Source organism: Puma concolor, chromosome B1 (genome assembly GCF_028749965.1).
Source record: "Puma concolor isolate L17-30 chromosome B1, mPumCon1.1.hap2, whole genome shotgun sequence".
Lineage (NCBI taxonomy): Eukaryota > Metazoa > Chordata > Mammalia > Carnivora > Felidae > Puma > Puma concolor.
The window spans coordinates 109,509,593-110,086,308 of NC_141670.1; the positions used below are offsets into that span (position 1 = coordinate 109,509,593).

General features: G+C 35.0%; 1 protein-coding gene and 1 long non-coding RNA gene across 3 annotated transcripts; both read left to right on the forward strand.

The window, feature by feature from the left end:
• Positions 1-39,086: 39,086 nt before the first annotated feature.
• LOC112858277 (N-heparan sulfate sulfotransferase 4) lies at positions 39,087-471,507 on the forward strand. Of its 2 annotated transcripts, XM_086704323.1 has the most exons (16): positions 39,087-39,139; positions 85,195-85,322; positions 221,373-222,599; positions 325,113-325,200; positions 336,673-336,827; positions 366,467-366,652; positions 368,557-368,685; positions 428,763-428,945; positions 446,698-446,794; positions 451,339-451,462; positions 453,775-453,949; positions 459,628-459,798; positions 460,951-461,060; positions 465,040-465,142; positions 466,291-466,331; positions 468,089-471,507. In XM_086704323.1, exons 3-16 carry the CDS (start codon positions 221,622-221,624, stop codon positions 468,180-468,182), a joined length of 2,634 nt encoding a protein of 877 aa, XP_086560449.1. In that variant the 5' UTR covers positions 39,087-39,139; positions 85,195-85,322; positions 221,373-221,621; the 3' UTR covers positions 468,183-471,507. The 2 variants fall into 2 exon arrangements, with proteins under 2 accessions (XP_086560449.1, XP_025777437.1); XM_025921652.2 differs by lacking the exon at positions 466,291-466,331.
• Positions 96,099-100,987, forward strand: LOC147581803 (uncharacterized). Its single transcript, XR_015250283.1, has 2 exons — positions 96,099-98,765; positions 98,985-100,987. It is a non-coding gene; the product is annotated as an uncharacterized LOC147581803 (long non-coding RNA).
• Positions 471,508-576,716: the final 105,209 nt, after the last annotated feature.

Here is a 576,716-nt window from a genome sequence, read left to right on the forward strand (position 1 = left end):
AATATATTATTTCTGTTATGATTACTTTGGTAAAATAGCCCTGTTTAATAAAGATAAACTACTATTATTGTAGTTCAGTCTTAGTCACTCCTACTTGTGAAGCACATAATTAATGAGTATTAATATTTTCAGTTCGATTCACTGCAATTCTCTCTCTACCACTGGACCTTTTCTACAGGTATTTAAAAATACCTTATTTTTTTCTCTCTTTAAAATTAAATGTGTGTGTGTATGTATGGAAAAAAACCCTCTTTTTAAGCCCTAATCAACCCTCTGATTCTATGCATTTAATCCTCTACATTTTAACTTCTTCAAAGTGTTGTATATTGGGATAGAATTAACTTAAACCAACCAAGAAAATATATTGCTTTTTAAAAATTATCTTGGTGAAAATATAAAGCTTTTTTAAAAATTAGCTTTGTAAAAAAGTGGAACCAAAATCTTAAATGCCATTAGGACTATTTCACTGCCTCTTTTTTTCTCTTTTTGTTTTTCTGCTGACTTCTCTTCCACTGCTGTCTTCCTTTGCCCATACAAGATCTGCTTCTAAGGTCATCTACTCACACATCTTACAAGAACAAAAGAGTATATTTTTCCCAGCTCTAGTTTTCCTCTGATTACATCATTTGAGTTACATGCCTATTCCTTTTACCAATAACTGTGACCAAAGGAAAGGAGCATTTATGATTGGTCTTGTTTAGATCAAGTGTACAGTACACTCTTGTGCTAGAAGAATAAGGCGCTGGAGATTGGGAAGACTAAAATGATAGTATTCACTGAGCTAGCCTTCAAGCCTTCTCTTTTCTACATATTTTCCATGACAATTTATGTTAAATATAATCACTGAATTAGTGATCCCAAATCTGTATTACTAACTCAGATTTCACTATGAAGCTTCATATCAGTATTTAAATGACTCATGTACATCTTGACCTTAAGGTCTCCATTCATCTCATATCAGCACGTCTATAACCCCATCCAAACTTGCTTCTACATCAGCCTTCTCTAGCCCAGCAGATGACTCCATGAGTCAACCTAGTTCACTAAACCTGAAACACAGTAAATCTCTTTGAAAATTGTATTTACCTTATCCCTATCACTGTTAATTCCTACTCAATCAAAATTCTTCACTGTTTCTCATCACTCACATACATCGCTCTTATATATTCCTAGTTTAGACCAGGGCTTCCTCTAGACTGGGCTACTAAAGTGGAATATTTACTAATCTCACCATTTTTAATTCTTTAGACATAATCACCACTAATTCTTTCTACAAACTGGTGTTTTGCCAAAGCAAATATAAAATATTCACAGCAAATATGAGCGTCACACAACAAAATGCTTATAATAAATGTTGTATTGACTTCATACTACTTAAAAAAATTTAATCCATTCTACACACTATCCTGCTGGAGAAGCACAAAAATGCAATAAAGTCATTAGATGAAATCTCTCAAATTAAAGCAAAAGCCTAATGGGTCATAAAAAATCCAACAGTGGACACAGGTTAATATTTATATCTACCAATAAAGGTACATTCCAAACCAATATTATTTTTTTACTTAACATCTTTCTTAAATATCTCTCAATCCTACCACCTACCTTACATGTATTACTTGAACATTTCAAGGACCAAGTCTGCTTCCTAGTTTAGAGGGATGTATTCAGTATCTCCCCTTGGATGGCTGTTTCTGCCTCCTCACTTTCCAAATCTTAGCCCCATTTCTCCCACATTTTTATACGAGCCAAAGCTAGAGATCTAAAAGATCTCTTAAAATCCTTTAAGTTTGTTCTGTTTGGAATAAATAATGTTTACAATTTTGATTAAGAGCCAAGATATCAAACACAGGCAGTTTCACATAAAAATCTGGGCTTACAGCTTATTTTGAAAAGTTGAACATCTGGCCAATACTGAGCCTACATTTCCTCATGTGAAGAAAGCTAAATAATGGCTTCCTAACTTGTAAGATTTCTCTTCAATTTAGTACAATGTCTAACATTCTTTGCTCATTTTTTAATACGTGTTCACTTTTGTTGTGAAAATGTTTTGAATGAAAATGTACACATCATGATATTCATCTCTAAATGTTTCAGGGTGCATCTCTTAATAAAAAATGTAAAATAACTCCTACATAATCACAATACCATTATTACATCTAAAAATTAGCAACAATTCATTGATATCAAATAATATACAGGCTATATCCAAAATCTCCAATTGATCCCCTAATTATATTTTATAGTTAATTATTTAAATTGGTTACTCATTTCTTAAGCATGACCAGATCTACTCATTAAGCTTATTTACACTATTCACGTTGGCATTTGAGTTTGTATACCTGATTTAAGATAAAAAGGTAAGCTTTGGAATGGGAGAAGATATTTACACATGACACATCTGATAAAGGGCTAGTATCCAAAATCTATAAAAAACTTATCAAACTCAATCTCCAAAAAAATAAATAATCCAGTTACGAAATGGGCAGAAGACATGAATAGACATTTCTCTCAAGGAGACATCTAGATGGCTAACAGACACATGAAAAGATGCCCAACATCACTCATCATCAGGGAAATACAAATCAAAATCATGATGAGATACCACCTCACACCTGTCAGAATGGCTAAAATGCACAACAAAGGAACAAGTGTTGGCAAGAAGGTTGAGAAAGGGGAATACTCTTATACTGCTGGTGGGAATGCAAACTGATGAAGGCACTCTGAAAAACAGTAAGGAGGCTCCTCAAAAAGTTAAAAATACAACTACCCTATGATCCAGCAATTGCACTCTTAGATATTTACCCAAAGGATACAAAAATACTGATTCAAAGGGACACATGCACCCCGATGTTAACAGCAACATTATCAACAATAGCCAAATTATGGAAAGAGCCCAAAGGTACATAAATTGATGAATGGATAAAGAATGGGTTTTGTGTGTGTGTGTGTGTGTGTGAGTGTGTAATGGAAAATTACTCAACCATCAAAAAGAATGAAATCTTGCCATTTGTGACAATGTGGATGGAGCTAGAGTGTGTTATTTTTAGTGAAATAAGTCAGATAAAGGCAAATACATATGATTTCACTCATGTGTAATTTAAGAAACAAAACAGATGAACATAGGTGTAAAAGAAGGAAAGGGAAACTAGAAAAACTCTTAACTATATAGAGAACAAACCAAAGGTTGATGGAGGGAAGGTGTGTGAGGGGATGGGTTAAATGGGTGATGAATATTAAGGAGGGCACTTATGATGAATCTTGGGTGTTGTATATAAGTGAAGAATCACAAAATTCTACTACTGAAACAACATTACACTATATGTTAACTAAACTGGAATTTAAATTTTAAAAATAGAAAACAAAATTAATTAAAATATGTCTTAACTTCTCTTGGAACAAAGGAAACTTAAGACTTCAAAAACTAAAATTCTTACTAATTTACATTCCTTTTACCATTTTTGTGAGGATGGTAGATGGAAAGCATAGCTGGAGAGAGAAATTAAAACCAATTTTAAAAAGATCCCATCTTTCATGACTCTTACAGTAACAAGCATAGATTAGAAACTCTAAAATGTTTCTGACACATAGCAATCTTTTTTGACTGTCAGTCTATGTTCATGTTGGCCTAGAGAAGGGAGAGATGGACTCTAGGCTTGGGGAATGGAAGATCAGTCATGAAGAAAGAGATGCAAAGAAACTTACCCCAAGTCCTGGAAGAGGAAGAATGCTTCAATCCATTCTAAGCCTTCCCACGGTTCTGGGAATAGAATAAAAATCCCTGAATGTGACTTGTAAGACACATCATGATTTATTTTTTGCATATATACCAATTATTTTCCTGTTGTTCCACCTAGGCTGAATGTTTTTACTCCTTGAATGCATTATGTTCTCACCAACTCTGACAATTGCCAGAAACACTTTCTTAAGCCTTAAGTATTAGCTGAAATGTCACTAATAGAATGGAAATCTCCCAACTACCCATGTCTGGATCAACAACCTTCAAGTACTTTTTTTTCTTCTATCCATTCTCCTTTATTACATAAACACCTAGTTACAAGTTGTACAAATCAAAACACAAAGGAAGAGAAGGGTGTAGGGAAGGTTTTTGTGATGTGCAGGGGGTGGGAAGAGAGAAAGGGTTGGGAGCCAGTCCTCCCCCTCCACACACAGCCCTGGATGAGGGCTATGGCATCTGCAGTGGGGATCTGAGAAGGAGGTGGGCAAAGATCCAGGGTAGCTAAGGGATGGAGGAAGCCCCTAAACCCAGAGCTCACTCCAAAAGCCCCTTCATTGCACGGTGAGGGGAGAATGAGGAAGGTGAGGAGGCTCAAAGATGGAGCAGCAAAATGAAAATTCAATAGCAGATCAGACTGAAGTGGAGTTGTCATGGTAGGGGATTAAAGAAGGAAAAAGTAGGTAAAGGGGTCAGTGAAAGATTCTCCCTGAGACCCCCCAAGGAAAGGGGGGCCATCTTCCTTGTTAATTTAATATTAAATTGGGAGTGGGAGTTGGAGAAGAAAAAGTTATTTCAGGGGATTATTTCTCAACCTTCAAACGTACGTCCTCCGAGCCTTCTACCTCCACTGACGTATTACTCAACATGGTCTACCATGATGATCCATTATCAGTTTTATCAATAAGACTACTTGCTCTGTGAAAGCTAGAGCCACCTCTAGCTCATTATCGTTTTGTGTTCAGCATCTTATATGGTCCTGAGCATGTAACACCTATCCAATGAATGAATTAAAAAATACAGTTACAGTCTTGTTCTAAGACAATCTTTGTTGAAAACTAAAGATGAGTTCATCAGATATACTGTAAAATATGTTGCATGCACTTCAAAGCTCCATCTTATTTTTTCTTGAAAGGTGTTTTACTGACATAAATAAAGGCTACGCTATATTGCAGGAGAGAGAGAGAGAGAGAACTTAGAAGAATGATGTCTTAGCAGATCGTGAATGTGTTGTAGTTTTGTTTCTGCACATTGTCAGCTAATTATGTATTTCTGGACTACATTTTCAATTATTCTACCAACAAATCAGAAGAATCAGATTCCATTCCTTCTATACATCTCCTCATCAAAGGGGAGAAATTTTAAACAATATTATTACTAGAACATTGATTTTGGATTACAAGAACTTAGAAACGCATTAATGGCAGAAGTGTAGGCCTCAAATAGCCAAATTCACTGAGAGAATACATAAAACAATTACCAGCACAGGAGCAAAATTTATGTCAAGCTAGTGCATAAAAAAATAAGCAAAGACTATAAACATGTTGATTATAATATTGCACAAACAATATAGTTTTCTTTCCAGTAAGTTATTTTTTTTTAATTTTTTAATGTTTATTTTATTTTTGAGAGAGAGAGAGAGAGAGAGAGAGAGAGAGACAGCCAGCTTGAGCGGGGGAGGGCAGAGAGGGAGACACAGAATCCAAAGTAGGCTCCAGGCTCTGAGCTGTCTACATGGAGCCTGATATGGTGCTTGAACTCACGAACCGGGAGATCATGACCTGAGCCCAAGTCAGACGCTTAACTGAGTCACCCAGGCACCCCATCAGTAAGTTATTATAAAATTCTGAACTTGAATATTGTGGCTCAAGCTCTGGTCAAGAATTTCTGAATTCAGCTTTGTCGCTGTCCAGCAATATGTGGCCCCGTGCAAATATCTTACAAGCTTTGGTCTCATTCCCTTCAGTTGTAAAATAAAGGTTTGGTATATACCCTCTAAAGTCTATTCTATATTGAAATGTCTCTATTTAATTTCCTCTATCTGCTTTCAAACTCAGTATATTGGAGACAGCACAATTATGTGAATTAATGGTTAGGCAATTTTCCCCCTTTCTGAAATCCTCATATACATAAAAAATTTTTAAAAACTACACATATCACTTTTTTATCATTATCGAATTTTATCATTATCTCATATATATATTTACACTTGAAAACACTGAAGCATTAAGAACTTTAGCAAATTGCCCAAGTATATGTTGACTAGTAAGGAATAAAGAAGCCAGGAACCCACATCTCTGATCCCTAAGCAAGTATTCTTTTCATTCTAGCTTATTACATAATCCTGTCTGTTTCTGAGGTGTCTAAGTTTTTAATGTGTAATTTAACAGATTTTAACCCAGAATGATCTATAGAATATGTCAAATAGGAATGATCAGCCTGGTTCCTATATTTGGCTATGAACAATGATGTTCTAATATCTGGCAAGATATTGAGAAATGAGTCTACTATTTGGCACTAAAAAAATAATTGAGAAGATTAAAACACATGTATACTGATGTGATTTCAAAATATGACTGAAAAATCTTTGCTATCTCTCCCAGTCAGAGGTGGAGTCTAATTCTCTCCCCTTGAATACTAACTGGTCTTGGCGACACACATTCTAACAAACAGAATACTGCGGAACTGACACAAAGACTTCTAAAGCTAAGTTGTAAAAACTTCCACCTGGCTTTCTTTCCTGGAATCTGGTTTTTAAATCCACCTGCCATGTTGTGAGAAAGTCCAGGACACATTCACAGGACATGTGGAGGTGTTCTGGCTGACAGCTCCATGTGAGGTCTCAGCTGATGGGCTGTCAGCACAAACAGCCAGACATGAAAGTTAAGACACCTCTGAGATAACTCTAGCTCCAGCTACCAACTGACTGAATCTTCATGAGAACCCAACTAAAAATTGCCTAGCTATTCCAATTATCCCCAGAGTCATGAGATTTGGGAGTATGTTAGTAACAAGAGTATTGAAACATTCAATTTTTCTAAAATTATATAAAATTAACTTTTTATTTTTCTCTCAGTTGTGAGCCCCAGCCAACAGATACTAAGACTAATCCTCACCTTACCTTTTATAACTTCAGGCTTCATATAGCTTATATAAGAGATACTATAATTAAGAACTTGGACATTGGCATCAGATATTCTTTTTTGTATTTTTTTAATGTTTATTCATTTTGAGAGAGAGAGAGAGATAGGAAGAGAGAAAGAGCATGCTAGTGGGGGAGGAGAAGAGAGAGAATGAGAGAGAATCCCAGGCAGGCTCCGCACTGTCAGCACAGAGCCCAACATGGGGCTTGATCTCATGAAATAGAGTATGATGCTTAATGGACTGAGCCACCCAGGTGCTCCTGGAATCAGATATTCTTAGTTCTGGCTCTACTTCATTGTGTGATTCTGGAAAAATTACATACTCAAAGACTCAATTCCCTAATAATAAAAATTAATAAAATGCTAGAACACATCTTGTTAGTTTTTCTAAAAAATATAATTAATATTAGTCATATAAAGTTCCTTATGCAAATACTAAGTCTGTTAACCTGTTGATTAGAGAACTTCAGGTACATTAACTTTGATTCCATCCCTACCACTTTAGCCCCATATACAGGCTTGCCCTCGTTCTCATAATGTCCAAAGGCCACCTATAGTTCTTTTGCTAAAAAAAAAATCACTGAATTCACTTTCAAGAGATTTTTAAATCTAAAAAGAAGGTTTACAAGTGGAAGAATTAATTTGATTTTCACCATAGGCAATATATTGGAAGACAAGCTTACAGAAGCATTTGTTTATTCCCAGACTAAAAGAGCAACACCTTTAATATAGAGAAGAGGATGATTATAATTATGACAAAGCTATTTTGTCATCTAAAATGTTATTTTAGCACCATACAAATATTTTATTTTTGCACTTTCCAAATGCTAGATACAATGTATATAACAAAATATCCATTGGGAAGAATTGATTTTATGGAATAAAGTCAAATCTGGAACTAGTTTTACCCTCTAACACTCATTTCATTTGAGAAAAGAAAAGGTAATAAAGTTCTGAAGATTTATTTCTCAAACATCTTGATATAACAGGCAAAACCTCTTAATGAAAAACTTTATGACTTATGAAGTTCATGTCATGAACATACAAAACTCTCACCAGATCTTTACTGAAGGAGAATTCTGGCCTATGAGAACTGAATTTGACAAATCTATTAAAAATGAGATGATTTAGGGGCGCCTGGGTGGCGCAGTCGGTTAAGCGTCCGACTTCAGCCAGGTCACGATCTCGCGGTCCGTGAGTTCGAGCCCCGCGTCGGGCTCTGGGCTGATGGCTCAGAGCCTGGAGCCTGTTTCCGATTCTATGTCTCCCTCTCTCTCTGCCCCTCCCCCGTTCATGCTCTGTCTCTCTCTGTCCCAAAAATAAATAAACGTTGAAAAAAAAAATTAAAAAAAAAAAATGAGATGATTTAGGGATAAATTTTCCATTACTCATTCAAATCTATTACCTTGCACTCACAGGTTTAATTGCTTTTAACAATGAAATAATGGGGATAATTATAAAAATTCATATTTGCTATTCTTCAACTTTTAAAAACATTTTTAAATAGCTGCTTATATATGTTCAAGAGTTAAGAGGAAATATTTTACCACCTTAAGTACAGTATAGAAAAAGGTATGATTTTAATCCTTCCCAGAAGAGATTTGCAAAAACAAATCCCTCATGAAAGCAAGAGGTTAACTTTGCTGTCCATGGCAAGAATATCAATTATCCTTAGATAAGTGAACTGTACACACAAATACTCTTCTTCTCCCATGGATTTTCTAACAGGCAAGGCAGGCCCAACAACTCCATCCTGTTTTTCAAAAAAATAAATAAAATTAAAAAATAACACTCACTCTATGTTACTGAGTAAAAATTATTTGGTAGGTTGGATATGCATGGCATCTTTCAAATATGGGAGGAGAAACTAAACCGAATCTAAATTACTCTTTTTTTCTTGAGGAAGTGGGAAGAAGAAAAAGTCTTTTATCAATTATGATAGTTCTAAATGTGTGGCTTACATATGGTAGTAATTTATTAATACTAAATTTTGGAAAATATAATTTTCTAGATAATTTCAGTATTTCCATTGATTCCTTTGAACTGCTACTTCTTATCCTACACTTAGGATTATCACTTTTTTTCCACAAGATTCAACTCACACAGTTTCCTTTATTTCATATCTCTAATTACCATGCCCAACCATATTTAACTAAATTTATGTATAAATTATGATTATACATTATGCTTCCATAGTATTTTTACTCATTTCCTATCTGGATTATAAGTTCCAAGAGAGTAATGTTTCAACTTTTTTCTTTTTTTAATTTTAATTTTCTATAAGGATTTAAGATTTTTTTTCCCCCAGTGGGAAAAGAAAGGTCACTGGAGTGTAGAGCAAGATCTGCAGTGAAGAGAGGACATCAGTGTATTTAAGTGACTCTGTAATCCACAGATGTAAATCAATTAAGTGGATTTGGGAGGTTATCACAGGTCAAAACTGAAATTTGGACAGGTCATGTAGTATGTCAATAGATTTAGGCCACTTTTTCAGGAAGGAGTTAATTAGAAGGATGCTCGAGTGAATGCAGAGAGTAGTGAAGTACAATCTGGTAAATTAAGTAAAAACTCACATTCTATAATAAAAGATGAACATAGAACACATTCTATAATATATGGTCTTGGAATAGATTTCTACTCACAGTGAGTTGAATGTTTTTTATATTATCAAAAGAAGCATTATAAAATACCTGGTATGGTTGATTTTGGGTTCCTTCCTGATTTTCCAGTAGAATTCTATTTTCTTCATAGAGTTATCTATTTTTCACTGGCAATAATCTCCTAGCAGAACATCTTATATATATTATACACTGAATAAACGTGACTATCTGCTGGCTTACACTGCATTAGAAAAGAGACATTATTTTTAAAATCAGTTCTTTAAAAATGTTTTTTCAAAGTTTATTTAAGAGAGAGAGAGAGAGAGAGAGAATAAGTGGGGGGAGGGGGGGAGAGAGAGAGAGAGAGAGAGAGAGAATGCCAAGCAGGCTCCACACACTTAGTGCAGAGCCCAACATGGGGCTCAAACCCACAAACCACAAGATCATGACCTGAGCCGAAATTCAGAGTCAGATGCTTAACCATCTGAACCACCCAGGTACCCCCATTTCTTCAAATTTAATGTAAATATCTTAGGTAGAGCCCAGGAATATTTTATGTAAATCTTTCATGAATTCACCTATATTCACAAAATATTTATTGAACACTTAAATTATTCTATTACTAGGGTAATGAAGATACTGAAATGAATAAAAATTCCATGGATCCTATCCTTTGAGGTTAATATACAGAGAAGAGAGAGAGAAAATAAAAAGTAAAATCTAGTGTGATAAATGCTATCACAGGAGAATTCTTTGGTGTTGTAAGGTCACATGGGAAGAATACCATACACATATATGGGTATCAGGACAGAATACTATGATTAAATTATGCCTTTTAAGTGTCCCCCAAATACATAAGTGATAGAAGTTCCTTTCATTTAAATTAAAATAATCTCCCTTAGATAATTTAGTTATAATTTATTCTGGTTTAGTGAATTGAATATGTTTATGAGAGTGTTTAACTGTAAGGATATTCATTTAGTTTTATTATTGTTCTTTATTTATTTTTGTTAGTTGTCTTATAAATATGTACCTGTACATATTACATAAATGAGGGAGTCCTCCTTATATGTCAATGGTTTACATTAAAAAAATAAGTAAATTTGTACCAACAATTTTCTTTTTTTTTAAGTTTTTATTTTTATTTATTTTTGAGACAGAGAGAGACCGACAGTGAGCAAGAGAGGGGCAGAGAGAGAGGGAGACACAGAATCCAAAGCAGGCTCCAGGCTCTGAGCTGTCAGCACAGAGCCCGACACGGGGCTCAAACTCATGAACCGTGAGATCATGACCTGAGCCGAAGTTGGACGCTTAACTGACTGAGCCACCCAGGCGCCCCTATAGTAATAATTTTCAATGACATCTTGAAAAGTACTCAGCTAGTGAACATAACCATTTATTGGGTTCAGTAGTAACTCACAAAAGGTAGTGAATGAATATAGGTAGAATGTATTGAGATCCATGTCTTATCAACTGAAAAAGGGGTTGAAGCAAAAAAGCACTCTAGGCCATACAGCATCTCCAACCTCCATCAGACCAAGTATGTAGAATGTCAAAGCAAATGTACAGAATCATTAGAGGACTCAGTTGAATTTAGGATGGCAGTATAGTGTATACTATTTACATTAGAATACTTATAATATTTATAGGACATAATCTATAAACTTTATGTGCAATTACCATTAACTTTTAAAACACAAAAGCAAGTCTTTCTAACTAAGTCTTTGCAACTATAATGGTATACTGTCTTGATTGAAATCTAATGCATTAGTTATACACATTTAGAAAAGTTACTTATTTTTCTGAGAATGTTACATATTTCTCAGAGCATACTCCACTATAAAAGAGAATACAAGTAATACATTGCTTCAAGTATTTGTAGTTTGATTTATTTTTTAAGTTTATTTTGAAAGAGAGAGAGAGACACACACACACAGAAAGCAAGTGGGGGAGGGGTAGAGTGTGGGAGAGACAGAATCCCAAGCAGACCCCATGCTGTCAGTGGAGAGCCTACCATGGGCTCAAATTCACAAATTATGAAATCATGACCTGGGCCCAGATCAAAAGTTAGACCCTTAACCACCTGAGCCACCCAAGCTCCCCTGTGGTTTGATTTAAAGAAGATATTACATATAAGTTACTTATAAAAGTGACTATTGATAAAAAATGCTGATATTCAGCAATACTCATGTTCTTCCTCTTTTATCTAGTAATAATTCTAAACTGTATTTTCTAACTACCAAGCAGATTGGTAGGCTCATGTGAGCCTATTCTGGGTAAAGCAGTGTAGACAGAAATTTCATACACATACGCGCACGCGCGCACACACACACACACACACATCTTGCATAAAGTATCCCATGAGTAATATTCAACTCTTTCCACTTACACTAAATACATTTGAAAATTACTACATAGGCAAGCCTGGATCTTTGAAGGAAGGCACGGATCAGAGACCTCAGTCTTCAACCCACACTGGCTTATGGCATGGCCTAAAAATAAATATGCATCTACTGAGCTTGCTTGAAGTGACGAGATTGGAAAATGCACTTTATTAGTATGTTTAGATTGTTATGGGCCATATTTACCTAGATATTCAATACAGAGGGCACACAGAGAGAGTTATCAACAATCTGGTAAACAGTATTACCTGTCTTATGAATATAATTGTATTAGCTTCTTATTATTACTGTAACAAATTACCACAGATTTAGTGGTTTTAAAGAAACACAAAAGTATTATCAACTCTAAAGGTCAGACATCTTAAAATCAAGGTGTCAGCCAGAAAGTGGAGATAGAGTTTGATGCTCAACTACAAAAAGTGTCTTTTGATCTATGTATAGAGAATTTATACATGGTAATAAAAAAAAAAAGACAGGTTATCCCCGTGCAGATATTGATAAGAATAAATGAAATATTCAGAGTCTGAACATTCTCTCTATTCACGTTAGTTTAATCAGTAAAGTAGGAATAATTTCCATTGGCTAAAGAATGAGGCTGAGGAAGTTGTCAAAGAAGAGAAAAATAGGAAATAAACATAGAAAATAAGGCAAGTAAATGGACTAGAAATGTAGAGGATGACTGGCTGCAGTAGTTACAGCCACTTAAGGCTTACAGTCACAAATGTAAAGTGAGATCATCAGGGGAGCTGTGTTTTTGTTTTTTGTCTTGCTTGTTTTCTTTTGTGTTTCAAGTAACCAGAATCAGCTGCAATGGTGCACATGTGAAGTAGGCAGAGAGATGAATTTAAACAAGGCAATGGTTTTTCTAAGAGTTTACACAAATAAAGAAAGATGCTATGGAATTGAGGGAGTACACAAAGAAGGGATTATACTGATTAAATATGAATAAAGAAGACATCAGGGAAACCAACTGCATGAGGGAAATTCAAAAGTAGGTAGGATAATGTATGTGAGGACTTAGTGTGATTGAAAGATTTTTGAGATCAGGATACAAGGGAAAAATGAATCGGTTAAAAAAAAAAGATAACAGTCAAAGGTCAGAAGCATGAAACCATAGAAGTTTTGCAGTTACTTGTATCAACAACATTGTAAATATGATTATGAGCGTGAGATACTGAGAGTAGAGGACAATATCTTTGAAAAGAATTTCAAGGAAAGGATTATCTACAATGTTGGAAAATCACCTGCATGACTGTAGAAATTTCAACAAAATAAGAGTTATATTACCAGGGGGAGGAGCCAAGATGGCGGAACACCATGGAAGTTGTTTGTGTGTCTCACATCCATGAAATACAGCCAGACCAACACTAAACCATCCTGCACACCTAGAAAACTGACATGAGGATTAACACAACAATCTGCACAAACTGAACCACAGAATTCAGCAGGTACACTGTGCAGAGAGGTGAACTTGGGGAGAGAGAACCCTGGAGGGCAGGGAGCCGCTTCTGCATGCAGAGAGAGGACAGAGATGAGGGGGGGATGGAGAATATGGGAATGCCCCCCCCCCAAAAGCGGATGGAGAGAAAGTGGAAAATTGGAAAAAGCCACAGGGACTGAACTGAAAAGGGAGAAAAGGAGAAAGGAGAAAAGAGGGTTTAAATTCCATGAAGACTATAAACAGGGGGAGCGCAGAGTCTGAAACTCCACAGCTTGATACCTGGTGGGGCTCTGATGGGAAGGACAAATCCCTAGCAGCAGAGTGGGGTCTGGGAGGTTCTCAGGCCACACGGGGAGAAGCGGCTCCACTGCTGGAAGGACACTTGGGTAGAGGCTGTGAGGGCACCTGGTTCCAGCAGACCCCAGAGAACAACCACATTCGCTGGTGCTAGAACAAGGTCATTAAGGGTGAAGCCTGGTGCCAGATGTGTGTTGTGATTTTTCATAATCCCTGAAACGCTACTGCTACACTATCTCGTGAACTTTTTCTGGGGCGGGCTAGCATGTCGCCACAGCCTCTGGGCATCACCAACAGCACAGTCCCACAAATGTTCCTGGATGTGGCCAGCACCCAGCCATTGCTCAGTGAGACTCTCCACAGAGCAGCAGAGTGGTCAAATCCACAGTCCTTCAAAAATAAGGGGCCAGGCAAAAACAGCCGCATCTGAGACAAAACTCAGGAGGGAGGTGCCCCTGGCAATCTAACGGCTAGGTCATGGACAGTGTAAAAGTGGGAAGTGGACAAAAGCTAAAAAGGACAGGCACGCAATTGCTGATCGGGGAGAACAGAATTCCAATACTACAGACTGAGTAGCTGGGTGATGCCATTTTCACTGCTCCCGCGCATGCACATATGCACCTACATGCACATATGCACCTACAAGTGCCACAACAATCCACCCCAGTAAGCTAAGCAGTGCCATCTAGTGGAATATGAAACCGTTACACTAAGCCCTAACTAACTGGGCCAACCTCGCTCTTCAAGAACACAAGTCTCACCTCCTGCTTAGTTTATGGTTTGACTTCTAGGAAAAAACGAAGTAATTTCAGTCATATTTCAGTCTGTTAGCCAGTCCATCTATTCAGTTTCATTCTTTTTTTTTTTTTTCTCTTTTTTGGTTTGTTCCCTTTTCTTGAATACAGAAAGAGAAAAAAACATTTTTATTTTCAGTTTTTATTAAAAATATTTTTAATTTTCTACTATATTTTTTATTGTGTGTAAATTTTTTCAAATTCTATTTTACTTCCATCATTTCATTTAAGTCTACTTCAGTGTATTCATTTTTTCAAATTTTCAAACGATTTCCTTTCTTTTCCCCCCTTTTTTCTCTAATCTTTCAAGCCACGTTCAACACCCACACCAAGACACACCTAGGATCTAGCATCATTTATTTGATTTTGTGTGTGTGTATGTGTGTTTTTAATTTTTTAATTTTAATATTTTTTTTAATTTTAATATTTGTTTAATTTTAATTTTTCTACTTCATTAGTTCATTTTCTCCCTTAAAAATATGAAATGAAGGAATTCACACCAAAAGAAAGAGAACGAAGAAACGACAGCCAGGGATTTAAACAACACAGATACAAGCAAGATGTCTGAATCAGAATTTAGAATCACGATAGTAAGAATACTAGCAGGAGTCAAAAATAGATTAGAATCCCTTTCTGTGGAGATAACAAAGTAAAAGCTAGTTAGGATGAAATAAAATATGCTATACCTGAGCTGCAATCTTGAATGGATGCCATGGCAGCAAGGATGGATGAGGCAGGACAGAGAATCAGCAATATAGACGGCAAACTTATGGAGAATAATAAAGCAGAAAAAAGGGAGATTAACACAAAAGTGCGCGATTTAAGAATTACAGAAATCAGTGATCCTTAAAAAGGAACAATATCGGAATCATAGGGGTCCCAGAAGAGGAAGAGAGAAATAGGGGTAGAAGGGTTATGTGAGCAAATCATAGCGGAAAACTTTCCTAACTTGGGGGAAGACACAGACATCAAAATCCAGGAGGCACAGAGGACTCCCATTAGATTCAACAAAAACCAACCACCAACAAAGCATATCATAGTCAAATTCACAAAATACTCAGGCAAGGAGAGAATCATGAAAGCAGCAAAGGGAAACAAGTCCTTAACCTATATGGGAAAACAGATCAGGTTTGCAGCAGACCTATCCACAGTAACTTGGCAGGCCAGAAAGGAGTGGAAGGATATATTCAATGTACTGAATCAGAAAAATATGCAGCCAAGAATTCTTTATCCATCAAGAATATTATTCAAAATAGAAGGAGAGATAAAAAGTTTCCCAGAGAAACAAAAATTAAAGGATTTTGTGACCACTAAACCAGCGCTGCCAGAAATTTTAAGGGGGACTCTCTGAGGGGAGATAAGATGAAAAAAATAATAAAAATAAAAAACAAATAAATAAAGACCAAAAGCAACAAAGGCTAGAAAGGACCAGAGAACACCACCAGAAAATCCAATTCTACAAGCAACTTAATGGCAGTAAACTCATATCCTTTAGTACTCACTCTAAACATCAATGGACTAAATGCTCCAATGAAAAGACAGGGTAATAGAATGGATGAGAGAAAACAAGCTCCATCTATATACTGTTTATAAGAGACCCACTTTAGGCCTAAAGACACCTTCAGATTGAAAGTAAGGGGATGGAAAACCATCTATCATGCTAATGGTCAACAAAAGAAAGCCAGAGTAGCCATACTTATATCACACAATCTAGAATTTAAAATAAAGACTGTATCAGGGTGTCTGGGTGTCTCAGTCGGTTAAGTGGCCGATTTCAGCTCAGGTCATGATCTTGCGGTCTGTGGGTTCGAGCCCCGTGTCAGGCTCTGTGCTAACAGCTCAGAGCGTGCAGCCTGTTTCAGATTCTGTGTCTCCCTCTCCCTCTGCTCCTCCCCCACTTGCACTCTGTCTCTCTCTCAAAAATGAATAAACGCTAAAAAAATTTTTTTTTAATAAAGACTGTATCAAGAGATGAAGAAGGGCATTATATCATACTTAAGGGTTCTATCCACCAAGAAGACCTAACAATTATAAATATTTATGCGCCAAATATGGAAGCACCCAAATATATAAATCAATTAATCACAAACATAAGGAAACTCATTGATAATAATACCATAATAGTATGGGACTTCAACACCCCACTTACAGCAATGGACAGATCATCTAATCAAAAAATCAACAAGGAAACAATGGCTTTGAATGACACACTAGACCAGTTGGACTTAACAGATAATATTCAGAACATTTCATCCTAAAGCAGCAGAATATACAATCTTCTCCAGTGCAAATGGAAAGTTCTCCAGAACAGACCACATACTGGGACACAAATCAGCCCTCAACAAGTACAAAAAGATCGATATTATACAGTGCACATTTTTTTTTAAATTTTTTTTTTTCAACGTTTATTTATTTTTGGGACAGAGAGAGACAGAGCATGAACGGGGGAGGAGCAGAGAGAGAGGGAGACACAGAATCGGAAACAGGCTCCAGGCTCTGAGCCATCAGCCCAGAGCCTGATGCGGGGCTCGAACTCACGGACCGCGAGATCGTGACCTGGCTGAAGTCGGACGCTTAACCGACTGCGCCACCCAGGCGCCCCACAGTGCACATTTTTAAACCACAACATTATGAAACTCAAAATCAACCACAAGAAATAATTTGGAAAGGTAACAAATAGTTGAAGACTAAAGAACATCCTACTAAAGAATGAATGGGCTAACCAAGAAGTTAAGGAGGAAATTAAAAAGTTCACGGAAGCCAATGAAAATGATAACACCAAAACCCAAAATCTCTGGGATGCAGGAAAGGAGGTCATAAGAGGAAAGTATATAGCAATCCAGGCCTTCCTAAAGAAGAAAGAAAGATCTCAGATACACAACCTAACCTTATGCCTTACAGAGCTTGAAAAAGAACAGCAAATAAAACCCCAAACCAGCAAAACACAGGAAGCAATATAGATTAGAGCAGACATCAATGCTATCAAAACCAAAAAAAACAGAACAGATCAATGAAACCAGAAGCTTGTTCTTTGAAAGAATTAACAAAATTGATAAACCACTATCCAATTTGATCAAAAAGAAAAAGCAAAGGACCCCAATAAATAAAATCAAGAAGGAAAGAGGAGAGATCAGAACCAACAGAGCAGAAATAAAAACAATAATAAGAGAATATTATGAGCAATTACATGCGAATAAAATGGGCAATCTGGAACAAATGGACAAATTCCTAGAAACATATACACTACCAAAACTGAAACAGGAAGAAATAGAAAGTTTGAACAGACCCATAACCAGTAAAGAAATCGCATTAGTAATCAAAACTCTCCCAAAAACTAAGAGTCCAGGGACAGATGGCTTCCCAGGGGAATTCTACCAAACATTTAAGGAAGAGTTAACACCTATTCTCTTGAAGCTGTTCCAAAAAATAGAAATGGAAGGAAAACTTTCAAACTCCTTCTTGAAGCCAGCATCACCTTGATTCCAAAACCAGACAGAGACTCCACTAGAAAGAAGACTACAGATGAATTTCCCAGATGAACATGGATGCAAATATGCTCAACAAGATATTAGCCAAGCAGATCCAACAATACATAAAAAAAGTTATTCACCACAACCAAGTGGGATTTATACCTGGGATGCAGGGTTGATACAGTATCTGCAAAACAATCCATGTGATACATCACATCAATAAAAGAAAGGACAAGAATCACATGATCCTATCAATAGATGCAGAGAAAACATTTGATAAAATACAGCATCCATTCTTGATAAAAACCCTCAAGAAAGTAGGGATAGAAGGAGCATACCTCAAGATCATAAAAGCCACATATGAACGACCCAATGCTAATATCATTCTCAATGGGGAAAAACTGAGAGCTTTCCCCCTAAGGTCAGGAACAAGACAGGATGTCCACTCTCACTAATGTTATTCAACACAGTATTGGAAGTCTTAGCCTCAACAATCAGACAAAACAAAGAAATAAAAGGCATCCAAACTGGCCAAGAGGAGGTCAAACTTTCATTCTTCACAGATGACGTGATACTCTATATGGAAAACCCAAAAGATTCCACCAAAAAACGCTAGAACTGATTCATGAATTCAGCAAAGTTGCAGGATATGAAATCAATGAACAGAAATTGGTTGCATTCCTATACACCAACAAAAAGCAACAGAAAGAGAAATCAAGGAATTGATCCCATTTACAATTGTACCAAAAACTATAAAATACCTAGGAATAAGCCTAACCAAAGAGGTGAAAAATCTATACACTGAAAACTATAGAAAGCTTATGAAAGAAATTGAAGAAGACACACAAAAAAAATGGAAAAATATTCCATGCTCCTGGATAGGAAGAACAAATACTGTTAAAATGTTGATACTACCCAAAGCAATCTACATATTCTATGCAATCCCTATCAAAATAACACCAGCATTCTTCACAGAGCTAGAACAAACAATCCTAAAATTTGTATGGAACCAGAAAAGACCCTGAATAGCCAAAGCAATCTTGAAAATGAAAACCAAAGCAGGAGGCATCACAATCCTGGACTTCAAGCTGTATTACAAAGCTATAATCATCAAGACAGTATGGTACTGGCACAAGAACAGACACTCAGATCAATGGAACAAAATACAGAACTCAGAAATGGACCCACAAACGTATGGTCAAATAATCTTTGATAAAGCAAGAAAGAATATTCAATGGAATGAACACAGTCTCTTCAGCAAATGGCATTGGGAAAACTGGACAGCGACATGCAGAAGAATGAACCTGGACTGCTTTCTTACACCATATACAAAAATAAACTCAAAATGGATGAAAGACCTCAATGTAAGACAGGAGGCCATCAAAATCCTCAAGGAGAAAACAGGCACAGCAAGTTCTTATGCAACATGTCTCTGGAGGCAAGGGAAACAAAAGCAAAAATGAACTACTGGGACCTCACCAAAATAAAAAAGCTTCTTTCTGTACAGCGAAGGAAACAATCAGCAAAACTAAAAGGCAACCAACACAATGAGAGAAGATATTTGCAAATGACATATCAGATAAAGAGTTAGTATCCAAATCCTATAAAGAACTTATCAAACTCAACACCCAAAAAGCAAATAATCCAGTGAAGAAATGGGTAAAAGACATGAGTAGACACTTCTCCAAAGAAAACACCCAGATGGGCAACTGACGCATGAAAAAATGCTCAACATCACTCATCATCAGGGAAATACAAATCAAAACCACAATAAGATACCATCTCACACCTGTCAGAATGGCTAACATTAACAACTCAGGCAACAACAGATATTGGTGAGGATGCAGGGAAAGAGGACCTCTTTTGCATTGCTGGTGAGAATGCAAGCTGGCGCAGCCACTCTGGAAAACAGTATGGAGGTTCCTCAAAAAATTAAAAATAAAACTACCCTATGACCCTGCAGTTGCACTACTAGGTATTTATCCAAGGGATACAGGTATGCTATTTCAAAGGGACACATGCACCTCAATGTTTACAGCCACACTATCTACAATAGCTTAAGTATGGAAAAAGCCCAAATTTTCACCAATGGATGAATGGATAAAGAAGATGTGCATATATATACAATGCAGTATTACTCAGCAATCAAAAAGAATGAAATCTTGCCATTTGCAACTACATGGGTGGAACTAGAGGGTATTATGCTAAGCGAAATTAGTCAGAGAAAGACAAAAATCATATGACTTCACTCATATGAGGACTTTAAGAGACAAAACAGATGAACATAAGGGAAGGGAAACAAAAATCATATAAAAGCAGGGAGGGGGACAAAACAGAAGAGACTCATAAATATGGAGAACAAACTGAGGGTTACTGGAGGGGTTGTGGGAGGCGGGGGATGGGCTAAATGGGTAAGGGGCATTAAGAAATCTACTCCTGAAATCACTGTTGCCCTATATGCTAACTAATTTGGATGTAAATTAAAAAATAAATAAATTAATTAAAAAAAAAAGAGTTATATTACTGGGTATAATAGTGAGCCACAGAGCAAAAGCTATCAAGAGTTGGAGTTGTCACTGTAAAACAGATTAAATATAAATATGATTTTTCCTTGTCAATTAGAGACATCCATAGGACCTTGAGGAAAAGATATTTTACAGAAATGTGGAATTTAAAATGTTAGTAGTACTTTTAGTTTGCTTTGGTTTTGCTTCCTTACTAGGCTTTTGAAAATCAAAATGAAAGGTACTGAGGAAAAAGAATCAAGTTTATACTATAAATAGATTAACGAATGGTGGTAATAAAAGAGCAAATCCTGTTCCTTCCCATTATAGACACTACATGGAGCATCTGGACCAAGGTAGGGACAGAGTGCATTGGGGCAAGAAGCAAGGTAGTTAGTTGTCTTGTTTAATGGCCATGAGAGAGTGATGACTGAGTCAAGTGGAAGCCAAGCCAACAACTGCATAGCATCATCTCATATCATATGCTGGAGAGTTTCCCCATATGTTCAAGCTACAGAGTCTTATTCACATCTCATTCAATATGTTGAAGAGTTACCTTCCCATTGTCTGTGGGTCTTCCTGCAAAGGGACCATATCCTGAGACACTACACTTCGATGAGTATCTATCTGAACTTTTACTCTGGTCACTTTCTTTGTTAAAGACCAAGGAGCCTCCCCACACAGAAAATAGATGTAGAGTCTTTAATCCCCAAGGGTAGAGAGATAGTAATAGGAAAGTTTCAATACAGGTACTTGGGTGGGGCTAGGAAATGCTCCACCCCTATCACACTTGCTTCAAATATTTTGACTTTTTTTTTTTTTTTTTATTGACAGAAACAGAGAGAGAGAACTCATGGGCATGCATGTGAGAGCAGGGGAGGGGCTGAGGGAGAGAGAGAACCTTACACAGGTTCCATGCCAAGCACAGAGTCCTACCTGGGCAACTCAATCTCACAACCGTAAGATCATGACCTGACCTGAAATTAAGAATCAGATATTTAATTGACTGAGCCATCTAGGCACCCTGAAATGTTTTCCAATTCTTCATGCAACAAGGCTCATTTTGATAAAATTAGGCCATGCGAACTAATAATAATCTAATCTTTCAGTAGACTAAGGAAAGAATCAGTGAAAATGCCAATCTAATTCAATTTATTTCATAAATCATAATTGTCAAGGAAAGAAATACTGAATAGAATTAGGCTTTAAATAGAGAATTCTTGAAAGTTCTAAAGGAAAAAGACATTGTCCTATAGCCAAACTGAAGGAAAGCAATGATTATCAATGATAAAATGTTAACTAGATTTCTGATAACTAGAAATTAAGGCAACATACCTATAGATAGTAATGTGGTTATATACATAGAGTTGTTCATTAAGGGATATATATCTTTATAAAACAGTTTTAAAATTGGGAAAAGAGAGTAATAAAATACTAAAAATTCCATTAAACTAGAATAACATTGTCTGGTAGGCTAAAGAGTAGAGTTAATTAATCTTTAAGAAACAAAAACAATAAAATAATTACTTGGGATTAGAAGATAAAAGAAAACAAAAATAGATTGAGATGAGGTACACAGAGAACACCATGTCTTTTTGGTGTTTGTGTTTTTTGTTTTTTTTTTTTTTTTCCCCACAGAGAGAAATTGTCTGTAAATGGTAGGTTCCCATCTGTCTGTAATATTGTAGAAAGTTAGATTAGTTTAAATTAGATTGCATAACTTCTAAGAACACAATCAGTTCTGAAACATTTTTCATATATACCCCTTCCAGTTCATTTTCATGGTCATTACATTGGCTCAGATAGTGATCATCAAGTTCCTAGCAAGAGAAATCAAGTGGAATTTGTCTCTTTTCTATGTTCTGCAATACATTTCACAAACAGTATTTCTTTACTAACACAAGAAATCTTTATAAATAAACACAGATATTTAATAGTCCACACACGGCACATAGTCTAATTTCCTCATGCAGCAAAATGAAAACCAGCATTCCTTTCGTTTTTGTTTAATTTTTTTTTTCAACGTTTATTCATTTTTGGGACAGAGAGAGACAGAGCATGAACGGGGGAGGGGCAGAGAGAGAGGGAGACACAGAATCGGAAACAGGCTCCAGGCTCTGAGCCATCAGCCCAGAGCCCGACGCGGGGCTCGAACTCACGGACCGCGAGATCGTGACCTGGCTGAAGTCGGATGCTTAACCGACTGCGCCACCCAGGCGCCCCAAACCAGCATTCCTTTCTACATGCATGGTACAAATTGTTAATTGTCTTTGGTCAGCCAGCAAGTACTTCTTTCAAAGGTCTCCCAAAAGGTTTAGCTTTGTAAATTGCTTTTTCTATTCACTCTTTTCCAATATATATTATTCAACTAGGGAACTACCTATCTGCTTCCCATCATTTCCCCACCAAAATCTATCACTCAAGGCCTGTATAAAGTGTTGTTTCTGTAAGGTAATACTTTCAGCACAGTATCTTCTCAAAGCAGATAATTTACATAACTGCCCTTGACTATGAGTTGTTTTGTCAACTTCAGGAATGCTTCAGAATTATTTGTCAGTATGAAGACCCTGAGAATTATGTAGAAAAATTTTTGAAATGAGCAAAATACACAGGTCGCCAAGAACAAACTGTCCTTTAGATTACTACTAGCCCAAAGGAAAATCTTGGAAAAGCAGATTTACTACCATGCTCTCATTTCTAGTTGGCAGTGGAAATAACTTTAATTCATTAGACTGAAAATGTAATTTCTGTCAACTAACTATTCAAATAACTGGTAAAATTAAATTGCAGGTATATTCGTTGAAACATACAAATTTGATGACAAAAGCATTAATAATCACTCAATATTAGTAAATACAGCTATTTTCCTGATATATGACTAAATAATTAGGATATTAAACTAAAACTATGAGGACTATATAAAAAGCTTAGAAATATGTCATTTTATCTTTCAAAAATATGAAAGCAGTATAATTATCACTGTCTGGTAACAACAGTATTCTCATTTTCTTTTTGTCACTTGCCTCATTTTTAAAAATTAAACAAAAAAGTATGTGATGTTTCTTTCAATAAACTGCAACTCAATGAAAGTTACATTATAGCTGACTCTTTTGTCCTCTCCAAAGCTAATATGATTCATATGCATACTTTTTATTATTTAGCTTTATCATGGAAGATGATACACTGAAGATATAGATGAGCAGATGAACAGATGAAGAATTATTGATTCTTCCTTAATGATTACTTTTAACCAAGTTTCTCAAAGAAAAGATTAAAACATGGGCATTTAGAAAAAAAAATCAGCTATATTTGTCCCATGTAGTTCTTCTTTTAACCATGTAGAAAGTAATTGTCATCTAAAGTTTGAAAGAGAATTAAATATAATTAAATATTTTAAGTTGTCAGTTTGCATCCTATTTGAGAGTTAGATTCAAAATATGTTTCAGTATTTTGCAGACATTCCATATATTTATCTACCTGTAAAAGTGATAGCTTTCAGGGAGCCTGGGTGGCTCAGTCAGTTAAGTGTCTGACTTCAGCTAAGGTCATGATTTCGTGATTTGCGAGTTCGAGCTCCACCTTGGGCTCTGTGCTAACAGCTCAGAGCCTGGAACCTGCTTCACATTCTCTGTCTCCTCCTCTCTCTGCCCCTCCCATGCTCATGCTCATGCTCTGTCTCCCAATAAAAAATAAACGTTAAAAAATTTTTTATTTATTTAAAAAAAAAAATTAACGTTTATTTATTTTTGAGACAGAGAGAGATAGAGCATGAATGGGGGAGGGTCAGAGAGAGAGGGAGGCACAGAATCTGAAACAGGCTCCAGGCTCTGAGCTGTCAGCACAGAGCCCTATGCGGGGCTCGAACCCACGAACTGCGAGATCGTGACCTGAGCTGAAGTCGGACGCTTAGCTGACTGAGCCACCCAGGCGCCCCAAAAAAATTAAAAAAAAAAAGTGATAGCTTTCTGTTCGAACAATGTATATTTTACTGTAACTTATTAGAAACAATACTGTTAATTATCATAATGATGATAATGATGGCGGTGTATTATTCAGCTGTTTAAACCTTTTCTATATACAAATTCTCTTTCTGACAAAAGTTGGAAAACTATACTGCTGTTCAAATAAAAGTTTTCATTCAGTTTTGCCTTAATATTAGAAATAGCATGTAAGTCTGTAATGCTAGACTGTTATTTATTTATTTATTTATTTATTTTTTATTTATTTATTTTTTTAAATACGTAATCTGTACATCCAATGTGGGGCTTGAACTCCCAACTCCAAAATCTAGAGTCACATGCTCTACAGACTGAGTTAGCCAGGCATTCCTGCTTATATTTTTTAAATTTTGAAACAGTTTTTTGCTGTTGCATCAAATCTGAAATAAAATAGAAAAGTAACAGTTTTAAGGGTGTAGCAAGGAAATGAAGAAGAGGCTCCCAGACAAATGGAGATTAATGAAATAGTTTCATAGATATGGTACATATTTGATTTTGTACTTTTAGAATTTTACTTAGAGCTTTCAACATATTGTCTCTGCAGTATTAAAATAAAGACTATGGAGTTCTGCTTAGAGACATCAAACACTGACAGATAACACTAAGCAGTTATATTATCTATACTTGTTAGGTTTTATCTTTCACTGGACTTACTTTCAAATTTATCAGCCATAAAATCCTTTTCTGTAGCCACCAGGCCTCTAAGCAGGATTCCAGCATTTTGACTAAAGTACATGTGCTATTATTTGCTACCTGGATGCAATTTCCCTCTGTGCAGATTGTAAGAAAAAATGTAGCTTCATGTAAAAAAAAAAAAAAATACACACACACACACACACACAGGTTTACTTTTTTTCCCAATATTTTCATTTTTTTAATTTAAATTTTAGTTAACATACAGTGCAATGTTGGTTTCAGCAGAATTCAATGACTGATCACTTACACACAATGCCCAGGGTTCATCACAAGTATGCTCCTTGATACCCATCATGCATCTAATCCATACCCCACTCACTTCTTTCCATCAACCCTCAGTTTGTTCTCTATCTTTCAGAGTCTCTCATGGTTTGTTTCCCTCTCTTTCCCCCCCACTCCCATATGTTCATCTGTTTTCTTTTTGTTTAATATGAAATTTATTGTCAAATTGGTTTCCATACAATACCCAGTGCTCATCCCAACAGGTGCCCTCCTCAATGCCCATCACCCACTTTCCCCTCCCTCCCACCCCCCCATCAACTCTCAGTTTATTCTCAGATTTTAAGGTGCAGCTGCTCTGGAAAACAGTGTGGAGGTTCCTCAAAAAATTAAAAATAGATCTATCCTATGACCCAGCAATAACACTGCTGGGAATTTACCCAAGGGATATAGGAGTGCTGATGCATATGGGCACTTGTACCCCAATGTTTACAGCAGCACTTTCAACAATAGCCAAATTATGGAAAGAGCCTAAATGTCCATCAACTGATGAATGGATAAAGAAACTGTGGTTTATATATACAATAGAATACTACTTGGCAATGAGAAAGAATGAAGTATGGCCTTTTTTAGCAACGTGGATGGAACTGGAGAGTGTTATGCTAAGTGAAATAAGTCATACAGAGAAAGACAGATACCATATGTTTTCACTCTTATGTGGATCCTGAGAAACTTAACAGAAGACCATGGAGGAGGGGGAGGAAAAAAAAAACAACTTAGGGAGGGAGGCAAACCATAAGAGACTCTTAAAAACTGGTTTACTTTTTCAAATATAGCCATGGCAGGCTGAAGATCTGGAAAGGAAATATACACAAGGATATTGAGTTGTGGTCTCCAGTGAGGTCTAAAAGTTCACAGAATTTTTGATTGCTATTCTGTTTAATGCTTTTTGACCTTCACATATAATTTCATGATCTTTCATTAACCACTTATCCTCTTTATTTTATGTTAATATGGAAAAATTTTTTATATTAATGTGAATAAAACACCAGATGAATTATGCTTTGGTAATAATTATAGTGAATAAACAAAACCTTTATTTTTCAAAAGAGCATTGCTGGCCAACAGTATTAATTATTATTCATGGAATACTATGTGCTGGCCATTTTAATAAACACTTTATATACATCATCTCATCGTCCTTTCCAGCAGAAATATTTCCCATTTTACAAATGGAACTAAGACTGAAATTAAGAGATGTTATACAGTAGGCAATAAAGTTAAGATTTGAATATCAGTTTACCTGATACAAAAACCTATATTTTGGCATGTAATCTTCACTATATTTTTCCTTCTTTCTTAGTGGTCTTATATTTTGCTATTAATGAACACATGCAATTGAAATGTATGCATTAATACTGGAAGGGATTCGCTTGGTATTATTTTATAAAAGGTTAAAATTAAAATTGAGAAAATGTAAGTTCTCAAACTTTTAGGTAGTGACAGTAATGCAAATTTCTTTTCACTAGCTTTAAAAAATAAAATCAACCCTATACTATAACCTAATTATCCTCTTAAAAATATATTGCTAAAACATTTTCAGCACGTACAAAGAAGGAAGATGAAGCAGTATAAATTACAGGCACACAGTGATTATCCCAAAATCCTAGTGCTGAAAAATGAAGCTTAATACCAGTTAAGCTGTCACTGAGTCAGAGTTATAGTACAGCCAGGTAAAATTCTTATAATTGCTTATAATTTTCAGAGTTTGGAAAACAATTTCCTGGGCAGTTTTTACATTGTCCTAAATGTTCCTCTCTCTATCAAGTGTTGAACATTTTCTCTGGTTGAGGCACCAACATATTAATCATTTCCAGTCTTTCAAGATGACTACCTAGTAACAATAACATAAAATATACAGTGATCACTATATTATTATGAATTCCTTACAGTGGACACACTTGAAAAAATCAAATTAGTCTTTGTTACTTGGTGTGGTGCACTGTTCAAAAAAAATGAATTTATCATTAAATCGCTGGCCTTGAAAATTAAGTACTAATTGAAACTTGACTATTAGAAAATTATCTCAGAGAAACATCATTTAACATGTAATTCTCTCAAATTTGTGACATTATGAATGAGGTTACTGGGCCAAAGCTTGTTTATGCAAATGGCATAAGTTATTGTCATTTCTATTTCTAAGAGCAGTGAATGCTTATCAAACCTCCCTTGTCAAATTTTATTTTAAATTATCTTTCAACCAAGTGTAAGCTACCTTTAATTTTTGTCTATTTCTACATTTTTTCCCTCTGTAGTGATCAAATTCCAAAAGGCTATAGAAAATGGGAAAATGTACATTGATTATTCAGTTTTAATTATACCTAGCCCTAATGAAAAGTTTATGACAGATATTAGTGATAGTTCTAAAAACCATAAGACTAGAAACATAAATTTAATTTATTCTGGTTATTTATGTAAGAGAATAATAAAGGATTGTGTGGTGATATCTCAAACTAAAAGGCGTGTGGTGATACCTCAAACTAAAAGGCAGTTAATCCAAAGGAATAAACACTGGCTAAATTTAAAAAAAAAAAGGAAAATAATCTTAAAATCTTAAAACTATTTTCTATGACATGATTTGCTCATAACCATTAACTTCAGAACATAATACATACAAAATGACCTAAACAGTAGAAATCTAGAAGGTGCCTATGCAAACATTTTTATAAAATAAACATTTTCCAAATTAGCTCAAAAATAAAAAGTCCTAAATGCTTCCAAAGGAATCTCAGTTCTTCCTAAGAAGCAAAAACTAGGTCTGTTGAGTCTTTTATTGTTTTCTTTGCTGGAAAAAACAGATTTCAATGTTATAAAAATAAAATAAATTCTACCTTTAAATGAAATATCAACATGGTAATGACTTAAACAGTTTATACTTAGCTGATTTTCAGTTTAAAACACACACACACACACACACACACACACACACACACACACACACACACACACAAACACACCAGTTAACTCCACCCCACCAGTCTGAAATCAAAGTCTTTAATTCCTACTTCTCTTTCACACACCACATCTGCTCCATCATCAAATTCTGCTGACTCTAATTTAAAACCATATTCAGCTTTTCTTATCACTACCATCTCATGACTTTGGTCTAAAACACTACCATTTCTTGTTTGATGATGGCAATATATATATATATTTTTTTAAACTCCTTTGGGGCACCTGGGTGGTTCAGTCGGTTAAGCGTCTGATTTCGACTCAGGTCATGATCTCACAGTCCGTGAGTTCAAGCCCTGCGTGGGGCTCTGTGCTGACAGCTCAGAGCCTGGAGCCTGTTTCAGATTCTGTGTCTCCCTATCTCTCTGACCCTCCCCCATTCATGCTCTGTCTCTCTCTGTCTCAAAAATAAACGTTAAAAAAATTAAAAACAAAACAAAACAAAAACCTCCTTAATAAATATTTGACTACTTAATCCAAAAACACTAACGATATATTTGAAGTTTTATTTTTTTTCTATTTATTTGCTTTTTTAAGTTATTTTTTTAATTTACATCCAAATTAGTTAGCATATAGAGCAACAATGATTTCAGGAGTAGATTCCTTAATGTCCCTTACCCATTTAGCCCATGCCCCCTCCTACAACCCCTGCAAGTAACCCTCTGTTTGTTCTCCATATTTAAGAATCTCTTATGTTTTGTCCTCTCCCTGTTTTTATATTATTTTTGCTTCCCTTCCCTTACGTTCATATGTTCTGTGTCTTAAAGTCCTCGTATGAGTGAAGTCATATGATATTTGTCTTTCTCTAATTTCGCTTAGCATAATACCCTCTAGTTCAATGATAGCAATGTTTTAAAAGATAGTTTCCTATTTCCAGTTTTAGATTTAAGGAGCTTGGAACTCACCACTCCATCCTAACAAGTGAAAACATAAACACATTGAAAAATAAACAATTCTTGGATCCATAACAGAAGGGACGGCACAGGGAAAACCATGGCATCAAGTGTGCTCCTTGGTATTTACCCAAAGGAGCTGAAAACTTATGTCTACCCAAAACCCTGTGCAGGGCTATTTCCAACAGCTTTATTCATAATTGCCAATACTTGGTAACATCCAAGGTGTCTTTCAGCAGGTGAATGTATAAACTGTGGTACATTCAGGAAATGGAATATATTCAGTGCTAAAAATAAATGATCAAACCATAAAAAGGCATGAAATAACTTAAATTCACATTGCTAATGGAAAGAAATCATTATGAAAAGGCTACATACTGTATGATTCCAAAAGTATGACATTTTGAAAAAAGCAAAACAATGGATACTGTAAAAAGATCAATGGTTATCAGAGTTTAGTGGGGAAAAGAGGTGAATCCATGGAACACAAAGAATTTTTAGGGTGATGAAACTACTCTGTATGATACTGTAATGGATATATATGTCACTATATAGTTGTCCAAACTCCTAGAATGTAAAACACCAAGGGTGAACCATAATGTCAGCTGTGGGCTTTAGGTTATTGTAATGGATCAACATAGGTTTATCAGTTTTAACAAATGGACCACTCTAGTGGTTGCCCCACTACTCACGTGAGAGAGGAGATATATGGGAAATATCTGTACTTCCTCTTAATTTTGCTGTGAAGTTAAAATTTCTGTAGAAAAATAAAGTTGACAGGAAGGAAGGAAGGAAGGAAGGAAGGCAGGCAGGGAGGGAAAAAAAGAGGAAAGGAAGGGGGAGGAATGGAGGGAAGGAATAATGGTTTTCTTACTTGTATCATTACAGGAATCAATGCATTCTCCAAGCAGCAACTAGTAGGTTCTTTGTAAAATGAAAATAAGAGCATGACAAATTTTGTATCACAAGCCCCAATAATGTACTCATATACCACTGAATTAAAAGCTAAAACACATAGCATACCTCAATAGGTGCTCTGTGCCTCCCCATTCCCCAACTCTCTGAGCTGATCTCCTCCCTACTCCAGTCCCTTAACTCACTCTGCTCCAGTCATGTTGGCCTAGTGGTTGTACCAGGAATGCACTAGGCATGCTCTTGCCATAGGGTCTTGGCCATTTGTTTTTGCCTCTGCTGAGAAGCGTTTGTTTCAAATATGCAAAAGGTATACTTCCTCACCTCTTCCAAATCTTTGCTCAGATAGCACTTTCTCAATGGCCCCTTTTTAAAACTGCTGTTACATAGCCGACATCCCTTTGCCCCTTTATTTTATTTTTTATCGTCCTTTATAATACCTCTTAACACACTATATAACTCAGTGGTCATTTTTGTATCTGTCTTATTCCTAATATAATGTAACCCTTACTTTTTATACCCTGTTATACTCACACCCCTAGATGAGTACCTGTCTCCTAGGAGGCACTGAGTGGGTATATGTTGAATAAAATATCACTAAAAGATGAAAATGTTATTGAAATAAAATATAATCAAGATATCAAAAGTACACAAAATGCCTCAGGAAAGGATTTACATGTATGTATTCATGTTAAATCTGCCAAGATTTTTTGAAGATCAGTAGGGATAAAGTAGCATGGTAAATACAAAGAATGGGAAATAAAAGACCTTAGTCCTCACAAAAACATGCTGCCTTTGAAATACATACTAATATTACTTTATCCTTTTTTTGTAATACAGCAAAGCAGGAATGCAATTAGTAAATGAAATGATGTATCAATTAAAAAAGAAATAGAGACAAGTTTCAGGAATTTCAATTTATTCGTAAGATCCTCAGAAAACTATCTGCCTAGAAAGTGTATTTACAGACATTAAACTACAGCCTGCACCCAGGTGGTAAACTGTGTAATACTGCATCAGGATCAACTTGCCCTCCCAAATGCAGAAAGTCAAAAGGAATTAAACTTCAAAGAAAAAATAATTTTCTATGCTTACACAGAAGCAAAAATATTATGACATTTTTACTTACAATGAACCTAAGTATGGTTTTGAGGCTCCTTTCATGCTGATCATGAAAAACAAATCTACCAACCCAAAGTAGCTCTGTTATTTATGGGGGATTTAAACTTTTTGAAGAATGTTTAATTTAGGTTTCTTCTCAAGATTTTTTGCCTTCCCCTTCCCTTCTCTCCAAGTGTGATCTAATTTACATGTTGGGCTAATAATGCTGCAGTATCGTGCTACAGGGTGTTATATCTAACCCTACAGTAAGAACCTAATGAGTCAGCCGGTCATTGGTGGTCTACAGTGTACGTTGACATCATTGAATGTGTTATTTCATAGTACTTTTGGCATTTGTCTCTCCTATCATGGCTATTGGTCACCAGATTGTTATCCCCTGGATCCCCCCACAAAGTCAATGTCTTTTTGCAAGTCTTCTCTCAAAGGGAACATGGAACTTTAGCTTATTGAGTGTCAAGCTCTGCAACAGAACATAGCAGAAGTTTCCTTAGCACCTGACCATTGAGTTTTTAGAATATATCTTTATTAGTTCTATCCTGAATGTTGTATACAAGGTGTTCTGGATCAGAGATTTCTTATTATTCACCTAACAAATTGGCTCTCTTTGGCCCAGGCTTTATCCTGCCCCAACATGATGGAAACCAACTCAGATGTCCCACAGGAGTAACTCTATAGTCAAACATAACAGATGGAGAACAACGGATGTTCTCCATTTACCTAAAGGAGAAAGAACTGTCCCCTCATAGTCCAAAAGAATAGGAGGAGGGGAATGTGTCTTTGTGAGGGGATGGAAAGGATCTTGGGTTCTTAGCCTAATAGTTTGAAATATAAATACATCTTTCCAAAGCCCAAATAAATTCCTGATATCTGTGGATTTTACAACCAATAGATGTCTTTTATCTTTCCAACACCTTGGTCTTAACCTAGTCCAGGCTTAACCATTTGGCTTCCTTCAGTCAGAGCAATTAACTAGGCAAATGGCTACATGTGTTTCTCATGGTATTTAAAGAGTAAGATGTTCTTGGGGAAGTAAAAGAAAATATTCTTTATCTGTTATTGTATACATTGCCATGGCTCAGAAATGCCAGGACTTTTTATAGAAGCACTGAGAAGCACTGAGTGTGGGGAAGTTTTATTTCCCCACACTGACTCAGCCATTTCTGCCAGTCTGGTGCCCTGCTCCAGGTGAAGCTGCTCTAGGAGGATATATGACAGGAAGTGAAAGGCAAGGCCCACTGCTCTCAGGTGGTTTAATAGTATCAGAGAGGGAAGACTGAGAGAGTATGTTTTCATGATTTTGCAATCAGGGCTCAAGAGAACTATCTGGATGTAATTGTTACATAATAATTTAGAATTGGTAGGTACGGTAAAGTGAGAATTACTAATATATAAGCAGTTGTCAATGTAGATGAGTAATCCACTGTCCTAATGAAGGAGATATTCCCCAGATGAGTAAATGGAAGTATGGTTTGACTCTTACAATAGCACTAAGATAACTGAATTACATGAATAATTTAGTCTTCAAAAACAGTTTTAAGTGTTAAAGTATCATTTTCACATGTTAAAAACATGACTCTCATGAATAGAATGTATTTATTTTATTTAACTCATTAATAAACTGATAAGATGATGATTCCACAAGCATTTAAAGAACCAAAATATACAGTCCATTGTTAAAGGCATTTTTAAAAAAAGACTATTATAAAAAGGCTGCTAGGCTAAATATAAACCTAGTTAATATTTACAGCCCTTGAAATTATCTTTTCTACAAAAAGATATACCCAAATAATGGGTAGATTATCCTAAAGAAATGAATACATTTTAGGTGTTGTTAAAACTGCCATAATATTTTTTTTTAATTTTCATAGGCATTAATAATTTTTTTTTCTCACAGTTTCTCCATTTTGATCAGAAATAATCTTAAGTGGTACTCAAGAAGAAGGCTGGTCACATTTTGTTTTGTTCTGAATGTCTACAACTAAAGGTATTAACTATGTAAACCTCCTTGAACACAAATTGTTAAGCAACTGCCAAGACCTTAGAATTAATTTCTATCCTGAATTTCTATTAAGAAATACAGTATTTGACTTTTTAAAATAAAACCTCTATTGTTTCACCTGCAGTACATGTTGATTTTGAAGAATTTCTGTATATTCAAGGGACTAAAAATATATTGAGGTTTTTGGCTTGCCAGGAAATGAGGCCAAGTACCTTTAGGTATAAAACAGGTAGCAAGCCAGTTTTCCTGGATTTTTTTTTTTTATCACATTAACTTTGCAAATAAAATACAACTCTTGTTATTTAATAGAAGGATATTCAGCTCTGATTCAGTAGATTTATTCTGAAACATGACACAGAGTATGTCTTGGTAGTATAAGTGATACTGGTCAAATAACAGGCAAAGGCAGATTCTTATTGACTGTATGCAGGCAACTATATTGCCATAAAAATTAACGAAATAGTAAAATATGTTTCTGAAATATGACAGTGGGTCATCAGCAAAGGAATGATATAGGCTCACTGGTGGCAAAGCAAATATTCCTATACTTTCTAATTGTTGCATCAATACTGTTTCTTTTTTCACTCTCCTTCTAGGGCCAAATAATTTTTTGGCAGAAGAAAAGCCAAAATGTTAAAGGGCAAATTCAGTGTGATTGACTCAATTGTACAAGAAAACCTGGAAGTTAACTTAATGATTAACTTCCCATTGTAGCTGCAGTTGAACTTGAATATTTCTTTGAACTGCCTGCAGGTATATAGCATTGTAAAAGATTGGATTTGTAACCAGCTGTGAGTTTTCAAGACAATGTTTTGGGCTAAATGAATTAGCAAATACCTTCAGCCAGACAGGTTAATGTATGTGTCTAGGAAGACTGCAGCATGTTTAATACATTGTTTTCCTGTGCCGTTTTTTTTGTGTGTGTGTTTTGTTTTTCCCTACACATTTTGCTTGTTTTATTGTACCTTACTTCTTTTTGAAAGAAAAAAATACATTTTGAATTAGATGCAATGGCTCAATATTATTTTTGATAATATATTACTTATATATACCTTATAAGCCTTGAATCCAAATATGAGATAATCACAATATCTGTTAAATGCTTATTCTTAGGCAATCCAGAAGCTTTATGCCAAATTAACTACATATGTTTATGTGATTTTTATATGACCCTATACAAAGTAGATTTAGTAGCTACGTTTAGTAAAGCATAGCCATCGATTTTCCAAAGTCATGATTACCTTATTTCTCAAGTTAATGATGTTTTATACCTTCCCCCAAGCCATTTATTTAGTCTGCATAGATTGACAGAATTTTAGAACTGAAACTACTTTATAAATCATGAAACTCAAAGCCTTTCATTTACATATGAGGGAATAAGACAGAAGGGTTTACATGATTCACTCAAAGTCCTACAGCTAGTATGTAGGAATTTCAGCCTGTGACGCCAGGCTCTTAATCCAATATTCTTACTACCATATCACTCTGCTATAATGGAAAGATTAATTTCAAAACTTTTGTTTAGGTAAATTTATAGAGGGTATCTTGGCATCATGTAATTTTTATTTAATAGCCATTTGATGAGTTTGATAAAGCAGTTAAATGAAAGTTGACTTTAATTTTGATGAAGCAATTAAATGAAAGTTGACTTTCTTTTCCACATGTCCAGTATTATAGGTACTAGGCACTTGTAGCTATCGAGCACTTAAAATGTGTCTTGCCTAAGCAGAGATATACCATAAAGTGTAAAACACAAACTGGAATTTGAAGGCTTAAGGTAATGAAAATAATATAAACAAACTCATTATCAATTCTACATTGATTATACAAAGAAATATTTTGGATATATGGGCTTAAATACAATGTTAAAATTAACTCCATCTTTTTCTATTTCTAATTTTCCTACTAGAACTTTCAAAATTGCATTATGAGGACCATATCACTTATCTGTTGGGCAATGCTGTTCTAAAGTGAGTGTGAGACCAAACTGATGAATTTAATTTTGTTGACTTCTGAAGACTATATACCTTTATGTTCAACTAATTAAAACTTCTACTTGAAATAACTCTTAGGCAGGAGGGTCCATTAGCATCCATTTTCACAAATAGCTTTTATCTGAAATAAATGACTTATTACATAGCACTAATTTTTACATTGGCATTTAACTATGTTCACATTCAGTCCCTTACATTTTGTTATTTTTACATGCATGTATTATGTCCTATTGTAGCCACTGCAATTTACACCCCTCAAGAGAAAGGTCCAACAATCATCTGTTGTGGCTCACATTACTCATATAAAAGGCCACAGGCTACGGATAATTAAATATTAACACCGTGAGCTGCTGTAAACAAAATGCAGAGAAGCTGGTTAATGATGACACTAAATAATTTGACTCAACGCAGAAAGAGAAACAAATTTCAGCTCAGATTGTAATTTAAAGTTTTAGTTAAACAGAATAGAACGAAATTTCTCTCCTATTATGGTAGCAAGGACAGAAAACAAAAACAGGTTACTATAACCTAAGATGTTGAATAGAAACATATAAGCCTCAACAGAGGCTACTTGGTAGTGTTAGAAGGCATTTATTTCCTCATTGGCCTCTCATGTTTCTGCATTATCTTATAAGCAAACACACTAGCTACCATTGTTTGGAACTCTTTGAAGACTGTTTTTATAGTGAACAGTTTAGAAAAGACTAAATGTTTCCCTCTAGAGTGAAGAGCAGGCATCTCCACTGCTTATTATATTCAAGTTCCCTAAGATTGTGGTTACTCTCTCACAGGTACAGGTACCATTTGGTCCTCTTAGTGTTACCTTGTGAGAATTGGCACTTGGTGCATCATACAAGGAAAAGCTGATACATTGGCTGATGACACTGTTGTAATAAACTACTTTGCTTCTGACCCAGTAATCTGTTTTTTTTTTTTTTCTTTTCCCCAGAAACTATGATTGTTTGCAGATTAAGTTGTCAGCTTACAGAGTAAATTCTTAGACCTTTCACAGTTATTGTCAGAGAGGAAGTATATACACTTTTTTTGTTTTAATATTGAAAAACTTAAGACTCCAGACATGTGCTTAAAATAAATTGTGTAATTTAACAAAGACTCAATAATTTTCCAAAGATTACGAAGATCTTTTGTAGGAAGACAACATCCCAGCATATAAATAACAACAAAAAAGAATTTCCTCAGAACTGAACAATGTAACAAGTATAATTCTCTTAACTGAATAGAGATCTTTCTTTTAGCAAAACTAGCAAAGGAACATCTCCAAATCTCTCCCAAATAAAATGTTTAAAATTTGTATCAAATCTTTAACTGTGATATTTTTATTCTACAGTTAACTGAATAAGTATATAACATATATCTCTATACCTAAATATTATTATATAACAAACTTAAATATATATTAAATATGTATACTTATATACTAAATTATATAAGTATATATGTGCATATGTGCACATGTATGTAACTTCATGTGATAATATGAATTCTGGATTTCAAAAAGGTATTTCTGTTACACCTGTTACTATTTTTAAGTCCTAAGATAAAGATTTTTTTGCAGTATGCTTAAACAGAGATCTGTGAATCATGCGAACTTCAAGTGAACATTACAGTCAAGATTCTGTTACACAGAATAGGCAAACACTTTTTTTTTTTTGAATGGGAAAATGTCCTACAGTGATGTCTACCATATCTCAGTGGTATGAAATGACAACTGATAAACAAAATATGTTTGTGTTAGTCATGGTAAGCATTATTAATTATTATTAAAAAAAGAAAAAAAAACAGTTCCAACATCTCAGTAACTTCACGCAGTCAGAGATTATTTCTCACTCACCATGGAGTTCAATGGCAGTTGGACTTTGGGGGACTCTATTTCACAAGAATTTATTTAAAAAAGCAGTCTCCTCCCTTATGTGGCTTCCAAAAACCTTGGAAAAATCCACTAGATATCTGTATTTTGCCAACAAATGAGGAAGGTAAGAGAATTTGGGAAAGTATGTGAGAAATTTTACATGTCTAAGAATCAGCTCTGAATGCTGATTCTGATTCTTTCCCAAAATGCAGGGGAAAACCAAATATCATAGACGTTTCTTTTTCTGGATTTGGCAATGTTGTGGTAGTACTGAAACTTGTAATTAGTTGTGATTTCTTGTCTCATTCTAAATAAATCTTCATTTTAGTGCCCACCCCAACCTAGCCCCTACAAAAAAAAAAAAAAAAAAAAGAGTCAGCCCTGGAACTGCTATCCACCACTTCCAACAAGGCATTGGCCACAACTCTGTCACACATGTCTCCAAGTAACAGCGGAAGAACTGAGAAAAGATGTCTAGCACAGTGCAAGGAGGAAGAGAATGCAGCTGTTATCCAACAACTGAGTAGACATCTCAGCAGAATCCTAGAAGGCAGAAACAGAAAAGTACAAAGAGCTATGGTAATAAATGTGAAAAAAAATTTTAGTCTCATTCTCTCTACTGCCATTCACCCTCACATTTTTTGCATCAAAGTGTTTTAAGTCATTTCCCCTTTGATAACATTTCAATGTCCTAACTTGTTTTCCCTTTCTTTCTTTCATAGCTTCCACAGAACATACAGAAAGACTCTTAAAACTGAAATTGCTCATGTGTCATAGAGCCCATACACTTAAAAAGCAACTCAAAGGGGCGCCTGGGTGGCACAGTCAGTTAAGCAACCGACTTTGGCTCAGGTCATGATCTCATGATTCAGGAGATGGAGCCTTGTATAGGGCTCTCTGCTGTCAGTGGGAAGCCTGCTTCAGATTCTCTGTCTCCCTGTCTGTCCTTCCTCTGCTTGTGTGCGCTCCCTCTTTCTCTCTCTCAAAAATAAACATTTTTTTTTTTAATTTTTTTTTTCAACGTTTATTTATTTTTGGGACAGAGAGAGACAGAGCATGAACGGGGGAGGGGCAGAGAGAGAGGGAGACACAGAATCGGAAACAGGCCCCAGGCTCCGAGCCATCAGCCCAGAGCCCGACGCGGGGCTCGAACTCACGGACCGCGAGATCGTGTCCTGGCTGAAGTCGGACGCTTAACCGACTGCGCCACCCAGGCGCCCCTCAAAAATAAACATTAAAAAAAAAACATTTTTTTAAAGCAACTCAAGGTTTTCTCGTTGTGATGCCAACTCTGGCTCATATGGTTGCTTTAGATTAGTAAGTGGATCAGAATCTAAGAACAAAATAATGAAAGGAAAAGGGCAGATAACCTTTTTTAAAATTCTGTGACTCACTGTGTCTATAAAATAATGTTTATAAAAGACATATTGAAACCAGAAAGTAATGTATAGTTCCAAAAACAAAATTCTTAAAATAATTCCACAAAGGAGGTTTATTCTTTTGTTTTGTTTTTAAGAATGATGACTAGCTCTTAAAGCCTTGTGAGAGTCAGAGTTTCATCTGTATTTATCTTTTTTCAAAATACTCATACTCAATCAAATTTTTGAAAGCAAATGTTTCAATCCTTTCAGAATGAGAGGTACTGCAGCAATTCTCAGATATAGAAACTGATTTAAAAAATCGGTAGTCTGTGGTCTTATCAATGAGGAAAACAAATTATTTTATTAGAAGTAGAATAGCTCTGGAGAAATCGTTTACAAATGTTTCTGTATTTATGATGCAAAGTATAAAACCACTTTATGCAAAATAAATTTTAATAGAATTTGTATTTTACGTCATTCATGTATTGCACATAGCAATGTGAAATTTAGAAGTAGCAGTTTGACAGGCAGATGGAGAAAGTGTTTATGTAGGACAGCATATGTAGGAGGCAGGAAACTCATGACTAAGAGCAAACCAGGAAGTGGTAATTTATATAACCCTGTACAAACCACTAAGTGTCAACAGACCTCTGAACAGTGAGCAATTGACATGTGCAAGGTAATTTTAAGATCTTTTCCATGTTTTCTTCTCTGATGATAAAACTTGATTGTTTTAATAGTGAGTAAATATATTCATTGCACATAACACAAGGAAGCTGAAATACTTTATTATTTTTATTTGATGGTAATACTAAATTATAGCAACTTGGAAATTGTCTATGGTCCAGAGGGAGTCATTGCTTTTGGGTTTCATTTATAGTCAAAAGAAATTAAACCTACCAGGTCTAGCTTATAAAAACTTAACAGATAATTGGACTCATTTCAAGAATAAGCTATTGAAAGCAGTTAGTATTAAGACTAAATTTTGAATTCTTAAAAAAAGTTATGCCTATGAATGCATATATGTGTATTAAAATTATGGGAATGTCTTTGGATATTAACTATCCCCAATTATCATAAATATTTCTTTAATTGTTTTAATAACTCTACCTAAGGAATCAGAATAAAGGTCGATGCTCAGTTTCAAGCCAAAACTAAGTACAAGGTCAGTTAGTTTGTTTTGGGGAAATAAATTACTAGATTAAAAATACAAAAGTATTTCTGTATATGACTCTGTATGAAAACAAATATTTTGTATTAACCAAGAAGATACTAACATCCTCCTCAACTTGAATAAACTTTAGATAGGTTTCCTCCTGACTACAGTCCCTGATTTCCCTCTTCTTACAGCATTTACTTTAGAAAACTTGTCACTGAAAATTATTCCTGTGCCTTACGAGATGTAAATCTTCTACAACCTAAAGATGTCTTTCTCAAGAACCTGGAAATCATCTTTTTGAAATGTAATGATAAAAAACACAGGGTCAATGGACCCTAACTTTGATGAGCCAATTAGCAAACACAGATGGCTTAATCACATGAACCAACTTCCATCCCTATTGTACTCCAGTACGTTTGCATTAGCTCACCCCATCCTTTAAAAATCCTTTCGCCTTTGATTTCAGTGGAGTTGAGTTCACCCTCTCTTCCCTATATAAAGTCTCTCTTGTTTAACTCTGATGCAATTTTTTTGACAGTTCATATAACATCCTCAAAAACGGTTCAGTATTTTTTTTTAATTTTTTTTTTCAACGTTTATTTATTTTTGGGACAGAGAGAGACAGAGCATGAACGGGGGAGGGGCAGAGAGAAAGGGAGACACAGAATCGGAAACAGGCTCCAGGCTCCGAGCCATCAGCCCATAGCCTGACGCGGGGCTCGACCTCACAGACCGGGAAATCGTGACCTGGCCGAAGTCGGACGCTTAACTGACTGCGCCACTAGGCGCCCCAAAAACGGTTCAGTATTAATGCATTATTCCCAGGTGCCATTTCTGAGGCTTTCCCTCCCAAAATTAAAATATATCAATATACCACACCAATAACTGCTCTCTAAAATTTGGGGGAAAATGATAAAATAGATAACATATGGCAACTGCTATAGTTTACGTTTTCAAACTATTCTGAAAAATTATTGAGGATAACTTTAGATAGCTTGCCTTGTTATGTGTTTTTAAGAATCCCATACTACAAATACTGTACATTAAAACCTACTTTTAATATCCCTATTGGCAAAAATCTCTAGAGAATGCTGAAATTGTATATTAATAATAAAAAAACTAAAATAAAATATATATAGTACTTGAGAAATAGAATTTTACTTAATAGAATTGTATTTAAGTGAAGAAGAAAAGATACAGTTTTACATAGTATCAGTAACTACACATCAAGATAATAAAAGATATAAATGACAGCAAATTACTAAAATAGAGATAAAGCTAACAATGTCTGAAGAACCATCCAGCATGCAAGGAGCCCAGAGCCACCAGATAGGACAGATGTAACTGAGTAATCCTTTCCCCACTTTTACATAAACTTTTATTTTGAACAAGTCTAAGCAAGTTTTTTCCCATAACTTTCTAAGTTTCTAGAAACACTATGAGATAAAAGAGTAATAAAAAGTAAAGGTTTTAGTAAATTAGGCATTGACTTCGTTTAATTATAAAGGATTCCAAAAAGAAAAGGAAATAAAATAACCATAAAGTCAATAGCTACTTAATTAAAAAAATGCTAGGAGAATTTTTTTTTTAATTCTTTGCATATAGTATTTTCTCAGGTTTTCTCATGATAAAAGCAGGAATAGTTCCTTGTTCTGGGCCACTAAGCATTGATTGCCAAGTGTTTGACAGACAAAGGGAGCTGTTTCAGGAAGGCATAAAGAGGTAAAGAATAAGTAGGCTATTAACAGACATTCTCTGAGGCAAACATCATTCTAGGCAAATTCAACCTAAATCAGAAAAATTTGCAACCACAGGAAAACCAGCAAGAAAACACACATATCAAAACACAGTGCTCTGACATTACTGGGTAAGTCGAATGTATGAACTACTACTATAAACTGATGTAGATGGATCTCATAAGCATAATGCTGAGACAAAACAAACTCAAGAGTACATTTGTTCTAAACAGATGTGCAGCCATATTTTCAGCAAAAATATGTACAAGAATGTTCACAGCAGCACAATTTATAAGAATCAAAATCTGTAATCAACCAAATGTCCAGCCACATTAAAATGGATAAACAAATTGTGCTACATACGTGCAATGAAATACTACACAATAAAGGGAATATATAAACCTCAGATACATAATATGAAGTGGGAAAAGCCAGAGAGAAAAGAGTATATACTGCACGATTCAACAAGGGCAGAATTATTCTAACATGATAGAAATCAGGATAGTAGTCACCTTTGTGGGGGAAGCCCTAAACTGTGCAAGAGACAACTTCTATATTGTTAATACTGTTTTGTTTCTTGGTCTCTGTGCTGGTTACATGAGGTTTATTTTGAGAAAATCTGTTGAAATGAACTCTGATGATGTGTATACTTTATTTTTTCAACTTTAAGTTCACTTTAAAAAAAAAAGTACAGGGGCGCCTGGGTGGCGCAGTCGGTTAAGCGTCCGACTTCAGCCAGGTCACGATCTCGCGGTCCGTGGGTTCGAGCCCCGCGTCGGGCTCTGGGCTGATGGCTCAGAGCCTGGAGCCTGTTTCCGATTCTGTGTCTCCCTCTCTCTCTGACTCTCCCCCGTTCATGCTCTGTCTCTCTCTGTCCCAAAAATAAAAAAATAAAAAACGTTGAAAAAAAAAATAAAAAAATAAATAAAAAAAAAAGTACACCTTAAATATGTAACACCTTTCCTTATTTAGCATAATTTTGTTGTAATTTTAACTTGTAAAGAGATGTCTTTTCACAAAGACTTATGTGTTACACAAATAGGTTTAAAAATACAAATTAATTAGGGGTGCCTGGGTGGCTCAGTCAGGCACGACTGAGGAGCAACAACTCCTGGTTTCTGCTCAGGTGATAATCTCATAGTCACGGGATTGAGCCCCTCATTGGGCTCCATGGAGCCTGCTTAAGATTCTCTCTGTCTCTCTCTCTGTCTCTCTCTCTCTCTCTCTCTCTCCGCCTCTCCACCCTTCCCCACCACCCACATGCTCTCTTTCTCTCTCTCTCTCTCAAAAAAAAAAAAAAAAAAAAAATCAAATTAATTCAACTTTTATGGTTAAAGAAAAATTATTGTTCACTTGGCCTCTGTAATTTTTTAAAAGATGATGACAAAAGATACAAAATAATAGAATTTTACAATTTATACTTCATCAGAAAAATATCTAAAGAAATTTTGAGATTGTCCCTTTAGGAACATATTCATTTGAATGCTATTATGGAATAGTATATTTAAAAATCCTAACTATTGTTATCTTGTGCCATAGTTTAATAAGAATCATAAATATTACCTATTTTCTCTCTACAACATCTCTAGGCCATAAAGTTAAGCACTGGGGCAAAGATTATATTTAATGACTGATACATTTAGAAAGGGCTGAAATGTACAAAGACCCACTATATAAGAAGAGTATCAAGGACTCCAAACAGTAACCATTAGTGCTGATTAACTTTAATTTTCAGAGCATTTATAGTCTTACCTAACATTTTTATTGAGCCCATTGAAAGATGCAATGCCACTCATGAGTTTATTTTTTTAAGCAATTCTACTCATTAGTTTTATTTCTTTTGCATATATGTATACATAAAAATGATTATCTACATCTATATCTATCCATTAATCAAGAGAGAGACAGAGAGAGACAGAGAGAGAAGTGTTAAAAAAATGAAAGTAAATGGAAGTCAATATATTAATTTCTCCCTTTTAAAACAAAAGAAGCAGGGGCACCTGGGTGGTTCAGTTGGTTTAAGCATCTGACTCTTGATTCCAGCTCAGGTCATTGTAATAGGTCAACTTATAAGATATCAGAAAGCTTACTGTATATAAGTTCGCCTTAAACTCACCTTTCATGAATAGTTGAGATAAAAGGCTTATGTAGTTCCCTATTAGGGTTATCAGTAATTACTAACCGCCCTATCTCACTTCTGTGACCTCACCTGCTTACTAAACAGATAACTTAGGATGCAAAACGCTCCCCCACCCCCTCCACCAAGATCTGGCCTAGGCAAGACCAACAAGTAAAAAGTCACGTACTCACTGCCCTACAGCATCTCAGGTGTCTAACTATGATTGGTCATTTTAAACCCTCTTAGGACAAAGACATTCACAATTTATAGGTTCCCACCAAAACTAACGTCTTTATGTCACAATGTAATTGGCTACCATGAAATGCTGTCGATTGTAATTGGTTAACCAAATAATGATGTATTCTGACTTGCTAAAATCCATATAAGCCCACTGCTGCTTTTGTTCAGGGCCATTCTCTGCACTTTTCTCCTTAAGATAAGGAGATCAGGTTTGGCCTGGCCGTGAATAAAATCTTGCCTTGCTTCTATTCGGTGTCTGGTGGGTTTTTTTCAATATCACCCTGTTTCAGTCATGATCTCATGGTTCATGAGATTCAACCCTGTATCTGGTCTGTGCTGACAGTGCAGAGCCTGCTTGGGATTCTCTCTCTGCCCCTACCCCACTCATACACACAAGTGCTCCCTGTCCCTCTCTCTCTAAGGGAAAAAAAAAAAAAAAGAAACAGCAATTCTAGTTTTATAGTTCAAAGACACAGACACAAATTACAACACATTGAATACACCTCAGATATTCATTGTACTTAGAAAACATAGAAGGAAATCAATTGGTATCTCCTAAAGTCTGATTGTTCTAAAGGCATGAATAGTTGAATTTCCAGGAGCAGGAGCCATAATTTTTTACCTTTAAAAATAAATTAGCCTCAGGGGTGCCTGGGTGGTTCAGTTGGTTAAGCACCCAACTCTCAATTTCAGCTCAGGTTATGACCTCATGGTTCATGAGATGGAGCCCTGAGTAGGGCTCTGCCCTGACACTATGGAGTAGGCTTTGGATTCTCTTTCTGTCTCTCTCTGTCCATCCTCCCTCCCTCTCCCTCTCTCTCTCTCTCTCCCGCCTTCCTCCCTCTCAAAATAAATAAATAAACTTCAAATAAATAAAAGATAAAAATATGTTCGCAAAACCCTTTGAGAAAATGGTGTTAAAACCACATTAGTTATTTGCATTGGAAAATTTGCTAAAACTGCTAAGCCAATTTATGAGTAACAGTGAAAAATGCCACAGCACCCTGAGAAATCATTCTCTTATCATTCAATGTACAGTTTAGGTATTTGACCTTACCAAAATCATGGATACCAGGATATCATGACCACCAGCTGCCAGATGTTTTCATCTGCACTGGAAAGAATGTGAGCTTCATGGTAATAGCTTTTGAATAACCTGTTCTTAAAAAATATATATTTTTTTTAGTTTTTGAGTTTATTTATTTATGAGAGATAGAGACAGCACGAGTGGGGGAGGGGCAGAGAGAGATAGGGAGACACAACATCCTAAGGAGGCTCCAGGCTCTGAGCTATTAGCACAGCGCCTGATGCAGGACTCGAACTCACAAACCATTAGATCATGACCTGAGACAAAATTGGATGCCTAACCAACTGAGACACCCAGGTGCCCCTGAACATGTTCTTGAGAACTTTATCTTGCAGAATCTGTTTTCTGAATCCTTGAATCTGCAAGTGAAATATTAATACAATCCCCCATGGCTGAACATTTCTTTGAATATATAAAATGAATAGAAATTTTTCTAAGTTCCTTTGATTTTCCCATAATATTTTTGAAACAACATGCAACTGGAATCTAAACCTCTAAATAAGGAAATATCTAGTGGTGCAATGTTACATGCTAGTATATTTTCTTAGGTCAAGTCACTATTGTTTTAGTTAACAGACGCCAAAATGTATTCCAATTTGAAAAAATATACAGTTAATGGCACCTGATACAATATGTTTTATCTTCCCATAAAAACACATGAAGACAACCAAAAACAGGATACTTCAACAATCATGAATTTTCTTCTGTCAATTAACTTGTCAAAAAATAATAATTGGCTTTAATATTTATGAGAATTTGTTAATTTGAATCAGCAGGGGAAAGTATTTTGCAGAACAGAGCCATAAATGTTGTAGTTAAAATTGTATAGGGACATGCTGCAGTTAGAGGCAGAAGGTAAAGTACTCTTAAAATATTTTCTAAACAAAGAATTAGTTTATCCTATATACTTGAACATAGGTCCTTGCATTTCTTTGTTGTTGCTATAGCGTAGTGATACCCAGAAGGGCTCTGAAAATATCTTAATAAATACCACTGTTTGAAATTTTATATAACCAATGGAAGTACTTGCTCTTTTCCTCCCAAGACTACATGTTGAAACTTCCACCAGCAACTTGAGAAATTACACTTTCCTCCAATTCAGATTGAAAATGCCAAGAGACTAAATCAGTTGTCAATTGAAAGCAGTGGCATTTCTTTATTCTTAGGTCAGTCAAGGTTCATGAATAATACCTGAAAAATGCAAATCAGCAAAAATGGAGTTAAGAAAAATGTGTAAAAAAGGAATATTTGTCTTTATAATATGTGTATGTCTCTATTGGCCTCAACATCATTTAGAGGAAGTATCCTACAGTGGCCTAAAATGTAAGTTTTGGAGATAATGCAGCTGAGATCAAAGTTTGAGTCTCTCTCCAACTGATGAGAGATTTGGTTTGCTAAACCTCAATTTTGTCATCTATATAATGAAAATATTTTCAATTAATACCATATAAGAAATAAATGGAATTAGTGCAAAACATTTAGTTCAATTCACATAGTTAGAAAATGGTAAATGTTAGCTATTATTATCACTATTAATAATAACAGAATCATAACAAAACTCCAATTTATAATATTGAAATTCATTTAGGGTTTGACAGGAATTTTCAGTTGTAAAATTATGATCTATATACCAAACAGCTTTCTTTTCCCCTCTGATACATTTCTCAATCATTGGACCCTACTCTTCAGTTAAGAAACATTTCAAGTTCTTTCAAAGATTATGTGTTTGTAGCAAAAAATAAATTAATTTTCCATTAAATCAAAGTTTTAAAATATGTAATTTAAATTGAACATTTTTTCCTTCTCTGGAATTTGGAAGTGTGTATCATAAATTCTCAATATGATTAAAAATAAGCCACAATAATAAGATCTAGGACCTAGACAGAAGGAAAACCATTCACCATAGAGGTTAGTACAGGAAAGAAGACAGAAAAACATGAGCAGTAGACAAGAAGGTAGTTTTTCATATGTCTGAGCCTTAGGGGAAAAGTATGTGAAATTTCTGTTTTGTTCAAAGGACAGAATCATGTCTCATATCCTTTGAAAATATCTGAAATAAACATCTGATATTTTTTAAAGTTATGATATACTTAGCTAATACAATAATAGCAGAGTATGTTGCTCACAAACTCCTGTATTTCAGGTTCTGCCATTCTCCATTCCAAAAAGGACTCAGCTATCTTTCATATAAATTTCCATTGAGGCATTAAAAAATCCTATCAGCACATCTGCCTGTAAAAAAGCAGCAGGAGGGTTCCTGGTAGGCTCAATCAGTTAAGTGGCCAACTCTTGATTTCAGCTCAGGTAGTGATCTCACAGTTCATGAGTTCAAGCCCTGCCTTGCCTCAGGCTCTGTGCTGACAGCTTGGAGCCTGCTTCAGATTCTCTCTCTCTCTCTCTCTCTCTCTGCCCCTCCCCCACTGCGAGCTCTCACTAGCTCTCGCTCACTCTCTCTCAAAATAAATAAACTTGGAAAAAAAAAAATAAAGCAGCAGGACTTCAGAAAAATTTGCTTATCCACTCTTCTATCCTGAAACATCATCGTTAATGAGGATATGACTTATCCTTCATCCTACATTTAAAAAATAAATTGTAAATATCACTATCACAAAAAAAAGAGACAAAGAGGAAGGAAGGAGAAAGATTTGGCAAAACTGAAGAAACAGCATTTGCCTATTTAGTTAAATATTATTCACTAAATTATATAATCTTAAAATAGATAATATATTCTTTTTAAGGTGGCAAATAAAAATACCAAAATGTAGATTTACATTGTACACAGAGTTGGATCTTGTGTTTACTAACTACAATAGTAGGAAAGTTACTTAAACTCCCTGAACTTCATTTGTCTCATAACTAAAACAGTTTATATATACTTGCAAAGTTTTCTGTAAGAATTAAATTGTATAGCAAATGAAAATTATATTGTAGGTGGCCAATGAACTGTAGCTATAATCTAGAATTCTACAATCACAGGTATTGATCATAAATAGTTTTAATGTCTTTCTAAACAAACAAAATGGTTTCTTATTGAATTTCCATGCTTCCCTAAAAGATTGATTACCAAAATATTGTACCATTACAGTTATTTTTGTTACTGAAAATGAGTTTGTTTTCATAACTTCTTCCCTCCATTAGATACAATAACTTTATAAATGTTTCATTATTATTTACATAATCCAGTGATTTAGTATGCATCCAGAATTTTCTATACTGCTGATTAGGAAACTAAGAAACAGAGATTTGATATGAGAGTTTTGTTTTCTTCTGCCAAAATTATTCCCAGATCTCAAGTTAAATGGGTAAGAAGAAATATTACTTGTTCATCTCACTAGAAAAGCATTCAATGAAGATGGTAATGTGCCATTGATTTGGAAATATATAATAATAAACATTTTAGGTGAGGGTCTGAAAGGGAAGAAAAAAAAATAAAATTCTAAAATAGCCCCAAATCAATTCTACGTTAATCAATCAAAGGCTGAAGAAAACTGTTCCCTGTACTGCAGAAGAGACAATTTGAAGATTAGAAAAACAAAAAAATAAATAAATAAATAAAAATCTTTAGAAGTATACTCTAGAAACAAAGACAATTAAATAAAAGAAGGTAATGATTAGACACTGCTATAAAGCCTAAAAAGGCAAAGGTAGATCAAACAAACCTTCAAAGGGAGAGTATAAAATATAGATATGTTTATAAAATAAAAATATAAATATATTTTTGTTAGAACAATTAATTATATTGTTCTATCCTACTTCCTTTATTGATTTCCCTGTAGCTTGTTCTCATTCCTTAATGAATTTAAGTTTCTTTCTCTTAGGAAAAGCAAGAAAAGAAAACACAGATACCAGTTTAGAGGGTACTACAAGGATTTTGATTCTGGGAAAAGATGAACTAGATGCATTTCTCTCTATTCCTCCAGTATCCTACAGATACTAACCCTAAATGTTATATATAAAGCAAACATAAGAAGGCTTTAAAAGGTGGCAAGAAGAAAGAAGACTAGCTAGGGAACTCAGCATTGAGGAGCAACATGGTTGTAAGTCTTCTCAGTTTTCTTTTTACCTGATAAGCCCAGACTTGATGCTAGAGAAGCCAATATCCTGAAAAATCCCAGAAAAAAAATAATAATAAAAGAAAAGGCTCTCTATTTATTTTTTAAAGGAACCTCCATATTGTTTCCATTGCAGCTTATCTAGTAATCCTACTTCTGGGTATTTATCCAAAAAAACTGAAATCAGGATTTTGAAGAGAGATTTACATTCCCAAGTCCACTGCAGCACTATTCACAAGAGCCAAGATGTGTAAATAACCTAAATGTCCACTGACAGATGAATGGATAAATAAAATGATATTTATATTTATATAAATATCATTCTGCCTTCAAAAGAGACAGATTTTGCAATATGCAACAACATGCATGTATCTGGAATACACTATTCCAAGTGAAATAAACTTGTCACAGAAAGGCAAACATTTCATCATTTCACTTATATGAGTTGTCTAAAATAGTCAAACACATAAAACAGACAGTGGTATAGTGGTTGCCAGGAGTGGGGCAGGAGAGGCGGGGATGGGGAATTGGTAATGGGCATAAACTTTGAGTTAAACAAGATGAGTAAGTTCTGGAGATCTACACTGGCATTGTAACTATATTGCACACTTAAAATTTTGTTAAGAGGACAGATTAAAAAAAAAAAAAGAGGGGCACCTGGGTGGCTCAATCAGTTAACGTGTCCAACTCTTGATTTCAGCTCAGGTTATAATTTCAGAGTCATGAGACTGGGCCCCACATTGGGATCCACATTGAGAATGGAGCCTGCTTACGATTCTCTGATTCTCTTTCTCCTTCCCTCTCTGCCTTCCCTCCTCCCAACCTCCCTCCCTTCTTCTCTCAAAAAAAAAAAAAAAAAAAGAGGGCAGATTTCATGTTAAGTGGTCTTGCCACAACAAATTTTTTAATTAAGTATAAAATTTAAAGAGCTAAAGAAAATTCTTCTCTCTATAGAAAAGGACCAGGAAAAGGTAAATTAGCAAGACAAAAATCTTTTAAATTATCATCCTACTTCAACCACATATCTTAGAGAAAAGAGTGACCTCACTCACCTTCAATGAGGTCAGCTGAAGCCTTTCAGCAAAGGTCCCTACTGAGGTGATGATAAAAGTCAGAAAAACCCAGCTGGATACCTGAGACTTCAATTCCATCAGGCAGGAAAGAGGCTACCCCACACAGTGCTGATGGCGGCCATATGGAAGCAGGAACAAGGTGTCCCTCTTCTCCAAGCCAGGATGGTATGAATGGAGAATAGCGGAGAGTTTGAAGTTCAATCCCACCCATCAGTATTGAGACTTCCTACCAATTTCCTCCTGAAATGCCAACAGAAGCTGAGTGGGAAACTTTGACTTTTATTCCCACAAAATAGTGATGAAGCACCATCTTCTTTACCCTATCAGAGTAGTGCCAGTAAAGACTTACTGAAACAGAAGATTTAAATAAGATCCAGAGCCTCACAACAAAGTACCTCAAATATTCAGTGTATGATTGAAAAGCACTTGGGTTGTTTTTGGTTTTTGTTTTTGTTTTGTTTTTTGTTTTTTTGCTTGTTTGTTTGTTTTTGAGAGAGAGGGCATGCCAGTTAGGGAGAGGGGCAGAGGAAGAGAGAGAGGGAATACCAAGGAGGCTCCACACTTAGCACTACGCTCAACACAGGAGCTAGATCCTAGGGTCCTGGGATCATGACCTGAGCCAAAACCAAGAATAAGATGCTCAATCAACTAAGCCACCCATGCACAATGAAAAGCACTCATCTTAACAAGAATCAGGAAACCTTGTCTTGAATGATTAAAGATAATAAATAACAATGAGGTGACAGAAATGTTGGACATTAAACCGGCCATCTTAAAAATAATCCACCAGGCCATTTTGAATACACTTATATTAAAAAAATAAAGTCCCCACAATTAAATAGAATATTTCAGCAAAAGGAAAAAGATCTAAAAAAGAGCCAAGTAGAAATCTAGAAGTAAAAAATACAATGCCTCCACCCCCCCCCAAAAAAAAAATTCACAGGATAGGCTCAACAGTAGGATGAAGATTACAGAGGAAAGAATCATTAAACTTGAAAGCAGAACAGTAGCAATTATACAATATTAACAACACAAAGACAGAAATCTGAGAATAAATGAGTAGGGCTTCAGGACCTGTGAGACTATATATAACAAAAGCTCTAACATTTGTAACAACAAAGCCCCAGAAGGAAAACGATTAAGAATATGAGGCTCAGAAAGGATTTGAAGTAAAAATGACTATTTACCAAATTTGGCAAAAGACATAAACCTACAGGTTAAAGAAGCTGAAGGAATCCAAAGCAAGATAAACAAAAAGAAATTCATGCTAAGATACAATAATGAAATAAGGAAGTCTTTACATATCCTGAAAACGTCAAAAGAAACATAAGGTAATACTATAAATACTATAAATACTATAAAATAATTCTATATATATAAATTTGACAACTTAAATGAAATGGAAGACTTAATATAGTAGATACTTCTCCCCTAAATGACATATTTTAACACAATTTCAATAAAAATTTCAGCGTATTTGCATATACTAGCAAGTTTACTCTAAATTTATATGAAACACAAAGGAACTAAAATAGCTAAACAATTTTTTAAAAGAATAAAGCAGAAGTAATCATTAAATCTAATTTCAAGACTTATTACATAGCTACAGTAAGCAAGACTATGGTATTATCAAACGGATTGATGCATGAAATTAATAAAAGAGACTAGAGAGAACTCTGACCTTGGAATACTACTTAGCAATAAAAAGGATCAAACTTATTAAAACATACAGTTTATATAGACCTCAAAGTTACAATGCTCAGTTTGTTCACTTAAGACCAATCTGCAAAGTTCACATACTGTCTAGGGATGGAAACCACATTCATAATTGTGAAGGACTAGGTATGATGAGTGTGACTATAAAGGATTAGCACAAAAGATCTTTGTGGTAATGGAATAGTTCTGTGTCTGCTAATATATAGCTCTTCTGAATATTTATATAGACATGTGATAAAATTGCACAGAACTATACACACATATGTACCAATGACAATTTCCTGGTTTTGACGTACTATGGTTATGTCAGATGTAACCAGTGAGGGAAATAGTGAGGGTACAGTAAATAAGATCTCTTTGTACTATTGTTGCAATTTCCTAGTATCTATAACTTTTTCAAAATAAAAACTAGGAAATTTTCCCCTCACAAACTACTGAGCTTTTTTCAATTATTTAAGTAAAAGTTTTGAAATTTCTGAATTTTTCTAAGAGAAATACATTTTCTTCACTGAAGGCTAAATACCAACACAAACATTTTTCTATTCTATAACGTAATATGACTTACTACTCTCCAATCAGAATTTAAAACTGTGAGTTAAGAACCAAGGTTCTGTATTTGTTTTGAATTAAGAAGGAAACACTGACATTATTTTTCTTAGTCAACCTTACACACTGGTAAAGACTTTAGGGATTCGTGCCTTAAATACAAATTTCACAAAAGAAGGCACCTAGGGTGAGAAAACAGTTACTGTTTTCTTTTTAAATTTATTTTGATTTTATTTGATGGTACTCCAATCATTTTAAATTTATTGAGATTTATTTTATGGCCAAGCATTTGTAGAGAATGTCCATTTTGTATTTGTATGGTTCTATAATTATCAATTAGGTCAAGGTAGTTGATAATGTTGTCCAGGTTATCTATGTATTTATTATTGCTTTATTTATAATTTACAAATAAATTTATAATTTATGGAAAAATATATTTATTTATATCTTATTGTCTAATTTTTCTCTCAATTGTTGAGATGTTAATTTTTTTAACATGATTTTTGAATGGCTATTGTTCCCTTTAATTATGCTAATTTTTGTTTCTTGTAATTTTAAGGTCTATTAGTAGGAAAACTTATGTTATAATTGTTTGTCTCCCTAAAGAATTAACTCTCTCATTATAATGAAGTGTTCCTCTTAATCTGGTAATAACTTTTCTCTTGACATCTATATCATATTAATAGAGCCATGCCTGCCTTTTCATGCTTTCCATGTTTATGGCAAATTATGTTCCCATCTATTTACATTCAAACTATCTGAAGGTTTCCACTTAAAGTGCATATTTTGTAGAGAGCTGAGCTTATAACTGAGTCTTACTTTTTTATATGCCAACAATATCTGACTTTTCATTAGAATGTTTACTCCATTAACACAATACATTTATTGATATGTTTAGATTCATGTTTACTACTTAAGAATATTTGTTTTCATATTACCCACTTTGCATTTTGTTCCTTTACTCTTGCTTTCCTGTTTTTTTTTTGTTTTTTGTTTTTTTTTGGATTATTTTTAAGCAATTATTTGAATAGTTTATCATTGTTTTAATCAATATGCTAATTCATGATAAACTAGAGTAAGTCAAACAACTATCTATCAGGCACCACTAATTTCAAATAGGATTAAGTTTACTCATTCATTCTTTTGGAAAGCATTTCATATGTTTTCATATTCCTGGGAATAATTGATATGATTTTTGCATTTCATTGTAGTATAAATTTAATTCAAATTCCCATTAAGTTTCCCCTTTCTAATATCATGTCACGTGTCTGCCAGTCAAATACTTGATTTTTTGGCAAAAGCTGTATAAGTGAACATTTTGGGCACTGGCTCCACACCAACTGGATTCAAATTCTGGCTCTATAATTAACTAGCTTTATTGTATGTTGTTACTTCATCACGTTTTTTGGTCTCGGTTTCCTTCTCAGATTTACAGACCAGAGTATAGTTGCAGAAAACATAATCCATTCAAGATTTAAGAAAAAGAAAAAAGATTTAAGAAGAAAGCAACTTATGATAGGGTTTTAAGTGACATAAAGAAGTGTTCAAGAACTGGAGAGCTTAGTTTGGCCTATCAGGAAAGCCCTTGAAGACACACTGTGAAGCTGGCTAGGTAAGGGAGCTAGCCATTGTGGCTAGCTTGGCAACATTCAATCTAGGGACTATGTAGACACTAGAGCCATTGTAACAGAGCTTTCAAAGAAGAAAATTTAAATATCTTGCTTAACAGTTTCAAGAGAGCCATGCAGCTGCCACTTTTAAGTGGTCACTTTTAACTTCCAGGTTTCACATGGTTATGTGTATTTGGTATAAGCTGTGTTACATACAAAGTCTAACTGCAAGGAAATCTTTATAATTTATACTACACATTTTCAGCCTTTCATTTATAGTAATTCAAGCTAAAATAAAGTGATAAAGAGGTATTAAGAGAGTCAATTTGCCATATCTCTTTCCTCTGTAAACTGGCCATAATAACTACTAATTACCTCCTACAGTTGTTTAATGACATTAAATACCCTAATGTAGGTAACATACATGGTACATTGCCCACCACATTGTTGTTGATGCGGGGGCAGGGGGAGTCTTTTCCTTTTAAATTCAAGAGATGATATGTTTCTTATTCCTGCTTGGGTTGCACATAATTTTCAAAGACAAAAAATAGTTTTATTCTTAAAACTATAAAGATATATTAAAGCCTAAGATAAAGATTATACTTTTAAAAATCAAGTAGATTCATTGTAGGCTTAATTTCTTGGATAGAAACATCATTTATCTATATAGCTTTACTCTGGGAACCCTTTGGTAGAAATTCTCACCTTATTACAGAGATTAAGAATGAAATATTATGAGTCCTAATCCAATACTTTGACAAGAGCTAAGAGCCACAGAAAGTAATAAATAATTGTCATTTTTATGATATCATTGTAGGATCAGGATTCACTGAAATATATAGTTGTAGGATGCAGAGTGTTCTCATTAATAGTCAAAACTAATTGACTATTAATGTATTAATAAATGTAGCTTTTGTTTGGTCTTGAATGGCAGGGGCAGCTCTCAATTCTATGTGATCAAGTGTACATTTTGTATCTGATTTTAAATAGACTGTAAAACACTGTAAAATATCAAATTAGTTTTAATCTTTTGTATGTAGAAGTTAATGTATACAATATTACATCTTAAGGTATCAGTGAAATCATACTTATATTCCATAAGACATGAATTTTGATAAAAAAATATAAATAGAAATGAAACCATAAACTTTATCTACACACTATTTAACCAAAGTGATTTATGATGGCAGACTTCTCTATTGTATAAATATTCTCCAAGGCATTAGCTATTAATTCAGTAGTTTATTTCATTAAAACAAATATATTCAATTCAAATCAGCTTTATTTACTAAGTAAAAGAAAAGAAAGTTCTTAATTTCATGGGCTCAGAATTTCAATTGTATAATATAATATAGTTGTGAAAAAAGAACTGGAATTCTTAAGTTTTTACCCCTACCCATACTAACATGATAGCTCAATTACTAAACTGGCCATATAACTTTATTGATGAAAATATATACATAAGTATCCACTAACTAAAATTTCAATTAACTTTAACAGTATACAGGTGAATTTAAGCAGTTTGCAAAACTTCAATGTATCAACTCCTTGACTAAAAGGGAATTTTGAAGGTAGAAAATATAACATTTGGGGCTAGATACTCAAAGCGATCCTTGTGCTACAAATTATGCACAAAATGGTCCTTGTATTTTTAGGCTCACAGGAAAGAAGAGAAATCTCCATGGGTCCAATAAGAAGTGGTCGGAGAATATTGAGCAAGAAGTACATATAAGAGGGAGGGCTGCTCTAAAGATGCTGCTGGCAGCAACTAGAGGAGCTATATATCAAACATCACATAGGACCTCACAAAGAAGCAAGAGCAAATCTCCTGAGGAAGAGAGAGTCTCATCAACTTAGGCCTCCAAATTTCCCAGAGTTTGAGATTTGTTGGGCTCAATATCAAGAATCAGCTCACATACAATCAAGCAAAATGTCATGATGAGAATTAGGCCAACAAAAAACATACTTAGACTACTCAATACTTTGGATATTAAAGTTTTCTAAATGTGTATGTATATATATTCCTATAAGTAGATGCTTACAGTACAAAGAATCAGATTACAAAAATGAGTAATCAATAGGCCTATTTGAAAAAGAGACAAATAGAAGGTTTTTAAGTAAATATATGTAACTATTGAAAAAACACTCAAAATATGGATTAAAGAGCAAAGTAGATATAGCTGAAAGAGGACGATTCAATTGAAAGAAAATTCTGATGAATTTACTCAAAGCGGAACTAGACAAAGATATTAAAAAAAAGGAGAGGTTTAAAAGTACAGACAATAAGCTCTAACATATATCTAGGTAGAGACTTGAGACTTGATTGAAAGAAAGTATTTGAGAGGTAAAGAATAAAATTATTCAGAACCGATGAAAGACCTAAATGCATAGGTACAAGAAACACAATACATATCAAATGATTAAAAGAAATACACACAAATCATGAATTCAAAGATGAATCAAAAAAATTGTAATACAACATCTAAAAGGGTATCTTAAAGCCAGAAAAAGATAATTTCTTTAAAAGAACAGTAATTAATCATTAGGCAGACTTATTAATTTTAAATAAGGTTAAAAGGCATTGAAATATAATATTTAAAATGCTGACAGGTTAAAGTATTAAAAATTTAGAATTCTGAATCCCCACACCTACCAAGAATGTGAATGAAATAAAATACTTTGAAATAAAGAAAAATGATAGTAGGGGCACCTGGGTGGCTTAGTCAGTTAAGTGTCTAATTCTTGATGTCAACTGAGGTCATTACCTCATGGTTTCTGAGACTGAACTCCAGTGGGGCTTCATACTGAGAGTGCAGAGCCTGCTTGGGATTCTCTCTCTCCTCTCTCTGTTCCTCCCCTACTTGCATGTGTGCTATCTCTCAAAATAAATAACATTTAAAAAAGAAAAGAAATGGATAGAAAAGAAAAGGAAGAAAAAAAAAGAAAAGTTATAGTATACCAAAAATAGACCTAAATTAAAGGGAGTACTAAAAATATATACTTCAGGAAGAAGGAAATGATGCCAGTAGGGAGAAAAAGTTAATAAACAGAAGTAAATCTAACTAAACATTCTCTGTATAAAAATAATAATAATTATTTGGGGGGAGTTAAAGATAAAAAATCTTAAAACCAAAAGGGCATAAAATTTCATAAGGAATGAAAATAAGGTAGAGGGCTCCAAGGTCCTTATTATTTTTCAGAAAGGTATTAAAATATATATTCTCCACTTTAGTAAACGTAACTTCCAAATAATAACCTACATAAAGAAAGACATATTAAGTTCTGTTTCCAAAGAAATAGAAAGACATAGAATACAAAGAATAGAATGAAAGGTATAAATGTAAAAAACAAACCTAAATTTTTTTGTCAAGGCTAGAAAGTCAATGGAAACATAGTGAAACGGAACAGTGGCAAAATGCCAAAGTGGATTTCAATGGACAAATAATCTTAGATAAATTTTCATAAAAAAGAAAAAGGTTTTCAAATTGGAATTTTAAAATTAGGGGTTTGATGTTTATGGGATGTTCCTAAAATAAGGAAAAGAAAACACTGGAAGAAAAAAAATGAAAGAACACATATAGGAAAATACTAACAACAGTAAAGTTGATATTAACACTGCTAATGTTATATAACATAACATCAAGAAAAAGTAGCTTTAAGCACATAATGATTAAAGATTCACCTCATCAAGAAAATAGAACTATTTAAACTTGTATTTCTTAGTAAAATAGTCTTATGATATACATAATAATATGCAAAACAGGGAGAAATGGACAAATTCACCATTTAATAGAAAATTTTAACAGGATCTTTTCAATTAATGAAAAAGGAAGATTAAAAAAATTAGGAAAGTAAGAAACACCTGGTAAGGAAATGAGTAATTATGATTTGTTGGACCTAAAGAACCTTGCACCTAACAATGAGAAAAAAAAAATGTTGTAGCACACATGGGCCATTTATAAAAACTCACTCCAAACTTGGCACTAAAACCAGTCTATAAATGTTCAAAAATCATTATCACACAGAACACTTACTCTACTTGCAATACAATTAAATTAGAAGTCAATAATGACAATATAAGGAAAGAAAACAACTTTCCACTTTGAATTTTAAAAACATATTTGTAACTACCTCTAGTTTCAAAAAGACATTAAAACAAAACAAAGCTATACATTGAAACTTGTAAGTTCAAGTAAAATAGTAAGAAGGGGAATTTATAGCTTAAAAACTATATATTAGAGAACAGAGATGCTAAAGCTAAATAAGCTAATGATCTATTTAAGTGGTTTTAAAGAATGCTAGAATAAACCCAAAGAAAGTGATGATAAAGTAAAGGTACTTTCTATTATCAGTGATAAACAAAGATAAAATAGAAGTCTGAAAAAGCAAAATCAGTTTTCTAAGATAATAATTAAACAGCTGAATTTCTGATGTTTAATAAAATATGAGCAAGCTAGAAGAAACAAAAAAAGTAGCCTAACTATAGACAAAGCAGATATTAGTCAACTGAAATTGAGTTATGTTGTAATAACAAATAATATTAAATCTCACTAGCTTGCTACAGCAAAGAATCATTATTGTTTTGGTTAAATTCCTCATAGTAAACTATGTTTATTAATTCTAAACCCTTTTGTTCCGGAACTTGCTAGTTTTATAGCTATGGAATTAAAAAGTGTTGTGATCTCCTGCTAGCTCTTAAAATTGTTTGTCACACATTATATATTTTCTTCTTCAACTGACCAAAGTAGATCACAAGGCCAACCCTGTTGTCAACTAGGCCAGGAAATATATATCATATCGTATCATATCATATAATTAATATAATATAATGGAAGGTAAGGTAAGTTAGCATTTCTATATCCATTATAATATATATGAAAAGTCATTCCTCCAGGGAATGGTTGTATAAAGAGGACACTGGTAGGAAATAGGAGCAAATATTTTGAACAATTATTACCAGCTAACAAAATAGATAATACTATGAAAAATTATATGAAAAGTCATTTTAAAATATAGGTGAAATACATGTATTCTGATAATATGTAATTTAACAAAACTGATTAGGTGAGAAATAAGTCAGGCTTTTTACATGTGATATCATAGCCTAGCTTCAAAAATGAGGTTTTTATTTTGTTCTCCCCTATGAGCAAGTTTCTGTTCCATACAATAGTGCCTTTTATTCTTCTGTTTAATCTATGATTTAGCTCCCTGCTCAGTTACCTACACTGGGATTCGTAAAAAAGAAAAAAAAAAAAAAAAAGCCCATTTTATGTTGGTGTTTCCTAAATGCCTATTCCTCAAAGGCTATGAAAACAACAGTAACATAAAGGTAAAAAAACATTTAAAAAGAAGTTAACTGATGGAGGTTAAGGGCAGTCCCAAGGGATGGTCTTGTTTGACTTGAATGCAAGTACACAAAAAGAGATTATCTAGGAAGCAATTGGAAGAGTATCACTAGCTGAGAGATAAGAATGAGTAAGAGAGGTTTTAGAAGGATAGGAGTGGCACTTTTTAGAAATGTTAAATTAAGATAAGCAATAAGGAATGTGTTTAAGATGAAATATTGTGGGGGGTTTTGTTAATTTTTTTTATGTTTATTTATTTTTGAGAGAGAGACAGAGAGACAGAGCATGAGTGAGGGAGACGCAGAAAGGGAGACAGAATCCGAAGCAGGCTCCAGGCTCTGAGCTGTCAGCACAGAGCCCAACATGGGGCTTAAACCCACAAACCATGAGATCATGATCTAAGCCACAGTGAGATACTTAACCAACTGAGCCACCTAGGCACTCCAAAATATTAAGGTTTTGATTGTTGATAATCTATTTTACTTGGATTAATAACAAAACTACTATAGGACAATGATCAAATAATTAGATTCATCAACTAAAATTTTAAAAAATGAACAATATTTTCTAATGCATGGCTTTATAGTGAGCATGTTATTTAAGCTCCCATGTACTCTGTCTCTACCTGTTAAGTGGGGCAAAAAAATCATAGTAATAAACTAATAATTAGTTAAAATTACAGGATACACTATTGCCATTCTGATTGACTTTTACACGTTTGAGAAAAAAGAAGTTAAGCTATATTTTAGATAAAACACACTCCAGATACAGCCATGGAAGCATAAAAGAAACATGCATTCTAAGTTCACAGAAAATCACCATTTATGTAGAGAGGAGTATAGAGATGGTCACAGTATTGCCTTCAATAGCTTACAGATAAGCTTTATTTTCTCCCCTCGCATTACCAAAAAATGGGAAACGAGCATGAACATCATCTTTTTTCCCCATTTTTCCTATTCAGGAAGATCTTTTTAAGACAAAGATTAGACACAGTTGACTTTTTGTCAAGTCTTTTCATGTCAAAGAACCTGTTAGGGAGACCACCAGGTTTTAAAACAATAGGTGTATGTGCACAGGTTCACTTATTTCACCCTTCCCATGAGGAATGGCAAATACTCCTTAAATAAACTGAGTGTTATTGTTAAAAGAACACATTTATTTAGTTTCTCAAAGACACGGAATTATTAAAGGAGAAATTATCTTACAGAAGAAGATACTGAGTTGAGTAAGATTTGGTTTGGTTTAATTTGGGAAATGACAGTATCACAAGGTCCTGTATCCTATAGTTAATAAATGTCTCAGCTCTCCAGACTTAAAAGTCATGAATACTATTTGTTATCTTTCTCACATGTGTTTTGTGAAGTAAGTGAATATCTCACCTTCATTTAGAGATGGTAGCAGCTTTAATATTTAGCAAGAGCTGTTGCCTGGCTTTTTGACAGCCAAAAAAACAATCTCTCATTTGTTTTTTCTTCTTCTTTCCTCTCTTGTAAAGAACCAACACAGACCAGTAAGTAATCCAAGGTAGTAAAATTTACATGCAAATATTTCCTTTTGTAGACACACATTATTCTGTAGTGTATTCTACTAAGAAATGAAAGTTATCTGGTGGTAGGGACTGTGCCTTTCTATTTATTATGTTCAGGACCCAAAATAAATACCAAATAGGAGCACTGAAGATTATGGTAATAATGCCTGGAAAGTTCTTAGAATACTAATGAAATTCATTATTGGATTACAAAATAGTTAATTGAAGTCATCATCATTACAATAGTTGATTCCTTTGATGTATTGCCTCTGGGCATGATTAAAGATTTAACAATATTGGTCTTACATCCTAAGATGTGAAAAATGCCTAATCATTTGTTCAATAGTATAAGGATTATTTAGAATCAGAAAGCTAGGAAAATGCTGTCTGCATATAAATTAGCCTGACAAATTTATTTTCCAATCATAATAGCATTCTTCATTTCTAAGGAATACATATATAAAGAAAGAATATGTGCATTTTTTAAAAGCATGCAATTTAATTGCTGAGAAGAAGAGCAGAGTAGCATAACAAGAAAAACACAGATTTAAGTCTCAGAAGATCTGCATTCCACTCTCAGATCCTCCCCCTTGCTGAGTGATTTTCAGAAGGTCATACTATCAATCTGGGTCCAGATCCCTCTCCTCCTGTAAATAATGACCTCTAAGTTTGCTTCCAACTATAGTCTGCTATGTTATTCAAGTAATACTAGACAAAAATGCCACCCTAATATTGAGTTAAAGTAATATAATCCAGGGCATTTATTTCAAGGACTATTATAACATTCCCAAGAAGAGTTAACATCAATGTGATAATACTTAAACGGTATTCAGAATTTTAGGAAGGTTTTAAGATACAAGCATCAAACTAACAAAAACAGTGACTTCAAGAAAAAAATCAGAAATCACTAGTGTTTGAACATTAGATACATACATTTCATTTCCCACGATATGAGTAACATTTATTGAGCATCTACTATGCTAGGCATTGTTCCTATAAAGTGAGACAAATCATTACAACCAGTTTAGAGAAGAAAAACTGAGATGCACACAGCTTAAGTAATTTTTCAAAGTTCAAATACCAGTAAGTGAAAGTCAAGATCAAAATCCAGACAGTCAAGCTACAGAACCCACGGTTTTCCTCCGAACTACAATATTATTTATTCTTAGTGTGTGTGTGCCTGTGTTCCTACATAATCAAAAGTCAGGTAGCACAAATAATCGGTGATCATTCCTGTATAACAGTTAACAAGATTTGTTGGAATTTTGAATTTTGCTCCAGGCAGATTATCAAGGCTTATCTTACCTTCCCAAAGTATCAGTACGTATACAAACTAAGTACTAATGCCAAAAACTCCATTCAGTATTTAATTTAATAATGAACATATAGTAGACATTACATAAAATATTGAGATCATTCTTCTTTAAACAAAAATTAACATTGCATAGGCCTTTCATATTTGATCTGTGAAAGTTTTCATTTTAAAGATATATACTAGCTATAAAACACCAATAAGATCTGAGAATGCAGCTTTAGAATCAAGTTATATTATTATTCCTTATGTCTGGGGCTTAGCAGTCATAAAGATGGTTGTATTCTACTATGAGGCTCTATCAATGGTTACAGAAGTTTTAACATGCTCACTAGAGGAAGCTTCCCATTTGGAGTTATTCCATTTAAGCTTGCTCTTAGTTTGGCATGGTACTTCTGATTTCTAGAAAGTATTTGCATACAGATATACATTCCTAAAAGGAGTTTTACTTGGAAATTATACAGTATTATTTCCATGTTTATCCCTAATGTCTAGTAATTTCTAGATTCAAGAATGCCAATAGGATTTAAGTGTACCTACCTAGATTAATATATGTGTATAAGTGGGATTTAAAAAACTTGATCATAGCATATTTTTAATATTTCATTACAATTACACTGTCAAATTTATTTTCTCTCTTTTTAAATGAAAATAGGGAGTTCTCAAAGGTGTAATACACTTTCTAGGACTGATCAAAGTTGGAGAAGTAAAAAGTTATTATGTTCTAAAAGCAGTTAGCTTGGAATTATAACAAATAAAAATACAGTTTAAAGGAGAAGTAAAAACTAGTTAGTGACTCCGTCTACATTTATTGGTAGGATGTATATCTACATTTATTTTCCTCTTTTTTACAAATATATGTGAATGAAAAGTGGAAGAAAAATAATCTATTTTCTCAGTATCTCTACAGTTATTATAATTAAGCAGCATAAGATACTAATATCCTGCTTATTCAAAATAATAGAAAAAAGGGGATTAAGAATCACTTCTATAAACAGGTTTCAACAATAAAACTATACCAAGGGTAGTCTACAAATCACTACTGGTTTTATGAGATTCATCAGGATCTTGCAAGATCTCAGTGTCAAGGGAAGGAACAGCAATTGTTAAACACTATTAAAAACAGAAAATAATTAACACGTTTTTGTATATGTGATTTATCATACATCTCAAAAACTGTGCTGCTAATCTTGCTTCACTTTTTCAGGATAAGCTTCATATAAATGTTAACCCTATCAAAAAATACTATCACAGAAACATCTACAATAGTCATTGACTAAATATCTGGATACTTTGACCTCGTCAACATAAAAGTCATCATTGGAAAGATCAACTGTAGTTGGAGACTCCTCCTATGCAATTTACTGCAGTTTGTCAAAAGTATTAGTAACTAAGAGGAGAACATTTGGTAGAAAAAATAAGAATCTGAAGGGCTTACAGGAGTTGGGAGAGGGCAGATAAAGCTATGTTTAAACCCTAGTAATACCAAATGACATTATCAAGCCAGGAAAGCTTCTAGAACAGGGGAAAAGAAGCAGAACAGCCCATGAAGGAGACTACAAAGGACTTAGTATAGAAACAGGCATGGCCTAGGGTTCAATAGTGAGTGTTGGTGGTCAATACTGTTACCCAGGAAAGCAAATAATATAAGTGGGAAATATGTCCTTAAGTTTAGTCATAAGGAAAAAATGATGTGAGAAACTGAAGGCATCAGTAAATTTAGCTGCTTTTCTTTAAGGAGTCAGAATGTTTGGTACAAAGGAATGTGGGTCACAAAGAAGACTGTAGAAATATTTAAATACAGGAGTTACTTAGGGATATTTGCAAATTAAGGATAATGTTCCAGTAGATCATTAAAAATTAAAAATATATGAAAATGAAATAATTCCTACTTCTGCAAGAACACTATGCTGTTCCTTTACTTATGGCTTCAGATCACAGTGATGTGTGTTGAGTCTTAGTTCTAATCTGTTTTACCTTCTTGACTATAATAAAATTATTAAAATTCTCTAAATATGAATTTTATGTCAAATAGTGATAACAATACATATACCTCAGAGTTGTTATGGATATTAGACAGGGTAATGTGTGAACTGGAACTGGCACCATGCCTGGCACTGAGTGAGTAATAAATGAATGACTGCAGGGGTACATGGGTGGCTCAGTCAGTTAAGTGTCCAACTTCAGCTCAGGTCATGATCTCAAGGTTCGTGGATTTGAGCTTCACGTTGATTGTCTGTGCTGACAGCTTGGAGCCGGGAACCTGCTTCAGATTCTGTGTGTGTGTGTCTGTCTGTCTGTCTCTCTCTCTCTCTGCCCCTTCCTGGTTTATAGGCACGCTCTCACTCTCCCTCTCTCTCAAAAATAAATACATAAATAAATAAATAAATAACTGCTGTCCTTATGATGCCACAGCTATAGCTGCTGTTCACTGAAAGTTCTGGAGAAAGTTCTGGAGAAACTGAAATTGAGGCGCTACACCAAAGATTCCTCACTGAGGAATGGGTTAGAGGTATGTCCTTAGGTCATCAAGAATGTATCAAGCTCTAAGTAAGACACAGACACTGCCTTGTGAATTATGGTTTGGTTCCAGTCCTTTATATATATATATATATAAAATGGTCTATAGACCATCTATCTAGTCATTTCAAAAAGTAGAGAATTACAAACAGGTAAATTAATAAATTTATATAGACGGTGTGGAAAAAGTAATCAGATTTCTTCAGAAGAAAAAAAAAACAAAAACATTTAGGCTGTGGCCCTGGCAGCTCTATTAAATAATTTGGTTTTTACTAAATATAAGAAAATACTGGCATTATCTGACAGTACAATAAGCAACCTCCCCAAAATGTTTCACAGTGATATATATGATTCATAATTTTCATTTTTACATTAGCTATTTAAGAGATTCCTTTTCTTATAGAATCCATCCTTGAAAAAAAATCTTGGGGCACCTGGGTGGCTCAGTTGGCTAAATGTCCAACTTTGGGTCAGGTCATGATCTCACGGTTCCTGAGTTTGAGCCCCTCATCAAGCTTTGTGCTGATAACACAGAGCCTGGAGCTTCCTTCAGATTCTGTGTCTCCCTCTCTCTCTGTACTTTCCCTGCTCACGCTCTGTATCTCCCAAAAATAAAAGAAAATAATTTTTTTTTTAATCTGGGCTTTATGATAGGGTGGTAAAATTAAGTAAAAGAGCTCAGTTTTTTGTAACCAAATAAAAATTATAAAGTGAAAAAATTCAGTAAATTTAAAACTATATATTTAATAATAAGATCCATAATTATTAAAAATTGAGTATTTAGAATTTAAAAGTCAGTCTTTTCATGCAAAAGATGAAATTAGTTTAGGTCTAAGTAATAATGAGAATTAAGTTAATATTTAATTATCGTTGAGTATAATTGTATGTAATTAGTAAACAAGGGGACTTAATGCAGTGTAAGAATAATTTAAATAGCAAATGAAGTGACAGAAACTATAATAAAAATATACTGAGGTTCCCACCATAAACCAGGGAATAAGATATGGAATGATACCAAAATTAAATGCTATATTCTGTTAATAAGCTATAATACCTATCAAGAGCCAGATATTAGTTAAGAGAAAACAGACTTAGACAACAACAGAAAAAATTCAGTACTGGACTGTGGAAAAACTGCCTGATAATATAGAAATATCTAACAAATAATTGGAAATAATTAGTGAAGGGTGAAGCAGCCTTAAGAATTCTCCAAGTCTCTCTCTCTGATAATAACTGCACACATAACTTCTTTTCTTTTTTTAAGAGGTATTTATTTATTTACTTTTAAGTAGGCTCTACACCCAACATGGGGCTTGAACTCACAACGCCGAGACCAAGAGTCGAATGCTCTACCGACAACCAGTCAGCCACCCCTGCACACAATTTCAATTTGGCGCATCAAAGGCAAAAGGTCACATTTACATGTCTGTTGGCCTTACAGTTATTTCTGCATTTGGAATAGAACAATAGGCTGTGTAGTTTCATATGAAGTCACATTTTTGGACCAGACAAAGTGATATTTAACCAAGCCTCATTTTTAAACAGTTTTTATTTTGACTGGTATAGAGTCAAACCACATAGGTTTCATATTTTATTTCCTTCAAATCATTAGTTCAAAGTCCTCTCTCATTATATGTAATTTATTCCTTTTTTCTTGCATCTCTTGAAATTCTTGACCATTTCAGTATCCAAAGTCAAATTATTTTTGAATATTTTACCTATTTTAAGTAACTCAAACATGTAAATAGTAATATCTGTAATATAAGTATATTTTGCTAATATGCATAATATTAAAGAAACAAATTCATAAAGTACAATATAGAAGACAGAGATACAATCATACACCTTTACTACTAATCATTGACAAGTATGAGTTTTTCATGTATACCATTATAATCCAACTTATGAAGTTCTTGCTTTCAAAAGAACATACAGTCTAAAAAGAGTTATAGATGAGCCAAACTTTTGTTAACATAATATAAGGATGAGACTGTAAAGAGGGAATGAAATATATTCACAGAAAATTACATAAGATATCAATTCACAATTATATATCTAAATTCAAATAAGTCATTTGCAGAAGCAAAAGACAAATATATTCCATCAAAAAAAAGGAATAAGTGGTCATGAAAATATTAAAATTTAAAACAAAGCCAGAAGGATTTGAATATGTCTGTACCACTTATGAGCTGTGAGACCTAGGGCAAGTTGTCTAACCTCTCTAAGCCCCAATATATATCTTCACCTGTTAAAAAAATTAAATAAATAAAATAAAACCTACCACACAGAAAGCCTCTGAGGACTAATAGTTGGTATATAATAAACACTGTTAAGCAAATGACTTGTTAGAGAATCATATGAGAAACTTGCCTTCCCACCCTTTTCTAATTTTCTGTGTCTGTTCTAAGCCAAATGCAAAATGTAGCAAAGAAAATCAAGAGAGTTATGTGTGTTTGTGTGCCTATATATGTGTGTATATTCAGAAATAATATTTCTAGACCCTGTGAAGCTGGCAGGAATTGGTAGCCTTATACATACTTTTAGTGAATTATCTGAAAGTGGTAGACATTTTAACAAGTGTGTTGTACAGGTATATATCCAAATTACTAGTACATCATACAGAAACTCAGTAGAATTTTTCATATTCAATCAAATTCCCTAAGAAGTATGGAAAGCAAATTGATATAAATTGCATTTCTAGCTTTTGAAAATGTAATAAAAGACTCTAATGAATACATGCCACAGAGATTCACAATATAATATGAGTGCTTCCAGTAATAATGCACTATAAAAGGTAACTAAAGTCAGTCTGTGCATGAATTTAACAATTCTCTTATGTGTCTAATCCTACTAAATTTAATATCATACAAATATATTATTCAAACAGTAAAGCATTTGGATTCCCTAATCTAATTCCCCCATGATTCCAGAACTACATTTCTAAGTTCTGGGCCTTTCTGTTTTTCCCTAATTCATTTATGATGTAACACAGTTCTTTAAATTTCAAAGATAGGGGAGTATTGAAAGTGAAGGTAGAAAAAAAAAAAAAATAAAGCAAAAGTGGTACTGATTTGGATGGAACCACCTCAAAGGAAGAAAAAAACTTTATTTAAAATGTGCAGTGGTACGAATGCCTAGGTGGCTCAGTTGATTGAGCATCTGACTCTTGGTTTAGGCTCAGGTTATGAGCCAAGGCAAGGATGGAGCCCTACATTGGGCTCTGCACTGATAACAGGGAGCCTGCTTAGGATTCTCTTGTTCTCTCTCTCTCTCCCTCTTCTCTCTCTCTTTCTCTCTCTCAAAATAAACTTTAAAAACAGATAAAAATAAAAATAAAATATATAGTGGAGATCAATAAATAGGAAGTAAGCATTATATATTGTACATATAATATATAATTATATATAATCTCTCCATATAATCGATTATAGAAAATAGTTGTATCAAAAAACCATGAAGGAGAGCCTGGGTGTCTCAGTAGGTTAAGTGCCCGACTTTGACTCAGGTCATGATCTCACGGTTTGTGAGTTCGAGCCCCGTGTCAGGCTCTGTGCTGACAGCTCGGAGCCTGGAGCCTGCTTCAGATTCTGTGTCTCCTTCTCTCTCTTCCCCTCCCCAACTTGTGCTCTATGTCTCTCAAAAAATAAATAAACACAAAAAAAATTAAATAAAAAGAAAATCATGAAAATTGTGGCTCTCATAATTGAAAGAACTATTTTTATTCATCAGGTGAACTTGTGATATAATTGCTTTACAAAAATATGTACCTCTTATAATCATGCAGTTAGATTTACTCTTAGAGGATATCTTAGTCTGGGAAACCCATGGAACAGAGCCTGAAACAAGAACTTAGAAACAAGCAGTTTTCTAGGAGTTAATCACAGGGAGCATCTGCATCTGCTCCTATCACCAGCGTCTTTAAAGGTTGTTTTGAAGGGCACTAATTGCTTTTGTTTTCAGATTACTATTCAGAATGTTGGAATAAATCCATTTATGTCATCAGCTCTGCAGAAGCGTTGAAACAGACAAGTTACAATTGGCACCAGGTGTATCAAAACTCATACAGAACTGTCCACAAAGTCTTAATTACAATTATGTGAGACAAAAAAAGATAGGCAACCCAGGCCTCTGATATTATCCACCACATGCACCATTTAAGTCTTTTTTGTCATTGAGTTTTCAAATTAGTGGCTAGTTTTTATATAAAGTTATGGGAACAAACTGTATTTGTCACTGTTTTATATTCATTGTTGTCCTCTTACGCCATACATTCTAGATTTTTCTTAGCCTGAATCAGCAATTGAGCTGTTCTAGATTGCTTTCATGGTGGGTTGATTCCTCCTTAAAGAGTCCCTCTTCTTGTTAGAGCTATGGTCACTATAAAAGCATGGAAGTACCAAGACACAATCCAGTATATCCCCTGAATTCTGGATACATTCCACCTTGCCCCCATTATGTACCAACCATTCTAGCCAAATAACCTAAAATTTTTCACTAATATGTCATGTCTCTGAATTTTTGTAGAGTTTATTTCCCATAAACAGACATCCATATGTCTTAGCATGACATATTAAATATAACACCATTTCCTGCTCACTAGGTTCAATTTTCATGATATAATTAAAACAGTGAGCCAGTGTGATGTTCTGCAAAATATCAGAATAATCAAGGTACTGCAGATTATTTTTGAGCAGAGAAAAGAAAGTAACATTGACATATCCTTCGGTCAAAATAATATGTTCCTGTGTTCTTTTCACAAAATGCAAACAGCTTTGGGTCCTCTCAACTGAGGAGAGTTAGAAAGAATGCATTTATCATGTTAATAGCAGTATACTCAGTGTCCAAGGCTGTCTTGATACATTTAGGTAAAAATACCTCTTACAGGGCTACAAATGTGACTGGGGCTAACAACTGGTTGAAATTATGATAATCCACTACCATTTGTTACAATCCATTTGGTTTCTGCAAAACCAACATAGTTGAAATAAACATAGAAATGAGAGAGACCACAACTCTCACTTCTTTAAGTCTAAGAAGGTAGATTAATTTCTTCCTGAGATAGATTTCTGCTTTATTTTACTATTTTGTCTGATAGCACTGGGACAGTTTCAAAGCTTTCCAGGTGTCTTTGCCCACCACAATGGCTCTCATTCCATTGTTCACAGATTTTTGACAGCTGCTAATTCATTCCAAGTAGTCAGCCACTAGTATCACTTCTAGTAAGGGTGATCTTTATGTATATCTCTGTGACCAAGTTTTTACCTTAAATTGTAGTTTCCGTAATTTGGAGCTTAACTTGTCTACCCATGTCTGAAAAGCAAGTCTAGATAAACTCACAGATGTGAGTATAAAAGAAAAAGACACTTCTGACAAGCGCCTGGGTGGCTCAGTGGGTTAACTGTGCTACTCTTGATTTTGCCTCAGGTCATGATCTCACAGTTCATGGGTTCATGTTGGGCTCTGTGCTTAACAGTGCAGTGCCTGCTAGGGATTCTCTTTCCCTCTCTCTGTCACTCCCCTACTTGCCCTCTCCTTCTCTCAAAATAAACAGTCATTTAAAAAAAAAAAAAAAAAAAAAAAAGGCACTTCTGAAAGCAAGGACATCCAAGTTCTAGTCTTGCATCTTCACCAAGCACAGATGTTTTGCACTCAGGCAAATCACGTAAACTGTCATTTTAGCATTCTAACTACTAAAGCAGGAGGTTGGACCAGATGATCATTTCATTATTCATTGTAATAGATACATTACAGCAATGTAATATGGGAGATTCTGTCAAATATCTGTAACTTTAAAGTCAGATATCTAAAACATTGCTAAAGTAGAAAAAGAGTTGCTGCATATTCATATCCAATCATTGCCATGTAAGGGATTAATATTAACAAATAATTCATATTGAATGTTTATGGTGTTAAATGCTTTATATTGATTACCCATTTTATTCTCTTTCCAAAATTCTGAGGCTGATATTATTATAATTCCCTTACATAAATGATAAAATTGATGATCAGAGAGGACAATGTGTTCAAGATTAATCAAGCTAGTAATTAACAGAAAGGGATTGCCAAAGACCATGCTCTGAGCCTCCAGATTATACAACTACTTTTAGCTGTCTACCTATTAAATAGCCTATTAAGAAAAAATGGAAATGTCGAAATCAGTTCTAGCAGTTTTTTATTTGTTCAACTCTGCCAAAGTGATGACTCTAATAGTTCTAGTAAGGGGGAATTTTTCTTAATTTGGCATTTATCCAGCTAGTGTTCTTTATTGTGACTGTTACTAAGTACAAATACTGATGTAAAAAAAAAAAAAAAAAAGGTGACACAAAACATTTCTACAGAACTTTCTGGAGCTTTGTGGTGGAGATCTTAACTTTTCTTTTTTGCAGACTATGAGAGTCAAAGACAGAGAGGAAAAAAAAGGAAGCAGTTAAAAAGAAGATCTTTGCAACCTCTCCAGAATTTCTTGATTACTTCTCATCTGGTCTAATTTTTCCCTGATGAGAAGCTGTGCTTGAGAGTAATAAGTACTGCATGAACTAAATACATCACACTTGACTGTCTGCATAATGGCACTGGTGGAAAGGAATCAAATGGATTTAGGTTTCATCAACCTGCAGCTATTGATTTTTCAGCTTTCCATGAGCAGCAAAATGGAGTTAGCAAAAACCACTTTTTGCACTCAAAAGAGTGAACAGCAAGGGAATACCAAGCCATACTTGAATATAATGTGCATTTCTTAAACAGACTGCAATTCGCCCGACTCCTTCAACAGTAATAGCACACCTCTACTTCACAAATAACACACAGAGGTATTTTGTTAATGTTATAGTACTGATAATCTGAAGTTACACCATTCATCATAAATTTAAAGTTCATTAATCAGCAGATCTTATCTTTAGGTAGGATATATCTTGTATCTTTAAAAATATACACAGAAGGAATGATTTTGAAAAAAATATTTTCTGAAAGAGGTATAGTAAAAGCTATGCTTCAGTTTGACTCTGAACACTTATTTGAAGATCTTAAATGCCTCACTCTATCAAAAAATAAAATAAAAAACATTAGATAACATAGCACATATTTGCCCCATTATAATATATTTTGAAAAAACTAATTGGCCCATTTTCTGTGATTTTTTAAAAACACTATTATAAACCAACAACAAATGGTTGTATTTTTTTCCATTTAAATCTATTTTATATCAGTTATGAAAGGGCAAAAGAGGAGTTTGTTTTTGTTTTTTTTTTTGCAAGCAGGAAAATAATTAGAGTAAACCTCATTTAAAGTATGCTTGGCTTTCTGAAATTCACCTTTTTCATTTCTTAAATCTTTTTTTTTAATTCTATCCAAATTATTTAATTCTCAGAAACAAGCAGGCATATTTACTTATTAGTTACAAGCTTATCACATGAAATTAAACACCAGGATGTGCAGTAATTAGAAATCACCTCACCCTGGAAAATGGGATGATGACGGAGTCCTTGAATCAGTAGAGGTTAAAACTGCATGTTCAGAGCACCTTTGTATAAACCTGAAAAAGGCTTCTGATTAGAGATATTGTATGAACAGCACTATAATTAAAAGTTATATTTAATCTAGCAGAGTTTATTTTAAGCACTGTGACCTTAGAACTGTATCATATAAGTAGAATAATTTGGCAAAAAATAATACACAATGCCCTTTCCTCAACTTTGTCTTGAGTTCAAACATTTTTCAAGGAATCATTTAGTATTAGTAACAATATTAATATAAAATACATATAAATTTTGAGGCATAACACACTAATATAAAGGACCATGGCAATTATGAGTTGTTTAAATAGGAAAAAAGGTTAAGCCTGACCACCTTATCACCTTATGGATAAGTAAATATAGATACAGGATGCAAAACCTGAAACTATAGAAGTAAAAGCAAATATCTGTCAATATTCTTATTTGCAGTTGGGACTATACCTCTAAGCATAATAACAAAAAGAGAAATAATCTAGAACCTGACTCAGCTAACACAAGATAGACATTCTCATTATAAAAATGTATGTGGAATAATACATAAAAATAAACTTAATGGATACCTGTTTATCATTAATGGTATCATCCCTTAAACAAATCAAAACAGAATAAAGGTACTGGAATTATGACAGAATCTCCAGGGACATTATAAACACAATTTACTAATCCTTATTCTTATTTCCTAACATAAATAAAACTCACATATCTCTTCTAATATCTTCTCTTCCCCAATAGAAACCTGAAAGCATTTCTTACACACACATTTCATTTCCTGAATGGTGGTGGAGGTCAGAGGGAATTACTAACTTTGCTACTATTCTATACTTGTTAGCAGCCTCCACACCAAACCACACTGTGGACTACTGGTCTAATTACATAGATTTGCACATGATAAGATTCTAGAACATGAAGTAAAGGAGGATCACAGTTCAATACAACCCAACAAGTCTACTAAAATTACTAAATTTTTAGAATTCTGAGAATTTGTCAAAGAAGAGATAATGATGAAAAATGAGATAAATTAACAAGCTGAAATGAACAAAGTGATTAGAATGCATGTAAAGATCACGTGCAAGAAAAAAGACATTGGAAGGTAATTAACACAAAGCCGTATTAAAATCAAATTTAGATTCATAAAGAACTGAATGCTACAAAAAAAAAATCAGAAAACTAAAAGAAAAGTTGAGAACCACTCATAGCATGTGAAGTAAAGAAACAAGATAAAAACAATAGCTGAGAAGTTGTTAGAAATCCTGAAATGGTGATGCAACATCTAGAAGTAACCAGAACTAACAGAGCAGAAACAATAACCAAATTAAAACAGATTTTTAAAAAACAGTGCATTTAAAAAGAACTAAAACTTATAAATGGTAATAGCTCATTGATATTTCTCAAAGTAAAAATAGGTCACCACCCTTAAAATAGGTGGAATTTTTTTTAATTTTTTTTTTTAACGTTTATTTATTTTTGAGACAGAGAGAGACAGAGCATGAATGGGGGAGGGGCAGAGAGAGAGGGAGACACAGAATGGGAAGCAGGCTCCAGGCTCTGAGCCATCAGCCCAGAGCCGGACGCGGGGCTCGAACTCATGGACCGCGAGATCGTGACCTGAGCCGAAGTCGGCCGCTTAACCGACTGAGCTACCCAGGCGCCCCTGGAATTTTTTTAATCAAATAATCTAGAAGTATTCAGACAGAAAAACTAACCAAACAAAAATCAAGAGTGGCCAAAGATTTCACAACAATATTTAGTGGTGGAAGATCATTTTTGTTTTCTAATACTGAGAATTTTTCCTAGGCTATCAAGGTAATAAGGTAGAGACCCCAAAATTTGGAGACAGCAGCATGGGAATATTAACACCATGGAATATACAAAATACAATTCACAAGTGGTATTTCAAAAACACAACTAAAAATCATCACATGAGCACTTAAATAAGTTTTCTCTAAGTAATTTTTATACATAATTTTATAAAACTTATTGTAAACATTAAATCTGAAAGATAACTTCTGAAAGTGAAGATAGAAAACCACAAAATTCCTGACAAAACAAATCTAATAAACTGATATGTACGTGTGTGTGTGTGTGTGTGTGTGTGTGTGTGTGTGTATACATCTCAAATTAGGTAAATGATGTAAGAAGATAACAAGAGGGAAAATTGCTCATTTCACTTGGGTTAATGCTAGCTACTTCCATACAAGATCTCATTCCTGTTAATCCTTTAGATGACTCCTTCCTTGACCACAAATCTTTTATAACTACAACTTGAGAAGTCATCTTAAGACCATAGGGAAAGACCAAGATAATATTAGTGACATTGGCCCCCTTGGACTTCTCTAAACTAACACCAGCCATGACATACTTCCAGATTTGTTTTATAAGAAAAATAAACTCCTATTTCTATAAGTAAATATAATTTAATTTTCAATTACTTATGGTAAAATGCAATCTCAACTTTAAGACATCACTAAATCCTTACTCACTCTTAAAACTCCTAATAAAAAACTGAATTAGCACATTACATTTAGCAATGAGTGTAAGTATAAAATGACCACTAGTGAAATTTAAACCACTACGTACACTACCTTTTTTTTCTAGATTTAAAATATATACTGGAGCACCTGAGTAGCTCACTCAGTTAAGCATCCGACTTCGGCTCAGGTCATGATCTCCTGGTTCATGGGTTCGAGCATTGTGCACGGCTATGTGCTGACAGCTCAAGCCTGGAGCCTGCTTCAGATTCTGTGTGTATATCTCTCTCTCTGCTCCTCACCCGCTTATGCACGCACGCACACTCTCTCTCACATAAAAAAATAAAATAAAATAAACCTTTAAAAAAATTAAAAATAGAACCACCATATGATCCAGCAATTCCACTGCTGAGTATTTATCAACATATATATATATACACATATATACACATATATATGTGTGTATATATATATATATATATATGCACACCCAAGTTCAGCGCAGCATGATTTACAATAATAAAGACATGGAAGCAACCAAAGTGTCTTTATGTGAATGAATGGCTCAAGAAGATGTGATACACATAGATACACATACACGCATGCGCACACGCACACCACTCAATGTAATGCTATTCAGCCATAAAGAAGAACAAAATCTTGCTGTTTACAACATGGATGGCCCTTGAGGATGTTATGCTAAGTGACATAAGTCAGAGAAAAGACAAATGCTATATGACCTCACTTATATGTGGAATTAAAAACCAATAAAACCAAGTTTATAGGTACACAGAACAGATGGGTGGTTGCCAGACATGGAGGATGAGGGAGGGTAGGGGACAAAATGGGTAAAGGAGGCAAAAAAGTACAAAGTTCTATTTATAAAATTAAAAAGTCATGGGTATGTTATGTACAGCATGGTGACTACAGTAAATAATCCTGTACTGCATATGTGGAAGTTGCTGAGAGACATTAAAAGTCCTCATCACAGGGGGCGCCTGGGTGGCGCAGTCGGTTAAGCGTCCAACTTCAACCAGGTCACGATCTCGTGGTCTGGGAGTTCGAGCCCCGCGTCGGGCTCTGGGCTGATGGCTCAGAGCCTGGAGCCTGTTTCCGATTCTGTGTCTCCCTCTCTCTCCGCCCCTCCCCCGTTCATGCTCTGTCTCTCTCTCTCGCAAAAATAAATAAACGTTGAAAAAAAAAAAAAGTCCTCATCACAAGAAAAAGCAATTTTTTGTAGCCACGTAATGTGACAAATATTAATTTGACTTATTGTGATCATTTCACAAATATACAAACATGTTGTAAAACTGAAACTAATATGTATCAATTATATTTAAATAATTAATAATTATCACTATTATCAGTTAAATTTTTATATACATTGCAAAATACTAGCTGCCAGTTCTCCTAAGAAAGGGCCAAATTGAACCAAATCTCTGTCTTGCTTCTCTGTTCCTTGAGTGTCCTACCTCTGCAGGACTCATTTTCTAGTCTGGAGACATGATGCAAAAAAAAAAAAAAAAAGTTTTAAGTAATTTCTATACTCAACATGGGGCTTGAATTTACAACCCCAGTATCAAGAGTAGTATGACTGAGTCAGGCACCCCCATGATGCAAAATTTTATCAATTTCACCTTTCAATTCATTAATTGTTTTTATTTTATCCAAGTCCTTTTTCTCTTTCTCTCATTACTCTGAGCTGAGCACTTACTATAATAATATAATATCTTCTCAACTCTTTATATGGCAATTTGTTTTACTTAATCTTCTACTTTGTGCACTGGCTTCCTTTTAACAATTTTCTAATTTGTTGGTTTTGGCCTCTCGTTTTTCATGTTAGTGGCTTTTCTTAAACATCTGAAACTCCTTTACTGTCCTATTACATTTAATATTGAGACACTTGAGGTTGACAGGAAGCTCTCCATATAGAATTGGTTGACTGGACGCCTTTACAGTGGGAAGATCTGCAAGGAGTCTGTCTTCAGTGGCATCCTATTTCCTGCTGCAGGACACATACCAGATTGCAGTGTTTATGCCCTGAGAGGGTGGGAAATGGCTACTTGGTTTCTACTTTTTACTAAATCCTGTTTATGGCCTCAGGCCTGGTCATGCCTTTTTCTATGCTGGTAGTTCCCAAGTATTGTGTTTCTCCAGAAGGCAAACCTTTAGAGCCAGAGCTTACACCCAATTTAAAGTAGAGAGTGTAGTTCTGGTATCTACCTGACTTTAGCAAGGTTTTCAATTAATTTTTAGTTTCCCTTTTGCAGTTTAAGGGAATAGCTGGTAGCAGTTTACTGGAGAATCCCTCAAGAGTCCTGTCAACACTGAGAGAGGCCCACATGAAGGCCCTCCTTGGAGTGAAGTGTCTGTAAGGTCAATGACTTATTTACGGTCTTGTGGTCTCTTCAGAGTGGAAAGGCAATTCAGATAGAGGTACAGTAGACTGTGAGTACTCAGGCAAAGGAGGGCAGAAGGGAGTAGTAACAGTCACATCAGTCTAAATAGTCTTTTTTTTTTTGTTAAGGTATCTCTTGGGTCTTTAACTTTTCATTACTCTTTTGCTATGAATCTTTCAATGAAATTATTATTCTGTAATCCTGAAGTCTTTTGGAAACTTATGCATGCCCATCAAAATAGGTTTCTCATTGCATTTGTCTGATTTGGGTATTCTCACTTTTAAGCGCACTCCTCAGATGAAAAATCTTATCTAATTGGAATGCTTCCTGTAAAGGCCATTGTAATTCTGGGACCATGGTTCTTAGCAAAGGAAGCAGGTGTGCCAGAATGTGGTGTGCTCAGTTCTTTGAAACTTGAGGATCCCATTTCTTTGGCTAAGCCTTGGGTCTCTTGGCACATACCTAAGATGGATGTGCCACTGGGATGGGGATTTTATAGTATTTTACAGTGTACCTATCAGCACAGAAATTTTCTTGAGGTTAGCTAGTGACCCAGTATCAACCTAACCCATTCCATGACCAACTTATCCTAGCACAGGAGTTTACAGTTAGGTGGCAAGTGCTCTAATAACTTTTAAATGCTTGACACCTGGCCACCAATTTTGTGGCTTTGGCTTCTGACATTTGCATTACCAACAGACCTGTTATGCCTTTCAAGAGATGACTTCTTTACAGTGAGCTTTTAATACTCTAAGTTATGCCTACTTAGATTTTGATATGCTGTTGATTAAAACAGTCTGGATTTCCTACCTTATATCCCCCCAAAGACCCCCCACAGCAGTTCATACTGTGCACTTACTCTGTGGCTTTGAAGTTACCTAAAGGCTGTCACTTTCCTTTCCAAAATTCAGGAGTACCAATTATTTCCCTTTGTTGAAACAATTCTCCCTAATAAAACCAGACTTCTTGTTTCTGAGATCCATCAGATCCTCCCTGAGGAGCTTACCTTATTGATGAGATCGGCCACAAACCCAAATATTGTGGCCTACTAAGTCTCACCATGAAAATCTGGATTCTCTCACACTCCAATTTTTTATCCAGAAGGATTAGGGTAAACAAACTTCAAACGTTCAGAACGCAAAATAAGCGGAGCTAGAACCGAGAAAAGCTTACCGCAGATCCCTGGAGAGCCTGTGGGTCCCTTCACCTGCGTCTAGGAGCAGTACTGAGACTTCAGCAGCCTGCATCCGACCTCACCACTGAAACTTTCAAGTGGAAACGAAATAACTTTGTAATGAGTTTGATGTCCTTCATCCAAGGGAAAACAACCCGTGAGCTGGGAGCCTCGCGGGGCCTCGCGAGACGAAGGCCAGGGTTTGCCACCTCCCGAGGGATTTTGGGTAAGCGCGTTTCCTAGAGCGTGAGGAGAGGCGGCACAGAGAGCGGGCGTGATTGGCTGAGAAGCCCGCTTTTCTAAGCCAAGGTAAACTCAACTGCAGCCGAGCTGGAGGATTGTCATTGGTGTGTGTTAGGTTTCTTTGGCCGTGAGGGTGAGGCTTTTCCCTAAATGTCGGCCGTCTCAGGTTTGCATTGGTGACGTGGGCCTGGCCACAGGAGCCGCCTGCATTTTGTCAATACGGAGGACCTCAATCGGTTGTAAGGAAGTGACAAACTTTTATACAAAATACAAACTTTTATAGCAAGTCCTGTTTTCAGCTCCCCATCTTACCTCTGCTTCTTCAATGACTTAAGTTTCCAAGAGCTGTGGAAACAGTTGTTTTTCATGTCAGCCATGCCCCCTGGAGGCATTGTGTTGTAAATTGGCGAAGTGAGGAGCCAGGCTTCTCCACTGCAGTGATTTGCTCTCTTGTTCTTTTTGACCTCATGGGGTTTTATATATTTAGAATTCCTACATTAGTGAGTTTTCATGAGATAAATGTGACCTGTCAATCCTTTTTGTCTAAACAGAAGCTTCAGTGTCAAGTTATTAGAAAGGATATCATTCTTTTTTTTTAATGTTTATTTATTTTTGAGAGACAGAGACACAGCATGAGCGGGGTAAGGGCAGAAACAGCAGGAGACAGAATCCCAAGCAGGCTCCAGGCTCTGAGCTCATCTGCACAGAGCACCGTGCCGGGCTTGAACCCACACCTGAGCCAAAGTCCAACTGAGCCTCCCAGGTGCCCCATAAGGATGTAGTTCTTAGGAAAAGCATTGGTTTTGCGATATTTGAATATACATGATTGATACAATTGGTATAAATGTATCAAAAATACTTCTATGCATTTTATCTCATATAATCTTGGATTTATCTAATGTATTTATCAATGGCCTATATATAGGCCAAGCAAATGCAAATTTTATCTTGCCTGAGGCTCTAGAATTGAATCCATATTTTATAAAAATCTAGCACAACAATTTGGATAATAACTGTATCATAAGGTTTGAAGCAACTCATGGTATATTTTTTATTATTTTACGTTATTACCATTATGAGCTATTCGTTCTTATTTAATGCTTCCTTCTTTAAGTGAAATGAAGAAAAAAAATTGCAACTGATTGATGCTCAGTTTAGCTGATTTCTAATTGAAAATTTAAATTTATGCATTATAACTAACAATTTAATTTAAAAATGAATTTCAGCTACATATTCATGATAGGGAAATATTTTCTAAGTATATATTTTTAAAGATTACTGTTGTCTTTTTTTTTTTATTTTTTTCCTAAGTGACTGAAGCCATATTTTTCCTGAAAGCAAATAAGCTTAGACCTCAAAGGATTTTCTTCGGAAGTTAAATAATCCACTTAGGAAGTGAAAACCCACAATGCTCTAATGGAATTTAAACATAGCAAAACCTCTTCTTCCCCCATTCTATCATTAACTGGCATGAGGGATTTTTGATGAAGTTTAAAAGACTTCTTCAATAAATTCCCACAAGCAAGCCAAAGTAAGGACAAAGTGGTAATTTGAATTTTTGAGTTTTAGTTTCTTGTTTGATTTTATATAATAGTTCTGTCTTACTTTTAGCCAGTTTATTGTTTTCTGTAATTTGGCCTTTGAAATAAAACCAATATTGTTGTTTGTTCTAATATTAAAAGTCAGTAAGAAGGGAAACAGGAAAGGCAGAGTATGAAAATTTTAAAACAATATTCCTGGAATTCACTGAAAAATAATCTTTTCTCATTAATATATGCAGGAGTGCCTTCCCAACCATAAGGAATAGGTTTCTGAAATTATTTGGTGGGAATATTTTCAGTTGTGAGTCTTAAGACTTTTTTAGGAGTATTTTCGTAAAATAGACCCAAGTGCCTAAAATGAAATGACAAAGACATAAGTACAAGATCAATGATGTGTTACATCTTCTTAAAATATGAATATCAGAGTCAACTATTTAATGTTTAATTACCTATGTTTACTCGCTGTAAACTTTACAAGATAATCTCACCATAGAGCAGTAATAAAATGCTAGAAGTTTTCTTTTTTTAAAAAATATGCATAGTGAAACTTTATTTCAGTCTTATTCTGTTTTCTGAAATCACAGCTCAAAATCCTAGACTTAGCTCTTCTGGTCTCAGAGCTATAAAGCCTTTTAAAGTAGAAAAAAAAAATGAAATGAAATTTCAATAAGGTACTAATAAACAAAAACTATATTAATAAGGATAACTAAATAACATTCATACATAGTTCTAGGAGAAATAAATAGTTTGAACTATATACCATGCCATAATATTTTCTATTGCTTCTTACACATAGAACTCCTTACTTCCTAAGACTCTTCCTAAGACTTCATTCCTAAGACTAGTTTGAAGATTTGGCTTTTCTTTTTTCTTTCTTTCTTTCTTTCTTTCTTTCTTTCTTTCTTTCTTTCTTTCTTCTTTTTTTTTTTTTTTTTTTTGTTGCTGTTGTTTACTTTTTTTGAGAGAGAGAGAGAGAGAGAGAGCATGAGTGGAGGAAGGGGAGAGAGAGAGGGAGACACAGAATCTGAAGCAGACTCCAGACTCCGAGCTGTAAGCACAGAACCCACCACAGGGCTTGAACTCACCAACCATGAGATCATGACCTGACCTGAAGTCAGTTGCTTACCCAAATGAGCCACCCAGGCACCCAGAAGATTTGGCTTTTCTACCCAGCTTCTTTTAATTCTCCTGGGGTTTAATTCTCCTGCTCTACTTTCTACTTTAGCTTCTTAAGTCTTTCAACAAGGTCTAAGGTATGCTGTGGTAATAGCAATCCTAAATTTTCATTGGCTTAACTCAATATTTATTTTTGCTCACACATCACTGAGTATGTAAGAAAACATCTCAGAGCATCTGCCCTTATAATTACTCAGAATTCCAGGCTGCTCTTGAAATTATGGCACCTTCACATCAGCATATGTTTTCACAAACAATGAAGCAAGGAGGAGTTGAACTGAAAAATGTGTAACTGACTTCCAACATAAGATGCCTCACTCTCTTCACATTAGATTGGCCAAAACAAGTCACATGATCAGTATTTAATTCAAGGGGATAGGGAAATGCAATTTTCTCCAATGCCCAGAAATACAGAAGGACCATATTTTGATGAATAGTGGTAACATCTATCAAGATTCTTTGTTTAACTCCTATTAAATAATTTGCAAATTAATATAAATTAGAATTATAATTTTGAGGTTGTCTTAAAAGTACAACAAAATAGATATGTAGAGTTTTGCATCAAGGAAGAACTATAGTAACTATAACTTAATCCATACTTCTGCCCTCATGTATTTATAAGTTCTAAAGTAGTTTAGTAGACCTATACCCCTTTCTATAAATAAGAAACTTGAAAGAATAACTTTTTAACTTCCATCAAGGAAGAATATTTTTAAGGGGTGCCTGGTTGACTCAGTTGGTTAAGTGTCCAACTCTTGATTTCAGCTCTGGTCGTAATCTCACAATTTATATGTTCGAGCCACTCATCAGGCTCCATGCTCACAGCACGGAGCCTGCTTGGGCTTCTCTCTCCTTATGTCTCTGCCCCTCCTCAGCTTGCTCATTCTCTCTTTCTCTCTCTCTCTCTCTTTCAAAAATAAATAAACTTTAAAAAAGAAAAAAAGTTTTAGTTTCCTCACAGAAACTAAAGAAAATAAAATTGTATCAAATTATCTCCTTTGGTCTCATGATATCCATGTATTTTACACTGATGACTACATTATATTTTTCCTTGTGAAAAGAATTATACCAGAAATATTCCTGCATTTTTTTTCTTTCAGCTAATTTCCTTTTTTTTTTTTTTTTTTCTGAAATGTTTTAGAGACTTGGAAAAAAACCTAGTGTGCTATTCCAGCTTGTAGTCATAATGTCTTCATTTTAACTATGCTTTAATTTTATCAAATTTGAGAGGATTAGGAGTTCCCTATACTGACAAACTTTTAAATAATTGACTGACTTACCTTCTTGCATCATGAAGGTTTCATTCTTTTTTTGTTTTGTTTTTTTAATGTTTATTTTTGAGAGAGACAGAGACAGAATGCAAGTGGGTTGGGGTAGAGAGAGAGGGAGGCACAGAATCTGAAGCAGGCTCCAGGCTCCGAGCTGTCAGCACAGAGCCTGACACGGGGCTTGAACTGACAAGCTGTGAGATCATGACCTGAGCCGAAGTCGGATGCTCAACCGACTGAGCCACCCAGGCACCCCAAAGTTTCATTCTTAAATAGATCATTCATATCACCCAAAAATATGCTCTATATACCAGCATTATAATGTCCTCTGGTTGTTTCTCTAAGACTAGTGTCTAAATTCCCTCTTCATAGCCAAACTTCAAAAGTTGTTTATAGTCACCACTTCCTTACCTTTCATTCACTCATTTTTAATATTTGATATTGTTTTCTATTTTTATAAATAAAGAAAATGGAAGAAAGTAGTAGCTTTTTATATTCCCCTTATCCCAAAGCAGCTATTATTGTTTTGTTGTTATTGGTACTACTATCACATTTTGATTTAAGAATCTATTGTTTCCAAAAACCACTGTGCTGTTCTTGTTCTATCTCAAATCAGGTTGCAATATTTGCATGGGTCTATTTCAGTGCCCTGGGTCTAGATCTAAGCTCTTTCCTCAGTACCCTTTGTATATGTTTTTGTCACACTAAATCCTCCTTGTGTTAGTTACTGCATCTTTTAGCTACCTTTTAATATCTAGAAGGCCCAGTCTTTAAACATTGTTCCTTTTCCAGAATGCCTTTTAATATTCTTGGTACTTGACTCTTTCATACAAACATTTGAATCATATTGCTAAATAAAATGTAAAATTGAGTGAAACAAACCACATTGAGAATTTTATTACAATTACAGTCTATCAGTTTAAGTTTATATCATAACAGTGTTGAATCTCTCAATCCTTGAAATAGTTGTATTTCTACCATTTTTTTCAGATTTGCCTTAATGATTTACAGTAAAATTTCATACTTTGCTTTCTATAAATTTTATACATTGAAAAAGATTTATTCCGGGGCCCCTGACTGGGTGGCTCAGTCAGTTGACAGTCTGACTTGGGCTCAGGTCATGATCTCACAGTTCAAAAGTCTGAACCCCGCATCCCTCTAAGTGCAGAGCCTTCTTGGGATTCTCTCTCTGCCCCTCATACTTTCTCTCTCTTTCTCTCTCTGTCTCTCTCTCTCTCAAAACAAACTTAAAAAAAAAAAATTTATTCCTGGGATGCCTGGGTGGCTCAGTCAGTTAAGTCTGACTTCAGCTCAGATCATGATCTCATAGCTGGTGAGTTGAGCCCTGTGTAGGGGCTCTGTGCTGACAGCTCAGACCCTGGAGCCTGCTTTGAATTCTGTGTCTCCCTCTCGCTCTCTGCCCATCCCCCCCCCCGTCTCTCTCTCTCTCAAATATAAACGTTAGAAAAAAATTTTTTAAATTTATTCCTTAAAAAAAGATTTATTTCTATTTTTTTTTGCCCTTGTAAATGATCACTTTTTATTTTATTTTACTAAGAAATGTGTTATTTGCTGCTGGATTTTAGAAATGAACTGATTTTTGTATTTTATTTTATTTTGTTTTACTTATGTTATGTTATGTTATGTTATGTTATGTTATGTTATGTTATGTTATTTTTAAGTAATCTCTACACCCAATGTGGGGCTCAAACTGACAACCTCAAGATCAAGAGTCATATGCTCTTATGACTGAGCCAGCCAGGTGCCCCATTTTTTTTTATTTTTTATTTTGTATTTTTGTATCCTAAACTCTGTCATTAACTCTATTGGTTTAGCAGTAGATTTTGGGGAAGTTTTCTCTGTGGAGAATTACATCTTATGTAAATAATAAAAACTCCTTTTTATTCCTATGTCTACTTTGTTTTTCCCCTGTCTGCACTGACAAGGACCTCATTATATTTTATTAGGTATAATGATGGCAGGCATCCTTGCATTGTTCCTGATGTTAGAAAGAATGCTTTCAGTTTTTCTTCAATCAAGTGTGATATTTGTTAATTATTTTTGTACATGTACTTACTAAGTTAAAGAAAAGACTTTCTGTTTCTTTTGCTAAAAATTTAATACAGAATGAATGTTGAATTTGATTGCCTATTTTCCTTTATTTATCAATGTAATAAGATCCTTACCTTTTCATTTGTAATATGTTAAAATATATTAATCACTCGAAGAATTTTGAATTGTATTATTTTCATTGGACTGCATGCCAAGTAAAGACCAGCTTCTGATTGTGAATGCAGAGGCTATTTTTTTCTCTACCCACTATCAAGGTCAAGATTTAAGTTTTTCAATCTGTCTTTTTCTGTGTGGTGGGGGGTTTAATTTTCATTAAGCTGTTAAGATTCTGTTTTATGTGGAGTCTCCAATCCAGGTCTGCACCAAAGGCAGACTAGAGGCATGCCCTCCATGTCTTATGCATTCCTGAAAGCAGAAGCTCAAAGTAACAGAGTTTGCAGGAACTCTACTGAAAACTAGCTTTGGTGCTCTTGAAATAAATTTTTAGTCCCAAGATGGAGCCACTCCTGCACAGGTGCAATGTCAGCAAACCAAAACTTAGACAAACTTCATGCCCTTGTAAATGCTCAGCTTGAACACAAACACAATATATCCAGCCAGTCCCCCAACTCTAAGCCACTTTTAGGCATTTGTACCCCAAACAAGGCTGACTATGTGGATCCAGTCAATCAGATATTTTCTACTTGTGTCTTCCTTTTTCTTTGTTCTTCATCTAATAAAAGCTTCCTGCCCTCTGACCCATTTTGCAGTTCTCCAAAGAGAGACTGTCTATTTCATAAAGTGTTAAATAAAGTTTGTTTGTATCACCTAAATTGTTTTCTTCAATATTTTTTAACAGTTTTTGGTGACAAGAAATGGGATCCAAAGCTGACTGCAAACACCCTTGGACCAAGGACATGCACAGGCAAGATGCCCAATGATCCCTTTGAATTTACTGTTCCTCCTCTTCTTATCTAAGAGCCTTGGGTAAGTCATCCGTGGATTTGAGCTATCTATAACTGGATTCATATAATATATTCCATTTTATGTCTGGTTCTTTCATTCGATATCAAGAATTTGATATTCAGCCTTGGTGTTCTGTATGGCAGCAATTTGTGTATTCTCATTACTAAGATATATTTGCTTTTACAGATAGGACAAAATATGTTTACTCATTCTTCTGTCAATAGTCTTTGGGCTGTTTCTAGTTACTAGCTTTTATGCATAATGCTTTTATGAAAACTCATATACGTGTTCTGTTGAATACAGTAAAACCTTGGATTGCGAGTAACTTGTTCTGCGAGTGTTCCACAAGACAAGCCAACATTTCTAATAAATTTTAACTTGATAAATGAGTGATGTATTTCAATATGAGTAGTACATGATGCCAAATGTTTCATGATCACAACTGAGCCAATGGCTCTTCTTTCCCTCTCTCACTGTTGGATTGTGGGTGATTGTCTCCCAGGCTCAGATGCTTGGTCTCAGGCTGCAGTGTTTGGCAGAAATCAGTGAATTTTCAGAACTTTGGAAGGTGTTCACACCTGGCACCAGTGTATCTTTTGTCACTTCAAGGCACCTATGGACAGTCCTTTGCTTTTCCATACAAGAATAAGTTTAGGAATGCTTTGCTTCATTCTGGGTCAGGTTGCCTGCAGATACAGACCCTTTCCTCTGCTGTCTTATTGCCAGTTACATTAAATACAGTATATGACAAGAGTTTATTAATACTGTACTATAGTCAACATTCGTACAAGCATATACAATGGCTCCCATGCAGAAAAAGGTTGAAAAGAAAGGCTGTAAGAAGGAGATGATTATGGTGGAAATTAAGGAGGAAATACATCAAGAAGTACAAACATGGTATGGGAATGGCTGAAATTGCAAGATTTTATAAGACATCTACATCTGCATCTTGTCTGCAGAGGAGGAGGGGAAAAAGGCAGGAGAATCCCTCACTTCAAATGAGATTATGGATATGTGTAAAATGTGGGAAACAGTGCAAAATTTTGTAGAAAAGCACCACATGAATAAGGTTTGTATCAGTGCAAGCGATGAATCTGTTGAAAAACAATGCAATGTCACATTTCTGCAAAATCCTCAAAAGGAGGCAAAAACAAGTGTCATTGGATAGGTTCCTTGTTAAAGCTGCAAGAAAAGAAAAGGATTCCATTGAGCCAATAGACACCAGTGATTCCATTAGTGATAGTGAAATTCATCCTACACAATAACCCTCCCTCACACCAGCCATGAAGGTTTTCAAAGGTAAATGCAGGTTGATTTATTTATTTTTCTTTGTATTTTGTATTTTTTTTATTATTTTGTATTATATCACAGCATTGTAATCATTTTTATATACATATTTTGGGTTGTAGAATTAATCATCTGAGTTTCCATTATTTCTTATGGGGAAATTCACTTTGATATACAAGTGCTTTGGATTACAAGTACGTTTCCAGAACGAATTATGGTGACAAACCAAGGTTTTACTGTATGTGTATACTTATCTGCTAGATATACATCAAGGAAAGATATTGCCGTGTCACAAAATAGGCATATATTCTGCATCAGTAGACATCACCAAACAACCTTCCTAGTTGGTTTTACTATTTATACCCCCACCAGCAAGCAGTATATGCAAAGTCCAATAACTTCAAGTCGTCACTGAAGCTGGGTATTATCTCTTTTGGATTTAATATTTAGAGGCTGGGTAATGATTGCAGTAGATTTTAATTTGCATTTCTCTATGGCTAATGAGGTAGAGAACCTTTCATACATTGTTTGGCCATTTGGATATCCTCTTTTGTAATGTTCATTCAAATTATTTTCCAAGTATTGTATACAGTTTTCTATTTTGTCCATTTATATGATTTCTTATATATAGTCTATGTAAGCCTCTAACAAATGTACACATTGCAAATATATTCTCCTACTCTGTGTGCTATCTATTCATTTTCTTGATGATAAACAGAAGATCTTAATGTAGCTCTGTTTATCATTTTTTTTCTCTAGAGTTTGTTACCAAGTTAAAATGTCTGCCTACTCCAAGATCATAAAGATACTCTCCTATGATTTCTTCTGGAAAATTTCTTTTTTTTTTTCCTTTGACATTTACATTTATTTTCCATCTGGAATTGTTTAATATAATGTAAAGTATAGAAGGTAAGACTGATTTTTTTTTCTTAGATGTGTATCCAGTTGACCCATGGCCATTACTGAAAAAATCATTCTTTCCTAATTTTACTACAGGATGAACATTGTATCAGGTCACTATATATTTTTGAGTTTGTTTCTATTTGTTCTATTCTTTTCCATTGGTCCATTTTTCTATACCTATACCAAAACACACTGTTTTCATTACTGTAGGTATGCATGTCTTGATTTTGATAGCATAAGTCCACAAGCTTTGTTATCGTCTTCTAGATTGTCTTTCCTAGTTACTTTTTGATGTTTTTTTTTTTTTTATTTAGATACAATTTGCATGTGCTTAAATGTTAAAATCTTATTTTCAGTTTGATGAGTTTTAACAATTGTACATATCCATTTCAGAATCACCCAAAACAAGATATAGAACATTGCAGTTATGCTCCTTGTAATATTTTGATGCAGATTCCAGGTTTCATAGTCAAAAGTATTTTACTATATATCTATAAAAGAAAAGCGTTCTTAACTAAACCATAATACCATTTTCAATCCTAAATGTGTTAACTATGATTCCTTATAACATCTAATTGCAAAAACTTGATTTTGAATTAAAAACATACTTTCTTCCCTTAGAGGTCATGTTCTAGAGAGTTACAGCAAATACATGCAACTTTTCTCAAGATCGGTTCCACTGTGGTTGCAATGAAGATTTTTAAAATGTCTGTCCTGCCTTAATCACAGATAGGAGAGACAAAATATATAAAAACATTGACAACCGTAAATTGCTACATATATATATACGTATATGTATATGTATATTATATATATATATATATGTATATATATATATAATTGTCTCCACTAACCTTTTCATTTTATATAAGCCAAACAAAAATTAAGGAGGTTAAATCTGCAACTTTTGAGTTCCTCCTCCCTTTCTTTCTTTCTTTTTTTTTTTTTTTTAATTTTTTTTTTCAACGTTTATTTATTTTTGGGACAGAGAGAGACAGAGCATGAACGGGCGAGGAGCAGAGAGAGACAGAGCATGAATGGGCGAGGGGCAGAGAGAGAGGGAGACACAGAATCGGAAACAGGCTCCAGGCTCTGAGCCATCAGCCCAGAGCCTGACGCGGGGCTCGCACTCCCGGACTGCGAGATCGTGACCTGGCTGAAGTTGGACGCTTAACCTACTGTGCCACTCAGGCACCCCTCTCCCTTTCTTTCTTGATGAAGCCACGTCTCTCTCCTTGGGCAGAGGCATCTTTTTTGGTGACGGAGGACTCCTCTTCCATTCTGGCAGACCTCTTGTGAGAATATCTATCTCTCCTCTTTCTTTGACTGCTTTCTGATCATTGCTAAAATCAAGCTCACCTTATTTACCACACATCATTTTCCCATTCTGACATCTCTATATATTTTTTGTGATATCAACATTTGCTTCTTTTACCCAGATATAAAACCCTGACGGTATGAGTGAGGGACAAGGCCATGGGGCTCTTTTCTCCATAATTTATGATGTTCGGGTTTTGCAGCATTTCTTAAGTCTGTAGGTTGATGTCTTTTGTCAATCTTGGAATTTTCTTGGCCATCATTAAATATTGTTCTGCTTTGTTCTCTTCCTCCTGTCCTACTGGTACTCAAATTAGAAGTATATTAGGTCTTTTTTTTCTTTCTCCTCATATGTCTCCCATCTCTTTTTCCTATTTTCTATCCTTTCACTATTCACACAGTTTAATTGGGATATTTCCTATTGGCCTTCACTTAAAGTCACTATACCTTTCTTTTGCTGCATCCAATTTGTTATTAAACTCATCTATTTATTGCTTAAATTGTAATTGAATGTGTAATTAGTAAAAATTATGTTGATTCTTTTATGTTTAGAGATTCCACTTCTCTAATGAAATTCTTCCTTATATTATTTATTTTCTTAAACTTAAATCATAGTTACTTTAAAGTGCATCCTTAGTAAATAAAATGTCTACGTCTTCCTGGGTCACATTTTCTTGTCATTTATTTTTCTTGGTATGCTGAGTATTTTTTTTAATGATTGTGGGACATTTTGCATTAATAATTCTAAAGACTGAGTAATTTGTATTTTACTCTGAAGAGGATTCATCTTCCTTCTATTGAATAGCTTGCATGGGGATGAATACCTTAATCCAATCAAGAGCTGATCTACTCATCGTGTGTTTTTACTAAAGCCCCTTTCCTTGTTATGTCCTCCCATTTTATTTTTAATCTCTTCAACATTTTAAGGGTGTCAACAATTATTCCCTTTAGCTTCTTTGCTTCTTTCTCTCTGTAGTTTAAGAATTCAATAAATTCCCTAAAGAAAAATCACTGGATTTTTCCTCATTTCCCTATGCCTCAATTTTTCTGAGATCTTGGGCTCTCAAGTTTTGGCTGCCATTGTATTTCTAACCTCTACTTTTTATCCCCAGACTTAATAAAATTGCTGAAAACTCTGCTAGTTTCCATTTTCCTAGTAACAGCTCTGTCTCTCACTTCATAGCCTTTTTGCCTTCTCCAAGAATTGGCAAAAGCACTGTGCTTACAGCAGCTTATAGAATATCAGTCTGTCTTTCCTTGCTTCCCTCAAATCGTTGCTAGCAATTCTAGAAACAGATTTTTCTTTTGCATTTTAGCTGGCCTTATTTTGTTGCAAGCTGCTCCCTCATATCCAGAAGCAAAAATTTCATTTAAGCCCTTTTAAGATTGTTACTTTTGATTTTTTGTGGACTGATCAGTGGCATGGAGGTAGAAATTTTAAATTTTTAAATGGAAGTGAGGATGTTAGCTACTCTGTTGTCAATAAAATGAATTGAATTGCAGGGGAAAAAATATGGCTACTTATAATTATTTTTACCCTACTTATTTCTTGGCCATGTTCTAGATAATTGAGATTGATATATAAATAAGACAGACATTGGGGTGCCTGGGTAGCTCAGTCAGTTGAGTATCCCATTCTTGATTTGGGCTCAGATTAGGATCGCAGGGTCATAGGACCGAGCCTCTTGTTGGGCTCCATGCTGAGTGTGGAGCCTGCTTAAGATTCTCTTTCACTTGCCCTCTGCCCCTCTTCCCTGCTTGCATGCTCTCTACCTCTAAAATAAAATGAAATAAAAACTTTTTTAAAAAGACCCATATTAAGTCAACTTGTAAAATTAGTGAATAGGGATAATATAATAATACATATATAATATATAATAATATATATACAATAATTCTATGTAAATACTTTATAATTCTCTTTTTTGTTTTCATTTGACTATATTAATATATTTTCAACTTCATGTCAAAACTATTTAAAATAACTACATATATTTTGATAACATCAAAATTCAATACTACTTGTTATACTTGTTTTCCTTTAAATTTCTAAATATTTTCTGCCTTCTCTAAGTCCTGTCTTGATCATAGCCTCACTTTGTAACATTCTTAATGTCCCAGGATATGGCATAGATATGTAGGTAATTTATTCTAATTTTCTCTTCTTTTCATTGACCAACTGTTGAAACACAGTGCCCTGTTCTAGGTCAAGCTCAAATTTTACTTCTTTTTAGGACCTTTACTGTCCTTATATAAACAATATAAAAGGCATCAGGCTCATATACACTCATTGAATTTGGGAGGGGTTGCATTTTTGGACATGATATTTTTAACTAGATCAGTTCTTTAAGGGGCCCTCATAGCATGATCCTCAGAGGAAAAAGTTTACAGCATAGTACGGGTATTTGGGGAACAACAAACTTACAACTGCTTTCATCATATTTTCTTTCAACTACCTTTTATTCAGTTCTTTGGCCATAGTGCCAAGTCGCTCTAAATTTCCTGATATCTTTCATATTATGAAAGTCCATCTACTAACCCTAATTTGTATGATAATCTGTGCTATTTATTTTCTCAATCACTTTCTGATCGGTCTTTCAACATCTATATGACTTCCACTTTAATATCCTGTGTGATACACCTTTTATTTCTTTTCAACAGGTTAAATGCATCACTCACTTTCCTCTTGTCAGGCATATGAGTCAAAACTTAATCAAAACAAAAAAGAAATGGCAGGGGTACCTGGGTGACTCAGTTGGTTAAGCATCAGACTCTTGATCTCAGCTGGGGTCACTATCTCACGGTTTTGACTTTGAGCCCCACTTTGGGCTCTGCACTGACTGTGGAGCCTGCTTGGGATTCTGTCTCTCCCTCTCTCTCTGCCCCTCCCCTGCTCACTCTCACTCATGCTCTCTCAAAAAATAAACTAAAAAAACAAAATCAAACAAACAGGCAAAAAAAAATAAATGGCAGATAAACAGATTATAGTGGTGTAAACCATATTTTATAATAATCATAATTGAGGATAGCAACTTAGAACAAATATTGACTGAGAGATAAAAACAGAATAACAGTCAAATAAAATCACATATTGTACTATAATAAATTGTTCTATTTTAGTATATGTGAAATTATCATAAGCATTTCAGAAACAAGTAGCACTATAATAAACCAGCATAGTGACATAAATGACACATCTATGTACAATGCTTGGCATATCCATCAATAGATGCTCAACAAACTTCAGGATGTTATTTCATTCTCCCTTAGGTAGAATTAAATGCTTTCTCAATTTATGTTCATAGCAGTTAAATATATTCTATTATGACACTAGCCTGGAAGATCTATGAATTCAGGAGTCACAACTAACTTGTTCTCCCCTGCATCCAAAGTGCTATTTAGTATCTGTCATGGCATATTTTTTTAAAAACAGTTATTGGGGCGCCTGGGTGGCGCAGTCGGTTAAGCGTCCGGCTTCAGCCAGGTCACAATCTCGCGGTCCGGGAGTTCGAGCCCCGCGTCAGGCTCTGGGCTGATGGCTCAGAGCCTGGAGCCTGTTTCCGATTCTGTGTCTCCCTCTCTCTCTGCCCCTTCCCCGTTCATGCTCTGTCTCTCTCTGTCCCAAAAATAAATAAACGTTGAAAAAAAAATAAATAAAAACAGTTATTTAGTTTTGAGAGAGAGAAAGACAGAGAGACAGAGTGTAAGCAGGGGAGGGGCAGAGAGAGAGGGAGACATAGAATCTGAAGCAGGTTTCAGGCTCTGAGCTGTCAGGACAGAGCATAATGCGGGGCTTGAACTCAAGGACTGCAAGATAATGACCTGAATAGAAGTCAGATGCTCAGCCAGCTGAGCCACCCAGGCACCCCAGCATATGTGTTAAGTATTTTTCCAAATAAATGAATCAACATTCAGCATTTCTTCACTTAATTAGGAATTCCCCAAGCCTAGAAAGGGCTTGATAACAATGAATATCCAACTAATATTTATTAAATTCATTATTTCAGATAACAAACATTTATTTAGTCTTTATTTTCTGCCATGAACTGTACTAAACAAAATGAGAATTACTGAGCAAATTGAAAATATATTCACTACCCTCATGTCTGCCTGTTCTCTTCCTTCCTAATTCCATCATCTAATATTTTTCTGTGTCAAGAAAAATAATTACTGAGAAGAGTAGTGTAAGAAGACTATGAGATAATATTAACGCTCCTTGAAAATAATTTATGTTTAAAACTTTTATTCATCTCTAATGCTAGACGTAATCCTCTTTTTTTTTTTTTCAGATTACTCTTCCATTAACAAAACACAAGTTCAGAGGATATAAGTATTTAGAGAGTGCTTGAGAAGATTGAGTAGGCAAGGTCCCAATTTGCATTATATAGTTTTTTTACTCCTAGGTTATTCCCTTTGTATACAAATAGTTACAGACTCTGCTTGAAAGAAGACATTTTCAGTAATTCAGGGATGTGTGTTTGTCATTCATCTTGGGTGGGGATGTCTGGAAGAAGTAAAAAATGAAGGAAGAATCATAGTAAAAATGACAAGAAAAATATGTTGAAAATTCAGTTAGGATTTTAGGAGATATGAAATTTAAATGCAATAATTTCCTGATTATTTTAAGTTAAACCTCTCATCTCTCACTCAAATTCTTTCTTTCTCTTGTCTAAAATGTTTTTATTTGAGTACAGTTGACACACAGTGTTACATTTTAGATGTATAACAGTGATTCCACAAGTCTGTATGTTATTATGTTACACTCACCACAAGTGTAACTACTATCTGTAACCATACAATGCTATTATAATACCATTGACTATATCCCCTATATTGTACCTTCTTTCCCTGTGACTAATTCCACAACTGGAAACCTGTATGTCCCACTCCCCTCTACCCATTTTGCCCATCAACCCACTCTCCTCTCTGGCGACCTTCAGTTCTCTGTATATATGAGTCTGTTTCTGCTTTTTGTTTGTTTATTTACTTGTTTGTTTGGTAGATTCCGCATATGAAAGAAATCATATTGTATTGGTCTTTCTCTGACTTATTTCACGAAGCATAAATACCCTCTAGATCCATCCATGTATTTGCAAGTGGCAAGATCTAACCTTTTTTTATGTCTGAGTAATATCCATTCCAGTGCGTGTGTGTGCGTGTGTATGGGTGGGTGTATGTGTGCGTGCGCGTGTGTGTGCGCGTGCGTGCTATCTTCTTTATCCTTTCACCTTTTGGTGGGCACTTAGGTTGTTTCTATATCTTGACTATTCTAAATAATGCTGTAATAAACATTGTGGTGTGTATATCTTTTTGAATTAGTGTTTTAGTTTTTGTTTTTTGTTTTTTGTTTTTTTTAGGGTAAGTGCCTAATAGTGGAATTACTGGATCATATGCTATTTCTATTAATTTTTTGAGGAACCCCTATACTATTTTCTGTAGTGGCTGCACCAACTTATATTCTCACCAACAATGCATGACGGTTCCTTTTCCTTCCCATCTTCTCCAGCACTTGTGCTTTCTTGTCTTTTTAATTCTAGCCATTCTGATAAGTATAAGACATGTCATTGATTTGGTATAGGTTTTGATTTGCATTTCTTTGATGAGTAGTGATGTTGAGTATCTTTTCATATGTCTGATTACCATCTGTATGTTTTCTCCATCAAAATACTTTTATGTCTTCAAGCATAAGATCTGTGTCTCCGTATTAAAAACATGAATGTATGGTTGTTACCTAGAGACAAACAGTAACTATGCTGAAGAACATCTTTTAAGCTTACATATACAAAATATATAATATGTATTGTTTTTATTTAAAATAAAATACCGACAATGTAGATTCTTTTGAATTACATTTATACAATATGTTCACGTCAACACATAAACTTTTACCACATTTTTAATTAGCAATATATGATTCTCATATATTCGTTCATATTCAAGACTTTTCCTTTAACTAGAGGAGTATTATAAACAGGTCTACATTAGAAAATAACTTGCAGTTTTGTGAAGGAGGTATTACATAAGTAGAAACTGAGAAACTGGAAATGAGGTAAGATTAGAAAGGTATTTCACAGGCAAATCTGATAAAGTTAGTGACAGACTAGATGCTAGGGATGGGGGAGACTGAGGAGGAAACAATGGGGTTTTTAACAATGTGGGAGCCACGTAGAGCATAGCAATGAGTTTAACCAGAATAGGAGCCACAGATATGGACAAATCAGAAGGCATGACATGCCTCCAACCATCACAGAGTTGAAAGAACCTGAACAAAGTAATCCAAAACACCAAAGGGAATGAAAGTATGTTTTTCACAATCATATATAAAACTCAAGACTGTCTACTTTTTATATTGTTCTTTGAAAACACATAGTAAAATCCGTAATATCGTAGAATGCCATTAATTAATTTATATTTATTGAATTTCTATTTTCCCATTTAGTATCCCTTCCCAGTGCCACTCTGATTAGAACAAACAGTCAACAGTACCAGAGGAATTAGAAGCCCTGTTCTTCAGGGGCATGTGGAGTCCCTTATTTTGTCAAATTCAACAGATCCTCTTGACTGTTCCTTGACATGTGTGATTAATTGCCAGGAGTCACTTTATTCTCAGCATCTCCCTCACCAGTGTTGCTCAGGCTCTGCTCTCCAGCTGCCACATCACATCTCTCAGAAGAATTGAAATATGCCTTTATATTTAAATTTAGTCCTTGTGATCAGGCAGAACTTGTCACATACCTGCCATCCTCACCTAATAATAGGCAAGCGTGAGTGAGTACTAGGACTCCTAGTGTATATTTAATACACTATCCATTGCGTGAAAATACTGATGTGTCTCCTGGAGCCTGCATTGATGCATACATTTGTTTTCTGTTATGCCCACTCTCTGCCATCTGACAGTTCATTAAACCCAGTATTTGGTTAGGTAATGTTTGCTATTCTTTCTTGTATATTTACTTCAAATTGGAAAAATCAAATTTAAAAACACCATCCAACTTTCAAGATTCTTATACATAAAACTTACATAAAACAAAGAATAGTCAGATAATAGAAAGGCAGTGAGGGTAAAATCAATAGTTAACTAATTTTAAATGGTACTTCAGAGCATCTTATTTTTTGTATTTTGGAAAAAAAACTTATATTTTAAATTAGCCACCCTGTCTTGGGACAATTTCAAGAAGCATGAAAAATGAAGTGTTACTAAGATTCAGTCAATGCTTTAAAATTTTCTATTAATGATAGATAATAGACATAATAATACAGATAATAATACAGGATGCTATCAATGCTTTGTATTTGGCACAGATACCTTTATTTAATTCCAAATTAGAAACAATATTCCTAATTTTCAAGATGCTCATTAGGTTTCCAAATTAGAAAATGGTATTTCTCCATTTTTTAAGTTTGTATGTACGTGTGTACGGTTGTATGTATATATGTATTTACCCTGAGAGAGAGAAAGAGCACGCAAGCATATGTAGGGGTGGGGTTGTAGTGGGAAGGGGAAAAGAGAAGAGGAGAGAATCCCAAGCAGGCTGTATGCTGACAGCACAGAACAGGGCTTAATACCAAAAACTGTGAGATCATTAGCTAAGCTGAAATCATGAGTCGAATGCTCAACTGACTGAGCCACCCCAGTGCCTTGGTATTCTTCATTTTTAAACATGGAAGTGGCACTTGATATCAAGCCTAATCATTTCACTTTTTTTTTAATATTGAGTTCAAGAAAAGGCTAAATATAGAAGAGGCATCTTAGCCTCCATGTTATACATAATTATTTCCTTTTAGTAACCTTTTGAAATTAAATTTTGTATATTCATTCCCTTGTGTACATTTCCTGCTATATATCTAGAAGAAAGCCATGGTGTCAGTGATGAATAGAACCAGTGACCTATCCTTCTCTACAAGAACAAGATATTCTCTCTTGAGAGAACCTACTCTGAATTCTGTGTTTCAGTTCCCTCTTGTAGCTCCTATTTCTCTGCTCAGCCAGCATGTTTTCATAGTAGCAGATTCAGATTCTTCTCAGGAAAGAAGACCAAAAGATCAGTGTCGAATTAGCCACATTAAATGCTCTGATCAGACTCAAATATAATGTTCAAGAGTATATTTGAATTTATCAAATATTTTTTTAATCCATAGTGCTTCTTTTAGTTCAGATAGAAAGCTCAGATCACTTCTTTTTTTACATTAATGAGAATAAAGTACCCTCTGCCATGCAAGGTTATTCAGGTGCCTTTTCCAAATTTCAGGTATATTTTCTCTCATGTATTCATTCATTTATTCACTCATTTCTTAGTTAATTCAATCATTAGTGATTTTTCCACAAGCATTGATCCTTAAGTGTGAATACAAAAATAGTCTATAGAAATGATATACTTTGACATAAAAACCAGTTATTGATAATTCAATGTATATTTTAATAGTCTAATCTTAAAAGCTAGTTGAAATTTTAACAAATTATGAATATTTCTAAAATCCTTCCTTGAAAGAAACTTGATTCTTTGGCTCAACATTTTTTTCCAGTAAAACAGTTAAGAAATTTCGTGTTAGATGTTCGATCTTTTAGATCTTCCATCCATAGCAACTGAAAGATAACACTTTGTAATTCAAAGTTATTTATGGAAATATTTCACTGAACTAGTGAGGCTCTTACGGTATAGTCACAAAATAAAGTTATTTTCTTCTCTTCCTATTCATTTAAACCTATTCTGTGAGAATAGACTTTCCTGCCTTAGATGAAATATTTGACAGCTTCTTTAACTCTTTGGTTGTACTGGTTTCATTCAAATGAGAAGGATCTCACCTGAATAATTAAGAAGGCCAGTTCAGCATAATAATTAAAAACTTAGTGTTGAATTCAGTTCTTAATCTTATTCCTTTCAACAGGGGGAGACTTCCAGTAGGGAAACTTGCAGAAGGAAAGGGCTGAATGCATGGCTTCCTTTCTATTTCCTGCATAGGTTACTGCTCTGCTCCCATCCTCACTAGGCTGTAGTAGGCTACTCTACAATTAAAGAGAGTGGGAGATTAGTGAGAAAAGAGGTAAAGGACAGGAATTTTGCTACTTGACAGATATTAATGTTATTAGGCATTGAATTTCTCTGTGATTTTAAGGTCTTTAAAGTTAACTCTTTCTTGAAGCACATTCACAATGCATTTTCACCTGTCTAGTCATTTGTAATATCCTCAAAAGTTCTTGATTTTGTGATGTTTGGTTCACTCAGTCTTTCTCCGTTGGAATCCCCTTCTTAACCTTCCTCCTTTCACTTTTGGGCAAAATTTCTTTAAGTTAGGTTTAGTGACTCTCACCTACTGTAAGCTAAATGCTTGTGAATCCTTTGTTCTGGTAAATTCTGGAATTCAGTTTATTCCTTTTAATTTTTTAATTAGAACAACTAACAAGCTATACTCTTTCTGGGTGTGGATCTGACACCAATTTCTATGCCTCATCCCTCTAGGGGGTTGTAACAAGTCAATGCTTTTTTTTTTTTTTTTTAATCTTAGTGCAGTCTGAAGTTCTACCATTAACAGAGACATTGTTTTCACATATCGTGTTTCATCAAATTTAAGACTGCACTGATTTAAGATGTGCAGTTAATTTATATTCTGCCATTAAGAGACAACATCAGTTGAAATACATGCCCTGATTCTAAAGATGTTAGAATGTGAACAGTGGCACATGTTAGAATTGCTGAAAATGGTCTTGGCTTTCAGAAGTGGGGGAAAATCACTGCTGACAATAGATTAAACTGCCCTCATCGCTGTTGTGGGAAAGCTGTTTTTGCTATTGCTACAGTGGTCTGTGGGTGGATTCCTACAGACTTTGACAAGTTTGACATAGGGATACTAAGAGCAGTAGCAAACAGTGGAAAAGGGTTAGAAGCAGGAACAGCTGTGTCCCCTAGACTGAGAAATAAAAGGTCTCTAGACAGGTGCTAATAGCTAACAGTTCTCAACGTTTATTTATTTTTGGGGGGGACAGAGAGAGACAGAGCATGAACGGGGGAGGGGCAGAGAGAGAGGGAGACACAGAATCGGAAACAGGCTCCAGGCTCCGAGCCATCAGCCCAGAGCCTGACGCGGGGCTCGAACTCACGGACCGCGAGATCGTGACCTGGCTGAAGTCGGACGCTTAACCGACTGCGCCACCCAGGCGCCCAGCTCACAGTTCTCAAGTCAGCCTCTTGCGTAAAGTTATTGAACCTATTCTCCTTTCCCCTCAAATCTAATGGCTTGGCTCATTCCCTAGCTTCCTCCTTGTCTTCTTTGCAACTTTTAAAAGTCACTGTTCTTCAGAAGCCAGGCAGAAGTTATGGGAACACCAGAAAACTTCCTCTGCCTGCCTTGGTAAGAAACCTGGTTCCCCATCCTGAAAAGGGACAGTTAACAGGACTTCTTAGGGCAATGCATCTGGTACTTGTCTACCAAAGTACTCATATTTGGAGGCTAAATGCATGCCTGTGGCTCAATTTCTTTTTTTTTTAAATTTTTTTTAATATTTATTTAATTTTGAGAGAGAAAGAGAGACAGAGCATGAGCAGGGGAGGTGCAGAGAGAGGGAGATACAGAATCCGAAGCATGCTCCAGACTCTGAGCTGTCTGCACAGAGCCCATCGCGGGACTCAGACCCACGAACTATGAGATCATGACCCGAGCCAGAGTCCTACCCAGGTGCTCCCGTGGCTCAATTTCTAAATTTTGAAGTATATTTATGGAAATTTTGAATCTATATGCTTGTTTTGAAATTTACTAAATTTTTGGAAGTTGATAATTCTGGAAGAAGTGCCACGTTATTCTGGGTCGATGTCTTCTTTCTTTTTAATTTTTTTAATGTTTATTTTTGAGAGAGAGAGACAGAATGTGAATGGGGGAGGAGCAGAGAGAGAGGGAGACAGATCTGAAGTAGGCTTCAGACTCTGAGCTGTCAGCATAGAGCCTGACACAGGGCTCAAACTCACAAACCTCGAGATCATGACCTGAGCTGAAGCCAGAAGAGCCAACCAGGCACCCCGGGTTGATGTCTTCTTAAAGCTCCTCTGCTTTGCATTAGAAGAAATTATGTCAATCTCAAACATGTTTCAGTTGCTCCAATTTTTTTTTTTTTGAACCTAGAGGATTGTATCACCTCTTTCATAAGTCCTTCTTAGATATTCCACCACCTAATTTTGGGATATAGTAGCAGTGGGCACCTACTAGGGAGAAAGAGGGAAAGATTCTCATCTGAATATGAAATAGCTATTTAATTTCAATAGCTTTGTTACCTTTCTAGCTAACATTCCTTGTGTAGTGGTGCATATGGAGGCATTCATAATTTTTTTACATGTTAAAAATACTAGCATGCTTATTAAAAAGTAACATTTTATTTATTTTTATTCAAGCTTCATTTCTGAAAACAGGAGTTCTTACAAATAGTATCTCCATATTGATTGGCCTTTGAGTTCTACCTTACCATTTCCATATTTTCATGCTGACAATTACAAAATCCTAAAACCTAGAACACCTTCACAAATAACTATTCATAGGGTATTAATAGATTTGCATTACATAAATGCAACCTAAATTAGTTAATAAAGCTAAACTAAAAAAAAATGTTTTTTAAATCGTTCAGATTTTGGCTCAACAGGACCCTATAGGAATTGGCTGCCCAGTGTTGAATTAATTGAAAATAAGAACACGTAACAAATGTAAATAATAAATCCTATAGATTATGATAATTTATGTACAAACTAAAATATATAAAGTACAAATGTGTTCCAGGAGCATATTAGAAGGAATTTGCAAGGTTTTTAAAGAAAATGTCTCATTTACCTTATTTCTTTCTTGATTCCTCTATCTGGGACAGCTCTCCCATCTCCAAGACACATAGGTCTACGCTTTTACATCCCCTCCTATCTGAATGGAATCTTTTTTTTTTTTATTTTTTTAAATTTTTTTTTAACGTTTATTTATTTTTGAGACAGAGAGAGACAGAGCATGAATGGGGGAGGGTCAGAGAGAGGGAGACACAGAATCTGAAACAGGCTTCAGGCTCTGAGCTGTCAGCAAAGAGCCCGACATGGGGCTCGAACTCACGGACTGCGAGATCATGACGTGAGCCGAAGTCGGCCACTTAACCGACTGAGCCACCCAAGCGCCCCTAAATGGAATCTTAACAATGAAATAAAACAATGTGATTGAGATTTTGTTGCAAGCATCTTCCATAATCCATATACTTGTAGTAATCTCTCTGACCACCTTCACTCACTGTCTCATTGTATTTGATACTTTATTCAAAGGTGGTCCCAGTGACTGACCTTATCCACTTTCATTTCTCCCCACTTTAGTATCTAACTCCAGACTCTTTCATAGATATTCAATAAATGCTTGTTTGTTGTTGTTTTTGTTGTTGTTGTTGTCTTTAATCAAAATGAGGAAGAAGGCTCAACAAACCTTGGTGACTCTGAGATTAAAGGTGAGATTGAGGAGGAAATGGCTAAAATGAGAACAGAATGTTTTAGTCCTTTGCAAGCAATGTGTTAGGGGGATTTTTCCTCCCTCAAGCTCAAGACCCTTTATCAAATTATTCTCAATATTGTATGTACTCATTCACTAAGTAATTACCAACTCTTTAATATGTTCTAGACTTGGTGTGTATGTATATGCATGTGCTTTGAGGGATGAAAGTTAGAGAGGAACGATGAAAGTATAAGGGGATGGAAATAAAATCTTCAAGTTGAGGAGTAATCAGCCACATAAATAATTAAAATATATATGAAAACAATGAAACAGAAGTAAGTAACATGTGCCTTGGGAGCATAATAGAGGGTCAAATTAATGAAATCATCATGACCCCACTGGAATGTGTTAGCATCCATGAAATATTTTCTAGGAGTTTGAGAATGACATTGTGTAACTGTTGTCAAAACTGTTTTTCTTTTATTAATGAATAGCTAATATGGCAGAAGTCTTCAAGATTAGAACCGTGATCCCTATACAGAAGAAGGGATCTACATGAAATCAAGAAAATTATAGAACATGGAGCCTTAATGAAATAGGGCACAAAACCTATTATCAAGAATTGCTGAGTGAATCAACCCTATAGAAAAATAACGTTTTTTAATGTCAAAAATTTGAGTTATTTCAGGAGGAAATAAAGAGGAAATATTTAATACTATCTACTCATCCTTTCAAAAACATTGCCATGGATATTCATAAGATACCTGAGTAATCATTCAGTGGGGTGTTGACTTCAGATAAGACGAAAAACTAGTACTATTGTTTAACATGTGTCATGTATTACACCATTTTCTTCTGACAGTTCTGTGAGATACACAAATGAATATCATCCTCATGTTACAGATAAGGCAGTTGAAGTGTTTAAGTGAGTAACATTTCTGTGTTCCTAAAGTCTGGCTCCAGCGTCTTAACTATTTTATATTTTAATTTTTTTTTAGTAAAAACATTTTTTTAATGTTCATTTGTTTTTGAGACAGAGAAAGACAGAGTGTGAATGGGGGAGGGTCAGAGAGAGGGAGACACAGAATCTGAAGCAGGCTCCAGGCTCCGAGCTGTCAGCACAGAGCCGGACATGGGGCTCGAACTCGCGGAGTGTGAGATCATGACCTGAGCCGATGTCAGATGCTTAACTGACTGAGCCACCCAGGCGCCCCTTATTTTATATTTTATACTGTCTGTTTGGAAACAGGAAACACCTCATAAAGATAAGCTGGAAATTTTGTTAAAGAGATCCCTTAATGTTCAGTAAGTTCAGCAACTAATCATCTCCCTTGACATCTTCCTACACAGTTTCTAAAGTAGGACATAACTATGAAATCCTCAAGTTTTGAAAGTAACCTAAAGTCTTCTGAAATCTAGTGATAAAATGAGAACAAGGCAAATATTTTTTTTTTTAATCATTATAACCAAGGAGCTGATTCTCAACAAGTATCCGATAGAAGCACAGCCTAGATTCTACTAGGTTATGACAGGTGCATGAAGATGCAGGACAAAGGATGGGCAAATAGAGAGGAAAGCAAGCTGTGTAGCAAAAAAACTGGAATAGAAAGGGACTAAGAGAGAATTTCTGCGTGTGTGTGTGTGTGTGTGTGTGTGTGTGTGTGTGTGTGTGTGTGGTGTTTTTGTTGTTGTTTATTGGTATCTGCTCCTAAGTTTTGCTGGAAAACTTTGGTGAGAGAAAGTGATGCTTAAAGATAAATTTTCTGTGGAATATGTTGTATACTACTTTAAAGAAAGTTACAATAAAGATCTACTGAATTCCTCAAGTCTTTAAGAGTTGTCCTTGTAACTCAATAATTTTTTAATATGACATCTCAGAGATTAGCCATTATGGTGACCAGTTATATCTACATTAAATCTAGATATCTGTCTACCTATTTATCTATCCATTTATCTACCTACCTATCTCTCTCTCGAGAGAGAGAGAGAGAGAGAGAGAGAGAGAGATTGTTTAGGGCATATACCAAAATATTTTATGTGAGAATGACTCTAATATAAAGTATTTATAAAATGAGTGAACATACTTATAAAATAAATTGAATACTGAGCTCTAGATAACAATATAAGAAAATATCTGAAAAGCATTTTAAATTGTATTATAAGAAAATGGGCCTAAAACTCAGCATCAATCTTAAAGTCCAATGAAATGGTTTCTCAGAAAGGCATTAGAAATTCAACAGAAAATTATCCTTTAGTTTTATATAAAAAGCTATGTGGTTATGATCACTATGCATCAAGAAGGATATGATGGAACCACAAATGGCAATGAAAATGAACCAATATATAAGGGAAGGAAGATTACATCAGGAAATAGTAAAATGAAGAACTAATTTAAAATGAAGAATTAAAATGAGAGAGAAGGAGAACAGAATTTGAAAATTATGGTTGTGAAACCATGAGTAAGTTAACCTCAGAATTATTCACCAATTTCCCAAATGCAGTAAGAGGTCCTGTAGTGAATGACTATTGTTTTACTGTCCAGCCAACCATGTCGCTTTCTGGTAACAGAGCAAGCACCTTTTCTTTTTTTTCTTTTGAGAGAAATGTCCCTACCACTCACTTATCAGTTCATGCTATTAGTTTGGGAAAGATGAGGGATTGGCTCAGGCTCGAGTCTTCCCAGAAAAACTCATCCAACTCAATCTGGACCAATGAAAGTCAATGATGAGAAATTGCTAGGACCATTGTGAAAAGTAAATTCACTTTCACTGAAATATTTAAATTAATAGGATATATTTTAGTAATTTTTGGGAAGATAGCCTACATAAGATTGAAGCCATCAAAAAAGAATATCCAATTGGGATGGGGAGAGAAAGAGCGTGCTAGTGAATTCAGCTGATAAGAGCCAGGTCTATCTCAGGGATTTTTAGGTATATGGGCCAATAAATTATTTTTCTATGTAAAATAGTTATAGGTAATTTTCTGTTACTTTGAACAAAAAGAATAAATGCACACTTTGAAGTCCAAGCGAGAATATTTGAAAATAGTGTTGGTTTGAAACCTCCCTGAGTGTAATCTGAAACCAACTTCTATATGTGAGGGCAAAGGCAGATCAATGAAAGAAGCAGACCACCCAGACTGAAAGGTGGCAGTTTTAATAAACAAAGGTACTTAATGATGACACTTGTCTTGAGCACAAGACGAATAAATCTCTGTACCTACCCACCAAAATCTTACCAGTTTAAATAGAAGCCTTAACTGAGTTAAGTCACATACCCAAGTCCAGATGGCCTCAACATCACATTTATATCTCAAGACTGCATCCTTTGAGCAGCTTCTGGTAGCAGAGAAGGCAAGCAGAGTATGCATTCCAAGAACACGGGTGGGGGTGAAGAGCCTCCAATTGCCTGGGTCCAGTTTATGGGTCAGCTAGCAGTCACATCTTCAAGACCTCCTCCACCACTCCAGCCCTTGTGACTGTCTCTTGCAATCTCACATGCACCTCCCTCCTGCCTCTTCTGCAATGTATCCCTGAGCAGTCATCAGAGGGTTTCACTAGCGTGGAGGTGGCTCATTGGCGTCTATCTGGCTGCATTGGAGGCAGACTCCACAGCAATAATATAGGAAACTCAAACTAAGACAATAATTCCCCAAATCAGTGACAACTTTTTCCACCAAGTGCTTCATGATTTAAACCATTGATTTATTAAGTCTCTTAGGCTGGGGGTTAGATCATTCAGGGCATTTACTATGCCCTCGTGATTTTATAAAGATGACACCTTAGGAGACTGATCAAGTATGAACACAGAACATTCTGTTTGGATAATGGCACAGGTGCCTCCTTGTAAGGCAGTAATAATGTCCAAGGCTATCCTATTCTGGAGGACTGCTTTTCTCATTAGAGACATTATAGTGTTTATCAAGGACAGGCTTCGTTGTCTATCATTTAAGGTTTGCTGCATGAACTCAGTAAGGGCTTCTATGTGTGGTATAATGTCCTCTAGGCCAATGGAGGAGATAAAGACAGAGGCCAAATGATTGTATCAGTGGAAAACAGAATGGGCCCACCTAGTGTGGAGAAGAGAGGGGTTGGCAGTTGTTACTGTGTGTAACCCAGGGTACCATGGTCCAGCCATACAGGTCAAAGCCATGGCCAAAGACCATTTGTGCCATATAACCATAGGGTACCATTTGGGGCCAACCAATAAATACCTGGGCAGGGAGACCAGTCAGTGTCAAACCAGTCACTATCTTTAGTACGATAGAATGACTACACAGATCCAGTGAAATCCATTCCATACTTCTGGCATAATTGGGGTGGTTCTGTTTAGAGTGAATTTTCTGTTCTCAACAGAAAAGATAAAACACAGGTTGTCCATAACCCAAGGTAAACCACATAAACCTATCCCAAATCTGAACATAGCCAGCCATGGCTCTATAGTGGTTATTTTTAGGACCCTTCCAGTCAGCAGTTTGATGTGCTGCCTTGCAGCATTTTTGGCAGATAAAGAATACCCATGCCCACTGTAACAGAGAGTGTGTGCCACAGGCCGGGTCTCTGGAACTATACTAGTAATATCAAACGAATTAAGAATACTAGTCCTAACTTGTTCTTTAACGTATTGCTTTAGGGCCTTCCAATCCCCTCCTTGGAGTAGTGATACCTACCATGGCAATCCTGACAAGCTAGAGAGGAGCAGCTGCCCACATACCTAACAGTTGGATTGATTCCTTTGTTGGGCAAACAAATGGGCCCACTCTAGAAGGGCATTTCCATCAGATGCCCATACTATGCCTGGACACCATAGGAGCAGTAGAAGTCTAAGGTCAAAAATATGGATATTTTGTAGGAAATCATATGAGGAAGTCATTCTCTAAGAATTACACTTGTGGCTTGATCCTTAAATGTTAACGTGGCTGCAGCTTTAGGAATTTGACCAGGTTGTGTGTACCATACATGTTGGCCAAGGAAGGCAGCACTGTTGATAAGGAGGGGGCTAGGAGTGAGATATCCCAGACCAGGACTCCCACTTTTCAACCCTTTCAATGGTGTATATTCCATTGCAGGTATCATGTGCTTCAACAGGTCCAGTTTGCAGCAGAACAAAGGAATCCCAGTGGAGATTGAATAGTTTCCCCTTACCCAGGGGTGTGAAGAAGCTCACCTATCTTGGTGGGACATCTCATTGTACCTGCTTTTTCACAAGTGTCTGGATCTTAAAAAAAAAAAAAATGTTTACTTTTGAGACAAAGAGCGGGAGCAGGGAAGGGGCAGAGAGAGAGGGAGACAGAGAATCCAAGCAGTCTCTACAGTGACAGCAACGAGCTGATGCAGAGCTTAAATTTGTGATCTATGAGTGACCTAAACTGAAGTTGGACAACAGACTGAGCCACCCATGCCCACCCATGAGTGTCTGATCTTAATCCTCAGGTGTCTGTATTTTAATCCTCAGTATCATGTGCCCTCCTAGTTTTGTAAATGGCACTAAGTTCTCCAATATATTATCCTCTTCTTCCACCTTGTCTCCCAGCCCCTAAGCTAGTAGAGTGTGGACAACCAAATGTCTGTCTCTAAGCTCGTCTTCCCACTTTCTAACTTGAATTTCAACCTCTAGTTGGGCATCCTTATCCAGCCAAACTGCCTGCAGTGGAAGTCAGTGCCCTGCAGCAACTATTCATTTTACTTCTTGGCTTAAGGTGCACTACATGCAGTGCTCAAACAAGTGCATTAAACCAGATGGCATTTTCAAGGTGTCCTTATATTCAGTGAGATGGTCTACTAGCATCTAACATATAGACTGTGCCTCCCCATGTTGAGGTTGCTGGTCAAGGCAATGTTTCCCCTACAGACAACTCCTTTCTCAAAGCCCATTTCTTCAATCTGCTGTCTGGCTTGCCAATTTCACATTCACAACATCCTTGGGAATCTCCTCAGTGAAATCTGAAACCAGAATCCACACACAAAAAGAGACTAAGGAAAGAAACTGACTACTTCAAATTGGTAGGTAGCAATTTTCATAAGCAAAGGCACAGATAATGCTTATCTTGCCTGGCCACAAGACAAGTAGACCTCTGCACTCACGTGGCAGAATCTTAAAAGTTCATTTAGAGGCCTTAACTAGATTCAGTTACCTACCCAGTCAAGATAGCTTCAATACCACATTTCTGTCTCAAGGCTGTATCCTTGGAGCAGCTTTTGGGAGGGAGAAAGGCTAGGGCAACATGCATTCCAAGGACAGGGGATGGCATAGGGAGCCTCCAATTGCCTGGGTCCAGCTTGAGGGTCAACTAGTGGTCACGTCTTCTTGGTGACCTCTTCCAACAAATAGCTAGAGAAAGTATTTTGTAATTTTAATTGGATAAATAGATTTAGAAATTAGATTAACATAATTATATATAGTTCTGCATTTTCAAAGTCAAAATTTGGTATAATATCATGGAGAACAGTTATAACTGCCATAGAATTTTTGTTAATAATGCATTGTTTTTCTGAATTAACTGTTGATGTGATTGTATTATTTATTCCTCTGTTACATGAAAATTAATAATTTTCTTTGCAATTTTTTCTTAATATAAAGAGGTGAGATATTAATAGTCTGTTCATAAAAAAGTATATGTGGACTTAATAGAAAACATAGAAGTGGATATATTATACTACTGGATAAAATTTTAATAATTTCTTCCTGATATAAAATGTATAACAAGTTATGGATTATGTCACAATAAGATCTAAGGATTTGGAGGATTTTTAAGGGCTATCTAGGCCATTCTCCAACTTTTATAGTTTAATTAATAAGCATGTGGTAGTACTTGAAATTTTCACGTACTTTCTTCTGCATTAGGTAGCTATTTCCATTGAAGATATTTTAGTTGTATGAATGCTATTTCTTGCATTGATATGAAATATGTCCCCTTTCAAATTCAAACTATAATTTCTCACTCTGTATTCTGAAACAATACAGACTATTTCAATCAAGCTATTATATTTCCCTTTAAACTTTAGTCCAAATATCCTTTATTAAAACATTTTAGTAGGATATTCTGCCATATTTGAGTTTATTAAAAATTAGTAGAATACAGTAGCATATCCCATTAAAACATTTTGATTCATATATAGCTGTGGCTTACTATGTGCCAAGTGCAGTGCTTGGCAGGAGAAAGAGCAATATGCCGGGCAGAGAAAATTTCTCCTCCCATATATCATATTCTCTGGATGGAAAATATATAAATATATAAAATATTGTGCATTGTTGTGACCATAAATAAACAAGATGATGAAAAGGTGTTGCCCTAGGAGGGAAAAACATTAGATACAGTGAATGATCAAAGCATTCATCTTTAGGAGGTGATATTTGAGTTGAGACCTGAATAATAAGAAAAGGTCGTCATGAGATCTGGGGAAAAAGCATTCCTAGCAAAGTCAGGCAAAGATCTTCAGACACATAATCACTAGGAGAAAACAGCTTTGCTTGATTTCTAATCTCATCTTTTCTGATACAGTCTAGAAGTTTTTTCACCCAAAGTTAAGTCTTAGAGATACATATATTTTAAACTAATTGTTAATAAACTTAAGTACAGTAGAACTATTACTTTCTGTGATTTGATGCTCTGATTCAATTAATGAAGCCTGAGATTACATTAGCCTTTTTATCAGTCAAATTGCATTATTGATTCATATTAATGAAGCACCATTTTCAGTACAATTTTTAAAAATAATTTTTACCAGGTAATTAGTTTCATTAACATGGCTCTTTTCCCTTGCACTCTTGGGAATGACTAAAATAAGGAATTGGGACTTTTGCAACAGAGTTAAAATAATAGTTATAATTAACAGCAAAAGACTTTAATTCAGTTGCTATTATATGAGTCTGGCAAATCTTTCCATTCTCCCTCTGCAAACAAATTCTTGATTTTTATAGGTGTTTGCCTGCAGGCTTACAATAAATGGAGATGGGTAGTTTTTCTATTTAGAATTCATAGACATTGTGCCTTTCTGAGATGATTCATTCACTGCAGTTTCTGTAAGTGTCCTTTCTACACTGCTAGGATTCACCATGCTCCCTCCCTTAGCTGTATGCAGATCTGTGTTGCTATAATTCACTGTCTAGCTACTATAAATCTTTCAGTAATTCTACAAAAGTAAAACTTAATTTTTTTAAATGAGGTAATCATACATTTATCTCTTTCCAGTTGTACCAGATATCTCCAGCTTCATTTTATCATCATCCCAGAGAGGGTTGTTTCTAATCTTCAAAGGCCAAATTTCTTCTCTAATCTACAAACTTCTTTAGCATTTGCCACACTTCTGTGTTTGCCTGTGAGTAACTTCCTATGATAATCTACAGTAGAAATGAACATTAAGATGGACATTAACTAACACTCCTCTTGGGGTATTTTTACAGAAAATAATTTATCTTCCAATATTTTCATTATCATTGCTTCTCAAGGCTCAGTTCTGACCCTCAGAAACTTGCACTCTACTTTTTTCTTTGTAATTGCGCATTCACTCAACTATTCAGTGATGATTGAAAATAGATAATTCCACTTCAGAATTTTCTCCAGAATTATTGGGACTCAGTCCAATTACCTATATCAATATTTTTACTTGGATGTGTCTCACATCTTGAAACTAAACCTGAATTATAAGTAATATTTGATGACCTACTGAATTATAAGTAATATTCGATGACCTACCAACTAATATATATTTTTATATTTGTTTGTTGCATTTAACAAATACTTACATTAAATTTACTACAGACTGGTCGGTCTCTGGCTGGTTGCAGCTCCCACCATTCAGATTTCTGCCTATTCATCCCCATTCCTCACTACCTCATGTCCTAGGAAATGAATCTTTTAGAAAAGGGAATGAAAAGAAAGAAGAAAAAGCATAAAGAATAGCTCTCGACATTCCTAAAGTCCTACTTTTATAGAAAAAGCATCTTTATCTGTTTCCTTTTCTTTTTTCTTGCATATTACTACATTTTTTTTACCATTCTAATAATGCCCTTCATTACGCATTCTAGGTTGTATATATTTCTTACTAAAAAGTTGAAGTCAAAGTAATAGTTATAAAACTGACTCTAGGGATGGCTAGGTGGCTCAGTCAGTTAAGCGACTGACTCTTGATTTCAACTCAGATCATGATCTCATGATCTCATGGTTGTGAGATGGAGCCCCATCTTGGGCTCTGCACTAGACATGGTATCTGTTTAAGATTCCCTCTCTCCATCTGCCCCTTCCCTGCTTTTGTGCTTGTTCTCTCTCCCTCTTAAAAAAATGACTTTAAAAAGTAGTCTCTCATTTATTTTTATTTGATTCCAAATAGAACAGAATCCCTGGGTTGGGGTGAGGGCGACATCTGACTACTAAGAATAATTCTAACTTTTTCCTTTTTCTAGATTCTATATTTTAATATAACTTATAATTACTATTGTTGAGTTTATTTACATAATCCTGTACTTTAGTAATTTGTTTTGGGTTAAGTGTACAACTTTATTTTTGTTATTTTTTTTACAACTTTATAACATATAAATTTATCATTTTAGAATTGGGCCATCATATAGGCCAATGTGTTTTAGAACACTAGTATTCATTGTATTTGACACCCTTTCTAGCTTTATTTAAAATATGAATTCAACTAATGATTCGGTGTTTTTCTTTGTTTATTATTTTGACATCTATCACTTATTAATAGCTAGACAAGGAGTGGGAACTTTACTCCATCAGTGTTGGTGTTCCCTACTTAATTATGACCATCTAAAAGAAAACCATATATAATTTTATAGTTAAATTCAGCACGTAGTACTTAAATATTTCAAATTTCAATGTTACTCGATGACAAAAGACAGATACAGACAGTGAGTTACAATTTAAAATTCTTTTAAATGCCTCCAGTAAATCAACAACAAAATAGTTTTTCTTCTTAAACTATTTGGTAACTTGGTATTAGTCAAACCCTTTTTTTTCTATTGAGATATAATTGATATATAACATTGTAGTATATAACAATTTATACCTATAACAGAGGCAACATCTATGTAAGATTAATATTTCTAACCTTTTTAGTGTGTTTAGCTAAAACTTGGGATTTTTTTTATAAGACTGATTTATGAGATTGAAACCAAATGACATTTATAATAAGGAGGTTGTATTCTTTGTCTTCACATTAATTTTATATTTTCTAGTATTACTTTTATAAAATATGTAGTTTATTTAGATGACAACATGACACTCTACTCAACTCAGTAAATAACTAATCGTAAAAGTGATTCAAAAAATAAAAGTGATTCAGTGGTTTAGAATGGAGCCGGAATGTTTTTTTTTTCCTTATGATAAATCCTGACATTCATGTCACTATGTACTTCAATCTAGGGTAAAATGAGGATATACAATGTGACAGTTATATTAATGTAGTAGAGAAAGAGGGTGTGGCCAAATGTCAGAAAACTAGAATAAATTTTCAAATAGAAAAAAAGGCAAAGTGTATTATATTTGGTAAAAGAGATGATTCCATCTCTTAACCTAACAAGAAAAAATTAAATATTTAATGAAAAATCAAATATCTAGTGAATGAAATAATAAATGGAATAATCATAAATCAAGAATTAAAAAATTGGAGGGGCATTTAAATTTTGCATAGTTCAACTATCTATTTAATGACTAAGGTCTTCATATGACATCTTCATTATATATATTTGAACCTATATTGGGAATATATTCAAATTTTGACTGCTTTATTGAAAAATTTTATATGCATTAATCTATCATATATACTAATTTTTCTCCTGTTGGCCTAAATTATATCATTGGAAGTCCTACAAATTTACTCTCCTTCTTCATTCATAGAACAGTTCAACAACCATTTAAAAGAAACCAATGTGTTCTCTTATTCAGTACAATACATACCCAGTTCATTCAAATGTTCATATGTTGGTTCTAAGTTTCTTTTAAGTTCCTTCACTAAAATACTAAGTCTTTCTAGCTCACACTCTATCTTTCTCATTTTAAACTTGAAAATGATGGGGCGCCTGGGTGGCGCAGTCGGTTGAGCGTCCGACTTCAGCCAGGTCACGATCTCACGGTCCGTGAGTTCGAGCCCCGCGTCAGGCTCTGGGCTGATGGCTCAGAGCCTGGAGCCTGTTTCCGATTCTGTGTCTCCCTCTCTCTCTGCCCCTCCCCCGTTCATGCTCTGTCTCTCTCTGTCCCAAAAATAAATAAATGTTGAAAAAAAAAAATTTAAAATTGAAAATGATAATACCCATATAATCTGAAGAGTGTATAAGGGAAACCTGATCATTACCTATTTCATTCTAAATACCATGTTTCTTTTAATGAATGTGAAGAGTTGACTGTTTTGGTTGTCATATCATGGATTGATTCAAATGTTCATAATGCTGGTAATCATGAAAGGGCCATCACTTTTTTTTTTATTATTTTAACTTTTCACAATTTTAGCCTCAACCAATTATACCAACTATATAGTTCTAGTTGGATGGTTGTTTTGTGATCCAGTATGCTCTGTATGATTTATTTATTCAATAAATAAATCCCATATCCCCATTTTATAAGGTAGAAAGATTATGATAAAGGTTTATTGTTTGATCTGATCTTTGAAGATAAAAATAAGAATTATGTTGATGAATGGTCATTTTTTTCAGTTTTTATTTAAAGTTCAATTAGTTAACATTCAGTGTAATATTAGTTTCAGGTGTATAATATAGTTCAACACTTGCATACAACATCCGGTGCTCATCACAAGTGCACTCTTTAATCCCCATCACCTGTTTCACTTATTCTCCTCTGATAACCATCACTTTGTTGTCAGTAGTTAAGAGTCTGTTTCTTGATTTGCCTCTCTCTTTTTCTCTTTGCTTGTTTGTTTTGTTTCTTGAATCCCACATATTAGTGAAATGAGACTGAAAATATGCTTGATACATTGAACAATAGGCTATAAGAAACAGAGGAATGAATTAGTAACCTAGAAGACAAAATAATGGAAAGATAATGAAGCTGAACAAAAGAGAGAAAGAAGAATTACATGACATGAGAATGGACTTAGGGAACTGAATAACTCCATCAAATATAATAGCATTTGTTAATTATAGGAATCCCAGAAGAGAGAGAGAAAAGGAAGCATAAAATTTATCTCAAGAAATAGCAGCAGAAACCTTCCCTAATCTTGGGAAGAAAACAGGCATCCAGATCCAGAAAGCATCAAAATCAGCAAAAGCAGGCCAACACCAAGTCATATTGTAATTAAATTTGCAAAATATAGAGATAAGGAAAAATCTTAAAAGCAACAAGACAAAAGAAGCCCTTAACTTACAAGGCAAAACCCATAAGGCTAGAGTTTCCCAGACAAACAAAAACTAAAGGAGTTCATGACCACTAAACTAGCCCTGACAGAAATATTAAAGGGGACTCTAAGTACAAAGGAGAGATCAAAAGTGACAGAGACAAGAAACATCAGAGAAAATCTCCAGAAACAATGGCAAAACAAGTAATAAAATGGCAGTAACTACATAGCTATCACTAATTACTTTGAATGTAAATGGACTAAATGTTCCAATCAAAAGAGATGGGGTGTCAAAATGGATTAAAAAAAAACCAAGACATATCTATATGCTGCCTACAAAAGACTCATTTTAGACCTAAAGACACCTGCAGGTTGAAATTGAGGGGATGGAAAACATTTATCATTAAATGGTTGTCAAAAGAAAGCTGGAGTAGCAATATTTATAACAGATAACCTAGACTTTAAAACAAAGATTGTAAAAAGACAAGGACATTATGTAATCATAAAGGGGACAATCCAACAAGAAGATGTAATAATTGTAAATATTTATGTCCCCAACTCAATAGCATCCAAATATATAAATCAACTAATAACAAACATAAAGGAACTAATTGATAATAACACAGTAATAGTAAGGGACTTTAACATCCCACTTCACATCAATGGAAAGATCATCTAAACAGAAAATCAATGGAAATAATAGCTTTGAATGACACACTGGACCAGATGGATTTTACAGATATTGAAAAGGGAACTTAAAATAATTCCATACAATCTAACTTATCTTTATTAAGTCTATGTGAATTTTTCAGATAACCACTGGCAGATTTATTTAATGTAAATCTTTTAACTTTTATCACAAAGCATATTAACATGGAAGCTTTAAGTAAAGAAGAAAAGGGACTTTTATTTTCCTGGAAATCAGCATATACTTGGGATGATAAAAAACAGCTGAAAATGCAGGAACTGTATTATTTCTTAAACAATTTGAGATGTGTATCTTTGGAAGCTAAGAACAATAGAAGCAACCATGAATCTTTATTTTGCCTATATATACTCTCTGTTTCCATGATATAATGTTCCTAAATGAAATAAAAATTATTTTGTGAATATGTTGGCAAACTGTGTAAGCCCCTGATATTAATGGTGATATTAATGGTTCTATTAAAACTTCAACTAAAAATGTTTCTGATTTTAACAGCATCAATGTATCATTAATAGAACCCTGCACATCTAAATATATATCCAAAAACAGCTTCCAGTTTGAAATTCAGGTACCACCTGTATTAGTTTAGGATTTACACTGTTAATATTTAATTTGGCCTTTGCAGTAGAGATGTGCTGAGCTTTTTGGTATATATTTAGTTAAAAGAGTCAGCAAACCACAGTCAGACACCTATCTCTTGGCTGTATTTCTGTCTTTATTTTAGATAAGCTTTTCTCATGTCAAATTAATACCAAAAATAGATAATGCATTTTAAAAGTTAGGTTATGGTTTTTAGTTGTTATCATATTTATGTATGTTATTTTTGTTATATTAAAATGGTGATAATATTGCAGCAGTAAATATTCAAAAGATAGTTTTACTTAGGCATATACAAATCTATAAATTATTCATTTTCCCCATATGGTATAATAGTGATAATGACCACATGCAATGTAAAAAGAGGAAAGGAAGCACTATTTACATAAATTCACAATTAGTTCAAGCATAGCTATGAACTTTTAATTTATGTTAAGATTTCATTTTTTGAAATCTAAAATATTTGTTTGATATCTGTCTTGAATACACAGCTCAGAATGTGTGTTGCTTAGGTAATCTTTCTGAATGATTTTAAGCTCAAATATAGCATATACTATGCCTGTTCTTCATTAAAAATAAAAGAATAAAAGGCAATGAGTATTAAAACTTAGAAGAAGAAAATGGTAGTAACACACATCTCAAATGTAAAGGAACAAGCAACAGTGATTTAATATAATTTAATATAATAATTTACCTGAAATTTAGCCCAATATATCATGTTATGCTTTCCAAATGTTTATGCTGTTTTAGTAGATTTTCACTTATTTCTACCAGAGCATGTTGTTGTATAGCCCATATCTTATACAATAAAAACATATGCAAGTGAAATGAGTGATTTATTTGCAAAAAAAAAAAAAAAAAAAAGAATTCTACCTAGAAAGGGCATAGGTAAAGTGAAGAATATATTGAAATCTGCATGTAAGAAATGAAAGTGTATTACTAACTCATCATTGAACTGACTATGCAAACTACGAGTTGCTTCCTTTATGACAAAATTATAAAGATTTATTTTCTTTCTTCTTTTCCCTTATTTTTGGGTTCAGGGAGTTTATTAATGAGGAGAAGGAGAGCATGCAAGAATTTAAGAAATAATGTGTCCTTTAATTGTTATACTGAATAGCAACTCCTACCAATCCTTTTAACGCATAATATAGTCATTTCATTGATTTAAATAGATGGCTCATGTTTACCAGCTTTAAATGTAAGAGATACACTGATTTTAAATAATACTTGAAGGAAGAATAGTATGTTTTAATTAAAAGTAGTCGGATGGAACTTTCAAAATAATTTGTCAGAGTATCACGGATATGAGGCTAGCCTCGGAAGCCAGATTCTCTGGATTCAAATCCCTGCAACATCCCTTGTCACGGGATGACTAGGGAAGTTCACCTAACTTCTCTGCTTGTTTCTCTATCATGAAATATTGTGTTGAAAATGAAAACAGTTCATAAATGAAGAGTATCTACCACATGGCATGTTCTCAGTGAGTGCTCATTTCTAATAGCAAAAGTGTCCCTATGCTTGTGTGTGTATGCATGCCTATGCGTATCTATGTGTTTCTGTAGATGTCTAGTGAGAATAGAGTGGGTGAAGAATAAATATCCTAGAATGCTTTTCCCATTTTTCCAATATATGAGCAAATAATAACTGAATAATCATGCAAATTGGGAGGGGTGCTTCTTTTCAGAGGCATCAACCCAGCAAATGTGATTTAACCTCTGAATACCAAGATATGTACCCATTACAGAAGTATGAATGCCCTGCCATTTTTTTTCCCTCAAAGGGTGTTATTTCAAATAATGGAAAAACATATTTCAGGAGTTTTAAGATCAGATAATGAAATATGTGTATTTTTAAATAGTATTAAACAAAATAAAACCAATTTTGCAAAGCATTTTGCTTTTGTTGAAATAAATAAGGCAAAGAAAACATTTTTGCTTGCTTTATACCGATTTTTGGGTAAAATGATATGGAGAATACCATTAAAATTTCAACATTAGAGAGAATATGTGTATGATGAAAAGGGTTTTTCATATTACAATGTAAAAACACTAAAGGGAAGCCAAACAAGTATTGCCTTTTGGTTCAAAATTAACTACCTAAATATTGCCTTTTTAAAGAACTATTTGTTGGAAGCTAATAAGATTTCAGTAATAAGTTTAAATAGAATTCAATTATCTCTATGTATACATATATATATGACAAAATGAGTTACATATTGATTTTTTTTTTATTAAGCACACATATTTCTTTAAAAATAACATTATATTATGCAATTTCTTTGCCCTCTAAAATTGATAATTGGGTTTGGAAGGAAAGTCATTACAATATATCATATGTAGTGATTTATGCCACAGTAAATATTTGTATATTTTATGGAATAATTTACAAAGATACTTAAATTACTGATTGAATATATTGTGAAATATATGAATACTGATTGACTTATTTTACAATCGCATGTATCTACAATAATCCTTCAGCTGATAAAATTTATAAAACAACAGCTCAGTAGCTTAACTGTAGCAAGTTATTTATACTCCAAAAAGCCAAATGACAGTGACTGCAACCACATAATTGATGAGTTAAATGAGTTTTATGTTCCCAAAACAATTTTAAAGCTGAGTAACCCAAATTTATTAGCCATATCCAGATGGAATATAAAGTCAATATATTGCTGTTTATGTATCAAGTCAGAGAAAATTATTAAGGATGATTTCAGCCATGGATAGTAAGGGTGGGGGACCTTGGTTAAATTCTGAGGCTATAATTCAAGGAAATTTTGGTAGCTGCAAAGCTAGTGTAACAAATAAGATAACTGTGCTGTAATAGACTTTAGTTGAATTATTTTCTTGACTTAAAAAATGTAAAACTGGAGTTGAAGTAGCAACTCCATAAAACATTTCAAAAATAATGTTGGAAAGAAGTATTTTATTCAGGCTTATTAGCAAGACTTCATATATAAGGAACTTGTAAAAAATATATATATAAGTAGATATTTTAATACAGCTAAAATAGAAATGAGCTATTGGCAAGTACTTAAAATGATTCTGTTTTAGCACCATTTTATTGTAGGAAATTGGAAAGATTTTTTTTCCAGAATAATAAAATACTAAATGGCTTTAGCTGAGAAGATAGCATGCATCTTGGTCATTAACAATTATCATATAAATAGAATATATGATATGAAATATCAAAAAATATTAAAGGAGTATATACGAAGGGAAGATTAAAAATAAGTATTTTTAGGAGCACCTGGGGGCTCAGTCGTTTAAGCATCTGACTTGGGCTTACAGTTCTGAGTTCGAGCCCCACGCTGGGCTCTGCTCTGACAGCTCGGAGCTTGAGGCTGCTTCAGATTCTGTCTCTCTCTCTCTCTCTCTCTGTTTCTCCCCCACTCACACTCTGTCTCTCTCTCAGAAATAAATAAAGATTAAAAATATTATTTTAAAAATAAATATTTTTATAGTCATTGAGCGGTTTTCATTCTAATATTAAATTGTATTAGATAGAATACATGGGACCCAGACCCAAAACCTCAAGTTATTCACTGTAATTTTAGAAAAGATGCTCAAATTCTCAACATAGTATATTGAATCATACCTTACCTCTGCTCATACCTGCACAGCCAATTAGTATGTAATTGTTGAGAAATGTGAAGATTTGAGATCTTACTCTATAGGAAGCTAACAAGTTAGTTTATGATGGTTTCATGAGTACTTGGAGAACATTGGAGAAACCTGAGTCAGAGAAAAAGAACTATATTGCATATAGCACTAAAAATGGGATTAACTTCAGCATATGTGTGTCAATTTCTTTTGCTCACCAGTCCCACAAGGAACAAGCCAATGGGCCCACATGGGCCCACTCACTGGATTGTATTTCAGGAAAGGCATTCTGAGCATAAGCTTGCCCTCCCTATAGACTGGAGACAAAAATTATCTTTATTACATTAAACAATAAGCATGTCTCCCTTTGCTGTAGAGAGCAACACTATACCTATCTTCAAAGACTGTTCACCACATAAATCCAGAACAATATTCCAGAACAAAAATGGCAGACAGTGTCTCACTGCAGGGTATGCAAAAATGTGAGCAAACTATGAGAAATAACAAGTACCATTCATTTATTCAAAAAAATATTATGCTGTATTATACCCTAGACACTATTCTGGAAATTCAGGATATATTGATAAATAAGTCAGACTAGGTCCCTACTCTCATAAAGCTTAAATCCTAATAAAAATAAAAAATAAAAGGGAATTTCAGGAAATGATTAAGTTAATGATACGGAGAGAAACTTGACATCTGTAAGAAAATTATTTAATGGATAAAGGAAAATTTCTTTGACATTACTTTTGAGTTGCAACCTAAATCATAAGATCTAGAGAAGTGAGAATCATGACAGATGGAAAAGTGAGTAGAAGGGCCCTGAAAGTTGAATAAAAAATATAGTTATGTTAACAAATTTGAGATTAGACATATGGACAAATTCCTACAAAATATGTATTACCTGTCTCAAGAAGAAATATAAAGCATAAATGCCCCTATAGACTTTGAAGAAATTTGTTCTGTATTTTAAAGCATTTTTCCATGTAAGAAATGTATTTGACAGGCTAGTTTTAGAAGTATTTAAACAAATGTTACCTATGAATTCTAATATCTTATAAACTTCTCAAAATAAACAGGAATGGGGGAAAAAAGAGAACATTCCCTAACACATAGTATAAGCCTGATGTAAATTTAATATCTAAATCAGAGGAAGAGTGTATGGAAAGATATTAATACCCAATCATCTTCAGGAACAGAGAATCAAAAACAAAAAATAAAATATTAGTGAAGAAAGGAGAGATTTTCAAGAAGAAAGAAGAGGTTAACTTGTTTTGCATACTATTAAAAACTCATGAGTCATGATTAAAATTCTTAGCAATTCATTCCTGTGACCTTAACCAAGAGGACTTGAAAGGGTTGAGAAGAAACCCCAATTAGCATGAGTTGAGGAGGAAATATGGGTATCAAGTGAGATCATACATATGAAACCAATTCTTTCATTTTAAAGTGTTAAGATGCAGCTCAAACATCATCTCTTTCTGAAACCTTTCATCTCTTTTATGAAACCTTTCTTAACTCTTCTGACTGAATAAAATGTTCATACTCTGATTTTAGCACATATCTTTGTTGTTAATAAGGTGTCACCCCATAGGTGTTGGGAATATTGAAAGCATTACCTTATCTTTCTTGTCTTTCCATCAAAACTACATCTTTGTATATTAAAGTGATTAATAGAATTTTTGCAAGGTAAAATTGAGTTAAATTGAATTGCAATGTAAAGTAATAATCAAATTCATTGAATTTAATAATTGTGTATATCTTAAATAATAGATTCACATGATTCTTAGACCTAGATTCATTCATAATCAGTGATACTGTTAACAGTATGTTGACTACTCCAAATATTTGGGGGAAAATATAGCATCACATTTAGACATGTGTTCAAATGCAAGTACATTAGTTAAATTCACCATTATGATGTTTTCCTAAAGATCATGTATTGCTTGGAAGTTATTTAAGCTGTCAAAGCAAAGCAGCAGGAAACAATTTTTCACACTACTTAAAAGTGTTAAAAATATAGTGTGTGGTGGGGTGAGTGTGTAAACAATGTTAAATAATAACATTTTATCTGAATTTCATTAAAGCCAGTATTGAAACTTGAAGCACAACTAAATATATAACTGAATGTGGCTTTCTCTGTTAACAAAAGCATGCTTTCTCTGAAACCTTTCATTTTTCCATTTGGCTTCTCTAGAATGGCTCTAGATGAGATTACTTGTTCTCACTTCCTCTTTTGTATGATAAAATGTAAATCCATGAAGATATGCAGTTTATATTTTATTTTGATTCACCATAACCCGCTGGAGGCAAAACCAAGGGATGCTTATGAAGTGAAAATGAATATAGTTTTGGTTTGTCTATCATCTGTTCTTAACATGCTTGAACAAAGCTCTGTGAAAGCGTTAAAACTTGATACATATGAAACTTCGTTAGCCAAAACCAGTCCCTTGATTTAAAGAAACCTATCTCATGATCTCTACTCTTTATGTAGATTTTACTTCACTGTATTTGTATCAAGTATAAAACTTTGAAGATGGCTTGCTTATAAGAGAGATTCCAAAGGAATGCACAACATTTCTTTAGGCCATTTAGGGGAATATTGTTATGGGTATGTATATGTTTTGATATAGTTTCTTGTGTAAAATACCTGAGAGAAATTGAATTGGTGCTACCTGATCTGTGCTGATGTTTCATAGTAAGTTTGGCTTGAGTTTCTCATCTAGTTTGAAATTCTATATGCAAATTTATTCTATATCGAAAAAATTGTGTATACTTAATGTCTTGGATATTAGTTGAGGTACTTGTTAATAAAGAAAAATGCAAACCAATCAAATAGTGGTTTGCAAAGGCTAATTAAATTCAGATATACAAATGGTCTAATTAAGGTTTAAGAATGGATTCACTTGGATGAAATGCTGAAATTTACAGTAAGTTGAATCATTTTTGCTTCAATCTCACTTTTCCCTGTATTTTCTGTCCCGTACCTCCTCTTCCTTTTTTAGCCAATCTCCTCAGTTTGCTACTTCCAACATATCTTCTTGAACTGACTTGATGTGATTCTTGTTCCACCCTCCCTGAAAGTAATTAATTACTTCCACGCTGCAAAATCCAACTGCCATTTCTCATCCCCTCATCTTTGATTTATTAGCAACATTTGATGCTCCTTTATCTTTGAAACATTATCTCTGCTTGTCTTCCAAATTCGTATTTTCCTGTCTGTTTTTTTTCTTTCCTTACCCGACAGCTCCTTCTCATTCTCTTTTAATGGTTTTGCTTCATGTCCAGTGTTGTAGTGTGCCAGCAATTAGACCTTTAATTTCTTCTTTTTTTTATCTGCATTAAATCTCTTGGTAATATCCAATATTATCATTTTAAATAACATTTTATAATAAGATGCCCATGTTTTTATATCTCCACTCTTAAATTTTCTCAACTCTAGATCCATGTCCATCCATCTATCAGTGTTTCTGATTTTATTCTTATAAGAATTTTAAGCTCAAAATTCTCAAAACTGAACTCTCAATCATTAACCACCCCTTCCCATTGCCACCACCCAAACTGTCTCTTCCCATAATCTTGCCATTTCATTAGTGACAAACTCATCCTTTCAGTTGTTCAAGCCAGAAGTTTGGGTGGCCCCTTGACATCTCTTTTCCATTCCACCTCATTTTCAGTTTCCAGAAAACCCATTAGTATTTTCTTTAAAATATACCTAGAATCCTACCACTTTCTGTTGCTTCCACTGCTGCTTCTTTGCCCTAAACCACCAACATGTTTCATTTTCTTGAAACTATCCTCCCTGTCTCTTTCCTGGTCACATTTCAATCTGTTGTTCCACACAGCAGTAAAATAATTCTATTAAAAGATAAGTTACACAACACGGGATCCTTAGGTGGACTTTGTTTCACTCAGAGTTAAATGTCAAAAATTTTAGAGAAGCGTATAGGTGAACAGGAGATTGTCACTCCCACTAGCACTACCACCAATGCCTTCCTGATTTAATTACTTGCTAATAGACATTTCAGCCAAACTCACTTCCCTGCTGTTCTACACTAGGCTTACACCTAGTATACTTAGGACCCACTCTTCCTCTACCTGGAATTCTCCCCCCCTTCCCCTGCATATCTACATGGCTTGACACTTCCCAAGACTTTGACAATCCAAAGTCTGTATTCAAATGCCATTTGATTTAGTGAAGCCTTTCTTTGCTTCCCTATTTAAAATGGTAATGTGTTCCTTTCCTTGTTTAATTTTCCTTCATAGCACTTATCACTATCTAATGCATTATTTATTGTACTTATATATTTTATTTCTGTCTTACCCCCTTAAAATCTTAGCTTATAAAATGATGTTTATTTCTGTAAAATTGTGATTTTAAACATTTCACAGCCCTCCATTTTTGGTATTGTGATACTTGATTTCAGTAAGTAACAAAGCAGACTTCATGTAATTACTTGATACTGGTTAATTTTTCTTACTGTATGCTTTCATAATTCTTGAAATTAAAAAAATGATGTGGGGCGCCTGGGTGGCTCAGTCAGTTGAGCGTCCAACTTTGGCTCAGGTCATGATCTCATGGTTTGTGAGTTTGAGCCCTGCATCACGCTCTGTGCTGACAGCTCAGAGCCTGGAGCCTGCTTCGGATTCTGTGTCTCCCTCTGTGTCTGTCCCTCCCCCGCTCACACTCTGTCTCTGTCTGTCAAAAATAAATAAACGTTCAAAAAATGTTTAAAAAATGATGTCAATGTGGAAAATCAATATATTCTATTTTAAATTTGAACCTAACATGTTTCATGATTTCTTTTTAGAAAATACAGAAAAATATTTTAGAAATAAAAATTATTTTCTCTGACAAGTACTTTGGTTACATATTGTACTTTTTTCATAAAATTATATAATCATCCTTGTTATTAGAACCTTCATAACACTATCTTTTCTACTATATACTCAATCCTTAGTATAAGTGAAAGTAGCTTCTAAGTTCTCCTTGATATATCTTAGAAGCCCTTTCCAAATTTAAATTACTTATTCTAAATCAGCCAGTAGCCTGCTCATACACTGTTTTAATTAATGATTTGAGATGTAAGACAATTATGACATAGTAGAAGCAAAAAGCACATAATGGTGTAATTATTTCTTAAAGCACTGTGGGGATAATGTAGGTTAAATGCTCTGCTTGTCTCACTGTTTCTTCTATCCAGTGTGTCACTGACATTTCATATTTCTACTTACTTGTGAAAGATTAAGTAGCTTTATTTTGGATTGTATGTCACAGACTCTAATTTTGGAAGTTGTACCCACTTTTGCATAGATGATGTGATGAATGGTGCTAAATATAATATAGTTGCTTAGAAATAGTAAGGAGGGCATAGGAAATCACAGAAGCAAAGCAATCAGGTACAAAGACTTAAGTAATTTTTAGTGCTTTGTTGATTGAATCACAAAATAATATATTATTTAAATAAAATGCAAAAGCAGAAAAACGAATATTATTATTGAGATTAGGATAAGAGCTACTGAATATAAAGGTAGAAGGTGTATGTGAAAATCACCCAAAATCTCTTCCTCTACCTTTGATGACCCAAGCATTTCAGCAAACTGGATATAAATAAAGACAAAATGAGACCTATCCATTATTGTATTATTTTATACACTTACATGTTCATACAGGTATAGAATATAATACTTTTGAATATTATAAGAACAAAATAAATTATAAGTAAGAGGTATCATTATTGTTTTGGGAACTAAATAATGAATGTCACTTTCTTTGGCATTTTTGTTCTCCTTTAGGAACTTAGAGGCTGACATTAATATTTATTTCTCTCTGTTCTTGGGTCTAGTTAAACATGATCAACTGTGCTTGATTGAGTGTCTTTGATTAACAATGTCTCAATTTCCTTAATTATAAATACTTATAATAACCTTCTGCCTCAGAGGAATATTGTGCTATTTACTAAGAACCAAAGACATCCCAAGAAAATTTATTCTTCAGGGTAGAAGTCAAAACCCTAAGTAGAAATATGTGTTGAATAATTTTGCATGAATGTTGCTGTTTCCCTATGGTCATCATTGTTTTAATTTTTTCTAGACTGAAGAGACATCTCTTTAACAATTGGCTATACCACTTTGTGTTTCTGCCATCTCATTTTATCACTACTGCCTTTCCTCCTAACTCTTTTCAATTGCATACTCTCAACTGTCAACTCCATTGTTTAAAAAACCCACTAGACCCCACAGGACTATCTTTCTTTGCATGCTTCAGTGGGAACTTCACTTTTCTTGTGTAGTAGCTCCTTGTCTGCATCCATGTAAAGAGAGCAATTCATTCTTACTGTCATTATTTCTAGTCATAAAGGAAGCACAGCATTCTTCCTCCTCACTCATATTGCTTCCAAACCACTAATTTTCCATTTTCTTTCTTTTTTTAAAATGTTTATTTATTTTTGAGACAGAGAAAGACAGAGCATGAACGGGGGAAGGTCAGACAGAGAGGGAGACACAGAATCTGAAGCAGGCTCCAGGCTCTGAGCTGTCAGCATAGAGCCCAATGCGGGGCTCGAACTCACAGACTGTGAGATCATGACCTGAACCGAAGTCGGAAGCTCAACCGACTGAGCCACCCAGGCGCCCCTAATTTTCCATTTTCATATAAAGCATGCACTTTTAGACACCTGCCAAATAGCTATACAGTTTTCTTCCTGTATTTCTTTCTTTCCTATTTATTTTTATAATTTTTGTTTAAATCCTAGTTAATTAACATACATTGCAATATTGGTTTCAGGAGTAGAATTTAGTGATTCATCACTTACATATAACACCCAGTGCTCATTATAACAGGTGCTCTCCTTAATATCCATCACCCATGTAGCCCACCCCCCACCAACCTCCCTCCAACAACCCTTAGTTTGTCTCTATCATTAATAGTCTTTTATGGTTTGTTTCCCTCTCCGTTTTTTTCCTTTCCCCTATGTTCATCTATTTTGTTTCTTAAATTACTCATATGAGTGAAATCATATGATATTTGTCTTTCCCTGACTGACTTCTTTCATTTAGCATAATATACTCTGGCTCCATCCATGTCATTGCGAATGGAAGATTTCATTATTTTCAGTGGGTGAGTAATATTCCATTGTGTATATATACCACATCTTCTTTATCCATCATCAGTTGATGGACACTTGGGCTCTTTCCATAGTTTGGCTATTGTAGATAATGTTTCTTGTTCTTCTTTCATCATTACTTTTTGCATTCACCAAGGACTTTGGCACACAGAGATGATATAGTTCTCTCTACAACTAAATATACCAACATCTTGGCGTATGTTTGTCTTTGGAATTTGAAAAATTATGTGTTGTCTGTGACCTACTTAACATCCTGATTTCACATTTCTTGATCTCCCAATTTCCAATAATTTATCTCTATACCTTATCTGTAAACCATTCCTACCACTAGGCTCTGAATGTTTTCATTAACTATTTACCTTTAAAAAATATTTTGAGGGCACCTGGGTGACTTAGTCAGGTAAGCATCCAACTCTTGATCTCCGCTCAGGTCATGAATAAGAAGAAAGGGTTCTTCTCACGGTTTGTGAAATTGAGCCCATATCAGGCTCTGTGCTGAGAGCACAGAGCCTGTTTAGGATCCGCCCGCCCCCACCCCCCCCCCCCGCCTCTCTGTGCTCTTCCCCTACTCACTCTCTCTCACTCTCAAAATAAATAAATACACTTTAAAAGAATATTTTGAATCTCAGTATTTTCCTCTGGATGCAATGCCCGATCATTTTAGCTCTTAAAATTCTTCTAGTTTTCTTTGATTTCATGAAGACCATCAATTCCATGTTAATTCCAGTACTTTATAAAATATCCAGTCTTAATAGTAAATTCACTCCAATATACAGGTTACAAAGATCTAACTCCTAAGCTCTTACTCTGGCATCCAAAAGAGTACAAAGAAAATGAGCCACCTTTGTAAATATGTGGGCAATGCAAATGCCATCCCAACAATGTCACAGAGGTTCATACCAGTCCTACTTCAAGACTGAGTTTGAAAAATCTGTATGTCAATCCACTGCCTAGTCTCCAAAATCCGTATCCATGTTTCCTCATCTCTGACCTCTCTTCATATATATATATATATATATATATATATATATATATGTATGTATATATATGTATATTTGTATATATATCTATATATCTATATATCTATATCTATATATATCCCTCTATCATTTACCCTTGCACTCTTGGCAGAAGATGTTGCCTCCAACTTCCCTGGAATGAATGAGTTAACTCTGCCACTTGGAAATTCTCCCCAATAATCTTACTTTCAAACCAGATACATTATACTTTCTTCTCTTAGTGGAGAATGGGCACTTACTCTTATTTCAGGTTACTTTTTTCTTGCTCTTTGAGGTTTGTTCCTTCAGGGATCTTGAGCTATCTGTTGTTTCCTTTTCTTCTTACATTCAAATGCTTACTGAATCTTTACTCTTAGAATATAAGGCATGTTCAAATCACTCTGGTTTTATTAGGAAAAAATCACAAAAAACATTTTCAGAGACCCAACATTTCTATCCACCTACAGCTGTAGCATAGGCCTCCTCTCCTTTATAATACTTTGTGAGAAAATACTAGATGTGTATTCTTTTTATGGCCTGATTTTCCATTGATTCCTCCAGAAACCAAATCATTATGTCACTCACTACTGAACTGAAACTGCTTCGCTGAGTTCAAAACAGTGCATAGTGCAAAGGGTAATGGGAATTTTTTTTTTACTTTTCTTTGAACATTTGCTGATATTGACCATAAATTTCCAATTTAGAATCCCTTTCTTCTCTGGCTGTGACACTTCTGTTGATTGTTGTTGTTTGTTTTGCCTGGGTTTTTTTCTTCTATCTCCAGTGACTCCTTTCCTGTCATGATTTTGATTATTTTTCTCTTTATCCTGAAACACAATATGACTTAATTGCATTCTTCACCCTTAGCTTTTTTCCCTTTAGACATTTTCACTTGGTGACTTCATCCAATTTATGGGTTCTATAAGAAAAAAAATAATTCACTTATTTAGCAATTATTTATTAGGGAACTACTACATACCAAGAACTTATTTAGGCAATGGGGACATAACATTAAGCAAAATTGAATAAAATCTCCTCCTACAACTTAGGTTATAGTGGAGGAAATAGACAACGAACAGACTTTTTTTTTCCCCCTCTGCTACAGAAAAAAAAAAAAAGTGAAGCAAAAAGAAAATAACAGTGGATGTCAGGAAGAGGGATGAAATTTTTAAGGGAAAAACTTATTAAATCATATTTATATCCCAGTAGTCCAGTCATGGTCCCTGGCTTCTCTTTACCTCCTGTGCCCTGGGTTATCTTTGTTGCTAACTCAGCCTGACATCTGGTGTGCCAAATGTCAATATAGAGAAAACCTTGGTAATCAATGAAACCACACACTATTAAAAACTAGGGTAAGCAATATGATATGTTAAATTTGTAAAATCAATGTGAACTTGTAATAAGAAAGGAAATATTTTTAAAGATCCATCACTCATAAAGTTTCCTCAGTAGCAACATCAGAGACAAATACCCACCACCAACTCAGCTGTGAGCCTCTGACCCTCTGCTAATATTCTCCATGAAGGAAACCAAGACTCCTTTGAACATGCCTAATTCCATTCCTTGGGACTATATAAAATGAGGAAAGACTGGCAAAAACTTTATAGAAATAAGTGAAAGGATAAGAAGTCAATTTCAACAGGCTTCTTCTATCCAAATTTGTACAATTTAAGCATTTAGAAACAATATAACTTGCTATTTCATTATTATTAATTTATTTAAAGCAAATTGAATCTGAGAAAGGCTATGAGTTAACAAATATATTTAAAAGAGTTACTAAGTACAATACAAGGTACTTGTATGAAAATAAAGGCAGAGTTATGGAGATATTTTCTATAATTTTTAATATGGAATCTAATATAGATGAGTATTGTTTATTCTACTTTATTCAATATTTGTTTATAAAGTGTAGCTATATACTTGTTTTGAACTGTGAAAAAAAAATTTATAACTCCTAACTGTACCTTGCCTATTTCCATGTGCTACCAATTTTAGAAAACTGAACACTGGTACCTCACATTTTTTTTCACATATATTGATATATTCAATAAATATTAATCAAATGAGCATTGTTTGACAGGTACTCTGAGGCACTGGGGATATAACAATATACCAAACAACACAAAATCTATGACCTTATACCATTTACATTCTAGTGGAAGAAAAAATAAAATTGACAGATTAAAAAGTAAAATATATATTACGTTAAGTGATGTTAACTACTGAGGTAAAAACTAAAGAAGAAAATGGAGTCATGAAATGCCTTGAATCAATGGGAAAAATTTAACAGTTTATCTTAGAAACTGCTCACTGAAAAGGTGACATGAGTAAAGACTTAAAGGAAATAAGCAAAGTAGGCTATTAGACATCAAGTAAAGAACACTCTAGGCCAAGGGAACAGCAATTGAAAAGGCCTTGAGGCAAGACCATGCCAAAATATCAGATATGAAGAATATTTAGGTGCCAGGACGATTACAGCAGATATAAGAAGAAGAGGGCAGGAGATGAAATACAAATAGTGAATAAGGAGTCATATAAGGCTAGTTGGCCATTGTAATGGAAGCCATTGGGGGATTTTATAATGTGATATCATATACATTTTAACAATGTCATATTGGCTACTATGTTGGTAATAGACCATAGGAGTTAACATCAGAAAAAAAAGACAAAGAGCTATGAATGACAATAATCCAGGATAGAGATTATAATGGCTTGAAGCATGGTGTAGCTGTTTGAAGTAATGGGAAGTCAAATTCTCATATAATTTTATTATAAACATAAACAATTTCAGTGATATATCAGATGTGGAATGTGAAGTAGGAAGGAATCAAGGGAAACACCAAGACTTTTGAGCAATTTGAAAGAAAAGAATTAACATTAAATGAGATGATGTCATGGGTTGAATTGTGTCCTATAAAATTCATATACTGAAACCTTACAGCCCCCCAGAATTTCAGAATGTGACTTTATTTGGAGAAAAGTTTCTTTCAGATGTAGTCAAGTTAAAATGGGGCCATTAGAGTGCCTATAACCCAATATAACTATTGTCTGTATAAAATGGAAAATTTGGACATAGAGGCATGAACAGAGGGAAGATAATGTGAAGACACATGGAGAAAATGGCCACTTACAAACCAAGAAGAGAATCTTGAAATAGAGTTTACCTCACAGACCTCAGAAGAAGCCAACCCTGCCTGCAGAAAAGAACTTTCTCTTTCCTGGGAAATTCTTTTTAGAATGACATGAGTTATTAACAAACTAACAAGAAAATGAATTCATATATACATATTCTGACTAAACAGGAGTTTGTGTTCGTTTTCTTTTATTATTTTTTTTAAGTTAGAGAAAGTGAGTGGGGGAGGAGCAGAAATTGAGAGAGAGAGAGAAAAAGAGAGAGGGAGAGAGGGAATCCCAAGCAGGCTCTGCACTGTCAGAGTGGAGCCCAATGCAGGACTCGAACTCATGAAATGCGAGACCATGACCTGAGCTGAAACCAATAGTTAGATGCTTAACTGACTGAGCCACCCAGGTGCCTCAAACAGGAGTTTTTAATATAGTAGTTTTTAAATTTTCTTTTATGTTAGGTTGGTAATGGTAATTCTAAACTTCATTTTTTTCCCCAATTGATGTTTTAAATTCATTGCTTTGCCACACAATCCAATTTAGAAACAAAATTAAATAAAATGACTTGCCTCAACTAAAAAAAACAGTTCCCCCAATTAAAAATTAGTTTTTAAAATTACATTTACAAAATGTCCATTCCAACAAGGAATGATAGCACAGACTCATTTCTCCCTGCTCTTCTCTATTAAGGACAACTATTGACTTGGGAAATAATGCAAGAAGCAACCAAAGAAGAACTTCAGAAGATGGAAAGAGGAAGATGAGCTGGCTAGAGACTATAGGATTGGAAGAACAACATAGTGGCATGGCATCTTATAAGCCCATCACACAATAGAAGAAGACAATTCAGGGGCGCCTGGGTGGCTTGGTCGGTTGGGCGTCCGACTTCGGCTCAGGTCATGATCTCACGGTCCGTGAGTTCGAGCCCCGCGTCGGGCTCTGTGCTGACAGCTCGGAGCCTGGAGCCTGGAGCCTGTTTCGGATTCTGTGTCTCCCTCTCTCTCTGCTCCTCATGCGCTGTCTCATGCCCTGTCTCTCTCTGTCTCAAAAAGATAAATAAACGTTAAAAAAAAAAAAAAATTAAAAAAAAAAAAAAAAAAAAAGAAGAAGAAGACAATTCAGGGCCAGCATTTCCCAACCTTAAACAAGCAAAAGAAGTCAACTCAGAAAGGTTCATTCTTTTCCCAGATTGAATGGAAGTCCTGCTGATAACACAAACAAGCCCAGCAGCATGAATAAGGAAGACACAATTAGAGGGTGAAAATGGGCTACTATACACCACATGCAAAGGAAATGCTGTCATGATGAGCTCCTGACCTGGAAAGTGTCCACTTTTCACCAACTACAGATTCCTCTTCTCATCAAAAGGCCATGGGTGGCTGGGAAGCACCAGGAAGGGGGGCTCCCCCACAACAAATGGCCTAGTTCAAACAGCTTCTTCATTCCCACATGCCAAGGACTCCTCCCCCGCCCCCTGCCACTTCAAGACACCTGGTAGCCCAGCCTAGAGAAATTCCTTCCAACCCCCATCCCCAAGGCAGTGGCAGCAGGAATCATGGAGAGATCCTGCAGCAGTAAATCAGCAAAAGTGACCAAAATAGCTACACAAAAACTCTGAAAATTAAATTGTCATTATTACTACAGACTACAAAAGTAGTCCAGAACTTATTTGCTAAACTAAACAGATGACTGCCTGATAAATAAAAGATTCAAATAGAACCCAGAGTCTCTTAACATAATAGACAGAGCCAGGATACAATTGAAAATACTATCATAGCAAGAAACAGGAGAATCGCAAATACAATGAGAAAAGATAACTGATGCCAATAGTGAGCTGAATAAGATGTTTGAACTATCTGGCAAGCATGTTAATTAGACATCATTAAAATACCTCAACAAGCAATTACAAATTCTCTTAAAACAAATAAAGTGAAGAAAAATCCTAACAAAAGTAGAAATTATTAATATAAAAACATGGCAATTGTAGAAACAATACTATACATGACAGTACACAAACAAAAGTCTTGATAGTGGAGCTCAATAGTAAATAGAGGAGAGATGATAGATAACAGAATCAGGAGTTGATAGATAATAGATAACAGACTTTAGTAACCTGAACAAATAGAAAATAGACTGCAAAAATAAATAGCTCCTCAAGGCCCCTGTGAGACAATAACAAAAGATCCAACAAGGTTATATTTGGAGTCCCAGAAGGTGAGAGGGAGTATGGAACTCAAAGAGCATTCAAAGACTTATTATGGCTGAAAACTTCCCAAATTTGGCAAAAAGATATGAACTTATAGATCCAAGAAGCTCAGCAAACTCCAGAGTAAACAAACAAATTATTCTGGCCAAGACACATTAATATGAAACTTATGAAAACTACAGACAAAGAAAAATATCTTAAAAGCTGTAAAAGAGAAATGTCACGTTGACTATAGGGAAAAAAATGCAAATGACAGTGGATTTCTCATATGAAGCCAAAGAGGCCATAAAGAATTGACACAAAATTTTTCAAATACTGGTTAAAAAAAAAGAAAGAAAAGAAAAACAAAACTGTGAGCTGCAAATTCTATATCCAGTAAAACTACTTCAGGAAGAAAGAAAAAATATATATATTCCCAATATGGGATCAGTTTCCAAATTTTTACCATGTTTATGATGAAAAAATTAATCTTCTTTCATTTTCAACTTCCAGATTATGGCAGAGAAACTTGATCTTTAACATGAAGTTCAAAAAACATGTGTAAATTTTTTTTCAAATAAAAGTTTTAGAAATATGTGAAATTTATTATACCTTCCCCTAATAATGAATGTTGTATGTATTTTTCTTGTATTCAACTATTACAACCAACTCAGAATCTCAGTGGCATAGAACAACAACCACTTACTACTCATTCATGTCACATGTCAGCATTTATGGATTGATTCTAGCATTGCTCAGTGGAATTCTTATTCCAAAAATCCAGGCTGAAAGTGGCAGCCACTGTCTAGGATATGCTGTTTTTGTGAAAGATGAAGACAAAAACATGCATCGATCTTAAAGATTCTTCATACAAAACTGTGACACATGTGCTCATATTTCTTTGGTCAGAATAGGCCCATGGTCAAACTCAATGTCAAGAGGACAAGGTAGTATGCTCCTCCCACAAGAGGCACTGAAAGTCATGGCATGTGGGTAGGAGTGTATAATCTTTTTGCTGGAAGGGAAAGTGAATGATATTAAACAATAATAAATGTACTACAATGTAGCATTAAATAGTAATTTTTATTCTCTGGTGATTATTGTGAAATATTTTATAAAATTTACATTCTTAGGATATGGTATGCAGTCACACTGCTCTAAAGAACATTTTGTCTAGCATTTAGCATTTTTTCAAGGTAGTCAGTTGAACAGTGGTCACAAATACTCTTCAAACAAAACAAACACAATCAAATAAATTTGGGAGCTTCTACTTCTTAAAGTTTGCTGTTAAATTGAAAAACCCTTGATCTATATATTTTAGCAGTAACATTTCAAGTATCCTATTTTGATTTCTACAGTGGTCACTTAACATATTGGAACATAATAATCATCAAGATTTTATGCACATAGTCAACATTTTACAGAATTATAACAGCAACAGTTTTATCATCCAGAAAATCAAATGAAGTTTGTGGCAATCCTATCCATAATGTGGATCAATTAATCTGGAAAGATAAAAGTGCAAAAGATTAAAAAAAAAAAAAAAAAGAGCAAATACCATGTTGGAGTGATAGTTTATTGACAAACCCTACTAACTCATGTGTTGCCAGTAGGTAACATTTGAAACCAAACAGCATTGTTCACCATTTTCAGGAGTTTTTTGATCCATTGGGATACTCTTCAGGGATTGCAGAGCTGGTACATAGCCTCCTTTCATTGGACTACTCTGTAAATGGAAGAAAATACACAAAAAATCTACCCCAGTGAAGTTAAATGACTTCCTAAGTCACTAAACACAAGCTAGGTGGAGAACTGAAAATAGACCCCAGATCTCCATGACCATAATTGCATCACTAAACCGCACTCTCCTTTTGGTCGAAAGCCTTAGGATGATTAATAAGCTATGGGTTAAAGTGCACAGGAGAAACTTCCTTTATAGACCAACAATAAGGAGATGTATTCTCATTTTATTTTAACATCTTAGTAAACCACAGATAAATATATTAAAATCACATTATGGTAGATGACAAAGAGCTTTCAAAAATAAAGTAAAAGATTTGTTACCAGCTCTTACTTCAACAGATTTTAACAGAACAATCGTTTAGGATTCTTGGCTTAAATGCTGATGTTGCTGATAACATTTGATTTGATTTATATAATTTGTTTATCCACTAAGATTATATAGACTATTTGCCTAGGAAATTTGAAAAATTAGAAAATGCTTTGATGTCTTTGGCACTTCCATCTACAGAAATCAAATGTTTAATGTAATATATTAATTTGTTGCAGTAAAACATACTTTTTTACCCAAGACCCACAACAAGAAATTAATTTTAGATTGTGACTCTTCCCCTCGGCACATAATTTGGATATATATTACTTAAAGCTGAAGCAATACTTTTACTACTTGAATATATTGTTATCTTCTGTTTTATTCAATCCCCCCGCTCTCTTTAAATGCTAGACAAAGCACATTGTATGGACCCAGTACAGTTTGATCAATTTTAAACAAATCTAGGTAAAAAAAAAAAATTCACATTGGATGGGAGATGTACCATGTATTCTTTCCACTGGTATTATTATACTGTGGATAATAGGATATTATTTACAAAAATTAGCCAACTGATTTCCAAATTCCTAGGCAGCCAAACACACAAAACTGTGTATCAACTCTTCCTCTACTAGTAGAATAAAGGAAGTTTGTTTACTCCATATCTTTTCTTCTCACTAACTACAAAACCAACCATGACTTCACTTTTGCCTTAATTTCAGTGAAGGAGTTCTCACCAAGGACACAAATTACTTCCATACCAAACATTAGATTGATAGTTTTCAATCCTGATCTTCTTTGCCCTCTCAATAGTATCTGACAGCGTTGACCATTCCTTCTAAAACCCTCTTTCCTTTGATCTGCTATTATACCATCCTCCCTGAAACTTCATGTTTAGTCTCTGTTTTAACAATAAATGTGAGGAATTCCTCAATAAAAGCCAGGAATTCCTAGGCTTTTTTTCCTTTTTGTATATACATATTTAATTTTTTAATGTTTATTTATTTTTGAGAGACAGAGTATGTGTGGGGAAGGGGCAGAAAGAGAGAGAGACACAGAATCCGAAGCAAGCTCCAGGCTCTGAGCTGTCAACACAGAGCCCGACATGGGGCTTGAACCCACGATCCATGAGATCATGACCTTAGCCGAAGTCAGACGCTTAACCAACTGAACCACCCAGGCACCCCTATATACATACATATATATATATATATATATATATATATATATATATATACACACACATATATATGTATACATGTATATATACATATACATATGTATATATACATGTATACATATATATGTATATATGTATATGTATATATGCATACGTGTATATACATGTATGTATACATGTATATACATGTATATATACATATATGTATGTATACATCTATATACATGTATATATACATATATGTATATATACATGTATATATGTATATGTTTATATGTATATATATGTATATATATATAATTTTTAGTTTCAACTTGGAGCACAGCTTAGGTTTTCATTTTTATGAAAATTATTTATAAATTTATATCTCTAGCCAAGACATTTCTTTGGAGTTTCAAACTAGTATAGTTAACTGCACTATGCCATCTCTCTCACTTATTTTTACTTTATTTGATATGGAAAACCACTTATTTGATATATCAACACTCTTCAAATTCAAATTATCCAAAATCAAATGTTACCAAACTCTCCAGTCCTGTTCCCTATCAAATTTGTTATTTTCCAGTATTACCTGTTTCAGTGAATGTCAACAATATACTTTCAGTTGTATACATTAGAAAATCACTATTTCCCTTGATCTTTATCCATCCCAACTAACTTTATCATTTAAATATCCTTTAATTCCTTGGACTTTTTTCCAACGTGCCACTACAGACAGAAACCATATAAAATCTCTTCCTGGATCTACACTTGCCCTCATCCTATTCATTCTCCACCCTGCAGCCAGAGTATTATTTTTAATAACATATATCTGGTAATATAAATGTTCTGAAAAAGAATCCTTAATGAAGTCTTATTGCTCTCAAAGTCCTAAATTCCTAAAGCAGCATAGAAAGTCTATCAAGGCCCAACCTATCTGTACCCTCTAGTATACTTGGTCTTGCTCCAAGACCTTGTCCTTTGTTTCTCCTTGCTCTTTATGCTGAAGTCACATAGGATCATTTGCAGTTCATCAAAGATAATTTGTTTCTTCTCACCCCTTTATATCTGTCACTCTTAATATTGATAATGAGTTTTAATATTAACTTGTCTTACCTAATTTTTCCTCAGACATATTTCACTTCAATTATCACTATGTCCAATCCTTTAACATATTTTCATAAGCCTATATTTCTTTCCTTCAACATCTCTCACAGATATAACATTATAACTAATGTATGCCCATTCCTACTCACCTGTTAGTTCTATGAGGGCATGGCCTATTTCCATTTTTCCTTGGCATTGTGTCTCAGGAGTCTCTAAGAGGTGTTCACTATGTGTAGTTGTTGAATATATGAACAAATTGTATCAAAGACAGTTATTTAGGGGAGTAGATTTCATTGTTGTAAGAAGCATATTAAATGTTGTAAGAGTATTTTAATAGTTGGTTAACATTAAATGATGTAAATAAAGATTTTATGAAATTTGTTTCTTTGGGAAACTGTCAACAATTATATAGGAACTCACATATATAGTGCACTTTGGGTAAATCTCTTTCAGGAATTTTTCTTGTTACAAATACTTTTTTGAAAAACATGTTCTATTATTTTTTTAATTTTAATTCCAGTATAATTAACATACAGTGTTATATTAGTTTTTAGTGTAAAATATAGTGATTCAACAATACTATACATTATTAGGACTCATCATGAAAAGTGTACTCTCAAATACCCATCGCCTATTTTACCCATCCCCCCACCTACTTTTCCTCTGCTAACCATCAGTTTGTTCTCTATAATTAAGAGTCTCTTTCTTCATTTGGCTCTCTCTCTTTGTTTTTGTTTTTGTTTCTTTGCTCATTTGTTTTGTTTCTGAAATCTCACATATAAGTGAAATTTTGTGGTATTTGTGTTTCTCTGATTTATTTTGTTTAGGATTATACTTTCTAGCTCCATTCATGTTTTTGCAAATGACAAGATTTAATTTTTTATGGCTGAATAATATTCCACTATATATGTGTACTACCTCTTTATCCATTCATCTATTGATGGATACTTAGACTGCTTCCAGAATATGGCTATTGTAAATAATGCTACAGTAAACATCACGGTGCATGTATTTCTTTGAATTAGTGTTTGTGTACTTTTTGGGTAAATAACCAGTGTTGTGATTACTGGATGATAGAGTAGTTCTATTTTTAACTTTTTTAGGAACTTCCATACTGTTTTCCACATTGACTATACCAATTTACATTCCTACCAACAGTATATAAGCATTCCTCTTTATCCACATCCTGGCCAACACTTCTTTCTTGTGTTTTTGATTTTAGCCATTCTGACAGGTATGAGGTAATATCTCATTCTAGTTTTGATTTGCATATCCCTGATGATGAGTGCTGATGAAAATTGTTTCATGTGCCTGTTGGTCATCCATATGTCTTCTTTGGAGAATTGTCTGTTCATGTCTTCTGCCCATTTTTCAATTGGATGATTTGATTTTGGGGTATTGGATTGTATTAGTTACAAGTATTTTAAAGACCACAGTTATATAATTTAGGTTAAATCACATGATTACATTTTACAACAGTACCTGGAATCCAAAGTTAAAATTATTTAACCTCATAAAATTTTATAAATTAATAATAATAACTAGGACCTATTCAAGAATTTTAGCAACTACCAAATAATACTAATGTAACTCATTTGCATATATTCACGTTTTGTGCCAGAGATTTACTTGGCATTATATGCAATAATATAGTAATAAGATATGTGCAGAATGCAAAATTAGATACATGACTAATCTCTATGGCTCTTACACATTCACAATATACATGCACAAATGACAGACTGGCTATTGCTATATCTCTGTTTGTTTTCCCTGAAAATGAATGGTGAAAATGTGTGTGTGTGTGTGTGTGTGTGTGTGTGTGTGTGTGTGTGTATTCAGTTTTACAATACACTATACATTTACAAAATGTTGACAGGTACTAACATAATATCTCACAATGCCCAAGATATTTTCAAAAAGATTGGAAGAGATTAGAATATTATGGCTATTACCTAAAGATGCCAACATATAAGAAAAATTTTAATAAATATTTCAATCATAAAAAAGATAATTGGTTGTTTTCAGATATGGATTTATCAATTTAAACTGATAACAAGGGCCCAAATTACTTTGGTAACATGCTCCAAAATTTATATATGACTCTTGTTTTTTTTAACTCCACAAAGCCTAGTTTATTGTTTATTTAACATTTTTAACAAGGACTTTCCAGGCTTACACAGATCTCTTTCTTCACGGAACACCCACTAACTTTTTGTGGGACCGGAGAAAACTAAAGTCAGCTCTGATAAGCAGATTGTGATGTTCCCAACAGTCATAAATGAGGCCAGCCCAAAGCCAACAGAAAGCAATGATTTTCCCAAGGCCACACCACAACTGCAAAGGAACTAACGTTGAGTGACTATTTCTTTCTTATTGATATCTTCTGCAGACTTGCTTCATTCCTCCATTATTAAACCACCCCAGTTCATGACCACCAGCATTCCTGGCCTGATTCCTGTGTCTTCTACCCTTCCCACCTTAGAATCACTTAGCACAAACCCAAAACCCCACAAGAAAAATCTCTTCCTATAGCCACCGTGGTTCATTTGGTGTACCCTTTCCCTTGCTGCACCAAGTTAAGAAAATGAACATTGACTGGGTGAAGGTGGTCTTTACCAACAACCTTTTTTTTTAATTTTATTTTTTTAATTTACCTCCAAATTAGTTAGCATATAGGGCAACAATGATTTCAGGAGTAGAATCCTTAATGCCCCTTACCCATTTAGCCCATGCCCCCTCCCACAACCCCTCCAGTAACCCTCTGTTTGTTCTCCATATTTAAGAGTCTCTTGTTTTGTCCCCCTCCATGTTTTTATATTATGTTTGCTTCCCTTTCCTTATGTTCCTCTGTTTTGTGTCTTCAAGTCCTCATATGAGTGAAGTCATATGACATTTGTCTTTCTCTGACTAATTTCACTTAGCGTAATACCCTCCAGTTCCATCCACGTAGTTGCAAATGGCAAGGTTAGTTGGCCATACATTTGTGGGTCCATTTCTGGGTTCTCTATTCTGTTCCATTGATCTGAATGTCTGTTTTTGTGCCATATATGACTCTTGAGGTATCTACCAACTTATTCAAAATAAGTGAAACTTCAGTGTCCCCAGGCTTTATCACTCAGTGAAATGAAATGAAGTTGCATTAGTGTCAGTTACCTAACATGTATTTTACCATTACTATTCCTCATTTCTACACGTAGGCCACTCAATTCCTCTTCTCCTCTAAATATGTCCCTTCATTTCTATTCCTAAAAATCCCTAAAGGGTGCTTTATATGAGATCAAAAATCAATTCATTATTTGAACCAAGGAGTATCTGCTATGTTCTTTACCTCTTAATCCTTAGCCCTTATACTGTGTGTTCCCTTCCTGTGAAAACCTTGAACTTACCTCATGGATGTCATTAGCTTGGAAAAGCATTGTATTCTGCTGAGTATCTTCTCATCTCATGCCATTCTTTGTCATTTGGCACTGAAAGAAATGTTTTTGTCCCCAGATGATAAACTACCTTAAAGTCAGCCTTTTTATCATATCCTTTCTCTTTCATGTAGAGGTTCCAGCCTAGTGAAAGTGTCTGATACAGGTGGCGCCCCACCCACTCTATATACTTTGTTCCTTCAGTTTCCTCCTAGTGCTTCACAAATACACATTTACATACATAAGGCTATCAAAAAGCTTTGGTTAAAACAAAAGGCTTTGTGGGTAGTAAACACCTCAAATAGATACTTGGGTATAGGGCATCATACAATGCAACTAACAAAGTAAGAGCAAGGCATGGAAACACCCTGAATGTTTTCAGTGCATTCTTTTGGACTGGTGTCAAGCAACTATACTGACATGAGTAAAAAATGTAGGGTTTTTTTTTTCAGATTTTATTTTGTTTTAAACCATAAACCACTGACAGACATTAGGATATACTGAATATAGGTTTTTTTGTATGTTCTTTTATACCAGCAGCATACAATATGTACTCGAAAGTGCAGTGAAACACATTTTCTTTTTAAGTTTTTGATTTTTTAAATGATTTCAGGAATAGAATTTAGTAATTCATCACTTACAAGGCTCATCCCAACAAGTGTCTTCTTTAATGCCCCTTGCCCATTTAGCCCATCCTGCCACCAACACCCCTCCAGCACCCCTTGGTTTGTTCTCTGTATTTGTCATTTATGATTTGTCTCCTTCTCTGTTTTTATATAACTTTTGCTTCCCTTCCCTTATGTTCATCTGTTTTGTATCTTAAATTCCACATGAGTGGAATCATATATTGGTTTTTATCTGACTTATTTTGTTTAGCATAATATACTCTAGTTCCATCCACATTATTGCAAATGGCAAGATTTCATTCTGTTGATCACTGAGTAATATTCCATTGTATTATATACCACAACTTCTTTATCCATTCATCTGTCGATGGACATTTGGGCTCTTTCCATCATTTGGTTATTGTTGATAGTGCTGCTGTAAACATTGGGGTGTATGTGCCCCTTCAAAACAGCACTTCTATATCATTTGGATAAATGCCTAGTAGTGCAATTGCTGGGTCATAGGGTAGTTCTATTGTTAATGTTTTGAGGAACCTCCATACTGTTTTCCAGAGTGGCTGAACCAGTTTGCTCTTCCACCAGCAGTATAAAAGGGTTCCTGTTTCTCCACATCCTCACCAACATCTGGTGTTGCTTGAGTTGTTAATTTTAGCCATTCTGACAGATGTGAGGTGGGATCCCATTGTGGCTTTGATTTGTATTTCCCTGATGATGAGTGACGTTGAGCATTTTTTCATGTATCTATTAGCCATCTGGATGTCTTCTTTGGAAAAGTATCTATTCATGTCTTTTGCCCATTTATTCATTGGATTATTTGTTTCTTGAGTGTTGACTTTGATAAGTTCTTTATAAATTTTGGATACTAACCCTTCATCTGGCATGTCATTTGCAAATATCTTCTCCCACTCAGTTGCCTTTTAATTTTGTTGATTGTTTCCTTCACTGTGCAGAAGCTTTGTATCTTAATGAGGTCCCAATAATTCATTTTTGCTTTTGTTTCCCTTGCTTCTAGAGACATGTCAAGTAAGAAGTTGCTGTGGCTAAGGTCAAAGAAGTTCTTCCCTGTTTTCTCTTCTGGGATTTTGATGGTTTCCTCTCTTACATTTAGGTCTTTCATCCATTTTGAGTTTATTTTTGTGTATGGTGTAAGAAAGTGGTCCAGGTTCATTCTTCTGGATGTTGCTGTCCAGTTTTCCCAACACCACTTGCTGAAGAGACTGTCTTTTACTCCATTGGATATTTTTTCCTGCTTTGGCAAAGATGATTAGTTGGTCATATGTTTGTGGATCCATTTCTGGGTTCTCTATTCTGTTCCATTGATCTATATGTCTGTTTTTGTGTCAGTACCATACTATCTTGATTACTACAGTTTGTAATACAGCATGAAGTCCATAAATTTGATGCCTCCAGCTTTAGTTTTCTTTTTCAGGATCGCTTTGGCTATTTGGATCTTTTCTGGTTCCGTACAAATTTTAGGATTGTTTGTTCTAGTTCTGTGAAGAACGCTATGTTATTTTAATAGGGATTGCATTGAATATGTAGATTGATTTGGGTAGTATTGGCATTTTAACAATATTTTTTCTCCAATCCATGAGCATGGAATGCTTTTCCATTTGTGTATGTGTGTGTGTCTTCAATTTTTTTCATAAGCTTTCTATAGTTTTCAGTGTATAGATGTTTCACCTCTTTGGTTAGGTTTATGGTTTTGGTGCAATTGTAAATAGAATGGATTCTTTGATTTATCGTTCTGATGCTTCATTATTGGTGTATAGAAATGCAACCGATTTCTGTACATTGATTTTATATCCTGTGACTTTGCTGAATTCATGGATCAGTTTTAGTAGTCTTTTGGTGGAATTTTTGGGCTTTCCACATAGATTATCATGTCGTCTATGAAGAGTGAAATTTTGACTTCCTCCTTGCTGATATGGATGCCTTTTATTCCTTTATGTTGTCTGCTTGCAGAGGCTAGAACTTCCAACATTATGTTGGATACGTAGTGGTGAGATGGGCAACACAGTGGTGAGTGTGGACATCCCTGTCGTGTTCCTGACCTTAGGAGCAAAGCTCTTGGTTTTTCCCCCATTGAGGATGATGTTAGTGGTGGGTCTTTCGTATATGGCTTTCATGATCTTGAAGTATGATTCTCCTATCCCTACTTTCTTGAGGGTTTTTGTCAAGAAAGGATACTATATTTTGTCAAATGTGTTCTCTGCATCTACTGTGAGGACCATATGGTTCTTATCCTTTCTTTTATTAATGTGATGTAACCTATTGATTGATTTGCAGATATTGAAACAGTCCTACATCTCAGGATAAATCCCACTTGATTATGGTAAATATTCTTTTAATGTATTGTTGGATCCAGTTTGCTAGTATCTAATTAAGAATTTTTTCATCCATATTCATTAAGGAAAGTGATCTGTAGTTCTCCTTTTCAGTGGGGGTCTTTGTCCGGTTTTGGAATCAGGGTAATTCTAGCTTTGTAGAATGAGTTTGGAAGTTTTCTGTACATTTCTGCTTTTTGGAACAGCTTTAGAAGAATAAGTGATAATTCTTTAAATGTTTGGTAGAATTCTCTTGGGAAGCCATCCAGTCCTGGACTTTTGTTTGTTGGGAGATTTTTGCGTACTGGTTCACTTTCTTTACTGGTTATGAAGCTGTTCAAATTTTCTATTTCTTCCTGTTTCAGTTTTGATAGTTTATATGTTTTCTAGCAATTCATCCATTTCTTCCAGATTGTGCAACTTGTTAGCATATAATTGCTCATGATATTCTCTGATTATTATTTGTATTTCTACAGTGTTGGCTGTGATCTCTCCTCTTTCATTTGTGATTTTATTTATTTGGGTCTTTTCCTTTTTCTTTTTGATCAATCTGGCTAGAGGTCTATCAATTTTGTTAATTCTTTCAAAGAACCAGATCCTGGTTTCATTGATGTGTTCTACTGTTTTTTTGATTTTTATATCATTGATTTCTGCTCTAATCTTAATTGCTTAATTGCTATATATGTACTTCCCTCTATGAATGCCTTTGCTACATCTTGAAGGTTTTGGGCTCTTGTGTTTTCATCTTCATTGACTTCCATGTACTTTTTAAATACATCTTTATTTTTCTCTAATTTATTAATTTATCTTGAGAGAGACAGAGACAGTGCATGTAGGGGAGGGGTAGAGAGAGAGAGGAAGACAGAGAATCCCAAGCAGGCTCCGTGCTGCCAGTTGAGAGCCTGATGTAGGGCTCAAACCCACAAAACCATGAGACCATGACCTGAGATGAAACCAAGAACCAGAATAATATCTGACTGAGCCACCCAGGTGCCCCTTAATTTCCTTTTTAATTTTTTGGTAATTCCATTCATTCTTTAAGTAGTATGTTCTTTAATCTCCAAGTATTCGTGGTCTTTCCAAATTTTTTCTTGTGGTTGACTTCAATATTCATAGCATTTGGTCTGAAAATAGGCAAGGGATGATCTTGATCTTTTTGTATTTATTGAGGGCTGATATATGTCCCAGTAGGGGATCTATTCCGGAGAATGTCCCATATGTATTTGAGAAGAATGTTTATTCTGCTGCTTTAGGATGAAATATTCTGAATATTTATATATCTGTTCAGTCCATCTGGCCCAGGGCATCATTCAAAGTCATTGTTTCTTTGTTGATTTTCTGTTTAAATGATCTGTCCATTGTTGTAAGTGGGGTATTGAAGTCCCCTACTATTATGGTGTTGTTATTAATGAGTTTATGTTGTGATTAATTGATTTATATATTTGGGTGTTCCACATTGGGGACATAAATATTTACAATTGTTAGATCTTCTTGGTGGATAGATCTCTTAATTACGATATAATGCCTTTCTTCATCTCTTGTTACTTTAAAATCTAGTTTGTCTGATATAAGTATGGCTTCTCCAGCTTTCATTTTGATGACCATTAGCATGATAGATAGTTCTCCATCCCCTTACTTTCAATCTGCAGATGTCTTTAGATCTTAAATGTGTCTCTTGTAAGCAGCATATAGATGGGTCTTCTTTTCTTATCCATTATGATACCATATGTCTTTTGATTGGAGCATTTAGTCCATTGACATTTAGAGTGAGTACTGAAAGATATAAATTTAGTGCCATTGTGTTGCCTATAGAGTTGATGTTGTTCTCTGTTACTTTCTAGTCCTTGTTGCTTTTGGTCTTTATTGTCTTGTTTCATCTTTTCTCCACTCAGAGTTCCCCTTCAAATTTCTTGCAGGGCTTTTTTAGTGGTCACAAACTCCTTTAGATTTTGTTTGTCTAGGAAACTCTTTATCTCTCCTTCTATTTTGAATGACAGCCTTGCTGGATAACGAATTGTTGACTACATATTTTTTCTGATTCAGCATGTTGAATATATCCTGCCACTCCTTTCTGGTCTGCCAGGTTTCTATGGATAAGTCTGCTGTGAACCTGATCTATCTTCCCTTATAGGTTAAGGACGTTTTTTCCCCCTTGCTGCTTTCATAATTCTTTCCTTGTCTGTGTATTTTGTGAATTTGACTATGATATGCCTTGGTGATGGTAGGTTTTTGTTGAATCTAATGGAAGTTTTCTGTGCTTCTTGGATTTTGATGTTTGTGTCCTTCCCCAGATTAGAAAATTTTTTTTTGCTATAATTTGCTCATATAAACTTTCTACTCCTTTTCCTCTCTCTTCATTTTCTAGTACTCCTATAATTCAGATGTTATTCCTTTTTAATAAGTCACTGAGTTCTCTAAGTCTTGTATTGTGCTCTTTTGCTTTGTTTCCCTTATTTTTTCTGCTTTTTTGTTCTCCATAATTTTGTCTTCTCTATCGCTGTTTTACTGTGGCGGCATCCATTAAAAATTGCATCTTGGTTATAGCATTTCTAATTTCATCCTGACTAGATTTATTTCTTTTATCTCCACAGAAAGGCATTCTATGCTTTTTTCAACCCCAGGTAGTATTCTTATATCATGGTTCTAAATTCTAGTTCAGACATCTTGCTTATATCTGTGTTGATTAAGCTCCTGACTGTCATTTCTTCCTGTTCTATCTTTTGGGGTGAATTCCTTCATTTTCTCATTATGGAGGAAAAAAATTAATAAAATTAAAAATTAAAATAAAAAAATTAAAGACAAAGCAAAAATCAAAAAAGGAAGCTAGATCCTAGGTGTGTTTTTGTCTGCTTATTGAAAGAAGATTCATAGAATAGAGGAAAAAAAGGAAAAAAAAATTAAAAAATGGTAAAAAATTTAAAAATTAAAATATCTATAATAAAATAGAATAAAATGAAATAAAGAAAAGGAAACAATAAAAATTTAAAAAAGAAAAAAGAAAATTAATTAATTAATTAAAAATAAAAATGAATTTTTCTCTTTCTTCTGAGTTCTGTGGCTCAAGTTATACAGATTGTTGTGATAATCCTCAGATCGATTTCCTAGGTGTACAAAATGATTTGGTGGTGACCTAGCTGTGTTTCAGGGATGAGACAAGCTGAGGGTCTCCATGCTGTTCTACCATCTTGATCATGAAATGCATTTTCTGTTTGTTTTTAATTGGTAGATTGATAAAAACAGAAAAGAGTTGGCTCTGTCATGACATTTTATGGACAAGAAAAATAAACTTCTAAATTGAAAAACATTTTATCATGAAATACATCAGTGCCCTAAACAGCTATATGGTTGTCAATTTCTTATGAATTTAACTACTTTTATGATTTTCAGAGTTGCCTTCATTAATTTCCTATATATTTCTATAAATTTAAAGCAGGAACAAATCCTCAAACTAGTACAAATTAATATACTATTTTGGTATGTTTAGGCCATCAAGTATAGCTTAGTTTGTAAAAATAGCCTTGTGTATATGCTAGAATCTCAGAGGTCATCAGAGTCTAGGATACATATGCATATTGTGATCCTATAAGGAACATTTGTAAAAGTAAATCATAATATAACATTGAGTTAGTATTTTATTATTTTTTGTTATTCCCAAGTCCAAAAATACCTAGTGTTAAATTTATATAATAAATTTTCCCCCAAAATCATGGATGTATAGGTCCTGTGAGAGGTAATCTCAGAAATCAACTATATTGCACAGTGTTCAGCACAGAGTCTAGCTGGAGGCAGACTGCCTGGCTCCAACTCCTGCCTCCTCCACTTCCTAGCTCTGGCCCCTTAAATAAAATGCTTTACCACTGATTGTGCCACCTGTAAAATGAACAGAGTAATAATATCTATTTTCGTAGATGTGTTGTGAAAAGTGAATGAGTCCATTAATATGAAATGCATAGAACGGTGTGTGGCAAACTCTTACTTTTTATTCTATTATCTGAAACCTTCATTATATACATAAGGAAAGTGAAGGCAACAGAAATTATATTATGAAATTATGATTGGTTTGTGATGCTATTCATGAAGAGACATGGTTTCCTTTTTACTTTTTTCAAACTTTCCTTCTCTTTCCCTAAATACTCGTTGAATTCCCACTCTGTATGAGAAAGCGTACTAGTATGTTCTCTTTGCTAAGAAATCTAATTTATTTTCTCATATGCTACCTAATGTAGTAGAATAATAACTTCAAACTCTGAAGTTACATGAATTCATTGTTAAAAGTTGCCTCTCTAATATAAATGCTCACTTTATTATTTGGAACAGAACATTTGATGTCAGTGAATTATATTAATTTTCTGTCAAGATTTTTCTTTAAATTTCACTAATAATTTTGCTTTTAACTCCTCTTTGAGTAAATTATTACATTTCCTCATTACCTGAATCATTAGGAAAGTTTAAATGAATATGTAACCTGAAATTTCCATTTTGTAATATCAGTCTTTTTCCACTTACTGACTTAAAATACTTTTTATTTTATCATTGCTACTTCTCAAAACATTGCACATTTACAAATCTCCTATTTGTGGTTACATGCCCATTGCATAAAAATATTTTATTCTTTTAGAAAGTATTATTTGCTTATGTGCTTTAAGATTCTTAAACCCCCCTATTTTTTAGCTCTCCTTTAAAAAGTGCTATCAATTTTAGCTTGTTACTCATTTTATGTAATGAATAACACAACAGAAAAAAATATGCTTTTCTGGCTGATTATAATTGAAGTGAGCAAATTGAGATTCGATCCGTGTGTTCAGATCAGGAGACAAGACTTCATTTTGGGTTATGCCTTGTGAAGTGTGGAGGTCATCCTGATACTTGGGAAGTTAGGTGGTGGAAGCACTCATATTCTGATACCATCAGAGTTTAATTCAAAATGAATTCCCCTCATGTTGATTTAAAATTTGCTAAGTAGCATCTCAATGATAAACTGGCTTCCCTTGCTGACTAGGAAATTGTGAATTCATAAAACTGTACATCATTTCTTATGAGTTCAGCAATCTATGATCACTTTGACAGATGAATTAATCACCTGGGTAATTATCAAATCAGATTCTTGTCCTACCCTGACAAAATAATAGTAACAAGGTAAATGCTGTCTTGTGAGATAGTAGCTGAACTGGGCATTTGCTCTCTTATAGAAATATTTTACATATCTCTGATGGCATCTACTGACAAAATTATTTCTACGTACAATCTACTCAAAGTAGCTGAATTAGCACATTGTGTATCACTGTTCTACATTATGAGAATGTCCATTGAAATAAGAACTCTTTGTTTTGAAGTACCAAACTCCTAAGCTATACCTGGTATTTCTCATAATTTGTCTTCGATTACAGATTAAAAAATTGGAGTTTAGCAAGGTTAACTATTATATCAGTGTCTCATTATGAGTATCAAATTCACTATGAATTGAAGGACCAAACTACCTCCACAATGCCTGGGAAATGTTTGAGCAAAGAAGGCCTTCGTGTATAAGTTTATAAACTCCAGGGAATTGCTTTGGAGAATAATATTACAAGGCTGTAGGAGAATATGGAAGCATCTTATTATAGTTCTTGCTTCTGATTCAAAATTGAACATATAAAGGAATAGGGGAATTATATATAAATTGCATTTATATGCATATGGCATTTCCAGCTCTCTGTCATCACCTCCAGTTGTAATGAATGTTTTCTTTTTATTTTTCATTTTATTTTCCTTAAAGATTATTTTGGTTAGCAGATTCTGAGTCCATTGTAAAAGGAGTTAAACAAAATTAACACCATTCATCTCATATAGAAATAAGATAATCCTATTGAGGGTCCAAATGAAGGAGAACCAAGTACTAAAGTGTCTCTCACTATCAAGTTTTAACTGAAAGTTACAGCTAGAAAAGCAGAAGTAATACATTCTTAGTAAATATGTGTATGCACATGTGTGAATTGGGGATGGTGATGGATGATTTGTTTTGTCCTGGTGATATAAATATAGATGCAATGGGTGAGATGAGAGACTCCTATAGCAAAAGTAAAATGATATGTTCAAATCCATGTCTGAGTCTGAGAAAAATATACCATTTCTTCTTTGGTCTTCATTTTTCTTTCATGATGTAAAATGTAGACATTGAAATAATTCCACAGGTACAAATATTTATAATGAATACCAACTGGAGTGTATATATATATTTTTCACATACATATAATTATACATATTATATATTTAAATTTCTTTTCAACATTTTAATTTATTTTTGAGAGACAGAGAGAAACAGAGTGTGAGATGGGGAGGGGCAGAGAGAGAGAGAGGGAGACAGAATCTGAAGCAGGCTCCAGGCTCTGAGCGGTCAGCAGACAGCCTGATGCCGGGCTTGAACCCACTAACTGTGAGATCATGACCTGAACCAAAGTCGGATGCTCAACCAACTGAGCCACCCAGGCACCTTGGAATATATGTTTTAAATGAAGGATTCAAATCCCTGCTTTAGCCATTTTTGTGACATTGTTTCTGATCATAATTGTTCAGCACTATTAATGAAACGATATATTAAATGTCAGTAAAATAATAGATAATTATTTATTATCCCCTAAGTATAAATTTCCCAAAACAAAATGTTGAAAAAGGAAAGAAAAGATAAAATCTGGAAGCAACTATAAATAAATGCTGAAGAAAAGTAACTCAAAGCACTCAAACACAGAAAACAAATGAAGGAAAGTTCTCCAAGAGAAAAACATAGATCAGCCATTCTGTGTAACAAGGATGAAGAGTATTCCAAAATTAAAACTAATAGACGAAATTCCTATTTTGGTAATTGTGTCACTGTCAGGTGTGTGTGTGTGTGTGTGTGTGTTTGGTGTGTGTGTGTGTGTGTGTGTGTGTGTGTGCAGAAGATCAAGTTTCTACTCTTCGGGATTAAGTAGCAACATTTGTCTGGTTAAAAGTTTGCCAAATCACTGATCTGTATAGCGACTATGGGCTAAATATTCCTCTAGGCTTCATTAAGGCATGAGCTGGTTTGAGTAAAAGAGTAAAGGGAATTAAAGTAGAGCTCCTCTTCAGAAAAGAACAAACTTAGAACGTTAAAAGTGGAGCGCAGTGTATTATATATTAACGGGAGGCATAACAAGAAAGTCAGTGAGCTTCAAAGTTAAAGGAATTCTTCTACTCTAGGAATTAAGCCATATGACTGAAAAACAGTGAATCTTTGCCTTGAAAAGAATATAATTTAAAATAACATAAAAAAAGATTTTTTTCTTAAATACATATCACCTTTATTTTGCGAAGTGACAAAATTTGTTTTTAGTGTTGAACATTGCAACTTTTTGTAAGCAGCAGATTATAAGGAATCCTACTCTTCTAGCATCGTACTTTAAATAACGGTCTATTCAGTTAGTACAACATTGAGAAGAAAATTTCTTGTCCAAAATATACGACTTGAAAAATCTTATTTTTGTAGAATTGGAAAACTGTTTGATAACACTGGCTAGAATTCAGATTTCTTCCTTTGCCTGCACTTGGCCCTAATCAATCATCCATATACAACCAAACACCAAACATATGTCCCTGAGACACTCACCTCAGTAGAAGACACTCACCTCAGTAGAAGACAAGTCCCTTGTCAGGGATCCTATGAATCACAGATAGCCCTAAAATCCACAGTCTGATTTTCTGATTCTGCCAGGATTCTTCTGGAATGTTAACTCATTTTTCTCTCCTCATTTTTTAATTCAACTAGTTAATTAATAATTAATTGACTATTTACTACTAACACACAACTGTAGGATCTAGTCATGAAAGATGGATCAGATATAGACACTGCAAATCCCAGAGCAGACCTTTCCAGGATAAAGGAGAAGCCTATGGCAAAAACATTTTAAATGTAGGAAATGCTTGTGGCACCTGGGTGTCTAGGTCTGTTGAGCATATGACTCTTGGTTTCGGCCCCAGGTCATGAACCAGGGTTGTGGGATTGATCCCTGCTTTGGGCTCTGCAAAGGGATCCAGCCTGCTTGAGATTCTCTCTCTCTTTGCCTCTGCCTCTCTGCTCTGCTCTGTTCTCTCTCTCTCTCTAAAATAAACAAAAAGTAATTAATTAATTAATTAATTAATTAAGAGGAAATGCTTGATTCTCTTTCTCTGAACCCATCCACTCCCCCATCCACACACAGACCAAATGTGTTTTTCCTTATTTACTCGTTTTCATAAAAGGCAGCAGTCTCTAACGTGGGAATGTTGGGAGTACCAGTTTCACTAGGTTATTTTGAAGATTAAATAAATTTAATGTACTTGTAAGCTTATTTAGCATGCCCATATTAAAATTATTCAATATTTATTTGGAGCTTTTTCATTTTGGTGTTTTAATTGTTTTGCTAAAATTTCCAAACAGTCTGTTCTTGTGTCCTCTCTGTTTTGTTTCCTGGTGTCATTGTTATTTTTTATCTTTGCTGTTATTACTTTTTAGGTTTATTTGTTGTATTGAGAGATTATGGCCTTTATGATTATAATATACACACATATGTCCATATGCCCAGAAACACATATATATTTTACGTTTCTTTGCTTTTTAGTTTTTGGTCAATTTTATTAATTGTTATTCAGAGCATTGAGAAAAATCCTGTAAACCCTATTTTAGAAAGAAAAGAGCCCTATTTATACGAAATGTTTTAAAATTTTAACTTTATTGTTGTTCTGTGGTTTTTAACATCAAGTTGTATTACTGTTCTATTAGATATAGAATGTCATGTATTAATTTTCCCTCTGTCTCTATTATTATCAATGTCTTCTTATATTTTTAATATTTTTGCTTTATACCATATTCTTTTGTACATAGGAATTGTGGATTTGACTTCTTTCATAATAAAATTAGCCTGTTGGTCCCAATGAATAATATTTCTTTGAATTATGTTTTTCTGATATTTTCATAATAATAGAGATTATTTCTCTTTGAATTTTTTCAACAACATATTTTTTTAAACTTTCTTGAGTCTTAAAGGTAAATTTTAAATTTAACTTGAATAGAAAAAATTACATTGTAATACTTACTAAAATTTCAGATATGTATTTCCATTCCTATGTTGTAGGTTCTCTTTGCTTATGCTTCATAGATTTTTACTTTGCTTTACTTGCTTTACTTTACTTGCTTGCACTTGTTATAAGAAATCTACCCATTTTTTTATACTTGCAAGGCAAGGAGTAATTTTGCCTCCTAGGGAGCATTTGACAATGTTTGGGTACACTTTGAATTAAAAAAAATAATTTCTGGGGCGCCTGGATGGCGCAGTCGGTTAAGCGTCCGACTTCAGCCAGGTCACGATCTCGCGGTCTGTGAGTTCGAGCCCCGCGTCAGGCTCTGCGCTGATGGCTCAGAGCCTGGAGCCTGTTTCCGATTCTGTGTCTCCCTCTCTCTCTGCCCCTCCCCCGTTCATGCTCTGTCTCTCTCTATCCCAAAAAATAAATAAACGTTGAAAAAAAAAATTAAAAAAAAAAATAATAATAATTTCTACTTATTTTTGAGAGAGAGAGACAGAGCGCAAGTGAGGGAGGGGCAAAGAGAGAGGGACACACAGAATCCGAGGGAGGTTTTCCAGGCTATGAGCTGTCAGCACAGAGCCTGACATAGAGCTCAAACCCATGAGCTGTGAGATCATGACCTGAGCCGAAGTTGGATGCTTAACTGACTGAGCCACCCAAGTGGCCCTGTATACACCCAGGTGGCCTTTTGGTTAGCACATCTCAGATAGGTTAAAGGGGTGCATTTTGCTACTATCTTCTAGAGGCAGAGATTAGGGATGCTGTCAGACAAACTGTAATGCACAGGGCAAGCTATCACCACAAACAGTTGTCCAGCCTCAAATGTCAGTAGTGCTAAGGTTGAAAATCCTGCTTTATAATGAGGAAGGTATATGTATTTACATATATAATTTCAGATTCCTCATGACCTACTGAAAATGCCAATATTCAAAGATTGTTTTATTTTAAATTACAGTAGAAGTCATCTTTTAATTAATCAGCTATGTACTTGTACTTATATTTCTCAAATTATAGTAACTTCAAAGTTAAATAGCTTTCTAAAGTGCCTGATGTAATCTTACTATATAGATTTTCTTAGGTTTTTTCCTGAAATTTTAATACATTTTATTTGAATTTTATTAAATTTTAAGTTATCTTGAAATTTCTGATTATTTAATAATCAATTTATAGATAATTCTATGTTAATTGTATTCAAAAGGGGGCTAACAGTTTGAGAATCAATGATTTGGAGTGACACTGTGTGTCTTGCCTGCCAAGGAATCTTATTCTTTGCAAAACAAACCAACAGGAACAACAAAAAGGTGCCCTGAACTATCTAAAGCACTTTTTATCTCTTTAACTATGTCTGGCATATTTAAAAATTGCATTTCCTTCTGTTATATTCACAGGTTCTATGACTTTATTTACTGCCTCTACTTCCAACCCTCCCTTCTCCTACCATACAAGTGCCACACACACACATACACACACACACACACACACACACAGAGTGAACAATTTCTAAAGTCCTACATATCCAAGATCAAAAGCATTAAGACCCATTCCCCTTTATATTTGTTTTACTTGGTGAGTAGAAGTTAGAGTTTTTGAGTATATACAGAAAGAAAAATCAGAAGGGAATTCAGGAGAAAGAAGAAAACAATTTATTCCAGAAAGTTATTTTTGCACAGTGAAAGTGAGAGTAAGCTTCCCAGATTTGCTGTTACTGCCCACTCTGCGGCACACATTACTCTGTATTAGCCTTGAATGTGCTTCTTACTATAGCCCCATCACTCTTGTGATTAGTAGAAGTTTCTCTAAGATTGACAAATATTTCACCCTTGCCCTTACTTTTACAGTTGTTGCAACTCTGTCGTTTTAATATTCCATGTTTATTTTAGTTAAACTCCAGGAAGTTGTATGCAAGCCCGACATTATCTCTTTGCCACAATATCTTACACTATTTTTTTTCTCAAATGTGTCTTCTGTGAAAAGAACTTCAGGATCATCTCTGTGTATAGAGAAGCCCCATTTTTGGATTCTTCTGACTTTTAGATTCTTTACTCTTTTTGGTGCTGAGATGAGCTGAATTCTATTGATGTCCCTGGAAGGAAATAAGAAGTCAATAATACTTATGTCAATGCATAGATATCCTTGAGTTCATGGATATCCCTTGTGTTGCTGTCTTTACAATATACTCTGTAGAGTAGCTTTATCTGAGTCAAAGTTGTCATTCTGGCTAGTCTTGAAACCATGACCGGCTACATAGTGGATTCACCCCTTTCATACAACTTAAGTACATCACTAATATTATATTCTTATACAAATATAAACTTTAAGTATATTAATAAATTATATGGTGTATTAAAGGTATAGAGAAAAATCAAGTAAGAGAGGATGAAGATAGGTAGGTGTAGGACCTGAATTTTAGGCAGAATACCCATGGGAATTCTCACTGAGAAGCTAACATGAGAGAAAACTGGAGGGATACTGGAAAAGAGAGATTTTTAATAGAAAGATAGCACAAACATAAACTCAACAGGAAAGCTTTTTTATACTCTTATCAGATTCAAATGCCCCATTACTCATTTGCATATGTTAAGTGACCACTAAATGTTATGCCAATTATAGCAGATTATATTTCGCTCTTAATATTTATCATTCAACTTGAGATTTTAGAGCTCAGAAGAATTTAGAGATACCCTAGTCTGATTTCCCAATTTCACTGAAAGGCATTGTGAAGCTGGGAAAAGAAAGTGCTCTGGCTAAGGTCTCAGATCTTGAGTATGGGAGATGGAACTAAATCCAGGGTTCTTCACTGGTTTGTAACCCCATACATTTTCCACCATACAGACTGTTTGTTTGCAAGTTGTCAGTAGAAAACATACATGAAAATTAAAATTAACCAATTAATCAATAGCAATATGTATATTTAAGAAGCATATAAAATAAGTAGATGCTGGTCCCAGGTACTTGGAAATATATGGTGAGTATAAACTTATTATTTGTATCTGCAAAACAACTATTGCCTTATTCTGTCTACATTGACATAAACCTCACCACCATATTCTCATCCTCTAAGCTTACAAATTTACTTTTTTTTCTCTCTGAAAAAAATCTTTAAATTCTTTACCAGGTTATGATGATTTTGCCTCTTAACCCTCTGTGCTTCCCTGGTCATTCTTAATTGTTTGCACCTGTTGGTATCCAGGGACCAGCCAACAGTAGGAAGAAAGATTAGATAAACTGTTAACTGGGGACATATGTCTTTTGCACTCTCACTTACATCTCTGAATCACATGGGTCTTTTTATCAGTAAGCAAATCCTGCTGTATTTGTTATTTTTATCTTGTCATTGGCTAACATGGATTAAAATGACCTTATTAGAGTAAAGCTAAGTAGTGACAGCATCACTGGGTGATTAGGAGTCCCATACAGTAACTAATAATGTAGTTCTGAACATAGACTGCACCATTATGTTATGAACATAAGAGATGTGGATAAAATTATTGAGATTAAAATTAATAAATATTATTTTTGTATCATATACTTTCTATTTAAGAACTAAATGTACAAGAAAGACAATGACAACTTCCTGTGTACTAGCTAGGAACAATATTGCACTACAACTTGATGGAACAACTATGATTACATACATATCCAATATTGTATTCAGGAATATCAAATTCTAGCACATACTTTATTATTATCCTTACCACAACTATAAAAGACATCCATAATAGATTATGATACTCTTTTTCTGTTATATAGCCTGAGTGCCTTCTATCCATATCCTCATAGCAAATACTACCAACTGATCTGTTTGGAGACATGAAATCAAATGTATTCACCATAAAATAAAATATAACATATGTTAAAATAATTTAAAAATAAACTTAAAATAATATATAGTAAAATATAATAAAATCAGCCATATTATCTCTACCTGGGAGAGAGTCTTTCATATTCTACAGAGCAAATACAAATCTTTGATTTCACATACCTGTTTTCTTTTATCTACAGTGATTCTATTTCTGTGACTTAATCTCTGTTAGATATATTTCAGTCCTAAATCTTGGGATATAATAAAGGCCATGGTACTCTTGGTTTTAGGATAATAATGGTATATGGTAATGATTTGAGAAGTGAATTTTACAATACTAAGAATAATGATTTCCTAAACACATAATTTCTCTAGTAAAGATGTTTTTTTAATAAATATTTACCAGCCCCTACTTGGGAACATTTCCAGAGAGGTGCTGCATAGGTTGGCTGGTCAGTATAACAATGCAATTATCCAGAAGTTCAAATGTCTTCTATGAGCAAATAAGCCTCCATTTATAAAAATAACTATAATAGCTGTAGCAACAAATTGTTTATGTACCCTTTAAAATAAGTTTCAATGCACAAAATCCCACTTAACACTTATTAAATAAAAAGAGGCATCCAAATTTTTGACCCTTTAAATCTAATAGGTTTTGCCATGGAATAACTATATTAGATAACAAATTCTTTGACAGGAAATTGATATCTGATTGAAATTCAAGTTATTACTCTTATTCAACAAAGACCTAGTATTTCTCTAAGGACCACTCTTTCACAGTTTGTGAAACTATAAAAATAGCTTCCTTAAGTTTGTCATCAGTTTTTGTAGAATACTAAGTGTTTATAGAACTTTACACAAGGTTCTATTTAATGAACATATAGTTCCTGCAATATGCTACTACATTTAGTATTTTGTTAGTTTTCATTTTGAAGACTAGAGGTCAAAACCAGTCTCTTAGAGAATCCTGTGTGATACATTTGAATATAAACACAAACAGAAAATTCTATGGTCATGTAAATATGTTTTTGTTTTATGATTATTTTAAAAGTTACATATGAAATTCCATTGAAATTTGAATTTTTAAGAAAGCATTGTTGATAGTCTCATTTTTAAAGTTGTTCAATGCCTGTGGTAACATTGAGTGTCAATGAGTATCTGTCATTTTTTTCCCAGTCTTACATCTAACCTCCCAGGTGTGCTGTGTTAGTGAAATATAATAAGGAAAGAAGGAAACAAAGAAAGAATACATCTCATGCAGATTTACTAAATTGGAAACCCTAAACTAGAGGCAATTTCTGTGCCCTGTGACTAAGAATTTTGACTACCATATCTTCTATCCAATTCTAGGTCATCCTTAAAGACCTTTCAAAGAGTGCTTGTTCCTGAGATACTTTGCTGATTGTCCCATTTAACATTTATAGCTTTCATCTCAGTGTTCAGTTTTTTTAAATAACTTCTCAGTGCCACTTTTGCTAGTCTAACTATATTATGATTTCTTTTATAATGGTTTGTCTCAGTAAATTTTAGGTAACTTGACAATCATTAATCTCTGTCTCCTAGTTAACTAGCTAAATCTTAACCTGTTGGCCTATACACATAGGTATGCCTAAATACAAGCCCCTAAATCTATGACTCTGGGTAAAAGGAAAAAAAAAAAAAAACTTTAATAAATATTTGAAGCCCTGTCTATAAAGAAACTAAAACAAATGAATACTTCCAGTGCCCATGAGAACCATAGAGCAGGAGTTCAGATTCCACATCTGAGTGTGTGTGACCTCAGAATCCAGGGCACAATTTAGCTCTTAAAATGTGCATACAGTGTTCAAGGTTTCAGTTGTCATTATGAAATATGTGGTTTGATTTGTCATTGTGTGTAGCCTGAGATACCCATAAACACAGGGTTTGATGCTTCAGACATCATCGTACATAATGAACACAGCTTGGGACTCAAGTGTATATCATTTGTATAGTTTTAGATGCCAAAACTTATAGGGTATTCAGAATATCCTGCTCACATATCCTCGTTCCCATAATATGTACCTCCATTCACTGCTAGATGCAACTTCATATGCCTGAGTAACTCCAGACCAAAATTTTCTACTTGAGGAAATGGAGGCAGGAAGGGAATTTTATAAATAGTATACATGTAGTACTCTTATTGGTCTTTTTAAAAAGGTTCTATTTCATGATACCCATTCAAATGTTATATGACACAAAGACTAGATGTACAAAGCAATTTAAGCATGATTTCTTACATTTTAAACTATTCTTCCAAAATTAACTTCAATAATGAACTTCCAAAAATAAAACAATTGCAATCTAGTGGACCATGACAACATTGAGTGCTGTGGTATGACTGCATTAATTTTAGGTTATTTTATTTAATTTAATAGCTTCTGGCCCTTTTAAAAGGAAATCCTGCTAATGATCAGTGAAGCCAGCTTTTCTTAACACGTGATGTGCAAGAGAAATAGGTATAGAGTCCTAGAGAAACAGGTATCACTACTGCCATGAAGCTATTATTATGGGATATAGTTAGACTCAGATGTGTCAGTGTGTCATAGAAGAGAATAGGTAAGATGAGAGGTCATGTAGCCTTTACCTGAGACAAGAAAATTGATATCACAAATTGAAGATGTCATACACACAATAAAAAGATGTTATATATTAGTTATATGTAATTAATATTTAATGTATAAATAAGTGTTCAGTACTATAGACTATACAAGATGAATACAATACTTTAACATTTATCTGACACTTATTGCATACCTAGTAGATCTCAGACATTACAAGCAGTCCGTTGCATATTATATGAATTTCCTAGGGCTGTCTTCACAAAGTACCACAAACTGGGTGGCTTAAAACAACAGAAACTTTTTGTTTCACAGTTCTGAAGACCAGAAATCCAAAATCAAAGTGCTGGCAGGGCCATGCTACCTCTGAAACCTATAGAGGAATTCCTTCCTTGATTTCTAACTTCTGTTTTTTAGCCAGCAGCCTTTGGCTGTTCTTTGTCTTGCAGCTGCACAACTCTAATTTCTGCTCTTTTTTGTCACATGATATTCTCCCTGTTTCTCTTTCTTCATATGATCATCTTCTTGTAAGAACATCAGTCATATTGAGTTAGGGGCCCACCCTACTCCAGCATGATTTCATCTTAACTAAATACATCTGCAAAAATCCCATTTCCAAAAACGTCACATTCTGAGGTTCTAGGGCTAGGACTTCCAACATATCTTCCTCAGGGGAGACACAATTAACCTTAAACATATGTGTTCTCTGATTTCATTATTTAGCTTTGTTTATTAATATTTTATAGATATAAAAGAGCTCTAAGTTAAAGAAATTAATGGACTTCCAAATAGTAATTTGAGGAGTTGACATCTGAACCTCATTTTTCTAATCATAAAGCCAATAAGGAAATTCTCATGAAAAACAGCTAACTAAAATATAAGACATAGTTAAATCAATGCCACTAAGTGCAGTGGAAGCCAAAGGGGCTAATTAATTACTTCTGGCTGGAAGATCATGAAAGGCTTAATATAGGTTATTACAGTTGAGTTCAACCTTAGTGGATAGGTTTGAATTGATTAGGGAGAGGAGAAATGTATAAAGGCTGGGAAGGCTTTGAAAAAAGTATAGAAAGATCATGGTTATTTAAATCAATTGTCTCGGGGCGCCTGGGTGGCGCAGTCGGTTAAGCGTCCGACTTCAGCCAGGTCACGATCTCGCGGTCCGGGAGTTCGAGCCCCGCGTCAGGCTCTGGGCTGATGGCTCGGAGCCTGGAGCCTGTTTCCGATTCTGTGTCTCCCTCTCTCTCTGCCCCTCCCCCGTTCATGCTCTGTCTCTCTCTCTGTCCCAAAAATAAACAAACATTGAAAAAAAAAATCAATTGTCTCTTTCAGCTGCAGGTTACAAGTGTCAGAACCCCACTCAATCTCACTAAAACAAAAAGGAATTTTATTGGTCCATGTAATTCAAAACCAAGAAACAGTTCAGGATTCACTGTTAGCCTTAGGTGTGCCTTCCTCCTGTAGTCTTTTGTCTCAGGCTCTGTCTCTTATGGTGGCATAATGGCATTAGCCATTTCGCTGTACAGCAAAACTTCTAGAGAGAGAAAGAGAGATAACATTCTCCTCTGGTGTTAAAAGACAGAGTCCTGTGTTTTTAACTCATTGCACACATGTCCACTCTTGATGCCATCACTGTGTGCTATAAATGAGAATATGAACATAAAGAATTTAGAACAGGGCATGGAACAGCACTAGTGTTATACAGATGTTAGTTGCTTTTACTGGGTACCTGTCCTTGGTTACCCAGAGAACCCTGCCTATACCTCTGTTGTTAGACCTGATATATTACACAGATATTTTGTCATTCCAGTGAATATCCCTCACTATTCTGAGGGACTGTCATGTCTTATTCATCTTTATCCCCAGTGACTATCATTTTGTATGGCATGTGTTTATTAAAGGAAAGGATGCTTGGGTAAATATAAAAAGTTATTGAAATTAGGGAATAAGACTAGACAATTTGTATAAGAGGAAACAAATCCACTGTTATATATACCATTTTAATTATGTAAATATATACTTTTTATTATTAATTTGAAAAAGCAAGAGATATTGTACTGATATATTGCATTCAGTAACTTGTTAACTCCATGAAACTTCAGGAACTTTTGGTGGTGAGGTGAGGTTAAGTTTCAGTCTTTTTAAAGTAATGAAATTAGAAAGTACTGAAGATTTACCACTCAATTCAACAATTTTTTTTTAATTTTTTTAAATGTTTATTTTTGAGAGAGAGAGAGACAGAATGTGAGTTGGGGAGAGGTAGAGAGAGACGGAGACACAGAACTTGAAGTAGGCTTCAGGCTCTGAGCTGCCCAGACAGACCCTAGTGTGGGGCTCGAACTCACAAACCATGAGATCATGACCTGAGCTGAAGTCGGACGATTAACTGACTGAGCCACCCAGGCGCCCCAACAAATTTTTATCAGTCCCCAGTTGTATATGGTACCAACTGTGTTATATGATACAAGAAAAAAGGCATTGAGACAGTCATGTTCCTAAAAATATTTATTGGTATGACATGTCACATTTAAGTAAACATGTCATGGCCATGATTTCAAGTTTGCATTAAGGTTCAAGAACAGCTTAAGCTTTCTGGAAACTTTATGCTTTAGATGTGTCATTAGAAATATGCATATACGTATTTTAAATAACATGTACATTATGTTGTGCTAATGTCAAGGTTCATCAGGTTGATTATGTTGATTATATTTTATCTATTTTACACAAATACAACTCTTTACTATCAGATTCCTCTTCTGTTTCTAAAACAGGTTTGTTGTAATTTCAAATATAATTTTTTTGTAATATCTGTTCTTCCTCAAGAAATTCCAATCTGGTTTATATAATAAACAAACATACAAAATGGGCGATATTGTGAATAGAGTAGATATAGTCAGATCTTTAATAATCACCATTCCTTTATACCATCCTATTTAACACAAGACACTATTTTTGTCATTTCCTCAAGATTTCTTTGTACTTCATTATGGAAATAACTAACATGAAGTTTTGACTGATTGATTCCATTCTCTGTTAATCCAGATAACACATCTTCTTTGTAATATTAATTTTAACATTGATTTTCTGAATATTTATGAGCACACAAATTATTTACTAGAAATCTCTTTCTCTCAGGTCTTATATCCCTTAGACAACAATATCTAATAAAAAGCTTCTAGTTAAAACCTTCAGTTTAGGTCTGACAGTTCTTTTATGAAATAATAGCAGGACTGAGTTTGGGGCATTTATTATTGTCACCTCAACATTGACTAGGAACTGGGAAATTTATTGGATGTTTTGTTTTGTTTTTCACTTTTCTATGAAATACAAATCTAGCAAAATTTTGGTAGGAAGATTTAGCAGGGAGCAGTGAACCAGTAGGTTTGGCAAACTTCCTTTTTGGTGTTCATTCATACTGAACATCTCTTTCTTTATCCAGCCCCTGAAGTTAGCCCTTTTAAAAGATCAAGCTCAAATGTAGACAAAATTGTCTGTCCTTAGTTTCTTTTAAAATAAGTCTCATAATGATCTTTTGAAAATATTATAAAATAAAAAGAAGAATAAAAAAGAAAAACTTTTCAAATCAAAATTTTTTATCATTTTTACCTCATTTCATAGTTTCTCCAAAATATCAGCTGTTTTTTCACATCCTCAAGTAGATGTCATTTCAGTGATAATGAATCTGGCTTTCTCCTGTCAAAATGTTGAGGTCCATCCTATTTTTCACAAAGGAAGAATCTTTTCTTAAGCAATTTGAACCTTTTAAAATTAAATTCAGAGCATCTAGTTTCAGCCACCAGTGCTCCTTTGGTCCTTCAGAACTCCTTCAAAATGCTATTTTATGATCCAAAAAACACTTTCTCTTTTTAAGAAATTAATTGGAAGGTAATTGTATAATGCTATATATCTTCTTCAGGGTGTATTTAGACAATATTAAGAATATATTTAACAAGAAGTTCCCAACAGTGACAGGGAGACTTGTATGCCTCATTAGAAGTGTTAACCAATGATAATCAAGGAGAGCACTACTTTGACAGTTGGAGTGTTGTCTCAGAGGAGAGGATGAATTTAGGACATTCATGAGATTTTGCAGTGGAGGAGTATGGTAATTGGAGAGGGCTTGATTCACACTGGGAGAGGTGATGATATTGTAAAGATTTCTGGAAACATCATAGTGATAATTTTGAGACAAAAAGTTGAAAGAATCCTGGAAACAGTTATTTGATGTTGTCTATTAAAAAGTTAAGCACTTTGATGTTCATTTAAGTGGATCTTTTGGGAACTCCTAAAAGAAATAGTAAAGTCATTTGCAACTTTTATCTTACTGGGCAGAAGTTTCTTAGTGTAGTAGAGTAATACTGCTGTATTGTAGACAGTAAAGTGTCTAGATGTAGAAGGTCACATGCCTTCAGGAAGCATGTCCAAACATGCTAAAATCCAAGATCTAGTTTGTTTACAGAGTTAAACCAAGGAATCCAGGTCTTCTGAATCATTAGACTGGCATTTTACTCTACCACAATACATTCCTAATTTCATTTTTTATGCTGACAAGGATTGGATGATGTGTTATCTGAAATTTAATTGACTGAGAATGATATGTGAATATAGAGATAGATTAATTATAATTGGAACATTTCTTTTGTGAGAGAGACTGCAGAGGTGATCAGAGTTCATAGGCATTAAGTAAAGACACCTTTATTCAGGAAAACATAGTAAATATGCTCCTGCAGCAAAATGTGAGAGACACTTTGAGTTTTCACTAAGAATGTCCACTAGGACTCAGCTTATGCATTACCTATGCACAAAGATGTTATTTAATGTCTATACAACAATACTTTATTTTTTTTAATTTTTAATGTTATTTTTGAGAAAGAGAGAGAGAGCATGAGCAGGGGATGAGCAGAGAGAGAGAGAGGAGACACAGAATCTGAAGCAAGCTCCAGCCTCCAAGCTATTAGCACAGAATACTATACAGGGCTCAAATTCATGAACCATGACATCATGACCTGAGCTGAAGTCGGAGGCTTAACCAATTGAGCCACCCAGGTGTCCCTGGGTGGGACCACAATACTTTAAAGAATGCAAGGATGCACTAAAAATAACAAAACTATACATCATGAAATATATATATTTGTTAACCAACAAATTAGTTTTATGAATTAGTAGACCTATAAAAACATCCTATTAAGAAAGGATTTTCAAAAATAATTTTTTTTCAAAAAATGTTAAATTAACATACATATAGTATGTTCATTAAAGCCAAATTTTTAAAAACCTCTTCATAATGAACAACCAAATAATAATTCTTGATACATATTCATATACTTCAATCATTAAAGCCAAATTTTTAAAAACCTCTTCATAATGAACAACCAAATAATAATTCTTGATACGTATTCACATACTTCAATCAGTTTCTTAACCCTATTTTTGAGAGAGAGAGAGAGAGAGAGAGAGAGCATGAATGAGCACAAGCAGGGGAGGGGAAGAGTGAAGGGGCGGCAGAGGAGCCCCCAGAGGGCTCCATGCTGACAGCAGAGAGCCTGATGTGGGGCTTAAATGGGGCTTGAATGGGGCGGTTCTAAGGGCTCCAATGGGAGGCTCCATTGGGCTCAAACCCATGAACCATGTATCATGAGATCATGACCTGTGCTGAAGTCAGATGCTTAACCAACTACACCACTCAGGTGCCCCAACATCTGACTCTACATTTTGGCTAGGTCATGATCTCATAATTGAGGGGTTTAACCCCACATTGGGTTCCATGCTGATGGTGCAGAGCCTGTTTGGGATTCTCTCTCTCCTGCTCTCTCTGTCCCTCTCCCATGCATGCACACACTCTCTCTCTCAAAATAAATAAATAAACTTAATAAATAAATAAATAAATAAATAAATAAATAAATAAATAATTTTCTGCAAATACGCTTTTACAAAGACATTTTAAATTTTTATAACATCACCTGCAATCATTTTAGAGTTGCATTTTATAACTAATAAATTCTAATTGATTATACTTTTAATTAACTTTTCTCTGAAAAGCAAGTTATTTTTATTTGTTTTTCATTGTATTTATCTTATTTATTTTATTTTATTTTATTTTTTAATATTTGAAATTTATTGTATTGGTTTCCATACAACACCCAGTGCTCATCCCAAAAGATGCCCTCTTCAATACCCATCACCTATCCTCCCCTCCCTCCCACCCCCCATCAACCCTCAGTTTGTTCTCAGTTTTTAAGAGTCTCTTATGCTTTGGCTCTCTCCCACTCTAACCTTTTTTTTTTTTCCCCTCCCCCATGGGTTTCTTTAATTGCGAAAGTATTCTACCTGGAGATGTTGAAAAAGCTCCTAAATGTAGGCTCTTCTCTATTCTTTCTTTAAATAGAGTGGATAATATTTTTAAAAGTACAGTCTTTTGATCATTTTCAGGGTACTTTTCTTCAACAACTTTTTTTTTCAAGATAAGCTGTCTCTTGTTGTGATTATTTTAGATGCTTTGGTATTGTAGATTACCATTTTATCCCATCCCATAAAGCACATATCGCTATGATAAATTTACATATACATGTAATACATGCACATACCTATATGTAACATAATACACTATGTAATACATATCAGCTATCTGCTCCCTTACAAAAATACTATAGTTCATTTACTCCAGCTTATATATGCATACACAAGTATTTAGAAGTTATGATAAGTACATGTTTTCTTTACATTTGGAAAATATTTTATGCCGTTTGGAATTAATTGTGAATTATGTATGCACCACAACTGATTTCAATTACATTTAAATTTCTTTTTTTTACTAATTTTAGTAAAATCATTGTTCTACCATGATGCTTTGCTCTACCAAAATTTGCTCTTTTAATTGTAAAATAAATTATCATTATTTTCAATATTGAGTTTTAATTGAGTTTATAATAACATCTACAGTAATATCTAATGTCACATTGACTTTAAGTTTTTATTTAAATTTCAGTTAGTTAACATTCATTGTAATATTACTTTCAGATACACAATATAGTGATTCAACACTTCCATAGATCATGCAAGGCTCCTCACAAGTGCCCTCCTTAATCCCCATTACCAATCAACCCATCCTGCTCCCCACCTCCCTACTCAAGTGTCACATTAATTTTTAATAGCTTTACTTTGACTTCTAGAACTGGAGAAAAAAAATTGAACTATTAATAGATTTAACTTTTCTGATTTATATTTTAAGTCCCTGAATGTGCTATCATCAAATGACATCATTTTAACTTTTTGTGTCATTATTTTTTTTCTAAAGGGCCAATACTAACATCTTATTTCATACAGAAGAAACCTTTTATTGAAAATGGTAAAAGTTAATTTAGGAGAATTCATATGATCTGAATGAAAACTCACACTTCATAAAATGATATGTAAATTTTTCTTTTTGGGGTTCTGTATGAGAAATTCTCATCTTAGGGCACATTCTAATTAAATTAACTATAATGTTTTAAATAGATCCTAGGGCTAATATAGCAGATTTGCTGTGATTGTCTTAATAGGAAATGATAACACAGTAGTCTTAGTAGATGATAAATGTTGACATTTTATTGAATTTTTTAAACAAATTAAATAATTTTTTCACTGTACATGAACTCTTTATCTCATTGCTACAGAAAAGCATTACTGCAAAATAAAAAAGCATTTTCAAGTAGTAATATAAATAGTTGCACATTATTGCATAAAATATGTTGCAAAAACACTGTAGCAAGAATATTTTAACTACTATCTATAATCTCTTCAAACCCTATGGTAGGGCTCTTTATTCTTTATTACCCACATATTCTTTATTATATGTGAAAATATATTTCACATTTATGAAGATAATAAATTCTACTTCCCACCAATCCAACTGACTGGCATTCTGGTGGCTTCCTACATCTGGTGGGCTTCAACACTCTCCAAGGCATCCCAGCAGCATAAATCAGGTTCTTGACTACTAGTACCCAAGCACCTTCATTTCATCAGCAAATATTCGGAATGCTGTGCTCAAAAGAGAGGTGGGAGTTAAATTGAGACTGGAATAGCCCATGAAAAGACCAAAAAGAAGGATATTATTACTATTAATTACCATTACTATTAATAGTCTCTCATATTTAACCACATGTTGAAGTAAGAACTCTGCTTTGCATATATGTCTGACATGATACAAGAGAACAATATGGCAGAAGCTGGCATAGCAAGTGGGACTCCATCAATCTCATGCTGGCTTATTAAGATATTAATGCTTATATTTTGTTTAAAGATGAAAAATCCAGGAAAATGCTAAACCAGGCAGATAGGAAGCCCAAAGCAGGAATCAACTAGGACATTCCATGTTAAATCAGATTTTATAGGTTTGCTTATAGGCCCCTCATATGACTAGCTACATTCTTAAATTTTATTCTGGCATTCTTTTTAATTTGCTATTGATGTTTTCAATTTATTGATTGTTGTCTGGCATGGCTTTTCCTTCCTTTAGTGCATTGCCTCTAAAGTTATCTTAGTAATGATTTAATGTTTTGCTTTGTTTTCCACTGAGGCATTATTCTGTGTTTCATAATTCAGACATTTTGAAATGTAAGTCATTGGAAGATTTAATAGTGCTTTGAAGAGTATGGAGTGAAAGAGTAAAAGTCTTGCCATTTTAGAAAACTGGACGCTGCTTCTCTATGTGAGTAGCAGGAGGCTAAAACCATGGGCTCAGGAGCTGGACAATTAAGTTCAGATACCAAACCTACCAGCTTGGGCAAACTAGATACTTAACCCTTCAGTGCTCCAATATCGTTGTTTGTATTCTTATCAGGCAGATTTTTCCACAGGGATTAAGTGAGTTAATAAAAGTAAATTGCTTAAAAGATACCAAGCTCATTCAATGTGCTATAATTATTATCACAAGGCTACAGCATCATATCTATTCTGTTCTTACTTGCTCCTCCTCTCCCTTTTTTCTTCTTCTTATTCTCATTCCTCAACTCATTGTGGAGTATAAATGCTGATATTTGCATTATCTATGTCCTATTCCAGATCCTATTCCATCTTGACCTTGGTTTTGTTTAAAAATTTGAACAACGGAAGCTCAAATAATTTAGCACATTGCCTGACCCTTGTGAGGGTTCAAGAAATAGTGGCTGCTTGTTATTGTCACTGAGGCTGCTTGGTGAGATGAGTGGTAGCACTGTTACTGTCATGATCATCATTCCTACTTGATATTATCATTTGAGATATTATTATTCCTATTTCTTAGAATCAAAAGGTGAGAGATTTGATGTGTACTAACCATTTGTCAATGTATTTCTTATATGAAAGTATGAACATATGTTCAGTTAATTTAACAGAAAGGGGAGATGGCAAACCAACAGCTACCTTGTTGAAGTTAGGAATCAAATACTGAGGCTATTGTTTGTTTGTTTCTTTGTTTAGTATTTTTTACTGAGCAAAGAAAAATGATCCTGTAACTACGAATTCATGAAATACTAATTTGTCTCACTTTAAACAGACTAAATCACTCCAACATAAAAACTTATGTTGAGTGTCTTCAGTTATTAATGCATTTTATTACAATTAAATCTACTTTCTTCACAATTGTTCCCTTACAGTAAAATTGATGATTATCTAGCCTTTCATCAGTGAAAAAGGAAATCTTTCTTTGTAAATTTAGGATCACTTGGTACCAAAGCAAAAAAGGTTTGGTTTCTTTGTATTTTTTTAAATTTTTTTAAAAATGTTTATTTATTTTTGAGAGAAGACATAGCATGAGCCATGGAGTGGCAGAGAGAGAGAGGAGATACAGAAACCAAAGCAGGCTCCAGGATCTGAGCTGTCAGCACAGATCCCAACATGGGGCTCAAACTCAGAAACCATGACATCATGATATGAGCCAAAGTTGGATGCTTAACCTACTGAGCCACCCATGTGCCCCTTTAAATTTTTTTATGTGGATTTTATTCCATATCTTTACAGGGGGAAACAAATTTTATTGAGTTGATGAGTGACATTTCTTTTTTTAATCCATCTTTACCTTTGCAATAAAAAGCAAATTTGTTAGGAAATATAGAATGTGTTTGCTCCATGGAGATTGACAGACCTAACCAAAAGAAAGAAAAATCTTGAAATTTACTCACAGGTAATATCATCCTCAATGGGGAAAAATTGAGAACTCCTCTACAGTCAGGAACAAGACAGGGATGTCCATGCTCACTATTGTTATTTAACATAGTACTGGAAGTCCTCACCTCAGCAATCAGACAACGAAAAGGAATGAAAGGCCTCCAAATTAGCAAGGAAGAAGTCAAACTTTCACTATTTGCAGACAACATGATACTCTATGTAGAAAACCTGAAAGGGGCGCCTGGGTGGCTCAGTCGGTTGAGCGGCCGACTTAGGCTCGGGTCATGATCTCACGGTCCTGAGTTCGAGCCCCGCGTCGGGCTCTGTGCTGACAGCTCAGAGCCTGGAGCCTGTTTCAGATTCTGTGTCTCCCTCTCTCTGACCCTCCCCCGTTCATGCTCTGTCTCTGTCTGTCTCAAAAATAAATAAACGTTAAAAAAAAAAAAAGAAAACCTGAAAGACTCTGCCAAAAAATGCTAGAACTACTACAAAAATTTAGCAAAGTCACAGGATATAAAGTTAATGAACAGAAATCTGTTGCATTTCTATACACCAATAATGAAACAGCAGAAAAAATCAAGGAATTGATTCCATTTACAATTGTACAAAAAACCGTAAGATACATAGGAGTAAACCTAACAAATGAGGTGAAAGATCTGTACTCTGAAAATGATAGAACATTTATGGAAGAAATTGAAGATGATACAAAGAAATGTAAAAACATTCCATGCTCATGAATTGGAAGAACAAATATTGTTAAAATGTGTATACTACAAAAGCAATCCACACGTTTAATGCAATCTCTGTCAAAATACCACAAGCTCTTTTCTCAGAGCTAGAGCAAACAATCCTAAAATTTGTATGAAACCACAAAATACCCCAAATAGGCAACAAAGCAATCTTGAAAATGAAAAGTGAAGCTGGAGGAATCATAATTCCAGAATTAAAACTATATTACAAAGCATAGTCATCAAGACAGTATGGCACTGGCACAAAAACAGACATGGAAGTCAATGGAATAGAAAACCCAGAAATAGACCCATAACTATACGGTCAACTAATCCTTGACAAAGCAGGAGAGAATATCCAATGGGGGAAAAAAGACAGTTTATGCAACAAAGGTGTCAGGAAAACTGGACAGTAACATGCAGAAGAATAAAAGTAGACCACTTTCTTACACCATACACAAAAATAAATTCAAAATGGATGAAAGACCTCAGTGTGGGAAAAGAAACCATCAAAATCGATCTCTTTGACCTTGGCCTTAGCAACTTTTTACTAGACACATCTCTGGAGGCAAGGGAAACAAAAACAAGAATGAAGTATCAGGACTTCATCAAGATAAAAACCTTGAGCACAGTGATGGGAATAATCAACAAAACTAAAAGGCAGACTGTAGAATGGGAAAAGATGTTTGCAAATGACATATCAGATGAAGGGTTAGTATCAAAAAGCTATAAGGAACTTATCAGACTCAACACCCAGAAAACAAATAATCCAGCTAAGAAATGGGCAGAAGACATGAATAGAAATTTTCCCAAAGGAGACATCCAGATGTCCAACAGACACATGAGAAGATGCTCAACATCACTCATCATCAAGGAAATACAAATCAAAACCACAATGGGATACCACCTCATGCCTGTTAGAATGGCTAACATTAGCAACACAGGAAACAGCAGATGTTGGCAAGGATGCAGAGAAAGGAGAACACTATTACACTGCTGGTGGGAATGCAAACTTGTGCAGCCCACTCTGAAAAACAATATGGAGATTCCTCAAAGTGTTAAAAACAGCCCTACCCTACAACTCAGCATTGCACTACTAGGTATTTACCCAAAGGGTACTAACATACTGATGTGAAGGAACACATGTACCTCAGCATTTATAGCCACATTATCAACAATAACCAAATGATGGAAAGAGCCCAAATGTCCATCATCTGATGAATGGATAAAGAAGATGTGGGGGATACACACACACACACACACACACACACACACACACACACACACACACATATACACATACATATGTATAAATATATGATAGAATATTTTTCTGCTATCACAAACAATGAAAGCTTGTCATTTGCAACGATGTGGATAGAGCTAGACTATACTATGCTAAGCAAAACAAGTCAGAGAAAGACAAATACCATATAATTTCACTCATATGTGGAATTTAAGAGACAAAACAGATGACCATAGGGGAAGACGGGGAAAAAGAGAGGGAAACAAACCGTAAGAGATTTTTTTTTTTTAACGTTTATTTATTTTTGAGACAGAAAGAGACAGAGCATGAACAGGGGAGGGGCAGAGAGAGAGGGAGACACAGAATCGGAAGCAGGCTCCAGGCTCTGAGCCATCAGCCCAGAGCCTGACGCGGGGCTCGAACTCACGGACCGCGAGATCGTGACCTGAGCCAAGTGGGACGCTTAACCGACTGAGCCACCCAGGCGCCCCAAGAGATTCTTAATTATAGAGAACATATTGAGAATTGATGGAGGAGAAGTAGGTGGGGGGGATGGGCTAAATGGGTGATGGGTATTAAGGAGGCACTTATTATATAGAACACTGGGTGTTATAAGGGATGGATCACTAAATTCTACTCTTTAAACCAATATTGTAGTGTATGTTAACTAACTAGAATTTAAATAAAACTTTGAAAAAGTACTCACGTTTTAAAAGGTGTATTTTTTAAAGAAATCTTGCTATTTTCAAAATCTGTAATTCTAATGCTAAGAAAATGTATGATCATTTTTTCTTGTTTCAGTTCACATCATCTATATGTTGAGTAGTAGAATAAGATCTTTTCAAAATGGCTTTAGACACAGAAGAAAGCAACTTAAGGTGTCAGTTAAATAATTCTGTAAAACAAACTACCCAAAATTCAGCAGCTTAAATACATTTATTTTATCCCTTAAAATTGTGAATATTTTGTCTCCAAAGTGCTTATCTAAAACTCCGTAACTGCAAAAAAATGTAGTACTAAAAGTGAATTAATTACTATATTATCTATTTTACTATTATTTATGTAATGAGGGCAATACTAATATGTAACTCAAAGCTGCATTTAGTTTCACATCCATTGAATTAATACAGTTTGTTTCTGCTCTGTGTTGATCATGAATCAGCTGATATAGCTAGGTTTTGCTAGTATGGATTAGATTTGTTTATTCATCTACAGGTCAACTAGGGGCTTTGCTTTAAGCTGTACTTGGCTAGGACATCTTAGCTGGGCAATGTTGATCCACATGCCAGGCAGGCATATCCTTCTTACAGTAATGGAGTTACAAGAAAGGAAGTTTAAACGTATAATGCCTCTCAGGCATTCAGCTTGGAATTAGCATAATACTACTTTCTCTTCATTCTGTTAGCCAAAATCCCTCATGTAACAGAACTAAAAATGAAAGGGTGAGAAAATAAGGTAGCCTTTTTATTGGGAATAACTACAAAGTCACATGACAAAAGACTTTAATACTGGCAGGAATAAAGAAGTAGGGTCAATAATGCATCCCACTACATTCCTCTCTTAATTTTGAAGCACTTAGTTTTTCCCTTAAATTATAGCTGCGCATTTCACAAAAGAAAAGCATTGTTTGTTTGTTTGTTTATTTGTTTACTTTAGAATTAGGTTGGAAATACTGTCACTAAAGACAGTACACAATTAAAATGAGTTTATTAGTGGCACTCTAAAATCATTCTAGCCTTATAAGGTAGCTGTAAGATTTCTATGATGCAATGAAGTATAAACTTTTTTTGTTTTCCCACAAATAATGAAAAAATACAGAGTGCTTCCTTCCATGACTTTTTGGCAACTCATTTCTCCCTTTAATTGGAAGTTTGGGATTTCTAAGTGTTAGTCTATAAATTTATAATTGCAAACAATTAAAGTCCCAAAGAGTATTAATATATTAATTAATCTGTTGTTCTCTACATTAAGAGGCCAGTGTTATTAGTGTATAATTGAAAGTCCCATTTGTTTCTATGTTCATATGTTAACCTGGTCTACCTCTTTGGCTCTGTATTCTCCAAAGAATAGCATCATCTATTGATAGTTGCTTTATGAAATAAAAAAAGTATTCTCTTAAGGTTATAAAAATAGTCAGCTAAATGGAAAATTAAGAAAAAGTTCCAATTATAAAAACATTGAAATGACTTTATCTTTTTTATATTCAGTATTGTATAGTTATATAATGAATCCAGAGTTGTATCTTTTAAAAGTAAGCCATGGCTCATTATGTGCATTTACATTAATAGATTAATGTCACCATTTCAAAATTTTTATGGAATGCAATGGAATGGAATGGAAAGGAAAAGAAAGGGATAGAACAAATAGAAAGCATCACATTCACTGCACATAGTCATAGTAAGAACTTAAGAAACTTGTCTCAGTTTGTGTGTGTGTGTGTGTGTGTGTGTGTGTGTGTGTGTGTGTGTGTGTGCGTGTGTGTGTCACATAAATTTAATAACCAGTAACATCATGGGTGCATATGAAAAATTCTCTGGTTCGTCTCTCTTTTTCACCCCAGAAAAATAAATTGTATGGTTTAAATGAAAGTATACAGAAAATGAAATCTTACAGATTTCCTTCATGTTATTTCCATTAGCATATTTCAATAACTGCAATTCCCCATATGCTTAGTTGTTCTAAAGCCTAGCCTTAAATCCTTCTTGCTATATAAATAGGCCTTTAGGCCAGTTCTAATACTAGGTACGTATTTGTGTACAAGATATTTGTGGAATAGATACTGAAATTTAAATCCTGCCAACTTCTTGTCAACTTGCTATATTGAAATATTGAGAGCTTTATTCCTCTTCTATCTACATTTCACCTAGTGTATGACAGAGTACAGGGTTTTAGATGGCCACCTGAAAGGCCATCCAGCTTACAGAATTATATAAAAGATCATTCTCTAGATGATTCATTCAGAGAAACTCTTTGGTGTAATGAAAAGATAACAAGGCTAGGAATTGATGAGTCCATTTGCAGATTCCAGATTTGCTCCTTGTGTCTCAATTTACAATGTAGGCAATACTGCACTAATCACAGGATCATCGTGAGACTCAAAACAATCTATGAGAACATCTTTTGTAAATTCTGAAGTACTTATAAATGACTTGAAGATAACATAATTTTGGTATTGAATGTATAATAATAGTAAGCATATTGAAACAGGCTTTGGCTGACTGCAGTGACTGAGAATATCAAGTTTAACAAATAGCCTCCTTTAATATATCACCTTAACAGTGGAGATTTGAGGGCCAGGCCAGATAATGATTAACGCTAGAGGAATAATTCCTTCCAAGGTAATATGGGATATGAGATAGGGACATAAACCAGATTAAGAAATCTGGGACAAGTTTTTGCTTAATTGCAAATACATACACATACCCCTTAGTTTGGTAGTTAGTTTGGCCGACGGGAGAATATTATATTATTTACACTTCAGAAGCAGTGCTTGATAAGTAATAAACTTTATTTTAAAGATTAGCATGGCAATTTGAACTAAACAATTCATTTTACTTTGATTTGACCCTTATGTATGAAGTAATATCCTAAATAAAATATCTAGTATTCGGGAGCCTGGGTGACTCAGTTGGTTAAGGTGATTTCAGCTCAGGTCATGATCTCACTATTTGTTAGTTCGAGCCTTGCTGTGGGTTCTGCACTGACAGTGTGGACCCTGCTTTGGGTTCACCCTCTCTCCCTCTCTCTGCCCCCTCACCCCCGCTTCTGCTCTTTCTTTCTCTCAAAATAAATAAATAAACTTAAAAAAAAGTCTAGTTTTCTGTTTCTTATGACTAAGGAACTAAAAATATGATATAGTTTATTCATTTTAATTAATTTATGTTAGCCTTAAAATACTTCCTTTGTTTTTATAATTTAAAAAAATGTTTATTTTATTTTGGAGAGAGAGTGTATAACTGGGGGAGGGACAAAGAGCAAGAGCTCAGAGCTTCCCAGGTGCCCCAGTTTTAAAATACTTCCTATACAATATCATCACAATAATCTTGGAAAGGACCTTCCATAACATAGGGGAACTTAGAAAGCCATCTCTCTTTTAGAACTGCACCTGAGTCATAGCTGATAGACTACCAGAGCATGCCCCATAATTCCTTGTACTCCATATCACCACGTGTATTAAAACTTATAGATGACTGGATACTTAAATTAATATCATGCCTCCTTCACTGCTTTCAGTATAAACTCAATTCAAACTAGCAGTTACTATAAAAGTCATTTGAGACTAAATGCTCAAAGTTGTAATGATATTTAGCATCTCTTAGCAGAAGGGACTTCTGGCAAAGCAACCATAGCTAAGTGTAATTTTGCATTCTCCATACCCCATCCCTACACTATAGTTATATCTCTGGTTAGTGTCCACTGTCCTCTCCTACCTCATCTTGGGTCTTACTTATGTACTACCCTTTCAGTACACAACAGAGATTTTTGTGATTGAGTGATGCTTGATTTCACATATAGACATGGCTTTCATCTTATTTGTAGTTTATCTTTCTTTTCCAGGCACTGAGTAAAGCACTATTTCATTAATATTTCCACTAGACTAAATAATTATATTATAGATTGCAATCTACTATCTAGATTCAGGGATTGAGTCCAATGTAGGTGAAACTGGAGGTAATTCACTCAGGTAATCTACCAGTAAGTAGGATACCAAATGAATTTTCTTTGCTTTTGATGAGTGTCTGCTCTGTGTTTTTGTGTGCATCATTTTATATATTAGTCAGAGTTTGAGGGGAAGTACAGCATCAAATTTATGGTAACAGCAGTTTTCTTTAAAGCATATCAACAGAGATGAATTGGCAGATTTTTGATTCACCATCTTTTATACAATATTGCCCTCTATGGGAACCTAAAATATTGTAGATTTTAGCAGGATGATAAGTATATTTTTTGACATACTTCTGTGGTCATCACATGCTTCTTTTTCCCATCTTAATTTAATTGCTGTGCTCTTCCTTACTCTCAAAAAGATATAAACAGCCGAGCTGGCAAACAAATTTATCATTTCTTTATTATGAAATGTGTTTACAGTATTATTTTACTTAATTTGTTACATAACTTGTTTTGCTTCATTTATTTTATTTTATATTACATTCAAGTATTTGTTTTGTTCTTTTAGTAAAATATCTCTATCTTCAGAGTACCGCATCTATTTCCAGTTAGTTTATAATTATTTTATGTATGATAACTCCTATTCAGAAAGAAAAAAACTTGAATTATAGCCCTAAAATAATATGATGCTTATTATAATATAGAAGATAGACAAATCATATTACATGATGGAGAATTTAGAATTGACAATGTCATTCTTTTGAATCTGTAAATACAAAGTAAATTATATATATGTATATATAATATTAACATTTAAAGAAGAAAAGAAGATTTTATTCTTACTAAAATATTTTTATTCATGAGTAATACTAGGGAGATTTTAATGACATGGGTTCCAAAATGAAAAACTAATCTGGGCTTTTTTTAATCTAGGGAAAATTGCTTTTAATGCATCTCTGCATCTTTGTTTTGAAATTAGCTGTTGCTTCAATTCATGGAATATAGAGCTAGTGCAATGGTTGCATTGGAAATACATTTGTATGCAAAATCTTAGTGCACCCCTTCCCCATTTCCTAACCCTGAGTTGCCACCATTTGTTCATTCATTCATTCATAAGTTGTTTGTTTTTTTTTATAACGTTTATTTATTATTGAGAGAGAGAGAGAGCATGAGCATGGGAGGGGCAGAGAGAGGAGGAGACACAGGATCTGAAGGAGGCTCCAGGCTCTAAGCTGTTAGCACAGAGCCCGACGCGGGGCTCGAACTCACAAACCGAGCGAAATCATGACCTGAGCTGAAGTCTGACGCTGAACTGACTGAGCCACCCAGGTGCCTCCATAAGTTTTTTTTTTAAGTGTAAATATCTATTCTGTGCCATGGCACTGCTCCAAGTATTGAGGATATAAATCTCAAAAGAAAACAAAGTATGATCTCTGTCCCCCAAAAGCAAAGACTTTATTGCAGAGATTATAATTGAGACCCAAAATTAGTGTATGTCTTATGGTGAGCATAGCATAACATACAGAGTTGTCAAGTCACTATGCTGTACACCTGATACTAATGTAACATTTTGTGTCAACTCTATTTCAATTAAAAAAATAGTGTGTGTCTCTAAGATAATAGTCTCGAAGATAACCACCAATAGTGGTTGTATACCTAACCACTAGTGGGTTACAGAAGGTACTTCTGGTACTTCTAGTGGGTTAAGGAGGTATTTCTCAACACCACCCTCCTAAAATACATGGTTATACTGAAACCAAATGGAAGGAAGACTGGGAGCATCCAGTGAATTATCCTAGAGTGATGATAATTTAGAGTGAGGCATTGGAGCTAACAGGACAGAAACTGATTTACGAAGGCTTGGTGAAACATTAAGATTTCCCATGCTGATCAGAGCATTAGTAGCAGTAGCTCATAAATGAGATGCCTTTCCCCAAAGGACTGTAGCAGACAGAAAACAAATGATATTGGGATACCTAAGATAGAAGGACTTTGCTAACAGATGAAACAAAATACTCTCTATGACTGAAAGGGTTTTTACAAATTTATCATCATGATGCTAGGTTTCTGGTCCACAAGTACATTTTTTTACTTTGAACATTTGGGACTTTAAATCAGAGGATATAAAATGACTGGATTTGTTAGACCTAACTCAAAAGGAAATTATCATTAAAGCACAATAAAAAATTTGGCAAACACATTACAAAGAAAAGAAATAAAGTGAAACTGCCTATTGTTAGATACCCCATTCATACTGAAGCACTTTGTGGTATTTAAAGATTCTTCTCTGATAAGAGACTCCCATTGGAGTTGTGGCCTAATTAATATACTTTATAAACTCTAACCACCTTTGTGTAACCTCAAAAAGAGAAATTCACTAAAAATTTCATAGCAGTGATCAGACCATGGTATTTATAAATTTAGTTTCTACTGTCTTTTCTCACCTCACTCAAGGTGTCACTTGTGTGCTACCCTTTCATTACACAACAAAGAATTTTGTGATTCAATGATGTTTTGGCCAACATCTGCTATTTATTAAAAATCATGTTCCTTTAGGCAGTTGTCTGCCAAACTGGAATTGGACTATTTAGATTGTTTTTCCCTCACTTGGCCCATCTAGCTTTGCATCTTCAAAGGATTTATTTGAAGCATTAGCATGCTTATTTCTCTCTTGCTAAAACAATGCACTATAGTGATACTGGCAAGAAAATTCTTTCTTCCAACCTGCGGTTACCATTTTTTCTCACTCAGTAATTTGCTAACAAGAGATCCAGATGTGTAATAAGATAACATTTAAATCTGTCTGGAGTGTTTGTTACATAAGTAATGCTATATGACACTACTTTCTTTTCACCATGTATATGATTTCTATGAAGCAAAGCTGATTTTATGCTCCTTCTTTCTCACAGGAGTTCTCATCTGAGTAATTACTTGCAAAAGGGTTTCTCCCCCCCCCTTAAAAAAAAAAAACTTTTTGTATTAGTCACTCATAGCTCAATTAGAGGCTTTTCTCTCTGCAGGCATAAACTTTGAGCATAGCAGTTTCTTCTATTCATGATTTTTCCTTTAAAAAAGAGTTAGAGCCTTTTTGTGTTAGGTGGGACAACTAGAAAGTTGCTTATGACATGGAAGGAAGGAAGGAAGGAAGGAAGGAAGGAAGGAAGGAAGGAAGGAAGGAAGGAAAGAAAAGAAAAGAAAAGAAAAGAAAAGAAAAGAAAAGAAAAGAAAAGAAAAGAAAGGGAGGGAGAGAAAGGAAGGAAGGAAGGAAGGAAGGAAGGAAGGAAGGAAGGAAGGATAGGAAAGAGGACAGAGAGTGGTACCATGGTAACAGAATCCTGCATGCATAAACTTTAGTAGCTTAAATTGTAAATTAAATTACTTGTATTTGTTCAAAGTTGTCATTTATACAGAATTAAGGAAGTGAAATGAAACTTGGAAAAATGAAAATGTATATTTAAAACTATAATATCTTCTATTTATAATGTGTACATGCCTGTGAAGGTTTTTTTTAATAGGAATTGTAAGGTACTTGGGAATATTTCTTTATTATTTTCTTGGTAAATTTATATTTATTTTATTTTTTTTAATTTTTTTTAACGTTTATTTATTTTTGGGACAGAGAGAGACAGAGCATGAACGGGGGAGGGGCAGAGAGAGAGGGAGACACAGAATCGGAAGCAGGCTCCAGGCTCTGAGCCATCAGCCCAGAGCCTGACGCGGGGCTCGAACTCACAGACCGCGAGATCGTGACCTGAGCTGAAGTCGGATGCTTAACCGACTGCGCCACCCAGGCGCCCCGAATTTATATTTATTTTAGATGCATGCCTTTAGTAGCAACAACAAAAGTTAATGGTAAAGAAAATAATGAATAAGAATTTTATAAAGTCTTAAATATGCTGAATTTCTCTGAACTCTTATAATATTTTTGTTAGTAGATATAATTACCCTCTGACTTTGTGAAAATGAATTGACTATAAATGAGTTTACATTTTCAATAAACACGCTTGATTTTGTTTTCTGTTTCTTCTGGTTAATAAATGGGCACTGATACATACTTTACACATGTTATGTGCATTTTAAGTGGGTATTATTGAATATTTTTGAACTTTTTCAGTTTTAAAATTTCAAAACCATGCATATGATACATTTTTTGAACTTTGAAGGAAACTCAGTTGAAAAAAAAAGAGACTTTGATAGCAATTGGATTAAAAATGTGAGGAACTTCAAAAGTGTGTTAGTTAAATTCAATTCATTTTAATAAGGATAATTGATGATTGGCATATCTCTGGGCCTATGTCTTCATAGACACCTCGTGAGGTGTCAAAAGAAAAATAATAGAATTCAACTATGAGCAGTTGGGCAAACGCTTTGCATAATGTGTATTGTTACAAGCTAATCGGATACATGCTACATTTGACTTATGTGCAAGGCCCATAAATTGTGAACACAGGTAAAGTGCTTAAAAATCACTTTGAGAAAATAATTTTTCCCTATATTCTCTTGCATAAAAGATTTCCTTCTAGAATCACTCATTTGTTGTTTTCTTCACTTCCTCCACATAATAGATTAGGAAATTGAAAAGTTAATAATTTCATAAATTAAGTGGTTTTTAATCACTAGAAAATATAATATACAAAGAAAATTATGAGAAAACTATTCAATGTACTTTGGGGATTATTTTATTTTTATTGTTTAATATGAGTAGTGTGAATGTTTCCAACTTTGCATAGGAGTAGGAAAGAAAGCAATATGTGGTTGGTTTCCATTATTTTTACATATGTATATCTGGTGGGTCCCTCTGGCCCCAAGACTTAGTTTATTTATGAATAAATTATGAGAAAAGGACAGTATACTTGTTCTTTTCCTACCATTTTTTGAAATCAGAATCTCAGATATTTTTGTTTTTAACAGATATTTAAAGTATTTTATGCTAGAGTTTTATGTTAAGAATATCTTCCATTAATATTACATATAATGCTTTTACGTTGTCAAAATGCTTTCACTTTATTATTCTATTCACTTCAAATAATAGTGTATTTCTTTAACTAACAAACATTGTTTATGGAATAATACTGGAGAAAAAACTGATCAACTAGTTTCACTTGTAATCAAAAACCAAGTATGGTTATCACCAGTGCTAAGGATATAAATCTATTCCATGCTTTAATGCCATGGTTTTGTGATCAGAATAACTGTGTCATCATTTAGATGCAATAACTGAAATTACTGTAATAAAGTAGGATTCTTTATTGAGTTATGAAGTAGATATATGTTAATAGGATAAAGAACTCTTGAGTATTTAAAAAAGTTTTCCTTTCATTGTTGTATAGCTAAAACAAGAATGATGACCAAACTTAAATAAACAAAAAGGCATTATTAGTATAAGAAGTTACATAAAATGGAAAATCTTCAATCAGCTTTTTAATTTATTTTATTATGTTTCTCAGCCATTGGTGTTTGGCATAGTTCATTAGTGTTCTACTAATAATTATTTTATTAAGACATCACTGGAATATTAACTGCAATATATCCATTTGAATTTTGGTATATATCACTATGGAAATTCTGATTTGATTTTCCAATGCACCTTCTCATTCCAAAGATTCTTAAAAGGGAGAAGTAGTTCCTGAACTCTTCTTTGAGGAATTTTAAAATATAAAATTTTCCCTTATTATACTTCCAGCCTGTGCGTCTGAAAAAAATTACTGTCACATGATCTACTAGTGATGATCTTTGTACATTATTAAAAAACTGGTAGATATTCTTTTAAATTTGCTTGAAATTTTTTCCAATTTTCTGTCTAGCATATGTGTACAACCACCTGACCCTCAAAACCTTGTGCAGTATAATAACACTAGAAGCACTGGGTGCATTAATATTATTCATCCAGAAGACCACATCATCAATAAATGCTGTGTTTTTGAGGGACACCTTCTCTCCCACCAACCTGCAACATACTGAGCATACCTAAAGGGTCAATGATACTGCTTCAGTAATACAAGTAGAACTCTATAATAAAACACACACACATATGAACCAAAAGGGTTCTTTGGGTTTGAGAAAAGTTTGCAGCTCTGTTCTCTAACCAATGAGGGATTTGGGCTGAATTGAATTATCACATTTTATCCCACTAATTTAAATGGTGGAGATTAAAAGAAGGTACCAAAGCAAGAAGAAGAGCCTCAGGAATCATGCAGCTTAAAATAAAGAAATGCACTTGAAAGTGCTTCACTTTTATCATGTATGTATTTGAATGAAGTTCAAAAACTTTACATAAAGCAAATAAATGTAATTGATGTTTCTGAGTTAATATGAGTTAGAACAAAGGGCAGGTAATCTTCATCTTATATTGGCCAAGTAGAAAAATGAGACATGGAGACGATTTTTTGTTCATGCTGGGAATAGAAAAGAACCTTAACATGACAATCCAGTAATTTACCTAAACTAATGAAACAATCTATACAACACACACAGACACGCAGACGCAGACACACACACACACACACACACACACACACACACACACACACACGACTACTCCTTCTTTTACCATTTGTTATGGTCTAAAACATTATTATTAAATTTTAAGAGTATATAGCTCACTACTATTTTTCTAAGTGTCCTGCTGCTCATCATTAGCTTTTATTGAATTGATAATTCATGTGCTTGACTGGCACACATTTACCACAGAAGACCCTGCATTGAACTTTTCATTTTTACCCAATAGATTCTTTTGGTCCAGTGTCATGGCTGCAAAGTGGAATTCTACTCTCGAGTTTCATAGGAAATTGTCCAACTGTACAATGAAAGATTATGCAAATCCTCAAGGAGCATCTAATCAATCACCTCGGTGTGAGAGGAATGCAGCTGATCGCTGAATTAGCTTCTGTTGGAACGTATTCATGTGTAACATCCCACTGACCGCGTGACAGCACAACAGCTCCAGGTCCTTGAAAGTCTTGAGGATGATTAGCTGAAGGAATTGGCGGTTTCTGCCAATCATAATCCGGCAGGGCTGCCTTTATAGTTCTGGAGATGCGAGAGAAAGAGGGAGGGAGGGAAAGACCGACTACAGCTAAGCAAGAAGCACAGCAGCAGTAGCAACAGCGGAGCAGGAGCAGCTGGTATTCCGGTGATTAAATAGTTCTCATAGCCTTTTTGCTGTACTCGGTCCGCTCCCTGGTGTAATTCTCGTGTCCAAGGAGGAAGCTGCATTTTAACGGTGTGCTGAACAGAGGTTTGAATCATTCCAGCTGGCTGCTTGTTTTGAAAAGGACAGTGTGTGTATAAATAAAAAGACACTCTGCTGGAAGAGTTCAGATACTAGGATTGGAACTAAAAAAGCGCTCTCGGAATATTGTTGAGGCAGATTATATGAACTGAAAGCTCCTTCTAATTAACCTGGAGCCAAATGAATCTGAATGCTGGATATCTCACTTTCTAACTCGGGATAAATTCAAGTTAGGATAAGAAAAAAATTGAAATGCTTCTCTAGGTAAGTTACTGCTTAATTGCTGAAACTGAGGTGTGTTCAATAAATGCATATATGTTGCTTAGCAATGTAAACAAGTGGAACACAATAAAGTTTTATTTATGAAAGATTTATGTAGAAAGAGACATTAGTTTTAGACCAAATTCACTCTTTTCAGCATGTGTGTGCTTATCTGTCATTACTGTTGTAGAAGTTATATTTGCACTATAAATGGAAAATACAGTCCTGCCTAAAAAAGGAGATAGAACCTGAAATATTTTAAACTGTTGTCAGAACATTTGCAGAAGAAACAACTCACTTGATAACAATTTTAGGCTTTCATACTGAAAATGCCCATTTTACAAACTCAAATACAAAGTGTGTGGTTATAAATGTTTCCCTGAAAAGTGTTACTGATAACATGGCAATCAAATTGCTCAAGATGGGAACTCCTCTCTTTGGGACCTGAGGTTTATAGGCATGCTCTGTTCTAATGGTCTGCTTTAGAAAAACAACTGTCACAGACATTTGAAATTGTAGGATACAGTCATAAATTGCTTTTAAAGAAATAGATGGTTTCCTACTAGGTCCTATTAGGAAAGAAAAATAAATTCTTTGAACACTATATGTCATATGCCATAAGCATAGATTCCCTGGAGAATCTATGCTGGAGAACAAAACAGCTTTATGCTATACCTGTAAATACCTCCAAATTCCTCATGCACAGAATAAGTTGGAAAATAAGAAATAATATTTAAATATGGTTTTACTTATCCCTTCCAATATTTCTGTTAGAGAAAGTCAAATAAAAAAGAAACCTTAAACCTGTATTTTCTTTATAATTTGTCCTGATTAATAAGATACTGTATTTTTCAGATATATCATCATGATATTTTCAAGTAATGATACAATTTATTATGATAGGTTATGCTTACTGTGAGTTCTAACAAAGCTCTGAAAAAGTTGCAATAGTTTATACTTTATTATGTCTTTTTCAAACTCATCTTTTCTTGATTTCATGATGTCTTCTATCAGAATATATTTCATCAACTCAAGATCATAAATGTTTAAAGTAAATTGCATACAAAGTTATTGATTATTGTCTTAATAATTTTAGTAATTCACTTTCTCCTCAACTTGATGGTTCAAATACTGTGAGCTTCTTGCCACAAAAGGGTATGAATGAAGACAAAAGTTACTGTAATTCGTTGAATTTCTCCAAAACTAGAAGACAATTATTTCTTCCCCCATAGATTCAAAAGACTTTTATTTATATCAAAATAATAGTTTTAATTTCTTCTATTAAAAATGTTAGTTAGCTATTTCCAGATGCCAAGTTGGTGCTGTGTTGGTCATGTTTTTTTTTTTTTTTCATGAAGCAAATGTATGTAGAGAATATAAAGTCTAAACAGTTTATACCTTCAACTGGAATTCACCGAAAAAAAATAAGTGATTAATAAGGAAATATATAGTTTCTACTCAACATTTATCTCAATAGAAAAATGAGTATTTAATACCATTTAGCATCTGTTTTGACATTTTTATAATAACAAATCCTGTGAATATTTATCTTATAATGATTAATATCACATAGTATGTACATTGATAGAAGTCTCATGATAAGCTAAGAGATTTTTAGAAATTGAACATTAAACAGAATGTCTTTTTTTTTACTGCATCTTAATGACAATTGGTCATAACTAAGAGTGATGCTTAGAAATTTTTTTTGAAAAAATTATAATGTGTATGACTTAATAATTATAACATGAAAATCACCTTTAGAGAGAAAATATAGATGTAGTTTACAAACCCACGCATCATTCTTAAACTAAAAAAAGGCAACTAACTGGAATTTAAATAAAAACGTTTAAAAAAGCCAAAAACTTCATAAGGATTTTAATATGTTTTCTTTTCAATAAACTTGCAAACTTACATAAATTGCATTTTGTTTTCTGCCGCCTGAGGTTATTATCTAAGAAATTTGCCTATTTAAATGATTTCCTTAAATACCAAAATGAAGTAAGTGGAGACTACTTTATACATAATTATTTTAAATCATAATTTGGAATTTGTATATTTGATAACCAAAATAGAATTACATGTCTACATATGTATTCACCCCAAAAAAGGACCATCTTTTGAGTTTTATCTGAGTATTAACACTGTTATACTTATTCTCCTTCCCAAAAAATCATTCTATAATCAGATTTAAAATAAAGTTAGTTTCTTAGTTCAAGTCTCAAGGCTAACCTTACTTCTAAAAGATGCTAAAAAATATTTCTGAACCAGTATAATATTTGCCCTCAATAGGTCTAGTTGTTTGTATATACCCTTGCACATTCTGTTTGAGTGGGAAAAGTGCCATTGAGAATAAAATCAAAAGATCAAGCTTTCTGTGCTTCCTTGAGTAACAACTACTCAGGGAGAAGAACAGAGAAGCATTTAGCATGCTTTGTTCAAACTAGAAGATTCTAGCTGGTGCCTGCCTCCCCAGATTAGGAAAGCAGCTGGGGGAACTTATAAAATAAAGCTCGAGTATCAGCCCTGGCTGGAAGCCAAGACAGAGAAGCTGTGCACCCAGAAGGCTAATTCTTTCTGGGCTGAAATTCACTGATAATTCATTCTGTTTAAAGTCTAACCTGAAGTGTAATTTTTTTCTCTTGTACAAACTATAGGATATTAAAGAACAAATATGCTTTTTGACTAGACTAAAATTTTAAAGTAACAAAGTTTACTTCTTTATAAAGTTTGCTCTAATGAAAAATGTAAATAAACCTAGCAGAAGCTCCTATAAAATACAGTTTATACCTAAGAGCAGAAAAGGAAATAAAAATGAGATGCATATCTTAGTAATGGCAGAGTGATCAGAGATGCCACATATGGATATATGTCCAAAGGAAGAAGTGGGAGTATTTATGAAAGTAACTGACTTAGTAAAATTCACAATAGAAGGTGACGTACTAAAACTGTTGTAGTATACACCTTGTGAAGCTAGACAACAAAAAAGAAAGTTAACTCTCAGCCATCATGTACTCCAAATAACTAGGGAAGGGGGAAACCATGTTGTCTGTAGATTTATTTTAAGTTTATGAAGTGAGAGAAATGGGTCAGGTGTCAGACATAATGCTACTGCCTTTAGCCATCATTGGATAACATTTAGCCAATGTTTTCTTTAACACTTCAGGAAACTTTCAGCTATGCTGTTACAGAGAGTGTTAAATGCACTCTTTTTTAAGTTATTTTCAGTAAGCCTCAGAAGCTAGAGGTGTCAATTACAATGGAGAACTTTTATAAATACAGTCTTACTTCCAAGTTTCCTTTATCTCAATTTTCTAAGGAATGCTATCACAACCTGGGGTTGATAAACCTAAAGTTTCTTTTAGAATAATATTGAATTGTTGACAGATTGTCCCAAAGGCCAAAATAGTCTGAAAATGAAACCCAAACACATCAATGGCTTTGTACATTTCAAAACAAATAGATATTTTTTAAAATGTGAATACTGGGGCATCCAGCTGGCCCATTTGGTAGACATGCGACTCTTGATCTTGGGGTTGTAAATTTGAGCCCCACGTTGGGTGTAGAGATTACTTAAAAATAAAATCATAAAAAAAATGTGAATAGTAACTTACTCTCCTTTTCTACAGATGAAAAGGTTTTCCTGTCTAACTTGATGTATTTATTTCCTTTACCTTCTTATAATTTGTTTATATTTATGATTACCCATATAATTCAGGCCATGAAAAAAATTATAACAAAGCAACCTGAATATGACAAACTAAGTATTACCTTTCAAGTGACTCATTAACGAAATTTGCATATATAGACTACTTTACAAGTATTTTTTCAAGAGATATACTTAAAGTGGGGCCCCTGGGTGGCTCATTCGTTCAAGCATTCGACTTTGGCTCAGGTCATGATCTAATGATTCATGGGTTCAAGCCCAGTGTTGGCCTCTGTGCTGACAGCTCAAAGCCCGAAGCCTGTTTCAGATTCTGTGTCTCCCTTTCTGTCTGCCCCTCCCCTACTCACTCTCTCTCTCTCTCTCTCTCTCTCTCTCTCAAAAATAAATAAACATTAAAAAAAAGAGATATACTTAAGGATACTTCATTAATACTGAATGGCAATCATGATTAATTAAGTAGTATTAAGGAAATATGTGAGAAGAAAATGAAGGTTAAAAAGACTATGTTTGAATGCTTGAGAACTTGATTTGATGATGGAATGAGGGTATTTTAGAAAACAAAAGTGATAACTCCATTTAAATTGCCAAATTAAGACTTCTGTACCAAACTCAATTTTACACTCTAAGAAATTATTGAAAAAAAATAATTTGAAATACTTGAAAAGTTCAATAAAGAGTCAACTTTTAGTAAGCCAACACACGCACACACATACACACGCACACACACGTAAATAAACACTTCTTTTTCCTTCCAAGTTAAAAGACAGCCCCCTTTTCAGACTTTCTGTATCAGATGAACTTGTGTTGTGCTTTATTTAAAATATTAAACTTCCTCATTAAAAGTCTTTAATGAAATTTATCTTCAATCATAACCTTGTGGAAGTGGAAAGTTAACTGGCCAAATTCAGTATGTTCAAGCAAAAAAACGTAGATCTACTTCCTTAATTGCTATTCACTTGATCCTTTCTTCTTTTCTTTCTTTTTCTCCTTTTTCTTCTTTTTTCCCTTTCCTTCCTCTCTCTTTTCCTTTTCTTCCTTTCTTCTTTCTCTTCATTCTCTCCTCCCTCCCTTTTTCCTTACTTATTTCCCTTCATCCTACCTTCTGTGTATCCTTCCTTCCATCCTTCCTCCCTCTCTTCCTTCCTCCCTTTATGTTTTCCTTACCTCATCTCTGTGATTCTTTTCTCTCTTCATTTTTGTCACATAGCCTAAATGCTGTTTTGCAACGTCCAGGAGCAAACCACTCACGTTTAACATGGCAGTAATTATTTATCTAATGGCCTGGTTTGAACATGGGAGTGTATGGGAAAAATGCATATGAAAAGTAGGGAAAATATACTGAACAATAAAAAAAGGTAAGATGGGATGGGAAATTCATGTCAAAGAAGTAGTGATGTCAACCTGAAAATATTGGCTGTTCTCCCACCTGAGAATTTCCATTTAATTTACTAAATTCTTTAAGTATAGTCCTTTTGCTCCCTTTCCATATACTTCCCTTTCATTGGCAGTGGAGTCTTTTTCATGCGGCAAATGCAGCTTAGTGGCAAAAGTAAAACAATAATAAATGTAAATAATCCTTATACTGATATTTTAAATCCCCATAAATCATTTTTTATATTTAGTAGTTTAAACATAACATTCATATGCAGCCCAAAGGCTGACTGCTCTCCTAATGGAAGAAAGACAGAGAAGGGAAAGCTATTTTGCACATTAACATGCTTTGGCTTGACTCCATTCCTGAATCAGAAATTCAATTGTAGACTGCTGATCCACAGAATTTGTCATATTTCATCAGACATCTCAAAAGAGTTCTTCTCGAGGTACTGAATAGTCTTTAACACCTACGTAAAAATCATTTAAACCTCAGAAATAAATATAGCTACACTAAGAATTAATACAAGGAAAGGAAACAGATGCAGAGATGCATATGCTCTTGTGAACATGTATAAAAGTTCTAATTCTATTTATTACAGTGCAAATAATGAGAATTAAAATTTAATTTTTTTTCCTAGTCTTTCTCTAATAGTTATGTAAATCCAACTGAGATTTCACATACTATAATAAGTAAAATAAAACACAGGCAACCATTTAAAAATTTCACTTAGTAATTCAGGTATTGTGGTTCCTGATATCTCAGCCTGTGAAGCTGCTTTCTTTGGAGTAAGGCATTTCCTTAATAACCACAAAAAAATCATTCTCAGTTGGTCAATAGAGGTTGAACTCAATTTTGTACTTAAGTTAGTCTATGTTTCCATCTGGACGTATCTTTCACCTTAAACAGAGAAAATACCTTTTCATCTTTGTTCAATAATGTTTTGTAATGATAATGATAATATTATTAGCCATTATTTTTAGTATGCACCAGACACCATTCAAGCTCTCAGGAGGCTTATTTTCAGGGGAGGGGGTTGGGGGAAGGGAACAAGCAATAAACAAATAAAGATGCTGTGATAGAGCTATAAGTACTATGAAGATGAATTAATCAAGGTAGTGAGTTAAAGGGTGTTAGTGAAAGCCAGAGAGCTGGTCAGTAAATACTTTTCTGACAAACTGACACTCGGAAAACCTATTTAAAAGTTTCATACAAATTGATACCATTGCTTCAGTCTTATAGAAAAATGTGATGAGGAACAGCAACTTTCTGTAATATGCTAGCTGACAAGCTGAATTTTTATTCTACCAATTGACTATTATCTTCAATTCCGGGAAATTGTTCGGTAGAGTTTAGGATATAGCACACTGTTTAGTTTTACTTTCTCTGGAAAATAGACCATTAGTTTTAGAACATGTAATTCTCAACTTTCCTTCTACTCTTTATAGTCCTAAGGTATTTAAAATGTAATATGTGAGTAAATTGTCTCAAATTATTGTATTTCTCCCTACAGCTTGAAAGTTTATGTTATTATTGAAACTTCCACAGCAGAAGAGCTAATCCCCTGCCTCATTCTCATAGATCGGTGGGTGTAAGAACCAATATTCCGAAAGATCACTCTGTTGGCTGGAACAATGAACTTATAATGAAATATAGAGGGATAAGTGTAATTATTTAATTTAAAAAATTCACCAACTACAAAAGTCCTTCAAACTCAACAAGAACCAAAAATTTGATAGGGCTAATACAATGCTAATGCAAACTTAAAATGGATTAATGAAATCATAGTACCCACGTCAAGGAAACAATGATCAGTAACCTTACTTAGCAGAGGTCTAACATCATGTGGCCTATTTACCAACCTCAGGTTCCTGCCATCTCATATTAGGAGCAGTCTTCTCTGACCTTCTTTTCCCTTCGTCTTATTACAGTACCTATTACCTGAAGGTGTAAGTACTGTATATGTATCAGTGCCCCCAGTTAACAAAATATTTTGATGGCAGGAATGCTTAGGGAGTTCTTGACCTATAGGCAAATAGCAAGCATTTGATAAATGTAAAATGTGAGACATGTTGTATGAGCAACAGTTGAAGAAACAATATTAAAAAACAAAAGATTGTTTAATAACAGTATAATTACCTATATAATATATGTTGCAGAATTTTTTAATGAAAAGGTAATTTGTTTTATATGATACCAGTGCCCTAACATAGGAAAGATATTGGGAGGTTTCTATGCAACATGAGGAAGAACAATAACATTAAAAAAATCACTGAGATTCCAGTCAAAGCAATCACCACAGGTTAGAGTGCTACTTATCCAGAAGACATCTGTGGAAGGTGTTTCTACCTTGAGTAGGAAATGGTCACCAAGGTTTCTTATGTTTCTCATTGTGTAATTATAAATAGGCGTGTAGGTGAAGATTTTACAGTGGTCATGCTGCCCACCAAAAACAAGCTCTAGCAGTTGGTTAGAAAACTGGTTAACAAATTTCAAGTAAATAATGATTGAGTAATATTACGTAGCAGGAATGTATTACAGAGGGTATTCTCTAGAATGTAAAAGCAACTTTCCACAAAAGGGTAATTTTACAAGGTGTATAATCTGTTGAAGATAATAAAATAATAAATAAGTGTCAGATTGATTTTTAAAACTTTAAACCTATTGGTTTTGCTACTCCTTTGAGACAATCCAAGAAAGAAAATTTCTGAAGATTAGATGCATGAGTAAGAAAGATACTTCTAGCTTCTATAAACTTCTAAATAAAGAATATAGAGATGGTTTGTTTGGCTGAGTTGTGAAATGTAAGCCTTGCAAGAGAAGAGTTGCAATCACGTAAACAAATGTGAATTGATTTAAAGATGCCATAGCATTATGACATAATAGAAGGCAGAGGTAATGTTGAATTCCACCAAAGCTGGATTCTAATTCTAGCTTTGCCCTCATGTGTAATATAACCTTGAAAAATCTTATTAACTCTTCTGTGCCTCTGATTCATGATCTGTGAATGGAGGTAATAATACCTACTTCATAGAATTGCTGGAAAAGCTAAATGTGATAATAAATATAAAGTTCCTATTACAAAGTTGGAAACATGAGAGGTGTTAATTTAATGGAATTAAGTATTAATTACATGCATCAGTACTCTGACTTTGGCCTGCAAGGTAACATTTTGCACCGATTTAAAGCAACCCCTGAGTGATGAGTATTGACTATTTCCAATCCCCTTCACTTAAAAGTAATGACCTAAATCACCTTTTTGCACTATCTCTACTGTATTTTTATTATACATTTGAATATTAATAGTATTAAATGTAACTAAAGGATCAAACATCATTGACTGACATTTCAGTCTGATTCATCATAGTTCAAAAATTAAATGACATTCAGGTATCTTAAGGAAAACAGACTATAAACCAGAGGAAAATATTGTCAGAAACAAGTGCTAAGTAGTTTATCTTCATTTTCTGGCATGCTGGTGTAAGGAAAAATGTGGGATTAGAAGACAAGAAGGCAAAGAAAGGTTCAGAAACTGAAACTGGAGACAACTAAAATGAATACAAATGTTTGTTTCCAATTTTATCTAGTAAAACACTAAAAAAGTATTTCATGTGACGTCTATATTGACACATTTTCTAGAATTATCACAAAGGTTACTTACGAATCTTTTAAAAGAAACATTCTTTTAGGCAATGAACCAAAATAGTTCACTTAGGAAGCGTCTTTGGTATAAAATACTGGGGGTTTTAAAATGTAAAACATTTTGTGGATCTTCTAAATATCTTTGGGGGAAAAAAGAATGAGGAAAATGAAAAAAAAATGGTTTTGTTTTACATGTGGAAACCATGCAAACATGTAGAAACTATATTGCTACAAAATTTTACCCAATTATTTACTTCAAGTGTATCGATCAGTTTTCTAACCTAATGCTTGTATAGGATTTAGATGGGCAGAATGTTCATTCTAGAGGTTTCTCCACACCTCTTGTAGTCACACAATGAGAACACAGGATAGCTTGGTAACTACCATCTCACTCCCATTCACAGCAAGAATTGTTTCCACAGAAGCCTCTGGACAATAGATTTAACTCCTCTAAATTACTAATGTTAACTCAGACTGGGAGTAAAAAGATACAAAATTATATTTTAAGTTTTGCCATAAATGTGTTGGTGTCTCTTAAATTGACATTCAAGTTTCCATATGTAAAACTGGACAACTCCTCCGATTCTTTTTTCCCAAAGGTATTTTAAATATCAACAAAATATTTTACATTTCACAATCTCCCAGTATTTTCTGCCACATAGGCTTGCTACAAAGTGAATTATTTTGGTACAGTGCCTAGCATCATTTTAAAGCATTTGTAAGTAACGTTTGTAATAATTCTGCATTCCAGTCATCAAGTATTAAAATAGGAGCATCTCAAGAAACATTGCCTCTGACAAGTAGCAGAATGCTTGAAATCACTCCAAGTCTCTTCCTATAAGTTTTTATTATGTTTTTCCCCCCCAAACTTTCAGAACTGTGTATCCTGGATTAGTTTTGAGTGGGAGGAGGAAATTCTATATGGGATATATTTACATGTGACCACCCATGTTATTTCTGATTTATGGCCAAACTGATGTTTTATTCTGCAGTATCTAAAAGTTAAAATAACATAAAATATGAAGCAATTGGATAAGAAAAATAGGCACAGATTATCAGTGAAATTGAATGGAGCATGTATCCCTTTGGTAAAGAATTATCTGACTGTTTTGTGCATGTAAAACTGTAAATGCTCTGAAATAAGAGAAATGCGTAAAAGATGGAAATAGTAGCTAAAAGATTTATAAAATCTACAGTTAGGAAATAAATAATCAAAAGAAAAATGATCAGGATTTCCATTTCAGTAGAGTTCTTTAGAAGTCTTGTGCATGGCAATGAAATTCTACTTCTTAATATTTAGGGTACCAATGCAGAACAGTGGCAATAGGGGAGATTAGAATCAATCAGAAAATGTGGGTTCACTGGGGTGCCAGGATGGCTCAGTTTGGTAAGCATCTAACTCTTGATTTCAGCTCAGATCATGATCTCATGATTGTGAGATCTAGCCCTGTATGGGGCTCCATGCTGGTCATGGAGTCTGCTTGAGATTCTCTCTCGCCCTCTCCCTCTACTTCTCCTCCCCTTAAAAAAATGTGGGCTCACATTAGCTGTGTGATACTGGACAAGTTCGACTTATACGCATTAAGTTCTCCATTAGTTCATTCATTGAATAGAGTCCATGTGAAAAGAGTTTATTTTTTATAACAAGAAGCTCAAAGTCAGTAGTATATAAGTTTACACAGGTAATATCCTGATAGATAAAATAATGGAAAAACAATCTTCATTAAAACTTCCTATAAACTACATAATAGACAGCAGTTATACTGCCCCAAACCAATCTAATTTTCTTCAGGCATTTATGTATTGACTTGACTACATTGGGAGTCTCTAGATAAGAAAGTCGGTGGTATAGAAATGATTGATGACATAAATGATGAGAAATGATTGATGAGATAAATGAATTTTAAGACATAGTAATCTTTTGTTACTTCTAATGCAGGCAAATTCTATTGATAGTGATCAAGTGATAGCTTGCCTAAATTAAGTAAGAGAATAATTAAAATATTAAAAGTATATCTTCTAAGAAATGCTAGACATTAATATAACTTATGAATATAAGTGTAGTACTATTAGTAACTCATTATATTTGGAGACAATTAATATAATTTTTATAATTTATAGTTTAATAGATTCCTTTCTGATTTCTTGAAGTTAAACTTCAATGTTAAATATTAGGCAAAATTATTTTTCTTTCTCTGTTACTAGTAGTAGCTCAAGAAGTACATTTCTACATTGTGGTTTCATTCATTCATCCCTATATATTACATAGACATAAGATATGAGGACTGTAAGAATATGAGGGCTAAGTGAGCATTTTATGTTTCATGGATAACTGCTTCCATGATTTTCTGCTGATGCATTTAATAAGGATGCCAATCAATACTAAATATAATCATGTTTTTTAAAAAATGATTATTGAACTAAACCAAAGGAATTATCAGTTGATAGCAGTCATTTTATTGCTGCTGGCTATAATTTGATTTCACCAAAATGTATAAAGAAAAGCACAGAAAATGAACATTCCATTAGGATTCTAAGGGCAAAATTAGTCATCACTTCCCTGCCTGGTCCTGGATCTTGGTTTTCTCCTCTCTTTCAAATCTCTCTTTCCTCCTCAAAATCCAAATACCTCATTTATCAGTGATTAAAATAACCCTAACCCTAAACCTTCTCTAGGTACTTTCCTAATGACTTCAGTCCACAGGACTCATTCCTTTTTCTAAAATCTCACAGCATATCCTTAGAGTTCTTTCTTGCTAATAAGCATATGAACTCTTTAACTGTTTTCTTTTTGTTTGTTTGTTTGTTTGTTTTTTACTTGCAGGTATTCTCAATTCTTTCATCACCTACTTCATTCTCAACTCACTTTTACTTGAGTTCATTATACCACTGGGCGTTTGCTACGGTCACCAAAACCAAGGTCAATTTTCAGTTGTATTTCTTGAATTAAAAATAGCATTCAGTTCTTGCTCAGAAAAATTTGTTTCCCTTTGCTTGTAGCTTCCATGGCTCTCTCCCACTAACCACCCTGTATGCAGTTTAAGGGTTTTAATGATGTACTTCTATCATTTTATGGTACACACTGTTTCTTATCTTTCTCACTTGATATCCTAGCTTTTCCTACTCCGTAACTTACAATTCCAGCACAGACCTTAAATTCCACTCCAATACATTTGGCAGCCTAGGGGACATTCCTTTTGAATATCTCACAGACATTTCAAAAGTAATATATTACATTCTACTTGTTTTGTCTTCCCACATCTTCTCTACCATATACATTTGTACTTTCCCTGTTTTTGTACTTACTATGCTTTTTACTCAAATGTGTCACAGAATAGATGTTCACTGTTTTTGAAGAGCAGTAGTGTTTGTCAGGTGGATAGTCCATCTGGCACTAGATAAGCATTCAAAAAACATTGAATGAATTACTGAAAGCCTGATGTGTTTGAGCAGTTTTTACCCCTCTAGATCCATTCAATCACCAAGTTGTAACACTTCTGTTTCTTATGTGACAGGATAAACATAATTCATAGGAGAGCATTCACAACTTTGTCCTTCTAACAAACAGTATAAAACACTCATAGTTTCCATTTCCCCCTTAAAGAAAAGGATACCTTACTTTTTGAGTGTGAAGGGATTAAGGAGGTGAGAGAAGAAAAAGGACTGAAGCAGGTGGCAGAAATAAAATTTTGTTATATGAGGATTTCCACAGTAGCTTTGGGGTACGGGGGAAATGGAGAGTAGAGAAACTGACATTTTAGAAATGCCATTTTGTTTTATGAATTGTAACTCTTTAATGTTGTTTAGAAAATGTGAGTAAATAAAATTCCTTTCAAATTAATTATTGTGGCTCTTATATTGTGCTTCTTAAATGATTCCAACAGTGATACCCATGGGGGGCTACACAATTAAGGAGCTAGAAAATTATACATAAACATTTTGAAACTTGTTTTACTTTAAAAATTTTGACCTCACACTTTAGAGCAGTTTTAGGTATGCCCACACGTGCATAAACACATGCTAGCCTCCTCCACCACCAACATTCCTTACAATTGGTGAACCTACATTGGCATGTCGTTATTACCTAAAGTCCATAGTTTACATTAGGGTTTACTCTTGGTGTTGTACATTTTCTGTAGTTTGACAAAGATATCCACTGTTACAGTATCATATGGGATAGTTTTACTCCCCCTAAAGATTCTCTGTGCTCCACCTATTCATCCCTCCCCACCATCTCCCAAACCCCTGACAACTACTGGCCTTTTTACTGAGTCTATAGTTTTGCCTTTCCAGATGTTATGTACTTGGAATTATACAGTATACAGTCATTTCAGATTGGCTTCTTTCATTTGGCTATATGCATTTTTTATTTCTTCATATATATTTGTGCTTGATAGTTCTTGTCTTTTAGCAGTAAATAATATTCTATTTTACACATTTACCAAAATTTATCCATTTACTTACTGAAGGACATCTTGGTTGTTTCCAAGTTTTGGCAACTAGAATAAAGATGCCATAAACAGCAGTGTGTAGGTATTTGTGTATCCATAAAGTTTAAACTCTTTCGGGCAAATAACAAGGAGCTTAATTGCTGGATTGTATGTTCAGCTTTGTAAGAAACTGTCAAAGTATATTTCAAAGTAGCTATACCATTTTGCATTGCTACCAGCAATGAGTAAGAGTTCGTTTTGCTCCACGTCTTTCCCAGAATTTCTTGTTTTCACTGCTCTGGATTTTTGCTATTCTAATACATGTGTAATGGTAGCCTATTGTTATTTTAATTTGAAATTTCCTAATGACATATGATGAGGAGTATCTTTTTACTGCTTATTTGTCATCTGTATATATTCTTTCATGAGGTATCTGTTCAAGTCTTGGGCTCACTTTTTAATCAGGTTATTCATTTCCTTATTGCTGAGTTTCAAGAATTCTTTATATATTTCGATAATTGTCCTTTATCAGATATGTCTGTTGCAAGTATTTTCTTTTGTAGCTTGTCTCTTTATTCTTTTAATGTGTCTTTCCTGGAGATTTTGTTTTATTTTATTTTAATTTTAATTTTAATGAAGTCCAATTTATTTTTCTTTCATGGATTGTACCTTTCTTGTATCTAAAAAGTCATCACCAAAGCCAAAATCATCTAGATCTTCTCCTGTTATCTTCCAGGAGTTTTATAGTTTTTTTGGTTGTTTGTTTGTTTGTTTTACATTTGTGATTCATTTTTATTTTTAGGAGTGTAAGGTCTGTGTATAGATTTTTTTCATATGAACTATCTTTATTAAATTGACTTTGCCACTTTGTCAAAGATCAGTTGACTGTCCTTTGAGGTTTATTTCTGTGTTCTCTATTCTGTTCCATTGATCTATTTGTATATTCTTTTGCCAGTACCACACTGTCTTGGCTTTTGTAGCTTAATAGTAAAATGTAAAGTTTTTTAATGTTAGTCTTCCTTTGTTCTCCTTCAGTATTATGTTGGCTATTTTGAATTTTGCTCTCCATATAAACTTTGCTTAACCTATTTCTACTTTTTTAAGTCTTCATCTGAACTACTGTAATAAATTCTTAACTGGTCTTCTGTCTCATGGCTCCAATCTGTGTCTTATACTCTCAAAACAAACAAACAAACAAACTTTCTAAAAGACAGCATTTACCATGCGAGTCTTGAAATTAAAGTATTTCAATAGATTCCAATGTTTAAGTCAATTTAAAATCCTTATCATTTTTATAAGACCTTTTTATTTTCTGATACCTGTCTTTTCAATTCAGTTACCTGCTGCTCTCTTTTTTTAATGTTTATTTATGTATTTTTGAGAGAGATAAAGAGAAATAGTAGGGGAGGGGCAGAGAGAGAAGGAGACAGAGAATCCCAAGCAGGCTTTGCACTATCAGATGAGAGCCTGACATGGGGCTTGAACTCAACAACCATGAGATCATGACCTGAGATGAAATCAAGAGTCGCCACTTAACCAACTGAACCACCCAGATGTACCTCCTGCCACTCTCTTTTAAAAGTGTGACATAGACATTGAGAATAGAAATGAAAACAATAGAATAAAATCTCTGATTCAAATGCTAACTTCCAGTGAAACTGATAGATAAGAAAAAAATATGATTTACATAGTATAATAGATTGTTAAAATCACACACACACACACACACACACACACACACACACACATACAAGGAGTTAGGAAGTGCTGGCAGAGAGCTTGCAATTTTGCACTGGGAGGTCAGAAGAGGATATACTGAAATATTACATTTAAGGAGAACATAAAGAAATGACATTATATGCTAAGTTTATATCTGGACAAGTATTTAAAACAGAGGAAACAGCAAGCGCAAAAGCCCCAGAGTAGCTATCTGAAGAGCACAGCATGTTCAAACATTAACAAGGCCAATGATATTGGAGAGAATTAAGTAAAAGATAAGGGGTAGATTAGGTAGAATTATGTAGAACATTCTGTAAATTTGGCTCTTTTAGTGAAATGAGAGAGCCACTGTGGGGGTGGGGAGTTGATCATAGGACAGACCCAACCTAATATTTATACTGTAAAATTATTCCTCTGGCCAATGTATTGGAAAAAATGATGTGGAGAAATGGCAGAGGCAGAAATCAATTAGGAAGATAATTCAGTAAGCCAGTGGAGATATAACGCTATTTTGAACTATGGTGATAGCTGAGATAGCCTGTGTTCAGATTCTATATATAGGTAAATAGGTACAGCCAATGGATTGAATGTCTAGGGGGTCTGGTGGGAAAGAGAGGAATCAATGACTAACTCTAAGGAGTGTGTGTGTGTGTGTTTGTGTGTGTGTGTATCCCCAAGCAGATAAATAATGGAACTAACGTTGATGACTTGGGGAAATTGTGAGAGGAATCAGGATAGAGTTATGGAAAATATCAGGCAATCACATTTGGTCTCATTTAAATTTGAAATGTCCATTAAATTTCCAAGTGGAAATACAAAATAGGTGGTTGAATATACAAATAGGAGCAAGTAAAAGATTTACCTGGAGATGTAAATTTTGGAGTCAGCTTATAGATAGTGTTTAAAATAAAACCATGACACAGTGTGAGGTCATCAAAGAAGTGAATGTAAATAGAAATGAAAAGAAGTCCAAGACTAAGCCCTGAAGAACTCCACATTTGGAGGCTAGGAAGATGGGAAGGAACTTGAAAATGTGACTAAGAAGTCATGGAAAAACAAAAATCCATGATTTCCTGGAAGTTGGGTAAAGATAGTTTCTGTGTGAATGAGGGAATAATTAATGATGCAAAATACTTCTGATAGGTAAAGTAAGATGAAGAGTGAGAATTGAAAATTGGGTCTCTCAACATGGAATTTACTGTGCAATTTTGATGAAATGGTGAGGGTGAACCTGGTTGGAGCAGACTCCAAGTGGGTGAGGGGAAGCATAAATACTCCATAGACAAGGAAAAAAAATGTGTGTGTGTGTGTGTGTGTGTGTGTGTGTGTGTGTGTGTGTGTGTGTGTGTAGTGACCACATGAAACAGAAAAATATTACTGTAGTGATGTCTTCAAGGAGTGGGTGATAAAGCCTGGAACTAGTGCACAAGTTAATGATAGTCCTTATCCAGAGTGGATAATTCATCCAGTAGAGAACATCTACTCACATGAGTAGGTGCGGTAGCAGGAAATTACAGAAATTCTATGCTTGCTACTGTGTTCTCTGTGAAATAGAAATCAAGATCATCAGCTGAGAGTGAGGGAAAGAAATGTTCGAAGTTTGAAGAGAGAGGAAAAGAGTACATGATAGTCATCTAGGAGAAGGAATAGTTAATGAAGAAAATATAGCAAGATTGCCAGCATCATTAAAGACCCTCTGGAAACCATTGATTATGAATTTAAAAGGAGAATAATCAGTTTGGTGATGTTCCATTCATCTTCAGAGTTGCAGGCACACATTTGGTAGATTGTGGGATTTAGCCAGTGTTGTTTAGACAAATGTGCATCATAAAACAAGAAAGGATAAAAAGGTTTGAGTATATGAAATAAAATGAATATAATAATTGGTTAGAGAATTTAAACTGGGTGAGAAGGAGTGTAAGGCCATGAGAGAGAGGAAGAGAGAGAGAGAGAGAGAGAGAGAGAGAGAGAGAGAGAGAGTAAAAAGTGAAAGGATCATGGCTGAAAGATGCTAAGAGTTCGAAATATTGTTGCAGTCAGGGTGATAGATTCAGGATGTCTATCCTGGTCAGCTGGACCATGGTCTCTTTGAAGGCACTAGGGAAGGATCTGTTCCAGGCCTCTCTCCTGACTCTTGGCAGTTCCTTGGCTTGTGGCAGCATCATTGCAAACTTCAGATGCCATTCTCCCTGTGCCCATGTCTCTATTGAATTTCCCCATTTTGTAAGGACACCGTCATATTGGTTTAGAGATCTACTATACTCCAGTATTACCTTATCTTAACTAATTATATCTGTGATAACTTTATTTTCAAATAAGGTTACATTGTGAGGTACAAGGATCTAAAATTTCAACATGCAAATTTTAGGGGGACATGAGTCAACCTATAGGATCTACTCTCTACTTTGTCATGCTATTTCTTTTTTTGTAACTATGGTGAATATTTTGTTTAGAAATTTTACATCTCATATTTGTGCATTGCGTTGCCCATACTTTCCATTTTTGTATTATCCCCTTATTAGTTAGTACTATCAAGGTTATAGTAGCCTCATAAAATTGACAGGTATTGCCCTGCTTTTCATTTCTTTTAAAAAATGATTGTGTATGATTGTAATTATTTATTCCTTGAAACTTTGATAGGACCTTCTGGTAAAGGAATCTGAATGGAGTTTTCTTTATGGAAATTTTTTAACTGTTAATTCAAAATCTTGCATTTTGCATTATTCATTTTGAGGCTTTTTGAAAAATTTTTTTCAAGTGTTTTATGTAAATTCCACTTACCATTCAGTGTAATATTAGTTTCAGGTGTAGAATTTAGTGATTCATCATTTATATAAAACACTCAGTGCACATCACAAGTGCACTCTTACTCCCCATTACCTATTTCAGCCTTCTTCCAACCCACCATTTCCTCTGAAAATAATCAGTTTTTTCTCTGTAGTTAAAGGTCTAGGAGCACCTGGGTGGCTTAGTTAGTTAAGCGTCTCACTCTTGATATCAGCTCAGGTCATGATCTCACAGTTGTAAGAACCAGCCACACCATGGGTTTCACACTGGGCATGGAGCCTGCTTAAGATTCTCTCTCTCCTCTCCCTCGTCCCTCACCCCCAAAAATGAGTCTGTTTCTTGGTTTTCCTCTCTTTTCCCTCCTACCATGTTCATTTGTTTTGTTTCTTAAATTTCACATATGAGTGAAATCATATGGTATCTGTCTCTCTGTCTTATTTTACTTAGCATAATACTCTCTAGCTCCATCCACATCATTGCAAATAGCAAGATTTCATTTTTTATGGCTGAGTAATATTCCATCGTGGAGATGTCTTTTAAATCAATTTTATAAATCTATATATTTTTTGGAAACTTTACTTAAATTTATTTAAAATTAAAACTTTTTGTTATAAATTCATCAATGATTTTCTTTTATATTTTTAATGACTAAGCACATGTAGTGTCTTCTTTTTCACATTCCTATCAGGTTTGTGTAATTTACTTTTTTTTATCTTAATGTCAGCAGATGTTTGTCCAGTTTATTAGCCTTTTAAAAAGAATTAGGTTTTGGCTTTATTTTTCTCTTTACTGCATTTCTTATCTGATTACTTTCTGCTCATTTTTGTTGTCTGTCTTTCTTCTATGTTTGTTACTATTTTAGTTGTCATTTTCTAGCTTCTTGAGAGGAATGTTTACCTTATTAACTTATTAATTTTCATACTTTTCTCTTTTCAAGTATATGCTACTTAGGCTTTAAATTTCTCTAAACATTACAATAACTAAATCTACAAATTTTGATATATGTTATATGGGATATAATTTGTAACACGTAATATGTATTCATTTGATTTTTCTTTGCCATAAGTTATTTAAGGTTATGTTTTTTTTTAATTTCAAATGTATGAGAATTTACTAATTATTTTATTAAGTTCCTAGTAATTACACTGTGGTGATAGTATATCTCTATATGATTTTTAGTTCTTAGAAATTTGTTGAGACTTGCTTTGGGGCTCAGTATGATTAATATTTATAAATATTTCCAAATTCAATATGTATTCTACAACTGTTGAATATCATGCTTTAAATATGTCTTTTAAGCCAAGTTTGTGAATCATGTTGTTTAGGTCTTCTTAGGTCATCTATCCAACTTTTCAAACAATTCTTAAGAAATGTTATACATTTTTCACTATGATTAGGAATTTGTAAATATCACCTTATAGCCCTGCCTATTTCTACTTTATACATTTAAGGCTATATTAGATGCATGAAAATTTAAATTTTAAGGATTTCCTAGCAAACTGAAACTTTTATCAATATTAAGTGATTTCTGTACTCTAGTAATTCTTTTTGCCTGAAATTTATTTTTCTGATACTCACCTAGCTTTATCCGCTTTCTTTTAATTTAAATATTTCTGATACATTTTTCCAGATGTTTATTTTCACACACTCTTTTATGTGTCACTTGTAAACAACATACACTTAAATTTATTGTTTTCTTTTAAGTCAATCTGACAATCTCTATTTTTAAAAGATAATTTATTTATACTTAATGTAATTATTAATATAGAATTATGTATTTATTTTGTGTTTTCTGTTAGTCCTACCTACTCTAGCTTTCCTTTTCTCTCCTCTCCTTTATTCTTTTTCTTTAATTGAATATTTTCATACATTTCCTTTTTTCTCCTCTACTAGCTTTGAAGACATATATTATTTATTAGTTTCACTAGAAATCGGAATATGAATATTAACTTACCAAAGTCTAAGTCAGTTAATATCATGACCTTAGTACATGGCACTTAGAACATTTTTATTCCATTTATTACCTTTTCACTTCATTGGCATTGGTCTTACTTATTTCAATTAGTTTTTGTTTTATTTTTAGTTCTATCATGATTTATTATTACCATTTTACATACTTAAGGTCATTTAAACTAACTCACAATTTTATAAATTCTATGTTCACTCTGTTCAGCAGTTTGAATACTCATGTGTTTGAGAAATTCATGATCTTATGAGTTTCTACCTTTTTTTTTTTTAATATTAACGTTTATTTATTTTTGAGACAGAGAGAGACAGAGCATGAACAGGGGAGGGGCAGAGAGAGAGGGAGACACAGAATCGGAAGCAGGCTCCAGGCTCTGAGCCATCAGCCCAGAGCCCAATGCAGGGCTCGAACCCATGGACTGCGAGATCGTGACCTGAGCTGAAGTCGGACGCTTAACCGACTGAGCCACCCAGGCACCCCGAGTTTCTACCTTTTAACTTTAGGTAACAGTTCACTATTTCCCAGCCTTTCACATAGCCAATTAATAGAAATGCCCTAGCAGACTTTGAATCAGAAACTGGTGAGGCAAAGAAGCAGATCCAGAAATGATTGCCTTTATCGAAGGTATTTTCATCCACAACCATGTTCCAGAGGCGTTAATAGGGTTGTCTCTTGAAGAACTGCCCACACTTCAATATTACCTGTGAAGATTGCACAATATTTGGTTATGGCCACTCTTTCAAAATGAGCCAAAATGATTGGGAGGTGTGTGTATATATGTGGGATTGTGGCCTTTTCCACAAAATAAGCAGAATGATCTGACTAAATCTAATTAAGAACTATTTTTTGGAGTGCATTTTCAATCACCCTGATGTTTGCATTCCAGTTATAGTTTGTATCATGTTACCATTTTGTTCAGTACCCATTTATGATATATTATGTGATACTGAACATGATTTCTTAGTTCCTAAAAGTGCTTTTCTTTAACAAACTTTTAAATCAAATTGGAGAAAAATCTCAGTATGACTAGAAATAAATTGTATTATACATTTGTATATATTACTCAGGATGATTAATGTGAGGATATTTCATTGCACATACAACCTTCAAATAATCCATCATCTTTCAAATCATCTGCAAATCAGATCCTTGTAAGAAGATATTCTTACATATTCTCAGGTAAATGATAAATTATAATGGAAGCACATAATGCTATAATTCTAAGATGTAACTATGAACAGAAGTTAGTGTCTAGAAATCTTCTTTGCAAATAAGTCATAATTCCATTCTAAACAGAGATTATAAGCACAATTTTAAATTATTTTGAATATAGCTCTTACATTTTATATTTCCATGTAGGAACTGAGAATTTAGAGTAAATTGGGAGATGACCTAAATCATGGTGTACACACTTCTCTTTTTTATATAAGTTTTTTATTATTCATTTTATGTTATTTCTTCACTTTTAAGATATTAACGAGGTCATTTAAGCATATTCAAATCATGTGTTTTTTTGGGAAAATGAAATTATTGTACAAATATATTTGCATAATAGAGAAATGTGAAACTCTATTTTACCCTCCCCCCAAAAGCATATTTCCTTATTCCCTTAAGAAATAAAATAAATAAATTCTAGAGAAAATAGTAATTTGAAAACAATATATGGAAAAGCTGGTTTTATACACCTTTTAATTACAGATATTATTATTCTACTTCCTTGAAAAAGATTTAGATGTTAAAAGTTCACCAAAACTAGCAAGATATTAAGTAGAGGTGATATTTCATTTATCACTTTCTTGGCAAAGCAGAAAAAAGAAGAAAAAGGAGGAGGAGGAGGAAGAAGAGGAGAAGGAGAGTTATTCAATAAAAAAAAAAAAAACAGAAATAAGAATTTAGAAAGAGAATCTTACAAGCAATATATTGGTTGTTTATTACAAATCTGAGCAAGAAAATTGACTAAATGTATTTGATGTAGAATTATAGCATAATTGATGTTTTAATATTAAGAATCGCTGTTATTTCTCTTATATCAACATCAGGATGTTTTTTCCTGACGGAAAGTTGCCTATGAGCACTGTACTAACCTAGTTAGCACTTTCTTTTTTTTGGTAAACTGTCAAAGGAGAGAGCAGGTGCTATCTAGTTTTGCAATAAAAGCAAGAGCATACCGCCCTCTGGTGTTGAAAAAGCTAGGAGATCCAAAGATTGGAAACACAGAAATAATGCATTTAAAAAACAAATGTCTTATTTTCTCTTTAAATAAATGTGCTATACAAATATATAGTTAACATTTTGAATCCTGGAAAATAAATGCCAAATATGATTTTTAACCTATTTTTTAGACTTGGTTACAAAAAAAAATGTTGACTAGATAGAAAATGTTATCTTTAATATTTTACTTTTTTTGGTAATTTTAATTACATTGTTTTAATTATAGTTTTGGATGAGCATTTTAAAAGTTTAGGAAAGATAAATTAGCTATAATACTTTATCTCCAAGTATTTGTAATTACTTTGGCTTATATTATAAAAATTAGCTGTAAATTTCTTTTAATTGTTAAAAAAGTAAAGAACACAACTCTGAAGCACAGATCACTCAACTGGAAGAGGTGATTTTATAAGTCCTTTTGTAGCCAGATTCAGTGCCTAGTGAAAAATCTTTTCCATTGCCTGAAAATGCAAGATGAAGGATTGACTGAAAAGTTCTTAAGAAAAAGTCTTGTAGAAAATAACATAAATAGAAAGTTAATGATTGAAATTCAAAGAGAAACTTATTTATCATTGTATCCCCAAAATGATAGACTGAGACCAAGTAAATCTGGGGAACAATATACCAACATTAATATCTATAATCCAAATATCTTCAGCCCACCACTGCCTGTGGGTACAAATGTAGTCAAAGATACTAAGAGCCTACATACTATTAGCTCTTCTCTCTTGTCACACAGTCATTTCAGTGCCCTTCAGGGTCTCATCGTGATTGCCATTTGGTAGGTTCATCTTGGATTTCTGGCCTGTCACCAGTCTTCCTACCCAGAAATTACTGAATGTGTCTCAGCAAGTCCACTGCAGCAGGCACCCACCATGGAAACACTATCGTGCGTACAGAGCCATAGCTTCCAATCCCTCCGGTGCTCTGTGTGCACTAGGGTCTTGACCAAATTCTGCAAATCAACTTAGGCAAATGGTTAGAAGTGTGCTTGCCACTCCCTGAATATTCAAGTTGATCACAGATGCCAGGACCTATCTCAGGGGTAGATGAAACTTTGACTTTTGAGGATCCTGCCACTCTTTTTACTACGAGTATTTTATTTGCCTTTTAGGAGCAGATAAATATGAATTTTGTGTTTTAATATTGAAATTTGGACTTATCAGACACAATTGATGCATCATTATATTCTAGTTATAAGTAAATTTATTTTTTATTTTTTTAATTTTTTTTTCAACGTTTTTTATTTATTTTTGGGACAGAGAGAGACAGAGCATGAACGGGGGAGGGGCAGAGAGAGAGGGAGACACAGAATCAGAAACAGGCTCCAGGCTCCGAGCCATCAGCCCAGAGCCCGACGCGGGGCTCGAACTCACGGACCGCGAGATCGTGACCTGGCTGAAGTCGGACGCTTAACCGACTGCGCCACCCAGGCGCCCCTTGTTATAAGTAAATTTAAAGATAATTTGGTTGTAATTGATTTTCTAATTTTCAAAACCTTAGATGTGAAGTCTCAGATTCCTGTTCTAATAGAACTATTATAAATATTATAACATGGAATATCAATTTAACTGAATTATGATTATTAAAATTCTATGCATCTAATTTAGTATTGGGTTATGCTTGAGGGTAGAGGGAGGAGTTTAGTGTGAAAAGATAATATACAGACTAGGCTACTGAAAATTTACCCACAATCATCTTGGGAAGAAACATAGATCAATAAAAATGTAAAGGTATCACAAAAAAGGGAGAACTTGCTCTTCTGATATTTAAATATTATTGGGAAAAATATTGCCAGCGACCAGCGTAAAGAAGGAAGACTTATTATTCACCAGATTAATGAATTTTAGAGTTTAAAGCAACTTAATGTTAGCAAACTCACCCCCTTTTAAAATTTTCTATTTACATTTTTGGTAATATTTTTATATAGTACATTCTTTATATAAAAGTTGTACATTGTTCTTATAGAAAATTCAAATGATACAGAAAAGTATAAGAAATACAGAGATGATCAACCTTTTGATAAGCATTCTTTTAAATCTTCCTTGATGAATGGATACATGAAAATCAAAAGATAAACAATTATGTTAGGTTTCTTTATTTTTCTAATGAAGAAACTGAAGCTCAGACTTGCTCTTCTACCTGTACTTTCCTGGAGAAAATAGCATTTTCTCCCAAGGTATACCTTGGGGTATAGAATGAAGGTTATACCTGTCATAATAGTCCTGAATAAAGTTGATCTTACCTCTTCACAAGTATTGAATATTTTGTTCTTTAAATGTGCTATACAAAGTGGCCTACAAAGTGCTGTAGATTCCATGCTGAATAAATCACAGTCCCTGGCTTCATGAAGTTCATGGATAATTAGATTGAAATATCCTGTGATAGAGGCTATCCTAGGATAGCACATTGGAGACATACTCATCTAAACTAGCTTTTGCAAGGTCAGGAGTGATTTTTCTTGGAATAGTTTTATCTAACTTGAATTTGTTAAAATGAGTAAGAGCTGACTAGATTTAGATATGGCAGAGACAACATTGGTCAATCCAGAACTGCAAATTGTTCAACATGTAAAGTGTGGGAATGACAAGATAAATGGATTTTATAAGAGAAACTCTTTCAAAAAGCTTGACTATAAAGGTAAAGAAATATATTAAGGCAGTTGCTTGGGTTGGGGTGATGTAGCTGTGGTAAGACATTTTATGAAGATGTGAGTTAAACTTTTTAAGAAAATTATACCTTTAGTCTCAAACTAAAATAAATATGGGGCCAAACAAGTAGACTAAGAGTAGCAAGCAAATGGTGGAGACTAAAGTCATTCAGGTATCAAAATATTGTTAAGTACCAAACAAAACATATGTAGATATTTTTACAGTCATTACTAAGAAATGATTGCCCCCAGGTTTTAACTAAGTCCTCATAAAAGAGAGGTAGAAGTTCTAGAAAAGAGGCAGGGGAGAAAAAGTTTGTCTTTACAAGAAATACCCATTTTCCATGCATCAGGAAGCAAATAAGTAAGGTGAAAATTCCTTAGGTGTGGGAAATATTGATGGCAGTCAACTCGGCTCCGAAGGTGATGTTCAGCTAGTTCAACCCTCATTTTCTATTTTCATGTAAAGGAAAATAGAGTTGGGGCTATCAGGCTTAGAAATTATTGAAATTCTCAAAATATGTCTCGGAATAGAAATGAAAAAACAATAATGGATACAAGAAGGGTTTCATCATTTCCCTTTTATTGTAACTAGTTATGTTATAATTTTAAGTAATACCATAGGGTAAAATTATTTTTTGTATAATCACAACCACATAAAAACATATATAAACAAATACAACTACATAAAAACTACATAAAAACAAATTACGTATAGAGAAACAACTAGAAATACATGAAGTTTTTGTTAACAAATGTTTGCAAATTTTCATGCTTTTGTAGTAGAAATATACATAATTTTGTAAAGAAAAAACTTAGTGTCAGTTTTTAAAAACATTTTTAACATCTCCTTTGTAGATGAGACAATTTCCAGAAAAAGAGTTGAGAGAAAATTGTTCATAAGACTATATCTAAACAAGGAAGCATACCATATATTTCATTTCTTCAGTCATCTTTTTAGTTCCCTTATAAATTGCTTATTTGGAATGAAAAGAAAATGGAAATAGAAAATGGAAACATAGTTACATAGATCGCTGTTTAATGCTCATACTCATCACATTAAATCTAATTTGCAAAAAAGTTAAACTGTTAAGGGTAAAAGTCAAAAAGTTAAAGGTAACTTTAAAACCATCCAGTGTCAAGACAGGAAAAAAAAGAGAAAAAATTTCTGGAGATGAAAGGAAGATAATAAATAAACAGGACAAATTAAGAATAGATGAAAATAACTTAGGTATTTTTTATGATGATATGAGCTACTGTTGAATTTGCAGATATACCTGGAAAATATTAGACTATTAATAAAGGTTAATACATTTATATGTTGAATGGATGCTGGATGAATGCCTCCCCTATGTGAGAAAATAGTAGCATATCCAAAATGGAACTGAATTTTAGACACCCCAGCTGGTCCTACTTTAATTCTGAATATCACAGTAAACATTATCCCCAAATCTACACAAAAATGAGAGAGATGTCAAAGATCTATCTCAAAATCATCTCAAGGTCCTAAGGGAATTGTTTGAATTTTAGAGTTCCTTTGAACAAATACAGGCATTCATTTTTTTTTTTTATATATGAAATTTATTGTCAAATTGGTTTCCATACAACACCCAGTGCTCATCCCAAAAGGTCCCCTCCTCAATACCCATCACCCACCCTCTCCTCCCTCCCACCCCCCATCAACCCTTTGTTTGTTCTCAGTTCTCAACAGTCTCTTATGCTTTGGCTCTCTCCCACTCTAACCTCTTTTTTTTTTTTTCCTTCCCCTCCCCCATGGGTTCCTGTTAAGTTTCTCAGGATCCACATAAGAGTGAAAACATATGGTATCTGTCTTTCTCTGTATGGCTTATTTCACTTAGCATCACACTCTCCAGTTCCATCCACGTTGCTACAAAAGGCCATATTTCATTTTTTCTCATTGCCACGTAGTATTCCATTGTGTATATAAACTACAATTTCTTTATCCATTCATCAGTTGATGGACATTTAGGCTCTTTCCATAATTTGGCTATTGTTGAGAGTGCTGCTATGAACATTGGGGTACAAGTACCGCTATGCATCAGTACTCCTGTGTCCCTTGGATAAATTCCTAGCAGTGCTATTCCTGGGTCATAGGGTAGGTCTATTTTTAATTTTCTGAGGAACCTCCACACTGCTTTCCAGAGCGGCTGCACCAATTTGCATTCCCACCAACAGTGCAAGAGGGTTCCCGTTTCTCCACATCCTCTCCAGCATCTATAGTCTCCTGATTTGTTCATTTTGGCCACTCTGACTGGCGTGAGGTGATACCTGAGTGTGGTTTTGATTTGTATTTCCCTGATAAGGAGCGACGCTGAACATCTTTTCATGTGCCTGTTGGCCATCCGGATGTCTTCTTTAGAGAAGTGTCTATTCATGTTTTCTGCCCATTTCTTCACTGGGTTATTTGCTTTTCGGGTGTGGAGTTTGGTGAGCTCTTTATAGATTTTGGATACTAGCCCTTTGTCCGATATGTCATTTGCAAATATCTTTTCCCATTCCGTTGGTTGCCTTTTAGTTTTGTTGGTTGTTTCCTTTGCTGTGCAGAAGCTTTTATCTTCATAAGGTCCCAGTAATTCACTTTTGCTTTTAATTCCCTTGCCTTTGGGGATGTGTCGAGTAAGAGATTGCTACGGCTGAGGTCAGAGAGGTCTTTTCCTGCTTTCTCCTCTAAGGTTTTGATGGTTTCCTGTCTCACATTCAGGTCCTTTATCCATTTTGAGTTTATTTTTGTGCATGGTGTGAGAAAGTGGTCTAGTTTCAACCTTCTGCATGTTGCTGTCCAGTTCTCCCAGCACCATTTGTTAAAGAGACTGTCTTTTTTCCATTGGATGTTCTTTCCTGCTTTGTCAAAGATGAGTTGGCCATATGTTTGTGGGTCTAGTTCTGGGGTTTCTATTCTATTCCATTGGTCTATGTGTCTGTTTTTGTGCCAATACCATGCTGTCTTGATGATGACAGCTTTGTAGTAGAGGCTAAAGTCTGGGATGGTGATGCCTCCTGCTTTGGTCTTCTTCTTCAAAATTACTTTGGCTATTTGGGGCCTTTTGTGGTTCCATATGAATTTTAGGATTGCTTGTTCTAGTTTCGAGAAGAATGCTGGTGCAATTTTGATTGGGATTGCATTGAATGTGTAGATAGCTTTGGGTAGTATTGACATTTTGACAATATGTATTCTTCCAATCCATGAGCAGGGAATGTCTTTCCATTTCTTTAAATCTTCTTCAATTACCTTCATAAGCTTTCTATAGTTTTCAGCATACAGATCCTTTACATCTTTGGTTAGATTTATTCCTAGGTATTTTATGCTTCTTGGTGCAGTTGTGAATGGGATCAGTTTCTTTATTTGTCTTTCTGTTGCTTCATTGTTAGTGTATAAGAATGCAACTGATTTCTGTACATTGATTTTGTATCATGCAACTTGAATCCAATGATCATGTATCAGTTCTAGCAGACTTTTGGTGGAGTCTATCGGATTTTCCATGTATAATATCATGTCATCTGCAAAAAGCGAAAGCTTGACTTCATCTTTGCCAATTTGGATGCCTTTGATTTCCTTTTGTTGTCTGATTGCTGATGCTAGAACTTCCAGCACTATGTTAAACAACAGTGGTGAGAGTGGGCATCCCTGTCGTGTTCCTGATCTCAGGGAAAAAGCTCTCAGTTTTTCCCCATTGAGGATGATGTTAGCTGTGGGCTTTTCATAAATGGCTTTTATGATCTTTAAGTATGTTCCTTCTATCCCGACTTTCTCAAGGGTTTTTATTAAGAAAGGGTGCTGGATTTTGTCAAAGGCCTTTTCTGCATCGATTGACAGGATCATATGGTTTTTCTCTTTTTTTTTTGTTAATGTGATGTATCACGTTGATTGATTTGCGAATGTTGAACCAGCCCTGCATCCCAGGAATGAATCCCACTTGATCGTGGTGACTAATTCTTTTTATATGCCGTTGAATTCGATTTGCTAGTATCTTATTGAGAATTTTTGCATCCATATTCATCAGGGATATTGGCCTGTAGTTCTCTTTTTTTACTGGGTCTCTGTCTGCTTTAGGAATCAAAGTAATACTGGCTTCATAGAATGAGTCTGGAAGTTTTCCTTCCCTTTCTATTTCTTGGAATAGCTTGAGAAGGATAGGTATTATCTCTGCTTTAAACATCTGGTAGAACTCCCCTGAAAGCCATCTGGTCCTGGACTCTTATTTGTTGGGAGATTTTTGATAACCGATTCATTTCTTCACTGGTTATGGGTCTGTTCAAGCTTTCTATTTCCTCCTGATTGAGTTTTGGAAGAGTGTGGGCGTTCAGGAATTTGTCCATTTCTTCCAGGTTGTCCCATTTGTTGGCATATAATTTTTCATAGTATTCCCTGATAATTGTTTGTATCTCTGAGGGATTGGTTGTCATAATTCCATTTTCATTCATGATTTTATCTATTTGGGTCATCTCCCTTTTCTTTTTGAGAAGCCTGGCTAGAGGTTTGTCAATTTTGTTTATTTTTTCAAAAAACCAACTCTTGGTTTCGTTGATCTGCTCTACAGTTTTTTTAGATTCTATATTGTTTATTTCTGCTCTGATCTTTATTATTTCTCTTCTTCTGCTGGGTTTAGGCTGCCTTTGCTGTTCTGCTTCTATTTCCTTTAGGTGTGCTGTTAGATTTTGTATTTGGGATTTTTCTTGTTTCTTGAGATAGGCCTGGATTGCAATGTATTTTCCTCTCAGGACTGCCTTCGCTGCGTTCCAAAGCGTTTGGATTGTCGTATTTTCATTTTCGTTTGTTTCCATATATTTTTTAATTTCTTCTCTAATTGCCTGGTTGACCCACTCATTCGTTAGTAGGGTGTTCTTTAACCTCCATGCTTTTGGAGGTTTTCCAGACTTTTTTCTGTGGTTGATTTCAAGCTTCATAGCATTGTGGTCTGAAAGTATGCATGGTATGATTTCAATTCTTGTAAACTTATGAAGGGCTGTTTTGTGACCCAGTATGTGATCTATCTTGGAGAATGTTCCATGTGCACTCGAGAAGAAAGTATATTCTATTGCTTTGTGATGCAGAGTTCTAAATATATCTGTCAAGTCCATCTGATCCAATGTCTCATTCAGGGCCCTTGTTTCTTTATTGACCGTGTGTCTAGATGATCTATCCATTTCTGTAAGTGGGGTGTTAAAGTCCCCTGCAATTACCACATTCTTATCAATAAGGTTGCTTATGTTTATGAGTAATTGTTTTATATATTTGGGCGCTCCGGTATTCGGTACATAGACATTTATAATTGTTAGCTCTTCCTGATGGATAGACCCTGTAACTATTATATAATGTCCTTCTTCATCTCTTGTTACAGCCTTTAATTTAAAGTCTAGTTTGTCGATATAAGTATGGCTACTCCAGCTTTCTTTTGGCTTCCAGTAGCATGATAAATAGTTCTCCATCCCCTCACTCTCAATCTAAAGGTGTCCTCAGGTCTAAAATGAGTCTCTTGTAGACAGCAAATAGATGGGTCTTGTTTTCTTATCCATTCTGATACCCTATGTCTTTTGGTTGGCGCATTTAATCCATTTACATTCCGTGTTATTATAGAAAGATATGGGTTTAGAGTCATTGTGATGTCTGTATGTTTTATGCTTGTAGTGATGTCTCTGGTACTTTGTCTCACAGGGTCCCCCTTAGGATCTCTTGTAGGGCTGGTTTAGTGGTGACAAATTCCTTCAGTTTTTGTTTGTTTGGGAAGACCTTTATCTCTCCTTCTATTCTAAATGACAGACTTGCTGGATAAAGGATTCTCGGCTGCATATTTTTTCTGTCTAGCACACTGAAAATCTCGTGCCAATTCTTTCTGGCCTGCCAAGTTTCAAAAGAGAGATCAGTCACGAGTCTTATAGGTCTCCCTTTATATGTGAGGGCACGTTTACCCCTTGCTGCTCTCAGAATTTTCTCTTTATCCTTGTATTTTGCCAGTTTCACTATGATATGTCGTGCAGAAGATCGATTCAAGTTACGTCTGAAGGGAGTTCTCTGTGCCTCTTGGATTTCAATGCCTTTTTCCTTCCCCAGTTCAGGGAAGTTCTCAGCTATAATTTCTTCAAGTACCCCTTCAGCACCTTTCCCTCTCTCTTCCTCCTCTGGGATACCAATTATGCGTAGATTATTTCTTTTTAGTGTATCACTTAGTTCTCTAATTTTCCCCTCATACTCCTGGATTTTTTTACCTCTCTTTTTCTCAGCTTCCTCTTTTTCCATAACTTTATCTTCTAGTTCACCTATTCTCTCCTCTGCCTCTTCAATCCGAGCCGTGGTGGTTTCCATTTTGTTATGCATTTCGTTTAAAGCGTTTTTCAGCTCCTCGTGACTGTTCCTTAGTCCCTTGATCTCTGTAGCAAGAGATTCTCTGCTGTCAGCTATACTGTTTTCAAGCCCAGCGATTAATTTTATGACTATTATTCTAAATTCACTTTCTGTTATATTATTTAAATCCTTTTTGATCAGCTCATTAGCTGTTGTTATTTCCTGGAGATTCTTCTGAGACCAATTCTTCCGCTTGGTCATTTTGGATAGTCCCTGGCATGGTGAGGACCTGCAGGGCACTTCCCCTGTGCTGTGGTGTACAACTGGAGTTGGTGGGCGGAGCCGCAGTCAGACCTGATGTCTGCCCCCAGCCCACCGCTGGGGCCACAGTCAGACTGGTGTGTGCCTTCTCTTCCCCTCTCCTAGGGGCGGGATTCACTGTGGGGTGGGGTGGCCTGTCTGGGCTACTTGCACACTGCCAGGCTTGTGATGCTGGGGATCTGGCGTCTTAGCTGGGGTGGGTAGGCAAGGTGCACAGGGGCAGGAGGGGCAGGCTTAGCTTGCCTCTCCTTAGGTGATCCACTTCAGGAGGGGCCCTGTGGCAGCAGGAGGGAGTCAGATCCGCTGCCGGAGGTTTGGCTCCGCAGAAGCGCAGAGTTGGGTGTTTGCGCGGAGTGAGCAAGTTCCCTGGCAGGAACTGGTTCTCTTTGGGATTTTGGCTGGGGGATGGGCAGGGGAGATGGCGCTGGCGAGCGCCTTTGTTTCCCACCAAACTGAGCTCTGTCGTCCGGGGGCTCAGCAGCTCTCCTTCCCTTTGTCCTCCAGCCTTCCCGCTTTCTGAGCAGAGCTGTTAACTTATGACCTCCCAGACGCTAAGTCGCGCTTGCTGTCGGAACACAGTCCGTCAGGCCCCTCCGCTTTTTCCAAGCCAGACTCGGGGGCTCTGCTTGGCCGGCGAGCCGCCCCTCCGCCCCGGCTCCCTCCCGCCAGTCCGTGGAGCGCGCACCGCCTCGCCGCCCTTCCTACCCTCTTCCGTGGGCCTCTCGTCTGTGCTTGGCTCCAGCGATTCCGTTCTGCTAATCCTCTGGCGGTTTTCTGGGTTATTTAGGCAGGTGTAGGTGGAATCTAAGTGATCAGCAGGACGCGCGGTGAGCCCAGCGTCCTCCTACGCCGCCATCTTCCCTCTCACAAATACAGGCATTCAAAGGTGTTTAATGTTATTTAATTCTGGATTATACCTTCTGGAGATATTATTATTTCATTGGTGTTAAAGGCAAAATTTGATGATGAAATCTTTACTATAAGAACAAATACAGAGTTCTATGCAATGATTCATTTACTAGATCTCTCCACTTGGTCACAAATAGCATTTCTGCTGCTTATTTGTAAGTTTTAAATGCCAAAGAGAAAAAATATCCAATTAGTGTTTTCCTTCTTCTCAAAGTTCTTATATTTTTCTAATAAACAAGATAAATATATAGATATTTGCATTTTTATTTTAATAAAAGTGAACTCTTCCTTTTGAAAAATCATGTTTTTCTGCTCTAGAAAACAAGACCTATGAAAATGGTAAATAGGCACTATATATATATATCTCTCTCCAGGAAATGGTGATAAAAGAAATCGCCTGACATTTACTCTTCTATTTACTGAGTTGCTTTCATAATCTTTCGAAGTGTGAATATAGCTGATAGCTCAGAGCTATGTACCTAGTATAATATTATTTTACAATATAATATGGTGGTAGTAATGTTATCATTATGTTGGAAATGACACTTTTAAGAGTGTGTACTGATAAAAACGCACACTTTGGGGACTAAAATAAATTTATATTATGTCACTGAAATCAAGAAAATATGAAGTGTATAAAAGTTCAGTAACAGTCACTGGTTATAAGAGTAGAAAAAATCATTATTTCAGAAAATCATAAACTAAGCATACTATTTTTATTTTGATTAAATATAACAATTACTCATCATGTTGTACCTTCATTTTGAAAAAGTTATATACATATGTAGGGTTGTTGAAGCCTGGACACTAAAAGGAGCTCCAAGGGATCAAACCATGTGATATCCACCAACTCTTAGTCTCAAATTCTGTTGAATCATAATGGATATTTTTAGAAAGCACTCAGAATCTTGAGACTAAATCCATCTTTGGCTAAAGCCTCTATGATATTTATTATTCTCTTAAAACCAGGTTAAATAATTTGAATCAGCTGTGCCTTCTAGAGTAGTGTTTTTCAAGAATCTTTTACTCTGATGCAGAAAAGAAATCACCCTCATTGGGATTCAAAACACATAAAATATATACACACAAAGCTAACAAACTCATGTTTCCTAAAGCACTACTTACCCTCACTACATGAAGTACATCAATATTTTTATTTTGGTCTATTTCATTGCCATTTATGTGTTGGTGAATTATAATTTTGGGAAAAATGAATCTGTCTTGAAAGATGATTATAAATTTTGGAATTCTCCCTAAGAGAGTGTGAGGGCCATCAATATATGGGAATAAATGGTTAAATGTTTACATATCACAATTTTAAATAAAACCATTGCTTTATTAATATGAAATATAAGCTAATTCTTTATAATATTCCTAAGATAAAAGAAAGAACTCAAGAAGCATATGAAAATGAGATACTTGGTAAAATATGCCCTCCCACCCCATGTATCATGAAAAGTCAAAGTTGAATTATTCCAAATTCTTCAGTCATCTCAGCTTACAACACAGTTTCTTTTGTGCTAATCCAGTTCTCTTCTAGATTGTTTTCTGCATTTTGGGTACATATTTCTGGCTTTGAATATCTGAAATAAATTCAGATGAAATATTAAAATTTAAATAAAACTTGCTGATATCTGTGTTAAATTATTGTTATACTAACAGTTAAATTCTTGGTTTCATCTAACTTGGTTTTTCTCACCAGTGCAATGGTGGCGTATAGAACACTGGCATCAAAAATCACCAGCAGCATGATCTCAGTCCCTTTTCTAAACCCTCTAAATCCCGAATTCCTCATTTTAAAAATAGACTAATAATGACTAACTAACAGGGTGATGAATGCAAAAAAATGTACTATAATGACTGTCAAGAAGTAACCACTTATTAAATGCTAGTAAATATTATTGTATTTTTTTCAATTTCAGCTAACTTTAATGAGCCTCTGTGATCATCTGTATAGCTCATGATACCACCTTCAAAAAAGAAAAAGTCACTCATAAATTCATTGTGATTCCTAGCCCCTAGCTTACTTCTGAATTTTCTTCTTTCCAAAAAATAGCAATAACTATAATACTTTCTTCAGTTGCCTTGTTTAGTAATTCCTCTACTGCTACCAGAAATTACTAGAAATTTACAATGTTTGAGAACTCTTGGTAAATGGATTTCACAAACTGTATTTTTTTAAAAATCTATAAATTTTGGAAATAAGTCAAAGAACATTTTAAAAACAGATATACAAAACAATAATTTCTTCACATTACCTAATCTTCAAAGAGAGTGAAAGATTCTGAGAGATATTTATTCCACTACTACTGAGGTGATGAGTCACATTTGAAAGGTGAAAAGAAAAGAAAAGAAGAGAGATGAGAAGAGAAGACGAAAGAAAGAAAAAAGAAAAGAAAAAAAAAAGAAAAGAAAAAAAAGAAAAGAAAAGAGAAAAGAAGAAAAAGAGAAAAGAAAAGAAGACAGCAAGGAAGCCAGCACCTAAAAGCTTCCTTTTTTTTTCTCACCAAAGCCTGCACAGGGGTCATGCAGCCGCACTTTTTTGGGGATATGTTGTCACAAAAAATAATGAATAGGTGTCTCCAAATTTTTAAAGTAGATTTATTAGGACAGGTGAAAGGCAGATTTAGCAGACTTGGGATCAAAGCCTATTTAACTTGCTTGGTATGGTGTTTAAGGAAATGTAACTTAACAAATGCTCTTTACTTGTTCATCCATGCATTTGCCCACTCATTCTATAAGAAAAACATCATGATGTAAGGGGAAAACAGGGCAAAGAGCTCCTGCTTGTGCCTTTTGTTTCCACCTGGTCTCAGGTTCATCCTGCACAATGCACTGGATTAAGGTAAAGTCGAAACTAGCATATCACTAAAGACTCCTTAAGAATACATGACACATATTTTTAGGATTTTGAAGTAGCATTTGATGTCTTCACTATTACCCTTAAATGAATATGCATATTTTTATGTCTAATTTAACATCTGTCTTTTTAAAAAATGATCTCAATTTTATTGACTTTTCCAAGGTTCTTAAGTTGGTTTTCCTACCCTACACTCTGCCTTGTTTTTGTTTGTTTGTTTGTTTTTTCCTTTGTAAGGGACACAGCACTATATAATAAACCTACTTTTCCTCCATGTGTTTCCTCTTTATACTCACACTACTGCCACCCTCATTACCCTTCTGACTCCAGATATATGGGGCAATGCTTTGTGACACCGATTGGTTGTCCTACAATTCAATTCAATCTGGCACTAACCAGAGTTATTTCAGACCCCACATGTTTAGGGCTCAGTCCTAGGACACTGCCCCTCACCAGTGAAGATACCAATTGCAAGTTGTAGGTCCCCAGGTTTTCCACAACCACTCTGACTTTGAGACAAATCAGAGGTTCTTATGACCTCACTTTGGATTCGGATTTGATGGTTTGCTAGGAAAGTCACAAAACTTAGGGAACCACTTATTTCATTTACCAATTTAGTGTATGATAAAAGATACAGATGAACAGCCAGATAAAGAGATACATAAGATAAAGTATGGTAGGGTCCTAAGCGCAAGAGTTTCTGTCCCTATGGAGTTGGGGTGCATCCACATTTGTGGATATGTTCACCAACCTGGAAGCTCTCCAGATCCCAAAACCTTGGGAATTTTATGGAGGCTTCATCATGTAGGCATGATCCATTATTGACCTAATTTCCAGTCCCTCTCCCCTTCCTGTAGGATGAGGGTGAGGCTAAAAGTTCTAAGCATCTAAACAGGGCGTGGTCTTTTTAGTGACCACCAGGAACCCATCAAGCATTGCCTCATTACAACAAAAGATATGCTCTCACCCAGGAAATTCCAAGAACTTTAGGAGCTCTGTGTCAGGAACCAGTGTCAGAAACCAAATATTATATCTAAAGATGCTCTTAATGCTCTTATTATAGGAAATAATAAGTCTTTTAGGACCTTTATGCCAGCAACAGGAGGACAGATATACATGTATGTGTGTGTATATACATATTTTTTTCTATTATTTCACAACAAGAGATTCAGGCAAATCACAGACTGCATTGCTTTGGCATCCCAAACAATGCCAAACCTCTTCTGTCTCAGGCATAGGACATAAGTAAACATCTCTGGTTTACCATCTTTTATTTTCCAGACTTCTCACTTGCACTGCCTAATTTTTGTTAGGGAAGGATAAGTGGGAGGACTGAATGGGAAGAAGGATAAGTCCTTAGGTTAAAATACACACACACACACACACACACACACACACACACACACACACACACACGTTCACATTCAAACTCACGTATCCACAATGGTGATAATATGTATCTCTCATTCTTCTAACTCTGAACATATTAATGTTAAATAAATGTCATATTTAAATTTTATTTATTCTTTTGGTTGGCAGATTCTAGTTCCATATGCTTTTTAATTTTTTTCACTATTACATATTAAGATGAGCCATTCTAATATGCAAAACTGACATCTCATCCTTTGTGTATTCAAAAATAAAAATCACATCTTTAATGTCAGAAAAGATAAGGATTTAACAAAGTAGTGTCATCAATTTTTTAAATTCCTGACTAAATTGCCTCTTAAAATACTAAGCAAACCCACAAAGTATGTGAATTAGTCTGTTCTTGTGGGTGATCCAGGGGATGGGGTGGGGTGGGGATGGAGCTAATTCCCTGTACACTTAACGGATTTTAAAACCAAATACATGAGCTTGGAGAAATCTAACAATAGATATAAGACTGCATAATTTCCTTTGGCGAATTTCAAATTGTTCAATATTTATTATACATATTGTTTAATTTAGTTTTTAGTTTTAAAATGAACTTTATGGCCATGTTCATATATACACAAAACTAGAGGACACAGCATAATTGATTTGTACATTTTAATCAAACCAAAACCTTTTCATTGCTGTATTTCATTTCTTTTAAAATTAAAATACAATTCAGTTTGTTTATAGAGAATAGAGTATTGTGATACTTGAAAAGTTTTTGGAGATCAAATAATTATCTTAAATAATTATTTTTGATAGCAGTATTAGTAAGTGCCTAACATGGAAGTTAATTTTTCTTTAAAGTGAATATGAAACCACTAGGGGGATTTTTCAAATTGGTAAAAATTCAAGTCTATATATAAATAGAATCTGAAGAATTGAAATGTTTGGTAGAAATTTAAAAATTTTTAATTGTGGATATTTGAGGTTGTTTTTATTTTTTCCCAAAATCTAAGGCATAGACAAATGTTATTCAACTGTTGAATTTTATTTAAATTACCAGGAAAAATGTATTTCAGAACATCAGAACATAAAAATATAAAATGGGAGTAGTATCATATTATAGTTTAATCATTTAGTCTAATAATCTTTTTTTGATGTTCATTTATTTGTTTTTGAGAAAGAGGAGAGGCAGAGAGAGATGGGAACAGAGGATCCAAAGTGCACTGTCATCACAGAGCAGTCGCAGGGCAGGTGGGGCTCAAGCTCACTAACTGCGATATCATGGTCATGACCTGAGCTCAGACTGGATGCTCAACGAAAGAGTCACCCAGATGCTCCATAGTTTAATAATCTTTTAATAATTAATAGCTATTAATTACACAGCTTCTTCAAATTAAAAAAAAACCCAAAACCTATAAAATATTTACAAAATGATACAATATGTATAATATACAACTCATATTACAATACATGTTAATTTGATTTTCTGTGATGTTGTATGTCAATAGTATTATTGTGTATTAAAGTATATGTGTCACAAATTGAAAACATGAACTTTTTTGATTGTTTTCTACTAGTTTGACAAGAGTTTGGTAAACTGGGAATTTGAAAATTCCATAGTCTAAACCAGTTTTGAGAATTAAAAAAATTTTTTATAGAAAGCAATTCACTAAAAATCAGAGTCATCCATCAAAACACATAAAATAGAATAATGGAAGATTATATCCATTTGTGGTAAAGCCATCTGGGGAAAATTTTTTTTTTAATTCTCTCTACATTCTTTTTCTTTTGAACTAAAGAAAGTGATATGGAAATAGAACATATGATTATTAGATAAAATTTAATAATGAATAAATTATAATTTAACTATTAAATTATAATTTATTTTAAAGCATAATGTATTAATAATAATTATAATTAATAATGTTAATAATTAATATAATATAATCAATATTATAATTACATTAAAATAATAGATTTATTAATAATGAATAAAAATTCAAATTTAATTTCGATTATAGGGGCAAGCCAAATTTAGAATGTGCTTTAAGACAAACATGTCAAAGCTTTTCTTCTCATCTAGGCTTCCTGGCCTCTCATTAGAGGGGTCTGAGGATGGTTGTTCCCATTTTATTCTTTCTCCTATAGCTCCTCCATCACTTTGCTTCTAAGAATAGAGAAAGAGAAATCCTGTGTATTTTGGCTGGTATGGTGAAGAAGACCAAGTGTCTCCCTGCAACTTCAGAAAAGGATATGTTATTAAAGGGAAAAACCTGTAACAACTGTATATACTTAAGACAAAATCATTTCCTCAGCTTGGCACTCCAGATACTTAGCAGACACTTAGAACATGTTTCACTGTTCCAACTCATACACAAATATTTGATTTTCTAATTCTTTATGTAAATAATGTTTACCAGTCCTATAGAAGCAATCTTTATGGTTATTAACATTTTACACTAAAACTTTCTTTCTTAGCTCTCTCTTTTTTAAGTTTATTTATTTATTTTGAGAGAGGGGGAAGTGGGGCAGAGAGAGAAAGGGAGACAGAGAATCCCAAGCAGGCTCCCTCCGAGCTGTCAGCACAGAGCCTGATGTGGGTCTTGAACTCACCAATCCATAAGATCATGACCTAAGCTAAAAGAAATCAAGAGTGGTGCGCTTAACCAACCGAGCCACCCAGATGCCTCTCTTAAGTCTCTTTTTTTTTTTTTTTTTTTTTGAGATTACTAGTTTGAAAAATGATCTCTTTCTTTGGCAAAATGAAATAGGAATCTGTATTCTTGAAGACATGAAAAAAATCTACCCTAATAGTAAAAACCTAGACTGTAAACTTTAAGCTATTAATATTTTAGCATATTAACACACTAAAATTATCTTTCATATGTATTTTTCTTATATATAAGCATCCATATCACATAAACACTTGTATTTATATTTCTGTCTTAGTCATTACATTTCTCCTTTTTTTCAGATAATGTTTAAAGGATTCTGCATCAGTCTTTGGTATTGGACATACTCAAAATCCCTTCTTCAACTTTTGCTCTCCTGGTCCATTGTCTTCCAGCTTTAACTTACTTGTGATCCCTTCAAACATTTTACATGGTTTGCAATGGTTACATGAACTTTTGGGAAGTGATATTTGCACCATCTCGTACTTTATTCACTATGGCACTTTAGAAAAAGAAATTGGAAAAAACTTACAAAGCAGTATTTTAAAAAAATGAATCTTATTGTGAAGCTTCGGAGAAGTTTTCGAACACTGATTGTTCTTTTAGCTACCTTTTGTTTGGTGAGCATTGTCATTTCTGCCTATTTCCTCTACTCTGGCTATAAACAGGAAATGACTGTTATTGAAACCACTGCAGAAGCAGAATGTGCTGACATCAAAATTCTACCATATCGGTCAATGGAGCTGAAAACAGTTAAACCTATTGATACATCCAAAACTGATCCTACTGTCCTCCTATTTGTGGAGAGCCAATATTCTCAACTTGGTCAAGATATCATAGCTATCTTGGAGTCTAGCCGATTTCAGTACCAAATGGTCATTGCCCCCGGTAAGGGGGATATACCTCCTCTTACAGATAATGGCAAAGGGAAATATATTTTAGTTATTTATGAAAATATTCTGAAGTATGTCAGCATGGACTCATGGAATCGAGAGCTTTTAGAAAAATACTGTGTGGAATACAGTGTTAGTATAATTGGTTTTCATAAAGCCAATGAGAACAGCTTACCAAGTACACAATTAAAAGGCTTTCCATTAAACATTTTCAATAATCTAGCTCTAAAGGACTGTTTTGTCAACCCTCAGTCTCCTTTGCTGCATATTACCAAAGCCCCCAAGGTTGAGAAAGGCCCTCTTCCTGGGGAAGACTGGAGTATTTTCCAATATAATCATTCAACCTACCAACCTGTGCTTTTAACTGAATTACAGACAGAAAAATTCCTTTCATCCTCATCCAGCAAACCACTCTATGCGACAGTGATTCAGGATCTGGGGCTTCATGATGGAATTCAGCGCGTTCTTTTTGGCAACAACTTAAACTTTTGGCTACACAAGCTCATCTTCATAGATGCCATCTCCTTCTTGTCAGGGAAGAGGCTGACACTGTCCTTGGACAGGTACATCCTTGTGGACATTGATGATATCTTTGTTGGGAAAGAGGGAACAAGGATGAATGTCAAAGATGTAAAGGTAAGAACATTTATAAATAACATCGTAATTTTTGTTTCACTAACTGTGGTATTGATAAAATGTAATTTTGAATATTTTAGATTCCTAGTTATGCAAAGTTTTCAGATGCAATATGTTTGAAATAAAATAGGCATTAAAAATATTGAACTAAGCCTTAGCTATTCCTCACACACATACCCCAGATGCTTTGTAGGGGATAGAACTACAATATCCCAAAGAATATTTACAATTAATTTCCTTGCTCTTCCTAGACCTTGCTCAAGAACTCTGTAGAACTGGCTTTCTCCTTCTAGCACATGTTGCAGTTTGTAGCAGTGAGACCCATATAGTCATAAAACTCGATTCTTCGACTGATCCCCTGCCCTACTTGGGTTTGACAGTGGTGGTTGAAATACAAGATGGAGAAGTACCTCTTGTAACTTCAAGTAAGCATAGTGTTTGTTTACATGAAGTGTTAATATACTTGTAAATGTAGATATGAGCAAAAATGTAGTTTTATAGAGAATGCGTATTGGACTTGAACTCAGAACTCTTCCCTTATTATCTCTTTTATAAATTTATCATATTGTTTTGGGTAACACAACAGTGTTTGACTTTATAACAAATTAACCTTGCGATTGTTATTAGATAAACAAAAAGCCAAATATGGTATACTAGGTTAGGTAGGTAATTCTAAGAATAATTCCTTCTTTTTTTTTTTTTTTAATCTTGATTCAGTATTCTCATTTGTGCCTATCTTGTCCTGTATGTAACTAAATTCATTCCTGGACAAATAATTGTAGCAAACTACAAACAGAAATAATACGACACAACTTAAAATTATAAAAGAACTAAAGATTATAAAGATCATATCATTTTTTATTCCTGCTGTTAGGCTTTTTATCCTGCAAAGATGAAACCTCAATACTACTTCAAAATGACAGCATTTTCCTATCCTGAGGCCTTATGACCAAGTAGTAAGACATGATTAAAACCAGTGAAATAAGTTCACTTTTTAAAAATGTTCAAAGTACATGTGAACCGGTGGCCTCTATTTTTAATGAGCCACCAAATGAAGCATCACTTGACTGGTACCCAAATACTTCATTTTGGACATTGTTGTAAAGGGATTAAATGATGCCTCTTGAGTTCTGTCTAGATTTTTCTGTTTTTTTCTTGTTTTGTATTCACTATTCCTTTAATTAATATAAAGTGTAGTTTTATATTTATTTCAGTATCATAAACAAGTGTTATATGTTTCAAAAGTTTCTCAAGTGATTCATATCCTGAAACCCTAAAAGGAGAGGGTTTCCTAATTTCAATTTAACAAACTATATGAATTGAAAAACTTTATGACTCTAACAAACTTTTCCAGCCTAAATTCAGCTATTTCACTTACTCTCAATAAAAACTTACAAATAACTATTCACCACTATACAGTATTCACTGATGACTTTTTAAGTAACATAACCCCAAACAATAATGGAATACTGAAATTTAACAAAACTGGAACAATGTCACAGGCAGAGAAAGGATCAGAAAGATTATATGTGTATGTGTGTGTGTGTGTGTGTGTGTGTGTGTGTATATACATATATATACATAAATATATATATACATACATATATATATATATATATATATAGAGAGAGAGAGAGAGAGAGAGAGTGTATGTGCACATGTATCTTAATTATACACTCAACACACACACACCCACACACACACACTCACACACCCTGTCACTTTGAAGAAAATACTTTTTCATGCCCCTTTTGGTGTTGTTGCTGGTTCTTCCTCAGAACTATTAATCAAAGAGTATCAGAAACTTGATTGGAACTGAGGGTTATTACCCTCTTAGTTAATTAAAGGTCAAGAGGAAATACAACTTTCCAAATATAAAAATTCTAGTCCCAGTCCTTGGCATTTGATTTTTATTTTGACCTTATTTTTTGGATTAATATGATTTTGTGGGAAAAAATTTTAAATTATGTGTAGAAAAGTTCTTAATGCTCTCATGTTCTTCATTGTCATGTCCTTTTCTGGTATTGTAGCATTTAATCTTATACTTTGGTAAAGATGAGGAGAAATCTGTCCTCCTTCAAACTCTGCCCAAATTTTCTAAAGCAGAGGTATTGCATGGCTGCTGACATTTTTCTCTATTATACTGAAATGAGAGTAGAGGTACTCTGTTCCTCAACAGAACACATTTAGGAAAGCTGGAGAGTTGTGTTTGAAAATTATTGGTTATATACATGACTGGACTCTTCTTGGGCCATTCACACAATTAGACCTGGAGTATATAGCTGGGAGCATTTAACAACAAACTCAAACACACCTTTGTGTGCAATACCACCTCACTCTATTGACAAAAAATATATTAGTGTATTTTAGCTTGAGCACATTTTCTCATTTTGAGATAGAGATTCACAATCATACTGCTAAAGAATTAGCATTTTTAAGGTACAGCATTTGATGCAATAAAAAGAGCACATGTTTTCTTTTAATCGAACTTGAAAACCCGCATTCTTTTCACTACATGGTTCTGCCTGACCCAAGCTACCGTAGATCTAGCTTCTTCTAGAAACTTGCATATTTTATTTGATTTCATCATGCCTTCCTCCAACCAAAGCCACTGAGACAGAAATTAGTGTGTTCATTTCCAAGGCAAGCAAAATTAAGCTCACGCAGGTGCAGTAACTATCATCTAATTGCTGCCAAAATTTTATTGCATGTGTAAAAACTTAAGAGGGGCGCCTGGGTGGCTCAGTCGCTTAAGCGTCCCTCTTGATTTTGGCTTAGGTCATGATCACAAACTGAGCTGACAGCACACAGCCTGCTTGGGATTCTCTCTCCTTCTCTCTCTGTCCCTCCCTGGCTCATGCCCTCTCTTTTTCTCTCTCTCTCTCAAAATAAATAAACTTCAAAACAAACCCTCAAGATAGAAGAAATTATTCATGTATATAATCTACTAGAATTATATTTCAAAAGTTTGTAAAATATTAGCTATCAATAAAGTCAGAAAATATAGTCATGATTTGACCTGGGAATATTTCTGTGTAATCTTCAAGGCAATCAGAAAATAATCCTGTACATCTAAGGTTCTATTAGCAGTATGACCTCAGGTTATTTAGAGTGGTGTCTTAAACACTTGGATTTATTCTTTCCTAGTTTTGAAAACAATTTTTTTTCATAATGGCCTTAATTACATGTATGTAAGCAAAAATAATAAAGGCCATCCTGATTATTAAAGTTTTAATTTTAAAAAACTTCTTGCAGTCAACTAATTAGATTTCTATGGGAAATGGTTTACCCTTGGTTGAAACATTTGGTATATTCATAGATGTTTGGTAGAATTAAGATAATATATTCTTTTTTCATAGTTTCCTAAGACAGAATAAATGGGGTTTTTTTTTCCCAATGAGGGCTTTGAAAACATGAACATGGTAAATGTAAGCTTCCATATGGACAATGAAATCAGAATTATTTTGATTCTACCAATAATTTTGGTGCTTTTAATCAATTTTGTGACCTCTTGTATTTTTTCTGTTGGCAGTAAGCTTCACTATTAGCATTTTTATATGTCTTTACACTTCTTGAGAAAATTCATTTATTTATTTATTGAACATCTACTGTATATAAGACTATATCTAAAACAGTATCTGTGTAATAAATCTAACATTCTTATTTAAAGTTCTATATGATCCAGTTCAATTTACCTTTTCAACATTTATTTGTAATACTTCTCAAAACACACTGCTTGTAGTAGGCTAGCCCCTGTCTATCCCTTAGCTATAGCTTGTTCATGCCTACTTGACCTCTCAGTTTCTGTGCTTTGACTCAAATATGTTTCCTGAATTGACCCATATTTCAAAAGATACCTTAAGTCCTACTTCTTATGAGAAGGTGACACCTGTCCTAATGACCCTGGTAGGTGGTGATTTCTCTCTTTTTTTTTTTTTTTCAATATATGAAATTTATTGTCAAATTGGTTTCCATACAACACCCAGTGCTCATCCCAAAAGGTGCCCTCCTCAATTCCCATCACCCACCTTCCCCTCCCTCCCACCCCCCATCAACAGTTTTTTAAGAGTCTCTTATGCTTTGGCTCTCTCCCACTCTAACCTCTGTTTTTTTTTTTCCTTCCCCTCCCCCATGGGTTTCTGTTAAGTTTCTCAAGATCCACATAAGAGTGAAACCACATGGTATCTGTCTTTCTCTGTATGGCTTATTTCACTTAGCATCACACTCTCCAGTTCCATCCACGTTGCTACAAAAGGCCATATTTCATTCTTTCTCATTGCCACGTAGTATTCCATTGTGTATTTGACAAAGCAGGAAAGAACATCCAATGGAAAAAAGACAGTCTCTTTAACAAATGGTGCTGGGAGAACTGGACAGCAACATGCAGAAGGTTGAAACTAGACCACTTTCTCACACCATTCACAAAAATAAACTCAAAATGGTGATTTCTCTTTAAATTGAGTCCCTGAATAATCACTGACCTTAACTCTCACTTAGCATCCTCATGTACATGAGCCAACTTCAACATTAGACAGTGAGACAAGTTTTCTTATACATGTACTTTTGAGAAAGTATATAGCAAGAAAACTTAGACATGATTTGAAAATACTTCATTGACAATTATTGCACTGTCTTTAACTGTTTGGTGGATGCAGGACTAAATTAGTCATAGACTTGAGTTACTACATTAAGAAAAGTAATTTGAGTAGTTTTGTGGTTTGTCTCAAAACGAGTTGTTTGTACATTTTAAGTAGAGTCAGAACTAGAAAAAAATCTATGTTGTAAACCTAGAGTCTGAAAACAAACAGTTAGCAAGCTAATTGTTTTTTTTTTCTTTTCTTCTCTCCTCCCTGCCCCCCATATTGTTTTTAATGAATCTGTATCTAGACTAGGGTTAAGAATTGATCCAGATAAAACAATTTAGCGGTATCTTAATATGGATGTTGTCATGCACTTATTTGACTACATATTTCCTGAATTGAAAATCATATGTTCAAAAATTTAAAGTGCAAAAGAAATTGTGCAAATTGAATGACTGATACATGAAAGATGTTAAGTTAATAGATATAAAGGAGACAATTAATAAAATATCTTACACTACAGGTAAATGATTTAGGGTTAGGTCCTATAGCTATGTGAAAGTCTCTTTTACACAAGAAAATGATACAATGAAAATATTTTGGCAATTTTTTATATTATTAATGTAAATATTTAAATAAAATCTCAGTTCAAACTTTTGTAGGAATTATGACATTTAAGAGGGACAAGGTTGCTATGAATAGGAAAGAAGAAATCTATCATAAAAGAAAATTTCAAAATCTTGATTAATCATTTGAATAAGGTTGGAAGAGAAAAGAAAAAAAACTTATGATTTCTAAAGTTGTGATCTAATAAAATAAGAAATTATTGATGCTATGAATATCAGCACAGAAGATGAGAAGCTATATTGGTAATTAGAAGATTAGTTTTATAACATTTTAACATTATGACTGAAACATATTGCTACATCTGACAAATTAATAGAAAAAAAAATTTTTTTTAGAATGCTTGATATCCTAGACTGAATGGAGTCACTATCAAAAAAGGGAGCTGAAAAGTAAAAATTATATGTGGTAAATGGAATCCAGATTTAACATATTAACCAGTGTAGATCCAGCAATGCAGAACAGTCCAGACAGTAGGAGTTGAATGGATGGCCCAGTCAGACAATCAAGCAAGCAGCATCTGAAAGTTGTTTGGCAGTTTCTAAGTAGGTGAGCAAGACATGTATTCAGTTAAGTGTAGCATAACAGCTGGGTAGTGGCCCAGGCAAGTAGGATCAGATTTTATCAAGATATTTCACAACAAACTGAAGATACTCAGTCCTGGGATTAGTCTATAGGCAAAAATAGTCTTCTATCTGAGAAAAAATGGCACAGAAGGCAATGGCCCAATTATAGAAGGGTAAGATTTGACAATATATGACAACATGGAGATCAACATAGGGAACATGACAAGGAACTTGGAAGGCAGGAGCTCAAGCATAACAATAACCGTATGCAGAAGAGAGGAGCCTTCAGTTAGACCTGCTGAAATTGCAGCCCTGACAATGATCTAGAATTCTTAGGACTGTAAGGGAAGAGCTACATTTAGTTTCTCATGGAATCCTTAGATGCCCAGCTGCAATAATTATACTATTTCAAGTTGCTCAATTGGTTCAAAAGAAAAACAGACACTGTCGGAGGCTTATCATAGAAATGATTCATTTTCTGTATAAACTTAGTTAGAATCACTGTGTCAATTAAAATATTTTTGTAATTTGAGTTTGTCTTGACTGAAAAGATATGCTCTATATAATGTATTTTGTCAAAGTCAGTAGTGACTTCAGAAAAACTCAGACAAAATTTGAGTTTTGTTTTCAAGCTTGGATGAGGACAGCCACTATATGGATGTATTTAATAAAAAAAATTTCCTGGACGCCTGGGTGGTTCAGTGGGTTAAGTGCCCTACTCTTGATTTCAGCTCACGTCATGATATCACAGTCATGAGATCAAGTCCTGCATCGAGCTCCACATGGGGCTTCGCGATGGGCTCTTTTCAGGGCTCCATGCTATGCATGCTTAAGATTCTCTCTCTCCCTCTCTTTCTACCCCTCCCCAACTTGCACGTGCTCTCTTTCTCTCATTCTCCCTCTCAAAAAGAAAACTCCTTCCTTCTTTTATTTATAATCATAATGTAAATGTCTCAGATTTTCTTTTCTTCTGAACTTTTTCATGTGGCACCATACATATGACTTTGTCAGTGGAAAAGAACACTATCTCTTCCAAAAGATATTTCTTTATGGAAGTAAATAAGGTCTCTACTTAAAAAAATTACCAAAATTATATAAAAGTGCACTTTTAAATGATGGAATGAAAAAAAGAGAGAGAGAGAGAAAATATATACTGGTAATATCCCTCCAAATTGGGCATTTAACTAAAAACATTAACATTTTGTTTATTAACTTAAAATAATTTAATTCGATGTCCAAATCATTATTTCTCACCTATGGGCTCCACATTTTTTATTACAAAGTTTACACAAACATAAAATATTCACTTCTTGTTTTCATTAGAATAGGCAGGACATGTTCCCAGTTATCTGCATTACAAGGTAGAATGCAATATATACCATGACAAAATGTTGACAATGGGAAAAAAAGAGGGCCTAATTCTAAGAATCAGGGAAATTTCATGGAGGGGTGGCATCTGAGTCCTCTGTGATGGTATGACAGAACACTAGCAAATCAAGAAGAGGAAGTATATTCATGGTCAATGGATCAATCCAAGCTAATATCTGGCCAAAAATATCAGAATATTTTTGGGAATGGTAAGTTGTCTGTGTTGCTTGGATGATAAAGTAAGAGGTAGCAGTGTTATTAAATGCTGAATATGTTGGTTGTGGCCATAATATAGAGCTTTGTTGACAGAAGGATACTATTTGAGTCACTGAAGAATTTAAGCCAGAAAGTAACCTGATCAGGGCTGGGATCAAGAAAAGTATATTGTTTGAACGAGGGATATGTTTTTGTGGAGACCTGTCAAAAAATGTATTACAACAATATAGAAATAATAATTCTTATTTATTTTTAAAAATAGGATTTATTTAGCATATTAATATACACTCAGCACTGTGCTAATGATTAACAGGCAGTATATCATTTAATACAGCAACACTAAAGAGGAAATATTTTGTACATTTGCTGAATGATTCAAATGAGGCTTGACAATATTAAGATACCCACCTAGCTAATAAGTGGCAGAGCAAACACACCCAAACTGTCATGAATGTCTAAGCTTTCTTTTAGAAATCAGTGCTGGGAGTTTGGATTTGAGTCTCAGTGCCAACAGTAACCAGTTAACTTTGAACATCTTTATTAACCTCTCCAATTCTCAGATTATAGATCCATAACAGCAGTGTAAAGCGACCCAGTCCTTAGCATTGTAGTGAACCTTTAGAAAGATAAGGAGTGGAAAGTTGCTAGGATAGAGTCTGACCTGTAAGATTTACTCAGTTTAGCTCAGTGGTAATCAGGATGGAACAGGGAGATTGGGAGAGCCCATGCAGAATTGATGGGACTTGGGCACCTACTCAATGGAGGGAGCAGAGAAAAAGGTGGAGATGTGGCATCATGGTTTTTCCTGGGGATATCCATTAATACATGCAGAATCAGGCAGAAGAAAAGGTGTCAGGAAAATGAGTTTGGTTTAAGGTCTGATGATTTAACATGGGATATCCAAATGTAGGCATTTAAAAAAGCAAATCTAAATTTTCAGACACTGTCAGAGGTGGCAGTTTAGATTTAGAAATCATCAAGCTTAATACTTGCAATCTTAGTGGTGATCACTAAAGGGAAATGAATCAAAGAAGAAAAAAATACAGGTTGAATGTATCTTTTGGATGTCCTGTAATAAACTCAAGATTATGACAAGTTAGTTTCCTACATAGAAAACTGTTTCACGTACAAAGAGAGTAGCCATCCGAACAGCCTCTTCATTAATAATATGGAAAAAAGCCTGAAATATCAGTAAGTGCTGCCTGTCTTCAGAGAAATAAAATCAAAGGAATGTTCAATTGAGAATAGCATGGTGTTCATGCAACAAAGAAGGCACAATCATTTATCTGGTATTTGGCATTTTGAATTATATTTTCCTTCTTATTTATGACCTCTTGATGAACAAGAATTGCAATATGTCGCCCCTCACTAATGTGACTGTGAGGTGTACCAAATAACTCTTCGTTATAAATATTCCTGAAATGTGGAGTGATATATAGGGATTAAGTATAAAGAGAACAAGAAAGCTAAATCCTCATTCTAATGGGAAATATTTTCTAAATTTTCAAAATGGTCTTCTAATTATATTCTAATGAAATATTTTTATTTAGTTTTTATGTTTTTATTTTCTTGATGACAGTGTTCATTCTGAACTTGTCTAGTTTTGTTGTTGTTGTTGTTGTTGTTGTTGTTGTTGTTGTTGTAAACAAGGATTTTGGAGGCATACTTTCATTTAAACCTGTTTTCTGGGTATCAGTTATTACTTCTTTAGGGGTGCATGGGTGGTTCAGTTGGTTGAGCCTCTGACTACAATATACAAAAAGTACATTTAGGGATGCCTGGGTGGCTCAGTCAGTTGAGCATCTGACTATAGCTCAGGACATGATCTCACGGTTCCTGGGTTCGGGCCATGTCAGGCTTTGTGCTGACAGCTCAGAGCCTGGAGCCTGCTTCTGATTCTGTGTCTCCCTCTCTCTCTGCCCCTTCCCCAGCTTGTACTCTTTCTCTCTCTCTCTTTCTCAAAAATAAATAAACATCAAAAACATTTAAAAATTATTACTTATTTAAAAGGTGCATTTTAAAACAAGACCTGTTAACCAAATGAGGATTGTCTACTCAGAATATTTTTTAAAGTTTTTTTTTATATACATATTAGATTTTAATTTGAGACTGGACATTCCCTGAATTAATTTGCACCCAACACAGGTTAAATAGTAATGGATCGAACACTAACATGAGTGCTCACTTTGGTTAGTTTACAGTATAACGTAATTACTGAGCAGAGAACAATCTTTTGATACAGCAGGGGAAGAACACAATTAAAGTCCATGAGCTCTATTTTGCCATTTAAGATGTAGCAATTGTCTCCATGGGAAAGAGAAAATGTTAGAAAATATTTTGGTAAAAACAACCAAGCTAGCCAAGTCTCAGCAAGGTAGAGAAACAATTAGAGTTTAGAGTTCTTAAATCTCATTGTTAATGCCTAAAAGCCCTGGGGATAATCATGGGGATATTTTCTGATTAGTTTTGTATATTTTCTCATTCTCTATGACGATATAAATAGTGATTAATGCTCAGATTATAATGATCCTCTTCAGCTAAAGCCATGTTTTGTTATGATAGTCATCAAAAGATACCACAAAATGGTTTAATTTCTAAAGAATGTCTGAAAAGAAAAACAAAACAAAACAAAAACTTGCTCCTTTTATACTCCCTGTAGAAATACCCATTGTGTGTTCCTAGGTAAATTATCATGTAATGAAGCATCTTGATTATATAATCCTGAGGAAGCTAGAATAGTAGTAGTAGTAGTAGTAGTAGTAGTAGTAGTAGTAGTATTCGGATAATAGATTAAACTATTAAAGTAGTTATAGAAATTGAATTTTATTTTCATTCAACTCATAATTTTTCAAGCCTAATCTGAGCCAAGCTCTCTAGCTCTTTGCTGAGATTGATAATTTCCACTTGCTACTTCCTTTTTTCAAATAAATCAAATATTCCTCTGATGTGTTCCTTTATTATTATACTCTATACACATTTCATACATTCTAAAAAGTGTGTGTGTGTATATATATATATAAAATGAAAATTATTAAAAAATGATAAGAAGAACACCTTTGTACCACTTAGCTTAGGACATAGAATATTATCACCACCTCTCCAATCACACACCACTTTTTCTCCTAGAGAAGTAATTAATATCCTGAAATTTGAGACCTACATGCATTGAGACTGCTACCATACATACAATACAAATTTCCTGCAATTTTCCCCTTACTTTTATTCCTGAGATTCATCTACATTGATGTTTATAACTCTGGTTCGTGAAACTTAATTTCTTTATAATATTTATTTTATCCAATGTGGATATTATCAGACTTTTAAATTTCTTGGCTATTTGGTGGATATAAAATTATATATGAATTGTTATTTGCATTTCTTGATTATTTATGAGGTTGGATAGCTATTTTGTACTTAATGACCATGTTTTTTCCAAGTTTTCCTATTTTTAACTGCATTAAAAGTAAGTTGCAAAATATTATGTTTCATCTCTAACTATCTCAACATTGATTTCCTAAGAAAAGGCTATCCTCCTTCAATAAAAATAACAGTATCACATTTGAGAAAATTAAAAGTACAATATTTTTTTATAGTGTATATTAACAATTTATCCAATTGGTCAAATTCTTTTTTTTTAAGTTTATTTATTTATTTATTTTGAGAGAAAGAGAGGAAGGGAGGGACAGACAGAGGGAGAGAGAATCCCAAACAGGCTCCACACTGTCAGGGATGAGCCAGATGTGGGGCTTGTACCCATGAACCGTGAGATCATGACCTGAGTTGCAATCAAGAGTTGGACACTTACCTGACTGAGCCAGTTGGCAGGTGCTCCGGCCCGCCAAATCCTTTATATCTTATTTTGTTTTTTCAGGATCAAATTAAGATTATACTATCAACATAGTCTCTTTAATTTATTTTAATCTGGTATAGTTCTTGCACTTTTTTACTGTTACCTATTGACATTTTTTTTTTTTTTTGGTTGTTATGACTTTATTTTTCAGAGCACTTTTAGGTTTATAGCAAAATTGAGAGGAAGGTGCAGGAATTTCCCATATATCCCTGCCTTCACAGTTGCATAGCCCCCATTATCAATACCCCCCACCAGAGTTGCACATGTTGCAACTGATGAACCTAAAGTGACATCATAATCATCCAAAGTCCATATAATTGTTTGGACAATTGTACAATGACATGTATTCATCATAATGGTATCATACAGAGCATTTTCACTACCCTAAAAAATTCTCTGTGCTCCACCTATTCATCCCTGCTCTCCTACTTTTTCATATATTTTGCACAGCCTGTGTCATTTTCTCATTTAAACTTTCAATTACTTGTTTTTATATTGAATTTTAGTTCTTTGTATAGTCTGGATTAATCCCTTGTGGATATGTTTGCAAATATTTTCTCCTGGCATACTACATGTCTTTTCACTTCTTTTAATGGTGCCATTTCACTGATGAAAAATATTTAATTTTTATTGTAGTAAAATATATCAATGTTTTAAATACATTATTTGTGGACATTTTTGTATGCATGTTTTGTCATCTCTGTCTCAAGAAGTTTGCATAATACTGGCCTTATTTGTTATTTAAGTGTTCTTTAAAATAATCTGAACCTAAATTTCATTAGGGGATACACTAAAATTAATAACTTTTAAAAAATTATTATTATATATTTTTTTCTTTTCTAAAATACTTTTCGAGTTAATTATAACTAATATTTTCTTTTTTTTTTTAATTTTTTTTTCAACGTTTTTATTTATTTTTGGGACAGAGAGAGACAGAGCATGAACGGGGGAGGGGCAGAGAGAGAGGGAGACACAGAATCAGAAACAGGCTCCAGGCTCCGAGCCATCAGCCCAGAGCCTGACGCGGGGCTCGAACTCACGGACCGCGAGATCGTGACCTGGCTGAAGTCAGACGCTCAACCGACTGCGCCACCCAGGCGCCCCAACTAATATTTTCAAAAAATGTTTCCATTGCATTACTTCAAAATGTCTAATTTAAATTTTTTCACAATAGACATTTATTATAATTATATTTTCATGTTTCTTTATTTGTTTTGAGAGCGAGAACAGAAGCAGGGGAGGGGCAGAGAGAGGGACAGAGAGAATCCCAAGCAGGATCTGCATTGTTAATGCAGAGCCAGACACGGGGCTAGATCCCACAAACTGTGAGATCATGACCTTAGCTAAAATCAAGAGCCTGGTGCTCAAATGACTGAGCCACCGAGGTACCCCGTTGTTTATTATATTTTAAATCTCTCTAGTGGTTGGTTATGTCATAGTTTGGGTTCTAATGTTGTTCATTTTTATTATTCCTCTTCCATTTTTTGATTGATCCATTACAGAGATTGGCTAATTTTATTTTCTCTTTTTTTAATCCTCTCTTTTGCTCCCTTTTATTTTCTGTCAATGTTTGTTTTTATCTTTATACATTCTTAACTTCTGAAAGTTTTGTTTTATTCTGATGTGGGGTTTTTTTCTCTCCTTAAAATACATAACTAACTCATTAAGTGTCACCCTTTTTCTCTCATCTAATATAGAATTCAGGGTCATATATTTCAATATTATGATTTAAATAACTATGTGTGCTTTTAAAAAGTGGTAGTGCTTGTCATCCAGTTATGAGTATTGTCTGATTTTTGTCACGATTTCTTTTTTTGACCTTAGAACCAATCATGAGAGTGTTTTCAGATTTTCCTAATATATAAAGTGCTTTAAGTATGTTTTTAAAGTATCTTTCTTTAAGTATCTGCATACTGAGTGTTTGCTAATTTATTGAGACTTGCATTATGGAGCAGTATGTGTTCATTGTCTTTCAGCTTTCTCCTATGTGTGTGCTTGAAAAAGGTGTATCTTCTCCAGTTCAGGGGTTCAGAGATCTAGTTATCTGTCATCTTTGCACAAGATTGTTAATTGTGTTACTAAAATCCTTTGTATATTTCTGAGTTTTTGTCTGCTGATATGGGTATTTCTTATCTGTTTGACCTGTGATGATTATACATCTACATGGACTATGGTAAAATGTCCAGTATTGTTAATGCTTTCAGTTTTTGATTTATAGATCATATAGCTCTGGTTTTGTTTTTTGTTTTTTTGTTTGTTTTTACTTCTTAGACATTTACTATTACTATATCTTTCTGGTGAATTAAAGCCTTTATTAATTACATTGTGAAATGGCTTCCATCATATCTGAAATACTTTTTTACTAATATTTTCTTTTTTTTTTTTTGATATATGGTTCCACTTTAGCAGTTTTTCCTGCTAAATCATTATGCATGTTTTTATTCTCAATCTTTCTAAGTCCTATGGATTTAGTTGTGTCTCTGGTAACAAAATATAAATTCATATTATTGATGTTGTTTTTTAATATGGTCTGACCATCTTTTTTAAATCTAATGAATCTAATCAAATCTCCAGAAAATAAGAGAGATGAAATTTTCAAAGAATAATAGCTCTTTTTCAAATTCAATGAATGACAACATATTTCCAATACACAGAGCTTCCTCACAAAAAAATTGCAGAATAAACCAAAAATAAATCCCCACCTAGATACATTATAATGATACAAAATAACACAAGATTAAGTTCTCTTCCTGGGGAAAAAAAAAAAAAAGTTGACTGGCAGTTGCTTTTTGAAAAGCAGCAATGGAAGCCAGATTTAAAATCATCTTTTGGGGGGATGAGAGTCTTCTTTGTGCAAAACAGAGGAACAGAGAGGTGGTTTTTGGTTTTTAGTTTGGGGTGGGGTTTTTGTTGTTGTTTTTTTGTTTAGTTATGTTGTTTCTGGTTTTGTTTTGTTTTGTTTTGTTTTGTTTTGTTTTGTTTTGTTTAGCATTGAAGCTGAATGATGGGAAGATGCTCCTTCCCAATCTTAAATTCTGCTTCAAACAAATCTGATCTAAATATAAGTTGCCTGTGTTCTGAACATGAGGATATGTTTCACTGAAGGACGCTTGATTTGGGTGTGAAAAGACTATCTTTGTAGGTGAAAATAATACTTAAAACATTCATTTGATATAAAGATTGAATCTGTATGGAAACCAATTTGACAATAAATTTCATATATTAAAAAATAATAATAAAAAAATAAAAATAAAAAATTGATCAAGTAAAAAAAAAAAAAAAAAGATTGAATCTGGCCTAACTGGTCATTATAATTTTGTGCAAGTTACTTAATCTTATGTGACACACTTTTTCCTCATTCATAGAGTGAGATCTAATAATAGCACATATTCAACAAGTGGCTGTGAACATTAAATAATTTAACTGAATAACACTAGGAAAGTACCTGACATTTTGTAAAAATCAAATAATTTTCTTGATAATGGAGTTCAAGGAAATGATTCCTGTGATTTTTTTCAATATTTTGATTACTCTATTTTATTGATTCTAAGACTCACATTTAATTTCATACTTTATCATCTCAGATATTAGGTATATCTTTTAATTCAAAACCTGTTATATTTTATGAAGTATAATAATTAAAACTAATTTTATTTTATTTTTAAAAAAATATTATTGAAACGTTGTTAATATAAAATGTCATATTGGTTTCAGGTGACAACATATTGATTTGACAATTCTATACACTACTCAATGCTCATCATGATAAGTCATCATCACTCACCAAACAAATGTTATTAAAATATTATTGACTATATTCCCTATGTTGTATTTTTCATTCCCATTTCATTTATTTTGTAGCCGGATGTTTGTACTTCTTAATCCCCTTCCTCCATTTCATCTGTCTCCTTCCATCTTACCCCATCTCTGGTAACCACCAGTTCATTCTCTGTATTTATAAAATTTTTTTTTTTTTCAACGTTTATTTATTTTTGGGACAGAGAGAGACAGAGCATGAACGGGGGAGGGGCAGAGAGAGAGGGAGACACAGAATCGGAAACAGGCTCCAGGCTCTGAGCCATCAGCCCAGAGCCTGACGCGGGGCTCGAACTCACGGACCGCGAGATCGTGACCTGGCTGAAGTCGGACGCTTAACCGACTGCGCCACCCAGGCGCCCCACATTCTCTGTATTTAATAATCTGTTTGTTCATTTGTTTTGTTTTTAAATTTTTTTATTACTTATTTTTGAAAATGAGAGAATAGAGCACAAGAGGGAGAGGGTTAGAGAAAGGGAGACACAGAATCCAAAGCAGGCTCCAGGCTCTGAGCTGTCAGCACAGAGCCCCATATGGGACTCGAACCTATGAACCATGAGATCATGACCTAAGCCAAAGTGTGATGCTTAACTGACTGAGCCACCCAGGCACTCCTGAGTTTGACTACTTTAGATTCCACATATAAGAAAAATCATATAGTATTTGTGTTTCTATGTCTCCTCTGTTTTACTTAGCATAATTTCCTCCAGATTCATTCATGTTGTTACAAATGTCAGAATGTCCTTTTTAAAGGCTGAATAATATTCCATTATATGTGTTACCACATTTTCTTTATCCATTCATCTGTTGATGGGTATTTAGGTTGTTTATATATCTTGGCTATTGTAAATAATGCTGTGATAAACAGGGGAATGCAGGTATCTCTTCAAAATCCTGATTTCAATTCCTAGTATTGGATAAATAGCTAGAAGTAGAATTGCTAGATCATATGATAGTTATATATTTTTTTTTAATTTTTTAACGTTTATTTTTGAGAGAGAGAGAGAGAGAGTGAGTTGAAAGACAGAGTGTGATCAGGGGAGGGACAGAGAGAGAGGGAGACACAGAATCTGAAGCAGGCTCCAAGCTCCATGCTGTCAACACTGAGCCCGAAGTGGGGCTCAAACTCACTGAACCATGAGATCATGACCTGAGCCGAAGTCGGGCACTTAACCAACTGGGCCACCCAGGCGCCCCTGTTAATAGTTCTATTTTTATTTTTTTTTTTTTTAGGAACCTCCATACTGTTTTCCATAATGGCTATAATTTAAACACTTGTAATAATCCTTTGTTGAATTTACAATATATATTAAAATAGCTAAATATTATGGTAATAATTATAAAGCAATTCTAATCTAAGACAATGACATAAATAGAATTTATAGAACATATGTGCAAAAGTATTGCATTTACATAATAATAAATGTTTTAAGCTCTAAAGCCAAGCTTTCTTGGAATTTCTAAAGATGTATAATTGAAAGTGCCAGGCACAATATGTCAAGCATCCCTTCTTTTGATTTGAAACTTGAATGCATTACATATGAAATATAATTTAAGTGTTTTTTATTTGCTTGCAAATAACTCTTACAAATGATATTTGGTAAAAGATATTTCATATCCGATGCTTTCGGAGATTCATACCACATATCTGCTGCATGTATTTTTCTTTATAAGATGCAGTTAACCTAAAAGAAGTTTGCAATAAACAAAGCACCAAATAAATGTAAGTTAAAAAGAAATGAAAACTGCTTTCTTAAGAATGTCTGTATATGTAAAGCTTATATATGGCAAATACCTTCTATCTGAATAACTTTTCTTTAAAATATACATATATATTTGGGGTGCCTGGGTGGCTCCATCGGTTGGGAGTCTGACTTCGGCTCAGGTCATGATCTCACAGCTCATGAGTTCGAGCCCCGTGTGGGACTCTGTGCTGACGGCTCAGAGCCTGGAGCCTGCTTCGGATTCTGTGTCCCACCCCCATATCTGCTCCTTCCCTGCTCATGCTCTGTGTCTCTCTGTCTCTCACTAATAAATAAATATTTAAACAAATTTTTTTAAATAAAAAAAAATATATTTAACTATCCATCTACATACAGTGCTAATATGTAATGTTTAATTACTCCTCAATTAATTTTACAAAGAGAACTAAACTCAATGAATAAATTGTTTTATAATGTCATTTTTATTTTAAGTTTATCATTTTTTGTTCAATTTAATATTCCAGAATATCCATTATATCCAATAAACATTTCACATATAAGATGAAATGTATTAAAGTTGCATAAACTTTTGACACTCATTATTATTTCCCCAACATTAGCTTCATTTCACATACAAATAGAATGCTCATAACTTTTAGACTATTTCACATATTTTAATAAAAGAGCAATATTCCAAAATATTATTTCATTTTACTCAGATATCACTCTGAAATACTAATTTAGAGGATGAAATTTATCTACTTTATGTATTATAGTTTTTCTAAATCATTTTATTATTTTAAAAAATTCTCGCTTTTAAAAATTCTGTGTTGGACCTACAATGAAAGAAAAATAACATTTTGGGTGTGTGGGAAGTGTTCATCACTGCCAGAGGAAAAAAAAATCTACCACCCCTTATCATATAATATATGATATAAATAAACTCCCAAATATATACCATCCCCCAAAACAATATTTAATACATACCTAAGATGGACCCCCACAATTTGCTTCCTGTTATTCCTTACATTCAACACAAATTCTAAACTATAAGCTGTGTTTCAACAATTAAACTCCTGGGGCACCTTCGACTCAGTCAGTTAAGTGTCTGACTTTAGTTCAGGTCATGATCTCACAGTTCATGGGTTTGAGCCCTGCATCAGGCTGTGTGCTCACAGCTATAATCCTGAAGCCTGCTTCATATTGTATGTCTCACTTCCTCTCTGCCCCTCCCCCACCTGCGCTTGCGCGCACTCTCTCTCTCTCTCTCTCAAAAATAGATAAACATTAAAAAATTAAGAAAAAAACGTATTAAACTACTATCCTATTTGAATATTTTAAATGAAATTTTAGTTTCTATATTAGTAACTATTTTAACTTTAAACTTTTTTTAATTTCTCAGAATGTCATTAATAGTTCTTTTGATTGCAATTAAAGCTTTATGAAACTTAAAAACTACCTTGACCTCTCAAAATAAAAAATATTTTTTTTATTTTCACAGTGGAAAAGTAGTAGTATTTTACAGTAAATACAGTAAACTGTTCTTTCAAAAAGCTTTTCCAAACTGAGATGTAAGAATGTCACTGATGAGAATTATTCATCCTAAGACCAATAAACCCTGTAGGACTTTTTCCCCAAATGGCACAAATAAAGACCTAACAAGCTTTGCAGAATGAAATGGGAAAACATTGATCATGTAACATTACTCTGGAGTATAAATTTCATTTGAATTATTTGTGTACAGATAGGCACTACTTGTTACCATATTCTATTTGTCACCCATTACACAGGATATAAACAATATAGAATTTTTTATATGGGAATTATGGTGGGCGGAGAAGGAGAAATATGTGAGGAAACACAAGAGACAACACTTGAAATGAAAGGATTTTAGAGGGTTAGTGGGAATAACTCTCAAGGTAAAACATTCCAAGTAGTTCCTATAGTAAAGCTTTAGAGAAAGCTAATTTAGCAGATTGGGTGAGTTCCAAGAACACAATTATAAAAGTTTAAGATTTCTTGTGTCTTCTTCTTGTGTGTCTTTGTAGAATTTGTTTTTCTTGGTTACTATCAGTTAAACAAGAGGCAAGTACATATGTATGTACATATATATATATATATATACACACATACACATATATATATATATATATATATATATATATATATATATATATATGTGTTTGTGTGTATTTACAGCCATAGGTAAATACACACATATGTATTTGCCTACTAACTTCATTAATTACTAACATTGTATACTCTTTTATGAGCTTTGCAACAGTGATGAAATCATAGCAATGGCATCTCTATAAAAGACATCAAGCAGCTAGATAAATAAGAATCTCATATCTGAACACTTCCCATTCTATGTGTGTGCCCTGTGTCTATGTGGGCATGTGTGTATGTATATATGTAGCTATGTGGAAAATTTCTAGACCCAGATAATAAAACTGTATCTGTGTACCCAAATTATTCATTCAAGCATTGTGGCTGAATTTATATGCTCAGTAAGTCAGCTAAAATAATAACCTTGGAGGACTAAATTGAAATATTTAAACAGTTAATACTAAATGTAAACTACATACCTATAAGCAACTGTTTTTGGAAACAAAAATAATTAGATTTCTATTTTTTGTAATTTTTGCCAGATGGTTCATAAGTTTAACATAGTTTTAAGGTATTTACTGTGGTTGGATAATTTGACTGAAAGGGAAATGAAATAAGGATGTCATAGTATTGAATGAAATGAAGTGTTAAAAAAATTTAACTGCAAAGTAATAGGTAAAAAAAAAGCAACCATAGTAATATATTTTTCTATTACCTACTCTGCACAATGAATTACTCTTAGTGTTCTACAGATTTTTAAGTCAAATCTTCAAAGCAATATAATCCATGGGTGCTTCTAGTACTCCATTTTACAAAAGAAACAATAGACATTCACCTTGTTTTAACAACTTGTCCAAGGTCACGTCACCAGAGGTAGCAAAGTTAATCTTTGAATTCTGGAAGTCTGGCTTCAGAGTCTTAACACCTACCAACTACACTACACAACCTCTCAATGTTGACTTTTGGTCTTGAATTTTTCCACAGATCATTATATTTGTAGATTTTTTTCCTCTATGTGTTTTTACTTGAACAAATTTTTTTCTAATTTAACTGCCCTCATTGGAAGACATGACTCTAGCAAATGGAAATTTAAGATATGAATCAATTCATAATTTGTTCCTTTGCCAAATTCCTCTAATACCTTTTTATTTTTAACATATGGTAGTGAAGTTTAAATTAAAAATCAGGTGTTGGGTCACCTGGGTGGCTCAGTCAGTTCAGCATCCTACTGTTAAGATTTCTGCTCAAGTCATGATCTCATGGCTCCTGAGATTGAGACCAGCATCGGGCTTTGCCCTGATGGTGGGGAGCCTTCCTCGGATTCTCTTGCTCTCCCTCTCTGTCTGCTTCACCCCACTCGTGCTCTCTCTCCCTCTTTCAAAATAAATAAATAAACTTTAAGAAAACTTGGATATCCATTAAATTTATCTATGATGAGTATTAGACTTTTGATAGACCACACAAATATACATAGTGTATATGCTTATGTGTTTGTATATTTTAATAATTCATAAAAATGATTTTTTTCTAAGGTCTGAATATTTGCGTTGATGTAGCTGGTCTATAATGTAAAGTTACAAGGAAGGAAAACTTTTCAGAAATGTATTTTTTCCCCCTCAAGTCTAGTTTTGTTCTTTTACTTGTGGGAAAACATACAAAGTCCAAAGTTTGTTTTTTTTTTAATTTTTTTAATGCTTCTTTATTTTTCAGAAAGAGAGAGAGAGACAGAATATGAGCGGGGGAGGGGCAGAGAGAGAGGGAGATCATGCCCTGAGCTGAAGTCAGCTGTTTAACTGACTGAGCCACCCAGGTGCCCCTCAAAATCCAAATTTTTAAATGGAAATGGTATATTTTTTAGCTTCTCAACTAAAACCACTTTCTTCCTTTATGTGAATTTGTAATTTTTATGTGGAAATTTGAATTTTCATTTTAGAAAATAAATTTAAAACTATTTTAACTAATCATGAATAAAAGGTATGTGTGTTCTCAGTCTTATAGCAGCTGGAAACTATTTAACATCTTTGAGACTATAAACAGGATACATAAGCAAAGTTTAGCTCCATAAAGTATGCTTCTGATAGCCTTTTTAAAAAATCATTAATCAGTAAGTTGTACCTCTTTATGCTTATTTTTAACTTTTTACCTAATTCCCATAAATGTACAGATATAGAGTACTATATATTAATGTTCAATCACAAATGTTAGTAATAATACAGAAACATTTATCAGAAACTTCAAGAGGGAAGGAGGGTAGTGATGAATGATTTTGAAGTCCTTATGGGAAAGCATTAAAAGTCACAAATGAAATTAGCTAACGCCAGCAGTGTCTTTATATTTGGTTTTGCTCTTACAGACTAAGGAAGGGAGTTGTGTAGATTTTGCCAGGAGAGATTTTCCAGGAAAGTTGTGATACACTAAAGCAGGAATTATATCCTACATGAAATTATATCCTAAGATGGGTTGTATCAAGGAGGCTGGGAAACAAGAAATGCTTCTTCACTGACGTAATAGGTCTTACATCAGAGTGGCCACATTAAGAACTGGGAGGAAGAGATAAACCTGAGATATTTGATGGGCACATCTCTGAACTTACTGAATTGAATTGATGGAACAAAGAGAGGGGAATCACAAGTATAACGTAAAGTTCACATTATGAAAATAGGAACTGAGGCAGAGGGCGATTCCATTAACACAAACAAGTCTATTAAGGAAGAATCTAATTTGAGAATATTTTGATTTTAAGTAAGTAGACTTTGTGCAAAACAGAGCATTCTAAAGAAAATATTTGTCTAATTTTGGAAATACATATTTATAAATTAACAAAAGAGGAAAAATGAATGAGAAAGGTTTAGAAAAGCATCTCAATTTTCTTCCTATTATTTATTAAGAACTTGAAAATTATACTTTGAATATATATTTTGAGTATATACATTGTAATCAGTATTTTACATTCCCTCTAACCTTCTCAAATATTTTAAAGCGGTTATAATAATACTTATGTTAAAAGTAAGAAAAATTAGACACTATAAATATTGAGTGATTTATGTAAAGCCATACAAGAGGGTGACACAGAAACAGAACTGAGCATTTTGTCTCCACATCCCTATTGTTTCCTTGCACATTGCCATATTTCTCTTGATTTTCCCAAGATACCACATAGAGTACTTATTTATAACAGATTTTGATGGAGGTTTGCAGTTTCAAAGGAGACTATACTACAATATTATATAACAATGAAAACAAGTAAAATTCAATACTATATATCCAACTTTACAAAATCCTTTAGCCACACCCATGTCTGAAATCAATTTCTAGCTGACAGTTTTCTTCAAGTCCCTCATAGATTATTGCTGAGGCTTTTTCTTCCTCCACTCTCGCCATGCCCCTTTCCCTTCTCAGTTCCCCTTGCCTTCTCATCCCCCTCCATCTCTTCCATCTTTTTCTCCTCCTCTCCTTCTGCTTCTTTCTCCTTCTTTCTTTCAGTTGCTTAAGTTCACTGGAGACTACTGAATTGAGCTAATGTGTTACAAAAAACAACTTAAGCAACTTTTTGTTTAGCAGTTTCCTTTTCCCTTCCAATCTACTCCCTCTCATAGGCTGAGGCTGCTGCACAAATGTACCTCCATTAAGATGTTTGCTAACCAAGGACCACGTATTTACTCGAAAAAAAAATCTCTCTTTTTTATAAGCAGAAGAAGCATCGACCTGTAGGATTATGTACTTCTGATTTACTTACATATGTAAGTCACCTTGGTATAAGTAACTACAATACAATATACTAATACCGTTCCCATTCAGAAATACATTAATACAAAATATCAACTCTTATATTGGAACCTCCTCATTTAGCAATGCATATTCGTACACACTGACTATGTTGATGCCTTTCCTATTAGGCAGTATATTATCAGTTATGAGGCAGACTGTTTGATCCTTTCGACTGCATTTTTTTTCAACCTTAGATGACCAACAGGCTATGATGTATTGTTCACTAAACCAAAGATGTAATAATGTAATTTGGTCTGATCATTAATAATAATAGCAACCCCAAGAATGACAGCCTACTATATATGAATTTAAATGTTTGGGGCGCCTGGGTGGCGCAGTCGGTTAAGCGTCCGACTTCAGCCAGGTCACGATCTCGCGGTCCGTGAGTTCGAGCCCCGCGTCAGGCTCTGGGCTGATGGCTCAGAGCCTGGAGCCTGTTTCTGATTCTGTGTCTCCCTCTCTCTCTGCCCCTCCCCCGTTCATGCTCTGTCTCTCTCTGTCGCAAAAATAAATAAACGTTGAAAAAAAAATTTAAATGTTAAGTGATGTGATCATATTTATAATATATTTTGTTCTTAGGGTTTTTTTTTAAATATACTTCTTTATAAATGTGTGTGTGTGTGTGTGTGTGTGTGTGTGTGTGTGTGTGTGTGTGTAGGTGGAGAGAAAAAGTGAATAGAAAGAGTAAGCCTAGAGTATTAAGTTAAAACCATTTAAAGCATTTGTAACTGCACATACACTAATAAGAAAGTTGAAGACAAGTCTATTTTTATTTATATTAAAGTCTTTAGGGAACTAAATGCTCCATGAAATATGTAATCTGTAAGGAGTACCAATTCCACTTAAATTAAAATTTTAATTTCCAAAGGTAATTTTACCATAAATGTGTATGTATGCATAAATGAGACAGACAAAAAGAAAGCATAAAAAATATTTTAAAAAGCATCCAAAATGGTGCTTTTTCCTTCAAATTTGTTATTTATTGTCATTAGAATTTAATACAGCATAGTTTCAAATAATTGAAATTTCTGACCATAAACATCCAGAGGCATGAAGGATTTCTTTCTCTATTCTTTAAATTTCTTAAAAGAAGAACAATTAGTTTGGAAATAAAGAAATCATATTAATATTGAGATACATGGTCTTCAAAGTCTATAAACTATGCTTAAATCATAGTATAAATATTTATTCACTGAGCATGACCAGAAATATAGTGAAGAGTTTGGTTTTATGGTTATACAACAATTTCTAATAAAAGTTGTATGGCACATTGTGAAAGTAGCATTCTATCATAAACTGGGTAGAAGGAATCTGATTCTAAGTTTATTTCCTATGGCCAATGAAATGGCCTTTCAGAATGCTTTATGAAACTACAAATCATTTGAGCTGCTCCCTGGCTGAGAAACTTAAATTAAATTGGAAAGAACCTCCAAGACAAATCAAGAGTCTTTTGAAACTATGTTAACTCTATCAACATAACTATCACCCTTACATTATGACTACTAATTTAGAGGCCTAAATAGAAGATTGCTTCACTCTTTTAAAAAATATAAGCTAATATTATAATTTTAATGGAATTTACTATTCATTATACTTTTAGTCATATCCCTATCAGTGTTTTTCAAATTTGAATGTTTTCTGAGTCCCTTTTAAAGAAAAACAATTATGAATCACAGTGATAATTTAGATCATTTTATATTATAACAATTAATATGTATTATATATAATCATATAAATAATAATATAAAGCTATATGTATAAAACTATATGTAAACTTGTGTAAATCTATAATTGAAATATAAACAAAGTTACCCAATGATTAGTAGTAAAATAAACATTAAAGTGATAAATGATGTTGTTGCTTAAATTAGATGTTACATACAATGTGAGTAATATGGATAGTGTGAATATGGAACTATCTGCATGCAGATTCATTTGAGTTCATCTTGCTCACACATTCTCTTGGCACCCATGACTCTCTCATCTTTATACCCTGTTGGCCTTCACTTGATGTCATCCCACCACCTATTAATTATCCCTACGTTATTTCTCATTAACGACAGAATCAAATAAGTACACCTTTGTACAAATTATGTTGAAATAGAGGATGAAATTAGGCATTAATATCACCTGTAGTAAGCTATAAGGTAGAAGATTAAACAAGACCATAAAATTTATGAACTGACATGAATGGCAACTTGAATTCAGTTTAAGCTTGTTTTTATCTTGTTTTACCTCCAAAAGGAAAAGAAAAACTTGAAGAATTTACATAAGTCAATAACATGAGTGTAGAGATACAGCTTCCTAGTTATTAGTGGGTGTGTGCAAATGTTCCCAATAGGCGACATAACTGTAGTGGAATAAGGAAACCTCCAAGTCAAAGGTGATTTGAGTTTTTTTGGTTTTCTGAATTTTATAAAGCAATCAAGCAATGGATAAGGGCTATATCAAGAATGAAGAACCTAAAATTTTCAGGCAATAGTAGCATATGAGGAGATTCTTGATCTGTAATTGTCATATCTGTACCATAAACCTCATTGCAGACCGGGCCATTGATTGCCTTTGGTGTTTCTTCTACAAAGGAATCTGCATGCACCCCATTGATACGCCAAGAGAAAACATTAGAGTGTCAACTCCTTAAGTGTTATCTTACCTTTCTAATAATTATATTTTGTAGAATATCTGTTTGAGTCTATATAAAATTGAATAGGTTGGTGATCATATTTCCATTTTATCTGAAACGTGCATGATACATTTTAGAGATGATCATTAAAATAAAATACAAGATTGTGTATTATGAGTGTAACAAAGAATTTATATGATCACTAGCACAAATCCAAGGACTCCAGTTTGAAAAATACTGCCCTAGATAAATATACCAAATCATAAAGAAAATGATTTAATTCAACTATTTACTGGCTGATATCCCTTTTTTATTGAGTACAACTCATATGTGAATGTGTGGCTTCATGATTTCTTGCCTCACAATAGAGGTAAGAGGTTCTGTTCTTTGTCTAGTTCTACGATTCTTATATTGGAAGTGAACTTGCCATGTCTTTATCTTTTTATACTATTTCATATCTTCTTAAATACATCTTGCTTTCAATATTGTAAACATCCATTTATTTTTAGGTGCTTTAAATTTTTTAAACTTACTATTTTTTGACATCTTTCCCTGTTAAGAAACTCATAGTGACTTATTCGCATTCAGGGAAATTCAGTGGGTAACATATATATGAGACTTAGTAGGCATAAGATTTTTTACTAAGAACCAGTATGAGTAAGATCCATTATATTTCTATATCTGAGATAATGAAACAAGGAAACTTTAGATATCGAATAGATATCCCCTCCATGTAACAAGGGGCAGTATCTTTGTCAAAACTGTAGTTATGGGAGGCTAAAGAACCAATATGGTGTTAATAAAGGAAATCAGAAGTTCACAGACATTATCTCACTGATATTTCCTCACTCTCTTCATCAGACTACTTTACTCTCCTAACAGCGTAAGTACATGCTAGGACAGTAGTTATTATAAAAATAGTTTTGATACTGAGTTTTCGCATTTCCAGGGAAATTTTTATATCCTTGAACATCATTTTGTATGTGACTGTGTTCATCATTTAGGTGTCACAAGTATCCAAGCATATAGTAAAGTAGTCTGGGAGTACTGAGGATAGAATTTAATAGTCAATGAAAATTTCCCAGGGAAAAGCATGGAAGAGAAAAGGAGACAGAATTAGGTCTCAGACAATAATGAAATGTAGAGTGCTGAGACTCATTATCTCATCAGTTTTTAATCCTTATTGAGATACAATTAACATATAATACTGTGTAAGTTTAATGTAAAGTATGTTGATTTGATACACTTATACATTGGAAAATTATTACACAACTCTCATCATTTTTGAAGAATAAGTCCATTCTCTTTCAGTACATTGAGTATATTATGTTTTACTGAAATTCCACTGCTAATTTTTTACTAGTGGTTAGCATGTTCTTCAATGGTTACTATCCAAATTTCTTTGTAAATCAGATAACAAAATTTTGTTTAAATTGCCTATTTCAGCTACATCTGCTGAGTCACTGGCACTGAAAGAAATGTGTTTCTCATTCAGTTTTACCTTGATTCAGTACATTAATTTCCCATAATGTATGATGGAGCCTCCATTTATTGATGGTAATATGCTGGCCACTCTGATTTTTCCACTGGGCTCTAGTATGGAAAAAAAGACCTTATTTCTTTATATACGTTTGTTTTTTGTTTAAGTCATACAGTGACATTTTGAAAAAAATATTTTTGGTTTTCCTTTTAAATTAGTTTACATCCACAATTAATACCAGTATTTGTTGTGTAACTTTTCCTTGCAGAAATCACAACAAAGTTTTCAAAGTGTCTATCATTTTTTCTTAAAATACTTTTCTCTAGGCAGGTATTTAATACTTATGCTAATTAGGTTAGAATGAAATTGCTAATGCTGTACAATGTTTATAACACTCACTGAATATTTGTTTGAAAGAATAAATGGATGAAAATTAATACTTTTTACGTTATGTGTCTCCTGAAAAGAGTTGGGTAAAAATTTTATAGGGGGTAAAATGGTATTTGAATCTGATTGCCTATTGACAGTGCCAGCTTGTGGAACAACCACAGACAACTGATGATTTTAGAAGAAAGCCTGGAGATGGAAAAGTGTTTAGGTTCAGATTCATGTAAAATTTCAAGTCAGTCCTTTGATGTTTGGGAATCTAGAGACCAGTTTCCACACATAATTTGCAAAACTATATGCTTTATATGAACTTAGGTAAACAGTATGTAGAGGCTCTAAAATTGGAAATACTGTTGGGAATATATTTAAAATTAAACAAAATCATAAGGCAAGTAAGAATTTAATAAAACTAGAGAATATAATAATAGCCTACTGTTGTTGGGAACAAAGTAAATAAAGGAAACCAGTGAACAACTTTTAGTTCAGTAAAATCCTATAATTTAAAAAAGAATTTTACCTATAGAAAATTTGAAATTATAAAAGTATATTCATATTTAAGTAAGGTTAGAGGTGCTTAGAGCAATTTTACTGAAATGCTTACAGTCTCAGTCAAATTCAGTATATCACTCTGAGAAACCATTTTCCACTGATTAATGAAAGGATTTGTTTCTAGAATAGAATTCTCTGCATTACAAATCCCTAATATTTTTCTGTTAGAAGATTTTATATCATCAATGCACGTACAACCTACTTATTTCTATAGTCATAAGAATTTAATGTAGTGTAGCATCTCACATCTCACATTTCAGAACTGTGACTAGTCACAGTCCTTTGGGAGGAAACATGCAAACAGATTATGAATCCTTTATAATTCTTACAAACTGCATGTCTCCTCTCAGTAGTACTTCTAAGATTCATGGATATAATACCAAGCATGATTAAGATATCACAAACTATAATTCTACTCGATTTATAATTGAAAATGAAAAAGTTTCCCATAAAATGACATCATTATTTCTTTGAAAATTACAGGTATTCTAAAGTGTGGCCATGACCAGAGGTATAAGTATCATAAATATCTCTGGGCAGGCTCTGAATTATTTTATTCCATTTAAAACCAACAGACTTATGTTCTTAATAGTGGTGTGTGTGTGTGCATGCATGAGTGTGTGTGTGTGTGTGTGTGTGTTGCTTCACTTTCAAAGAAACATATGCCACGTGAGCAGTATAACTTATGATAGATTAAGTAGACTCTTACTGTTTACATACTTGTGGAAGGTCACTTTGCAATACTTGCAACTAATGCTTTCAGAGAAGTTTCAATGGTGGTGAAGTATATTTATAAGTTTGAGGATTATGATTGCCCAGGGCATTAATATAAAACAGACCCAAGGTATTATCGTGAGGGTCTTTCCAGCACATGGAAGAGTAAAACTTTAAGAAAAAACTTCACTTGCATTCTCATTGGAAGAAAAATCTGAACTTTAAGGGAGTTGGTAGGGATATATAACATGAAAGCAAGATACTGAAAATAAGTCACTTCAGAATGGATGGAAGAAAATCAATGACCTTGATAATCTGAAAAGTCAGATTTTGGTCCTAGCTTCGACAGAATTTTAGGCAAAACTCTAAAGTCACTGGGTCTCAGTGCTTTCACTGGTTAAATAAGGGCAATGGACTAGAGATTCTGTGATAAGCTATGAAACCTCCAAGTTTACAAACTGATTATTTTGTATTGATGTAGCAATAATAGCATCAGGCATATATTTTATACAACCTCAGTTTTAAACTTCCCTTTTCATTCCATCACCTTATCTTTTCTCTATTATCCCAGCTCCAAAAATTGTTTACCTCTGTGTCCCTTATCACTCACATGTTCTCATTTCCCAGTTCACTACAATGTTTTGTTTTTGTTTTAAGTAGGCTCCATACCCAATGTGGGGCTTGAACTCATGACCCTGAGATCAAGAGTCACATGCGGTACCAACTGAGCCAGCCAGGTATACCTAATTCACTATGGTTTTAATCCCTTGTATATATTTTCAATTTCTGCCCATATCTCACAGGGCAGAGCTCCAGCCTTGTTTAAATCTAACTGTCCCACTCTATATATAACTCTAACTGCTAAAGTTCATTGGAAATAAACACAATTACACCTATTGTTGATCAGTTATCTCTCAAAAAGGTACTTAGTGTTACCTAGTCATGTATACAATTACTGCAGTATAGGATTCTACCAAATGGCTGGCTGTGTGTAACCTCAGGAGTACACAGAGACATTTCTAGCAGGAGTGCTTTAACATAATCAGTGACAACATCCTCAACTTTCCTACACCTGATCTACAGGATAAGGCACGGCTTGTGAGTTCGAGCCCCATGTCAGGCTCTTTGCTAACAGCTCAGGGCCTGGAACCCGCTTCAGATTCTGTGTCTCCCTGTCTTTCTCTACCCCTCCCTCACTCATGCTCTGTCTCTCTCTGTCTCAAAATAAATAAACATTAAAAAATTAAAAAAAAAAAAAAAACCTGACCTCAGTAAATTAAAAAAATACATATTTTAGTAATAATATCTAAACTACTCTGAAATAAATTAAAGATGCCTCTTATAAAACAGATTATAAGCAATGCAATCAAAGTTAAAATCAAATGGATCTAATTTAATTATTCCTTTTTAAAATATGAGATCATAAATATATGTGCTATTTTCATTACTTACATTTATAATAACATTAATAATGTATAACCAAAATATTATTTATGGAGCTAGGCAAGGAATATGCTAAAAGCCAAGGAGTTTTTGTTTTTTGTTTTTTTTTTTCCAAATGTATGCCTATCCACCTGGTGTTTGGCTAAGGGAAATAATCAATAACAGTGATGTAAAAACCCAGAAATATTGCCATTAACTTCTATAAGTTATTTAAAAAACAAATATATACACTGTTAAAATATAATGTATCTGACACCTAGCATATAATTTCAATAGGTTTTTAAAATATTTTATGTTTTATAAAATTAAAACAGAATAACTGACTATAATTGGATAAATTTTTGATATACCTGATAAGATAGTTTTTAATTATCTTAGTACTATATATGAAACAAAATCTTATGAATTTTTTCCAATGAGTTTTATCTATTTTATTTTTTAAAATTTAGAAGTCTTGAAAAATATTCTAGTTGCATTTAAAAGAATGAACACCATTAAGTATTTAAGCTATAGAATATGTTTTTTACTCTTGCTAAAAGTACATACTTTGGATGAATTTTGAGACTATATGAGATATATTTATTTAAAAAAATGTGAAAAGGAAGTCCCTTTTAGGAATTAGTATTTCATGCCAATTTTCTCTTTGATTTGCTTCCAGTGGACCTTCCCTCAAGTGCAATGAATTCTTTGACAACAATTCAGAGATAAAAGATGTATTAATCAACAGCTGTCATTTATCCTACCACCCCCTGTTTCGAATTTCTGAATAAAGAACTAAAGGCTAAAATACAGGCTTAACAGATTACTCTTAATGCCAAATATATCTCTTTATCTAATCTGATACACACACATATCAAACAGAATATGAAATAAACCTGATGTGTTTATGGTACGGACATTAATAATTAAAAGAGGCTATCGTGAAATCAATATTGTGATTTATCCTTTTCTCCACTCCCACATACACCAAAGGGGTTTTTTCACCTTGGGAAAATACACAACAGTTGGACACAATTGAGGTAAGGGCTATGGCTTTCTTTTACTGTGTGGCAGAAGGACTACTATGAATGCAGGCAAATATTAGAGAGACTTATAGTGAAAAGAACATATGGAAGATAAAGATCTGGACAGTGATTTCCTTAAAGTTATCTTAGTTAGGGTTCTCTAAAAGCAGAATCTGAGAAAGGATTTCTTGTTCAGGAGATTTCTTGAGTAAGTGCTTAGGAACAGGTCAGTAGGGAGGCAGAACAGGGCAGGGACAGGTAGGGAAGAAAGGGATCTCAGCTAGAAACTAGCTTCAATCTTTCTCTATTGGGGATATCTTGCAAAAAGCTGCTTTGGAGTCATTTGTCTGGGACAGGAGTGGAGCCTGGAGGTAGTTGTAACTGCCTGGGCATTAGCACTCCTGTGTTGCCTAGGTTGTAGGTGCTTTTCAAAAGAAAAGAACAGCCCTGAGCCATTAGCAGACAATACTTTTAGCAGTTGGGAGATGGGTGTACCTTCTAGTAAAGGTGATTTGGGCGAAGCACCAAGAGATCCACTTCAACTATCCATAACCCTCAATCCTTTGCCATTTCAAGACAGGGTAGCCTGCATGTAATTGGTTGCTCGTGGACTTTGCAATAACAATTTTCCCTCCACTCTCCCACATCAATTTTTCCTTTGACTAAATAAGACTCACCATACCTCCATTCTTGCTATTGTATTTCCACCTAAGCCAAACAAAATAAAACACAAAAGTATTGTAAACAGGGTAGGCAAATCCAGATTAGGAGCAGATGTCACTTCTGTAAAGATACTCACTTTCCCCTCCAGAGAAAAGAGGTCTCAGGGGATGGTAGATCAATTGTTCAATGTCTGTCTGTATGGCTGAGAGGTTAGGCAGTCAGCAATACCAAGACCTAGAACACCCTTGTGAGAGGAAGTCCCTATTGAATAGCCTCCATAGCTAAAAGCATGCCCATTCCTTTCATAGATTATTCCTACGGAAATTCATTGAAGAGATCTACATTCTCTTATATCAATATCTACATTCACTTATATCAATCTCCTAGGGGACACTACCAACAAAAGATAATTAAATTAAATTACCTGGTGAGGTTTTTGATTGTTTGTTTAGGCATTTGTTTGTTTTGCACATCATAGGAGTATGATTTTGAACTTCAAACATCTATGAGAGCTGGCTTATAGCTCTAAATTCTTCCACGACCCAGGCAAATTTTCCCTACTACCTAGGCAAATTTCCTTATTTCTTTTCTATATGTAGGTTTATTTTCCCCTTACCCTTCTACTTTGGATATAAAAATTTAGTTCTCATTTATATGTGTTTTTCTCATTAGACCTCATTAGAATTTTTCTGAATAGAATTGCCAAGTTGTAGAGAATGCACACGTTCATCTTTATAATTAGTGCCAAATTGTTTTATAAAATGATTCTACCAATTTGCATTCCCACTAGGAGAGTATAAAAGTTCCCATTGCTTTGCATTCTTGCCAACATTTAAGATTTCCAGAATTTAATCCTTCTTCCAGTGAGTGTGAAATAGCATCCATTGTAATCTAATTTGAATTTTCATGATTACTAATGAGCTAGAGAATCTTGTCACATGTTTATTGTCCAGTTTTATGAAATGGTCATTTTTGTTTTGTTTACTTATTTTATGTTTTTCTTTACACCTTCATACATAATTATATAACATAGTTTGTCTAATAACTCCAATATCTGGTATTCTTGGTAGTGTAAATCTGTTTTGTTTTTTTTTAACCTTCCTTCCTGCCGACTTTTACTCATGGTGGCATATTTCCTTACATGTTTGGAACATTTGAATTTGAGTTTAATCTATGAAAATGTATAGAGCTTAAACTTTAATCTATGAAAATGTGTAGAGCTTAAACTGCTTCTCAGCAGAGTGAATTTGTCTTTTCCTCTATTACTGAATCAGTAGTTACAATTAACACAGAATATTTTAGCTTTTCTCAAGGGCCTTAATTTAATTGCAGAATCTCTAGTTTACCTTTTCCATCTTGCCATGGCTTCAGGACTTACCTTTTTTCCCTACAGAACACAAATGTGGGTAAGTGCCTTAATGGAAAAAGCACTCTTTACTGTACATACCCTCCCCTACTTACTTGCTTCTTCCTTATTGCTCCCTGCTCATGTTTCAATTTACAGTTGTGTGTGTGTGTATGTGTGTGTGTGTTTTACTCCTGAATCTTTAAAGTTTCTTCCCTTAATTTTAGTGAGCACAACAATATAAAACATATATACCATTGCAGTTTATTCCAAGTATTGTTATAATTTTATTGGCAGGATCTGCAGTATAACTGAGCCCACAATACTGTTAGAAGGATCAGTCCCAACCCATGTACTGTTTAATTCTGAGATAAAAGTTCTAACTCCATTTCTGCTCATGCTTTAAGTCAGTTTCTTTCAAACTATGAGGTATAAAAATAATTTAGAAGGTTGTAAGCAAGATGCATCAAATATAAAAAGCAAATTACTATTTTGAATATATTGAAATGATACAAAGTTTAAATGAGTCAAATGAAAATGCATCTATTTGTGTGTAGTCATGGTAAAAACTTTGAAAGTCACTTCTCTAAGCTACTCTCAAAAGCCACTCCTATAACATCTTTTTTGACCCCTTAAGATGTAATTTCTTCCCATTCTGAAATACCACAACATTCTGATTATTGTATTTATATAATACTTTATGAACTCAACTTTTTAATATCCCTTCTTTATTTTATTTATTCAATATTTTTTCCAATAGTTACATGTATAAGTATTCTTGGTATCTTATTCAAATTCAAAGATGCAAATTGAATATTATTTGTCCATTTTATAGATGAGGAAACTCATGTGCAAAGAGATATTAAGTAAGTTGTCCATGGTCTTGCAGTCATTCATTGGTTGATCCAGGATTGTATTCCAGGTCTCTGATATGTGACAACCTATGTTCTTTACTTTATCATGATGCCTTTATGTAGCTAAAAGTTTGCTTCTGACTTCATTTTTCTGACAAAGATATGCCCCATGATGAACACATGTATATTAACAATACTCATGAATATATCTTATATAAAGATAGTAGTGAGCAATTCCTGATGAGCTAGATATGTGTGTAATAGTTTATTTCCTCCATTCAATAAAATATGTAAAAATGAAAGTACATTTTAGTGATAATTTTGAATAACATTTGTTTTTAAGTGTATATCATTCTCAAGTCTTGGGTATTTTAGCTAATATTAAAGTATTCTTATAATACATCTGCCAATTGTTAGACACATTCTAGTTTATCAAAAGACTATGTCTAAAAATCAATACTTTCAAATATATATTTATTGGAATTTTATTTTGATTTTTTAGTTATAATTTTGTTTATATATTGCCTTGAGTCTTAAAAATAACTTTTAAAATTGATAGGCTATTTCTGGTTTCTTTATGTTCAAAGACACAAAGAGTGGAACATCTTTTTATATGTAAGCAGTATTTGTAGTGGTTAGACAAGTAAATCTGAATTTCCCAACTTTCTACCTAGGTACCCTGGCGCATGCAGTAAACTCTCAGGAGTGCCACAAGATCTTTTAAATGTTTGAGAGAGGCACAGGGACATCTCTCAGGCACCACATATACTACTATTATTAAGTTTTGGAAACTAATTACATAATAATGGAACTCTAAGATATTTCTTTTGATCTAGGAACACCATGAAGTAAATTACTGAGACACTACAGTGAATTGAAAAAGTTGGGGAACCTCTGACACCGAATCCAGAGCCAACCTCTGATCTAAATCACAGATCTGCCCATTGTAAAGATGCCCAGAATATAATTACTATAAACTGTTACGTAAATTTAGTAAGTAAATCATCATATCTCTAGCACCCCCTTATAAGTTGGTATATAATGGGCACTTGATAAATATTTGATTACAATGAATGCATGACTGAGTAACTAAGCCACCTCACAAGAAGCCATTACTTCATAAGGAAAAAGTTACAACCTGTTTTTTTTTTTTTTAATTTCTCAAATTACACTCACAAATATCTGAGGGATAAAGTCTTTACTGAATGTATACTGAAAAAAACCTCAGGCCTACAGGCAGAGACTCAAGCATCTCATGAGTACATAATATGATGTGTCAGGAAAAAATAAATGGAAAACACCAAATTCTGGCTATAATGATCAGTAACATTCTTGAAATGAAAAGGAGATAGATATCAAAGTTCAGTGATTAAATTAACTTCAAAACAAGACATTTAATCTTTTTTCTTTACATTCATATTTCAGTGATACACTTTCATTCAGAGGTAATCCTTCTCAGAAAATGTCATTAGCTAGCCTGTCAGCACATGGCTAACCAGAAATCACCTTGAATTGATTTGCATCCATAGCCTTATTTAATATTGAGGATCTTTTAAATCTGTTTGAATTTCCCTTCAGTGAAATGGCAAAGTTCTTTTTGGAAGGCTGAGGCACCTGATTAATAATCACGTGTTTTAATAGAGTTATACTTAATTAAAGATAATAATGAAATCCAAGAAAAAACAATCATTTGCTAAATAATTTGTCTAATACCATGTATGTTCTATAAATTGAGAATTGGATCTAGAGACAAGATGAGATTCGGTTTCAATAAATAAGTAAGACTCCTTCAAAAGGAGGTTGTAGTCTTTTATCAGGAGACACATAATGTCTGGCTGTTTCTCTGTGTGGTTTTAGCAGCCGTTAATGATCAATGCGTAGCTCCATTAATTCATTAGGAGTTATCAAATGGTGATATTGTAATTCCTTATTTATTCATTAGCTAGAGTATCTCTATAAAGAAAAATGTCTCTACTATTTAATTGCTAGTGGCACAGTTCACAAATGAAAGGTGAAATAAAAGCTTTTTTTTTTTTTTTTTTTTTTACCTACTAGTTTTCAAAAGAGAGTGTTGGTTAATTGGTATTCTCCAACTATGGACAGTTATTTGCTTTTTGTTTTCAGTATCCTGATGAGCAAATGAATTTAAATGTATACATATGTATGTATATATAAGTTCATTTAAATACATGCATATACCTGCTCTGAGAATGTTCATTGTTTTAATATAAAATACATTATCTAAGTGTCATATATTCAACTCAAATTGAACCACAAGGTTTTATTTGTGTCACATGTGTATCTCCTTTCTTCAATGCTGAGAGGTGTTCAATGACACTGAGGATAATTGAAGAGCACAAATGATTTATTTGCCATATGTCATGATACCAGCTCAACATTATTAGAACAATAATATCAGTTTGATTATTAACCAAATTCTTCTGTAGTTCTTCTTGTTCTTAAGGTTTATTCCAGTAGGAGAGTACAAAACAATTACTTTGCTTTAAAGGCCCATTAGATAGTACCTTACTGTGGGGTATACCTCTAACTAAATACACATTTATCTTCGTTTCTTTAATTTTATTTGTATTATTTATGGATGGCTTTTTGAAAATTAATTTTTAAAATTTATGTTAAAATGGGGGCACCTGGGTGGCTCAGTCCATTGGGTGTCCGACTTTGGCTCAGGTCATAATCTGACCTGATGCAGTTTGTGGTTGAGCCCCGTGTCAGGCTCTGTGCAGGCAGCTCAGAGCATGGAGCCTGCTTCAGATTCTGTGTCTACCTCTCTCTCTTCCCCTCCCCTGCTCATACTCTGTCTTTCTCTTTCTCAAAAATAAATAAACCTTAAAAAATGTTTAAAATAAAATTTATGTAAAATTGTTAGATGTTTCCAAAGAAAACTTCGCTAAAACAATGTATATTCAAAGAAGTCTGGCTTTATCTCTGTCCTCTCTTCTATGAATCCCTGTGTAGGTTACCTTTTCAAAAGCTTGTTTTGATTTACCATTCTATTTTTTACATGTAAGTAGATACATATATATTACTCATACCCCCTCTTTTCTTAGATAAAAGCTATTACACACTCTGCACTTCTCTGTACATTGATTTTTTTTAAACAAAAGAACCTAGAGATCAATCCATAGTAGTACAGAGAGATACAGCATAGTGTTGGATTTAGCTTTGTTAGGTAATGTGGATTCATTTTCTTCAAATAGATTAGTTAAACCATTTATATTTATTGACATAATCAGTATGCATAGCTTTGGTTACGTTATATCATACACATATGTGTGCATACACACACATTTTATATCCATGCATTTGCTCTGTTTTCATTTCTCTCAATTTGGATTCTACCAGTAACAGGTTTTTGTGTTTTTTTGTCCTCAGTATAGAATTTGTTCACACTGGAAGTTTCTGTAGGTGAGTTCTAAGGTCCATATGCCTAGATATCTCTAGCTACTATAAACTTTACAGTGTTTCCCTTTGACTCCTCTATGAAAGGAACACGTAAAAACCTTTCCAACTCAGCAGCTATTCTGAAATCAGCACACAGGACTTTCTTGGACGCACTGTCAATGATTTCAGTATTCTTTTCTCAGTTGTTTCACATACCTGATTGATTTCTTTTGCTTCCTCCTCTACAGGTGCTAAATTATATGGGTCTTTTACCTCTAGGTAGTTTGACCCTACCCGCATGTTTTGTGGGTTTCATTGGCATATATGTTCATCTACTTTTGTTTCAGATGTAGTCCATGATTTTTAGTTTCTCTGTACTTTTGTGTTTATGGGAAATTCAGAGAGATGTGCTGCTGCTCCCATATTCCCAGAATATTGTTTATAATTTAATTTTAAAGGGGAAAAATCACATGTTAAAAAGTTCATTATGGGGTGCTTGGGGGTGGCTCACTCAGTTAAATGTCCACCTCTCAGGCTCATGAGACCGAACCCCACGTTGAGCTACATGCTGGGCTTGGAGCCTGCTTAAGAGTCTTTTTCTCTTCTTTCTCTGCCCTTCTCCCAAACTCACTCTCTCTCTCTCAAAAAAAAAAAAAAAAAAAAAAAAAAAAAAAAAAAAAAGTTTGTTAAACAGGTTATTTGTGAAAATAAATGAAAAGTCTTTTTAAAATTAAAGTGTTTTTTAACTTGTATTTAGGTGATGCATGGTGTTACATAGTGATTCACCATCCCTATGTGCTCTGCTACTCTCACCACAAATGTAGCTACTGTACCACCCAACCCTATTACAATACCATTGACTATAATCCTGATGCTGTGCCTTTTATTTCTATGACTTATTTATTCCATAGCTGAAAGTCAGTAGTTAAACAACTCTCCTTCACCCCTTCTGCCAGTGCTTCCACCGTCTTCCCTCTGGCAACCACGAAGTTGTTCTCTGTATTTACACATCAGATTCTGCTTTTTGCTTATGTTTTTATTAATTTGTTTGTTTTTTAGATTCCACATGTGAGTGAAATAATATGATATTTGTCTTATTTCACTTAGCATAATACCCACTAGGTCCATCCATGTTGTCACATCCCTGAACTATTTTAAACCATAATAATATATTTAATTTTCCTAATGAATATACAATGAGGAATGGGTGCCTAGTTTCTTTTTTTTAATTTGTAGAATGTTAAATTTAACGAATGGATGTTAAGCCACCTTACCCTTTCTCAAACCTACATTGTCTTCCCTAGCTTTCTTCTGTTGCATAAAATCAGAGAAATGTAGGCTTCTTGGAGGTTTTCATCATCCCTTCTTTTGCCTAGGGATGTACCTGTTTCTGTTGTCATCTTTTTCCTCAGCTTTCCTGTTCCCGTTGCCTCTGAAGTTAAGAACAAATCTAATTGTAATGATTGTTCTAGCCAATAACTACATAAAAAAGACTGAAGATAGCAAAACAAGGTAAAGTTACAAAGGTTATTGGACTTTCTAAAATGTATTGCAGTAGTCCCTGTTTATAGTTTCTTACTTTTATAAAATGGTAAAGAAAACCCAAGTTGGGTCATTTATTCACTAAACAAATATTAATTGAACATGTTAAGTGTAAGGCAATGGTGCTTGATTCTAGTTCACAAAATATACAGCCTATTCTAGACAGATGAGGTTTCAACTTCTGGTTTTTCCCCCAACTTTCTGATTTTGCCTTCAGATGCAGCCAAAACATGTATTAACCGGGGGCCTGGGTGGCTCAGTCAGTTAAGCATCTGATGCTTGATCTCTGTTCCAGTCATGATCTTGGAGTTGTGAGTTCAAGCCTTGCATTGGGCTCCAGGCTGGGCAAGAGCCTACTTACAAAAACAGAAACAACACATGTATTTATCATAGAAGTCACCTATGAACTTACTTCAAATTTCCATCTTTGATGGCCTATTTGTTTCACTGGGTCATTCTCCTGTCCTCTAGCTGCTCTCTTGGGATATTTTTTTCATAAATTTATTTCTTATAATTTAAATTTAGGGTACTGAAACTGGCATAATACTGATGGCTTATGCTGTTAGAATACCTGCATCAATAATGATGACTCAGAACTAACAGTGACTAGAATTACTAGGATTCTAACTTTGGCCTTCAGAAACCAATTACTTCTTCATTAATTACAAAAATATTTGTTGAGGAGCACCTGGGTGGCTCAGTTGGTTAAGCATCTGACACTTGATTTTGGCTCAAGTCATGATCTCACGGTTTGTGAGTTCCAGCCCGGCATCAGGCTCTGTGCTGACAGCGTGGAGCCTGCTTGGGATTCTCTGTCTCCCTCTTTCCATACTCCTTTCCCACTCACTCTCTATCTCTCTCTGTCAAAATAAATAAACAAACCTAAAAAGAATATTTGTCAAACAGATACAATGTTCCAGATACTAAATCTATACCATGAAGATATATTTAAAAAAAATAATCCCTGTTCACAGAGAACATTCTGGAGAGAAAAGCATATATATCATACATACATATACATATCTATATATGTGTATATATATATATATACATATGCATAACAATATAGTAAGAACAAACAAAATGTGTTGCTTCTGGGAATTTTCATGGTATTTCAAAAGATAAAATTATATATATCTCAGTTTGCTATGGATTTATAGACTCAACTTTTGGGGTGCCTGGGTGACTGTCAGTTAAGGGCCCGACTCTTAGTTTCAGCTTACGTCATGATCTCACAGTTTGTGAGTTCAAGCCCCGCATAGGGCTCTGTGCTGACAGTGAGGAGCCTGCTTGGGATTTTTTGTCTCCCTCTCTCTCTACCCCTCTTCCACTCACTCTCTGTCCCTGTTTCTCTCTCTTTCTCTCTCTCAAAATACATAAATAAATAAATAGAAAAGAAAGAAATAGACTCAAATTTTGATACAAAATTTAGCAATCATATGTCCAATTCAAAATTCAAAAGGTACCTATAATCTTCTCTTCCCTTGGTACATTTTGTTCATTTACCTTGACTTCTCTTGCTTTGACTCTATTTCCTTGGGTCACTAGTCTTTAGCGATGTTCATTTGTGCTACAGATTACTATCTCCTCTCCATCTGTTTTTCTTTCTGAAAGGATCATTAATGGCCACTATTCTTACAAAGGAGAAACAGCTTTTGGACCACAGCCTTATTGATCTGATTAAATCATCTGATTCCTCTTTTCATGAAATCCCTTATAGCCTAGACATGCTCTCTCTGTCCACCCCCCATCCCCTCCATCTTTCTCTCTCCTGAAATATAGCATGAATTTACCAAGTGAAATAGTATATAAAAGTTATTTCCTGTCTTATGTATTTTAAAGGTCTCATTCTTATATTTTAACTAACTTTTGCTTCATATTTCACTTATTCTATTGCTGATAAAAATATTAGTTTGAAAATAAATAAATATGAAGGACATTATATAACTATCTTCCTATTTAATACCAATATGTTTGAGAACCTTTGTTACTGTTCAATGATGATTTTGTTTTAATATCTGTATGGTTAAGAACATCCTTAGACATCACATTTAGGAAGTAGATTAGTCATGTATCATTAAAGTATATCTTTACATTGATACTTTATATTAGAAAAGATACAAAACCTTGCAGCCAAAGTCCTAGAAAGAATTTGGGTTGAAATCTGTTATATAACCACAATTTTATTAATTTATTGATACTTTTATTAATCTTTTGTTTCAGAATATACATATATAAAAGGAGAACACATAAGAATTTTTATTTTCATCCATCTGTTTAAAGGACTAGATGAAATAATTTATTCTAGATAACTTTATAAACTATATATTTACTATTACTCGTTTTCCTTGTTAGGAAATTTAGATAATGATACATCCATACACACACATAATTACTATATTTGAAATTATGGAAATGTATTATTTAGATTAAGTCTACATTAAAAAACTAATAGTTTACAGCTGTAAACTATTGCAAGTAGGGATGTTTTATATTAAATAATAAGACAATAAACAGAAAAAAATGTAGTTTTCTTTGAACTTGTGTTGCAAATATCTGCTAAAGTAAAAGCTCTATTAAGAAATGTTATATATAACTAAAATTAGAGAAAACTTTCTAACCAGATGAAAATATTCTCGTTTGAGAAGTAAGATTTTTGAAATAAAAAGCACAATTAGCATTTACTTTTTTGTTAATTCTGTGTTCCCCCATTATCTGTTAAAACTGCTATGTCTTAGGCAATCAAAGAAAACAGTCTACTCATTTATGTGAATTTTGTTTCCAAAGATAACTATGAAAGCTTAGAGTCCAATTATTTTGGCCTGCATAGAGTGGCATAAGATAAATCCAAGTTATTCTCTCATTATCTTCCTATATCCTTACTGATAATGACATTCTCCATTGTAAGCAGAATTTTATAGTTGACTTTCATAGAATGAATTAGATTGTTTTGCTACGTCTTTGGTATGCAGCTGACAATGAGCCACAGAGCAGGGAGCCAGAAATCAACATGGTACCTCTATATTCACATGTGAATGATATATTCATTGTGTCTAAACATTCACAATGCACATACCGTATGTGGGATATTCTTACTCCTTAACTAATAGTTCATTTGGGTATACCTACAGGATAAAAGTCAACTGATGAAACATTTCATTAGGTTATCTTAAGACTAAAAGTATGTCATTATATTTCAAATAACATGGTATGTATTTTAATCTCAAAATTTAATGTTCACTACAAACTATATTTCCACAATTTAGTTATTCATTACTTTTCAAAACTGTAACACATTAGTTTTGCTTACTATTCTATAGCTTTGATGTCCCTTTCTCCATATAATTTCTTCCATTCTGTTTCTCTACATTACCTTAACTTGAAGAACCAGCTCCAATCCTATGAACATATAGACCTGTTTTTAATGTTTGTTTATTTATTTAGAGAGAGAGATCAGGAGTAGGGAGGGAGAGAGAGAGAGAGAGGAAAAGAGAGAGAGTGAGAGAGAGAGTCTCAAGCAGGCTCTGCACTGTTAGCACAGAGCCTGACACAGGGCTAGATCTCAGGAAATGGAAGATCATGACCTGAGCTGAAATTAAGTTAGATGCCTAACCCACTGAGCCACACAGGCACACCTATGACCATGTAGACTTTACTCACTATTTCAACCATGACCTGTATCTCTTCACAATTCATAGCCCTTGTTTTCTATTCCTCTGTACAACCTAGTTAAATACTCCCTAGGGAAATTTCTTTTATTCCATTTCGTATGGTGTTACTGTTTAAGTTAGACACAATCTTGTTCCTACCACAAATTTGCAAGTCCTTTAATGGTATGGCCCCTATCACTTAATGGAGTGATAGTAAATGTATGTTGAATAAATTAAAGTTGCAAGCAAATAAAATAACAAAATAATGGGTTATCATTTTACTGTTTTCTGCAACTGAATAGAAGAGCTTTGGAGAAAAAAATATAAGAGAAAAATTAAAACTGCCAATAATCCAATCAACCAAATATGATTGTGTTACTTTGAGTCCTTTGGGGAGCAGATGCCAAGTTGGGATTGAACATGCAAGAGATTTATTACAGGGAAGGAAGATGAGGAAAATGAAAGACCTTTCAGATGTGAAAGCTGAGTTTCACATGAGCTGACGTCTTCTATGAAAGATATATGGACAGAAGGTTAGATAGGAAGGATTTCAGACTGCAAAGCAGCTCTAAGAAAATTTAGACTAGACTGATGAGAAATCCTTGATTCAGAGACACCCACTGCAGGAGTCATGTGTTTCTCAGGAATAGTCCTCAATAAGCACCCCTGCTATCTTCAGTAATCAGGTGGGAATAGGCTGGTGTGAAGGCATAAAATGTATGAAAGGCAGTGGTGCATCAGAGGGGATACAAATGTGATCATCAATCAGGGATGGTCCCCTAGGAGATTAAAACAGCACATTTTTATAGGTGTCACTATTATCAGTTGATATTTCAGTGTATTTTTCCCAATCATTTTAAGGCATTTATATTTAGAAGGCAGTAACAAAATTTTTCAATCCTGCATATTTCCATTTACTATTATAATGTATCTCAAATGTGATTTAAATTATTGTAAATATTGACTAATTGCATAATATTTTATTATTGTTTTAGTCACTTCCTCTTCACCCTGTTGGTGAGATAGGGATCCCTCTCTGGGGTTGTGGAGATGGCTGAACACATAAAACTTGACATTGGGCATATGAGGTCTACAGGAGCCTATCAGTCATATATACCCACAGTCTAAAGAAAGAGGCCATCACAGGCCATGCAGGGCTACGTGAGGATTGCACTTGGGAACAAAGTGAAAAACCAAGGGTGTGGGAGGAAAACTTTGTAGTATCAAGAGGACAGGGTGTCTCTGGTTCCCGCAGAAGGATATAATTGACTTGTTTGAATAAATGAAGACTGAAAAGGAACTGAAACTTGTTTCTCGAGAATAAGGAAGAAATGTGCCTAATCCCCTTGAGAGGAAGGAATTTTGGCCAGGGGAGCTTATCTACAGGAGCAAAGTGTGGAGGGGAACTTGTGGTTAAGGCCATTTGAGGCCCTCCTTATTTCACCAGAGGTCAAGGCAGCACATGATATGGAACCTTAATGTGCCTCACATCATAATTATTAGGGTCAATATAATTAAAATATTTGTTCCAAAATACAGTTAACTTCTTTTAATATTAAGTTTTTCAGTTGTTTATAGCTAGTCTAAAATTTTATTTTATTTATTTTTAATTGTTTATTTTTATTTATTTATTTTTTTGATAGAGAGGCAGAGAGAGAGGGAGACAGAGGATCTGAAGCAGGCTCTGTGCTGACTGCCCAATGCGGGGCTTGAGCTCACAAACCTCAAGATCCTGACCTGAGCCAAAGTCGGAGGCTCAACCAACTGAGCCACCCAGGCACCCCTGGTCTAAGATTTTAAATAATTCTTCAACTAGTATATTGAGACTAATTCCTTTGTGTAACTTAGGCTAATCCTCAAAATAGCTTTTTAGAGTTTTTTTTCTTATTAAACAAGGAATAAAATTTTAAATGCTTGATGAACATTGTTCAAATTCTACCCGAAAGACCGAACAAAGAACCTGCCACTAGATTCATGACACGCAGCTTTTCTATACATCATCACTAATGAGTATTTTCACTTATTTAGTGACAAAAGTGTTAATCTAACTGATGGGTAAGTTCTGTATTATTAAATAAATAGAACTGATTTCTGAGAAAAATCAAGTGATAGCTCCCATTTCATACAATGTATCAAAATAACATAGTTAGATTTAAAAATTGCATATTTTTAAAAGAATGTAGAAGAAAACATCTCAATCAATACGATGAAGAAGTACATTTTTTAAAAACTGAAGATACATTTAACTACTTAAAAATTGATAACAACTTCACATTAAAAATAACAGGTCAGCATGATTAGGCCCCTTAGGATCCTGGTAGCTATATTGACAAGATAATATTAAGACAAAATAAAGATAAAACACAAACAGTAACAGACATTTGAAAAAGATAGATAATAGTTTAGTAATCAAAGAAATATAAATTCAACAGGTTTGCTTATAAAATTAGCGGCATTTGGGGTGCCTGGGTGACTCATTTAAGTGTCTGACTCTTGACTTTAGCTCAGGTCATGATTTTGTAGTTCCTGAGTTGGAGCCCCATATGGGGTTCTGCACCGACAGCAAGGATGCTGCTTCGGATTCTGTCTCCTCTCTCTGCCCCTCCCACACTCATGTAAGTGCATATGCACGTGTGCATACACACTCTCTCTTTCTCTCTCAAAACCAAATAAACTTTTTAAAAAGTTCAAAATTACCATTTATAGCAGCATTATATCAAGAATAATAAATATTATGGAAGAAAACCTATCTTTTGGGAAACTCAAAGAACATGATTCATCTTCCACCTAATGAATTTGATTGTTTGGGGCCAAAGATCAAACTTCTAGAACAACGACAAAAATCCTTATCTATCATATGCTCTTGCAATGAAGTAAGGTTCAATTGGAAGACTTAAGAATAAATCTGACTATGAAAATATGTAATGTGTCTGAGACAATTTTATGAACATCCCAATCAAAACCCACGCATCACTATACCATTTAATTATAGAGTCTAATGTAATTTTCACTCAAATTTTTGAGACAGTACAGAAAAAACACCAAATTTTGTTAAATTTGGGACCAAAATTATTTTCTGTTTTTATATGATTTGAGTGCGTGCAACTTTTACCCTGAAACTTCTTAAATAATTCCAGTGATAGAAAACAAGTTTTTGGGGCGCCTGGGTGGCGCAGTCGGTTAAGCATCCGACTTCAGCCAGGTCACGATCTCGCGGTCCGTGAGTTCGAGCCCCGTGTCAGGCTCTGGGCTGATGCTCGGAGCCTGGAGCCTGTTTCCAATTCTGTGTCTCCCTCTCTCTCTGCCCCTCGCCCGTTCATGCTCTGTCTCTCTCTGTCCCAAAAATAAATAAAAACGTTGAAAAAAAATTTTTTTTTAAAAATAAAAAAGAAAAAAAATAAAACAAGTTTTTAATATAATGTTATATAACTATGTCCTATCAAAGAGAGTATTCTAATAAACATTTATGAATGGAAATTAGTTCCTATATGAAAAATTAACAATGATGCCACTGAAAAACAGTAAATTTAAAGTAAAATAAGAAAACTATAAATGCAGTCAGTAAGTACTGTTGTTGACTGAGCTTTTTCAGAGTTTTCAGTGGGTATCATTTTAAATTTTTAGTTAAAGAATTCAAATTCTTACTGAAGACTGAGGCGGATTATATACCTTAGCACAGGAAGAGCTTTGTGATTCTCCAGAGCACATTTGCTTAGACAAGATTTGATTCTGTAAAGTTACTAAATAGTTCTAAAATGTACTTGAAAATTTCCAGAAATGTGGTCTTGATTCTGCTTCAGGAGTTAGAGAAACAAGTCTCTGATGTTCCTTGTCTTTAGATACCCTCAAGTATCTAAATAAACATTGTCCTTTTCTGTATAACAAGAGTTAAAAAATGTTCTACGGGGCTTTTCTTGTTTTCATGAGGTCCGTGGACATTAAGTGCCGATATATTCTAAAGAGAGGTGTTGGATGATGGGTGGACGTTTTGGTTCTTTCTTACATCATAGTTATTTTAAAACTGGAACTCATAGGGACACACCTTTCTGTATAAGCCCTCTCTGTACCCAAAAAGATACTGGTCCAGCAGGGAAGTTTGGCAATCCCCTGATTCATTATTGCTGCTCCAAATAGTGTTCCTTTACCTTCGTGAGCATTTAGGTTGTTTCCATTTCCTAATTGGGGCATTAGGCCAATTGGCCACATGGGCCTCAACCTATTCCATTGTCATCTAATAACAATAACCTCCTAATCATAGACTGAAAACTTCAAGCTCTCTCTCAGGCTTACTCTCCATCCCAAGCCCTACCTTCAACCTAGTTTTCAACTTAGAAGGTAACTTCCAAGTACAGCCCACTCCTAATCCTGTTTCTGCAAGAGATGGTACTAGGACCAGCCCAATCAGTTGCCTAGAGAGATAAGAAAGAGATTACCAGACACAGCATGGACTTATTGAGACATATGTTTATACATGGGTTTTAAATATTTGCCCTTTTAACTCTTTTGATTATTTTTACAGTTAAATGTTCAAGAACTTAAACTCTCAGTTCTGTGCCCACACCAATTTCAATACCTTCGTCTCTACTCTCCTGCCACTGACTCCTAGAGCCATCATCTGAAAAATATCAACCTCAGAGATAGATTCCACTGTCCCAATCTGACCAAAACCTCTTTTCCATCTATCTTTCCCACACGCTCACTCAGCGTGTGTCTGCTTTTTACTTATCTCATAGGGGCTTTCAGTCCATAATCTCTGTTTCTTCTTCTGTCACATCTATACAACAAAATTCTGAGCTGAATCAATACTGAAACCTGTGTTCTCTGCCACCATGCGTGAGTAAATAAATTCTGAGAAAATCACAACTCTGTGGAAGTGGGTGGTAGGTATCTGACCCCATTTAGGCCTCTGTAATATATTCACCTGTCATTTTACTTTTCACTCACTCATTCTTCTCAAAGATAAATAGCAAAAATACTTTATGTTGTCCTTTACTCAACAGCCTGAAGTCTTAGTAGTTTTATCCTGTACAGTATGAAAAAAATGAAGGCCACCCAGATGATCTCTTTAAGCCAATATTTCCCATACATAAAACATATCTACATATGCATAGATTCTTCTTCCCCCCCCGAAATATAACAAGTGTCCCTCTTCCTGTTTATGACCAGTCTCAATCTGTGCTTTGATCTTACCTCTGTCTCCTCTGAAATCTTATTCTATTAATGAACATCTCTAGTGTCTGTATTTTCAACCTGTCTTCCTCTAAGGCATCCTTCTTCATAGCCTGTTAACATGTTCAATGCTTTCTCATTCTAAAAACCCATCTCTGACCTCTCATACCTTTCTGGTTGCAGCTGATTTTTATTTTATTCTTATTATTGAGAGTTCTTTAAGCAGTACTCTTGATTTTAACACTTTTTTTTTATGACATTCGTGCTGGATATCTTATGCATGCCTCTCCAGATCCAAGTTACCTGTGTGCATTGTATCCATGAACTACCTTGTTCGACAATGACCAATTGGATTTTGCCAGTATGAGACACATGTAGAATCTTGGCAGAAGCAAAGTGAAATAAAAAATATCCATTTACCTGTGGCATTGTTGCACTCTGTATGAATATCTTGACTGGAACTCTCACCTCTCCCAGGTAGTCTTTCTACACAGAATTCTTTTTCTCTTAGTTCTGGAAACCCCTCCCACCTCATGAACTATAGGTTTGGAAGTGATAATGGAGCTTTGCTTTTAGGTCCTAAGTTATTGTATTATCCTTTGTGATTTTTCTATTCCCCATTGTTATTTTTATAATTCACGCCTTCATAAAATTCTCCTCTAGTTATCTTAATTTTAAGGATCCTTTCTGCAAGGATATTAACTAATAAATACTATGTTCAATTCTCATCTAATGTCATCTGGCTTCTACCACATCTCTGTAATAAAGCTATTCTTTTTCAGTACCACCTAATACCTAGTCCTGGTTAGTCGTTTTCAATTCTTATTTTATTGACATTACCACTTCATAAGGTGATAATCTCCTAATATGTCCAGATATACAATAATTTTATTGTTTTCCTTTTAGTTTCCTATCTCTTCTTTGACTCTTTTTTTTAAATATATCCTCTTAAAACTTTGTTCCTCCCAGTGGTTCCAGCTCAGTCTACTGTTATTTGTATTCTTCACCTTCAGATTTGTGAGGGTGATCAATAGACAGAATTTCAGCAACCATATGCAGACTGATATATTTCCAAATCTTTATTTGTACTCACATCTCTTCCCTGAGATTCAGATTTTAATACTAAGCCACTAGTTAGGCATCACCCCCTGGCAGTCTTTGTCCAAAGTACAGCCATCAATTCTAGGAAGGGTTTTCACCCTGCATCTTAAAAAATTATTATTCTTTGATAGCCAGTTCATCCAACCAGACACTCATGTTAAGAATCCTGAGTGTCAAGGCACCTGGGTGGCTCAATCAGTTGAGGATCCGACTTTGGCTCAGGTCATGATCTCGCTCGTGGGTTGGAGCCCTGTGTGGGGCTCTGTGCTAATGGCTCAGAGCCTGATGCCTGCTTCTGATTCTGTGTCTCCCTCTCTCTCTCTGACTCCCCCCACCCCCAACTCATGCTCTATCTCTCTCTCTCAAAATAAACAAACATTAAAAAGTTAAAAAAAATAAAAAGAATCCTGAGTGTCATATCTGATCCTCCATAACCTCAAACTTCTAATCAAGACTTACTACTGATTATGTGCCCTCAATTTCTCTTGGAATTTATGCCCTCCTATCCTTCTCTACTATAAGTGCTTTTATATGAACAATTGAGACAATAGTTTCTTCCACTCAGGGTTATTGTGATGAGTCTGTGGGTTGATACATGTGAGGCTTCTATAACAGTGTCTGTCAAAAAAGTTAAGTGCCCCAAAATGATGCTTTAGTATGATCTTAAAATTTAAGTTTCCGGCAAGATACTAAGGTAAAATAGATATCAAATTATAAAATCAGATCAGGATATGAAGGATTTACGAAGGAAATTTGTGTTGTGATTTTCTCAGAATTTATTTACTCATGCATGGTGGTAGAGAACACAGGTTTTAGTATTGATTCAGCTCAGAGTTTTGTTGTATAGATGTGGCAGAAGAAGAAACAGATTATGGACTAAAAGCCCCTAAGAGGTAAGTAAAAAAGCAGACATACACTGAGGAGTTACAAAGGAAAGTATCTATGATACTTGAAACTTCTCTCTTACAAATGACACTATAAAAAAGATCAAAAGAGCAATTTGAGAATTTTTTTTTTCTTTTTTTTAAGGCTTATTTATTTTTAAGAGAAAGAGGGACAGAGACAGAGAACGTGCAGGAGAGGGGCAGAGAAAGAGAGGGAGACACAGAATCTCAAGCCGGCTAGAGGCTCTGAGCTGTCAGCACAGAGCCCTACGCAGGGCTGGAACCCATGATCCTGACCTGAGCCGAAGTCGGAGGCCCAACTGACTGAGCCATCCAGGCGCCCTGAGAAAAATTTTTCAAAAAGATTTTGTGAAACCCATCCTTCTCCCCCAAAAAAAGTAGAATGTAGGTTGCTTTCCTTTTCATTTCAAACGCACAGAGATTGTGCTTCAGGGAGACAGCTCAGAGAGTTTATGTTTTACCTATAGTTTTCAGACATATTATTCTCACTCATAAATCTAGAAACGACTATAGGGGGTGACAGACTACTTTGGAGGAGAAGTTAGGTGAGGGCAGGGTTTCATTTCCCATGCTAATGGCAAAGGATGTATCTATGTTTCAGAAAAAGGAATCAGTAGGTTTTCAGTCCTGTCCAAGAGGAGCATCTGGCAGCATATGTATGGAGCTGTCCACCTGTTAACCTCACTGGAAAGGAGTGCCAACAGGGAAATAAAATACCTCAGCTACATAGCATGCAGAAATGCAGTCTGAGAATATCATGGCATTCATAGCGTCGGGGAACATTCAAAGAGCCTGTGAAAACACTCCGACAGAGAAGGGGTCAGCCAGGTTACCTCTTTTCCCTGCCATCCTTCCTTTGAATCAGGCTGGGAGTTAAACAGCAACTAGACTTTGAGGAAGTGTGGGGATTAGCAGAGAAGGGAAAAGCCGAAAATACCTCCTTTTCAACACAAGTTGTAGACTGAGGCAGGGAGAGAAGAGATGTTTTACCGTAAAAGATTCACTTATGATTAATGTGATTAATACTTTTGTCTCAATACTTTTAACTACCAAGCAAATGAACCTGTGATAAAACATGACTGCATATTATCTAAAATGGAGTAGAAAAGGGGACCCTTGGGTGACCCAGTCAGTTAAGTATCTGACTTCGGCTCAGGTCATGATCTCATGGTTCCTGAGTTCAAGCCCTGCAATGGGGTCTGTGCTGATGGTGTGCAGCCTGCCTGGGATTCTCACTCTTTCCCTCTCTCTATGCCCCTCCCCTACTTGTCCTCTCTCTCTCCAAAAATAAAGAAGTAAAGCTAATTTTTAAAAATTAATAAATAAAATGCAGCCAAAAAAGTCAGAAGACCGCTCAAGTTTTCTTGCAGTACAGGAAACACTACATTTACTGTGTTCATTTTAAAATGGTGGTGGAACACTTAATAAAGTCAGGTTTTGATTATGTCATAAACTGGGTACTCAACCATCAGGTACATTAGCTCCTATTATTATTTATATTATTATTGATGATGATGATCGTGATGGTTACTTAAAGTTCCTATCCTCACTTTTGTAAAACTGTAACACCTCCGTACTCTTGATTGATTCTACTTTGGTTCCTTTTAAGTTCATTTTCCACAAAATCACTAGAAGAATCCATCTAAAACATGAAGCAATCAAGTCCTATATGGTCTTACAAAAAACCCTTTAGAGCCCCTTTTTCTGCACACTTCTGTGCTTTACTGTACCCACCACAATGTTCCGCCTGCCCATCTCTCTTGTGGTACAGAAGATATTTGAGAGAAAAATCTGAGTCAAAGCAACAAACAAACAAAAACATGGTGGATGAGGAACAGCAGGCTTCTCATATCTGACTTTAATTTGGCTGGCCTAGAGAAGCAGGACAGTAAACCAGAGAAATGGTGAGGGTCAATATCATGGCTTCTTTCTTTAAACTGGGATTTATGTGAAAACCAAATTCTGTGTGTGTGTGTGTGTGTGTGTGTGTGTGTGTAATATGTTATTTTCCTTCAAGAAATGAACTGTGAGAAAACATGTATCTGAGTGTGGGTATATGCATATGAGTGTGAATATGTTTGTATGAGTGTGTATGGGTGTGGGTGTTTTCATGAGCATGTAGAAACTGGGGCTCAAATCAATTTTACTGAAAAGTTAATCTCAATTACATTGTCTAATATAGACAGTAACAGTCATGATTCCCTCTTATAATACATCTCTCTTTGAAAGCTCTCTACTGACCCAAACCAATGTGCTTCAATAAAAATCAACTTCAATAAAGTCAATGATACACTGTGTTTGCTACACTGTAGAAAATTAACTTCTATGCAATCACATGGAAAATTGGCTACCCAAAAAAGTTGAAAGATAGAGTTTAATTATTCTAGAATTAGAGCAAAGAATGTTAGAAGGTAAAGCACTCTATATTACATTTAATCATATGAATGGAAAATTATAAATAATAATTTTTAAAACTACAAACCATTTCAGTGGCAATGTATTAGTTTACTAACATAAGTGACACTTTTATAGATATGAACAAGCCTGATGGATATTATTTAAGAAAATGGTTCAGTGTATAAGAGATTTTGAGAATTTACACAATTTTCTTCATAAAGTCACATTGTGTAAGTATATAACTTGTTTTTATAACTATATCCAGGACTAGTAAGCTTGAAAGTAAATAAACCTAAATTCAAGCATCACTTTCAATTATGTCCCTGTATACTAAACTCCAGTGCATCTGCAGTAATAAATAGATACCACAGGATATGTGAACTCTAAAAATGTAATATATGTTGTTCATGTGGTAGCAGGTTAATAGAATTTTTATGGAATAATTCTCCTTTATTGTTGCCAATATGTAGAACAAAAACAGAGATGACAAGTTATTAATGAGTTTAAATTCTCTCTAAAAAGTACACTGTCAGAAACTCTCAATAATATTCTCCAATTTTAAGTTTGTATTTTTGTAGACATTTTGTTTCTTCCTGTTTATGAGATAAATATGGTCAGTAAATAGCCTATCTTTGCCTCATCACAGTCATCCATTCTCCAGGTAAGAGTACTGAGCTAACAAATAGGATCAGATGTCAAATCAGATTGGCATGAATTAGATTTCTCACTCAGTATCACACTTTACTAAACAACTTTAAGGATATAGGCAATCAAGGAGCTCATATGAAGCAAAGTATGTTCTAGGATATCAAGGCTGTGCTTCAGGTCATTTTCCCATGTTGGACTTGCCACTCTGGCCCAATAAGGTGAAGTCCCTAAAGGACATTTTTGGGGTACCTAATGCATGGTGGGGACTTAAGTTATGAACATTGCTCATTTCATAACCTTAAGGTTTTATGACTTATGTGGCATTCTCCTGGAGAATTAAAGATGCTGAGTTCTGTTAGTAAAGGTAATAATCTTCAGCCAGGGCATCATTCTCAGGGCATTTCAGAAACCAGGTCTCTTCCTCCTAGCAATCTAATCTATTTGCTCAAAGATTCAGATGACAAGATTAGACTGCATCTCCTGACTTCTTTTGTCTGGGGATGCCCTCAATAAAGGCAGAAAATATGTCATAGATCAGCTGCTCCAACTCTTCTGTTTCCAGTTAATATAGTCTATAAAATTTTCACAGAAGTGTATAATTTGTGTTTAAAGGAATTTATATTTTTCACTTTTTTAAATGTTTTTCTTAGTGCTATATTTGTTTTGAGGGGAAACTTAGAAAGCCTATTGGACGAGGGTAGTAATTTACCTACAATTATATATTTGACATAAAATTTCTGAAAACATGTTTTTAAACATAGGTAACTGAAAGTTAGGTAGTATATAGGTGATGAATCTTCCTTTAGCTCAAGCTATTTGACAATCACATCGTTGATAAAGAAGAATCCAAGAGAAATGGTAAACGAGCAATGACAACACCACTCCTATGTATTGGTTAGATGAATATTTACACCAAAAAATAAAAATAAAAAAAAGAGAGAAAGTAGTTTTGAAAAGAGCAACACAGAGAGAATAGAATAATTATTTCAAAAATAATTATCGCCTTAAAAAACTAGCAGTTGTTTTCTTACAGAGAAATATTTCTAAGAATTAACACATCTTTCTGAAATAATATATGAATTTTAGAAGATCTAAGTTTTCATATTCTCATAATTTTTATTTTCTATTGTATTGATTGATACATTTTTACTAAGCATAGGCACTAAACCTACTAATAATATTATAAGCACTTTATTACCACAATTTATTTTATAAATATTCTGAATTTTGCACTCTTAAAAAAAATAAACTAACACACATCTACCACATATACCACTTAATTTTTTTTCCTGGTATTTATGTAAAACTCTGTGCAGGGTACTAATTGAAAATGGAAGATTTATAGTCCATCTTGAAATAACTGACCTATCACTTATTTGAATAGAATAATTATAAAAACACACTGTAATAATTTTGATTGTGTTTCTTAATTTTTACTAATTTGTAAAAAAATAATTTAAAGTGGGGCGCCTGGGTGGCGCAGTCGGTTAAGCGTCCGACTTCAGCCAGGTCACGATCTCGCGGTCCGGGAGTTCGAGCCCCGTGTGGGGCTCTGGGCTGATGGCTCAGAGCCTGGAGCCTGTTTCCGATTCTGTGTCTCCCTCTCTCTCTGCCCCTCCCCCGTTCATGCTCTGTCTCTCTCTGTCCCAAAAATAAATAAACGTTGAAAAAAAATTTAAAAATATAATAATAATTTAAAGTCAAAATAATGAAGCTGAGATTGCTTACAAAGAAAGCCTATGAATTTAAAAATATATAGTTAAAAACCCTATACATATCAGCCCCCATATTGTTTATGTAGAAAAAGGAATTTCATAAACAAAATTTAAATTAACATATTTCTATATTTTCCCAAGGATTTTAACTCTCTATCTTCTACGAAGAAATCTGTCTGCTAAACATCATTCTAGTTAGCGTAGCAAAACTTCTGTTGTACGTACACATATACAAATATTGCAACTTGGTTTACACACTTGAAAATCAGTACAGAGGAATGGTGCTGGTCATTGCTTTCAATGGCTATATATTTTTGTTTTTGAAAGTAAATTATTAGTTTAATTTCATTTATAATTACTAAAATATTTTGACTACAGTAGTGTTCAGTGGCATAGGAATGCTTCAACAGCATTTTAATCAAAAAAAAAAAAAAAAAAAAAAACTAACCCAAAAACTAGATCTTGACAAAAATGCATATTGCAGTTCAAACACAAATGTCCATATCCATATTACTAACCCATAATGCTATACCTTAATAATAATATAGTATATATGAATTAAAATTTTCTTTTCCAATTTTTTTGTGGAAAAGACTTTTAATTGTTACAACCAAACAACTATGTCCTACTCTACATTCCCCTGTGTGCCCCCTACATTAGGAATGGGCTATGAAGTTGGGCATGAGGAGCCTTTGCTTTGCTTATGGATGATCTTTAGTTCAAACAATTTGAGAAACACTTTTCTTGATAATAGTTTTATAAATGATTGCTTTATGATTCCTAAATAATTAGGACATGCCATGGTATATAGCTAGCTTATTTTTATACTGGATTCACCACTTGTCATCTGAATGTTTTATCATGCATTCCTTTAGAAAATAAAATGACTTTCTTCCAAGGGAGTGAATTAGGTGGCAAGGGAAGATTAAATCCACACCTGTGGTGTCTAAGTATCCACAACCTAAATGGAGGAAGATGATCCTGAGAACCTACGTGTGTTTAGGGAAACAAAGAATGGCTAAAGAAGGCATGCTCTGAAGAAAAAGGTATTGTACATAGGAATGTTTCATGAAGAAAGAATATTATAGGGCTCTTTATTTGGGTGATGCGTTTGGTGGATATATATAAATGTTATATGTCAATCATGTTATTCAGGATTCTCCAGAGAAACAGAACCAATTAGATAGATAGATAGATATAGAGGTAGTATAAGAACAAAAGGAATAAAATGAAACTTGGAATTCTTCTACATTGAGAGAATATATATTGACATATATACATAGAGAGTGGAAATAAGCAATTGGGTCATATGACTATGGAGTCTGTGAAGTCCCCTTATCTGGACACCTAGGAGGGCTGATCGTGTAAGTCCCAGTCTGAAATCTGGCATGCTCAAGACCCAGAGAGTATTGATTTTTCATTCTGGGTTTGTAGGCAGGAAAAGGCTGATGTCCCTGCTCAAATAGTCAGGCAGGAGGAGTTCCCTCTTACTCAGCCTTTTCTCTATTCAAATCTTCAGTTGACTGGATGAGGCCCACCCATATTAAGGGAGGCAATCTACTAAAGCTACCAATTCAGTTATTAATCTCATCCAGAAACAACCTGAGAGACATTACCAGAATAATGTCTGAACAAAAGTGTGGGTACCCATGGCCCAATCAACTTGACAAATAAAAGTAACACAATTTCAATTAATTGAACTATTCGTTCAATAAATATTTGAGGCCCCACACTAAGTATGGTGGCAGATACAAATATCATAGACTAGTCTTAAGTCTGATTGGAAATATAATGCATCAATAATATACTCATGGCAGAATGTTATCAAGAGGTATAAATAATGTACTCAAGGCAGATTGTGTTTAAACTGCAGTCCACATGACAGACAATACCATTATTTCAAGCTGGCAGGTTAGGGAGTTAGGAGTGACATCACTTCCACTTACAGAATAAAAACAATATTGCTCTAGGCCTTGAATTATATATTCAACTTGAATATGTGAATATGAAGCATAAGCAGAATATCATTCCCCAGGGAGGATGTGACATATATGATGTCTATAAAAAATTTCCTCATTTAACTTCATTTAATGTGATTTGGACTTGGGTTGCATAAAGGAAAACCCTGAGAGGTAGGCCGGGAAAATAATGTGGAAGATAAATTTTAGAAGATTTTGTATGCCAGATAAAAAGCACTTGCATAAATTTGATAGATAATATGTAGCCATTGAATATTTTTGAATGGGTTAGCATTGACAATGAGCTGGTATTGGGCTGATAAGAGTCTGAAGTACTATAGTGAGAGGCAATGAAAATACAAAGAAATGAAACATGGATAAAATTATTGAAGACATAATAAGTAGACATTGAGAGAGTGGAACATACCCTTGAACTTTTTAGCCTGAGTAAAGCATTAGAAATGACTGTAGCATGAGAGGAAAAGAGAAAACTGGATGGAGTGCTGATTTTGAGATGGAGATGAATTAAAGTTTAGATATGTTAAACTTGAGGTGAAGGAAAGCATTTGACTTAGAGGTTCATTAGGCAACCGACAAGTGGACTGTGACTCAGGAAAGAGTTCCAGGCTGAATATAAATTTAATGGACAAATACAATGTGGTGATAGTTAAAATAATTTTGTTCTAAAGTAAGTGAATTTTATAAGAGTGAAAGAAATGAGTTTGGATCTTGGGAATTCTACATTGAAAGATAAGAAGAGCCCCATCAATAGAAAAAAAAATATGAGTAATAGGAGACCTACTCTATTTAATACCATGTAAAAATGAAGACAGAATTTTTAAAATGTGATCAAAGAAAATGAAAAATGGAAAAAAGATATATTCTACAACTAGGTTTCATTAATAGCGATGCTGTTGAATTTCTGATAGTGCTAATGCTAGCTAAATTACTGGAGGGAAAGCAGTAATGTAGCCTATTAAAAAAAAGTTTTACAGTTAAAGGACAGAATAATATTCCAAGAATAATGCTCTGAGAGCGCAACAAAGTTCTGTGTCAGTTACCAAGAAAAAATATTTGTATTATTTATACATTTAGGTATAGCTTTTAAAAAGATAGAAATAATGCACAATTTGAGGTAGGAAATTCAGTTATTTGACAAAGATACAATAATTCATGAAGTGCTCAACAACTTAGCAAAGTTATTATGGTTAGCAAAATTAATTATGGCATGTTAATATATGTTGGAATCAACATTTATATTAAGAATCATAGGGCAAGAACATACCAATATAAAATGTTTCTTTTATTAATTTGGATGAAAAATATCCAGTTAGAAAAGAGAGCAAATGAGGTCACTTAAACTCTGGCGTTAGGATGATAGTTTTATTTTGTAACCATCAACCAATAACACCTTTGATTTAGAGTGACATTGAGCCATAACATCAAGTAGTGAAAATTTAAGATGCTAGTTCAATTTCCCATCAGATAACCCAGCCATTTATAAGTGAAAGTTCCCATATATCAGTGTCAAATGTAAAAACAAAAAGTCTTGATGGTTGTAAAAAATGGTCTCAGGAATACCAGGCTTTGATAGGCATAATATCTAGATTGTAAATTGATAAATTATCATTTGTTTTATGATGATGTCATTGATGGTTAGAATCAATTGTTATTCATTAGTTTGTATTTTTTGTTTTCTTTTGTTTTCTGAAGTAACAGATTAGCTCTAAGACTCTAGTACTCATTCTAAGTGGTCATTAAATTCCCTTTCATTTTATCCATTTCACTCTTATCCCTCCCCACCCCCACCCCCACACAAAGACTTTTTCTCTCTTTTTCGTTTTTCTATTTATTTATCCTATTTTTAAATTATTTTATTAATTATTACAATTCCTCTACTAAAATTAACAAACTATATGTGTTTATTGTAAATATGAGAAATTAACACTGGCCTGTGTATCTGCAAGACCATACCTGTAGAACCATCTAACTATCATAAGTTAAATAATGTTATTTCTTATTACTGTTCTTAGTGGTGGGTTCCATGTGAAATAAAGTTATTTTACTGTAGGAAGATATATTGGAATATGAAATAAATAAGTTGTACAGTTTTTCATAGAGATAAAATATTTTTAAATAATTTAATGGGCATTATATGGCTTATAATTCTAAGATGAATAGAATTTGAAGAAATAGCTTTTTGTTGTTTATTATTACTTGGAATTTTCTCTAACACATTAAATTATTCACTTAAAAAAGATAGTATCTAAGTTGACAGCAATAGTCCTTACAAGAAATGTCAGTTTATAAAACTATCAGTCATTTTAGAAAAGCAAGTGTACATGAGGATTGCAGCAAGAAAAAAAAAAAAGTGACCTCTTAATGTTTGTCTGAAACTGTTGTAGAAGTAGGAGGTTTGATGGTGCATGAAGTATAATGAAAGGTTAAGAAATATACTTGAATGGAGTATCTGAAGAGATAAATGATAAGACTTTTCTCAGACTGTAGAAATATAGATAAGTACCAGAATGGCATGACAGCTATGAAGTGAGGTTAAGGTAATTGTTTATGGTGCCAGTAGACATGTAACATAGAGATGAATAGAAACTATTCAACAGACAAATCATAGTGTCGTTTAAGATAAGCACATTATATCTGACTACTAAACTTCTGAAGGCAAACTGAATGGAAATAGTATGGATGATTCTATCATTTTGCCTTTTTTTTTTCTTTCCAATTTTCAGTTGCCAGTCACCCACTATTGTGATGATGGGAAAGGAAAATCTATGCATTAGATTGCATAAAAAAATTAAACTATGATCAATGTGAAAAAAGAACCCTGCAATATAGGCTTCATTGTGTACTGTTCAATTCTGAATTAGTGATAAATTTCAACTTAATATTTAATCATATGGTTGCAGAATAGTTGCAAATTTTCTTAAGCAAGGATTTGTTTCTTGTTTGTAAGTAAGCCAAGTGAGGGAACATCTTCGCTTTTAGAAACAGTATTGAGGAAATTTGGATATTGTTTGAAAGAATGAAGAGTTTAGGGGGTACCTGGGTGGCTCAGTCAGTTAAGCATGGGGCTCTTGATTTCAGCTCAGGTCATGATCTCACAGATGGTGAGTTTGAGCCCCCCATAGGGCTCTGCACTGACAGCATGGAGCTGGCCTGGGATTCTCTTTCTGCCCCTCCCCCACTTGCAAGATCACATGTGCTCGCTCTCTCTCTCTCTCTCACTCTCTCTCTCAAAAAAAAAAATAAACATTAAAAAACATTTTAAAAAAGAATGAAGAGTGTATATAGTAGCCATCTTTTATATAATCTGAAATTCTAAGCCCATATTTATTCAAACATTTAAGATATCAGTCACAAGGAGCCATCTGACAAAATGAATTTAGAAATAGCAAGTAATTTATCTCATGTTAATTGGAGTGACACAAGAAGAGTATGAATGGGAAGACAAAATATTTTAACAATAATTGCTGAGAATATTCCAAAATTGCTGAAAGATATTAACTTCATATTTAAGAAATCAAGCAAGGGGTGCCTGGGTGGCTCAGTCAGTTAAGCGTCCAACTTCGGCTCAGGTCATGATCTCACAGCTCATGAGTTTAAGCCCCAAGTCAGGCTCTGTGCTGACAGCTCAGAGCCTGTAGCCTGCTTTGGATTCTGTGTCTCCCTCTCTCTCTGCCCCTCCCCGGCTCATGCTCTCTCTCTCTCTCTCTCTCTCTCTCTCTCTCTCTGCCTCTCTTTCTTTCTCTCTGTCAAAAATAAATGAACATTTAAAACAATGTAAAAAAAAAAAAAAGAAATCAAGCAAAAAAAAAAAGAATGAGAAATGAGAAATAATTACCAAAAACCAAGACCAAAATAAGCAAAAAACTTTACTTAGGCACATTGTGTCTGAGCTACTGAAAACCTAAGCAAAAGAGAAAATCCAAAAGAAGCCTACTTATATAGATACAGCTGTACAAATCATGGCTGCCTTCTTATCAGAAACAAGAGGCTAGAAGACAACTGAGACATCTTTAAAATGCTTAAAAGAAATAAAAAACAAATAAACAAACAAATAAAATTTGTGTATTACTCTACTTAGGGTGCCATAACAAAATGCCATAGATTGGATGGCCTAAGCAACAGAGATTTATTTCTGACAGTTGTGGAAGTTAGGAAGCCCAAGATCAAGATAAAGGTGAGAACTCTCTTCCTGGCTTACCCCCTCACTTCTTGCTGTGTCCCCACATGGCCTCTCCTCAATGTATGAATAAAGAGAGAGAGAGAGAGATCTCCCTCCACTAGTCCCATCATGAGGGTCCCTCCATCATGACTTACTGCAATTCTAATTACTTCTTAAAAGCTGCGTGTCCAAATACATTCACATTTGGACTTAGGGCTTCAACATATGTATTTGTGGAGGGGATACAAATGTTCAATCCATAAAAACCTGAGACTTAGATTTCTTCAAAATATTCTTCAGATATGTTCTTCAAAAGTTAAGAAACAGAATAAAAACTTAAAGAGTTTGTTTCCAGTATATATAACTCTGAGGAATACTAGAAAGATATTTTTGAGTCTGAAATGAAATGATACCCTATAAAATCCAGGATCTGCGGGAAACAATTAAGAACACCAAAAAGAAGTAAATATCTGGGTTGATATAATTCACTGCTTTGTCTTTTTTTCCATACATATATAGTGCAAATTTTTAAAAGCCTATTAGCTGTTTAAAGCAACAAAAATAATATATGCGTTTGTAGCATATGTATGGTAAAATGTATGCCAACAGGAGCAGAAAGGAAAGAACTATGGTGTTATAAGGTTCTTGCATTGCCAGTGAACTAGTATGTATATTATTTGAAAATATACTGTAATGACTTAAAGATACATTTTGTAATATTTAGAATAATCATTTCAAAATAGCTATAGCAAAAAAGTCAGTAGGGGAGAATAAATGGAACACAAAGTGTTCAGTTTACCCAAAAGAATATATGACTGGAATAATGAAGGACAAGTAAACCATATGAGACATACTGAAAACAAATCCTGAAATGTTTAACAACACAGCCTTATCAGCAATTATTTAAATGTAAGTGACTCAGACTTCAATTAAAAAGCAGATTATAGTATTGGACAAATGAGAGACCAACGCTATGCTGTTTATACAAAACTCATTTTAAATATAAAGGGTAAAAATGAAAGGGTGTAAATATAGAATTATGGAAGCATTAAGCAAAGAAAGCAGGTGTGTCTAGATGAATAGCAGACAATAAATTTCAGGATGAATATTGTTGCCAGATATAAACAGTGATTTTCATTATGACATGAGGGCCAATTCATCAAGAAAAGGACATACTAATCCTAAACACGTATGCAACTGATAATAGAGTGGCAAAATATATGATGTCCATATAATTAAAAGTAATGGTAAAATGCACAAATCCATACTCATAGACAGAGATTTTAACATTTCTCTTTCAGTACCCAATAGAAAAAGTAAATAAAATTTTAGAAAAAATACAGATGATGTGAACAATACTAACAAACAATCTGACCTAATTGATATATATGGAACACTGTACTAATTGTATAATGTCCATTCTTCTTAAATGGACATATGCCATTCACCAAAGTACACTATAGACTGAACCACAAAAAAAGTATTTCTATAATGTCTGAGGATCAAAACATAAAAATGACTATTTTCTGAACACAAAGGAATTAAATTAAAAATCAACAACAATAAGGCATAGGAAATATCTTCAAATATTTTAAAGTTAAATAGCTAATATGAATCAAAGAATAAGTCACACAGGAAATAAATTTTTTCAACCACATGGTAACAAAAATACTTTACATCAAAATATGTAAGGTAAAGGTAAAGCAGTGTTTAAAGGGGAATCTGTCGCCCTGAAGCCTATAAAAACTAAGAAAAGTGCAAATAAATAATCCAAATGACCAGTGTAAGATCCTAGGGAAAAAAAAAAGTGGAAGAGCAAATTAAGCCCAAAGTAGATAGAAGAAAAAATAAAAATAAGAGCAGCATTAATTAAATAGAAATGGAAAATAAGAGAAAATCAACCAAGTAATGCTAGTTCTCTGAAAAGATTAATGCAACTGATAAATCTTTTTCAAGACTGATCAAGGAAAAAAATAGAAAAAAGTATCAATATCAGGAATGAAGTAAGGGTTTTAATTATTAATCATAAAAACATTAAAAGGATAATAAGGGTGGGGCACCTGGATGGCTCAGTTGGTTAAGCTTCCAACTTCGGCTCAGGCCATGATCTCACAGCTTGTGAGTTTGAGCCCCAAGTCAGGCTCTGTGCTGACAGCTCAGAGCCTGGAACCTGCTTCAGATTCGGTTTCTCCCTCACTCTCCATCCCTCCCCAACTTGTGCTCTCTCTCTCAAAAATAAATAAACTTTTTTTAAAAGGATAATAAGGGAATATCATAAAAAACTTTATAACAATAAATTTTAACATTGGAATGAAACAAGAAAAAAAAATCCCCTGGAAAGACAACTTGCCATAAGTGACACAATAAATACATAGAAAATATAAATAATGTATATTAAATTAAAAATATTTGTGATCTAAAACATTCCCACAGTGACAACGCCAGGTCCATATCATGTCTATGATAATTTCAGTGAAGTATTTAAGAAATAAATACTACCAATATTATACAAAATTTTAGAAAACAGAGAAGAGATCAATTTCCAGCTTATTTTATGTAAGAATGCAAAAACTTGATGTGAATTTGACAAGGATGTTACAAAAAAATTGAATATCAGACTCTCTCATGAATATAGGTGCAATTCTTCTTAACTAAATATTAGCAAATTGAACTCAGTAATGTAAAAATGATAATAAATCATGACCAAATGAGATTTATTCCAAACTTGCAATATTTATTTTATAAAAGAAAATCAATGTAATTCACCACATAAAGAGAACTAAAGAAAAAAATATATAACATCATGTCAATATATGCAGAAGTAGTTGCATCAGTAGATGCAAAATTCAACACTCATTCATGATTAAAAAAAATAAACCTCAGCAACTTAGAAATAAAAGAAAATTTCACTAATCTGGTAAAGAGCATTTACAAAATATCTACAGTTATATCTACATTATATTTCATGTAAAACATTGAATACTTTTCTCCTGTGATCAGGAAGAAAGCAATGATGTTTTCTCTAACTACTTCTTTTCAACATTTACTGGATGTCAGTAAGTGGATGTCAGTCAGCAAAATAGAAATTAAAGGCATAAAGTTCAGAAGAGAAGTAGAGTGTATTTGCATATAATATGATTATGTACATAGAAAACCTATTGGAGTTTACACAATTTAGTGAATTAAGCAAAGTCACAGGATACAAGGTCACAGGGTATGTTGTCAGTATACCAAAATTAATTGCATTTCTATGTACCGGCAACAAAAAATTATAAAGTTAAATTTAAAAGTTATAATATCAAAAAATAAAATATATTAAAAGCTTTTAATAGGGAAAACCTTCAAATACTGCTTAGAAAAATTAAAGACCTAAAAAAATGTAGGGATATATGTTGTTTTTGGAGAATAAACATTGTAATGATATCTATTCTTACAATTTTATTTAATATAATCACACTTAAAACTAACCCAATGTTCATCTTCAGGAGGATTATGGTGTATCCATACATGGGAATACTAGTAAATAATAAAAGTAATGAATTATATTTTCTATTGATATAAAATTCTAGAACAGATAAAACTAACCTATAGTAACAAAAAGCAGATCAGTGGTTACCTGGGTTAGAATGGGAGGTTGATGCACGAGGGAACGAGGTAAGAAGATGAAAATGAGTTAAGCCATTGAACAGTACACCTAAAATAGTTGCCTTATGTGAGTTGCACCAACTAAAAAAGTTGAGTTTTAAAGGACGAATATAACTATAGGGTGACAGAAATAAGAAAGAAGTTTCTGAAAAGGCAAGAATTGACTGCAAAGGGGAACAAGGGAACTCACTGAGGTGAGATAAATGCTTTTTTATATTGTTTCAGATAAGTGCTTACACAGGTGTCTTCAACTGACAAAACTCATCAGACTGAGCATTTAATATCCATTCATCTCATTTCATTAAAAATATTTCTCAATGGAAGCCTAATCTGAACAAAACTATTTCAGGAGATCTCTTATTTTTATTTTTATTTTGGTTTTTGTATTGATTCTCACAGTCAGAACTCTGGTTCTCAGAGCCTGATCATGAAATGAAAAGTTCCAGGTCATCAATGTATCTTAAAGTGCATTGAATTTTAAATATATATGATAGCTCTTGTATATATGTCCATTTCTCGACAGCTTGTTAATAAGTAAATATTGCATGCTGATGTCTGTAAGAATTAGGAAGCTAGGACTTCATATCTTACATTCACTTTAAAAGTGAAAAAAATCCCCTGTGCCCTCAATAAGCCTATTTATTAAATTTTAAAAAGAACCAAATAATATTAATTTATATAAAAAAATAATAGGATAGCATAGCATAAAAGAATAACTTGTCATCTTGCAAGATGATAGGAAAAAGACAAGAAAAGGATACAATAGGACTAGATCATGAAGAGTTAATACTAGTCTGATCTCCATACAAATATTTTACTAAATGATTTTGAAGATGACAGTCCAGCTGCAAGTCTTCTCCTAATTCAGTTCTCTCTTTTGTTTAATTATCTGTTTTTGTGAAATAGTTCTCAAAATTTTGAAGAAAGCATAGCATATTAACAACACTGTCATATATATCAATGACTCATTTGTCCAGAATAGATAGTTTAGGAGCAAGTGAGTGGTTAATTCGGTGAGTTTTATGAGGAGTTTTTCCCCTAGGAATCCTTACCACAAGGTTACTCTAGTAAATTATTTAGTAACACACTGAAAGATCAAGGAAATTGCCGTGACCTCATCTCAAAACATTTGAAGCTCTGAAGTTTATAGGAGGGCTAATAGGCAAATTACATCAGCCTCAGAAAACACAGCATACCAGCTGACATCCATATGTGGGAATACCACTGTATGTAATTGCTTGAGGCAAAGGTAATGGCAATCCACTGTGTTAACTAGATGCATGTGATATTTTTGGTAATCCAATATTGTAAAGTAAGCTGTTGGTAAACCCTGTGAAGCGGTGGCCCCTGTCTTCCAGACAATCACACAATGTAATTGTCATTTACTTTGCCAAATAAATATAGAAGGTAAATTAAGTAAAGGCAAATGCAACAACTTCTAGTCAAGATTACCATCTAAAATTTTGGTTGAAATCTAGAAGAATTCTTGAATAAATTATGAGTCTAGGTAAAAGGAAAATCTAAAATATTAAATTTGAGGAAATATGAATATAAAATTATGGGAAAGGTGAATGTTATATTTATGATATAATACTTTTTGTTATACCCCTTGAAATAGATTACATTTGAAGTGTGTATGATTGAAATTGTAAAAACTGCCTGAGGGGGACCTGAGAGGCTCAGTCAATCAAGCATCAAGACTCTTGATTTTGGCTCAGGTCATGATCTCACCGTTTGTGAGATCAAGCCCCACCTTGGGCTCTGCACTGACAGCGTGGAGCCAAGTTGGGATTCTCTCACTCTCTCTCTCTGCCCCTCCCCTGCTTGTGTGCTCTCTCTGTCGCTCGCTCTATCATAAGTAAGTAAATAAATAAATAAAATGCCTGAGAAGACAGAATCTTATTCCTCCCCAACTTATCTGTCCAGAAAGATCTATCAGAGTTTATCATATCTCTGAGGCTATTTTTGAGGCTAGCTCAGAAATTCTGAGTCAGAAACCTAAGAAAAACCCACTAAGCTCTAGGTCATTCCCTAGGTTTCTAATTTAGTTGAAAAGAAAATAAAGGAAATTGATATGCATCCTAATTTTATATTACATCCTGGAGAGAAATTTTATTCTGGCATCCTCTGAACCCCTTGAATCCCAAGGCTAAACCAAGAACAGAGCCAGCTTTTACTCAGGCCTAATTCCTTATAGGAGTGATACAAAACAGAGGCCACATAGGAGCCAGGCCAGAAGTCTTTGCCACTATCACATTTACCTCCGGAGAAATAAAAGGAAATGCTTGGATGTACTGGACGTATCCTGGACAGTGTTCCTGTTGTCTTTATAGTCTGAGGAGATGTCAGACAATGAGGTTTTCTGTTTGTTTTTTGTGTGGCAAATTATTACCTGTGCTTTATATACGTGTCTCCTGACCTTCTCTGGTTCCTTGCTCTATCAATCCTTCCATGTCTTTCTTGTATCATCATTTCCTTTTTCCACTGGAATTTTCAACTCACCTTACTTTCCTCTTAAACAAGAAACAAACAAACAAAATCATTGTTTAAATCCACATATATCTCTAGTTCCTGATTCATCAGTTTTCCTCTTTTCACTGCCACACTTCACAAAATTGCTGCCTTCATTTGCTTCTCACTTAGCTCTTTAATTCCATGTAGTCTGTACCTATGCTCCTGTCACTCCATTGAATTTGTTTTTGTTATTCATCAGTCATATGGATATTGTGAGAGTAAAAGCACATGTTTCTATCACCATTTAACAAAACAGCAATAAAGGGGCTAAATATTTGGAGTGTGGAGCCAGACAGTCCATACATTTGCTAGTTCTGTAAACTTGAGCAAGTTTACTTAAACTTGCTATGCCTCAATTACCACATAAGTAAAATGGGGTGATAATAGAACTTTTTGAAGTGTGATTTGGAGAGTTAGATTATTTAGTTTGTTTAAAGTAATAACAACAGTGTCCAGCTAAACAAATTTAACTATTAATACTTCTATTTTCTGAAATGTAGAACGGGAGATTATAATAGTTCATTTTATGCAGTGGGTCTGTGAAACTAAATACCTTAACCAGTGTAAAGTACATTAGTAAATATTCAACAAACCCTAAGTATTTTAAAACTCTCAAAATTGTAAGGCTAGTTAAACCCCTATCATCATCATCATCATCATCATCATCATCATCATCACCTGTTTTTTCTATTTCTTACCATCCTCTTTGCTGCCTCTTTTCCTCCATTCATGCCATTAACTGTAAGTTTTCCCAGGGTGCTCTGGTTGGAACTTTGCTTTACTAATTCCGAATATTCTCTCTGTAAATCTTATTTAAACTTATGGTTTCAACTTCACCAGACCTGTGAGCACTTCAGACTTTCTGCTTATGTACCTCTTATATATACCATTTTTGGGTATCTCAACCTGAATGTCCCTCAAGGATTTTAAATTCCTCATCTCTCAAAATAATGCCATCATCTTTCCCACAAACTTGTTCTTCCTCTGCCTGTGAATGTCATTCCAGCTCCTTCACATTCTTCAAACCAATAACTTGGGAGTAAAATTTGCAATCTCCTTCTGACTCCCCCCGCCCCCACCGCCATATATCCAATCTGTATCTAATACTTGTATATTATACTAACTTGATGGCTTTCCTATTTATTTCTTCATTCCAAGGTCAAGTTTTCCCTAGATTATAGCTGTAGGCTTCTAACTGCCTCTGAATGGACTGGCTAAGCTTCAGTATGTCTGCAACAAATGTTATCTAAATGTTCATTACTCCCTGATTAAGAAATTCAGTGGCACTCTCTGGCTTTTAGGATAAAATACAAATCCTTTAGTTTGTAAATAAGACGTCATCATTTTCTAATCGTTAGAAATTCATTAGTCATATAGAACTTCTTACAGTTTCCTGAAAATATTTTTGTGTCCTCTCTCTCCATGCCTTCCATATTCTCTCCCTCCTCTTCTTTCCAGGTTTCCCCATCCTCTCATCTAGCTAACTTGTACTCAATCTTCAGATCTCACTAATTTCTTGGTCACCTTCTCTAGGAAGATCCCAGCCTCTCACAAGAAGGCCCATTCACACTTAAGATTACTCTGAATACAGAAAATCCTCTACTCTAAATATCAATACTCTTGTCTTTTTTCCACTGGACTATGAACTTAATAGGGAAAGAGCTTATCTCCCACTACTCTTCCTCTTACTCCCTCTACCCCAGCTATACTGACCTCCTGTTTCCTGACTACCTTAGACATTTTATTCCACAAGGATATTAGCATTCATTGTCCTTTCTGCCAAATACACCCATGAGTCACTATCTTACCTCCTTCAAAGATTTTCTCAAATCTCATTAGCTTAGTGACAACTGCCATGACCACCCAGTTTAAAGTGAAAACCTCTCCCAGAAGGCCCAAACACTTTACCTTATTCACCTCTATGACAGTACATAATTTATTCATTTGGCTTATAGATGGTCTCCTCCATCACAATGTAAACATGAAAGAAAGCCATTTGTTTGTATTGTTCCCTATTACATTTGTAGAACCTATTTGTATTGTTCTCTATTATATCCCTGGTACCTAGAATGAAGTACACACACAAAGTACACAAATCAACACAAATAATGAATTGAGGGGTGATAAATGAATTATTCTTCTATTTAGGCAATCTAGCATCAAGTACATAGTAGATATTCAATGACCCTTGATAGAGTTAATGTTAAATTAAAAACTGTGAACTATTTGATTTTAATTAAAGTAATATTATTAAATACTAAATTTTATTTAATATTATTTATTTATTTAAATTATTTAATATTTAATATTAAGTTATTAAATATTAAATTATCAAATATTAAATTTGATATTTAATTAAAGTAAACATTAGCATTTTGAAAATAAAGTCCTTATTAAAATTAGAGGAAAAGTTCCATTATGGTAAGATTGAAAAATAGGCAACCTCATAAATTCAACTCTACCAGTCAGATCACCTGAATATTAAATTAATTAATAGATTCATTTTCCTGTGAAAAAGGTTAAACTATTTCCCACTTTTTGTCTTATCACCAATTTAGAGAGAATCCTGTGAACATTTTTACCAATTATCCCTGAAAAGGATAAAATATTAAGTACTGAGGAAAAATCATGTAGGTCACGTACAACTCAACGAACCAATACATCTATTATAGTAGAAGAACTTTCCATTAGAAGTTCAAATAGTACTGTAATTTGGGATTGACCAAGAACGGGTGGTTAGTGTAACAAGCAGCAAGCAAGATGATGATAGATTTATACCAATTCCATGCTCAAGACCAACTTTACCTACAAAATGCCAAATAGATATGTGTTCTGTCTGCCACTGCCCAGAAAGCCTATTGAGTTCACTGCATATAGTATACCCAAAGCTTAAGGGTTGAAGAATAAAGTATTATCAACATCCAGCTGCAAAAGCAGTCTGCAAAATTTCTTTACGTTGCAAAGTGATGAAAACTGAATTGTACTGTTTGGAAGACTATACCTTTTCTAGAGATCCACTGAAGATTTTCAAATATTTACTGTTTTATAATTAGTAACAAATACAAATTTTGAAGCTGAATTTTGTTTTAATATTGAAGGGTGATCATGATTTTTTTTTTTTTAATTTTTTTTTCAACATTTATTTATTTTTGGGACAGAGAGAGACAGAGCATGAACGGGGGAGGGGCAGAGAGAGAGGGAGACACAGAATCGGAAACAGGCTCCAGGCTCTGAGCCATCAGCCCAGAGCCTGACGCGGGGCTCGAACTCACGGACCGCGAGATCGTGACCTGGCTGAAGTCGGCCGCTTAACCGACTGCGCCACCCAGGCGCCCCGGGTGATCATGATTTTTAAAAAAAACATTTTTTACTTTGTCTTAATGGGCTATGGCATTGTATTAGCATAAATCATTGATTTTTCAAGTATCTATATGTTTTATTTAAGTTATTATTTTATTTTAGCTACTTAATTAAAATAAATAAAAGCTTAGGAGATTAAATCCATAGAGATAGGCAAAGGGCAAGATATATATTTAATCTCTAGAAGTAAAGATGGCCACATGTCAATGAGTAAAGACAGAGTAAAGCCTTGCCTTAATGGGCTGCCCAGTAGCAATGGATACACAGACAAAAGTCTTCTCCCCATCCAGCCACTTCTGACCATGTGAGGGGACAAATCTATTTAAATATTTTGTGTCCCTTTGTCTTTATAAAATGATTATAAAAATAATTGACACTTATTAAATCTTAGTACCAATTTTATAATTTGTTCTTTAGCAGAAGAGGAAACATACTATACAAACATTGCACAACATGCCCCAGCTGCCAGAGCTCCTGAGTGGTGGAGCATGGTTCAAGCCTCATGCTGCCGATACTCTTTCTGATTTGTAATGCTGCCTTCAGGCATGGTGATAATACCTGCCCTGGAAAGTGCACACAGTGGATATGAAAGTAAGTTCATTTTATGAATTAAATTGAAAACTGTAAATTGTTACTGAAACTGGGACTCATTGTAACAATTACCTATGAAGCAATTATTTATTAAGCACTGCCCAGTGCTATGTTGAGGGATGCCTTGAAAAATACACAACTTGTTCCAACCCTGAAGGAATTTGTAATTTACTATATACACCAGATTAATACATCAAGGAAAAAAAATGTGAAGGCAGTTATAAATATGTAACTAAATTCTGAATATAGGACTTCAGTAAAAGTTGCTTAATATATACAATCATTGTTCTTTGACAATCAAAGATCAGACTCTGGTTATCTTAAGCCAAATCAGTTCATTGGAAGGTATATCACAGTTCACATATTTGTATTGAAAAGCTGGAGGGGAAATTAAAAAAAAATAGTTTGAAAACAGGAAGCAGGACACCTCTGATAGTATAGACCATGCTCTCCACAGTATCATTATGATGGGTCAGTCTCCTTTACTCTATCTTTGGTTCACTCTATTGAATAATTTAATTCCTGGAAGAGAGCATCTGGTAGGCCTAAGTTGCATGCATGCTCTTCCCTTGGATAAAGCAGGGTAGACATTAATAGTCCCAGTAAGGGGAAACCCGGGTGGCTCAGTAGGCTAAACGTTGACTCTTGATTTCAGCTCAGGTCATGACCATGACCTCAGGGAAGTGGGATCCAGTTGAGTCCCACATCAGGCTCCATGCTGAGTGAGTGGTCTGCTTAAGATTCATTCTCTCTCTCCCTCTCTCTCTCTCTCTCTCTGTCTCTCTCTCTCTCCCCTGTGCCCCTCTCCCCTGTTCATGCTCTCTGTCTCTAAAAAAAAAAAAAAAAAAAAAAAAAAAGAGAGAGAGTCCCAATAAGACCTTATTCAATGGAGGAAAATTAAGGTACTGTATTAGTACAAGGAAAGTGAATGATTTGGCAGAGAAATTAAAATGACCATTCTATGAAAAAAAATAAAAAATTATAATGGGTGGAGGATCGCAATGAAGGCTTCAGGAAAGATGTAGCTCTTTAAAGACAGGTAGAATTTGAACACTTGGATGCAGAAAACTCTTGCAGAAGGAGAGGAATTTTTGTATAAAAATTAGTGTCATACCAAGACAATGAACAAGGAAGACAAAGCTTTTAAGTTTCTTCCTCAAGGAGTTTGGGGATTGTTTTGTTTTACTTTCTTTATTTTAAAATGATTATCAAGTCATTCTACTTTGAACTATGTTTCAACAAAGGTCTCACTACATACATGGAAAGGAGTTTAAAACATCTTAAAATCTTTTATTTCTCTGTGGTTTATTATCGTGAGTTGATTACTGGAGATATTTGATTTCCTAGCAGACTTGTAAGAGGCAGATATCTCATGAGGCAATATAGAAGAGAAATGAAAGATTAAATTCCTGGGAAATCAGGTAAAATGTTAAGATGAAGATACTTGATGTTCCCACATTGTAATTTATGTCAATTAACTTTACCCTCATTTTAGCATTCTTTTGACTTGTCATAATAGTCCAGTCAACTCCCATTTAATGTCAGATGATCTAACTGCTATAATATTTCAGAAGTGAATTGGATTTATAAAATATGGCTTTTAAGCAATTACAAAGTTTAATATTTTACAAGTATTATTACAAGCATTTTATGCTCTTGCATTACAACATATAATAACAGGTGATCATGACTGTTGATTTAAAAAATGAGAAGTATATACTTAATTACCAATCTTTAATATTTTCTAGAAAGAGAGTAAAGTAAGATTGGTGATATAAGGATTGATAAGTATAGGTCTTTTTAATTAATCACATCCACCAAGTACCTTCTAAACATTATATACTTCTTAACAGTCCTTACTATAATGATTCTTTCCCTACTGCAGCCCATATTTCAGAATAACTTTCTGTGGAAAACCTCTGTGATTGCAGATCATCTAAGAAATAACTTCCAACTTCTTAGCAAGAAATTAAAAGAAAAGAAAGAACTCTCAGAATGTTTTACTATTTTGTGAACGTGCTATAGCCTTTGATAACTCTCTCTTCTTGTATGAATTTATGATGCTTTAAATCTTCTCCATTTGGTAAAATCAGGTGTCCAGTAGGTTTCTTTAAAAGAATGAATATCCAGATAATAATTATAATAAGTTTTTAAATCTTTCATGATAATATTAATAACTTGTTTTTATTAAGCACTTTTTTTACACCAGAAAGTAATTCTAAGCACCTTCTATGTAATATCTCAATTATTCCTCATAAGAAACTATTGGGTAGATACAAGTGTTATACCTATATGTATATTTACAAAATGAGCAGGTGATTGAATATCTTGATGAAACACATAAATCAAAGATGCTGATACTATCCATTAATTTGCACACATGCATTAAGTACGTGGTACAAACCAAGAACTGTGCTTGGCATAGGTAATATAGCAGTTAACAAAATAGACATTGTTCTGCCTTCAAGAAACTTATTCTCTCAAACTTTTGTGATTATAATAGGAGATAAGCAAGATGCATTCTCATCTTGATCCAGTTTTATCCCATTATACAAGGGCTAGCAAATCATGCTTTGTTATGAGGCATGGTGGTTGAGGTGACTCATCTAAAAGGGGCAAGCCAAATTTAAATCCAAGCTCTTTCTTTGCCAGCAAGAATCCCTTAGCCAAAGGAGAAAATATATGGCATGAGTCAGTTTCCTAGGCAAACAGAGGAAAGACCACAAAATACACTGTTGATGAAGCCTGGGGGTAAGTTAAAAAAAATGCTCTGATTGCAAAACTATAGTCAGACCACAAAATTTCCTCTATTAGCAATGTCACTTTGATGATATATCTGAGAGCAATGAGGTTTAAAAGCCTGAATTCTAGCACTTATGTTATGAGAATGCTTTTAATTCTTGCCCAGAACCTGCTTTCTTTTAGAAACAATGTTTCCCTAAGGCCTTTATCAAGAGGGTGAGATATGTGCTACTCCAGAGTATCTGCTGTCCAGGGAATAGTTAATGGAGTCACACAATATGAGCCATGACCTCCAGGTCTCTGCACTTTGGGGAATCCATTTTCAAGTTAGATTCTAAGCTGGAAGTGATTCTTTCCATTAAAACGGTTTTTAAAAAGCCTCTCTCATACCCACAGCATGCAAGAAAAAGCTGATTCCTAGAAGAGGCTGTAGACACAGGATGTTTGGTCACGTTAGAAATACAAAGTTTCAGTGTGAAGCAGCCATTCTCACATTTAGCAAAGCAAACACTAAGTTTTGTGGACAGTTGGAAGAATTCTAAGACTAGAGGACATGATAGGAAAGCAGGCAAGGGATAAAAGCCGCTGGTGGAAATGATTAATCCCCAGGTCCTCTAAGTACAGAAATCCAGTCCAAAGCAGAACGATTCCATTAGCCACACTACTTAAGTTATCATCAGCGGAGGAAAACCAGAGATAACTATTATAATGTATTGTAGATGCCTATGTATCATAGACCACATATAATTTCCAATATAGAGTGCCATACAAATCCTTTAATCCTCTTCAAAAGATGCAAGTTTAAAACCCCTAGAACCAGGGAGATATTACTCTATTTAAAATAAAAATTTTGATGGTTGGAGTGGGGGAAATAGAACATCGCTTACATAATTCTTTCATCATGAGTCATATTTCTCTCTGGGACTATTAAGAAAGCTAATGGAGTATTTGAATCAATTAATTCAATCCAATACCTGCTGGGTCTGGACTATGGATAAGGCACTGTGTTTGTTTATATAAGAAATATGAAGGTAAGTAAAATTCAGTTTCTCCTCTCAGAGCCCTTGATATCATACCGGAACTTAAGAACAGACCCACAAAAAATGTACAAGATTAAGTTCACTGACACAGCTTTCCTCAGATATAATGTTATGCTTACACATTCAGATTACTTGCACATGGAGGCAGGCAGTATTTTCTACCTTACTAAAAAAATTTGTCACTGAACAAATAGAACAGTAACATGTTTCATACTTTTAAAAGCTGATTTTATGATTTTTATAATGTTATTACCTATTTGACAGATATAGTTTTCCCTTTGGAACCTGGGAGAGAGTATCTCCATTTTTTTTTTCCTGTTCTATGTCCTTCATCTACATTGATGGCTAAATATACTTGCTGGGGAAAGAAAAAGAGAGAGAAAGAAAATAGTATGGAAAAATAAATTATCTCCTAATGAGGAATCAGGAAAAGCACCATGGAAGGCTTGGATTTATAAGCACACTTGGAGAAAGAACAATTTTTGTAATAGATAGAGCCATGGTAGAAGTGAATAGTACCCTACAAAAACAAAAGCCCAGAAGTTAGAAAATTAAGCATATTTGCTAACCAAGTCATAGCATCAGCCTGGATAATAGGGGAAAAGTGAGGAAATGAAAAAGGTATACAAGACTGCCTCCAGGGTCCCTCCATTTAACTAAGTAAAGCATGGCCAGATCAGGGAGCTGCCTCGTGGATACCAGAAGTGTCTGTTCAATAGAACACCTTGCAGCATCATTGATTTTTAGGAATGCACTGAAGTAAAAACAAGTAGTTATTTCTTCTAAACATGACTTTTTTTTTTCCATTTTGGTCTGTGAGTCCACCTATGAACACATGAAAGCAATTCTCTTGGGTCATTTTCTAATTTAGACAAAATGGAGAGATGCACATTGGCAAGTAATTTGAGTTCTCAGTTTAAGTACTAAGGGATGCATACTGAATGGAAATTGGATTTTTAATATTGCCCTTATTTGAATAACCCAAGGAGTTTGTCCTAATAAAAACAAGGGATGTTTATTCAATTCTAGACTGATCACCTTTCTGACAGGTAGGAGGGCTTGGGGGGGAGGTAGGTGGGCTGACTTGCTGCAGAAACAAGTGCCTCCAGAGCATGGACACAGGACTTGGAAACAGGAGAGATGAAGATTCAGTCCTCAGCATGCTTCTTACTGTTACTGTTATGTAAATATGTCCTTATTGTAAAAAGGTGTTTTCTGAACCACAATTTGGAATTAGATGTGAATGATCGCAGCATAGCATCATAGGAAAATGAGGAATCCAAACCTTGAATCCCAGTCCCCACTTAAGATGGAATTCCTATGGGAATTTAAGCAATCTTGTGATCACTCTACTTTTCTACTCCTTCCTACATAAAAAAATTATAGGTACAAGGCAGATTTTTATGATTTATCTCACTTATGTCTCACTTTAATTCTTCAAGGCAGGCTTTTTAATTCCCATTTTAAGGACAGGAAAACCAAGGTTGATAAAACTCATTCTGTCTGTCAGTAAACAACCCAAATTTCTACTTTAAATCTTTATTGCATTATCATTTTAATGCACCAAGAGACCCGTAGAAGTTTTTTGCAGACTAACAAAAGAGATTATAAAATATTATTATTATAGGGACACCTGGGTAGCTCAGTCAGTTCAGTGTCCAACTCTTGATTTCAACTCAGGTCATGATCTCATGGGTTCTTGAGTTTGAGCCTTGAGTTGAGCTCCATGATGACAGGGCAAAACCTGCTTGGGATCCTCTCTCCCTCTCTCCTTCTGCCCCTCCCCTGCTCATTCTCTCCCTCTCTCTCTCTCTCTCTCTCTCTCTCATACTCTCTCTCTCAAAATATACATTTAAAAATTATTATTATTGTAGAGAAATGTTAAAAGATATTTGTAAAAATCAAACACAATACAAGAAATAAAAACAAAGGTGTTCCAATTAAAATGAATGATTGGGAAGACACGTTTGGAGAATTCAAATAAAACTCACACAGAAAACTCACTCATCACTTAACATCATTTAGTCTCTGATAGTATTTGTCGACCTAGAAGAAATACATTGGGATACACAAAATGACTATACTAGTGTCTAATGCAGATGCTTATTAAAATTAACATTGTATTGCAATGTCAGAATTTCAGCATTATATAAAAGAGTTGTCAAAATATTCTCACCTTTCATTACTGCTGAATGAAAATAGCAAAGGTATCAGTTTATTGGAAGTGAATCAGTACAGATTATTGTGAATCTAGTCTCTTCCTAATTTAAATTAAAATGTATGTCAACGTATCATTGTAAATATTTGATCTACTGATTCCATGTTCACAGTTCCTTTAACACTAATAAGATAGCTTTGACTTCATCTGATTATATCATTAAACAGACAATTTATAACTGCTTAACTCCCTGCCTAGTTTAGAAGAAATTAGGAAAAAAAATAGAACCAATAACTTAAATGCTTCTTTGAGATTCTAGAAGAGGAACTGTGTGAATTACAGCAAACAGTTCAGCACACATTTTAGTCTCTAAATTTATACTTCTGGTACCACTTCAATGATCTGTAATAGTTACAAATCAGACAGAATTTCAGAGACTTCGTGAAGTGACCTATTCCAAGAAAAACAAATAATTTCTTCAGAGATTTGCTGCTGCTGCTCAAGAAATCTTTGGAGATTTTTATGTTTTTCTCCATTTAGCTTGGCAATTTCTGTTTAGTTAATCATGAATACCTAGTTAGTTCTAGTTTGCTGATTAATTAACAGGAAAAATGAAAGCCATTAACTTTTTTTTTTTTTTAACTCTGGGAGTTTATTTTTTACAAAATTAAAATGTTCTTCAAGTTTCAATTTTATTCTTGTTGTATCATCTGATTATCTAACCTAACTGGCTCAAATATCCAGCTACATAAAATGGCTCAGTAACTAAGGGAAACATGGAGTATATTTGAACATGATTCCCTATTCATCTCTGTCAAGTAATGGTAATTGCAGCTGCACTAGAAATGTCTTCACCTTGGGGCTATGAAATTTGAGCACCTAGCTCCCTGTAATTGATTTCCATCAGTTCCAAACACTACCATCATTCATTCTGTGCATATTTATTGAACACTCTATGTTCCAGGTACTGGTTTAGCCTCATGGGATACATTAGAGTACAAAGAAAGAAAGATTCCCTATCCTCATTTGAGCCGTGCATTTGGGCAGGAGGGCGAAGACAGTTTAACATATATAATAAATAAATAAATTATATGGTATTTTGAAGGTGTTAAATCCTATGGAAAATAAAGAAAGTGTAGAGCAAATTAAGGGGTCCTTAGTGAAAGTTGGAGGAGGCTCCATTATTAAATAGTGTGCTTAGGATTGGCTTCTGGAGTAGGGGAGTTTTGATGGATGTCTCAAAGAAAGCGCCTGAATTAACTATCAGTATTGCTTCAATAAACCAAGGATCATATTTTTCCATGTGAAAAACAAGAAAATCATTGCTAGCCAAGTAAAAACAATTCAAAAAAAAAATAATTACATGAAATGAGGCAACACAATTCACATTACATTTGAAAGGCGAATTATATTGACTCTCTTACCAAGAGTTTCTTTCCAAGGAAGAGATTAGGTCACAGTTGTTTTGTTTCTAAATAATAACTTCATCAGATTATTTTTAATGTATTCTATTTTTAAATATTGTATATATTTTTATTTATTTATTTATTTATTTTTAATATTTTATATATATTTAATGTATTCTAGCACATATTACAAATTAATGTTTTAGAACAGAGGAAAGAATCTGTTAATGTATCACAAAAGGAGCCAACACAAGGGCCCCCACACCTTTGAAGATATCATATTAAAGACTGACAAAAAGCAAGGAAGTTTGAGGTAAAGGCAAATAACTCAGGCATATATGTACATTTGCTTTTGTGGAACTAATATAATTATACATTCTAGAACCTGCATTAGCTCAGTTGATTCTTTGTTGCCATATAACAACAGCAACAACAATTTACAGTTATTAAAAGCTTATTATATACCACACGTTGTTCACATGTGGGAGCATTTGTTCACATGTGGGAGCATTTTTTCACATATGGGAGCATTGTATGTTACTTCAATTATTCCTTCCAAGTCTAAGAAGTATTTAACACCCCAATTTTACAGATGAGGAAGTTAAGAAACAGAAGGCATCATAGGCTAAGTGGTAGAGCTCATTTTTGAACCCATGCATATTGACTTCAGAGCCTGAGCTCTTAACTATAATGTGACAATGTCTCCTATCAGAAGTTTGGGTAAGCATAGCTCCAAGGTGAATTAAATGCAAGGAAATGCATTAAGATGCAGGGAGAAAAAAGTATTAGGACTCTGATTAATATTCATCTAAAAGTAAGAAAGATATTAACCTAAGATATTTGGTAGAGATGATATTTGGTAGAGACTGCCGATTATACATAATGCTAATAACTCAAACAGAAATGAGCAGCAGGAAAATGGCACAGGAACATTTCTCTCCCTTCTTTAGTGCACCCATTGTCAGTCAGGTCACACTAGAGATTTCAAACAAAGATCTTTAATCAGATCTGACCTATTTAGTCACATTCCTTAACATTAAGACATTATAATTTTTGTTAGCACCAACAGAGGTGTTATGCTTTTCATAAATGGAATAAAATACTTAAAATAGTGTTCATTTCATTTGCTTATTTCCATTTTGCATATTTCATAAAGCACATAAATTATAGGAATGCAAGTATATAATGTATAAAAATAAATATCCATATATTAAGAATGCATTCTCAGAATATTCGCTGGTCATTGTGAGGACACAGGTCTAGATTATCAAAACAATTAGCATCACAAATGGAAACGGATTTTTATTTTAAAATTAACATTAACTTACTTCTGTAATTGACATACTAATTAATAGGAATTAAACATCCATACTTATAACTTTTAAACTATACCCTTAAGTGTCTGAATGAATCTCACTGTTTCAAGCTTCATTAGTTATAACGATTTTTTTTCTGTTCTTTTATAAAAGATTATATTTGAAATATATGTATGCATTTATGCAAGAACGTCATATGCTTCATTCATTTTCGGGTGATTTTAACTCAGTTAAAATATTTAATATTAACTCTTCATTGATGTGCCATTCGCACTAGTTCTTTCCTTTAACTTCATTATCTTTCTGTCAGTGAGCTTTTCTATTTCCTATTTCTTGCCATATAACTAAATCAACAAATCCTATGTTTTCTTCCTTTAAAAGATGCTACCACTTGTCTGAGAGTCCTTTCCATTCTTTGCTACCACCATCTAAGCTCTTAAAGTCCAGGTAGATACTATTTTAATAACTTCTTTTGTATTGATCTCCCTGTTTTGCCCAAACCCTACATAACAACCATGATTTATCTGTTCACAATTGCCAGATTATTTTAATTTTAAAGATTAAAGTTTTTGAAGAAGATGTATTTCCAACCCTCTGCAAAAAAATCATCGTGAAGTAAATTCTCCCACTTGATTCATAGGATCATCTGCCCCACCGATTTTTAAGTTTATTTATTTATTTGGAGAGGGAGAAAAAAAAGAGTGTGTGCACATATGAGGGAGGGCCAGAGAGAGAATCCCAAACAGACTCCGTGCTGTCAGCGTAGAGCCCAACATGGGGCTCAATCTCAGGAACGATGAGAGAGTGAACTGAGCTGAGATCAAGAGTCAGATGATTAACCGACTCACCACCCAGGCATCCCTCTGCCTTCCCTACTTTATATTGCAACCTTTGGTCTGCTCATTCTGCCTGTTTTCCTGTACAAGACAATAATGCCAAGACCCTTTTGAACTTTCATTGCACTTTTTGATAAATATTTACATTTTTCTGCTTATTATTATAATTATTAAGATACATATTTTCCATCATATTGATTACCCCTGAGGATACAGACCATGGTTTACACATTCTTTAAAAATCTTTAGCAACTTCTAGCATAACTGCCTGCTCATAAATAGTCAAAATTAATATTTGATGAGGAAAAGTACTCTAAAATAAAGCAATATTTTCCCGGTTATTTAGAATGGGTTTTAACATGTTTCAGTCCCTTAGAGGCCCTGATATTCTTTACTTGTCATTGATCAATATATTTGAGAAAACATCAGCTAATAGAAAATTGTTATATATGGGGAAGTTACTTAGAGACATCCCCAAACAGGTGCAGGAAATTTGACAGTTTGTTGTGTTATGAGAAATGCGAAAATGAAGTATATTTTTACAGCCAGATATTTAGGTTGTGGGATATCATTAACATAACCCGGTTCTCTCCAAAGTTAGAAAAAAGGAGAAGATAAATACAATTTATAAAAAATGCTCTAGTAAATAGTTCACCTTTTTGCATACTTTCTCTCTCACATTTCCCAGAATTGTTTTTTTTAACTACGTCAAATACCATCGTTTCTTCCAAATCTGTTTAATCATTTACTTACTGAAACCTTCTCTGATCAACATTACCCTGCCACTCTTTGCCTTAATTTGGATTCACTAAGCATTTGCACTGACATGCTCCTACCATATCATTCTACACTGCTTTTTATACAGTTTTATTTTGTTTGTTCAAAAGAAAATTACTTGTTAAAAATTATAATTACCTAATAATTATAGGAACAATTATTTTTATTTATTTTGGTTCCTACTAATTCCCTGGAGCAGTTTCAAGTATATACTAAGTACTGCACCAATACAGGTTTTATTGACCAGGGATAAGAATTTGATTTTTAACAGGCAGAACACTATATCAAGAATTTTTGAGATTATACCAAAGTATCTTAACAAATTGGCATCAATTACTGGACCAAATAGCAGGGTCAAATATGGCTTTCAAAAATGGGATAGATGTAGGATCATAATTTTAACAATTTCCTTAAGATTTGCCAACAGACAGTGGCAAATGAAGATATGGAATATAATTGACCACTTATGAAACATCAATAAAAACAGAGTTACTAATCTTTAACATCCTGAATTGAGGTGGTGCAATGAAAATTAGGGGGGCAATATCTTTAAGGGGTTCATATTAAAGACAAAATGTAACTTGAAATAACTACAGAGCTACTTAGCAAAAGATAGAGTTTATGAGTGCACAGGTTTCAAGATTAATATAAATATATACACACATTTGCCTTCACCACTTGGTTTTGAAAGCAGAAACAAATATAATTTTTTTAATTAACATAATTTTTCTGTCAAAAAGAGATAGGAAGAATACATAGTTTTTTTTTCAACCAAAACAGTATAAATAGCAACAGAATATGTTGTCCATTGGAACATATCATACCAAGTTGGAATTAATTATGAAACAGCTACTTTCTATGTCTTATTCCTCCACTTATCCACAGCCACATCTAAAACTAGTCTTATTTAAAACAGAAACAATAATGTTAAGGTTGGCAGGCAAAGGAACACCCAGATAAGTTTATTTCCTACCTTATTCCTATGAGGTAATAAAAAATGTCATGAAGAAATGCATTCCTATTTCAGATTCTTATCAAAGTAAATGTGTCCTAAACTTTTATTTTTTTTTTTTATTTTTAAAAAAAATTTTTTCAACGTTTTTTATTTATTTTTGGGACAGAGAGAGACAGAGCATGAACGGGGGAGGGGCAGAGAGAGAGGGAGACACAGAATCAGAAACAGGCTCCAGGCTCCGAGCCATCAGCCCAGAGCCTGACGTGGGGCTCGAACTCACGGACCGAGAGATCGTGACCTGGCTGAAGTCGGACGCTTAACCGACTGCGCCACCCAGGCGCCCCTGTCCTAAACTTTTAAAATTGGGTCCAGTTTAGTAGTGCACACTCATATTCCTATATTCAAAATACCTCTAGAGTCCTAGCATATATACAAGTGTAATGACAAAAAAGGTTACAAAAGTAACTTAGCTAAAATTACAAAACAAAGTATGGATATTTTGCAATGTGAGTCTCATTTCTTTATTTGAAATTCCAAACACTTGCTGTCTATAAAGCACAGTATAAAGCTAAATTGTAAATATATAACATTATTTAAATACTATTTCATTTGTTTGAGTTTTAACTCCTTCCTTTGAAACATTAAATTCTGGAACTGAAGTGGGCATTTTCTCTTAAGTGAAATATACATACCTCAGCTAAAATATTCACAGTTCAGCTAACTATCAGTAAATAGTTGATGCCACCTATACCACAATAGCTGAAGAATTTTTGGATGAACTAAGAGGAAAAACAGATTTGTAATCATAAGATTTAATTTTAGAGCCTGATCTAGCCACATCACTTTCCTTTTCACTTTATTTCATCTATGAAATAAAGATAGCAATACCTAGAATTATTTGGAAGTAAAATACTATAGGACAGCCTTTAGAAAATTATGAAATTCTTAAATGTTATTAATGGCATAATTATATATTATAATCTGTTTTCTCAACTTAAAAAACATCTTTTGAAATAAGTTTTCATTTTTTATTCTCTATTTTTAATTTTTTTTTAATGTTTATTTTTGACAGAGAGAGAGAGAAAGAGAGAGAGAGATGGAGTGTGAGCAGGGGAGGGGCAGAGATAGAGGGAGACACAGAATCCAAAGCAGGCTCCAGGCTCTGAGCTGTCAGCATAGAGCCCGACATGGGGCTCCAACCCACAAACTGTGAGATCATGATCTGAGCCAAAGTCGGAGGCTTAATCTAATCAGCCACCCAGGCACCCCATATGATCTTCTTTTTTAAATCTTAATTTTCCCCTCTGCATATTAGGCAAAAGCCAAAGTGAAGAGATTTTCAAAGGGAAATCTTACAGCCAATTTTGATGTCTGTCTTAACTGGGTATTTTTGGTTATGATGCTAATCTATATTGATATTTATTGGATAACTTCCTAGTGTACAATTGATCTTATTTTATTTTATTTAAATACATTTAGAAAAAACATAAAATAGTGTCTAAAGAAATATGTAAAGTATTTTTTTTATGATCAAAAATAATACAGGATTTTAAGCTCCTTAAAGAAAAGGAATGTTTCCTATATTGTCTCCTTCACACCTCATTTTACTCTGGTTCATATTGCATTGTACATAAAAGATGCTCAATAAAAACTGATCTGACTTTTTGAATCCATTTACCAAATAAATTTTATTCCAAGCATGAGCCATGAAAGAAAAATTTAGGAAGTATGATTTAATTAAAATTTAAAATTTCTGCTCTACATAAAGCACTATTAAGAGAATGAAAAACAAGGCTGACTGAGAGAAAATATTTGTAAAACATATATCTGATAAAGGATTTGCATCCAAATATATAAAAAATTCTAAAAACTCAGTAATAAGAAACAGACACCTAGATTAAAAAGTCAGCAAAAGATCTGAACAAATACCTCACTAAAAAGATAAACAGATGGCAATATAATGTGAAAAGATGCTCAACATTGTATGTCATTAGGGAATTGCAAGTTAAAACAATGAGATACCACTACACATTTATTAAAATGACAAAAGCCAACGTTAAAAAAGAAAAAAATTTGTAAGGGGAGGCTGGGTGTCTCAGTCGGGTAAGCGGCCGACTTCGGCTCAGGTCATGATCTCGCGGTCCGTGAGTTTGAGCCCCGCATCGGGCTCTGTGCTGACAGCTCAGAGTCTGGAGCCTGTTTCAGATTCTGTGTCTCCCTCTTTCTGACCCTCCCCCATTCATGCTCTGTCTCTCTCTGTCTCAAAAATAAATAAACGTTAAAAAAATAAAATAAAATATGGGGCGCCTGGGTGGCGCAGTCGGTTAAGCGTCCGACTTCAGCCAGGTCACGATCTCGCGGTCCGTGAGTTCGAGCCCCGCGTCGGGCTCTGGGCTGATGGCTCAGAGCCTGGAGCCTGCTTCCGATTCTGTGTCTCCCTCTCTCTCTGCCCCTCCCCCGCTCATGCTCTGTCTCTCTCTGTCCCAAAAATAAGTAAATGTTGAAAAAAAAATTAAAAAAATAAAAAATAAAAAATAAAAAAATAAAATAAAATAAAATAAAATAAAATGACAAAAGCCAAAATAATGACAACACCAAATGCTGGGAAATATGTGGAACAACGGGAACTCTAATTCATTGCTGGTGGGAATGCAAAATGATACAGTCTCTCTGGATGACAGTTTAGTGACTCTTTACAGTACTAAACATATGTACCATACCATCCAATCAGTGTACATCTCGGTATTTTCACAAATGAGTTGAAAACTAATGTCTACATAAAAACCTGAACATGAATTTTATAGCGGCTTTATTCAAAATTGCCAAAATTTGGAAGTAACCAAGATGCTTTTTAAGGTCAATGAATAAACCATGGTACATCCAGATGATGGAATATGTTAAACAACAAAAATACAACAGAGTACATTTAAAGATGAAATTTGCTTTGCTCAACAATTTATGAAGTGGGCAGCATCCCATGTAGCAATAGAAAGAGCTCCATCAAGCTGTGAGAAAGGAAAGGTTTTTAAGGATGAAAAGGGGATAGTATAAGGAAATTATTAGCAAAGGATGCATAATGAGGAGAATTGCCTCATGAGTGCTGACCAGGTAATTCCAGGTTGACTGGTTAAAGATTACGTTCCTGGGAGAGGCTGAAGCTGCAGTTTGGTTAGGTGTTAAGTCTTGGTTTGCTAATATAGGGTTTAACACAAGATTTCATTTGGGCCCTGCTGTCTCCTTTTTAATAAATATTATTTAGCAATAAAAACAATGAGCTATTAAGCCATAAAAATACCTATAGAGGAATCTTTAATGTATATTGTTGAGAGAGAGAAGTCAAACCAATTGCTAAATACTGCATAATTCCAACTAAATGATATCCTAGAAAGGGCAAAACTACAGTGACAGTAAAAAGAATAGTAGTGGTTGCCAGAAGGAGGGGGAAAGAATGAATAAGTGGAGTGCAGGGAATTTTTAGGGCAGTGAAAGAAACTATTCTTTTTTTATTATTACTTTATTTATTTATTTATTTATTTATTTATTTATTTATTTATTTATAAATATAATTTCTTGTCTAATTGGCTAACATGGAGTATATATAGTGCACTCTTGTTTTAGGGGTAAATTCCCATGATTCATCGCTTATGTATAACACCCAGCGCTCATCTCAACAAGTGCCCTCCTCAATGCCCATCACCCATTTTCCAATCTCCCCTGCCCAAACCCCCCACCCCTGTCAGCCCTCAGTTTGTTCTCTGTATTTAAGAGTCTCTTATGGTTTGGCTCCCTCCCTCTCTGTTTGTAACTACTTTTTCCCCTTCCCTTCTCCCATGGTCTTCTGTTAAGTTTCTCAAGTTCTACATATGAGTGAAAACATATGATATCTGTCTTTCTCTGCCTGAATTATTTCACTTAGCATAATACCCTCCAGTTCCATCCACGTTGCTGCAAATGGCAGAATTCATTCTTTCTCATTGCCAAATAGTATTCCATTGTATATATAAACCACACCTTCTTTATCCATTCATCAGTTGATGGACATTTAGGCCCATTCCATAATTTGGCTATTGTTGAAGGCATTGCTATAAACATTGGGGTACAAGTGCCCCTATGAATTAGCACTCTGTATCCTTTGGATAAATTCCTAGTAGTGCTATTGCTAGGTTGTAGGGTAATTCTATATTTAATTTTTTGAGGAACCTCCACACTGTTTTCCAGTGGCTGCACCAGTTTGCATTCCCACCAACAGTGCAAGAGGGTTCCCATTTTACCACATCCTCACCAGCATCTGTTGTTTCCTGAGTTGTTCATTTTAGCCACTGTGACTGGTGTGAGGTGGTATCTCAGTGTGTTTTTGACTCGTATTTCCCTGATGATGAGTGATATTGAGCATCTTCTCATGTGTTTGTTGTCCATCTGGATGTCTTCTTTGGAAAAGTATCTATTCATGTCTTCTGCCCATTTCTTCACTGGATTATTTGTTTTTCAGATGTTGAGTTTGGTAAGTTCTTTATAGATTTTGGATACTAACCCTTTATCTGATATGAAACTTTTCTACATGAAACCATAATGGTGGTAACATGACGTTCTATATTTGTCAAAACCCATTGAATTTAGCACACAAGGAGCAAATGTTCATGTAAACTATGGATTTTAGTTAGCAATAATGTGTCAATATTCACTCATCAGTTGTAATAAATGGGGGATCTGTGCAGGGATATGTGGAAGAGGGGATAGATGGGAACTCTGTACTTGCTAAGTGCTTCTGTAAACCTGAAACTGCTCTAAAAAAAAGAATGTGAATCTTAAGCCAAGAGGACCCTAAGGAGACAATTAAATGCAATGTGGGAACCTGATGGGATACTGAAATAGAAAAAAAGAAGTTAGGAGGACGCCTGGGTGGCTCAGTCAGTTAAGCCTTGGACTCTTGATTTCAGCTCAAGTCAAATCTCCCTGTTGTGAGATGGAGCCCCGTTGGGCTCTGTGCTGGGCATGGAGGCTACTTAAGATTCTCTTTCTCCCTCTCCCTCAACCTCTCCCCAGCTCACACTTGCGCATGTGTGCATGCTTGTGCCTGTGTGCATGCACAAGCTCTTTCTCTCACTCTCAGAAAGAAAGAAAGAAAGAAAGAAAGAAAGAAAGAAAGAAAAATTAGAAAAGAAAGAAAATTAGGGAAAACTGAGAAAATGCAAATAAAGTATGGACTTTGGTTAATAACAATGTATCAATATTGGTTCATTGATTGTGACAAATGTACCGCGGTAATGTAAGATACAATAGTATTGGTATGTGGAAACTCTCTGCACTATCTGCAATTTTCTGCAAATCTAAAAATATTCTAAATTTAAAAAAGGTTAGTGAACAAAAATATTTATTTATCATATGCTGTAAGTCAGGAGCAATGCTGGAAATACAGAAAGGTACATAGTAGAACTTAAACATAAATTTATTGAAAGTATATGTTTAAATAAAAGTATATTTATATATTATTAAATTTTTACATTTTAAAGAGCAGTGTAGAAGACTAAACAATCCATCTGTGGAATGTGTATGTCATCAGAGCAAAATGAAAATATTTTGGATTTTAATGTAAGCACACTATTTGTTAAATGCAAATGTTCCATTTAATTGTTATGCTCAATGTCTTGGTTTCATTTATATTAAAATTTACATAATTAGAAAGTTTTTCATAATATCTGCTGTGACAAAACTATATATCATTTAGGTTCACCTCTCTCCTGTGGTTAGAGATATGCAGTTGCCTGCAAATGCAAGTAACAACTGACATCCCCAGGAATTTCAGTTTAGCAGCTAGTTTCCTCTGAATATACATTTTCTTTTATTTCATGCTAGGTGCACTTATTCCCTAAGATACTGAGTTGTCTTTGCTTCACTTTCTGTAATAAAATAGTTGAGATCAGTTTTTCGTGGCTCAATTAATATGACATGTGTTCTCTGAACTCCATAACTCATTGGTCATGCAAAAGATGAATCTTGCTCCTGCAGCCGTATTGATCCACGTGGCCCTTTTGGTTAGGAGTAAAGCCTCTTTAATTACTTTGGCTGACTTTCATTTTTTACAAAGTCTTAGGCACATTAGCTATCATACTGTAGTGTTCTCATTTGTCTTAAATTTAGATGCACCTTGGTCTCCTGAGATTGATTGACTGTCTGTATTTTTGGGAAGCCACCGCCTACCCCAGCCTACACTAACTCTGTTTAGCTTAGAAATCTGAAAGAGCTATCTCTCATCTTATCCCAGGGCTTGATAACCTCTTCCTTTTCCTTCACCAGAGGTGTTTTGACCTTTAATTAAAAGGAAAATTTGTTGTCTTCCTTTCAGAAGACAGCAAATAATGAACTCATTAAAATGAGGTTAGTGTTCAGGCCTTAGAGCAATAAGAGTTGAAGTCTCATTAGCAGCTAACAATGCAGAACACAGCACATAAATAAACCTAATATGGCACAGCCAAATGCCTCTGTGCATTAAATTTGAGCAGAATCAAATGTTTACCGTCAATGATGTCTAGGGCATGAAGTTTTAATGCACTTAATAAAGGAAAGCAAATTGCTTCCTATTAGCCATGAAATGTTATCACAGAAAATGCCCCCAAAAATGTATTATGTAAATGTGGGATATGTTAGTAATTAACAAGGATATGTAGAAAAATATCTGCCTTGCTTAATAGATGCAGCAATTAAGAAGAATAAAGATGACTCAAAATCTCTAAAGGTAATTCTAGAGATTAATGTAAAATAATGCAGAATGTGAGAATAAGATTTTTTTAAGAGACTTTATTTCATATGTGACCCGAGGTGAGAGATATTTGCAATGTCAAACGAAAGAGTCAGTTAATAAAATGAAACTTCCCTGTAGCTGATTAAATATCTTCTGGGAAAGACATTCCTTAAGAACTTATTTTAAAGAGCTACCGTATTTCATCTACAGAAGCAGGAAGACTTTGTTTCAACAAATTGTAATGCTTTGTAAGTTGTTTTATAATGCTAAATGATCCATAGTTAGTAAAATAATAATTAGGAGTTTTATTTCAACAGTTCAGTGAATGAGCTGAAAGTATAAATTCTTTATAACATCTAATACCCATACATCAATATTTACATAAAAGTAGAAAGATTGGTAATGATATGCTCTTTATTCTTCACATTTCAGATTTTTAAAATAGGGCTATATATTTGTGTCAATATTACATTTCCTCTGCATTTAACACATATGTAAACTACTTCTTAAATTAAAAATTGTGAGAGGGGTATTTTCACCTGATAATTTGTCCCATCATTTTTTGTCTCTAAAACATTTGAAAAAGCTTCCTTTCATTACACACTTCTTGAGCTCTTATGAAAACACAGCAACAAAAAACACTCTTTGGGCCAAAAATTTTAGTTGATCAGGGACACTCACGTTACATAGATGAAGCCGACTCACTCTGGGGGCTGAAAGATACTGGATAAATGACACTCTGCGGATTTTGAGGAGAAATTTCACTCCTGGAGAGTAAATGTAGCTGCTAATTTCCAGTGTTCATCTACTAGCCCAAATCTGAACAGATCCAAGAATCCTACCCCACATCCAATTCTTTCACAACTTGCATTCAATTCATCATTTGACATTTACAGTCCCAGAACCTTTATCGTCACACTATATCCCAAATCTGACCACTTTCCTCCTATTTCACCACCCACTAGAAGATACTCCTTTCTCATTTGGGGTACTTGTTTCTCTTCTAAACGCTTCCTCTTCCATCCTTGTCTTCGCTTTACCTGGTCAACTCTTCATGCACTGGCCAACAATTCAAAGTGTGATGAACATTATATCTCTGCTCAGACCTCCCTGGTGGCTTCCCAGTACACTCATCTTATTGTACCATGATATTAATTTATTTGTTTATTGCCCGTCTCATTGACGGGAAGATATGCTCCTAAACAAAGTCCTTTGTGTTGTTCAAAGCTAAATCTCTAGTACCTAGAAACAGCTGAAATACATTAGCTATTCAAACATTTCTTGAATAAGTAAATAAAGTAATATATTACATTTATTTGAGGATCTTTCTTAAAATTACAGTAAAATTCCCTTATAAAAAATATGTGAAATGTGGAAAAGGGCAGTCACTCTAAAGGATACCATTTACATAGAAAATATTTTGACTATCGCCTTCTTTCATTGGGAAATGAGAACTGTGCTGGAAAATGTTACCATTAATACGTTTTTATTTTGTTGTTCTCTTTCATGAGTGTCTCACTAGTTTGCCTTCAACTACAGGAAAGCAGAGTTGGTAGACTATCAGATGATGTCAAGCCTGTTTTGTTATGAATGTGAATTATAATTAGGCTTTAAATAGGATTGAACTTGAGGAGGTGACAACAAAATCTCAAAGGAGCTTTTTATTTTTGAAACCCGTAGTCTTTGTCAGAGGGAGAGATTTGCTAGAAAATGATTTCTCTACCAAATACAGGAAAATCCCACCTTAAAATATTATATATACCATAAATTGTGGTATATTTTGGTTATGATTTCCATAACCAAATCATGGTTCTATGCAGATAATGACATATGTTTTCATATTTATAATAAAACCTAAAAATAAACATATCTTTACCTTCCTAGCAGTATAATGAGAAGATTCTATTACATGTGAGCTTAAACAATAAATACTTTAATGCTACAACTGTATATACATTTTTGCATGAGTTGATATTTACACTTTGGAAATGATTTTTATGATATGCATTTAAATATATATGTATCTGAATGTGTTTTTGCAAAATGTTCAAATATGTATCATATGAAAAATTTCCAAAAATTTATAAAATTGATCATGAAAATTTTAAATAATGCAGATTTATTCAGATGTGGTAAAATAACATGAAAATAAAACACAGAAACATTTTCACATGCAGACTATAAATCTCTAACATATTTATATAATTTTATTTATATAAATATACTTATTTATATTTATATATATATATAACTTTTAAATGTGCAAAATATGGGGCGCCTGGGTGGCGCAGTCGGTTAAGCGTCCGACTTCAGCCAGGTCACGATCTCGCGGTCCGGGAGTTCGAACCCCGCGTCAGGCTCTGGGCTGATGGCTCGGAGCCTGGAGCCTGTTTCCGATTCTGTGTCTCCCTCTCTCTCTGCCTCTCCCCCGTTCATGCTCTGTCTCTCTCTGTCCCAAAAATAAATAAAAACGTTGAAAAAAAAGAAAAAAAATTTTAAATGTGCAAAATATATTAGCAAGGGCTTGGGCTTAGGAGACTGCTTGGAAGATAGAAGTGGCTCAATAAAGGCTTGCTGAAGTTTAGTTCTTTATGGAGACAAAGTTTTTGGTATTTACTTAGAGTGAATATGGTCACTACAGGTGGTTGCAACTACAGTTTTCTCATTTTACCTGTTAAATAAACTCATATTTGTTAAATACTGAATTTTTGTAGTTACAATGGCTAAATGAAAGATGAATTATCAGTATATTTTCAATGCTATTATCAGTAATAAACTTTTTACTTGTTTTCTAAGTCATCTAGGGGATATTCTTGATTTTTTAATTTGACACTCCTATCCTTAAATCCAAATATATCAATATTCTAATCGAAAGATACTTAATGAGTCTAAGTAGAGGCATCTGGGTGGCTCAGTTGGTTAAGCGTCCAACTTTGGCTCAGGTCATGATGTCACGGTTTGTGAGTTCCAGCCTCACATCAGGCTCTGTGCTAACAGCTCAGAGCCAGGGCCTTGCCTCAGATTCTGGGTCTTCCTCTCTCCTCCTCATCCACTCACGCTCTGTCTCTCTCTCTGTCTCAAAAATAAATAACATTAAAAAATTTTTTTGAAGAGTCTAGGCAATTAAGTTATTATGTACCATATTAACAGACACTGATAATGATGATTTTGCTATTACATGTAGCCTGTTTATTCACCTATTACCCCAAATATGCATTTAAAAACCAGATATCCTTTTTATTCAGAAAGAAGACATATATTCATTGTGGGACATGAAACATGTATTTATCAGCATGTCACCTATCCTATATGTGTTCTCCAATACATCAATACCCAACAAGATCAATGACTCATCTTTGTTCAAATCACTTACAGATTCAATCAGTCAATTGAATCATTACTGCACACAACTGTTTTCACCATTATCAGCTTTTCTTATTTACTATAGCTTGCTCTGTCCTGATGGTAACTGCAGTTTGACAGAATTCAATCTATGAATATACCAAATAAAAGTAAAACAAAGCTTTCATTCTTTTAAATTTATTAACAGAAAGTCAGTAGTAAAGTTAAAATGGATGGTTTATAACTTCAAGCATAGTATAAATGAGATATCTGTCATGAAAGGAGAAGTTTGTTCATTGGAAAGGTCATACAGACTTTAACCTGATATTCATTTACATTTAGGGTAAAGAGAAATTATGAATGAAACTACATAGAAGAAGGAAAGAAACTATACCTTCTTTTACCTTTTTAGGTAAAAACCTGCATACATCTCCAGATACTGTCAGTAATATATCCCCTACTCCTACGAGACAGGAATGATGGAAATTGACATTTTCTTTCTTTTTAATGTTGAATGGCTGTAGAGATAAAATTTGAAATTAAAATCCTGAATTTTATCTGCAGAATTCCCTTTCTCTGGTTTCAGGCCTTTTTTAGGAGAATTATTATAGGACCAACATGGCTGCCACGGCTATGGCAAGAATCTCTTAAGTCTGTCTCCAAGACCCTAAAACTCTGACACAGAGCTCAGGTGTATGCAAAGTGCACTGGTAAAAGTAAGGGGAATTCTATAAAACTGGCAATAGAAAGTATACTTTTGTGTGCTCAAGAAACATTGTGGAATTATTCCAACACAATATTTAATCAAATAATGATATAATAGAGCTAATAAGTGAATATCTTAACAATGAAGAGATTCCTAACCAGTATGTGAGCAGGGAGTATTTCTAGAGATAAAGTTAGAAAAGTCAATTACAACGCCAGCCAACAATTATTTGGTAGCTGTGTTGTACGAATATTGCTGTAAGCCCACCCTGGATGCATACTGAGTAGGAGAGAGGATAGGGAATGAGAAATGGAGATTATAGCCACCAGCAAAGGCAGAAGCAGGTGTCCTAAGAAACAGTGCTAATACTTGACCTTGATTAAAGAGATAGTTGCTTTGGAGGCTTTCATGTTTTAAGGCCTAAAAAATAAAATGATAATTATGCTGAGAGATTTTTTAAATCTTTAAGTAAAAAGTATTTTTGTTAATGAAACAACTTAATAATTGTTAATGAAACAATTTAATAATTTCTCAACAAGAATAAGATGCTCCAAGAAGTAATATCATGTTTATCAAAAGTGTAAATTCTATTTCTAAATACTTTGCACATTTCTGTAATATTAAGGAATTGCTATTGATTAGAACTTCTTTAGGGATATCCTGCAGTAATGGAAGAATCCTCCTTTCTTTAGGTGGCTTACAAAGAGCTAAGTTATTACATGATTGAATGCACACAGAATCACATTTTATATAAAATCACAACTATTATATTCTGCAACTTGCATTGGATACTGAATAGGAAACTATAGCATGACTCCAGGAGACACTTCTACTTCCTAGGAATTAGCTATCCACTTAATGCTTTTTCCTAAAACCATATGTAGCACATTTAAGCAAGTGGGAGTATGTGTTGCTAGCTAATAGTTCAGAGGAAAAACTAAGGTAAGCCATATACAAAATTATTCCTGCTAGAGAGTGTGGTATGTTAATGTGAATTAAGAACCTCTCAAGAGGCACCTGGGTGGCTCAGTCAGTTAAGTGTCTGACTCTTGATTTTGACTCAAGTCATGGTCTCATTGTTTATGAGGTCAGATTGGCCCCCTCATAGGGTTCTGTGCTGATAGTGCAGAGCCTACTTGGGATTCCCTCTGTCCCTCTCTCTGCCTCTCCCCTGCTTGCTTGCACTCTTGTGCTCTCTCTCACAAAATAAACAAATAAACTTTAAAAAAAGAACCTCTCAAAAGGAGTATAATATAGAGTGTTTCTAAACATTTTGAACATGGAATTATTTTTTCATAGAATTGTTAAATTTCACAGACCTAGTGACCCCACAGATTATGGTTTGGAAAAAAATCCTCTGTAATCAACAACTCTGTTTCACTCGTTAATTCCTCTTCTACAGTAAAATCATCCATGATGACTTGGTATTGAAGGCAGCCCAAACTTCCACACTCCACAGACTCCAAAGCCAGCTCTGAGAGGAATGATTCTGTGTCTGTTTTAGAGCTTCCATGGCAGTACAAAGTATTTCTATCAAGTTGGCTCCCCAACATGGGAATCAGGATTATGAAAGTGATTCAGGTTACATTTTAAAGTTCCAACCTAAAATACATAAATAAAGAAATGAAGTCCCAGCCTGACACAATGAGAATTTGCACCAATTCAGTGCAGATCCTTACTGAAAATTGTTGGAAATATTTCGCATCATAAACTACTTTCCACCCACCCTTACCCAATAAAGGCTTGATTTTGTCAGTTTGCTTGTGTTGTATGTTCATGTGTATGCTTCTCTCAGCTATCTAATTCCTGATAATTCCTGAAGCCATCTTTTAGTCCCTGAGTTTACAATGACCAGTTTCATTCCACATCCCCAAAGAAGTCCTAACATAAGGTAGGTAGTATCTCACTATTACTCTATCATGTACTTGAATACTTTGGCTTCAGGAAAATAAGACAGTCATTTTTGTCATTATGTCATAAAAGGCTTTAAAGGGAATAGTTATGTTACCCAAACCATGAACTCTGAAGTTATAATATATTTTTATCTTTTTATAACAAAAAATCTTGTAGGGCATGATAGAGACTTGGAGCAAAACTTATAGGAAAAGTAAATTAAATAATATAATTGAAGGCCAAGTTTAGAGGAAATAACTTTTTTTTAGTATTTATTTTTGAGAGAGAGAGACAGAGACAGAGACAGAGAGAGAGCATGAGTAGGGGAGGAGCAGAGAGAGAAGGGGGCACAGAATCCATAGCAGGCTTCAAGCTCTTGAGTTGTCAGCAAAGAGCCCTATGCAGGGCTTGAACCCATGAACCGTGAAGTCATGACCTGAGCCAAAGTTGGATGCTTAACTGACTGAGCTGCCCAGGTGCCTCCATAGAAACTAACTTTTAAAGGAGAATACCAGTGGTGCAAATAATATTACCTGAAGGATCTTATGGTTCATATTTGATTCAAATTTATTTGATTCAAAATTCCAATCAATTAGGTAGAACATGAAAAACATGGAAACAGAACAGAACACAGTCATAGGTTGAGATGATCTATACAGACTGAAAATGAGAATGCAGTTGGAGAGAATTTGGGGCTGATAAGAACTGGGCAGTGTTTCACCTTGCTTATGGAAATTTTCTGATCCCAGGGCAAATGCAAGACTGCTAAGCAGAAAGCAGAAGCAGAAGTTCATCTCACATACTTTCAGAATTAACTGAAGTCAAAATGACTTCGAATTCTGTCAACACAAAGCTGCCCAGACCACTTTACAGTAACAAAGTTTGGGGGACAATAAAAATCCATCCATACCCACTGGGAAGGAATTCAAAGTCACATGGAGTGATTTGCTGATGTAATCAAATGCAATTTACAACACTATAAATGCACTTCAAATTTAATGATTTATATAACCTTCATTGTGTTCTTTGATAATCAAGCAGAAAATGCAAACTCTTCACATACGTGACACGAGTTAATATTATTTTGCAAGGTCAAACCAATTTTCAAATTTTCTCTTCTCTTTGCCAGTACCTTTAATCGGCATCAGTATTTCACCTTCCAGCATGCAAAAAGCACTCCTTATGCTATATAAGACTACTCCCCTTGCACATATATACATTCCTTGTGCAGTTAGTTCCTGAAGTTTACCCTCCAGTTTTGGATAACAAAGACTGAAAAGCAATGGTGCTGTATGACTTTAAGGTCTCTTTCCTGTTAGGGTTGATGTAGAGGTTTCAACAACATAGTCATCCTGTTGTGAGAAAGAATGTTTAGTATAGCAGTGCAAGTATTGATTTTTCCCTCAAAACCTTTCCCAATTCTCCCACATCGGAATGTCAGAAATCTGAAGCATTAATGAAATTACACTCCACTTCACTTCCCACACCAGTCCATCAACATTACACTACTTTCTTCTATTCCCAGTACCTCCAGGAAAAGCCACGCCTTTATTTATTTATTTATTTATTTATTTATTTATTTATTTATTTATTTATTTATCCTTCCTGGAACTACTACAAAAGTCTCCTAACTGATTTTCCTGTGTTTTGCTCCAGTTGTCCTACAATTCCTTCTCAGCAATGAGCCAGAAGATTCCATTAAAAATGTAAAATCATATCTTATGTGAGATGAAGTAAAGTGTGGTGTATTAAGATGCCAAGGTTTTTCCTGACACTGAGCCTTGTTCTCACTGTCCCATTTGCCTGCAGCACACAGTCCTCCAGAGCCCTGATTTGGGCATGGCTGGCCTCTCATTTTTCATGCCTCAACTAAATTGCCACTTTTTCAGAGAGGCTTCATAGATCATATTGCTTATCCTGTCGAAATTCAGGCACTCTGTTAGTTTCAATAAGAGCATATACTATAATTATTTTTGTACCACTAATTACAGTTTGCAATTAAATAATTATTTGGTTGATCTGCCGTGTGTATCATGTTTGCCTAAACAGAACCCAGTTTCTACGAGAACAACAAGCTTATCAGTTTTGTTTGTCAGACATTTTCTAACTCCTTAACATTATGTAGCTTTTTTAGCCTCTCTGTGCCTTATATGCCTCAAAAATAGGGTTAATTAAGGGATCACAGGGAGATTTAAATTTTTTTAATGTTTATGTATTTTGAGAGAGAGACAGAGACAATGAGTGAACAGGAGCGGGGGGGCAGGCAGAGAGAGAGGGAGACAAAAATCTGAAGCAGGCTTCAGCCTCTGAGCTGTCAGCAACTAGTGTTGTGTCTTTAGTAACTAGAAGAGTGCCTAAAACATAGCAGGGATTCAATTATTATTGTTTCAATGGATGGATGAATTAATAATGGCACAAGGAGGAAGAGAGCCCAAAGGTTGAGCTTCGGATCCCTGGTTTCCTGGATACTTAGGCAAGAGATGAGAGATGGGAGGACAACACATAAGTGATGACTAGGAAGATGAGAGAGAAATTGTTCTGAAATTGTTCTGAGTGTTTTTCTACTCAGCAAGTTGTTCTTCCATTTGAGTCTGATTTCAGCAGAAGGATCCCCAAACCCCACACGTTTCTCCCCACAAATGGTCTCCACATTTCTTCAGTTTATAATTACAAACATTCATTCATTCTTCCTTAGTTAACTCTTCCATTCCATAATCACAGCCCAACTGTTCAATGTGAAATACTGTGGAAGATTTGGCGTATTGGTGTAATAAAATTCTGTCAGTGTATAAATTATATCAGACAATTTCCTCTTTGAGTAGCAGTAAGCGATTTTAAAAATGAGAGAGCAAAAGAGAGACTAGGTTTCTGAAAGAATACAAATCGCTTCTAAGGGAAAGGAGATGAACAAGAAGAGAGGCAGAGACTATCAAAGGCAAACTTCAAAAGCTTCATACTTTCACCCTGGGTCAGCCCTATTCATCTTCATTTGTACATTGACAAATAGTCTGCAGAAAAGTGCATGGACTCCTGAGTCATTTCATCCTGGTTGGTCCCACAAACTTACTGTAGTGGGACCTGAAGTTAAGGTTGGACCAAGTGTTAAGGCAAACATGCTCAATTTGGGCCCTCTCCTAGTGTTATGTGCGTAGGCCACTTGAACTTTCCACGAAGCATTTTTTTCCACCTGGACCATAAGTATAGAGGTAACCTCTTCTGATTCCCACATCAAGATCTTATAAGATAACTAAGATGACACTTTCATTTAATTATTGGATATATTAAAAAACTGTACAAGACAGTTAAAGGAACAAAAACTATCACCCTTTTGGGTTTGATTTGAAATTTTGGAAGTATAAGGCTATATCAATATATGTAGATAGTCATATCTTATGTGCAGTTATGGAGAGGGTTAGCCTGAATATCAGAGTGGGTTAAGACATAAACAGAATACCCCCCAAAAAAAATATTTTTAAAAATTTAAAAAGGGGGGGGGCGCCTGGGTGGCTCAATCAGTTAAGCATCCGACTTTGACTCAGGTCTTGATCTCACTGTTCGTGAATTTGAGCCCCATGTCGGGCTCTGTGCTTATGGCTCAGATCTGGAGCCTGCTTCGGATTCTGTGTGTGTCTCTCTCTGCCCCTCCCCCATTCATTCTCTGTATCTCTCTCTCTCTCTCAAAAATAAATAAATATTTAAAAAAAATTTTTTTAAAGGCATAAGCAACATACTTTGAAATTAGCATAAATATAAATAGTGCACTAACAATATTTCCCAAAGTTCCTTGATGGTTATAATCTCCAGCTTGAAGCTATAAGAATCACTATTAAATTTACAGTTTCCTAGGTTCCATTTTATACTCCAATTCAGAATTTCCAGAACATGGGCCTGGGAAAGTTACTTTACAAGCATTCTGGCAACTCATTTCATATGGGTAACCTGGAAACAATTGCTTGACCCTTTTTAGAAGCAACTAGGGTCTCTGATGAAATACACAAGCCTGGACCTTATCACATAAAACTAAATCAATAACTTTTCAAGTGGGAATCCAGAATTGACAATATTAGCAGTCTCTTTTAGAAAATTTTATGCACAATAAAGTTTGAAAACCATTGTTTTCTTTAACATTTTGCAGTAGGGCCAAGTCAGACTTGCTTTATTAAATACTGAGAACTAGTTATGATAACATTATGCAAATGTAAGTAATATCTATTAAAATAATGAATTGTTGCCTTTTCTTAAGTTGTATATATTTATTCTCTTTAATATCTAGTCAAGTTCCTTAGTAAATTCTTCCCAGATAATGCAAAGGAATATCTTAAAGCTGTATATATATAGATATATATTTTTTTAATGTTTATTTTTGAGAGAGAGAGAGAGAGAGAGAGAGAGAGTGGGGGGGGCAGAGAGAGAGGGGGATAGAGGATACAAAACAGGGTCTGTACTGACAGCTCCAACTCAGGAACTGTGAGATCATGACCCGAGCTGAAGTCAGATACTCAACCAACTGAGCCACCCAGGTGCCCCAAAGCTGTTTATATTTCTTATGAGATAAACTATTAAAGAAAGTAGCAAGTTTATTGTCTAAACACTAAATATATTTCATTTTACATTTATGTTCAAAAGTTAGTGAAATTTCCTCACAAAATATTCAGATAAAAAAAGCTTATCTGTAGCTACATGTTGTTTCCTAAACTTTACAATTTGATTTTTATCTATAATTGACACATATTACTTCCACTTTATAAACAAGTTTTTCCAAAGTAAATTTTTTTTAGTTTCATTATATTTCATTTATTCACAATTTTATATTTGTCTTTTCTTATCTAACATTTCTTCTGACACTTTACACTTCCTCTATTTCTATTCTTTACTTTTTCTATGTTTCTTCTTTAATTTTTGTGGTTTAACATTTTTTTCTTTTAAGCTTATTTATGATTTTTATTTTTAAAATTGGACTATTTTATTACTCATTATTATTTGTATCTCTCTTCCTTTACCATCGAAAGACCATGGAAATTTTCTTTCCCTGAATTTTGGAAGTTAAAGAACTTTTTTATACTGAAATAGTCAGTCATGGAATCTTTCAGCGTCTGCCTTTTTAATCTATTTGTTTTGTTTTACTTATAGAAATTGTCATTTTTACCCCACATTAATCAAAATTACATGTTGGGAGAGTATGACTAGACAATTCTATTTCTTTCAACAATAGAAGGGTCTGCCAAATTCTTCATAGAGTTATTAGTACCACAGGAAGAAAATCCATCTGTCCTCGCTTCTGTGAGCTTGTCTTACTAGGTAATCTATAATATAAGATTATAAAGTATCCATGATATAAATGTCCTGGTGAAATGTAGCATCCTATCCATATTGTTCTGATATCATTTAATGGTATGGTCCATGAACCATGTTTATCATTTTACCATCAGAAATATGTTACTAATAAAAATAAAGGAAACTAATTCAATTGAATGCCTTCCACATTTACAAAAATATATCTAGCAATAGGGAATATGTAGAAATAAGTAAGGTTTGATTGACTTGAAGATGCTTATAGACTAGAAGAAGTGGGATATAAAGTGATGTAGTAAAGAAGAAAATAATGTAAGTCTTAAGAAAAATAATTTAAGAACTTTGGGAGATAAAAAAAGTAAAAGCTTTGAGGCATCAGGGCAGGCTTCATACAGAAATGGCATTTGGGCAGAACTTTAAAGAATGCATGGGTTTGGGGAATGGGATCTGGAGCAGCTGGAGACTAAGCAAAAGGAACAGAGTAAGGAAAGGCACGGAGAAATATAGGAATGGGAATAGATCCAGAGGACAAGGTGATTTGGGGGAAACAACAATGCATGTAGCTTAATTGGAAAAGTGGAGGCGCCAACAATACCTAATAGGTGGGGAGAGAATGACACATTGAGTGCTCATTGACAGCATTTATTGAGTTTCTACTGTGTGCCAGGCATTTAGCTGTATACTTTCTACAACATAATCCCCAATAATAGTGTGAAACAGGTATTAAACATTATCCCATTTACAGATAAGGGAAAGAAAGCATTAGAGAACTGAAATGACCAGCAAGGCTGAACCATTAATTGAATGGCCTCCTTGACCCCAAGGGTGAAGTGCATTTACTGCCTCTGGGATGTTAGCTTGATTGCAGAATGTAAGGCAGATTAGAGGAAGATAAAACTGAAGGGTGGGAAGGTTAGCAGACTATAGTGTTTTAAAAGCCCAAGAAAAAGACAATGGAGGTGTTCCTAAAGTGGTGGCAAGTTGATTGAAGGAAAAATACATTGTTTGATGTTTATTGATTTGATTTTGATTTATTTGATTTATTTTCCCCTAATAAAGTATTGAAAATGTGGGCCCACTCCATCTGTATAAATTAAAATCCCTTACTGGTCTATCATAACATGCTCTAGATTTCTTTGTAGAACTTATCATGAGTTGTAATTATACATTTTTCTGACTGTCTATTTAAATTCTCTCTCCCTCTCTAAGCATTAAAGTCCTAGGTTAAAAGGACTATGCTTGTTACACCCAATATATACACTAAATATATGTATCCACCTACAATAAATATGTAGTGATTTTAAGATACTGGAGAACTAAATGCAAAATAATGACTTCAAGAACCCAGAGGTAAGAATTGGAAGGGGATTGGAGTGGTAAGGAATACAGGGGAAAGGAGAGTGTTTTAAAAAAACTAACTGAAGTTATGGAAGCCCAGGGATTGTGCATTGAATAAAGTAAGAAACCCAGAAAAAGAAACTTTCTAAGATAAAGAGATGCATGATATTTTCAATTTAACACTGTATTCCACAGGATTTACCAATATGCTTGACTATTTCAAAAGACTTTATTTTTAACTCCAACCTCTTTTTAGTATTTAGGTTTTTTTTCTTTAACTTTTAAAAAATATATTACATATAACTGAGTCAAACTAAATAAGCCTATTTTTTTCCTTTTTCTACTTAATTCATAATATTTAAATAAGATTGGCCAGGATTACACGCAATGTAACTGTAACCTAGGATAACCACTGATTATGTAGTTATCAACCTTTTAGTTATTCTTTTATCTAATTAAGCTAATTTGCAGGAGAGTCCTCTTAATTCTGGAGGAGTAAATAGTTCCACAAAATTTTTAAGCAGATACTTATCCACTGTGACTAATACTCAAGAGAATTGTCTAAATTTCTGTTCACCTTAACATATGGATAGCAGTAACCAAAATTGGTCTTACTAATATGTCTAGTTTGAAATGAATTTTTCATTTTCATCAGAACAAAGTAAGTCCCCTTTAAAAATCCATTTAAAAACAGGAAAAGCATTCTGAATCAATAAGCAAACTAAAAAGCCCAAGGATATGAGAGTTCTGAATTATACTACATATGTTGGCATAGGAATAATAGCAGTTTAAGGATTGGCAGAAAATTTACAGGACTAAGTCTGACTCTAAGATTACTATCAGTGTGTTCCTATCCTGTCTACAAATAAGAAATTAACATAGAATAATTCCAGATACAGAAGATAGGCACATTTTTCCACAGTTGGAAAAGTTTTCTTTATGGAATTGGCTATTTATTTTCTATCTGTCCTTGCCTGGTTCATATTTCAAGATTTGCAATCAATATAAATTATACATTTCTCTTTAGTTTATATGGTTGAGAACCCAAGCTTTTAACGTAATGATTATCCCTTATAAAATGATAGGGGAGGTAGCACAGTTAAATAAATACTGAATTGCAACTCAAACAAATATTACCTTTCCATTCTTTACTAACAAATTAAAGACTTGTCTATATCCAAAAATTCTGAAAATTTTCTCCCAAGGAAAAAAAGTGTAATAATCTGAAATCAAGAAATGACTCACACGGAAATGAAAAATGATTTCAGTGCTGTGTGTTTAGAGAATTGCCTCTCAGCAACTTATAATGTGCTTAGGGCTTAACTGCTTCATAATTTGGTGAACTTCAATAAAAATAATAATAGTGATTATAATACCTGAGATATGAATAGCATATAACAGTAGCCATCAAAAACCCAAAAAGCAACAAAGCCCATACTATTTTGTTTCACTCATGCATACACATTTGAAAAAGAGGCATCCCAAACTTCATATTTATTTTTCTAAAATCATGTTAATTTCTTATTTATTTCAGGCATTACTAGAGACTCAAAATTTACTGCGCACTCAGGTTGCAAATTTTACCTTCAACCTTGGATTTTCAGGGAAGTTTTACCACACAGGTAAGAAGGAGCTTTGTGTTCTCAGGAAGCTACATATAAATAGGAGAGAGGATTTTAAATGTTTCATAAGTAGGAGAAATAGAATATCTGGACTGATTATGGGAAAAACTTGGATGCATTATATGAGTAGCCAAATCCAAAATCAATGAGCTTGTTTATTTTGGCAAATACTGTTAGAATCAAGGGCAAAAGAGAAAGAGAACTGACTTTTTCAACTCAGTAAAAGAAACCAAGATCATTGTTTAAGTTGTGACTATGCATCTTGTCTCTCAGCGTGGTCCAAGTAGAAAGCATAGTGATGATGATGATGATGATGATGATGATGATGATGATGATGATGATAATGGTGATGATGATCATGATGATGGCAATAACACTCTAATAATAATAATAATAATGGACAGTGTTTTTAAAAAGTCAGATAGTCAAGGTGACAGACATTTTTGTACATATTATTTTCCTTTGGGAAACACCTGGTGATAAGAGAGGAATTTTGTAGCCTCAAAGAAAATCAATAGAGTCTAAGAGTCACCTTGCTTAATTTACCTTCCCTTGCAGGATTTTTCCCTAAAAATATTACAATAATTTGGCCCAACATGCATTAAAACCATCATAATAAGGCTTGTATTTCTTTCCATCTCTATCCAGCCACAGTTGCACTTCTGTTCAGTGTCAGCTTTTAACAAATTCTTAAAATGTGATTGGTGTTCATGCACTACTCTATGTTCTGATATTCCTCACCTCTCTACCCACCGTCATCTCCAGAATTTGACTTTTATTTTCTGAATATCAGCATTCTAATGTCTGGCACTAGTATGGACAAAGCTATGTTCATAGAGCATAGAAGTGACTATCTTGTAACAATGACAAAAATAGCACAAAATGGTGTGTTAGAGTCTGTATTAGGGCAAATACATACTATCTGCTCCTATTTCTGCATTTGTGATTTTGCACTGTCGTTACTTCATAGTATCTTAGTGAAAACATTTCATAGTATTCTCTATGCATGCATGTTATTGACATTAAAAATACCCTGTGCAAAGGTAGTCTTTAATGATCATAAATGCAGCTCATTTACCCAAAGAAGCTTTTTAATGTTTACCCAAAGAGGCTCAGCATGGTTTATTAGAATATTGAAGCAGCAATGTCTTATTGGCTTTTCTTTAATGCTTTTTTCCCTCCCGCTTTGAAACATGTAAATCTGTTTAAAGTAATAGAAGGAAAATTAGTATTTAGACCAGTTGATAAATCAAATGATTGCATATTTTAAAAGGACATTTTGCAGAAAGAGATTTGGGTCATCATATCTGCACAGGCAAAGCAATTCCAGCTTACAATTTTGAAAATAGACATAGTTTTGTAAATCTTCTTCAAAAGCCCCCTCAAGAAATGAGTTCTGGCCTAAGAAGCTCTGACTCTGAAGTTATAAAGCAGATAACTCTAAAGGCTATATCTATTCACACAGGGGGAAAATTATGGGATTATTTGAAGTTCACACACAAACAATGCTATTTTGTCTTAAATAGCTAGATAGTACAAGTAAAGCCATTCTTTTGGTTGAAATATATCTGGATAACTGCCTCAGGTCTTTTATTTACTTTTCATATTCAGACCTATTAAACCTGGCAGACATTCACAGAGTTAATGTTGATAGCAGGTTATAACACTTCCCATTTCTTCTTTATGATCCTGAACATGTACACAGTACACATCCACTAGGAAATGAACAAGACACTAGTTAATATCACAGGGATAGTTGTTGGAGGAAGGTACAAAAAATCATTTTAATTATATCTTTTAAAAAGACCTTATTGACTCCTTAAGTTGGTACTAACCTAACAAAAATAATGGAAGAAATTCTATTCTGTTTTGTTGTGTTATGTAGTAGTACACTTTAGAGACCATACATTTAGGTTACACTTTATGAATACATGTATATATACACACATGCATTCCTAAATCCCAGAAGTTTACTTTCCTTCACGTAAATATGAAACTTTCATTGATTTGCATCCATTGAATCATTGAAGAGCACCCATATTGTATTTCAAAAGGGCATCTTACTACGTTAAGTAGTTATTAATTTACCCAAAGATACCAAGGTTTCCTCTAGCATGGAATAACATGGTGATGCCCACTACAGGGAGGGCATACCTTCATCTTATCTAGTCACGTTCTTATATGGAGGCTTAACTGTATGGGAAAAAGTTTGCAAATCAGGGAAGTGCTTTCCTTATACTTGCACTCTGCTGTGATGTGTAACTATTAGAAGATGGCCTTGTCACAATGATTGTCTCTGTTCTCTCCCAGGATGTTCTGATTTCCCAATGCATGAGGATGCTGATTGATGAGCCTCATTGTTTTGAAGACATTTAATCACATATGCCCAGTGTTATAATGATAGATTCTTCATTTCGTAGACTGCTTCACTTATTTGTATTTTCCATGTATTCTTTCCTGTTCAGTTTCTCTGTCCTTCACGTGCTAAAAACAATCTCACCCAAAAAGGACATATCGCTAAGCATTCCCTAACAGTCAGCCACTCACAGGTGCCAAATAGAAAGAGGAAGGACATACTGTTGATTAAAAGGGGAAAAAAAGTGTGGAGTTTGAAATAAAGAGTTTTAGTCTGGAAATATGTAAATCTTGATTGGAATTGCACAATGAAAGCTTGATTAAAGAATAAAGACATTACAACATTAAGATGCCTTCTAGGGATAAAGGACTATAAGTATGATTTTTCATAGGGCATAATTTCTAGTGACAATTGTCACTCTTTATAATTAATAATAAATTAATATGATTCAATCAATTACTCCATGGATATTTGTGAATTGTGTTAATATTTTTTTTTATATATGAAATTTATTGTCAAATTGGTTTCCATACAACACCCAGTGCTCATCCCAAAAGGTGCCCTCCTCAATACCCATCACCCACCCTCTCCTCCCTCCCACCCCCCATCAACCCTTAGTTTGTTCTCAGTTCTCAACAGTCTCTTATGCTTTGGCTCTCTCCCACTCTAACCTCTTTTTTTTTTTTTTTCCTTCCCCTCCCCCATGGGTTCCTGTTAAGTTTCTCAGGATCCACATAAGAGTGAAACCATATGGTATCTGTCTTTCTCTGTATGGCTTATTTCACTTAGCATCACACTCTCCAGTTCCATCCACGTTGCTACAAAAGGCCATATTTCATTTTTTCTCATTGCCACGTAGTATTCCATTGTGTATATAAACCACAATTTCTTTATCCATTCATCAGTTGATGGACATTTAGGCTCTTTCCATAATTTGGCTATTGTTGAGAGTGCTGCTATGAACATTGGGGTACAAGTGCCCCTATGCATCAGTACTCCTGTGTCCCTTGGATAAATTCCTAGCAGTGCTATTGCTGGGTCATAGGGTAGGTCTATTTTTAATTTTCTGAGGAACCTCCACACTGCTTTCCAGAGCGGCTGCACCAATTTGCATTCCCACCAACAGTGCAAGAGGGTTCCCGTTTCTCCACATCCTCGCCAGCATCTATAGTCTCCTGATTTGTTCATTTTGGCCACTCTGACTGGCGTGAGGTGATACCTGAGTGTGGTTTTGATTTGTATTTCCCTGATAAGGAGCGACGCTGAACATCTTTTCATGTGCCTGTTGGCCATCCGGATGTCTTCTTTAGAGAAGTGTCTATTCATGTTTTCTGCCCATTTCTTCACTGGGTTATTTGCTTTTCGGGTGTGGAGTTTGGTGAGCTCTTTATAGATTTTGGATACTAGCCCTTTGTCCGATATATCATTTGCAAATATCTTTTCCCATTCCGTTGGTTGCCTTTTAGTTTTGTTGGTTGTTTCCTTTGCTGTGCAGAAGCTTTTTATCTTCATAAGGTCCCAGGAATTCACTTTTGCTTTTAATTCCCTTGCCTTTGGGGATGTGTCGAGTAAGAGATTGCTACGGCTGAGGTCAGAGAGGTCTTTTCCTGCTTTCTCCTCTAAGGTTTTGATGGTTTCCTGTCTCACATTCAGGTCCTTTATCCATTTTGAGTTTATTTTTGTGAATGGTGTGTTAATATTTTTAATGAGAATTCATTTTACAAAAATATAGATCCTTTATATAAAACTATTACCTTTCAAACATGAAAGTAAAAAAAAAGGTATTACAATCATTCACTTTTGTTTGCTTTTAGTTTTTGATTTTTTGTATAAAGTATTGGTTCAAAGAGTAGGTATTAGCAACAGATTGCTTTTGTTCAAATCCAGACTTTGACATTTACTAGCTTTGTGAACATAAACAGGTTATTTAAACTTTCTTTGCCTCAGTTTCTGCATTTCCAAATGAGAATAATAATAATATCTCCCTCATCTAGAACATGTTCTAAGTGCTATTTTTTATTACTATCACTTTAAAAAGTATTTTTATATAAGATTAAATTTTATAAAAGAATTAAACTGAATAATTCACATAGCTCTATTTTCTAATTATGAAATCATAGGTAACATGCATCCATGCACTCATTTATGCATTCATTTTATTTACTTATTTATTTGTATTTTTGTTTACCTTTAAAGCGAGTTTTAAAGTACTACAGTGTGGCAAACACAATCATTAACTGAAATAACACTGTTCTTATTCACATGTAGAAGTAGCATTCTTAGAAACAACTTTTATGTATGTGCCTTACATTCAGTGAAGCAATGCATTGTAAACATATATATACAATGAAATAGTAAACTCTCCTTATTTATAGATACAAGTAGCATTCTTAGAGATATATTTTCTACATGTGTCTTTTTGAAGGTTTTATAGGCAATGCAATGTACTGAAAACATTTTCTGAAATTAATTTTCTTAATTTTTAATTGAAGTATCACTGACATACGATATATTAGATTCAGGTGTACAACATAGTGATTTGAAAATTACATACATTACAATTTGTTCACCATAATAAGTGTGGTTTCCACAGTCACCAAAGTTATTACAGTGTTATTGACTATATTCCCCATGCTATACTTTTTATCCCCATAATTTATCTATTTTATAACAGAGAGATTATACCTCTTAATCCCCTTCACCCTATTTCACCCACCTGCCACTCCTGTCCCTTCTGGCAACGGCTATTTTGTTCTCTTTATATATGAATTTGTTTCTCCTTTTTGTCATTGTTGTTGATGTTGTTTGTTTTGTTTTTTAGATTTTACCTATAAGTGAAATTATATGATATTTATCTTTCTCTGACTTATTCATTTAGCATGCTATCCATCCATGTTGTCCCAAATGGCTAAGATTTCATTATTTCTTTACAACTGAGTAACATTCCATTGTGTATATATACCACATCTTCTTTATCCATTCATCTATGGATAGACACTTTGATTTCTTCTGTATCTTGGCTATTATAAATACTACTGCAGTAAACAAAGGTGTTCATATATCTTTTTCAATTAGTGGGTTTCTTTTTCCTTGTGTAAGTACCCAGAAGTGGAATTACTGGATTTGTAGCTCTAGTTTTAGTTTTTTGAGGAACCTCTGTACTGTGTTGTATAGTGGCTGCACCAGATTCCTGCCAACAGTGCACAAGGATTCTCTTTTCTCCACATCCTTGCCATCACTTCCTATTTCTTATATTTTGATACTGGCCATTCTGACTGGTGTGAAGTGATATCTCATCATGGTTTTGGTTTGCATTTCCCTGATGATTAGAGATGTATCCTTTCACATGTCTTTTGGCCATCTGAGGTCTTTGGGAAAATGTTTATTCAGTACCTCTGCCCATTTTAATTGGATTATTTGTGGAATTTTTGGTATTTTCAGGAGTTCTTTATCAGATATATCATTTGCAAATATCTTCTCCCATTCAGTAGGTTGCCTTTTTGTTTTATTGTTGGTTTCCTTTGATCTGCAAAATCTCTGTAGTGTGATGTAGTCCCAAAAATAAATTTATTTTTGCTTTAGTTTTTCTTGACTGGAGAGATATATACAGAAAATTATTGCTGTAGATGATGTCCAAGAGATTACTGCCTATGTTTTATTTTAGGAGTTTTATTGTTTCAGGTATTATATTTAGATCTTCAATCCCTCTTGAGTTTGTTTTGTGTATGCTGTAAGAAAGTGACCCAGTTTCATTCTTTTGTATATAGCTGTCCGGTTTTTCCAACACCATTTATTGAAGAGACTGTCTTTTCTTCACTGTATATTTTTGCTTCCTTTGTCATAGATTAATTGACCATGTAAGTATGGGTTTCTTTCTGGGCTCTCTATTCTGTTCTATTGCTCTGTGTATATTTTTGTGCTAGTACCATACTGTTTTGATTATAATAGGTTTGTAGTATAGTTTGAAATCTGGGATTGTGATATTCCCAGTTTTGTTCTTCTTTCTTGATTGCTTTGACTATTTGAGATCTTTGTGATTTCATACAAATTTTATTTGTTCTTGTTCTGTGAAAAATGCCATTGACATTTTGATACAGATTGCATTGAATCTGTAGATTGCTTTGGGTAGTATGGACATTTTAACAATATTAATTCTTCCAGTCCATCAGCATTATATCCATTTGTTTGCAATTTCTTCATCTTCTATTTCTTTCATCAATGTCTTACAGTCTTTAGAGTACTGATGTTACACCTCCTTGGTTAGGTTTATTCCTAGGTATTTTCTGATTTTTGGTGCAAGTGTGATTGCATTGTTTTCTTAATTTCTCTATCTGTTCTTTTGTTAGTGTGTAGTGTATTCATGTATGAAACTACAACAGATTTCTGTATAATGATTTTTTATTCCGCAGCTTTGTTGAATTGATTACTTCTAGAGCTAATAGGTAACTATAGATAGGTAATTTTTTTAATGTTTATTTTTGAGAGAGAGAGAGAGAATGAGTGGGGGAGGGAAAGAGAGAGAGGGAGACAGAAGATCTGAAGCAGGCTCTGCACAGAACCTGATGCCAGTCTCGAACTCACAAACCCTGAGAACGTGACCTAAGCCAAAGTGGGATGCTTAACTGACTAAGTTCCCCAGGTGCCCCTATTAGGTAACTTTTAATTGATTTTTATCACCACACGGTTATTTTTACTTAGTGTAATAGTTAAAATTAGTTTATCTATACCCACCTATATGAAACCATGCCAGAGTCAATATACAAAGAAAATTACAACATCTTCTTACCATTTAGGAATTACAATATTTCATACATAATGAACAAATATAAGGCAGACATTTGTACAAAAGCAATAATGCAGACACTGGAATTTTATAAATTGCATTTTAATGTTGCCTTCTGGGAATTAACCTATAGCCCAGATCTTGCTAAAATTATTATTATATGGGCAGACTTAAAGGACTTTTAGAGGCATGCTGTTATCTCATTACAAGATCTTCCACAAGTGATAACAAAAAGTGAATTCTTCAATATTTTACTTCTGAATTTAAAACTTCCTATTTTTTGAGAATTGGAAGGAGTAAAAGGGAATAACTGTTAAATGAGAACAAAAAATACTATATTTTTATTTAATAATGATGTTGATTTGAATCTAGATTAGATTAGAAGTGAAAGGCTTAATATTAACACAAATTCTTGTGTTACAAAGAATTGTAACTTGTGTTAAATCTAGTCATGTATAAACTACAAATTATATCCTCACATATAATTTAGGCATAAATTAGGTATAAATAAATACTTGTTTATGGTGATTCAAAAATTTAATATTTTCATTTAGTTGGATTTTAAAACGTGAAATTCTGCTGTGGGGCCTCAGCATGATTTGGTATCATATTTTTCATTAAGTTATTTCTAGTGTTGTAAGCTTGCCTCACAAGGCTTTGAATTATAAAACTGTATAAAGTAGGAGAAAGGCTAATGGGAAATTAATCTATGAAGTGAAAAACTAAGGTTTTAGATACTACTCTCAACTTTGTGAAGCATGTTTATAAATTGATACAATCGCTAGTATAAAAATTAGTAAGATTTTATGATCAGTCATGTATTTGTTTACATCAATAGTCTGCAAATTTTCCTTAAATGGAGGGATTGACCTCCTTCCTGGTCAAGTATGTATTTTGTGCTTCCTGCTACTTTCAGTAACAATCAGTGAAGTTTAAAGTGAATGGAACATTCTATATTCAAAGCACAACAGAAGAGTGGGAGAACTATTGATTCATTCATCGCATGTGACATAAAGTAACTTTCTAATCTGTGCCTCAGTGGGTGAATTATGGCTATAATAAACACTCGGTCTAAACACTTCCTGCTTAAAATCCATATAAGGAATTGATAAACTTCTCTTCATCTGGATTTCAGTGTTTGATATTATCTATATTAACAAGAGTCCATGAATGGCAAGTCCTTCATACTAACAATTTTAGCTAAAGTTAACAAAAATCAAGGATACTGTCTGCTCACCTTGTTCATAAGACTTTTAACACATTCACAACTTCCATTTTTTACCCTTTGTTTAGTAGCAACTGCTCTAGTACTGCGGTGCCCAAACTCTAATCCTGGTGGTCCTTACAACTTTTAAGAAATATGCATTATGAACTGTATCCCAGAAATAATGCATATACATAAATACACACGAAAATTGGCATCTACTGGGGCACCTGGGTGGCTCAGTCAGTTGAGCGTCTGATTTGGGCTCAGGTCATGATCTCAGGATTTGTGGGTTCCGGCCCTGCATCAGGCTCTGTGCTGACCGCTTGCTCAGAGCCTGGAGCCTGCTTCAGATTCTGTGTCTCCTTCTTTGCCCCTCCCCCGCTCACTCCTTGTCTCACTCTGTTTCTCAAAAATAAATAAATGTAACAAAAATTAAAAATAAAAAAATAAAAAAAATTTAAAAATGACATCTACTTCAGCATACATACGAAAACTCTGACGTCCTCTGACGTTACATTATTATGGACTGAATTAAATTATTCACCTATTTACTGCTTTGGGAAGTGGTATGATATAGTGCAAGTTAAAGAAATCCAATTTCTGACTTTTAGAAATTTATACTCTAGGCAGGCAATGGTTTCAGGATTTGTAAAAATATATGAATTTAGAACACTGCAAGTATAAACTAGTAGATATTACTTTTAAGAAGCGAGATATCCTGATATTTACAATGTGCTTGCTATCTGCAACTCACGATATTAGTGCTTTAATAAATTGATCTCATTGACTTTTCACAAAGACCCAATGAGATAGATATTAAATCCCCATTTTGAACCAGGAAACTGAGACTCAGAGGAGTTAACCTGTACAAGAGGGCATAGTCAAGTAAATGGCAGAGGCAGGGACCCTACTTCTGTACTTACTGACACCAAATATATATTTTCACCATTTCACGGCGCTACTTACTGCATGATCAGCGAAATCTTTATTATGGGACACAGAAATGCAATGTCTGGAGAAAATTCCTTTAAGAAATGCCTTTGTGGGCACCTGGATGGCTCAGTCGGTTAAGCATCTGACCTCGGCTCAGGTCATGATCTCACGGTCCGTGGGTTCGCCCCCGCGTCGGGCTCTGTGCTGACAGCTCGGAGCCTGGAGCTTGTTTCGGATTCTGTGTCTCCCTCTCTCTCTGACCCTCCCTTGCTCATGCTCTGTCTCTCTCTGTCTCAAAAATAAATAAAAACGTTTAATAAAAAAAAAAGAAATGCCTTTGTTTTTTAATATTTATTTGCTTAATATTAAATTTAGCTGCTGTCTGTAAAGCATACTATGTTGTAGAAAAATAAACCAAATAAATACACCTCACACAATAAGCCATATCTGTTATTTTAATTCACTTAGTTAAATATCTAGACCAAACAAGAATCAATTCTTACATTATTGATTCAGAACATTTTAAAATTAGACTGCATACTGTAAAACTGTACAAAAACTATATGATTTCATACAGTGAAAATATTTGTGGGTAGCTGTGACAAAGTGAATTCCTGTAGAAGTAAGTTGTTATTTCTTTTTTTTTTCCAGTTGTGGCATGACAAATGGTTTTTACTATGCCTTGAGCACTGTTAACAGATTTTCCTAATAGAGGATGAGAAGTTTTTTTTTAATTTTTTAATGTTTATTTATTTTTGAGAGGGAGACAGAGTATGAGCAGGGGAGGAGCAGAGAGAGAGAGGGAGACACAGAATCTGAAGCAGGTTCCAGGCTCTGAACTGTCAGCACAGAGCCTGACTCAGGGCTTGAACTCATGACCCACAAGATCATGACCTGAGCCAAAGTTGGACACTGACAGAGCCACCAACGTGCCCCAAGGATGAGAACTTTATATCAGTTTTAAGTTCTCAAATCAAGTTTCTATTGTGTTAATAACTTCATTGTTCATGTTTTATGAAATATTGATATCAAAATAGGAAATATGTATGTTCATAATATTTATGTTAAGATGTAAGGATACAAAAGTAATTATACAATGTTAGCTGATTTTTTTTTAAAGTAAATAGAAAAAGATTTAAAACAAAAGCACCAAATGTTTCTACCAGTTTTAGGTGATGATCTTTGTTTTTATTTTGTTTTGGGGCATCATATATCACTAGTCTGTGCTTTTCACTTATTCAATAAGCTTATGTTGCTTTTGTAATCAGAAAAAAATTAACAAACTTCATCAGTTAAATTTTAAGCTCAATTTTAGATGCATATACAAGAATATTTTTAAGAATAAAAAAAAATCTCTGATTAGGTTTCCCCTGTGTATACAAAAAGGAAGAGAATTATCAGCTGATAATTTTTTTATGGCTTATTTATTTATTTTGAGAGAGACAGAGAGTGAGAGCAGGGGAGGGGCAGCGAAAGAAGGAGAATCTCTAATAGGCTCTGTGTTCTCACTGCAGAGCCCATGCGGGGCTCAGAACTGTGAGTTCATGACCTGAACTGTAATCTTGTCCCATGCTTCACCATCTGAGCCACCCAACCTCCTCAGCTGATCATTTTAAAACAAAAATAAGTTGTCTCAGGGTGCCTGGGTGGCTCAGTCCTGTTGAGGGCCTGACTCTTGGTTTCAGCTCAGGTCACGAGCCTTGGATCATGGGATCGAGACCCACATTGGGCTCTGTGCTAAGCTTGGAGCCTTCTTGAGATTCTCTTTCCCTCTCTCCCTCTCTCCCTCTCTCTCTCTCTCTCTCTGTCCCTCTACCCCCTCCCCCCACTTGTGCTCTTTCTCTCAAATAATAAGTAAATAAATAAATAAATAGTCTCAAATGAAGTCTACTTATTATTATCATCATATACTAGCAATTCTAAACAGTGTCAGTGATAAAATACCCCTAAATTCTAAATTAAACACCTATCTGAACTTGGGGCTACCACACTTACCCCAACTCATCCCAACCCCCAGCCACATTGCCCCTGATATAATTTAGACTATGGTCATTTCTTTTTATTATTATTGAGAACAATGCAAAATTGGATTTACATATCAGTAATAAGAAGAAGAATAAAAACCTGACAAACATAATCTTCAAGCTAGTATGAAATTTGCGTTTAAACCCTTTTTAACTTTATGTTTTACAGGGACTGAAGAGGAAGATGAAGGCGATGACCTTTTGCTTCGGTCTGTAGATGAGTTCTGGTGGTTTCCTCACATGTGGAGCCATATGCAGCCTCATCTCTTCCATAATGAGTCATCTTTAGTTGAACAGATGATTCTCAACAAGGAATTTGCCCTGGTGAGCACATTTTATTGGAATATTTTTCAAACTGAGTTATGATCTATCAGTGGACTATAAAATCAATTTACTGGGTTGAATACAACAGAAATAGAACAGAAGATATCAAAGAGTGCATCACACGTATTAAGGGTATAAATTGATTTGTGTTATTTTGTTTCAGGAATGTGTGTGTGTGTGTGTGTGTGTGTGTGTGTGTGTGTATATATATATATATATATATATATATATATATATATGTATATAGGACCGTGATATGATATAAAATGTATTTCAAAAAGTATGTTATTGTCAGAAAATTACTATCTTTTGTTTTATGGAAGAATTATTCTTGCATCTATGAGAAAGAAATATAGTACTTTCTCCATTGTATTCCTGGTGCATTATAATTACGTTCTCAAAGCATTAATTATAAGGGATGGATGGATGGATGGATGGATGGATGGATGGATGGGTGACGTGAAACATTACAACAATGATTGAGAACCAGTGGTTCAAACTGCAGCATGTGCTGGGCCCAATCCTGAAATTTCTGATTCAGTATATTTTCAAAGACACCTGAGAATTTGCATTTCTAACAAATTATCTGATGGCCCATAAGCCAAACCTGGCCTGCTGCTTACTTTTTATTGTCCCTAAGCTAAGATATTTTTGTTCTGTGGGTTTTTCGTTGATTGTCTTTTAGGTTTTTAAATGATTGACAATCAAAGGCACAATAATATTTTGTGACATAGAAATTGCATAAAATTCAGATTTCGAAGTACATATAAAAATGTTACTGGCACACTGCATACTCCTACTTTTATGTATTGTCTGCGGCTGCTTTTTCTCTATAGCAGCAGAGTTGTGCAGTTGCAGAAGAGACAATATATGGCCCACAAAGCCTAAAATATTTGCCTTTACTGAAAAAGTTTTCCCACCATGTTCTAAATATTAGGTAAACTATGCATCCCTTTAACAATCTAATGAAAGAAATATTTTTCCCAGAAAAATACTCAGGTGCACGTTCTCACATCTTCACACAGAAGGAATAGACCATCACAAGGGGTATGTGAATCACCCAAGATTCTAGGCCCCAGATAAAACCTATCTTTAAATGAACAGTTTTCAATTAAAATAAAGAGTTCAGGGCCCCTGGGCAGCTCAGTCAGTTAAGTGTCCAACTCTTGACTTTGGCTCAGGACATGAACTCACAGTTCCTGAGTTCAAGCCCTGCATCAGGCTCTGCACTGACAGCACAGAGCCTGCTTGTGATTCTGTTTCTTCCCCTCTATGCCCCTCCCGCTCTTGCTCTCTATCTCTCTCTCAATATAAATAAAAAATAAACTTAAAAAAATAAATAAAATAAATAGTTCATATGTACTATGTGATCGTTGATGTTTCATTTTTTAAAAGCCATATTAACAGGCATAGACTTAATCAGTCGGTTAAGTGTCCAACTTCAGCTCAGGTCATGATCTCATGGCTTATGGATTCAAGCCTCACATCTGGCTCTGTGCTGACAGCTCAGAGCCTAGAGCCTGCTTCAGATTCTGTGTCTCCCTCTCTCTCTGCTCTTCCCCCACTCATGCTCTGTCTCTCTCTTTCTCTCTCTATCAAAAATAAACATTAAAAAAAATTTTTAAGAGGCATAGACCTAAGGCCAGATGTGCACTATGATATTTTTTGAAGTTATGCCTAGTTATGTTATTATGTTAACAGCTCACCGTTCTTTTCATCACAAAATCCCCAGACCTATGTCAAATCTACACATAGTATCCTTACTAAGAGTGGGTAGCACAAAAAACAATTAAGATCATGGACTCAGGCACAAGAGTGCCTATGTTTTAACCTTGACCTTCCATCAGTGGCTGCTTGATCTTGAACAAAAATTATTCAAACTCTCTGTTTCCCATCTCTCAGTCTCCCCATCTGTAAAAACAAGGATAATAGTAACAACTACCTCATAGGATTATTTTGATACATATTTGAGGATATGCATATATATATATATATATATATATATATATATATATATATAATGCTTAGAGCAGTTCCTGCAACACAGTAACACTCAATAGGGGTTAATTAAACAATTATGATCTTCCAAAATCCAGACAAATATGCAGTTATGTTTTGCTTTACAAAAGCCAAATATTTTTTTTTAATATGGATTTACAAGAGGTTGATTGTCACTTAACTTTTAAGGAATGTCTAATAAATTTTGTAGTACTTCATAGCATTGTAAATTTAAGTAAATATTCCCTTTTCAAAAAATAAACTTACCTTGTGTAAGCATGCTGAATTCTCTCTGTGCAGTTACCTTAACATTAAACTGTTTGTTTATCATTTGACTTAAATCCCCCCCCCTACCTCTCTGTCACTGTGAAGGCTTGCTTTTTTAGGCATGTGGGTTATATTTCATAATGGTCGATTTCACCTGTTTGTGTAATTTCTTTTTTTAAAAAGCCATGCCAAAAGCACTGGGAAAGACTCGATGTAATTGCTTTGTAATGAAATGTTGAAAGCTATTTAGAGTTCATTCAGAGCAATTACATTTGTTTAGTCAGTGTGGCTAGATGCTAGACTGAAGCCTATAAACACATTTTGTAAAAAATAATCTTATTATATGTTGCATAGGCAAAATATTACAACTAAAATAAAGTCTGTTAAACACACATCCTGCAATGACATCATTCTTTTCCTTCTGGAGTTCACCTCAATAAAACTTCTCAGGACTCTTCAAGCAGTGACATTCAAAATCCACCTTTACCGGGGCGCCTGGGTGGCTCAGTCGGTTGAGCGTCCGACTTCGCTCAGGTCACGATCTCACGGTCCGTGAGTTCGAGCCCCGCATCAGGCTCTGTGCTGACAGCTCGGAGCCTGGAGCCTGCTTCAGATTCTGTGTCTCCCTCTCTCTCTGGCCCTCCCCCCGTTCATGCTCTGTCTCTCTCTGTCTCAAAAATAAATAAATGTTAAAAAAAAATTTAAAAAAAAACAAAAAAAAAAACCAAAATCCACCTTTACCTGCAAACATCAGATGGCAATATGTTTGTTTTCCAGAGAGCCAGGGAATGTATCTCTTTCCTATTAAATTATTATCTTTCCACATCTAGATGACACTTCAAAATCATCAACAGTATTAAGATGGGATAGGAAAGCTCTACATGAGATACTCGCAGACTATATTTTAGTCCTGACTACAAGTAACAAGTTCTAATACAGTTGGCATCTCATTTAATGTCTTCATGCCTCAGTTTCCTCCCCTGGAATAATAATGATTCCCTTTTTCATTCTCTAAACCACAAAGTTTTTAGATAATTAATTTACATCAGCTCATCTGCCAGCCAAAAGCACTGGACCAGATAATCCACTGATCAATCCCATTTCTAAAATTCTGTGATCATTGACAATGTCGGTCCACAATTTGGAATGAACATCTTGAAACACTTACCTAGCTGCAATTGAAGCAATTATGGAAAGAGATTTTCAAACTGAATGACAAATTTAAGCTGAAAAAAACCAGAAGTGTGTAAATCTCTCTTTTTTATCCCAACCTGACATTCCTCGGTACAACCTTGGCTGGCAGAGGAGTTATCAGTCAAAAACACAGTTGTTCTCACAACATTTAAAAAAATGATTCAAAGACATATTAATAGTTTTATGGTGATGTTTCAAAAGTAGTTACACAATCTGAATGGTTTTATTTGTAGTGTTTGTTCAAATTCTCTATGGATAGGGTTCATCTCCTGATGTAATATGTCTAAAACTCAAGAGAGAAATACATTGCCACCACTGTTTCTTTACTGTTTCATCATTTTAGAAGAGCTTTTATTACTGTAAACTTGATTTTTTTTTTTTTTTTGGTCAATAACATTTCTTAATTGAAGTATAATTAACATATAGTGTTATGTTAGTCTCAGGTGCACAATATAATGATTCAACAACTCTATACATTATTCAGTGCTCATCAGAATAAGTGTACTCTTAATTCCTTATATCTATTTCATCCATCCCATCACTCACCTCCCCTCTGGCGACCACCAGTTTGTTCTCTGTATTTAAGACTCTCTTTTTTTGTCTTTTTGTTTTTTAGTTTGTTCATTTGTTTTGTTTCTTAAATTCTACATGAGTGAAATAATATATTTGTTTTCTCTGTCTGACTTATTTCACTTAGCATTTTACACTCTAGTCCATCCCTTTTGTTGCAGATGGCAAGATCTCATTCTTTTATATGGCTGAGTAATATTCCAATGTGTATATAATCCATTAATCTATGGATGGACACTTGGGTTGCTTCCATATCTTGGCTATTGTAAATAAAACTGCAATAAATATAAGGGTACTTATATATATATATTTTGAATTAGTGTCCTCATGTTCCTTGGGTAAATATCCAGGAGTGGAATTGCTGAATTATTTGATATTTCTTTTTATTTTTTTGAGAAAACTCCATACTGTTTTCCACAGTGGCTGCACTAATTTATATTCCCATTAATGGTGCACAAGGTTGGTTTTTTTTTTCCTCCACATCCTCACCAATGCTTGTTACTACTTGTCTTTCTGATTCTAGCCATTCCTACAGTTGTGAAGTGATATCTTGTCGTGGTTTTGATTTATATTTCTCTGATGATTAGTGATGTTGAACATATTTTCATGTGTCTGTTGGCCATTTATGTATCCTTTGTAAAACTGCCTATTCAGGTACTCTGCTTATTGTTTAATCAGATTGTTTTTTTGGTTTTGAGTTGTATAAATTCTTTACATATTTTGGATATTAATCCTGTATTGGATATGTCATTTGCAAATATCTTCTCCCATTCAGTAGGTTGCTGTGCCATTTTGTTGATGATTTCCGTTGCTGTGCAGAAGTTTTGTTTTGTTTTGTTTTTATTTTGGTGTGGTCTCAAAGCTTTAATTTTGTTTTTGTCTCCTTTGCTTGAGGAGATATATCTAGAGAAATGTTTCCATGGCTGATGTCAAAGAAATTACTGCCTATGTTTTCTTCTAGGAGTCTTATGGTGTCAGGTCTTACATTTAAGTCCTTAATCCATTTTGAATTTATTTTTGTGTGTGGTGTATGAAAATAGTACAGTCTCAATTTTTTTTTTGCAGGTAACTGTCCAGTTTTCCCAATACCATTTGTTGAAGAGACGGTCTTTTTCCCATTGCATATTCTTGCCTCCTTTTCTGTAGATTAATTGACCATATAACCGCGGGTTTATTTCTGGGCTCTCTATTCTGTTCTGTTGATCTATGTGTCTATTTTTGTGCCAGTTTCATACTGTTTTGATTGCCATTGCGTTGTAGTATATCTTAAATCTGTGGGATTGTGATAGCCATAGCTTTGTAGTATATCTTAGATCTGTAGGATTGTGATACCTCCAGCTTTGTTCTTCTTTCTCAGGAATGCTTTGGCTAGTTGTGATCTTTAATGGTTCCATATGAATTTAGGATTGTTTGTTCTAGTTCTATGAAAAATGTTGTAGGTATTTTGATAAGGATTGCATTAAATCTATTGATTGCTTTGGGTAGTATGGATATGTTAATAATATGGGTTCTTCCAATCCATGAGCATAGATTATCTTTCCATTTGTATGTGTCATCTTCAATTTATTTTATCAGTGCTTTATAGTTTTTGTAGTACAAGTGTTACATTACACTTCCTTGGTTAGGTTTATTAGTAGGTATTATATTATTTTTAGTGCAAGTGTAAATGGGATTATTTTCTTAATTTCTCTTTCTGCTACTTCTTTATTATTGTAAAGAATCTCAATATTTTTCTGCATATTAATCTTATAATTTTAATTCATAGTCTGTGACTTTACTAAATTCATTTCTCAGTTTTGATAATTTTCAAACATTATTATTTATAAATCCATTAAGTTATGTATGTGGTGTGAATGTACATGCATATGTATAAGGGGCTATGGGTATGTATATACTTAATCCATTAGCATTTGCATATGCAATGTATGAATGTGTTTATTGTGTGCATATATATATACATATGTATGTGTATATATATAACATGCTTATTACATGAACATATACGCCCTGTGAATGTGTGTATGTGTGTACAGGGCATTGGTTGAATGATAAGTGTAGTAAACTAAGATACATTAATTATAAGATACTATATACTTGTATGGCATTGATTTGGGAAAAATATTTTTTGATTCTTCTAATAAACCATACATTTTTGCTTTCATTATGTTACTTGAGCATGTCACTAAATAGAAGCAACACTTCAAATATGACAACAGACAAAATCTCAAGAGATTTACATCAACAGATGGAAAACATTGGCTAACATTAAAGTATTTGATGAAAAGGCTACCAAAATTATTCTTAACTTGACCCACACCTTTTTTTCAAACCTAGAGGGAAAGAATGCCTATAGCATAAACTGAGATTATGTATTTTTATTCCAAAATAGATTTGTGGGGAAAAGGGAAATTAAGAAATAGTGTTTTGTTGTTTTAAGTTTTGTGGACAGACTGATTCACATTTTCAAATGAGTGAGATCTTTCAGTTCACTGATAATTGTAGACTATAAAATATTCTTAAGGAAACAAACAAACAAACAAACAAAAACAAACAAAAAAAACCCACTTGTCTTCAATGATAACTTTTCAATAATTATGTCTTTTTCTTGTCATTTTGTTAAATAGTTATGTGTTGTATTTATGAGTAAATAAGTTAAGAATTCCTGAAATAAAGGTCTAAGTTTTTAAATCCTACTTTTAAAATGCTACACTTATTTATGAACTGTGTATATCTTTTTTCATAACAAGACACAATATTTCTGATAAGGAAAATGCTGACACTTAAAATGTTCTCATAAAAGCTCAAACTCATCAAAGAGTAACTATGGAAAATCTTTAAGTATCATGATGGCATGCATACTAAATCACTTATGTAGAGGTTTTAATTAAAAAATAAAAGGAGTGTAATATTGGAATTCATGGCACGATGATATAAAACTGAGAGAGAAGTGCCTTTCAATAGCTTGTATGCCTGTATCTTTACTAAATTATGCAGTATACGGCCTTAAGTAGTACAACAAATACAAGTTATTAAAAAAAAAAGAAACCTCTGGTAATTATAGCTCATAGGGTGTTTTAGAGATAGAAAATTTAGAGCAGGTAAGACTATTGAATCAAAAATAAAATTGTGACCAAATACTGACTTAATGAAAGTTCACTAGAGAGCAAATAATGTATTTTGAAGGTTCAGTAATGAATAAGGCAGTCTGTGCACTCAGCAGAATAGATACTTACGTAAGCATGAAGAATTTAAATAAAATATAGAGAAGCAAAACATCCAAGCATAGACAAATTTGAAACTTTTTGGCAATTGCATGAGCTTTTGAGGGATCCTGAACTTTTATAACTTATCTCAGAAACGAGATCCCACCAGTTTAACCATATACTATTCATTAGAAGATAGTCATTAGGGCCAGCACATACCCGAAAGGAGGAGGATTCAACAAGGGAGGGAATACCAATAGGCAGAAATCATTGGAAGTCATTATGGAAGCTCGCCTTCATGTCTAACTAGAAACAGGAAATATAGGGGCACCTGGGTGGCTCAGTAGGTTAAGTGTCTGACTTTGCCTCAGGTTATGATCTCACTGCTCACAGATTTGAGCCCCGTATCAGGCTGTGTGCTGACAGGTCAGAGACTGGAGCCTGCTTCAGATTCTGTCTCTCTCATTCTGCCCCTCCCCAATCACACTCTGTCTTACTCTATCTCTCAAAAATAAATAAACATTAAAAATTTTTAAAAAAAGAAATAGGAAATCTAAAGAATCCTGTATGATAGAAGTCATACTTATTTGTTCATTAACTTAAAAAATATTTGAATATGAACTAAAATATTAAAATCAGAATCTTCTTTTTTTTTAATAATTTACTGTCAGGTGATCTCACATATAATGTAGTCTTGGCTTCAGGAGTAGATTTCCATGATTTATCACTTACATACAACACCCAGTACTCATCCCAACAAGTGCCTTCCTCAATGCCCATCACCCATTTTTTCCAGGCCCCCAACTCCCCACCCCCATCAACCCTCAGTTTGTTCTCTGTATTTAAGCATGTCTTATGGTTTGCCTCCCTGTCTGTAAGTTATTTTTCCTTTCCTTTCCCAATGGTCTTCTATTAAGTTTCTAAGATTCTACATATGAGTGAAAACATGTATCTTTCTCTGACTGACTTACTTCATTTAGCATAATATTGTCCAGTTCCATCCACATCGTTCCAAATGGCAAGATTTGCATTCTTTTTCATTGCTGAGTAGTATTCCATTGTATATATAAACCACATCTTCTTTATCCTTTCATCAGTTGATGGACATTTAGGCTCTTTCCATAATTTGGCTATTGTTGATAGTGCTGCTATAAACTTTGGGGTACGTGGGCTCCTACACATCTACACTCCTGTAGCCTTTGTATAAATACCTAGTACTACTATTCCTGGGTCACAGAGTAATTCTATTTTTAATTTTTGAGGAACCTCCACAATGTCTTCCAGGGTGGCTGCACCAGTTTGCATTCCCCATTCCCACCAACAGTGCAAGTGGGTTCCTCTTTCTCCACATCCTTGCCAACATCTGTTATTTCCTGAGTTGTTAATTTTAGCCAGTCTGAACTGTGTGAGGTAGTATCTCAATGTGGTTTGGTTTATATTTCCCTGATGATGAACAGTGTTGAGCATTTTGTCATGTGCCTGTTAGCCATTTGGATGTCTTCTTGGAAAAGTGTCTATTCATGTGTTCTACCCATTTTCACAGGATTATTTGTTTTTCGGATGTTGAGTTTGGTAAGTTCTTCATAGATTTTGAATACTAACCCTTTATCTGATATGTCATTTGCAAATATCTTTTCCCATTCTGTTGGTTTCCTTTTAGTTTTGTTGATTGTTTCCTTTTCTGTGCAGAAGGTTTTTATCTTAGTGAGGTCCCAATAGTTCACTTTTGCTTTTATTTCCCTTGTTTTCAGAGACATGTCAAGTAAGAAATTGCTGCGGCCGAGGTCAAAGGGGTTGTTACCTGTTTTCTCCTCTAGGATTTTGATGTTTTCCTGTTTAATTTCAGACACATAGACCAATGGAATAGAATACAGAACCCAGAATTGGACCCACAAATGTATGGCCAACTAATCTTTGACAAAGCAGAAATGCATATCCAATGGAAAAAAAAGATAGTCTCTTTAGCAAATGGTGCTAGGAGAACTAGACAGCAACATCCAGAAGAATGAAACTGGACCACTTTCTTACACCATACACATAAACTCAGAATCTTTATCTTGAAGCTTAATACCAGTTACACCTCCCTAAGACCAAAATATTTACTCATCTAACTCTTTTCTTTTCATCCAATCCATTGCCTATACTTGAAAATATATAGACAGCTGTTGAATTCTTGTCACCTCTACTACTAACTACTTAGTTTAAGTTACAGTTGTATCTTTTTTACCAGCTTTATTGATATTGACATTAACATATCATAAACCTCAGTGATGTTTAGTGTGTTTACAGATTTATGCAAACTTCACCATGATTATTTTTTAAAAAAACATCTTTATAACTTCAAAAAGTCTGTACCCCTCAACAGTCAATTCCTCTTTCTCTCAACTCCCCTGAACCTAGGAAATTATTAATTTACTTCCCATTTCTGTAGATTTTTTATTATGAACATTTTATATAAATAGAATCATATAATATGTGTGTGGTCTTTTATAATTAGTTTTTTTTTCATTTAACTTAATCTTTTGCCGTTCATATATGTTGTAGCATGTATCGGTATTTTGTTCTGTTTTATAGCCAAGTAATGTTCCATTGCTATGTTTATATTATATTTTATTTATACATTCATCAGTTGATAGACATGTTTATACTTTCTGGCTATTATTTATAATGTCTCTACAAATATTCATGTACAAGTTTTTGTGTGGACATGTGTTTTCATTTATCTGTATATTTACCCTGGAGTAGAATTGTCGGGTTACATATGGTATCTCTATGTTTAGCATATTGAGAAACCACCAGACTGTTTTTAAATTGTCTGTACCACTTGGGGCACCTGGTTGACTCAGGAGGTTAAGCATTTGACTTTGGCTCAGGTCATGATCTCATTGGTTTGTTAGTTCAGGCCCTGCCTCAGGCTCTGTGCTGACAGCTTGGAGCCAGGAGCCTGCTTCGGATTCTGTCTCTCTGTCTCTGACTCTCCTTCTCTCTCTCTCTCTCTCTCTCTCTCTCTCTCTCTCTCTCTCTCTCTCCCTCCATCCCTCCCTCCCTCTCTCTCTCTCTCTCTTTCAAAAATAAACATTAAAAATTTTCAAATAAAATAAAATAAATTGTCTGCACCACTTTACATTTCCACCAACAATGCATGAGGATTCTAATTACTCCACATCCTTGTCAACCCATGTTATTATCTGTCATTTTTATTATATATGGTATGGATATGAGGCAGTATCAAATTATGTTGTGATTTCCATTTCCCTAATGGCTAATGATGTTGAGCATCTTTTCATATGTCTATCAGCTGTCATATATCTTCATGTCTATTCAGATCCTTTTCCACTTTTTAATTGTGTTAGTGGCCTTTTGTTATTTACTTGCAAGAAATCTTGTATATTCTTTATACAAATACTTTATCAGTTCTATGATTTTCAGATATTTTCTCCATATGTGGATTCTCTTTAAACTTACTGAACAGTGTCTTTTGAAACATAGAAGTTTTGGGGCGCCTGGGTGGCGCAGTCGGTTAAGCGTCCGGCTTCAGCCAGGTCATGATCTCGCGGTCCGTGAGTTTGAGCCCCGCGTCCGGCTCTGGGCTGATGGCTCGGAGCCTGTTTCCGATTCTGTGTCTCCCTCTCTCTCTGCCCCTCCCCCGTTCATGCTCTGTCTCTCTCTGTCCCAAAAATAAATAAACATTGAAACATAGAAGTTTTAAATTTTTATAAAATCCAATTTATCATTTTTTTTTGGTCTCTTGTGCTTTTTGTGTCAAACCTAGAAAGGTTTTGCCTAACCCAAGGTCATAAAAATGTATTCCTGTATTTGCTTCTATGAATTAGATGATATGAACACTTACATTTAGTTCTGCGGTGCATTTAGAGTTCATTCTTTTGTATGGCACAAGGAAGAAGTAGAGCTTCATTCTGTCACATGTGGTATCCAGTTGTACCCACATTTTTTGTTGAAAAGACCATTCTTTCTCCCACCAAATTGGGTACTTCTGTCAAAAATAAACTGACTTTAAATTTAAGGAAGTATATTTATACTCTCAATTCTATTATATTTATCTCTATGCCTGCCCTTATGCTAGATCTCACCATCTTGATTCCTGTATCTTCCCAATAAGTTTTTTTATTGAAAATTGTGAGTCGTCCAACTTTGTTTTTCTCTTTAAAAATTGCTTGGTCTATTCTGGGTCCTTTGAGTTTTCATATGAGTTTTAGAAGCAGCTTAACAATTTCTGCACAATGACTAGCTGAGATTTTGATAGGATAGCATTGGATCCACAAATAAATTGAGGAAATACTCCTATCTTAACATAAGTTTTTTGGTCTATGTAAATGGGCTATTTTTCCATTTATTCAGGTCTTCCTTAGTTTTTTTCAATAATATTTTATAATTTTCACTGCCTATGTTCCTCATTTCTTTTGTTGAATATGTTACTAAGTATTGTATTCTTTTTGATGCTATCATAAGTGGAATTGTTACTTAATTTCACTTGCACATTCTTTATTTTTATTTATAAAAGTACAATTGATTTTTGTATATAGAGTTTGTAACCTTCAAATTTGCTGAATTTATTTACAAGTTCTGGAATTATTTTAGTGGATTCTTCAGGATAGTTTATATATAAGATCTTATCATATGTAAATGGAAATAGTTTTACTTCTTCTTTTCCAATCTGGAAACATTTTATATCATTTTCTTGTCCAACTTACCTGATGTGAATCTCTGTATATTGCTGGATAGAAGTGACAAGCACAAAAATCCTTGTCTTATTCCTGATCTTAGGAAGGAAACATCCAGTCTTTCACCATTAACCATGATGTTAGTTACAGCCTTTTCATAGAAACCTATTATCAAGTTCAAGTTCCTGTCAATTCCTGCTCAGTTGAGTATTTTGATTATGAGAATATATTGGCATTTTCATATATTTTGGGGGGCTCTATTCAGTTGATTATGCTTTTCCCTTTGTTTTATTGGTAAGATGTATTACACTAATTGTTGTAAGGTTAGTTTAACATCTAAAACCAAGACTTTTTAGTACCAACCATTAAAATATCAGATGGGAAAACCCTGTGATAAATCTCACTGGTCTTGGTGTATAATGCTTTTTATATGTTGCTGAATTTAATTGCTAGTATTTTGTTGAATATTTTGTATCTATATTCATAGAGATATTGGTTTGTAGTTTTTCTTTTATTATACCTTTGTCTGGTTTTGGTGGTAGGCTAATACTAGCCTCATAGAATTAGTTGGAAAATGTTCTCTCCTTTTCTGTGTTTTGAAAGAACACAGTTCTATAGATAGGGTCTATAGATAGGTCTATGAGACTTTTTCCAATCACAGGAGTATTCTTAGCTGTCTCTTTCTTTGGTTTTCTCTAGTATACTTCTTATTTGGTTTATTATTAGCTTGCTATTAACCTTAATTAAAATAACAACAGCCTTCTCTGAATTGCTTGCCATCAAAATCTCCATTGTTTTCAAAGGTGATCTTTGACTTGAACTTTTCCACACTCTGTCCCAAATAAAGTCACTTCCCTTGGAGAGAATTTAAGAGTTCTTTCTTTTATGACCTACATCTCCCTGTGGGCAAAGTCCTGCAACCACTGTTCCAGAGCTAGAGTGGGAACAATGGCTTCCTCTCTCAACGTGACACCCAGATTTATGAGCAGGGTGCTGGGTTGGGATGGTAGCCTCTGGTTTTCTCAGTTTGGTTCTCCTAGCTTAGAACCACTAGCCTACAACTGAGTTGGAGCAAGGACAAATCATGGTTTTGGTATTATTGGTCTCTGGCATCTGAGGTATAGTTTCTGCTCCAAGTGAGGTCCCCTTGAGGAAGAGATCTCCATATCTCTCAGCAGTTCTTGCCTAGAGTAGAGCTTCTAAGCACAGAGAAGGGGACATGAGAAATTCTCATGGCTAGCTCCTCCCAGGGACAAGCACAGCTTTAGACTGAAATCCAAGGGGAGAGAAACCTCTATGTTCTTGTCTCTACCTTCCTGAGGTGAGAATTTTGTCACTCTAAACTGAAGCAAGTGGGGAAAGGTGTGGGTCATGGCTCAAATGGCACATACTTTCACTGTTCTTACCAATCTTGGTAGATTTTTCTTGAATAATGTTTCTTCATTTGCTATACATCCTCAGTTCATTTTCCAGAGATTTTAAATGTTTTTTTTTTTGTAATAATTTCTATCAGTTATGGTTATTTTGCTGGGAGAGAGTCCACAGAGCTCCTCACAGCACCATTCCACAAGTCAGAATCCTAACATTATATCTTGACTAATTTATAGCAATACCGCCCCCTCACGGGGGTCCATTTCCATTCTTGGTCCTCTTGAATCTATTCTCATCAAAACAGGTATTGTGATCCAAAACAGTAAATCGGGTCTTGTTACATTTTGTCTCAAAGTCCTCCAAACTACCTTAAAATATCTCTCAAGGCCTTTGCATCTGACCCCTTGTTTCACTGTGAACATTTTTTCACATCTGATGTTTTAATGGATGATACTAGAAAGTCTCCAGTAATTTCCCCTGATGTGCTAGAATTTATAGACTGGGTTTGTTTGTTTGTTTGTTTTTGTTTTGGTTTGTATCTGTACTTTGAATCCTAAAGTAGGATAAGCCAAAAAAGTATTTTTAAGTTTGAAAATGCATTAAGTAATAGAATCAAATATTAATGGCATTTCCTTGGAAGACAGAGCAGTAAAAATTTGCTAAATGTTTAGTAAATGCAATATTCGTATGATCTTGAATGTATTTAATTACATGTATTGGAAACCTATGATAAGTAAAATGATCTTAGGAAGGAAGAAAATAATAAAATCACAGTGGGAAGATTATAGAATATCATCCAGCAAACTTGAGACTCACTTAATATGAGCACTTAAATGATTTTGTTGCTGAATATACAACATTTATTTACAGATGGCATTTTATAATAGTTTAAAAGTATTTCTCTCTCTGTCTCTCTCTTCCTCTCTCTCTCTCTCTCTCTCTCTCTATATATATATATATATATATATATATATAGTCAGTGGAAATATCTCGTAATCATAAGTATTATTTTTTCTTTTTATGTTAAATATACATAAATTTTTCATATATTGTTCAGAAACATGCTTTACAAACAACTTATCCCCCTCCATGTTCCTTTACCATGACAATATTTTGTCCACCATAATTCTTTATACCTTCCTATTACTACTTGTGTGTTTTATTCAAGATACTCAAAATTGTACACTTATAGATTCAACCTTTAATATATGCTATATCAGCATGGAAGATTTGTATTATGATGTGTGTGTTATCCATTTGTCACTGCAAAGCTTTGGCATCTGGGTGATGTATTATTTTAACCATTTCAATGAGTAACTTTCTAAAATACATAACTTATTGCTTTTAAATTAATAAATGCATACTAAGAATCATGTCTCATTTTTCACAAGGACCAAAGGTTTTCACTGTTAATACAAATGATTTTATTGCCCCCACTGTTACTGTGCTCTCAGAGTTTGCTGAGAGTAGATGGACTATTTGCTCCTAAACTGTGTCCTTAAAATTTTTTTTTTAATTTTTGCATCTACTTTTTCAAGTTTTCTAATTCGTGGTTTGTAAGATTGATAGCTTTCTCTTCTAGCCATTGTCATGTTATCTGGGTATAGTAGCCAGATTCCCATTTTAGTAAAGTGAAGTGTTCAAACTAGATGACCACTGAGGCACCTGATATCTCTAAAATTCTATAAATGTGAGTTGCTTTGAGCTTGGAGATACAGCAAGCTTCTTCAGCTTGTTTCTAAAATGACAGTGAAGCTCTCAATTTCACAAATGAGAAAACTGAGCTCATGTGTCAATGGTAGCACTGAGAACCCACACTCTGCCTTGTGGTTCCTAATCCAGGGCTCTGTCAGATGCACCATGTCCCACCCCACGCAAAAGCAGATGACTTCTGGGAGAACCAGACAGTATGGCCCAAGGTAAAATGAACCAACTTGTGCACCCTGTTTTCCTAGTGGCTTTTTAAAAACCACAGTCCTTGGGGCGCCTGGGTGGCGCAGTCAGTTAAGCGTCCGACTTCAGCCAGGTCACGATCTCGCGGTCCGTGAGTTCGAGCCCCGCGTCGGGCTCTGGGCTGGTGGCTCGGAGCCTGGAGCCTGTTTCCGATTCTGTGTCTCCCTCTCTCTCTGCCCCTCCCCCGTTCATGCTCTGTCTCTCTCTGTCCCAAAAATAAATAAAAACGTTGAAAAAAAAATTAAAAAAAAATAAATAAATAAAAACCACAGTCCAGGTAAAAGTAACTTCTGCAAAGTTGAAAAATTGTTGAAGAACACAGAACTTTCTTTCTGTATTGAGAGTCGACATTATTGTATAAAAACTTTAAGGATGAATATGGAAAATCGAAGTGTGTAATTAGGATATTGATCAGCATATTGCATAATAAGTGAAAATATTTTTAGTTTTCTCTTACCTACCCATGGCCAGAAGATAGGATTTTTACCCTTTTTATAAGTAGAATGATATTGTTTAATAAAGTTCTTAGCTAGCTTATTCAAACCATCTCTAAGGTTTTCATCAATTCCTTTTTTTCACCAAACCTACAACATGAAGAATAGCATGAACTTTTTGCCTGAAAATTAGAATTGGTATTTCATTATTTATTAATATTCATACAGCTTAGCAATGGATTTAGAGAGAAAAAATGGCTTTCGTTGTCATGTGTTGTATCATGGTAAGTCTTTGACTTGCTGGTCTGGTATTGGCAGGTAGATGACAGAATTTCCCTTAGACAGAAAATCTCTACAATGCGTATTTATCTGTTTGATTTTCCTAGCAGAGGGCAACATCGGACCCACTCATCCCCCAAATCCCTATTTTAGTTGCAGCATATTTTTGTTTCTGTCAAGTAGCTATTTTATTTCTGAACGTGTTTAACCTCAAAGGAATAAATGCCACCTACAAAATTAACTTTAATATTGGGCAGCAATAATCGAAAGAAATGAACTATTTATATCATTATCATTCAAAATGCTTTAAATGTAAATCTATCAAGGCTCACATCTATCTGTTCTGAATACCTTTTATCATTATTTTTGGTAAATGTAAAGCACTGAAAGTCATTCCTTTTGCTTTATAGTTTTTATGCATTTAAATAATCTTTGAAGATTAACTAGAGGAGCTCTAATTCTTTTCTGGTGCTGATACATGAAACAATTGAAACAAGATTCCCCCCTAGGAGATAAGCTGATAACTGCTTAAAGTAGATGTTAATATTTAACTTACTTGCTTTAAGGCAAATAAATACTCCCTTTAAATATTAAGTTTTGTTTTTATTATACAGAACAGTAAACTATGCACAAAATCCAAAAAAAAAAGTTATATTCCTCTGAAGAAAACAAAACCTAAGCTATTTTTGCACATAAAAATCAGGGGCACCTGGGTGGCTCAGTTGGTTAAACACATAAAAATCTTTTGTGACGTGAGTTTGCCCTGTGTGGGCCTAATTGTTCAGTGGATTAGTTAAGCCCATGCATTGGGCTTCAGACCTATCTTGGTTCAAATTCTGCCTTTTGCAATTACTAAATGGGTGACCTTAGGAAACAATTTAGAAATCTTGTGCTTTTATTTTCAAATGTGTAAAATGGGGATGATAATTGTTCCTACCTCAAGTTTTTTTATGAGAATTAAATGATGTATGTACATGTTTATATATGTATAATGCTTAGCAAAGTGTCTGGCACGTAAGTATTACAAAAAATATTTGTTATCATCATCATCATGGCTACCATCATTTTCACCATATTTCTTCAAGAAACATACGATCATTCCTTTTGAAGTCAGAGGTTGGTGATAACAATAAAACCACCACAAGACTTTTTCAAGGCTATGTAATATGCAAGCTGGGGACAGATATCAGATATTCTGCCTGACAGAAGGCAGGAGAGGAGCACCCAGCCAGAGGGAGCAATATGCAAAAGACCACAAGATAATGCCCCAAATAACATGTTCCACTCTTCTAGTAAAATATATATTGCTTCAGCAACAACCTATCAGTGTGTCTGGTAACTACTGCCTGTGGGATTTGGTCTGCAGTGATTTTTGTATGGTTGGTGTGCTCAGGATTGGCTTTACATTTTTAAAGCATTGTAAAAATCAAACAAACAGACAAAGAAAAATGTCTGACAGAAGCATTATGTTGCTGGCAAGGTCTAAAATATTAACTACACAGCTCTTCAGAGTAAAAGTTTGTCAAACCGTGGCTCACATATATAATGATCCAGAGAAAAGTATATCAAAATGAAATCATTTTCCTTTAATTTTCAAAGTGTTTATTTATTTTTAAGAGAAAGTTAGGGCATGAGTAGAAGAGGGGCAGGGAGAGAGGCAGGCAGAGAATCCCAAGCAGGATCTGCTCTGAGAATCAGAGCACGACACAGAATGCCAGCCCACAAACCGAACCATGAGCTGAAATCAAGCTTATGACCTGAGACGAAATCAAGAGTCAGACTCTCAGCCAATTGAGCCACCGAAGTACCCCTCAAATTGGAATCATAATGATGAATAATATAGCATGTGTCCGTAATTGACACACACCTATCCATCAGTGATTATTGGCAACCTCCCGTGTCTTTACAAATATGAAATTTGTAGAACATAAAATACATTTCTGATAATTCTTACCTTTATGAATCTCCAAAAGGAGCATAAAATGTTGAAGAAAGGAAGAAGAAATTGATTTGGTGTCAGAAGACACTTTGAGTTGGGAATTAGGAGAAGATGAGACTGAGTAGCTCATGTGGGACCGGAATTTACGGGAAATTTATACCCTAGGCCTTAGGGCCCCAGGGTCCTAAATCCAAGTAACTGATCACCTTTGCATAGAACTCTATCTACCATTTGAAATACCAATTTTCCAGATTTTCCTATCATGTCTCAGTGTTCTGAATTAGTATATTCTTATTCGTTTCTCTTCTAGAACCTTCCGGATCATTATTCTTGCATGTCTTTTGTAGACAAGATTAGAAAGTGAGCTACTTAGCAATGGTGCATGGAAATTCTCACTTCTACATTCTCACCTCAGGGTACAGATGTCTTTAGTCCTTGGTTGTCACTTCTAAATGCACACTTAGTGCACATTTTTTTTTTTTTTACGTTCTTCCTTATTGAATAAACCCAAAGTTTGCTTGTGGAGCAAAATGTCTAGCTAAAGGATTGATTTTTCAGCTTTTATTTCAGGTAGGAGACATTTAACACATTCCTAGCATTTAGAAATAACCATAAGTAGTGGTATGAGGCTCCAGGAAACCAGGTTGGATCCAGCTGATGCTTGCCATTCTGCCCTTTGCCTCTGCTCCTTTATTTTGTCTATTTGGTCCTATTAACTGGAATTGAGGCATCATCATAAAACTATGAAGGAAAGGCCAAGAGAATCAGAGACCACACTTCTGGCATTCTTGAAACTCTGAACCAACTGCTTATCTCCAGATTTACCATTTCTCAAGAATAATAAGTTCTTCTTTTTTAAGCCACTGTTTTTTGTTTTCACTTTTGTCTTTCTGGTACAAAGTTTGAACCCATTCCCTACCCAGTGCTTTACATTACATTTTTCCTCTTTGGATGTCTTGACATTTGCTTACATTCAAATTGACCCATTGTTTAAAATTTGTAGACCCTCCAAAGGAATATTTATATAGAATACCCTGAACCTAGAAGCCCAAAACTTTTTAAGAAGTGTTGGTAGTAGGTTTTATGCTTATTTATGAATCAATTTTTAGATAGCAATTTTGTGAGTAGATTTTTAGAATGGTCAATAAGAACAATGAACTTTCACTGACAGATTTTAATTAAAATTGCTTCAATGACCATGCTTGTGTTTAATGATTAAATGACTCTTAAATCTTCAAGAGCCAAGATTTTCAAGAATTGTTTTTTACTTAACTCCCTATTGTATTGAGTCTACCTTATTCAAATTGGATAATTTTCAAGAGTGCTTGTTACCATATATTTTTCTTTTTTTTTCTTTTTTGCTTTCTTCAATTTGAAAAATTCTTTCAGCTTGATAGTTTCTTTCATGCTTTACCTATAGTGGCTGAACATTTTCATCATACCGTGATTACCTCTTTATAGTTGACACCTCAGTTCCCTGCAGTCGTATCCGCAGTAACTTGAGCAATAGGAGAATATGAGAATTGTTTCCAAACATGTTGACAGTGGAGAGAGTTAAAACTGATTGATAATACAGATGAATTAGAATACTTGAAGTCAGATTGTTTTGAGATGAGAACTGTATCAATGCTTTGATTTCCAAATATAATGCCACTGTAACATGATGATAGCAAAATGGAAATAATAATATTTTGGTATGATTTTAACTTGAAACATCTACATACCTACAGAATAATATAATACCTTAATATTTTATAGGCATTTATTTAAGCAATCATAATTTAGGTGTTTTTGACTATATATGTACCATTTATTAACATAAATTTACTTTCTGTCTGATGAACTTTAACCTTTTTCACATGGTGGTAAACGTTCGCCAACATTAGAAAAAATTGCAGATATGAATATTTTAACTCTTAGAGAAGGCACAGGATGTCACAGAAGGATTTTAAAAATGAAATAAGACCCTGTATTTGGAGGGCGGGGGAATTGACAACCTGAGAGATGGCACATGCCACACAAAATGTTTAAAGCATTTTTCTATAACTGCATTAAGTTGACATTAAGGGGAAAAATGACTCCTAAGAGAAATCTCAGCTTTACTCAAAAATAATATTAGAAATATATCCTATTGCTCAGGGAAAGTAATAGTTTATGCAAATCTATTTCTGCAAAGTAATGTGTTTAAATTACCAATTCTAGCCCATCAACTATACAGTTGTGGAAGCACCTAAAAGGTTTGGAAATGTGTTCAACATCAGAAAACCAAGGGCATTCTAGCCTCATTAAAAAGGTCAAGTTGCCCTCTTCAACATGTCCACTTCGTGTACACACACATGCAGACACATCCACGCACACACACCCCCTACCCATCCCGCCTAAAACAGTGTTTTATTCCATGAACATAGGCAATCAGATTTAATAATAATAACAATAATAATAATAATAAATTTAAAAAAATAACTAATGTGTAGTGTGTATAAATTCATGAGGTTCTTAGAATGGAGAGAAGATATGACAAGATAAATCAGGTATATTATTTACTGGAGATAAAATTACAGGTGAAATATATTGTGAAATGGTGTCGATTTTATTAACCAAAATTATTTTGAGCATCTTCTTTTTGCATGTTTCTGCTTATTGTAACTATAGAAAAGATGTAATAATGGAGAGATAATACTATTCTTGTTTCTATCTGACTCTTAACACATCTAAGATTCTTTAATGTTATCATTTCTTCCAGGTGAAGGGCATTGTCAGAAGCTCTAAATACTTAATATCCGGTACTGTTTCTCTTGTTACTAAATTAAATCTAGCACTAAATTTTGCCATGTAGCAGAGGCAACAATGAAGGGAAAGCTACTGAAATGCAGTCTGGCATTTCATGAGACATCCTCATGCCACATTTCTGTCACCCTTCACTGTTCTCGGGTGCTTGTTTTCATCCTTATTCTCCTTATTCAGTTTATTTTAAGAGCCCATCATCATAAGCATTCCCTTGAATACCCTCTGAAATCCTTTGCACTTCTGGGTCCATAATACTCCCCTGCAAAGCCTCAACGTTGTTTGGATCTAAATCTCTACCTAGTCTATGCCTCTACCCCTGAAACTGAATGTGGTGGGACCAACACTTAACTGTTCTCATTTTAAAGCCATGACCGCAGACCTCAATAGACCCTCAATGCTGCCCAGAAGGTACACTGAAACTCCTCAGTTTACTCATCATCCTACTCCTCTAGGCCACTGTTTCATCCTCTCTTTCTGCAAACTACCCCACATCTTCCCCCATCCCCATTCTCAGCTGATGATCTTATTTCACTGGATAGAAAAATCAATAAATTAGAAGTGAACTTCCACATGCTCCCTACAACTGCTACTTCAACATGATGATAATGAAATGAAAACATAATAATAGGTATAATTTTGATGTGCCTACAGAAAAATCTAATAATTATAATAATCTTTATAGACAGTTACTCATGTGACCATAATTATTTAGTAAAAGCTTTTCGATATATCGGTGCCAGTTAACATAAACTGTGTTAATAATGACATAAATATAAATTGTGGGCTGATATTCTGTGACAGAAGCACACAATCTTGCCTTCTGTCTTGAAACAATGAATAAAAGAACTAGAAATGCAAAGACCAAATTCCTTCCTTTTGCACTCAATCTCACCCCTTTCCAATGGTTCAAGAGCATTATTCCAGAAATTCTCTCCTCTTTCCTAAATCATTTCCCTCTGTGTACAAACATACTGCTCTTACTCCCATCTTTAGATAAATCTGTGCTTATGTTTGCTGCATCCTGCAGCTACCGCACCATTTCTAGACTCTCCATTTTAGCTAAAATTCTTGAAATAGTTTTAATACTCACTTGTCCCTGTTGCAGCTCTTCCCATTCTCTCTTAAATCCATTCTGATACGCTTTCCCTCCGCTTCTCCATAAGAACTCTTGTCCAGTTCACCAATGCACATCCAATATTTAATATTTTAAACCAACGGGCAATTCTTATTTTCTCATTTAACTTCATCTATTATCAGCTCTATACATGTTGTTCAGACTCTTTTATCAAACACTTTCTTCAATTGGCTCCTATTTTGTTGTAGATTCCTGGCATTCCTCCCATCTCACTTGAAATACTCTTTCTCGGTATATTTTCTGGATTTCTTCTCTTCTCTTTGTAATGTTAACCACCCCCTTCCCCCCTGTAAGATCTATCCTTAGACTTCTCTATTTATGCATTAATTCTGTTGATGATATTAATGACTCTTATGGTTCTAAATGAAATTTATATATTGATAACTCTTCAAATTTAGATCTCTAGCTGAACTCTCCTCTGAATGTTAAACTGGTTTATTTGACTTCCTAACTGACATATCGAATTCAATGTCTAATGTCAAATATATGTCCTCTCTTTCCCCAAAACCTGTTTAATTTTTTTAACTTCCCAGTATCACTTGATGCAGATTCTATCCTTCTAATTGAACATTTATGTCATGTTTTCTATTCAATCAGTCATTGAATCCTGTGGCTCCACAATATATACAGATCTAAAATCATTCCTCACTAACTATATTGTCCCCATCCTGATCCAAGCTGTTATTAGATTGTTTCAATAACCTATTAACAGGATACTAGTTTCTGCCTTACTTCCTTTTAGTCAGCTACCAGCATTCAGAAGAATTTTTGTAATGGTAGGCTATATTATATCATCTGTGTACGCAAAAACTTTCCAGTAGCTCCTTATCTCACTTGGGGTAATACCAACATCCTGATAGTAGCATATAGGCACCCAAATGATCCACACCCATTCCTTCTTTTCAGCAATGCTGCCTTATATAGCTTCCATGAAAACATAATCAATGTGAATAGTGTCCCCTGGAGTTGTTCAGTCAACTTGTAAGACTATTTGCAGCAACCCTGCCTCTTGATAGCGTCTCTTATGACGACTCTCCCCCTTTGCTAATTTTGCTCTAAACAAAAAAAACAAACAAAAAAAGAATTCTTATTCTTCCTAAAAAACACCTGAAGTGCTTTTAACTCAGAGCAATGTATGTACTGTCACCTCTGCCTGGAATGATCTTCCTCAAGTTATCTGTATGGCTTAATCCCTCACAACTTCAGATCTTGATTCAAAATACTACCTTCTCTGGGAAGCCCTCCTAAAAAATCTGTTTAATATTGCAACCCATATTCATTCAAACCTGCCCCTTCTCTGCTTTATTTTTCTCCATAGCCCTTAGCATCTTCTGATATATTATACCATTTGCCTGCTTATTTTGTGTAATCTTGATCTCATCTTATTAAAATGTACACTTCTTGATGGCAAGGATTTCTGTCTGTTTTGTTGACTGATATATTTTCAGCACCTCAAATGATTTCTAATACATCATGTACATAATAAATATGTATTGAATAAAAGAAAATTAACGAACCAAAATGTATTGAACATGTTGATTGTCAATAAATTAAGAGTTCTAACCACAAAAAATTAACAATGCAAATGCCTAATCAACTACATTTTGTACAGTGTTAATGAAGACTTACTTAGTTTTTCTGTTAGTTTCCTTTAGGCAGCAAAGTAGACCTTCAGCAGGATCAAGAATATTAAAGGGGGACAAGTCTCAATTGCCCAAAATAACTCTACTTAGGATCGGAAAGTTCACACTGTAGAAGCAACACCATTGCTATGCTATTTCTTTTTCAAAAGAAAAATCCATTTGTAACACAGAGCTCCCCAGACATTTGTCACCATTTACTAGGCTTCAGTCCAAAAAGTGTCAGGACTGACCCAGCCAATTTCTAGGGTCACACAGTCATTGCTTTTATCACTTATGAAAACAGAAGACAATTTCAGTTCCCAAAACACAGTGGAAAATCAATAATCCTAGGGTCATTCTCAAAGTTGACAATATGATTCCAAGTCCTTATTAAAAGGAAAAATAGATAATGAGATCTATTTTCTTTAGCACTAGTGTTGCTCCCTAGAAGTCGTGTATATCCGAGTACAAATCAGTACTTTATGTTCAACAGGATACTGTTTAATGCATTATATCGTTACTCAAGTAAGTGAATTTATTCATTTATGCAATCATTATTTTATTTATTTTCCTTTTATATTCATTTATTAAATATAAAATGATTAAATTTATTTAATAACATTTTAAATTTATCATTTCCTTTAAAAAATATTTGTTAAACGCCATCAATGTACCAGGCATACTGCTAAGCGCTGGAAATATAAAACTATCCTAAATAGGGGCGCCTGGATGGCTCAGTCAGTGAAACTTCCGGCTTACGCTCAGGTCATGATCTGAAGGTCCTTGAGTTCGAGCCCCGCATCTGGCACTGTGCTGACAGCTCAGAGCCTGGAGACTGCTTCAGATTCCGTATCTCTCTCTCTCTCTCTGCCTCTCCCCCACTTGCACTCTGTCTCTCTCTCTCAAAAATAAATAAACACTTAAAAAAAGTGCTTAAAACCATCCTAAATGTATTGTGGGCTGGTTTCACAGGCAATATCTCCTGAAATGCAAATAGAAGGAGATAATAATAGGAAAAATACCATTTTTCTGGCTCTTCATCATCCTAGTATCAAGACCTTCATCCATTCTTCAGGTTTCTGTCCAAATATCTGTGAAGGATCCAGGGATCTCTCCTGACCTCCAAGGGCCCTTTTTTTCTCTTTTTTTCCTCTGGCTCCCTATGGTATATCAGGTCTTCTAAAAAAGTATCTGCACTGACTGATCATAAATGGTAGCACCAGGGTAATGCTCAAGCTTACCCATGGTTCTTTCTATCTTTGCATGTAATGCCTACAGATCTCTTTGCCCATTCATTAGTATGTAGTTATCCTACAAAGGGATGTTGCAATGCATGCTGACACAGAGGTGTTTGTGTTCATCAAGATTAATCCATTGGAGCAATGGTCTTTCAAGAGAATTTGTTCTCCTTCTTTATGTTCCCTACTTTACATGGTTTCACCACATGTTGTTCTGTGTTAAATACTTGGGGTATTTATTATTTAAGTAAACTAGTCTCATATTTATTTCCTCTATCATTACCACTGGCTGACGAGTACATAAAATTAAGTAGTCATATATATTACATGATAGTATCCAACTAGACAAATAGGTGTTTGCCATATATCAATGAGTTTTCTTGAAGAAATATTGGGCACTGCATTAGCAATCTCTTCCTCCTCTGGTTTCCTAGAATTCAAACCACTGACATCTCATGTGAACTCCTTAAACTTTTCATACTTATTATAAAGGAGCGAGAACTACCCGTATCAGTAAGGTTTCCATGCTAGAAGCAGAAGCCACTTGAAGTTATTTTAAAAAGGGGGAGTTTTTACTTAGCAATTTAAGTGCTTCCAAAAACTTTAGAAAGGCTGATGAAGCAGAGTCTAGGCTGTTCCTCTCAAAGGACTCACAAAGCCAGACAGAACTGTTTCCCTAGAGAAATGGCCACTTCCAAAGCTGCCACTGGAGCTCTGGCAGAAGCATAAGTTTCTACTGCTGCCCTGCAAATGGGCACCAAATACTGCCTCAGAAAAGTCTCCTATTTTCAAGACCTTGGTGTCAATAACAAGAGCCAGGAGCTACCACACTTCAGCATTTGCCCATCTACTGCCTTCTAAAATATGTCCTGAGTACTTCTAATTGGCTGAGTGCAATAATTGGCTGAATGCGTAACAAGTGAGAGCTGCGGAGAAGTTTGGGAAAGGTATAATTTTGCTTTATAACCTCTCCAAATGAAAATAGAGTAGATAGGAGTTACAGTTCAGAGATATGTATTAGAATCAATTCTCTGTCTATAAAGTACTTCCAATCATTAACTGGGGTTGGAGTGGGAGCTCACAGTAGTAACAACTTAGTAGAAAAGCAAATGTAAAATCTGTGAATTTAGAAGACTTGATTATAATTTTAGCTCTGACATTTAGGAACATGAACAAGTCATTTGCCTTCCCTGAGCCTCAGTTTCCACATTTGATAATAACATCTAAGCCACCTCACAGGGTGCTTATGAGGATCTCATTAGAAAAATGTGAAAACACTTCATAAATATTATGTACTTATCAACTGTAAGCAGATATGATCAGTAGGAACAAAGAAAATTTAAATGAGATAATTGCATCTACTATTGAAAGTTTAATGCTAAATACATTTTATTTTATTCCAGTTATTGAAAACTGGTGACCCGGGGCGCCTGGGTGGCGCAGTCGGTTAAGCGTCCGACTTCAGCCAGGTCACAATCTCGCGGTCCGTGAGTTCGAGCCCCACGTCGGGCTCTGGGCTGATGGCTCAGAGCCTGGAGCCTGTTTCCGATTCTGTCTCCCTCTCTCTCTGCCCCTCCCCCGTTTATGCTCTGTCTCTCTCTGTCCCAAAAATAAATAAACGTTGGAAAAAAAAAAAAAAAGAAAACTGGTGACCCTATTTTTATATAGTCTGTAAATTACCACATTATCTCATTTCCCAATCAACTAGGAATTTAATGTAACTGGGAAAATTTAATCAAGTTTAATTATAAATATCTGTGATATCATTTTGCAATGTCATAGAAATCTTAGATCCTATAAAGACATTGTTTTAATAAATAATAAAAACCATATTTGAATTAGTTTATTCTGCCATTTTATTTCTCTTCCTATAGTTTCAAATGCTTCCTTTATTCATATTAGCAAATCTTTTAAATTTTGTTAATTTTTGTGATCGTTTATAGGTATGTTTAGTTCACTTTTTAGTTGACCAAATCTCTGTGAAGTGGCTTTTAAGCTCTAGGCAGTAAAGTATGAAGGTTTTCAGTTCAGCAAGCTTCTTGATAACAGAAAAAGAGTTTCTAGGGAATTACTTTTCATTTTGTGTTATCATTTAGATTGAAAAAGTATAAACTCATAATTATCTAGTGTGATTTACTATTTTGATTGAGCTCTTGTTGTCAGTGTGATAAGATGACCTTATGAGCAGTATAACATTGAGCCCCTAGAAATCAATAAATATAATAAAATCCTTTTACTGCCCCTTCCTTCCTACTCACTAAATCAATTGCTTTTTACCTTCTGGTTTTTCATGAAAGTTCTACAATTCATTTTACTACCTGTCAAAATTGAAATGTTTTTTTTTTTTTTTTCCCTGAGGAGATATAGTTGTTTGATATTTCAATTTTCTTCATGATTTCACTTTTCATCTCTTTCTTTCTAGGACATTTACATACTTATCTAGTGTTGTAGGCCCCAAGTTTGGAATAAAATATTATATGGGGATAGTAAATGAGGACTAGCACCATGATTAGTACAGATATGAGGATTCATATATTGTTGGTTTTGTTATTTGCAAATCATGGGATTAGACTATTACAAAACCTCCATATGAATCATGGAAGAGTAATGAGAGTATAACAGATTGGTTTTCCTTTCTTATAAATCAAGAGTGCTTCTCTAAATATCAGTCATACGAGTTCTACTTACCAGATAGAAAGGTTTGAACACACTTGACCCTATATTTCTCTGATGAGGAAGTTCATCTGTATCTTATACCCAATGTATCCACACTTGGCTACCTGATGATACCTAGACACTTTGCAAGGATTCACTGGGCAACATGGAACTAAGCCAAGAGAACTAAGGCTTTTCCCAGTACATGACCCCCAGTGATCTATCAAAATAACAGTAGCTACCTGCTCGTAGGCAGCTTCCAAGTAGTTTTGTTACTGGACATTTCCAACTTTGCCTTATATTGAAAGTATAAGCTCCTGGGAAAGTATTTTTCTTCTGCACACAGCAAGAAATTAGTTTTCCCCAGTGCCTAGCAAAAGACTCTAGCTCATTTTATAGCATTGATTTCATAATTCAGTCTTTCTACAGAGTCATTTATTGTAATAGATGTTAGAAAACACATAGTCTTGATGAAAGAGAGGTAGATTTGGCTATACAATGAGAGTCAGTCTATGAAAGGAAAATGATGGAAAATGAAGCAAAATATTTAGGGTCCATCTTCTGAGCTGAGTGTGACATGTGACTTAGGCACTATAGATATTTGATCCATTCACTTCTTGCTTATTATGCCAAACTGAATTCTTTTCTTATGCTGTGTGCCATATAATGGAAAATATTAATGGCAATTGTCAACACTTTTGTGTTCAGCTTATTGATTCAATCAACTTTCATATAATACTATACACTCTCATTTATAACCTCATTGATGAGATTCAATCCTTTAAGGTGTCTTATAAAGCAGAAAAGCATTTAAAGGGAGAAATATAAAGAAGGAGAAATTAGAAAACTGCAGATCTATATCATATACCTTGCAATCTAATGTCATTCTTCAACAACTTTTTCATTTTCTTATTTTAAATATATACCTGTTTTCCTTTAGACTCAATTGTTTACCCAGGGCAAGCATTTCATAGTAAAGTGTATGTTTCATAAAAAGTGAATTGAGCTGCTGTGAACCAAAACCAAGGAAAAAACCTTAATTTGGCTTTTCCTTTACCCTTCAAATCATCACTGGGTCTTATATGACATCTGCCCCCTGGCTTTTAAAATTAGACACCATGGGGCACCTGGGTGGCTCAGTCAGTTAAGCGTCCGACTTTGGCTCAGGTCATGATCTCATGGGTTATGAGTTAGAGCCCCGCATCGGGCTCTGTGCTGACAGCTCAGAGCCTGGAGCCTCCTTCGGATTCTGTGTCTCCTCCTCTCTCTACCCCTCCCATGCTCATGGTCTGTCTTTCTCTGTCTCTCAATAATAAATAAACACTAATGAAATGAAATGAAATGAAATGAAATGAAATGAAATGAAATGAAATGAAATTGGACCACCAAAATTCAACCTAGCTTGGACACCCATGTTCCCTTTAAAATGCACCATTGCAGGGGCGCCTGGGTGGCTCGGTCGGTTAAGCATCCGACTTCGGCTCAGATCATGATCTCACAGTCCTTGAGTTCGAGCCCCGTGTGGGGCTCTGTGCTGACTGCTCAGAGCCTGGACCCTGTTTCAGATTCTGTGTCTCCCTCTCTCTCTGCCCCTCCCCTGTTCACGCTCTGTCTCTCTCTGTCTCAAAAATAAACGTTAAAAAAAATTTAAAAAAAAAATAAATAAAATGCGCCATTGCAATTCATTTCCTCCCCACTTTTACTTCATCTGAATGTGTTCTCACTAGATCCTTCTTCCAGAAACATAGAACAGATCATGCCCCTCCATTCTCAAAGAGCTTCCTTATCTACAGTATTTAAATGGAATTTTTTCCAAATCCCTTAGTTCATAGTAAAGGCTCATTATAGTTCAGACTTACCTTTCTGGTTGTCTTTAACATTACACACACACACACACACACACACACACACACACACACACAGAGAGAGAGAGAGAGAGAGAGAGAGAGAGAGAGAGAGAGATAAACACACACACTCTTTCATCTTTGGGCACTTGCTCAAGTGACACTGTTTTTCTATAACTATCTAAGGAAAGACCATGTTCTCTTCCTATCTTCTCCCCAGACTTTCAGTATTCAAAATTCAGAATGAATATCACCCACACACCACATGCCAAAGTATTTACTATGTCTATGATAGAATCAGAGTTCTGTAAGATTATGAGTTCCTGAAAGGCAAAAGCTCCATGTTAGTTTTTATATTTCTTGTATTTAGCATAGAATTCAATGTATGTTAAATAATGTTGATGGAAACAATTTTAATGGAATTCAATTGACCACACTCCATGTAATGTTGTTCTTGCCTTCTTTTAGGAACATGGAATCCCTATCAACATGGGCTACGCGGTGGCACCACATCACTCAGGGGTCTACCCGGTTCATATTCAGTTATATGAAGCTTGGAAGAAGGTCTGGGGTATTCAGGTCACCAGCACTGAAGAATATCCACATTTGAAACCTGCACGGTACCGAAAGGGCTTCATTCACAATAACATCATGGTGAGCACATACTGCTATGTGTATTGAAGACTCTTAATATCTGTATGTGGAATAAATACAACATATAACTGCAGACCTCTGTGACATGATAGCATAAGTTCCTAACATACCATGGTGGTGACAGGTCACCCATTAACACGTTGTTTGCATGTTATTGGCTTGCTGTGGGTGGTTTTAGCAAAGTCTAAACAAGCTCAAGATATTGAAAATGAGTTTCAAAAGAATCATCCTTGCAGTTTCTCAATTGAAGTTTTGTCTGGGGACCCTATACTTCTGGGAGTTTCTCCTTGTCTGTTTGTTTGGATGGTCATATTGAGAGTTTTCCAAGCAAAATGTTGGTCCATGGATCAAGCAAATGCCTCTCAAGTCACTACACTATTAACAGAATCAAACAAATAACATCTGAAAGTTATCCACCCAGTTTGCTTTGGTTTTCAGACACTTAAGAGTATCTTAGGATATTATTTTATTCTTCTTTTTTCTTTTCCTTGCATGCTACTAAAGTGGAGGTGTATATATATTTTTTCCAGATATGTTGATTCAAAAAATAATAATATGATACAAGAATGCTGTATCAGTTGCTATAAATGAGGATAGAATCAAATGAATTTTAGATGGGAATTTATAAGTGTTCATTGGAATGGAAAATATATGGTATTCCTCACTTTGAAATAAAATAGTCCATTTAATATGCCCATCCCCACTTCTGGGGCTTCAGGTTATATTCTCATTTTCAGTTGCCTAGATCATAGCAACAGCAAACTGTTCTCCCTACTGTAAATATTTACATTTTCTCAATCCATTATTCAGATTGCTGTTAGAACTATCTATCTATCCATCCATCTATCTATTATTTATTTAATCACTATCTAAAAACATACAAACAAAAAAAAAAAAAAAGCACTAGAACACATGCCTAACCACAACTAGTACTAGAAGACCTAGATCCTAGATTTAAAAAGTCTCAGATTTAAAAATGGAGCTACTAATAATGAAAACAGTGGTATTGACATTCATAAAAATCCAGGAAGTATAGAAAGAATTGCTCTTATGTAATTTTGAATCAGACTTAAAGTATCGTTTTCCCTTTATTAAGTTACATGTTGACATATCATAAAATAAAAACATTCATTTTAACCAATATTACATACGTTCATTTAGTTTGAATTTAATACAAACTATTATAAGCAAAGAATATATGAAATTACAGTTACTCTGTTCAATTGGATGCATTTTCCTTTAGATTATAAGCAGTTTATTATTCAAAACAAACTTTTGGAATAAAATTACTTATTTGCTTTCTGTGTGGAACATTCAAATTTATAACAGAATTAACCACAGAATATGCCAGAAGCAGTCATTAAATGATTTGACTACTACTGTGATTAAAATTTAAAATCAGTGTAGTAAAAACAAAACATATGAAAGTGGAAGAAGTGATGGAAATGGATTGTTTTTGAATCTTAGAACCAGTGCTCGCTTCGGCAGCACATATACTAAAATTGAATCTTAGAACCTGAGTACCATGTAAGATTGTATTTCAGAAGCAAAGAGAATAGTGACCTAATACCATGAAAAATGTAAATGTGGAAAATCTCTATATTTAAATTAATTAATCCTAAGAAGGCTTTTATTTTTTGTCAGTCCTTTCACATAACTCAGCTGGTAGGTGAGATTCCTAGAACATCCCGAAAATGTTTTAGCCTATCTGTCCCATAGCATTGATCTGGCAACTCCCTTAATATTTAGATAATTACACCAATACCAGCTCTTGATTACAGTAAGATTTTCGCCTTAGCAACCAAGGAACTCCGATAGAAAATGATAGTTTGCAGACTCTGAAGTCATGAGATAGTGGTGGATAAGTCATGTCAGTGTGCTCTTCTTTCTCCCCTTTTCCTCAGGTCCTCCCTCGACAGACCTGTGGGTTGTTCACCCACACTATTTTCTACAAAGAATATCCAGGAGGACCCCAAGAATTGGATAAAAGTATCAGAGGAGGTGAACTTTTCCTCACAATCCTTCTAAACCCGGTATGTATTCTATTTATGCTTTTTATAATAACGTGTGATTTTCAAATATGTGTTTCTTTTTGTTTCTGTTGCCAACCCTTTCACAAGAAAAGGTGGTAAATACTAGCCCTACTAGAAAGAAATTAGACTACATCTCCAAATTATTCGAACTTGATTTTTAATTTTTATGATCTGCAATCAGGAATAACACAGAATTATTAAAAAGCATGTGTTGAATTTAAGAACTCAATGTAATATAGCATCTCAATGTTGACTTCTATTCTTGAATTGTAGTGAAGACATAATAAAATGCAGTTTTCTCGCCCAAAATTAATATTCACAATATCATCAGTGAATGTATATTTTGTCCATAAATTGAGTTTGCTTATTGCTCTAAATATCAGTAGATACACAATTCAGTCTCTAAAAATGATCACAATGTAAAATTGCATTGAAAATATGTAGCTAGGAGCACCTGGGTGGCACAGTAGGTTGAGTGTCTGACTCTTGATTTTGGCTTGGATCATGATCCCAGGGTTGTGGAATCGAGCCCTTAGTTGGGCTCTGCACTGAGCTTGGAGCTTGCTTGAGATCCTTTCTCCCCCTCTGCCCCTCCCTGCTTGTGCTCTCTCTCTCTCTCTCTCTCTTTCTCTAAAATGAAAAAATAAATAAATAAAAATTAAAAAATTAAAAATTAAAAATAAATATGTAGCTATGTATTATCTTTGCATACCAGGGTCATCTGAGGCCTATTTTTTAAAATCTCCACTAAGTTTATTTGGAATCAAAGGTAGAACGTTTGGCCCTTTTTTCTTTAATTGTGTCCTTTCATCTTTCAAAGTTTTACAGTTTTATTTCCTGGTTGTGTGTAAAAGTATATCAAGGTGGGAATATATTATAACTAGATAATGCTGAAATTATTTCAGCTTTTTTATTTTTCTCCCATAAATATTTCATTTCTGAGGTCTTACAAAAGCATCTCCTCTTTTACATCTCAGTACACACAAAAAGTATGAAGCAGTATGTCATATGCTATGCTTAATGTAAGAAATTTTCATACTCAGAGAAAAAGATTCATGCATTAAACAAAACTACAGCTCAGTTGTCTGTGGTGAAGGTATGTTTAAAATGAATTATTTAAATAATTTTATAAGGTATTTTAAATGCCGGAAGAAATTAAATAAACCTACATTGTGTAAAAATGAAAACCTGTAAATTGGATTGAAGGAGTAGGGAAGTGGGGGTTAAAATGCCTTATACAAAATAATCAATCAAAAATAATAAAAAGAAAACTTTTTCATCAAATGACATAGTTATTGAAAACAAAACAAAATTTTAAAAAGGTCTGTTGTGTTTGGGTGATATTAAACGGGTGAACAGCTTGGATGCTCTATGATCTTTCACAAGAAACGATTTCTCAGAACTTGCTTGTTCTTCTGTAAAACAAGTTAGTTGAACTGGACAATCTTCAATGTGCCTCAGAGGTATTGCTAATGGATCTAAGTCTGAGATACCTCAACGTTTTGAGTGTAATTCGAACTCATTGACACTTAAAAAAATATCAAGATATTCTATAAGTATTATTTTTGGAATTGAAGTATGCACATGGATGTTAATGAAAGCAGATGTGGGAAACCTTTCTGTTTACTCCTTTCTTCACTAATTGAGAATTTGATCTCCACAAAGGCAAGGGTCACTTCTTCCTACTTTTTTCATATCAGGGCTACACTCTTGACTTGCACTAACCATTTCTTAAGGGGAAGAGGATAAGTATCAGAGCACTGATGATTGCCTCCCCTAAAACTCTTGCCCACAGGTCTGATGGCTACTACTGTAAATTACCTGAATGCCTGTCTACTTTCCATTAAAAAGATGGATATAAAACTTTTTTTTTTTTAATTTTGAATTCAGTATTGTACCCTTCATAAAGCATCATTCAGAGAGTTATAGTTGGCCTTTTAAATAAAATAGAGGACTATTTGGCATCTAGTATTTCTACCTTTAGCACTTGTGAACTCACAAAACAACACTAACTATAGCAAACCTTCTTTTACAAGATTGTCACTGTCACACAGATTGATTTTAATTGCAGGTGGAATGGAACAGTAGAGGAGGGAAGTTTCAGGAGGCTTTTTGCATCCATTCACAGCTGTGCTTACTTGATCATTGTGAATTAATGGTGAACTCAAAACAGGATACATGAGTAAAGGAGAGAGCAATGGTCAAAGTGTGAATAATATAGGACATCATAAAGTATGGTAATATGAAGCCTGTATCTGGCAAATGGCAGCCCACAAAGATGTGAGATTAAAGAACAATGTTGCTCACAACATGGATAGTGTACACCCATAAACAATCTAAGTTGATGCTACTCAGCAATCTAGGGAGCCAGGTGGCAGGCAGCATCTGATGGAACCCATCAAAATGGGCCTTAGTTCCAGACCTGTGTAGGCAGAAGTTACAAGACGTATTAGTCGGTGTTCTCCAGAGAAATAGAACCGGTAGGGTGAGTGATGGTAGGGTGACAGAGATTTATTATAAAGAATTTGCTCATGTGATTATGTAGTTTGATAAGTCTCAATATCTGCAATTGGCAAGCTGGAGACCTAGAAGAACCAATGATGTCGTTCTAGTACAAGTCCTAAGGATTAACCTTAGGCCTGAGAATCAGGAGAGCTGATGGTGTAGTTCCAGTCCAAAGGTTGGCAATATCAAGATCCAGGAAGAACCAATGTTTCAATCCAAATCTGAAGGCAAAAAAACAAACAAACAAATAAGCAATGTTCTAGCTCAAAACCATCAGTAAGGAGTTCTCTTTTACTCACAGGATGATGAGCCTTTTTGTTCTATTCAGGTCTTCAACTGATTGGATGAGGTCCATCCACATTAGAGAGAACCATCTGCTTTACTCAGTTGACCAATTCAGTTGTTAATTTCATTCAAAACATCCTCACAGACACACTCAAAATAATATTTGAGCAATTGTCTGTGTACTCTATGGCCCAGTCAAGCTGACACATAAATTAATCACACCAAATGAAAGACTTAATGTGGGAAGCAGTCTGAAAGTGAATGAAATAAAATGAGCAACACAGAAAGAGAGGAGGAAGTGATGAATGAAGAAGCTTGGAATGTAAGCTTAGAAGTTTCTTTTGCATGTGTCCTATTACAAATAGAGAATCATCTCAGGTGATGGGCTATGATCAGTATTCACACTGATATGGAGAAAAGAAATATTCAGACTGTTTAATTACAATTCCAGGTTAGATCGTTCAGCAGGTCTGGCAAGGAATGGGCTTACAGGAATAGAGTGAGGAAAAAAGAGAAAATATCATACTGACACCCAGCCTTCCCCTTTGATCTATTATTTTTCTCCAGCCATCACTTAATTCTTTGTCAGAGTAACATTATCTCCTTACTCTTTCACCAAAACCATGCTGAAGAAAAAAATCTGTAAGTTCATTGATGTGAAGATATGCAGTTGATACGAATTTAATATGCTAACTCTAAGAATATTTATATTCTAACAGAACCAGTTCCCAAGAGATGCATTATTTTAGGTATCAAAGTCCCTTGTGAAGATATGTTTTCAGTAGGAGGCATTCAAAACCCATGAAATCACCCAGAAATCATCGCTTCCTCTACTTACTGTTCCAATTGACTCGTAATATGGAAAAGTGATTTTGCGAGAACTTATAAGTAGGATAAGTGATCACTAGTATTAGTATAAACTCTAAAGATTAAAGGCCAATCTAGCTTTAATTTATTTTTTAATTGATGATCTATACTTTCACATAATAAGAATGCTATACTTAGCAAATATTATATCTCTCTTGTATGGTAATTCTCTCAATGAATTTGTAAATGATCTATGGATTTTTGTTTGTCCTATTGGGTTTTTTGTATGTTGATGAATGGATGGATAGGGATATAGACAGAATGACACAAAGATAGGAGTGAGAGTAAATACTCCACGTAATAATATCAACATCCAGTTTTTCTTAGCACATTGGAATGATAGACCAAATCTAGCAAGACAAAATTTAACAGGAAATAATGAAAACCCCAAAAATTATTTTCAAAGAAAATAGTGGCATAATTACAGCATTGTATAAGAATAAATATTATATAAGACTAGATTAAATCTGCCAGAAAATCTTATAGCCTGCATCATGACATATTAAGTTCCTTGTCATTGAAATTGCCCTAACAGAAATGTTGTAGGAATATGGAATCTATTACTTTTAATATCTCATTTGATGCTAAAAATCTGTGGTTCTATTCTTACTCAGCTAGACACTAGGTATATCTCTTTCATTGTAAAACATTAAAAAATATAAAGTGGGTTTAATTTTAAATATTACAAACCAGCATTATAAACTTGGTTATACTCTATGATTGTAAGGTCAGAGGAAAAGAAGAAAGAGTAACATCAACATGCATACACATAAAAGAATGAGATAAAATGGGAAGAAATTCAGTAGTAGATGTATTAATGGGAATGTATTGACAAGAAAAAAATTTTCCATCATCAGTATACTGAAAGAAATATTACTGACAGATTTAGCAGAATTATTCTGAATAGATTGGTAGTTTCTGGATTCCTTTGTATGTAAACATACTATGAGGCTAATAAAAGCTGGAAAAAGTATATGAGGGAATGTCCTGGAATCTCCCTCTCTAGAGTACTTTAAAATAGAATCAACAACTATATAGTTCTTTCTTATTGCCTTGGGAGTTCATCTGCCTAAAGGAAGGGGACTGGATTAAATAACCTTGAAAAGTTCCACGTATTTTTTTTTTCTGCTTTATAACTTCTACAACTCTGCTCTGCAGTCAAAAAGGCACAAACCTTTCTGCAGAAACAGACCCATAAATACAGAGGACAAATTGGTTTTGCCAGGGGGTAGGGAGGATAGGGGGTGGACAAAGGGGGTGAAGGGGAGTGGGAAGGGGAGTGGGAAGGCAGTGTGAGGGAAGGGGAGGGCACAGACTTCCAGTTATGGAATTAATAAGTCATGGAGATGAAAGGCACAGCATAGGGGATATAGTCAATGGTATGGTAATAGCATAGTATGGTGACAGATTGTAGCTACACTTGTGGTGAGCACAGTATAGCCTAGAGACTTGTTGGGGCAACTGGGTGGCTCAGTTGGTTGACAGTCTGACTCTTGATATTGACTCGTATCATGACCCCAGGGTCGTGGAATCGAGCCCTGTGTCAGGCTCTGCACTAAGCATGGAGCATGCTTAAGATTCTCTCTCTCTCCCTCCCTTTGCCCCTTTCCCCTGCTCATGCTCTCTCTCTCAAATAAAAATAAAATAAAATAAAATAAAATAAAATAAAATAAAATAAAATAAAATAAAATAAAATAAAATAAAATAAAAATGCATATAGACTTATACAATCACTATGTATACACCTGAAACTAATGTAACATTGTTTGTTAAATATATTTAATTAAAAAAAAAAACTGGTATATTACAAAGGGATGAGGCAGCACAAACTACATCAAGATCAAGGCAGTTTTGTTCTTTGTCCAACTTAGAAATTTGCATTATTTTGTATTGTCCCCTCTAGAATAGATCTGTATCATTTCTGTACTCAAAAGTCTCTGATGTTTTTTTTTTCTTTATGCATTTTCAACAGTTTTATAAATTGTGACTCTAGCTGGCATCCTGCTTCTATACATGTTTTAAAATAATGTGATTATTTTCTGGGGCACCTGGCTGACTCAGTTGGAGGAAGCATGCAACTCTTGATCTTGAGTTTGAGCCCCATGTTGTATGTAGAGATTACTAAAAAAAAAAATAAACTTAAAAAAGTAAAAATAGGGGCAACTGGGTGGCTCAGTAGATTAAGCATCTGATTCTTGATTTCGGCTCAAGTCATGATCTCACAGTTCATGAGATCAAGCCCTGCATCATGAGATCAAGCCCTGCATCTGGCTCCATGCTGGGCATGGAGTCTGCTTGGGATTCTCTCTGCCCCTCACCTGCTCCTGTTCTTGCTCTCTCTCTCTCTCTCTCTCACTCTCACTCTCTCTCTCTCTCTCTCAAAATAAAAAAAATAAATATTGTAAAAATAAAAATAAATAAAACAAAATAAAATATGTCACTATTTTCTAATCTACCATAAAACAGAAAATACAAATTGGAATATATTTTTACATCTTGACTCACATATGAACTCCTGTTACTATTGTGTAACAGTACTGTTGTGTGAAACTTTTGATTCAGGAAACAGCAAAGAACAGGGTTTCTTCATATCCTTGAATACCAATTTGTTTTGCCCAAATGAATCTAACAATTGAAAACTAAATGATATGAGGGCCATTTGAATGGCATTTCAAAAGAATAGCTAGGTATCTGTTCACTTAACATTCAGATAACTTCCTCTTATTTTTCTTAGATTCTATCATGACCTCATCACATATTGATATTTTCCTGCACTGCTCCACACTTGTCAAATACTAACATGTATTTCCCTGGTGCCAAATCCTTCCTGTATTTTCAATATAATCTTTGTTCAGACAGGAAGAAATATAATTTAATCATGTATGAGGTGAAACAGCTTATACCAGGTAACCCACCATCATTCAAGCTGAGACACTAACCTATAAAATATGCAGCAGCTGACAATAATAAAGGAAGTCTGGAGTCTTATCAGATGGTGTCACCAGTAACTATAAAAGCTTGAAATGAGTGTGTTCTACTGGATTTACTTTTTTAACTCATTTTAATTTTATGTTATGCAAAGAACAATATGAAAATAGAATTTTCTAAGTTTCTTAACAGATATGCTTAAAGATGTTTAAATTCTAGAATGTCTTAAAATGGCAGTACTGGAGCCAGAAAATCTATGTTTTCCAAAGTTCAAAGCAGAGTCTAGACTTCTAACCCTTGCCTGTATTTTGGTCAATTGCAAATTCAGGTGAACAAAAAATATGTGCCTGAAAGAGCAGTGTACTTGAAATTGACAGTAGAGTATAATGGAACTGCAATGATATACTTCTCCATGTGCTGTCTGCTGAACTTTCATACACCTGGGCTGCTTAATGAGCTTTCCTTCTTCGTGTATATCAATCTCCAAGTTCCTGGAATCTAATAGCAGGTGTAGTGCATTTTGGATTAGTGCTGGCTCTTAAGACAAAGTAGAGAAAAGACAGATGTAAGGCATAGAACAACATCAACATGAATAGCCTGAACCAAACTTTAAGTTCCTTAGTGCTGAAATAATATAGAATCAGATATGTAAGATAACAAACAGAAGCATATTTTATGTGCAGCACAATATAAAATGCAGGAAACATCCCAAGTCTATTTTAGAGCAGATTATAAAGAATTACCGATTACTGTTATCAAGGCATCCGAGTATTCTTTTACGATCTTGATTTTGATTTCCTATAAATGCCGTGCTTTAGAGAGAATTGTAACAACCAGATAATATTTCATGTAGAACAAGCAATTATATTTTCCATCAAAATATATTTCTCTCCAAAATAATATGTTAATATTTCTGTCTCGGGGTCACAGGAGATTTTTTACATGTGTTTCAGCACTGTGTATTTTAAAAATAAATAAATAAATTGACTTATAACTGCTCTACTATAGTGAAATCTGCCGTTTATCTGGGCAGGATTTTGAAGCAATTAGTGTTACTGGGAACTGTGGGGCATAGAGCCTGGAAGAAGAGCCACCAACTGTGAGAAGAATGGACCCCTGTAGAGAATATAGATTGTGGAAAATTCTATTTCCACTCACAGAAAGATCTACAGTCACCTCTTTTTTTCCTTTATCTGGTTTTTTTTTTTTTTTCCTTAAAGATTTGCAGGACTAACCTTTACAAAAGGACATAAATCAGCCCTTCTGAAGTGATTCACACTCACAGCAGGGACTTTGTAAAATCTGGAGTCAGCTAAGATCTGTGGCCTCACTATGTATGATATTATTCTTTCTGTTCACACTGAAATTCAGGATCAGAGTTAGTACAGGGATCTAGAGAATGTGAAGAAATATTGCTCTTTCCTACTTTGGGAGGTAGTGCAGCTTTTGTTTAATTTTCCACAGTAGGATTTACATGGAAATTAGTTGTTCAGAATGTAAAGCGTGCCAGAATATTTTTGTCACCTAAACCTGAACTCTCTTAGTTTCACCAAATAAGAGGAAGATTGCTATTATTGTGTAGACATGTTTCTTTCTAATGCAATGGTTGCTACAGATCCTGATGGAACATAATTTACATTCCTATATATTTCTAGACCATGAACAAATTCATAAAATTGCATTGTTTTTTTCAATTTTGTTCCCCTAGAAAAATAAATGGAAACAACAATATTTTATTGGGGAAGTCTATTTCATCTAGCATAACTGGATAATTTAGTTTCCCCAAAGCATTTTATGAAAGGAGGTAGAATAGCTCTTTAACATAAATAAATTTTCAACAGCAAAAAATACAACCTCCTGTTTATGTGGATGTTAGTCAATAGATAAACCCTTTTTTCCCTCTATGTTGAAGCTTGTAATATATAAGCGTTAGGAGCATAATGCTCTTGACATTCAGGGATAGTGTGGGAGCAAAATCAGTGAATTCGTGGTAATAAGAAAAAAATAAAACCTCTCTGCATCACTGTTTATATGGCTTAGTGGGTTGGTGGGATAGTAGGAAAGTAAGTGGGTTTTGTGAGACTCTACAAAATTAAAATTGAAAATTTTATCATCTTGATTTTATCATCTTTTCCACAAATTATGTAACACCTAAGTATTTCATATATCTTATTTCTTTTTCTTCATAGTTTTTTTTTTCTAATTTTGAAGTACAGTGAAGCAGAAAGACCATTTGTATCACTTTATTTCACTTTGTTTATTCCTACTTCATTCCCCTGGCTACTCTGAGGAGTCAGATAATGTGAAAATAAAAATATGAGCTCTTTTCTAAAACATGTTGATATTTTCATGTTTTTTTTTTTTTTTTATTTCTGGAGACCCAAATTATTTAGTCTTATTTTTCCTTAATTAATGGCTATATGCTGATCTAATAAGGAGTATTTAGGTAAATACTTAACTTGCTGGTATCCATTGAGGAATTGAAAGGAAAAAGTCATATTTAAAAAAAATTAATGTTTATTCTTGAGAGAGAGAGAGACAGAGCACGAGCAGGGAAAGGACAGAGAGAGAGAGAGGGAGACACAGAATCCGAAGCAGGCTCCAGGCTCCAAGCTGTCAGCACAGAGCCCACGCAGGGCTCGAGTTCATGAACCCTGAGATCATGACCTGAGCCAAAGTCCGGTGCCTAACCTACTGAACCACCCAGGTGTCCCAAAAGGAAAAAGTCTTACAATTTCTATCCCTACAGTCTTATCAGCAGGCCAAAAAGTTTCTATCACTGAAGTTAGGTTGAGTTGACATTTATTTGTTAAATTTTTATTTGAGGTTTACCTAATCTTAAATGTAAAAATTATTGTTAAAAATAATTGGAAATCTCAGGCTTCATTTATAACGAATTGTTACAGTGTCATCTATTGCTGGGAGGGCAAACCCCCCCCCCCCCCGCTATTTGTGTCTCAATCTTTTTATTTCTTTATTGATCTGATTATTTTATTTTATATGAAATTTATTGTCAAATTGGTTTCCATACAATACCCAGTGCTCATCCCAACAGGTGCCCTCCTCAATGATTAAATTTTTTTAAGGAGATCATCCTGACGAGTTCGGTATAAAATAGTTCTAACATGTGAATATTCACGCATGTGCATAACTCAGTCAAGGAAGGCATAGGAATGCTGTTCAGAGGAGTTGATATTTGAGTGAGCTGAGCAATAGTAGGGATTCATCACACAAATGAGGTAACATGATGGGGTTGTGGAGTGACAGTTTGCAGTGGCAGTTTTCCAGTCAGAGAGAAGAGCTAAAGTTAGCGAGGTAAAGCCATCATTGCAAGTTTGGGATCTGTAAATGTCTGGGGTTTGCAGGAGCACAAGATGAAGGGAACATAAGATCTTACTCTTGTGAGATCACAAAAGTTTTGTATGACATGTGGACAGTTTGAATATTATTATTCTGTTGTAGGAAGGGAAGGGATTTAAGCAAGGGGGTGGCAGAATCAAATATAAATTTTTATCTGTAATTCTAGCTGACATTACAGGATCTGTCCTATATAGAGGACAATAGTATATACCCCTTCTCTTGCCAGCAGTGCTTTTCTATCCCTAGTATTCCCACCTGCACCTCACTTTTTATCTCTCAGATTTCACCTCTACTTTCTCTTCCTCACCGGGGCCCCTCATGGGTTTAGGAAAGGATGCACTGCTATATATACACATGGAGCCACATGCACAATACTGCTTACAGTGATATCTTTACACTTAGTGAATATTATCTTCCTCACCCATGCCAAATGCACCCTCAGGCATGAAGTGTTGGCTCAATAGGTATTTGTTGAATAAATGCATAAATGGAATTGATAGCATCCCAACTGTCTGTGTCTACTCACATGCTATTTCACACAAGTTATTAGAGCTGTGTCAGAAGAAAAGGAAAAGAAAGGGAGAATGAAGGAGTAAGGAAAGCAGAGAGAGGGCAGAGGTGAAGAGAAAAGGAGAGTGGAATATGGAAAGAAAAGGAAGAAAGGGAAGGGAAGGGAAAATGAGGGAAGGAGTCAAGGGTGGAAAGAAGAAATAAATGGAAAGTCATCCCTTTCTCTTTCATCAAATCAGATGGGCCACAGGAATGGAACGTATCAAAGTGACCGAAACTCAAACAATCTTGTTTTATTTCATTTATTTTTATTAATTATAAGAAAAAAGCCATATAATATTCCTTAATGCTTCAGAATTTCTCCATTTGTAAAACGGGGGGAATAATGTTAGTCCCCTTACTATTTGTTTTACACAGATAGTATGAAATGTGGTAAAAAGTAAGTGCTTTGATTTTTCAGAGAAAAAGTAAATAATTTGGATAGAATTCTTATTTGAAAAAGTAGAAGCATATATCATTTTTATTATCAAATGATACTTGAGATGTGTTAGCAGCCCATAAACTCTTGAGTTTATTTACAGTTTGAATTTTGCTTGATTGTTTCTCCCTGCTGGAACACATAAATCATGGGATAAAGACACTCTCTTTTACAAAGGCTTTCAGTTCATTATGTGTTTTGCTTCTGAAAATGTCCTTGGTTGTGTTATTTTATTGTGCTTCCTGAGCTATTTTTAAATGATAAAATTTCTATCATTATTCTTTATTCCAGTGAAACAAATTGAGTCATCAAATGCAGCCAGTCAAGACTTGTTTGGCCAGTCAGGACTGCTTTGTAAATTTGGTTTTGGTGTCTACAGAAGTACCTCAGATGTTTTTGTCAAAAGGTTTTGTTTTTGTGGTCAGTGTTGCTGATCTTAAGGTCTTTTATTATTATTATTAACAATAGAGAGGTTTGCTGGGAACACTAGGTCCAGACTTTGTTAATACTTTATAGTGAACACTGACCATTGTGGAAGTTTTGCTCAAATGAGTAATAAATAGATTTATAGCAATCTCTGTGTTTACCACATAAAAATTAATTATATGAAAAATGGAAGACCTTCCCAATTTTTACATAATTATAGCTAATTTAGATGAATGTGTTGAACTCAGTAGAAATAAGAAAACCCAATCCCACAAACTAAATAGAAAACTCTAGGCTGGATTTCATTACTTATCACAAAGGGAAAGGATGCTCTTCATGTCTACAATCATTGATCCTATAGATCTGTCTCCATTGAACTTCACACCTAACAGAACAGTCAGCATTCAATTACCTCTGTGGAAACATTAACTAAAACCAGAGAAGGAGCCAAGAAATTTAGAAGTAAAGAAAAGGTCATGTTCTTGTAAACGGCAAGTTCACAACTGCCAACATCCTTTAGAACTATATGAAAATTACCAGCTTAAACAATGTAAAAGATTCCAAGCATGAAGTGTTTTCCTGATTTATAATTGTCACTTTTAACACAATTTAAGGTATCCAATAATGACATTCAAAGTATAAAGTGTAAGTAGTGGAATTTTGCTCCTTCTTGAAGCTGTTATTATATCCACTTAAATTCTCTTTCACACACAGGTACACATTCAAATCAAATGTGAATAAAAGATGTGACTTGAAAATTGCCATCCTCCCGAAATTTCTTTTCAGAAGTCCATTCTGTAGTTCACTTAAACAACTTGCTCAAGCAATCAAATCTATATAGCAGAGCTTTCTACATGGGCTGAGATGTTACGCTCATAAACACAGAGTTTAGGAATTATGAGCTATTTAGAGAAATAAAAAAGAAACTTAAACACATCACATTGCCCCAAACTGGAAGCAGCTTTTATTCTATCTTTTGCCAAATGCATCTTTAAAAGGTATGTGCTATAGCATATAATGACTCTTGAATCTTTAGTGATTTAGATTTTGAAGAAGCAGCCCGTCTGTGAACAAGCGCAGCCGTAGTGGCTTACAAGGCAAGGAGTCATTGGCTGAATTATTATGGTTTTGGAAATGACTTTCTAGTGAGCAGGCAAACTCCCAGGAACATCAGAACACATTCCTCTTACAAGATGTGCCCATAGTAGGTCCTGTTCCTGTTGAATGAATAAATCCATCAGTAAGTACTGTCAACTCTGCTTCCAAAGTATATCCCAACCAGTCATTTTTTCCTTTCCATTTCCATAGTGAGATTACAAGACATGGGATCCATTCTCTTTCTGCTACCATCTGGCCACACAGAATCCATTATTCCTAGAGCAGTCAGAATATTGTTAAATGCAAACCATGTCACAGCCATTCTGAAAGCCCTTCAATGGCATCTCATTTAATCTTAGAATAAAATTCAAACTCTGGGTCATGACCTGGTCATCTCCTCTGCACTGATCACATTCCATTCTGACCTTCACCTACTACATTCCAACCACACCAGCCTTATTTCTGGAAAGTCTAAATATGCCAAGACTGTTTGTCCCTCAGAACTTTTCTGTTTCTGGCACTTTGCTTTGAATATGCTGCTTCCACAAATTTGTAAGCCTAATTTCTTCTGCCTTTCATGTCTCACATCAAAAGTCACCTCCTCAGAAGATGGTTGCCTGCCTTTTACCCAGTAACCGTCAGTCACTTACCTGTCTTATTTTTTCATGGCATCTACTACTCTCTGCAGCTATCCTGTTGATTTATGTGTTCACCATGTGTCTCCTTCCCCCGACTCTATGTCCTGTCCTTACGCCACCCAGGATCCCCTCCACATTAGTTCCATGAGTCCAGCAACATTTATGTTGGGGTGGAGGGTACAGGGATGATATGAGCGGCATAGAAAGCACTAAACCATTTGATTGTTAACCACTGTATATTCCTGGGTAGATGTTTTTGTGAGCTTTAGAAGTGATTTTAGCCAAAGATTTCAAACGTTAATGTGCAATTGAGAACAGTTCTGTATATTTGATCACTGCTTGTTTGTTTAAGCACACAGATAACTTTGTAATTTTTATGGGGAACAACATATACCTAAAGTGTTTTATAATGTTTATGCAAATTTGACTTAAAGTAATATTTTATCTTAGCTTGCCAAACTAGTTACATTAATGTCTGCCTGAAATTACAAAAACATACCTAGCAATAATTTCCTAAGAAATACAAATCTAAATCTGAGATGTGAGGGTAAAATCTGTAGAATTCCTGTGATATCCAAGCCATCTTCAATACCCACTCAGGAATTGAAACCCATTATTTTTTTTTTTTTTAATTTTTTTTCAACGTTTATTTATTTTTGGGACAGAGAGAGACAGAGCATGAACGGGGGAGGGGCAGAGAGAGGGAGACACAGAATCGGAAACAGGCTCCAGGCTCCGAGCCATCAGCCCAGAGCCTGACGCGGGGCTCGAACTCACGGACCGCAAGATCGTGACCTGGCTGAAGTCGGACGCTCAACCGACTGCACCACCCAGGCGCCCCATGAAACCCATTATTTTTAATACGACAAAGCTCTTTCTTCTCTTCATAATAAATAGCTACCACTTCTTCAATGTTTACTATATTTAATATTCTAAATAATTTACATGTATTTTCTTTTAAAGTTTATTTATTTATTTTGAGAGAGAGAGAGAAAGAGAGAGAGAGAGAGAGAGAGAGAGAGGAGAGACAGAGGATCCCAAGCAGGCTCCATGCTATCAGCACAGAGCCAGATGCAGGGCTGGAACTCACGAACCATAAAATCATAACCTGAGTAGAAATCAGAAGAGTTGGAAGCTTCACTGACTGAGCCACTCAGGTGTCCCTGATTTACATGTATTAACTCATTTAATCTTCCCAACAACCATATGAAGTGGATGCAGTTATCATCTCAATTTTCTAAATAAGGAAACCATCTCTAAAAAGTTAACTAATCTAGTTTCATGCAGCTTGAGAGTTGCAGAACTGCAGGTTTAATTCAGGAGGTCAGGTTCCAAAACCCTCACTCTTTTCGCAGTACATTTTGCTGTCTCTCTTAGAGGACTGTCAAAATAGTAATATAACTTGGGAAAAATCTATTTCTTGCAGGAAAAGTGATCTTAGCAGGAATAACTGTATTCCATCAACTTCCAGGGTTGAATACATTTGTAATTACAGAGATATATGTACCTTTCAGAGTCCCATGCTCACATCAAAGCTTCAGGCTCCTTGATTCATTCAGTAAGCACCTATTAGGGGCGCCTGAATGGCTCAGTCAGTTGAGCATCCGACTTTGGTCATGGTCTTACAGTTCGTGAGTTGGAGCCCCACGTCAGGCTCTGTGCTGACAGCTCAGAGCCTGGAGCTTCCTTTGGATTCTGTGTCTCCCTCTCTCTGCACCCCTCCCCTCTGTCTCTTCTCTCAAAAATAAATAAACATTAAACAGTTATTAAAAATGAGCAGAAATAAGCACCTATTAAATATTGTTAGTGTGTGAGAGAAATAAGAAGACAAAGGTGTAGTCTACACAGGCTGGTGAAAGAAATAAACATACAATACAGAAAATTTGGATAAAGTTTGATGAGTACTATTTTGAAAAGGAATGGAAATATACAAAAAGGAGGTTGCCAGGACCTGAAAGAATCAGAAAAGTCCACAAGGACAATGTGACTTTCGAGCTGTACAAAGTATGTAGAATTTTGATTATCAATGAAGGAAAAGGTGTTCCATGTTGCCAGGAAGCTAATGCGCTAATGAGCTTAAGGCATATATGGAAAGAACAAAAGAGAGCAGGGTAAGAGTGACAGGAGAAAAGGAAGCTGGAAGAAATGACCTTGGGACTACACTGTACAGATTTTTATGGATCGTGTGTAGGGACATTCTAGTGGGTAAGTGATGTGATACTCGGGTTCATTTTTTATTATTTTTTAAGTTTATTTATTTATTTTAGGGAGGGAGTGGGAGGAGCAGAGAGAGAGGCAGAGAGAGAGAATCCCAAACAGGTCCTGTGCTCTCAGCTCAGAGCCCAATGCGGGGCTCGATCCCACAAACCATGAGATCATGACCTGAGCCAAGTTCAAGAATTGGGCATTTAACCAACTGAGCCACCCAGGTGCCCCATATTCAGGTTTAGAAAGAAAGTGAGTATTCTTTCATAATATTCAAGCTTTCCATCAAAATAGTGATCTTTCTTGAGAAAGGATACTTTTTCTTTCATCATACCGTGAGTGGTTTTGTCCCTTTCTAGAACCTTCAAAAACTGTCCTCATCTCAATAATAAATAGATCTCACAAATGGGGTACTGTTAGAAGAGGCCAACAGTATGTGCTATCCTTTCTTCCAGGTTCCTTTTGCAAAATGAACAATCTCATGACCTCTGAAGATTAGACTTTTTAAAGTGATTTTAATACTGTGTAACAATGGAAACACTGCAATTTTGAATCCATAGTCTTTGTGGGTTTTTCCTATGTTTTTCCTTTTCTTTTTTCCCTTTTTCCTTTTTCTCTTTCTTTCCTTTCCTCTTTTTCTTTCTTTCCTTCCTTTCTCCCTCCTTTTCCTTCCCTTCCTCCCCCTTCTTCCTCCTACTTGCCCCCTTTTCCTCCTCCTTCCCCTTCCCTCCCCTCACCCCCTCTTCCTCCTTCTCTTGTTCTCTTTAATGAGCAACTCATCTCATTATTTCTAGAATCATTATATTACTAGACCACAAAAAGCATGTAGTAATATTATACTATCTACTGACTCTTAATGTCACCATAATGATAAAAATAATAGACTTCAATTAACCACTAATAAAGTAGATTTTAAAACAAACATATTTAGAAAAAATACACAGGCTTTATATTACTACACTTACTGTCTCTATTGAAGTGTTCTCTGTATTTAAAAAAAAAAAGTAGTCAGTTTTTAAGACTTTGTTCTCATCCAAGAACAACTTTTTATCTTATAAGTCAGTCATGAAAAGGAGGATTATAATTCTTTGCATGTTTTGACTGTTAACAAGAAGATGATTATAAAAGAAGAATGAATTTAATATATAGTATATTTATCTTAACTTCTAATTCACTTTATTAGCCTCATTGCATCCTACCTGGTGTCAGTGGGAAGAAAATAGTGAGCCATGAAGAAATAAAACCAAATTCAAGTACAATTTGTTGACTGACTCCATTATGGCATTGGTCAGTCTTTTGAGGTTCCCCCCTGGAGATCTGACAGCTTTGTGATTTTGTTTTCAGCAGGCTGGGCAGAAAGGCTACAGAGGAAAAGCCTATTTGTGATTGCTAAAGAACCCCTAAGAATAGGGTGAGGTTAGTGAGAAAATTTGCCTTTAGGGCTCCTCTTACCAGTTGTCTGGAGGACTTTGCTTTCAGTATTCATATCTAGAACCTTTGCTAAACAATATGTTATCCCATTTTTCTTCATTTTTAAAAATTCATTAGGATAGTGCTAGTTTAATATTTTAAGAGAAAATAAAAATCAGATCAACATCTGTGGTAAAAGAGGAATTATAGGAGCAGACATAAAAAATGTCCCTATCTCCACCTGCCACTATCTTGTGTCCAAGTAACCTATTCTCCATTCTATGCCTGGCAATGCCGAGTGAAAAAGAAGCTAATGAAACATTAAAGGGAAACAAGCAGTTGCTCTTGCTTTTCAAAAGATAGTGATTAAAAGCATGGACTGGAAATTCAAGTACTCCTGATCTCAATATCCTGCTGCCTCAGCTTTAACAGAAGCAAATTGCAAAACTTGAATTTAGATTAGTGCCATGACTGTTGAAGTTTCAAGGAAATTTAGAAAAAAAGGTACTAATTCTGAAAGGTTATTGTTACCTTATTAAAAGTAAAAGTGTTCCCCATAGTTTATACACAGTCACTAACTTGTATTTAAAGTATTTAAAGACTATTAAAGTATGTTCATTATTTCTCTCCTTTGGGTGCTGAAAGAAAATTCCCTCGAATGCAGTGGTATCTAACATTTTTAGACATACACCATATCAATAAAAATGATTTTGAGCAAGTATCCACAAAATATTCATATTTATGTATAGATTAACTTCATTCATACTATGTGATGCATTTCTAACCACATACATTACATTGAAATACAAAATAAATACAAATGAAATTGTAATGTTTTCTTATGGAGATGAGTTTCTGAACCCTGCTGAGCTTCTTGCATTCTGGGGACCACTGTAGCAGTAAATTCAAAAGCTAATTAAAGACAGAAATGTATTATAAATATGACATAGAAATTTTACATGTTATTTTTTAGATTTTGTGTGTTCCCCTAAACTCTCTTTAGTATCAGGACCAAATACTGCAAAGCCTTGTAGGCCATGGAAAGACATTTTACTCTTTATATTTTTATAAGTGTGTTTTTATATTTTTGTAAGGATTTTATTTATATAGGTGTGATGTGAGCCTTTGGAAGGTTTTGAATAGGGATCTGATATAATTAGATTATGTTTTGATAGAAATAATCTGGCTGCAGAATGGAGAAGAGTCTGAAGTCAGCCAGTGTAGAGCAAAGATACCAATTAAGAGGATATTTTAAGGCAGAAATTAATGCTTGGACTAGGCAGTACTAGTGGAGATAGTGAGACATAGCTGACTATGAGATACATTTTAAATTGATGGCGGATTTGATGTGATGTGGAAGAAAGAAGGGTCAGCGATGACCCAAAATGTTTTGCTTAAAGAACCAGATGGATGAAAGCATATTTACTAATATGGGGAATACTGGGAGAGGAGCCAATTTGAGGAAGAGGCTATGCAGAGTACCTTTATTGATAAGTTGATTTTGAGATATACTTTAGGCATCCAAAATATTTGGCTACTTGAGTCTGCAATTCAGAAGGTCAATAATAGTAAGATATATTAGCATCAAGATGTCATCTAAAGTTATAGGACTAAATAAGCAAAATAGTAGGTTAAATGACATGCAAAATTTCTGTCTCATATTTAGGAATATTATCCTAGACACTGCTATTTCTTATTAGTAATTGCAAGGAAAATCTTCTCATTTTCTCTAGGACAAAGAACAAGCCACTACACACACACACACATGACCCCCCTCCCTTGAATTACTGTCATAATATTGAAATATGATAATGTTTTAGGGCCTATTTTTTCTCTAATAGATATATTCATTTCCTGAAATGGCAATTCTGAGAAATTAAGGACATGGATGATTGAAACGAGCTTTCCATTTTTGCTCACATACTACAGTTTATGCCTCATTGGATACCTTTAATTTTCCCCCTATTCCTTTACCAAGCCTTTGAGTGGGTCTGAAGAGAACGTGCTTTGACATATTTAAGGCATCCTGAGACAGAATCTGTACCCATGATCATATCTCTTCAGTGTCCACAAGGTCTCATAGTATCTTTTTCCAGCTCATCTTTCTTGCTCCCTTGCCATTTTGGACGATAAAGAACCAGCTCATAAATGTTTAACAGACAAGATAAGCTAATAAATACAGCTCTAAATATCATCCTCTTACAATAGTCAAAGAATTATCTGTCTGGAATAATTCCTTATGCCAACCAAGAAGAGCTCTCCATAAAGCCAAACTGTTTAAGTCAAAATTAAAAATAAAATCTACATTTCAAATGAGATATTAGCAACTCTTCTGGCACTTTGATGATACATCTTGCTACTCATCTCAATAACCTTTTAATTTCATACTAATGCATAAAATTGTCTTTACTAACAATTAAGGATTTGCTCAAGGAAATTGGTGATATCTTAAATTATAAATTCTTGAATGGCCATTGAATAAATCTGAATTAGAAATTTAGATTTCTATTAAGTCTTAGTGGTTGAAAATTTTTAAGCCTTTAACACTGATGCCATGTCAGCCCTGATGTAATGATTTATCACAACTTCTCCATCCTCAATATACCTTTTTCGTAATCATCACACTGATTAAAAGTAAACATTATTTTATATTATTATATTATTTATATTATCATCATATATAATATATATTATATTATATTATTATAAATATTATTTTTAAATATTATATTATGTTATATTTATATTTATATGTTGTTTCCTTTTCATTGAAGGATATCACTAAATAGGAGGGGTAATTTTCTGATTAAGTGAATTTTGAAATAATAATAAATATATAAATATTCTTTAATTTTGGATCAAATCAGCATTCTCTTTTCATTAAGATATTGGTGGATGGAGAAAAAAAAGGATATTGGTGGATGGCATGATATTGAGGTGATAGAGGTATTGGTCCGTTCTAAGCTTTATATTTTGTAACATATTTTTCATAAAATTTTCCTTTATATATATTTAAACCTGATAATAATTTTTCATGTTAGCTAATTAAACAACTTTTTAAAATATACTATTTAAGCCTGCTTTCTTTACTGTAGTTGTGAAAATAGAAAATACTGTTAAATCAAAATTGCTTCAGAATAGTAAAATTACAGACTTATAAGCATTAATTTGTTTTTCTAAGAAAAAATATTTGAAAGGTTACTCTTTGTGTATTCATGTGTGTGTGTGTATGTGTGTGTGTTAACGTGTTTCTGGATTTTGCTGCATTTTTCTGAGTCTAGTTATAGTAGAGACAAAACTTTAACCTTGAATAACAAAAACTTATTGTCTAAATCCAAATATAATTCATAATTGAAATTGTACCAGTGTCCTGCAGCTGTTATCCAGCAAAATGACTTTGTAGATCATATTGTGCAAATTGGAAAGCTCAAACGTTTTATATTTAACAAAGTCTACATAATTAAAAAGTAGGTTAGCATAATTTTTTTAACTGTCCCAGAAAAGGAGAAAAGCTCACAAGAATTCAATTGAACTGAGTTGGTATAAAATGTTTAAAAATATGTTTTTTTTTCTAATAACAAATGTTAATAAATGCATGCTTACTTAGGACAATGTGAAAAATAAAGAAAAATAAAACAATACAAAATTCACCTACCTCTTTCCACAATTAACATTTTAAAGTACCAAAAAGTGCTTTTTAAATATACAGTTTATATCTTGTCTTTTTACCTTAGTATTGTAGCATGAGGATTTTTTCCTGACATTAACATTATTTAAAGTTACACTGTGAATGTTGTACTATACACAAAATATGACTTTGGCATTATTCACTTGATCATTCTCCTGTTGCTGTATATTTCTTACCAGTATTTCTCCTTTAATTTACCTTGTATAGATCTGCCAGAGATATATCTTATGTTAAAGAAAAACCTTTTCATACCATTCCTTTCAAAATCACTTAATGATTCCCCTTCAAGTCCAAACCTCTTAGCATAGATGCACATCTCTTCTCCTTGTGAATCTGGTCAGAATTGGTCTCACACCATCGCAAGGATTGCAATATCTGGCAGTGTGGATGCTGGCTGCTTCCCAAGAGACCTTTTAACTCATGCCTGTAAGACAGGGCCTATCATTCTCTTGTTTACTTTCTTTACCTCTTTCCTTCTGCTCCTTACTCGGTTTAGATACAACATACTCTTTGAAGACCCCCTAATTACCCCCAAATCAGTTCCAGTTAGTAGCTTCTCCTCTAAGCTCCCATACTAGTTTGTATAAACCTGTAATTTAGCACCTGTCACCCCCCCCTTTTGTCTGTTTAGATGGTGAGCAGCTTCTGGACTGTTTACATATGAAATTCTTTCTTGTTTTACCAATGCAACTTAGTGCTTATAAATAAATCTGTTAATTAAAATAAATTAAAATTATTTTTTTAAGAACTTTCCTATGTACTGGACATTGGTTAGCTGGTCCTTTGTGTGTATTAACTTAATTTCACCTTCAAAACAACCCTTTGAGAGAAGTGCTATTGTTTACTTTTTTTTTTTTTCAAACAGATGAAGAAATTGAGGCATAGCAAGGTTAAGTAATGTACTTAAAGTTAGACATTCAGTAAATATCAGAGCCAGGTTACGAAAACAGCCCTCATAAAAAAGACCTTATACTCTTACTCTGAGCCAGACGTGCCTTCTAAGACCTACAATGAATCCTAGGGCAAGCGTAAGATTTGACTTTTGAGCAAAGCAACCAATTAAAACAGAAAGACACTGTGCAATGGCTTTTTATCCTGATGAAGTCCCAATAGTTCATTTTTGCTTCTGTTTCCCTTGACTCTGGAGACATGTCTAGTAAGAAGTTGCTACAACTGATGTCAAAGAGGTTGCTGCCTGTGTTCTCCTCTAGGGTTTTGGTAGTTTCCTGTCTCACATTTAGGCTTTTCATCCATTTTGAATTTATTTTTGTTTAGGGTATAACAATCAACAAACTACAAGGTAACCTATGGAATGGGAAAAGATATTTGTAAATGATATATCTGATAAAGGGTTAATACCCAAAATCTATAAATCACTTATCAAGCTAAACACCCAAAAACAAATAATCCAGTAAAGAAGTGGGCAGAAGACACGAATAAACATTTTTCCAAAAGAGACATCCAGGTGGCCAATAGACACATGAAAAGATGCTCAACCTCGCTCATCATCAGGGAAATACAAATCAAAACTACAATGAGATACCACCTCACATCTGTTGGAATGACTTAAAAAAAACCACAGGAAACAACAGGTGTTGGTGAGGATGTAGAGAAAGGAGAATCTTCTTATACTGTTGGTGGAATGCAAACTTGTGCAGCCACTCTGGAATAAAGTATGGAGGTTCCTCAAAAAGTTAAAAATAGAACTACCCCACAATACAGCAACTGCGCTCCAAAGTATTTACCCAAAAGATAGAAAAACGCTGATTCAAAGGGGCATGTGCACCCCAATGTTTATAGCAGCATTATCAACAGTAGCCAAATGATAAAAAGAGCCCAAATGTCCATCGACTGATGAATGGATAAAGAAGATCTGGGGAATAAAATATTTGGAATATATTCCTATATACTGTGATCACATGATCACAACTATATACTGTGATCACATGATCAAAACTGAGCCAGTGGTTCTTCTCTTTCTCTCTCTCTCTCTCTCTCTCTCTCTCTCTCTCTCTCTCTCGCTATGTGACTGTGGATGATCACTCCCATGTTCCAATGCTCAGTCCTAGACCATGGTGTTTGGCAGAAATCAGTAATTTTTCAGAACATTGGATGATGCTCACACCTGGCACTAATGTATTTTTTGTCACTTCAAACCATCTATGGACAGTCCTTTACTTTTCAATACAAGAGTAAGCTTAGGAATCCTTTGCTTCATTCTAAGTCAGGCTACCGGCAGACATAGACCCTTTCCTCTGCTACCTATTGCTTTTTACATTAAGTACAGTATATGACAAGAGTTTATTAATACCGTACTGGAGTCAACATCCATGCAAGTGCATTCAATGTCCCCCATGCAGAAAAAGATTCCATTAGCCAATAGACAGCAGTGATTCCATTAGTGATAGTGAAAGTAGTCCTACACAATAACCCTCCTCTCTCTTGCCTCCCTCACACCAGTCATGAAGGTTTTCAAAGGTAAGTGCAGGTTAATTTATTTTACTTTATATTTTGTATTTTCTTTATTATTTTGTATTATATTAAAATATTATAATCATTTTTATATGAATATTTTGGGTTCTGGAATAAATCATCTGAACTTCCATTATTTCTCATGGGGAAATTTGCTTTGATATACAAGTAATTTGGATTACAAGCATGTTTCTGGACCAAATATTCTTGCAAACCAAGGTTTTACTATACATAGGTAATGGAATATTACTCAGCCATCAAAAATAATGAAACCTTGCCATTTGCAATGGCCTGGATGGATCTAAGGTGTATTACACTAAGAAAAATAAGTCAGTCAGAGAAAGACAAATACTATATGATTTCACTCATATGCGAAATTTAAGAAACAAAACAGATGAACATAAGGGAAGTAAGAAAAAAGAGAAAGGACACAAACTGTAAAAGACTATAGAGAGCTCTAAAGAACTATAGAGAAAAAACTCAGGGTTGCTGGAGAAGAGGTGGGTGGTGGATGGGCTAAATGGGAGATGGGTGTTAAGGAGGGCACTTGTGATGTACACTGGGTGTTACATGTAAGTGATGAATCACTAAATTCTACACCTGAAACCAATATTACACTAAATACGTTAACTAGAATTTATTTATTTATTTATAATATTTTTCATGTTTATTAAATTATTTTGAGAGAAAGAAAGCGCAAGCAGGGGAGGGGCAGAGAGAGAGAGGGAGAGAGAGAATCCCAAGTAGGCTCTACACTGTCAGCACAAAGCCTGACACGGGGCTCAATTTCACAAACCGCAAGATCATGACCTGAGCCGAAATCAAAGAGCTGAACACTCAAATGACTGAGTCACCCAGGCACCTCTTAACTAACTAGAATTTATATGAAAACTTGAAATAAAAAAATAAAATAAAATAGAACAGCAAAGACACACACTCAATGACTTGACTTTATTTCCCAGAGTTTAAAAAAAATAAAAATACAGAGTAAGCAAGGGTAAATAATTTCCCAATATAGCTTAGTTAGAGTCTTATCAGAGAACAATTAGTTCTCCTTTTCCTCATTCTAATGTGGTTTCAGACTAGATTAAGCAGACTTAGTACTTCTTTTCTATAAAATTCAGACAGAGTTGCAAAGAAAATAGAATCATGAATTCCTAAAAACACATAAAGAGCTATTACTTTTATTTATTGAAAGCCAAAATTTTATAAAATACGCAAAGACTTCAGCCTTGATAAACAGGCTTCATTGTGAAAAATAAATGCACCACTGTACCTTCAGAACAGCTGGAGTCCTAGATACATTCAAATGCAAGTTGATTGGAAGTTTATCTCTAGTTCAGACAAAAGCCAGATAGATAGAGAGAGAGAGAGAGAGAGAGAGAGAGAGAGATATCCCCTCCACACCTAAGGTCAAAGTCTAAACTAAAATAAAGTAATTAATTTTATTGTGCATCAATAAATGTGGGGGAAATGTAACAATTAAGTATTTTACAGGGGCGCCTGGGTGGCTCAGTCAGTTAAGTGACAGACTTGATTTTGGCTCACGTCACGATCTCATGTTCCTGGGATTGAGCCCTGCATTGGGCTCTGTGCTAGGCAAGGAGCCTGCTTGAGATTCTCTCTCTTCTTGTCCCTCTGCCCCTCCGCTGCTTGCACCCTCTCTCTAAACAAAACAAAACAAAACAAAAACAATTAAGTATTTTATATATCTGTGTCTTTATTGGCATGGGAAATTTTAACTACAGGGCAGAATGAGTTAACCGCATCTATTTGTTTACAATATATAAGTTCAAAAATTACATTTATAGTGAAAACTATGTTACTACAGAATGCTTATCTGTAGAATAATCTCCCCCAAATATCTCCTTTCATAACAAGAATTGCTTCTAGAGGTGATAACATGATAGAAAAATTATAGTACAAATGTAAAAGTCAAAGGAACCTTTATCATCCAACTCCAGATATATGACTAAATCTGTTTCTTCCTAACTAGAGCTTCTCTGAACAATTTTTCTTCCTAAATATGACTGTGTGACTCTTTCTTTTCAACCCTTCTCCTTCATTTTCCTTCTTAATATAGTTCCTAAATGAAGCCAAAATATCAGGGTCTACTGAGAATAATACTTTTCAGCTTCATATTTTATAGTTAATTATGTTATGACTCATAAAAAAATTGATCCCAAAGTTCATAATTTTTCTTTTTCTAATTCCTTCTGCTCAAAAGCTGCCTTTTCACCATCTCCTCGTTAATGTAAACTGATAGTGGTCCTTATTTGAAAGCACTTCATCAGAATTAGCCTCAAGTGAGTCAGCTGATGGAAGAAATAGTAATAAATGAACATGTGTCAATGAGAGGGCTGTTGAGCAAAAAAATTCAGTTACCTTCCAGCACAGACCACAGGATAATTTATTAAAGTGTCAGAAGCAAACCTTTAAGGTAAAAAATAGCTGATACAAAATTCTCTGATTACCCAAAATGAATCTTTAATGTGAATAAATGGAAATGAACAAAATTGCAGAGTGCTGTTCACCACTCAAAATTAATTGGAAAATGGTTGACTTGAAAATATGATACTATGTAACGAACTGACCAAATAGTGAATAAAATTAATTCCAAGGTTTGTTTATACATAGCAGAACTCCAAAATGAGGGTTAAGTATAATTTCCAAGCACTTTGAATCATAAAAGTTATCTTTTAAAAAATGCATGAAATTAGCTAAAGGAAAACAAAGAGAAAGTTATGGAAACAACATCTTTTTATATCTCAATATCACTAGTTCTTTGCCATTTTTTATAACTCAAATGTTAAAAGAGTATCCTTAATCTAAGGCAAAGTCAAATAAAACATTTTATCTATGCTTCTAAGGACATTCTGATTAAAAAGTCAGATTAGGTCTTCCCTGTGAGTAACTGATAAATTGATAAGAAATCCCTATTAACACATTATAGAGAGATTCAATTAGTGTGTGTTACACAATGCCTTTAAGAAAGAGCTAAATATTACCTATATAATTCTATTCAGGATGAATAGTCTACTTTATTAGCTTTATTCTCACAAATTAGCAGTGAAGTGGTCCAGGGATGCATAATGTAGGAATTTTATATGGTGGTATATTAATCCGATTGAGGTTATATGTGTACCACAGACTATTTGTAAGGGTGGGGAAGAAAAAAATAATATCCATCATGTAACTATATTTTGAGCAATGCAGATGAGAAAGGAAACTGACTTAAAACAAATTATTATAGCCTGGTTTTCATTGTTTGTTTGTTTGTTTCATTGTTTGTTTGTTTGTTGTTTTACATCTTCAGCTTGGTTTGATGGTATATGTAAAGTAGCTTTAAGAATTTTTAACTCTACAATCTATTACCAAAGAGGGAAAGTGTTCCTTTTTGTGTCTTTTCCAGTCTTTCATTAACTGTTAATTATATGTTTGAGAAAAAATAACAAAATCTCAAAATTATTTGATTATCTGAACATTTCTATAATACCTGTGTGGCCTATAGTAATTATTAAAGGGAATATTAGATACAGTACTATCAGTATAGTTGGAATTGTATATATTTAATATCTTATATCTTATTTCTTACAAAAAGCAATCTCTGCAAGTTACCAAAATGGTATACATCTTTTTTGTCAAATATCTCAGAATTATAGACATTGTTATTGTAAAAAAAAAATTCTTTTCACATTCAGCTGTTTCTAGAATGTATGCAACAAAACAGGTGCATAAATATTGTCAAAACTAAGTCTTAGGTATGCACACATTTCTATTTTGTTTATATTTCTATGATCTTTAAGCAAACTGGTATTATAGGTACACAAAGTGAATATGTATCATTGTTATTAAAATCTACTTGCTAGACAAGATTATTAAAGAAAGTAATAGCAATAATCATTAAAAATAATAACTTGTGCAATTCTTGAGCAAATAAATAAGAAAGTTCTGTGGAATTTTGTTCCTACACTTTGATTATCATCCTAGTGTTTCAGATTCGTTCATACTTAAATAATTATTAATGTGTCAGTTGTGAGAGGACAGATAGATGAGAAATGTGTGATATGTATTACAGTAAAAATTATATCACTTGGGTGGGAAACAGGAATTACTTCAGAGTCAAAAGTACTATTACACAGATAATAACGCATATGAAAAGTATAGCATTTGTGAATGAGAAGGTTTCTTTCATACCTCTTTCTCTTTTTTTAAAACCATGCATTAATCAAAGGTAAAGATTTTCATATTTAAATCACTAACATTGTGAAAGATATGTGACTTCAAACTAACATTTTTAAAAACACTAGTATAATAAGAATTATAATGCCAATCCCAAAGGAATCCCAGCCTAAACTCTACAGAATCCTATTTCATTCCGTCAGTTTTGCCTTTGGTATCTATAACCTAAGTAAAAATTCCTTTGGATGTTGATAATTTGGAGATTTCCAAATACTGGAGAGTTAATATGGGAAAACAAAGTCCACATCAGACGTGCTTCAAGTTTAAAGATAGTGCATGTGTTATTGTTTATTTCTCCTTTGCTTTCTTTATTATAAATCAATCCAGACTACAATTTTCTGGCCTTACATGTAGAGAGCTTGGAAATCATTGTTCCATCCCAGTAACAAATAAAAAGCCAAACAAGCTCAAAATTAACAACTTTTCTTAGATGGGTCAGAGAATTAAGGTCACAGGGCAGACAAGTCGGTAGAATCACAACTTCCGGGAGCAGAAACTTCCATGAGAACCAGTGCCCAGATACGAAAACCTGAAGTGTGATTAATAAGTTGCTGGAAGCTCAGTGGGGACAAGTCTGAGAGTCAAATACAACAGGGGGACCCAAAAATAAGGGACCCCCTACACTTTTGTGAGTTTTGCATCCAGATGCTCAACCAAGTTTTAAGAGTGAAAATCTGAGAAAAAATCCTTTTGTGCCTCCAGCTAGGAAGGGAAAAAAGACCATTTAGAAATACCCCAGAGCATTCTGTTCTCCTTAACAAGGCCATCTCTAAGGAGAAATATTTAACCAGAGCCTAACCTACAGGGTTTCATCAGAGATTAATTGACCTGGGGTAAGAAAAATGCATAACTCTGGTCTAATCTATTCATCCTGTCCTACCAAGAATGGAGAGGGGGATGAGAGACACTTAAGAAATTCACCGTCCTAGGGGCGCCTGGGTGGCGCAGTCGGTTAAGCGTCCGACTTCAGCCAGGTCACGATTTCGCGGTCCGTGAGTTCGAGCCCCGCGTCGGGCTCTGGGCTGATGGCTCAGAGCCTGGAGCCTGTTTCTGATTCTGTGTCTCCCTCTCTCTCTGCCCCTCCCCCGTTCATGCTCTGTCTCTCTCTGTCCCAAAAATAAATAAACGTTAAAAAAAAAATTAAAAAAAAAATTAAAAAAAAAAAAAAAAGAAAGAAATTCACCGTCCTAGACACAGGCTCACTACAAGACTGAAACCTAATCATAGGACTATAGATTGGTTAACACCCTCCCACCACCACCACCCCTCCACACACATACACAAGGCACACATGCACACACACACACTTCACCACCAAATCAATAAAGGCCTATTTACAGCAATTCCTTTTACCCAGTACATCATGTCTGGCTATCAAGAAAAAAAATTACAAGGAATACTAAAAGGCAAAAAAAAGACAGTTTGAAGAGACAGGGCAGCATCAGAACCAAATTCAGATATGTTATAATTAACAGACTACGAATTTAACCCAACTATGATTAATAACATAAGGGCTCTAACAGATAAGGTATAAAGTATGCAAGAACAGATGTAAGCAGAGAGACAGGAATTCTAAGAAAGAACGAAGAAAAGAAATACTAGAAGTCAAAAACACTGTAAACAAAATTAAAAAGTGCCTTTGATGGGCTTATTAGTAGACTGGACATGGCTGAAGAAAGAATTTCTGAGGTTGATATCTCAATAAAAATCTCCAAAACTGAAAAGCAATGAGGAAAAAAACCTGGGGGGAAAAATAATAGAATATCTAAGAACTGTAGAACAACTAAAAAACGGTATAATATACACATAATAGGAATATCAGAAGGATAAAAAAGAAAGGAAGAGAAGAAATATTTGAGGAAACAATGAATGATAATTTCCCTAAATTAATTTTGCAGACACCAAACCATAGATCCAGGAAGCTGAAAAAACACTATGCAGGGTAAATGCCTAAACAAAACAAACAAAAATACCCTGAGGTGCATCATATTAAAACTATAAAAATCAAACATAAAGAAAAAATTCTGAAAGAAGCCAGAGGGAAAAAATATCTTACCTGTACAGATGCAAAGACAAGAACTCTATCCAACTTCTCAGAAATCATGCAAACAAGAAGAGAGTAGAGTGAAATATTTAAAGTGTGAGAGGGGCGAAAAAACCCACTAACCTAAAATTCAGTATCCTGAGAAAATATCCTTCAGAGTGAAAGAGAAATAAAGATTTTCTCAGACAAAAATTGAAGCTATTTGTTGCCAGCAGACATGCCTTGTGACAAATGTTAATGGAAGTTCTTCAGAGAGAAAGAAAATTATATAGGACAAAAACACAGATATACACACAGAAAGGAAGACCATCAGAGAAGAAATCAGTGAAGGTAAAATAAAATAAAAACTTTTTTTTTCTTGTTCTTAATCGATCTAACAGATAACAGTTCAGGATAATAATAGCAACAATGTGCTCCCTTATGTATGCTTGTGTGTGTGTGTGTGTGTGTGTGTACTTCTGTACAAATGAAATGAATGACAGCAATAATACAAGGAATGAGAGGACAGAACTAGGATTATTTTGTTATTATAAGGTACTACCTTACCTGTGAAACTATATAGTTTATTTGAAAGTAGACTTAGATTAGTTGTAAGTGTATATTGCAAACTCTACTGCATCCACTAAAAAATGTAAAAAAAAAAAAAAGTATACTTGATATGAAAAGAAAGGATAGAAAACTGAACCATAAAAAATTGCTCAAGTAAAACCACAAAAATCAGAAAAAAAAGAACAAGAATAAGGGCACAAAGAGAAAACAATAAATGTGGTAGATATTAATACAATTGTGTCAGAAATTAATATTAATGTCAACAACTTAAATTTACTAATTAAAAGACAGAGATCGTCAGAGGAGATCAACAAACTAGACCCAACTATTTGCCGTCTACAAGAAATCCACTTTAAGTATAAAAAAGTGTATATATTAATATAAATGGATGGAGGCAGATTACCATGCTTAGCACTAGTAAAAGGAAAGTTCAAACAGAGACGACTTTAAGGTAAAGAAAGTTATCAGGGGTAAAAAGGAGCATTACAGAATGATAAAGGGTTCAGTTCTTCAAGACGACATAACAGTTCTCAAATTATATACACCTAACAACCATGTATCAAACAATGGGAGGCAAAAACTGATAGAACTTCAAGAAAAAAATAGATGAATCCAATATCACACTTGGATACTTTAACATTACGTTCTCAGAAATGGATAGATCCAGTGGGCAGAAAAACAGCTAGGGCATGTTGTAGTCAACAACATCAATAAACTGGATATTACAGATGTCTAATAGACTACTTCCTCTAAAATCAGCAGAATACATATTCTTCTCAAATTCACATGGAACATTAATCAAGATAGATTACTTTCTGGGCCATAAAACACACCTTAACAAATATAAAAGAATGTAAATCATACAATGTCTTCTTTCAGTCCACAATAGAATTAAACTAGCAAATAATAACAGACATACTGGAAAACCTGAAAATATGTGATGATTAAACAGCACACTTCTAAACAACACATGGATCAGAGAAGAAATACCAATAAAAATTAGAAAATATTTTGAAATAAATGAAATAAAAACAATTTATCAAACTTTTTGGGATGCAGCAAATAAAGTGCTTAGAGGTAAATTTATAGCATTGAATGAAAATATCAAAAAAGAAGAAAGGTCTAAAATCAATCCTCTAAGCTTCCTCTTTAGGAAACCAGATAAAAGAAGAACAAATTAAACCCAATGTAACCAGAAGACAAAAAATGATAAAAATTACACCAGAAATCAATAAAATTGAAAATTAAATCAGTTAAAAAAAAACCAATGAAATGAAAAGATGTTTCTTTGAACAGATCAATAAAATTAATAAAATCCTAGTCAGGCTTAGAAAAAGAAAAGACACAAGTTCCTAATATCAGAAATAAAAGAACAGACATAGCCACAGATCCCATGGACCTCAAAAGTATAATCAAGGAATACTATGAGTAACTCTATACCAACATATTTGATAACCTGGATGAAATGTATCTATCCTTGAAAGATACAATTTGCCAAAATTCACACAAGAAGTAGATAGTTGGAGAAGATAAACCAGATTGGGAGAAAATATCTGCAAAAGAGACATCTGATAAAGGACTGTTATCCAAAGTATACAAAGAACTGTTTGTTTTTTTTTAATTTTTAATGTTTATTTTTGAGAGACAGAGACAGAGACAGACCATGACTGGGGAAGGGGTGAGAGGGAGGGAGATACAGATCTGAAGCAGGCTCCAGACTCTGAGCTGTCCGCATAGAGCCCCACATGGGGCTCAAACTCACCAACTGTGAGATCATGACCTAAGGCAAAGTCAGGTATTTGACTAATTGAGCCAACCAGGTGCCCCTATACAAAGAACTCTTAAAATTCAACAATAAGAAAACAAACTACCTAGGAGTGCTTGGGTGACTCAGTTGGTTAAGAGTCCCACTCTTGATTTCAGCTCAGGTCATGATCTCACCGTTCATAGATTCGACCCTGCATTGGGCTCTGTGCTGACAACATGGAGCCTGCTTGTAACTCTCTCTCTCTCCTTCTGTCTCTGCCCCTACCCTGCTTGTGCTCACTTTATCTCTCAAAATAAATAAATAAACTTAAAAAGAAAAAAAAAAAAAGAAAATAAGCCACCCAATTGAAAAATGATTCAAAGACCTTAACAGATAACTTACCAAAAGAGATATACAGATGCCAAATAAGAATATGAGAAGATGTTTCATGCCATATTTCATCAAGGAAATGCATACTAAAAAAGCAATGAGGAGTGCACTTGTTGGGATGAGCACTGGGTGTTGTATGTAAGCACTGAACCACAGGAATCTACCCCAAAAACCAAGAGCACACTTTACATACTGTATGTTAGCCAATTTAACAATAAATTATAAAAAAAGAGAAAAGAAAAGAAAAGAAAAAAAGAAAAAAAAGGAAAAAACAGAAAAGAAAAGAAAAATTAGTGAGAAACAACTAGGAACTTATTAGAATGTCCAAAAACCAGACCACTGACAATACCAATTGCTGGTGAAAATGTGGAACAATAAGGACTCTCATTCTTTGTTGGTGGTAATGCAAAATGGAACAGCCACAATGGAAGACAATTTGACAGTTTTTTATAAAACTAAATGTACTCTTACCATGTGACCCAGCAATGCACCCCTTCAAATTTCCTAAAAAGAGTTGAAAACGTATATCCATACAAAACCTGCATATGGATGTTATAGCAGCTCAAAACATGGAAGCAGCCAAGATGTCCTTCAGTAGGTGAATGGATAAATAAACTATAGTACATCCAGAAAATGGAATATTACTCCGAACTAAAAAGAATGAACTATCAAGGCATTTAAAGACATGAAAAAATCCTAAATGCATATTACTACATGGAAGAAATCAATTTGAAAATGCTATATACTATATGATTTCACCTATATGACTTTCTAGAAAAGGAAAAACTATGAAGACAATGCAAAGATTAGGGGTTAGGGAGGGGAGAGAGGGAAGCAGTTGGAGCACAGAGGATTTCTGTGGCAGGGAAACTATGGACTTTGAGTGATAATGATGTAACTGTAGGTTTATCAGTTGCAACAAATTCAAAACTCTTAAATTTAAAAACCCTGGTGGGAGATGTTGGTAATGGGGGAGAGATTATGTATGTGTGAGAGCAATGCATTAATGGGAAATCGCTGTATTCCACTCAATTATGCTGTGAACCTAAAACTGCTCTAAAAACATAACATCTATTTAAATCAATCTGTCAATTCTTAAATTAGATATAGTTGACTCTGGCAATTTTGGTGACAAACCATAATTTTCTTAAAAACCTGCAAACAAATAAAAATATCCTAAAATGCATGTAAAATAGCTGTTGCTTGTGTTTTCTTACAAATAATTTGCATCCAATCTGAATAATAAACATATAACCCAGGTAAATACCCAGAATAATATTTATTTTTCCAATACATAGGGATTTTTTTTGGTTTTTTGTGGTTTTTGTTGTCAAAAGCAAATAATTTAGAAACAGGCAGTGATATCTTCACCCTCACCTAAGAGGCCATCATGATTGAAGATCACGCTAATTATTACTGTCTTTCTTTTCAGTTTTAACTAAAAGAAATACAGGCAAATGATCTCAAAGACTGAGTCAGTCCCATACCACAGAGATAGATATTCATAGTTGTCATTGGTTAAATGGTATTAAAGCTTCTATGCCCCTGATAATTTCATATCATAATTTTATGAATGTATGTGGAGTGTTTTATATTGTTCAGTTATTCTTTTATATCAGAAACACATTTATTTATTGCTTTGTTAGATTAAATATGAGATTCTGGATTCTTAATGCAAATTTGTTAGGTAGATTTAACCCTTTTGAAAATGGACAAGTAGATATAGACATGATCACCACATGTATTCTGTGGAATACAGAATTCCACAATCCTGTTTTAGGCCTTCTCTTATCTCTGTAACATACCCATTTCTATCTCGATACATACATTCTTTAATAATCAATGAATTCGTTGTGAGAGACATAATGTACATGAATGCATTTACTTGCATTATCTTAAAAACTTTAGTATGGATATGAAATAAGGATTTAATGGTAGTGAAACATACTGGTTGCTCAAGTATAATTCTTACACAAAAGTATAGCATTTTATAACTTGAAAAAAGAAAAAGTAGGACAACTCATACAACTAGATACCAAAGTTTATTATAAGTAAATTCTATGCACCTTTCTGTATGCATGTTATATTTCAAAGCACAGAGTGTTAAAAAAAGGAATTAGGGTAGAAAAATTTAAGTAGGCTATAATACAAAATTAGTTATTCACAATATATCCAACTATAAATAATGTATATGGCATTTATGATCAATTCTTAAATTCAAAAAATTAATATTAATTGAATGATTATAAAAATAAAGATGCTGGGGAATTTACAAAAACAAATAAAACCCAATTCTACCTTTAAGAAGTTTCTAATTTAATAGGGAAAAATGTTAGTTGATATCAGGTAAAATTACCTGTAGTCAATTATTTTTGGCCTGTAAAATGGCAACTTCATATGGTTCTCCTAATAAAACAAAAATTTCATGTGGTACACACAGTAAGAGAAAGGTGAAGTGCTACAAGCATTTAGGAGGTGACTTGAAGGCATAAAAGTTCCAAAAGTAAAACTGGAAAGATGAACACAGACGAAAGCATATACAATGGTGTGGAGAAAGAAATGCTGTGCTTGAAGAATGGTAGTGGCGTGCAGTTAAATCAGAATCGAGACCTGAGCTTGTAGGATTAGATCATGAAGGGTCTCAAATAGTGTTTAATCAACCTCAATTCTTAAAAGGGGCAGAGAGAGAGGGGAGACACAGAATCTGAAGCAGTCTCCAGGCTCTGAGCTGTCAGCACAGTTGGACACGTGGCTTGAATCCACAAACCGTGATATCGATATCATGCCCTGAGCTGAAGTCAGATGCTTAACCCACTGAGCCACCCAGGTGACCCAAATCAGCTTCAATTCTAATCAATAGATACTGAAAGCAGTGAGCATTTCTGAGGGAGAAAACTGGATATATGCTTAGGGAATATGCAATGGTTGTTGCTGAATGAATTATGGGGGCAAAAACAGAAGTTGAGAGCAAGGTTCTTGCAATAAGCTAAGAAGACATAAAAAAAGACTTTACATTAGAATGATAGAAATGGAAAGGAAAGGATTACAGGAGGAGAAGTGCCAGGGTAGAATCAAAGTCAAATGACATAAAGATTCCAAATTGATGGAAATGGTGGAGAAGGTAGTTTGGAGAGAAAAATGAGTAGTTGAGAAGAATGTGAAATGATCTAAAGACATTCCTATGGAGAAGCCTGACATATCAAATTGTAAATGTGACATTAAAATGTTTCACCTTTTGAAGGTGTTTCTGATTCCTTTATTTAAAGATGATAATTGAGCTTTTATAATATTAGGAGAAGATATTGCATAGAGAGAGAAAAGGGAAAGATTATATGAAGAACTCAGAAGAACTTTTCAAGTAAAGGGAAAAAGAACGAATACAGGAGAAAAGGGAAATGTGAACTGAGAGCGTGTTATCACTGTGTAAGATGAGCGCCTCAAAGACAGAACAAAGGTCAACGTTATCAAATAGGGTTGAAATGTCAAGGTTGGGGATGAACACCTCTAAATTTGGCAAGTAGAAAGTTATTAGTGACTTTCAAAAGAGAGAGTTTTTGAAATTTTTTTTTTCAATGTTTATTTATTTTTTGGGACAGAGAGAGACAGAGCATGAATGGGGGAGGGGCAGAGAGAGAGGGAGACACAGAATCGGAAACAGGCTCCAGGCTCTGAGCCATCAGCCCAGAGCCTGACGCGGGGCTCGAACTCACGGACCGTGAGATCGTGACCTGGCTGATGGCTGAAGTCGGACGCTTAACCGACTGCGCCACCCAGGCGCCCCAATAGAGAGAGTTTTTGTATGGAGGTCAAAACCAAAGCCAAATATAAAGGTATAAATGAGTCAGTGCTAGGGGAAAAAAAGAAGGAATTTGAAAAACTCAGTCAGGGGGAGGTAGTAGAAAGTCTGCATAGCAGCTCCAGGGCATAGGTAAATTGAAGGCTATTTTAGAATAAAGAAACTAGAAGATTGTAGGCAAAGTGATAGTAGAGAGTAGGGAGAATAAATTTGCAAGAGTGTATTTTAGGATAGGAGAAGGGAATGGGTAATTAATAGGAAAAATTCCCTGAGGACAAATGAGAGCACAGGGATCAACTTTGTTTGGGTGGTCTTGTCTAGTCTATTCCAAGGAAGCAGGAGGAGTGAAAAAGATAAGATAAAGTTGAAGTTAAAGATATTGGAAAAAAAGTTGCAGGAACCCTTCAGTATTTCTTAGCACTGTTTCTTGTACTAAGATTGGATAACAAATGTTACTCCTCTTGGGGGAAAGTTTCTGCATTGTGGTCAACCTTCCTATCTTTAGCGAAAATATTTGGTGGTGATGACTTGAGGAAAAAGTGTTCTGGGGCTTCTCCCAGATCATTTCCCATAAATGAGTCTTATTTTGTTACTTGCAAGGTGATTCTATATGCAAGGTTTTGTATGTTAATGAAGTTTTATCAAAACACCCCTGAAGTCCTACTGTTACTTAAAGTTGCTCTAATATTTTATTTATATTCTTATCTGACTTATGGCTTTCTCAGTAAACTATATTAGATTTGTAACTATTCTTACCATCAAACTATAACTTGGAAAATGGTACAAATGTACAATCTACAAAAATAGATCTCAAGAGACTTTAGAAAGAATTTTATATTTGTAACTATTTAAAATTTGTGTACTTGATTTACAATGACTAAAAGGACTATTAATGGATAAAATAGCAAAAGATTTTGAGGGGCATAAAGCACTGGCTTTCCAAAGAAAGGCCTACCCCTGTCATTGTTGTACTTTCATTGTACATTCAAAACCACAGGTTTTGTGTTTACTATGAGCCAAGTACTTTCCTTCTCACAACAACCTTGTAATGTGGGCATCATTATCCCCAATTTGCAGATGGAGTCACTAGGGCTCTGCCGGGGAAATAAATTCTCCAAAGCCATTAGCTACAAAACAATGATCCAGTTCTGTGCTTTTTCCCCATCTAAGACTACTTTCCTGGAAGGTGCAGCTGTTCCATTTGGGGACACCACACACCACTTTGAAAGAAGTTTATGATTGATGTTTGCTTTGACATTTTCTAAAGGTCTCTGTAAACCTCAATGAGGATTATCAATTCTGCTGCACCTCTCTTGAGTTTTGTGCTTTGTTCCACGTGAGGCTTAACTTCAAACACTTTATTGCCTAATGTGAACACAAGTTTCATTATCTCTGCCAGAGTGTTCCCATTCAGCATAGACTTTACGATCATGTGCTTATTATTTGACTTAATATATTTTTAAGGTCATCTTCAGTCTACTCACTTCTTTGTTTGACTTCTCCTTTAATATTTGATAAGCAATAACCAGTTATATAATTTGTATATTCATCACCTGACTAGAGTGACTGAGACCCAAATCCATTTAGGATAAGGTGGACTAAAATGAGCAATTTTCAATATCTTGGGAACGCAATCTGAAAGAATACCCCCATTTTCCAAAGAAAGAATTACAAATTGCAGTATTCAATTTGGTGGCAAAGTGGGTAGCTGTTCTTTTACTCAAACTCATGTGTTTTTTTGAGATATAAAATCCATGAAACTTGATTTTAAAATGTAGATGTGCATGTTTTATACCATGAAGAAATGTATTTAAGAACGTATGGTAATATCCAGTATGCCTAAATGTAGGTGTGAGGGATTGACAGCTCAGCAGAGATATGTGGATGAGAACCTGGAGGTGGAAATGACATTTAAAAAAGAAAATAAAATAAATAAAGGAAAACAAAATTGAAATAGAAATAAATTAACGGTTCTAATCTTCAAAGTATCAAAAATTCATGATGAGAAAAAATTTTTTAAATCAGCATGCATATGGGATATAAGATCCAGTAGCTAGACTGTCATGATCTCTACAAAGGAAATAAAAAAGTGATAGATTATATTTATTAAAGCCACATTCAAGGGCCACTCACTGAGCAGATCAGGAAAGCAGTTAGAAGTCCAACAAAATTAAAGATGTTAAAGGAGGGGATTTGTATCAAATATGAGGGGGGAAAAGTACTACATTTTACATAGAATAGTGTTTAAGAGGGGCGCCTGGGTGGCTCAGTCAGTTAAGTGTCCGACTTCGGCTCAGGTCATGATCTCACGGTCCATGAGTTCGAGCCCTGCGTCAGGCTCTGTGCTGACAGCTCAGAGCCTGGAGCCCGTTTCGGATTCTGCATCTCCCTCTCTCTCTGCCCCTCCCCTGTTCATGCTCTGTCTCTCTCTGTCTCAAAAATAAGTAAACATTAAAAAAATTAAAAAAAAAATAGTGTTTAAGAGCCTGGATTTAGGAATCACACACTAGTCTGTTTTAGGCCCAGTCTGTAGTAGTGTGAGCATATGTAATCTCTTTGAGTTTTATTTAGCTTCTTTTTGTGTTAAAGTGCTATAATCCAGTTGTGAAGACTAGAGTCTAGGTGCTTTGTGAGTGCTAGAGATTAGACATCTTCAATAAACTTCAGCTATCCTCTGAATCAGTGACTAGGCCAATAAATGCTTGTTAGCTTGATCCCTACTGAATGAACAGCTTGAGACTGAAATGAGTATACTTCTCAGGTATGTTATATCTCCCTGGAATTTCCCTCACTTGTGGTAAAGTGTAGTTACTTTCTAAGATGCAAGGAACAAGGAGAGAACAGGGGTATCAATATACAGAACAAAAGGCTTACTAGGACCCAGACAACCAATTACATGAGAAGATCTACGTCCCTTTTACCATGAGGGAGGTAGTAGAGAAGACTTGAGATTGCCTAATGACAGCAAGTGGGAAATCCCTGGGTAGATTATCAGTGTCCATTGTCCACTTGTATAGTCCAAAAGGTGAAAAAGTCAAGTTGCATGGGGAAAACAAACTCATTATTTTAATAAATGGATTAAATGCACTCCCAGTGAGTAGATGTATTATTTAATATTTGAAGGATCTTAAATACCAAATTACTTTAAGCTAGAGAGTTTGGGATTTCATAGAATAATTATTAAGCAGATCCATGCCTGTTTGCTTTTGTGCCAACAGACAGGCAATGCTTATAGGTTTTAATCACAAACCCTCTTCTGTGTACCTGCAGCTGAATGTCAACTTATCCTTGTTAACCTATAACTCAGCACTGTCTTGTGGATGTATATCCCGGCAGATGTCTCTTTAAATAGTACTCACTTAGGCATTGAACTCTTGTTCAGGTTGGTAGTCTTCTCCTGCATGATTCTTACAACAATCCAGATTAAATTGTCACAATAGTTGCTAATTTCTATTTATCTAGTTTCTTTCTGTATATTGAAAATCTCATTTAACGTTTGAAGAAGTAAAACAATTTTTATGGTAAACAAACAAAAAGATTTTGCTATTGCTCCTTAGGAATATCCCAAGCTAAACCCAGATATTTTAAAAAAGCCTTTCCTCATAAATAACCTAGCTTCTCATATAGGAAACGATTCTGAATTCAGATTCTTTGAGAACAAAGCTTCAGCACATCCAGAAATACCTAGTTTTAAAATCATCTCTTGTGTTGCTGGGCAGTTGTTTTCCAAATGTAATTCACAATGGATTCATTGCTATTCTGCACCCTTTCCTAAAAAGAATCTACATAGGCCTATCTGATAGATAATTTCACATACCCACACAAAAGCGTAACTGTTTCTTATCTTTTGTGGGTTTTTTTTTTTTTTTCAGTTCTCTAGTGACTTCTTTTGTTTGCAAAGGGGTCATAAATGTAAGCCCTTGATACTCACCTATAAATACTCAAAACTTCAGTTTGTTATTTGCCAACAAGCAGGCTAGGAGATAAGGAAATGAAGAAAACCCAACCCCACGTAGCTGCTGGATCTCTCCATCACTCATTTCTTCATCATGTGTTTCTCATTTTCTTAATGAATGAGGAAGCAGATGGTATCTAAGAGAAATTAATTTTCCGATCAAAAGTGATTAGCTCTACCAAAATCTATATGGTAATGAGCAAAACCATAAACTGTAAGCACAAAAAATTAAGAGGTTTATAGTTTAGTACTTCACAAATTAGATAATACTTGATGGAGTGCAACCTATTCCATTATTTCAAGTTCAAAACCTGATTGCTTTTGTCACAACTATTTACTTCTCTTCACCAGGAATTGGCAATGTAAAATCTTCACACAAACTGGACAATAATTTGCAGGAACAAGGCAAACATCTCCCAGAAAGTGTTTTCTGCATTCATCTAAAGAATTCCTTACTGCAATAAAGCAGTGAAACAAACGCCAGCCTCAGATGGCACCCATTGCTTCACCTCTCACCCCATAAATATCTTTCTCAACACTGATTGATCCAGTGATTTCCTCCATTTGTCCTCAAGCTTTCCTAAGATGAATCCTATTGCTTCTTTACATAAGCCCTCTACTCTTGCTAAAACAGCATGCTTAATGCATTAGTTCGCTAGGGCTGACACAATGAAATACCACAGACTAGGTGGCTTAAACAACAGAAATTTATTTTCTCACAGTTCTAGAAGGTGTCGCAAGGTTTGGTTTCTTCTGAAACTTCTAAGGCTTGCAGATGGCTGCAGTCTCACTGTCTCCTCACGTGGGCTTTCCTCTGTGCTCACACATCCTTGATATCACTTTACTTTTCTTTAATGACACCAGTTAAACATGGACTAGGGCTCACCCTGAGGGCCTCATATTAACTTAGTCACTTCTTTAAAAGTTCTATCTCCAAATACAGTCACATTCTGAGGTATTGAGGATTAGGGTTTCGACATATGAATTTTAAGGGGACACAATCAGAAAATTTGTTCTTCCCCAAAGTACCTTATGTGTCTCATTTTCATGCTTTCCTTTCTACCTAGAGTAGAACAATACCAAGCACTTTCTTCTTGAGGTAGTTAAAATTTATTTATATTCAAAGTCTAATTGAAGTTGCTCTTATTTCATGAACTCTTCCTAGACCACACCCATGCCATCACACAGAAGACTTCTCTCTGTTCTCAAAGCAAATGCTATCTATTGTGTTCATCCAATAACCCTACAATAAATATGCTAGCATTGCTTGCTTTCATAAGTTTTATCTTACTTTCTCTGTTGACATTTTTATTGGATTATATTTTGTTTCCACATAATAATAGTCAATGATCTCAAGTAAATATAACTCAATAAAACTAGGAAAAATGCCATAACTTCCCAATATTCTCTTTTTACATCTGATATTTCCCTATTAAACAACAATCTCATGGAAACATAAATATTATATATAATAATAATTTTATTATGAGCACAGTTTTCAAATTGCATAAGTAAATGCAGAATTTGAAAAGTTGCTTTTCCTTTAATTTAAATATTATAAGCTACCATATATTGATCAAGCAATCTTTCACTTCTACCTTTATGAATTTCTAAATTTTTTTTTTCAACCTTTATTTATTTTTGGGACAGAGAGAGACAGAGCATGAACAGGGGAGGGGCAGAGAGAGAGGGAGACACAGAATCGGAAACAGGCTCCAGGCTCTGAGCCATCAGCCCAGAGCCTGACGCGGGGCTCGAACTCACGGACCGTGAGATCGTGACCTGGCTGAAGTCGGACGCTTAACCGACTGCGCCACCCAGGCGCCCCATGAATTTCTAAATTTTAATATGTATGTTTAAAAATATTTTTAGAAATCTCAATAATGATTTTATTTTATTTGTAATAATTTTATACATTTGCTAGAGAGTCACATGGATCCCATTACTGAAATTTAGAGATGTATATGTGAGTGTGCAAAGTCTGTTTTAATCAATAAATGGAGGCTTAAAATATTGAAAAGAAAGCAACTCTTCAAATTCTTCAAGCACTAATATAGTTCAAAATTGTACCTTTATGCTCTTCATTTATAAATTTGTATAGCCAAAAATGAAAAATTGTACGCATTTTATCTTTTCAAAGTATTTGTAGAACTTTAATCTCACTCTCAGTAGAATTGCTATTAGTTTCATTAATTAATGTAAATGTATGTGATTTTATGAATGATAAATTTAAAAATACAAACAACTAGTTAATGAAACCATGCTTCAAAATGAGTGGGCTATGGAAATATATATTTTTTGACACTGTGATCTGAGCCATGTATATAGCCACTTATTAAGTACTTTCTCTTCTTCAAAGCCTGAAAAAAATGTCAGTGAATGACTTCAATTCAACTAGCAGATATGTTTTGTTTGGGAAGTATATTGTTCACCATTTTTTTAATATTTACTTTTGAGAGAGAGAGAGAGAGAGACAGGGAGGCAGAGATGGGAGCAGGGGAGGGGCAGAGAGAGGGAGACACAAAATCTGAAGCAGGCTCCAAGCTATGAGCTGTCAGCACAGAGCCAGACATGGAGCTCCAACTCATGGACCGTGAGATCATGACCCAAGCTGAAGTCAGATGCCTAACCGACTGAGCCACCCAGGCACCCCCCCGCTTTTTTTAATTTTTTTTTTTTTTTTTTTTTTCAATGTTTATTTATTTTTGGGACAGAGAGAGACAGAGCATGAACGGGGGAGGGGCAGAGAGAGAGGGAGACACAGAATCGGAAACAGGCTCCAGGCTCTGAGCCATTAGCCCAGAGCCCGACGCGGGGCTCGAACTCACGGACCGCGAGATCTGACCTGGCTGAAGTCGGACGCTTAACCGACTGCGCCACCCAGGCGCCCCCCCCCGCTTTTTTTAAATGTAAATGTATTAGCAAGGATTTATATGAAATCTTTTGAAAAATACCATGACCATCTATTGGAGAGTAGAGAACAGAGTGTGAACTCACGGAGTCAGTACTAACACCATCACTCCCTGTTCTCTTAAATGTAAATTTGACCTTTCTAACATATGTTTCTCTTCATTCAACTCATGTCAGATGTACTGAAATAAAAACACATGATGTCTATAAGGGTATCAAATTAAAGCACAGGGACAATTTTCAGGGACATAAATTGCTTTGTTTCAGGAGCAGAAGGGTCATGAATATGAAAAATGTTGAAATCTGAGACAATTTGTCATTATTAAAATTAGTGCTCTGTCAACCCCAAATCTCTTCCAGCTATCCTTTTGTGTTACTGCAGCTGTTTGTTGAGTTACCAGATCCAAATGTTCTAGGAGATCCAACAGTACTGAATGGACTATACATTTTTGTCTATAATAGCAGACTATAATCTATAATGGTAGATTGTCAGGATATGACATGTGTTAAACACTCAAATCTCAAAGAACTGCTGTGACAGATAACCAAGGATGGAGCTGTTTTGGTACTGGGAAATGGACACCTGACAGGAATATTTTTGTTCACAATGCTATTCATGTGTTTTAAAATATAGCCTGCTGACATTCAGATCAGATTTTGACAATTTGGAAACTGTAGAACATTTTGCTAGTATAACAAAAGTACTGAGGCCAGCAAAACCCATAGTTACATCTCTATACAACTGGGAATACAAAAGAGGAAAAAGAGAGAAGGGGGGGGAAAGGTGAAGTGGAGAGATACAATTTTAGTTTCTTAGATTGTATACATACATTGCAAAACTACTGTAAAGTTACTATCACACATTAGTGTTGGCCCCCCAACCAAACCCATTTTAGCCACTTGGCTCACTTTAATCAAAATTTCAGCACCTCTATTTTAAAATATGTACTTTTATATTATTTGTCAATTGTGATGTTTCAATAGAGGATTTATTTTAATATTCTTTGGTTAGCATAAGCTGGAGAACCATTCATATCCTTTATATGACTTCTTTACTAAAAGGAAATGAAGGCAAAAAAACAAAAACAAAAAGCACAACACAACAAACCCACACATACTTTCATATGAGGAAAAAATTTCTCTATAAGCTAATTCAAGTCAATAATACAAATGATATTGATTTAACCCATGTTAAAACAAGTGTAACAAACATTTCCTCTGTTAAAGTATTTAGATAAAATATTTTTAAAATGTACCATTAGATCCATTAGAGAACTATTCTTGGGAAACATTTGAATATATAAATTTATGAGAACACTCACCTGTGCTACAGTGAACTCTGCTTCCTGCGAGGTAGAGGGTTCCATAAGAATATCTTGGCCAGAATCCATAGCTCTATAGCCACGTTCAGTTATAAGAATATTATAGATATTTTAAGTTAAAAGTTGTGATTTTAAACCCAAATCAAAATTCTTTTCTTCCTCCAGTGCTATGTTGGCTTCTCTGCCCAGTATCTTGGAGTTGGTGTGTATGTGCACATATGTGTTATGAATGGATGTGCAAGTGAATGTGTGTGAGTGTATGAGTGTATATGCGTGTATGTGTGTGTACATGAGCATATGTGTGAGTGTGCAAAGTCTGGTGTCTGCTTTTGGCGGTGTATATACTATTTACCCATGATAATCTTTCTTATTCTGAAGCCTGCCTTTCTGAAGTTAATTTAGGTATTCTGATTTCATTTGCTTTGTGTTAGCGTGGTATATCTTTCTCCATATTTTTCCTTTAACCTAATTGAGTCTGTATACATAAAGTGAGTTTTTTGTAGGCAACATACAGTTGCATCTTTTTTTTTAAATCAATTCTGACAATCTCTATATTTTAACTGATGTACTTAGACCATTTAAAATTAATGGGATTTTGATATAGTTGGATTAATATCTACTATGTTTTAACTTTTATATATGTTGCATTTTCTCTTTGCTCCCTTTTCTGTTTATGTCATTACTAATTTTAACTGAGCACTTTTTCTAAACTTATTTTTATTTAGTTTGAAAGAGAGATAGAGAGCAAGCAGGGAGGGGCAGAGAGAGAGGGAGACAGAATCCCAAGCAGGCTCCACGCCATCAGCATAGAGCCTGATGCAAAGCTGAAACTCAAACTGAGATCACAACCTGAGCTGAAATCAAGAATGGGACACTTAACCGACTGAGCCACCCAGGTGCCCCTTAACTGAGCACTTTAGATGACTCCACTTCATTTCACCTTTTAGCATATCAATTATACTTCCTAAAAAATTTTTAGTGATGGCTCTGGAGTTTACAATATACATTTTTAACCAATCTAACACCATTTTTTAAAATATGAAATTTAGGGGCGCCTGGGTGGCTCAGTCGGTTAAGCGGCCGACTTCAGCTCAGGTCATGATCTCGCGGTTTGTGAGTTCGAGCCCCGCGTCGGGCTCGGTGCTGACAGCTCAGAGCCTGGAGCCTGTTTCAGAATCTGTGTCTCCCTCTCTCTGACCCTCCCCCGTTCATGCTCTGTCTCTCTCTGTCTCAAAAATAAATAAACGTTAAAAAATAAATAAATAAATAAATAAAATATGAAATTTATTGTCAAATTGGTTTCCATACAACACCCAGTGCTCATTCATTCCCACAGGTGTCCTTCTGGATACCCATCACCCACCCTCTCCTCCCTCCCACCCCCCATCAACCCTCAGTTTGTTCTCAGTTTTTAAGAGTCTCTTATGTTTTGGCTCCCTCCCTCTCTAACCTTTTTGTTGTTTTTTTTCCTTCCCCTCCCCCATGGTCTTCTGTTAAGTTTCTCAGGATCCACATAAGAGTGAAAACATATCTAAGACCATTTTTAAATAATACCCGTTCATCAAGGACGGTCTCAACATGGCAGGCATTCAAATGCTACCCCTCTCAGGAGCCCTTGTATGTTCATTTGGAGTCACAGCAGTGATGGTTGGCACCTGCATCCAATAGCACAGAAGATGGGTGTGGGAGATCCAAGCTCTACTCAACCTCTTTCACCAACTCTTTCAACTTGCACTGAAGCCACACATCCTAAAGGCTCCTGCTCTTTGGAATCCCTTACCTGAAGGAAATTCCTCTTTGTAATTAAGTGCAAAATAACTAAAGCCAAGATGTTTTCTCTGGTGTCATCTTGACTCACAAGAAATTTGAGTCCTGCTATGGAAAGCCTAGCTAGACCTAGAAGAAAGCTTAAAATCCTTCTACACAGTTATAACTTGAATTCTAGCCTGGGAGCTGATTTTCCTGCCATTTCAGGGATCCTACCCTGTAAAAGTATTTTTTAATGTGGCTAACTTGTAGCCATAAAATGAGTTATTTAAAATATAAAAATATACATTAAAAGATTGAAAATGTTACTAATTTCAGAAAGCACATGGGGGCTTATTTCTGTCTCTATCTTCCAAGCATTACTAAGAAATCCCTTGTCCTACTTTTCTTCCATTTCATTAATTTAGCAAATCCCCAATTTCTACAAGAATTCAACTGTTTTCTGCCTGCAAATCTACAGCTGGCCTCTAACTGGTGCAATGCTGAAGAAAATTATACAGATTGAAGTCTCTGTAAATTTCTATGGGCTTACTAAGACTCTCAGAGCAGCCACAGCAAGCGTCTATGCTTCCCTTTTTAACTTTCTGTCTGGTTCTCTATAGCCACCCTTTTAAAGTTTTTATTTCTCTTAATATATTGCTTTATCATTCCTTCATTGTTTCTATTTTGTTAAAATTACTTCAGTATCCATCCAGTTATCTAAGCCAGAAAACAGAATAAAATATTTGATCCATTCTTTTTTTCACCCCTCACATGCAATGAGACATAGGTCATTAGAGATTTATTACCTTTTCCCCATCTTTACTGAGCTCTAATTAACATATAATATTGTTTGAGTTTAAGATGTACAACGTGATGATTTGATACACATACTTCACAAGATGATTACCACAGTAGGGTTAGCTAATAACTCCATCACCTCACATAATTACCATTTCTTCTTTTATGGGGAGAACAATTAGGATTTTCTCTCTTAGCAGCTTGCAAATATATAATACGAGATTGTTATCTATATCACCATGCTATACATTAGATCCCAAAACTTACTTCTCTTATAAGTGGAAATTTGTATCCTTTGACCAACACCTCCCCATTTCCCCCACCTTCCAGCCCTTGGTACCCACCATTCTACTCTCTGTTATTATGATTTTGACTTTTTTAGATTATACATATATGGGGGCACCTGGGTGGCTCAGTCAGCTCAGGTCATGATCTCACGGTTCGTGGGTTTGAGCCCCACATCGGGTTCTGTGCTGACAGCTCGGAGCCTGGAGCCTGCTTCACATTTTGTGTCTCCCTCTCTCTCTCCCCTTCCCTTGCTCGTATTCTGTCTCTCTCTCCCTCTCAAAAATAAAATAAAACATTAAAAAAATTTATATGACCCACATATATAATAACATACAGTATTTGTCTGACTTATTTCACTTAGCAGAATGCCCACAAAGTCCATCCATATTGTTGCAAATGGCAGGATTTCCTTCTTTCTTGTGGATAAATAATATTTCACAATATTCATGTTTTAAGGGCAGCTACCGGAGGATTATTATAATCCTCTGGTGGTGTCATGTTTCCTTGATTGATTGATTGATTGATTGATTGATTGACTGATTTTATGTTCCTTGAAATCTTGCATCTCTGGATGCATTTGAAGTGGTAACCACATTTTGCAGTCTTTACTAATTGACTTTGGGAGAGAATGCCTTCTTTCAGTACTGGTAGGGATTCTGAGGCTTCCACCCCCACCCCCACCCCACCCCCCAGTGTTTCTATGAACACACTTACTCCAGGCTTCTTGCTCTCCCTTTGGCTGAATTCTTAAACTTGTATGCCTTCTCTTGATCCTGCAACACACCAGGCTGGGGTGACAGCCTTCCTTTTGTTTTCCCAAGGGTGGAGCTAAAGCTCACATTTGTGGTTTCTCTGTGGCCTACAGATTCTGGCCAGTTTTCTGCACGTGCCTACTAGCTATCTTTTAATGCTTGCTCTTGCTACCCTTGGGAGCATACACTGAGAGCCAGCCACAGAGTGGAAGAGTGTATGAGCGAAGGGTGCAGAGCACTGGGGTAGCTATCTGAGAGGATCTGTGGTCAGGTGTGCTCGAAGGCTTCTGGATAGGCTCCTTGATGGAGTCTGAGAAGCATTTAGTAGGATCCATGTCCCTTTAATGCGCTCCAAGAGTCTTATTGGCCACTCTTCCAACCTTTTCCCACCTTACAGTCATGCAGCTCACAACTCAGTACTCTGGATAAGGTGTGAGGGAAATGGGCCTCTTTGGCAGCATTCTATACTGCTGTGGAAGCCTGGTGCTGGCTCACACCATCTCACATTCCCCCTCAGGAGAAATCCTGGGCAGAGAAAATCTCTTTTGGCTCTGAATTGTGCCATTTGGGGGGACAGATGATGTGGGTAAAATAAAACTATTTCCCTTAGCCTCTCCAACTCATCCAAACTTGTATTTTTTTTTGCTGTAATCGTGAGGTGTTAGAACCTCTCCACCAGGAGCCTGGTATTTCCCCAAGGCTCTCTTGTCTATAGGTGATTGTCTACAACAGTGTGCTCCAAGGGATCCTGGACCTCATCCAGGAAGGGATGAAGGGATGAAGCCAGTTTACAGGGCACTACAGGGCCCACAGCTGGGACGAAGGTCTGTATTTGTATTATCCAATGCATAACTGGGAGAGCCTCCTTCCATGTTTCTTGACATATGATGCTGGATCCTACAGCTCCTTCAACATGACTTTGTCCATGGGTATATGCCAAATTGTTGTTGGGGCAGAGGACAAGAATGAGGGACCTCTTATTCAGCCATGTGGCTGATATCATTCCTTGGGTTTCATCATCTTAACATTGTTTGAATCTATTTTATCTCCTTTCCCATAGCCATCATTATGTAATCATATACCTATAAAAGCCTCATATTCCCTAATTTAAATCCTTTTTCATAAGACAGTCAGGATAGTTCCTAAAATGCATATCTGACTATGCCTCAATGTGCATTCTCATCAAACACCTTTCACATACACAGTTCCTTCCATCTGAACCCCATGACCTCAGCTGCATGTCACCCACCACTACTCCAACCTATTTTCTCACCTGAAGTGTCTATAACTTGTCATCCTTCAGATCTCAGCTCCAAGGTCCCTTTTTTCAGGAAGGCTTCCACAAGTCTTAGATCAGTTCCCAACCCCCTGCATCCGTGTGATATATAGATCACAGAATTTCCAGATCACTTTATATCATAATCTGCTGTTTTCTTTTCTATATCCCCCATTTTACCTTAAATACCTTTAGGTAAAATTATGCATAATTTATTCATGATTATATCTCTACCTCCTAATAGACTGACAGGCACTTAGTAGGCATTTAATAAATATTTGTCAGTTGGTTGATTGTTTGAATAAATGGAGATGACTTTTTTTTCTTTTTTCACTGAAAACTGTCGAACTCTGAGGCTATTAGTGCAGCTTATACTGATGACTAATGGACATGTTTTACCTACCCATTGGCATGCCCATGATTATTCCTGGGGTTATGATTTTGCACTTCAGTGACTTTTATGTGGCATCACTGCAACATGTTTGGAAAGGAGATTTGATCTCTTGAAAAGAGAGTAATGCTAAGTCACTTGGATGGGAAGCCGTTTTGGTTGTTTTTCTCTCTGTGTAACAATGGCAAATCTTGTCTCAAAATCAGGGTATTCTAAAGGGCAATTACTGCGACATCTAAAACCTCAGTCTGACTTGACTACTAAAAGGAAAACAAAACAAATATATGCAATAACGATACGGATGTGAGCATGTGTTGCCTTTTAATGACTTAGGCCTGTATTAATGTACAAGCCCCTGCTCACTGAAATATAGCAGGAGCCTTCTGTTCTCTGTTAGAACAGCTGCCCTATTTACTGCTGCTTTGGTGAAGTCACTGCCCAACTTCTTTATTCAGAAAGATCAGTGTTTACACTCTAGTCGGTCTTGAATCAAAACAGTTCTGATTTGTTAATAATTCACTAAGCAAATATTATGACTGAAAAACTGGGACACTGGCAAATAATCAGATGCAGAATGGAACTTCTGTTGCATTTAGTCTGATAATGGAAATGGAAAACACAAATAAAAAATGTAATTTAACAATTCATCGTGTCCAGTTAAATGCCAGCTGTTTTCAGGGTTTTAGGATAGTGTTTTGTTTTTCCCCTCATGTCTTTAGAATATGGGGAATAATTAGAAGCCAATTAAGTTATTCCACATTTTCTATTAGCAAAAGAAGTTTATGTTACCATGGACTCATTTTTTTATTTAATAAATATTTGTTGTGCACCCAGGATGTGCCAGGCATCCTATGAAACACTGAGGATGTAGCAGCAGTAGAGGGGCTGGGCTCAAGGAGCTTGCATTCTAACATGGAAGTGAGGAAAGCGCCAAACAAATACATAATATGTCAGGCATTGAGTGCCCTGGAAGGCAAGGAGATGGGGAGAGGGCTGGAAATGCTCTCTGACTTGGGGTGCATAAGAATAAAGCAAAGAAACATCAGCTCATCACACTATTACCCTTGAGTAGTGTCTATTTCTAAAATCTATTCATTGCACTTTTTGAAATGAAACAAAGGATCCCATTTAACAATCTCCTCCTATATTGATTTTTAACTGCAGCTGTCAGAGGTAATTCTGGAGGATAAAACTTGCATTTATTAAAAAAATAACATGAAGACCACAAAAGAGCTTCATGTATTAGGTATCAAACTTAGTGCTTTTTATTCTGGCATACATGTATCCAACATTTTCTGGTTTAACTGGAAATCACGTTAATTATCATAAACATGGTGTATACACAGTTGATTTCAGCAGAACAAAGAACAATAATTTTATTTATAAAATATATCATTATCTCAGATATAAATCAAATTATTTAAAATTATATTTGATATGTCAACTATTCTATAAGTTACTTTAATTGAATATGCATAATGATGATAACTTTCCTATAATGCTTTTAATTTTAAAAAATATTTTAGGGGCGCCTGGGTGGCGCAGTCGGTTAAGCGTCCGACTTCAGCCAGGTCACGATCTCACGGTTCGTGAGTTCGAGCCCCGCGTCAGGCTCTGGGCTGATGGCTCGGAGCCTGGAGCCTGTTTCCGATTCTGTGTCTCCCTCTCTCTCTGCCCCTCCCCCGTTCATGCTCTGTCTCTCTCTGTCCCAAAAATAAAAATAAAAACGTTGAAAAAAAAATTAAAAAAAAAAATATATTTTAGCATACCCCAACTCATCCAGCATCAAATAGATTTATAAACTAAGTTATTGTTTTCCTTAACAATAGAAAAGTCTGAGATTCAGAGATGTTAATTGGTACAATGAGGCAGAGACAGTGGATCTAGATCCAGGCATTCTGAATCTAGATTCACGTTTGTACTACTCCACTGTGTGCAGACCAAACCGACGTGAATTAGACCAGCAACCCAAAATCATTTTCTGTATTTTCTGACTTCAGCAGTAAGTCCCCAGGATAATATTTTAATTACTATCTCTTTTAATTTTTAAATTGTTCGATTGGTATTATTTCCTTCATTAAACCTTCTCCAAATTAAAAACAAAGTTATAATTTTTTTCACACACCCAAGAAAGTCTTCCTTTTAATAGAAAAGGGTATGGAATGTTAAAACATCAACTGAAAGAATAGTAATTAATTATAAATGTTTGTGGGGATGCACGTTTTACATGAAACCACACTGAAAGTCACATGGAAAGAGCATCCTTTACTTAGGGAAGTAGCCTGAGTAGGAGGATCAATAGTTACAGTTTAATCTGATATTTAAAGCCACGAACTAAATCATTCTTAGTGGCCTACTTTTTTCCGTCTGTCTGAACTACAGATGGCAAGACATGTTGAATTTTGGAGCTTCTCTTTCTTCTTTCCAATCTCCCTCTCTTCCATCCTGCCTTCCTGCCTTCCTGCCTTCCTTCCTGCCTGCCTTTCTTCCTTCCTTCCATTTTTACTTCTCCTTCTACTCTTTTTCTTTCTCCTTCTAATAATAATTCCTAGAGGAGTACATCTTGAAAGGTTTGCTAAAATCAAACACATTCCTTTAAGATTTGAAGATTGGATGGGGTGCCTGAGTGGCTCAGTAGGTTAAGTATCTGACTTCAGTTCAGGTCATGATCTCACTATTTGTGAGTTCGAGCCCCGCATAGGGCTTGGTGCTGACAGCTCAGAGCCTGGAGCCTGCTTCGGATTCTGGGTCTCCCTCTCTCTCTGCCCTCCCCCACTTATGCTCTCTCTCTCTCAAAAATAAATATTAAAAAAATTTGGAGATTGGATTTACTTTCTAGTTCTATGACACATTTACATTAAGAAACCTCTTAATCTTCCCAAATGAAATAATAATTTCTCTCTTCAGTATATATTATCTTAAAATGTTCAGAGTCAATAAACAGTTGAAATGTACATCTGTGTAGAGATGTAGGTATTGAAATATCGACTTTTATTTCATCCATTTCTAAAAATAATATTAAAATATGTAAGTGAAATTTTATGTTGGGCCAATTCTAGGAAAAGTATACAATGAAATGTTGGTTTTATCCTAAAATTGTTACAAATAAAATCTACCAGGTAATTAAAATGATAAAAAGAGAGAGAGCAGGAAACAGAAGGAAATTAGATGAGCTTGTTGCCAAAGTCTCTGGCAGAACCTTATGTGGGAAAGAGCACTGATTCTGAATTCACAAGCCCTAACTTCGAGCACTGGCTTTGCTGGGATTCCCCATATAACCTCACAAAGATCACTTGAACTTTTTGGTCCTCATTTCCTTCTTTCCAAAGTAGGATGTTTTTTAGTACCTAATCAAGAAATACAACAAAAGAGAACATAAAAACATTTAGCAAAGTTAATAGTGTGTTAAAAAAAGATCAACCATTAACCAATTATTCAGTATATGTTATGTTTTTCAAAAAAAAATGAATTGGTATATCTCAATAGTGAATTCCAAGCTTGTGACGGTCTTTTAGATTGAGTGGCAGAATAATATATTAGGTTTGAGCAAATATTCCTTACTTTTGGTATCTGAGAACATAGATGTAAACATTTTTAAGTTATTAGTTGCCCAGGACTTAAAAAGGTATTACTTGGGAAGCCTATAATTATTGTACAACAGTTATATCATGTGTATTTAAATCTAGAAGTATATTGACATTAAGATTGGTAATGTCTGACACTCATAGTCTGACATGGATTATCTCCTTTGTGCTTCCAGCCTATATTCAAAATAAAATAGAGACACAAATTGCTTTTTATAGGAAAATATGAGTACAAGGCCAAAACCCACCAGATGGGCCATCAGGGACGTCTTAACCTATATTCTATCTATCTTCACATTTTATGAGAACTAAAAGCCTAATCAATAATTTAACAAGCTAATGGGCATATTTTTAAACACAATGGAATCTTCCTGAAAAGGGGCACACTGGCAGGGCCACAGAAGCAAAGGTAGAAACTAACTGCTAATATTGAGTGCTTATCTTGAAAAGTACTGTGCTGTAGCGTGAGCACAGGACAAGCTGACTTAAAATCAGGTATATATATCTTGCTCTGCAAAGCTATTGTTTCTTTCTGTATTTGTTATAATGATGTATATTTTCTGATGAACCTTGTATCTGACTACTCTGTAAATGATTTGCTTTTTAAAGGTACTATAAGATACAGAACTAATATATAGATACTTAGTGTCCACTTTATGTAAAAATTCATGCTCTAAGAAGGGATTTGAAATTCTAATTGAAGACACTATATTTGATATTCTGGCTATGGATATTAGCATCCATCCATACCATTTATATGACATTCTGTTTGTCATACAAATAGGAAAAGCAGTGGAAGCTACTCTGGTATTGGAAGTGTGAAAATATTTTAACTCAATTTAGAAGAGGTGTTGCTTCATTTTATGAATAAAATTAGGCCTTTGTGTTTTTATTTTGTTCTTCTCTGTTATTTTGGATGTTAGTGACTTCATAAGATGCAAAGTAAAATGATATACCAGACAATAAATTATATAATTTGCAACTAAACAGGAGGATAACCACTTGCCCACATTTATAGAATACTTTTCCATTGGTCACCGTGACAGTACTTTGACCATATGTAAGGATTATGCGTAGAGTTCAATTATTTTTCTCCAATTCCTTATTATCAAGATTTATATATTACTATATTTAAAGCCTCCCTTTTTCTTGGACTAGAGTTATATCATTAAATGGATTTATTTCACAGGTAATGATCTTCTCAAATTTTGGTGCCTGCATATTGCATCTAGCATTCAGAAAAACCGTTTTATGTTTCTAATGAATAGTTAGACTTTGAGAGTGCCTTCCAGTGTTTTTGTTTTTTGTTTTTTGTTTTTTTTAGTTCTGTTTTACACCAGATAAAAGGAAGAAATTAGACTTGTTTCATGTTGGCTTTAAGGGAGTTAAGCATGTTGAGAGTTGAGGGAGGGACGTATGTAGAAGTGTCGAAGGCAACAGAGAGGCAGGCTTGATGACAAGCCAGGGCACCCAGACCTCAGGGGCGCCCTGGACAGCCTGCTGCAGTTGGCCCTCAGACATTAGCACTTGATATTTTATTCTTAAACTCACTCATTGAACATGATGCCCTTGCTTGTCTTTGTGACATGAGGGATGAAACTCTGCTTGCCTGAATCGATGTATATCTCTGAGCAGCAATATTGTGAGGTACAGTGAGTTGTATCTATAAACATCTGCAGCATAACAAACGTACAGCACAGTCATACCTTTTCTAGATGATGCCTTAGGGAGTACTGAGCAAGAGCATTCTTACTATATAAGTAAGGAAATAACAATCAAAATAAATAAATAAAAGGACAGGATAAGCAGAAGAACAGATACGGTCATGTAAAAAATAGTAGCAATATATTGCAAGTCTGTGAAAAATTAATTATTTGCTATTTCATACTGAATATTCTTTGACTTCTCTTATTTATGCTTCAGACCACATCTATTCTTAATTTATCTTATTCTCACTACACCCTCTGAATAGGTTTTGTTTTTTGAACAAGACACTTGTCCAGAAATACTAAATCTAAAATGTTCTGTCTGCACAATAGGTGGTTTAGCAAGTCAGATATGCAGTTAAGCTGCGCTTGCAGAATTTTTCTTAAAGTGCAGTTAATTGACCATATACCAGCACTAATTTGTTTCTAACCTGTAAGGCAGGTAAACATGATGCCCAATACAACAGTGATTGCAACCATCCTGGCCAGGATGCCCCTTCTATTCCCAGCAAAGGAACATTTAAACGAAGAAACATTGGGGCATCTTGGTGTCTCAGTGGGTTAAGCATCCAGTTTTGTCTCAGGTCATGATCTCACAATTCATTAGTTCAAGCCCCGCATTGGGCTCTGTGCTGACAGCTCGGAGCCTGGAACCTGCTTCAGATTCTGTGTGTGTCTCTCTCTCTCTCAAAAATAAAACAAAAAAAAAAATTTTTAATGCAGAAGCATGCCTCAGCTTAGAACCACACATCTCCAGATGTCGCTTCCCACTAAAGGCAGATTTTGCATTTGCTCCACATTAAGTTTGATACTTCCATTTGGAAAACAAGGCTTGTTCTCCTAAGGAAATTCTAAATAAATGACTTAGAATTACACTGTGACAAAAATCTTTTAAAGGCATTGAGTTACTACCCTAATGAAATGATAATATACATTTGTCCATGATATAAAAATAATCTTTACAGTACTCTCCAAGTAGTATTTTTATTTAAAATTTTGTCAGATTTTAGACACTTACAGGTGCTTTAAAGTTCCATCTTAAAATAATAATGCTAGAGGGCAGGTGGTGTATTTCTAGGACATTATTATATTTTTTTAGGCATTCAGCCAGCAGCCTGGTTTTTCATAACAATTTCAGTCCTGAGAAACTATAATTATCTTGAAGCACACTACTTACACTGTTTTATTTCTTAATTACAGTAGTGACATGAGATAAATGCATACTTATTGGGATCAAATGTATATTATTTTGTGGTGATTATAAAGAAGTTCTACATGACAACCATTGCAATTATATGGTCATCAACGACTGATACTGCGTTATATTCTAGAAACTCTGTAATTAAGTTCTGCCAAGAGGACACTTCCTATTTGGGAGGGGAAACTTTAAGAGAGAGAAGTTGGCCAGTGTAAAAATCACTCACAGACATAGATACCCCAAGCCTGTTCTAATGATTCCACATGAATCTCAAGCGAGAATGTTGTACCAACTAACATTTGGGGGATTTAATATAAATTTGTATCTAAATTAGCTATGTGAAGAATCTTCTTTAAAATAGCCTTTCTCTTTTCTGACCTTTAGAGTAAAAACCTTTGAATACACTCCACAGGGAAAAAATGGGCTGGAAATATGATAGGAGTGATACTGCCTTCAAAGATAAATCTGCAGGCAGTCAGTAATATTCTTTCAAATACTATAATTCATCGTTTTGAAAGTTTTCTTATAAGATTCCAAAAATAATTTATCTTCTGGCATTCCAATTTAAAAGAAAAAAAGAAAAAAAAAAAAACCTTTAAGTTAGCAAGATACTGCTTACATATATTTTCCACTTTTTGTACAGACAGACGTTTTTGTCTTTTGTTTTTAAAAAAGCAGAAGGAAATAAAAATGATGGATTTGAAAATATATATTAAAATATTTGAGTGAAGCTGTCAGGTATATCATGTATCAGATTTGGGAATCAAATGGCCTGGGTTTTAAATTCTGTTCTGCCATTGACTAGATGTGGGACTTGGACAAGTTACTTAACTACATACCCCAGTCTCTTCATCTGTGAAAAGAGACAATAACTGTACCTACCCCATAAGAATTATCTGTTAAAGGATTTAATCTTTTCAGATATGTAAAAGGCTTAGATATGTGCCTTGCACGTAGTAAGCACCATATACTTTTTAGGTATTATTTTTTTTTCAACGTTTTTTATTTATTTTTGGAACAGAGAGAGACAGAGCATGAACGGGGGAGGGGCAGAGAGAGAGGGAGACACAGAATCGGAAACAGGCTCCAGGCTCCGAGCCATCCGCCCAGAGCCCGACGCGGGGCTCGAACTCACGGACCGCGAGGTCGTGACCTGGCTGAAGTCGGACGCTTAACCGACTGCGCCACCCAGGCGCCCCTTTTAGGTATTATTTTATATACCTTAGGAATATGAAGGAAATGAACCAAGCTCTCCCACTCTCCTCCCCACCTTCAACCATGGTGAGGAGTATCTCTAATAATTTTAATAAGATTTTTCTCACAGAATTAATTTCAGTATTCTAATATAACACATAGAAAGGGAATGTTGTGTTGTTGTTGTTGTTGTTGTTTTTCCAAAGTAAAAGGGCATTCAGTGAGCCTGATATCTTTAACTTGTAACTTACTCTGGCAGTACTTTGCCAGAGTATTGTTTGCTTGTTTGTTTTTTTAATTCTGGAACAAGTTAATGTCCTATTATTTTTAACACAAAAGGTATCCTCTTCAGACATTTATAGCTATCCAATGACAAATTAAGTCTTAGGCATGATGATTCTGCTCTATATAAACTCTATTGCATGGCTAACATTCTAACCAGGTTGCAAAGATAGGATATTAGAATGGTTATTGCAAATCCACTTTTATTTTCAAAATAGTTTAAACAACCCAAGTAAGCACACCAAGAAACATTAACCCTTAAAAAAAGAATCAGTTAGCATCCATACAAAAATTAGCCATGCAACACTTGACTTTCTACATACTGCCTGTGGATATTATTTTTCTGATTCACTTAACATGTTATATTTGCTTTGATGTTACTATTTCAAACATTAAATTACTGTTGCTCTTCTAATTAAGTTAATAAAGTACTTAATTATTGTATGTTAATTTCTCTGAAATATTAAAGATCTAAAAAATAAGTAATAAAAATGAATTCTTAAAATGCTTATATGCAAATATTAGGTTGAGGAGCAAGTACAAATATTATTTATGGTAGAAAATTATTAATTCCCTTTTCATGACTTACATTAGTGATCTCCACAATTTAGATCAAGAATATACAAATTCTCCTGCATTTATTTCTTTTTAATTTTTTTAAATATTTATTTATTTTTTAAGAGAGAGGGAGAGACAGAGTGCAAGTGGGGGGAGGGGCAGAGAGAGGGAGACACAGAATCTGAAGCAGGCTTCAGGCTCTGAGCTGTCAGCATAGAGCCCAATACAGGCTCAAACCCACAAACCACAAGACCAGGACCTAAGCCAAAGTCGATGGCTTAACTGACTGAGCCACCCAGGTGCCCCTCTCCTTCGTTTAATATTTTTAAATTCCAGGGTGCCTGGGTGGCTCAGTCGGTTGGGTGTCCGACTTCAGCTCAGGTAATGATCTCCTAGTTCGTGAGTTTGAGCCCCACTGTGCTCTGTGCTGACGGCTCTGAGCATGGAACCTGCTTTTGATTCTGTGTCTCCCTCTCTCTCTGCCCTCCCCCACTCGTGTTCTGTCTCTCTCTCTCTCAAATATAAGTAAACAGTAAAAAAATAAATATTTTTGGGGCGCCTGGGTGGCTCAGTTGGTTGAGCATCCGACGTCAGCTCAGGTCATGATCTTGCAGTCTGTGAGTTCGAGCCCCGCTCGAACAGCAGCCTGGAGGCTGCTTCGGATTCTGTGTCTCCCTCTCTCTCTGCCCTTCCCCCGTTCTTTCTCTGTCTCTCTCCCTCTGTCAAAAATAAATAAACATTTAAAAAAATTAAAAAATTAAATATTTTTAAATTCCAACTGCGATCCCTGATGGATTGTACATCATATCTGTAATCATATTCGAAATTTTTGTTGCTGTGTCCAAGAGCAATCAATCTAGATTTTACTTTGTCTTCATCTTTGATCTACAAAAATACAATACCAAAATGCTATGGTGTTTTTAGAGTTAATATAGAGATAAGAAATATTACAAAAAGATAAATATAGAAGAGTTTTTTAGCTAAAAGCAATCAGTTTCCATGCAAACACTAAGTTTCCTTTTTAATTAATTAATTTATTTATTTATTAATTTATTTGAGAGAGAGAGAGAGAACATGAGTGAGGTAGAGGTGCTGAGGAGAACAGAAAGAGAGAATCTTAAGCAGGCTCCACAGTCAGCATAGAGCCTGATGTGGGGCTCCATCCCACGACCTGGGGATTATAACCTGAGCCAAATTCAAGAGTGGGATGCTCAACCAACAGAGCCACCCAGATGCCCCAACAATTACTTTATTGCAGTAGAAAGTCTTCATTAGAGTTTTGAGTCTCTTCCATTTCTATCTACATACATATCTAAACCAGTAAAGATCAGGAACAATTGTTTGATTTTAGAACTAGTCTAATTCTGGGTCTTTAGTGGCCTAGAAGTTACTATTATTGGGTTTAATGATGTTGATTATATATCTCTATCTCATAATGATTCTATAATACGGAAAAAATGACATGGAAATTAATAGTATACTTTTAATGAATAGTGTGGGGGGGAAAACCCCAATTTCAATTTCTATTTTAAAAATGAGTTTAAGAGTGATTTTAAAACAGAAATCAGGGGCGCCTGGGTGGCTCAGTCGGTTAAGCATCCGGCTTCGGCTCAGGTCATGATCTCATGGTCCGGGAGTTCGAGCCCTGCATCAGGCTCTGTGCTGACAGCTCAGAGCCCAGAGCCTGTTTCAGATTCTGTGTCTCCTCTCTATGCCCCTCCCCAACTCATGTTCTGTCTCCCTCTGTCTCAAAAATAAATAAACATTAAAAAAAATTTTTTAATAAAAATAAAAAATAAAATAGAAATCAAATATGTGGCTTTCTACTTGTATTAGTCTGTGCAAGCTGCCATAACAAGATGCCACAGACTGGATGGTTTAAATAATAGCCATTTATTTTCTCACAGCTTTGGCGGTTAGAAGTCTATGATTGAGGTAGCAGCAAATTTAGTTTCTGGTAAGAACTCTCTTCCTGGTTTATAGACACAGCCTTCCGGATGTATACAGAGGGAGTTAGGGAGATGGGGCGAAGGAAGAGGATGGAGGGAAAGACAGAGGGAGGAAAAGAGAGAGAAAGGGGGAGAGAAGGAAGTGGAGTGAGGGGGGAAAGGAGGAGAGAGGGCGGGAGGACAGAGGTAGAGAGAGAGTGCAGTTATTTCTTCCTCTTATAAGGGCACAAGACCTATCAGACTAGGGCCCTGCCCTTATGACCTTGTTTAACTGTGGTTACCTTCCTAAAGGCCTAATCTTTGAACCGTCCCTTGGAGATTATGGTTTCAACACATAAATTTGGGAGGAACACAATTCAGTTCATAACACCACCTAAAATGATCATTGTATTTCTCATGAAATTCCAAGGTTAGGTGAGGTACCGCCTGGAGATTCTGCCATTCTACCTGAAGGTACCGCCAAAAATGGTACGCCATTTTTGAACGTAAGTATGTTTATTTTACCGTCATTTGTATTTGTCTTTCAGATCAGCATTTTCATGACCCATTTGTCGAATTATGGGAATGACCGGCTGGGGTTATATACCTTTGTGAACTTGGCCAACTTCGTGCAGAGCTGGACCACCCTGAAACTGCAAACTCTGCCCCCAGTGCAACTCGCACACAAGTACTTTGAGCTCTTCCCTGAGCAAAAAGACCCTCTCTGGCAGGTAAGGTGAAACATTCTCTCCTGCGGTGAAAGGAAAGAAACCAGGGCCTAATTTGACTTGGAACTCTGTTGGAGATATGAAAACTGACATTTAACACAAATTTCTTTTTTATTCATTAGTTTTGTTCTCTTCAGTAACTTTTTTTGTTTTATGCATTAAGTGTATTTTTTGTTTCTCTGTTGTTTGGCTTGTTGGTTTGGTTGGTTCGGAACTTTTGCTTTGAGGATGTTGTTTTATTGTTGGTGTCTCCTCGCTGCTAGTCATTTTCACTCTCATTTAGTGTGAGCACTAACTGGCAATAAAATGGTTAGGCGCTGAGTATCTAGGGAGACAGAAGCCAGGAGCCATCATAATCTAAAACCCTATAACTAACCCCCCGATATGTATGTGTAAACACACATAGTAAAAATGAAAAAGAAAAAACACTTTTTACCTCATGCTTCTACATATGCTGTCTTTAATAGGTTTTCACATTTCTCTTAAATCTAATCAATCTTTCACTAGGATCAGACCTATTGGTAAAAAAAAAAAAAAAATCATCAGTTTTAGGATCGCTTTTACAAATAATTCAGCTTCACATGGGAGTCACTCACCCTCATTGTATGAAAGTGTAAAGTATCTGCTTCTTAGCAGTTATCTGGGAAAATGCTACCTCCCATTTTCTTGGTTCTTTATGCATTACATTATATTGACCCACACAATCAATAAGCTGGCTGCAGAGAGCAGATCACATAGACCCCTGCTAAGCAGTTGGTAGGGAAATAGCATCATCGTTAATGAGAAGTCACTGTGAACCAGACTTGTTACCATCCCCTTTTTCTCCCCAAGATTCTATGTTTCTTCTTATTCCATAATTCATGTTACATGCCTCTCTGTGTCTATTCAGTCAGGAAGTCGTCCAACACATGTTTATCGGGTATCTACTGTGTATAAGGCAAGGCTAGTTGCTCTAGCAAATGCAAAGAATGAAACACAGTATGTTCTCCCAAAGTCAGCAGGGTTTCCTTGCTATTCTTATTCACTAGCATATATTTGAAAACGTGCTTTACAACTGACTGCTAGAGTAATTCATACTTTAGTCTGATGATTTATTCAGGAACTCTTCACCATTTGTGTTTTTGTTGAACTACACATTCTAATTCTTTTGCCCCTCTGATAAGTTGCTTGACCATCTTTATGTTTGGTGTATAAGTTAGATAGACAGATAAATAGATAAAGACATAATTATCGTAGTGTATAGCATCATACCAAGTAGCTGCTGAATATCATAAAGGCCAAGCATTGCGTCCCATAAATGGGATTCTTCAAAAGTGCTCACGTACTTATAAAATTGGTAAATCATTGATAGTAAATCAATTCTTTTCTCACACATGTTTATTTATGAGATATCTATAATTCATGGTACAGTAACAATACAAAGTAGCCAACTTAACAAAAGTTTTAAACAGCTAACATACAATAAATGAGTCTGTGGGGAATATGCTTAGGAATTCCTTGAGCTTGCACCCATGGGTTAACAAGGCATAAAGAATTAGAAAGCCATAGGATGTACACACCCAAGTTTGGGTAAACAAGATTAGGTAAATAAGGTTAGGTAAAGGGAGCAAAGGCCCCCAGTATAGGACAAAAGTATAGGAACAGGAAATCTCAGAATGAAAACATCCAAGATGAAGTACACAAGATTAGATATTCAGGGTGGAAATGCCCCTGAGGTTAGTACAATAGCAGAAAGCTGCTCTCACAGGAAGCAAGGACCAAAATAGGTAAACAGGTAAACAGGGCTATAGACCACAGCAGGGTGAAGTTGCCCAGAGTGGAGCTAATTAGCAAAATAAACGTGCCTTGTTGACCCTAAGGTAGTATGCTCTGTCTTTCTTGTCCCCTAGACCAGTTCAGATAAACAAAGGTGACACCTCATGCTTGCTATAAACAACCTCCCACCCAGCACATGAATTTTATTTTGTATTGACCCAAACCCCTAACACCACCTATCTTCAAAACCCCCTCTTCCCCACACCCATGAATTAATGTTCACAGTTTCATTGTCTCTTCGTGCACACCCATCACACTTGTAAGCCTTCTGATCCTAATAAAAATGGAGCAAGGACCCTTACTCAGGGCTCTTGCCTTCTCCCGGACATTAGCTTCTCTTGCATTCTCAATCCTGCATCCCACTCTTTTGCTGGACAAGAGAGAACTCCAGACCCAGAGTCTATGACATGAGTCAACAGCCCCAAGAGCCAAACTATCTTTTCCTTTAGAGGAAGGAAAGTTTTCTTTAGATGAAGGATTTGTATCTCTTAATATTGTGTGAGTTTTTTTTAATCAAGAATTGTATTTATTGATATCATTTCAATATCAGTGATGCTGTTCCATTTTGTTAAGGAGTAAATATAATCAAAGATACACCAGCTCCAATATGATTTGGTCTACTCGATGATTCTAAATATTGATGAAATATCTGTTAAATATGAAACATAATCTGTTAAATATGAAACCTCAGTTGATTGCTGGTATAAATGAAAATTAGACACAGAAAATAGAACCATTTCTTAGAGACCTATGTCATTTTGAAGACATGAGACCCTAAGTACACAAAACATTTGAATGGGCTGACAATTTTGAATAACATCATAGAGGTAAATTACTAGATAGTTCTTAACAAGTGATAGAATTAATCAGAAAAGGCTTCAGAGAGTTCACAAATTTTTTTGTAATTACTGTTGTAATTTACATGTTTAGCAATTTTAATATGTTATCAAAATAGCTTATCATAAAAATACTTTTAAAAATTTTTTAAAGTTTATTTTGAGAGAAACAGAGAGGCAGAGAGAAAGGAGAGAGAGAATCCCAAGAAGGCTCACACCATCAGCACAGAGCCCTGATGCAGGGCTCGATCCCATGAACTGTGAGATCATGACCTGAGCCAAAATAAAGAGTTGTCAAGAATCAGATGCTCAGCTCATGCCAACTGAGCCACCCAGGCACCCGTCATAAAAGTATTTAAGTAACATTGAAGAGTACATATTTACTAAAAGACTTCCATTTTATCAAGCAAATTATATTATATGTGGTTTCTTTTGACTGAAAAATAAAGTTGCATGCATTTCTCATTAACTAAAGTGCCATATTTTCTCAAATATGTTTAAGAAGGAAAACAAGGAGTAGAAAGCAGATGAGCAGTTAAGTTCAAAAGGGAATTGTTCATGTATGTGAGATTTTGAGAACAGCTGACTTATTAAAGAAATCTGATCAGTTTGCAGGTCATAAACCATGTCTATGAGACTACAAATGGTTAAGTAGAGATAAAGTGCATAATACTTTCTGAGTCCCTTTCCCTAGTGGTTATCTCTTCTCTCCATATTCATATTTATGATGACAAACAGAGCAGCTGTGAGCATTATCATCATGTTCTGTATACAATATGAATTTAGTTTTACAAAATACATATAAGCATAACCAGCACTAATTAAATGTTTTGTGGCCCACTCTTCACAACCCTACAGAGTTAAGATAGATTAGTATAATGTGTCTGTCATTGTTATACATTCTCAAAATTCAGGTACCCTTTTGTGTTTCTAAGCATGCCTTATTTACTGTATTTCATTTTTAAAAAGTAAATCAACTGTTATTTTTCCCAAGATTTTTAGTTCACACTTTTTTGTTACTACAAATAAAAATAAAACATGAATAATGATAATCTTCACATCTATTTAATTTCTTTTGGTTCTTTATGTAAATTTTCATTAGCACCAACTGCCATATATGTGCAACGTTTTGTCACCTAATTAAAAAGTGCAATATGAATATCTATCAATGGACAGCATAGTAAGTACAACACAGAATGTGTCTGTGCTTCCTTCACTGGAAACGGATTCTTTCAAAGCTGTTAAATGTGAGAATATATGCTGAAGACACATATAGAACTCTGTCCCTAGAGTTTATCTTCCTCACGTTAGTCTCTAGTGTGTAAGATTCTTAAAAGGATTCTCACGGGTTCCTATTTATTCATGTCCCTTTTTGTTTTGGTAGAATAATCACTCTGAAGCAAGGAAGAATAGGATTTCCTTTTTTTTTTCCCTTTTAACTCTCATTATAAAAACCAAACCACAACATGGAGGCATTTAGAAGGTCAGATTCTTGCACATTCACTAATCGATGCTTTTAAGCTCTCAAGCTGTCAGGATAGCTCAGCCTCAATCTTCACGCAGTCACTCCAGACTCTCACTATCAACAAACATGCCAAGCGTGATGTGGATTTCTGCTTGCCCGTGTGGCCAAGGGAATGCTCAAAGAGCTTTCTCTCTCTCCATGCCAGTAGCTCCAGGATTAAAAAAGTAGAAAGTAAATCACAAGGTGCTAACCTTAAGAGTTAGCACCTTTGTTGATTCTAGCTGTGAAATCCTCCAACTCCAGCTTAGAAATGGTGAGATTTGAACAACTGTGACATAAACAAATCACAAGGTCTAGCGACATACACACTGTAGATTCTATTATTATGTGTCTGTTGAAGGAATAAATGAATTCTGACACAAAGAATTATAGATTGTAAGTGCAGAATAAGAAGTTAGAGATGTCCAGCCCAACCTATTCATTTTAGAGAAGAAATGGGTGACACCTAGTGAGATGAAATATCTTGTTCTGAGTCACTTGGATTATTAGGGACAAGTCAAGAGTAAAGCTCAGGTTTTCTTATTCCTGCTGCAGTGTAGTTCCAATCACAGCAAAATGGTAGTTTTACATTTAAAAAAATAAATCTACTTCTGTCATCGACTTCCTCTGTAGGATGGAATTTCAGGTATGCCTTGTTACTTTAGAAGAATCTGGTGGTGTATTCAGTGTGAATTTATTTGACCTATACTTTTTAAAAACTTTTTTTTAATGTTTATTCATTTTTGAGAGAGAGAGACAGAGCATGAGCTGGGGAGAGGCAGAGAGAGAGAGAGGGAGACACAGAATCTGAAGCAGACTCCAGGTTCTGAGCTGTCAGCACAGAGTCCGACACAGGTCTTGAATTCATGAAACATGAGACCATGACCTGAGCCGAAGTCGGACACTTAACCAACTGAGCCACCCAGGTGCCCCTTGACCTATACTTTTGAAGTACCTACATAATAGAAAGGTCTTTGCTTTCATAGAACTTACAAACCATAAGAGCTCCTGGTTATGTGAACAAAATGACATTAAAATTTGTTTTCATATTAATTCCTCTCTTTTCCACTTTATACCTTGTTTATGACTCTATTACTGCACTTACCATATGGTATTGCAGACACTTACGTCTGTCATATGCCAGCTCATGCAAACCTGAAGGAGTTGAGACTGTTTATTCATGTTTGTAACCTAGAACCCAGCATGGTACCATAACCAGTGTCATTAAAATCTCATGAATGAATAAGCAAAGGCAGAGGTGTGTGCATGTGCACAAAGAACAATAAAATAAACATTTGTTTCTTAGAGAACAGTAGGAATCCAATAAGAAATAACCTTGGGAAGCACATACAAGTCAGTTGGGAAACCTTTGAAGGCTATCAGAGTATTCTGAGTCTCATAGGCAACAAGGAGCAATTCTCTGCAGGTTCTGAAGATGAAAGTAAAGTAATTAAAAAAAATTGGACAATAAAGATTATACCAGAAGTTTTTTTCCAGGACAGGTAAGAACAGGGAGGAACTGAAGTTGAGACAATAATGTAGCCATGAAAAGGGGAAACTTCTTGGTGGTGAAAAGAATGAGACCTTTCATGAAATGGTAGAAATTGTTTGTGGGTGAGACACTGAGGTTAAAGGAAAACTGATCTGCAACATCTGGGGAAATAAGAACTCTATAATTTCATGTTTTTCATTTGTAATTATTCATCTTTTAGCCTTTCCCGTGAAATAGCCAGAATAATTTTTCATCACTTCATAGATGGCACGCATAATAGAGGCACAGACATCATCATCTTATTTTTCTGTATTTTTTCCTAATCACACTTTGAATTTATGTATTTGTTACACTTATTTTCCTAACTCAGACTAGTATTTAAACCTCTCAGGAGTGTTTCCCAAATATGTTGGAAATTCCTCATGAGTTTAATTTTTAACTTACAATGAAGCACTTCCCTATTTGGTTATACAAGGCTGTCAGACATTCTGACATCCAGAAATGGTAACATAAGTCATGGACTTTCCTTTTCCTGTCAATTAGTTGCAAACATGATCTTGTCAAGTGTCAAATTCCCCACACAAATAACTTACTGAGGTTTGGTAATAGAAAAACTACTTGAAGATAGTGCCATAAAATAAATAAAATAAAAAGTTATAACACTTTCATCCTTTCTGAATCAAAATCATCATAAAACATAGATTTTCAGCACATAATCCAAGTATAACAACAACGAAGCCCTGAATTTGTGTGTGTGTGCCCTAAAGATATGCCTGATAACTTAAAAGGCATACTGTGAGTGAATATGCTATATTATACCAACCTATTAATAGGAGTTTAAAAATAGTTTTTTATTAAGTTGGCTATCTAGATTCTCTAACAAGATATTCATAAAACCATAAACAATAATATAAGATACTGTATGTAGGAATGTGCATCTGTTTAAATATACTCAGAGCTTCAGAGTAAACCTATCATCTCCTGGGGTCAATTTTACTATGAAAATATTTTGTGGTAAATGCCAACAGTATCAATTTATTTAAATAAACATGGATATAATATGGTGATGAGTGCATAGATGTTTAGGGTAAATCAGAGGTTCTTTATGCTTAAAACAGCTCTGATGGCGCTGTTACCCCAGACCCACACAGAACCAAAAGCCCTTTTCCATCCACTCCCACTCTCAGAAGTGGGCATTTATTCTCCTCTATATTCAGACTACTTTGGGAGGAAAGCTGGAGTAAGAGTCAGACCATTAAGTGCTACGGGAGTTCTGTGGAGAGAGCATTCATTATAAATCAGTGCACTCAGAAAAGAAAGGCTTTTCCAAGGAATTGATGGACTAGCTGTATTTTACGTAGTGTGCAGGTAGAATCAAGCTTTGTGAAGATGGTGTGTGTCTTAGAGTTTCTCCATAAGGATTTGCTGATTGAAGCACTGAGAATAAACATCCATAGCCTATTAAAATTACTCATCAATGTATGTGGGTTGCATTAGGCTTAAATGACATCAAGAGACAAAAAAATTGGAAGTCACCAGCCTGTATAAAACAGATTGGAAAAGGATTTTGTTTAAAGACATGTACATGGAGAAACTCAATAAACAGAAGAACTTTTAAAACAACACAACCAAGTAGGGAGGAAGAAGAAGAATTAAAAAAAACCCACAAATACACCTTGCATAGCATTCTCCTTTAAACAGTGAGGTCAGAACAGCAGAAAGCAAGCAGAAAGGAAATGAAGAGAAAGCCAATAATCTCTGAAACGTTTGTAATTAACAAAATAATCTTGCCATGAGCACTGGGCGTTTTTAAGGCTTTAGCTATTAAAGTCTAGATATGTCCCAGTTATCTGGAATAGGCACATGACTTGAGAGTGGATAATCAATCTCACTGATAATTCCACAGTGTCCTTGTGTGAAGGATGTGGAGAAGCAATGAGCAAAGCAGATTTTTAGTAAAGGCAACGTTATTCCAACTACATCTAATGAGAACAGAAGTTATTTTCATGTATTCTATAAAACTGTGAACTTCAGGATAAGGTAAGCAGTGTGATTTTTTAAAAATACATGTTTTTAGCTTGATTATGAATTTGAAATTCTTACTCAATTGGAGAGGAAAAAGCTGGGTGCTAATACCGTTCTCAGTAACACAATTTCATCAGAATTTACTCCCCTTTCTAAGTCTGGCCCATCACCTCAGGGAATCTTCTCTCTACCTCTCTTATATCTTCTTAAAAGTAAATCTGCCTCACCTCATCATGTATTCCATGTGCAAAACCACCTGCATCCTCTCTACCTGTGTGAGAGCTGAGTTACATGCATTTTTACTAGACTGGCACTGTAACCATGAGCTGCCTAAAGCAATTTTAACTGAATATTTTTTTTTAAGTTTCAATATATCTATAGTTCTAGATACTTAAAAGAGTAAATTACTGTTTATGGCAGTTTCAGATATGCAGAGAACAATCAGGTTAGAGAAGGAAAAGGAATATAATTGCTTTGCAATTTTCTGACTTTTGAAATTAAAATAATAGCAATGGAACAAAGTATGAAAGTACAAGGAAAGGCTTTGCTTTTTCTTGGGAAGACCGTTTCACCTTCATAATCACTCCTACAAACTCTCTCTGTCTCCCTCTTTCTTTATGTCTCTCTCTTACACACGCGCACACACACACACACACACACACACAATTTAACTTCAGAGACAACACCAGCTTTGGATTCCAGATTTGAAACTAACTTGCTGTGTGACCTTCAGCAAGACCTAAATAAAACACCTTGCATCTCAGGCTCCTCAGGTGTAAAGAAGGGATAATGATATCTGTCTTGCCAGGTTGCTTTGAGGATTAGAAATAATCTATGTCAAGCAAGTGCCTGGAATATAGAAGGTGATCAATAAAGGTTAGATATTATGTTAGCTGTTATTCAAATATTCAGGCAATAGAAGAAAAATCAGAGTAGGAAAAATCTAAACAAACATTTTCAGAATATAAAATAGGAAATGCAAACATCCTGTTTACAGACTTGTGATTAACAGACACAAGGGGAAACATGCAGGAAAAGAGGTGAAAGAAGAAATAATGGACATCTGGAAAGTCTGAAAATAGCATAACATACAAGGGATGCAGTTATAAAAACAGGCAATCTGCCTAGATTGAGGTGTACAAATGCCACCAACTGTAAAATACGTATAGGAAAAACAGGAGTAGTGTCAATTGAATTGTTAGTCATAAAAGCACATGGAGCAGAAAGCACTGTAACAGCATCCAGGAATTTTATTTGATAGTTTATTTTTGTTGGTATAATTTCTTGGGAAAGTACAACTAGAAATAATTAGTGTCTTTGTCTACTAAAACAAGCATGTTTATTCATGTTCTGTGTGACAAAGAAAACTCTTTTCAAGTGTTATATTGAATTTGCCCACTTCACAGGTTTTGCATGCAAAAATTTGAATGGCAGAGACAAGGTGCACTGCAATAAAGAAAATAAGTGGCCTAGTTGAACATAGGGAACAGATGCTTTTTGGTCATAGTTTTGGAAGTAAAATGTCTACACGGTTCATATTACATTAGTTTTCAAACGTAGCAAAATCTGTCTATGCCTATTACTGTAGATTTACTGTGCCTGTCTTAAGTCGGTTACTCATTCAGTCCATTTTTATCAAACGCTTTTTATGTATTAGATTGTAGCAGTCAAGAAGACAAACATGGGTTTTTGCTTCAGAGAACTCACATTCTAGTTGAGATAGAATTACAAATATAAATGCATTATATACATGTAATTTAAAATTACTATAAACAAATACTTGAATAGAATAATTTCAGGTACAGTGAAAGAAATGTGACCAGAAGCTACCATAGAGAGACAGGATTCGGAGGAGGTGCTTTGGCTATGGTCATCAGGGAAGCCCTCTTACATGGGGTCATATTTTAGTTGTGACCTGAGTGATGGCAAGTGCTAAAACAATAAATTGGATGAGTTGTAGGAGCCAGACAGAAAGCATATTCAAAAATAAATTGTGTTGGGATTATATAGGGGTCTTTGGGTCTCACAGAGCAATCTATATTCTCAAGTTTTCCTGAAGAAACCCCCAAGCTATTTCCCTATCAAGTAAGTCATACATCTCAGAAACCTAGTCATCGAACCATGAATTTGTGCTGAGAAGAGACAACCACCTTAGGTGCTAGGGTTCAGACAGTAGACCAGGAAGTCTGCTTTAAGGAAGGATATCTATACTAAACCAGTCTATCAGCAATAGTAATTTCTTTCTGCTGCTTCAACTGACTGACTCATCTAAACAAAGATGGGGGGGGAAGCTAACATTGGATCACATAATAATCACTCTCCCTTATAGAGAACAATTTGCTCATTTAAATATATTAGCTCCTTTAACACTCTCACTAACCATGTGAAGTAGATACCATCAATCATTATTTTTTGGATAAGGAAACTGAGACTCAGAGAATTTAGGGAAATTCCATAAGACACAGGCAGTCTTCCTCCTGAGCTCACACTCTTTTAACAACTGGGCTATGCCACCCCTCTAAAATAAGGAAGTTTTATGGGACATATTAGCTGACACTAGAATAATTGGTGAAATTTTTACTATGGATTGGTTTAAAAAAAAAGAGCATTGCACAGAAAAATAAATTGTTCAAATAAGCTTGGAAGAATCAGGTACAGACATGAGTATATCTATAATAGTGAATACAGTATAACTGAAACATTAGGTCGGTTTTGGCAGTTTTTAGATTGAACTGTAGTTGACACAATGTTACACAAGGTCTACAACATACTGATTCCAGAAGTCTATACATTATGCTAAGGTCACCACAAGTGTAGCCACTGTCCTCATACAACACTGTGACAATACCATTGACTATATTCTCTATGATGTACCTTTTATTCCCGTGACTCTGTACTAGAAGTCTGTACTTCTCACCACCTTTCACACATTTTTCCCATTGCCCCAGCCCTCTGCCCTCTGGTAACCTTCGGTTCATTGTCTATTTATGGGTCTGTTTCTGCATTTTTGTTTGTTCATTTTATTTTTTAGATTCCATATATAAGCAAAATCATATGGCATTTGTCTTCCTCTGTCTGACTTACTTCACTTAGCAAAATACCCTCTAGGTCCATCCATGTAGTCACAAATGTCAAGATCTCGTTCTCTTCTATGTTTTGGTAATGCTCTGTTGTATGTATATGCCACATATTCTTTATTTATTCAATTATAGATGGACATTTAGGTTACTTCCATATCTTGACTACTGTAAATAATGCTGCAATAAACATATAGAGGTGCATATATCTTTTTGAATTAGTATTTTTATTTTCTTTGGGTAAATACCCAGTAGAGTTCTTGGATCATATGGTATGTCTATTCTTACTTTTTTGAGGTGTCTCCATATTGTTTTCCATGGTGGCTGTACCAGTTTACAGCCCTGCCAACAGTGCAAGAGGGTTCCTTTTTCTCCACATCCTCACCAATACTTGTTATTTCTTGTCTTTGATTCCAGCCATTCTGGCAAGTGTAAGGTGATACCTCATTGTGGTTTGATTTGCATTTCATTGATGATTAGTGATGTTGAGCATCTTTTCATGTGTCTGTTGGCCACCTGCATGTCTTTTTTAGAAAACTGTCTGTTCAGGCCCTTTGCCCATTTTTAATTGGATTTATTTCAGTGTTGAGTTGTAAAAGTTTTTATTTATTTTGGATATTAACCCATTGTCTGATATATCATTTGCATATATCTTCTCCCCTTTTTATTTTGTTGGTGGTTTCCTTTGCTATAGAAAGGATTTTATTTTGGTGTTGTCCCAATAATTTATTTTTGCTTTTGTTTCCCTTGCCTGAGGAGATATATCTAGAAAAATGTTACTAAGGCCTATTTAAAAGATATTACTGCCTGTTTGCTTGTTTTATTCTAGGAATTTTATGGTTTCAGGGCTCACACTTAGGTTCTTTATTCATTTTGAGTTTATTTTTGTGTATGGTGTTGGCGATTGTTAATACAGAGCAGTGCTACTCAAAGTGTGGTCCATGAAAGGGCTTGAATTGCTTTTTGCTGATTTGCTATGAGACAAGAACGTTGTGAAACTTATAAACCAACTATATCACTGAACACGCTGGCTGCTTCAGCTGGAATTTTGTTTTTGCTTGTAGCAGGATGTTCTTATTGCAGTAAGCAGTTCAATAATTCACATTCTGACTCAAGTTCCTTATCTTCTCATAGACAAGTGCTTTGAAACACATTGAGTTAGAGTATAGGCAATGTTGCTATAATGATTACATTCCAAACAATAAATTGACTAAATAAAACAGATATATATATCTCACTCATACAACTGTCTAAAAATGGACAGGACATTTAGGAGCGTTAGATAGCTCTATTCCACATAGAGGGTCATCCGGGGCCCCAGGTTGGCAACTGTTCAATGTCTCTGAGTCCAAGGCACATGTTGCAGTTGTAACCGTTTTACAGCTGACAGTCATTAGGAAAGGGAAAATCCAAGGAGAGTGGTTTTACCCTTAAGAAGATACTTTACATCATTTTGGCATACTTTCCTTTGGACTGAAATGATTCAGATGAAGAAAGCTTGATTCAAAAGAGATTGTGAAATATAGTCTCTGGCTGAAACCTATAGACTATGCAAAATAAAGGAATGTTCCATAACTGAAAGAAAAAAAGGAAACCAAATAGTCTACTCTTCTCTGCCATAGTGAAAATTATGGTTATGGAATTAAACTGAAGCTAGACTATTAAGGATTTGAGATTGAATACTAGTTGAATAAAAAGATGACATAAATTAAAGACACTGGTAAAAATAAAATAAAATTTAAGTTATTGTGCAAAATGAGTAAAAAAATGTGAAGTTTATTGGCTTGTAATTAACTCATTTCATCACCGTTTCTACAGATGAATTCATACAAAAACCCACAAAGTGTACCCTTTTTCCAAGGCGAATTCTCACAAAGTACAGTTGTCTTTATATATTATTTGTCTTTTTACTTTGCACTGCATTCATGTTACAATAGAAGCTGGGGATGGAAAGTTAATTGGAATAAAATCTGAGATACGAAATTTGGCTTCAAATGATTTATTGAAGAGATACTCTCAGAAAAAAAGTCTCTTTAACAAATGGTGCTGGGAAAACTGGACAGCAACATGCAGAAGAATGAAACTAGACCACTTTCTTACACCATTCACAAAAACAAACTCAAAATGGATAAAGGACCTGAATGTGAGACAGGAAACCATCAAAACCCTAGAGGAGAAAGCAGGAAAAAACTTCTCTGACCTCAGTCGCATCAATTTCTTGCTTGACACATCCCCAAAGGCAAGGGAATTAAAAGCAAAAATGAACTATTGGGACCTCATCAAGATAAAAAGCTTCTGCACTGCAAAGGAAACAATCAAGAAAAGTAAAAGGCAATTTACCGAATGGGAAAAGATATTTGCAAATAACATATCAGACAAAGGGCTAGTATCCAAAATCTATAAAGAACTCACCAAACTCCACACCCAAAAAACAAATAATCCAGTGAAGAAATGGGCAGAAAACATGAATAGACACTTCTCTAAAGAAGACATCCAGATGGCCAACAGGCACATGAAAAGATGCTCAACATCACTCCTCATCAGAGAAATACAAATCAAAACCACACTGAGATATATCACCTCATGACAGTCAGAGTGGCTAAAATGAACAAATCAGGAGACTATAGATGCTGGAGAAGATGTGGAGAAACGGGAACCCTCTTGCACTGTTGGTGGGAATGCAAACTGGTGCAGCCACTCTGGAAAACAGTGTGGAGGTTCCTCAAAAAATTAGAAATAGATCTACCTTATGACCCAGCAATAGCACTGCTAGGAATTTACCCAAGGGATACAGGAGTGCTGATGCATAGGGGTACTTGTACCCCAATGTTGATAGCAGCACTTTCAAAAATATCCAAATTATGGAAAGAGCCTAAATGTTCATCAACTGATGAATGGATAAAGAAATTGTGGTTTATATACACAATGGAATACTACTTGGCAATGAGAAAGAATGAAATCTGGCCTTTTGTAGCAACGTGGATGGAACTGGAGAGTGTTATGCTAAGTGAAATAAGTCATACAGAGAAAGACAGATATCATATGTTTTCACTCTTATGTGGATCCTGAGAAACTTAACAGAAGACCATGGAGGAGGGGGAGGGGAAAAAAACTTAGACAGGGAGGGAGGCAAACCATAAGAGACTGTTAAAAACTGAGAACAATCTGAGGGTTGATGGGGGGTGGGAGGGAGGGGAGGATGGGTGATGGGTATTGAGGAAGGCACCTGTTGGGATGAGCACTGGGTGTTGTATGGAAACCAATTTGACAATAAATTTCATATTAAAAAAAGAGAAAAACCTATAAGGGAAAAAGTAAAACAGGACAGAGAAGAGGATACAGCCTATGTGACTAGAGAAGGCAAATCCATACTCTGAATATGTGTCAGTATGGGTCAGGATGAATCACTGCCCTTTTCAAAGTAAAAGTGTCCAAAATAATCAATTTTCTATTAAGTGGTAGGGTAGTCAATTTCTGGGATTTACAGAGAACTGTTTACAGAGAACTATTAACAGAGAACTGTTCTCTGTTACTGGCAGGTCAGATACTCAACAGTGGCTGTAACTAGAGCAGACTTGGGAGAAGGAAGCTTATGAATGGCTTCCATCTTGATACTGTAGGTACTCCATTCACAAACCCATTGCTCCAGCAAAGGGCTGGCTAAGGACAGAGCTTAGGTGACATGTGGGAATGTTGGGAACTGACTGAATCATTCTGTCCACTTGGTTGTTTACACTTCTACCTTGAATATCTTTGGTGTACATTAATGCACAGTACAAAGATCATCAAACTTTTTGGTCACTATCATGAGTCCATCAACATGTCTTTACCCTAGAACTTATTAGCCCTAATACTCTCATGTCACTCCTTTCAGTCTCTTGGGTAACATATTCCCCACTGCCTATTCATCTGTTCTATCCTTATATTGCCCTACTAGTCTATCCACAAAAAAAGTAGATGACTAAGAACATTGCCCATAACTCTTTTAATTGGAAGTTTTCCCTTAGCCACTAGTTTTTAGGGGCTTGTAGTGCAACAGCAGTCCACTTTCAGCCTCTGCTAACATGTGGGTCAATCTATCCACAAACAAGCTTGAGTTTCCCCCTCTTCATCAGCAGATATAGGGGGCCTTCCATGAAAATATAGGAATAAGCTGATATAGAGGCATTGGTGGAACAGTGATAGGTGACATGAGGGTCTAGGTCACTCATTTGTAAAGGTCATCTGTAGCCTTTGGATCAGCTTGAGATCGATCCCAGACATACCACTCCCATCTAACAATGAATTACTAGTGGGTACAACTGAATTTAGGATTTGGTGGGGCTGCCAATGCTCAAATTATGATGTCCAGTTATGGCCACCCAGTCACTTTGAAAATCCATGAGAAACACTATCTCCTCTAGGGCCCAGTAGCATACCAGGAGTAGATACCAGTTTGAATGACTGCTGCCAGTGGCACACCCTGCTGCAGAAACTTAGGAGTGCACACTGCAATTCTCCTCTGGGGCTTAACCAAAACTCTACTTGGCAGGGATGCCATAGTACCCTAGGTCTGCCCAGAGGTATGATCCAAGTCGGAGAGCTGCTTGTACCTCAGTCTTAACCTCTTGCAGGACTCTTCCTTGTTCTGGGTTCGAAAACTAGCGATTTTCTGCATCATCCTGTCAATGCCTCAGATCAATATTCCCCAGTGCAATAAAATGTTGCTTCCAAAACCCAAAGAGGCCTATCAAGCCCTGTGTTCTTTCTTAGTCATCGGAGTCACAAAGAACAAAAATAGACCCTTACTCAGAAGAGATGTCTCAGTATGATCCAGACCAGTGGACCTTGAAAAACCACACACAGTGGTGGTTCCCTGAAACTTCTACCCTCTGGAGTGCATGTGTCTTACAAAGACAACAGAGTACTTGACACTTGGTACCTATCAGATATAGTTAACATGAAGTCAATACAGAAGACTAGTGGTTAAGTTCTGTGGAATGTCAAGATGATCTAACCCTTTCAGTCTATATGATGACACTGAGGACAAACAGCTTTGATACTATTTTTGATAAAAATATTAAAATATTACTTTGAGAAAAAATATATTTAAGTAATATTTTTCTCTTCCTTTAGTGCTTTTTGTCATGTTAAAAAAAGCTCCAAAGCAAGAAGGGAGGAGACTAAACAAATTAAGTAATGAGAATTCAAATGAACTAGAGGGTTTAATTTGGCATTCTTTAATTGAACTTTGGAAGTTCAACTGTGATAAGCATTTCTTGATGGGTCTCTTTTTTTAATTAGATAAATTTATATTCTGTGCTGGAATGTAACGTTGAGAAGTCGATGATTTTGCAGCACTTATATTTGGCAAAATGGTCAAAAGTTTCAATTACAGATGACTTATTTAACAAGTTTATTCTTGAAAAATATTCAAAGGAAAATATTCAAAGAAAGAGACTCTAAATGGAAAATAACTGTGAAATATTCGGCCTCTAATAGATATTTCAATATGGAAAAAATAGAATTGGAAATAACAGAACAAATTTCCTTTAGCAGAATTTACTCTGAGCTTACTTCACCTCTATAAAGAAAATATTTCCCCAGTTAAAAATATAGTGTTAAATAGAGAAGAGTCAATTGAAAGTATCAACATTTTCAAATTAATTAATCATAAGTGTAACTTTGAAAAAGATTGCAGGCAATTTTATGGAACAGTAAAACATAATAAGATCATGCTGAAAACAATCATTCTTGAGAGGAACTGTCCTGGCATGGTATTAGAAAAAGATGTCGCTAGGGGCACCCTGGACAGCTCAGTCAGTTAAGCATCCAACTTCGGCTCAGGTCATGATCTCATGGTTCGTGAGTTCAAGCCCCATGTCAGGCTCTATGCTGACAGCTCAAAGCCTGGAGCTTTGACTCTGTGTTTGGATTCTGTGTTTCTCTCTTCTCTCTGTCCCTCCCTCACTCATACTGTGTCTCTCTCTCAATACATAAACAAACAAATAAATAAACAAACAAAAGAAAAAAAGATGTGGCTAAAGAACTGATTAAAATACACAAATATGAATCATAAATGTTTAGTCATTTTATGTCATTTTTAATATTCGGATAATAATATAAAATTGTAATTGTTTTAATACCTAATGTTTGTATTTAGACAGAATTTTATTTGTGAAAATGATTTTTGAATATATTATTTAAATTAACAATATAATAAAACCAATTTGTCAGTTAATACATATTTTAAAAATTGTATTATTTTCATTTAATAGCCCTTTGAATTCTCAAAAGTGTCATGATTTAGATAATAAATGTGGGTCACTCAAATGAAATGGGAGGAGAATGAAACAGGAGAAGGTTGAGATGGAGATAAAATTGGATCTATGGGTATTTTGGGCCTGGCATTTACTCACCACATCTATATAACAGTTATACAGATGCCATTTAAAATATAGGTTAGGAGCTCAGGAGGGAGGTACAGGCTACAAATGTTGATCTATATGCTATCAACTTGTAGGGTATGACCAAACATTAGGATTTGCTGGATCAGCACAGAATAGGACGTAGTGCAAAAAGGAAAGGAAAATTTGACTAAGTATGGAGTTCAAGGATGGCCATCTAGCCCCCAGGGAAAGAGAAATAGGAAAGATTAGGGCAGAGCACAGATATTCAAGAAGCTATGGTTGGAAGAAGGTTAAGACAAGTGAAGGCTCAGGTATACAGACAAAACAGAGGACATGTTTCTAGATATAGAGTGGAATCTCAGCAGTTAGAGCCTAGCCAAGCTTCAGAAGAGGATGACAGCAAGATCAACTTGATGCTAAGCTCTAGCCTTGAAAGAAAGGAAGGTGCCATTTCAGAAGGAAACAATTTGGAAATCAAAGAACCAGAACCAAAACAAGTTCTAACTCCTAGTTCTAAGGTATCTGACAAGAATTTGATCCTGTCCTTTGAACAACTATTACAGAACAGATCGAGGAATTCATTACACACTAAGATTCATTATTCTTCCTTCCTGTAGAATCCCTGTGATGATAAACGGCACAAAGACATTTGGTCCAGAGAGAAAACTTGTGACCACTTGCCAAAATTCCTTGTCATCGGGCCACAAAAAACAGGTAAGAATAGCTAAACTTGCCACTTGCTTTCTTTCTGTTTCTTTTCTTTTTTTTTTTTTTTTTTTTTTTTTTTTTGTCATGAAACATATTGCCATGCAGTATAATTGGATTAGGTTTTTCTATGTGAAATATCTAGACACCCATCCAAATTCATTATTTGAATGGTACTTCATCCCTATAGATCATCTTCATGTATGATCCTCAAAGGGACCAATGCTTCCTATTAATTAGACTTGGGGATTAACTTTTTAACTGTAGATTTTAAATCTGTTCAACAGATGTCAAGTTTTTGACAACTTTGTGTTAATGTACGACAGTTGCAGTATCTGATTTTAATCTCTACTTTTTGGTAGTTTTGGCTAAGTATCTCCTAAATTAGGTTATAAAGCAAGTGCTTGCCTTGATTCAAACTATTTTACACTGTAGATCAGCCTTGAATTGACTTTTTTCCAGAGCCATTTCCATTATTACTTTAAAATATTCTACATGTGTGATTTGTATTTTAAAAATAATTATTAAGTATAAATATGGTTCGGACTTATTATCTGATACACCTGAGGTTCATCAGGCATTTTTCCCTTAGTATTTTCTCATATGCTGAAGGACAAGTGTATAGGACTGCAGTAAAAGAGAGTGAAAGTATTTCACCAATGAGATGACACTTTCAATTAGAATATTTTATACTTTCTTCAGCATGTGACAGTTTTATACACTTTGCTCATGTCCTGATTAATTAAAGTTTTTATTGAGTTGCTGTATTTTGAATTCACTACTTTGACTAGAAGCATTTTCATCAGTGAGTGCACAAACCATAACACAAAACAAACAGTCACAATAAATAAGCCTGGCCCAGATGAAGATATTTGTAATACAAGCAAGTAGATCATTTTAAAGGTTGTGGGCAAAATTTCCAGACTATTAGATGTTGGTTGTTGAAATCTTTTCTTCCTCCAGGAATATAAATTGTATTACAACAATAAGTTACACGTGTGCAGGGAAGGAACAAAAGCAGCACATGTTTTCAGATATATCACTTGTGCTGTTGTTGTTTAAAATGTGCATTAATTTTCTACCAACTCCCTTATAGCAGTGCTAACTCCGGAAAGACTACCAAAGAAATAAAACATTCTTGTGTCGTAAAATTATGTTAAAAATTTAATTTAAGGATGTATCTTTTATCATTTGTCTTTGAATATTATTACTTCTTAGTTCTGTGAGAAAACTACAGGTTAGTAAGTATAAATCTAGTTTTCCTCCTTGTTGTTTGTATTTATATTTGACCTGCCAGTATGGAAATAAAGCTTTTAACTGCCTTTGGCATCCCCAAGGCAAACAAACAAACAAAGTTAAAATAAAGGAATTGGATGGTAATAATATTTTATATGCTGTTAGAAAATGCTATTCTAATGTGAAAATGGTTGTGATAATTCTTAAAATCCATTCAATCATAGAAGTTAAAGTCTTCTTTTGTTCTCCTTATTGCTTTAGTTGGCAGAATTCCCAACTGCTGTCAGAACTGTAAATTTCCCGGACACAGCAAATGCTAAGAATATGGTCTTCAATGCAAAGTTGTCTTTAAACAATTTAAACATGGCCTACACATCCTTTGCAATAAACATGAAATACAAAAGTAGTCTGCAAACCCCTGTTTTCTCCACTGTTGCGAGGTGAGAATGGAAGGAACTGATGTCCCACTTCTCCGTTGCTGAATCCTACAAGGAATTCCTATTAGCTGACAGTGGGCAATGAACAAGGACAGGGAGAGAGCAGGGTAGGCCTAGGCTATGGCACTCAAAGATTAAATCCCAGTACTGCTAGAATCCTTCAGACAAATAAGCATCCTTTATGATTCTGGGTCAAATTTTGATATTACCAGGAGAGGAGGGGGTTTCCAAAAAGGTTAAATTTAGCACTATGATTCTAAAGCCATAGTTCATTGGCATTACTTCTCCCAGAAAAGCAGTGTCCCCACTGTCAATATTAATTTGTCATGATTTGACTGGCTAACTCTGTTAGAACTGAAGAGAAATCAATTATATATAAAATACAATGTAGTTTCTCTCAGAGTATTACCAGGGATGAGGTCTTTTCTACTTCCTCCACAAAATATTTATACCAAAGATGTTGGATAAAAACGAATGTCAATAATAGATGAAAACACAGGTGATCATAAAATAAATATATATTTTGAGGTGGTGGGCCCAGAGTCTATGACCCATTATATGAGTATCAAGCCACATACCTACTGTCCTCAGTTGAAAGTGCTTTCTCCTTCCTTCCTGTCAGATGCCTCCTGATGTCCTTCCTGCTCCTGGAGGCATGAAGGTATTGTGGCTCAGAACATAAAGGCTTTGCCTTTATGTAGCCCAGGGGAAATCTGGTACAATTCTGTGACCATTAGGGTAATTAAACATTTGTACATGTTAGTGAAATTATAATGTATTTGTTTTGCAATATTCAGCAATAATTCAAAAATGCTTCTTTATCTGTCCCCTGGATCCATCTATTCTCAACATCTCAGGGCTGTGAAACTATTAATATTCTCAGCTCTCTTGTGTGTCTCAAATCTCTCTCTCTCTCCTTCTCTCTCTCACTTGTGCATGCACATGCATGTGGGCGCACACACAAACACATACACATTTCATTCTCATCATTAGTTAAAACATTTTTATGTAGGTCCCATCCTAAAAGTTATTTAGAAAGAACATTTCTGAATTCCCTGTTCCCTCCCAGATACCCTATAATACTCAAATTTATTTTTTCTCACTGGAACATTTTGTTCCTTCCTCCTCTAAAAGTTTCTCCATTTTGAGCTTCTGTTGTTTTCAGGAGCAACTTATATCAGTTCTTCAGGACTCCCTAATCCCTCATAATTCCATGTGTTGTAATTAGTAATTAATTTTACGGGCATTTATTAATTTTTGCCCTCCCATCTCACTAGGAGCCACCTATTCTAGATTCCTTAACCTGTCTTCCTTCCAAGGTGGTTGGTCCCCTCAGATCTGTTGTCACTTTCCTTTAACTACTCAAGCCCCTATTCACTCTTGGTGGTCATGTAAAAGTTCTGAAGATCTAAACAGGTGGGCATCTCATTAATACTTAAAGCACAGTACACTTTGCTCCTATGAGCTTAAGATATGTTAGAAAAAAATACCAATTCTCTGATGATCTGCTTAGCTTCCAGATTCCTGACTGCAATCATTACTGTTCTGCCAGCCCACATGCGTAGCTCATCTCCAGGTCTTCTAGGGCCAGGAAATCCAACAACCTTCCTGGATCCACTGTGTTAAAAAGGGGATAATTTTTCCCAGAATGGAAAATTTGATTTATGAGAACTATGAAAACCCAGTCACTTCGTGATGCCTTCTGCTGTAGCCGTTCAATCTCTGGCCCAACTCAAGTTGAAACAAGGGTCAGAGATTGCACCTCAGCATTCTGTGATACATGCACTCAGTGGGTTCTATCAGCTAGTCTGTTCAGCCGAATGCCTCAGTTATCCAATTTGATTGCCTGTTTTGCCAGGGTAGGACATTCAAGTGGCCATCTTTCGAGATTCCTGCCCTCCTCTTTCAACCTTACTGGGAACACTTATGTTTTTAAGGCAAAACCTGAGAAAACACTTCCTCTTGGAAGCTTTCACTGGCTTCCCAAGTGTAAGTCACCCATTTTCTCATGTATTGGAAAGGCACTCTTGTCTTCTCTCAGTATGGAAACTGTCTCACTAGGTGCAAATACCTGTTTACTTGGCCCAAGTCCACACATACACTTTAGGTTTATCAAGGCCAGCAAATAAGTTTTTATTATCAAGAGTTATCACCAGGAAAAAAAAAAAAAGATTTATTACCAGGGATTGCACAGAGTAGCACCAGTTAGCATCTGTTGAATAGTTTTATTGAATTGAATTGATTTGAATATAATATTAAATGACACCCACCATGTTCAGGTATTGTGCTGGATACCCTTGATGCTTTAGCCTCTCACCTGACTCCAGGAGGGAAATTGAGCCATTGGTTTCTGAAGTTCTCTCCCATCTTGAAGTACAGTATCATTCCCTTCAGATGCCTAGTTTTGTCATATCTTCGTACAACCACCTGTGTGTTTTTTGCATTTTTTGTATGTTATGCTTCTCCTGTGGTATCTTTCATATTTCTTCTTCAAGTAAACTGACTTTTTACCATAAATAAAATAATTTAAAGCAGAAACTTTGTATCATCCTATACAGGAGAACAGTTACTGCAATTCAAACAGAAAAAAATGTAAAAAATACATTGAGGACAAAGATAGCTATATCATCAGTCTGCTCACCTTTGCCTATGTACAAATATTAAATCAGATGTTTAGGTAAATGGAACCATGAAGACTAATAAAAGTATACTTATATCGTTGCCACATGAAATACACCTAATTGATTTTAAGGAAATCGTTTTGACACCAGAAAAAAATTGGCCTTGTGAATATTACTTTTTGAACAAAAATTTTGCTAAAATAGTAATTGTATCTCCTTTGTTGTCATATATAACCTTTTGCCTCTTTTTTTGTAATAGGAACAACTGCACTTTACTTATTCCTTCTTATGCACCCTTCCATCATCAGCAATCTTCCCAGCCCCAAAACATTTGAAGAAGTTCAATTCTTTAATGGCAACAACTACCACAAGGGAATTGATTGGTAAGGAAAATAACAAAAAATAAAGTCCATTATTAACAAATGCTCAATCACAGCAGAGCAATTATAGATGTATGCATGGCATCTACATAATTACAGCATAAATTTGTTATGCTCAATTCTACCATAGTGAATTAGAAATTAATTTATAACAACGATATGTTTAATCAGTGTTGCCTATAATTTGATTTGGACAGTGCAATAATGATAATATTTTTCTGGTAAATTAATATGATTGCATAAAGAACGTTATGGGATATTTTGTCAGAATTATTCATAAGGATATTTAAAATTCTGCTTAAGCATATTATTATTTTACTGTGCCTAGAATTTTTTTAACTAAATACATAATCTGTCTTCACAAATGACGCTTAAGGAAACAAATAAATAAGTTGTTTTATTTTCTACTCTGTGACATGTATCTTTATTAACCACATAGACTGTAGAATGTTGTATAATAATATAAGCTGATATTTGTCATGCAAATAATAACAGCGCATTTCCAAAACCATATTAATGCTAGTCACACACATGCATAAAAGGAATATTACTTTGCATTTAATAAGTTATGAAAAATTTTAAAATCACAATATTTTCCCTAAACTGAAATAGAATAAACCTGATATTACAACTTATCTTTACTTTGGAGCTTTATCCTAGCTTTTTTGCAATTTCTAAGAAAACATGTCTCTGATTCCAATTTCCAGTTATATGAGACAAATCTCCCCCAAGGAAAATGCCCCTATATGCATACCTCTGCATTGTGTAACTTTATGTCAACACTGCACATAAACCTGTCCTCAACAAGAGGCTTCTTCTGTTTAGACCCAGCTAGGGTTAGAGTGGGGGAAGGGCAAAGGCAGGGAGCCCAGCTGCACCTAGGATATCACTGTTCTACCTTACTTTTAAAAGACTAAATGAATTTTGGAAGTGCATGCAAGTTACTAAAAGCATAACAGCAATTTTCACTTATCTGTGAGCTCAAATGTAACACAAATTGTTAAGCAGGAATATAGATGAGACTTTTCACCACTTCACATTTGGGAAACATAATAACAAATGTCAAAGAGGAAAATAAGTGTCTTATATGAATTCTTAATTGCTCTCATTATTTATATCTAAAACATTTGAGGGTTAGAGAAGTGATGAGCTGTAAGGAGGATTACACACATAATTAAAGCCTTGAACTGAGTTAACCTCTGAACATATTGATTCCATAATCTACACACAGAGGAATGTTCCAACAGCATATGGAAGAGTGAACCTACTGAGGCACCACAGGATCAACTGGCAAGAAATATCCTCTTAATTACTCTAGATAGACTATAATGTGTTCTCACTGCTACACATACTACAAATTATGCAAAAGTTAAAAAGGAGGAGAGCAGCTATGCCTTAATCTGTTTAGGATTTTATAGCTATTCTGACTTACACATCTTCCTTTCTTGTGTACTTTCATCTCAAATTAAAAATTTTGTATTCAAGTTTGCAAACATGCATTTACTATTTTAAAATATTTACTAGGCAATATTGTGTAATTTTCTGTGTGTCAAGGGTAAACTTAATTTTTCTGAATTTGGCTTTTAATAACACAGAGTATCAACCCAAATCTAAAGGATTTCCCTCTGTTCTTAACAACCTACCTATTTCCAGGTGCATGGGTGGCTCAGTCAGTTAAGTGTGGGATTCTTTTTTTTTTTTTTTTTTTTTTTTTTTTTTTTTAATTTTTTTTTTCAACGTTTATTTATTTTTGGGACAGAGAGAGACAGAGCATGAACGGGGGAGGGGCAGAGAGAGAGGGAGACACAGAATCGGAAACAGGCTCCAGGCTCTGAGCCATCAGCCCAGAGCCCGACGCGGGGCTCGAACTCACGGACCGCGAGATCGTGACCTGGTTGAAGTCGGACGCTTAACCGACTGCGCCACCCAGGCGCCCCAAGTGTGGGATTCTTAATATCTGGCTTAGGGCTCAGGTCATGATCTCCCAGTAGTGACATGGGGCCCTTTGTTGAGCGTGGAACCTGCTTGGGATTCTCTCTCTCCCTCTTTGTCTGCCTCTCTCAAAATAAATCAATAAACTAAAAAAGTCCACCTATTTCATCTCATTCCTTCCCCTAATAGCTCATTAGGACAATAACATTTTGAGTTGTTTTTCACATTCAAAGTGTATACAATAGCACAATTTCAACTATTGTAACACTAATAATTAGAAATCAATATAAATGAATGTAAAAATGTTCAATTATTTAATATCCATAGCATGTTAGAGAAAAACTTAGAACTCAGATTAATTAATTATCTTTCTCTGCCTTCAGGTATATGGACTTTTTCCCTACTCCATCCAACATTACAAGTGACTTTCTATTTGAAAAGAGTGCTAATTACTTCCATTCAGAAGAAGCTCCCAAGAGAGCTGCATCTCTGGTCCCCAAAGCCAAGATCATCACCATTCTCATCGACCCCTCAGACAGGGCATACTCTTGGTACCAGGTATGAAGCAGTAAAAAATACTGTTGTAAATATTTGGCCATAGTTTACATGTAAGCAATGATGAATACCAAAATGAAGTCTAGATGCCCAGATGTATGAAATGGTCAAATGTTATAGAACTAAACAAGCAAACAAACAAACAAATAAACAAAAAACAGAAATAATGAAAAAGAAAAAAAAGAAAAGAAATTATAAGAAATAAAAGCTGAATATTTAATTCATGTCAAGTCAAACAAGGAATTTCAGGCATAAAATAATAGAAAACATACATCAGAAAATTAATAGATTTAAATAACATAAACATGTGAAATATTAGTCTACCACAACTAACAAAATTAAAAGTACACATCTAAGTAGAGCAACTTTAATAATACATGGTAAATGGTTTAGTGCCCTTAATTTGTAAAAAAAAAAAAAAAAAAAAAAGTTTCTGTAAATTGGTAAAAATAAAAAAGCATAGTATCTCAGTAGAAAAGTGAGCAAATAAACAGGATGCATAGACATTTCACATACACAAATACACTCAAAAGCAACTGCTCAACTATTTATATGAAAATGATCAACTCAATTAGGGATCAACAAAATATAAATTAAAATAATACTCTTTGAATATCATCTCAACAAAAATCTAATGTTTGTTCGCTCTCCTGGCAAGGGTGTGATGGTAAAGACATTCAAACATTGAGATAAAAGGGTATAGATGGAGGTCTTTTCTAAAAACGAATTTGGCAATAATTATCAAAATAGCTTTATAAAGGTCCTTTTGTGTTATGGATCCTCTTCTAGAATGAATCATAAAGAAAAGTTCAAAGGGATGTACAGACACTTATCCCTTTATATTTCACAGTACTACTCAAACAATAACAACAAAAAAAGGAAACAAAAATACCCAACAATATAGATTTGTGTCACACTGAAATGCAATATTCTGCAACTACATTTAATGATGGTTCTAAACAATCGAATATGAATTAAAACATTGTGTCCACTTTAAAATGTGGCTAGATATTAATCAAATAATCACAAAGATATATAATTAGAAGTTTTGAATGCTCTGTGTGGAACTTTGTATGGTGCTAGGAGAGTATTGGTTCAAGCGATAAGCTTTAGATTTAAAACTGAAGAATGATTCAGTATAAACTGAGAGGGGATAGAGGGGGAGCACATTTAAAGAACTAAGGAAACTTCTGTGTGGCTAGAGAGGAAAACCTGTGGTGGAGACCTGTGGAAGATGAGTCTGAGACGTACACAGGGGCTGGAAATCAGGTGGGGAGACCATGTGACTGCTATTCTCCAAGTAACTGAAAGCCTTTGAGAAGTTAAGCTGGTGTGTGACCACCAGATTTCCTTGTAGAAAGCAGGCTATCTGCTATTTGAAGAATGGAGTGGAGTGGAACAGAAGACTATTCAGGGAAATGGGGTAGAGGCTGTTGCAATAGTCCTGCTGAGAAATGAGGTAGCACTGACAGAGAGTAAGTAGAAACTGAGTGAAGTATAAAGTATCAAGAGATGGTAGGGATTAAAATCAGTTTACCCTGGTGAGAAAACAGTGTCAGGGTGAATCAAATTTCTGATGTGGGCAACTGGATGCTGAGTATATATTCCCCAAACAATAGAAGCACTGAAGAAGGATACAGGACTGGTTGGAGGGGGAAGTGCTAATAACGTGGTACAAATGGTGATCATGAGGTATGGAATCACTGTTGTACTGAAAGGAACAGTAAAGCTAGTTAGCAGGCACTCTGGGGAGAGGTCTGAGCTGGAGACAGAAATTTGTGAATCAGAGGCCAAAAAAGCCACCAAAGTGGTGAAATTCTAAGGAAAGGGTTTAGAGAAGAAAAGTATAGAGAACGATCAGGCAGCCCGAGAGATAAGAGAATACAGCCAGAGGAACAGAAGAAAGAAATCCAGGAATGTGGTGACACTGAATATAGGGGAGCAAGGACTACCAAATAGAGGAGGTGAGCAGGTGACAACAGTGTCAAACAGCTACTAAGAAATTAGACAATTAGGCAAAACAAGGCCTGAATTATTTTCACTGAGTTGAAAGACATGGAGAGAAGTGGAGCCTTTAACAACCAAATGAAAAGAGCAAACCCAGATGGATTTGGTGAAGGAAAGTCTAAGTAGGAGGTAGAAACAGAAATGTGATTTCAAAGGGGAAAAGAAACAAGACACACGCTTGTTATAGAGAAGTTAAAGTGGGTTCAAGGGAACCGTCCTCTATGGTGGTAATGATGTGGATTATGTGGTGTTTCCAAAAAAGGAGAGATGTGTAAGGCCTGGGGGAGAAACCGGGAATCAGTCCTGTCAGGATCCTGAGGGGCCAGGAAGGGATGACTATAGGAACTAGCTTAGATGTGAGGGAAGGACTCCATGAGACCCTTCAGGCAGCTGCTGGAGTCTATGAGTCCCTTTTCACACATTTTTTTTTTCAGTTTGTTTGTTTGTTTGTTTGTTTATATGAGGGAGAGAGAGAGGAAAAAAAAAAAAAAACACAAGAGGGAGGAGGGGCAGAGAGAGAGAGAAACAGAGAGAGAGAATCCCAAGCAGGCTCCGTGCTGTCAGCACAGAGTCCAACGCGGGGCTCGAAGTCACAAAAGGTGAGATCATGACCTGAGCCGAAATCAAGAGTTGGATGCTTAACTGAGTCACCCCTCAGAAATATGCTTTAAAAGCATATAACTATGTAGAATTACAGAGAAACAACTTTCTTGAAATATAATTGTCAAAGTAATTTTTAATTCCGTAACAAATATTTCTTAAAAAATTAAATGGCAGGATCTAATGGTGAGACTAATGCTTCTGTAATGTTGAAGTAGGATGAGCATAAACAACATTTTGATGTATCTGAAACACCCGTAATGTGATCTAAAAATAACTTATTTTTATTGGTAGTAAAATCATAGGTAAATTAAGTGCAAAATTTCATTTAGAAGTTACTGAAAATAAAGAGGCTTTTTTTTTTCCCAGACCCAGGTTCAGAAACTCTCTGAATTATATCAGTGGGCCTCTGGTTAAGAATGCTTCCATTTCTGGGGTGCCTGGGTGGCTCAGTTTGTTAAGCGTCTGACTCTTGGTTTCGGCTCAGGCCATGATCTCATAGTTCGTTGTGAGTGTATGTTCAATGCATATATAAATTAATGCCCAAATAAACAAGACTAAAAGGGAATGTTTAAAGAGCACACAAGTAATTTTTTTGTTAATTCTTTATTCATTTACTTTTTATCCATTCTACATTTCTTATTCATTCTTTTTTCTTGACTTTCTTCAATAGACATATATGGCCAAGTACAAATAATAATGGACAAGAAATCATGACCCTGTACATTGGGATTGCTGGTGGTTGGGGATCCAAGCTGAACACCGGGATTGGGAGCAACATCCAGTTATTATGATTAGATCCCATGAGTCACTGTTTCCTTTAAGATATAAAAATGTTCCTTTCTCACTTTATGAAAATTCACATTGCAACACAAGATACACTTACTTTTTAAAAACATTGTGACAAAAACATTAAAATATGAAGCCTTAATTAAAAATTTTGAATGCAAGTCCTGGGGGCAAAATGTTGCACATTCTCCTAGCAGAATCCATGGAGCATTTTTATATGAATCTTTTTTTACATGGATTAAACTATTTAAATAAAAGAGAATCTGTGCCTGCTTCTTCAAGTAAATGTTTTGAACATACACACTTGAAAGGAATTATATTTTATGATATTTTATTGCCATATTGCTAAGACTAGGGTCCCCAGACTGCCCCACATTTCAAAGAATACAGCCTGTTACTGAGCTAGCCCTGTCTATTCAGTAAATACTGCAAATCCAAAGCTCAGCAGGTGTAATTCAGAAACTCCTACAAATGTCACCTGCCACTGTAATTTCTACCCCACATCTTTATAATGGGCCTCACAGAGAAGCTATAGTTGATTTTTTTCCAGAAAATATGCTCCTTTGTGACTTCTGGTCATATTTCTATGCTAATCTTCTTAGTTGCAGGAATATAAAGAAAAGTTGGTGTTAAACTTTTATAAATCTATATAGGCAGATTAAGTACGGTTCCATATTATCACGGTTTAAAATAGAAATTTTAGCATTAACATATTTTTATGTTTCTTTATTTATAGTATGTGGTTTCTATACATTATGTCAATTCTATGTATTATGTAGTCTCAATGTACTCAGCATAATGCATATACATATAAGAATGTCAGTAAATATACAAAAATGAGAGGACTTCAAAAGTTTTATTTGTTCCACCAATCTACCACTCACTGTTTAACCACTTCTTAATCATCTTTACTTTTTTAATGATTTTTCTTTCTAACTCACATAGATTACTTGCTGGTACACAAATGTATCAAGTCCTAATACACTCCCATCCTCATCCTGCAGTTAATTTTCTTTATGTTCAACTTTTAGATGTCTTGCAAAATCAATTCATCTGTTTTCACTCAAGGAAAAAAGTTCTCTTACTTTCTATGTTTATTTTTTCTACTTATAAAAATCTCTCTTATTACATTTTAGCTTAAAATTTTCAACCATTAAAAAACAAACCCTTCATCTTTCATTCAGAACTAATCACTTATAGGTCTGGTTACCGCAGCAAATAATTTGTACCTCTAGTCAAATATATGACTTTATTACACTCTGTTAATCTATTGTCTCCCATATAAAATTTTTATTTCTTTGAAGATAGGACATTTTGCTTATATCCTTTTATCTCCAGAATCGATTGCAGTTCTTTGTTCTGGTAAGGAGCTTGTGGGTGCTTATGAAATTGTATTGACTGCTAAGTTCCTCTCTCTTTATATTGGGCTCTTGAGCTTGACTAATGATGGCTCGATAGGAAAGACGAGGAGGATTTGGTACTGAAAAGTAGTAGCGGAGGAGTACTTGGAAACTAGCAGGGTTGGACGGAAACCATCGGGACAGCAAAAGGAAAGGATTTGGGGCAATGTCAACTTCCTTGTGACACTTAAACAAGCATTAGGAATAGACATCTGCTTTCTCTGTACTCATAGCATCTGCTACACAGCGGTCTTGGGGAAAGTGTCAGAACCTGCAGGAGTAGCTGTATTAAAACAATGAGCAAAGTAAAGTGTGAGTCTACTCCTGCCAATCTAAATCTCTTTCACTGGGCTTGATTTGTCTAGTCCCTGACATCTGTTCACTTTAATCAGACCCATCAAGAAAATCCTGTATTCTGTCTCTTGCCTTGAACCTAAGCATTTTAGACATGAAGACAACCACAGACGTATGTATATACGCCAAAGCCTGAGTTTTAATATATGCATTCTTCCCCCTATTTTTTCATTCTAAAATTAATTTATCATTTTTCATTACTTTTTGGAAATAAAAGACACACATATACATACATCAAACACACACATGCACACATACCCGTGCAGGCATTAAAAAAATCAATTTTAGGGGCGCCTGGGTGGCGCAGTCGGCTCAGCGACCGACTTCAGCCAGGTCACGATCTCGCGGTATGTGAGTTCGAGCCCCGCGTCAGGCTCTGGGCTGATGGCTCAGAGCCTGGAGCCTGTTTCCGATTCTGTGTCTCCCTCTCTCTCTGCCCCTCCCCCGTTCATGCTCTGTCTCTCTCTGTCCCAAAAATAAATAAACGTTGAAAAAAAAAAATCAATTTTACAATTGACTTTCTTGTTAAAGCACCAACGATCTCATGAAGATCCAGCTGCCCTGAGGTTTAATTTCTATGAAGTTATTACCACCGGACACTGGGCCTCACCAGACCTGAAAGCTTTGCAAAGGAGATGCCTCGTACCTGGATGGTATGCAGTCCACATTGAAAGATGGCTAACTTACTTTGCTACTTCTCAGGTAAAGTCCTAAAACTAATTTCTTCTGTTTATTATATCTTGGTTGTATTACACTTTACAAACAAAGTAAGAAATAACATTGCCACAGATAGCAATTTATAATGAGACAATCATACCTACAGAAGATATGTGGATGTTTACATTTTTAAAAATGTTTATTTATTTATTTTGTGTGTGAGAGAGAGAGAAAGAGTAAGCAGAGGAAGGAGAGAGAGAGAGGGAGAGAGAGAATCCCAAGCAGGCTCTGTGTTGTCAGTGCAGAGCCTGACACAGGGCTCAGTCTCACAAACTGTGAGATCATGAACTGAGTCAAAATCAAGAGCTGGATACTTAACCGACTGAGCCACCCAAGTGACCCAATTGTTGCATTGTTTAATGTCAATAATAGTTTTAAAATGTTAAGTGGCTGTGAAACATACTCTTGGGATCTTCTTTTGGATAGTAGCTGGTCTCAAAGTGCTAAGTCATCATACGGAAGACATCACGTGTTTCATAGGCAATAACTCAACTACTAATAGAACAGCCTGTTAGACAATACCTTTATGGAATACCATGTGCAGATACTCTGACATCTGTCCTGTAGGACTTTTATAAGGAAAGAAAGTCATGCTTTAGACTGTCAAAATGGAAAATGCTGTAACAGCTCCAGGAATGTGGGATAGAACATGAGGTAAGGATTTGAAGAAAGCATATTGCTTATATTCTTTACTCCAGATCAGGTCACAACTGAAACCTCAGTTCTCTGTCATTGTTTATAACGAGAATAGATGAGTAATTTTCATCTGTATGCCATTTCTAAGGCTTTCACTCCAAGGTTAGCTCATGGGATTCTGTAGGCTGGATAATTATCTGATTACATGACAGATGGAAAATCGAGTTTCTACTGAGCTACTAAATCAAGAGAGTCTATGTTTATTTCTGATTAACAATCAAGTTAGTTAAGGTTTATAAATGATGCCTATGGCAAACTTTAGTTGTTGTTTATTTGGAAGGACACAAGAATAGTAAATATTAAAATGTGTTCTAAGTGATGCATATTTTCTTCCTATTCACACTGACCTAATTGATTAATGTCATACCAGGTCAAGTGGGGCAGCTTAGTCTATTTAATTTAGTTTTGTTCTTCACAAAGTGACTATTTTTTACTTTATAGTTGCTAATTATTGATGGACAGCAGCTGAGATCTGACCCAGCTACTGTGATGGATGAAGTCCAGAAGTTTCTGGGAGTTACACCTCATTATAATTATTCTGAAGCACTAACGTGAGTCTATTCTCATGCTTGATTTCATTTCCATTATTTGCCATCATAAATTATACTGGTAGGTGTGTATATAGCATCATTAATACTAGCTATGAATTTATACATCATTATGCTACTCAAAAGCAGTCAAAGGAGTATCCTCATTATTCACGTAGTGTCTTCCTTTTGAATACCACAAATATTGTATTTTACAAAGTGCTAACCTTTAGGCATTTTATAATTCCCCTCTTTGTGAGCTTTTTCCCAATGTATGTTTGGTTAAGTACATTGTTAGATGCCTACTCTGTGCAGAAATTGTCCCAGAAACTGAGGTTAAAAAAGCAAAAAAAATATAGTCTCTTCCCCCAAGTAATTCACAGGTTAGAAATGAAATGCTGATGGCCATTGTTAACTCTGTGAAAATGAGCAGTATTTCGGGCAGAATTGGGAAAAGGATAAATTCACGTTTTACTTTGCATTTATTAAATTGTGTATAACAAAATATAATCACATCTATTCTTCCTGTTATCTACTGTTGCATGACAGACCATCCCAAAACCCACCAGCATATTACCACAGCCATTTTATTATGCTCATAGATTCTATTGGCTGGGAATTCAGACAGGACACAGCCAGAACAGCTTATCTCTGCTCATAATACCTGGGGACACAGTTGGGAATGTGACTATTTGGGTATGAATCAAATGGCTAGGGACTCGAATCTTTGGAGGCTTCACTTTTTTAGTCCTATCTCTGGCTCTTGGACGGGGAAGGCTCAAAGGCTGAGCTCAATGGGATGAGACCTCTTTGTGTGGCATTGCTGCAGTGTAGTGGCTGTGTTCTGAGAGGGAATGATTTGTCAAGGGAGTGTGATCCAACACAGCCATGGCCTTCTCTGACCTAGCCTCGCAAGTCGCAGAGCATCATTTATACTTCATTTTATTGATCACAACCAAGACACTAAAGCCGGTACAAATCCAAAGAAAGGGAAATGGGCCTCTCCCCCCGATGCAGAGGGGCAAGGGCATTCTACAGAAAAGAATATGGGAGGGGAGATATTGTTGCTGTCATCTTAGAAAAATAAAACCATATACTTGGGTAATTAAAAATGACGGGGGGGAGGTAAAGAAGCAAAATAACAAACAAAACCTCCAAGAAGCCAAACAATATTTTAAAAGGGCATGTACTTGACTACCTCACAAGGCCTGATACAAAGCCTATTAAATTTTAGACAAAATTCTAACAAGCCTGATTATATAATTTCCCAGTTCACAGCAGATTAGAATCAGCAATTAGACAATTAGAGAGGGTAATGGAAGGACAGAAAAAGCAGTAATAAGATTGGGTTGTTCCTTATCCACTCAAACAAGTCTAATGAAGTTTTTACCTACACTTGGAAACAATAACAATACAAGGCATGCCCCTGTTGATTAAGTAGACAAAGCTTCCTATATTACGTTTTACATTAATAGTTATTGACATTAGCTGTCTTCCCATACCTCCCTGCAGTAGTTTAGGGAATGGTTCTATCTAGTTTACTGCAAATAGTTGCTTGTGGTTCAATAAACCTGTAAAATCATACTTTTTAAGAAGAGATTGCAAACAAGTACAGAATGTATGGCTTTTAATATGTCTCACATCACAAAAATTAATAACTATAGTGATGTTCACTGTAATAAAAGAAGTCATATGGCAACCAATTCATGTCCTCAGAGTTGTCTAACAGTTATTTGAAAAAGGCTTTGCATCTTCATTTCACAATTTCATGCCTACTAAAATAAAACTGTAAAATAATGAATTCATATAACTTAGAAAAAATAAATGTCCTTTGTTATAGTATATACCATCAATGCAATAAACGAAACCAGGACAGCAAAATAATATGGAGTCAAGGTTATGACAACCCTATCTAAAAGAATGACTTTCAATATGGCTCTTCTTGCTCAAGTTGTATTCAGTTCTGCCTCACAACAGCTGCTGTGGAGAACAGGAAGAGACTGTGCCCCATCCTGGGACCTCCACACACCTGAGAGCAAAGGAGATGCTCTCAGCGTGTGTATAAATATCTTGGCTTTGTTGCAAGAACTGTATTTTACCTTAATGCAGTTAAATATTCTCATCCTGAGGCAGAAATGCTGTTTAGGGGAACAGTTATGCCGACTTCCCCATCTCATTTTGCAGAGCATGCTGAATTGTTTTTCCTCTTGGGAAATTAATGAAAACTAGAGAAAGGACTGTGATAGGCAAGGAGCAGATTGAAAAGTCCAGGTTGGAAATGACTCTGTCTTCCTTTTATTCATTTAACCAGTGATGTATTTAATTTTAATTGATAACATGTACTAGGACAACCTGGACTGCAAGGATCAGGTCTCTAATAATAGGTTGGGCAGGGAACTGTGAAGAAAATTTCCCTCTCCCCCTAAATGAGTTCACATATGTGCAGAGGCAAATTGCAGGTGCACCGGTATTATAGGAATGGGCCCAGGGCAACAAAATATTCTGCAACTAATTAACTTTACATCCCAGTCAATTATGCTTCATCCTTCTAAAACATCTGCTGAGCAACAAAAATGCAAACCTTTTCGATGTTTTATGCATGCAGCAAGTCCCATAGCAATAAATTTAAAATTTCTCTTCTTATTTGTTTATTCTTCCATTTTTCCTATCTTGTTAGTCCTAAACAAAAGTTCTTATATATCTGAGTTTAAACAATTAGGCCACGCATCCTTTCTTTTGTAACTTTGTGCAGCCATGGGAACAAAACATTAGAATTTTTTTGAGTATAAGGACCTGAATTATCCCATAGGATCATTTGCCTTTAGCAAAAGAAATGAAAAGTTGTCTAATCTTTCACTTGCCACTTGCATAGCCTGTGCCTCATATTGTCTGAAAAAAATATATAATAAATTATATTTTTACAATTCAGTTTCCTCCCTAAAAAGTGTAAATATTTTGAACTTTAAAATCTATAGCACTTTTCCAAATTAGAAGTTTCATTTTTTTTTTTTTTCATTTTTTTTTTTCAACGTTTATTTATTTTTGGGACAGAGAGAGACAGAGCATGAACGGGGGAGGGGCAGAGAGAGAGGGAGACACAGAATCGGAAACAGGCTCCAGGCTCTGAGCCATCAGCCCAGAGCCCGACGCGGGGCTCGACGCGGGGCTCGAACTCACAGACCGCGAGATCGTGACCTGGCTGAAGTCGGACGCTTAACCGACTGCGCCACCCAGGCGCCCCAAATTAGAAGTTTTAATTCATGTTTATATTCACAAAAGTATACTTACATTACATTTAGTCATTTTAATATGTACCATTGAATGATTTCCAAGAAATTTGTTAATATATTTTGATAAAGAAATCATATTAATAAGTAAATAAATATTTTAAAGGTCCAGCATATATGGGTTATCATTTTGATGATTGGTCCTTGATCTTTTATGAATGAATAGGTAAAATATGGAACTTAAGTTAATAATTTCAACCTAAGATTGGATTAAATATTTATGGGTCTTTTTTCATTACAGTAGAAATATTAAAAAATATATAATAACATATAGCTTATATAATCTCAATTAGACTTTCAAACCAATTCAGTGAATATGTGTGGTACTGACTTAAATTAAGTTGAAACAATGGGCATACCAAAGTAAGTTACCTTTCTTTCTTTTTTAATGTTTATTTATTTATTTTGGGACAGAGAGAGAGAGAGAGAGAGAGAGAGAGAGAGAGTATGCAAGTGGGGGAGGGGAGCAGAGAGAGAGGAAGAGAGAGAATTCCAAGCACTGTCAGCACAGTGCCTATGCAGGGCTATATCTCACAAACTATGAGATCATGACCTGAGCCAAAATCAAGAGTTGGATGCTTCACAGACTGAGCCACCCAAGTGCCCCCCAAAGTGCATTTTCTTTATACAATTGGTGAGGCTCTCTCACTCAAAATTATGTATATAAGTTATAATGATTATATTTTTACAATTACTTATATTTTGCACTTTTTTAGGTTTGATCCCCAAAAGGGCTTTTGGTGTCAGCTCCTGGAAGGAGGAAAAACCAAATGTCTTGGAAAGAGCAAAGGCCGAAAATATCCACCCATGGATCCAGAGGTAATACTTTCCTAATTTCTGAAATAATCTGGTAAAACTTGTGCATAAAACTGTTTCAAAATGAGTGACAATAAATTGGCTTCCTTTGTCTTCTCTTTCTTTGCTATCAATGTTTTATATATTTAGACTATAGATAGACTGACAAAGATTAATAATTGATAGATACCTGTAGAAATTGTTTACCATTAGGGTACAACTGAAAGATAAATACTTAGTGAACAGTAACACTTTTCCAAATGTGTAAAGTACTTAAATGAATTGTTTACTAAACAAGTGATTTCAGATAAAATACATAAACATTATTATTATATATTAAATATATGTATACAATACCTATACCATGCATGAGTTAAGGAATGGAAAGTAAAGGGTTCTGATTACCAAATATAACATGTGAGTGGGGAGGTTTCTCCACACCAGTCAACACTCAGACACCAGCTGGGTATTTTACAATTCAACTCATTTCTAACACTATCTACCCAGATATAGGATAAGATCCCACAGGTTAAGGGCTCAATTCTCTAAGACTGTTTCTTCACCCTCCCAACTTCAGATCCCAGTTGCAAGCCCAGGTTGTCACCTGTGCTTCTGACCAACCAGCTATAGATTGAAAATTTAATTGGCTTCCTCCTTGCTATGATGACTCACAGAATTCGCGAGGGACTTGTTCACAAATTTGCTTTGTGACAACAAAGCAAATGCTTTTTGCTACATTTAATGCAGCAAAATTTGCTACAGGGACTCACAGAACTCATAGAAACATTACTGACCAGGTCACGTGTTATTTATAAAGGAATATAACTCAGGAATAGCCAGATGGAAGGGATGCATAGATCAAGGTATGGGGAAAGCCCTCCTCTATGAATGAGCCACTCTCCCCAAATCTCCGTATGTTCTCCAAACCCAGTCCTTTTTGAGGTTTTATTGGAGGTTTCATTACATAGACACAATTGTTTAAATCATTAGCAAATGGTAATTGTTGATTCACCTCCAGGCCCTCTTTCCTAGGAGGTCAGCAGGGTGGGACTTAAAGTCCAACCTTCTAATCACATGGCTGATTCTCCTGGCAACCAGCCCTCCTCCAGGTGGGGGTCTAGAAGCTACTTAGTTAACATAACAAAAGATACCTTTATCCTTCTTTCATTTAGGACATTCCAAGGATTTTAGGAGCTTTGTGCCAGCAGAAGGGGTAAGGAACAAAGATATATTTTATAATACAAATCACAATATCAAAGAGAGGATACAGGATAAAATAGTTACGAACCCAGATTTATTATAGGAGGGTAAATTAATTGTTTTCATTGATTTATAATAAGATACATAAAACAACGACAAACTACAAAAGCAGGAAAAATTTTTCTTAATAGATAGAAGTGATGGTATGAAGAGGTAGACTAGGGTTGGGAAGCCAGTTATCAATAGCTGGGCCAGATGTAATGAGTATCTGTCTCAAGACAAGGTAGGCAAAGGGAGGCTGGAAGTGATTCAGGTATTACATTCAGGTACTAAATAGAAGTACCAGAATGTCCTTCTTAAACTATACCTGTGAAATCTGTAATTTCAAAAGGGTTTCAGAAATCACTTTAATGCCAAGAAATCAGCGTAAGGTTCTCACTACTTCTATAAACATCTTATCCAGAATTTGAAGTGTTTACAATCTGGTTTAAGGGAAGAAATGTAATGAAATGCCTGATGGATGGTACAAGACAAAATGTAGTTGTCTTAAGTCCATTTCCACGGTATACACAAAAGTTGCCAAGGGAGTTTTATGAGGGAAAAGACTCATTTGTGTTAAAATATTGGAAAGGGCTTAAGAGAGATGGCGTAACTTTGACCAGATGGAAAATAATGTTTGGATCATTGCTTGCCTATAGTGACACAGAAGTGTTCATATCTACTATTTTATCAGAGACACAAAACAATGTTCTTTGGGTTATAATATGAAGTAAGTGACATATGAGAGAAAGCCCAATTATAAATTTTCTGTTTCTCAGAAATAAAAGAAAACATAAACTAAGAATACGGATATATTTGAGAATTCTTTTTTTTAACCATTCATCTAAAAAGGGCCAATCATTCCAGCTTGATTAAGAATTTAAGAATCACAATAAAGTTCATTATAATGATTTTTATAATGAGATATCATAATATTTTTGAAGTAAAAACTCCTGTTGTTTTGAAAGTATCAGTTTTTGTCCCGAATAAACATAGAAAATATTTTTAAAAGTTGCAAGTCATGGGGCGCCTGGGTGGCTCAGTCGGTTAAGCGGCCGACTTCAGCTCAGGTCACGATCTCGCGGTCCGTGAGTTCGCGGTCCCTGAGTTCGAGCCCCACGTTGGGCTCTGGGCTGATGGCTCAGAGCCTGGAGGCTGCTTCCGATTCTGTCTTCCTCTCTCTCTGCCCCTCCCCCGTTCATGCTCTGTCTCTCTGTCTCAAAAATAAATAAACATTAAAAAAAATTTTTTTTTAAACAAAAGTTACAAGTCATTTCTTTAATCATGAATTTCAGCATGTATGATTATTTATGTTCACATTTTATGCTATGGCCAGTTTTACAGAAAATGATCAATTTTAAAGGAAACATATGTGTTTCTAGTTCACTTTTGTGGATTTGGTACCACAACAGCTCCCTACTTCATTCTTCTTTAGTGTCATTACCTCTCATCAGCTTTTCTCCTTGCATAGCAATACAATTAAGAATTGCCTTAATGGTATATAATCCAGAAAAGATATACCTGGACCGACTTTTATTTTATAGCTACAGTTCTGCCAAATCTTTTCAAAAGGTAATAATGAGTAGTATCTGAACAAAAATACAAAGAAATGCATCTTTGTAGACACCTATATGGTAAGAGACTTTAAGAAATCTAGATTGCATCATTTTAATGAATAACTTCCTTCAAGTTGTTTGTGTTTTTGTTTTGTTTTTGCTTTTTGCTTTTCAGTCTAGAACTTTCCTCTCTAATTACTACCGAGATCATAACGTGGAACTGTCCAAACTGCTACATAGACTGGGGCAGCCTCTGCCATCCTGGCTGAGACAGGAGCTGCAGAAAGTGAGATAGCACTGGAGACAAGAACCAAGGCTGGAAGGATGCTTCCTTTTACTATTAAATAGAAAAACAAACCCCACAACTTTTGTCCCCTTAATGCACTTGTGACTGTCAACAGAAGACTGTGTGAATAAATTTCCTTCTATCTTTTTCATAAAATGAAATTGGTTATATATGCACGCATTGGCAATTACTAGCATCCGTCCCTATGTGAGCTTCTGGGAAGTAATGTGGGGTTTTGTGGCATTATCCAGTTTCCAGTGTGGGTATCATGACACAGCCCAGTTCCTCTGTTAACCATAAGGTTCCAGAAACTCTACATAAGACTGGGAACCCTGATTATATGCAAGTGACAAATGAGAATCTTGAGGAAAAGATAAGAACAGAGATATCTGTAAGTGAAGTTAGTAGTAACCCAGTATCTGAGTAAGGGCTTGCATTTTCTCTTTGCTAATTTAAAAACAAGTTTGCTTTTGTGGTGAGAAGAAATGCTATGATCCCATACTCTTATTTTGAGCATTTATTATTTATGGTAGTCCACATATTTTTTCCTCCTTTTTATGAATTTCCTTGCCTTGCTAGAGAAGTTGTGAAGTTATAGTCTTCACCTCCCCATGAGTTTTTGTCTGTTTTTCTTTGGTAAGAGAAAAGGTTTCACATCCACCAATAGTACTATTTTATCTGGCAAGGCAATCTATTCTCAGTGGATTTTGCATTATGGGTCCAACAAAACCTATCAGACATTTGGGGGAAAAGGAGTAAGGATGCATACTCTGTGTAGTATCAACTAGTATGTAGAAGGCCATCTTTCCATGGGTCCAAAATCTTACCACACTAGTAATCTAGGTATAGCCACCTTGACAGTGATGTAGTATTTATATATTTTTTCACTATCTATGGAAGAAAAAAACTTGATTGATAAGATATGGAATGAAAACACCCAACATGAGTTTACAGGTAGTGTGGGGCACTCGTGCCTTCTATGTAGTATTATATCAATCGTTTTAAAGCATGGACTTTTCTATATGCCAATACATATACTATTGCAGAAGATTATGTTTCTAATGGCTATTATATATATACATATATATAATATATATTATCGAAAACTTACCTCTTTAAACATTACTAATTCTCTAACCTGAACTGTTTCCCAGCCATGCCACCCAACAATTAATTTCTAGAAGAGGAGTGATGGCTCTTCCTGTCCTGGGTTACTCTCCTACGTGGAGAGGATTGTCATGCTGTTTGAATTTTTTATCCCATTTTTCAATGAAGACATAGTAAGGCTTTGTTAATCTATTCAGCATGATCCATGAAGGTAAAATTTCAACAGAACAGTAAATCAGCTGCTTTGGGGACATTACCTATAGATCCATCCTTCCTCTAGAGTAATTTTTCTATAGGTTATAAATAATATTACTTTTCCTGCAAATTGAGAAATTATGCGTAACATAATTCATTGTCTTTAAAGGAAACTGAAGATCCTTGTTTTGTTTGTTTGGTTTTTGTTGTTGCTGTTATTATTGTTGTTGTTGTTGTTATTGTTGTTGTTTTAAGCAAGCAAATCTAATCTAATCTGAAAGAGAATCAAGAATTTTCACATATTTTATTATAAAATTCAACTTTGGATTTATACTTCTTGAAAAGTTTTGTTTCCTTGTTGTTTTCCCCTTGTTTCCCCACTGTGTCTAGAGGCTTTTGATCTTTTTGAGAAAATGTGAACGTTTTTCTTGGGCATGAGTGAATAGAAATCACAAATTATTGCTTTGGTTGTTCCTGTGTTAACTTTGAGACTCAAATTCTCAAACTTATTATTACTTATATGATCATGTGCTTGAAAACATTGCATTAAGCACGCGATAATCACAATAATTGGGTATTTAGACCTCTCACATTTCATTTGTTGGTTCACTGGTTTCCTCCAGTTTGTATTCTAATATTTTCTTTTTGACTAGAGACTAACTTTTTTCTAAGTGGAGTAACAGAGATATTTATACAAAAATGGGGAGATATTTTTCATATAAAGTAAAATTTCACACAAGTCAAAATACAACTCATCACCATATCTGCAAAAATATAACTCATTTTTGGCATTTTCTCATTTTTTCCCCTAAGTAATGTATCATTCACCTATCTACAGACATCAGAGAGCAGAATTCCCCCAAATCCACCCAGTCTCTTTCATTTCAACCAGCGTGTACCTTTTTCTTATTAAGACTGATTATGAAGAAAAAATAAATTTTAATTATATGATTCATCCTCATCTTATAGTAAACTACTTGGAGGGACTCTGGGCTTTGGGAATATTATAATAAATCAGGAAAAATCTCAGCTTTAAGAATATCTTGATTGTCCCAATTGTTACCCACTTCAGACTTCTTCAGAATTATTGAGACAAATTTAATATATGTAATGCTTTAAAATTTTAAGTAAATTCTATCTCATGGTCTTGAATTACATACTTTTTTAAATTTTAAAGAACTTCCTAAAACCTTTAAGCAAGACAATGTCTTCTCCTCTTTCCTTCTTCCAGTTGCCTAACTCACAAGTATAATCATTGATTACTTCACATTAATAAAAGCAGGAATAATATTTAATTATAAGCCTACATCAAGAGGTAATAACAAGCTTGTCAAATACCAGTCTCTAAAAATTATATTACAAATCTCATCCAAAACCAAATTTTGCATGTATTTAACAATGGCTGCCAAAGAACTGAATAAGCAACAAGGAAGAATGCAAGTGAGAAAAATCTACACTCCTTTTATTACTGTATTTTTTCTAAAAAAAATACTCTTATTCCATTTAGAGATTTTATTTGCCTCGATTTCAACAAATTCATTTATTTTTACCTTATGTAGTTTTTGTTCTTCTATCTCACTGTTTTAATATGACATAAAGTGCCCTTTGCCATGAATAATTGATTTATTTTCAGTTACAGAAACAATTTATAGTGGAATAATATCTTAAAAGTCTGTTTTTGGTGGCTAGAATATATATTAGCCATTTGCTTGATGGAGGTACCTCAAAATAATGTTGGCCAACTTTTGAAAAGAAAGAAATCCAGTACTCTCCCATTTAGGATTTTATCTCAACTACAGGAACACAATGTAGCCATGGGTACATATATGCACCCAGTATGTGTATATATATGCAAATGAACATTTGTGTGTGTGTGTGTGTGTGTGTGAGCCAGTGAGGTGGATGGGAAAAGCAGAAAGAGAGCTCTGCATTTATTGAAATTGTGAAATAACAGATATAGTATCTTTGGTTCTTCTTCAGAATAAATACTACTACTGGTATGGCAACTAGAGTAATGTTGTTTCTCCTCTAAAATCTAAGGTTTTATTTATTTTTTTATGTTTATTTTTTGAGAGAGAGAGAGTGTGTGTGTGAAGAGAGGATGGGCAGAGAAAGAGGAAGACACAGAATCTGAAGCAGGCTCCAGGCTCTGAGCTGTGCTGACAGCTCAGAGCCTGATGCGGGGCTTGAACTCCCGGACCACGAGATCATGACCTGAGCAGAAGTCAGATGCTTAACGGAATGAGCCATTCAGGCTCCCCTAAGGTTTTAATCAATAGATTAAACCTTCTTTTTCCTTTCCTTTATCATCCTAGCTTCTTCTGTCTTCCTATCTCTTATCTATATACATATTCCCTAAATTCCAAACATATAAAAAGTATAACCAGGAAGTTAAGAGAGTAAACTTTGGATATCTGGGTTCTCAGGCCAGTTCTGCCTCTCATTAGCTGTGGGGCCTTGGACAATTTGTGGAATTTCCCTGAGTCACAGTTTCCTTTTCTGTAAAAGAGAGACAATAAAGTGTTACTCATTTGGTAAGCATTATATGAAAATATATTTAAGTAACAGCACAAGGCCTGATGTAGTTATGCTGGAACATATTTGTTATAAGAATAATGTATAAGATTCAAGTCACTATCTCTTCTTTCATCAAACAAGAATATGTTTTCTACTCCCTTTAATAATAAAACATATATATCTTAAACATACAATTAATTGTATTTGGTCAAAATGGGAAACTGTCTTCTGCATCACTGTCCAAAAATGATTTTGTGCTGCTACCTGCTATTGTTCTAATCACCATTTGGAGCAAGGTAGTTCCATCTCAGTCCATCCTGTTGAAATCCCTTTCTTCCTACTGACCTCTTCCTCAGTTTATTCAGAAGAGTGTCTTCCTTGTACCCTTTCTTTATATTTCTCTCTTCAATTCCTTTGCTACCCAACAGATACTCTTTTTTTTTTTAAGATTCATTTATTTTTCAGAGAGAGAGTACAAGCAGGGAATGGGCAGAGGGAGGGGGACAGAAGATCCAAAGCAGGCTCCACGCTGATAGCAAAAAGCCAGATGCAGGGCTCGAACTCACAAACCGTGAGATCATAGCCTGAGCTGAAATTGGGTACTCAACTGACTGAGCCCCCCAGGTGTCCCCAGTTCCTCTGCAACCCAACAGATATTCTATCAGGGATATCAGATCCAGAAGTGCAACTTCCTCAAATCAAGTAACAGTCACAAAATTTAATGGAGGTATAAATGTAACAATGAATCAATACTTAAAAGAATCTAGAGCATTAAAAATTATGAGAAAATTTCTCTGCTCCGGAAGTCTTTATCTCCATAATATCCTTTCTACAAATGAAGCATTTTATTATGCTTTATTTAGTATATTGTGTTATATTTTATTTGTTAATATCAAATACTATTATTTGAAACTTTTATTGCAAATGCACAGTATCTCAGGCCCGAAATAAGGCATTTACATAAATAATTTACATTCAAAAGATATTTTATTGTTTCTCATGTCTGAAGTCTTACATACTACCAAAACCCAATGCACACTAGATACTCAATAAAAATTCATTGAAATATGTTGAAATGTGTTGAGGACTACCAATACCTTAATTATTTGCCCAACCTTAGTATGTATCATTAAACATTCTGTAAGTTTACATTTCAGGTGTAGAATTTATTCATGGCTTGTGATAAATTAATGACTCCATAGACTAATGACTCCAAGATCTGTATCTCCATTCTCAAAGTTACTCATGAATTCCAGACTTATTACCCACCTAAATCTGTTCATTCCCATCTAGATATCTGCCTGACACCTAAATTGAGCACATCCCTCTTAATTACTGATTGAACTCTTGCTCTTCATGGAAATTTTCTGCTTCCCCTCAATCCCCTTTTCTTTTTAAAAACTACACCTAATCAGAATAAGTTTTTAGTCCTTCTGGTAATCTTGTTCTTCCACAAGCCCAAGTTACACTGATTGTTTTCCTGAATGTCTTTCACTAAACCGTATTTGCTCAGTAAAAAATACAATGTGAGTCACAAGTGTAAACCACATGTGTAATTTTAGGTTTTTTAGTAACCACTTTAGAAAACTATGAAAAAATTAATTTGAATTCTTCATTCAATATATCCAAAATATTGTTTCAACATGCAATCAATAAAAAATTATTAATGAGATGTTCATATTCTTGTGTTCATACTGAGTCTTCAGAATCTATATTTTACCCTTAGAACACATAATAATTTGGACTTGCATTTTAAGTGCTTAACAGACGCATATAGCTGGAGGCTTCTACGGTGGATGGCACAGTTCTAGCCTCTACTTTCTCCATCTGCTATTCTTGATCACTTCCTAGTCACCCTATTGGTGAGAGAAGGATTCCTGCCCTAAGATTCTAAGCGGCTGCCAAACCACAACACACAGCGTGGGACAGTTGAGATCAACAGCAGTCTATCTGTTACCTACACCCCTGGTCCAGGGAGGAGGACATTGCACACCATACACTGCCCTTGAGAAGGAGTAAACAACAAGGGAGTGAGAGACAGGTCTTATAGCACCAAGAGGAGGAGGGGGCCCCTTGTTTCCACAGGAACATGTGATTTACTTGTTTGAATAATTCTGCAGGCTGGCAGGAAACTGAGATCTGCTACTCAGGATAATCAGAAACGGCACTTGGGCCACTTGATGGGACAATTTGCGGGTAGGGTACCTTCCCCAAGGAGCAGAGTGGGAAGGGAACTTGTGGTTAAACCATTAAAGATGCTCTAGTTTTAGCAGATGTCCAGGCAGCACATAATAAAATCTTAACATTAGCCTTCACCCCACACCTGTCACCACTGTTTTACTACAGCCTCTCTTCCTCCCTCCTGTAAAATTTTTGTCACAACCTCTGAAATGGACCTTTCATTTCTCTCTAAATCATGCACCACACTACTGATGGAACAGTCTTTCTAATTTGTAAATAGGACCATGCTATTACTTACGTTAAAAATCTTCAAAGATTCCCCAAACCTAAAGGATATATGCAAACTCTATAACATATTCTACAAAGTTCTTTTTTGGTCCGAGGTTTTGTCTATCTGGCTATTATTTTTTTATTATCTCTTTAAAATTGCATTCCCAATTCTAGTAACAATCAATGACAGCATTCCCCCTTATCTACAGTTTCTCTTTTGGTGGTTTCAGTTATCCACAGTCCAGCACCACCTGGAGGCAAATGATCCTTCTTCTGACGTATCATCAAAAAGTCAATCAATAGTAGCCTAGAGAGTCTTACATACGGAGAATAAACTGAGGGTTGCTGGAGGGGGGTGGATGGGTGGGGGATGGGCTAAATGGGCACTTGGTGGGATGAGCACTGGGTGTTATGTGTAAATGATCAATCACTGGCTTCAACTCTTGAAACCAATACTACACTTCATGTTTACTAACTTGAACTTAAATACATAATAGTAGCTTAACGCTATATTACCATGCCTGTCTTGATTACCTCGCTTGATCTCATCACATAGGCATTTCATCATGTCACATCATCACAAGAAAGTGAGTATAATACATTAAGATATTTTGTGCGAGAGAAACCACATTCACGTAACTTTTATTATAGTATAGTGTTATAACTGTTCTATTTTATTATTATTATTGTTAATCTCTTACCCTGCTTAATTTATAAATTATAAATTATAATTAAATTATAAATCTATAGATTAAACTTTATTATATGTATGTATGTGTAGGAAAAAACATAGTATGTATAGAGTCCACAGTTTCAGACATCTGCTGAGGGGCTTGGAAACTATCTCTTGCAGGTAAGGGGACAATGCTATATTTGCTGTTCTCCAATTACCTTGTGGTTTTTACATTTCTAGGCCCTTGTACATGCTGCTGCCTAGAACACTTTTTCCCTTCCTCAACTGGTCTCCTGTATGAATTGGCATTGCTGATTTACTAACACAGTAACACTTTGAATCTCAATCAAACTGGCCATGAAAATCCATTCCCTTTTGCTTCCTAAGTTCTTTGTATCTAACTCACGTAAATATCAATCCTCTCAACTTTGGGTCTCTGGCTTTAAGTGGTACAAGAAATCTTCCAGTTCCCTTGGCATTAGGCCATGAATATCTGGGATATGATGATAACATATTTAGAGTTATAATGGCAGCAACAAGCTTACTAATCATATTACACCATTATTATTGCACCTATATTGCATGGTAATTTTTCATATATCTCATCTACAACCTAAACTGTAAGTTGCCAAAATGGGAAATATCTTTTCATTTTTGTTACTTTCATGCATAATACAGTATCTGGCACAAAATAAGTAATTGTTAGATGAATATATGTATTATCTTATATCTTTACAAGGGCAGGAAAAGACTTCAATTTGTAAGCATAAAATGTAAATATAAAGTTATGCTCTCAATCATAGCACCAAGATACACATTTTCAAGACTGTTTGGGCTTAAAAGTATTGACTGTTCTCTAAGAGTCTGTATGGTTGTACATCTAAGTCATCTAATCTTATAAATAAGAGCACCAAACAGACCAAATTAAGCATTCCTAGACATAGTAGGAATTAAGCCACATTAACTGCTGTTCTTTCATATTGGTCTAAATATCTCACAGTATTGCCCCCTAAAAATGTTTGTTTATAATCAGGACAAAGCTAAGAGCTGCCTGTCTACAATGCACTTTAGGAGGTGAAGTGCAAGGCTTAGAACTGAAAATAATTCACCATATTGAAGAGGATAGGAGAGCATTGACTTGATATTGATTAGTGAAACCCTTGAGTTGTAAAGGTTTTTTTCTCGTCCTGACAAAAAGAACAATGTCATTGTTTGATGAGACACATAAAATGTTTGTGGAAACAATGTCCAAGAAACGGTGGGTGTAATTGTCATGTCCAAAACATGGGCACTTTCTTTCTTAATTCAACTAGTACGAAAACATCTCCATTTAATAAGCACACTTATTTCCAGGATATTCTTAATTATTTAGGACTCCATTTTGATTACTGTAAATCTTATAAGTCTTTTCAGAAATCTAAATGGTAGGCCAGAAATAAGACACTCAAGGTAAGAATATACAGCAGAAAAGAGAAACTAGGAACCAATTTGTGAGGATGCAAGAGAACCATGACTGCATTCTTGTGACCACCAACTACTATTTCTAGATCACATGAGTTGGTGTAAAAGAGAAAAATTGCTATGGGTTGTATACCTGTCAACAGTGTTTTCAAAAAAGCAGGAAGAAGTTTTAACTGCTTTTGACCTGGAGTAACAGGTGGCAGTGTGGTGCAGGGAACAACCCACACTGACATACAAGTGAGAGTATGTCAGGAGAGGAAATTGTACATCAAATATTTTTTCCTTTATTTTGTTTCCTGATGAAGATGTGTCAAAAGTCAAAGAGTAGTACATGGTAGAAAGTTTTGGGAGTGGTGGGTTTATTGTAACCCACTTACCCTTTGAGGTTCAAAACCAACAGACTTTGGTTTGTCTACCATATCTAAAATAAACTTTCGGGGCACCTGGGTGGCTCAGTCAGTTGAGCATCCGCCTTCAGCTCAGGTCATGATCTTGCGGTTCGTGAGTTTGATCCCCACATCAGGCTCTGTGCTGACAGATCAGAGCCTGGAACCTGCTTCGGATTCTGTGTCTCCCTCTCTCTTTGCCCCTTCCTTGCTCACGCTCTCTCTCTCAAAAATAAATAAACATTAAAAAATTAAAAATAAATAAATAAAATAAAATAAACTGCCTACACTCTACAGGGTGAAAACGTAGACATGTTTTTCTCTCTGTACCTTCAGGTACCAAAGTCTATATACTAAACTCTCACATGTGCAAGTCAATTGTTTTCGGTTTTGTCTTGTTTTGTTTTAGTTTTTTTTTAATGTTTATTTATTTTTAAGGAAGAAAGAGTGAGCTGGGGAGGAGCAGAGAAAGAGAGGGACAGAGAATCTGAAGCGGGCTCTACACTGACAGCAGAACGTGGGGCTAGAACTCATGAAATGAGAGATCATGACCTGAGCCGAAGTTGGATGCTTAACCATCTGAGCCACCCAAGTATCCCAGGTTTAAATCAAGGCCCAGGTCAACTGTAATTCTCTCTTGCATGTTCCCAGGATGTTGCCTGCAAACTACAGTCATCCAAAAGCTTTTAACCACTTGATAAAATCAAGCATATGTAAACCTATAGTTAGTTATGTACTAAAGAGTAAATAATGTTATCCACAGACAAGATCCTGAAGATACTTAGATCCCATTTTAGGAAAATGGCAAAGCTGAAAAGAAATATGAGAATAGACTTAAGTTAACAAGAAGTTATGCCTTTATCACAGGTAACACACATACAATACACATAGACGCCAACCACCTCCTCCCCCAGCCACCTTCAACCAATGTAAATGATAAAGCAAGCATTGAACAGTTTGTGTGCTATTCTCTGAAATGAATGAATCATATGAACCCATTGTGATTTCCATAACAATATCTATCAAACTATTTTAAACTATTTCAACCTGAAGAAGTACCATGCATACTGTGATGCAGGGATGTCTGGACCAGAGTCACGGCTCAAAATGTGACAATACCGCTTACTCATTGTGTGAGGTTCCTTGGGCACATTACTTACACTCACTGTGCTATAATTTCCTCATCTTCACAATGCAAATAATAATAATGCCTACACTTTGAGGTTATTATGAGGATTATATGAGTTAAAATACATAAAAGCACTAGAACAGTAGTTGGAGCAGATCAACCACTATAAGAGTGTTTACTGTTATTAGTTACTTTGTACGTATCTTTTTCTAAATGCACAATACATTAAAAAAAATATGTTCTCCCAGGTGGACAGACTCAGGTTGTAGTAGATGCAGGAGCACTTGAGGTCTTTCCCAGCCCGCTAACAAACCCCAAAACTAACATTCAGAAGGAAGCTACATGGACAACGTCAAACATCACAGCTGGTCACCAGGACCAGATACAGCAAGTTGTGAATCATAGATTAGTTCCATTCCTCATTGGTGTTCTCTCTAAGGCAGACTTCAAGACACAAAAGGAAGCTATATGGGCTGTGAACAAGTATACATGTGGTGGAACAGTTGAACAGATTGTGTACCTTGTTCATTATGGCATAATAGAACCATTGATGAACCTCTTAACTGCAAAAAATACCAATACTATTCTGGTTATTCTGGATGTCATTTCAAACATCTTTCAGGCTGCTGAGAAACTAGGTGAAACTGAAAAATTCAGTATAATGATTGAAGAAAGTGGAGGTTTGACAAAATTGAAGCTCTACAAAACCATGAATGTGTCTGTGTGCAAAGCTTCATTAAACTTGATTGAGAAGTATTCCTCTGTAGAGGAAGAAGAAGATCAAAATGTGCCAGAAACTACCTCTAAAGGCTATTACATTCCAAGTTTGGGATGGTACTCCCGGGACCTTTAACTTTTAGATTGTATAGCTGAGGAATAAAGTTGTTTGCTGTGTACTATGTTTGGTATAAGTTTGTCTTTCTGTTTCTCTATGAAGAACTCTTTTTAAATGTGTTTTGTTATTGTAGCACTTTCTACAAGGGAAACTATACTTGAAGAGTTCCAAACTGTACAAACTGTATGAAGCTTCTCCTCTCAGTGGGTTTCTTATTTCTATGTGGAATCTCATATCTTGCAGTGTCCTGTAAATAATGATTAAATTCCACCCTTTTCCTTAAAAAAATATGTTCCCAAAAATCTGGCTTCATATAAAATTAATGGCATGTAAAAGTAAGCATATTTAGAAACAAGAGTCTACAAACACAAGAGGTAGATAGTAACAAGGCAATAATATCAATTGCAATATCTCCACGTTTTACCAATCTAGTTCTGTCAATTTCATGTGCTTGACCAAATTATAGAATTCTTATGAGGCTCATTTCTTCCTGTATTAAGAATTGAGGATAGGAACCTAAAGATAGAGTGCTGACAAGTGAAACTAACATCTAAGATTGATGAATAAAGAAATTATAATAGAAACCTGAAATTTTCTCATTAAACTCAAGTCTCCAGGGAGGGATAGATTTAGTCAGAACACTGAAAGAATGTGCAAAGTAGATCATCATATGTATAAAAAAATAATATTTAGGCGTTCTTATTGAGGAACAATAATAATGAAAAAAAGATATGTGCCAGAAGACTGGAGAGTGGAAAATATCAACCAATATTTTTCAACCTATATCTTTAATGGGGTTAAAAAAAGTGTATTCTGTGAAACATAAACCATTGAACTTAATAATTTACCAATGGGCAAGATTCTGAATTCAGTGTTTGCAACTAAATTTGGCAAAAGTATTCTACAGAAAACTCATTGTCAGTACATAAATTAAAAGGAGATAGAATATCCAAATTCCTCATGTGATCCAAATACAAATGGTCTTCAGATAACATTTTTTGAAGTTTGGAAGAACTCAGATATTTCAACTTTTGAAGTCCCAAATACATGGATTTAAGTAAACTGTCTAGATCTCAGCGGTTAAGGTACAATGTTTCTTTTTCTATTTAGGTGAACAACCAAGAGCAGTATGAACTTTAAACTAATGAAGTTTAATAAATCAGCAAATAGTTGGAGAAGCATAGTCAAAGAATATTTTTAATGAATAAATGTCTGCCTAAAAAGAAAATTTTAGTGGCTCACTCCTCAGTTTTGTCCAAGAAAATTTGCATAAAAATATTCAGATGAAGTTATAAATCAAAGATCCCAATTTCACAGTCTTTGAAGATACCAGCAAATAGGTTTTATTTTATTTTATTTGTTTTGTTTTGTTTTGTTTTGTTTTGTTTTGTTTTGTTTTAGATGGGGCACATACTTTTAAGTTCCCTAGGATGCACAGCCAACTATTTTCCTATTCCCAGCCATCTAGATTCTGAAGTTTATCGTTAAGATAACCAGATATGGGATAAAATTGGAAGAGATATAAATCTCAGCAAGCAGTGTTGTGATCTTGATTCAGCATGAATCCTAGTCTTAGGAACCAAGAACCCAACTCGTCAAGACATGTGGTTTTAGTTAAGATTTCTCAAACTAATGTGCTATAATAGTGAAATTGTGGAAGCTTAATAAACCAATACAGTATAACTTTATTTTGCACTTACATAAAACCCAATCAGTGGGGAGGGAGAATGGGTAGAATGGGTAGGGGAGGAAATTTTGTTCCATGTTGTCTTTCAGAAATCTAGTCTGTTCTAAGTTTGACATCTTTAAACACAAATATGACTTCCCTTGTCGCTATAGACTTTGGACATCTAGGCTGCAAAACAAAGGAAATGAAATTCAAAATCATTTAGAATTAGAGATTCAGAATAATATATAACATTCTAGTACATATCGAAGTGCCCACAATTTAGTCACAATCCCAAATTTTACTGAAGGGAGTTTGGGAAATGTTGAGGTATACCCCAAGAGGAGAGGGAAATAGGTTTTTTAAATAGAATAGACATTCTCTGTTGTAGTCCACCCTTCCAGTCACCAAATATCCATCACATTCTTACTCTTACACATTGGAAGACATTCACCCGTCCTCAAGTGAGGGTAAACACAAAGTCCTATCTGGTCACTTCATTCAGCTCAATGTGGAGAATCTCTGAGCTTTCTGTCAGCCTCTTCAACAGGTCCAGACATGGCTCTCATGGTCTGACAATCTGTGTGTATAAGTCATCTTCTTTCATCACAGACAGAAATACAATGATGGGCCCTGGGCGTACAAACCACAATAAACAATCCCATTTGAAAATGGGAAGAATAGGAGACATATGGCTGTCAATATATGGCAATCATTTTGCATTTCTGCTTGGAAGACAGGGATGCCTGGAAGTGGGAATTTTTTTTCTTGATTAAAGCCTAATGTTTCCCACTCAAAGGATCGGTCTAAATCATTTTTTTTTTCCACCCTGATGTCTCCCATCCCTTTTTTTTTTTTTTTCTCAAAAAAATTTGGACTCATGATTTCTTTGCCAATATACTTCCCTCAAAACTTAGTAGGTATCTAACCTAGTTATTTTCTTTCAATTCAGTTCCATGTTGCCAGTGATTGTCACCAAAATTCTTTCCTAGAACTAGTACTCAAATCTGCTTTATTCCCTCATTTTCTTGCCCCAATTATCTCTCATTCTCTCTACTCCTATCTTAGTCTCCCTCTCTCTCTCTCTCTCACCCTTCCTCCATCCCTCCCTTCCTCCCTCAGTTATGGCAGCTCTCAAAGAGCCATTAGGCTTAAGTGGAAAGGTAATATTCAGTCTCACTTTTATCAAGGGACTGACTGCAAGGGGTCTTTGTAACTGGAAATCTTCAGTTACAAATCTTTCAATCTTCCTCATAGTCTCAGGTTTAGGAGAATTTGGATTTTTCAAACTTTTGAGGATTCAAATATCCGCAGTCCATTTCATTTTATGTTTGCCTACAAACCAGCTAATTCTTGACTGAGTTCATCTCTTCTTTCTAATATTTTCTATTACAAATGAAAAGCATTCTATTTCAAAATTTCTCCAGGTAACAATATAGTCTTGGAAGCATCTGATCTGTTTTTCCAGTTATCATGCATGACAGTTCTACCAAATATTTTGCCACTCTTATCCAATATCTTATAACTGTTTTCTCCTTAACATCTACCCACACTGCTGGACAACGTCACAAATTTGTTTATCTTTATAATAACTTCATTTCTTGAATTACCAATATTAAAGTTAATTAAGGTGCTACTAGCTACTGTAATAGGTTAACACCCAATTCTTAGTGGTATCATAAAATAAAAATTCATTTTTTGCTCATAAACACTTTAAATAGTGGCAGGGGGTGGGGGGGAGTGTTGTGTTTCACACAGAAAATCTGTCTTCTTGACTGTAAAACCAAAAATTAATTTCTGTCAATTTTCAGAACACAGCAAGGGTAAGACAAAGTGGGGACTTTTTTAAAAAGTTAGTTTGTGTATTTATTTATTTATTTATTTATTTATTTATTTATTTAGAGAATGAGTGGGGGAGGACCAGAGACAAAGGAAGAGAAAATACCAAGCAGGCTCCGCATTGTCAGTGAGGGGCTTGAACCCAAGAACTACGAGATCATGATTGAGCCAAAACCAAATGCTTAACCAACTGAGTCACCCAGGCACCCAAGAGTGGACACTTTCTAAGTGAGAGATTTTTTGAAAGCCAAGCTTAGAAGGTATATTCATCGTATCTGTCTATATTCCATTGGCCAGAACTCAGTCATATGATCAGTCTTCACTACCAGATAGGCTGGGAACTGTAGTTGACTGGTTTGCAAAGAAAAATTGGAGACATATTTGGTAAACAATGATCTAGCACCCGCCACACAGATTGCGGATGAAAGGGACACCAGGACTTAATTTAATGGTAAACTCAATATGAAACATAGTGAACATCTACAAATGGTGATGTAATATTTGTGCCCATTAAAAATAGGGGCGCCTGGGTGGCGCAGTCGGTTGAGCGTCCGACTTCAGCCAGGTCACGATCTCGCGGTCCGTGAGTTCGAGCCCCGCGTCAGGCTCTGGGCTGATGGCTCAGAGCCTGGAGCCTGTTTCCGATGCTGTGTCTCCCTCTCTCTCTGCCCCTCCCCCGTTCATGCCCTGTCTCTCTCTGTCCCAAAAATAAATAAACGTTGAAAAAAAAAAATTAAAAAAAAAAAATAAAAATAGTATATTTAGGGATGCCCGAGTGACTCACTTGGTTAAGCATCTGACTGTTGGTTTCAGCTCAGGTCATAATTTTGGGGTTCATGAGATTGAACCCTGCATCAGGCTCTGTGCTGACAACACAGAGCCTGATTGGGATTCTGTCTTTCATTTTTTCTGCCCCTCCCCGACTCATGCATGCTCTCTCTCAAAATAAATAAGTAAAACTTTTAAAAATGTTGTATTTAGAACATGTGAGTGAAAAAATAGTAAATCTAGATTATGAAAGTTGACGGTTTTGATTTATTTTATGCTAAACAGATCATACCCGAGACATGGAAATTCTCAAGTGAACTTCGTACTATGAGAGGGTGATGTGTGAAGATATGATAGCCAAGTGGACTGTTTTCCCATTCTAAGAAAAATAGACTACCCATTTACAGAAAGGGAAATTTCATTTGTTCAGTCTAAAAACTGTAGTCAACTATGACTCCCTTCTTTGTTCTCACAACCTTCATGTATCAATACCTCTTGTCAGTTTTATCTTCAAAACTATTCCGGTTCTGAGAACGTTTTATCACATCCAACCCTAGTGCCCTAATTTGAGCCCCCATTATCTTTTACAGAGGGACTAATAGCATTTCCTACTATGGATTTGAGCTCCTACAGCTATTTTCCATACCAGTCAGAGCAATTCTTCGACCAACTTTACTATCACTTCTCCCTCTTCAGGCCACATAAGCTTCCTAACTGTCCTGTGAACATGCCAGACTACAGAAGAGCCTTCACACTCTCTGTTCCCTGAACATCTGCATTCCTCACACTCCCTTTCCTTCAACTCTTTGCTTAAGTATCACCTTATCAGGTAAGTCTTTCCAGACCCCCACACCATCATTTTCCCGTCTACTTTCCTTTCTTGATTCTTCCCTGCCATTTATCACCAACTGATACCTGAATGATTTGTCTGTTCATTTGTTTGCTTTCCCTATATTGTAGGGAAATTATAGACAATATTATAAGCTCCATGAGAAAAGCATTCTCTTTTGTTCCCTGTGGTATTCCCTATACCTGAAGTTCCTGAGACTTTGTATTAAGCCCTCAGTAAATATTAGTAAAAATATGAAAAGAAAAAAAAAGATGATAAAGAAACATAAGCCCATAACATCAAGAGCACATGGAGAAATAGAATGTTTTGATGGAAGTTTGGGTGTGAACAAGGAAAATGAGGAGTTAGCTAGAGTACAAATAGGTTTCATGAACTTATTACAAAAAAAAAGTTATAAAAAGGTAAATTTATTTTTAATAGAAAAAGTATGTTTCTAATAAATAGGGCATGTGGAATGAGCTGCCTGGAAGATGTAATATGTAACTTGCACATATTTTTAAAAGTTCAAGAATAGACTGAATTAGAATTTTAAAGGGAAGTCATAAATTAAATCTGAAATTCTAGCCTTATGTTCCTTTCTAATTCTGAAGAGGATAATATTTAATAGTAAAAGAAAAGAGAGGGAGGATATAACATTTGATGAGGAATGACAGTTAACATTTGGTTAATTGGTTGCCTATCTGTCTAGGAAGTTTTGTATTTATTTACTTATTTAATTTGTTATTTTATTTATTTTATTATTTTATTGTTTTGTTTTGTTTTTTTAATATGAAACTTATTGTCAAATCGGTTTCCATACAACACCCAGTGCTCATCCCAACAGATGCCCTCCTCAATGCCCATCACCCACTTTCCCCACCCTCCCCCCCCATAAACCCTCAGTTTATTCTTAGTTTTTAAGAGTCTTTTATGGTTTGAATAATGCAGCTAAACAGGTCTTAATCTTATCTATAGATTAATAAAGAAGCATGTGAGCAGGAGACTTCTATCTATTCCCAATTTCTGTAAAAGGGGAACAATTGTTCTCATTTCCAAATCAAGTCATCTACCCTAGCCAAGAGAACACACATAAATAAATACATTATGGCATGTTTGCCAATGAAGAGCATACAAATTTTATATAATATTTATATAGTATGTATATATGTGTAGAAAATATATACACATATATACACACAACCATATACAAATGTATATATATATATATTATGTATTTGTGTGTGTATGTTGTGCGTGTCTGTTTACATGCATTACAGTAATACACATAGAGTAATCATGTCTTCAATACAGTAAGCATTTGACTGTGCCATACCATTGTGAAGTTTGCAAAACTTAAATTTATCATCACTAGGAATGCAGTATTATCTTTTTCAAGCTGTTTCACTTCTAAAAGCAGTAAATAAATACTTTTATTTTGTCTGTAGCATTTTATTCTTCACATTATGACACTTACACCACTTATCGCCAAATCTTTTCTTTCTGGTTGACTTTATGATTCAACTTCTCCAATAAAAAGTTTTATAGCAGGAGTCTAATGAATTAGACCCTACAGAAAGGAAAGTAAATTGGTCTTTTTCAAGCTCAAAGCTGGAGCAGTAAGTTCTGTGGATTTATTGCAGACCTCTCCACTGCTTCAGAGAGGGTGTTGAATGCATTGTTTTCCAGCCTCCTTTACAACTAAGATCTATGCCATCAGAATCACAGAAATCCAGGGATTCACAGAGACATCAAACAAGAAAAGCTGTATTGAATTCACTAGCATGAGCACCACGAGAAATGGTGGTTTTGTGGGGCACACTAAAAAAGACTACATTAAGGTACCGATCTTAGAAAGCCTGTAACATGACTAACCCAAGGAAAACAAGGAAAGCCACACAAATGAACCTAATTCTTCAGAGTAACATCAGAGCAATAGTCCCAGTGGTAAGACCTGCGAGGCTGTGGCAGAGGCTTCTTACTTCTTATGGATCAGGAAGCCTGGAGGAGAAGAGCACCCAGGAACTCAAAGGGTGTAATTTGTATTTCAAAGAGTCCAAGGCAAGAAACCCAGAAGAAGGCTACAAAATAAATGCTTTATTTTTTTTCAATTGTTAAATTCTAGTAAAGAATTGTTTTTGTTGTTGCTGCTATTTATTTACCATGCTAGGAGGAAACCAAAGAAAGTTGGAAATGTGACCCTTTGCTTACCATCAGGTACACTGATACTAATTAATTTTCCCAAAGGCTGTAGTTCTGCTATCTATGTCTTGGTATCCGATTTATAGAAGGGAAGGAAAAGAATTCAAATCATTGAATTAATTGGTAAAACAACTTTAAAAATAGAAAAAACTAAACATAGCCTTTGCCTGATTAAGCAGATGACATTCATTTTAGTTGATATGTATGATAGTTATTACCTAGACATAAATATCGACTCATCATTTAACAATTGATCATTTAATTTAAAAGGATTTTGAATGTAAATGAAACAAGTTAAACATACAAATGGAAAGCTGCTAAAAATTTCCTGTTTCCCTTCTTAATATGTTTAAAGTTTTTTTAAAAAAACAAGTAAGTGAAGCTAAAGTTAGTTTGGGCAATTGGTATAGTATTTTTGATCAAAATGATCATTGTAGAGCTCCATAAAGGAACCAGAATTTTGGGTCTAGTAAAAAGAAAGCAAACTTTAACACATTCTATTGGTAACAGTATGCAAAGCACCACTTTTATTGTTTTTTAATGTTTATTTATTTTTGAGAGAGAGAGAGAGAGAGAGAGAGAGACAGAGAGAGAGACAGAGAGAGGGCAGAGCCCAATGGGGCTCAAACTCAGGAGCAGTGAGATCATAACCGGAGCCCAAGTCAGACGCTTAACTGAGCCACCCACATGCCCCGGCAAAGTACCACTTTTATGAAAACCTATAAACCTGAAATATATAACAAAAAATGTTGTCTATGACACTCAAACATATAACAAAAAGTGGTGGTCTTTCTTTTTTTTTTTTTTTTTTTTTTTTTTTTTTGTCCGTGTGTTATATATTACTGGAGGAGCCATATACGATTAGAAATACATCTTTAAGGACTCTTGGGTGGCTCAGTAGGTTAAACGTCTGACTCTTGATTTCAGCTCAGGTCATAATCTCGGGGTTCTTGAGATCAAGCCCCATGTTGGGCTAAGTGCTGACAACTCGGAGCCAGCTTGGAGTTTCTCTCTCTCTCTCTCTCTCTCTTTCTCTCTCTCTCTCCCCCCCACAATAAATAAATAAATAACAACAAAAAGAAACACGTCTTTAATTTAGGGTACATTTATGTATATGGACCCTATTTTGCAGCTGTATGGTTATAGAAAATACCAATTTCATTAAACCAATTAGTTTCTATTCATAGTTTAAAAATAGTTGCAAGCACATTGTACTATATGTATTAGAGTTATTTTATTTCACAAAGAGGCTATACCAAATATTAACATGACTTACACTAATTTTTTCTGCTAGAGGAATGATGGTGCCTCATTATCCCATAATAAACCACTGCCCACATGTCAAGTGATACTAACTGTCTAAATGTCTCTCCTTCGCTCCCCCTGTAGTGCTATTCACTTCTGTCGAAATATTACTGTGCTAATATCGAACTTTTTTTTGATCCTTCTTTAGTTTATATTATTGGAATTATTCTTGATTTTCAAAAGTGCTATGTCTCTTTTTGCTTGTTTACTGTCCAACACAATTTTGATACAATCTTGTCAAGCATATAAACATTTTAATCTTATTATGTTATATTTTATATATTAATCTTATATATATAATATAATATTATATATATAATCTTACATATATTAATCTTATATTATATCAAGCATATAAACATGTTAATCTTTGAATGGAATTGAATTAGACATAAATATAATTTAAAATACCATTAAATTACTTAGTTTTTCCATAAAAAATATTGTGTATACAAAAAATAAAACTTAAATACATAATACATAATTAGAAATACATCTTTAGGGGTTCCTGGATGGCTCAGTTATATGTATAAAGTAAAATTTTGGAGATGACTTAATATCAATCCTCAGCTATCTCCAGATTTGATAATCTAGATTGTATTGTGCATAGGGCAACATTTTCCCCATTATCATTTCTAAAGTGTTAGTTTTCATTGTGGGAAAACTATTGTTTCCATAGAACAGCTATGGGGATCCTTTAATTATTTTGTGTTGGTACAATAGGATGGTGTTCCAAAAATTTTAATTGATTTGTGGTTGATTTTTTTGAGTTTCTTATATAAAAAAATTTTTAATAGAAAAATCATGATAATTTTATTTCTTCTCCTCATAGATCCATATATCATTTTTATTACAATGTTAAGAACTTCAAAGAAAGGTTGAACACAGTCTTTTAAATTAATAAAAATTCACACAATTTAGGTAATTTAGGTTCATATGGATTCATTTCTTTACATCCTCCTGGGGGACATAATGAGCTTCTCATACACTTCCAGGGGTAGGCTCATTTAATCTTAGATTTTTTAAACTTAATGTAGTTCAAATTTGTTAAATATCTCATTACATTATACGTAGCAAACTTTCATCAAGGTTTAGTGACTGAGGAAAAAACTTAGGGTATTTAAACTGCAGTATGAAGTATGAATAAAAAAGGAACATATCTGGAAGATTTATAGAGTATGAGTGAATTTGTGTATAGAGTATGAGTGAAAGACCCATTTCTGGAAGAACTCATTCATTTGATCAATTTCCATCACCAATCTGCAGCAACCTGTGAGATAATCTCACATTCTATAAAGCTTACAACCATTCCATATTGTCTCATTACAAATACTAAGTGGTATATCTGTAAGTAAACATATTTTCTTTTAACTATAGAAATAAAATTATTGTCAAGATATTGTAGACATCTCCCAGTGATAGGAAGAAAGTCTAGAAATTGTTTATGTGTGGTCAGCCTGGACTGAGAGCCAGAACAATATTAAGTTCTCAATGAAAATTTGCTAAACTAAATTATTTTAAAACAAACTTGAATTGAATTTGAGGACCACGTAAGTGGCATTTTCAGATTTGCTTTCTATAGTATCTTTTTCTTTAACAGGAGACATTGTTATGCATAAGATTAAATATAATCTAATTAAAGAATAGTTAAAAAAAGTATTTCACTTCATAAACCATGATTTTAAATAATGAGATAACAGGCAATAAAAATGTATATGGCTATGGTGCTTTATTAGAACTATATCTAATTGCTTTATGACCATTACCATATTAACTTAATAATTTATTCTGTAAGCCTATTTTTATATTGATTTGTCATCCAGAATATAAAAATGAACAAACTAAAATTAATTGGGCAGCTCTTAAAATATATCATTAAGCTTGCCTAATCAGAAAAAAATAAATGTAAGTGATAAAACTGTACTTATGAACTTCTTTCAAAAAAAATCCCTATGGACTTGGGCCAAAATCACAGAAAGTAAAATTCTTTATGTTAATCTACCAATGTCCAAGACTATATATATATGATCTGATTGTTCCCAGATGATTAATTTAAGTATGTATTATAATGCCAAATATTCTAAAATATCCCCTTTTTTGAATCAATTGAAGTGTTTTTTATACATCAGACCCTCCCAGAGTCAAAGTCAGAAGTGCTTGAAATTGGTTCAGATGGATTGAACCTCAGTCTAACTTCACATACACCAGTAACATTCCTTCACTCAATAGCTATTTACAGATCCCTTAAAATAGTTCAGGATTATTAGGTGTTAATGAGAAAGACAGAGCTTCTGCCTTCAAGATGTTTAGGGTCAAGTGGGAGAAGAGACAAACTACTAGTCAGTTTCAATACAGAATATTAATATTCTGATAAAATGACACAGGTTTCTATGGGAGAAGTGACAAGGGACCCGATTCAGTCCAAAGGTTTGGGAACATTCCTACAGCAGAGATACCTCTGAATCAAATTTTGAATTGTTGAATTGAGTGAAATGGGTATGCACGCGAGGGGCGAACACAGGAATTAGGGCAGGAGTGAAGAAAATTCACAGAAGAAATTCAATGGCGTGAAATAGATGGTTATTATATATGTTCAGTGGATTTCTTTCCAACAGGAACATGTGTGTTTATACACATAAGATAGGGAGGAATTTGATGGCCTATCAATATCATTTTGAGTCCAAAAATTTCTCTAACATGATATAGCAGGTGGTCAGTGTAAAAACAAATTTTTCTAGGCTAAGATGACACAGAAAACATGTTTTAGCATTGCAGTACCTTTTAAAAAGCTTTATTGCATCTGCAGTAACTGGTACCATTTGTAAGTTCTGGTCTACATCCTCCACTCACCCCCCGCCCACCGTTCTGATATCTAACACAAAGAAATATGATCCAACTTACCAGGTACAGTTGTCACATTAAATGAACTGGTTTTGCACAATTTAATTGAGGAAATTGAGTGCTCTATGTAATTCTTACCTATGTAAGTATCAAATGTTTTAAACTCTGATACCAAAACACTTAATATTTTAAGCAATCAAATTTAATCAGAAATAGGATTCATGTAATAATATAATGGGATATAAAAAGAGCCACCTGGAAGTTAGTGACAAGATAAAAAATACGTTACCTCAATTTGTGATTTTAAGAAATATCAAATTATTAGAATGGATACTTCACTCTAAGTTTTCTCAAAATGCAATTTTACAATTTATATGTAAAAAGCCCTTTAGCTTTAATTTTTGCAATTGATACAGCAACAGCAATGATACTTTTAATAAAATGCACACTAAATAAGGCACCCCAGGAATAAAGTGAAATGGTTATTATAATTCAGTACGGACATAGATAAATATAAAAATTAAGATCCTGGTAGCATACAAGTGATGTGAAATCTTAAAGGGGGTATTTGTATATTCACTGAATGCTCTATATCTGCTTATTACTTGAAAAAAATCTATTTTTTAAAAGTAACTTTAGGCAAACAAGTTACCTTGAAGAGATGTCAAGGAATATGAGCACATTGTCAAAACAGCATTTGGAAAAATGCCCTTTTTAATGGTCATCTACAGCTCATTGAGTGTGGTTTCTCTCTAAAATTAAGGGTACTTTTAAAATTTAGTTTCACAATTGATTCATTTAAGTAACAATAAGTGCATGTTAGATTGATAAATTCGTAGTAAGTCTAGACAATAAAAATCTACTGCAGTTTTTACAAACTCAGTCACCTTCCAGATGCTTATATGCTGAGGGATGACATTATATTTTTAAGGCTTCTTTGTTGCATCAGAAGAATGAAACGCTTCTCCAAAGGGGAGATTAAACTGTGCTCGTATTTACTGAGTTCCAGGTGTATATTTTAAAGGAATATACTGAAATGACTAAAACTTGGGCCTCCAGATTAGAAGTGCTAAAAAAAAATAAATAAAAGTTTATTACGTATTGTAGAATATTCATAAACTAAGCATGCATCATTCTAAATGTTTCAATCACTATAAATATATTATAGGCACTCCTACATTTATTGAGAAGAACTCAATTACCAAGTCTAAACACTGAGTTGGGTAAATTAGTCATAGCAGTCATAGCAATATGTTCTTTATTTACCTGATTTGATGAAATAATAAAATTGTGGTTTAGATTACTAGTTTTTGTGTTCTGAAAATTCAAAATGTTACTGAGCCTTTAAAACTTGTCCTAAATATAACAAAGGTCTTTTTCTGTGGTAGAAGACTAGATTTAAATAAATATCATAAATATATATGATATTTAGCAAGGACTTAAGCTTTAATTCTGCAACTAAGGTGGAGTTGCCACCAAAAATTACATATTTTTATAAATATTACATATTATTTTTGTGTACTTACTTTGAAATAAGTTAATAGAGAATTAACAAAACTTGGTTTCGTGTGGTGTATATGCAAAGTAACAAATGTTTGATTGTTATTTTAAGTACATAATATCCTAAATCTCTTAGTATCAATGCATTAGACCAAGGAGGAGAAACAAACTCCTTCACATCAGTATTCAAGCCGGGCAGGATGACAAAATGTAAACAGCAAGGACAATGAATGACAAAATTTAATATTACTTTATAATGTTTTCTTTTTACACTGTATGTAAGAAAGTCATTAAATTAAAATAAAGTGCATTCTGTAATTGCTTCCATTGAACAATTGAAAACAAAACTGTAGAGCGCACATGCATTTTACATTGCATTAATTTCCTATTTTCAAGAAATTGACAAGACTTCAAAATTACTTGTTACATTTCACATTCACTAAATAAATATCTGTATAAATGATATTGTATATAATAGGGTAACAAGACATATGACTTCAAATGTTGTGTTTGGGTTTGTTAGTTGATCCTACTTCCAGGCTTTTCCTCTTTTTCTGACTAGCTGAAGAAGTCTTTTATTCATCCTACTATGAAACCCACAATTATTTTCCTTTCTTCTCATTAAAAATAACAATAATAATTATATGTATGCATATATGTGTGTATATGTATGTATAGATAGAAATAGATCTAGATGAAGATGTATGTAGATATGGATGTATAGATACAGATATAAGTATAGAAGTAAATATATACCTCACCAGAGAAGATGGAATCCACATAACATATTATTACAGTTTGTCTGTTACCTTCATTCTCTCCTCCCCTCAGTCAGGCCACACCTAGAAAAGGAGAAAGGTAAGCATGCAAGCAGCATAACAAAATACTGCAACTTGGAACTCAGACTGGATTGATTGGGCAAATAAAAATTTGACAAGAGAAAAGAATAGGCATACCACAAAAAATAAAATGTTAATGGCTAATAAATCCATAAAAAGATGCTCAAATTTATGGATTATCCTGCCTAATACTCAAATCCATGGTATAGGTCCTGTTATTTACACCCTTTTATTGGATGGGAAAGCCAGCACTCAGAGGGAGTAAGTATATTAATTGTCAAGGTCACATAGGTAGTAAGTTACAGAGTTGAGATTGAAATGCAGGCACAATACAAGGGGAAACGTGATTAACTGGCCCAATTATTTTCATAGGAATGACAACCTTCACCTAGGCACTGGGTTCCAGGCACTAAGAAAGCAAGAAAGGTTTTCATTCACAAATGCATTCCCAGAACAGAGCAGAGTTCTGGGAACTCAGGGCAGAGTTACTGCCCTATACGTTCTCAGTTCTCGTAGAGTTGTTGAATGAGCAAATGAATGCATTCATTCAGGAAGAGCATAGCAAACAGTATTCAGTGTAATGAATTTTCCATTAACATTCCAACTATAAGGCTATCTGTTGTTGTGATGATAGCACATACATTCCAGGGTATTCTTCACTTCTGTGGTTTCCTTCTATTCCATCTTCTCACCCTTCTTCTATTACAAAAGGAATTCTCTTCCTAACTATAGTAGTAGCTTTACCACTTTTTTCCTCCCAATCCCCAAATCAATGGCCAGTTTCTGTTTCCTTCTAGGGTCAGTATTTGTCTCAAGAGTATAGAATGTTTTCTTCCCATTTTTTTATCTTCTTCATTTCTTCCTGTGTATTGTCTGTGGTTTTTCAACTTTAACTGAGACTTCGAGATTTCCAAGTCACCAACATCAAGAAAAAGAATGCCAATGAGAAGCAAGAGAGACTCTAAAATACTAAGCTTTGCTTCCAATAATAGAGGTACTCTGCTTCCAACCAGCTTTCATTCTGCCCCTGGTTTCTAACTCAAAACAGCTAGAAATTTGGGGTTCTAGTTTATTCTCAAGATATGGTGTCTAAGCTGTTCTAAAGTTTATGATGGGATGCAATTATAAGATTTTAGGTATATATATTTCTTTAGTCATCATAGCAAGAAAGAGAGCTCAACAAATAATAGCAAAGAAGACAGGTATTACCTATGTAATATCCTGGAGATTATGACAGGTGGTAAATCTCTTAACTTGAGCATCATACTGAGAATGCCACAGACAGACAAAACCCTGTTAGTCCCCCCAGTTTTAATAATTTTGTGTTATTGCCATAAAGGACATTGAATACATTCCTATGATGCCAGAAACTGTATTAATTTGTCCTCTCCCGTTGTGTGGACCTAGTATTTCCTGAGGGTTTGCTGCATGAAAGGTGTGGAGCCCATCCTGGGTGACCAATCTCCAGGTGAAGTGATTTTCATAGGCACTTAACAAGTATAAGACAAAATGATTCCTATCCTGTTTCTCAGTGTTCTTTCCAAACGGTCACCTATTTTTGTCCAGGCAAAATTTGTATATTATTATCAACCTTTACTACTTTTTTTTATGTCCATGCCTCTCCTCTCTCAGAATGAAGGGGATATAAGGTCAAGGAAAATAGGACAGAATGAAAGGATATTGAGATGTGAAGAAACACAGCCATCTAGGCAGCAATAATCTAATTTCCCTGAAAGTAGCTTGCAAAATAATGAATGCATATGCAGACAGCAGTCAACTAACGCAGAAAATTAAATGAATATGTTTATGTTATCAGTAAAATTCTTTATGGACTTGATGGGATTCACAGAAAAGCCTAGATTAAAAAAAAATAAACATTCTAGAATGCATTTTGCCTGCTAAATGTAATAGCTGTATCATACTTGCCTTTTTGAAAATAATCTTACATTCAAGGACCAAAATCTCAACTGCAAGTCAGTACACATTTGCACTTTGTTCAGACCTGTGTATCTACTCCTTCCCTGGGAGTTGCTTTGAGTTACCATGCAGGATCCCCTTTAGTTACACTCCTTAGGCATTGATATGTACCTATGGTCTTGCTCCTCTGTCCTTTTTCTTGGAAAGATAGCTTTCTGGTTTACCTCAGAAAATACATTACTAACTGTGTCTTCACCTAATGAATATATTTGTGACAGAAAGCAAATACCTTTCCTTGTTTCTTGGTCTTTCAGGGTGTCCACTGTTTCACAATTTCATCTTAGAATAGGTCAACTGGCCACTTAGTTGGAATATTTCACAAATCCAAAAAAAAATTGCCATTCCTTACTTACAACCTTAACCAATTTTGTTAGGAAACTGTTATCCCACTTGGCATTTAGGAAAGAGCAACTTATAAATGAGGTGGACACTGTTACATGTACCCCAGATACCCTTTCAGTTCACTGTTACGAAGTAAAGACTTTCTGCCTTGGCAGCTTTGAGCACCATCAGCTGTCAGCCCCCTCTGGGACAGCCCTGCCACTAAGAACCACCTCACTCAACCTCATGCCTCTTTCTTCTGTGGTGCACAGTCAGTGGCTGATGTGGGAATCTGAAGCGGGGCCTTCTCAGCTCAACTTGGAATGACACTACGGAGCCATCCCAGCTCCATCACTCTTTGTGGGATTGGCCAAGCCTGTTCTTGGGCTGGTGCCACAGCTTGACCTCTGTGCCCACGCCTGCTTCATCATCTCACTTCCACAGGTGTTGATCTTAAAAACACTAATAAGCATTTTCCACACCAAGTTCCATCTTGGAATCTCCTTTTCAGGGAACTCAAGGACATATTCATCCTTCAAGCCTTTCTTGCTCATTCACAGGCGCTGCAGTTTAACGGGAAGAAGTATTGCACAGAGTCAAACAGAATGACATCTGTATCCCACTCACATAACTCACTATCTACCAAAACTACTTAAAACACTCTGATTCTCAGTTTTTTCATCAGTAAAATGGGAATAATAATATCAACTCACAGCTTTTTCTGTGGGGGTTAAATAGGCAACCTATATGAAAGGTACAGCACATGTCAATAAAAATGTAAGCACTCCATAAATATTATCTTACCCATCCTTTTCCTCCACTATCCATTACTTGATTTACATTCTGTGTGTATGCTGATAATGATGCCATTAGAATTTTTTTTTCTGCAAAGCTTTGCACTTAGTCTTATGAAAAATAGGTTAGACAAAAAAAAATTAAAATAACCTCAGTCCAGTTATAGTTCCAGGTTCTTCATTAATTGCAGTACTACTCAGCTTTTTTAGATAATATGCTGTGTGGCAGTGACCCAGTTCACAATAATGCTTAGTACGATTACTTCCTTGTTTCTATATTGGAAAGTAGATGCCATGTTTTATTAGTCACACAACTGTGAAGAAGTTCCAGCTGCCTGTGGAAAAATGGAGAAAGCAAGTAATGCTGCTCTTCATTAAGTTTTAGGGGCAATATTACAATACCTTCTATGTTTTGGATATTAAAATCTTATAGTTAAGATCTTCAAAAAAAAGATCTTCAAAAACATTACGATTATATTTCATTAAGGGTAATATCAGCAGAAACAAGTTACAAACTACTTTCCCAAGCAAAAATAAGTATATGATAACAGACCAAGCTCCAGTCAGAGGCCTCAAAATCTTAGAAGACATCAAAATAATAGTATTTCATAGTTACATTTTGACATTATATACACATCAAACATTATAAGAAGTCTACTAAAAGAATGATTATACATATTTCATTTGGTTCATTTATAACTTATAGGTATTTACTTGTAAGGAATTTTTCTTATTTTTTCTGGCAAAGATCTTAAGAATCTACATTTACCGAAAGTGTCAAAACTTCATCATCATTACTAAATTCATTTTGGAGATAGCTCCTGACTTTACTGTACATTTATAAATGGAAAATTCAATTATAAACTTTTAAAGTGTAATGGCAAGGTGCTTGTTAAAGTGATATTCATATTGTATCATAGAGTTATCCTGTATTTAACAGTATTAACATTAACCACTTCATAGTTTAAATAGCAAACCTCTTGAGAGCATAGAGACTCTAAACTTCCCCCCTCCAGCTCAGGAGCCATGTCAGGTGCATTTCAAATATTGGCCCTTTGTTAACACATGGCCTGGGCATAGCTTAGTTACTTACTTCTTAGGGTCTCAATTTTCCCATTTATCTAATGGATGTAATAATCAAGTATGAAAAGATAGGTAAAGCATCTGAATAGGGTTGGTTTCCAAAAAATTCAGGTACTCCCTCCTCTTATCCCTACTTTTTGGTGTAAGTAACTAGAAAAATCAGAAGTAAATGTTATTTGGAGGGGCTCAATACTGCTCAGACTAGAGCAGGGATATTAGAAAAGGGAGAACATTTTTTTGCACCCATATGCAGTAAAATATAAACACATGCATGAGAAATATACATACTACCTGTTACCTTGGCCTTCACATGTATTTGCAATATTTAATTTTGTTAAAACATTTAAATCACTATAGCAAATTATAATATTTTTAATCTTGATGATTATGACTTTCAGCAGGTTTGAAATATACCAGAATTGGGGAATTAAAATTCCTTGCATAATTATCTTAAATGTTATATGCACTGCGAGCTGGGAAAAGTCTTGACATATTATGGTGCCATCTGGAAAATATTTCTTCTCTTCAACATGAATGTAGGCTCCGTCTCTGAGAAGGCCACATGCATTGTTGATGTTTATATCTCTGAGACTGTATTACTTTCTAAGATTTAACAATGAGACAAAAGCTTGGGGAAAAATGTGGAGAATTTAAAGAGGCCCAGATCTGAAATGACTAGGGTCATTCCTCACTGTTCTGCTGAAGTCCCTCTGCCCCACAGCTTTGTTCTAGCCAGAAAATAGACTACAGGTTATTTTAATAATTGATTTTTTTTTGATAAGAGGATGGAAGAATGGAGGGTGGAGACAGAACTAATTATAGGGTGAAAAAAATCCTATACTCATACTGAAGAAATAAATAAGTGGCTTATTCTGAGAAACGGGATATAACTCAGGTCAGCAAGACTAGGAATAAGAATGTACTCATTAAGGAAATCTTAGAAAGGATATACATTATATTTCTCTTCCCTGGTATAGAAACAGATACATTTAACATGTAACTTAATTATTTTTCCTGTAATATACTCATTCTGATTATTCTCAAGTCTTCCAAGTCAGATATGCATAATTGCCATGAGTTCCATGGAATATGCGAAGGATTGAAGTATTGAGGCTGAGATCTATCTATGTGTTTAGAACTGACCTGGGTTGGGAGAGAGTTTAGTCCTGGGGTTCTCTGGTTCCAGGGGGAAAAAAGATATTCAGTGATTGGCTGAAAATAGTAGACAGGAGTCAGATGAGATCAGAGAACAGATTCTAACAGAGACTAACAGTAGTGGATGGGAGAGAGCTCCTTACCTGTCCTACCGAGAACCCCCAAGAGCAGAAGCTTAAGGGGAAAGGGAGGGTATAGATAGAAGTGCAGATTTCTCATCTATTTCTACAGTTTTTCAAAGTGTGTAGAGTAAGTAACAAGGTGCCTCCATGAATCATGGGATCATGGCTGAGAATGATTAGCTAGCTGCAAATGCAATAATCTTCTTCATCACAGCTTTCATTGACTTCCATCTAAGAAGTCATTTGTTAAAAGAGTCCTGTGACACAGAAAAGGAGTGAATAACAGATTAGTTTTTATGAAATGAGAATATTTATATAATATACATAAAAATAAATAAAATGCATTTTTATGAAATTGCATAATACAAAGGTAAAGTAGTCAAGGTATTTGTTATGGCAGACTGGCGTTTTAAAGATTTCTATAATACTATAGAAGAGGTTACTTTTTTCTTTTACATTAAGTTTTCTGTCTTTGTGAGATTAAGATAATCAATTTCTTAATGCCTATAAGCAGAGGTTTTACAAGAATGAAAGGAAGAATGTAGTTTTGTGTTGTACAGAATTTAAATGTACATAAATTAATCCCACATTGAAGAATCCATTAAGATAGAGATTCTTTCAGTTCTTCCAAACACCTGCTTAACAAGTAATTAATAATAGGTCAATTGGTCATAATAAAAAGTAGGAGAGCTGAGCCCCTGAGTCTTCTCCATGTCTTTTGGTGAATGCCTGATGTTATTCTACTGTTATGAAATTTAATGCTTTCATCCTTCCTCCTTGACAATCTAGGCATCCCAATAGTCCCCTCTGGAAAGACTTCCATATGTCATAACTTCTCAGGTCCTCTTACTAATTACAAATATATGAATACCTATGTCATCTGTAGCCCATTTTTTAGTACTCCTGCTCACTCTCTGAGATGTGTGTGGTAAGGAGCAAGAGAAATGAACTAAGAACATGACCTATTTCTACTCCTGACACCATCACTAACTATATCATCATTAATAAACCTCTTTGAGATTGTGTTTCCTCATGTGTACGATGAGAATGTTTACTCTTTGTAATGGTATTTTCTTTTTTTAATATGAAATTTATTGTCAAATTGGTTTTCAAATCAAAACCACACTAAGATACCACCTCATGCCAGAGTGGCTAAAATGAACAAATCAGGAGACTATAGATGCTGGAGAGGATTTGGAGAAACAGAACCCTCTTGCACTGTTGGTGGGAATGCAAACTGGTGCAGCCACTCTGGAAAACAGTGTGGAGGTCCCTCAAAAAATTAAAAATAGATATACCCTATGACCCAGCAATAGCACTGCTAGGAATTTACCCAAGAGATACAGGAGCGCTGATGCATAGGGGCACTTGTACCCCAATGTTTATAGCAGCACTCTCAACAATAGCCAAACTATGGAAAGAGCCTAAATGTCCATCAACTGATGAATGGATAAAGAAGTTGTGGTTTATATAATGGTATTTTCTTTAGATGTTAATAACCTTTAATAAAAATGATAAGTAACATAAAACAGTGTTATTTATGGAGCGACTTTTCAGGACTTTTCCTGTGCAAATGCTTACTGTATATCTTCAAAATGGGGGCATGGCGTGCAACATTTTTCACCTTTATTTGATCATGAAACCCTGTGTTACCAGAACATCTTATAGAAGTAGTTTTATAGGCAGCAAATTTAGGAAACATGGGTCTTGACATCCCTCTGTTCTCAGATTCTACCTTACATCTTTCAGAATGTAAGAGAAGTAAAAATATAAATGTCCATTAATAACAAGGTAGTACTAGTGGGTTTTCTTAGACATACTTAATCAGAATATCTATATCAAGGGGGGTGGGAAGTTAAAAAGTACAACTAGTAAGAAAACCCCAGTGAATAGGTGAACTTCAGTGAAAGTAAAAAAAAAAATATTCTAAAGCTTAAAACAATGAATAATTGAGATGCTAGGGGGTGGTTTATTGATGGAGCTGGCTTTTGCCCTGAAACCTTTGCCTAGGTTAAGAAGCCATAGAATTTAAATGTTTGAAGTAGACCAGAGGAGGAAGCAGGTTGAATATTCTCTGTGAGTGAGCCTGAAAAAATCTACCCAGAGAGGGAAATGTGAAGATACTCATCAGTCTTCACCTTTATAATTCTTTTTAAGATTTTTAAGAAAAATTTTTATGTAATCTCTGCTCCTAAGGGGGCTCGAACCCACAACCCTGAGACCAAGAGCTGAACACTCCATTGACTGAGCCAGCCAGGCACACCTTCACCTTTATAATTTTTAACCACAAACCCATATGGGTTTGGTGCTAGAATTCACTCTATATCTGTGGTCCAAAAATCCCAAGAAAAAATGTAATCTCAAGTGGTCTTAGCTATGATGGCCTCATGTGCCTATATGAAGTTCAAACAAACTTTCTCTGAAGGAAGGCCTGGGTCCAGACTCTGGTGGGTACTGGCTATGGAGGTAACACTGACTTCATGAAGGTTACACACGAATACACTCAGTTATCCACCAGCAGTGAATGAAAAAAGGCAAGGAAAGATACCACATTTTGCCTTTGTGTGTTAACCTTAAATTTTAATGTGAAATGGTTTACCTCCAGAAAATCAATTAATGGAATTCACCATGTTAACAGACCGAAAGGAAATAGACTTATGATTATATTAATAGAGGCAGAAACAAAAGCACTTGATGAAAGTCAACATCTACTCATGACAGAACTTATACTAGACTAGAATTTATCACTGGTAAATTCTTAACCTGATAACAAATCTATCATATATAGAGAGATTTATATATACATTTATATATAAATTTATATATATTTTTTTATAGATATATATAAATAAATTTATATATACATTTATAAGATATACATGTATATTTATACACTTACATATAGATTATAAATAAGTTTATATATACATTTATAAGAGTATATATATACTCTTATAAATGTATGTATAAAATACTCCTGATAAAAATGTTTAAATATTAGTCATTGTAATTCATAGTCATATCTAGTAATCACTACCCTAAATGGCTTATTCTATCAGGAATAAATGTAAATATATTGAGTAAAATTAATATAATTTTGTTCTGTATAAATTCTAAGATTTTTTTAAATGGCCTATATAAAAGCATAACATCTCTCACTATCAGTGATAGCTAATCTTAAAATATCATATCAATAATGCACCCAAGTATAAGGTCTTACTGTTTCCACTTGAATTTTTTCTGCACATTTTTTAATAAGAGCTTCATTGAGATCATCCCATTCCACAAAATTCACCTTTTAAAAGTGTACAACTCAATGTTTATTATATTCAAAGATGTGCAACTATCACCATTATCTAATTTTAGAATATTTCCTTCACCCCCAAAATAAATTCTGTACCCAATAGCATTTAATCCCCATTGCCCCTCCCTCCCAGCCCTTAGCAACCACTGATCCACTTTCTCTCTATGGATTTGCCTCTTCTAAACAGTATATACTTCTACTATAAAAGTAATTATTCAATACATGAACTTTATGTCTGGAATCCTTCACTTAGTATAACGTTTTCAAGAGTCATCCATATCATACCAAGTATCAGTACTTCATTCCTTTTAATGGCAGAATAATATTCAGTTATATGGATACACATGTTTTGTTTATCCATTCAGCAGCTAATGAGCATTTGGGTGGTTTCCACCTTTTTATTGTTATAATTTTTGTATGAATATTAGTGTACAAATGTTTATGTGGACATATGTTTTCAATTTTCTTCAGTATATATATACCTAGGAGTGGAATTTCTGGATCATATGGTAACTCTATGTGTCACATTTGGAGGACATTCCAAACTGTGTTCCTAAGTGACTACAATGTTTTACAATCCTAATAGCTACTTCGGAGGGTCTAATTGCTCCACATCCTCACTAATACGAGTTATTGTCTGTCTTTATTATTTTAAGCATCTATGAGTTTGAAGTAATATTTCATTGTACTTCTAATTTGCATTTCTCAAATGACTTAAGGACATTGAGCATCTTTTCATTTGCTTATTGGGCCATTGTATATGTCCTCTGGAGAAATCTCTATTCAAATCCATTACCCATTTTTAATTGGATAATTTGCCTTTTTATTGTTGGATTGTGAGAGTAGTTAGTATATTCTGAATACAAGTCCGTTACCAGATATAAGATTTGCAAATATTTTCTCCTATTGTATGCGTTATCTTTTAACTGTCTTATGGTGTCTTAGGAAGCACAAATTTTTAAATTTTTACGAAGTCCAGTTTACCTATTTTTGTTTATCACTTGTGTTTTTATTGCGCAAAGAAACTATGAAGATTTATTCCTCTGTTTTCTTTTAAGAGTCTTATAGTTTTAGCTCTTACACACAGGTCTATGATCCATTTTGAGTTAATTTTATATATGATATACGGTATGTGATCCAACTTCATTTTTTGCATGTAGATATCCAGCTATCCCAGTCCCTTTGTTCAAGTGTTAAGTTTCTTTTTTTTTTAATTTTTTTTAACGTTTATTTATTTTTGAGACAGAGAGAGACAGAGCATGAACGGGGGAGGGTCAGAGAGAGGGAGACACAGAATCTGAAACAGGCTCCAGGCTCTGAGCTGTCAGCACAGAGCCTAACGCGGGGCTCGAACTCACGGACGGCGAGATCATGACCCGAGCCGAAGTCGGCCGCTTAACCGACTGAGCCACCCAGGCACCCCAAGTCTTCTTTAAGTTTCAATAAACGAGATTGTGCAAATGAAATCCAAACAGAACTGCCTGGGCCTCTTTCACAAATTGCCCCTTCAGATGTAAACTAGAACTTGCAGATAATGTGGGGACTTGCCTAGACCTTGTAATTCTGAAAAACTGGTGCTCATCTATTCTCACCACCATGAAGTCTTGGGCAGATTGAATCCTTTCATATGTTGGTCTCCCATAAACCAATCAATTTTCCACTGCCCCAGTAAAATTGTTAACATTTTTAGAACTTTAAATATAGTAGCTAAGAACCACATTTACCTTCTAACATAAGAAACATGTGTCCTTTTAACCACAAACATATCTCACAAGCCTGAGTATCCAATAACAGCCAAGTATGGAAGATTCAGCAGTGCCTCCCTCACTTCAAGGCTTGTTTTTTGTTTTTTTTTTTTTTCAACGTTTATTTATTTCTTTAGAGAGAGAGAGAGAGTGAGAGAGAGAATGAGTGGGGGAGGGGCAGAGATAGAGGGAGACACAGAATCAGAAACAGGCTCCAGGCTCTGAGCTGTCAGCACAGAGCCCTATGCGGGGCTTGAACTCACAAACTGTGAGATCATAACCTAAGCAGAAGTCAGACGCTTAACTGACTGAGCCACCCAGGCGCCCCTCATGGCTCGCTTTTGAGGGGGTCTAACCAGCATTCCTCACACAGCAATGTGCAGTGTGTTCTTCCCCTCTGAAATGATTCTCTATTTTATTTCTTTTCCTACGTTTATTTATTCAGTAATTCATTAAAACTAAGTGCCTACTATGGGTCAGGCATGAGCTGGGGAAGAATATAATACAAATGTATGTAAAAACAGATACTGCTCAGGTCACACAGGACTTTAAACTTAGTGATGAAGATCTACATTAACCAAATAAACAATTTTAGCTGAGCATCACGATATTGTGAAAGTCTTTAACAGAAGGATGGATTGAACATGGTCAGAAATCAGGGAAAATGTTCTCAAGGAAGTATCCCTTTTTCTAAGATCTGAAGGCCGAATGGTATTGAAGATTTAGAATGCACTGGGAAGGGGATACTAACTTTCCAGACAACAAAGCATCATCCACAAGATGGAGAGAGAGAGCGCACAAGTGGGTGAGAGGCGCAGAGGGAGAGAGACAGAGAGACAGAGATATTGAATCCTAAGCAGGCTCTGTGCTCAGTGTGGAGCCCAACATAAGGCTGGACCAATGACCTTGGGATCATGACCTGAGCCTAAATCGAGACTCAGACCCTTAACCAATTGAGCTACCCAGGCACCCCTGTTTACTTTTAAGTCAGTGAAATATGCTTAGATGTTTCTGCCTAAACTTGGAGAGTGATGCTCCATTCTTTTGTTTTCATTATCACCTTTGCTATCACCCCTGATATACTTCTGGCTATTTGTCTCATCTGCACAATTATATGCTTCTCCTTTAGTAACCTGCCATTTACAGTCAGTTTAACTACTAGACAGTATTAGGACATTATAGCCAAGCCTTCCCAGCCCAATCCAACCCATATACCTTCACAGGACTTCTAAAGCCCTCAGAGGTCTGCCCTGTGAAGATCACTGGCAGAAAGCCAGGATTTCTGTCTTCTTGTCCCAACTCTGACACAAGCAAGTTATAAGAGCTTGAACAAACCTCTTTACATTACATGATCTCAGTTTTTTCATTAGATAGTTTTTAGTGATCCTTCTAGCTATAAAATTAGAAAATTCTATTTCCAGCAACTTTCTACATACCCGCTGCATTTGAATCTAGCCACCCTTCTTCCCATTCACGAAGGTACTTCAGTTAAGCCTAACTGAATCTTTTCCCATAAAGTAGTCCATGCAAAGGAGATCTATTCCATTCAAAGGAGACACTGTGCTGTCATTCAAGGCATAGTTCCAAGTCTGCCCTTTTCGGGAATTTCTAAAATGCCAAAAACAGGGTTGGCTTGAGAAGGCAGAAAAGAACAATGTGTAAGTGAATCACAGGAGTTGACTCTCCTCACTCGGTATAAGTTGTAAGTCACTTCCCGTGAGTGGGCAAATGACTATTTACAAAGCTATTACAGATCTCATTAATTGTCATTATTATTCACAGATATCACTGCAATTACCAGAGTGCCTCTGTGTGCTTTACCTTGGAGTTCTCTTTTTAATTAGTCATATTGAGTGTAACTAGCTGACCTCCTTGCATAATGGATAAGGGAAAGGAAGTACACAGCAAGGTGATTAAAAACAGGATCTTTGTTGAAGAGAAGGGAAAGGAGTGAATCTATGAGGATCAATCAGCAGCACTTCATCACCAAGCATTGACTGCAATTTCACCTGCACAGAAACCAAGAGAAATGACATTGTTACACATGCAAAAATAATGACATTTTGATGGACTTCCCCTCCTCCAGGGAAGGAGAGGAGAGACTGTCTTCCAAAGACTGGAAATAAAGAATTAAGTTGCCAGCAAAACTCTTACCCTTTTATTTAAACATTTAACACAATACCCAAGTGAAGCATGATTAATAAGAAATCTACCCATGATATCAATTTATGTTGATGGAACTCAGTGTCAAGTGACACAATCACATTGCAGATCTTTAATTTATTATTTAGTCTGTTTTTCCTTGTGGTTCACTTGAATATAAGGATTGGTAAGTTTATCTATATCTAGTAATTTCTAATCTATAAAGCAATAACTTTTGCTTTCTTAATATAATGCAACTGGTTCATCAGTTCTTTCGCAAACAATCTTAGGAATAAACTATTAAAGAAGCATTTGAATTTATTGTATAACACAATGCTTGCTACTTATATCAGTCAATCAAAACTATTATTGAGTTCCTACCATAGTCACCACACTGTGGTCATTGCTAAAGTGAAAGCAGAATAGCAACAACAACAACAACAACAAAAGTGTAATTAACTGTTACAGGGAGAATTGTAACAGGCTATAAGTGATAAAGTTTAAAGAAGAAAGAGCTATATGAAGACTAAGGCTGGAGGAAAAATTTTATAGAGGAAATAAAGATCAAACCAGACCTAATACTGTATCTTGAGAGGTGTATATATAAGAGAATGATTAGCCACACAAAGAAAAACACCAAACAAAAATATAGAGATAGGAAGACTTTTATTATATTTTTAGGTCTGTGAAAACCTTCCCTAAAAGGTTCATTTTGAGAAGCAGTGAAGAAATGTAGAATAGAAAATGTAGAAAAATTGTGTATAGTGTTTCAAAGGAAAGAAGGAGTATAGACTTATTATGTGATAATAATAACTTAGAATCTTGACAGATCTTGCAAGCATTTTCAGAGTGATTACCTGCAGTGGGCAAGCCACACATTGTCATCAGCTTCATTCAGTAGATGAGGAAACAGTCTTGTTATAACTCAGGGACTAGTTAAGTGGTATCTACAGCTTGTTGAGGTGGTCTGACTTAGGCAGAGATCCTACTATTCCATCTGCTTCATAGAGCAGAAACAAGATGAATGTGTCATTCAAGGAAAATTAGTCTTACCGCCAGTTCAGGATGGACTGGAGAGATGAGAAGAGTTGACGGCAGCTAGAGTCAGGCATGGGCTTCAGTGTCTTCCTTGACTCAGACAGTGAAAATGGATACGCACTAGTCTAAAGAAGTGTGATGAGCCAAAGAAGATTAGTTTAGCGGGGGGATAATGATGAAGCTAATAAAGATTCTAATTTTGGTTAAGAAGATACACATTGATTAGTAAGGATTGAGTTAATAATATTTGAATATTTCAATCTAATACCTAAAAGGAAATAGACATTCTGTGTGAGAAGGTAAGCTTAAAGACAAAGTTAGTGTGGAGGCAGTTGGTGAAGTAAGGAAATTAAGAGGTCCTTCAAAAGGAATGTGAGAAGCATGGAGGACTTCTCACTGCACTGTCCACTCTAACCCTTACTCTTTCTTCAAGTCTTGGCTTATGAAATACATATAGTGGAATTCCGGACTCACCTGTGTGAGTAGAGTTCTATTCTGTTAGTACCCTAAACCCAACCACACCTCTGTAATAGCACTTATCAAGCCCTGTGGGACTTACTGACATACTTTTATTTCTCCCTTTCTCAACCCAGCATCTAGATACTTGATGCATAGCAAAGAATTGCTAAACATTATAAAAGAAGAGAAACAGGTAAAGGTGGTTGAAGACACAGTAGTTCCTTTCCCCCACCAACTCCCGAGTTAAGATCATTCATCTACTAAGTCTTTGAATTCCTTCAAAGTGAAGCCAGACAAGAGAGTTTTGAGGAAAAGTGGAGCATGTTTGCGAAAGTCATCATGGAAAATGGGGAAGTGAGGTGACAAGGAAAACATGGCAGTTTTGTTAGGTGATGTTAGAAGACCAACTGAAGTCACAACTATGCATTTAGAATGGTTAATAAAATCTCTTAAGCTTTATTGAGACTTGTTGGAATGAAAATAAATGCAAAGCAATAAAAGTACATGTTCCCAGTGTTAAAAAAAAAAAAAACTGTTTAGAGAAGAAAGCAGTATCTCAAGAAGATAGTTACCTTCATGAGAATCTGTGAATTTTTGGGGCTGATACATGTTGACTTGTAAACACAAGAGAAATGGAAAGAGAAGCAGAGACAATATTATTGTGGAATGTTTTAGATCATCTGGTCCATTCTTGGCACAAAAGTAAGAAGCCATTGGCAACTTCCAGACACTGGGAAATCCTAAGAGTTTGTTTAGCTAATAAACGTAGTTCCTAACAAGTTCTTGTCTTAGTGAAAAATTCATTTTGGAAAGAAATTCATTATTCCAAGACAATAAGGATGAATTTGTGTTGAAGTAAAATTAGCAGGAATCAATAAGCATCTTCCATCAGCTACAGAGAATTTGAAAACAGAAAAACAAGATTATTTTTAGGGAGCTAAACTACTAACACATAATAACTTAAGATAGAAATAAACAAATTCGCCTTGGGGAGCGTGGGCCTGCAAGGAAATGATTTTATGTTTCTTCACACTAGGGCTTTCTGAGCAAAGCTTACTGAAACTTAGAACTTGAATTAAAAACAAGCCATTGCAGGTAATTTATGACGGATTGTCTAGTGAAAGAAAAAAGGTTTTTAGTTTTTAATAGGGAGATAAATGGCTTATGGACAAGTCTGTAACCTGAATCAATGAGCTAGGATATCTAATGAAAACTGTAGTGTATCTGATTAGCAATGGAAGGAAAGAATTGGGAGTAATCATACTTTCAAAGTTAGTAGTGTCTTTGCTATTTTCCAAGGTTAAAGATCTTAATCAACTATAGCAGTTTCTCAGAATTGAGTGGGCAATGGAGCTTATTTTAAGGGAAAAAATACTCAGAGACCATTGAAAATCTTGCACTCAAACCTCCAGGAATCTACTCACATCCATTTTAGAACATCTACTTAAGAATTAAAAATTCTTTTCAACTATGAATAATTTCGATAAAAATGCAACTTGGTTCTTATAACTCATTTTTATAATTCTTAAAATAAAAATCAGAAGTAAAATATAATCATAGAAATAATAAATCTCCAAAACACATTGAAAGACTTTAGGAGTTTCTGAACAACAGTGGGAAGAACACTTTATATATAGATATTTTCCTCTTACTAAGGTGGATGGATAGTCTTTCACAGAATGATGTCCTAATGATTAAAATCATCCAACTTATTTTAATTTTCTCTTATTTTATGATTTTCAATTACAATTTGACATTTTGTGTACACTTGACTACAGAAAAAGAATAAGCTCATGAGTTAATGCAAATGTCCACATATCACAGTTGATATAGGTCTGTTAGTATAAATTCACAAATTGTCATCCTGTTTTTTAAATTTTATTTCGCTGTGCTCTTGACCAGTTCTACAGCTAGGGTAGTGACTCTGCATACATTAACAATTATATTTCCAAAGTAGCAAATCTGAGAACAAACTCCTGAAATGTGATCATCAATCACTTCTTTTAAATGATGACCAGCCTTCCTCAGGTGGTGCTATTCCTTCTCATTGCAAAGATGAGACAAGGACAAAGAAACTATGTGACTTTTGAGTTTATAATAACTGAGAAGATGAAGACATGTGTGCTTGAAGGCAGAAACCCAAATATCTAGGAAAGACATAGTATTGATCTCATGATATGAGATTCTGTCATGGAAGGTGCTTAGGGGTTCTTAGAAATATTATCTTTATTTTCTCAATCATAAGTGATCCAGTTGAGAAATGTAGAAGGTTCCAAAATGATGCCAGAAAAAGTCTATACAGTGTGTTCTGATAAGCTCACACTTTAAAATTCAAATACAAATGGTGGGGAAAACACATAGTAAGATCAATAAGAAGATGACACATATCAACAAGTTTAATGCCCTTGCATCTAAAGCCACTAATGAGTTTAGGCTTTAAAAAAATTTGCTATGAACAACAATGTCCACTCTTGTTGTTAAGTTCAAATCAAAAAAGATGATAAAATAAAAAGCTTGCTTTCAGCAGCCTATGATATGTTATTGATGGACACCATGAGGCATATTTTGTCTGTCATTGTGTTTCTACCTACCCTGTGAAGGAGAATGATCTTCAACACAGTAAGAAGGAAGTAAAACCTAATATGAATGAGGAGATTGTAAAATAATACCCTGACTGTTGTAAATGAATTAAATTCTCATGGTGGGAGGATAATTATATCTCAGGATATGGAAAAATGTGTAAATGAGATCAGTGAACTACTGTTAGAAACCTTTGAAGAGTTTGAAGAGTATAAGTGATGCCAGAGGCCTATGGAGAAATAAATACCACTGCTAATTTAAAAAGGGGAAAGAAATAGAATATTTCATATATTTATTATTTATACATTTATTTATATTTGCCCCACTTTCATATAGGTTTTGAGGGTTTTTACACAAAAGCACCATAGAAATAAGAACAGCAATAGTTGCAATATAATAGAAAAAAAATTAAATGGGGTAGGGAGGAGAGAATCCTAGCTGCAGGCCTGGGAGGTGCACTGAAGAGACTCTTCATGTCTTCTCCATGCTGGACTCTCATCCACTGGCCACAGGTGATGAACTGATCCAGTGTGGGGCAGCTGATCAACTTTGGATCATTCAGAATCTTATTTCCAGTTATCAGAAGTTCAAAATGAGGTAATGTGGAAGCTGGTAGTTATTGTAGCTCAAGTTACATGTAATTCTCTAAATATAAAATTAGTAAAGTGCCTGCTAGAATTTTCACATCTGATCTGAATCCTTCTCTTCCTGAGACCTGATTATTGAACTTGTCTTCTAATACTCTCCTCTATAGGCTAACTCCTGTAAATAAGAATCCCCCAAATTTCAGTTGGCTTACCATGGTAAAAATTAATCTTCTGCTCACACCGTACTCAGGTTGGGCAAGTGAATAAAGACATTATTTTTGTGGTTCAGACCTGAGAGTGCCAGAAATCAATTCTATACCATTTATTGACTGGGACTCAGGCCTATGGCCACACACTATACATCTGTACATCATCTAGCTGTGTGCCCAGGAGAGAGAGGAACAGTTTGACGAACAGCTAGACAGTCTCTGTAACCCTTCTGGTCACCGGATGTTTTTGACTCTTTTTCCCACACAGAGAATATACTGACCCCGTGGTCAAGGGATAACATTAAAAAATCATGCAGTCACGACATCCAGCTCATATTCCTAGAAAAGGTCAAGAGTTTGGTGCCAAGCCACTTTCACACCCCATATTCTTTGTCTAAGCTAGTAAGAATAGATTTATGATGCTTGCAACCAAAAATATTACATAACAAGCAACAACTGAAAATAGACTTTTAGGAAAGTACTTTCTAAAACAAGTTGGTTCTTGGAATTACTTAGAAAGTTTGTTTTGTTGTTGTTGTTGTTGTTGTTTTTGTTGTTGTTTTAATACAAATGGGCTCTGCCTTCAAAGATTCTGATTTATCTGGACTGGGGTCCTGACATAAGTCTTTTTAAACACCCCTCAGGTGAGTCTAATGTGCATTCAGACCTAAGAACCATCTCTCCAGGAGAAAAGACAACTGTGTGTATTAGTAACCATGTTTATGAAATCAGAAGAACCAATAGATTGTGAAGAAAACTGTCCACATAGGAGAAATCTACTAATTTTTTGACCTTTGTTAATAATCATCTGACTAATGAGCTTTCTTTATATCTAACACATAGGTACCAATCCTCTGTTGACAAGGTTACATATCAGAATGAAGATTTTTAAGATGCCATCTGAAAGAATTTGTATTCTGATTGAATAAAAGTCATCACAGGACCTAGAGATTACAACCACCTGAGCTAGAGAGAAAAAAATCTGGTTTAAGAATGCTTTTAAGTATTTGCATAAGAATTAAATCTATGTCTTGTAGGGAATGTACTCTCAAAATGCCTCTGTGGCTTTTCCTCCTTTTAAAAAAATTCTTATTTGTGACTTCTTTTTTTTTTAATCACAGTTTCAGATGAAAGAAAATATTTGATGAAAATTCACCAAACAGGTTGTTGGATAATTATAGATCCTGGTTGTCAAGTCCCCTCCCTACATGTGAGCCCTTTATCTTGCTAGACTATTCTCTTCTTCCCCTCCCCACATCTGGTCCTGTGCAGGTGAGCCTGAAATCCTACCTGAGTGAGTGGGAGGGGCCTTCCACAAAAAAAGCCAGGTAGGCCACTTGGGTTTTGGACTTAACACTAAGTGGGGGAACTCAGACTACTAAGCCGTCCGACCTGAAGTTTTTCCCCAAATGTCGCCATAGGATGCAAATAGAATTTATAATCATATCTTTAAAAACGATCTTAAGATTTAAGCAGACTTTCAGAGATTACTGAACCAAGACTTTCAGAAATGAAAAGGATGGAAGTGGACAAACAGGAAAAATACATTCTCTTAAATGATGACTCGGACTTGGAAGAGTTTGACAAAAGTAAAGTTTCTTTAATGCATCAAACTCAAAAAGGGTAAGTTTTATGATATGTGGATAGACTAATTTTATTCAAAGGAGACTGCCCAATTTACAGCAATGTGTGTATATGTGGACATAGTAAAAATGAACACTCAGAAATTCTATCTATAGCCACGCAAGGTATTAGATACATGACGGTAAAATATTTCATCTAAGCATTGGAATATGAGACAATGGGTATTTTATTATTGCATGTAGTTGCTAATTGATTTTAATAATTTTGAAGAGCGCATTTTAATGCACAGATATTTACCAAATCACCTATCTCTTAACAAAAAGGTATCTGTGTAACAAAGGTGCATCTCTTACTGAACTGCCAACTCATATTCACTTTATGGCCACTCTGTATCTGTACATTTAGAGCCAGGCATAACAGAAAAAAAATCCATGTGGTTTTTGTCCAATATTGATTAACTATAAATAAGGTCATTTTGGAATGTTTGTCTCCAGGTGTCTTCTATTTATTTTTTCTAAATCATAGGCATGTGGATGGATTAAAATCGAACCACTTTTGATACACATAGAGATTTGGCATTTATAAAAGCATGGGTTTAGAGCTTGTTTCAGACTAATTGGCCAAATGTGATAAGACAATTTTTCAAGCTACTTTATATATTTCTATTTTACAATCATTTACTGTTAATTTTCTGCCTGTCACTCTCTTCCAAACATCACTTATCCTTTAAAAGCAAACTGATTACAATCCTCTGGGGGAAACAGCTCCAAATTGCAAATAATAACAACAGACAGGTTCAAAATCTTCAGCTTAACTCCCCCAAAGGCTGATCTTACACAGGGCAAAGATATTTAGATTAAAAACTTGCAGACAACTAATGAAAATGAGATACTGATTGGCATAGAATATAACACCTTCACCAAATTTTTTGCTTTGCTTTTAGTAATTTTATGTACTGTGAAGGCTGCAAATGCTTTGCATGTCTGTGTTTATGGAAAATAGTTACAGCACTTTTGGTAGAGTGTTTAACTCTATCATGTCATGATGTTACCTTGCAATGTCTATGTACATGAAGTTTCCAGCATCAAAAGCGGCTGGAGGTAAGCATGATCTAATCCTAAAGATTTTTCAGATGTGCTTGGGTAATCCACTCTGAATGAATCTTGTTGTTGACTAAAAAACTATATTTTATTTGGAAATGATGACATGCTTTACATATCCTCAGTAAAGATAAGCTTGGCATGCAGAAATCAAATTCTTTGTTGTTATGACATGTAAGCATCAAAGCAACAAGCATATGAAATGTTAGGACTGTCAGTGATTTTTGCAGACATCACAATAACCTAGGCTGAAAACTGTGGAAAAAAATAGTCTTATGCTGTGAAAAATAAAGACAGGGTTTGTTTGTTTTTTCACCCTATGAGATATGTGGAAAGGTTAAAAGAAGTATTTTCCTGTTTTGTGTCCCAGTTGAAGTATATTTTTCACATGATATAAAATGACACTTTCTTGTAAAATAGATTAAAATTGAACCCACTAAATTCGATGTCTCTAAATCACACAGAACTCTAACAATTGAAAATGTCATTTAGTAATCTCCCTTCTCCTGGTGACATACCCCAAATCCCTTCTTATTGGGCACAGAAAATTGAGAAAGGATTTACAGGTGAAAGATTTCTTTTAAGACCCATGAAGTACTACACTGTTTATTTGTCTAATGATACCATAAAAGAGAAGAAAAGTGGGAAGAACAGGAAACAAGTGAAATCAGATATTCTTCCTCCTAAGAAAAAAAAATGGTCTTATTTAATTGAAAGTACAGAAATTTTTGAAAAGGAATTGCTCATATTACTGACATTTTAAGCCCCTTTTGCTAAAAGTTAACATATTCATTCCTTAAACAAACATGTTAACTGAAAACTGAATCAGAAGGATAATCATTTATGTGGAAATAATTTAAATATACATATTTGAGGTTAAAAGCCTTGCTTATTCAGCTGTGACTATGGCTTGGTGTAACTTAATAAGAGCACACAAAAAAATCTGCACCAGGGTTTTGTCTGGTTTTCTCTAGCTTTAGTTTATCCATTTGTTTTGTTTTGTTTTGTTTTGTTTTGTTTTGTTTGATCGTATCTCTGCTCATTCATTAACTCCCTAAATGCCCTGACTACTAGTAAAGTTAGTATTTGGCATACTTACAGTTAAATTTCCTCAGATTCCAGAATAGATAAGCACAAAGTAGGTTTTTTTTTTTTAATTGAACCTGAAAATTCCTTTTCCTCCCTCTGTCCTTCCTTCCTATTTCCACTCCCCCCAAGAAAGGCCGGAGATAATAATTCCCTCAACAGAGACAAATAAAATGTACCCCAAGTGCTGAAAGAGGGGAAAGAAAGAGAAGGGAAGTAGGGAGAGAAGGAGAATGGGGAAGAGGAAAGATAGGAGGGTGGGAAGCAGGGCGGGGATGCCAGGAGAGACCACCCTGCCTCCAGACTGTTCCCAAGCTTTCTATGCATGACTATTACAGATTTTTCCAAGCAGGTTAGAAGCATTTCCAAACTGAATTTAAGTTGGAAAAAACTTAAACTACAGTCTGTTTAAAAATTTTACATTTTTCCTTTAATCTTCTATTATTGGAAAGTTCATATTCAGGGTCTTCCTAAAACCAGTAGCTCCCATTTATTGAGCACTGTGCACAAAGCACTATATTGAACGTACCAGTTGGGTTTTCACAACCATACAAGGTAGATTTTCTTAGTTTGCAGATCAGAAAATTAAGGCTCAGGAAATGCTGTTTACTCGGTTTCTAAGTATTAAAACTAAGAAACTGACTCTCTGTGTTTTCCTAACTCTGTAGGTACCGAAACCTTTGTGTGTTTTACTGACTGCAGGAGGCAGATTAGGAGGGTAAAGACTTACACCTGTTTTGATGAGGTCTGGGCAAATGGTCTCCACCTGATATGGCCCTTCTTGGCTGTGACCTTGGGTAGGTCCCTCCAAGGGGCCTTCATTTATTCTCTCAATGTTTCCTTAATAGCAGTCATCCCACTGGTATTAATTTGTTTGATGCCCCTGCTCCCCTCTTGTTACAATATTCACTGCCTAGCTTCCACAGACCGCTAGAGTACTGGGCATGTAGCTGACGTCCAGGAAATGCTTGTTGAAATAATTGGTTATAAATCATATCTATAAATACATAAATATGATTCCAGTGTACTTGGGGGAAAGAGAGAATTCTTTGCAAATGATAAACTTCCAACAAGGGCTGTATAAATGATCAACTGTAGACATGCCGTCTCGTGGTCAGCTATTTGCCTCTCTGGGTGGAGATGTGAGAGGCAGTGAATTCAACTTGGAGGAAATTGTGTGGCTATCTCCTATGCTAATGCTTGACTCAAAATCCATTGCCTAGTAAGGCCCTTTCTCTCCATTGTTAGGAGTTACAAAGTGGGTTTCCTCTCTATTTCTATGAAGATGAGAACATCATTCAGAGAAACTGATTTCACTAAAGTTGCAGGAATAAGGCTGAATATGTTATTTAAAAAGGGAGAGTAAAGAAAAATGGTTCCTTTCATCATTTCTGCCTGGTAGTGTATAAAATTTATTCTCTTCAAATTGCAAAAAAAAAAAAAAAAAAAAAAAAGACAATCACCTCAGTTATGTGTGCCAAATAAACCCTCCATTTACATCCATTATCCCCTTGGCTAACTATCTCAGGTCATTTGATTGTTCTGGCACAATAACTTGCCATCTGAGAAATATAATTGTTATAGCAGAGAAAACTGTTGAATCTTATAGTGGGCCTGGTCTAAGCAAAAACATAGCAAGTTTATAATTAAAGTGAATTAAACAATTTTGCTAGAATGGATAAAGGCAATTGATATCTGCAGATATATATATTTAGACAAACATAAGAAGCAAATTGAGCGTGTCATTATTTCAAATTGGAAATTAAAAAAATAATAGATTACTCATAAAGCTATCCAGGAACACAGAGAAATTGGTCATGGTGGAAATTTTAACTGTGAAAAGTGATGCAATTAAACATAATTGGACATTCACTCTGAACAGCAAGATGATACTCAGGGCAATCAAGAATAGATTCAGAATTGGAAAGAAAAAATTGAAGAAAGAACCATCAACAGTCATATTTTTAAAAATGTAGTCAGGCAGTATGCATTAAGGCTTTCAGGTAAAATTACTTTAACAGTTTTCACTTGGCCCTTAAATGAAATCTTTTGTTCACCAAACCTCTACAGCACCTCAGAACTTCCGAAAGTCATTTGTGCTCCTTAGAACAAAGGGCTGTGAAACTCAGGCTGGAAATGCTTACAATGGTATTCTGATATACGCCTATTTTTCATTTATTCATCAGCTCAACAATCTCTAATATATCCAACTATGTATCAGATAATAGGAAATATAAGAATGTATGATCCCTGCCCTCATGATATGATTGTGTAAAGTGATGTGTTACGTACAAATTGCTAGATAATCCCGGAAAGGGAGCTACTAACTCCCTGGAATTATTAAGGAATCCATTTGACCTCAGTCTTGTGGAATGAGTAGAAATTTGCTATGTAGAGGGGCGCCTGGGTGGCGCAGTCGGTTAAGCGTCCGACTTCAGCCAGGTCACGATCTCGCGGTCCGTGAGTTCGAGCCCCGCGTCAGGCTCTGCGCTGATGGCTCAGAGCCTGGAGCCTGTTTCCGATTCTGTGTCTCCCTCTCTCTCTGCCCCTCCCCCGTTCATGCTCTGTCTCTCTCTGTCCCAAAAAAAATAAATAAACGTTAAAAAATAAATAAATAAAAAAAATAAATAAATAAAAAAGAAATTTGCTATGTAGAGAAGGAATAAAGCAATCCTGGTCTGAAAAGATCAAGTGAGGAGGGGAAATGGTAGGGGGGGAGGAGGACCTCTTTAGCTATTTGTGCTAAATCACCTCCCAAGGAACATTATTACATCTAGGAATGAATTATCTCAAGATAAATACTGTTTCATTAAATGCATCCTTGGCAACTTTGAGGCATCCACATTATATGCTCTTGAATACTTCTCCTCAGAAATCCAGACTATTCTCTCTACACTGATGAAAGAAATCATGATATGCTCCTATTTTAAATATGTTTCTATAAGTGTTCCACTCTCCACATGATGTGGAAAAAAGTAGGAGATGAGAGTAAATCCATGGTTTTGAATTTTTACAAGAATTTACGTACTGTTTTGAAAACCAACATAAGGTTTGCGATTAAAGTACATTTGTTAAAAACTGAGATTCTGGAATCAGACTGCTTGAATTCAAATCCTTCCTCTGCCATTTACCAGCTTTGGGAAGCTGAACAAGTTGTTTTTATTTTCCTGAGTCTCAGCGTCCTCATCTGTAAAATGAAAATAATAGTGCTATCACCTTTAAAGGGTGATGTGAAGAGCAAATGTGGTAATGCTTATTAGTGCTGCACAAAGTTGCTGTCACTGAATAAACGTTCAGAAGTTTAGTTGCGATTGTAATAACTGTTCTCAAAGCATAATCAAGAGTCACATGCATACACATATATACATGCAAAAGGAGAAGAGAATCTTTTTTTTCATCCTGAAAAAGACATTAACCAAAATTGGCTGGCACAAGGTACCTCCTCATATCAAGTTTTTACCTTCACCTTCACCATCTTTTACCATATCTTACGACTTTTGAAAAAAAATTTTAATGTTTATTTATTTTTGAAAGAGAGAGAGAGACACAGAGTGTGAGCGGGGAAGGGGTAGAGAAAGAGGGAGACACAGAATCTGAAGTGGGCTCCATGCTCTGAGCTGTCAGCACAGAGCCTGATGCGGGGCTCGAACTCGTGAATCCGAGATCATGACCTGAGCCAAAGTCCCACGCTTAACCGACTGAGCCACCCAAGCACCCGTATCATATTTTAAGAGTTTCTACTAAAACTAACCACAATGGCTGGGACAGTGTGCTTCCCTAATCTTGACAATTCGGTTTCCCTGTCATTAAGACTGCTTGTTATGAGAACAGCCAAGAGACATAATAAGACTGGCTCTTCAATGTGCACAGTAGATTGTACTGTCTAGATGGCATGCCTTTTTCTAACGTATTATTTTTCTCCCAAATTACATCCACTAACAACACTTTCTCTGTACAATATCTTACTCTCTTTCTTTTCTATTATTGTATTCCTGTCATTTAGTCTTCATCATAGGGACACCTGAATCTTCAGCTACAGCTGTGTTTCTCACTCTTCAAATAGCTAATTGCAAGTCCCTCTGATTCCTCCTTTTCCAAACTATCTCTTCTTCCCTTTCCATTGCTGCCAACCTAAGCCAAGCTCCAATCTCTCATGTCTCATGTGTGACCTATTATAATAGCCTCCTGTCCCCCAGACCATAATCCAACCAATATATCCTACAGTTTATGGCCACAACACACCCTTGCTCCATAACCTCCACTGATACCATTAGCTGTAGGATAACGTTAAAATTGCCTAGTAAAGTGTTCAAAATGGAAAATTGAAGGAAGAAAAAAATACGTACTGAGATGTTTTTTCTAAATAGGCAATAGTTTAAAATATGAGCACGTGGAAGGAAAAAAAAAGAAGGAAGGAAGGAAGGAAGGAAGGAAGGAAGGAAGGAAGAAAGAAGGGAGGGACAGAGGAAGGAAAGACCTCTTGGATTTTACAGATCAAGGTCAAGCTTACATTTAATGTGATAAGACTGCAATAGCCCTGCTTTGCTCCTCATATACAAAAGGAGTGAAGCTGACTGATGACCATTGCAAGATCTCCTTTCAGATATATTAACTTAAAATGCTAAATATTTTTTTAAATTTCCATTATTAATCAAATGCATAAAAACAAAATAATTTCACTGTCTCAAGGATATACTATAATTTCAAATTGCAGCTCTGATTTAGTGAAGATATCCAGGCTATTGTGCAAGTTTTCCTATTACATTTCATATACTTTTTGTAATTTCTCTGATCACTAAAGAGAAATATAGATCTCCTGTTGCTAACTGTAAGAATACAATATACTTTAATTAAAACAACTTATTGTCTATATTTTGGCAGGAAGCTCCTCTCAAGAAGACAGAAAACTAAGAGGTTTTCATCCTGCGATCAACCTCAAAGGCTCTGTCATGCTTTTTTTATGCTGCTGATACTAACATCCCAGATGTTTTTAAGTGCCTTTGTCCTAAAAATTCATCAAGATTTGAGCACACTTAAAAAAAAGGGGGCATCGACACCAGTGAAAGGTAAATGAACAACAAATTTCTTGTTTGTGTTATAACCACATTTTTGGTTTTAAGTTAGATAAGCCTCAAGTAAAAATCTACACTTATGTGACTCAATTGATTCAGTTTCCATTTTTTAGAGGTTATAAGTTTTTCTAGTTCTTTTCTCTAACAGGAAAACAGAAAAACTTCCCACAATTTTCAAAAGTGGCTTGGAAAACACTGTCATTTTTGTCCCCTCACACAAATTCTATCTGAATAAATTTAACCTGAAATCTGTTGAAATGTAGAGCTTTCTGCCATACATATGTATATAGCATACATAAAATGCAACCTTTTTGAATGTATTCATGACTATCTTCAAATTTTCTGTGAACTGTGAAAGCCACCCCTTCCCAGAAACTAGAACAAATTTTATGGATCTCCTTCTAATCTTGTAAATGGTGCACATGTACCAGAGTTAAATAATAATAATAAAAAGAAGCTAGCCAGCACTCTCAACAATAGCCAAATTATGGAACGAGCCAAAATGTCCATCAACTGATGAATGGATAAAGAAATTGTGGTTTATATACACAATGGAGTACTACGTGGCAATGAGAAAGAATGAAATATGGCCCTTTGTAGCAACATGGATGGAACTGGAGAGTGTTATGCTAAGTGAAATAAGCCATACAGAGAAAGACAGATACCATATGGTTTCACTCTTATGTGGATCCTGAGAAACTTAACAGAAACCCATGGGGGAGGGGAAGGAAAAAAAAAAAAAGAGGTTAGAGTGGAAGAGAGCCAAAGCATAAGAGACTCTTAAAAACTGAGAACTGAGGGTTGATGGGGGGTGGGAGGGAAGGGAGGGTGATGGGTATTGAGGAGGGCACCTTTTGGGATGAGCACGGGGTTGTATGGAAACCAATTTGACAATAAATTTCATATAATGAATAAATAAATAAATAAATAAATAAATAAATAAAAAGAAGCTAGCCACCTTTATGTAGCTATTTTGAGAAAATGCCTGTAAAAAAAATAAAAATGTGGGCATTGTGGAGGGCACTTGATGGGATGAGCACTGGGTGGTGTATGTAATTGATGAATCACGGGAATCTACTCCGCAAATCAAGAGCACACTATATACACTGTATGTTAGCCAACTGACAATAAATTATATTTTTAAAAAAAGAAACAAAAAAATATGTTTTTCTTATCACAAAACTGCCTCAGGCCTGGCTGCTTCTTCTGCTGGTAACCAGGCCCACTTGCTTTCAATATTATTAAGGTATTTTTCTGGAAAAATTTTTCAGCCTCTTAAAGCTGTATTTGCTCTTTAAAATGAAAATATTTATTGAGACACCCGGGTAGCTCAGTCAGTTAAGCGTCTGACTCTTGATCTTGGCTCAAGTCATGATCTCATGGTTCATGAGATAGAGCCCCATGTCCGGCTCTGCACTGACAGCACAGAACCTACTTGGGGTTCTCTCTCTCCCCCTCTCTCTGCCCCTCCCCTGTGCATGCCTGTGCTTTCTCCCTCAAAATAAACCAATAAACTTTAAAATATCTGGATAGATAGATAGATTGATAGATAGATACACTCTTTCCCTCTCTCTGCCCCTCCCTCTCTCTCAAAATAAATAAACTTTAAACAAAAATAAAAAATAATATATAAAAAAGAAAATATTTATTAATTACTTTGAGTAAGTGTTATCATACCAAAAATATATACATGTGCAGAGCATTATAAGACATCATCACTATTTCAGTTTTAGATGATTTGGCAAAAGCAATAGCCGATTTGTCATTTGTGAACTGATGAAAAATTTGTGGGCAAACAAAACTCCAGCAAGAGAGTCCCTTTTATATTTACGCTGATTTATAATGTGATTATAAATATTATAACAACAAAACTAAAAACAAAAAATTTGGGGCCACAGAATTGCTGTAAAAATGTATACTTAGGATAGTAAGCAATCATGACTACAAAGTTTTACCTGAACGTCAATTTCCAATTTCTCTTCTTGGATACAATTGATTTATGTGTTGAGGATACAACCCTTGACAACTTTAGAATCCAAGGAATCCACAGAAGCTGGCTCATAACTTCTACCATAAGGCTATGTCTAACTTATCTCCCTGCCACCACTCCAAAATCCAACACCCTTCCCTCCCATACCCAGGCATCATAAAACTTCCCTGCTCAAAGCTAGCAATGGCTCCAATTGGCTTCAGAGTATAAACCAAATTTTCTTGCAAAGACCCTTATGATGTAGTTCTGCTTACTTGAGCTTAACTCACTCACCATTCTATTCATGTGTTCTCCATTAATACTGAAAGTAAAGCTGTAGTTCACCCAAGCAGATCATGGATTTTACACATGATACTCCTTTCTGATTTCTCTCTTCTTTTTTACCACCACTACTCATTTGAAATAGCTCAAATAAAGCTTCTAAGAACCCTTCCTTAACCATTCACCCCTTCCTGCCCAACACTCTGCCCCATGAAACCCTAGGAAAAGTATTCCTCATCATTAGTTGTACGTGTTTATCTGTATATCTTCTTCATCAGACAGTAAGCTTTTAGAAGATCAGAACGCTATATATTTTTTAAGTTCATTTTCTTTTGGGGAGAGGGAGAGGAAGAGAGAGAGAGAGAGAGAGAACAAGTTGGGGAAGGGCAGAGAGAGAGAGGGAGTGCATCACAAGCAGACTCCTCAGCGCTGTCAGTGCCTGACATGGGTCTCAATCTCAGGAACCATGAGATCATGACCTGAGCTGAAATCAAGAATTGGATGCTCAACCGACTGAGCCACCAGGCACCCCAGAACACTATCTTTCTCATGATTGTGTCCTAAGACATTACCTACTACCTATCAAAATAAGTATTGGTCAGATTCTGCATTCTTCAGGAGTATATGGAACAATCAGGAAGGACTGGCCTAAAGGGCAATTATAAGCACAAAAAAGCTTTCTTAACTAATCCAAAAGATTAATACAGAGAGGTGACATCTAACCTATTTGAATGCATGTAGTCTTTTAATATAAAATCTTCCGAGGACAGGGAATGCATTTTAGAAGAAACTTGCAAACCTTTCAAGTCTAAAACATACACGGATAGTTGCCTGCTGCTAGTCACTAAGTTCAAACTGCTTGTTGACAGACTTGATCTGTGTAAGTGACCATTCACTTCCTTTTAGTCCATCTGCCATGAATACCATCCCATACTCGACCAACCTTTTTACTACAGATTTGAGCTTTTCAAAGTTTTGGATTGTCCCCCCACAAATGAAAAGTAAACCCATTCAGAGAACTTGTTTTATATATGTATATGTGTGTGTATAAAATGTATTTATTTATCATATTTACATCTAAAAATCAATGGAGGTAATAATGAAGTTGTCAAAAATGACAAAGGGATTGTCTAGCACTGACAATTTTCCAGGTGTTGTCTGAAATGCTTTACAAAGTTGGATCCCCACAACCTCCTGTGCTCAGTTAGAATACTATCACTGTCATGTTACAGACAAAGAACTTGAGGCCAAGAGGTGAAATATCTCACCTAAGGACATGCAGCTAGTAAACAATAAAAAGCTGGGATGTGAACTCAGAGAGTCAGACAACAGTACGTGTGTGATGAGCCACTCTAGGAGAGCCTACATTCTGATTCAATGCCATGTCATTACGGGGCACACTACCAAGATTTACCGATAATGATAATAAGTTATGTATCAGCTTTCATCTTCTGAAATCATCTTCAGGGCTAGAATTCAACATACAGTTTTGATCAAGGTATTGATCAAGGTAGGTAATTTGGAATGTACATGACTTTGTAATAAACATGACTGAATTTTGAGTCGCCGAGTTGCCTTTAATAGCTTCAGGAAGACATGGAATTCGCAACATTCACTTTGTTCAACCACTGCTGGTTAGTCCTCCAGTTATATAGCCTTTCCTCATAATGCAAGCTGTTATAAAAAAACATTACATTGTGAAGCCTGAAATACCGGCCAGTTGAAAAGAGAATATCCAGCAGGGCTCTTTTTATATATGTTTGAGAGTTTAATCATGTGCTGCTGGGTAGATGTTTGGCCTGTGAAGGTTACACAGTGGTCTCTTAAAGTGTACTATAAAAGTGCTTGTGCAGGGGAAAGAGCTGACAGGCTGATGGAGCTTCCAACCTCGGCAATTATTTCAGCAAATCTCCGTACCATGGACTTCTTAACCACATGACCCTTTTCATGTCCCTGTTCTATTAATTGGAAACAATGTCACTTAGGAAAAATAAGTCCTTCAAAATTTCCTTTCTTTTCTGATCTTAGCTGAAGGGAAAGCTGTTATATGCTCCTAGCCTATCAAAAAACCTAAAATTCAAGCAGCTTTCTGGATTACACACACACGCGCGCACACACACACACACACACACAGCATTTGATTATATAAAGTTGAGGAGGAATAAAATTTTATTGTGTTCAACTGCCTTGAAACCATCTGTTTTTCTCTCTAATTTTTGGTATTTGCCAAACACTCAATATCCAGAAAACTCTTTTGATCTCCTAGCAAGACATGTGAATTGTAACATTGATTTCTCCCTGCAATATGTTCCCCATGGGAATGTTACTGAGTTACATGATCCTGGTGCACAAGGGATGCACTGATAATACCCTTGGAAAACCAACATTGCCAAGATGGGCAGCCGGTATTAAAGATCATTCTGAGATTGTCACGTTCATTTGTGGTCTGCCTGTGACTAAACAGAAATTCAAGACGGACCCTGAGAATAAAGTCGGCTTTGTGGCATTTGTCAACAAAGCTATATTACTGTTTTGAGCCAGATGACTCTCTAGATAAAGGAGAGATGCCTGTAAATCATACAATGGATGTAATTTAAGAAGTGGTAAGCATAAATGGCCCGGAGCAGCAAAGAATACTGACTCTTTTTGTCGCTGCTGTTCCCTGGATTATTAGTGTCACATCCTTCAACAATTTGCCCCATTAATTCTATCAGCTGGGAAAACACCCATAACTGAGAAGGGAAAGGGAAATCATGTTTAGTGGCACCAGGGTCTTGCTTAAAAGGGGAGTGGCGATCACTGCAGGAGTTTCTCTCTGTGAGACCTCATACAATCTTCCAGGGGAATCTATAAGATAAAATTACCAGACCTTATTTGTTAATGATAAAATGAATTTACACTGAGAATTTTAATCTTAAACAATTTAGGACATTTCCTTTTTAACCAGAAATAGGCTTTATTACCATGCTAGGTCCTACCAGTCTTATTTTCCCCCTGTATTGTATATTTATGACTTTTTATTAACCTTAACACTGCCCTGAGAATCTGTTCTATTATTCTGTTCTTTCCTCAATACAGAACTTAAGTTGACGTCAACAAGGGATGTGTACTGAAAGGTGTAGGCGGATTAGATTCAAATGAATTCAAGCACATGTGACTATTAAAATGAGAATAAGGAGACACTTCTGGTATTTTAGATATTGTTATCTGATTATTTCTACCCTCGTTAATATATTTAGAGATTAGACATTGGCTTGCAAATGTGTTTCCTGTTTGTGCACACATACTTTGTTTTTCCTACTGCAAATAATATAATTCCAAATACATATGAACTCCTGGTATTAAGTTTGCACGCTTTTTTCCAAGTAAAATATCGTCTCACCTTGTAGCCTTTGTATATAAGATCAGACAATGCTCATGAAGGAATAGGTGGAGGTTTTTTTTTTTTTTTGCTATTTAACCTCTCCTCTGTTGATACATGTTTTACTAACAATATATAAAATTTAATTTTCTAAAAGAGCATACAACACATTTAAAAATTTATTTAATAAAAAGAAGCTTTTATAGCCTTTTATTATTTCTTAAGCAAAGTATTTTTCTTCTCATTTCCAGAGATTAAAATCTGTTAACAGTGAATCAGGACTGTATAAACAATATTTGTATATTGCAGGGTCAGAGCATAAAGTAGTAAAAATTACTGCTTTGGATTCAGTCAAACTTAAGCTCACATCTGCTATGTGACCTGAAGATGTATCTTCCTTTCAGATCCATTTTCCTCATGTCCTGATAAAGAAACTAATACCACCTTGTAAAATGATTAAGAAATTCAAAATACCGAACGGAAAGTGTCTATTGTCTGGTCCATTAAACTCAAAGTAAAAAGAGGATTACTATTTTAACAGTATTAAAATTATGGGTTTTTTTTATTTCAATGAGTTCTTTTTAATTTCTCTCAGTGTCTTAACAGCACTTCTATCTTTGTTTTATCCCTGGTTGGATCATTAATAAATCTTCTAACAGCCCCTTCTTAAAGTTATTATACACATCTTCCTGATTACTACCACTTATTAATTCAGAGCTATAGAACTATTCTCTCAGTTTTCTCTTTTGTTCCCCGAGTCTTATCATATTTCCCTTGGTGACTTCAATGTAAAAAATAAATTCATTCTTTCTTGATTGTTTTCTTTCTGTCTTTAAATACATATCTATTAGATTTTAAACACTGTGCTAGGCAACTTAAATATTACAGTGAATGAAAGATACACTTTTTCTGCCTTCATAAACCTTACACCCAATTGTGGAGGTGTTAGTCAAGTAATACTAGTATAGAAAAAATAATAATAATAAATTACAACTATGTTAAATACCACATAGGAAAGAAACATAGTCTTTGTGACTATAGAAAGGAGGAATCTAGGGGGTCAAAAAAGTCTTTATTGAATAATAATTAAAGGTGATATGAAATTTGAAAGATGGGTAAGGGCTAAACAAGTGGAAGGCCTTGTCGGGGTAAGAACAGAAGCAAGCAAGATAGAAGAAACAGCAGGAGCCAAGGCCCTGTGGTGGGAAGAAGCAAGGTGTATTCACATACTTGAGACAATGCTAGAGTGGCTAAAAGGGACCCAGGTGGGAAAAGAGGTTGGAGAAGTGGGGACAAATGACACTAAACCGGTGCCCTCTCAGATATATTTATGAGTTTAGTCTTTATTCCAAGAGCAATGGAAGCCACCAGAACGTTTAAGAGAAGGGTAGGTGATATGATCATATTTGTATTTTGAAAGATCTCTCTGGATGCTATCAGAACACTCCTTTGCAAACTCTAACATGCCTACAAATCACCTGGGGATATCGTTAAATGCAGATTCTGATCCAGTATTTCTGGGGGTGGGGCCCTCATGCCTGCGTTTCTAACAAATTCCCAGATGAAGCAGATATTACTACACTTTGAGTAGCAAGGGTTTATCCAGCTCTGCACTGGCAGTGTGGAGGCTGCTTGAGATTCTCTTGTCCCTCTCTCTCTGTCACGCCCCTACTCGTGCTGTGTCTGTTTCTCTCAAAATAAATGAGTGAACTTAAAAAGAAAAAAGAAAAAGCATGGATAGAGTAAGATGGGAGGCGAGGAAATCAGTTAGGAAGCTATTCTTTGGTTCATTCAATCAATATACATTTAGTATTTGCTAACTCCCAACCCAGCCCTGCTTCCAGACTATGGGAATAGCATGGTTGACAAAATAGACCGTCTCAGTCTGTTATGCAGCTTACATGCTAGCGGCTACTGCATTGTAGACAATGCAGTGCAATACCTATAGGTAGAAGAAGACAGAAGCTTTAGCTGGAACGGCAACAATGAGACAGAGCACAGTTAACTGACTATGGACAGATGTACGTGGCAAAACAGACAGGATAAGGGAGGCACTGGATCATGAAGGATGAGAGAGAAGATTTGACAAAAAAGATGTCTACATTTCAGGCTGTCTTTAAGATACCCACATGAAGTACTTATTTCAATCTATGGATTTATAACTCAAAATACAGGTTAAGGCTGGCAGTGAGAAGTTAGGGTGTCCATAGGTTGAATGTGTGATACTTTGAATATATTCAAGTGGTGACGCCAGGTGCAACTCCCCTGCCCCAGTCCCCGGTGCTATTGCCCAGCCCATATCCCTGTCTCTTACTTTTCTGAGAAAAATCAGATGTCATCAGGTATTTCCTGTTCTCACACACACATTTAGCTATACCTGACCTCATCTCATCACTTCTCCGGTCTCTAAAGCAGGGATATCTCTTCTTTAAAATTAATCTCAGTTATATTCCTTAAAGCAATAGTTTTGCTGAGGGCGTCCATTCTCTCACCTGGTGTTCTTGTTCTACTCACTGTAAAATAAGATCTACCCTAGAAAATCAGTTCAATCTACAGTGTTTCAGTCTTCAACTTGTTTTGACTCTTCTGCCACAATATTTCAGACTCCTTTCTTCTGGAAACTCTTATTCCTTGGCATCTACTATCCACCCCACATGTATCTTCCTTTGATCTCTCCACACATTCCTTCTAACTTCAGCTGACTCTTGGTCTTCCAGGAACCTGTTTATACCTTACATATTTTATGCGTTCCTCATTCTCATTACACACAAACACTTCTCATTATACCCTTAACTCAGTGACTCTGCTGCTATCGATATGCTTGAATATGTATCACTAATCCATTCTTCTCTGATCTCTAGACCTACACAGCCAACTGCCAATGGGACATTGCCACTTGAATGACCGCAGGTACCGTAAAGTCAACACATATGAAACTGAACTCATTTTTATTTACTAAAATGAATCTTCTACCCTGTGTTACTCTTCTTGGTAAAAGTTCTTGGTGGGAAGCCAAGATTTCCCCCTCCACATCCCACCTGGAAACCAGGTGAAAACCTTCTATTAACTCTTCTTCCCCTTCCATCACTGCCTCCACTTCTGCTTTCCTTCAGGATCTCATAAGCCCTTATCATTGAACCAGCCTCAAAAAGTTTCTCTGCATTTACTCTTTCTTTCTTCTACTCCATCTTCCAACTTTGGCCTGTGTGATGTTTCACTTTGTAGCTTAAAATGCTTCACTGGTTCCCTACTCTACCAGAAAATTGCAGAAAATACTAGCATCCTGTTAAGGTTCTCTATAATCTAGGACCTATACATTTTTATAACTTTGGTTTCTCACAATAGTCTCTCTTATAGCCTAATAGTTATGAATTATTGCCATTTTGAACTTGTCAGACTATGTTATAACAATATGCTTTCTTTTTGATAATTTTTTTAACATTTATTCATTTTTTGAGAGAGAGAGAGAAAGAGAGAGAGAGAGAGTGAACAAGGAAAGGGCAGAGAGAGAGGAAGACACAGAATTCAAAGAAGGTTCCAGGCTCCAAGCTGTCAGCACAGATCCTGATGTGGGGCTTGAACTCATGAACCATGAGATCATGATCTGAGTCAAAATCAGACACTCAACTGACTCAGCCACCCAGGTGCCCCAATATAGCAATATGCTGTCTAGGTAGTGTGGAACATCATGAGATCCTCCTGAAAGTTCCCTCCCTAGTCATTTTCGAAGAAACATATTCATCTTTCCAGACTGAGTTTAAGTATCTCCTTTTTGGGGAAATCTTCTGTGATGCACCCCACCCCTTTGTGCTTATACTGTACATGGGCACATGTTTCATAGAATAGTAATTTATTTGTGTAATTTTTGATACCCCTACATTCACTAAACTGTAAATTACTTAAGGCGAGATTTTACCTCTGTAAGTCTGAATCTCCCAATCCAACCCATTGCATAATAACATAAAGTCAACACAAAATCTAATATAGTAGTATTCCTCTCTTATCCATAGGGGATATGTTCCAAGACCTCCCAGCAGATGCCTGAAATCAGAGATAATACTGAACCCTATATATACTACGTTTCTCCTATGATAAAGGTTATGTTAAAGGTTAATTTATAAATTAGGCACAGTAAGAGATTAACAGCAATAGCTAATAATAAAATAGAACAATTACAACCACTATAATAAAAGTTATGTAATGTAGTCTCTCTCTCTCTCTCTCTCTCTCTCTCTCTCTCTCAAAATGTCTTTCTATATGTACTCACCTTCTTTTTCTTGTGATGATGTGAGATGATAAATTCCTACATGATGAGATGGCATAAGCACTGTAATGTAGCATTAGGCTACTGTTGACCTTCTGACGCTATGTCAGAAAGAGAATCATCTGTGTCTGGACTGCACTTGACCATAGATAACTGAAACTGCAGAAAACAAAACCATGAATAAGGGGGACTATTGTATGTATGACAATCGTTCAGTTTTTAACCCACACCTGCATAGTGCCACATCTTGTCCCATGACACTATATCCTAGTCAGCTCCTAATTTTACATGGAGTTAGCTCTTCCTAACTTCTTTTCCCTTACACATTTAGGCAATATTCCCAAATAATCTCCATCCATAACCACCTACAATGGGAAACCTAATCCTTTAGGCTCTTCTGTAACAAGCTCGGATACCTAATCATCTGGCTTAAATCGCTCCTTCTTCACTATAAAACTTGGATTGCCATCCTCTCCTAGAGGCCATGCCATTGTCCCCTTCCCCTCACTCACTTTATATACATCAATGGTACATTTTAGTCCTTTGGGGGGAGGGTGTTAATACCCCTATACCTGGTGCAAGAATTATACTCATTATTTTGGACAGTTTCTTTTGGGTACACCCTAGTTTATCAATTTTAAACTGACTATAACTTTCCGTGTGTGGCCTAGACACGAAGCAAAAACATAGGACTTCTAGTTGTAAAAACTCTCATCTATTGAACATTTACAAAGTGCCAATTATGCTCCAAAGTGCTGTGCTTATGAAACATGGATGGTTGGAATGAAACAGTATCAAGTCATCTAAGTTAAAAAAGAGCAACAGTGAGAGTGACAGAGAGAGAGAAAGAAAAAAGAATTCCTGTACATTTAGCAAGACTAAGTTTCCCTATGAGGTTCTCGCCCTGTTTGGCACTGACTAATCTTGCTACTTACAGACATAGTAGATATAAATCGGAATATATTCACATTCAGGTGAATACTTAATGTAATTAAGGACATCTCAGCGAATGCTTACAACTCCCTCTCTGATCTTCCTCTAATTCTCAAAGGCCTTTCCCTCTCAGTCCACCTGTTCCCGTTTTCAAATTTCCCCCATCGCACTTGTGCCAGGGGCTGGGAGCAGCAAGGACAGAACGGAAGGACTGCTCCGCTCATGGTTGAGTGCACATCGGCATAACTGTCGGTAGTGCGTCATTTCTTCAGTCTCATCTGCTCCTCCAGCTGGTGCAGGTACCTTACAGTCTCTCTTGGCATGGATGGCTTCTGAGGTTGGCTTTTGTTGTGTGGCCATGAGAATGACCTTCATGTGCCCATATGGGCCCTCTTGCAGCTTACTGATGGGTAATTCTCTAGAAGCTTGGCTGAAACTTCCCTTTTCCTTCCCCAGTAGGTGACCTGCCCCGAGTTCTCTGCTGGGGTGGGCATTGGGCATGCTGGGCTGACATATATGGTTATATCCCCATTCCAGCCTGCTGAAACACTTTAAAATAATCTAAAAATAGATGTGTTATTTCTCACAGCTTCGTGTAATGTGCCAATTTGACCAACAGGCTGTACTAATTGAAATAAAGTTATTAAGTGAAAATGTTGTGTATTACTGTGAATAGGGCTCTGAGACTTCATTTGAGGTATCCTTCTATGTTAACAGCTCATTAAATTTTCAAATTTCGCATCCAATTAATCAACTACTTACAATTTTACCTAATTGTGCTACCATCATCACTCATTCTCATCCACAAAGATGTTATTAAAAGTTACTGTCAATGTCTTGCAGAAAGTCAGGTTCTACATGTCTAGAAGATTGTCTGGTAATCTTAATAAGCATGGAAGGGAGGAATGAGGAAAGAAGATAAGGAAGAAAGAAACGAAGGAAGGAGGAAGGGAAGAAGAGAGAAAGGAGAAAGATGTGGAGGAAGGAATAGAATAAGCATTTTTTTAAGAAAGGAAAACTCTTACTATTGAGCCTCACTCAACTCACTGTGGGTGGTGGTGCTTACTGCAGAGTTCTGGAAGTATTCACAGATCGAGCGTTTATTAGTCCATTGGGTAACTGTGAGGTTTTTAGTGATTTTCTTTTAAATCATAGAACTCGTGGGGCGCCTGGGTGGCTCAGTCGGTTAAGTGTCCGGCTCTTGGTTTCAGCTCAGGTCATGATCTCCCGGTTTGCGACGTCGAGCCCCCCAGTGAGGCTCTGTGCTGACAGCATTGAGCCGGCTTGGGATTCTCTCTCTCTCCCTCTGTCTCTGCCCTTCCCCTGCTCACACTCTCTCTCTCAAAATAAATAAATAAACTTAAAAAAAAAACAACACCCTAGAACTCTTTCCCCTAACAAAATCTTATCTGAGAAAAGGAAAGCATAGATGTTTGGTCGGGATCTCAGTCCACCATACTCAGCCTCTCCCTGTACTTCTTCCTCACCACAGCCCCTTCTTCTTGCACTGCTGTTCTTAGGATTTCTGTTAAGAACCCTAGGGCATGGAAAACCGTAAGGTATGGAAAACCAAAATTTAAAAACCTGCAGTTCTGTAGATCTTTTTTCTGGAATCACTTCAAGCTCAACAATCTGCAGTACAGATAGACTACTTTGTCTTCAATTTATTAGAAACCAGAACGTTGTTTTCTGCCTCCAGTTCTGTAATATTCCTTCCATTTCCCCAAGTCCTCTAAATGTATTAGCAACAGACACGTAGACATCGCTTTGGCTGCTTCCCTCAGAACCTAGGATGCAATTTGTCTGGATCATTTGGCACACCAGGTCCACTCTATAAATTATCTCACTTCTCTTGCAGATCAATTCCCACCTGACAATATATGCTCTACCCTCTTTGGTTGAAGGATCATTTCCTCTGACAAAGTAGCTAAAACTTTGTGAAGGGAAGGAGTTCTGCTTTTCCCCTGTCATCTGTTAACATTATACCATCTGCCCAAGCAGCAGGCTTACACTTACTTTTGTCTTTTCCTTGCTTTCATCATGTCTGAAAAAGCCCTTTGGTACTGTTGACATTTTTCTGAAGCCACATTTTATTCGGGGTTACATTTTCTGATATAATTTATATGTTTATAGCGCTTTTAATATTAGTTCTTGGTCATATCATCTAATTTCTATGTTTTGTACATGACAAATTCCACTCTAAATCAACAGAACCTATAGTTGATGCTCTATGTTATAAACTTGAGTTCTTCGAAATGTTCTTTCTAGAAAGAGCAATGATTCTATAAATCACCCCACCCCCACAAACTTTTATTTCCCCATGTTGGGATCCTTCATTACTGGGAATTTTTTGTTTTAGAACAATCAAACCCTGCCTCAATACTTTTCCTTTTAAAGTCCCTGTATGAAATTCTATAAATACATTTATTCTTACCTATTACAAGATACTTCCCTGAATTTTCAACTGCACATATGACATTATATACATGGTGTTCCCTTCCTTAGTAACACCTATCTGCATCCAACATCTCAAGGTATCCAATCACCATTGTTTGATGGCTGCCATTAAGTCCAGAGAACTGGTCCCAATTATTGTTTGTTCTGTGTTCTGAAAAATGAAACTACATTTCAAGAATTTTCTTATGGGTTGAATTGTATCCCTGCAAAAACTTATATATTGAAGTTCTAACCCACACAATGTGACCTCATTGAAAAATAGTGTCATTGCAGATGTAATTAGTTAAAATTAAGTCATACAGAGTAGAGTTGGTCTCTTATCCAATACAATTGGAGTCCTTATAAAAAAGGAAAATTTGAGCACACTGGGAGAGCCCCATGTGAACATGAAGGTGGGGATCAGGGTGATTCATCTACAAACCAAAGAATGTCAGAGATTGCCAGCAATCCACAAGAAGCTAGGAAAGAGGCAAGGAACAGATTTCCCCTCACAGCTGTTAGAACCAATCCCACAAACACCTTGGACTTCTACCCCCAGAACTGTGAGAAAATAAATTTCTGCGGTTTAAGCCATCCAGTTTGGACTACTTTGTTATTCCACTGTAGCAAGCTAATGCAACCAGTTATCAACACATCAAATAGTATGCTTCTAGAAGAATTTGTCTCCCACATGGGTCCACATGATCAGAAAATCCCATCATTATAGGAACTTGTATATTTCCCTTGTCAGTTTTTTTTTTTTTTTTGGTTTTTGTTTTGGTTTTTGGTTTTTGTTTGTTTGTTTGTTTGTTTTCCTAGAGCCCACCATCCATTTTCTCCATCTGGCTGCAAAAACTTACTTCTATGTAAATTTGACTTTCATTTTGTTTATTATATGGCCACCTTAGATGGAGGATAAATACGGAGTTTCCTGACACTGATTTTTTAAATTTTTATAGACTTTCTTGGCACTTTGTCTGTTATTGACCCTCTTATTGTGACATATCTATGTCAAGGAGACAGAGAGAAGAGTATTCAAGTACCTGGGCACAAGAGCTGGACTGCTGATGTCAAACCTTTGTTGACAATATGAACTTGACCAAGTCTCTTAATTTCTTCAGGCCCCGCTTTCCTCATCTGACAATTTTAAAATAAATAAATAAAAAGGAAAAACACTGTCTAATAAATTAGTGGAGGTGATTAAACAAGCTAACACATGGGAGAATCTTAGTTTTCATAATCTATATATACTCTAGCTTTTCCGTCTTTAAATCTAATCAAAGGATTTTTCTCTTTATTCCCTCTCTCCACTTTTAGATTAAAATCCTACTGATTCTATTGGCAAGTGTCAAACAATTCAATAAAGATCCGTAACACATTCTCATAGATGAAATCACGTCAAGGAAAAGAAGTCATGTTTCTCTACACAGCAACCATTACTTCACTCCCAATTTTCTTTCTTCTCTAAGGTGATAATCTTCCGTGGCAAGAAGAGATAAAAGAACTTCAAGCCTTTTAATTTTTTACCTGAAAATCCACAGCACCGTAGAGATACCTTGCCAGTTAACTCTGGCAATGGCATTTGTCCCAATACAGACCAACAGGAAGAAGGTCACTTCAAAAATTCTGTCAGATTCTCTGCCACATAAATGATATTTAATATGGGAAAACTAATAATTAATTAAATCCTCCCCCTCACAACAGCCTGTCCACAAAACCCTCATTGTACACTACAGTCAGCAGCCACTAACTGCCTTGGGCTTTCTTCTTGGCAGCTGCTAACAGATTTCCCCAACCCTGCTAATGACCGAAAGTCTTCTTTACTTTTCAGGGAAACAAAGGCTGAGTTTTCTCTTAAGTATCTCCATTCTGCCCCTGTGTCACATGGCACTGTTGGTTCACAACTTCTCTCTTTTCTCATCAGTTTTTCTGGTCGCCAGCAAAATTTCACCAGTTTTGCTTGCCTTCAACTTCTCACAGTGTTGTTTCCCCGCCTTGTTTTTATTCAGATTATTTCTTACGTGCTGTCTGGGAATATTTCAACCCCAGTGAAGAAGTCTTCCTCGAAAACTCATACCTTCTTTCTAATCTTTCACCTTTTCTTTTGCTGGAAAATTCATAAGTTCATAATAATTTTCCCAGTGATTAGCACCTGTCCCCTAGCTATTTTTCAATCACAAAATGCAAACAAACATGAAATCAGCCATATCACAGACAATATTGCTAACCTTTTTTGGAACAAATTTCTTTTTTCTCAAACTTTTTATTTTCGTCTGCTTCTCTCCCCTCTTTGCCAGACCTTTAGCTATTTCTAGATTTTTTTGAATAAATTAGGTACTGATAGCAATGAATTAAATCAAGAAAAGGCTTCCCTAAATTTCTCATGCAGCATTGTCAGTCAAAGATAGTCCTGACCTGAAACCCCTGTTTCCCCCTTTTCTTTCGTAAAAGACTGCCAAATGTATGAGGATTTAATAACTTCGCTCCTGGCTCAGAGAGGTGTACAAATGGACATTTAAATGAGACTGGCAAACTCATTTCTCATGTTGACCCAACATGTGATCCTTGAATTCTAGTGGTGAAGGGTTAATGGTATAATTCACTAGGCTCCTTTGAATTTTAATTAAAATTACAAAAAGATTTTTGAATTTCAATATGAACTAGGGCTTCCTATTTTGACTATCAGGTATATCATCAAAGCTAAATCTCCTATATGCAGTAAATGAAAGTCTGACAATACTTCCCATTTTTATTTATGAATTTCATTCTTTGAACAATTTTGGCAATGCATATCAAATTATCTTTGTACTTCCTTAGTGGGCAACACCACCTACTATTTGTCAATGAACTACATACACCACATTCCAAGGACCAGACCCTGAATAATTTTAATAGGTATTTTCAAAATATATAGTGTGGGTCAAACTTGTAAGTTCAAGTTCAACCCATAGGACATTCTTTTTATGTGTTTATTTATTGCATGCTCTCTTTTTACAGTGCCATGCTTAATTTCTTTAGATCTTGAAGAGGTGATATTCAACATTATCTACAGTACAGCCTTTTAAAAGCTAAATTAGCTCTTGTTTCCTTTTGCTGTTAAATACCAAAAGAACTTATCTCTTTGGGAATCCCATTACGTAGTACCATACTAACAACATTGATAATAGAAAATTTGTTGGTCATAGTACCTAGCTATACACACCGAGTCTATCTCAGGCACTATTCTAAGTGTTTTCCATATATAAACTCAATTGATTCTCACAATAATATCATAAATAGGCACTATTATTATCCCAATCTTACAGGTAATGAACCTAAGGCACATTGAGGCTAAGTAAGTGGCCACCCCAGAATTCAAAGCTGAGCATCTGGAACAAGAAATCACAATTTAAGTTAAATCAGTTATTGTCTCCAGGTCTACATATATAATAAAGCCTCATATTTAAAACATGAAGACTTTTCTGCTTAAATAAAACCTTATGCTAAGTATGGTATATGGAGTATTATTAGATACCCTGCTGTGATGTTAAACACTGCAATTTTGTTTTCAGATTATTACATACAAAAAGGGACAAAGGAAGCAGAATTTGAAAAACCGAAAGTGATTTATTAGGTGCTCTGGAATACAAGCAGTACAGCAGAAGGGGTGGCCTAGAGCAGCCGGAAGGTCTCAATGGTGGCGAGGGTTCTATCTTTCACCACATGTATTATTGGTTGTATTCTTCAATATGTCTGTACTGGGACTAAATGTCCTTGCATGACTAGAGTTTTCAGAAAGATCAGTGTGTTATTGTGTGCATCATTGTGTATTCACATGGTGCACATTCGTATTACTCTACACGGGATATACACAAATTCATCCTGATTGTTTTTTCCTTAAAGATAGTAATAATTAATGTTTTTTTACAATAATTTTCTCATAATCAACTTTGCTAGAAAACATTGATCTTATTTGATTAGGTATGCTTGTATTCATAAATATAAACTCAAAATTCTCAGTATAAGTCTGAATTATCAAGCCTCATTACATTGTTTGCATTAAAGATTTAACCGACTTATACGATAGGTATGTTATTTAAAGTATATATTCCATATACTCTAGCGAGGAAAAATCATGTTCTGAAAAGCATTTCAAATGCGATCTCACTGTATTTTTCTTTTAACAGCATCTTTGAACATTGCCAGTGAGCAGACGGATGTAGAAACAATTAACAGCAGAAAAGAACAGACGGAATCTGAATTCAAAGACTTAAACCAGCAGGTAAGGACAGATTCATGGTTTACCAATCCTAGCTCTGTAGTCTGGAACAGCAGGTGGAAAAGAGACATGATTCAGGAGAAGTACAAATTTTTATTTTAAAGAAATGGTCAATTAAACAAAGTAATATTTTTGAATTGCTAATGGATGTATACGAAATTGACTTATTTAGGAGAATCAGCTGGCATGTTTTAGTCTCCATTTTGCTTCCCTTTTCCCCCTTCTTAGAAGCACAAAAATCCAATTCATTTTTACCCTGCTGATTTTTTGACATTTTCCATTTGGCAAAAAGGAATTTTTCTCCCTCTCTGGTGTTTCTAATGGACCTGAAACCCGTGTGATTAACATGGCTTCCTTCCTCATGCTAGGTTTGGCATCAATAACACTTTCAGAAATAATGTGTATATCTCCCAAGATCAAGTGCTAATTTCCGTGAGTTCTGGCTAAAAAGCTATGATATGTGGCATCCCTTATTCGGTGAAATTTTTGGGGGTGCTTGGGTCTTTGTCTTTAAATTATTCAGAAAGAATAAAATCAATATCAAGATCAAATATGAATATCGAGTCAAATTATGAACTTCCTCCTTTTGGGGGGCACTATTCCTCCTGACTTAATACAAGCAGGCAGTGTTTCAGAGTTCCTAACCCTGCTGCATATTAGAATCACCCAGACAATTTTTAAACTAAAAATATCAGTATCCAGATACCATGTTCAGAGAGTCTCAGCCAATTATTCTGGAGCAGCACCTGGTATCTGATACTTTTCTAAAGTTTTCCAAGTGACACTAATGTACAACCAGAATTTAAATCATAGGCTTACTCTACCTCACCTCATATGTTAAATGTATAAAACATTTTGAAATGTTTTTTTTTTAAAGCTTTGGTTAAGTCCATGATTTGGGATTAAGTCACATGAAATAGTTCCATTTAAATAAAAATTCTTAACCAAGGTGAGTAGTCATGCTGGTTTAATATTTCATGCTTACCAAAATTCAACCTTATGACTGGAGTTTCAAGTCAGTTCTTGAAGGGACTTTTCTTTCTGTTAATTCCCCAAACCAATTTATCAATAAATCAAAATATGCCCAGAATCTGGTCACTTCTCACCACATCCTCTGCAACCACCTTTGTCCAAGCCACCATCCTTTCCTATCTGGAAATCTCCATGTCCTAACAGGTCTCCTTTTTCCACTAGTGCACCCCTACAGAGCAATCCTTTAAAACCATAGGTCAGTTCGTGCATCACTGTGCAAGACCTTCAAACATCTCCTGATTCCACTCTCAATAAAAGCCAAGGCCTTATAGCTTCGTGAGGCCCTTCGTGGTCTGGATCTGCCCCCACGCCCACCTACCAGTGCCCTCTGCCTCCTGTTACATATCACAACTGCAGGCATGCTCCTGCCTCAAGATCTTGGTACTTGTACCCACTGCTAGAATGTTCTTCACAGATATCTGCATGTCTAACTTCCAACTGTCTTTGTTTTTCTTACAATGTCACTTCTCAAGAGACCTATCCTGCACTCTCTCCCATCACCCTATCTGAAATGTACTGCCCCCTTCTCAATAATCCTTACCCTTCTCTCCTTTTTCTTTGTTCTACAAACACTTGTCAAATTCTGAATTCTATGTAATTTGATTATTTATTATTTTTATTATGTATCGTCTCCCTCTTTTAGAATGTATGCTCCCTAAGGGCAGAGTCCATTGTCTTATTTTGTTTAGTGATCTGTTTCAAGGACCTGAATCTGTGTGGCACATGCAATAAACAAACAAACAAACAAATAAATATTTGTTGAATGAATAAGTGAGTGAATAAAAACAAACAGCAATCTTGTATCATCATGCTTTCTAATGGTAATTGATCATTTCTTTTAAATATGGTAATATCTTGTTTTTATAGGAATATTGTTACATTTCTAACTAGTTTTACTTATAGTAAATATACTGTTTGAAGCGCTTCAACACTCCTGGCAGCCTCTGCACACCTTCCAATATTTTATGCTGAGAAAGAGATATAAAAAATAATCTATTTCAGTATTAAGAGAGTATTCTCATAAAACTATCCCTTTATCCCTAAAATTATTGTCATTTCATCTAGTAGACACAACCTTCCACTTCATCTCCAAATTTATTTACCTTATAAAATAAACCCACTCCACTATATACCAAACAACTCATCTGTCCTCCCATTAAGGAATCCTTAATCAGAATATTGGAAAATGAGAATTCTTTATCAGGGCTTTAAATAATTTCTAAATTGGTGGGGCACCTGGGTAGCTCAGTTGGTTGAGCATCCAACTTCAGCTCAGGTCATGATCTTGTGGTCCATGAGTTTGAGCCCCGCATCAGGCTCTGTGCTGACAGGGCAGAGCCTGGAGCTCGCTTCAGATTCTGTGTCTCTGGCTCTCTCTGTCCCTCTCCTGCTCTCTCCCTCTCTCCTTCAAAATAAACATTAAAAACTTTTTTAAATAATAAATAAATAATTTCTAAATTGGCAATTTCACCAATGAAAGTGTTCTGATAATATACCTTTGTTCAAAAGAATTTGAGAGAAGTTAACTTTAATTAGAAATAAACACAGAGGGGTGCCTGGGTGGCGCAGTCGGTTAAGCGTCCGACTTCAGCCAGGTCACGATCTCGCGGTCTGTGAGTTCGAGCCCCGCGTCAGGCTCTGGGCTGATGGCTCAGAGCCTGGAGCCTGTTTCCGATTCTGTGTCTCCCTCTCTCTCTGCCCCTCCCCCGTTCATGCTCTGTCTCTCTGTCCCAAAAATAAATAAACTTTGAAAAAAAATTTTTTTTAAAAGAAATAAACACAGCATCTATTCTCCTCCCTATTAATAAATGTGATTCTTTTGTTTGGGGCTAATTTTTCTCATTTGTCATTGTTTAATTCAACAAATATAAACATAATTTTAGTACCAGGCACTGTTGTAGGCACTTGGGTTTATCAATGTATAAATCAGATAAAGATCTTTTGTCTGGCTCACATTCCATCTTCAATGCAGTGACCAACTCAACCAATGATTTCATCCGAGTGCCTCAAAACCTCTATTCCATTCAAATCTTGATTAGATGCATATAAAATGTGTGTAGATACATTTTATTTATTTATTTATTTATTTATTTATTTATTTATTTATGTTTATTTTTTTAATGAAATTTATTGTCAAATTGGTTTCCGTACAATGCCCAGTGCTCATCCCAACAGGTGCCCTCCTCAATGCCCATCACCCACTTTCCCTCAGTTTATTCTCAGGTTTTAAGAGTCTCTTATGGTTTGCCTCCCTCCCTCTCTAACTTTTTTGTTCTCCCTTCCCCTCCCTAATAGTCTTCTGTTAAGTTTCTCAGGATCCACATAGACTGAAAACATGGTATCTGTCTTTCTCTGTGTGACTTATTTCACTTAGCATTACACTCTCCAGTTCCATCCACGTTGCTACAAAAGGCCATATTTCATTCCATATTTCATCTTTCTCATTGCCAAGTAGTATTCCATTGTGTATATAAACCACAATTTCCTTATCCATTCATCAGTTGATGGACATTTAAGCTCTTTCCGTAATTTAGCTATTGTTGAAAGTGCTGCACTCACCAAACTCCACACCCAAAAAACAAATAATCCAGTGAATAAATGGGCAGAAGACATGAATAGACATTTCTCTAAAGAAGACATCCAGATGGCCAACAGGCACATGAAAAGGTATTCAACGTTACTCCTCATCAGGGAAATATAAATCAAAGCCACACTGAGATACCACCTCATGCCAGTCAGAGTGGCCAAAATGAACAAATCAGGAGACTATAGATGCTGGCGAGGATGTGGAGGAACGGGAACCCTCTTGCACTGTTGGTGGGAATGCAAACTGGTGCAGCCACTCTGGAAAACAGTGTGGAGGTTCCTCAAAAAATTAATAATCTACATTTTAAATAATAACAAATGCTATTGTACAACCAGAATTTAAATCATAGGCTTACTCTACCAAACCTCATATAATTGAAATGTTTTTTAAAAAAGCATTGGTTAAGTCCATGATTTGGGATTAAGTCACATGAAATAGTTCCATTTAAATAAAAATTATTTACCAAGGTAAGGTAGTGATGCTGTAAGTTGCTAGTGACAAACACACTTGCCCTGACTAGGGGATATATCGTCCTGGGAATTTCAAAGTTTGTCCGTGTTAGAAACATCAGGCCTGTGCACATATCTCAGCTCCCTCACTTTCTGCCTGCATGACATCAGAAATGTTACTTCAATTCTGTGCCTCTCAAAGTTTCTGTATCTACCAAATGGGACTAATTCTTCATAAAGTCATATTAAGATCCTTTAAAGCCCCTACAACAATAATGGCCAATAACATGTATTCACTAAATCACAGTTATTATTATGTTTAGCAAAGGAAAAAAAAAGAACTCAATACTTTATATCTATAAAGTATTGATACATTGGAAAAAAAAATAACCCAGATGTAAAGACCCAGCAAAAATATGTTAGTAGTAAAGGAAACTACCTATCTCTGATGTCATTGATCTCTTTATTAAGGTTGAAATCCTATATTGTCTACTCTAGAGAATTTACGACCAAGCTGGATCACAGTATATTCCTTTATTCTGTTCCCATATTACCTAGCCTTTCCTCTTCTCTACACTTGGCACATTCCAATTGCATGATTCACATCTGACTCCACCAGTACACTGTAAGCTGCAGGACAGCGAGAGGTGGGCCTTCGCATCCTAGAACATACTTTTTTTCCTGCTGAATGCCCAACACACAGCACAGGGCCTGAGACACAGTAGATACTCCACAGATATTTTTTTTTATTGTAAAACAATCAACAAGAAATGTATAATTTGCCTCAGGGAAGGCCCGTTTATATTTTTGAGTACAGATAGCCTAAATCATCTCTTTAGGGAATTTGGGTGCAAATATCCTAGAAAACAAAACAGACCAGTCGTAACAGCTTTTACTTTTCCATAAATTTTTGTACCTGTTGTGACTTTTGTTGGTTTGCTTACTTTCATTCTGTTCTTCAGAGAACTGCCTCCATAGAAACTCTTACTTCCAGGAACACCAAAGAGCAGTCCACGTCAGTTGAGAAGAATGAAGCTGGCGTCCCTAAGGCTGACAGCCAGGGACTGTCACGTGGGTACTAGGAATAGGCTGAGAGCAAAGGGATGCAGCTTCAGGGGCTGCTGGCCAGTCCTTTCTTGTGCCATGGGGCTGGGGCGGGAGGTGGTTTCTAGGCCAAGTCCTTCCATAAATTACCATTGAACCCTCATGACAACCCTGTGGTGGGCCTTCTATTATTGCCTCCATTTTGTCAATGTAAGAGCGTGTCTTAGAAAGATGAAGTTAAGTTCGGGGAGCCTGGGTGGCGCAGTCGGTTAAGCGTCCGACTTCAGCCAGGTCACGATCTCGCGGTCTGTGTTCGAGCCCCGCGTCAGGCTCTGGGCTGATGGCTCAGAGCCTGGAGCCTGTTTCCGAGTCTGTGTCTCCCTCTCTCTCTGCCCCTCCCCTGTTCATGCTCTGTCTCTCTCTGTCCCAAAAATAAATAAACGTTGAAAAAAAAATTAAAAAAAAAAAGAAAGATGAAGTTAAGTTCTCAGAAGCAGGGGCACCTGGGTAGCTCCGTGGGTTAAGTGTCTGACTTTTGCTCAGGTCATGGTCTCTCTGTTCCCAAGTTCAAGCCCCGTGTTGGGCTCTGTGCTGAGAGCTCAGAGCGTGGAGCCTGCTTCAGATTCTGTGTCTCCTTCTCTCTCTACCCCTCCCCCACTCACAGTGTTTCCCTCTCTCTCAAAAATAAATAGATGTTAAAAATTTTATTAAAAACAATAAGAATTCTCAAAAGCATACCCTGATAAGAAGGCGAGCAGGACTTCCAAACCAGGATATTCTGCCCCAAGTCATGAGCTCCTGACAGTCACTTGCTCTCATGGAGTCCTTTGTGATCCAGATTCCAACTGAGTTCAAATAAAAAGTTTCCCTCTATTTTTCACAGAAAGTAGACTGGTGAGAGTCTACATGAGCAAAATCCAAACAATGGATGTTTTATTTTTGTAATTTAGTTGTCTACAAAGATACCTTAAAGAATTGTTTCCTAATTGCAACTTAGTTTCAGAGAGCAATTTCTTTCTCCAAAATAATCTTGTTGGGAAGCTGCTATCTTTATAGTTACAAGGGGAAAAAAATACCCTGTAATGTTACAAAGTAACATTCACCAGTGAGCATTACTTAGGACTTCCACAGACACAGAAGAAAATAAAATGACATTAACAAAAATGACTATTAGCAGTAAACATCTGGGAAATGTTTTCATTTTGTTTGCAATATCCTTCTGTCATCTACAGTAAGAATTGGTACATATAAACTAAAATAAGTAAATTCATATACTCAGTGATATCAGTGACACTAATAATAATGCTAGATTAAGTTTAAGCAGTGGAAAGCCTCTAGCTACATATCATTTACTGGGTGGTGTGAAAAGTATTAGAAAAAGTGTGCTATTCAATCATATAAAATTTCTAGTTTTAGGAAACTTACAACAATCTGCAAATTGCAATTTTGGATATTATCAGTTCTTAAGACTATAATAGAGGGATATTACATTAGATTAACCACCCTTCTTTTGGGAAGTAAATTGAAACACAAGCAGGTGACTTTTTCAAAATGACTCCATTGCCAGCACAGCCAGGTAGTTTCGTGAAAGAGGTTCTTTTCTGCAAAATGTCCTCTTAACCTCTACCCATCATATGCACACACCAAAAACTTCGTTTCTCGCCGTTAAACTACACCAGGAGATGCTTGCTGTTAAAAATGGAGTTAAAAGGTTCAAAGAAAGAGATAGCTCAAAATTTTGATGAAAGTGTTTTGGTGATAGCAAATACATGAAAAAAAAATCTAGGAAAATGGTAAAAGAAGGGAGATGTGAGGAGAGAGAAGATTATTCTTTTGAAAACAGGGCTGCTGCCTTCTTCAGGTAAACAATTTTCATTTCCTTAAAACCCTTGGACTGTCTTCCAGTTCTTTAAGGAGTCATAACCCTCAGCATGAGGATTACTAACCCATACATATTGCTATAACTAAATGCTAAAAATTAATTTTATGTGGATGTTAGTAGCAAGCACAATAAAGGCAAAGAATTTTCAAAGTATGCTTTTGTTCAGTTTTTAAACAGTACTGCTGATTTGAATCTTCCGTCCTCATATAACATCATTTTGTAAATCAATTGGGTCCATTCAAGAGTGAGCGAGTGTGTGTGTGTATGTGTGTGTGTGTGTGTGTGTGTGTGTGTGTGTGTGTGTGTGTGTATCTTCCAGGGCCGCCCAGTGCTAACCTTGGGTGTCCTAATGTTCTTTCATTTGGATGCACTTTGGATTAAAACAATTGCAAAGCACAAATGTAGATTGCCAGCAAAGGTGACCCTTCTTTAATATTAGATTACAACCTTGTTTCTATAAAAATGAAAGGTACCTTTGAGCACTTCTGTCTCTAACTTTGGTGAAAAGAACCCAACGCTTCCCCAGTTTATTGCTGGTCAAGATTTAACATGTAATTAGGCATCTACAAGAATGGATTTGAGCCTATATTGGTTCAAATGTTCTTATGCTGCTACTGCTTGTAGTTTCCACTGAAGAAAACAAAGTAGCAACAAAATAACCAGTAATGGGTATTCATGGAGAAGGCCATTCTACACAGACAGGGCAAGTTCTGTTTTGCCAGTTCATGCGGCTGGCTGACTATTTTTAGAATTGGATAGGACGGAGCCTTGATTTCTCAGAGAACGCTAAGCAGGGTGGATGCCTGGTTTGAATTGCTGACCGTGGCTCCAGCCAGGGTACCGCTGCACAGCCTCCCCTGCCAGATGCATGACCGTCTTCCTGCCAGCCACACGCTCACCGCAGCTGCCTCCTGGTGCTCCCAGCTGCCGCAAGACAGCCCCTGCCAGTCACACGCTGGGACCTCTGCCAGCTCCACAGCAGTCCCCACCTGCCACACGGCAGCCCTACACCCCTTGGATCAGCCCGGCTGTCACGTGCAGAAAAATCATTCAGTAGATGCTTAAAATTAACTTTCCCACAGAGTCTTTCCCCTGAGCTTAGTGTTCGTGTGACGTGTGGTTGAATTTTCTTCTTTTAGTTTGCATATTTTTTGCAAAGGGATTCATTTGCCCGTACCCTGGCTGAGATGCTCTCACAAACACAGTTTGGCTTCTGACACCTTTGACCACAATTTCCTTGAACTTAATAAGATCACTGAATGAAAACAACTAAACGTGAAGTTTGGAATCCAGATTCTAACAAAGTAGAGGAACTTTAAAGAATCGTCTCCTAAAGCATACAAAAGGCATAAGTTAGCAAGAAAAACATCAGAATTCATACCTTTCACACTTTTCAAATCCCCAGAATTCTCTCAGTCTTTAACATACAAATGCTACCAAGAAAAAAATCTACAAAAAATTTTTTTTTAAGTAGTAATCAAAAACCAACAGAGCTCTAAGATACTAGAATAGATGGAAAAGGTAAAAAAGTTCTTAAGACATGTGTCCTGTTGATAAGCAGATTTCAATTTGCTTTGGGTTGGAATAACACTTTACGGATCACTACAACATCAAAAACTCAACCCACGGGGCGCCTGGGTGGCTCAGTCGGTTGAGCGTCCGACTTCAGCTCAGGTCACGATCTCACGGTCCGTGAGTTCGAGCCCCGCGTCGGGCTCTGGGCTGATGGCTCAGAGCCTGGAGCCTGCTTCCGATTCTGTGTCTCCTTCTCTCTCTGCCCCTCCCCCATTCATGCTCTGTCTCTCTCTGTCTCAAAAATAAATAAAAATGTTAAAAAAAAAAAAAAAACTCAACCCACGTTTAATTACACATTATGCACTACAGCCTATGTACGTAACAGTGCTAGGTGGTAGGGGAAGGGCAGACACTTGGTCGCTACATTGAGCTGTGAAGTCTTCTAAAGAACGTGAGTCTTGAACTGGCCGACTTGATTTGGAGGAGGGAACCTGTGGTAGAAAATATGGTGCCCAGAGTGTGAAACCACTTGAACGTCCAACTTACAGGGCCAGAACGTCACATTGTCAGCAACGAGAAGTGGTTGAAAGTGTCTTGGTAGAGAGGAGTCATATGATGAAGTTTGGACTGGGCTGAACCCTATGAGTTTGACTATTTTGTAAGTCAAAAGCATTCCGTTTTGGCACTTTTTCAAGGTTCAACCTAATACAAGAGAAACAATGAAGAGAAAAGAACCAGAAAAGTTTTCTTTTCTCATGAACCTCTTGTTCTATCACCTAATTTGCCAAATTACTCGCTTTTTCAGAGTCTACTTTCTTAAGCACAGAGATAAAAAGAATAAGAAAAAGATGAGAAGACAGAACAAAAGGAAAAGGGAACAGAAAGGCAAGAAAGCAGAAAGACTCATGGAGCGCCCTAAAACTTCTTTAACAAAGGAAGAGTAACTATGTCTTCTCGAGAGCTCTCAAGTAAATCTGTACTAACACTGTAGCTAGGTCACAAGGAATAGAGCAATTTTGAAAAATTTACACAGGGGCCTATTTTGAGTTTAACAAAATAGAACTTGACTTATATATTTTCCCTTTCCTCCCCAATTAGCCGTTATTTACATTTTCTACAAGAAAATGAATTCCTGATTCCAGGCTCTGAACAAATTCTGGCAACTTGTGTCTTAATCCATCACTTGAAATTACAATTTAGAGATAGCAGAGGATATCCATTTACTTGCACTGCATGCGAGGGAAGAGTTGGATTTTCTGCTAACCTTCAAATGATACAATTGAAATGCCAAACATTTGGCTTTGCAAAATATAAGAACAACATCCTGCTGCTCTATAATCTCCACAGCTGGGATCATTTAGCTCTCAGCCCACACTCTGGGACCTCTCTACCTACACAGAAGGGAGTATAAGGGGCTCTGCTAAGGCCTGGAGTCAGCAAAATATCATTCTTATTGTTGACCATGTATGATGCCCTGCAGAGCCTCCCACCATGATTAAAAGCCTCGTGTTGACCCTTCCCTCCCCCTTTATTTAGCCCACATTTTCCTGCTTCCTTCTCTGCAACCATTCGTCTCCCAGCTGGACACTTCCTCTAGGTCCATTATGGAAAGGAATGCTATTTCCTTGTCCCTTCCTTACCCTCCTTGTTCTGAGATAACTGCAAGAAAACAGGAACAATGTAATAGACAATGGTAAAATTACAAAGATAGTCCTGGCTATGAGAACTACAAACTTCATTCAAGTGAACCTAGGTCTAGACATGTTCTTGCTAACTTTCTATATTGATCTTTCACTAGCACAATGTTTTCCTCTTTCCATAAATTTGGGGTCCTATAAAACTTTTTTCTCTCTTTCCTTCCTAGGATACTAGTGAGTTTCCTTTGTTCTTGGGCAAGAAGCTTCAATCTTGGTCTCTGTCCTACAGTGATAGGGACTGTAATGATCTAGAAAGCTTGTGCCCCATCTTAAGGGACCACCGCAAATAAGCACTAGTCAATGATTGCCTCATAAAAATGGGGCTAGTGTTTCTGGATTCTTTAATATTTTTTCATATATTTTAAGTTTGAAAAACTAATTCAAAGTTATTTTAAATATTATATCAAGCAAATGACAAATCTTTACAAATGTACCTTAAAAACATTCGTTCTAATGACAAGTAGAGTTATGGTCATCCATACCAAGTGTTGGTAAATATTGCCATAAAAAGCTAAATAGTAAACATTTTCTGTTGTCTAGGTAATATGGCCACTAAGCTCTGCCACTGTCGTGAGAAAGCAGCCATAACCAGATATTCCATGGTTATGTTCCAATAAAACTTTCTTTACCAAAAAGAGGTAGGGAGACAGATTTGGCCCATAGCCACAGTTTGCTGAGCCCAGTCTATACATAACTTTATATGGTTACTCCTTGAGAGTTTTATTGAGTATATGTCTAATAGTCCATATATTCTGCATTTCTCAACTTAAGCGATGCTTGCTTCCTTGGGTTCTGTATCAGATCAGACCCCTTGCTTGGTGTTTCCAGTGTGTCTGTGCCTGCCCTTCTACCATATTCATCAAAACATCACAGTGTTTGGTAACTGTTAATTGGTTCTGTTTTTAGTAGACTATAATCTTTGGGAGAACAAAGACTTTGCTATGTTGTTTAGTATCTACTGTTCATGGCATATAGTAATCATTCAATAAATATTTTCTGTGTATTTTCTGGTACTCTTCCCTAATTAATCTAAATTGGAAATGTTTTACTATTTTACTTTCAAAAGGAGAAGGCATGACGCTGTGAGATGTTAAATGTTTGTTAGTGCCTTCATCTAAACTAGAATGTATCAGGGGCGCCTGGGTGGCTTGGTCAGTTATGCGTCTGACTTCGGCTCAGGTCACAATCTCACGGTCCGTGAGTTCGAGCCCCACGCCGGGCTCTGTGCTGGCGGCTCAGAGCCTGGAGCCTATTTCAGATTCTGTGTCTCCCTCTCTCTGTCCCTCCCCTGTTCATGCTCTGTCTTTCTCTGTCTCAAAAATAAATAAACATTAAAAATTTTTTTTAATAAACTAGAATGTATCATTTTCAAAATTTCTTATGAAAAGGCACATTTAATTGTTGTGGTCTTAGCATTAGGAAATTATGGAACTGATTGTTCTGATATCACATAAGGATTAAGAGCCATATTTCTGGATCCACACTTCTTGGGTTACAAATCCTGGCTCCACTATTTACTGTGTGTTATTATTCAAGTTACTTAGCTTTTCTGTTAACCCAAGTTTTCCTGTCTGTAAACTGTGGCTAATCTTCTTTATTTTCTCATAGAAAGTTAATGGATCTAAAGTCCTTAGAGAAATACTTAGATACATTAAGCACTCAATAAATCTGAGACCATCTTTACATGGTCCATGCTTGAAATCAACCCTCAGTCTACCCTAGGACCCTGCTGAATCCACTCAGTTAAGCTTTCTCCTTGCCACACCACTGCAACTGCCCTTGTCACACACCTCCATGTTGCCACATCTAATGGTCATTGCCACATCTAATAGCACTTTGATACAGGTGATCCCTTCTTCCTTCTTGAAAAATGTTCTTCATTTTGCCACAGGATACCACTTTCTCTTGCTTCTTATGCCCAGTTCACTGGCCACTTCTTGTGAACCTCATTCCTGTTACATCCCTATCTTCTCATCCTCTTGATCTTAGAATGATCCCAAGCATAGGGCTTAAATCTCTCCATCTATACTCATTCCAGGGTTATATCGTTCACATTCAGGGCTCTAAATTTCATCCAGTTGCTGACGACTCCCAAATTTACACTCTTGTGCTGAACTTTTGTGTGAACTGGAACCTAACATACCTTGTTCCTATTCAAACCTTGACTTGTCTGTTTGGAATCCCAAACCCAATATATCTGAAAGCATATACTTTTTTCCCATTTTTATTAAGACATAATTGATACACATCACTATATAAGTTTAAAGTATACAGCATGATGGTTTCATTTACACATATTGTGAAATGATTATCATGCACACACACACATCTGCTTTTTCTGTAGTCCTTTCTATCCTAATAAGTGATAACTTCATTTTTATCAATTGTTCAGGCCCAAATACTTAAAACCAATCTTAATTTTCATTCTTATTACTCACAACCCCTACATCTGCAAAATCCTGTCAACTCTACCTTTAAAATACGCCCAGGATTCAAAGCCGCTCACCGTATTTATCATTTCCACCCAATCCAAGCCCTATCGTCTCTCACATTTTATATTCCAGTAGCTTCAGGACTAATATCCTGGACTTCAGCTTTGTTCTTCTTATGGCCTGTACCGGCGTAGGAGCCGGTATATTCTTTAAAATGGAAATTACACCGTGTCCCTCATGTGCTGAAAACTCTCAATGACTCATGTAACAAAGTGCAAAGTCCTCATCATGGCCCGCAAGGTCTTCCATGTTTAGCCTCTCCCAACCTCTCTAACCTTTATATTCTCCTTATTATTCATTGAACTCTAACCCCACTTGCTATTCTTTGATGACATCAAAAACACTCTTGACTTAGGGCCTTGGCAGTTGGAATTTTCTTTACTCAGAATCTCTTCTCCCATCTATCCTCAACTCCTCCATTTCCCTCATGAGTCTGCACAGATAACACTTTGTCAGAATGATTTTTGTGTCTACCCTATAAAAAAAAAATAGTACCCCCAGTCATACTCTAGCCTCCTGGTTCTGCATTATTTTTCTACAAAATACTTTTCACAACTTGGCATATTATATGATACATACAATACACTGTCCATTCTCCATACATACATCAGAATATAAGCAGTATGAGAACAAGAACTTTATTGCTCTTTTGAGTTTTCTAGCCACAACATCTTCAATAATGCTGGATGCATTGTACATGTTCAATACATGTTTTTGAATGAATTTGTCATATTTATCCAGATTTTATGTCTGTTTGCAAATATTTGTGACAAGTTTATTTTTGTGATATTCTATGGTTCTACATAATATTGCTTTTCTAGAAATATCAGCCTCCTCCTCAACTGGATTCTAAGTAGATACCAGAGGCACATATGGGGGCATATGAAGACCCAAACCAGTGGTCTTCAGATGTTATGTAATTCATGAAACTACTCTAGTTAAAGATGTGAGGACAAAGTTACAAAGTGACATGTGCCAAAGGTCCTAGCTTACAGTTGAGAAATAGAAGCCAAAGATCGGGACTTAGTAAAAGCAAGAAAAAATTATAAGAAAACAAGACTACAAATACAACCACTGAACTAGTCTATTTAACTCTGGCAACACAGACTGGGTCTTTCTCCTGTGAAGCTGTTCCTAATGCCTGGGCAATGTCCTATTATGCAGCATCAAAGCCACCACCAAATATCTTACAAGCAGAAATTCTGCTTTACAAACTTTTATAATGTTAGTGCTTAGTAAAGTATTCTGTACATAGAAGCACCTCATGGGCACACAATAAAGCCAATAATAATATTTTTTTTTATTTTTAAAGGTTTATTCATTTTTTAGAGACAGAGACAGAGCATGAGTGGGGGAGGGGTAGAGAGAGGGGGAGACACAGAATCCAAAGCAGGCTTCAGGCCCTGAGCTGTCAGCACAGAGCCCGTTGCAGGGCTCGAGCCCATCAGCTGTGAGATCATGACCTGAGCCGAACTGGGATGCTTAACCAACCGAGCCACCCAGGCGCCCCCAATAATTTTTTTTAAATGTAGAACACAGTCCCAACTTATTAAAATGCATGTGATATTCTAGGCAGGTAAATACTCTCAGAAATGTGTTCCTTTAGCAGATAAAGCACTTTCCTTGCATTTGTATCCCTGTTGAAGTGCAGATTACTGATTACCAGCTAAGCAAACTGGGGAAACCATCTTCCTGTTGCGTTTATTGGAAAAAGCTGAGAAAGGCATAAGGAACTAGATGTCAAAGAGAAAAGAGAATTCTTCTTTAGGATAGCCCCCGTGGTGATGACAACCTTTCAACACTATGCTTATTTAGTATTTTCATGCCCGTCATTTCACTTCTTTCAAAGAACACTCAGTAACACCTTTAACTTAACAGGTGTCTTCCTGTCATCATGCACATATTAAAGAAAATCCCCACATTTCTCTATTGTTTCAATTGCCCAAAGAAGCTTATTGGCAGCTGAGCCTATTGTAACTTACATATGGGCTACTTTGTCATTAACACATTTAAGAAATTATCCAAGCTACTCTTCTCCCTCATCAAAATTAAATTCTCAAAGAATTAATAAACTGCCAATTACCATTTTAATAGGTTTTGTTTACATATGTCACATATATCACAAAACCTAGCAAAGGAAAATATAGCTTTATCCAAAGGACAATGGCTGATTTTGGTGGGGTTTTTATGTTAAGTAATAGATGATTTGATGCTCATATGGCATTTATATATTTGATGCTTGGTGTTAAATTTTCTACAATCCAAAACTGCTTTTCCCTCAGGGAAAGATCCATTGAATTAACTTTGTGGGGAGGTCACTTTGGGAGGAGACTATCCTTGTTTATTCCTCTAGTCTCAGCATGATTATCAATAATGCCTCTTTCATTCTGAAAAGTAATTAGATAATTAATTACATGGTCATCCTAACCATACAACTGCTTTATGATGTTGGTATTTCTCCAAGCACTTTTTAATTCATCTGTTGAAATCATTTTCAAGGTCAGTCACCCAAACTGGAATAATAGAAACTAACTTTATAATCAAATCACATCTTTTGACCAGAGTAGTATTAAAAACTTGATCACTCATTTTATAAGAATTAAATTAAAAAATCTTTCAGTTATTTCTAATAATCAAGCACATTTTCAGAGACAAAAAAGTGTCACTGAGAATTTCAAAAGGTGTGTTAGCAACTAAAGGAAACAAAACAAAACAAAACAAAACCCACAACCCTGCCCTGGTAGGAATAGTAGTAATAGCAATAGATGCAGCAATGGTAAAATAACTACTATTTATTGGGCATTTGCTACTTTCTAGTCATTGTGCTAAGCACTTTATATAAGTAAGTGGATATAATCTTCATGTCAACCATGAGAAGTAGGTATTATTAGTCCTATTTTATAGCTGAGAAACTGGGGCTTGGGCTTAGTAATTTTAGGTAACTTGCTAGGCCTTGTGGATAGTAAATTGCAGAGCAGAGACTCAAGACCTGTTTAAACTGATTCCAAAATCCATGGCTCTCAACACTGAACTACACAGCCTCTCTAATCTCTCATTCTAGGAAGGACAGCACCAAGGTGGTGCTCATAATGGATGAGGATGGTATGTCCTGGGGACAGTGGTGATCCTGTTCCAGGCTGGATCATAAGGTGATAGTAGGGAGTGGCATAAGAAAGGTAATGTGGGGCTACCTTATAAAGGATCTCATAACCCAAGTTAAGAAATGTTTAGTTATCACACATATAATAAGGATGAATAGAGTTTTTCGGTCAGAATAGAGACAAAATTAAATTTGTTTCAAAAACACACATTTGAGGGAAAAAAAAAGAGGTAAAAATTAGAAGGGAGAGAGACTAAGCATGGGAAGCCCCGTTTGGAAGCTACTTCTAGAAGAGAGATAACAAGATCCTGACATGAGTTTTGACAGTGAGAATAGGATGGAGGGAGTCTGTGTGAGAGATATTTAGGAGATAGAGAAGGCTTTACGAGTGATTGGCTGAGCTAAAGAAGGATAAATAAGAACAGAGAGAGGACTCAGCTATGGCTCCAGTTCCTGAGCAAAAGGTGATGGTATACAGGGAACATGGGAAAGTTGCAGGTGAACGTCTTTGCAGGGGGTAGGTGGAAATAGAGTTGAGTTTAAGAATTGTTAAGTTTCTAGTTCCTAATGTCCATTTCATAATGACAACAGACATAGTGGAGAAGGGGAAGCCTAGAATTATTGTGATAGAAAAGATCATGAGTAAAAATATTTTGAAAACTTGAGTACAACAATTATTAAGGTAAAAAAACGTGAATTATACACTAAGAAATTTCATGCCAAACTTTACCTATCCAAATTCCTATCTTGTGTCAGAAAACTCATAAAGATTCTTTGCCTTTCCTCTTGTAAGTAGAAAAACAAACCAAGTCTCTTCTATTTTATCTGGTATAAGTATAGAGGATATTACTCAAAACCTAGATAGTGTTTTGACCCCTTTACGGCCAGAAATAGTGTGCTCTTACGTTCAATGAAAGCATTACTGTGATTTCTGTCCTATTAGGTTTTAAAGCCACTTACCATTGCAAATAATAATAATAATAATAATAATAACAACAACCTTATGGCTCTTCCATTGCTCTCTTTTGTCCTCTACATTTGTGCATCATGGTATAGATGGCCCACAGCAATAAGATTTTGTGTGGGAACAAACATGAAACAATCAAGGGTGGTCAGTTCTTTCTAACTGTTTGGTAATTTTTTAAAGGAAAAAGGGAAAATACAAAGAAAAGCCTTCTCACTCATGAACATCAGATGGCTTTAATGCCAAGTATTATGTTCTTTTTCACTTCAGTTCTTAAATTCTCTACATATTCAATCACTTACAGTAGAAAGTAGTATATGCTGGGAAATTGTAATTCTAAACGTTTGTCTTATTGTTTTATTCTAATAAGTATATGACTCAGCTAATCTCTCTTTAAGCTTATTTTTGCTTAAAATGGTGACATTTCAAAATACCATGTGAAACTCAATCGTTATATCTCATAAGAAGTTAATCACAGGTACAAAGAATAGAGGCAACTTAATGTAAAGAGTGTTAGATATCTTCTTCATTTTCACAAATGCATAAAAAATCTGGGGCTGTCACGTAAAGGTAGTCTAGAAGAGAATACTTAATTAAGAGCTTTATTCCATGTTTTAAGGAAGTATGTATATACAGAAAAAGATGAGCACAGTAAAATAAGAGCACTAATTATCAGGCTTGTGGAATTTTAGTCCATCTTGATTGCTTTTTGGTGATCAATCTTTATCATATCCAGAAATAAATTCTTATATATAAACAGAATTGATCTGATGACAACATTTTCTCTGAGGTTATTTTCTATTTGGAGCAAATGTGCTATTTCTTTTAAATCTATGACCCTGTCACTACATTTATACAATGTGCTATAATGAAAACAAAACATTTTAAGAATTCTGTCACTGCAAGTACATCTGATTCATATCCTTGAGAGTCAATTTTTTTTAACTATTAAGGTAAATTTCCAAGGAGGAAACTCTTAGAAATCATAAAAGTGGTCATACATGAACCAATCAAATGGAAATTGAGCTTTGCATATAAGTTGTTTTCCTTTGTTCATATCGAATCTGAGATGAAATATGATTACCTTTTTCCAAAATGGCTTTCCATCACATTTGGAATTTATTTGCTGAAAAAAAGATTTCTATTCAGTCATAAAACACATTGAAGAAAGAGATGATAAACTGCAAAAGTTTAGATTGACAGAACTTGAACAACCCATGCACGGCCTATGCCTCAGGACTTTCCAAAACTTTACTCTCCCTGAGTGCAGAAAGAACACTCAGACCATCAGCTTTGTGAATAATTAATAAATAGTGTAGGAATAATTAAAATCCCTTCTTAACCTGAGGTGAAGGGGAAGACAAATCTCTTAAAGCATTCTCTATTCTCTTCCATCAGGGTCATGGCATTATTAGGGTTTTAATATACTGAAACTGACATAGATAATTTGCTCTATTTGTTCCAAAGCCTACTCTGTTTCAGTGAGATTTACTTTTAAACTGTATTCCTTGGGGGCACCTGGGTGGCTCAGTTGGTTAAGTGTCCAACTTTGGCTCAGGTCATGATCTCGCAGTTTGTGGGTTCAAGCCATGCATTGGGCTCTGTGCTGAGCTCAGAGCCTGGAACCTGCTTCAGATTCTGTGTCTCCCTCTTTCTCTGCCCTTCCCCCACTTGCACTCTGTATCAAAAAATGAATAAACATTAAAAAAAATTTTTAAAATAAACTGTATTTCTTAGTTTGATACTATTTCAATATGTATTCAGTATTCATAAAGCATGTCAGTAACTTTCACTACCAAGATGACAAAATATCTCAAATAGAAATGATAATTTGTTCATTTGGAAACCATGCAGCCTGTACTCTATGTGAGGCATGGTAGAAACAGAAAAATATGAGCTCTTCCCCTTTATGACTTAATTTTCAGGAAGGGAAGATTGATGTGCAAATCAATAATCATAATTGAATACTATAAGTACAATAACAGATATTTATATAAAATTCTTGATTTTCTTATCGAAGAGAATGAATAACTGCCCAGAAAATTAAGAAAAGTTTAGAGAAGAGTTGAGATTTGAAATGAGTTTTGAAGGCTGGATAGAAGTTTTCAAGTGAAGTCAGGGAAAGTCATCCCAAACTGACTAAAGTACAAGCAATGAAGATATAAAGAAATATGGCCCATTTATTACTTAGCATTTAAATCCTAAATGCTATTATAAGAAGATACCAGATGTATATAAGTAAACACAAAAGTTGCCTCTCATTCACACAAAACAGATGTTCCTGGCTGATGTGTGGCTTTTCTCCATGTGGTGATTCAGAAACCCAGGCTCCATCCTCCAAGGTCTCTGTTGCTTTCCCAAGGTGTGATTGCTCTGCCTCCCCACAAAGATAAGATGACAGATCTCAGAGGGTCATCTCTGTCAGTCCAGAAACGGCACACCACACAGCTATTCATATTCCATTTGCTAGAACTCATTCAGCCATATGACCACAATTAACTCTGTGGGAAGCTGGGAACTACACTCTGGTTCTATCTTCTGGAATTGAAGTCTGCTAGGTAGCGGAGGCTAACTTTTATGGGGGAAAAATAAAACAAAAAACCTCAATGGCTTTCACAGTAAATGTCTGCTTCTTGCTTACATCACCGTACAATGAGGATTGTCAAGGATGCTTTGCTGCATGCCTTCATTCAAGGATCATTCAAGGATCAGCTTTCTTCTGCATCATACTCAGACCACATACAGGCAGACCTTAAGGTTTCTGCCTGATCATCAGCAGTGACCAGAAGACAAAGGGAGAGAGAATCATGTGAGGGACGAGACCTGCAAATGTTGGACACCCCTTCCACCCACAATCCTGTGAGCAGAAATTAAGCATACAGCCCCGCCTGTGAAAAGCCTGGGAAATAATGTCCAGCTGTCTGCCAAATAAAATAAGTATTTGTGAACAAGCATCCAGTCTTTGACACTCTTGTGTTCTGAATATATCTTTTGATCTCCATACATATAATGCCCTCGTCACCTCCCCAAAAGGACACAGCCAAAACTACATCCAGTCACTGTCTCAAGCTCAGAGTCTAGAATTTCCAAGAGATGTGCAGTCTACAAGTGCAAATGCTGATGCTGGTGATGCTGCACGTACTAAGAAGATACATTTGTTTGGATGTCATTTAATATACATATTTCTATATATACAGTATAGATCAGGGACAGAATAATTACAATAATTATGCCCATTTGAAGAGAGGAAGAATAAGAACAGTCATTTGCCTGCAGAAATCCTGAAACCCTGTTGGACCAACATGGTGAATAAAGGTTCTTTGCCTGGTATTTGGTAGAGGTTCCTAAATCCAGCCCTATTTCTACCTTCTTGAAGGAACCCTTCATTTTCCATTGTTCTTCATGTGGTCTGACTCACACTATTAAAAGGTTCTTCATTTTCCATCATTTTCCACTGGAAAAAAAGGCCATCATTTGGGGGTGCCCAGCTTTCACAGTTCATTTCCTGTTGTAGTTGGCTTGGTGGCCTGAAATTTGTTTAATAGTTTGAGCATTCAAAGTTTTTTTTTTTTATTAACAATGCCAGTCCTTCAAGAACTTAATGGTAGACTTCTGATTGATTTGCATCTAGTTACTTTCCTATGCCAGTAACCACACTCAGAGTACTTTTCTACACCTCGTTTTATTTCTGTGTTTGCTCACTCTTAAATCCTACCTCTCAACTTAAGGAGGTAACTTGATACCAGGTGGAAAAATAGGCCTGAGTGAGAAGATACCTTTAATTTATTTGTCTATAGGACTGAGTACTCACTTCAACTGAAAAGTCTCACTGGGTTTTCAGCACTCAAAGCCTTTTTTCAATCTCATCTTTTATGTCTATTACCATTTGGAGTTCAGAATCAATTGGCCTTTCCACCTTAGGCCTCCAAATTCCTCCTCTTGCTTTTTTGCTAACAAACAGGCCTACAATTTTCTGAGTTCTTTTTCTTGAAATGCCTTACCAACCTCATCCAACAGCAACCAATACTCATATGTAATGCTTTGTTTATCAACCTCTTTTCATAGAGATAGTATTGGTAGACTTGAAGTCTGCCTTTCTAGTTATCATAAGTCACATTCTTACCAAAAGTTTTGCCATAATAAAGGATGAATGTCAACTGTCATCCTGTTACATCTGCTCCTCTGTGGCTCATTTCCCAACTGCTGAACCACTGACCCGTACTTTAGGTTTTATTATAGCAGCATGCCCTCCCCCCCCATTGAAAATTTGTGTTGGTCTGGTACACTAACAGTTATTAGAATCAACAATAAAACATCAATGGATTATCACATCCCCAAAAGCTTCTTTTTTTGTTTATACTACATCCAGTGTAGGCTGAGGGGGAACACTGCTTCATGTAATCATTCCTGGATCCAAACTTCGGCCATCTCAAGTCTCGGCCATACTTTAGAGCCTCGAAGTCTCCCACTGTACTCTCTATATCTGGCCTACAGAGGAAGGGAGAGACTGTGAGCCTGGAGGATTATGTAAGACTTTACGGGCCAGGCATGGAAATGGTATATATCATTTCTATATAAATTATGCTACCCAGCACTCAGAGCTGACCTCATCACAGTGCAAAACATTGAAACATAAAGAATATAAGGAGCGAGATAACACAGATAGTGATTACAGCTGTAAGTTTCTGCTACAATGAGAAAGAAAATGGATTTTTGGTGAGCAGCTAGCAGTTCCCACCTTAGCCCATTTCCAGGATGCTCCACTACTTAGAAATTGAACCATGTTGGTTTAATGCCAGTGGAATTTTTATAATCTAGGGCCACCAGCTGTGGCCAAGGATGAAAAAGAAAAATATGTCAGAGGACCAGATAATTGAACCCCTTTTATGCCATGCTAGAAATTTCTTTTCCATTCTGTACTCAGGAAGCATCTATTTGAGATTTTTTTTTCACAGTAGAATAATACAATCACATTTGCATTATAGAAAGATTATTCTAGAAATATAAGATGAAGAAGGAAACTTACATTAATTGGGCTTCATTTAACACTATCAATTACCTAGGTGTTATTTCATTTAACTCTAGGAACAACCTTGCAAAGTAGGTAATTTTATTGTGTCCCATTTTGACACATGAGGAAAGTTTAAAATCATAAAACATTAATTATCTTTCCTCTTGTCCCACTGTAAGTCTCAAAGCCAGTATGCAAACTGAGAAATATTTGAGTCCAGAATTCATATTCTCTCACTAGATAAGTTAGCTAATTGGAGATGAGACTGAAGACATAAAGACATTTTCAAAAATTCTTTTAATATCTCATGTAAGTAATAAAAAGAGGGTATGTACTAGGTCAGCAGTTATGAGGACAGAAAAGGGGAACACATTTGGGAAATACCTTGAAAGTATAATGGACAGAACCTGGGCATCCATGACTGTGAGAAGCAAAAGAGAGGGGAATCAAAGATGTCTCAGGTCTCCAGGTTGGGAGAAACGAAAGACGTTCTAGGAAGAGAAGCAGATTTATGAGGGAAATAACTAATTCGGTCTCAGCTAATTTGAGCTTGAGATGCCTAGGCTCATCATACTGAGGTGCACACTAGACAGTGGGAAATAAAGACCTGAAAATAAGAAATAAGTCAAAGAAGAAATCTTACCACCATGCTGTGGAACTGTGCTATGGACAATCATTAGCAAATTCCCCTATATACCTTCTTCTCTAAATTTTCCTTTCACCTCCTTGCTCTAATAAAAATACTGGTCTTCTCTATAAATCTTGATTCCCGTGAAAGGTCTAAACTGAGTTTGATTTTCCTCAGACTTGTAATGCCTCTTAAAGTCTTTGCTCAGAACTAGCCCACTTTCTCTTATCTCCACATTCCGTTGGCCAAAGCCAAGCCAAGCCTAATATTTGCTAAACAATAATAAAATCTACAATAGTGGGTCACTCCTCCTCACTGATTAACTAGTTAATCTCATTCATCCCTAAAGCTCTCTCTCAAGTTGGTTATGTCATAATGTCAGGGGCATTTGAATAACCTTTGAGAAGTGATCATTTCAATATTGTAGTCTCTCAGATCTTTAAACTACTCTTTTCCTCTAACGGTCGCTCATTCCCATGGTCACCCTCTAGAACTTCTAATTACCAAATAACAATTTCAAGCTGCCCACTTTCCAACGACCTCTTTCTTTATATATATGTTTCCTCTCATCTCCCTCTATCATTCCTGCTCACTACTTTTAATACACTGTGATAGGCAGAATAATGATCCCCAAAGAAATCAGTGCCTTAATCTCTGCTATGCTACATGCGAGGGGGAATTAAGGTTCCAGTTGGAACTAAGCCTACTAAAGAACCAAGCTTACATATGGAAATTATTCTGGATTATCTAGATGGGCCCAATGTAATCGCAAGGGTACTTACAAGGTGAAGAGGGAGATAGAAAAGTCAGAACCAGAGAGATAGTGTCTTGAAAAAGACACAGACATTGCTGGCTTTAAAGATAAAAGAGGGCCATGAGCCAAGAGATTAGAGCAGTCTCTAGAAGCTGTGTGCAGTAGGTGGTACATGGGAAATTTCTATACCTTCCTCTTAATTTTGTGTAAACCTAAAACTGTTCTAAAAATATAAAATATTGAAAAACTAAAAACCTCTCCCTTCACCTATTAAATATAGCCCCATAACAGGACACCTGGCATGATAAGAGCCTCTTACCATCTACCCTATTTATAATTGTGACTTCTCTCCACTCTCCCTTTCTTCCTTCTTGACTTTATTTTTCTCCATTGCATATTATATATTTCCCTTGTTTATTTTGATTATTTTCTCTCTTTTCCCTCTGTAATACAAGCTCCAAAAGGATAGAAATGTTTGCGTGTTGGGGCGCCTGGGTGACTCAGTTGCTTACGTGTCCAACTCTTGATTTTGGCTCAGGTCATGATCTCACAGTTCATATGATCGAGCCTGTGTCAGGGTCCTTGCTGTCAGCATGGAATTTGCTTGGGATTCTCTCTCTCCCTCTCTCTCTTCTCCTCCTCTGCTCGTGCTCTCTCTCTCTTTCAAAATAAATAAATAAACTGAAAAAAAGAAATCTTTGTGTGTCTTTTTTACTATTGTATCCCTAGTGCCTAGAAAAGCACCTAATATATAGTAAGCACTCCATTATATTTCTTGAACTAATATGCTTTGAGTAAGAAAACCTAACGTAGTTGAGACATAATGAATACAATTACTCAGAAAGAATGTTTAGAATGAGAAAACATGGAGCAGTGAAGACAAAGAAGGACACTAGAAAGCAATGGTTAAAATAACTGACTTAATTCCAGCTTCCCAAACTCTTTATAATTGATTGCTTCATGTGATAACGTAAATCATACTGATGATTCTTGAAGTTGCCAAGTTACTTCTAAAAAATATTATGCAAGGACCGTGTGAGTATGACTGCGTGTATGTGCCTGTGTGTGTGTGTGTGTGTGTGTGTGCGTGTGTGTGAGACCGGGAGATAGGAGAGGGAAAGAGGTAACTAATACATTTACCCTTGACTTCAAAGATCAGAAACTTGGCGGGAATTCATTCCAAATGATTGACTTAGCATGTATGTTTGGAAAACTTCAGGCTGGAATAAAAACAAATGCTCAGTTTCATTCTTGATTGACAAAGAATTATGTCACACAATTATGTCACAAAGTACATAATTGTGGAAATATATGTCAACAGCTAAAAAATCAATGTAACTGGCACTCACATTTGAAAAGCAAAAACTAACCCTTTGCCGTACCAGTTTTCTCACAGAGCATCTAAATTTTGAACTCTGTTGACTTGATTCAAGTTTAATTCCTTTGCATCGATGTATCTTCCTGATACTTAATTTTTTCAGTTTAATTGTAATTCAATCACTTACACAGAAAATATTAGTAAACTAACTTTTTAAAAAGGAATTTTGTTTTAAAGTAATTTCTTTGCCTTCTGTGCTCCTCTGTTTTTAACCTCATAGGAAGTATCCTGTTTGTTTGAATGTGTTCACAAACTGAACGTATCCACTACACTGGAACTTCATGAAATAAAAGGCAAAATCATCCAACTGCACAATTATTTGCATAATTTATCAGACCAGTTTCTTTCTATGGAAACAGTAGTGAATTCTCTGTTCTATACTACCAATTCTCAGGTTTGTATTATTGGTCATCGCCATATTGCTTGCTGAAATGAATAGCGTGAATAGTGTGACTCTATCCTGTGACATTGGATTCCAACTGCAAAAATACCAATTGCCATAAACAGCATGCACTGGCTGTCCGCTCAGATGTAACAGACTGTTCAAGCCAGGTCTTGTCCTTGCCCTTCCCATTTGCCTAACATTTGTCCTGTTCCACTAGCCAACTTGTGTAAAATTAATTGCTTAAAAATAGCCAAATAATGTTTAGATTGTATAGTAAGCAACCTGGTAAATTCTTTCCCATTTAAAATTGTTTATTGAACAAACATACTGTAAAAGACTATTAGGGGACAAATAGCAAAATTTGACAGTGGACTGAGTATCGGATGGCATTGGGAAATTTTTATTTTCAGATATGGTAATGTTATCCTGGGTATGTGGGTGTGTTATTTTTGTAGGGATGTACATTAGAAGTACTTAGAGATGAAATGTAATGATGTATGTAATTTATTTCACAATAGCTCAGCAAATAAAGAATGGAGTTATAAAGTGAAAAATAAAGCTATCAATTCCCAACACATAATTGATGATTTTCATTAGCTCTCCTCTTGGCATATATTCTTCTAGCTATAAAATAAGTACTACTATGTAACAGCTATTGAGTGCTCATTATGTGCCAGGCACTCTGATAAGTATTTCATATGCATGATCTCATTTAATTATCTAACAAACGTATTTGTTAGGTAATAATATTCCTGTTGTTAAAATGGGAGCATTACCCCAGAGAGATTGAATAACAGTCCTAGATTATAGTCTTGTCAGTTATACACACACACACACACACACACACACACACACACACACATTAAGAACATATTCGTCACTACTTGCTAAGTATCTTAGACACAGAGTCATTTACATTTACCTAAGAGGGTCTCTAAGGACATTCCAGCTTGCAAGCCTGATTACAGCAATGGCTTTCAAATTTTTCCATTGCAGAGCTATGAGTTCCTTGGAAGATATCACAGTTTCACCTTGGTCAAAGGAGACTCCCATGGGGTAGACTCTTCTTTTAATCCATTTTATTTGTCAGGCTGCATGTAAAATCCCATTTCGTAAAAGTAGTCTGCTACTAAAAAAAAGTGTTTGAAAAATACATATCTAGATGAGTGGATGGATAATATAATCTTTATGCAGTCCTTTATGACTATTATTTATCTCAGCCAAGCTTCTGAATCCTATTGAAAGACAGTCAGGTCAATTATACTCTTGGAAAAGACCTTGAGTACATTTGCTTTACCGTGGGAGTTAAGTGCAGTGCTGTATGCTTCAGTAGGCAATTGTGCTGGGAGGAAGCAGACATCCTCTTGTAAAAATTAAGAATCCTGAAAAGGGCATGTGCTTCACTAGAGGGACTGTTCTCCTTTTCTCCAAGGTGAGCCGGGTAATACCCTGGGTAAGACTAAGAGTATCATCAGACAGCAATTCGGATGTACCCTTACACAGCAACGACTGGACAAGCAAGCATTCACAATTCATAGGGCATGACTGAAAGCTTTTAGTTTCGAATATGTTTATCTGGTACTACCCACTGTCCCTTAAACCATATAAAAATTCCAATAAACCACACAGAGCATAAGATGAGTTTCTATATGTAGTAAATAAGCCAAATGTTTTACTTATTTTAATCCATTTTAGAATATTTATTTGCAGCTCCTTTTTTTTCTGCCAGGAAATAGATAGTTGTTCAAGATAGTTTCTATTAAAACTACTATTATATCCTGGTAATAACATTAATTAATTTTCATATATAAGATATACTTATCATTGTTAAGGAAGCTTATCGCTCAAATATCTGTGGCAGAGGAATATTCATTTAGAGACATAAAATATTTATGGGGTATATTAAAGTGGGGGAAGAAAGAGTGACCAGAACATGTCTCTATTTCCTTCCTCTAGAAGGCATTATCTGGTGCGTCAATAACCCATTCCTACTGACTCTCTTAGAATTAAGCATCTCTTGATTCTCTTAGCAGTATTGCAACGTAAATCTTTCTACGTTGTTAACCATTTGATGTTAATCAGTGCAGTGTAATCTTTAATAATCTCTGTCTACAAATTTAAGAGTGAGAAAACATTACTTAAAGGCATAGTCCTAGGTTACTATGGAAATGTTTGGTGACAAAGAAGTACCAAGTGTAATAACGGTTAGTCCTAGAATAGCAGTGCACGAATACAGCTTGCAGTTCCTACAGAATATTGGCCTGAGATATTTGTGTTCGTATTAAGAAAGAAAATAGCACACATTGCAGAGCCAAATCTTAATGGATTCATCATTTGAGTGAAATAAAGAGCTCCCTTTTGAAAACTAGGATGGGGTGCCTGGGTGGCTCAGTTGTCTGACTTCAGCCCAAGTCACGATCTCACAGTTCACGGGTTCAAGCCCCATGTCAGGCTGTCCGCTATCAGTGCAGAGCCCACTTCAGATCCTCTATCTCTGCCCCTACTCCACTTGCTCTCGCTCTTTCTCTCAAGAATAAACATTAAAAAAATAATTAAAAAAATAGGATGGACTAATGTTCAGAGTTTTATCACATAGTGACAAAAGCAAAACAATATGAAAAACATGTCAACAGTCATAAAAGAATTGCCTTTCCCACCCTCCAATACACTATTTAGCCCTATTTTATTATTTCAGCTCAATTACCATGTAGGGCCCAGTCAGAGACTAGCTAAGTATCTGGTGACTGGTATTGGTATGTTAATGCTGAGAAAATTAAGTCACTCTTGTGTGGATTTGTATCTGAGCTTCAACACGTTACTTACCAAGTTCAAGTATGGATAGCATGGCTCCTTATCTCTCTATCTCCTTCCTGGATGTATCCACCATGTAAGGCTCTCCCATAGAATTATGTGTGACTAATTGGGAAAGTAAACATACACATTTTTACATTTAATCAGATTCTGAGTGAACACTTCCAATTTTCATTTTTTTCTCATTAACTCACTAATCTGGTTAGAAGTTTTTCCACTGTCTAAATCTTTGTCGAGGGCAGATACTAGCCAGAAATGTCTAGTTTCCTGAGATGTTGAAGAGATAAAGTAAGTGTGGTGGGGAAAGGAGAAGCTCTCCCTCAAATGCTGAGAGTTTTCAGGGGTTTTCAAGTAGCGTAAATCTCAAAGGCAACCTGAAAGCATCTTGTTCCTCTTAGCATTTTCTCTGTTCTAGCCATGTCTTGCTCAACTCAAATGTGTGTACAGAGACCCAACATGGGGACAGGAGGATGTGCTTACTAAAATTATGCTTAAAACCACTCAATGCCTTTCATCAGTTCCTGTCTCAAATAACCCAGCATCAGTATCTTTTTTTTTCTTTCAAAACAGTGGAAAAATACTTTTGCAAAATGTCTAGCACAGTAGGGATTCAAGAAGTCTGTGCTGAATTTAGTTGAATACACAAATGGGAAAATGCCATTAATCTGACTTTCCACACTAATGAATACATGCTCCCTGGGGCGCCTGGGTGGCTGAGTAGGTTAAGCGTCCAAGCTCTTGATTTGGGCTCAGGTCATGATCTCACGGTTCGTGGTTTGAGCCCCACATCGGGCTCTGTGTTGACAGCTCAGAGCCTGGAGCCTGCTTTGGATTCTGTGTCTCCCTGTCTCTCTGCCCGTCCCCAGCTCGCACTCCATCTGTCTGTCTCTCAAAAATAAATAAACATTAAAAAAAAAATACATGCTCCCCTTACACCTTTCCACTGTCTTGTTTTTGTTTTGTTTGTTTTTTAATTTATTTATTTATTTTGAGAGAGAGAGAGAGAGCAGGAGAGAAGCAGACAGAGGGAAAGAGAATCCCAAGCAGGCTCCGTGCTCTTAGCACGTGATCTTAGCCCATCACAGGGCTCCATCTCAGGAACCATGAGATCATGACCTTAGCCAAAATCAAAAGCTGGATGCTTTTGCATCCAGCCTGGCCTGGATGGCTCAGCTGGCCTGAGCCACCCAGGTGCCCCTCCACTGTCTTGCTCTATTTTTCTTTAAACTTTCTGCAATAGAATTTATTAGGAAAAGGGGGAAAATTCACATCACTAAACTCCACAGCACCCACAATATGGTATGAAAGGCAAAAGGTAAAAATAAGAAAAAAGAAATAAACTCTTTGGTCGAGATGTTTATAAAAAAATAATACTCAAACAGATTACCCAGGGCATTACGATCTCATACATATATTTTGTGTTTGATTTTGTGTTTTCTTTTTTCTTTGTTTTCTTCTTGTGTTTTTCTCAATTGGCTTTGTGTAGAAGCCAATTCTACTGTCAGACATCAATGGATATTGTCTGAATAGCAGCCAAGATAGATATCCAGTATGAGTTAGATGTATGTTATGGCAGTCAGCTCCTTCATAAAGCATATAAGTAAAACAAAAATATAAGAAGTGATTTGCTTAAGATGACTGAATTGATTAGTAAGAAAATTAGTAAATTCCACCCAAATGTCCTCACAATTCAGCACTTTTTGACTTTTTATTAATACCATTTTTCTTCTGCATGGATAATAAAGAGCAAATTTCATGTTTTCTTCAAAGGGAAGTCTTCGTGAGATGATAGAGATATGTTCTGGTAGAGTTAATCCATAATTATAAAGCAGTAATTTAGATTTATTTCAAAATTCTCATCAATATATATGGTTCACTGCATTCTTTTGTTAGAAGCAAAGATAAATAAGCCTATATTAAACTAACTTAGGTATGCAAATGGATGGATTAACTCATGTAACTAAAAGAAAAAAAAAACAGTAACTGGTTTCAGGTACAACAAGACCCAGTGATACAGAGTCAAGGTCTTTAAATCTCCTATCCTACAGGGTTGGCGATCCCGGAAGTCCGGAAAAATAGCTCCTTCTTGTGCTCATCCCTGAGCTAATCACTGCTGGCAGGAGATGGTTTACTCAGACTGCCAAGCCTGGCTCACATGCACATACATCTTTGTCACTTGGGGGAAGGATTTTCCCACCAAATTATAATGGAACGCCACAATAAAGGGAAGGTCCATTATCAAAAGAGTGAGGAGGTATGCTGAAAAAGAAAACACATGCACACACATAAAGATGTTCATCATGGCTCTCTTCAATTTTTTTTTTTCAATGTCATTCCTGAGCTCTCAGCCTAAACTGTCAACCTTATGTGAATTTGAATCAGAATCCACCCATTCCTGTTGGGCAACAAACATCCACACTGCTATCTGCTGACAGGAAAACTACAATTTCCATTGACATCAGTGGCTTTCTAGAAACATTCACTTACACAGGGCATGATTTAACACACCAGCACTAATGCTCTTTTATATTTTTTAAAGTGCTAAAACACATCTGATCATGTAATATTAGAAAAGCAACCAAACATTGATTCAGCCCAGCCTTACCAAATTATGGGGGAAATAACAAGTTCTCTTTAGGATGAACAACATATCTTATATAGTTTCCTTTTAATGTCACAAATATAATTATGCATGACAAGTGATATATATTTACTTAGTAATGATAGCCTGATGAACTAAGAAGCAAGTATTTGCCTGTAGTAAGCTTCCAGTAATCAGCCACAACAAAAAGAGATTACACCAGGAAATTTTTAACATGTGCATACAACTATGTTGTTAATTGTAACACTGTTTTTAGAAGGATGATACAGAGATATGAATTTACATGAGTTAAAATCAAATGAATTCTTCAACGTGGACAATCAATTCCTTAGAAATAGCAAAAATGACTCTTTTTGACCTCTCCAAAAAAATACAGTAAAGTTTATTTGTCTCTCCATTGGATGTCAGTATTGCACTGCTAAAATACCACTTGCTAAAAAAAAAAAAAAAAAAAAAAAAAAAGAACTTGATACTTTACCAAGAGACTCAAAAATCAAACTGAGTAAATCTACCTGCAATCCAGCTAATGATCTCATTGTTTTTGCCTGGTGTAATGCCTGTGTGATGCTTCTTTTTCAGCAGCTACAGAATCCTGTTGGTTCAGAAATGAATGCATTCAAAAAACGACTTGAAAATGTCACCATCGCTTTGAATAACCTTCACAACAGCTTAGAGGAGGTCAGTACTCTGTCTAGGTTGGTGCACAAGTGAGGATGATTAATTTTTTAAAAGGATAATAATTCAATTTTAAAAGATACACAGTTACTCACCTTGAGTGCAATAGCCTATTTGTTCATTTTGGAGGTGGTTGGCAGGAAGCTACACAATGATTTCTGAAACTGCAAACGGAGGTATATAGCATATCATAATATATTTATTAAGGGCTAATGCAAACCACATTGAGTTATAGGAAGGAAAATGTATTCCCCAGTGCTTAGAATTTACTGAACATGAAGAACTCAAATGAGGTTGTTTAGTGAGAAGGAGGAGGACTTTCCATACCTACACCCCAAACAAATAAATCACTACTTATATCCTGGGAATGTTTTCAAATAGACTATGTTTAATGATACGAGGCATATTAATAACTGAGTTTATATTTACATGGCTTTTCTGCTTTACTTTTCAAATGCATGCTTCAGACTAGGCCTGCAAATACCAAATTTATGTTCAGGACATGATACTAGGGTATCAAGGTCAGTTATCCTTGAATTGTTCCTTTGTGTTTAAGACAACAGCAGAATTGCTCCACTGAATGGCTAGCTTGTATCCATCCACAAACAGTACGGAATAATTCCCTGCAATAGCATCAGTGCATCTTTGAAAGCATCCCTATTTCATTCCAGAAAAAAAGGGTCAGTGGGCTACATTAAAAAAAAAAAAAAAAAAAAAAAAAAAAAAAAAAAAGAAGGCTTTCTTTTCCAGATTTGTCATCTGTTCCTGCCGTTTTGTTGAAACTCTTTCTTGTTTCTCAGTCAGTATCTTGTTGCTAATTGATCAAATGTGAAGTGACTCACAAACAGGAAGCTATGTAGCCTTTTTTGGAAAAAGTGCTACATAGAAAGAATGAAGCTAGGTTTTCAGAAGTTACCATATGATGCATCTGAGATCAGACATATTTAGGAGATGTTTAAACACAATTGCATTGAAATGATCAAAGGAACAAAATGTGAAAAAACACCTCATCTTGAGTCAGAAGATCTAAGCATATTACCTGATTAGAAGACAAAAACATGTTAAAAATTATAGCCAAATATTCAACAAACATTCATCAAGGTCAGTGATTTAAGAGTACTGAGCAAGAGGAAGAAGCCCTTTACAAAACACAAATACTGGTCCTGATAAACTTAAAAACTTCACCTCATGAAGAAGGCACAACCAAATCAGAGAAAAAAAAAATATAGTGAAGAAAACCGGAATAAGTATTTATTAACTGACAAGAAAACTAGTTCAGGCAATCATCTCATTTCAAACACTCAAGTTAATTTATATTGGCTGAAACTTAAAATACCAATAGTAAAACAATACACAATGAAAAGAAATTCGAGCTAAAGATTTATCAACACTCTGCAGGGGAGAGAATTGACTTTTTAAGGCTAAAAACAAGGGGAGAACTCATAAAGTGACAGATTAAGAAAAAATTTAAGTATTATCCACAAACATTAAAGACAAATAATACAGTACGGAATATATTTGCCAAAAATATGCAAGATTTATGGAAATCTTGAAGAAAAAATTAAGACACTAACAATAAATAAGAAAATACATAAAAATATCATTTTTAGTTAAGAAATGAAACTTAAATTCACTTTTTACTTAGCTAACTAGCAAAAGAAGAAAAAATAAGCTTAATCCCTAATAATGATACATAGGATCCTAAAAAAAAGAACCAGTGATATTGTAAACATTTGAAGGGTTTTGGAAAGCGGCTTAACAACGCCTATCAAAAGCTATAAAATATTCGTATCCATTGATCAGTTGAATTTCAGTTCAAGGGCTCTATCCTAGTAAAATAATAAAAATATTCAGAAGTAGCAAACACAAAGATAATCCTAAAAGTATTTTCAATGGTAAATATACAACAAAATGAATTTATATATTTACATAAATATATATATATATATATAACAATGATTAAATTAAGTAAGCTATGACATACATACTGATAGACTATCTCATAAGACTACAACTGATAAATGAAATCCTTAGCAGCGTGGGAAAAATGTATACTCCACAAGCCAAGTGAAAAAAAATAGAAAAATAATATACATACACAACCATGACTATACTAATAAAAGCATTAGTACTGTAACAAAGACAAAAACTTCCTTAAACAAGGATATTTGCATTTGTAGAATTATGTATTATTTTACTTTGTTTTGTTCTGTCTTTATTTTTCCTACTGTGTTAGTTCTCAGCCTTTCTCAGTTTCCATTTATTTACTTGTAAAATTGTGTTGCAGAATAGCATAACCAAGGCAGGGCTGGCTGCCTATTAGGGCCTCAGCTAGAGCTGTCAAATCTGAATCCCATGAGTGAAGATGCCAAGTTGCAGCTTTTAACATCTGTATTTTTTGGGCAAAAAGACAAAAACTTGCCCACTCTTGGAAAACAGCAAAGACCAAGAATTATATATGACACCAAATCAGAGAAAAATTAAATACTACAGAAGACACTCAAAAGCAGAGGTAAAGGCTTTGCTTTCTTCAACCTTGATGTTCATGACAGATGGCATTAAGAATGCCTTGATGCAAGCCTATAAAATTCCTGATGCCCCCACTAAGACACTTCTTCCCATTCACCATAACATCAAGACAAATGTGAGAATAGCATTATTAGAGAATGACTTTGAGTTTGCTCCATTTTTTAAAAAGTAAGTTATTACTTGTGACACACGTTACAACTGATCATACCTTCGATGTCTTTTAATTCTGTCTTTGAGTAAAGCTCTCACTTTTAGTTCCTGCAAGAACACAGACTAAAATAGCTTGAAAATCTTTGAAAGGCATCTAGAAATAGTGGATAAAATATATCTTTTTAATATGCATTCTAAATTTTTTGACATTGGGGTTTCTTGTCATTGTAAATTCCCACAGGATCTTACGTGACTCCATTCAGTTCTAATTCTGTCAATGCCAATTTTCCCAGCTAGGCTGACTGCATGCTCCATAAAGGTTTGAATCTGCTGTTCTCCATTCTCTTCCTCCATGAAGTGTACTTGGCACTTAGTAGGCACTCAGTACAGACTTTTAAATGAATTAATAAAAATAATAAGTGTTTAAAAATTTTGATCATGTATTTCAAATATTTCATTGTTTATGATTAATGCAACAAAGCTGATCTCATATAAAGAAAATGTATATTTTCCCTGAGAAACTATGGTAGTTTACATTATTATATACTCTCTTATTACTTTCCTGTCAGTTCACAGGGTTAAATCAACATGGTTTAGTGCAGACTAAACATTTAATTTAATCAATACAGGCACATTAATGTAGGTAAATGAGGCTATGAAAAATTGAGTTTGGATTTAAGTGCCTAAAGTAATTAAATTAACGGGATAATTAACAAAATTCCAATCCCACTTGCAACATGTGGACACAGCCTTTAAAGTGTAATTGGGACTTTTTTTTTCCCTACTCATTGGTAGAATTTTATTCTGAAGAGTAAATAATGTATATAGATAGTCACAAAAATCAAAAAAGTTGAGATTGGAGAAGCTTGGAGTTCATCTAATGTATTTCATTAGTTTATCAATATTTCCATTCTAAAAATAAGGTTGAAGCTTAAAGATATTAAATAATTTAACCCAATTTTTGTTAGTAGATATGCACCTGAATATAGGCTTTTTCTCCAGCACAGCGTTTCTGCTATTGAAACATGCAGACTCCAGCTCTGAGTTCATTTGTTAAAAGTATAGATAATGTAGGGGCACCTGGGTGGCTCAGTCAATTAAGCGTCCAACTTCAGCCCAGGTCATGATCTCACGGTCGGTGAGTTTGAGCCCCACATTGGGCTCTTAGCTGACAGCTCAGAGCCTTGAGCCTGCTTCCAATTCTGTGTCTTCCTCTCTCTCTGTGCCCCTCCCCCACTTGTTCTTTGCCTCTTTCTCTCAAAAATAATTAAAGACTTAACAAATTTTTAAATATACAGATAATGTTGTCCCTCACAGCTTAGTAAAAATAAAAGACTTCATAGCTTGGAAAGTTAGCTTGCTTAAATAACATATAAAATGGAAACTGGGTCAACATAATCTGCAGCCACTAATCATAAGTACGTCTTTACTCCATAATTCCCCAAATACAATGGTAATAAAATACAATGCATAATGGTAGATTACAGAACATAGAAAATATATACACAGGTCCTCTGTTATCTCCCATCTAAATTCTGTTACAAGTTCACATTACTGGGATTCACCTCATCAAAACAAGTAAATGTGGTACTTCTCAGAATTGGAGAATATACACATAAGCTAAATATAATTGCAGAAAGAAACATATTTATCATGTAAGCTGGTGAAAAAATTGTTTTTAATTTTATTCTCTACACAAATTTCTCACAAATATGAAAATTTTTAGTAAAAGCAGATTCTCTTTCTGCCTTCCCCTTTATTCTTAACCAATTTTAAGGTGTTTTTTCCTGAAGAAAAGAAGTTTACTGAATTTGTCCATTTTGTTTTAGTCTCCAATTTATCTCAGCATATCTCAAGATTATATACAATACTGGCATCTTAAAGCTTTGAAAAAAAGTGAATAAATAAATCTGTATTTTACCACTAGGTGTCACCAAAGATTTGTTCATCATATCAGTGACTCCACATTTAGTGATCAGACCTCTATGGCTCCTGTCAGAAAAATGACTTGTTTTATTTCTCACACACTATAGATAAATATATGATGCATATAATATTGTATTATATGTGTATATGTAATAATAATGTATATGTGGAATATATATAATATAACATAATAATATATATGAATATTATTTCCCTCCAGTTTTCATTAGAAAATGAGCGTAAGTTGTCCTCTTTCACCAATGAGATACCAAACTGATGTGAGAAATTACAACTTTATTTCACAATTCAAACTCTTCATATCACTATGAACATTATGACGACCAAGGAGAAAATTGACAATCTTATAATGTGTTATTGCCTTAAATAATTTGAACATATACTTTTCATTCATTGAATTTATTCCTACAAGAAATAATAATGAAATTACTTGCTTCAAAAGGTTTTATGGTAGAATTCCTTTAAAGAGCAAACTTCAATGCCACATGTATAATTTTATTTTGAAAATCCAATCCAATCATCTCTTTTCTTTGTTTTAGGTTCATAGGGTGAGGTTTAGCTGATTGGCAGATTTTTTTTTTTTTTCAACGTTTATTTATTTTTGGGACAGAGAGAGACAGAGCATGAACGGGGGAGGGGCAGAGAGAGAGGGAGACACAGAATCGGAAACAGGCTCCAGGCTCTGAGCCATCAGCCCAGAGCCCGACGCGGGGCTGGAACTCACGGACCGTGAGATCTTGACCTGGCTGAAGTCGGACGCTTAACCGACTGCGCCACCCAGGCGCCCCTGATTGGCAGATTTTAAACGTAAAGACATCAAGAAGGAAAAATTGATAAACAATTTAAATAATAAATAAGTTATCTTAAATACAGGCTTTTTTCTTTATAATGTGTTATCAGACATCACTTTGGATATTAAATATTTTCCCTGGCTGTGCTTTGGAGCATCTTTTTCTCAATAATGTGAGATAATTGATATTTTGGTTGAACATTTTTTTATCTTTCTTTAACCACTCAGTAATTATAATTTGCTTTCTAGGACCTAGATGATGTTTTTTTGCAGCTTTCCCAGCTTAAAGATAATCTGTACATTTTGGAGAATACATTGAATATAACCAGGATGGAAGGTTTAAGTTCATATTCATCACCAACTCAGTCCTTCCAAGAGGAAAAGAAGTTTTATACTCCAAGACTGCCATATGTAGTATCTAGTCAAAATTATGATATTTCTGGTATGTTGACCATTGGTTATACTGATATATAATTTTGCTGTAGTATGATATTCAGAAAAGGGTGGGTTTGGTGTGTATTTAATTCATTGCCTATCTTCCAGCACATTTCCTGGCACATATTAGGTACTCTGTATGTATTTGTTGAAAGAATGAATAAATGTATAATCCTGAGAGTAATCCTGAGAAGAGAGACAATGGATTTTTCCATATCAATCCCTGCTTCTGTAAATAACCTAAATGCCACAGGTAATATTAACGACAGTAACATATTGGCAAAGCATTTTAACATGGACAATATTTTATTTCCACAAGTTACCTTTGTAAGCAGAGATTATTATCAACAATTCATGAATGTAGAAAATGAGCAGCCTGAGATAAGTTAATTGATAATTGAGTCACTAAATTTCACAAACCTTTCTTTGAAACTTTAGTATGGATATTCCATATTCCTTGCAACCCAACAGTTCTGATGTTCCAGTTCATGTAGGGGTAGGGTTTAGAGGGAATTGTTTATGCTTTAAGGAATGCATTGTTTACTTATATTTAAGGAAAAGATATTTATAAGATACATTACCAACAGAGAGGACATTTGGATTGCCTTTGGTTGTTCTCACCCTTTATTGGAAATATCACCTCTTAATCCTTTACCTATTCAACAATATTTATTTAACAAGTATGTACGAGGGGACTCAGCACTGAAGATATCAGCTCTCATGAAGATGCATTCTTATTGTGAGAAATTAACATAAATAAGGAAGAAATACCTGCATAACTAAGGTGTAATTTTAGATAATATTAAGTCTCATGAAGAAATTAAGAAAGACTGCTTAGATAGTAAACCATTGGAGAAGAGTGGCTTAAATTGAGTGATCAGGAAAATCTCTCTGAGCAGAAGGCACTTGGACAGAAGCCTGAGTGAGAAAAAAGGGCATCCACGTGAAAATCTGAAGCAGGGGAATTCCAACAGAGGGAATAGCAGTGCAAAGAACTTAGGGCACAAATGAGCTTAGCATGTTTGAGGAACATAAAAAGCCCTGAAGGCTGAAGCTCAGTGAGTGAAGTGGAAAGTGTGGTACGGCTGTGTGAAAGCTCAGATAATGATGAGAACATGTAGGACCAGGTGGGCCACAGTGAGACTTGTGGGAAGCCAGAGGGTTTTGACAGGGGAGTGAATGACGAGGATATGTGTTTTTGAAGAGGCCTCTGGATCTTGAGTAGAAACTAGATATTAGAAAGCCAAGAATAGGTGAGAGGTCTTTCAGGGAAAGCTTCATGCAATCGGTAGGTAAGAGGTCTTAATGGCTGAGATGGAGAAAAATGAAAGGTTTCAGGATAACTCCTGGGAGTGGAGCCAATAGGACTTAACTGTTTGATTAGAGAATAAGAAAAATACTACAGTCAAGGTGTTTTAGTAACTGGGCATGTACGAATATTACATACAACATGGGAACATCTTGGGGGAATCTAAAAATTCGGTCACATTTTAAATTTGAAGTGCTCTTAGGCTTCAAAGCAAAGATAGCACATAAGCAGTAAAGTTGGGAACTCTACAAGCAGGTAAGGGCTGAGGGTATAAATTTGGGACATCAACATGTATGTAATAACCAAAGGCACACAGAGGATCACAGGGGGAGAGAGCTATGATAGGAAAGAGTATAGGGCCTAGGACTTCAGTTTTGGGAAGCTCCAACCTTTAGAGGTCTGATAGCAGAGGTATAGCCAAAAAACAAAACTGAAGGATCATTGAAATAGGAGGGGGGACAAGACAGTACATCTTAGAGGACAATGTTAGCTTTCAATTACTGAGATGTATTCTTTGCCAGGCACCAGTCTAAACTCTGTTCAGGTACCAGTTCATTTCATCTTCACAACAACCACATGACCTAGGTATGCATAGGTACTTTAAAATTTTCTCCTTATAGAAAGGAGAATGAGAAAAATTAAGAACATAAAGTATATCAATAAAGAGGGAATTATGTCAAATGTGTTGAGAGGCTGAGGTTGAAGAAGATAAGGACAAAAGTGATCCTTGAATTTGATAAGCTGAAGGTCACCGGTGATCTTGGAAAAAAGTTTCAGAAGAATACGAAGGGTGGGAACCCAACAGAAGTCGGTTATATAAAGAATGGGGAAACCTGGTGAGAAGCTTTGCAATTAAAGAAAAAGAGAAAACAGTAAATAGAGGTAGACACTGTATTAAGAAATTTTTTTAGAGGGGAGAGACCAAAAAGTATTTTAATTCTGCTGGAGATACATATGGAGAGAAATTAATATGTGGGAAAGATGGTAAGTAATTGCTGTAGTGAAACTTTGAAAAATCAGGATGGGATCCAAACTGCAAGTAGAGAAGAACTTACATCTGATGGGAGCTGAGATATTGGGCATTTTTACAATTATCAATGCAAACAGGATGTGGCTACAGAAGCAGGGAAGGCTGATAGGTTGGCTGGTGCGTACATAAGGAAGTCAAATCTATTTCTACTTTATGAAGTAGGATACAAATTCATCTGAACCTGAGGGAGAAGAGGGACTGTGGAAGGATTAATAAAAGAAAACGTAAAGACAGTAAATCTAATACAGGGTAGAGGGAAGGGTGAGCAGTGTCGTGAGCCCATTTAAGATTGGGGCTGTGTGTATAATGCAAGACTGATCAGCACTGAGGTGTTCGCCAGCAATTTTCCTTTGTCCTGCTGCGGGTGTAGAGTGGCTGGAAAGTTGGATTATCCCAGGTGAGTAAGCAGATAAGGTTGGGTTTTCTCGGCGGAGTTTGATGAGGCTCCACCCCTGGAAGTTGGTACAGTGGTTAGTCCAATGCATAATATTCAGAAGTGTGTCTTTGCTGGACTAACGTGAGACTCTTGTCTGTCTTCACTACCTGCCTCTGAGAAGATTTCCACTTAAGTGTGATGTTTACAGAGCCGTGACTTTCACAAAGTCCAGTGCTAGAGTGGTCTTGCATTTAAAAAGTCTAGGATCTCAGGGATCCTGGGTAGCTCAGCCAGTTGAGCGTCTGACTTTGGCTTATGTCATGATCTCACAGTTTGTGGGTTCAAGCCCCGTGTTGGGCTCTGTGCTGACAGCTCAGAGCCTGGAGCCTGCTTCACATTCTGTCTCCTTCTCTCTGCCCCTCCCCTACTCTCTCTCTCTCTCAAATAAGAAAAACATTAAAAAAATTAAAAGTTTGGGATCTCACTTTTAATTCATAAGATTTATATGGGTTCAGTGAAGTGAATGACAGCAAGTTGCCTTTTCCTA

Excerpts from the sequence above, each read along its gene's own strand:
- LOC112858277 (XM_086704323.1), top strand. The coding sequence starts at position 221,622 with ATGAATCTTATTGTGAAGCTTCGGAGAAGTTTTCGAACACTGATTGTT. Across the intron at positions 368,686-428,762 it reads TCACAATCCTTCTAAACCCG|ATCAGCATTTTCATGACCCA; the intron begins GTATGTATTCTA and ends TTTGTCTTTCAG. Across the intron at positions 461,061-465,039 it reads AATTATTCTGAAGCACTAAC|GTTTGATCCCCAAAAGGGCT; the intron begins GTGAGTCTATTC and ends GCACTTTTTTAG.